Below are 458,553 nucleotides of genomic sequence, written 5' to 3'. Positions count from 1 at the left end.
TCTGATGTTTCATCAATGATGCCTCAAATTTTCTGGACCCACCAATAATCCAAGTAAGTCATTCTTTTAAAAAAAAAAATGACCATACTTGTGCTGACTGCTTGCTCAGCTAACATCCTGTAATTACCACTTCCACCAAGACTCTCTTACACTGTAAGAGAGTCTTGGTGGAAGAAAGAAAGAAAGAAAGAAAGAAAGAAAGAAAGAAAGAAAGAAAGAAAGAAAGAAAAAGAAAAGTTTAGTTTTGGGAGTTTGAGCAGGTGATTGTAAAAGGCAGGAGTAGCTTTAGATTTAGAGTGCATTTAATCTTGTGAGAGAACTGGCAGTTGCCTCTAACTTCAGCTGACATCTCCATACATATTTCTGTTCTTTTGGCCCATGTTCAAATTTTGATGCCGGAGGGCACATTTATGAATGCCCAGACTGAATGACACAGGTGGTAAGCTGGCAGCAGGACATCACTCAGTTGCCAAGGATGTAGCAATATGGTAAATTATGGCAATTAATCACATCGTACCTCTTTACCTGTCATTTATCAATCTGTTCACCTATTCAGTGATTATTGGACCAATAAGAATCGAGTTAAGTAGCAACAATGAAATTACCACACAATTATTGTTCAAATCAAGCAAGGCGTGTGACTGTACAAGCTTTTGTAAGTAATTTGACTGATGAAAAAGACTGATGGTGAAGAGATTCAGAAGCACAAACACTTCTGCATTTATATTCTTCAACATTCATCAATAAATAAAAAAAAGAGCTGCATAATGTTTTTTTTGCAAATTTTCAAATACTAAAAAATGTTAAAAAAAAAAAGTTTTTGTAGCTGTTTTTTTTGTCTAAAATCTGTTTTTCATTGCCAATATTTTCCCATGAATGTACCTAGAGGTTGTCTGCTGAGTCCATTAAGCGACAAAAATAGAGGAACACATTTCTGACTGCATGCATCACACCAGTAAAGCATGTGTGGTGCTCTGCAGTTAGGACTTGAATTTCTCTTAAACTATGCACTCACATTTGACACCACTTTGGGGTGGGCATGATATAGAAAGAACCAAAAAATTCATTAAAAGAATTCCCAGTAAAACCTGCACTTTTTCTTGAAATGCCCATCACTACTTTTAACACATATTTTCACCAGTACACCACCAAATGTTACTTTTCATATCAAGTTAAAATCTTTATGGAAGTGTCTTAAACCTCTCTTTTTTCTAATGGCCAGCAGTGGGTGATTTCTCTGATGATTTCCAACAAGACGTTCAGCTGTATAAGTCTATATTCAGATTATAATATACGCTATATAGAATGTTATAATATAGCATATATTATCCTATATAATATAGGGTATATGTTTTTTATTTTTTGATGGATTGATTTCAGCACAGGCTTACTGTGTGAATGACAAGCTGGTACTGTATGAGTGGGGAACAGGTGGTGCTTGATAAGGAGAGGATCCTGGCAGGGCTGGACTGGGACAAAAAATCGGCCCGGGCATTTTGACTAGAGACCGGCCCACCAGGTATTATAGGAAAAACCATAAATCCTTTGAATGAAAACAAACGCTGCTGTCACAGTGATGTACACTGTCTTGTTGGTATATACAGTGGGGCAAAAAAGTATTTAGTCAGCCACCGATTGTGCAAGTTCCCCCACTTAAAATGATGACAGAGGTCAGTAATTTGCACCAGAGGTACACTTCAACTGTGAGAGACAGAATGTGAAAAAAAAATCCATGAATTCACATGGTAGGATTTGTAAAGAATTTATTTGTAAATCAGGGTGGAAAATAAGTATTTGGTCACCTCAAACAAGGAAAATCCCTGGCTCTCACAGACCTGTAACGTCTTCTGTAAGAAGCTTTTCTGTCCCCCACTCGTTACCTGTATGAATGGCACCTGTTTGACCTCATCATCTGTATAAAAGACACCTGTCCACAGCCTCAACCGGTCAGACTCCAAACTCCGCCATGGCCAAGACCAAAGAGCTTTCGAAGGACACCAGGAAAAGAATTGTAGACCTGCACCAGACTGGGAAGAGTGAATCTACAATAGGCAAGCAGCTTGGTGTGAGAAAATCAACTGTGGGAGTAATCATCAGAAAATGGAAGACATACAAGACCACTGATAATCTCCCTCGATCTGGGGCTCCACGCAAGATCTCATCCCGTGGGGTCAAAATGATCATGAGAACGGTGAGCAAAGATCCCAGAACCACACGGGGGGACCTGGTGAATGACCTGCAGAGAGCTGGGACCAAAGTAACAAAGGTCACCATCAGTAACACACTACAACGGCAGGGAATCAAATCCCGCAGTGCCAGACGTGTTCCGCTGCTGAAGCCAGTGCATGTCCAGGCCCGTCTGAAGTTTGCCAGAGAGCACATGGATGATACAGCAGAGGATTGGGAGAATGTCATGTGGTCAGATGAAAACAAAGTAGAACTTTTTGGTATAAACTCAACTCGTCGTGTTTGGAGGAAGAAGAATACTGAGTTGCATCCCAAGAACACCATACCTACTGTGAAGCATGGGGGTGGAAACATCATGCTATGGGGCTGTTTTTCTGCCAAGGGGACAGGACGACTGATCAGTGTTAAGGACAGAATGAATGGGGCCAAGTATCGTGAGATTTTGAGCCAAAACCTCCTTCCATCAGTGAGAACTTTGAAGATGAAACGAGGCTGGGTCTTCCAACATGACAATGATCCAAAACACACCGCCCGGGCAACAAAGGAGTGGCTCCGTAAGAAGCATTTGAAAGTCCTGGAGTGGCCTAGCCAGTCTCCAGACCTCAACCCCATAGAAAATCTGTGGCGGGAGTTGAAAGTCCGTGTTGCTCGGCGACAGCCCCAAAACATCACTGCTCTTGAGACGATCTGCATGGAGGAATGGGCCAAAATACCAGCTACTGTGTGTGCAAACCTGGTAAAGACCTATAGTAAACGTTTGACCTCTGTTATTGCCAACAAAGGTTATGTTACAAAGTATTGAGTTGTATTTTTGTTATTGACCAAATACTTATTTTCCACCCTGATTTACAAATAAATTCTTTACAAATCCTACCATGTGAATTCAGGGATTTTTTTTTCACATTCTGTCTCTCACAGTTGAAGTGTACCTCTGGTGCAAATTACTGACCTCTGTCATCATTTTAAGTGGGGGAACTTGCACAATCGGTGGCTGACTAAATACTTTTTTGCCCCACTGTATGTATCAGTCTAATAAACTTAAACCTACACCATCTTCCCTATTCTGGTATTCTAAACAGTACCCGAAAGTAGACGGCTTAGTCGAGTTAACCTCCTGAACTATCTACAACACATGGTGAAAACCTGAAATTAAGACAGAGAAGACTAGAGGTGAGACATGATCATTAATGATTACTGATGACAGATTTAGATATATTTTCTTAAACCCTTCATTTGCCACATCAATAAACAGCATGGCAGGGCAAAATATTTTTTCTAACCTTTAAAAAGTGAAAGGAGACAGAAAGACAGGTGAGAAAGAATAAAACTTAATTGACTTTTTGATGGCATTTTACACACAGTACTGGTAAAGAAAATGTGGGAAAATGCTGGCATCATATACAGTACTTAGCTACTTCTGAAGAAATTATGATGGGACCCTAAAAATATTACTATATACAATAAAGGATTTCTATACATTTTACATCAGTTGAAAACGTTTGTTGTAAGATTCAGATAACTATTTGTTAAAAGCGAGACATTTTAAATGAGAATAAGAAAGAAAAGTATTTCTTTGTGCCCCCCTTTCCCTGTTAATGCCCTAACTGAAACTTTTCCTAGACCCGCCCCTGCACAGTTACCAACTGTCAGCTACTTAGAAAAGGATCCTGGTGTTATTCGTCTCTCAGAAACAGTTCATAACTTAAATAAATTCTAACAACAGCTGATTAAGCTTAAACGTGCTGCTGTTGTTTAGTGCGACATCCGCTGGTTTCCTCTTTCTGGCGCAAAGTGGGCAATAAACAAACAAGAGAGAAAAGCCGATCAGCTGATCAATGATCAGTTTCATGATTGAAGTAGAAACAGGAGAGGGAGGGGGAGAGAATGAGAGAAGAAGAGGCAGCTGTGCAGCAAAGACACAGATTAACTCCAGCTTTGTGTCTTTTCCATTGTAGCTGAAGTCCGGGACAAACTGTTCCTTTTTACCTCAATACTAAACGCACAATATTTTCTCTGAATACCAGACAATTCTGTTTTTTACGGGACGGTTGGAAGCTCTAATAACTAACCTTATAAATAAAATAAGATAAAACAAGTTCAACATCATTAACATCATAGCACCCGCCCAGCTGTATAGAAACTCCGTCATGCTAGTTAGTAAGCAGTACGAGTTATTGTAACTGACTGTAAAAAGTCAGCATAACGAAAATAAACTACACCTAAACTTGGTTTATATCTGACCCAGATAGACTGCAGGTCATAACTTCTTACCTGAAGTTCAGTTCACCGCCTTGGGTCTCTGCTCCTCCTGCCTTTCCGTGATCAACCTGCCAGCGTGTTGCATCTGCTGGCCTCCACCACTTGCTAATGTTACTGAATCTGTGGAAGCTCCACAATAGCCACCACCGAACAATTGAGTTATTTTTACAAATCTCCCAGCATCGGGGCAATCCACCACCTTTCAGTGTTTATACCTTTACGAGGAAAAAAACGGAAAAAAAACCAAACAAAAACCCATCTGCCCATAAAAAACGAAAAATCACCGTTGGCCCACCGGGCAATTGCCCGGTATGCCCGATGGCCAGTCCAGCTATGGATCCTGGTCTTGAATATGGAGTATATTCTACCTGCGCCTGTGTGGCTTTTTCTGTGGGTGTTCCAACTACTTTCAAACACATGCATGTTTGGTTAGTTAACTATGGATTTGAGGTACATAAAGTACTTCAAGTACATTGAGTATGTGAATTTATGGGTTAAATGTGACTTGTAGTCAAGGGACTGATGAAGAGCTTTGAGTGGTCAGTAACCCCATGACCCCAATTGGCCCATCTGCCAAGGTGGTGAAGCAGCGCAAAACTACATGGAGCTCCCAACCGATGGTGATTGATGGTTTATATTTCTTACATTTCCAAATAATGGCACCAACAGTTGTTTATGCTCTTGTAGCCCATTCAACCCATGTGCAGATCGACAGTCTTGTCCCTGACCTTTAACAGCTGTTGACAATTATGCCTTATACAAAATACAAGTAGAGATCAGGAGTATCTGTGATTGATTGGTTGGTTGGTTGGTTGTGATCTGTGTGCCACATGGCCACAGTGGGAGCCAGAATTCTGGCTGCTTGTTGGGGATCAAATACTTTTTTACTCAATGACATTCAAATCTATTTATAACTTTTATGTAACATGTTTTTCTTGATTGTTGGTTGATACTCTGTCTCTCTTCGTTAAAATGAAACTACCATAAAATTAGAGACTGTTTATTGTTTTGAGCACACTTACAAATTCAGCGGTGCCCAATACCCAGTGTATTTCTAGTGTAAGAGTAGAAAAGCAATCGCGTTCCCATTCCCATTTGGTATGACTAATATGTTTCCCAAGCACATCGGCACTATGTACTTTTGAACAGCTGAAATGGTGATGGACACGACACTCAGAGCATCATTTATGCACAGAACCAAAATAGATTCGGTGTTGCAACGTCCATAAAAAGGGACCGCTGAAGAAATATGGCACCTGCTTTGCAGCACTTAAACTTAGCCACAGTGTTTGTTTCTTTACGAGAAAGTCCCCAGAGCTAATTTAAGAACTCCTAGCAACTGCCGCTGAATCACTGTTTACGTACCCTGGGATTGGTGAGACCACTGCTACACTCCTGATTAGCCCGAGCCTGATATGAATGTAGCAGCCCACAAAACATGGACAGGATTTCTGCCTGAATAGTGAAGAAAAACTAAATACTAATTTACTTAGACAGTCAATTTACAGTAAGGAGTGATTTACAAATTCTACTGGCAACCATCAGGAAATATTACAGGGGGAGTTCCCATGATAAAACTCACAACATAAGCTAAAAAGAAAAATGGAGCCCAGATCCTCTCCTGTTTGTGATTCAAGATTTTTATGAAACTGTAATGGCAGGAAAGAGTGTGTCAGCCCCCGGAGCAGCCAGCTTTTTCCTGAGAAGGCAAATGTAAGATGATTCTGTGATTTGTAGGCAAACATGTCTCTCTTCCTCGCTGTTTCAGCTGGACTGCAGGATCTTCCCCACCCCCAGCAAATACCCACTTTGCCCCACGTATACATGCACATAACACCCTTGTATTGCAGTTTCCCAAGTTGTTAAAATAGTAGTTACCTTTCTTTCTGTCAGTGCACTCTCCTCTTACAGCACCATGGGTGTCTTTCCCAAACATCCCACCCCCAGGCCTCTCTACATAACTCTCTACAGAATTACACCAACCCACATCAGAAGTCATCCTACCACGATCGGTCTCTGCCATATCTTTTAAATCATGCCTTGTGCCAGCTCTGGCACCTTTTAAGCCTGTCAGCTTAGAGGGTCCAGTCCCAACAACAACTGGTGCATCAAGATTTTTGGTTTAGGAGATTGTGGAGAGGCACAAGACATTACTTGGCACCCATGTGTCAAGACACAGTACAGATAGTACCAGTAGGGAGAGCAGAACTGCCAAGGAGACGAACACAAACACTGCCCAAGACACAGGGACATAAATACAGAGAGAGAGAAAGACACAATAAAACCAAGAAGGTCAAAGAGGGCAAGATGTGCACATTTTCATTTGTGGGTCTGTGTGTGTGAGACAAGTGAATTTGATGACGTGGATCTAGCCACCCAACTGACAGTTTACCCTTTTCCATAAGCTTCCTCTTACTCATCACTCTTTAGTTAGACACAAAAACCACAGACTGCAAAGACTGTGGCTGCAAGTGGATGCACCGAATCATGTAAGAAGTCTGGGAGAAATTACACATTTTTTGACTTTGTTCCAAGGTTATAATTTAACCAGATTATGATGATTCGCCTTTTCAGGGTATAAATGAGGAGATCAGAAATCTGTTTTGAAGTCCAAGTCATAGTACTTGAAACTTTGTACAGATAAATATTTCTGAAGCATTAAAAATGTATTGTGCTGTTAGCAATGGACTTTCTAACCTCACAGGACTGCTAGCTTTCACACCTAGCAAGACTGTTAGCATACAGGGTTTTTTCTTTCACAAATCTATCAAAAGAACTGGGATCAAGTGGGAATATTAAATAACTATTTTCACACAATATGTTACATTAGTTTATGTTCCCTGCATGCCAGGATATTAGTCGTCATATTGACTGATACATATGAAAACTAAATGCTAATTTATTCTCAGGCTAGCTCAAAAAATGGCAGTTAATTTAGAGTAAGAAGTGATTCACAAACTGTTTGTGACTCAAGGTTTACATTAAACTGTAATGACAAGAAAGCAAGTGTGTTTAATGTAAAGCTCTTCATTGTTTTTAGTGAGTGTCAGCAATCAACAATCTGCAAAACTTCTCTTCACCGTCCTTTTCTTCATCATCTTTCTGTTTTTTCTAACGGTGAGGAGTGAATATCATGCATCAATTACATGGTTTTGTTTTGTTTTCCCTGAAACAGATGGGAGGCATTCAGTTTAAAAAATGATGACACAGTGAGTGTTTCGCTGTGGGCGGCTCAATGATATTCAGATATCAGGGATTCAGCGAAGGCTATAAAATGCCACAAAAAGCAGCAGGGAATGGAAAAGGTAAAAACTGCTCAACTGAATACGAATAAAACTTGGTACTGACTGGCACACGCTTCTTGGTGCTGGACAAAATATACAAGTTGTGGCTTATAATATACAGTAGTTGTGAACTACTGTTTGCAACATATGTTGGAAGAAAATTCATTTCAGACAGCTAAGCTCCTTGTTGTGGTTTTTTAACCTCCCTGAACAACACGGCCATTTATTTGTGATGGTGTGTGACTCCCCAGCGGAAAGTCAAAGTGAAAAACACCACTTCAAAAAATAAAAGTAATGGTTCATGCTAACCGGTTCATGCCTCATTTGCTGTACAGTATTCATGCATGGTTATCTGTCACCCACCCTTTCTCCCCCTGCTGGGAGCCAGCAGGAGTGGATGTGTGTGTAAAGAAGGGCATCAGAAGAAAGCAGTGCAGAGGGCTGCAGCCTTGTCTTATATAGATTAGCATATATACACAGTATATACTGAATGTGACAGCAGGAAGCCTGAGGCTAATTCATAAAGTCTCATGCTGGAGATGAATTCAAAGGAAGGAATTTCGGGATGTGTGTTGAAGCGTGCGACAATGAAGGACTGCATGCTTTTTATTGCATTCAAGCATCTATACTGTGTACAGAAAAAAAATACGAGCTGTGCAACATATAGCTCAGGATTTGTCATCTCGACATCAGCAATTGCACGGAGGTAGCTGAGGGCGCTAATGCATTATGGCGCCATATTTCAACCTATGTCATGCTGGGACTTTGGTGTCACAGATAAATATATCCAATAAAGATAGAAAATACATACAACGCATCTATAAAACCATAAACGGAGTCGTGTCAAAGCCAATCTGAAGGCTGGAAAAAGTGCGTGTTTATCATTTGTGTGTTTTATAAATGGTGTACGAGTTCCGCTTCCTTGTTATGTGTGATTGCTGGTGTTGTTCTACCCCTTCTAACCTCTAAATCTCCAGGTACAGCTGTGGATTAGATGCTGGTAAATTACACCCCAGCGGCTCTGCGCTGTCTCAAATAATCCAATAATGCACCGTTCCTTTGTGTCAGTCAGTGCCGTTTAACTCGTACAGGCCTGAGAGAAATGAGCCCCAAATTGGGATTGATGTGGAGGGTATTTCTTTGGGGGGGCTTTAATGAACACATAATGAAGGTATCCACCGCTTTGGCCTCCCTAGGTGCTGCAAATAAATCTCTCAGTGGTAGCAAGTGAGACTGGACCAGGATGCTAATCTGTGTTTACCTTGCGTCGTGCAAGAAACGAGGCACAAGGCAACATGCATGCTCTGTGTTATCCCCTGTTTGTCCTTCTTCGTTGTATTGGAGGTTACTGGTAGGCAAAGTTTAGTAGTGCAACTGGGAGAACAAATGAAGAGCTGGTTCACGCAGCTCCATTCACCAGCAACCATGTTTGGTTGGCAGAATTGGTAGAGTTCATATAAATTAGCTGGTTTGTTGGCACAAACCAGGCTTTTTTAAGTATAGTCTACAAATAGGTACAAATTTCAATAGGTTTGAGGTCATGGCTTTGGGAAGTCAACTCTTAAAACTTAATGGGCCCTTTCTAAACAACTGCAGATTCAAAAATCATTAGTTCAAACAATTGCAGGCAAGAACAAGTTGTTCAGATGTGTCCCCACTTTGGAGGTAGAGCAGATCGGAAGGTTGGTGGTTCAATCCCTGCTTCTACTGTCAGGAGAGCCCGGAGGCTAGTGCGGGAAGCCAAAAGCAGATTCAAGAACAGAAGGCAATGGTAAGGTTTCCACTAGTTGGAGAGCAGGTCTGAACTGGGCAGAGAGAGAGTGTGGTTAGAGAGGATTGCAGGGGAAACTAGACAGGAGAAGTGAGGAGTATTGGAAAGGAGTCTAACCTGAGCGGTGAAGTGCGCAGCGATAAAACGAAGCCTTGTCATGGAGATCAGCGTCCAGAAGATCCTGAGTTGCGGGCAGTAGAATGATGGAGAAACGTGGCAACTAGAAGCGCAGAGAAGATATGGTAAGTACGAGTCTTTCACAAGGAACATGAAGCGAGGAGGCCTGCTACCAACTTGAGGTTTTAGCTGACGAACTGGCAAAGGAAAGATGAGGACGCTGCCGATAGCTTGTGGATCAGGAACAGGTGAGCTGAGCAGGTGGCATGACAAGTTCTTCATTCAGGGTGGATACCAGAGAACGCAGGAAGGTAAAGGAAAACACTGGAGCTCACCTGGACCATTACAGCCCTATCCTTGGGCAAGATACTAACCCCAAGTTGCAATTTGGAGTATGTATGTGTGTGAACGCTAGATCAGTCCAGTTACCATGGTACTAGTGGTTAGAATAATGAAGAAGGAGACCTACATACAGGTGCATGTTCCAACTAAACAATGATCATGACAACACATCAAGGTTGCTTTTGGAATGGATAAAGCAAGCTAACATTCAACTGCTGGGATGGCCTTCCCAAATCCAAGACCTCAATCCATTTAAATTTGTGGCCTATGACTAAAAGTCTGGTTCGTGCCAATTTAAATGATCTCTACTAATTCTGCCAGGAAGAGTGAACAAATATTCAGCCAGAATTATACCAGAAGCTTGTCGATGGCTTCTAAAAGCATTTAGTACTTGTGCGACTTGCTAGGAGACATTAAACCAAATATTAGGTAAGTTATATGTTTACTTTTGAGCCCGTTTGGAATACAGAAAACTCAATTTCCAACTTCTGAACCCAAATCTTCCTTTTAAAGTCATTATTAAAGTCAGATTTATGCTATACAATTATTCCACTCTGGAAAAGAACAGTTTAAAGAAATGATTAAAAGCCCAAAATTATGATGACGCCTAAGTTCATGATGAGTATGTGGAAACTTTCAACCTTACTTGCATTATTTTGTCCTCTGTTTGCCAAGACTGGGGAGAAAATGTTGAAAAGAATTCTGACATCATAGAGTTATGACTAAAGACGACTTTGGGTTAATTCTTATCAATGTACCAAATGCCCTAGATATTAGACGTGACACAGCTGTTCAAGCAGTCAGGCAGAAGCTATGCACACAGTGAAAGTACTCGCTCTTCAACACCATACGATCTAACCAGTTACAGCCAGAAACAGCATGGCCAGCTGTAATCCATGCTGTACCCGCGACAAAGCTGGCCAGCCTCTCAGCGCTCAACCACATTACTCTAAGCTGCACAGCAGTAGTCACACAAAAATGCGTCTGCTTGCTACTTAGCAAGTTACCCATCTAGTTAGCCACAATTTCTGCGTCCTTTGTGCAACCCACCAACTGTTTTGTCTCTAATTTGAGCATGCAGAAAGAACTAAACCCCTGTTTTCCTCACAAAAAGTGATTATGTGGGTGCAGTAAAGCAGCCATCCCTTCAATTCTGTGTCTGCAGGACAAGACAAGTGACAAGGAAGCAGCTCACAGAAATTCATTAAGAATTCAATTAAAAAGAAAAAAAACCCATTGCAAACAGCCTGGGGCCAAAGTCTGGAACCAAAATGACAATTAATGAGTACAGGCGCTGTTAGTTTCAGCAAAAGAGGAAAGTGTGAGTCTTGATATGCTATATGAGTAGAATATATGTGCTTAATTCTTACTGGACGCAATCTTCTGCTATTTAGTCTTCACCAAACAAAGTGGCATTAACCTTCTTGCTTGTTTTTGCTTCTTTTGTTTTGAAAATACAAACTTGTGCTCTATTTTAGCAGATAAAAATATGAAACTCTTCTAAACATTCAAGGCAGCAAAGCTTGATATTAATGCTAGATATCAGCTTCAAACAGAAATGCCTGCATTTGCATAAAAGCACAGCACAGCTTTTTGCCTCGAGTCAACATTGTGCGCTGCTAAGAGCTTCATTAGATTTGAGGTTTGGCGGGACTTGTTATTGTCTTGTCATAAATATTGCACTACCTTCTGTCGCCATTTATTTTAGCAAAGCCAGACCTTGGACTGTTTCTGTGACACTGTAATGACTTCCGGTCAAGGTTGTTTTTCCTGCTCGGAGCAAGTGGTTACCCAACAAACCAATCAGGATTGTGAAAAGACAGGTATGATGATGAGATCATAGATGATTTAAGACTATTTCTCGAAGTACAAAATGCTGGAACGAACTGTTTTGTGTGATTATCCCATTCAGCAGCAGACACAATAGAATGAGAAAGGACACAGATGCCATGTAATGAAAATTACTCATAATTTATAAATGACTCAATAACTAAAAGTTGAATCCATCTATGGTTACTGGGAGCTTTATTAATATACAACAATGTTATACAGGAACTTTTTCTATCAGCTTTTCCAGTGAATCACCGGCTCTGTATTTTATTTTATTTATATGAGGTATATAACTCACCCACTTGCTGCACATAATGTCTCTTTGTATATATTCACTCACTGTATGTGTCCTTTTTGCACAGTCGTGAATCGTATCAGGTCACATTTCACTGCGTGTTGTACTTGTACGACCATGCACGTGACAAATAAAGAATCTTGAATCTTGAATGGAAGTGATTGGGACACCTGAGCACAATGATTTGGATGGCTGAGTGAATTGTTTTGGCAGAATATATTGTATATAGGTCACTTTAAATTTAGGTGGACGGAAGCTCACTTAATGTTTCAGTCGGTATTGCTCTTCGACTTTGAAGGGTAGAAATGGACCAACTACAGCACTGTACATCGCGGGTGCCTCTGTGGATCTGCTCTCTTATAAAAACACACAGTTAAGAACAAAGGGGCGGAGATACCGAAAGAATCAAGGCAATTAAGGCAGGATCCCAGCAGCTGCTGCTACAACAAACTTCTCTTTTCAGCAAAATGAAAGTGACTCAGTTCAGAAGGCTCTCTGGCAATCTCCAAAACAATACACGGATCAAGGAACAGCCCTCTCCTCTCATCTACAGTGCTGTGTGTGCGCTCCTGCTGCTGAGTATACAGTATGAGACGAAGAGTAGAAGCTCCATCTGCGAACCAGTCACTCTCTTCCACACTCACACACACAAACACACACTGCCTCTTTGTATGTGTCTCCTTTGCAGCCACGATCATGAATATTCATGTGTGGGCACGAACACAGACAGTAAGGCTAGACTCATAAGCAGGTAGGTTCACTGACGCTTTATTTGAGGAGACAGAGCAGGACAGGACGTGACAGGGCAACAAAATGCAACACAGATATGACATTTTAAGAGAAAGAAAAAGGGACAGAGAAGCCAGGAGACACGAGGGGACACTGACATTATGCCTACGGACAGAAATATGCTGATGAGGGAAAGAAGACATGAAAGGAAATGGAAAGAGGAGATGGGGGGAAAAGGAAGGAGAATAGGGGAAGCTGACAAGGGAGTATTAGAGCCACTTAAAAAGTCAGAGTTAGAGGAGCAGAAGAGAAGGCTAGCAGCTCTGAATACTTACAGAGCCACAGCGGACTGAGCAACACAGAGACAGGAGGAAGAGAACTGACCCGTTGTCTCGAGCAGATACGAACACCCAGTCGAGCAGAGCGGACAATCTCTCCGCAGCGCTGGGCGCAGCTCAGAGGCCTCCGGCAGCTCCTTCATTTTGTTCATTACAACTTTCTTTACTCCCTTTGAGAGTTGTGGAAGAAGTGGGGCGAGCACGAGACAACTGTAAAACTTTCAACTTAGTGTTTTTTTTCCCTCCATCACACCGTTTGCTCGCTGCATGTCTGCTTCCACGCAAATGAGCTCTATTCCTGAAGTTTTAATTAAAGCCGTTGATGACTTCTGGGTGTTTAGGAGGTCGTGGCGATGCTATCAATATGCAGAGTGATACGTGGGGAGTTTTTATTGACAAACAGCTAAGGAGATGAATGCAGTACAGATTAAGCGGAGTGGAAAATGAAAACAGCTTCAGGGTCAAAGTGAGGGTGGGTTACGCTGTGAGAAAAGACGGATAAATCCACAGCTTTGTCCAGTTATTGGTACATCTTCAGAAACCTGGTTCTCCTGCATTCATCTAAGTAGCAGTGTTCGTATCTGGGGACGTCGGTGAAACTGCTGTGAAAACATTCAAAAAACAAAAGCAGTGGGAAACTAATGGACCTGCAACTAAGTTCAGGCAGGCGTCACTAACATCCTTCTGACATGTCAGTGGAACTGCATCCCTGTCCGCTGTTTCAACCCCTCCACCACCCCAGAAGCCACCTGCAGATATTTCGGTTTGAATAATATATCCAGGGAGGGATAAGCTGAGAGTCTACATGGCAAACGCTTACTGTGTTTTCTTATGCTGTAAAAAACAGACTGTTTCAAACTGGTAAAACGACTGGATTTTTACCCAGTTACTAATAATCAAAAGTACAATTACTCTTTAGATTTGTTTAACTTAAAAGCATAATTTTATTAATTAACTCCTACAATCTTGACCATTTCAAATTATAAAGGAGTAGTTTGAGGATGAGCAGAATAGTAGCTGAGGTACTAGATCCTGGGTCTTGTAAAACGTGGGCAGATCAAGAACTTCATTTACCTCAGAAACTGATGCCTTATAGGAATAATTGCCAGACTGAAATACTTCCCCCAAAGCCTTCTGCCTGAGATAACCGCAGCTCTTTGTGTCCCTGGAATCATTAGTTGTGTCTGGTGGTCAGTGCCATTTTTGCCTGCAGGCAATAGATGGGTGTATAGGTTCAGTTGGAGAGTCGTGTTTTGAAGCGACTTTGCTGATGCCATAGTAGCTTTAAAAAAAAAAACAGCAATGGTGAGCCTTTGGGCAGCACCGACTGCCAAACTGAGGCACACTGGTCTTAGTTTAGGCAACTGACTGGTTGTTAGGGTGGAAAGGTAATCGGTGTCCTGTGTTTAGCAGTTGCCATTCTGGATTTGGACCCATGTGTCATAGTAAATCTGGGGCAGCAGGAAATCAAGAAACAAAATTATCCAGAATTATTTGTAATCTTTTCTAAGGTTCAGGTCCGTATAAAGCTGGGGTGTCAAACATAAGGTTTAGGGACCAGCAAAGACTCAAATCTGAACCACTGTGCTGCTTTAGAAAATGTGAAGAAGGTCATAAAATTTGGACTTTTAACTATATTTTCACAAGTTTTACAACGTTTCCTCCTAATAAAGACTTCCCAATTGGTCATTCATACTACAACAAAGAAATAAAGCAATAAATAAACAATGAAAGACGATGTAATGGAAAAATTTATTTATTTACAATGGATATGCATTTTTTTTAACGCCACTTTTCTATGAATTCAATAAAACTTTCTATTTTATAACTATAGGACAGTTCTTAGAAAGCCTAAAGAGTTATGCTCTTTCATCTACAGCAACATTTCTTTATCACATAGAAAACCTGACATACATTGCAAATGCTACACTTCTTAACTTCTTAACACTGATTCAAGATCTAAGTGTGTATGTGGCCCGCGATCCAAAATGAGTTTGACATCCCTGCTATGAAGTATTCAAGTAGCACATTATGAGTCTTTGATTTACTTTGATTTACCTCCACTCCTAGAAAAATGCTGCTGGTGCCAAGGTCATAAGCCAAATAGACTGGGAATGCCTCAAGAAGAACAAAAGTTTCAAATACAAAGTGCGGTGAAGTATTGCATTCAGAGTTTCAGAAATATGACGAGGTCTCTTAAATCTAATGAACTTATAATAATGATGTGATCTCGGTCTAATTGGCATTAAGAAGCTGTAATCTGTGATTAAAAGTCTGTAGCGACGGTAAAAAGTGACAGAAATGAAGGTGTGCACACCTGGGAAATTCAGCAGAGGCACGGTTTTACAGACTGTACTCTCACTTAGTGTAACAGCATAGACACACAGACACGCAGAGACACACAGTGTAGCATCTAATTAAACACGTTTAAGTAATTGTTCACAGAGGAGCTCCCATCAAGGGCTGCTTCAGTGGTGACACATCAGCCGGAGCGACTAAAAGTGAAACTGTCATTAAAAACTGTTGGGATTTTGGGAAAATTCAGCAACTTTATGTGAAACACATCAAAGCGAAGCAATTGCTTCCCATGTGTTCATTAAAAACTCCTAATTTCAGTTTAGAAAAATGAGCATTTTACTTGCAGTCTTAATTAGTCTCAGTGTCGTTGAGTGTGAACGTCTCAGTGTGTGAAGCAGGGGACGGAACAATCGGCACAAAGGCAGAGAGACGCTGTTGGAGCAGCTGAGCTGAGTGTTTGTGCACGGCTGATGGAAACCCCCCCAACACTAAAGTGAGGCGAGCGCCAGAGCTGCCGCGAGCCGGTGCCGGCTGGCAGACCGGCGAGCCCAATGGGCTGGCGCCGCTGCAGCTACAGAGCTGTTGTGTGATATCTCAGCGAAACAGATTGAGATTAGTCTGCCATGATCCACACAGGAGAAAAGAGGGATGGAAGAGGAAGCGAAGGACGGAGAGGGAAGTGGAGATAGAGCTGTAGAGCTGCTTTCATGCGATGCTAGGAGCATGCTCTAAAGTAGAGAGGAAGAGAAGTTCTTTCTTCCTCATTCCCTCCTAACACAATTGCACTTTGGTTGCATCCCAGCTTTGCTATATTTAATGATTGGATGACAGCCACTGTATCACTTCAGCACACATGCAGAAATTTTTCCCCCAGTATCCTCTCATCACTTTATGTTCCATCCTTTGTCTTCCTGAGGTTTCGCCTCAGGCTTTGTAATCTCACCCCTGTGTTACCTTGAGAAGGCAGTGAACCCTGTGGGTAAATTAGTCTTTCAGTCTTTCATCTTTATTTTCTGATCTCAACAATTATGACATCTCCTCGTGTGGAAGCTCTTCTTCTTCTTCTGTACTCACTGCTCTGTCCTGTTGAAGTCTGCCTGGCACACGAAGACAGCCCAGAGACCGGCCTTTGATGTTACTAGCTTAGAGAGTTTTTCTCCACGATGAATCATGATGAAACATGGCACAGCATGAGGTCTTATGTGTATTCTACAGATATGTTCCCCACTGTATTGGGTGCTGTATGTTGAGTTTTTGACAGCGGGGATTTGCTAAATTGGATTAACTATTATTGCTGAGCTTTTCGACAGCAGCAGCCAGGGGACAGTCATCCATACAGCCTGGTCAACAGCTGATCGGTCACCATGGATGAGGCCCACGCACTGAGTGGGGGGTGTCCTGAGGCTTGGAAAAAGTTCAAGAAGCAGCTGATTGGCTGGCTACTTGGAGATCAAATTGAGTCCCGGATCAGAAGCTTGTTTAGCATTTGTTTGGATAATGAGAGTTCTCCAGAGATGAAGTTCAAGAAGATAATCTGATTAGAAGCCCGTAATGTTATTAATAAACCATTGATGGTGGAGCTGACTTATGAGGGTGAGATGATGAAAGGCTCATAGGCAGTCAAGCTCCTGAGGGGAAGAAGTGTGCTGAAAGATGGCACTGATGAAAGTAAAAATAGATACTGGATGCTGTATTTGTTAGATTTAGGTGTGCTTTCAGGGCTGTTTGGACGCAGAAAAGGAGATAAAAACTACATTTCAAAAAATGTAAAAGATATCATCAGATATGGAAGTTCATGGCTGCTAAAATTAAACTTACTGCCAAAAGTGAAATTCCAAAAATACTGAATTTACACTGCAGTAATGATGATCACATGTGTAAGAAATTATGTTTACTGCTGTAGTGCCATTTTAGGGAGCTTTTCAAGTTGCTATACATCACTACAACTGTTATAGCCCAAATTTTAATAGCATTTATGCATTAAATCCATAGTAACCACATAAATTGCAAAAAAAAAGTGCAATAAACTACAGAAAAATTGAAAATCTTTTTTTTACATATATTTCTACTTGGAGAAATTTAAGAGGCTTATCCCTCAAAACTTTAAATACAAAAAAGTTGCAAAAAATAATTTACAACCACAGGAAATTTATTTTGAGTATCTTCATAGTTTTATTTTTGAGATACACCAATTTTTATATACTGCAGGAAAAACGAAAAACAATCCTATGATGCAAATTTGCAAAGAAAACAGCATGTGCATCAAAGTAAACTATTTCCAGCAGTGTAATTTCATCCCAGAAACTATTCAGCAGAGCATAAAGTCAAACATGACTTTTAAAAACACCAGTATAGGCTTTTAAGGCCTACAAGTAAAAAAACTACATTTTCCGCGAAAATGACGTCACTTCAGGTTTCGGGCAGGTAATGGCAGACATGCGATCGTTCGCACTGACGTCTTTTTCAATGTAGGAAGTGTTATGAACAGCTGATCGGATCGGCAAAGCGTTTTTCTGGAATATTGTGTTTTTGTTCCTGCAAGCGCTTTTTATGCAATTTTTGCAAAGCTATATGTGGAAGGAAACCATGACCTAGGACAAGCTGATGGCATAAGATGTAAGTACAACTCCTGCGGTTTCATATGCATACGTGGTTCCGGTTCTACAGGGATTTAAAAACAGTTACGCAAAACGAGCGTGCCTGCTCCGACCTGCTTTAAAGGGTTAACACATAGTGAGTGAGAAAGGTGACTGGAAAGGAAAAACTCAATGCATCATGGGAATTCCCGGCAGCCTACGTCTATTGCAGCATAACTAAGGGAGGATTCAGGGTCACCTGGTCCAGCCCTAACTATATGCTTTAGCAAAAAGGAAAGTTGTAAGCCTAATCTTGAAAGTAGAGATAGTGTCTGTCTCCTGAATCCAAACTGGAAGCTGGTTCCACAGAAGAGGGGCCTGAAAACTGAAGGCTCTCCCTCCCATTCTACTTTTAAATACTCTAGGAACAACAAGTAGGCCTGCAGAGCGAGAGCGAAGTGCTCTAATAGGGTGATATGGTCATTAAGATAAGATGGGGCCTGATTATTTAAGACCTTGTATGTGAGGAGCAGGATTTTGAATTCAATTCTGGATTTAACAGGAAGCCAATGAAGGGAAGCAAATACAGGAGAAATCTGCTCTCTCTAGTAGACTTCTTCTCAAGGAAAACACTATAGGGCGAGTGCTGTCGATACCAATACTTCTGACCCATAAAACAGTGTATGTAGGGAAGATCAGTGGTTTATGACACGAATCATCATTAATTTTGCAAATTCTGAACACATTTAATGATCACTAAATCAATGTGATTTTACTTTCCACAATAATTAGTTAACACAACAAAACACACTTTTCAGCATTTCATGTACTGCTTCTTTTTTTTTCCTTTTTTGCTGTGGGTATTCTTTGTCAAGTCTTCTGTTTAAAAACCTTTCAAAGTAAAACATTCTGTAGAGAGAAATAGTTGATTTTGTGCCAGGAAAAATGATTAAAAATACCTACAGTGATCTGTAACAGTCTTTAGGAATTATATGTATATGGAAATTCAGTAAATAAAGCATAAACAGAGTTTGTACAGACTTTGTTTGGTATGACCACCTTCATTCGTCAACACAACCTGAATTGTCGTAGGTTCTTGTAAATACTTCAGCTCTTGTCTTCAGGAAGAGTCCACGTTCAAAGCTCTTCTTTGGATCTTGGCTGCCTTTTGTTCCGTTCTCTGTCAAGATGATCCCACACTGCTTCAATAATGTTGACATTTCCACTCTGCAAGACCTGTTGCCACTCATTTTGCATCCAGTTCTTGTGTAATTTACCTCAGCATTTTCTCTGTTTTGCTTAAGCTGAGATGTTTCTGATGAGGCTTCAGCGAACATTCGATTATTTCCGACTTTTTACTGTTAATCTTTTGCAGATATTTTTCTTTTTAGGTTTGGGACTTCTTCTTTTATCCTCCACTTGTCCAGTTTCCTTCTTTCTTTGTTTTTTTAAGGACACATCCTGAAACATACCAAATGTTTGCCTCATACTTCTTTGGGAATCACTTTTTGGTGCAAAAATGTCTGTCTGTCAAACTGTGTTATCTTTGGTATTTTTGATAGAATTTACTAAAGAATCAGGAGCAAGTGATGTGTTTTTTGTAGAGATGGACCGATCCGATATTACGTATCGGTATCGGTCCGATACTGACCCAAATTACTGGATCGGATATCGGAGAGAAATAAAAAATGTAATCCGATCCATTAAATATCAAAAAAGCACCTCACAAAGCTTGCTACACGGCATAACTCGGCTCATAACCGTAGCACGTCGGAGCAATATGCCTCACGTGATAGAGCCGCTGTGTGTATTTGTAGCCTTGCTAGCAAACCAGCATTTCATCTCAGAGGAAGTTTTCCCAGAGAGAAGTAAAGCAAGTGTGTAAGTTCATCTCTGAATGTTTGTAAAGCATTCCCACCTTAAGCTTAACAACCGATATATGGAGCGACTGCCTCTCTCTCTCTCTCTCCTGCTGCTACTTCAATCGTGAAACTGATCAATGATCAGCTGATCGGCTTTTCTGTCGAGAGTCCGTCTCTCTTCTTAGTTTTTGGCCCACTTCTCACCAGAAAGAGGAAACCAGCGGCTGAAGAACAGCAGCACTATTAAGCTTGATAAGCTGTTGTTAGAATTTATTTAATATTACTTTCTAGACCAGGATCCTTTTCTACGTAGCTGACGCTCATAACTGTGCAGGGGCGGATCTAGCAAAGTTTAGCCAGGGGGGCCGATAGGGCATGAACAGGGAAAAGGGGGCACAAAGACATACTTTTCTTTCTTGTTCTCATTTAAAATGTCTAGCTTTTAATAAATAATTATCTGACTCTTACACCCAAAGTTTTAATCTGATGTAAAATATATAGAAGTCCATTACTGTATATAGTAACTGTTAAGTCTAATATACCCTAGTAAGCTATAGTACTTTTTCCTTTGGGAAGATACCATCTGTGCAGTCTGCAATTCTGTTGAAGAAAGATGTTGAATCTATTTAATTATTCTTGAAAAATAATTTCTTTCTGTGCATTTTCCCCCTGCATCAAATTAAATTTGATTACATCGATTAAGCATCATGAGCTGGAGGGTGGGGGGTGGTTCCCCTTTTTTTTTTTTGCTGGGAGTTTGCAACCCTATTAGTTAGGTTGCTTGATATTTCTGCTAAGTACTCTTTAAAATACCAGAATAGGGAGGATGGAGCAGGTTTACGTTTATTAGTTTGATCAGTGTTGCTGAACTATGAAATATTTTGTTGTATTTTTTACATACAGGTATAACAGAATAGCTTTAGTGTTGTTATTTATTTAAACTTGAGTATAAACTTATACAAAATGCAGCAAGATATTAAAAAAAATGTTTTATTGATTAAAAAACACACTATATCGGATTCATATCGGTATCAGCAGATATCCAAATTTATGATATCGGTATCGGTATCGGACATAAAAAAGTGGTATCGTGCCATCTCTAGTTTTTTGTGACAATAAAGTGCCTAAAGAATAAATTAATACATTTAAATAAATAAATTAGGTATGTGTTGATGTGTGTGCTGATGAATTCTGTTTAAAGAAGAAGCCTCACAACAAGGTTTACTGTGCACCAACATAAATATTCCACATTTTGCTGAGCCTGTGCAGCTTGATGAAGGAGCTTTTTATAGGAGATCATTTCCAGACCACATTAAAAGGTCTTCAAGGTATTAGGTGGCTTACTGAAAACAGAGCGAACACCATGCATTATGTGCAGTGTTGGTGGGACAGGTTGAAGGGGGTAATGAAGAGTGGAAGATGCAAGTGATTGTTTATCTTCTGCTTCATAGATAGAAATGATTACTGGGTGAAATCACTCAGTTAACCTTTAATGACCTCAGCAAACCCTGAATTGTTTACTGTGGGGTGCACACGGCTGCGTCTGCACAAATTTATGCATTGTTATCATGCAACAGAGCTTTAGGTTCTCTATATCATTTTACATGTTAGAGAGAGCAAGCTTTTGTGGCTATGCTAAAGAGGAAATGGAGGAGAACATGACCAGAGTCTTAAATCATACAGCCCTCGCTTGTCATGCTGCAGCGTGTATGTGTGTGCGCGCAGTCGCTCCCTCGGCCAGTGGCATAAATAGCGCTAATGTTTTTCCTTGTGCATGTCACCTTTGTTTGCACACTCAGCTCTCTCCCTCGGTGCACAATCTAAAAACACATGTACAAAGAGTCTTTAACCTTCATTGGGAGGTTTAACTGCATGAAAAAGATGAGTCACTGCAACAAACCACACATCAAAAATCATTACAAGTCAACATGGAATTTAAAAGAAAGACACACAAAACTAAACTCTATAAATAATCAAAGGGATCTGACTTTTAGTTTAGTTTTACGTTAGAATTTCTCCATCAGAGTAAAGCGGGAAATTCACTTAATTACATTTGTGTGGTATGTGCAGTGTGGCAGAAAGTTGGTGAGAACCAATTTAAAAGTGCATTAAAGGAAAAGGTAGAATCCATCATCTGCTACATTAACTTGTGACACGTGAGCCACATCCAGTTCTGCTGTTTTTAGAAGACATAGAAAGCAGTAAATATGGAGCATAATCAATGAAAAATTAAGAAAAACTTTTTTTTTCCTATGATAGAGTTCAAAACCACTTCCTCTTTTGTGAATTCAGGTGTTCCAACAGCCATCCTTTAAAACGAAAAAACCACATGAAAAATCTAATCGTGTTTCTAAATGTTTTGCTCAATTTTAGTCTCAATATAAAGATGCCTTTGTTTGTGAAAAGCAGCGACGATCATTTAGGTGGATTATATTACCTGCTGACAAATGAAATTCAGCGTTTGATCTTATTTACTTTGATGTACCAGCTTGAGTCTTGGTGGATTTGCAATCCCCGTACATCAGCCCTGAATACATGAGTGTAAAACAGCACATGGCTGAGTTTGCCATGAAGATAACAATAATCCTGTTAATTGTTGCCTTTGGACCGCAAAGTCAGTAACCCTCCCTTCAAGCTCACAGTGAACAGCAAACATGAATCTACAATATTACATAAATCATGCGATTAAAATAAATTACCTTACATCTTTATCTGCCTCATAAGAGTTTTTTGTACTTTTGGGACATGTTTCTATTTCCTGATATTTTTAAGTCGCAGTGTATTTGTGTTCGCTCAAGCCATCATAGTTGAGTGTTTTGTGCTTGAATTGAACTAAACCTTAATCATAAAGGCGACGATCACAGAATGGTTCTGTAAGGAACTTTTTAAATGATATATGCCATTACAGAATTTGATATTTATTTAAAAGGACTGGAAGATTGTATAATCATCCATCCATTTTTTAACCAATTTCCCAAGTCTGGATCACAGGAGGCTGGTACCTACCTGAGGGGACAGGCAGTGTGCACCATCAACAGACTGCCAGTTACCATAGCGGCAACGCAAAAAGATGGACAACCACACCTTCACATTCATGCCATAGGCCAGTTTAGGCCTAATTTATTTAATTTGGGGGTATTTACCTGGTTAGAACCCGCAAAGAAACAGGACAAACGCTCCATGCTGGAAGGTCCCAGTGGGCCCCAGTTGACTCGAAACCAGGGCCAGTTTGGTGTGAGCTAACTACACCGTGCAGCTGCCCCTTAGGCAAGGAATAAAAGGATAACAAAACAACACAGCATGCCAATTCACTTTGTTCCAGCTGCTTCAAAGTGAGGAAAGTAGCAACGTTTGCAAACCTATTTTACATGCCTGAAATATGCTCAAAACAAAATATACTGAGCCAAAATGCACGATGATTAAAGTACGAAATAGTTTTATGTTATGAGAACTGTTAAAAAACTTGTACTGGATCAGCCAAGCATAGATGTACTTATAGCCTCAAACTCAGGGTAGTTCATTCCTTGAACATCCTCCAGCGCTCTGAAAATAATCCATTTATAAACAGCATTCAGGGAGAGAAAAGACAGAATGTGTGCGCCATGAGGGTTTAGTCCTCATAAAATAGTGATTGGCTTTCTTCATCGGCGTCCTCACGCTCCTTCACAGAAAGGATGAACGAAGTACAGTACTGCTGTACACACAGTCACACACACCAGCTGTTCACTGCTTGCTGACAAAAGTACACACTTGAAATGTATGGCTGAGGAACACACAGAATGCAACTGTGAATACACACACGGTATCATGGAAGTGATGCGCTCAAACACACATCAAATAAGCAGGCTGTATAGGCAGATGCCCCGCAGCGAGAGACCAGCGGCATAAATATTCATGCGCTCCCATGATTGCAAAAATGTAAATAAGTCAACAGTCATGAAATTGCCAGCATCTGGTCACTTTTGGGGGGAGAGGAGAATAGGGAGAGGGGGGAAAAGGAGATCGGCAAAGGGGGGGAGGGCACAACAAGGTGGATTAAGTGGAGAAGGATGGCAAGACCAGGAGGGGAAATGGCTGGCAATGGGCGAGAACGCAGAGGAAGGCTGATGGGTGGGGAGCCAAATCACCCCAGATTACTTTCTACTTTCAGCATAATGACTCTCACTTGGATCCTTGCGCAATTACTTAATGATAAATGTCCTGGAGAGCCTATCTATTTTGTGTTGTTCGAGTGGAGAGCAGCAGCTGTAGCCGGCGCTGAGGAATGAGGAACATCTGTTTTACATGAAGAGAGTTAATGTTTCTGCGGGCGCCAGAGGATCACAGGTTGGGATCGGATCTCTCTTGAAGTCAGCAACAGTTTGTTGTGAAGCAAAATAAATAAATGTAGTTAACGGTTTATTTTCTATTATAAGAGGATCAAATGAATACAGTGAGAAGTGAATTTACAGAAATGCCATTTCCCCCTCCTCAAAGTGTTTACATGATTTCCATGTGAAAAGTTGTTAATAAACACTCAGGCCACCTTCACAAACCACCTTCAGCTCAATATCTCAGATGTGCTGTGTCAAGAGATTTATATTAAAGACACTTCTTCAGCTAAGAATCTAAAGGTAGAAACACACAGATGCTGCAGCTTTTACTTGCAAGGGCGACAACAGAACGCTCACACCAGAGTGGGGGCCCTGTGATGTGCGCCCTGTTACCGCTCTGGTCTTTATTTATATACAAAAGTAATACAACAGTGAATAGACAGAGGAACAATGGTGCGTATGTAGAAGGGAGTGGAGATAAGAGTGGTTCAGGTGGATGTGTGTGTGTTGTGGGATACAGAAGGACGCAGCCCCTCTTCTTGTTAGTGGCAGATAAAAGTGTCCAGCTCTCCTCTTCCTGGCAGGAGTGAAATAATAGCTTGTTCAGCTATTATCGCTGTGAGAAAGAATTTATAAAACAGAAACAAGTCTTGTAGTGGACAACAGTCTAAGTCATCAAAAGGTCAACATGCATTTTCTATCATATGCAAACTTATATCATTTAAAGCTTATACTGACTACTAAATACAATTTTCCATTGACATGCTGAAAGAGGAACCTGTGGGGAAGAGACTGTTTATTAACAATATTTTTTAATTAATTTTTAAAAACGGTCATTTCAGACCGGTCGACTTATATGGGAGAGAGTTTGAAGCAGCTCGACCGTGTTTCAACTGATAATGCAAGTCTCTGTGCTGTGAAAATTTTAAACAGAGTCGATACAGAGCCAGTGGAGAGGGAACCGTTTGTGAGGGAGTGATTTGGAGCCATCTGTTTGTTCCAGGATGTAGCCTAGCAGCAACAGAGCTGTTTTACACATAAATCTTAGATTACATACACTGATGCAAACAGAGGATATAGGCTCTAGATTATCATCTAGAGCCTAGATGAGGGGCGACCGTAGTTCAGGGGATGGGAAGCGCATCTGTAACCGGAAGGTCACCGGTTCGATCCCCGGCCTCTCTGTCCTGGTCATTGTGTCTTTGGGCAAGACACTTTACCCTACTGGTGATGGCCAGAGGGGCCGATGGCGCGATATGGCAGCCTCGCTTCTGTCAGTCTGCCCCAGGGCAGCTGTGGCTACAACCGTAGCTTGCCTCCACCAGTGTGTGAATGTGAGAGTGAATGAATAGTGGCATTGTAAAGCGCTTTGGGTGCCTTGAAAAGCGCTGTATAAATCCAATCCATTATTATTATTATTATTATCATGTAGGCAGCATTTTCTGGTGCAACAATTAAAGATTCTGCCTTATCATCAGTGTATTTGATAGTATTCAGACTGTCCATTAACCTGGATTATCTGTAAACTTTATCATTTCAGTCACATGTTAAGCTGAATGGCATAAGTAATTAAGTAATAGTTCATGTAACAGTAATCTGTTCCAAGTACAGCAGAGATAAAATAAATAAACAGGTGTCCCAGAAATGAGCCCTGGGGGACACCACAGGAGAGAGTGAAATATTTGGTTACTAATACTAATACATTTGGTTTATAAATCTCTTTGTAAACATTTCAAAGGTAGATAATTTAACTATGACTATAATATTTAAGATATTATAGTTTTGCTTTATGAAGGCAGCAAACTTAAAAAAATAAGTTCGATCTTTCTTAAATGGAGAGCAGTTCATACAAATCCAATAATTTTAACAGTTTAAATGCTTCAAATGTGCAGAAACAAATATCAGATTATAAATTATAGTGAAACATTTTTTTAATCAGTTCAGCTCTCATTCAGTTTTATTTATATAGCACCAAATAACAACAGCAGTCACCTCGAGAACTTTATATTGTAGCATTTATATTGTAAGCTACAATAATACAAAGAAAACATTAGTAGTAAAAAGGTACTAGAGGAAGGCAGGGTGAACATGTATTGTGGAAAAGAGCCAGAGTTTGAAAACAAAGTAATGAAGTAATGAAGCGAGCCTTCAGAGTCACCTGATCTAGCTCTAACTGTATGCTTTCTCAAAACCAGCAGTTTGAGAGTGAAGTGCTCTAATGGGGTGATAGGGTACTGTGAGGTCTTTAAGAGAAGATGGGGCCTGATTATTCAAGGCCTTTCATATACGAGAAGGACTTTAAATTTGATTTTGGATTTACAAGCAGCCAAATGAAGAGAAGTCATTAATCTGCTCTCTCTTTCTAGCCCCTGTCAGTACTCTTGCTGCAGCATTTTTGGATTAATTGGAGGCTTTCAGGGAGTTTTTAGGACATCCCGATAATAATGAATTACAATAGTAACATCTCGAAGTAATAAATGCATGAACTAGTTTTTCAGTGTCACTCTGAGACAGGATTTTTATAATTTTAGAGATATTATACAAATGGTAGAAGGCAGTCCTACATATTTGTGTAATATGTGCATTGAAGGACATATTCTGGTAAAAAAAAAAAATGACTCCAAGATTCCTCACAGTGTTACCGGAGGCCAAGGTAAAACCATCTGGTTACATACTGTTTCTAAGATTTTTAGAGCGGAGTACAATAACCTCAGTTTTACCTGAATTTAGAAGCAGGAAATTCTTTAAATGGTAAATGGCCTGTATTTGTATAGCGCTTTACTAGTCCCTAAGGACTCCAAAGCACTTTACACATCCAGTCATCCACCCATTCACACACTGGTGATGGCAAGCTACATTGTAGCCACAGCCACCCTGGGGCGCACCGACAGAGGCAAGGCTGCCGGACACTGGCGCCACCGGGCCCTCCGACCCTACCACCAATAAGTAACGGGTGACGTGTCTTGCCCAAGGACACAACGACCGAGACTGTCCAAGCCGGGGCTCGAACCGGCAACCTTCCGATTACAAGGCGAACTCCCAACTCTTGAGCCACGATCGCCCCATTAAGTTTAAGTAGTTGTTGTGTGTTATCTGGCTTCATGGACAGATAAAGATGAGCATCATCTACACCTAGCTTTAAGTAATATTGCCTAAGGGAAGCATGTATAAAGGAAAAAATAATTGGTCCTAGCACGGAACCCTGTGGAGCTCCATATCTACATGTACACATTAGAGTCTATTGGATAGATATGATTCAAATCACTGCGGTGCAGTAGCTACAGCATGCACTAATCTCTGCAGTAAATATTGTAGTCAGTGGTATTGAAGGCTGCACTCGTGTCTCACAGGACAAGCACAGATGAGTCTACTGTCAGAAGCCATAAGAAGATCATTAGTAACCGTCACTAATGCTGTTTCTGTACTGTGATGGAATCCGACTGGCGATGTGGATGCAGATGATCAGCCAGCTGTTTGACAACTACTCTTTCAAGAATTCTTCAGAGGAAGGTTGAAGGGCTATAATCAGGTGGCACTGTCATGCATCGTTATGCTACACATCCTTTAAAATAATATTCTGCTCACAATTTGTACAAAGTAGAATTTCCAGCTGACTGTACTGGACAGTAAATGTATTCATGTTTAATATCTCCATATTCTGAATACATTTTAGCTCTGTATATTAGTCAGCTAAATACGTCTGTAGTTCAAACAGCTTGGATTGCCAGAAGGTTTGAATTCTTAAGACACTGTTTGTGTGCGTGTAAGGGTAGGGGGATTGAATATTTTAAGACAAAAATTAAAATATAAATTACCGTAAGAGTATTTGCTGTTATCTGAAGAAGATGGCTTTTGCTTCTGCTAAGCCGAGCCAACTTCATCTGTGCAGCCCTGACCAGCTATGCATGCATAAGTAACAGTAGTGCTGATACTGTGCTGGAAGGCAGGCGAGAACTCGTACAATCTAGGCCGGAGCACTTATCTCTGTTTGGTTTGCAGTCCTCGTTACTACGTGAAATTGTAAACTCCACAGGACCCTGTGGTAGCCTCTTCTGTACATTAGTCCTCTAGTTTTAAATTACTTTTGTCTGGTTTATAAAGTCCTGGCCTGCTCTTTATACCAGTATTTTTTGTTTTTCATGAAATGTCTAAAAAATATCTTCTAAGATTTATACAGGTATGTAACTTTTTAATTCACAACTTGAGCTTGGTTTAATGTTTTTATTGTCACAAAGCAAAGTGAGTTAATATAAAGTTGTCCAGCGTAGGTCAGACGAACGTGTTCACCAATCAAAAACTATTTTTGCTTGTGCATTTGGTACAGAGCTACAACTGGCTAGCTCAAGACCCGGATTATGCACGTTTGCAAACTCACATCCAGATAACTGCAAACATTGCACTAAAGCTGTTATTCTCACAGTCCGCTTGGAAAAAAGTTGGGCATACAATAGTGTCGCGCGGATGTGTCTGTCTGGCAACAAAAGATTGTAACACCTTGTGTTTGCGTCCTATAATAAGATGCACAGACACAAGAGCACCTTCTTCTGATTCAAGCAGATAACCATCAGTCCTACATTTACCATTCTTATTCAATATTCAGTAGTATTCAGAATGTAGTGCACGAACGAAAAATGAATCGCTCTATTTTTGAGCTAGTGCTAATGTACACTGTAAGGAAGAGAAGCCGTCATGTCCTTGTGCTTTTACTATGTTGCAAAGGGTGAGAAATTGTTGCAGAGGTTACAGTGACTGATGACGGCAACAGAAACAACCTTGATCTGTGTCTGAGATGCTTTGACATTTTGTACTTACCAAAGTCAAGCCAGCAGGAGCCTGTAAAGAACATATTTTACCTCACATCAAAAGCTCTCATTTCAACAACAGTTAATAAAATTCGTCTATGCATGCCCTTTAGAAATACAACCTGGGTGTTAAGGAACAGAAATCCCTCGGTGAAAGGGATAGCCATGGCTGTTCCTATGGCACATTATAGTTCTATAGTGTTAAAGTATACGTGTGTGTTCATGTATCCAAGGTCTGTAATGATTGATGTTCCCTCAAAGGCCTCTGGGCTTCGGGGATGGCAAATATGACCTCTACAGAGGTGAGCGGATCAGCAGCTCTGCTATGACTGACTGCTTGCGTGGGGGAATACTCTAGATGCCTCCTGTGACCTTGTCCAGCTTGAAAAACACAAGGCGACACTTTGTACGCAGATCTGAGTTGTTCATGTGTGTGGCAGTTGCACACCGTTACACAAATGCATCCCCAACATCTAGTGGGCAATCCTTATCTTCCTACAAGGGTAATGGACTGATAAACAAAATGCACCGCACCCCGCCTCTGAACCTCCAAAACCAACCAATCAGAGCAGAGTGTTTCTCTGATGTAATTCTTACACAATCCTTCTTATAGGTCTTGTGGAATACCACTGAGACACACAGAGACACACACAGATTAACAGAGCATTTTCTGTCTGTTGGCAACGCACGAAGACGTGAAAACAAGCTGGAAAATAAACCTCAGAAGTGTCATCTTTCATTTAAACAGTATCCCACTTCACACACATCATGAGAGTGCCTGTGTGGGCAGCTTACATACATGGATTCACATGGGCGACTGTGTGGGGAAGGGGACAGACGCAGTGTTAACAGGGAGACACACACCTCATAGCGGAGGTCCTAAATCTTCATCAGCAGTACCAGCTCGCCTGAGGATCGGAGCGGAGAAAAAACTCACTGATGAATGGCTCTATACAAGTGTGTCTAGCAAAGGCTGTGTGTGCGTGTGTGTGTGTGCATTCATCTGTGTGAGGATGTCCGTTAGTGCTAATGTTCCAGGGGGGATTAGCTTCAAACCGATCAGGACAGCACGTTGTGATTAACCCCAGTGTGATATAACAAACCAGGAACATGCACATCCACAAAGCAAGCATCCTCTGCAAATGATGCACACACACACACACATACAGGGTCAGTCAGTAACACAATGCATTATTCCTGAACATATAGCTGTTCAGTTTTGAATTTTAATCTTTGAAATGCCATAACCAATTCCCAAAATATAGGCCTCTAACATTTGTCATGCATAAATCAGCAGCTGGCTTGCAGCATAAAGTTTTCATTTCAGTTTTTACCAATGTAACTTTGAAGCCACATCAATCTAGATTTTTATATTAACAACAGAATATTTGTATGTAATGTGAAAATGGTAGTTATTGTGAGCACATGGGGAATTATTATTTAACTTTGCACTTTGCAAGCTGCATCCTTAAACCATACAGGTGCAATGCACAGACACGCACTAACACTGCTACATCAGCGACTAATAAAATACTAGGAATTTACACACTAAAACTAAACCACAAACTTCTAGGACGGGCTGTACCTCACAGTGGGCCATATTGAAACTCAGCTGCTTCTATTAAAATGCCAAAAAGCTACCACCAGCACAAACACATTGTCAGGGCGCTGGGTCTTTTGACCCTGCATTTTGAGTTTAAGTTTTACAGTTTAGCCTTGGGTTTACTTTTTTCTGTGTTTTTGACTTTTCTTGTATTTCCACTTTATGATTTATTGGCTACGAGATTCCTCTTGTGTCTTCGTCTCACCCCTGTGTCACTTGTGTGAGCCTGTTGTGTCATCTGTGTTTACGTCTCCCTTCCCTCTGTGTGTACTAGTCATGTCCTTGTTCCTCTCCTTGTGGTTCATCTCTCTGCCTCCTCAGTCCATCTCTTCCCCATGTCTGTTTCTTTCCTCCGGTCCTCGTGTCAAGGGAGTTTTAGTGTGTGCCTTAGTGCAGCGGCCCCCAACCTTTTTTGCGCCACCGACCGGTTTATGCCCGACAATATTTTCACGGACCGGCCTTTAAGGTGTCGCAGAAAAATACAACAAAATAAAACTAGTAACAATACTGAAAAAAAAAAATTCATAACACACGTGAAAAGACCCAGGAAGACGGAGTTAAAGATAAAAACGATAACAAAATAACGCTGAAAACCGATAAAAACCCTGAAAACCACACATTTCACACCTGAACCTCAACTCTCGCGGCCCGGTACCGGTCCGAGGCCCGGGGGTTGGGGACCGCTGCCTTAGTGTGTTTCCTGTTTTATTTGACAGTCTCTCATCCCATGTTCAGTGTGTTGTTATTAACCTCTGTCTCTCTTCCACAGCATGTCTTCTATCCTGTCTTCCTTCTCTCACCCCAACCAGTCGCGGCAGATGGCCGCCCCTCCCTGTGCCTGGTTCTTTCGGAGGTTTCTTCCTATTAAAAGGGAGTTTTTCCTTCCCACTGTCGTTCATTCGTCCACTGCTCATAGGGGGTCATAAGAATGTTGGGTTTTCTCTGTATGTATTATTGTAGGATCAGCCTTACAATATAAAGCCCCTTGAGGCGACTGTTGTTGTGATTTGGCGCTATATAAATAAAATTGAATTGAAATTGAATTGAATTTAGTTTTGCTTCCCCTGAGTGTCGTTTGGTCTATTTGCCTCCTCTGGGTTCACATGTGTTTCCTCTCTCCCTAATCACCTTTGTGCTTTTTATATTGTGTGAGTGTTTCCCTTTGTTCCTCGTCAGATCGTCTATTCCTTGTGTTTCATGTTCCAGGTCGATGTCCAGGTTTCACGTTCTCAGTGTTCAGTGCTCATTGTTTAGGTTCATTTTTCCCAGTTTTGTTTGTGGTTAACTTCGTCTTAGTTCACTTCTGCCTTTCGTTTATATTGTTTCTACAGCCTAAGTAATGCTTTCTAACATGGAAGTCTATGGGGACTTGCTTGGTTTTAGAGCCAAAAGAACTGCTATTTACAATATGTGTCGTGTGGTGTGTTCAAAAAATCAAAAACCTTTTCTCATTCAAATTTGCCCAATTCCACCTTCAAGGTCTTCTTGTATAGCTCCAGACTGCTCTTTGTTTGTTCTCACCAGTTGGAGCTCAAACTTGCACAAAGAGCAATCATCAAAGTTAGACTGATCCACATTTTGCATCCATGATCACTTCCGGTGATGAGAACTGGAATCTATCCCAGCTGCCACTGGTCAAGAAGCAGGGTACACCCTGGGCAGGTCGCCAGCATAACACAGAGCTTACACAGAGAGACACACAACATGACATTCACATTCACACCTGACTCAGAATCGTGAGTTATTTCAACATGAATATCTTTGACCTCAGAGACAAAGCTGAAGTACCCAGAGAGAAGCCAAGCAGCCACAGTCACAACAATTTGTTCAGACTACACAGTTGTTGTGTCATCATCTAATGTTTTTCACCCCATTACACTTAAATACATTATTAAAAGGCCTAGCAGGTCAAGCTGCCCATAAGCCATAGACCTTGTGTATAGTGACTGCTGTAATTACTTCTCATTAAAGGAACTTAATCAAAATTAAATGTATGTTGAGCGCATTTATTGGCTCCAGGCTCCTGGAGTATTTGACCTTAATGCTACCTTATCATTTATTAAAGTTTGATTATATTTGACCTCTGAATGCAAATATGAGTAAAAAGCTGTGACTCCTTTTGGGATCACTGCAAGCTGTAGAAATCTGAAATCTAACATTTAGAGCATGCTGCCTTGCAGTATGCATCATACATGAGATATGAGCCCAACACAACAACAGAAGAGTTAACAGAAAACACTGAGTGGGTGGACCCCGATGGAGCCCTCATCTTTAGCTCCGTTCTCTTATCAGTGTAACTCAAAGGAAGCACATCTATAGATCTCCATCCAGCTTCAAGTCGTTGACCCAACCACTGGCTCAGCAAAAGACTCCAATTCCATTTATCGATCTGCTCTCCTTCGTTTGTGGTTTTGTCGTTATCCGCTTCAACTGATGCTTCCATTCGCAATTTGATATTGATGCCTCTGCTTTGATCTGCTTTTCGTAGCGCCACAAGATTTTTGACTTTCCTTTGAGTTTTCCCATTAACTCATGTTATTCTTTGACCGGGGTCCCTTTTCCACTCAATAGGAGCTAGTGAACCGTGACAAATGACAATACAGGCGATTGGTTCAAATAATTGATTTGATTGACCAACTTATTGCCCTGTAATTAAAACTGGTTCATGTCCTACATTTAAATGCCTCGAGATAAGGAAAACAACAGCATATACTTTAATCAATACCAACTAAAGACTTGAATGTATGAGTATCCACAATCGCATGCATGCTGTAGGAATCTCCTATTCAGCCATTTAGGGAGATGCAGCAGTTCTCTATGACAAGTCTTGATAAAAGACTTTTTAATCCAGACTAATCTTCATAGAAACCAACTAGCTGAGATGAAAAAAGTCAGTGGCATTCAGTGACTGCATGTGCTGATGACAGGAAATAACTACTGGCAACAGGAAGTGCACAATTATCAAGTTAAACTTTTGTCAAGGTGCTATAATTGAACAACAGTGCCAACAAAGGAGGCTGTTCAATTCAATTCAATTCAATTTTATTTATATAGCGCCAAATCACAACAAAAGTCGCCTCAAGGCGCTTCATAACCATATGAAGCTTCATGTCTAGCTGTTGTGACATCAACATACTTACGGCTTTGTTTCCTACAGCTACCTTTTGGTTCCTGTCATAAAACAATGGTTACCAAAGATTAAAATGTTTTTAACCTGTTTTTCTTTCTTTTTCTCCAGTACAAAAGTTGTAGGTCAGAAATGATGCCATGGACACAACACAAAGGCCATCCCAGAAGTCAGCTTTAATCTCGTTCCTCCATAATGAGCTGAACTGCATAACTTTGTGAGAGGACAGTGCGAGAATCCTTCAGATAGATGAGTCTGAAGATGACTCATGTGTTCTCACTTCTGCATCTTCCTCCAGCTCAGCTTCTCCTATGACCTTGTTTAGCGACACTAACACAGCTCCTGCCATACCCTCCACCCTGGCCCCTCGATTTGTTCCCATACACCTACTGAATACATTTGAGTGTACTGTTGAATAATGACGTGGATCAACTCTTCCTCCACACCCAAACGTGTCCTCTGCTATCAACCTTGCTTTTGAAAGCCTGTAATTGAAGATCTTTTTGTTCCCAGCTGGCTGGAAAAGGTTTTGTCGACTCAAATCAAAGGGGGAAGGTTTCATCTGCGAGAAAAAACACGAGGCAGGGATCCATAACGCTCTGCTCCTGACAACATAGTGTCCTCTGCTAGATCTTCCATCCCAGAGTGTCTGCTCAAATGGACTGTTTACCAGGGCCGATTTATCACTGGGCAATCAATGAGAAGAAAGCAGAAGAAATGTTTTGCACCTACAATTGCTTAAGGAACGATACAAAGTATTTATAGTTGTGAAGGGTAACCCGGATCACCAGGTGCATCCCCTTCATCGACCTGAGGCTGATAAATTGTGATTGCAATGGAAGTGCAGTTCTTTGAATGGCCAACTGATGGAGGCTCAAAAAGCATGTTGATCTCTGGCCTCTAGAATTAATTTCTCCCTTTAAAATGTCGACTGACACAATGCTAAAAATGAGAAACCAATGGGCAACCTTATTGTGTAGCACTAATACATGTATACACTACATTTAGGGTTCAACGTAAAGCATTTTAAAGTGAATATAATGTTTGGAAAATGCACTTCGATGACAGCTGTAAACTCCAGTCACCACTCGCAGATGGAACGCTCTCGTAAGCAAATTTTTATTGCTACTGTAACACTCGGATGGACTACAGCAGGCTACAGGTGTCGCTGTAGCTCAGGAGGTAGCGCAGGTCACCTACTGATCAGAAGGTTACTGGTTCAATCCCTGGCTCCTCCAGTCTGCATGCTCTGCCAGCATGTCCGGTACTGTCCCTGGAGCTCGCTGCATCACTCCTGTCCTGCAGCAAAGCCAGAGATCACACCTCCGCAAACAACCATAGAAAGTTCTTAAAGTACATTTGAAGAACATACACAAAATATAACCAGTAAATACTGCCCAGAGAGTGAGCTGCGTTCTTCAGGATCCGGAGCATCTTTCTAAGATGACGACTTATCCATAAAAACAGAAGCCATTTCAAACATTCAGCATCTCATACGTACAACTTTGGAACCTTTCACTTAATAGCAATCACTTTGATAGATTTTTTTGTTTTATATATTATATTTTACTTTGCACAAATGCATCATCATTCAATTTCTCTATAACTCAGTGCAGTTTCTATTCAAACACTCTGTCCCCCCTCCTGTCTGTCACTGATGCTTTTTCCTCCTATTTGCAGCAGGAGAATCGGCAGACACTAGGGTTGTTGGGGTTTTTTTTGCTTGTTTGCATGTTTGTTTTTTCCTCTATGTGACTGTATGATGCTTTCTAGCCCTCTGTCACACTCTACAGCCCCTCTCTGCAGGTGTCTCTCCCCATTCTGTTTCGTTCAGAGCGCAGTGCCGAGTGCGATGACTCATCCTACAGTGTGAAAGACGTGAATAGCTGTCTGTGTTCAGCGCAGCACTTGCTTCTCTTCTCGTCTCCCTCACTGTCCTTCCTGTGGTCTCTCTCGCTCCTGCACACACACCCCCCCCCCCCCCCCCCCTTCTGTCTCCGTGTATGAAGCACTGAGCCGTAGCTCGGCTCTGTCACATGTAGACGTTGATGGACAAGAGGAGTAAGTGGCTGAGACAAAGGAGCACATGTTATATATGCAGATAGAGCTGAATGACAGCCACCTCATGTCACCTCGCTGCTGCTGCTGCTGGCTGTTACTGTACACATCACTAGATACTCAGCACCAGAGACTCGACATGAGCCAGAGTCCCGTTGCTCTCATGGTACATGTGTGCTCAAATTTTACTGTGGAAAAAAAATATTAAAAAACTGAGTCATAAAATAAAGGTGCCTATGATATCATTTTACAAATGTGTTGCCAACGGTGATCAGGAATATGTAGCCATTAATCACATGGGAAGCTACGTATTAGCATGCTAGCTGTATGCAGAAAATTCCCAAATTTCAAGAGGATTCAAATCAGCTTAGCTTCTTTCCTCAGATTAATCATCTCTGTGCACAAAGATTATTTCAAACTAGTGAATCAGACCTAACAAATGTTGTCCTTATGCTACAAGGAAATCTGAGAAAATGCTTCAAAGTTACAAGAAAATGCAGAAAGGTGTAACCGTAGTCACATTATTATATCCCGACCGTCCTAAATTCCCGACATAGCATAGAGGTTTGTCTTAAGTGTGTTTGGTTCCAAGGCTAGCCAATAGATAACAGCTAGCATGCAATGTAGCACCCAGGGCTGAAAGATAAAGCTAGCATACCACCGATGCACAAAAGGCAAGACTTGAACTGGGTCAGACTTCTTAAAATGCCCAACTTTACATTAAAAAGCATGTTTACTCTGCCATGTCAAGCTGCTGAACTCAACCTCTCGATCAAGGTTGTTGGCTCATTTTATACCATTTCAATGGAAATATCTAACAAAAAATTTGGTTTTCTGTGAGGTACAGTCCATCTAAGAACGATGTGCTCCAGCTTTGGTAAGCGAAATTGTAGTGTTTGATTAGTGTGTTACTTAGCAGGAATTAGCAGGTATCCTGTGTCATTTTTTGTGCCTGTATAATTTATTAATGTTGGCTGCTAATCAAAGTTGTTACCCAATAAATCAATAACATGATATTTTTTGGCTCCAAGATGGTGGTGGCCATTTTGCTAACATTAATTTTGATTAATAAAGTCCAGAAACAATGGGTGGCAGACAAAATTCTGTTGAAACTACGTGAAAATTAACAGTATTTTTATTAAATGTGTAAAAGAGACTTTTGTAGAAGCAGAAATCTTTTAACAAACGCAGCTATCATCATCGTGTGGCTTTCACATAGAATGCATTTTTAGGCACCTCCTCATGGGCTTCATTTTTCCAGCCGGGAGCAACGTCCATGTTTATTTTTGCAGAGGTTTAACTCCATATAAACACCCTTTTGTGTTTATAATGGTTTGCTCCACTAGCATATAGCTTCTTCCTGTTAAAAGGGAGTTTTTCCTTCCTACTCTCGCCAAGTGCTGGCTTGTAGGGGGTCGTCTGACTGTAACATTGTAGGGTCTTTGCCTTACAATGTAAACCGCCTTGGGGCAACTGTTATAAAAATGAAATGAATTAAGCAGTATTTTCATGTGGCAGTCTTTTAGTTCAGCGGTCCCCAACCCTCGGGCCTCAGACCGGTACCGGTCCGTGAGTCGTTTGGTACCGGGCTGCGAGAGTTGAGGCTCAGGTGTGAAATGCATAGTTTTCAGGGTTTTTATCGGTTTTCAGCGTTATTTTGTTATCGTTTTTATTGTTTACTCGGTTTTCCTGGGTCTTTTCACGTGTGTTATGAATAAATTTTCTTTTTTTCGGTACCGGTACTAGTTTTATTTTGTTGTATTTATCCGCGACACCTTAAAGGCTGGTCTGTGAAAATATTGTCGGGCATAAACCGGTCCGTGGTGCAAAAAAGGTTGGGGACCGCTGTTTTAGTTGATCTCTTTTATTATCATCGCTTTTAGGTAATAATTTTGTCATATTTTAGGGTTTAAAATAAAACCCACTTTTTGAACACTACACTTACACATTCTACAAAACAATCTGATATGTTTTTGTTTTGTTTTTTGTAGCTGTCTCATGTTTCTTGTCAGTATTAAATCCCAACAACATACAGAGCAGTGAGTGTAAACAGCATTCTGCACTTTGGGTGCCGGAGGTCTGCCGTAACAGTGTGTGTGTGTGTGTGTGTGTGTGTGTGTGTGTGTGTGTGCGAGCCACACAGTGAGTTACTACAACACTTCTGTTGTGGTGCTTTTGTGGGCTGTAATCTCTCTGTATGTTTACTTGTAAAATTGCTTTGTATTGTAAGTAGAGCAAATGATGAATTACCCACAAACAACATGCGCACACATAGTATGAATACACATGCACACATGCACCAGCTCTCTGGCTGCTGCTCTTGTGCTGTTTGTATAATGTAAGTTCGCACCACTGCCCGTACATGAAAGGTAATATAGGCTGAGATTATTACTCTATATCATACCTCCGTATTTTTCTGCTCCTTTCATCTATTTCCATTATCTCTCCCTGGAGTATTCCACCGTTCTTCCAATCAGCCTGTTTTCACCTCTTTTTTCCCGTCACTACAGCCTCCCATCGTTTCCCCAAACACACACCCAGAGGAAAAAGTGTGTGCAAAAATGGATTACCTGCCTTTTTAAGTCATATCTGAAATAGCACCTTTGAGCCCAATCATAAGCTCTGCATATATATGTATACATATATGTGTGTGTGTGTGTGTGTGTGTGTGTGTGTGTGTGTGTGTGTGTGTGTGTGTGTGTGTGTGTGTGTGTGTGTGTGTGTGAATCTGTGTGCTTAGTGTATGTAAATATATGCACATACACTCACAGAAATACAGTACACATGTAGATTTTAGGGAAAAGTACAGTTTTGTAAAAGCACACATTTAAAGGCTAACACATAGACACACACACACGCGTGCGTGCAGACACACATACAGAGGTTTCTTCTTCTGTTCCTTACTTTACTTATTTTCCCTGTCATCAGTGTCAATAAAAGCTGCAACAACACATACACAATGTTGCATCATGGATCATGTATATTCACAATGAGAGGTACATTTCTATTCATGCCAACAAGCTTCCATCTCTGTGTAGAGAGTACAAATGACAGAGGACAAATTGATGGGTGAAAGAGAGGCCCACATGCACAAACACATACACACTCGTATTATTCTCAGTCCTGTTAAACTAAATGCAAGAATAAATACAGCTCTGTTAGAATTATTCATGTGTTCTGCCGTCCCCTGGCCTGAGCGGTTCATGTAGGAGGGATGGTGAATAATCACAGAATGAAGAGTCGATGATGGGAGCAGGTTAGCCTGGGGGGAAAGAGGATGATTGACATCTCACATGTTATTAGTCTGGAATAAGGTTGAAGCGCTTTTGTGAACTCGAGACTGGCGAGCGACCAGGGAACAAAGACACTTGGAATTTAGTGATATAACGCTTGCTTTACAAACAGCATTAGAACATTATGCAACATTGCAACTGTGAAAATCATAGACTTAATTTGAAAGATGGATGAAGCTACCATGACATTACCCAGTGAAATCAGGTAGGGTTTGGTGGTGGTGGGCAATAAAGCAGTGGTCCCCAACCCCCGGGCCATGGACTGGTACCAGTCCATGAGTCGTTTGGTACTGGGCCACGAGAGTTGAGGCTCAGGTTTATGGTTTTCAGGGTGTTTATCGTCATTTTTTTATCGTGTTTATTGTTAACTCAGTTTCCCTGGGTTTTTTCCCATGTGTTATGAATAAATCTTTTTTTGGTACTGGTACCAGTTTTATTTAGTTGTATTTATCCACAACACCTTAAAGGCCTGTCCGTGAAAATATTGTCAGACATAAACTGCCCTGTGGCACAAAAAAGGTTGGGTACCGCTGCAATAAAGGATGTGGCAATATGTGAACATGAGGGTAGAGCTGAAAAACGTTTGCTTTGTGTAATTAGCACTGGCTACCTAGCTTGCCTCGGATCACAAAGTTGCTGGGTGCTATATTTTTATTATATTGTAGGTCTTTTTTTTTCTAAGCGAGTGTCCTAGCTCATCGTGCCTCAAGAGTTGGCAGTTCATCTTGTAATTGGAAGGTTGCCGGTTCGAACCCTGGCTCCGACAGTCTCGGTCGTTGTGTCCTTGGGCAAGACACTTCACCTGTTGCCTACTGATGGTGGTCAGAGGGCCCGGTGGCGCCAGTGTCCGGCAGCCTCGCCTCTGTCAGTGCGACAGAGTGTGTGAATGCCATCACCAGTGTGTGAATGACTGAATGTAGTGTAAAGCACTCTGGGGTCCTTAGGGACTAAGTAAAGCGCTATACAAATACAGGCCATTTACCATTTATCTGTAAATATGATTAAAAACCCTTTGGGACAAAAAATTGTTTAGGCAATGCAAACGTCATTTAAAAAAACATTGTTTTTACAAGGCTACCAAAATACATCGATTTTACCGTCAGTATGACAATCCCACTCGGCGTAATCTATTTTAAACTAAAGATAAGAAATTAGCACTGGTAACAGGTAGATTTCTAAGTGTGTTCACCATCACCGACCCCCTGAAAACCACCTTTTGGGAAAAATGTGAATTCCTTGAGTGGTTAAAAGAGGTTACCTGCACAACTAAGTGAAGCTGACTGCAAAAAGGTAACAGTGCTAGGGACTGTGTTTAGTTAGCATTTGTTTACAGACAAGTCAACATCTTACCAGTAAAATTACAGACAACTGCAGCAATCTGCTCGCAACCAAAGCAATCTTTGGAATTGATTTCACCTAGCGACAGCTACGAGCCATTTGCCAACCGGTTGAGAGAATATACCTTTTATCCTTGTGGTTGCCAGGGGATCATCGATCAAGGCGATCTGGACCTGTTAGTCTAAGGCCTCAGACTTTCAAAATTCACCACCAGTTGTCCCAAAACACAGGAAATTAGCTACAGATACTCAAACTGTTGATGGTCCAGCTGAGTGTGTCTATTTCACCTGTAAAGTTGGGGATTTTAACATGAGCGTCTACAGACTGCCCTGATTATTACTGTCTATATTCAGCTGAGAAGGTACACATGAAAACTGCTTTCAGTATTTCTAATTTTCTTACATTTTTGGTGTTTGCTTTCAGCGTGTCACACCACAAACTCAACATGTAATCTGTACTATTGGTTTAACTCACCGCTCTCCTACAAAGTCACAGCTTCACATAGTTGTCTTCCAGCGCCTGTAGCAGCTATGAATAATTAGTCTCTTTTCATAAATAAACTATTAAAGATGCTACGGGGAAACATGTGCTCTGAGGTCAGGAAATGAGGACAAGCAGGCGAGATACAGCAACAAATCATTGCACAATCTTTATCGAAGGCTCTGTCCTCTCACCCCTCTCAGTCTCCCTGTTCCCCCTCCTGTATCCTCATAGTGGGGTCAGAAGTCACGTTGAGGTTGCAACAAGTGAAAGCTCGTTCCCAGCATCACATTTTGGACATTAAGATTTTAAGCCTCCACCTTCCTCTGCGTGTCGATCCCGATGAAGCATCTTTATGTTCGGGTAGTAAATTTTGCTCAAGTAATTTCACTTCAAAGATACAGAGGCCGTGACCAATTTTCTTTGCTCGTCTCAGATTCCCTTCTTGACGATAGTAATTACATACAGATTTAATTAATGTGGGAACGGGAAGGGAGGAGCAGGAGGGGTCTTTGAACTGTACGTTCATAGTAGACGGAGGAAAAGATGGAAAAGGAAAAGAGAAGAAAGAGAGGGAGAGATTAGTGAGCCAAGGCAGAACGAGTTATTTTAGATCCCAAATTGTGAGCCGGAGCTGGGACCAGTAATCTGGTAGACACATAACATGTCTCTCATCTGTCTCGGCATTTTCTTGCTATAAAGTTTAATGTGTATGGTTTGCCTCTCCATCACACGTGTCTTTGCTAGCCTTGCCGTTGCTCTCTCTCCGTGCCGCCATCAAGGATTGTAGCCATCCTATCACCTCCCTCTCCTCCTCCTCCCTCGTTTCCTTTTCTCCTGGGCTGCGGAAGCAAAAAGGGGTTGGAAAAGAAAAAACGCAGACGGCACAAGACAACTCCTGAGTGCTGCGTCAGCACCAGGCGCCTCGGGAGGATAATAAAACGACAGCATAATTCTGTACTGACGAAAGGCTAATGAGGGATGTAGAGGGGAAGAAGACAGAGCAGGTTGACGGGGCTGGTTGCAGGTGGTCTGCCTATCAGGTGAGGCCATACTGCAAAAATAACAAACTCCTGATTTGTGTAGTTAGTCAGAACTTATTACATTTTAGCAGACAAAAAGCAGCAGGTATGAGTCAATTAAAACCTCCCCCACCTATTTTAATAGTCACCCACTTCATGGCTTTTATCGCCTGCTATCAGTCCCACATCACAAGCAGGCATCCTCCTGCTCCTTCAAGTGGCTAGTTACCATGTCATGAACAGAGGTAATGGGCGACATCTGCTTAGTTTAAAGCAGAAGCTCAAGTCCACATTAGCAGAGGTGGAGGCAACCCCCTTGAAGTAATGAAAACTACCTTTTGAGCCTACGCGGGCGTATCACCCACAGTGATATGGGACTGATAACAGCTGATAAGAATTCAATGGGCAGATAGCAGCCAAATGAGTTGCAATACCTCAGTGACATCTTAATGAGAGTACATTTGGCCGTCTAAGTACCGCACTACACCGCACAACAGACTAACCAGTGTTGGGCAAGTTACTTTGAAAAAGTAATTAATTATAGTTACTAGTTACTTCTTCAAAAAAGTAACTGAGTTACGAGATTCTAAAAGACATTCATTACTTGAAAAGTAACTATTGCATTACTATTAAAAAAAACGTTTAACCCTCTGGGGTCCAGGGTGTAATTGGCCATTTTGAACTACTTTTGATGTTTCCTCCACATTTTACCTTTAAAAACTATTTACTTTGCCTTATTTGGTATCGTCCTTTTCAGCACAACCTCACGTGTCTGAATTTACAGTTATGTTTTCATTATAACATACTGTACTTACACAATTGATCTAAAATCAGACAAAAAACTTAAAATCCGAGTAGAAAAAGTTATATTTTTTACTGTAACAACCACAAACATGTTTATTGAATCATGTTTCATAACTTTAAATGCAAATTTAAATGGTCCATTTTAAAATCATACGCACAAGTTTTGCAAACAACAAAGATATTTGCAGCCATTTACCTTTTACCCCCTTTTTTTAAATAACCATTTCAAACTATTTACAGAACAATCAGCTGTTCTGCATTCAATAAGATGCCACACAAATTATTTGTGCCCCTCCAAAAATCTCTGTCTACTATAAAGGAGAACATCACAGCCTGATACCTGCAGGTCTGACAGCAGCAGGTGTATCACTGCTCCTGTTTTCTACCCGTAGTCAGCAGTCTGTAGCTCTGCTCTAAAATAACGTACCTACCTGGACCCGCCTACTATCCTCGAAACGTAAAATGATTGGCTAGAATCTAAAGTGTATCACAGCTCAGGGAAAAAAAGCACCGAAATGTGCGCTGCTTTTCGGTCTGGTTACTACCGTTTATGTCAGATACCGGTACCCATCCCTAATCATGACTCTGGTTTTACGTGGCCTATCGACACAATTCCAAAAAACTGGTATATATCACCTTGTTGCCTTGTCATGTTGAAGTGGTCGTGTGATTGGCTTACCACAACTTCTTTATTCTTCCTCAGTCAAACAGCAGCATTCATGCGACTGTTTTGCCCCCTTAGCTACAGGTGTTGTGCCAAAAAGTTATTGTATGCCAGAAAGTGACTGCCACCCGCGGGAGTGCAAATGGAAACCGAATCTGTGACTCTGTTACTTGCAAATTGTCACAGCTAAACTTAATCAATCAAAAGGAGATTTTAAAAAAGTTCAGATTTTGTAAGATTTCGTCAGAACTCTGAGATAATGATGGTAATTTGCGATACATTGTATCTAAAGCTTGGCAACAGACATCGCAAATTGTCTAAATAATAAAAACGAAACAAATTATTTCTTTCTTCTTGTTTGTCATGGTGCAAATCTGAAACATGTGGCTGTATAAAATTAATATTATTTTACAGTTGGTTATGACTGACTGGTGAAACTTTTCTCCCTCACCTCCAGGTCTTTTGTCTGTTTCCTGTTCTCAGCCGAACAAATCGCCTCTTATGGGACATTGATAAAACTCCCACGTCTGTGCCATACACTAAGTCCCATCTGTTAGCAGCACATTTGTTAGTAATGTAGCTGCAAGTAAAAGAGGACAACAATTATATCTGATGTGTAAAGCTCGCTGGAGATTAAGTCAAAGCTGGTCTGCTGCTAAAGATGTTATCCAAGTTTTAAAGAAGATTTCTCTGGATATGAGTTAGACATTTCCTGCTGCGCGCACACACACACACTCACACACACATGGATCTGACGCCAACAGCAGTGTCTGCAAAGTTGAAAGGAGGCGAGCAAAGGAGAGCAGAGAAGGTAGAGATGATCGATAAAAGTAATTGTGTCCAATGATGGGCATCACTGGCAGCATTACAATCAACAGTGATGTCATCAAGTGCCTCCTGCAAGAGTCGTGGAGCAGTCTACAGACAGAGACAACTGAGGAGGATGCTTATATAATAAAATGAAAGAACTGCTATGTGAGAGATTAATTCTGCAAGTGAACTTGATGACAAACTAAACAGAAAAAGTGCTTAAGTCATGAACAGCAGGGCAAACACTCTGCATGAGAAAGACACGCTGGTTTTTACCCCCGCTCCTTCTTCCGCTTCCTCTCTCCTGAGCCTGTAGATAAGAAAACTTGAGGCAGGAGGTTTTACATTCTCTGGCCAAGCCACAAAGTCAACAGCATCGACTACCCTGTCAAAAATCGATGGGCGCAAAAATCATTTTGGCATCTGTGCTTCTGCTCGGAGCCAAACTTACAGGGCCTCATTTGTATAAGGCATTCTCACCCTATATTTGATGGAGATTGGCTTAACACACACACACGTACACTGGTGAAAAATGTGACCTGCTGATATTTCACAGCATTTAATCAGAGCTGTGTAACAGTAGTTGCTGAGAAAACTAGCAGACCTGACCTGAGATAAAGGTTGGTCTGTGGCTAAAGGTCATTACTCACCGAGCATGCTGCAAAAACATGACACAAAATTCAAAATTATTTGGGTCTTAAGTTGTTGTGTAATGTATATACACACCAGACATACAGTACATACATACAAAAACGCACTGTGCAAACAATAAAGTTGACATCAGCGCTGGTCCTGATGTTTCTTGACAAGAAAAGGAAGAAACGGAAATTCTGATTCATTTAAATGTCACAAGAAGGCAACAGCAGGAAGTTGAAGCTGTATCGCAGCTGCTTTTGTAAATTTCAGGAGGTCAGCATGGCAGTTTGAGCTCTTGATGGCAGAATTGGCACCACATCTAAGGAGGCAAAGAAATAATTTCAGAGACCCATTCAAAGCAGTGGTCGGATTGGTCAAATCTGTTTATACAGGTCAGCAAAATCTAGCTTGTTTCTACAAAACAAAACTTGAAGTATTTGCATAGATTTTACGTGTTCGTAAAGCTTACGTAAAGCTCTTAAATGGGTAAGGTCTCCAATATATCAAACTGGCAGTTCCTTTGACTGAATTGCAGGAGGAGCCAGTTCACAATGAGAAAAACAGCGCTGCCAAAAAGCTAGCTGTTCTATCAGTGTAGAAATTAGCATAGCGCAAGCTAGCAAGCTAGATAAAATTTTAGTCTTTTACATTTTGTTTCATAGAGGTACTCACCTCATACTAATGTCATATGAGCATATGGTTTTTAAACAGCATACTACAAGAATATAGACCTCTCACAGCTGCTGTTTGTTGCTATTATATGTAGGTTCAAAGAAGGTGCACATAATGCTACAGCGTAGCTTATATGGCACTGTGACAGCTTTTGTTGTAGACATGGGTATGCCAAAATAAAACTAGAATTTCCACAAAAATAGACAGCAAAAAGCTTATGGTAGAAAGTTCCAATCCAACTTTATTTATAAAGCACTTTAAAACAGCCAACACAGGACCAATGTGCTATACAGTAAATAAGTTAAGAACAACTGATAAAACAAAACAGCAAAAAAATTAAAAAATTAGGCTACGTCCACACGTACACGGGTATTTTTGAAAATGGAGATTTTCTGTTTTTGTTTTTGTTTTTTTTAAATCCCATCCACACATAAACGCAAAAACAAAGGAAAACGCTGCTAGGAACATGCCAAAGCATCAGGTGGCGATATATTCCTAACCGTTTAGAAATGTTGGCCAATCAGAAGTCTAGAAACCTGGGCGGGAAAGAGTAAACAAAGATAGCACATAGAAGCAGAACTGAGTCCTATGTGTGGAGGGACAGAAACTGTGTTGTATATGTAAGCATGTAAACACTGCAGAGAGTAAAGTTAAGTCTAAGTCCGCCATTGTAGAAATCCATTTCACCGAAACAATAATGTGATGCACAGTCTGACGTCAAAAAAGGCGCACACCTTTGACGCTGCGTTTTCTCCGTTTTTCTCGTCCACACGTAAACGAATCCCAAATGAAACATGCTATACAGTTGCACGTGGAGAATGCATTACCTCATAAAAGATTAACTACACATACGTTTAGAAAGGCGACAGTGTGCATTTTTCTTGAATTTTACATCTACCTTCACGTGCGCCACTCAATCATAGCAGAAACCTATCAGCTTAATGACGTGTGATTCGCAATCAGCTATGACAGCGGCCATTATGAGGCCCGAAAGGAGCGGCTGTACAGCACAAGGGCAAAAGGTTGGGGGAGGCACCCACGACGTGTGCGCGGCATGAAAACAAAGCAGAGCTCTCTCCCATTTGTCCTCCCTTTTCTTTTCCCCCCTGCAAACTCTTAATACACGTGATTCAATAATGGAGATTAATGCACGCTGGCACGGGGACAAGTTTCACAGAAACACGCACACAGGGCATGATGGTGAGAAAAAGGCACACAGAGTTTGAATATAAATCATCAATGTGTGAAGTGATGTCCACTGTGGAACTGATTTAGTGACGTGTCTCGTGGTTTCACACACAACTACAGGTGAGTAAGGACGCTTCGAGATCCAGCTCTTCTGTCAAAATGCCACGGCTGGATGATAGCGGGTTATGGTGGGTTTTTGGTACATGAACACTTACATATTCACACCTTTTGCATTTAGGCAGGTAACTCGGATGAGAGGATGGGTAAAGGCCCAATGGCACAGTTACGACTGTGCATCAGGTGAACACATGTCCCCGTTCAGCCCCAGTTGCTCTGCTCGGTGGTAGTTACAGCCTGGCCTCATTCACAACTTCCAAACTGCAAACACACCGAAACAGGCTGCCTCAGGGCTGAGGTTACACTGGCCTATTTACGAGAGAGAGACACCGGTGAGGACATGTGAAACCCTGCGGTGAAGGATGTGGACATGTGAACACAGTCACAATCAGGGAGCGTGACCACATACCCGCAGAATCATCTGACTTTTTACTGTTATTGAATTCAATAACACATGTCTGCAACCAGAAAAACTGCATAGGATTTTTTGACTGCTCCTTATAGATTTATAATCACTGAAACCTGGAAAAGTATTTTTTAAGTTCCATCAAGTCAGGTTTTCATGCTTTTAGTTTACTTAAGCGTATAATTTCCCTTTTTAATCTGGTATCCTATACTAGAGTCAAAAAACCATATGTAGTAATGATTTCTTATATTAATGTAATATTTCTAAGAGTGAGAATCAAGAGAAATAAAGCAAAAGCGTGTTCGGAGGAGCATCAAAGAGAAGAAGAAAAGGTTTCACAGACAAAAAGTGTTAAATATATTGTGACGGAATAGTTTTTTGTTTCTTTCTTTAATTATAAGAAAAATGATACATAGTTAATTGTAACAAAATATAGATTTTTTTCATGGCTGTTGTCCCTTTTTTTAAAAAAACTGTACATGATGGAGGGAAATTGAATTCAGCACCCTAAAAAACATGAAATTTAACAAAAATATCCCATGCAGCTGAAAAAAAAATTATTTTTTCCAGACCTGTGTAATCGATCGCACTCGCAAGGAGTGGGAAATTTCAACCTTCATTTTACTACCCATCCTCATTTAGATTTGACGGGGTGAATGAGAATTGTGAACAGCTGCGGTTTGAGGAAGGCCTTCAAGATCTCCACGTTTATAAAATAATACTAATGTAACCTCAAAAAAACACTCTTTTAGCCATCACTACACATGATACAGTAATTCAACAACTTTTTGCATTATAATATTATGATCATGTCCCACAACAGTATATAGTATATGTGTTACTTCGGTAGCACATATACTAAAATTGGAACAATACAGAGAAGATTAGCATGGCGCCTACGCAAGGATGACACGCAAATTCATGAAGCGTTCCTCATTTTTAGAGATGAGATTGGGCCTTAGCACGCCCAATCTCATCTGGGTAGCACGGTTGTGCGGTGCTTAGCACTGTTGCCTCACAGCAAGAAGGTTCTGAGTTCAATTCCACCATCAGCCTGTGTGGAGTGTGTATGTTCTCCCTGTGTTTGTCCGGATCCTCCCAAGGACATGCACTTATTAGGATTAGGTTAATTAGAAACTAACTAAGTGTGAATGGTTGTCTGTGTATATGTGCTCGCCCTGCAACAGAGTGACGAGTTGTCTAGGGCAGCGGTCCCGGGCCTCGGACCGGTACCGGGCCATGAGAGTTGAGGCTCAGGTGTGAAATGTCTGGTTTTCAGCGTTACTTTGTTATTGTTTTTATCATTAGCTCTGTTTTCCTGGGTCTTTTCACGTGTGTTATGAATAAATCTTTTTTTTTCGGTACTGGTACTAGTTTTATTTTGTTGTATTTATCCGCGACACCTTAAAGGCCGGTCCGTGAAAATATTGTCGGGCATAAACCGGTCCGTGGCGCAAAAAAGGTTGGGGACCGCTGGTCTAGGGTGTACCCTGCCTTATGCCCAAGGCAGGGTACACCCTGGGTCATGGGACTGTTGGGACAAGTCCCATGACCCTGAAAAGGATAAGCAAATGGATGGAGTCTTAACAGGTTATTGGTGTATTTTAAAATATATATAGAGAATCATAGGATTAACCCTTCTCCTTTGGAAAATACCCATTTTTAGGATCATCTGCACTGGTACAGAACTCTGCCAAAGATTTCAGCTCATTATTCTTTGTGTCTCATGTTGCTCTTGCAGAGGATTTTGACCAGATTGCATAGTTAGAAACTCCAAAGGTTGCGATTATCAAACCTCAAAGCTGAAAGTCTGCACAGACTCACATCATGACTGTTTGGTTTAAAATCCACTGTGCTGGTGTAGAGGCAAAGTTATTTTTAAAAAGTATAACTAACTGTATGCACAGTCTCAGGTTTAAAGCCAGGTCACTGTGAGGCCAACGGCAGATGAAGGGTTCACGGTGTCACTGGTCCCAGTGACTCATGAGGTCAGTGCGTGACAGAGTCGCATCTGTAAATCAAACAATCCAGCGATTTCCTCGCTTCATAATCTGCTTAAAAGACATTTAACAGATTGCTGCTATCAGCATGAGGTCTCGGGCATTAATGGAAAACGATATGATGTGTGTGTTTGTACCAAAAACATCTGTGCCATCGTCACATAACTAATGACAGGCTATGGATAACATTCTCAAATGTCGCCCGGGGACAAAACCAAATTACTCATAATTATTTTTGTCAAATTACCCACCCGGCATCTGCACCCCAGGAAATAACCAACCACAGATGAAGAATTACACAAACTGTTGAGAAAGTTCAAGAGAGATTACATGAAGAAACTTAAAGAAGTTAAAATAGTGCAAATGTGTTAACCGTGTATTTTACAATATAAATAATAGTCAGTGTGTTTGATCGCTTAACATTATGGAAAAGCAAGAAAGCAAAAGAGAAAGTAAGTGAGAAAAAGAAAGGGAAAGACAAGAAAGCAAAAGTAAGAGACCAGAGAAATATTCAAGCTAGAAATTAACAGACATGAAGGTGAACTATTCATTCAATTTCATCAGCCTTGTGCTGTTCGGTGGTCTTTTGGTAAATTGAAGAAGTTTGTAGATTTAGATTAGCACTAGTTTTCTGAAGTAAACCTAGAATAAACCCAGTTCGAAGTTCGTTTAGGTTAATACTGCCATAACAATAATGATGAAGTAGAGTAAAGCTGGTGTATGAAACTCCAAGCAGAAACTTTTTCTCTCCTCAAAGCGAGGCTGTATGTAATCTGCTCCATTTGTTTGGTTGTTAGCAGTGTTGTGTGCCCAAGTTGAAGATATCACATAAAAAAATGTGTGGGGGGTTTATAATAAAGGGGTCCTAAAATATGTGTATTTATTTCTCTTCATTCATCTCTTACATGTTGTCAAACGTCTTTTACCAATAGATCTACAAGAATCTGTGTTGCGTAGGCTTCAAGGTTGACCTCTGACCTTTCGTCCAGAAAACAGAATTGACTTTGTTGCTGTGACTTGGATAAAGAACTTGACTGAGATGTGGCTGCAAGGTTAGCACCAGTTTTAATCTGACATTCATCACGAGAGCGTACAGACGCTGACAGAATCCAACATCAGCTTCTTATCAGAGCAGCAGTGGGGCGGGTCTGTAGCAGCCTCGCTGTAAACGCTGTCCTGTGGTGCCCTCTGTTGGATTAAATGCGTGTTGCAGCTGATGTTAAAGCCTGCCGTGCTCTGTTAGACTGCAGACTAGTCACAGGGAAACAGAGGACTGTTTTATCCTTATAAAAATGATGCACACATAATTAAAGAACAGCACGTGGTAGCATTTTAAAAGTAATGTTTTATTTCATGCTAAAGCTTTAAGATCAATCAATATAAACCCCGAGAACATAAACGGTAATAAATAAAGCAAATCACTCAGCATAGAGAGAAATAAAAACTTGCTTTTTCTTTTTAAAGAAAGAAAGAAAAAAATGGAGAAAGAACTCAAGTAATAAGAGAGATATGAAATTCAATTTCTCAAACTGTGGACTGACTCACTACAGATGCTTATCTCAGTGCCTGAGCATAGAGCACACTACATCTGCTTAGATAACAGTGAAGGGTGACTGATCTCAAGTAGGGAACAAATTAGAAAGATATGGAGGATACATTCAAAAGTTTTAATAACCAAAAGTTTTTCTTTTAATTAAGAGAATAGCAAAGAGAAGACAGTGATGTGTTCAGGTGTTTCATTCCTGGAGAGCAGATAGTGACTCAACCCTCGTTTTTTACATCGACAATAAATCTACACACAGTTCCGTTTGATTCCGTTTGGGGTGTTGTTTGCATATCTATGAATCAATACTAATACCCCAAAGATTTTATGTGTACAATTCAACAATTCAGGTAAAAACATTGATTGTTTCCAGTGTCTAGTAATCTCTAACTAGGCCTGTTAAGTTGTGACACGTTTTAAACTTCCAACACTCTCAGTCGGACGTCGAACGTACCGTTAACACATCTCTACGCTCCAATAAATAAACGCTGTGATCAAATCTTGTAGAGTCTGGGCAGCCATAATCCGGCCCATCTTGGAGAAAGTGCTGAAAACACCCGGTCCACCTTAACAGCTGAATACACACCATGCTGAGACATTCTGTACAGCCTCGACAACACACTTTGGTTTTCCTCAGGCTCACACACACGCACACACATATTATTTTCTTTTAAAAATCATTCAGTAGTAAGTACACAATAGCTGACAGTGTAACACAGGACACCTGAAACATTCTAACCAGTAGTTTAAAATCAACCACCACCCTGATTTTTAAGGAGACTTGTACCAACTTGTGTGCTTGTTGTGTTTTGTACCCAACACTGAGAGCAGCATTGCAGTGTCGGGTCAACTAATTGAATCAAAATTTAGCCATGTAGTCTCAAATTCACTTAAGCAAAACAAACTCTCTCTAAATCCATGTAAGTGGAAGTGATCTGGATTTCCTTCTCGCTTCTGCTGCAGCGGCTTGTAATCAAATCAGCGAAGTGGCGCTGCAGGAGAGCGTCTGCTAACAGAGTAAACAGCGTGCTGGAGTGATACCAAGTATAAACAGCTTTTTGTGTGTGTGTGTGTTTGGACCAGCAAGTTGCCAGAAGAAGTGGGATGAAGTTAAAAGGCCAACTTCAAATCACCTGCACCCACGGAGGGGGGAAATTACACAGGCACCATTTGGGTGTCTGTCTGCACCCTGCTGTCAGGTTCGTCTCTCAGTGAACACACACGTCGGCGCATATACAAGCACATGAAGCTCATTAAAAAAAGACTAGTCAAGCAGAGGAGACGCGACAATTACCAGAAGCAGTCAAGTCAAAAATAGCCTCCAAAAAAGACACTAAACTGTGTGTTTCCCCTACAGTACGTGAATGGATGTGCTTACACAATGTTTAAAAAGAAGAGATGTACTGGAGTATGTAGACTTAATGGTGGCTGTAGTACACAATAGCGCCAAAAAAGAATTATCTATTTCTGCGGTTCCCAAAAGTAAATACCTTTTAGGCAGCTTTGAGGGTTAAAACGGCCCAAATTCATTCAACTCCAATTAACTGTGTACAATCATGTGTAGCATCCAGGCGGTCATTAAAAAGATGACTTCCAAAGTTTAGTGAAGTTAGCTAGCTAGCTAGCTACTTGATGAAGTGTTCATGAAGTATACAAAAGCTATAACTTTAAACAAAAAGGAGTGTTAGTGAAGTCAGGCTGGCTGACTACAGAAGTGTTGTCATGCGAATATCAACACAGCAGCAAAGGCAATGAATTAGATGCTTTGGGGTGAGTATTTTTTCCATAAAGTACAGAGGGGTACTTTATGGAGAAGTACAGCAGCGAGACGAGTGCCGTCATGCACAAAACTGACTAAATGGACCTGGAAACAGGGTCCATATGTCATCACACAACAAGCAGAGTATAGTTGCTGCTTTATAGTTACCTTTTGTATTCTCAGTTTTCTTAATCCCCTTTTAAAGTGCCTACCATAGCACTCAAAAGTCAAAACTGAAAAGCTTAAAGTTTTATGGATTTATCTAGAACTTACAGTGATAACTTAGCAGTACCAGCAATTTCTTAAATTCTTGAACTGCTTGAATTTTAGTTTATTCTCACACCAGCAAGTGAAATGGCAAAGCTGAGCCACATCTTTGACACAAGCTGACTGACAGTCTCCCTCTCATTTTTTTACATTATTTTACTCTTTTTGACTTGAGATGCTACAGATGCTAGCTGTGTGCCGGCTGTCTTAAATTAACAAAGTTAACAGATGCTTTTAGTTTTTAAGGAAAAAAAGCTTCCTTATTTTATAATCAAACAGTAGTTCATAATGTACATACCAGTTTCACTACCATAGTGAAGTAACTGTTGTGGCTCTGGAAGAGGCGGTGTACTACTGTAGCTAGCACGCTAACAGCTAAAAGCAAGCACCCAAGGCATGCTAGCTCTAGTCAGTTACAATAGCTCACCCAGGTTGTTTCTCCTTTCTTCTCACTGTGTTGTTTTTGTTTGTGGGATACCATTTGATGCGCTCCAGTTCTACTAAAGCGGAGGGGGAAATGGCTTCTAACAACTTGTTAACAGTCAGTCAGTGAGCAAGAAGTCGAGCGCTAATGAGATAAAACGTCTGGCACACTTTAGCTATTGACTCCTTTCTCATTATCGTTTGCATGAACAGTTTTCACTGTGACAGGGGAATAAAGTTAGAGGTACAAAACAACTAAAGAGCTGCATAGCTCCCCTAAATCAACTTGAAACATTATCATTGCACTAATATGACTTACAGGAGTTTCATGGTAATATCACTGCATGAAAACTGACAGTCGTCAGTTTTACTTTTATATTGGTATTGGAAAAAATGAAATTGCCTTTCTTTGCAGATTACCTACCAGAACTTATAGGTTTTTCATTCATTTATTTATTTATTTTAAAGGCCCTGCTCCCTTTTCCCTACTCCTAGTTTCTACTAATTATATATAAGCTTTATGAGTTTTAAATCATAAACATTTTTGACTCCAACTTATAATTTCATATTTTGAAACCATTACTTTCTCAGACTGTTACCGTGCTCCGATAATCTTGTTCTGCTGCAAGTTTTGCACCTATTTATTTGATCCACTTTTTACACAAATTTTAACTGTAATTTTAGGCCCACTTTTACCATTTTACATGCCGGTGTGAGACTTTCAAAGGATAAAAGGCAAACAAACATTCTGACCGTGTGGATTCGTCAGGTCAGACCAGAGTAAGATGTCGACACATGTTAAAACGTGTTTGTTCTGCTCAAACGTAGCTCTTTGGTACATTCCATCACCCCATGAAATGTATTTGACATGAAACATTATAATCATAGACCTACAAAAACAGGGTTGTGCATACCTGAGAAAGATTTTTTTTAAAGTGAGGAGGAAAAAAGTCATAAATTGAGGCATGAGGGTCAAAAAAAAAAGGGGCTAAAATATAGCTTAAAGAGAAAAGAGACTATAAAGACTCGGCAGTTCTCCTTACAACATTACATTCAGTTACATCAGCCACACCTTGTTTTTCCTTTCTAATTCAGCTATCGCCCACTCTGATCTGGAATAAAAAAGGGAGAAATGCACCAATCGTGGAGCTTTTCTCCCGCTGACTTCAGAAGTGTAAGTAATGGATGAAAACTCTTGGGCGAACATGTACACGCACACACACACACTTTGTGTTCATCTCCACTCTACTTATTTTTCGTGACTAAAGCCCGGCCCTTGTCTTCAGCACCAGCTGATAAGTCTTGTTAAGGCCAGCTCGTTAGGGGAGGGCCATATCCGTGGCAACAGCTTGGTGACATCATGTCCATTATGCAACGTCGTGTAAACTGGACGTTTTTTGTTTCGTTTTTTTCAGTAGTGAGAAATGAGTGTTTTTGGTTTAAAGAGTCAGTCAAGCAGCACGGCTTCATCGCCGTAGGATGGTCAAACAGGAGCGTGTGCACAGCGTTCTTCAGTGTGTTTGTTAGCTAAACACACTTAATTCCATACGTCTTCCCTGCAGCGTGTCTGCGTCAGTAGAACTTGTCATCAATGCGGAAGTGTGGCCTGGTGACGTCATCGGGGTTGAGGAAGACGGATATGGATTTCCCAGGGTTCTCTGTGACCAGCTGCTGAAGCCGCTGCGCCAGCTTGTCCTCTGAAGGGGAGATGATGCCGTTGGCTGAGTGATGCCCGGGGGAGTTGTGGCCGTTAGTGCTTGCTGTCAGCTCCTTCTTCAGCTGGCCCGCCTGCTGGGCTTGGTCCAGAGCCGCCCGCAGGTGCTCGCTGGGATCCGAGCGCACGTGGGCCAATTTCCTGGCGACAAGGAGTGCCTGGCTGTCTGTCAGATGCTCCAACATGTTGCATTGGGGCAGGAAGTAATTTGGGCAGTTTTTACCCAGGATGCAATGAGCCAGATCGTCCAGGAGTCCCAGGAGGAGGCGGCCGGGTGTGTCGGTGTCCGGGCAGGACAGGTAGGCAGAAGGAAGTCGGTCACAGGCCCAGAAGAGAAGTGTGCGCAGGTGGTAGAGGCTGAGGCCTGTTCGTGGACGGGCCAGGATACGAGATAGGATGGCCTTGGCTGCTTGGAACGCCTGGGCCATGGGGAAGGGGATGCACTTCTTCAGCTGAACCTGTAACAGAAGAAACAAAAGCCAATAAGTGACCAGTTAGTAGGAAAGTGCAGGGAGCTGCTGTTGATTTTTACTTAGATTCCTCATTTATGTGCACTTGTTTCTCTCTAATTTATCGCCTCTACAGTCTAGTTTGGTCGTGCTAGCTTCTTTCAATAGTTTCTTTCTATTACCAGACATCCACGTATGGCTGTGTGTGTTTTAGAGAGGTGGTGAGAGATGGATTAGAGCACACAGAGAACTAGCAGAAGGCAACACAGCCTCACTCGAGTTGATCTCAACGTGTCAGCTGGCAACAAAGGTTTCCCACAGAGAGAGATGCTGACCTGTCCACACCGCAATAGAGAGACTTACATAGATAGACTTGCAGTGACTCTTTCTGTCAGATATTGTCACAGGCTGCTTTATGATTACATATGATGTTGCTATTTTTAAGTCCTCTTTGTAGAGTCAGCATATTTTCACTTCTGAAACTCACTTTGAGGCATCAATTTTCTGTCTCCAAAACAAGTCAGGGTTAAGTAACACATCATCTTTGCCTCACCTGTCGTCATGTGTGGAAGAGCTGCCTCAAAATCACCAGCACTGAATCAGCCAGCAGAAAGGATGCAAAATAATTCTCATTTTTCAAAAGTAAAAATACCTCTAAGTAGGGATGGGTATCGTTTAGGTTTTATCCGATACCGGTGCCAAACCGGTACTTTTGAAACGGTGCCGGTGCTTAAAGAATCAAGAACACAAACTTTGTCCAAAAATCTCTCATGTTCAGCTGTTTTCCACTTTTTCTTTGGTCATTTTAGCTTTTTTGCCCAGGGTGAAGGGAGTATCTGCCATCAAACAAGAAGACAGCCGCATGTAGCTATGATGATGTTTGCTAGTTCACCTTACATGCATTAATGTAATAACGTGGTTAGTCTACTCAACGTAAATTACACACGAACAACATTAAGCTACTCACGCAGAGAAGAATGGCTGCTGCTGCCATCATCATCATCCGTCATCATTTCTACACTGGCAGGGGTAGGGGCCAAGACTCTCCTCTTCGGGTTTTTGGGGGATGTTGCAAACTCCGGGTCCGATAACAGGCAACCCACCCGCAGTAGAAGTGCTCGGTGTGAGGTCTCGCAGCACGCTATCAAATACGGCGCATTTCTCGGCTTTTAAAAAAAACCCGCTATGCGTCGCCAGGTGTTTCATCATATTCGAGGAGTTACCTCCTTTGACAGTGTCACAGTATCACCTTAAAGCACTTGTTGCAGGCTGCTGAGTTTGCATCTTTTGCTGTGAAGTACAGCCAGACTTTGACCGCTTCGCCTTGGGCATTTTTAATCTGTAGCTCTGCTCTAAAAAAACGTACCTACCTGGACCCGCCTACTATCCTCAGAAACATAAAATGATTGGCTAGAATCTAAAGTGTATCACAGCTCAGAAAAAAAAAAAGCACCGAAATGTGCGCTGCTTTTCGGTCAGGTTACTATCGTTTATGACAGAACCAGTGCCACCATGGCACCGGATACCGGTACCCATCCCTATCTCTAAGTGCTAAAAATGCTACATTTTCTTTATCCTTGTGTTACACACAAAGATTATGAAGAGTATTATCAATAAGAGAATCAATAAAATGATACCCAATTTTGTAAATAAGAGTGAAATAAAAATGGGGCATAAATGAAAAAGAACATTGTCTGTGAAGGTTCTCAGTCATCCAGGTCATCGTAGTCAAAGGAGCTTTTCTTTGCAAGCTCCTTTGACGAAAAAGAACATTGGAAACAAAGAAAATTGTTACTACGGTAACAATCTCCCTCACCTCGCTGCGTGAGAACGCCAGTCTCCACTCTCTGTCAGGCCGACCACCCAGCGGGGAGCAGCAGGGCAGCAGATAGAAGCCAGATATGGCCTCCTCCTCTGTGATTTTACCATCCCAGAAGTGGTTGGCAGTCAGCCAGCCTTGGGCCACAGCGGGCCAGCCTCGAAACGACACCACCGGCAGAAGGTCGTACAGCACCCGGCTCGAGCCTGCCTGCAGGAAGGAGAGTGTGGAGGAATATTAAAATGTCACACACTCGGTGCTGAATTACAAACAGGGCGTGAAAAAAATTATTTTAACATTTGACTACAATCCTCTGCAATATTGATTTCACTCCACATAAACGTCCCATGAATAGCAGCAATTTTCACACAGCTGCAAAGTTAAACAGCCCTGATGTTCGTTATCGACTGAGGCGTAAAGAGGGCTTCAGTTTATCACCGTTTTGGAAAGAAGAGCCGAAGCTGTACCTGCAGGATAATAGTAGTGAGGGGTCCGTTTCTCTCCAGGCGGTCTGGGGTGGGGATGCCTCTTTGGGGGCTGCGCCTCAGCTCCTCTACAGCCTCGCTCACGACCCCCCAGAACCAGTCCGTCACCAGGGCGGGAGAGAAGTAGCTTCCATCCAGAGACTGAGGGGAGCCCAGGGAGGGGATGGAGCCTTTACCTGAGCGGGGAAGGGATGGAGTGAGGCAGGATGAGTCACTGCTTCTATACATTTATCTCACAGCGTGCAGTCACAGAGCCCGAAGATCTCACATTCATCACTTCAGGTGCTTAGCCAGAACCCCACAAGACCTGAAAGACCGTTGTTATTCTGTTTTCTGTACTTCTTGTTCACTTTACTCGAGATGCTGCGCTCTGCAGCCTGCTACAGTAATCTTGTGGGGCTGTTTATACACACTAAAGAAGTAGGACGCTCAATACATCACATATTTACGGCGCCAAAGTTTCAGACAAATACCCCGGGCACGCTAATGGCCCGTTCCCACTGAACGCGTCATTTGTCACATAAAAATCGCGGGCAAATTAAAAACTACTGCAGCTGCTGAAACTGCTCCCACAGGACGTGCATAAGTCGCAACATCATTGGGAGCAGGCCTCAAGGCTGTAAACTTCATTAAATGGAATTAATTGATCTTCCGCTGTTTACGTGTTTCCCCTTTATTTTCTCTGTGCTACAGTGTAAACTGTGACCTAAAGGATGAGAGAGGCTGAGGCGTGAGTAAAAAAGGTGTTACACTCGTAAACGCTCAGTTTATTTAAAATTGTATCACAACACCCGTGCATCAAGTTATGAGAGACATGACTCACACACAGTCCTCCTCTCCGTCTAGGAAATTCTCCATCCCAGTTTCATCTCTGATTATCCTTTTTTTTCCAACTCACCCATTTCCCCCTCCTCTTCCTCCTCCTCCTCCTCCTCAATGGGATGCCCGTTCTCCTCCTGGCAGCAGATGTTCCAGCGGGACAGGATGCTGGAGTCACAGAGGCGAAGGCTGAGCCACGAGTGACAGGGCGGGGAGTGTCTCATGTCCAGAGTGACTGGCTGGTTGCGGTCGTGAAGCTTAAGGGCGGGCACCAACAGGGTGAAATCCAGGTCAAAGTCGGCCCCTTTGGCGTAGTCCCCAAGATCCTCGGGGTTGAGGTCCAAGACGCCCTCACGGGCCCCGCCGGAGAGCAGCAGGTACTCGTTGGCCACCGGGAGGCGCTGGTCCACTTTCTGAACTAAGCCTAGAATTATTGAGCAAGAGGAAGAGAAGCCAATTAAATAGGTCCTGCTCTTCTTTTCCTTGTTCTCTGTCAGATTTCATTACACTTGTAGATGCTCACAGATGTGTGAGTTTGTCAAAGAGTCCTGCATGAGCACTGCACTAGACCCTAATGAACAATTCAGTGCTTACATGTCGGACTGAAAAATCTCAATCCCAGCCCCACATATGCTACACAAACATGAAGAATAAACAGACTGACACAAACAAAGATCCTTTTACACATCTCCAGGTAACGAGCTAAAGAAAAAAGGATAAATGTTTTATAGTTTTGTTAGCTAAGTGCATATATAAGATGAAGGTGATAAATATCAGTAATCAGATGATCATCTCATTATATCCTCATTGTATTTTAGTCCTGGCTGCATCAGGAGTGATAAAAAGAATTCCTCACTCTGTTATTTGGACAGTTTATACGAGAGAAACTCGAGCCCTCAAATCCCTTTATGGCTACTTAGCTGTGCTGTATATGTTGCAGGCTCCAGGCCCCTGGGAGCTGCAGTGCTGGAGTCAACTAAATTATGTTTTGCCAGCTTTAAAGTGCAACTGAGAAAGCCTTGATCATACAGCCAAAACTGCACTGGTGTGAAGCTCCCTGCCAGCTACTATAGGTCAAAGTTAAAGCACAAATATTTCAAAAATACTCTGCAGGGAAGAGATTGTTAGAGGTTGAACCTGAGAGTGTTTATCCCCACAGGTCAGTAAAGCAGCTGGAGATAGCTGCAACGGGGGCATCAGACCAAGCCGGCAGGCCATGGGTGGGGGCGCAAAGCTCCTAATGTGATCCTCTCATCCTGTTACATGGGTACAAAACCTCAGTGGTATGTGATGTTTTCACGTAGAGCCATGTGTGCGCATGTACCTGTGTGCAAGGCAAATATCTAGATTACTCTACGCATTAACACCGGTATATGACCGGTGGCTGGTACAAGCAGAGACCCAAAGACACAGGACAGATGTCATATCAGAAAAGTTGGACAGCTGCAGTTACAATATTAGCCAGTGACAATATTAGCTAATTTTACCAACTTTCCCTCTGAAAACTACAATATTATTGGACAATTATAGAATATAATTTATACACAAAAAGAAATTGTGCTTAATCCATAAAGTATTTCAAACTGATAAAGCAAAAGCATCGACTCATTTTCCAATCAGCTTCATTCAGCTGGCAGCAGCAGCTTCATACAGACAGACAGAACATGAGTCTAATGTAAGAATAGAATCAGCAACACTTTAACAACAATAGTGAAAGTAACTTAACAATGTAACTTTTGTACCATCTACACAATATTGTCACATAATAAAACTCCCCCAAAACAATTAAATGAAACTCCCACACACTGTCGCTAATACATTTATTAAAAAATTACAACACTTCTGTTCTGTTTACCTTCATCAGGTACCTGATTAGAATATAATGGCCTAAATTTATTACCAGGAAGTGTGTGGGAGTTTCACTTAATTGCTTTTTGGGGAATTTTTCTTCCAACGCACCTACAACATATTCTAAAATTTAAAAATATTTTCTATTGTGGATCTTGTATATTTAGCTTTTTGAGCAGCTACTTAAAACCTGGCTTTTCCACCACGTAACCGCACCAGGAATTTCCATCTACAATTTGATCTTCCCGTCATAACGAGTGAATAAATCTGGCGGAGTGATTTATTTACACACATCATGATCTGCTATTATATATGATGCATTTCTGCCTAAGTGTGTTATGTCCACCTTAAGCAGAAACAGTTTTCCTGCACATTTTATGAAGTGCAGCGCTTTGGTGGATAGTGCCCTTTTTACTAAATTATTTGAGACGGCCACAAAAATGTATTATTATCACAGGCGGCATGATACGTTGGAGCCCTAGAGATAAGCCTACGGTGCCCCTGAGAGGTCAAATGGACTGGAAAAAAAACAGCAGCAATGAGAAAAAAAGCACAAAAAAAGCACATTAGAAGTTGAATAAAACACTACAAAAATACTTACTACATTATCGTGTCCCCAGAAACGTGTCCGTTGTGGTTTTTGCTTTAAAAAAAAAACAAACAACTATCTGTTTGACGTCTCACGGCCACCGTATCAGCCAAACGATGAAGCTAATAATTCGCTAACACAAAGTGGTATAAAGAAAGCCTTTCTTAGGTCTTCCAGTGATATAACCTGTTAAATTTAATGTGGTTTATCTGGCTGGTTTCCTAGTAAAAATTAAAAGAATCGTGTCATATAAATAATAAATATAGAAACAGCAGGAACAGCTGATGAGAACCAATGCAGCAGCAGCATCACCACCACATGCTGTGTGCTACTTTACATGAAAAAGGCCAAAGAGTTAGATTAACTATAAAGTATTAACGAAACTGGCTGGAAACTGGAGGAAAAATGAACATGGGACCAGCGTGTGAGTCAAAGTCAAAACTGCTGATGAGGATCTCTCTGGTGATTTGCTTTGAGAAGTAGGAGGGGAAAAAAGAAAGCACCACAGGGTGAGCTGTCGATGAGAAGAAGGAAAGCAGGAAGTACGTGACAGCTCGTCTTTAGATCTTCACATTTCTCAGCAGAATCGGCCCATCTAACTCTACGAGCTCCATTTGTTCTCTGACTGCCGCTCACTCCTAAGACAGATGCTCCTGTTGGACTTTATGTAAAACACTCAAAGTCCTCTGCATCTCCAGCCGCCCTCAGCCTTCCTAAAGGTGATAGCGTTACTAGTTTTAAACAAGTAATTCAGTAATCTAGTCTGTTTATCAGCCATCTTGACAGAGGAGTTTTCCAGCACTTAACCTGTAACAGTGGATCTTCAGCAAACTTCCTGCTAACAGAAACCTCATATTGTTGTAGCCAACTGATGATACCATACGGGGGTCAAGCATTGGTCCATGGTGCTCGCTACAGTGCAAAACACATCATCAACTGACATGCACCCATCAGGCGTAACATTAGTGAGAACTCTGAAACTTTGGGTCCTGCCATCCATGTGGATGCTACTTTGACACACGTACATGGTTGAAGACCATGTAACGGTATTCAATGATGGCTGTGGCCTCTTTTAATATGATAATGTGCTCTACCATAAAGCAAAAATGGTTTAAGAGTGCTTTAAGAAGCACAACAATTATTTTGAGGTGTTGATTTGGCCTCCAAATTTCCCAGATCTCAATCCAATTGAGCTGGAAAAACCTGTCTGATCCAAGGAAGTCCCACCTCAAGACTTAAAAAGGACTTAAAGGATCTGTTGCTAACATCTTGGTGTCAGGTAGGACAGCAAACCTTCAGGGGTCTAGTGGAGCCCATGCCTTAACGTAGGGGTGGGGGAACGTCCTCAAGGGTCGGTGTCCTGCAGGTTTTACATGTGTCCTTGATCCAATAGGGCTAATTTAAACGGCTAAATTACCTCCTCAACATGTCTTGAAGTTCTCCAGAGGTCTGAGGCCTAATCACTCGATTCAGGTGTGTTGACCCAGGGTGATCTCTAAAACCTGCAGGCCATTGGCCCTTGAGTCCTGGAGTTCCCCCACCCCTGCCTTAACGGGTCGGGGATGTTTTGGCATCAAAAGAGGGGCTGACACAATATTAGCCAGGCAGTTATAACAGTGGGCACAGTGTGACCAACTGATTATCAGAACTTCAAACCTGAAAAGACAGAAAGAGACAGGGGGAAAGGGTAGAAATGGTAAATGGGCAGATCAAAGTGAAGAAGAAATAGAAAAGACAGTGTCAGAGACGCCAGCCAAAGGGCAAAAAGTTTGAAGCTCCAGCTCCTCTGATTTGTTTGGTTTTATCTGCCACTGATAAAATGGGTCAAATAGGCGAGGAGGAGGAAAAGAGTGATGAAAAAAAAAAAGAATAAAAAGCATCTTATCTCTCCAGCTTCGCTTAGAGACCAGAGCACAGAGGAGAAACTGCATCAATTAGTGAGGACTCTTCAGTCTCCACGCTGGATGTGGGAAGTTTGAGGTTGTTCCAAAGAACACAGTCGACTTTTTAATACCAAACTCTCAAATCGACAGTCGCACGCTGCTTCGCTGGGCATCTGCCAGTGAACATGCAGGCACACATGACTCGCACAACACACTGTGATGTGTGAGTCTATAGGCGAGCACACACGGCTGAGAATAGAACTGAAATGGAGACAGTCTCAGCTGGTTTCACAGCCACGGATTAACCCTAATCCTGTAAGAAATGTCTTTGAATGCAGATTTCTATTAAAGGAAAATTTTTCCGTTAACAGCTATTTCTACTCTAGACTCAATTCCAGGTCTGTGAAATGACTATTTGATAGCAGTTAGCTTCCCCTACATGTCCTGACTGATGTTATTAGCATGTAACTGTCAACTTGCCCCCATCTAACTGAGCACTGATTGCAGACTGGCTCCCTCTTATGGTCGTCTCATGCACCAAAGCCCCTTTTGAAGTCTGCTGTGAGTGGTTGCAGACAGGTCCCCATCTTAGAAGCAACCACTTCAACCTCAGTCTCCAACCACTGTTGTCCCCAGTGTTTCCATTAGCACACTTTTAGAGGGTTTTACATTTGACCAATGTTACTACATACAAGTATAGTATTTGCCTTTGTGAGCACTAAAGTTACATTTAAAATAATACTTCAAAATAAGCCCAAAGAAGTGTCTGGAGGCTTTTCAATATGGCTGCCAAGTGGCAGCTTCTAGACCAGGGGTGGGGAACTCCAGGCCTCAAGGGCCGGTGTCCTGCAGGTTTTAGATGCGTCCTTGATCCAACACAGCTTATTTATATGGCTAAATTACCTCCTCAACATGTATTGAAGTTCTCCAGAGGCCTGGTAATTAACTAATAACCCAGGGTGATCTCTAAAACCTGCAGGACACCGGCCCTTGAGGCCTAGAGTTCCCCGCCCCTGTTCTAGAGGGACGTGGGCCCAAACAAAACTGAATGAAAGAAAATAAACTAGCATGAAAAAGCAGAGGTCCACTTTTGATCATGATAAAAGAGGCTTAGGTGAAACATGATTTAAACTTGGAGATTCAAATGCATTTACATACAGATGTGCTTACTTTAACAATACATTCAGCAGGGCAGGGTACCACTTTCAATCAGGTTCCTGCCTAAAAAGTAGAATAAATATCATGACTATTTCATTTTATTCTTTTTTAAACACACAAACTAATTTACTAGGATTTCAAAATCAATAGCCATTTATTTATACTACGACTCCATTCTGTCATTGTCATCTGTCTTTGTCGACAACTGAACACATCAGCACGTAATATGAGTGCAAATTGATCGACTTGCATCAGTGCACTGTGGACTTACGTGCTAAACAGACCAATTAAAATATGAGATATCTCGATTTGAAATGAAGCAAAGTTCAAGCCAAAGTTTTCAAAGTGTACAGCGTTAGAGAGTGAAGAGAGATTCAGACACGTCTTTAAGAGAAATACTCTTCTCTGCATTACACAATGGTGCATTCAGGTGTCAGAACAAAGCTACAGTACAAAGAGACGCTGCTGAGAGAGCCTCCCCGAAGCAGAGCGCAGGCAACATGGGAACGACATCCTCTCTCATAGCAGAGCGAAAATACTCCACACACCTCTGCAGATTCATACGCCCTGAATATAGCTCTGCAAATCTCTCTGGAAAATGTGATTCCTCTAAATAAACCGAGGATTCCTACATGAACCTGACTGCACTAACAACTGAGAAGTAGGTAACGCTAATAATACCATCCTCACACATTTATTTTTAACGCTTATTTATCTGCAAGAACATTTCATTTGTGACATTCCTCATTAAAGGACTTCCTGTTTCCAGCACTATTGTACACGTGGATACAGCCTTAAGGAACGCTGACACTTAAACCATTACTGATTGCTAGTACATTAAACCATGACATAAACATGTAATTACACCATTAGCTTGTTTAATCACTGTATTCACATCAAACCAGCCAATTTCAACTGTGAATGCTTCTGGGAGATTAACTAATGAGGTACATCCAAGTTCTTATTTCAGGCCATCTTTGTGCAGTAGTGGGAGGGGATGTCATTTGTCTCAGAAAGTGATGGTTTTTTTTCTGAGAATCCACCTCTGCGTGACCTCTCTGTTATTCCAGACAATAAAATTCTAATACTGCTGCAGAGCGCGCCATGAAAATCATTTTAAAAGCAGCCACATCCCGCAAGGAGCAATTCAGTCCGTTACAAATGACTCCTGACTAATATAGTCTCAACCTGGATGTTATCTGTGCTTTTCAACTGCTGCTTCTCGCAGCCTCACCTCGCACGCTAATAGCCGGATTAATCCGAGACAACCCCGCCGCTGAAAGGTGAGCCATTCTGACGCCGCGCTGTTTATGAATTCATATCGAGTCAGGAGATTAGCTCCAAAATAGGGCTTTCAGAAGGAGAGGAATTGAGAAGTTCCAATTTAATCTGATTGGAGGGGATGTCTCACATCACTGAGCCAGGTGTTTAGTGTGTGTGTGTGTGTGTGAGAGAGAAAATGTGATTAATAGGAGCAAGAAACAGGGCTAAGAGTGACAGCAGACATGGTGTGTCTGAAACCACCTGCAGAGAGAGGGGATGCAAGAAGCTGTCAGTGTGTTCCAGCTCCACATTGCTGCTTTGATGCCAGTTACTTTGTGATATGATGTCCCACTAAATGACAGGCAATTATTGCCGAGGGGGAAAAAAGCCAGGCTGCAGTTTTACTTTTACGTTTTAGAGAAGCAGTGAGGCTCATTTGTTTGAGAAGCCACATAAAGATGATGTATTTCAATAAAACGGGCCAAAAGAGGTGGCGCAAATTCTCCTCGGTCATCAATTCAGTGTCACAAAGGAGCCCTTTGTAACATCCAGAGAGCCATTGTTACTAATTAATGATACCCACGGCAGTTGAGCGAACTGTAATCAGCATTCAGCACCTCACAGATCAGGGCTGAGCTCTATGCAGAAGACAGTGCGCTATCATGTATCAGATATAGGGTTCTAGCTAAATTACAGCTAACTGGCTAACTGCCCGCATGTTGATTATTGCTGTTTTAGACAAGTCAGTCGTTACACGAGTGACTGTTAAATAAAAAATGAGTTTGTTAGCAGCAACTACCATTGAGATAATGTTACTTACTTACCCTGAACAAAGAACAAGTCTGGCAGTGGTTCGTTTATAAAATGAGCCAATAAAATAACTAAAATAATCAGCTAAGTTACCAAATCAGTTCTGAGAGTCTGGATGAATTAGCCAATCCATGTGTTTTAGCCACAGAACGCTTAAACAATGGAATGGAGAATATTATAACCCATAATAGGTGTAAACTTCCATGCCGTGATTTTTTTTGTGGGGCATTATTTAACATTGTATGCAAGCAGGTGGAAGTGTGCCGCTTTACACAACCTTTTTGTAGCTTCTTCACTGTGCCGAGTATAGCTGCACTGAACATGAAGCCAGCTACAACCTCTCTCCTGTTTACACGGCAGCTTTTATAATATTAACAGCATTGGGAGGTAGGTTAGCATTAGCTAAGTCTTGTAGCTTTTCTCCATGATTTGGTTTCTTTGAACAGAGAAAAATCCAAATGAACACCAAGTGAGCCAAAATGCATCACTACAAACCACAGACGTGTCTGAGGTGGGAGCAATAAATGTAAATATAGGAAGAAGGTGCTTGGAGAACATGGAGACTTTGCATTCATTTCTCAGCTAGCTGCTAGCCTGTACAGACATTTACACATCTATAGTGTCTTGTCGGATTCTAATACAGTGGTCCCTTGCCATAAGGGGGTTCACCTTGCACAGCTTCGCTGTTTTGCAGACTTTTTTTGTGCAATTTTGCATGCTTTTGATTGGCTGTAGACCATTGTCAATCAATCTCCTCCGTCCCGTCTCCTGTACAGTAGTGATGTGTGATACCACTGATTTCCTTTCCGATCCGATACCAAGTAATATTCAGGGTGGTATCGACGATACTGATCCGATACCGATACTTTGTACAAAAACTTATTTTATTTATTGTATCTCAAATTATAGCGTCATAATGATTACAGGACATCAGATTACTTGTTCTTATCACTTAATAATGCAGAGTTGGTCATATAGAAATAAAAAAACTGAAGTTGTGCGCTATTTGGACACCTTGCCTGCCTGCAGCACTAAAGGACTCCGTGAGAAACGTCTCGCCCTAGCAGCACCTGTCCCTCTCCTCCTCTTCAGTTCACCTCAACATACACTGTCATATTCTGTGATATGATTTACTCTGAGGTGTTTGACAAGGTTAGTGATGTTGCCACAACCATACATGCCAAACCTCCCGATTTTCCCGGGAGAATCCCGAATTTCAGTGCCCCTCCCGAAAATCTCCCGGAGCCACCATTCTCCCGAATTTCTCTCGATTTTCCACCCGGACAACAAAATTGAAAAACCATATTGCAGAATTCATAGCGCGGCCCAGCCAATTCCAGTTTCCAACAATGGCGGTAGCGACTTAGTTTTAATATTACTCTTATTTCTCTTTCCGGGTCGCAAAAAAACTTTTAACATGTTTTCAGGTGAGAATGTAGCTGTGTAAACTTCAAATATCTGAGCCGACCGACACATCGTTTTCAAACCCCCGCGGTCTTTCGCTACTCAGGTTAAACATGATATACAAGTCACTTTGATAACTTAAAAATGTTATTGTTTGGCTTTTTCAGTGTTTTATTTGTTCGTGAGTAAATCGGTTTGGCTGAGATTAAAGTTATTAGATTAGATTAAATTTAACTTTATTAATCCCTCGGGAGGGTTCCTCTGGGGTTTTCACACAGCTGAATAAACGTCAAACAGAAAACTAATTAAACAAAGTGTGAGACGGTCGAGAGTTTACGTCAGCACCTGGTTATATTTTAGATAGCAACGAGCAGACGGCTGAGTTTCACTCCACAGAGGGAGCTCGTGACGTACTACCCGGCTTTCTTTAGACCACGAAGGCCGGGTCCTCAGGTGGAAGCAGCCTCTGAATTTGGACACCCCCGCTGTTTCCGGGCCGGCCAATAATAACAGTGACATTTAACGTATTTTATCCGATAAATAAACCCTGTAAAATGTATTTATCACCCCTCCCCACCCTAACAGCCCTTTTGAATATCTCCCTAATTCTGAGGTCTCAAGGTTGGCAAGTATGGCCACAACACCTCACTCTTGGAGCACTTTTTTGCCACATGTATCACAAACCATGACTCAGCTGTTTGCGGAGGTAAAATACGTCCGCACAATTACGCTCAGCCATTGTTGTGAGTGCGCGCGCCAAGGGGCTGCGAGACATTTATACAGCCGTATTTCGCACATGACTATGAAAGGCGGAAGAGGAAGTAGGAATCGATATTTCAGGATCGATCCGCACATCACTACTGTACAGTACAGATTGCATTCAGCTTGTCAAATTTACATAAATCTTCGATCACTAGCAGTCTGACTCTGAAGTGCTGTACTGTATGTTTGTAAGTTTTGTCTCCAACAAACACAACAACAACATAGACGAAATCTTTTGCACCGTCAAAGGCCCAAAAGGCAGAGGAAGATGCTAACCATCGCACAAAAAGTTGGACTTCTGGACATGCTAAAGGAAGGTAGAAGTTACCGTATTTTTCGGATTATAAGGTGCATTAAGCAAAAAAAAAACAAAAAACAGTCAGATAAGTCAAACTTTACTCAACTCATCCCTTCTTGCTTCCTCTACTTCTGTACCCTTGATTCATTAATGTTGAATTCTCTGGCAGCTGCTCTATTCCCATGTTCTGGACCTAAAACAGGGTTTGATCTTTGGTTTTATTCTATACTGGACTTATTTTTCTATGAAGGTTTGAACTTTGAGAGTGTTTAAATAAGAGAGAAAAGTGTGAAAATGTTGATGCCTGTCTGAGAAAAGTGTATAGCGTGTGTAGTGAGGGGTTTTATAGCCTTAAAACAGTTATAATAATTGTAAAAAATAAAGCTGGCTACTTTGTGGATTTCACCAATCGCGGGTTATTTTTAGAACTCCCGCGATAAACGAGGGACGACTGTAATACTGTGTACGTGGCTCCGGGACGCTCCTTTGCTCAAACTTCCAACATACACCTGGTATGGATTGAGGTCGGATTACGTTCACAAATTGCACAATTTACATCACAATGTGTTCAGGTGCTGGATATAAACAGTGCACACAGAGCGTGTTTACCTATGCTAATAATAATAATAACCCAATCCAACTACATTTGCATCCTATATTCAGAAATGTAAGCAGTCAGGAAGCAAAAGAGCTCCATAAACTGACACATCCAATAACTGCACACCTCGGCATCAGTGACAAACTCTAGAGCCTATTAACACGCAAAACAAACCCAGCACAAGCTCCACTGCCTCCTCGGATTATATTCAACATCAGTCCCACAATAATATATTCAGGTCTTTTTTCCCCCCAGGTCTCCTTCGGTCCTCGCTCGGATTTTGAGCAGTTACACATGAACGAGTTCAGTGTATCAGTTAATGTCACACTTGCTGAATTTTATATGAAGGCTCAGTCACTCCGTCCATCGCGACGCTCTGTGTTTGGAAATGTTCAAATGTCTTCTTTTGAAGTATCGACGGGAGCTCGTTTGAGACACTCAATGAAGGCAGAAATTAAATTAGTCAAATTAGGAGAAAATATGAATGGTGAGGGTTTAATTGTTTGTAACGAAGAGGTGATTTTCTCCCTGTCGGTGTCCTCCGAAGTTCATCGTGAAAAACTTTGGAGAGCCTGCGAGTGAGCTGTGAATTCAGCGCCTCACGTAGCTGCACCCTCCACCTTTGACTGTTATCGGTTGACAGCTACTGCCCAAATTATTCCCTTTTCTTAGCCTCGGGAATACATCCGAGTGTGATTATGAAGGAGCAAAAATGAGAGTGTCAACCACAGTTATTAAAATGAGCAGATACTGTCACCCAGTGTCAGAATATTTCTTATTTAACATGATAAATACAACAAGTTCAATTACAATGAACGACGTCTGTGGCCATGTTCAGTCACAGGATGCAGATGGTTGCAACAATTTAGTGTTTCGCAGTCATTTTCACTGACACGCCAGCTTTCTGATCGTTTAGATTTGAAGCTACAAGGTGCCAAAAAAAGGTGTCAACAATGACTATCGCTTATGGCAGGCAAGATGCTGTTCATCTGTGCTGCCTGGCACTGGTGAGCCTGAGCTGATGGAAAGTGAACAGAAACCAAGCCTAACTAATCCAGCACAAATATTTCATTCATCTTTTCTGTCTGCAGCGCCGTGATTCTTGCGTACCTGCCAAGAACGAATGAAGACGGGCTCTTAAATACAAAATGGCATTAACTGAGAATTAATGAGAGAGAGGAGACCACGTGGAGCCACCAGCCCAAGCCAGCGATAAAAACTACAGCTGGACCCGTAGCATCTTAGGCAGAGAAGTCACAGCACCCAGCTGCAAATCAGTCACGCAGAAGCCCACCAGCGTTCACGGGCGAGAGCCGGCCAGACACGGCTTGGACCACAGCGAGCTGCTTTCCCACAGGGATGCCGCTGCTATTTTGACGGTTCAAATTAAACCAAAAGGGATTTTTTTCCACCCGCCCCTCACAAAAATGAAATGCGCATGGCACCATGTGAGAGTGTATGAAACTGCTACATAGGTTGAGGGGAGAAATTCAATGCTGGATAAATGCACTATATTAAAGCGTTGAAGGAAAATAACACGTTCTGCTCTGACTGGCTTCTCTGTGTTTGGATCCTGCTGCTGCACAACTGTGGAAAAGAAAATATACAAGCTAAGAAAATATGCAAGTCTCTGCATTTTGTGCACAATCCTTGCATAATTAAATGGCTTTGCCAATTTGCTATGTGCTCTTCACAAATAGCAAAGATTATGTTTCATTCATGTCATTCCTGTGTTACCACAGCTTCACTAGCTGAATGCACAAGGCCATGTTTGCATATTAAAGAGCAAGGCTGCTTCAAGCTGCTTTAAATCTTCATACAAATGTAATGAATGACGGTGTTCGAGCACCGTTTTCAAACTTACATTACATATTATTGAATAATAATAAAAAAAGATTAGTCAACTGATGGCAAATTAATCCATTTATGTTATTTTCTAAACAAGCAACAACCTCCAGGGCTAAAAAAGAAAACAGCAGTCAGCCAAAACTTAAGTTCCTCTAGTAGCCACATGAGGTTGGACCCAAAACAGTCAACTTAACATGTTTACATCTTTGGTGTAGAAGGACGATTTCCCTCGTTAGAGGAACCGCTCGTCAAATCGTCCACATGCATCGTTAAGGGTGCAATAAATAATATTTTACAGTATTGTCAGGGCTATCACAATCATACTCTGAGTAATGTGTAATGTAATTAAAATTATGGATGAATCTTGCTAATCACATTTGCTAGCATTAGCTGCTAACTTTAACCTCTCGTCTAAATATGGTAACTTCCTGCTCCTGAAAACCAGCACGGCCACACCTAAAAGACTAACGCTACGTCCACACGTACACGGGTATTTTTGAAAACGGAGATTTTCCGTTTTCGTTTTAAAAAATAATCCCGTCCACACGTAAAGGTAGAAATGAAGGAAAACGCTGCTAGGAACATGCCAAAGCAACAGGTGGCGATATATTCCTAACCGTGCAGAAATGTTGGCCAATCAGAAGTCTAGAAGCCTCGGTTGGAAAAAGTAAACAAAGCTGGGGCACAGAAGCAGAACCGAGTCGTATGTGTGGAGGGACAGTAACTGTGTGTGTATATGTAAGCATTTAAACACTGCAGAGAGTACAACTAACAGTAATAGTATTGTAGAAATTCATTTCACCGAAACAATAACGAGGCGCACAGTGTGACGTCAAAAAAGGCGCACACCTTAGACGCTGCGTTTTCTCCGTTTTTCTTGTCCACATGTAAATACAAAAACGGAGTTTTCAAAAATCTCCACCCTGGCAGGCGTTTTCAGAAATCTCCGTTTTCAGTGACCGAAAACGCCATTTACGTGTGGACGAAAGGTGCAAACGCATAGAAAAATCTGCGTTTTCAAAAATACCCAGGTACGTGTGGACGTAGCCTAACTCTGAGGCCAAAAACACAAACTGGGAGACGTCACAGGGGCCACATCCATCTTTCATTTACAGTCCATGTTTTCCAGCTGAAACACTGAAAATGTCACTCGTTCCAGCTTCTCAAATATGAACAGGCGGTTCAGTTAATAATTAATGGAATATATTTGAGTTTTTGGACTGTTGGCACAACAAAACAAGTTATATAAATGTGCCTTCGAGAGCTTTGGGATATTACAATAGACAATCACCAAAACACCTAAAAATAAAATAGGGGCAAATATATTTAGAGACTGTATGTTTCAGTGCTAAAGGCCAGCGCCTGCAACATTCACAGAACCACGATAACTTCATGAAATGAGATTATAGTGATATCGCTGGTAAAAATCACTCAGATGTTCACTAATAACTTCACAGCTCAAGGTGACCTTTTCACTCATTCTTCTTCTGACTTGGACAAAAGCAACTAAGGTGCTGATGGCACTTCTCAGTTTAACCACCTCCACTTATCACTCAAATGGGCACACAGTCAAGAGGTCTAAGTGTGAAAAATAGCAGCAAAGCAGCTGACATAGGCAAGAACGGAGGTCACTGTAACTAGGGAAAGGCGGAGATCTGATGTATACTCAGAATTTACTGCTACGTTTTTAGGACTGATACCAAATCCAGTTATGACCAAGAGAATGACATGCACAACTGCAACAAACCACAATGACTGAGTCAATAAAGATACATTTTAACATATGCTTCTATCCAGAATAATTTGTGCAGATGCTGCTTCACACATTTCCACCACACAAACGGCTCATGCCAGCACCAAACACCAACCCAAGTGCTACAAAAACTCCTCTGTCCAAATCTGAAAAATGCCGAATATCCCTCCCAGTGATCGACTCACCACTAATGTCAAGTACGAGGAAGAAAAGTTCACATTTGACTTTTGTTTTTTTATATATACAGTTTGTTAAAACTGTTTTTTCTTCAAACATTCATACACAGTGTAATTCTTCAACATTTCAACCTACAACTGAGAACTTTCCGGATAAAAATGTCAGAATCTGGGCCAATGCTGAAGAACACTCGTGACTTTTTTAACTTGGATCAAAAGTAATTCCCTCTCCCCGACATCAGGAGGGGGAAGATGAACTCTGAACTAAACTCGCTAACAAACTTTAAGATCTGTGATGCTGGGTTAAGGGTACGTCTGGGCCCACACCGGATCGTCTGCTCCGCCAGCAGCGTGGATCTATTTCTGCCCTCATCGCACTTTTGTTTTTCAAAAGACATCCACAGTAGCCCCCCCGCCACTGTAGCCTGAAGGCAAAACCACAGTGTTTACTCAGATGCTGGGTAAATAAGGGCCTCTTCTTGAATCTGTCACGCTGTGAGGGGAAATCGCTGGGTACACCGGGTGCGTGCGCGTGCATAAGAGTTTAATCTCTTTTCTCCTTCCTTTTCTCTGACAGTGTGCAAATCCCAGCGGGGATCCCTTTGCAGCTCAAACTTTAGAAAAGGCTGGCAAAAAAAAGCTGAAGCGAAGCCACTAGTACGGCATCGACACGCCTGCACGCCAGCACCTTTGCAGCCCCTCCAACAGCAGGCCGGCATGCTTTAACAAGGCCCCTCCATCAAGATATTTGCTTTTCGCTGCTGCTTCTCCTCCTCCGCAGCGCCTCGAGAGGCACAGAAGCTGCTAACGTGGCTACCGCCGCATACTTAACTTTATATTCCTAGAACGCAAACTGTCTCCCTCAGTGGAAAGTGCCAAACTTTTTCTGGTTTTTTTCCTTTCCCCTTTCCATACGCAGTTGGAGCTGTCACAGCAGGTGGTGAGGCACAGGCTATGAAAATGCTAGCAAACCATTGGTGATTATGCAGGCAAAAGATGCCTCAAAAACCAAGAAAAAAAAATAAGAGCGTTAGAGAGAGAGCTTCTCAGCCAAGATAGAGCAAAGAGGAAAGCAGAGGGCTTTGCGACAGAGTCATGAAAAATGAGAAGCGAGCAAAAGAAAAGGCTAGAAAGAAGAAAAAAAAACAACTTTTACACAGAAACAGGAATATCTGCTGCACTTGGTGACACAATGATACGATAAAAAAAAAGCCGAGTTCCATCTTGATTTGTGTGATTTCTCCCCGGGGGAAGCAGCCCGTTTGATGAAGCTATTTCAGCTTAGAGGAGGAGAAGCCTTGAAACTTAGAGAAGCTGTCTGTCAAGCAATGCTACAGTACTGATTTGACAGGAATAGTAATTCTGGGTGAGCCAGGCATCTCTGTGCACTGACAAGAGGATCTACAGCAATGTAAAACTTGGTAATAAAAATACACACGGGAGAAATATATATATATATATACATATATATATGTATATATATATATTTATATTTAAAAAACGACCCGAAACTTTCTGGCCAAACACGCCTCGTTTCAAGAAAGAGGGGCTGGCTGACAGGAGACAGCAGGGAGGGAGGAGAGTGCCACCTGTTGGACAAACAAACACACTTCGCTTGTTACTGATAAACATAATCTGAGCATCAAGTCTTAACAAAGGCAGCACGTCAGGTGTGCGATCAAACTACGCACTAAATATTTTTAAATCCAATTAACTCTAATCACTAATTAATTAATTAATTAATAAGACCAACGATAATTCTTACTCAAGCGTTTCCAGAAAAACTAAGTCGATACAATCATCTCAGTTAACGTTGTATCGTTGGTCACACGCAAGAAAGAAGAGGTCACTTTGATTTGTGACTCTCTGGGTTTGACTTTGTAGCGTTTCTCTCTTTATTCACACTGATGCTGATTCTGTTATGGTCTCCCATGCAATGTCAGCTTCATGTACAGTATTTGGAATACATGTAGAATTCCACGTGTGCCCTTGCAGGGCTACTGCAACACACAGCAGCACCGAACACTTTGTGTGTGAGCTGGAGAGTGAAGCATTATGGTTTCCTGATCAGTTTGGACTTTATGCAAACTTCTGAGTAAGTGTGAGCACTGGATTTGTTTTGTAAAGAAGAAAGTGGATTAATAAACCTCGCATTGTTTTCTACAAGAGGACTTTGGGGTGAGTTAACTGGAACATGTGCCGGCTCACAGCTTACCCTGTGTGGATTCTACACCTATTGTTACTCTTGACTAGGGCTGCACAATATTAGGAAAACCTGCGATGTGCGATAACTGTGATCAATACTGCGATAACTATATGACTTGCGATAAAATATAAATAAAAATAAAAACGAATACATAATTTTCATTTTACTGCAACAGTTTTATTTAATGAAAGCTGCTGTATTAGCAGTGTAACAACAAAGTGCACTTTAACATTGAAACATTGCCCCCATAAAAACAATTCTGAGGCTTGAATTCTGAAAGACATCCTTCCCGGTCTCTAAAATTAGTTTTAAATAAACATAACTTAAATTATACTGCAAATTATCTCAGTGCAGCTATTCATCATTTTACCACTCACCAAGTAGTTATGATGCAAGTCAAAACTGGAGAGGAAACTTTACTGTAGCGCTTGCGTAGTTTTCAGCTTGGCTCAGTTCAAACGTGACGGTCTTGCGGCATGTTTCGTACATTTGTGGAATGGCGACATGGGAAAAGTAGTTTCGTGAGGGGGTGCGGTATCTCCGGTCCACTTTATGTATCAGACTGGTGAAGCCCTCTCTGCTAACTGTATTTATAGGCATCATGTCTTCGTCAATAAATGTGTAATGGCCTCTGTTATTTCTTTGTACCGCTTCGACGTTTTCTCATAAGTTGTTCCACTTGAAAACTCGGATACAGAGACGGCTGTTGGACTGCTGCGCTCGTTGTCTTAACATCAGCAACCTTTGTTTGTCTAGCCCTGTCTTTCTGGAACTCTTCAAACAGTTCTCTGTGGTTGTATTGAAGATGATGGTGGAGATTAGTCGTGTTTCCTCTGGTGGTTGCCACGAGTGTTCGGCAGGTTTTGCAGAGCACCTGTGTTTGGAGAACGTTGTCTTTATCAAATCAAACATTTTAAGGTACCCAATTATCGCAGTTTACGTCGTCTTTTGCAATGGGCCCATCGCGCAGGCTGATATCGCGATGACAATAAATTTTCGATTTATTGCGCAGGCCTCTTGACTGTTTACACATAATAAAACAACCTGACAGGTTGAGGAGAACTATGATAGCATGTGGAGTCTGCACATTGTCCCCGTGCCTGTGTGGGTTTGGGTACTCGGGCTTCCTCCCACAGTCCAAAGACGTGCTTGTTAGGTTTACTGGTGATTCTAAATCAGCCATCAATGAGGCAGATGTTTGAATGTTTGAACTGCAGAGCATAAAGCAGTTCATAAACACGTGGTTAAAATGTGATTTAGAGTCTAAAGAGCTTTGACCGGTCAGTAGGATGAAAAAATGCTACATGAATGCGACTGTGTGACAAAGGCTAACTCATTCACAAGTGAACATGAACGAGGTCGACCCTGATTCGCTGCGTTCTAGCTCATCCACAGTGCTTTGCTTTCATTACATGCTGAGAGAGAGAGAGAAACTCTCTGTTGTGTCTCTCGTTTTCATTTCCATGTCAAGAAACAAACATCAACATAGCAAATGTTTGTGCTAAGTGCTACAACCAGCACGTGTTTACACGCAGATGCTGGATCTGGGCCTGTGAGATCGGCTCTGCCGCCGCCAACTTGCTGTTCTGACCAGCTTCTATAGAGAAAACCAAACTTTAGTGCTCGTTTTCAATCTTCAGATAAAAACTAAGCAACAAGAAATACCTTTACACACGTGAGAGGCTGCTTTATAATTTATTGTTTAAAAAAGTTTTTCTTTTATTCCCGCAGTCTTAAACAACGCAACAGATTTCTGGGGAATGTACTTTTCTTGATTTTAATTTCAGACTTCTTAATGACCCACTGGAGCTTCGGTGCATACGGGAGGATTAAATTAAACATACTGTACCTGGTCTATGCTGTTCATTATTTTCCTGCATGCTAGCTCCCAACATGAGCCACGAAACGAAAGAGAATCCTCTCACACTTAAATGGGAACTCTTTTTGCCTCAATTATACTTCACTACGAACAAAAACTGTCAAAAAGAAATGACCTCGCTGTACTAAAGTCTGACGAGTAGTTCGACACAAATCCAAACCGTTTTTCACTCGTCACCTTTTCATTGTACTTCAAGAGCCTTCTGATGCACTAAATCTACACGGACAGGCAAATCAGCACATGCACAGCAGGATGAAGCTGATGACTCGAATCATTATTTCACATTAAGCATGCCAGCACAGATCACTGCATGTTAAGCCAGCACAGCATGGTGTGATTGTACTGGGCAGAGTCCAGGTGACGACAGCAGGGCGTTGCTAAAAAAGACTCCTCGTTGCTCACATAGGTCGCACAGCCCTGGGTAAATAAATGCACGCATGCTTGTTTGACCATAAAGGTGCATTTAACAAAAACAGTGGGCATTACATGAAAAGGTGTGCACTGTAAGCAGGCTTCGTGAGAGTAGTGTGCCAACTGAGGCTGAAACCTTAGAAGAAAGCGTATTTGCCCCCTTCCTGCCACATTTGGCAGCAAGAACTGCAATTAAGCATTTGTGATAACTGGCAGCAAATCAGTCAGTGCGTTCTTGAACTACTTTTGGTAGGTCGGCCACTCCTGGGAAAGGTGCCCCACTGTGCCCCAAGTTTTCTCCTTTTGTGGATAATTAACGGCTACTAATGAACAAGAAGCGGAGCTGGAGCCCAACACAGGATGTGAGACTCACTGAACATACACCTAATGACACTGCTCTGTTATTTGTTTTTAAATAGAGTTACTCGGCAAAGATGATCGCTACAGAAATAGAAATCATACACACGCATACATTTGCATGCACATACAATATAAATCTGTGGGAAACCTTTTCCATCCAGTCCCAATTGATTGCAGCTAGAGGCAATGAATGATTACCATCCAAAAAGTTATGCTGTTAGAAATATGTGCTGCACATAAATGGTCTTTAAGAAATCAGTTTGAACTGATTAGAGCTTTGTGACATGTTGTTATCCTACTGGAAGGAGCCATTAGAACATGGGTGCAGATGGACATGGTCAGGAACAATACTCAGGTAGGGTGAGATTGTACCAGCTGTGCACTAGATTAATGCTAAAGGAGGCCAAACTCAAGCAGGTCATCTTGATAGTGTCTTAAGTCAAAATGCATTGACTTGCTGCTGTGCTATTGGCTAATTAGATATGTGCATTTGAGTCCTATCTCTGCAAGCTTCCTGTAACAGTCACTACAGGAAGGGAATCGGAAAGGAAGTGTGTGTTAGAAAGGAACATCTCTACCTAGCATGTTGAAGATGAAGTCCTTGGCGGTGTGGACCTCTAAGGCGGTCTGGTCTCCAAACTCCCCCTGCTCCAGCAGTACCAGTTCAGATACCTGTGCCGACAGCTGCTCCAGGGTTGCCCCTGAGCGGAAGTCCACCTCAGAAAGTTTCTTGGCGGGTGCTGGGGAGCGTGGAGTCACCGCGCTCATCAGGGACTCCATCTCTACAACCCTGTTAAATGAGGACAGAGAAAGTGAAACTGTTGTTATTATTTTTAACCTCTGTGCTCAAATGTTGGAAAACCACAATAGCCCTACTGTGATGACTAAAGCAGTGGAAACAGCTCCCCTGAGGGACGAATTATACATTCACAGTGCCAGTAATAACTATTTGTTTTAAACTTTACCATTTAGCACCCTAGAACAAACCACAGGGCGATCTGTTTACAGGATGTGCCTGACACCAGAGCTTGTGCTCAGACAGTTTTAGTGTTGCAGTCATGTTTTCACCCATATAATATCCACCTTGTTTTCACCAGCCTTGTGTGAATCATGGGACTCTGAGAGGCACTTTCACAGAGAAACATATGACATCAAAGAACAACCGCCAATGCATCATAACAGCTGAAAAGGTGACACTGATGTTTTGACCAAAACTGCTAAAAGTGGAAATTCCAGCCTTTTTTTAATCATATGAGCACCAATAATTCTTTTTTACCAACACCTATCATGTTTCAATCGAGCGTCTTTCACTTTAAAAGTCATGAAATTACTTTAATACAGTTAACAATAAGCTTTTTAGGCAAGTTGGTAAACTTAGCATTCAAGGTTTCAGTGACCATTACATTTAGCTATTTACATAGCTATTGTTTTTTAGCATTTACACTGTTGCAAGAATTGTTACTGTTTGGAGGACATATGCTAGAGACAAGATTTAGGAAAATCAGAACAGATGTTACATTATGAACACACAACCTTTTGAAAGCAGTAGACTTGCAGTATTGTAGCCATCCAAAGTTGCAATAAACATGACCAACCAAAGCCTCATGAAGAAAGTTACAATAACACATTTACTAAAAGTAAAACTAACGATATCACCTCTATATATTTTTCTGTATCTTTCGTAGGTTCCCAAAATCATTTCAGTTAGTTTTAACAAAAGTCTAGTTTTTGTTTTTATTTTCTTTAACTAAAACGTGTTTTTCACATCTACTTTTAGTTTACTATGATAACCCTGACCTTTTGGAGACATTGTAGAAACACCCCCAGAGTACAAGTGTTCACTTCCTTAAAGGACAGTCAATGTATCTACAGAAAGTAAAACTCAAAAACATACCTACCATTTAATAAAACCTGAGCTATAACTTTTTAATGACATTACAGACTTGTAATTCGCTTGTATACACGACCATGAGCAAAGGAATGAGTCTGTGAAGTTAAATGTACTACATGGTGCCTCAGGTGACCGGACTCATTTCGGGACAGGAGTTTTTAAAGGGTTTAGCGTTTTTGGGAATGCATTACGTCAATGATGTGCTGTTAAAAATACTGCTGTCCTTTAATAGGCTTGAATAATTGCATTAAATAACGTGCTCTGAAAGTAAGAAGCCTAAAAGTTGTAATGTAAACAAAGCTCAGTCGAGCGGAATGATATCTTGGCCCTTGCCCCACCAAACTGGGTCAATTAGCGAGCCAGCCCCCCCCAACTTTAGCTGCAAAGCTAATAGCCGAGAAAATTAGCTACACTGCTGTCTAAAAGTCAACGCAGGCTTCTTAAGCGATTCTTTAAAGGCAGCAAATAACGGTTGTCTGCTTAGAAGAGATTGCAATCAGTGTTGTACTATCGTATTAGCTCAGGGTCTGACTCGCAGTGATAATCTCGGTGCGGTGCCTCGCCCAGAGTCGGCTAATTTCTTTTATTAGCCAATATTAGCTCATCAAATTAGCATGCTAGCTAACGTGACAGATGGGGACAGTGAATCCAAGCGCAGCGTCATACACACACACACACACACTCACACTGAAATGTATACACACACACACACACACATAACCCATACAGATGCATGCACCCACACTCAGCGAGAGTGGGTGTCGTTAGCTTACGAGTCGCGGTTCACAGTGAAATGATTAGCTGTCAGGCTAAAGCTGCCAAATATCCCAAACGGACACACACCCGTTACACGCTGACGCGAGGGACTCTCTTCGCTATCTTCTATCTTTAATGTTATTGTGATGCCTTCGCTTCAATCCGCTTTCCTCAGCTGTCATTTCCAACAGGTCCTGGGCACCACCTTTCCCCTGGCAACACCGTCCCAGAAATCATGGTCCTACTCAGAGGATCCAGGGATTAGCGGTGTATGTGGAGAGCACGCCCCGCGTTACAAAACTACAAACGGATTTGTGAGGTCAGGTTTATGATTAAAATGTGCCTCGCAAAGAAGATAAAGGCAAGAGCTGAAGGTTTGATAGGAGGATTGCACAGCTGGTGTTTTGGAAGGCTCCAAGTCCATCAGAGCAGTGGTGCACAGTGATCCAGCTATCTGCTGGATGCTGGAAAGAAATAAGAAATACTCATCCTGTATGATAAAAATGTCACCTTTAATTTTGAGGTGGGTTATGTAAACTGGATCCTCACGGCATTAGCAATGTCACTCGTTGGCTGATTTAAAGATGATGGGGATCAGACACAAATATACTGGATAGTATTAATATATTCCCTGTATTTATCTGTTGTATCACATCCATTTTTGTGCTGGTTAAATGCTCCAAAATCTGTGATGAAAACCTGAAAGACAACTAGGGTTGTGGTGGAGACTGAGCCAATCCCTGGTGTCAAAGAGTCGCCAACAGTTACACTCAGGGCAGCGCTAACACAGAGAGACAACCATTCAAACACCTATGGCCAATTTGGAGTCACCAGTTAACCTAACATGCATGCTATTAGGCTGTGGGAGGAAGCTGTGGTTGGATGCATTTTCTGCCTCTTCTATAGTTCCAGTTTGCATGGGCAGCAGTCTAAGCAAAGATACCCAGACCCCCCTTCTTTTCACCAATTGACTCCAGCTCTTTTACAGAAATGCAGAGCTGAGAGACATAATCTCCCCCAGCGTGTCCTAGAATCTGCCGACCGATCGGACACCCTCAACGCACCTCGTCTCTGAGGAGTCATCCTAGTCGGTTACCCAAACCTTCACAGCAGACTAAATTTAGTGCAGCGGCTCTACTCCGAGTCCACCTGTTATCTCTAAACATGACCCCAGAAGACAACATTTGGAGCAAGCTTGTTTTTGCTCCTTGGATCTGAGATGTTCTGTTAGTCCTGTCCCAAAGTAGGAAAAAAGGAAAGTAATCAGAAACCTTGAACGGAGCCAGGCCTGGGGAAGGAGGTCATAAGCAAGCTGCCCAGAATGAGCCTGATGGGTCCTGAGCAGTAGGAGGCTTTGTGGTTAATGTGTCGGTTAAGAACAAAAAGCTTAGCATGTTATGCATAACTCTTAAAGGTACCAACTTTCTGCTGCAAAGCTGAGACCTAGGTAGACAGTCTCAGCTGTGCTGCAAGACCCTGTAATAAAGTTTCTTTAAGTTTGTCATCTTTCTTGTGAAATATTGTGTAACCTCACAAGGAGATACAGTCAGAAATCTTTAGCATCCTCATCCAACAAACGCCAATCCTCTATCCAGATCGTGTCGTCTCAGGTCAGATTTGAGATAATCGTGATGACATCCTTGTGGTTTTTATTCTATTTTTTTTTTTTTAAAGTTCTCTTCAGGTGACATTTCAGAGTCGGGTTAAATTGAACTTCTCGTGACACTGAAGTTCAGCTGCAAAACTTTTGGCTCTTTAAGGAGTAACTTCCCTTTTTATATTCCCAAATGATATTTGACTTAGAAAAATTCACACAGGGAAGGTGGAATTAAACTCCCAAAAATAAGATGTGTTAAAATGAAAATGAAGCAATAATGTCTCCCTGGGATCCCCCAGCAGTTGTTCAATACTGGTAGGTGAACCACTTACTGTTTAATATCTGAGGGTAAACCTCGTGTGCACATTCCCAAGTTATTCATATTCTGCATCGCTGCTACATTTCAGTGGATTGATAGCGCCTGGAATAACCTGTCAGACCTCCCCCTCAGCTTGTCAGTGGATCATTACCACCTCACAGTCTGCTATCACACTGTGACAGTGAGAAGAACTGTCCATATACAGCCCCACGCTGTCTGATTCATCAGCCTATCCCGTGCCATAGGAGGAACATTTATCAAGATAATGCTGTACCACACTGCACTTAATAAGCAAGCTGAGGGAGCGACACTAGCTGTCTGCCAAATGAGAGGTAAGAGATAACCATAGCCTTCAGCAGACAGAGTGAAATGCTTCAAAAGAGGAGTGTGATGTCTCTTAAACTCTTTAGTTTTTACTTCCTTTTACTGAGAGAGGAAACGATATGCGTAACATCACCACTTCATACAGTGGTGTGGAAAAGTGTCTGATTTCCTATTTTTTGCATGTTTGTCACACTTAAATGTTTCAGATCATTATCCAAATTCAAATATTAGACAAAGATAACACAAATAAAAAGAAAATGCAGTTTCTAAATGAAGGCGTTTATTGTTAAGGGGGAAAAAATCCAAACCTATATGGCCCTGTGTAAAAAAGTGATTGCCCCCTAAACCTAATAACTTGTGTGGCCACCCTTAGCAGCAACAACTGCTAAGGGTGGCCACACAAGTTATTAATGAATAATAAATAACTGGCTATGAGTCTTTTACAGCACTCTGGAGGAATTTTGACTCACTCATCTCTGCAGAATTGTTGTAATTCAGCCACATTAGAGGGTTTTCGAGCATTATCCGCTTTTTAAAGGTCATGCCACGGCATTTCAATAGGATTCGGGTCAGGACTTTGACTAGGCCACTCCGGAGTCTTCATCAAGCTTCAGTTTGAGGTTATAAACAGGTGGCCAGACGTTCTTCTTCGGGATGTTTTAGTAGATACCAGAATTCATGGTTCAGTTTACCACAGCAGGTCCATAGGCAGCTTAACAGCCCCAGACCATCACACTACCACCACCACTGTTGGCAGGATGTTTAGGGCTGGGTATCGTCACTGATTTCTATATCTAGATTCACAACGTCCGATTTGATTAAATTTTGACTCAGACAGCCAGAAATATTATAATAATGATCATTTATCAGTATATATATATACATATTTTTATATCTATGTTGGCTATAAAAACAGGTTTAAGCATCAGATGCGTTTGTGTCAAAGTAACTGAGGAGATTTTCCTGTCCTGGCTTTTTATAGCAGATAACTGCCTTAAAAATATTCTGCAGTAGATCAAAAATGGAAGAAAACCACGAACCAACATTTGAACATTACCTGATGTAAATGTGACAAATATGCAAATCAGGAATGGGGTAAACACCTTTTCACACCACTGTATCACCCGGGTCTAGAATTAAGGGCTGCCTTAAAAAATATTCCTCCTTGCAAGAAACTGCAGGAGCCTGTGAACATGTATTTGGGAAAAAATGTTTTGTTTTATGGATAAACAAAAGAATATTTGTCACAACTGGAAAATGTGAGTATTTTAAAACAGCAAAGAAAAAGTCTGGCAAAAAATATTTGTCTTTCCAATATTGGTAACCTATTCTTTAAAAACACCCACTCAGACTTCCATTTTTGGAACTGGGTTGCAAAAAAGCCTAGACCTTCCTCTCCTCAGTCACCTCCTCCAGCATATCTGGAGGAACACTGATGCATCCTCAGCCAGCTGAAAGAGATATAATCTCTCCAGCATGTCCTGGTAGGACATGCCCAGAACAGTTCACCCAGGAGGCAGCCTAGTCTGATGCCCAAACCCCCTCAACTGGCTCCTTTCGATGTGGAGGAGTAGCTGCTCTTCTTAATCATTCGAGCCCCTCTCAAATGACTGAACTCCTCACCGTATTGCTAAGGGAGAGGCCAGCCATCTTTTGGAGAAAGCTCATTTCCACCGCTTATATCTCATTCTTTCAGTCCCTACCCAAAGCTCATGATGATAGGTTAGGGCAGGGACATAGATCGACTGGTAAACCTCTGAGGGTTAATAACTAGTTTGTCAGCAAAAAATGTCTCTGTCGCAGAAAAATTAATATTTGGGGGTTTGAACTTGGGGTCAGACTGGAAAACAGTTACAGTAAACAGAGGAAATCAGCTTGAAATTAAGATAATATGTCAACCATATTGAATTTAGCAAGAGTGGATTAATAGTCCATTAGAAGCACAAGTCCTGAAGGTAACATTCATTCTACTGCAGTAAAACCAACAGTATTTTCAGCTAAAATGTAGCCAAGGAAAATCGCTGTAACTGATTCATGTCTATATATAACATTACGCAGTTAATGCTGATGAAGCGTTGAACTTCAGCCATGTAGTCCAAACCTGTTGGTCAGCTCTATGTCAGTGGGTGATAAAATATCATATATTTTTAGCCTTATTTTTTAATGTTCTCTTTTTGTTTTTTATGAAATCTCCTTTCTTACTTTGATTTTGTCTCAGCTGGGTCTGTGCATGGGCCTAATGTTGGCTCAAGAACATTTTTAATGCTGCTGAATGTAGAGATGCAAATCAGATTCATTCCTCAAGCACATGAATGTCAAAGCAACATGTAACAGTTTTAATCATTTCTAGAACTGAAGATTGTACAACATGCATCTTTTAGAGCAAAACAAAAATCATGCTTTGTTGTACAGGTTCATTTATTTTCTTAACGCAACTTGGTAGAAATCACTGTATATGTACCTTGAGGTGATTGCATGAAATGAAGCACATGCAGAGAGCTGGTCAGTGAGGTAGCTGGTGGTGTCATGTTTTGCTAGAGTGGTTGTAGCTCAGGCGTAGGTAGCCTTATAAGTGGAAGGTCGGTGGTTCAATCCCTGGCTCTCCAGTCTGTATGCCAAAGTATCCTTGGGCAAGATGCTGAACACCAAGTTGCTCTCTTATACATTCAGCATAAATGTATAAATGTTAGGTAAAAAAAAAAAAAAAACATTTGAGTGTCCAAAAAAAGGGTTTGGGTGAATGTTGTATAAAGCACTTTGAGTGCATAGGTAGAGTAGAAAAACACAATCTAAGAACTAACCCATTTACCATTTTATTGGCACTCTCGCCAAGTTTAAAATGTTTATTTACAAATTGAACATAGTTTACTGAAAGACCTCTAATCTATTGTGAGCAGATTTTATTATTTGAGGGATTACAGAAAATAAGCTCTGGGGGGGATCTGAGATGAGGAGGGCCTGTTCCTAGAGAGTGGACTGTGGGCAGGCAGGTGAGTTGCAGGTAAGTCCGTCTCTTTGCAGGATTCTTTTCAGAGGTGAGCGGCTGGTGTTGTGCACCAGTGGTTCCAGAGAAGACAGAGTGGGAACAAAGATTCTTTAACAGGTTATGGACTGAGAACTAAAAAGCAGAAAACAAACCAAAAAACTCATAGTTAGCTGAGGAACTATTCACACAGGGTGAGAAGCCAGAGTGCATAATGTTCATTATATATAATATTGTTCAAATAACTGCTGCACAATCAGGCCTTAAATATCCACAGGTGGATGAGTTACAGAGGAAAAGATTTGAGAAGCACAACTGAAGACAAAGAAACCTCCTCAGAACTCCACCAATGGCTTAGAGAGCATAAAAGCCAAAAGCATGACATGTAGAGACAACAGAAAACAATTCAGGTGGGGGCTTTCAAACAGATGTACAGTCGTGAAATTTCCTCACTATTAAATATTACACAGTAAACTGTTAGTAGTATTATAACAAACTACAAACAACTAGAAAAGACAGCAACTCAGCCATTAAGTTTTAGGGCATGTAAATTGCAGACCTGGGTCAGCAGATGCTGATGTGCACAGATTCTTTCTACAGAGTCAGTCGCTACAGAGCTCCAAACTTCATGTGGCCGATTAGCTCAAGAACTGTGTGTAAAGAGCTTCGTGGAATGGGTTTCCATGGCCGAGCAACTGCATCCGAGCTTTAAATAGCCAAGGGTGCAATGCAAAGCATTTATTGAGAAAAACACGCCACCACTGGACTATAGAGCAGTGGAGGAGTGTTCTCCAGATTGACGAATCACACTTCTCCATCTGGAAATCCCACAGAGTCTGGTGTCTGGTTTGGTGGTTGCCAGGAGAACGGTACTCGTTTCACTTCATTATACCAAGTATAAAGCTTGGTAGGGGTTGTTTTTCAGGAGTTGATTTCAGCTCCTTAGTTCCAGTGAAAGGAACTCTTAATGCTTCAAGACACCAAGACAATTTCATGCTCTCAACTTTGTGGGAGCAGTTTGGGGATGGCCCTCTCCTGTTCCAACATGACTGGGCACCAGGGCACAAAGCAAGACACATTAAGACATGGATGAGTGAGTTTGGTGTGGAAGAACTTGACTGGCCTGCACAGATTCCAGACATCTACCTGACAGAACACCTTTGGCCTTCTGGTTCAACATCAATGTCTGACCTCCCAAATGTGCTTCTGGAAGAATGGTCAAAAATCCCCAAACCCCGTGGAAAGCCTTCCCAGAAGAGCTGAAGCTGTTATAGCTGCAAAAGGTGAGCCAACATCATATTAAACTCTGTGGATTAAGAAAGCGATGTCACTAGCAGACGAACAAATACTACTGGCAGTATAGTGTATATATTTTTTGACCCTGTGTTTATTTCAGAAAACAACAAAATAAATACACAGGAGACAGACACCCTCTCTACTTTTAAGATTAGCTTTAAAGCCTTTTTTTTGACTTTGTGCTATATAATTACAATTCTAGTTACTCTTAAAGCTGTATGTCACCCTGTGTTGGGGAGTAATAGAATACATGTACCGCCGTTACGTATTTAAAATACAAAATATGAGTAACTGTATTCCGTTACAGTTACTGTTTAAAAAGGTGGTATTTAGAAAAAGGTTACTTTGTTGAAATAAATGGATTACACGGCGGTACTTCCCTGTTTCATATTGTGGCGGGTCAGGCCTGTTTGGGTTTTGTTTGACAGCTACGTTCTGTTGTTCCAGGTGGCAGCGTTACGGTTGCCATGGTTACAGGGTGACGCTCTCTCTCTGCATGTTTCCTGGGTGAGAGAGCGCCTTTTTGTTGTTGTTGTGCTAAGCTAATAGGCAGAATGCTACAGGTATAGCTCTAAAGAATGTAGCATCATAGGCAGTGTAGTCCGTGCTGCAGGGAGAATGGACTGCCATACCCGTTATGTGTCTGTGAGCGAGGGAGCGAGAAAAAGGAAAAGTACAAGCTGTCATCGAGCAAAAACGGGAGCTGGAAGCATGTAAATATAATAATAACCACTGCAGCCGAGAAGAGTGCCTGACGAGCCCAGTTGTAAGTAAGCTATTAAGACTCGACTGTACACCGTGTTCGTGTTTTCCTCCAAAAACAATAAGTTCCGTTGGAGCAGCCTTTCAGCGCCTCTCTCTGTCTCTGCTAGCAAAGTGACCCAGACAACATAGTAAAGCTAGTTTTCGGCTACGAACCCGACACAGAACAAACCGTATTAGCCAGAGGTCCCTTTACTACGGTTCGGAGCCGCGGACCTTCAGTAACAGTAATAAATCACAGCAATAGTACATTCACGTAGTTGTAAACAGCATGATAATATATTAAGTAATCCAAAGTATTCAGAATACGTTACTCTCATTGAGTAACGTAACGGAATACGTTACAGAATACATTTTGGGGCATGTATTCTGTAATCTGTAATGGAATACATTTTAAAAGTAACCTTCCCAACACTGATGTCACCCTAGCTCAAAGAAATTACTAAAAAGCCAGTGGGGACAAAACTTCAGTGTCCACAATAGAAGTATGTAAATCTCCAGCTAGAACTATAGCACAGTAATTCTCAGCAACAGGTTTAAAGTATACATCAAATTGATTATAGTTATACAAAAGCATTTTCTTTGAATATTTACAAAAGCAAGAAATTCATTGTAAAGTGCTTTGTTGAACCGCAGATCATAGCGAGTTTATGTAATATCATTTATGCAACATAATCCCAACCACTGTTCGCCATTATCTTTACCATCCCAGCTGTCTAATAACAATTTCCAGACACCACATTACTCTGTGAGACGGCTGCTGATGACAGTGGTAACAATAGCAGCTCCCTCCGGTGTCATCCCTTTAGCTCCTCTGATGCATTGCCATCATGACTGTGCTGCAGAGGGAAGCGAAAAGATTGGGTATAAAGCCGTGAAAAGGGGGCTGAAGTGATGGGGCCTCGATGTCCATTGAAGTGAGGGTATAATCTATCTGAGGGTGTGATATCATTTAAGTGTCTTGAAAAGGTCAGAGGGGGGGACCGGGATGTGGGAGCGCTCGGGACGGCCGTTAGAGTCATTCCGCTCCGCAATGCGAGACGCTGCGTCCTGATTGATGCCTTTGAGAGGGGATTTGGCGCTGCTGTGGTGGCATTATACAGCATGCACTTTAATTTATTGCCCGTGTGTGTCTGTGAGTAGGTATTTGTGTGTCCCCTGGTTCATGTGAATGAGAGGGAGGAAGCTCTGGGCAATCAAGTGGCCTCGCCAAAGACGGCCTAGCCAGAGAGTTTCATTCAGGTCTTCAGATTGAGGATCAGGTGAGTGCACATCAATCCATAGCCAGGTTCTCAATTCCTATAAGCTCACTGTCACCTTACTCATTCATGACTGATAACGCTCACAGAACCACTTTCTTTATTTTTTGACCAAAATAAACTGAGACACACACACACACACACACACAATCCCCTCACAGAAGATGCTGATGTAATTAAATCTGTCTGCAGGGTAAGATGAGAAAAAGACCAAAACAGAGGGAAAAAATGGTGAACATTTTTGACTAAATAATATATTCTTGAGTTGAGGGGGAATAAAAAGATAGGAACACTTGTGAAGTGCAGAGGAAGTCCCTGGAGGCATAATTAACTATATCTACCGTTGGTATCTTTGCCTCTGCTTTCTCCCAAGCTTGCAACACTACAGACTGAGGCAAAGGCAAAGGCAGACAGCCCATGGGTTTGCCTCTGTAATCTATTCAGCTTTATGGATTAAACAGCAACACACAACACATTAAAACCACATTCAATCAAAGGGCATTTAGTGTACTTTCTAACACTTATCACTCGCCCATGTAATAGGACATGTGTAAATCATAACAGGTGCACCCAGAGGGCCTTTTTCACAAAGGACACTTTAATACGTCTCAGTCGGACAAGCTGCTATTGTCATTTCCGTTTCAGGATCCTATCCATGTACACACTAGTGTTATACTGTGCAATACGCTAGCGCAATACTGCAAATCTTGGTGTTGATTGCAATACCAAATAAATACAGGGTAAGTATTGCCAATACCAATACTGATTCCAATATTTTTAACCTATACAAGCAGCTTATGTAGGGGATAACAACAGCATCCAATACACACTCAACACAAGGCTCCAGCCTGTCTCTCTCAACCACCCAGGTTAGGAGGGAACTGAGGAGGATTAAAGCCAAGAAGGCAGCGGGCCCAGATGGCATCAGCTTAAGGGTCGTCAGGTCCTGCGCAGACCAACTGTGTGGGGTGATGGAGCACCTCTTCAACCTGAGCCTGAGGCTGGGTCCCACAGCTCTGAAAAACCTACTGTGTTGTACCAGTGCCAAAGACTTCACGCCCCAAGGACCTCAACAGCTACAGGCCGGTGGCTCTGACATCCCACCTGATGAAGACCCTTGAGCGGCTGGTCCTGGCTCAGCTTTGGCACCTGGTGAGCTCATCATTGGACCCACTTCAGTTTGCCTACCAGCCTGGCATTGGAGCGGATGATGCCGTCATTCACCTCCTACATTGTTCCCTTGCACACCTGGAGACCGCTGGGAGCACTGTGAGAATCATGTTCTTTGATTTCTCCAGTGCTTCTAACACCATTCTTTCCACGGTCCTGAAGGACAAGCTGGAGAACTCAAGAGTGGACCATCACCTCACTACATGGATTCTGGACTACCTCACTGACCGACCACAGTATGTGAAAACTCAGGGCTGTGTGTCGGACAGGGTCATCTGCAGTACGGGGGCCCCACAGGGAACGGTTCTGACTCCGTTCCTCGTCACCATCTACACTACAGACTTCTCCCACAACTTCACCCAGTGCTTCCTGCAGAAGTTCTCTGATGACTCTGCAATAGTCGGCCTCATCACTGATGGGGACGACAAGGAGTACAGAGGACTGACCCAAGACTTTGTGGACTGGTGCCAGCTGAACTACCTCCAGATCAACACCAGTAAAACCAAGGAGCTGGTGGCACAAACATCCTCCACTGCAACCACTGAACATCCAAGGTATGGACATCGAGACTGTGGACAGCTACAGGTACCTTGGTGTTCATCTGAACAACAAACTGGACTGGACTCATAATTCAGAAGCCCTCTACAGGAAAGGGCAGAGCAGGCTGTACCTGCTGTGGAGACTCAGGTCTTTTGGAGTGAAGGGCCCACTCCTGAAGACCTTCTATGACTCTGTGGTGGCCTAAGCCATTTTTTGCAGTGTGGTCTGCTGGGGCGGCAGCATCTCTGCCGGAGACAGAAAGAGACTGAACAGGCTGATCCGCAGGGCCAGCTCTGTTCTAGGATGCCCTCTGGACCCAGTGGAGGTGGTGAGTGACAGGAGAATGATGGCTAAGCTGTCATCCCTGATGGACAACATCCCCCACCCCATGCAGGAGACTCTGACAGCACTGAGCAGCTCCTTCAGTGGCAGGCTGCGGCACCCACGATGTGGGACGGAGAGATTTCACAGGTCTTTCCTCCCCACTGCTGTCAGACTCTACAACAAAGACTTTAACTAATCAAAAACACACCTACACACATGTGCAATAACACTAAGTGCAATACTCTTTTCTGGCATCGTTGTATTTTTACTCAGTTGTATACAGCATTTGTATTCTACTTTTATCCTATTGTATATTTTATTCTATTTTATTTTATTGTATATAGTATTTTATTTTATTATATTATATTCTGTACAGTTGTGTATTGTATTTATTCTTATTGTATTCTAATTTTTGCTTCATAACTTTTGCACTGTCCACTTCCTGCTGTGACAAAACAAATTTCCAACGTGCGGGACTAATGAAGGTTATCTTATCTTATCTTCTAGTAAACACAACAAAGCACACCTTTCAACCATTGACACTGCTTTGTAAATGTGCTATAGGCTATAAATAAAGTAGATGTGATGGTCAACACAAAAAAGATCAGACATGTCCATCATGGTACATATTTGAGGTATATTGATTTCCCAAAGAACATTTTATTTTACACAGTGCAGTGGGCTACATACTGAACTTGGAGGATAGCAACAAAGTATCAATGATGATATCGATCTGACAGCAATACCAGCATTGGTAATGATACTTTAGATATTTGGATCGTTCTGCCAAAAGACACTTTCACAGCTGACTAGTGCACTGGATAGAATTGATCTACTGCTATTAGCTATTAGTGAGAGATTGTCTTTTCTCACAGCAAGGAGTATGGTTGAATCAGTCCACAAAGGAACAAATGAAATGAAGAGATTGACACTTCTGTCGTAACTGTCTGTAAGATATGAAGCTATTGCCTGCAGCTAGCATCAAGACTGAATGACTTGGAAAACAGCAAATATTTCTTTGCTAACTGGTTGTCATGTGGCTATTGTAAATTGTACCATAAATTGCAGAGTGTAACACATTCCAAAGTAATGTGCTACTTTAATTTTTATTGCACAAAACCACCAGAGGATGATAGTCCAGGGAAAACTGGGTCCAGGAATGAAACACTTAACATTATACTGCTAACAAAACTTTAGCTCTTTCTTAGCATCTGCACAGTTAGCATGCTAACAAGAGCTAGTGGAGAATTCAGAGTGATGTTAAAGCTGCGTGAATGCTGACAACAGCCCTGTGGCCAGAGCCTGAACTTCAACAACTAACAAAAGCAATAGTCAGCAGTCAGGCTTGTCGCCTCCATTATCACCTGTAAATGTTTCTGCAGTAGAATTGTTGCTGCAGTGACTTTGAAGTTGGACTGGTTTTGAACTTTTCTTGGTGTTATGGGTTTCTGTTAAGACTTAAATACTAAAAGAAAGATCTTGTGTCCTCATTGGGATACGGGTTTCTGCTACTGTGTGGATTTGTAGCTTAAGTTTTATATTGTTAGCTGAGAATTATGTGGCAGTGCATTTTAGATCATCTTACAGAATAACTCCAAAGTAATGTAACAATTAGTGTGATGAATTACTTTCTCCAGTGAGTAATTAAGTAACATACTGCATTACTTACTGAAATGTTTACAGCAACCTACCAAAGAACCAGTTCTAGGATAATTCATGGATAGTTTCCCCCTTCATAGTAGCTGGAAGATAGCTCTTCCATGGAGATAGCGCCATGCCCCATGATCGGAGGGTCGGGGGTTCAAATCCACCGAACAGCTACCCTGAGGGACCCCTGAGTAAGGTACCGTCTCTACACACTGCTCCCCGGGCGCTGGATTGGTGGCTGCCCACTGGTTCACTGTGTGAATGGGTTAAATACAGAGGACTAATCCCCCTACGGGATTAATAAAATGTACATTATTACTGTTCGGTGGGTAATGGTTTTAAAAACTCACATATATAGGTAAAGGTCAGGCTTAAATTTAGACCTGTTGAACTATGTTTGTGGTGTTGATACCTTTTAAAACATTTTTTAAAATGAATACCTGACAAATTTTAAATATGCCTTGCAGTTTAGGACAGATATTACGAGACGGTTCTGCTTTAGTTTTGGACACTGAATTTTGTTTTATAGATTCAGCCCATTAACCAAGCTTGCAAGCCACATCTGATAACTTGGTTATTATAGGAAGGGCATGTCAAAAGTAGGTTCTTTTATTTTAAACATTACAGTAATTAGAAACAAACATCAAGGAGCCTGGCTGCAGTAGTTATAGCTAGAAATTGATTTGCTGGAAAGTGAACCAAGAGTCTTGGAAGTAGAAGGAACAAAGAGAGAATGTGAGCTGCATTGATAGCAGGAGATTGGACCTCTGAAATTAATCCATTTTGAGTTTTTTAAAAATTTTCCGAGGTTAAAATATAAATTAACTTAGTTTATGTTGCACTACTATGGTTCAAGTTTCTAAATTAAATGTAGGATTTGGATTAGCAGAAGACCTAGCTGCAAACGTTTGCCCCGATGAACTGTAGCTCAGTCCATGGTAGAAGGTAAAATATATACATCAAAAGTGTAGATGTTCTTTCACTTAAGCAAACTGTATTTCATATTTGTAATGAAATATATTAGAAAACCATTTTCTCTTTAAAAAATATTCTTTGAAGGCACCGTACACCGAGTGCTCAACAAGCACTCCTCATAGATACACTGAAAAGCCGACGCGTCATCTGAATTAACTCGTGAGATTATGGTTCCGAGATAAGGGTCTCCCTTTATCTCACTTTCCATTTCACCCCCCACCCCCCGTGTGCTCACACATCAAATGTGTGTTGGCAGACCAGAACTCTGTGATCCAGTTAATGGATTTTAACACTGAGGTGTGCTGCTGACAGCAACAGGATCCACCCATGTGAACGTCAGCTACAGACGAGAGAAATAAATACCCTAAAATAAGACTACTGTGTGAAACTGTTCTGAACTTGTAGCTCACATCTTGTCAAGAAAAAAAATCACATGGTTTCGCTTTAAATATTTAACAAGTGGCTGAAAATTTGATGATAGCACTTCAAATATGCATCCGACAGAGCGGAACAGCCTGTAACTTTCAGTCAGGTGTCTCCCATATGCTTGAAAGCTGTGAGTCATAGATGTGTGACCGGGTGTCAGAGCTTTTTCTTGTGTGATTGCTTGGTCCTGGAAGAACAGAATTCTCCTCAGCAGCTACTTAATTCTAATGAGGGTTTTATGACTCGTGATCAAGAGCTCACTGGCAACGCATTCAGTCAATAGTGCCTTCTCTTTTGAGCACAGCCTCGGCTTATGTACCGGCCCCAGCAAATTGACCCAGAGATTTATACAGCTATTTTCTAAAGGTCTCCATTCATGGGCCCACAGTCAGGAAGGGGAATTAGTGTTTCAATGGATTTCACTTTCAATTTGAATGCCGAGTGGTTGGAACATGGTCCCGGCTAACGGGAGGCCATTGCTAAAGAACTCTTTTGTGTTCTGCTACTCAGAGGCTCAAACCCTCGGGGCTGTGAATACATTCACCACAAGAGACACCGTTTCTACTGCCATAGGTTGTGAATCCTGTGGGTTTATCTATCCTTTAGTGAAACCAACACATTGAGGATGCCCTTTAAACTACCATTAGTCAGCTTCCTTTTTCGTTTCAGATGAATGTGCACACAACAAACCTCCAGGACAGAAGTTTCTACTGTCCAGGTATGATAACAACAATAATAAAATTTGCTACTAAAGCTGCTTTAACATGTCAACTGCTATACTGTCCACATGTAGCACACAATCTATATGTGCTTGTGTATTGGAATACATGAAATAATACTTTTGTTTGAGGCCTGGGTGCTGTCTAATAGTGTAGAAGACCACTCGATAGACATGACTTCACCAGACTATTACACTTAGCTATTAGCTACTACTTTAGCCAGTCCAATGTGATGGTTTTGAACATTTGGATTCTCACTTACCAGATAAAAGCTAGATAATATCTAGAAATGTTCAGAGTCACAGCATGTGTGACAACAGCTTTTAATGTTGCAGTGAAACACAAAGCACTCTTTTGAACGGAAGTCTGACGTCATTAGCCGTTTCCGGGTCCAAACTCCACTTCAGGTCCCAAAGTCAAACGATTACTGCAGCATCACACAGTTAAAAACTGTCTAAATTCTTTTATCTTTAACGAAAAGATCGGTGTGGCTGCCCTACCAGGTGTAACAGTTAAGTTTAACATCCAGGCATCCATGAAAACAGAATGTATTTAATTTAACAGAGTTAGCAGTTAGCGGGGAGTTAGCCCGCTAGTTTCCATCTAAAGATGATATACCATGTTCTGACTGAGGGATTTCTGAAGAAATTAAAACGTACAGCTCTGCTATCACTTCCAACATAAATGAAGACAGGAAACTAAAGAGCAGTGACTTTTGTAGGGTTACTGAAGTTGGGCTAGCTGGTATATAATGATGTGCTACATGGTGGCTAGCTACACAGCTATGGTTAGCATGATATAAACACAGGAGGATGAACGCTAACTATTTCCCACTTGAGAAAAGCTAATGTGAGGGTTCCCGATGGTTAAGGACAAATGCAATCGCATGCCAGGATGCTGTAAACGGAGCAAACTTCAGTCAGGAGAACAACTGAGATAATCCATCCACAATAGAGGTTAGTCATTGATATACTGCTGCATGGGCTGGGCTGTAGTTACACCATAAGGTTTTAAAAACTGAGCTTTAAAATGAATAGTGGTACTAAAAACCGAGAGGCCGACAGTGATCACTGCTCTTTGTTAGGGGGTGTTCAGATTAAATAGAACAAGATACAAAGCATTAAAACATGTAAAACACAACTGCTTTAATAAACGCAGAGTAGTTTGGACCCGGAAGCAGGGTTCATACGTCATCACTTAAAGACCGGATATTAACACGCATTAGTTATTTTTAGCACTTAATGTAAGTATGCAACTGAATGCTATTTACTATTACACAAACATTGGGAGGTTAAAAAAAGTAAGACTAAAAACTTTGACCTAGTGTTCTAGCAGAAAGTTCTGTGTGTCAACACTTGCTTATCGTCTTTCAACAAAACAATATTTGACTATGCAGTCAAATGAAAACACTTCTGAAAGCTTATTTGAGTTCAAGATACCAAGACAGTGAAGACTGAAACACTCGAGTCTTCAAAATGGGTTTACAGAAATCAGAAGGTAATGTCACATCTTACAGTCTTGCCTCATTTCTTTATATTTTGCTTCTAAGCAGCCAGACTTCCCTGTAATTTTGCACAACTTTGTTGAGCAGTAGTTCTCCAGGCTTTCAGAAGTTTTGCTTAAGTTTTTAAGTGGACATGTGGCTGCTTTTTCTCAGATTTTCTCTCCAAAATAACAATTTGTTCCCATTCGTATAGTTAAATCCATGAAAAATCTCAAGGATAACAAGACAGGCATAAAACTTTATTTTTGCACCAAAAAGGGAATTCCCAAAGAGCTATTAGCTGCAAACTTGACAAATCTCAGCATGGTGTGCAGTGTGTCCTTAAAAAAAAAGACAAAACTGAACAAGTGGAGGAGAAAAGATGAAGAAGATAACCTAAAAACCCATCTACAGCAGATGATCAGTATCTGAAAGTCATGTCTGTAAGAAATGGGAAAAGCAAAGACTTGACACGGACCTTTGATATACAGCAGATTGAATATTCATTGTTGTGATTTATTCATGCTGATAAATGACTGTTTAAAGGTAAATAAACAATCCTTATGGAAAAAAAGATTTCAGAGTTTAGGAAATTATTTCGTTCTTCATCTATTTTAAGGGATTCTTTATTTTTACAACAAACACTGTCTTATTGATGCATTTTAACTCAAATCAGCTCATTATTGATTTTCCCACCAAAAGTTTAAATGTTCCATGACAAATTGGATGATACAGTTCATTCCGTTCATTTTGTGTTAAATTTCTTATCCAGTTTAACATTATAGTCAAAGGGCAGCAGCCACAAACAGACAGCAGTGGCAGAAAAGTGATAATCCTGCGGTGACCTTATCTCCTGCTGACATCCACAACCCAGGGCAGGCGGTGGTTGGATGGGTGACATTATAACTCAGCACTACCCCTCAGCCAACTCTTACAAGTTCTCCAGTTCATTTATTAGCAGTCTGACAGTTTAGTGTCACAGTGTGGCTCTCTGGAGAAGATGTAAGCTGTCACAGTTCAGAGAATCATGGCCAGCCATCCAACAATCATAGCTACGCCCCCCACGGGAGCCGCTTTGCGCAGTCCGGGGTCCCCTGTCAGAGCCTGGTGGTATAAAGAGCCACAGAACATCCCCATGCCCGCAATCAGAAGGCTACCAGCCTGTGAAAAAGAAACATTTTGGTCTCAGTCAGTTTAAATCTGTAAGTTTGCAAACACATTGTAGTAGGGCTGCCATATACTCTCCAACCTCTCTTGCTTGAGACTCGCCCAAAAGCCTTTTGCTCCAAAGATGTTACCCCACAGGGACCAGCAAAAAGGAGTTGTTTGTTTGTTTGTTTTGCAAGAAAAGTTAAAAGCATTAAAAGCAAACCATTATTTAGAGTCAGCCTTCTTAAATTATACTTATATTATAATATCATCCCATAATATAATTAAATAATATCAGTCTACTTAAAAATTGATGCATCTTATTAGCCTTGCATTGTTAGCTAATATAGCTAATTATCTTATTAGTATAATAGAGTATGCTATTATTAGCTCACTCCACTATTCAGTTAGCCAGTGCATGCTATTATCCCACAAATATGCTATTGGCTAACATAATTTAATAGTTTATGTTACATCAGCTAATTTATAATATTAGCATGCTTCTTTTCATAATAAAACATATTAGCCAGCACATCTTTTTAGCTTGACAGTAAGTTTGCTAATTTATCTCAATAGCCTACCATTAAATTAAACGATGTACCTTATTATCCTATTGATTCATATTATTAGCAAACATAACTTATTAGCCTACTACAGTACGTCATTTCCTAACATAATTTATTAGCCCATCATTCAGTTAGCTAATGTAGCGTATTAGCTTACTATCACATTACACACATTAAAGTATCTTATCAGCAGAATAACGCATGTTATTGAGTATCATTACTTATGATTAATGAGTCATTTTATCTCATTAGCTTAATATTTATGCCCATTTTGACACACAACACAACTCGAGTGAGCAGGTTTAGTAACTTTATAGATGGACACCTTAAACAGGTGTAAACAATAGAAACTCTTGCTCACTGTATCGGACTGACTCCAAAGCTGGATCATAGATTTTATTTAATCCAAATTAATAACTCCACAGTTTTTACCCATTTATTGTCAACTCATAATAACAACATTATCAGACATGAGACGCAGAGGGATATGCATGAATGCTTAAAAGTACAGATGATGGGGTGGTGACATTTAAGTGAGGAGATTCTTTGGCTACCATTTTTTCTTTCCTGGTTCCATTTGTTGGGATAATGTGTTCTTTCACCGTCAATCCACAACAAATTTATACTTATGCTGTCACTTTTATCATTTATAATGTAATAAAACAACAGTCTCTGTAACATAATATCTCTGAGTGAGGATGGACAGGTAACAGCAAATACGACTGTGGCACTATATCCACTTTAAAGGATTGAGCTAAGTGCATCCAGCCAAGAGTGAGGGTCTTAGGCTTCTGTACTTACCACAGCAGGTTTCCCACAGTGGGCAGCACCCAGCAAGGCCAGGCTGTGGTAGAAATGGTACTTGTTGGCGGTTTCAAAAAGCTGAAGAGGCACACACACAGAGAACTTTCAGAAAAAACTCCGCCTTTCCCAGCCACTCATCAAGTTCAGTGAATCAAACATTTTCTGGAAAGGCCTTTAATTATCAAGTGTAGAAGTGGATATTTAGTGAGCCGCTATCAAGCACCATTTACACCATTCTCATCAATCAGCCCAAGTTCGGCCAGGAAAGTATCTCATCATTAAAAACAAATCGTTTTCCTGTCTTTTTGCATTACAGAAGTTTCCTCCAGATTAACAGCACAGTGTGAAAATGTTTCACAGACATCTGTCAGTGCGCCCCAGGGTGGCTGTGGCTAAAATGTAGCTTGCCATCACCAGTGTGTGAATGTGTGCGTGAATGGGTGGATGACTGGATGTGTAAAGCGCTTTGGGGTCCTTAGGGACTAGTAAAGCGCTATATAAAATACAGGCTTTTAGATTTCTAAACTAAACTGGAGTTGCACCAATTGGGCAGATACACTGATGCTTAAAATACAAATTTGGCCAACAGTAGATGCTGCATTTTTTTTTAACCCATCTTTCTTTCTTATTTGAATTTGTTACCACTGACTACTTTTTGTGTACAGTACCTTTCCGGGTATTTTGAGGTACTCCAGCTTTCTTCCACTTTCCAAAGACATTTTTATCTGGTTCTAGAATAGCTGTTCAGCTAAGACAGGCCCCAGCAGCCCCCTCCACAACAACCTAAGCTCGGTAAGAGGTATTTCAGATGTCACTTCACGTGCCTACATCAATGACAAAGTCACCATGAAGCCATATTTGGCCACCGTTTTAGTGCATCCCAAATTAAATCAGTCTTGAATCCATATGCTCTGACCTTGACCTCTGCTAACACGAATGAATGAAAACTGATTTTAGGCACACAAAATCCTCAAAAAAAAAGTATTATGAACATACCACTATTCGGTAGTCATCAGGATCGCTGTTCTTGAAACCTAAAACAAGAAAAACACAACTGTTACTTATTATCACACCATGAATATCATGATCACAGACACAACAGACCACACTTTATTTGGTTAATCAGTAACCCACACCCTCAAGTCATGTTCCTTACCAACCACTCCCTTATCCCATTTTAAACGTTAGCCAAACACTCAGCTATCCCTACCGTGGACAATGGTTGACCCACAAAAAGCCTTCTTCCACCCTGGAGGCGGGTCACCTTGATTACGACACTGGTTCTTTTTACAAAAACAACGTGAAGCTTCGAGGGTCTACTGAAAGCCGAATTAATCGTTAGCCTGTTTAACATTAGCAGCATGTATGTGTTGTTGCTTTACAGTTACTCGGGCGTGTGGTGAGTACGCAAACTTTAAATCGGCGTGTTTTGATATCAAGGCTGGCGCCGTAAGCCTCAACATGACAGCCTTACACGACTGTTCAGCTGAGCGAGAGCTACAGACAATAGGACAGTTGCGTACCGTGAGCCCCGTAAGCCCCAGCTCCCACTGCCGAGGCTCCTGACAGAGCTGCTAACCTCCGAACCACAGCAGAAGCGCTCATGTTTGGACTGTGACTGCCGGTTTCACGCGGGCGGAAGAAGTGACGGTGGTGCTGCGTTCACTGTCATTATGTACGTTCAGCCTTCTCAACTACGTGATTGCGGACATACGCAGTGTTGCCAACTTAGCGACTTTGTCGCTATATTTAGCGAGTTTTCAGACCCCCTAGCGAGTTTTTTTTCTAAAAAAAAGTCGCTAAAAAAAGACGTGGAAGACATTACAAAAAACAATAATTGCTAAAAGAAATTTAATTTGTAGTTCTAAATAAATTCTAAATGCATTTAGGACGTTTTTTGCTCACTTTATGTCTCATCCACGATGTTATTTCTCTCTCCAGCAGCATAGGTTACAATTACGTTAGCATGACCAATTATGCAAATTAGGTGATGACGTCATTTAGCGACTTCTAGCGACTTTTAGGACAACCAATAGCGATTTTCCTTACTGAGGAGTTGGCAACACTGGACATACGTAGTTAAATGACGGACTGTGGGTTTCCCGCTCATGGGGCAAACAACAAACGATCAGACATTAAGAGAAGAAATGTTTTTTAATTGCATTATGATGCAGTGTAACCACAGTGTTACAGCTACATGTGTGTTGAAACAGATTTGTGTTCTAAAATAACTATAACATACATGCAAGATAAGTAGTCTAAAACGGAAAATATATTGTGCAAACCTGCAGTTATTCCAACTAATATGACACGTGACTTCGGAGTGAAGTCTCTGATATGCTGATGTGTGTTTATTTAATAAGCAATTTGTTCTCTGAATTCCAGCGTCTGAGTCCTTGAAAGCAGCAGTGGGGGCGTTCGTTTCAGGGCTCTGGGCTTCCAGGCACATCTGTTATCAGTTTGTGGACTTGAACCAAAATGGCCACTGCCGTGCTACAGTTTCAAGCCACTGGGCAAATTTCATTACTCTACCAAGCTGATCTGACACTGACATGGCATTTGAGCAGTCGTTTCAGCGCCTTTAGGTATTGCATGTGAATTTAAGTGCAGGGAATCACATACTGCCTGTAATATATTGACGCATTAACTGAAGCTTGAAGTTGACCTGACCGACCTCCCTTGTTAAAGTAGAATACAGAATCAGATTCAGTTTATGTTTTGCCCCGATTTGTTTAAGTCATCACCTCTGTTTTATTATTCAATAAAAATTTTAGTATTGTTCAGGATTTTATGAATAATTGATTTTAAGATAGTGGCTTATTTTGCCATTTTCCTCAGCATCACCAAAACAACACATTCCACTGAATGATGGGCTCGGGGAGCCGGAGGGTACATTAGTGTGTGGCACTTTTCAATTTGTCTGTCACTGCAACTTTGGGAAGAAGTGGTGAAGTTGTCTTTAGTGAGCTATTCCTAATGTTTGATGTATTTTCTTGCCAGCAGAGGAGTTGGAGACCAAGGTTGATGCCATGTCTTTGATGAAGATGCACTGATCCTGGTAGATCCTGCCAAAAGGGGGAGCTGTATTGCTTTCTCATCTGCCAAAATTTGTGGATAGGTAGCGTGTGTGGGTGTGAGTCTGTGCACACGGACGGGCAGGGGGACTTTGTCCAATTATCATTCTGAAATTACACAGGGTCACACTGCATTACTGGAGTCGCTAAACCACACTTTCCGTCGAGCCTCGTCCTTAGCTGACTTTGACACAGCATTAACACAATGCATACAATTAACACATTTTAATGACCATGTCGCTAATTAAAAATAAGCCTTATGAGTCGCAAGCATTCATCATCAACTGTGAACTGAACCCAGTGTGGGTGTGTTTGTGTGTGTCCTCTGTGGGTTTTAATCTAAGGCTGTCACCATCATCTGCCTGTGAACTTTTTCCCGTCTTTTTTGTCTTTTGGCATGATTTCTAGCGCTGCCTGCATATAGGGTTATATGCAGAGGAATGTTGTGCTTACCCTGCAAACACAGGTCATTTTCATTCTGGCCCACGGCAGATGGGATAGCAAGGACAACAATAAATTGTGGCTTTACATCTTGTTTTCACAGACAAGCAGCAAATTATCTCTAAGTCCCAGCAGCAGTGTGCTGTGAGGTTCCTCCAAGAGCCAACATCCATCTCACTTCAGCCTGCCTGCCTGTCTTCTTCTCTGCTCTCCAGTGACTGCTTTGCTCCTCGCCAATCCTCAGTGTGTGTTTGAGTCAAAGTGTGTGCATGTTTGCGTCTGATCTCTTCAGATTGCTTGCCCCTGGCCTGTCTTATTGTGATCGAGCTCCCCTCCAGGAAAACAAGCGGCTCTTGGAAGGGGAGGAGAATATTACTTTCTTTACATGTAGTAATGAAGTGAGAATGGAGAATGGAGACCGGGAGGCCGTTTTGCAACCCACACATGCACACAACATTATAAAATATGGCTGTTGCGCACTGGTTTTTGAATTCCCATTATGAAGCCTTGAGTGGAGTGCTTTTACTGTTGCTATGTTGGTGAAAATCCCTAAAAAGCCTTCAGTTGATCCAAAATGTTACCGTGAGAAAAGGACTAGAAAGAGAGATCACATTTTTCCCATACTGGCTTCTACTCATTGGCACCCTGTGATATCCACTTTTGAATTTAACTGAACACTACTGCTGTCATTACCTTTTTCCTACTCTCTCCCATAGTTTAATACTTTTGTCCTTGCCTCTATGCACTGCTTTTCTATATTCTTTTTACCCTCATCCCCCAAATGGTTGCAGAACATAGACTATATTGCCAAAAGTATTCACTCACACATTCAGATCATTGAATTCAGGTGTTCCAATCACTTCCATTGCCAAAGGTGTTGCTTGTTAGAAGACAGTTCTTTCTTCCCACTATCACCAAGTGCTGTGTCTGACAGTCATACCACCCTGAGCGTGCCCACTCTCATCTGATCTCAGAAGCTTAACAGGGTCTGGCTTGATTAGTACTTGGGCGGCTGTAGCTCAGGAGTTAGAGCAGGTCATCTACTAATCTGAAGGCTGGTGGTTTGATGCTGCTTCAGTCTGCATGCCAGAGTATTCTTGGGCAAAATACTGAACCCTGAGTTGTTCTGCGATGCATCCGTCAGAGTGTGAATGTTAGATAGAAAGCATCTTGTATAAAGTGCTTTGAATGCTCAAGTAGAGTAGGAAAGCGCTCCACAAGAACTCATCCATTTACCATTATGAGACTGTCTGATTATTGGGGTTTTCTTTTTAGCACTGTAGGCTTTTACCTTACAATATCACCTTCAGGTGACTGTTGATGTAGCAATGTAAACTGAAATCAATTAAAGTGGCTAACTGCTTCTCACTTGCTAATTTTATCAGAACCAAAGTCATCTTTTCAAAATGTTAATTGGCTAGTTTGCTAAATTGCCAGCTAACATGAGTCTAACAATTGCTTTTTTATAGTGGTAGCCAAATGGGAGTATTTAGCCAACTAGCTGAAGCATGCACATATGCCTGTATATGTACTGGAACTGGACAGTCTTATGTTTGTCTCATTACTCTTTTGGATGATGTTTGCAAGTAAAACAAAACACAAAAAACAGATAACAATAAGAATTATATTAACAAAGTTTTTCTGGGGTTACATAGAGCTCGTTTGGAAAGAAAAAACAGTGTATATACAGCAGAAATTTCATTTTCCCTCCAACTTAAAGCACTGCCTTGGGTTGTTTTGTAAATCCAATTTCCTTGTTAGCTGTATAGTTAGGTACGTCTGTTGGTGATGCATCTTTGTTCTCAAAAGAATTTAAGTGTAAGACAAACAAAGTGGGAACAGGCTGTCTCATCAACATACAAATAAGGATTCCACTTTGTTTTTCTTCTGCAGGTAACAAGACAGATGGAAGTGCCTCAGCAAGACCCCAAAGACGTCATTATTTCAAGATATAAGCTACACTCTGAGTGACGCTTTCAGAAATGAAGACTTTGCTTTGTTACACTGTTGGAAGTGTTATCAATTTACTCACTTTTGCACTCTGATTTTTTCTTGTAGCAAAAGTAAAAGTAAAATGGGAAAACATTAAAATACAGACTTCCAAAGTTCGTGGGTCAAGAGTTGGGAGTTCGCCTTGTAATCGGAAGGTTTCCGGTTCGAGCCCGGCTTGGACAGTCTTGGTCATTGTGTCCTTGGGCAAGACACTTCACCCGTTGCCTACTGGTGGTGGTGGCACCACTGGATGTGTAAAGCGCTATACAAATACAGGCCATTTTACCATTTACATGCTCGCTATCCACATTGGCTCAACATAGCCGGATATTTTTCTAGATCTTTTGTTTTTTTTACTTTGAATGTAGAGTCCTTCAGGTGTGACAAAACACTTGGCAGGTTGTGTGTGTCAAGCGCAACAAATTTATCAGTGTCACTGTTTTTATCTCTTATCTTGTTATGTTTCCTGTCACAGGTCTACAGACAGGTTCAAATTCAAATTCAAATTTTATTTGTCACACACACAACCATACACAGTATGACATGAGGTGAAATGCTTGTAGCTGTGCAATGCCTGACCGTTAAATGACAGTGGTTTTACAGTATTTACAATTTACAGGTTATTACAAAATATACAGATTTAACTTTACTAAATTTACAGTAAAGAAATGTGCAAATAGCAGAAAGAGATTATAAGTTATTGACGATCTGTCAGCTACTGAGAAATACAGAAGAACTCGTGTTCCCCAACCACTTGTGAGAAGTTGCTGAAGGTTGCTGGCAGGCACTTTGATATTAAAGCCGGTAGTAACCGGACCGAAAAGGAGCGCACATTTTGGTGCTTTATTTTCCTGAGATGTTATACATTTTGGATTCTAGCCAATCATTTTATGTTTCCAAGGATAGTAGGCGGGCCCAGGTACGTACGTTCTTTTAGAGCCTACTGCGGGTGTGGTGTCTGGACCCGGAGTTAGCAACATCCCCCAAGAACCCGAAGAGGAGAGTCCTGACCCCTAGCCCTGCCAGGGTGGCAGAAATGATGACGGATGATGATGGCAGCAACAGCCCTTCTTCTCTGCGTGAGTCGCTTAATGTTGTTCGTGTGTAATTTACGTTGAGCACGCTAACCACGTTATTAAATTAATGCATGTATGGTGAACTAGCAAACACCGTCTTCTTGTTTCATGGCAGATACTCCCTTCACCCTGGCCAAGAAGGCTAAAATGACCAAAGAAAAAGTAGAAAACAGCTAAACATGAGAGGTTTTTGGACAAAGTTTGTGTTTTTTCCATTGTTTAAGCACTGCTTCCAGCCAAGAGTGATACCATATATGCCCCATAGCTGCAGAAAAGGCTAGCATTGTTATCTTTTTACAAAAAAAAAAACAGCTAAACATGAGAAGTTTTTGGACAAAGTTTATGTTCTCCATTCTTTAAGCACCAGTTCGAGCACCGTTTCAGCACTGGCACCGTTTCAAAAGTACCGGTTTGGCACTGGTATCGGATAAAACCTAAACGATACCCATCCCTATTCATGCAGGCCATGAGCCTAGTCCAGACTTCCTGGTAACCATCAGTCACAAAGTTCAAATGTGCATTCTACAACTGGGTGTAGAATGGTTACTGGAAGTTGTTGGCAGGCGCAAGTTGAAAAACTTCCTTGTGATTGTTTTGGTTGCTAAAGGATTGCCGTTGTCTGTCAGAAGATGCTGACCTGTCTGCAAACGCTTGCTGTTTACTCTCTAAGATGTAGTAGTACTATTCACAGAGTTTCATAGCGATGTAAGCCAAGCTCCAAAAAATTACAAGTATTTATTTCTGGACAAAACCAGGAAAAATAAGATATTAGGACAAAACTGAAGAATACAGTCAAATGGGAGGAAGCTTAAAAAAGGCCAGAAGCAGGACCACATGAGCAAAAACAAATGTTTTATCCAGTAAAACATGAAAAATCTATCTGTCAGAATAGCTGTGTAAAACTGAAATCCTGTTCAACAAACCAGACATGTGTTTTGCGGTGTGTTCAATCAGCATAGACAGCAAGCATGTACACTTCATTTTCACACAAATGGAGCCTCACATGAAGAAATCAAAAACAGCACGGCTGGTCCTTGTCCTCATTCTTGTGCCGAAAGCTTTGCCTGTTGGCCGGTGTTCTCTCCCTCTCTCTCTTTTTCCTCCGGATTTTCAAAAAGAACCAACGATTTTTGAAATTCTCCATTAACCTTGATGTGTTTTGACGGCTACAGCCCATCACTGTCTTCAGCTTGCTTTGAGAAGCCACAACCACGTCCAATTATCTATCTGTTGGGGTGCTTTCATGTCTCTGAGATGTTTAGTCACAAATGTGCGTATTGTGCCCCGGTGTCACAGCTTTTCATGCTCCAGCTCTGTCGCTCATCCATGTCATTACATAGCTTTTAGCGAAAGGGAAAGATGGTGGGAGAGAGAAAGAAAGAGAGGCGAAGGAGAGAAGAGAGAGGGAGGGAGAAGAGTCGGGCCTGTCGAATGACATTTTGTCTGTGTGTCCAGGCTATTGTTTGCTAGGGGAGACAACACCAGTCATTGCTGTTACACTGGCTGGCAGAGTGACACACGCACATACCCTGGATCAAAATAGCCTCAGGTACACGCACAAACGTGCACGATATTTGTCTCTATCTTCATATCAGCACTGAAAATAATTGTTGTTGTGGGTGTTTTAAACAAAATAGTTCCATTTTCGGTCTGTAGTTGATCGTACAACCGACAACTATATGCCGCTCGAAACAATGCATTCAAAGCACATTCACGCTGCCGTGATATTAAGTCGCTCTGTGCTTAATGTCAGGTTGTTTGTCCCCTGCAGGTATCCACACAATTGTACATACAAAAACACGCAGGCATGCACAACCATAAAATCTGAAATACACGCGCACACACGTGCACGCTCATATCCACACACAAAGATGCGGTTACAGCAGGCTCCCCACACTGAGCCAGTATAATTAGCACACTCGTTAAGCTCATCTGCATCTCTCTTCAAAGGAGATCGATGCAAATGGATAGAACTTAGCCACTGGCAGCAATTAGGCCAAAAACATATCCTAGCTGGAGAAACTTGGTTCCAGCGAGGCAAAATTGGTTTCATTGTGGGGAATAAATGCGTTTTCTGCCCCTGCAATGAGCACATAATAGAATCCAAACTGAATACTTTCATTTACTCTCTTGTCAAATCAAGTTGTGTTTAATCACGTTCGGCACCAGCCCTCCTGGTTATCACATAATCCTGGGCTCTAAGGGAGAACAGAGTTTCATTAGGAAAATGCAACACCATCACCGATTCATTCTGCTAACAGGTCTCGGCTTCGCTGCCATACACTCATCTATCTTATTCCCATTTTGTTGTCAAAAAACTATTAGAAACACTTACGTGACCCACACAGTGCACTCGGTGGCCTGTTATTTACTGCAAACTTCATTTGTTGACTTAGTCGTGTAGCAGTAACATTTAGTCCTGTAGACACGATCAAGACAACGCGCTGAACTTCAAACCAGATGGTTTGGCCTGAGTATTTCAAAAACTCCTGATCTACTGGGATTTCCCCACACAGCCATCTCTGGGGTTTATAGAGAATAGTCCAGAAAAGAGAAAGTATCCAGTGATTGGCAGTTCTCAAGTACCTTGATGATCAAAGGAAAATGGTCATGGATCGGAAGGCAACAGTAACTCAAGTAACCACTTATTACAATGATTGTATCAGAACTCGTGATGCACAACATATTAAATCTTCAAGGAGATGGGCTTCACCAGCAGAGGACCACACCGGGTGCTACTCCTTTCAGCTAAGAACGGGAAACTGAGGCTACAGTTCACATGGGCTCATCAAATTTGGACAATAGGAGATTGGAGAAATGTTGCCTGGTCTAATAAGTCATGATTACTGCTGTGACATTCGGATGGTAGTGTCAGAAATTGGCACAGACAGCATAAAAACATCCATTCTATTTTGTGTCAGTGGTTCAAACTGCTGGTGGTGTGATGGTATGAGGGAAAAATCCAGTGAGCAGCAGTTCTCTGGACCAAACTGCCTTGAATGGCCAGAATGTTTCAAGCTGATAGGAAAGCAAGAGTAATTCATATAACTTCTTGTTACACCAACGGTTTGGAGAAAAGCATGTCCACATGCACAACATGTCAAATCTTGCAGATGGGCTACAGCAGTAGAAGACCACACCAATGCCACTCCTGTGAGAACTGGAAAACTTTTCTCAAAAATTGGAAAATAAAAGACTGGAAAATAATTGGTTGGTCTGTTGAGTCTTTCTGCTGCAAAAACAGCACATGTCAGCGGTTCGTGATGGTGGTTGTGTAATGGTGTGAGCGATATTTTCACACTTTGGACCATTAATGTTTTTCCCGCACGTTATTAAATCCATGCCACGAAGAATTAAGGCAGTTCTGAAGGCAAAGGGGGTCCAACCAAGTACTCGCAGTACCTAATTAACTGGTGTGTATTAATATGTGGCATTGTAATGGCATAGTACCAGCACATTAATATACTGTAAAGTAGAATAGGACTATAAAACAACCCTTGCTTCTTATATTTCACTGTTAAACTTTGATATTTGTGCAGCAGGTCATTCCTTTAGTTTTTCACATATTTAAGAGCAGTCCTTAAAGGAGACCTATTATACTTTTCTTTGCTGTCATATTATATACGGCATTTTGCTGGTGAATGCTTTGCATGTTTTAGATAACGAGTTGTGCAAATAATCTCTGTTTCAAACAGTTTTCCTGCTTTTGCATCATCTGTCACTGAGAGGGAATATCCATAATAAATCCAATCAGAAGATATTTGCTTTAAAAGGAGAGTGACCATGAGAAGTCCATGAATTAAAAATATGGAGCTGGGAAAGAAATATTTTCCTTTTTTTAGTGTTTCTTTTGTGTTTTATGGGACGTGTCGAGATTTCAAACAAGAGTAAGAGATTTCACAAAAGTTGCTGTGCTTTAGCCTCTTTTACTAATATGTTTTAGTCTGGAACCAAGTGGTAGCCTGTTCATTAGACAAGCACTGTCTTCCCTTAGAGCCACAGTGAAAATACAATCTGCTGCTTTGAGCACTTTTTCGTCTGTGTTTTAATGACTTTGTCTTCACTTTCCCAGCAGCACCGCTGCTGAATGGGTTTTTTTTCTAAAGTATTACAATGTCAAAACTACCGACTTTGGATACAACGAGTAATTATGAACAAAATGATTATTACTTTCAAACCAAATCATGGTTGAGCAAGGATACAGATCATCTGATTCAGTCATCAGTGGCAATCCAGCCACTTGAGAAGGCACACACACACTATTCATCTTGGCATCACAGTCCTGACGCATGGACTCTTGTGTCTAAAATGCCTCCGTTGCAGTATTTCCAGCCCAGCATCCATGTAGAGCACCATATTGGTCTCCAGACGCAATAATGATCACAGTTCACACAGAACCTCCTAGAGAGCCTTCAAGAGAACATGCCCCACTCCTCTAGTTCCTTTTGGAAAAGTCTTCCTGTCCTCGTGAAATTGTTCCTCCAAACCCGCTGAGGAGTTCTTCACTTACTCCTGCTGTAGGTCGTCCAGATCCTCACCCAAAGACAGCCACATCGGTGTCTGGTTTGTTTCCAGATGTGTCTCAGTCAGGCTTCTAACTCTGGGGCTGAAAAATTAAGCCAACAAAAGTTAGCTGATCCCCACAAATGGTAAAATGGTGAATGGTAAATGGCCTGTATTTGTATAGCGCTTTACTTAGTCTCTATGGACCCCAAACTCGTGTTAAAATTCCCAGTCTCACTGTGTTTCAGTTTTTGTGAGTGAAATTCTATTATTTTACTAATCAGTCACATATCTCTAATTCGCAAGTATGTATATCTCTGTGTTCCTTGCAGTTTATGGATGCAGCTTGTTAATGAAGCTTAGTGCTACTTGATAACTTATCACGCAGATCTCTAGACTAAGTATGGTCACCTATGACTCTAATAAAGCTAAATGTTTGTGCCTTAAATCCTAAAGCTGACTCTTTCTTATCCTCTGCACTGTGCCGTGGTGCTAGTTTGCCTGGCATTTTTCCTTTTCTCATTTTTTTCCACCCTTTTTGCTGGAGCTGCGCTGATTTACAAGAGTTGGCACATGAAAAGATAGCATGTCCCGCTGTTGACTGTTGCCACTCTCCTTATCATTACCATTCCTTGCTGAATTACCTGTGTGCGTGTGAGCGTGGTTTAAATGGCAACATCGTCCTCGGTGCCGTTGTGACTCAGGCCATCCATCTCATTCACCTTACCTTGCTTATTCCTCCCATCTTCTGGCTCCATCAGTCTGTTTTCGCACTTCTAATGAGTCCCCTTCTGAATGCTTGTTTTTCTGCAACACCATTAGAATCTCCGTGCCACGGCTCTGATGGACGCATATTTGCCAGGAGCTAAATTCACAGCAGAGTGAAATAGGGGAGGAACGGATGCCCACACGCATAAGTTCAACATTATGAATCTTTAAATATTCTAACTAGGCAAATGTTGGCAAAAGTGGTAATCAGCAACCCCCTCCAGCATGAATGCCATCAGAGGAGTTAATTAACACCAGGAGAAGGGTCTTGGCTTTTTTTTTTTCGAGGCATCTCACATGGAGATAGAGTTAGAGGCGGATTTTAAGCCTCGCTGTTCAGTGCCCGGTGGACAGCTAGAATCAGCTGTGAAGAATGTAAGAAGTAGCAGGGTTTCTACAACCTATTCCCTTTATGTTTGAAAGAAAAGGGAGCAACGAGGAATAGAACAGTAAATCTCTGCAAAGGCTTTGCGACTTTTTAAATCCTGGCCTCATTAGTCATGTGCCCGGAGAGACGCAGGAGATGGCGAGCAGGAAGATGAACCAAAGAGATTCATACTTTCATGAAGAATGAAGTGTTATGGCAACATTAGTGCAATGAAATGGCTTCATGTAGGAGTGAACCAACTCCACTTCATGCTGTTTACTTATAATGCTGCTCTGCTATATGTGTGTGTGTGTGTATATATATATATATATATACATATATATATATATGTATGTATTAGGGGTGCAACGATACTCGTATCGATATTGAACCGTTCGATACAGTGCTTTCGGTTCGGTACGCATATGTATCGAACAATACAACATTTTTAATTTATTTGATCAACTTTTCTTCTGACGATGCTGTCTGTGTTGAGCGCTCAGTGGATCTGCACTCGACAGTCCAGCCTAGGCGGAGTAGTCAAACACAGATTCACTGAGCGCAGGGCAAGCTAGCGAGACAGAAGTTAAGCTCTCCTTGCAACATGGCAAATTGAACCTCCCCCACCCTCATTCAGATCTGGCGTTTGGAACTATTTTGGTCTTCATGTGACGTATGACCCTGAAGGTAAGCGCGTCATGGACTAAAGTAAAACAGTATGGTGGATGTGCCAGCAATGCTCAATTACATGGGTGGGAACTAGTGTGTTAGCGCAGTTAGCTCGTTAACATGTTGGCCGTCTAGCCCCACGCATGGGGCGATCCGCGGTAGCTCATTAACGGAGATTTGCCGTGTTGTGGCGTTAACCTCATTTCAGATTAACGCTGACAGCACTAGTGGGAACACAACGAATATGACTGCACATTTACGCTGACATCATCCTAGTGCAAAGACAAGTGGAAGCAGACAAAAACAACAAGCACGCATGCTACAAACTTTACCCGAGTCATTTAGACAGCCGTTAGCACATGATTCTCCTTATGGGGACCTGATATGTTTAATATGCTGCTGAGAATATAGCCCAGAAGAAGCGTATAGTATAGCTTTTATTTTGGAAAGAGACATTTCTCTGTAATAAACTCTCTTTTCCAAAGATGAGTGATTCCTCAATCAGATACAGGGCTCGCAAAATCGCTAGCCCGACGTCCTGGGGCTAGCGATTTTTCCAGTCGGGCTGCCCTGCTCTGCTCGTCGGCCTATCGTAGGAAGGAAAAATATATGTCAATGCTTTTGCATTCTTTCGGAAATGTAGCTGGGTAATTATGTCATTGGCATCGGTGAGCCACTGTCAATATGTGACATATTGAAATCGCGTTTGAATTTGCGCTTGCTTTTTGCTTTCACTTTGCAATCGCGCGAACTGTGTATAGAGAGCGACAGCACTGATTGGTGAGTGATGATAATTTGCGCACCAATTCCTCTGACATCGTCTTATCAATCGTTAGCTTACTATGCAAACATGACAAGTGAAATCTCCCGCAGCTTAAACATGTGAGAGGTTGATCGCGCAGAGAATCATTGAGTGTTATGTGAGTACCTGTGTAAAAGCAGCAGGATATATATTTTAGTTCTGCTGAGCCAAATAAGACAGGTCAGGGTGAAGAAGTGACAGCCAAAGAAAAGCTTACCACAAAACGTTATGACAAATCAGACTATGAGGCAAAAAGAAAGTGCAGCTTTATGGTTTCATGGACAAAAGAATTTCTGTGGCTGCAATATGACAAGCTAAATAACCAGGGCTGCACATAAGTGGTCCGCAGGTGCTCATTCGCTGTCAAAATAAAAAACGCGCACAAGATAAGAAGTTGCAACGCGTGTTTGCACACATAAGATTTTCAGGAGGAGGACAGACATTTGTTTAGAACTCTTAAAGATGTCGAAGAAGCTCCTTTAAGCAATTACTTTGGTGTTCCTCCACCTCCAAAGAAATGTCAGAAGGAGTCCGAACCACAAAAGAAGCACGTATTCTCGGAAAAGTGGTTGCAGGAGGTGAGCTGGCTTCAAACAAATGATGAACGCACAGAGATGTGGTGCAGAATGTGCCGTGAAAATGACAAATTAATAAAAAGGCATGAACATTTTTTTTGTATCGAAAAAATATCGAACCGTGACACCAAAGTATCGAACCGAACCGAACCGTGAATTTTGTGTATCGTTGCACCCCTAGTATGTATGTATGTATGTACATATATATGTATGTATATATGTACATATACATATATGTATGTATGTATGTACATATACATATATGTATGTATATATGTACATATATATATATATATATATATATATATATATATATATATATATATATATATATATATATATATATATATATATATATATATATATATATGTATGCATGTATGCATGTATGCATGTATGCATGTATATATATGAATGTACTGCAGTCTTACCATGTAAAAGTATCCCCATACATTCATGTTTTACTCTGGAGAAATAATGCATTTGGTTCCTTGTTTTCATGTCAGTAAAAACATTCAGCCGTAACTGTAAACTTAATCTGTATTCAGCTTTCACAATGACAATATTTTTTACTGCTGCTGTTTATAATTGCAAGTCATAATTAACTTTTGCCAAGACGGACACAAAAAGATATGTAAACATATACATTGCTCAAAAATTAAAAAAAAAAACTTTTTGAAAATACTCAATAAGAAAAATCACACTGGATCTCTATACTGATATGGACTGGGTAATGTGTTAGGAATAAAAGTCAGGGTGCCATTGCTCTCCAAGGGTGCACCTCCCCAGACCACCACTCACCCATCACCAAACTGGTCTTGCCAAACGATGTTACAGGCAGCACAGCGTTCTGCACGGCTTCCTCAGACCCTTTCACGTGGTCACATGTGCTCAGGCTGATCTTGCTGTGAAAAGCACAGGGCAACAGTGCTGGACCTGCCAATTCTGGTATTCTATGAAAAATGCCAATGAAGCCGGGCATTGAGCACACAGACCACTAGAGGATGCCAGGTTCTCAGGCCACCCTCATGAAGTCTGTTTCTGATTGTTTGGTCAGAGACAGTCACACAGTGGACTGCTGGAGGTCCTATTGTAGGTGTTTCCACTGCTCATCCTCTCCCTGCACAAAGGAGCAGATACCAGTCCTGCTGATGGATTTTGGACTTTCTGTGGCATTGTCAAGCTCTCCTAGAATAACTATCTGTTTCCTGGAATCTCCTCCATCCACCTGTAGCTGTGCTGGGAGACACAGCAAACCTTCTGGCAATGGCGCATATTGATGTGCCATCCTGGAGTATTTGGACTACCATGGAAGGACCAGATATGGCCTCATTAGAGCAGTAGTGACACTGACCCTGTGACTTAGAGTCAGAAAGGGTGATGGGGGTGGAGGAATGTCAGTGGCCTCCATCCGTAAAGCCGTTCTGGGGATTGTTTCATCGTTGCCTGTCTAGTGCACCTGGTGTTAATTTCGTTTACACCAGATTAGCTGTCACTGATTAACAACTGGAACTGGATGCATGGATACTGACATCAGTATGTCCAGTTGTGCCTCTACTAACAACTCTAATTTGGTCTTCTCCAGCTCCAGAAAATACGTCTGGTGTTGGGTCTTACACTTGTGTATCACTTAGTGCAAGACAGTTGATACAAGTGGGTTTATTAAAGTTTTCATTTGCTGGTGCTCCCGGAAATGAGTCTTCATGTGGAAACAAAGGAGAATAACAGGAGTGAACAAAACCGTAAAATTGCAAGACTTTAATCACAAGTAATGAACTGAAAGAGATTAAAAGGTATTATAGAATTGATTAAAACAGTAAAGCGGGGCGTTAATTCTCCATAGCCTTGTCACCACGACCAGTTTTATAAAAAATACACTGATTTAAACTTTGGCTCCTTTTAGCTCTTTCCCCTTATCTTAGCCCTTATTTCCTTATATTAACACCTTTCCTAATGAGTGAGACACTCGCTCAGGTGCTCCTTTTTACAAATTGCATGTAGTATTATCTTTAGTGCTTTCTGTTTAATTCTTATCTAGAGCCAGTTTCCCCCACAGGGACCATTAAAGTATCTAATCACCTAATCTAATAACACTGGAAACTTTAAATGTTTTACACATCGCAAGGAAACTATTGCTTTAAGCTCAACGTCATCCATCTGGAACAATGATATAGCTCGTGATAGAGTCGTTGAGATGCCTATCACCTGGATACTCTTCCCAGAGGAGCCACTTTCTGCTTTCATTATGTTGATTTAGCTGTGCTCCTTATGGTGCCTCTCCGTTTCTGAATGCTTTGCTCACGAGGCAGCAAGCTGCAAAAGAAAACAAAAGGAAGGCAGACAGTGGATGAATTAAATATATCAAAAACAATTACACTCAGCAAAATGTCAGGCCAGGATAAGCCTGCCTAATAACCTGTAAAACAGCGTCTCATTCTGCTTATTATTCATAATGGCGTCTGTACAGTCACACATGGAAATGCGAGCACGCTGGTGTGTATTAGAAACCTCTAGTGCATGATAGAAAATGTTGATTTTCACACTTTGTTCTGCTTTATTAAATGGCATCCTTTATTCTGCTTTGGTTGGGGTCAGTAAGGCAATCAATTAACATCAAGCAGTCAGTTAGTCATACATTACCTATCACTCGTGGAAAATAAATGACATTATTTTGCTAATTGCTTGGAAACTCTTGGAAATGAGCCTTTTATTACCTCCAAAGTCTCAGCAAAATCGGTGGTGGTAGTGGTGGTGGGGATTCACAAATGCTAATCACCTCATAATTCTTGACCCACTGGACGTGAGTGCAGCAATGTTGCCAAGACTCTTTAAAGTTAATGTGATGAGTACAATGAGATCAAGACCAATAAAAACTTGTTAAAAGGAGCAAGAAAGCAAATTCGTTCATACTCTTTGATAAGATCATTCCATCTGTCACAATTAACTCCTGCTCAGGGTGACAGGGAGCTGGAGCCAAGCTAAAACCCTATCCCTAAACCCTAACCTAGATAGGTCATCAGTTAATCAAAGGGTTAATGCAAAGAGACAATCGAGCATTTATCGTTCTGCAATTCAAAACAGCCCATTTAAGAATGTCTGATATTACACATAAGAACGTGTCACATGAAAGGACCAACAAAGGTCATGGAATTAACGCTCCTATCAGAGTACCGTCGAAGACTCGTCCACTTTCTTCTTCAAGGCTTATGCATCGCTAACAAAATGCCTTTTAACATTTTAATTGCATGTTAGCTCCTGTAGGTTTCTGACTTCACTGGAGGCTGTAGGTTACTTAACTGTAAAACACAACTGCATGTCAGCATATAGCTGCCACAAACAGCTAGTGGGGTTAGACAATGTGTTCAAATACTTCAGAAAAACTTCATTGACAATACAGATTTGAAAGATTGACTTACAAGTTAGAAAATCTATGATCATTGGAAAAACTAGCTAAACCTGTGAATTCAAGGGGCACATGTGTGCTGTAGCACCCCCTAGAATTGTTTGCAGTTTATTATTATAATTTTAATGTTTACAGTGAATACTATAATTTATAAAAAACAAAGATACATTATTAAAAAATAGTTTTAGACTAAAGGGGGAAAAAAGATCTGATTAGCCATAAGGTGCAGCCTTGAACTTGTGTCCTTCCACTGACTTCCTGTTAGCCAATGTGCGATTTTTAGCTAGCCTACTTAGCTTTAGCAACGTGCATAAGGGTTCGTTTTTTCATCAATAAACGTTCAGTTATGGAAACCTAAAAGTGAGCGTGAACTTTTACAACAATTAACAAAAATGTCAGGAGCATTGGGGATCTAAACTGGGAAAGGCAAAGCCTGATGATGGATATGAAGAAGGGGACCCACTGAGGATGCTAGCATTGCTGATGGTATTAGTGCTCGTCCTCAAGAAGGCCCATGATGACCGGTTCTTCAAAAGTCTCCCCCATCACCATTTGAGAATGAGCACATAAGTTTAAATAAAAGTTGGTTGCTAGAATACAGTGTGCACAGAGGTTTAGCGTTTTGCTTTGCTTATTTATATTTATTAAAACAAGGGTTTGGGTTTCATTTGGAGCCAGCATTTACCAATAATGGCTTCAGCAACTGGCAAATAGCCTCAGCATCCCCGAAGAGTCGTCATGAAACTGTGGGACATAAATTTTGCTGTCGAGACATGGAGTGAGTTTAACATAAATAAATAAATAAATAAATGGAAACACAGGCAAGTGGCTCCAAATAGCAAAAACGATTGATAAAGGCATTGGTTACTTTCAGTTTATTGGTTCAGTTTATTGTAATTTCAGTTTTAACTGAAATTACATGAAAGCTGTGGTGGAAAGCATGCGTTTCTCACAGTGAGATCACCGTGAGGATGAACAATCATAGGACAGGACAGGAGCAATTGTATGAGCTTCACAGGAATGCTTGTAATCCATCAAATATATGGCTATACACATCCATTGTGACATATAAAATGAGATTTGTGCAGTAATTATTAGGAGCTGGTGGGCATGTGTGTTGTTGTTCCTGGGTTTTTGTTTCCCTTTTCGGCACAGGTAGGCGGGCCGGTGCTTGATGGCATTCCGGCACACCTGCGGCGCATCGGACTTCATCAGTGGGAGCATTTATGGAGCTGTGTGATGGACGTCTGGTGTCGGAGTATTGTCGCTTCCACAAGTGGTAACGTGTTTTTGCAAACCGAGTCTGTTGATTTCACGTTACTAAGCTGTATGTTTAAAGATCCGTCTTCCTGCTTGCTTTCCCTCTGCACCAGCCTGTCTCGCCGCTTGCTCGTCTGCCTGTTTCGTTTGGTATTGGCCTTCTCGGATCTGTGACGGAGAGTTACCTTGCACCATACAATGCTTAAAAAATATGCTCTACAAGTTTTTCTTGGGTTGTTAGTTCACAATGTTCATGCAAAAACATGAGGGAAGATAAGCTGACAACACAGTGTACTGAACTCAAGAGGCTGTGTTTTGCTCGACAGGCACACCAGTATATTGCAAAGGCTGTCAAGAAAACTCTTCCAGCAACCCGGACAACACTCATTGACATCCAGTGCCAGTGAAATCTGCATTGGAGGACATCGGTGCAATCACTGGCAGCAGGATTATTTTACATCTTGTTCATTCTGATGATGCTTTCACAACAACCAAATCACAAGAGTCACCTCAAGGTGCTTTATACACTGTAAGGTGGATCCTTAGAATAATAGATAGCAAACAACCCTCTTTGAGCAACCACTTGGCGACAGTGGGAAGGAAAAACTCTTTTAACAGGAGGAAACCTCCAGCAGAACCGGGCTGAGGTAAGGGGAAGCCATCTACCACGCACTGTTTGGGATGAGGGGAGGAAACAAGAGGACCTGACAGGAACTTCACTACATGAGAGAAGGCTGGCAAAAGCAGCTCGAATAATGGATGGCCTGAAAATCCACATATTGTATGACACAATGCATTTTAACAGAGACAAACACTATAGTGAGAGGTGTGCCACCTGAGGCCCAAAACGCACATTTATTAAGTTTTCCTTTTATTCTATGTCAATTATAAAAGTAGTGTTTTAGTTATTAAGCCATAAACTATGATTCCCTATAGAGTCTCACTCCTGTGCTCGTAAACTCCTGTAACATTACATTTGGAAAACACAATGCTGATTACTTGAGATGATTTAACTGCTGGATGACTATTCGATCGGTGGCTGAAATAACCACATAATCCCTGTCTTCTGTTCACTCTCTTTATGACTCTAGATATGTGCAGGCAGGATTATTAATCTCACAGCTATTATATCCCTTGGGTGCATGTGCTCCCATGTGCTCACGGATCTTTGCATGTGTCGTGGGTGTTGCAGTAAAAGCTAAACTCATGTGGTTGACACATTAATACAGCACTGCATTACTTAGGGTCATTACTTGGATAGTCTTGCTGTGGAAAACAGATGGACAAGTGCTTCAAACCTAGCAGGTACAGGGATTATTAGCTGAAATCTAAATTTTGTGACAGCTCGTGGACTTTATAGGGCATGGTATAATTAAACATATATGCATGACATTAAAAAAACACATTAATAAAACAAACTCTTGCTCCCTCTGTAGCACAGAACTACAAGATCAAACTTACTCTGAAAATGTATCAGTTAAACTATTCAATATGTGGCGTGGCCTAGTAGGAGTGGACTTATAGCCAAGACTGCTGTAGTGAATGCATTTTCCTCACAATGAAGCTCAGAGGAATGAGTGTGATGTATGATGTGACATTTATAGATGGCACCACAAATGCCTGTGAATATGCAAAAACACAGGCTGACAGGATGGCTCCAGAAACCTCGCAGTGGAGGAATATTCCTGCCCGGTAACAACCCAAAGCACGCTGCCAAAATCACAGTTTCCAAAGTTTCCAAAAAAAAAAAAAAAGAGGCAGAAATATAAACAGAGCAAGAAGCAAGCACAAACTTCTTGGACTGGCTCTACCTCATAGCAACCCATATTTTTTATTTATTTATTTTTGAACAGTCTGTGATATTATGAAGCCCTTAAGCCCTCCTGAATATGTTTGAATGTTTGTTCCTCATTTAGTTCTTCTTGTTTGGTGTTTTTACTACTGCTATTTACTACTGCAGGAGCCAGGATACATGGGTGCACAGTTAATGCTAGCAAACAAACCTTATGGGTCCAGTTCATGTCCTAAAAACCTATTAATTAGTGTTAACAGTGCATAAATTTGAAGCTGGAATTTTCAAGTTCAGTCAGGACCCTAACCCCCTCAAGTTTGACTTTCTAAACTCGGAAAATTGGAAGTCCTCACTGTGCCTTAATAATCCAAGATGGCGGCATCATCTGTACAGCTATAAACATGCTGCAGCTTTGTTTTTAACCACAAAAAGCAAAAAGAAGCCTTGAATTGTATTGCAAGAGATGCATTAATCCATTAAAGAATTCCCAAGAAGGCACAAACACGTTCAAGAGGTCGACTTTACAACGAAGCTCTAACTACCAGAGTGAGGCCTCTTATACTTGGATCAGCTGCATGCATTGGCAGCTAAATAGATGAGTTAGAAAAAGTCATCCATTACAGTACAGTACAGTTGTTATGAAGAAGGAACATATTCATATAAACCAACACATTTATTGTACCAGGCTGTAAACATTTTGATTGTTAAAGTTGGGAATTTTTACAAGCATTTTTCCAATTTTAAAAAGAAGGGACTGCTTTTTCTTTTTGCACCAGTAAGGGACCTGCACTGGCTTCACTTTTAAACTGGTTATCCTCCAGGCTAAAGAGGCCTGAGTCTGTCACCAAAAATTAAAATGGTCATATGAAGTACAGAAAAAGCAAATGGCTTTAATAAAGGTGTGGTGAGTTCTGCAGTGAGGTCTTTATTTTGAGTTTATCAGATATAAACTGTGCAGTTATTCTACTGTCTGGTTTGGAGATCATGTGGTTTATTTAATTACAGAGGTGTATTCCATTCTGTATACCGTATGTGTGCCATCTGTATGAGCTGAACATATGCTGCTGTCCATTTGCACTATAAAGTGTTGGGAAGCTCAATACTTGCATCAATCGAGCACATGTTCGCTTGTTCATTATGTGAGTTTACTGCCTCCTTACCATGAATAATGCATGCGTCCAGAGTTCCTCTCGCCGAAACCACTCTCACTCACTGTTGCAACATATGAACCTATTAATGCAATAAAAACTACATGTGCATATGTGATCACTAGGCCATAAAGTTTTAAGTTCGGAGGAGTCAATGAAAAATGCAAAGTCACACTGTGCAGGCCTCTCTCCTCTTTCTTTATATCTCAGTGCAACAGCCTGCATCGAAGGGACATGTGGCGCAGCAATTAGCTCTGGCCGATTCATGGATGTGGAAACTATGCCAGTGCTCAGATGGGTACAATTAAAAACAGATGCCTCTCCAGCTAATAGGATGTGCATGTGTTTGCGTGTGGCACTGAGATACTGCTACAGAGAGCGAGAGAAGGTGCGGCATATGATGGGAACCAATGCAAGCGTTGCTACTTCAGAACTAATCTGCTGGGCTCCCTGCTGCTTCAGATCAGAGAAGAGGGATACGATCCCCAACCCCAAGGGGGCGAAAGCTTGCTGAGGAGCAGAGATATCAGAAAGCAGGGTCGGAGGGAGGGACGGATGGCTGGATGGAGGGAAGGAGACTTAGTGGTAAGAGGAGAGGCTGGCAGAGGGTTTCTGAGCGAGGGTGGGAAATGGAGGGAAGACAGAAAGCAGGTAAATAAATCAACAGAAACCTCAGCAGGTCATAAGCCTTCTGAGGTTTGTGGTGATTTCTTTACCTGCAATGTGGAAAGGAAGACGAAGGAGGCCAAGTGTAACAAGGGAGTGGAAGTAAACAGGGAAGGAAGACGAACCAAGAACAGGTGTCCAACGGGAGAGGATGAGGGATGAGGAGGGTAGAGTGCAGGGGGAACAAGAGGTTGTGGTGTGGAGGTATTGGTTTCTCTGCAGAGACAGTTATGCTCTTAGCAATTATTACAACATCTTGTACAACATACTGGATTCATTTCCCCTCTAGATCTCACTTAACCTTGAATGTATTGATTTAGCAGCTTCGGGAGGAGGCCAGCATCTTTCTCAACCTTAACATGGAAAAACAACTCCCAAACACATCCTGAGTCAATAATAAACACTTTTATTATCACAGAGTTAATAATGCATGTATGTGACATTGTGATGAGCTCCCACACACAAGCTGCTCTACACTACCTACAGCAGTGGCTAAAGAAACAGGTTATTACTATCAGGAACTCGTAGAGACCGAAATGTTTCATGCATCTATTAATGTGGACTTACCGCTCCATTATTTATTTAAAAAACAAACAAACAACATAAACACTAAATATTATAAACAAAATAATCAGCCAAGCTTGATATTTTTTTCAAGGCTTAAAAGCAAAAACAAACCTAGCTTATAAACATCATGATCATTTCATTTCATGACTCAGAAATCTTCCAACTTCAGTTATAAAAGGAAAGATTACTGTTGTAAGATGTGCAACCAAGATGTGTTTGTGCAATATGATAAATTATCAATATACATTTATTGTAATTAAGCTTCCTCAGCATGCAGTTTAAAGTTCTGTAGCCCATATAAAAACCATGCTAGTCTAGTGCTAGTTTTGGCTAGCAGGTAGCATTTATTACCCTTGATCGTAACACATCAGTAATGTGACAAAGAGGAAATACTTTTTTCTTCATGAAAATAAGTACACAACCTCTGGGTGCCAAAGACTTTTAATGACTCTCGTGAACACTTACGGCTGGCTCCATAAGTGTTTCAAACCCTGTTAGCTTCCATGTTAAAATGCCTGAATGCAACCAAATAGCTAGCGTTAGCTGACACCCATAGCCAATGTTAGACCATTCACAGCGACTACTCCATCTTTTATCTCCAGTGTATACTCAGAATGGACAATGACACTGTGCTCCACAGATCTAACTCATACTTAAGCTATCTTTCTATGCTTGACTCATACATCACATTCTGCAGCAGAGCAACACTTCCAATAAATAACTCTCTGGTAAAAAAAACAACAACAACAACCTTTATAGTAATAAGTGAGAATGTGAGAAACACAGCATGACACCAGGAGGTAAAGAGCGGGAAGTTGATTGAGGCAGGTGCCTCACAGCCAACATGGAGGTATAAAGACTGAAGAGAAGGAAGGGGAAGCAATGCACAAGTCAACGAAGGTTATCTGGGACAATTTTAGCAGTAAAGAGCAGACACTGTGTGATATATAACAGCTTTAAAGATGTAATGGTGACACTACAGAGAATGGAATAAGGCCACTGAGGGAGGATAAGAGGGGCAGGATTTTGAGCTTTCATTGTTGCGCTGTGTGACAGAAGGATAATTACTGTTGCGAGAAGAAGAGGAGAATGAGTGCATTTAAAGTGTCTGTACCGTGCAGTCCCTCGGCTTCTCCTGCCAAGCTAAGGTCCAGCCATGTAGTAGCTCTGTCTCTTTTCCCCTAAACAGCTTTGTGAGTTAAAAGCTCTTGGCTCTGAGTTTGTTGCCAGCTATTTGAACAGACTTTTGCAGGCCTTCCCTACCCACAGAAGAGTAATACCCTCTGACTATGTGTACATAGGTGAGTGCATACTACAGTTGTTGTGAATTAATTACTAGGGACCAATAACGTATTTCTCCTGGACAGTCGGTTTTAAAGTGTGTGACAGTGTCGTACGTCTCAGTCTGCAAACACAGAAGGGATTTGTGGGTATACTTACTGGGTCAGGTTGCTGGAAAGTAAATTAGGCGGAGAGAAAATACTCTAGGTGTCTGAGACAGAAAGGTTAATGGCTTTATGAGATTGCAGTGACATATTATTGCAAACACCTCAGCGCAAACAAATTATTTGATTGTGATATTGAAGAATGTAGCAGTTGTTCCTGCCTGTTAATGGAATATTAAATCCACAGGGTGTGGATATGTGTAACTGTGCCTTACAGTGCCGTGTACGTATATCCTCGTATTGTTTTTGTCAGGGCTCTGTGTGCGGGCAGGTGGAGATGTGGATCCAAGTGCAGGACTCTGAGACGGAAATATAACTGAAAACCACAGCTTTATTGCTGGCACCAACAAAACAGAAACCAAACATGAAAACACTAACTGGAACACACAGGCAGGATCTGAGGGTACGACACGACACTGGGTTGAGGACAACACAGGGCTAATATACACAGGGTGGTAATCAGGGAATGGGTAACAGGAGGGAGACACAGCTGGGAGAGATCAGGGCTAACGAGACAGGGGGAGCTAAGCTGCACACACTAACATAAGACAAAGACTTTCACAATAAAACAGGAAACAAGAAACCACTAAACAAAGATGCAGACACGACACTGAGAGACAGACTAGACACTGAACAGAAACTGCAATACACATGAGAACCCAAAACCTAAGAACTGATCCCTCACCAAGAATAACAGAAACAGATCTATAATAATAATAATAATAATAAACAAAGCACCAGAACATCAGAAAACAATCCATAATGCAAAAATAAACCAAAATATAAGAAACTCAAAATGCTGGGTCAACACCGACCCAGAACCGTAACAGTTTAATACTTTCCAGCGACATTTTTAGGTTCTTGGTGGTCTACCTCAACAGTAGCATAAGGATAATTAGCTTTTTTCACTTATTTATTCAACAGATTTATTACTATGTGTGAAATTATTCAGTGAAATAAGTAAGTACACTTTGGACTCAAACACTTGCATTACTGGCTGTAGTACAAAAGGAACATTTTGTAGCAAGTGCAAGCTAAATTGTTAGTTTTGCACTACAAAGAAACAACACTACAAAGAAAATTACTTCAACTGATTTACGTCAATGGATGTAAAAATTATTGGTGGAAAAAACTGCAAGCTTTTTAGTAGTGTACTTGAAGAACAGAAGCTTGCTTTTCCTTTGTTTATGTATTTAAAGATAATAGCTGTAAAAAAGCGTTGGTGGAAAAAAAACTATGTATACTTTGGCCTCTTAAGTTAGCGTCGTATCCGTTATTAATTCAGCCTCTGCTTCTAAACAAGCAAAGCATGTTGCAAAGTCAATACACAGCATGCATAAATGATTTTGAAGGCAGATTTTTAAAGGAAAAATAGAAAACTGGATTCAAAATCAAAACAAAGACCACTGGAAATAAAGGTGATACAGATATATTTATTGCACGTGCAAGAAATACAAATTAAAAAAGCATAATACAAAAGTCTGATGCATCCATATCTTAGCTGATTTTTGAACCACAGAATCGGCTACGATACACTGGAAAGCTTAGGTAGAGTTTTAGGCAACATAAAGAACGATAGTGAGATCAGCCTGACTGTGAAATGCTCAGAATATGAGGCTGAGAATTTTAACACTGATCCTAAACATAACTGGATGCAAGTAAAAATAAACGAGTGGCTAAGATGTTGGATGTCAAAAGATTGGAATCACTCAAATTCCCTTCATATGCAGGATTTATGGCTTTCCTTGCATATACAACTCATTTTAAATCCCCCAACATTTCAGCTGGATTCAAATCTGGGCTTTGAACAGGCCTTTCTATAACTGTGCTCTCTTCTTTTGGAGATTTAAGATGCAGAATTCATACTTTGATGGAAAAAATATGATGAAAAAGTTTAAATCCCCACTGGATGTACTTATTTTTTTTCCACATCAGTGTAACAGTGTATTCCCTGTAAGTCTCAAAGCATTGTTTTCCCTTGTGGGCACCAACTATTTCATTTTAAAGTAGCTCTCTTTTGAAAATCCAGACAATAGAAGAAAAGAATCTGAGGTGGGTGTCTGCAGGGACCCCAGGGGCACATCAAAGGGGCGGTTGACTGGTCAGTTATGCAGAGAGCTGCAGTAATCAAGCACAACCTGCTTTAATGATGTTGGAACACACACATAAACACATGAATTCTGCTCGGGACAGCAGCTCCCACCGGGGCTTAACAACCGCAAAACTGACCTCTAACAAAAGAGCATCACGGCTTTAGGAATGAGCTGCGTGCAGGCATGGATGGTCCATGCAGGCTCAGGTATCAGGTTTCCCTGGTGGGCCATTACCTCTGATGCCTGGCTAGGGTCTATCAAGTGTAGGACATCAAAATCACGGCTGTACATGCAGACACGCACTTACAGGCCCTCTGCCTCTTCAGATTGGCCTTGGGATGTCAAAAGGGGGGAATGAACATCGACCGGCAGAGACCATTTGTCTCAATAGTGGAAATTTTAGCCCCACAGTGTCCGCTCTCCCCCTTTCCTCCTCCTCTCTCTCTCCGCCTCCTCTCATGTGTTTTTGAGATGTCTGAAGGTAAAAAGCAAGACGGGTGGACATGATGTTTTGGCTGACTGACAACAGATCAGCTCCCCACATGAGTGGAGAAACAGCCTGTTTCTCTGTGGTTTATGAGGATGTGAATAGTGAACGGATGTAAAGCCATGAATCTGTCTGGGAGCACAGGCATCAGCTGGCTGTACCTAGGAGTTACCGTTGTTAGACTATACTTTAACTAAAGTGACTGCAAACAGCAGAAGGTGACGATGGAGCAAAAAAAAAAAAAAAGAAAAGTTTTATTCAGCGAGCTGGGAATTCCTGGCAGGCATCAGCCACCAACTGTGGATACATGGCTCTGCAGTGGAATAGTGACGGAGGCAGATGTTTGGCTGTGTTACGAACCCGGTAATAAGACAGGCATGTGGCTGTGTTGCATCCAGAGGAGCAGGTGCTGCCACCACACTGCCATTACCATCTGCACTGATGAGATCAGGGACCCAGCCGTGCTGGATGTTTGATGATTATTATCCCTTAAAGTAAAATATAAAATAAATAATCATGCAAGCTGGTGAAGGCGGGAGTGTCATTTTTATCTCCCGCGATTTCACTGTAAAATTAGTTTATTGTCTCATTTGGCCCTGGCAATGTGATATTCACGCCTCAAATATGTCTCTGCAGTAAGCACTAGCCAGTCTGCCAGTATGAACTGAAGTGGATGGATGAGGAAATGGTGGAGGTTAGGAGAATGGTGAAGAGATAGAGGGAAAGAAAGATGCAGAGTGATGGAGGAGAGGATGTAAAAAAAAAAGGGATAGTATCCCTTTAATGTCCTCTGACGTCATGCTGATGCAGATCTGCCGGGCTGGGTGCGAGCGGAGGAAAGGAGGAGAGTGATGCCGACAAAAAAAAGAAACTCCTCAGCACTATTTTTTAGTCTCCTTGAAGAGAAGAAGGAACACCCTTCATACAAGAGGGCGGATTAACACCTATTGTCACTAGCAAGTGAACATGTCAACGAAAGCACGTTGAACGCCGCACGCTTTAATAGAAAAAGCGACCATATTGAGGTCAGAGGAAAGCGTTGCCAGGGCGACCGGCTTGCTAGGGAGGACACTGCGGCGCGCGTCACACGCCGGGGACGAGCGTAGCTGCCTGCCTGCCTGCGTGCCTTACGAGGGTGCGCACGTGCGCGAGCGCGCGACGGCCAGCCGGAGCGGTCACGGCATCCTCGCAGCAGCAGCAGCGGCAGAGGCAGCATCCTTCTCTTCAAGACTGCTGGAGCACCGCGATTTGTGCGTCCGCCGTTTCTGACACAAGCTAAAGCGAGCCGAGCCGGAAGCTCGGCAGCGTCTTGGCTGTCTTTACTGGGATTTATTTTGGATTTATCGTCGACGTCCTAGGAAAATAAGAAGAAAACACAGTCCGAGAGAGTAAACCTGAGTAGCTGAGACCACTGGTCAACACAGGTGATACTTTCCGGCTGTCAAATCCGCCGAGTCCCCGCAGACACGTCGGGTTATTTCGGGGTTATTTTGCAGTTTAAAGGCCTCGATAAAAAGAGACATTGGTCCTGTGGCACGCTGGACTGTCAGCAGAGAAATTCATTTCTTGCGGGGACCAACCCGAGCTCGGCTGCTCGTATGGAGAATCCTACTAAACCGAGCTGTTTGTGGTGGGTATTGCAGTAGAGGCAGCTTTATTTTTGGGATTCAGTCTCCACTCTGTCATCGTCTCCAGCCATGAAGTCCCACCTGCCGGCCCGGTTGGACTGAACGAGGTAGAGCTCTGCCGAGGGGGACCTCCCCCCTCCCCTCCCTCCCCAAAGTATTTGAGCTATTTTCTTTTTATTTGTTTTCATTTTTATCTTTGTTTTTCCCGCGAGCTGGCGGAAGGTTTAAGGAGAAGAACGAAATCTGAAGAAGAGAACAGCAGAGGGAATCTGGCGCCCTACCAGCACCCGTGGATCCCACATTAACAGGTAGGCTGAGGTTTACATGGTGGATGCTGGTTGAGGTTATTCTCATTGAAAATTCTTCGAATTTGATTCATATCTAAAGTGTGTGTCAGCAGCTGAGTGAGAGGATGCATTGACCCCCCACCCCTAAAAAACATGCCTGGAATGAATTATATGTTGTGTTACTTGCAGTCTTTTTCCCCAGCATGCTTTAAAAAAAAAGTATGTATATTTGCTGTGGACCTGTTGAGAATGAACCAGACTTCGTGCAGACGAGCCCCTCCATAATCACACAGAAGATGCATCCGCTGTGCCATTAATGAGGGACCTGCACTCAGATCTCTTCTGGTGGGATGAGAGAAACAGAGGCTGCCATTCGGTCAGGCTCAGCTTATTCCTGTGCCCCTGGATTACATGCAGCATTTGTAGCATTTTCTAATCAATAGAGCTTCTCTGAGATTGCAGAGAATTGCTCATTGTGCTTTTTTTTTTGGCATTATCTGGAAGATAGAGATGAAGGAGGAAACCATGGGAATTCTCGCAAGCAACTTAAATTGAGCCTGTTTTCATCTGACCTTTATTCTCAAAAGACCCCAGGAAGCGCCTTGGCCATGAGAACATATTCCCCTAAATGCTCCCCTACAAACACGCACGCACACACACACACACAGATAAATGCACACAGACACACAGCACGAAGAATGGGGTGCATTTATATGCTGTGGCTGATGTTGTGGGGCATTCGGATCAGCAGGGCCTTCTAGATGATAGAATTCAACAGGGACAAGAAGACCTCTGTTCTTATCTACAGCAGAGAAGGGGAAGGCTCTCCTTGGTTTAGGCAGCTATCCTGCCCTATATAGCAGATAGGGACATCTCCTCCGTGGGGAGAAAGCATTTAAATGGAGGCAGAGGGAAATATGTGGAAATGTGTCCTTGTGCTAAATAGATGTTGTCACAGAGGAGTTGTTATTTACCTCGCCGGCGACCGGCTAGAAACTTTGAAGACCCGCCGAGATGTTTAAGGGGGATAAAGGTGGCGTGCTAATGCAGTCTGTTGAGGAATTGCAGACATTTGTGTGAGCGAGCAATACGTACACACAGAGAGAGATAAAAATGAAATAGAGGGAAAGACATTAGTACATCCTAGCTCCATTGTTACAATGCTCTCGGTGCTCATTGCAGCTGAGCACCTGGCATTGCAGAGTGTATAAATGTAAGTATAAATATGTATATGAAGATCAGAATCTTTTACTCTTTAAAAATTGGCATTAGTCGGCCTCTAGTTGTTATCGCTGTCATCTCGAGGTTGGCTGGTCGGGTTGAGTCACATATGATCATATTCTGATTGGTTGGACAGCCAGAGGTATAACCTCTGAAGGAAACGTTACATTAGCAGCACTCTGGGTTGGATCCATGACCATTTACCCAGTATACGGTCTTGGGGGTGGCTGAAGCCAGTCTGAGACAGAGCAAAAGGTGGATCCACCAAGATCCTTTGGAGGAGGTGGTCTCGGTATGGTTCCAAACAAACTCCATCTGTCCAATGAGGGGACTCATTCTCATGTGGTTTGTAGTCATGCATTTTTGTTTGCTTGGATTTTTCTCTGTGTGAAAACAAACCAAACCACAGGAAGAAGCTACAAGTTAACAAACTCATCAAGTAATTCGGACCACAGTAAACGAACTATAGGTGTCAAAACACCCTAACTGGACAAACTTATTGGATAAAAGCTTGTTAATCTCAAATCTTGAGCCAATGAGCATGTCCAGAATAATCATTCTTTCTGCCTCTTAGAATGACCATAATTGATCAAATGGAAAGCTCTGTTCATTGTTAGCTTTGCAAAGTGGACAAAGGGAAGTGTACTGAGGTCAAAGACAAAAGGAGCCAAGCACCGTTTTGTGGTTGTGTGGAAAAGTCACACCTTGCCTGCCATTAGAAAGAATGCAGGTTGAAGGCACTTTGTGTTGACTTCCCTTTGTAGACCCGGAAGCTGTGTCCGCCTTTGATACTCTCCGGTTAAAATCATTTGTTTTACCTGTCCATACATGGGCTGTTTCTCAGAACCACAGATTATTGGAAAAGAGGGACATGTTAAATAAGACTTTGGAGTATCTGCATAGCAGTTTTTTTCTGAGGAAAAAACCCCAAAAAGGCCAAAGAGTCAAGCGTCAGCTATATCTCACTTCAACAAACAAAACAGTATATCTTCTGAAAATGGCTGGCCAACTTTTGTGCTTCAGGCCTGAGGCTTTGGGAGTAAATGTATCAGAGTTGGCACATATTTCAGTGTCTTTGGCATTTAGCATCTTCTCCAGCTCTGGAATTTGCCAGTAGCAGTAGCTAGACCCAGACCGAGCTGGATGTGAAGCCTTCTCTCCCCTTAAAAACAGAAAAGCATGTAATGGGGCCTGTTAGCCATCTTCATCTTGTGTTGGGATCACCGGTTACCGTAGTCCTGTTTTTGGAAATCTTACAAACATGGGCAGAAGGTCAGCTGTCCATTGGTGTTGCTTTAGTGTAAAATAATAACTAGGTTAAAATGATTTAATATGCTGGGTTTTTATGTTTATCTATAATTCATTAAGGTAAAGCAGGAGAGTGCAGCAGGTAGAATGCAGTCAGTGCTGTGCTGTCGATTTATTTAAGCAGATTTTTGGTTGAAGCATTGTACAGTATCATTTCATAAATAGATTTTCTTTGACTGACCACAGCCCCACAAGATACGATTGAGTGTTTCTGCCATTTACTGTTCATCCATTTATGGGAACTTGTTATATACTTTTGTTTGCAAGAAATCATACTTTTTTTTGGTGTTTCTGTGTGTGTGTGTGTCCTTATCAAATGCATGCAGAACCCATGAAATCATTGCTCAATGCCAGCCCTCCCGGGCAAGATGCAGCAGAGCCAGAGGCAGACGGGGCTGAAGTGTTCAAAGCATGCCGACGGGTAGATTGATGTCTCCTAGCACGGGTCGCTAAGCAGTCAACAGATGCATGGCAGTGTTGTGACAGAGTGCGATGAAATGGTCATCACGATCACACGCTTTCACAGCGCTTTAAAAAGCCCTACCTGTCAGTGTTACTGCATCTGATTTTGTCCCTCACTGTTTAGTTTTTGCTATTGACAAATCAGTGACAGCAGGTTTCCCAGTGGGTTAGGAAGCCTTCTCGCTGTGGAGTAATCGGAGATGGTGCTAATTTTAGGCTGCGAGATCTTCAGCGTTATGACAGCTGACGCGCTGTCTGGAGAACTGGAGACTCATCTGATGAATGCTGGGGAAATTAAATGTTTGTCTAGCAAAGTTGGAATGAATTAGTAAAGCTGGGTGTACACAGAAGTCCTCAGGGAGGCGCTGTTGTTCATACCTTCCTTCTGTTAGAAGAAGTTTGTATGTGTGTCACTCGTTACTTTGAAGGCGCATGAAGACATTTTTAGGACTACTGGAAGAATTTAAAATCTGCATACATGTGAATTTGCCTTCTACTCTCCAGCTAACTTTAAGCACTGTGACAAACTGGACAATTATTGGATGTATAACAGGGAAATATTAAATAACTGTGGCAGCCTGTTTGCACATATGAAGGATCTAAGACTCAGAGGAGCGTGGAACATAGAGTTAATGGATGTATCACTGAATCTCATTACGCCTTCACGGGACTACGTGGCCTGTAAGCACATTCTAAATTGATGACCAGTCGTTGTGATCTCATCCGGGTTACTGCTAATCACAAGCCGAACCTGTTTTCTCTGTTTTACCGATTGACTGTGACGCTGTTGAAACGGACTAGCTCAACAGTGGAGCCGCTCTTTAAACCGGAAAAGCTTGAAGAATTGGAAGAGGCTTAAAATGGGAACGTGCCTCTTCTTAGTTCTTGAGGTAGAGTGGCTCCTGTCAGTCCAGACACAGGTCGTTGCTAATACGTTAGTGGAGGTGCGTCACTGCGGCAGATTACAAAAAAGGATAAAATTAGCAAGCTGATGGATCAAAGTAAGAAATGGAATAAAGGGTGCTTTAAGCGTCTGAATGTTTAATAGTCAGAGTGCGCAGACACTGAAGTGCATTGGTTTCTGTGAAGAGCGGGTGACGCACAGCTAGATTACCTAGCATGGTTTTCTGGATCGCTTGTTAGTTTATCGGACACATGAGCACAGTCCAAACTGGTGTGTTATGTCACTGTACTCAAACATGCTGGCAATATGATCTTGTCCAGCAGGTTTCGACTGCCCCGCCCCTCAAGAGCAAAAGCTCTTCTTATTGGCAGTTCTTTGCAGATGTGAGGGGTTTGTGAGCTGAATGTTTAAATGAGGGCGGGCCTCTCTCAGTGAGGTCACACACAGCCACTAGTAGAAAAAACAGTCTAAAACTGAGTGTTTGACCAGGCTGAAATCAAGGCTTTTTGGATCAAATGGATTGTAGACATATGGCAGAGGACAAATAATAATGATAACAATGAGAATTGGTCCACTTTGACACAGGTACAGAACAAGGACAGGGAGGACGCAGGCACCACTGTGTGTGGCAATTAGAAAGAAGTGAATTGTTTACTTGTAATTATTGACCAAAAAAAAGTGTAAATGCCGATGTGTTTGTCCAGTAGCCCAGCACTAATAGGACACTGCTCTCTACACATGATATAAGATGAGTTTTGGACTGCTTGCGCTCTCTGATAATGACAGTAGGCTTTTGTATTATCATATATACTCTGCACGACTCCTTTAATGCCTCATTTCTCATTGACATATCCATTTATTTTTCTTCGGCATCCATCTGTGGCAGTCATTCATCTGCTTCAGAAGAGTCTGGATGTTTTCTTCTTCTTTTTTTTTGTAACGGACTCTGTGTCGTTGCTATGGCAGCATCATTTTGGAAGGCTAAGCCCCTCAAAGATTTCAAACGTGAAGGTCTTCTTCTTTTTTTTTCCTCAGTTCCAGTTGTTTGTAAGAATGCACCAGCACATATTGTTGTATAGGTAATAAATATAATAAATAAATAAATAAATAAATAAGTAAGTAAATAAAATAAACAAATGACATCACCATATTGATTGCTGCAATGCCCAAAATGCTGCAGGCTGCATTTTTTCTTTATCCATGATAAAGCCAAATAAACAATGTTCCCTGGTGCTGTGCAGAAGCTTGACATGAAATCATTATGACCAGATATTTTATTCCATTAGAAACTTGCAAGCCTAAGCACCAACCTGTCTCGTCTTTTCCGGTATATACAGTGAAGTAGGAGGTTCTTTCCCTCACACATTAACACACATGGGACCTTTGCATTTAAAGGTAAGAGTTTATATTCTAGAGACTGTTCTGTGACGTGCGTAGCTCCATGTTGTGTGCTTAGCCTGCCAGTGTGTCTTGTTTTGTTGCTATTCTCACAGAGTGCTGCTCTCCCACAGTGCCACCACAGAGGCCCGTCTCTCTTCTTTGAAACTGGTGAAAGAGATCTTTGATGGCCGGGGTGCAAGATGGAGATAAGGTTTTAGAGCTGTTATTCGTCTTACTTCTTTTCTTCCTCCCTCTTCCTCTATTTCTTCATATTGCAGCATTTTTTGCTGTTTGTCACTTGTTAATCTCTCACTCACTCTCACACTCACACAAGCTTGCACACTCCTCATTTTTTTTCTGCCTTGTGCTCGTCTTCAAACCCTCAGGCCGTCTATCAACCTGAGGCGTTCAGCACTCATTAAGGTTAGATCAAGGTCGAATGATCCGACACATTTTTGTGGAGGTCGGCGGGGGAGAACCAAAAACTTTGCTCTCCGAGTCTCCTGCCGACAGCAGCAGCAACCTTCACATCACTGCTCCTCCTACCCCCTGCTAGAACCAGGCTGACCACCGGCCAAGATCAATGAACATTTACTCCTCTTATTTCTTTAGAAAGATAAAAGCCAAAGGAAGACACAGAGACGGTGAGAAACCACCCAGAACACCCATCGGCCAGCTATCGGGATAGCTAACATCCCTCTGACAGTTTCACAGAGCAGACTGGCTCCAGCTCAACATTTCCTCTTAAACAGAAAACATGCAGAGGTTTGGAGCTCTGTTGAACTGTATTGCACAATCAAGTCCTTAATAGAAAGCATAATACAGTTTTGATGGACTCAACAGCAGCGGGGTCAGCAACGGGTTGGATTAAATGCTCTCCCTGTCACTGCCACGGTGATCTACAAAGGTGTTGAGTCTCCTGGCAGTTGCCCTTGGGATTAAAGAACCACTAGTCTGGGACCAACTCTGTAATTTAAATAAACTTATAGGAAATAGTTTAGTTATATTATAGTAGGGCTGTTCAATATAACGATATATATCGGATGACGATATAAAAACATCTATCGTTTCATTTTACGCTATCGTTTGTTTTGTGGTGTCGCAAAAGAAACTGTTTACGGCAATTTTTTTCATCGTTTTGATGGTCACTGTAGTGGCTACATTAATTTCTTACAGTTCTCTCTTTGTCTTTTATTTAATATAACCACACTACAGATGGACAAGCGCCTGTTTTTATGCGTTGTGGTTAGCAACAACGACGGTAACACCATCGCGTGTCCGCTTGTTTATGTTCCACATAAACCTTTCACAATAAAGCTCAAGATCCTGTTGAGACTTTTCAAAATAAACTGAATCACATGAAAGAGCAGATTATTTACGGATGAGAAGTAAAAAAGAGCCGTCAGGTGCTAAAAAATAAACCTTAGACTCAAACGTTAGAACAGGCTTTTCCCCGCAGCACGCCGTGTAATAAATACTCACAAAGAAAAGGCGGCCTTTACAACTTATGTCTAAAATGTATCGTTTCATGCATCGGTTAAAACAGCGGTCCCCAACCTTTTTTGCGCCACAGACCGGTTTATGCCCGACAATATTTTCACGGACCGGCCTTTAAGGTGTCGCGGATAAATACAACAAAATAAAACTAGTACCGGTACCGAAAAAAAGAAGATTTATTCATAACACACGTGAAAAGATCAAGGAAAACCGAGTTAAAGATAAAAACGATAACAAAATAACGCTGAAAACCGATAAAAACCCTGAAAACCATACATTTCACACCTGAGCCTCAACTCTCGCGGCCCAGTACCAAACGACTCACGGACCGGTACCGGTCCGAGGCCCGGGGGTTGAGGACCGCTGGGTTAAAACACTCGACTCCAAGTACATGACGCGCAGCTGGAAACACTTCCCGCAAGTCGAACTGCCTGAGATTCACAGAATTTACAGAAAATGTTACATTTTTGTGATTTATATCGTTATCGGGACGATAGAATTCTTATATCGGGATATGAGATTTTGGTCATATCACACAGCCCTATATTATAGTACAGGCTGGGTAATAAATGTTTCCAAAGGGCAACATGAGAACCTACGACTGTTGTGGAGGATCGCACCATGAAGCTTAAAAAGAGATCAAAGTAATATTGAGCAGAATTGGGTTCAACTCACTGGTCAATGAACTGGTTGTAGTGTTTTTCTGTTCTACCTGAGCAGTCAAAGCATTTGACAGCTTCCCATTTACTCATGTTGGTGCTTCAGGAAATGAATTGCCCAACCTGTGTATCATTTACAACAGGGGTGAGCAACTCCAGGCCTCAAGGGCCGGTGTCCTGCAGGTTTTAGATATCACCCTGGGTCAACACACCTGAATCAAATGACTAGTTCATTACCAGGCATCTGGAGAACTTCAAGACATATTAAGTGCATAATTTAGCCATTTTAATCAGCTGTGTTGGATCAAGGACACATCTAAAACCTGCAGGACACCAACCCTTGAGGCCTGGAGTTGCCCACCCCTGGTTTACAATAACATGAAGGATCATGCTAAATAATTGAGATGACAAAAACGTAGTTAAATAAAACACACACACACACACACACACACACACACACACACACACACACACACACACACACACACACATATATATATAAATTTGAGTGAGATAATATTGACAGTATCTCAATGGCAGGGCTGGCCACGTCCTGGCCAGTACTCTACAGTAAACCCACAGGATTGCAAACGAGGTCCAGGTCAAGGTGCAAGTGGAGGCAGGCGGGCATGCTGCTGTCCCTGCTCTCTTACCTCAGACACATACAGAGCGAGGGAAGGAGGAAGTGTGCTCGGAAAGTCAAGTGACCACAGCACTCTGGGAAAAAAAAAACCCTAAAAGAGTGGAGGAAACATGCTAAAGAGCAAATAGGAGAGCTTTTTAGGAAAGTGGGCTGTGAAGGGACAGACTGCGGAGCCGGGAGAGCAAGGCGGGGAGAGGGATGCCACAACATTACAACAGCACCATCTCTATTTTGCACTTCTAACATCTGCTATATGCTCCCTCTTCCCTGCTGTTCTAGTCACATTAGTATTGGCTGACACACCACCACATATATTAGTATGAGCTGTCAGCCGAAGCCCTAACAACTAGCTTGAGAAGGACCAGTTGAATGGTAATGCTGGCGGAGGAGGCAGCAGCAGCAGCAGTTGTGGCTGTGTTGGCCAACATGCTGAAGTGTTATCGCTGTGGCTGTACTGTATAATGATGTGGGTTGTTATAAAACACACATATTTCCCTCTGGAGCTGGAACAAACACACACACAGACACACAAAAAAGACACAGATCTCAGTCAGTCAAACATAATGAGCCTAGCCAGTTGGCATAGCTGGTGGCTGTTCCGTAGACTGTTACCCATTTGATGTCCATCTGCTGACATAAGTGACGGTGGGTTGCGGTGGTTGTGTTGGAGGCATGGCCAGAGCTGCCAGCTAATGGCAACACTTGAGGATGCAGATATAGCGGTCTCTGCTGTCCTCCTCCCAGAGGTTACCGCTGCTGTTTAGAGAGCTGCCTGCAGGAGTTGTGGATGGACTCTTAACCACACCATAGTCACTAACTTCTATACAGCTCAAACATTTCTCATTGAGGTGTGTGTGGGCATATACAGGATGCCACAACCTCACCTTAAAAACCGAGCCTCCACCCCTCCTCCTCTGAATAAATCGAGCGTTCACTTCAATACACTGCACGCTGTCTAGCTCCAGTTGACGCATTGTTAGGCTGCTAGGCCTTAGCTGTCCTGATGGCAGATGCTAATGAAAAGAATAAGCCCATTTTAACATTGTGAATTACAACGTCTCTTACTTGACAGCCTCTCGCTACGAGAGTTTGCCGGTTATGAACGAAAGCAGTGGAGCGACAGTGATGAATGAGCGGCAGAATGGCAGCGTTACACTTTTAGCGCTTTCAGTGATGCAGAGCAGGCGATGATCGTCACTGTTATCGTCACAATCAGCAAAGAAAACCCTCAGGATGAAGAGGGAGACACACACAAACGCACGCATCAACACGGACACACACACGGAAACAAAAGGTTTCGCCTTTATGCACACGTTAAGCAAATGCCTCAAAGCCCTCTGCACGCCTTTCTCCTTTGATTTATTTGAACTAAAGGCACTTTTCTTTTTGTTTTGTCCTAATATTTAAGGATGCAGCATGTGTATCCTCCATCCTTCATGGAAAACAATGCATGTTGTTTGAATCATTCATCTGTGGCTCTTCGCATTGTCTCTCAAGGCTGTAGCAGTTCCTCTCTTGACAAATGATAGCAGGAAAAAGAGGCTAAATTCCAGTCTTGTGTGGCTTGCTTTTGGACCAAAAACAACCCCTCGTGAGCAGATTTTCTCGGAAACATTTTTTCACAGGTAGCAGCTCCCAGCACCGAGAACATAAATGTCACTGTTCTGACTCACAGCGAACTTTATTGAGTGCACTTATCTGCTACCCTCAGGCTACAGTATCTTGGTAAAAATGACTCATGTTCCCTGCGCTGTGCCCTTGATGTGTCCCTCCTGACTGTCTAGAATTTGAATAAAAGAACTTTGAACTTTCTTTTTCAGGTTTTGGGTGTAACAGATTCACTAATTTAAGAGGTTGATAGTGATCATAATATGAATATAAAATATTAGAAAGGCAAGTATAGGCATGAGCTATAAAGGTAATAGGTACAGTAATGTATAGGCTACATGTAGAGAGTGTAACAACTTAGTGGAAAAAAGATCTTGTCATTTTAATTAGGCAGGGTAAGGGAGTGTAACCTTGATCACACACCGGTGCTGCTGCCTAATGAGTAGTGAGATTGTTTTGGAGGGATGTTACGACTATGCCTTTTACACTGTTAAAATGACTAGGGTGGCATTTTTGCTGCAAAGATGGAGACCTGGGAAGATCTCTGTGAGTGCCGACATTAAATAGTCTCTTTCCTTTCGGCTTTAAACTCCAGCGACTTGAAAATTACAAGGGGTGTAGGAGAAGAGGGCGCTGATTCAGAAGGTTGCAAGTCAGCAGGATTTCCAAGGCCTATTTCTTCACTGTCCCTTCCTCTGTCTTCTTTCGCGGAGAATAAAAACAGTTCAAGGATTCGTCTCACTAGAGGACATGCTTTGCATTCTGGAGGACACAACAGCCACGAGGGTGTGCGTTATGGAAGTATGTGTGTACCTGGCATGCGCATTCCTCCCATTCAGATTGCGTTCATAAATACCTGAATTGATTTTCCAGATGTGTGTGTGAAAGTCTGAGCCACAGGTTGCGTTGTGACATCTTATTTTGCCAGACTTTGATGAATCTGAAGAGGTGGGGCTGTATTGATTCCAGCAGGTGAGCCGATAGTTCACGATCATCGCTAACATGGAGACATTTCCATCAGAGAGTTATTGGATGGGCCCAGTCGATTGAGTTAAGTACACAAGGGAAATCAAATCCCACTGTGGGCTCATCATCCGCTGGGTGTTCAGCTGGGAAAATCTGCTTGCCTCTTTGTTGTTCCCTGCCTAACCTCCACCCATTTGGCCTGCCATCACCCTTTCCAGTGGTTACTCAGCTCCTTGGCTGCCCCATTTTCTCCTCTCTCCACTTAATTAACCCATTGATCAGCATGCTCATAAATTAGTCCTTTGGAGAGGCCCTCAAAGAGCACTCTTCCCTTTCTATAACGGCCCTTCACCTCCATTGGCCGCACTGTTACAGAAACAGTCCCTGGTCTCTGCACTAGCTTTGTCAACATAGGAAGCCAAATGTATTTTTTCAGCAGCCATTCAGCTATTCATAGGTTGAAGGCAGGGCAGCATGGAATGAGGAGTTAAGGCAAGTACAGATTAGTGAGTTTACCGCTCTTTTCTTTGTGCTCACATAGCTCAACCTCTCCATGGTGCCCCTCTTGTGTCTGTAAATGTTTCCCCCCTTCCTTAAGTCTCTCTGTCTCTCTTGCTTTCTGTCCAACCTGTTCTCTAGAGCAGGGTGCCAGGCACCTACTTAAAGATTTGCCCAATTAGGGGGTGCTCAGAGGTCAGCCTGGAAGGAAGCCTCTCTACCACTCCCTCCACAACATCCTCTCCATCCTTTTTCTCTTTTTTTCTGTTTGCATCTCTTGTACCTCTTGTTCCGGCCTTTAGTCTTTCTTGGAAACGACCTCTTCACTCCTTTTATTACCGTTAACATTCATTATCCACATTTGCTTCACTTCCCCTGCAGTGAAATCCTCTTTTCTGTTAAGTGGGGTATTGTAAAACAGAGGAAAGAAAGGCAGGCATATGCAACATAATGTTGTTTTATTGTTGTTTAAGGTGTTCTGCAGATACACTGATCTATCTGAGAGACCATTTTCACCCAGACTGATGGAAAACTTAAGTACACACCATAAGATGTGGTTGTGCAGTAGCTTGCAGAATCACCTTTAGCAGCAATAACTTCACTCCTGCTCCTTTTTACAGTGTTGCCTTAGTTCATTGAGGTTTGTGGGGATTCGTTTATGTGAAGCTCTCTTATGGTCATGTTATAATGAGGTTGACTGGGCCATTGCAACACCTTCATTCACGCTCCAGTTCCTGTCAGGTTTTAGCTGTCATACAGATCGCCTCACATTTGACTCTGGTTGACTTTGGTTCACAGAGCAGGTAATGGAGCACAGGTCCTGTGTGCAAAACAAGCCCAAAACATTACCCCTCCACCACCGTGCTTGACAGTTGCTGTGTTTGGTTTTCATCAAACATGACCCTGTGCATTATTGACAAATATCTCCACTTTGGGCTCATCTGTCCAAAGGACATTGATCCAGAAGTCTTGTGCTTTGTTCAGAGTCAACTTTGCAAACCTAAGCCAACTTCAACACGCTGATATAACTTCTCTGAGCATTGCATGGTCTGAATCTGGAGTAAATTTGTAAGAATGTCCACTTCTGGGAACATTGTAGGATTGAGTTAACTCACACATGAAAGCTACAGACTAGAAAACTGCCAAAAGGTCTGGTTTTATAGAGGTCCTCACACTTTGCAGCTCCTGGATGCTGCTTATTAATTCCTATAAAAGCGGTAATGATGTACTTAGTTTTTTACAGGACTCCTTTAAATCCGTCAAGTTCTTTGTGAAAAATTATTAATAAGGAAATATGACGGACTCCCTCTCAAATAAGTCAAGTGACATTGTGGTGCTGTTGGATCCCAGTGTCTTGGACTGCCAGTGGTATTTGCTGTTCTGCTCTAACACGTCAAAGCGTCGTGGCACGTTTCTTCCCTGTTGTAGGATCTGGTTTGAAGCCAGCAGAGCGTAAGAAGCAATAGAGTCACCAGCTGCAGTCCACGTCATCTGACTGTGGGACGAAATCTATAGAGAGGCAAATGAATGATCACATGGACTGCTGCAACCTTGATATTGAGCTATTCTCAAGGAAACATGACACAGGAAGGGCCAGGGCTAGCTGATTAGCCGCAATTGAACTTTCAAGAAAGGAGGGAGGCGATTGTAAATCGATCATGGATGGTGGAGATTTCTTGCCCTGTCATTAATATACTAGTTAGCCTGCCCAAGTGCAGTCTGTTTGTATGTGTGAAGCACTGGATTCCAAAATGATCATTGGAAACACGGCTCTCTGACTTAACCAAATCATTTCTTGTTCCATTTGTTAATTATTACTGTATTTTTCTTTTGAAAAGAAGTCCACCTCTTCACCTTCTTGTAAGGCCAGAATGACAAAGGCTCTTCATTTCTGACCTGGTTGGATAGCAGTGTCATGTTCACGCTCTTGTACTGAGGGCACATGAATTTCCTTAACCTCTCTGATGTCTATAGTCATTTAACCCATGGTGCATTACACCCATTGCCCCTTGTCTAGTTTTCAGCCTCACCTTATGGGTATTTAGGAGCGCCCAATGGATCAGAACCAGGAAAATGAGTTAGCTCCGGTCCAATTCAGAGTGGGTGAATGGTTTGATTTAAAGACCTGGCTCACTGTTACAATTCATTCATATCCCGAGGTGTCCTGCTAGGCCAGCAGCCAGGCATGGAAATCTTTACTGAACCAAAAGCTATGTGTGCACTTGTGTAAGTCACTTAAATATAGAATGCTTTGGGAAACTGTGGAGGGGATTGCAAATAGAAGCAAAGTATTTTCTATGTAGTGGCAGGAACTTTGTCACACATTAAGCTCTCATGGGGTAGCTGGGTTTGCCCCTTGGCTGGGGTGCTTGCAGCTCTACTGGATGCTCCATCAGCACCTTTGGCAGATACCATTTGGGAGGGGAACCTAGTCAGGAATCATTTCTTTTATTGCACAAGAGCAGCAGTGGTAAAAGGGACAGCCTGTAGTGGAATGGGACTTTGTAGTGTTTGTCCTGTGGCACATGCTCATATGTTTGGGCAAAACAAACTAAAAAATAACAAAAGAGTCTCCTGTAATAGTTGTATTTATATCTGTTATACAACCATTTTGTATGCTGTTGTTCCTTCTCACCTTGACATGTGGTGCCTCTTTATGAAAGGGTGGCTTTTACAGTCATAATGAAAACGTACATCCTTTTGTGCCCTTCTGCAAATACAAAAAAAGAGTCAAAGACAGTGAAGATTCAAAGGTACAAAATGCCTCCAGGGCTAAGAGGAGCTGAGCATGCCCAAGGGTGTGATGAATGGTCTTCTTTCTACTCATGCGGTGGCCTGCTGTTGCTAAGGCTTGAGGGAAAAGATTCTGCAGAAGACATTATTGCCATGTATAACTTAGGAGATCAAACTCATGGGCTCATTCGTTTATCCATTTATCCGTCTTTGTGTGTGGTGTCTTATTGATGTAGGAGCAAAATGTGTGTGTGTGTGTGTGTGTGTGCGTGTGCATGTGGGTGTTTCAGGAAATTGTTATGACAACGAGGCAGAGCAGTGGCTTTTATCACCCGCTGTTAATGGGGAAATGCAGAGAACAGTTGTTCTCCTTGTCGTCCGACGACATCGTCTTGTATATTGAATTACCACTGACTCCTGTGGCTCAGCCTGTCACGCACATACACACATGCGAGGACACACACACACACACACACATACACACATGCAGGTTTCATAGCCCTAAGCATATTCCACTATAGCTGTCACCACAGCGCAGGCGTACATATGTTTTGGGGAATAATCTGATATGCCAAGTGCCCTGTCTAGCTCGTGAGTCTCCTCTGTACAACAGTTATAATGCTATTACATTTACTCTTGTCAAAGCCAGACTTCAAGGTCAGTCACGACAGACAGGGATTTAGAGTCTGAGCTGAGAACAAGTTAAACAGTGAGGTTTTACCCGTTACAGAAAAGCGATTCCCCAGGGTTTTACAAATCAAGGTCAGCGATTACACTATCGCATAGGGGTGACTCGAGGAAAGAGGCAGGGTGGGCGTAATGTTAAACCCCACCCCATTTATCCCCGAAGTGACAGTCTGCAGAGATTGACATACCTGTCAGCGCCCCAGTCTGCGTGTTCATTTGAGTAATGCTTGATAAGGGATTTTATTGACATTATTTACAAGGTCATTTTTAATTTGTTTGAGTGTATTTGCATTTAAAGTTTCCGTCACCTGTGTGATCTTGATTCCCATGAAAATGCAATATTTCGAACAGCACTGCAGACTTGTGATTACTAGAGTTATAACACCACATATATGCTTCTCAAAAGAAATGTTACAGCTAGCCTTGGGCACAATCATGATTTCAGAGTATACCAGGAAAGCCTGAAATCAATACCATAGAAATTCCAGTTGCTCCGTTCTCTGAGAAACCACCAAACCATCTCTGGACTGTTAGTTTAGTTTCTTTTGACTTGTTTTGGTTTGTGCCCCCAGCAGTATTCGTTTCATCAGTTTAACTCAGTTTAGGTGTATGTATACGAATCTCTTAACATCCACCAGATTGCCGGTGGAAAGCAGCTCAGAGCTGGGGGAAGGGTTAGGGGTTAGGTTCTTCTGATTTAAACAGATTTCTTACATATCTGGCCCTCCCAGAGGTGATCAGACCAACTGTGAAGCCAAAATTCATGCAAGAGAGATGATTGGAAATAGAGCCCAACCAATTCTAAGACTGATATTAATACTGATTGGTTAATACTGGCTTTAAAAATCCCAAATATTCACTGATATATTTTTTCTGTCAGACGCTAGGGCTGCCACAAACGATTATTTTGATAGTCGACTAGTCACCGATTATTTTTGCGATTAGTCGACTAATCAGATCATCATCCATTGGACGTAAAGTGTACAGCTTATTGCACCAGCAGCATCTGCTATTATATAACTATCATTAGCTTACAGCTTTAAGTGTTTAAGGTATGTGCTGACTAAAAATAAAGACAAGATGATAGTTTGTTAAATTTTTATGAAATTTGCAGATTGTTTCGGTGAAGTTTAATAAACTTCTTGCTATCTAAAATATAACGGGACACCGGAGTAAATTCTCGAGCATCTCACACTTCTGATAATCAGTTGTCTGCTTGACGTTTATTCAGCTGTGTGAAAACTATAACTTTAATCTCAGCCAAACCGATTTACTCAGGAACAAATAAAATACTGAAAAAAGCCAAACAATAACATTTTTAAGTTATCTAAGTGACTTATATATATTTAACCCGAGTAGCGAAAGACAGCGGTGGGTTTGAAAACGATTTTGAAAACAGATATTTGAGGTTTACACAGCTACATTCCCGCCTGAAAGTATGTTAAACGTGTATTTTGTGACCCAGAAAGAATAATAAGAGTAATATTAAAACCAAGTAGCTGCCGCCATTGTTGGAAACTGAGCAGGGCTGCGCTATGAATTCTGGGACAGAGCTACTTCTTCTTCGGGGGTTAACGGCTGCCATCTTCTGTTTCAGTCCGTTATTACACTCTTAAATCCTACTACTTATTCCTGCGTCTTTTGTGATCTTACAAAGCTTCAAAAGACACGTCGACTATTAAATTAGTCGTCGACGATTTTGATAGTCGACATAATCGTGACTAGTCGACTAATCGTGGAAGCCCTATCAGACACACAAAACATGATCTTATTTTCCTAGCATTTATTACGTGTTATCATTTATTTATTCTTTTATGTTGTGGCCGACACTGCTTGGACCACCTGCTGTTGTGTTTGTGCAATCCAATTGCTTGTTGCCAATGGGGAAGTTGCAAAGTGCCCACTAGTAGACACATTATGCAACATCAAAACTCCTGCTTGAAAGGTGTTTATCATGTCTCTTCTTGACTTTTTAGTTTTCACATATTGGTCGTGAGAAATGACAGATTGCCAAAAATGGTTCACTAATTAGCTGGTGGTCTTTGAGAAGTTATAACAGTTGTGAAATCCACCCAGCAAGTGTTGGTTAGGCTTTTTTTTAAACTTCCAGCCAGTCTGTAAAAGTAGTAGTGGTGGAAAGGGATGCACATGTTGAATGGTTTACACACTTTAGTGCATAACAACAACACTGGACAGGACATGTCGTCGAGTAGAGTTTAATCGTTATTTTTCCTTCAAAAATGTGGTTAATTCATCAAATGTTTCATATGAACTGCTGCTGAAGCATTAAGTTGGAAGAATATTCTTTGTGAACAACTGGAAAATGTAACTCGTGAAGAAAACTTTACAGAAAGCGTTCTGAGCCTTGACCTTAAAAGCACCCCGTGTGCATATTGAACCACAACTCTGTCAGATTGCTAGACGAGGGTAGAAAGAGTCTATCTCCAGGAAGACCTTTCAGATGTGACCTGCGGAGTGTGATAAATGAAAAGACTTTTTGACACCTGATTCCTTTAGAACCCACCCCTTCTACCTACTGTACCTTAATCCCCATCATTATCCTCAACCTGGAAGCAGTGAAGAGGTGGTAAATTATGACTTGCAGTCAGTCATCTTCATAATGCTCTGTTCAGCTGACGCCAGCCTCACAGCCCCGTCTGCAAGTACCCAGCACGGCGCAGGCAGAAAGGCTTCTTTCTTTGCAGTCTCCCAACTTATCTGAGAATATTCAAAGCGTTATAGCGTTTGATAGCTATTTGCCGCTTTTCTGTAGATCTGTTTAGTGTGAATTTCATTTGTTAGCGCATCTTCATGTATCCGAAATAGTAGTTTAGATGCCACCTCGCTGCTGCCAGTGCACCTTGTTAACCGGAGAAACGCTAAATGGGAACTAACATCCAGTCTACTGCGTTATCTTCAAATGATGCATGATGAGACCAAGTGAAAGGATCCTGGGTGGATAAATGTGAAGTGAAAGGGGTAAAAAAGACCAATAGAATTTGCAGCTGCACAAACCCAGACTGCATAGCTTACAGCTACAAGTACAAACTGCTTTGTGCATAGGCCTGCAGTCATTTCCAAAGTGTTCCCAGTTATTCCACTATCTCGCCACTGTGAGCATTCATAGATTTGGGGTAAATACACAACTGAAACACCTCGACTGTTCCCTCATTGGCCACTTTATAAGTACACTAGGTTGGACCCCTTTTTGCCTTTAGAATTACCGTAATTTTCCTTGAGTCCATGATCTCTTGTTCCGCCAAATCTCAAAGGTGATCTACTGGATTCAGATCTGTGGAGTTTGAGATGATCTGAGCTTTGTGACAAGGAGTGTTGCCCTTCTTTGAAGTGGCCATTAGAGGATTAGTACACTCAGGGCTTAAAGGGATGAACGGCAGCAATGCTCTGGTAGGCTGTGGTGTTCAAATGATGCTCCGTTGGTAATAAAAGGTCCAAAGTGTGCCGAGCAAATATCAGCCACACCAAGGCAGGATAGGCCCGTGGTCTCATGTTGTTTATGCCAAATCATGATGCTACTACCCAAATGTCAGAGCACTAATGAAGAATCATCAGACTAAGCAATGTTTTCCAGTCTTCTGTTTTCCAACTTTGGTAAGCTTGTATGAATTGTAGTCTTTTTCCTTTTGTGAGCTAACAGCAGGGACACATGGTGTGGTCTTCTGCTGCTGTAGCCCATCTACTACTAAGGTTTGATGCATTTTGAGTTCAGAGATGCTCTTTTGCATACCTCGGTAGTAATGAGTGGCTCTTTGAATTACTGTTGCCTTCCTGTTAGCTCGAAGCTGTCCGGCCATTCTCATTTGACCTCTGGCATTAACAAGGGTTTTTTACTCAAAGAACTGCCGCTCACCGGGGATTTTCTAATCCCCAAAAATCCTGTGTGGGAAATCCTAAATATCAGCTATTTCTGAAATACTCAGACAAGCCACATTCACATTGTCCTTTTCCACTCTCATTCAATTTGAACTTCAACAGGTTGTCGGCATGTCCAAATTCCTCGACTTGCTGCCTTGTGATTGGCTGCTTAGATATTTCCCTTGATAATCAGTTCAACGGGTGGTTAGTGAACGTATGCACACATAAGGCTTGGATACCTGCATATCAAACGCACATATACAGCTACACATTTGCGTATGCTGCATAGCTCAGTCCTGCTATAATTGCTTATATGTAAGAGATTTAAGTGTTGCATTAATTTGTTGTTTTGTGGCACAGGTGTCACATCGATGTCTGGCTTGGGGATATTTGACGTGAGGCAAACTGACAAGTTCACAGGAATCACAGCTCGGTGCGTCATTCGTCAAGAACAATATTAGTTTTACTTCTAAAAGGTCAAAGCACAGAAGTTGGACCTTCTACCTGATCTAAGGTGATAATATAACAAAACATGATGAGTCTGTGTTATTTCCAACTTTTTGCCTTTCATACTACCTCCTCTCTTCTTCCCAGAAATATACTTTTATGTGGTATTTATTAGGGGTGCAACGATACACAAAATTCACGGTTCGGTTCGGTTCGATACTTTGGTGTCACGGTTCGATATTTATTTGATACAAAAAAAAATGTTCATGCCTTTTTAATTTGTCATTTATTAAAATTATAAATATATATTTTAACTCAAAAGTACAGTTTTTAAATTTAATGTTGCTGAAACAACAAAGTAATAAAAAAATAAATCTATCTGATCGAGAAATCACTCATCTTTGGAAAAGAGTTTATTACAGAGAAATGGCTCTTTCTAAAATAAAAGCTATACTATACGCTTCTTCTGGGCTATATTCTCAGCAGCATATCAAACATATCAGGTCCCCATAAGGAGAATCATGTGCTAACGGCTGTCTAAATGACTCGGGTAAAGTTTGTAGCATGCGTGCTTGTTGTTTTTGTCTGCTTCCACTTGTCTTTGCACTAGGATGATGTCGGCGTAAATGTGCAGTCATATTCGTTGTGTTCCCACTAGTGCTGTCAGCGTTAATCTGAAATGACGTTAACGCCACAACACGGCAAATCTCCATTAACGAGCTACCACGGATCGCCCCGTGCATGGGGCTGGACGGCCAACACGTTAACGAGCTAACTGCGCTAACGCACTACTTCCCACCCATGTAATTGAGCATTGCGTGGCACATCCAACATACTGTTTTACTTTTGTCCATGACACGCTTACCTTCAGGGTCATACGTTCACATGAAGACCAAAATAGTTCCAAACGCCAGATCTGAATGAGGGTGGGGGAGGTTCAATTTGCCATGTTGCAAGGAGAGCTTAGCTTCTGTCTCGCTAGCTTGCCCTGCGCTCAGTGAATCTGCGTTCGACTACTCCGCCTAGGCGGCACTATCGAGCGCAGATCCACTGAGCGCTCAACACAGACAGCACCGTCAGAACGAAAGTTGATAAAATAAATTTAAAATTTGTATTGTTCGATACATATGTGTACCGAACCGAAAGCACTGTATCGAACGGTTCAATATCGATATGAGTATTGTTGCACCCCTAGTATTTATTTGTATATGTCTCAGGTGGTACTACTTTGTGTTTCATGACAATATGGTCTCTGATCCTACTTATTCAGTAGGATCAGAGACCATGTTGTTGGACGGTCCACCAGGAGTTTGGGTTGTTTCCTGAAGTGAACTAAGCATCATGGTGCATAACTGAACCCCCCCCAAAAGTTGTCCCAGGGCTAAACTGCATGACAAAAATGTTTAATTATATTTCTATCCGTGTACAGGTTCAAAAAAAATATTAACACTTTTCAGGTGTAGCACCCCTTTAGGCTAAGTGTTTAAACAACTAACTGGTGGAGCCCTCAGGCTCGGGGTGTAGAAGACTCTGGCATTTTACGGCTCATAACTTTTCGGTTGCAGATATTCCAGTGATGCAGCAGTGACGCCATACCTCACTGACCCCAACCCCTAGTTTTAGTCATGCTGCAGATTTTTGGGTGTTTTCAGACATCCCTCGGCCTAAACTCCTCTTCACCCTCCGTGCTTTTTTGTCTTTTCTCCCCCAGCTGTTATGTAAGGCCCAGAGCAGGTGTTTTAGAGAGATTGTGTTTTTCAGGCTATTTCTGGGCACAGGTGGACTCGGACAGTGGAAGCAACACATCAACGCTCCCCAGACGTTGCTGTCATTCGTGAGCGCAGATGTTTCAGCTGTGACAGGAATAAACCTGCGCGTGCGTTTGTGTGTATGCATTTGCACATACTTGAATCCAGTGCGAAACATACTTCACCTTGACGTCTGCAGAGAAACTGCTGATGCGAGGCGGCAAATGACATGATTACATCTATAAGCATGTAGTCACTAGTGCATTTGTCTTGCGCTTAAATGCTGTTGTGACATTAGTTTAGTAGCCTCAGGCTGGATATCTGTCTTTACAGCATACACTTTGCTCCATCATACCACACGACATACTGCTGTGTATGGATGATAAACATCCTATAGGCTGCTTGTTTATCAGCAGGTAAAAGTGGTGCAGAAGCAATCTCTGTTGTGACATTTAGCTGATAAGAAACAAAATGGGACCTGGAGCGGGGCTAGGCCTCGACATCGAGGCATCCGGTCAGCGTATGTGCACTGTGTGTGTTCATTTTGGTGCATGAATGGCATGTGATGCGGAGATTACAGCCCGTTACTATTGATAAATGTGGGTTTTAGAGAGCGATATGTGGCTGGACTGATGCTGCCGCTGATGTAAAGGATTATCCCATTACTGAGACCTGGGCATTAGCACTCAGCCACTCACCTCAGGGAACTGCAGATGGACAGAAAGGAAGAGAAGGGGAGAAAATGGAGGGGCAATATAAGATGGTGGGGGGAGTGGGGGGTGGAAATGATGGGGAAAGGAATGAGAGGGAGATAGGATAGAGGTAGCATAAAAGAAAGGGTTGAAAGAGCAGGGATGAGAGGCTGAGCTTTGCTGCATGGATAGAAATAGAAAGGGGCAAGAAGCACCAGAGAAGTCAAGACAAGACTTTACAAGTGGAGGAGTGTGTGTGTGTGTGGGGGGGGGGCAGAATACCAGATAAAAGCCGATGATGAAGATTTGATAGTGTGGCTGTGAAAGAGATAGAGAGTGCATTAGGGAACAAAACCATGAATGATGCATCAAAGAAAGGACTGTTTGAGTTATTGGGGCTATAGGAGAAGAGTGGAGGGTGTAGGCAGTCGGAAAGAGAATTTTATAAGAAGGGAAAAGAAAGGCTGCTGGCAACAAAAGGCAGATGTAGGATTAATGTGGATGGCAGTGAAATGAAGAAAAGAAGGAATGAAGGGGAAGTGTGTGACATTAGAGGCAACAGAGGGGAGTTTTTATTCCTGGACCACTGTGACAGGAGGGGAAGATAAATAAAGGCTGAAAGAATGAAGAAGGTTATGTGCATACGTGCAGAAGAGAAGCAGAGAATATGGGTGCAACCGAGCACAGGCAATCTTTCTGTCGCCTGTGGGATGATCCAGCGTTGGGGTCCACATGCACACATAGGGGGTGAACCTGCAATGATTTAATGAGGGTCCCGTCTGCTCCTGTGTTGGCTTTGTTGTTTATGATTCCTGTGACCTGCACATTAGCACTTAGAAGCACACATACAACCTGATTTAGAGCCCGACCTCAGCACTGCAAACACAAAACCTTATATCAGCCATACTGTATTTATGAAATTCAGGGCTTTTATTTTGTAAAGCTGACTAACAGAAGACTTTAAGGGCACTATAAACAATTGTTGAAACAAACATCAGATTAGTGATTTGTTTTATGGGGTCACAGTGTCCAGTCATGGCCTGGTCGACACTATACAGCTCTGTTAGCTGGAAATAGGAGCATAGAGCATGAAATTACTGTGTGTTTATGTGTGTGAGTGTGTACAAGTGTCACACTGTCGCCAAGTGCTTGCTCAAAGTTGGTCATTGGATTTTCTCTGTCTTATTGTAGGGTCTCTACCTTACATTATAAAGCACCTTGAGGCAACATCTCTTTGCATTAGCAAACTGTGTGTTGGTTCTGACTGGAAAACGACTTAAAAGTTAAAAATACACACTGGACTGGAGTGGGCAGTGCCTTAATCACATATAGCCAGCGGGATACAATGTGAAGCTCGTGCTTGCTTTTTAGCAACAGTATGCAAATGCAGTAAAAATGAAGGCTGTAACAAAGTCAGAAGGGGAGAAATTAGATCAGTTTCTCTGATGATAGATGAAGGCATTTAAGGTAGTAGAAGCTGCCACCCAAACATGAGTGGGAGTTAGGTGAGCTGAACAGTGAGAGATTGGAGACAATTCAAGTCAAATAGCAAATGCCAGTAAGTGATTATGTTGTATTTAAAGAGGAGGCTATAAAAATCAAAAAAGCTGTGATTAAATATAATTAGAGTCAAGGCAATTTTATCATTATAGTCAGAATTATACTTGGAAAATTGGAAAGTACAGTTTTTCCTTTACTTTTGTTAGAAGTTACGTTTCTAAATGTCACTTGCCGTTTTTCCTAAAACATAGAGAAAATTATTACACATTTGTTGTCGTGTTGGACGGCTATATCACTGACACACATCTGTGTGGATTATGAACATGACAAAAAGTCCACTCAGTTTTTAGTCATCTTCTCTTCTCCAGTAAAGTCTATAAAGCCCATTTCTATTTGCACCAACTCGGATCGACTCGCCACGACTCGACTTGGATGTTGTTACAGCAATGCGTCCAAACATCCTGCAACGTAATAAATATGCGACATGAATGCTACAACAAAGGTGGACGTCGAGGCAAGAATATACTTGCTGCTCGGGCTGTGGCTTTTCATCAGACTCGGGAATCATGGCGTTGTTTTGTAGCCATTTCTCCTGTTGCCGGTTTTCAAAAATAGAGGTTCAGACACTCTCGTGACTCATCAGGTGACACCACTGATGAGCCAATCAGTGACATGCAGTCTGACGACATCACATCTTAGCACCTGCTTGGATCGCTTGGAAACCCAGCTGAGCAGACACTATTTTAGTACCTGTTACCAGGGACTGTGACCTGAAAACCACGGTGAACCATGCTGAATCAATCCTAGTAGGCACTAATTGAAAAGGGGCTTAAATGGATAAGTGCAGATGAATGGGACTAGAGTGTAGGCACCAGAAGTTTAGTGAGTCCAGTTAGCTAAGCATGTTAGAGGAAGTTTTGGTTGTGATTAGAAGAAGGAGAGCAAAGACAGAATGTATTCTGCTCTGTTTCACGGAGGGATGCCTATTCATGATTGGTGCGCGTGCATTTTCTTCTTATTTCTTGCTATTTGATTAACAAAAACGAGCACTTACTTCTGCTTCAGTAAATATAGATCCACTTTAAAAAGATGTAAAATATTTCTGATAGAAATTTGGCAAAAATCCTGCATTTGCTGAAATGCAATCTCTAAACCGCAGGCTAATGTACATGGAGACTTTCGTGAGCAATTACTAAGGGGTAGAACCAGACCCTTTGGACCAGATACCTGCTGGATTCATTGGAAAGCCCCCAAAGTACTGGTCTTTTCCTCCTGAGGCTAAGTAATGAGAAAACAGCTTACATGATGCAGATTGCTCTTGTGGTGACAGCAGTGTTTTAATTTGGGAGCTGATGGTTAGCATTTTTCTTTGGGTCAAATAACCGTTTCATTATTTGACCCAAAGAAAAATGCTAACCATCAGCTACAATGTGTTTCTTGTGCCTTAAGGTTTTATACGTTATTATAGACACACATGATCAAGATAACCACATACCTGTCTATATGGAGATGATGATGGTGGTGAGGTATCAATAGGGTTCGTGGAATTAGTCTCATTGCATCCAATTAGCTGATCAATTTGGGGCATCTGGGATTGCATAGGGGTGTCTGGGGCCAGCATGGCCACAAAACTATCAATCTGTGCCAGTTTAAATTGACTGGAGAGCAATAAGAGGGATGAAGTGATAGAGAGGTATCACACAGTGTAAACGCACAGCACTTCCCCGCTAATTTCTGAAATACCAGGAGGTATGTGTCCATTTAAACACTCTATGCACAACGCAATTCTGTCCAATTTTATTGTATAATATCGTGTCAGAGCCACAATTTCACCAAACTATTGGTTGTAGATTTAACCTGCTAATTTCCCCGAAGGCATTTTCAGACCCAAAACTGTAAGGGAAGGAAAGAGAAACTGTGATATAGGAAAGTTAAATTGCTTTTGGAATAGCTTATTTTATTTATTTATTTATTTATTTATTTATTTTTTGCATAAAGTGCATCAACACATTTAATGGAGAAATAAACTACAGAGTGATTGCGGTGCAGCAGCAAGTGTTGCAGAGTGAGAAGGTAATGTAAATGTTATCAACAAATAAATGGAGACATCAAGTGGAGTGCATGTAGGGAATGCGGAAGGCCATGTTGAATGCATTAAGGGAGTACTTCCCCCCCTCATGCTAAAGTGTAAAGCATTGAACGTGAAAAGCATTTCTGATAACACCGCACTGCTGCTTATTACACTGATGTTGGAGAAGACCGCTGCACGGAAGAACATTTTGTTATCAAAGTGGTGAAACAGCAGGTTGAACATAGCGTTACTTATTCATAAGTACAGTATAGCTTTTTGCTGAGCAGTCTTGTAAGAGACACTGCAGTATGTCCAGTAAAAGGTGGGCAAGTAAAAGAAGAAAGCGAGACTTGAAGGCCTTACATTAAACGGACAGTTCACCCCTAAATTAAAAATGTCCTTTATTTCTATTGATACACTATTCATCATTTTTATGAGGTCCCCAATTAAATGGACATACAAACTGTAGAAATGTCTGCCTGATGACATCAGCTGATGGCTGAGCCAATGCCCTTCCATTACAATCGAGTACACATTATAGTAATGTGGGCCTTGTTGCTGGGTTTCAAAAATGATGGTTTTGATTTCCGTGACACAGAATCACTATCATGACTCATCGAGTGACCAGCCAATCAGTGACATGCAGTCTGTTGACGTCACTTTTTCAGATTGCCTAGGATCACTTGGAACCTCGGCCGATTAGATACTAAAAAGTACCAGGTATCAAGTAACCACCTAATGGAAAACCCTAAAAACCGAGTTGAGCCATGCTGAGCTGAGCCGAGTAGGTACTAGTGGCTATACTATAATGATGCTGTTTTAGCTCATCAACAGTTGCATCTGCAAGCCTCTTTGCAACCTACCTCCATCTTTGTATCCTTGTCTTTCATTTGCTACTGATTTACGTTTTGCCAGGAAATCCACTCCATAGCTACGTCGTAACCGCAAACCCCTCTGAAACACTACTCTGTGACCTATCGCGCATCCTAAAGTGCAACCTAACATTCACCCCCTAAAAATAACTACACATTACGTGAACACAATTCACAACTTTTGTAATTGTCCTGTTCAGCACCGTTGATTCTCCTGTAGAGTTCCTGCAATTTTTGAATTCATCAGTGAGAGAATAACAATCATCGTCTCGTTATAAGGAATAATAATTACAGCATCAGTGTAAGGACTCACTGTCTGCAAATTCTTGGAGGGATATTGCTGAAATGAGCAGAAATTACGTGAGGAAACGCACAAAGAAGAGGTGAAAAGAGAAACGTCCCAGCATTTTGTTTCTATTGGCTGGAATTGCATATAAAACAAAGAGTCATAAGCACAAGATAATTCATATATAATGCTACACACACAAGCAGAAATGCTACCAACGACTTCGGTCACTTGTTACGTCATAGGCTCAACAAAGATTCACCACAGCAGTCTAAATCAGGGCGTAGCCATTGTCAGCTTGTTGTCACTGATCCCTGCTTGATATCACCAAAGCTGTATGCTTTGATTTTGATTTTGTACCTTTATAAATTGCTGGGTAGCTACGTCATGAGTTGGCACTCACAAAAAAGAATTAGATTATGCTCTTTTACATCGAGTGGGGCAGATTACTCTTATTGTTCCTTTTTTTTGTTTTGTTTTGTTTAAAAGAGTTGCAAAGCCTACTGTGTCTCTGCTCAGTTAGAGTAATCACGATAATTGGCCACTGTTCTTTGTTTATGAGCTCTGGATGAGCCGACTCCACAGGGTCATCGTCACTGCGGCGCCGTGGAGATAAAATGCTAGTTGTCTTAGCAGTCACCTCATAATCGATCACAGAGCCGGGGAACGGAGAGATCTCCAGTAATTAGAACAAACATGCACAAATTAAAAACACAAAAAAGGGAGCCAAAATTGTTATCTTGGTATCATCTTGGCAGAATTTATTTGCTTGCATTTAACTGCAACATTTTGGGTGTCTGATTAAAAGTGGGCCAGATTAAACAGATGTCTCCAAATTGCGGCGTGATGACTGGAGCACTCTCATGGTGGCCCAAATGGAACTTGCTTTGCCAGTCTCTTCATTAACTCAAGCAGAGCTGTGCGGTGCTCATCCCTGGCACCAGAAACGCACTTAGAGAGGTGCTGGGAGGCCCTGGGCGAGTGGGGTGGGGGTTGGCTTGTGATCCCGTTTATATAAGACACACACATCCATGCACGTGTGCAAACAGGAAGAAAACACCCTACGTATCCTAATGTTCCTAATGTGCATGGAAGTGGATGCAAGTTTATAGTGAGATGGGAGACCAGTACACATACTACACCTCCCAAAACAAACTCTTACATCCACACACACTCACTCTTACCTCTTACTCTGCCTGCACTTCACACCAAAACCTGTCAGGCCACAAGTGGCTGAGAAAAGAGTTGGAGAGGCTTGGAGTCAAGATGGCCCCGGCTGATTAGGAAGTAGGAGGCGTTTTTCCTCCTTGTGTAAAGATGATAATGACAACTCCAGCAGCCCCTCGGCCACAATGAACGGGCTGAAGTACCCGTGGAGAGGAGCTGGAGTGGCTGGTGGGTGGAGGTTTAGCTCTTAGGGTTAAAGGGCATTCAGCAATACCAGTGCTAAACTCGTTGTTAAACAAGCTATCGGTCGTCCAAGTGCTGCCTTGGGGAAAGACAGAGAAGACGAGATTTCTGTGTGTATGTTTAAACGTAATGGATTAAAGCTAATGACTGTGATTGCGTTCAGGCCTGCCGTGCGCTCCATGTATGTTGTCAGGTACTAAAATCTTGCATGCAACTGTGACGCAAAGTAATGAAAGTAATGGAGGCACTCCGTTGATTGTGCACTAGTTGAGTTACTCATTATGGAGAGTACTGCTCAGCCTGTAAAAACAGTTGTATAATGTCTTAGTAAAGTCACGATGGTTAGTGTCATCGCTGCACGTATGTAAACCCATCAAGTTCCAAAGTGTGTATCTGACATTGTTACGGGTAGTTGACGTTTGGTCATCATGATCTGCAGCAATTCTCTATTGCTATCTTCTGTCAGTTGCACAATAGGCTGGCCTCTGTTTTCTCAATCTAGAATAATTGAATTACAGTAAAGATTAATTTAGTTCTATTCTAGATAATTTAGTTATTTTATTAATTACAGTTCCAAACAAAATAAACCCTTTTTTTAAAAAAAAAAAAAAAGCCAAACAGTTTCCTGAGTTTGCCACATCAGAAGTTAGAGTGATGAACTTGACGTTAACATTAGGTGCACATCCTATACCACTGTTGCATGTCTTTTATCTTCTCATTGATGCCAGCCCTCCTCCTTCCCCGTTGCTTCCATTTTTCCTGACTTGGCATCTCCCGGCCAGATATTACCTATAGTCCCCGTGTCAGAGCACAGTGCTGCAGCCGGACAAGCAGTTATTAGCCGGGCTCGCCATTAGCAAAGGGAGGGGGCATTGCGAGGCTTGGCTGGGCATCAGTAGGCACTGAAGGGCAGACACTGGTGAGGACAGCCCAGACCTGCTTCTGCCAACAAAGCTCGGGGAGGAAATTGATTACATGTCATACTGACGCGAGTGTAATTCGATTTAAAAAAAAAAAAGAAAAGAAAAATCCATATCTGTAATCATGCATATGCAAATATAATCAGACAAGAAAAATAGTTAAGGTAAAACATGCGGAGGTTTGTGGTGCTCTTTGAAGGTAATTATACTTGATTTACAATTAAAATTGAGTTGAAGTGAGAGGGGAGAGTGGCTCAGTGGCCAAGTTTACAATAATCTCGTCGAGGTGAGCTTAAGAGGTTTGTTGCATAAACATTTTAGTGGCGTACGTGAGGATAACTGATGTTTCACAGGATGTCTGATTCTGGATAGTGAGCTTCTGTGGTTCTTAAAGTTGGAGACAAGCTGATACTAATGGTTTAGACAAATGCACTTAAAATAATTTGAGAAAAATAAAAAATAAAGTGGACAGATATATTTGCATGAGTTAGTTGAAAATTGAGTTTGCATCCAGTACAAGTTTGTGGATTCTCTGTAGGGAGCTGCTAGTCAGAAACAGCAAGTGCTATTCAGTTAAAGTAATAATACTCTATTAATGTAATCATATCTACTGGGGTCTGGATCCTGGAAAAATGGCAGCTCCCCTTCCTCTGTCGTGTGACGTTTCAAACAAGCAAGGTCCGCAGATCAGATGTGTCTAGGAGTATTTTTATGTGGGACGTGATGAACGATGGCTGTAAGGATACTAAAATTTGCCACTTCCAGTAAACTAATCTGACATTGTGCATTTGAAAAGTGGCAGACATTTTTTTACTCTTACATTTAAGCGGCCGATAAATTAGTAGATCGAATGGAAGAAGAAAAAAAACAGGATGGTGAAGTCCAAAGTGCAATGAAGGATATGTAAGCAGGATCTATCATCTGCATACATTGTGGCCATGATTACTTAGAGGCCATCGTTGCAGATTGTCAGGTTTCTGTCAGGTAACCACGTACAAACCCTTGCTTCTTTTCTGAGCTTGACTTTGCGCACTGAGTCAGCTTAACATGTAAAAAGCACGAGTCAACAGTATTGATGGTCTTGTAGGTCAATTGGGCCATCAGTACCTATCAGGTATTGGAATTACCTAAGCTGATTTGATGGTGTCACCTTGGACAGAGGGGAACTATGATTGACAGTCACTGATTATAACAGCGCGTTACAAAATAACAAGGAATTTATAGATCAGTTTACTGGAACAAATCTTTCACATGTATGTAATGCAGGTATTTTTAATATGCATGCAGACAAATCTGCAAGACATCTGTATTTATGTTGTGATTAATTCATTCAGTCATTCAAAAAAAAAGAATTGGACCATTGCAAGTGCTCGTTTCTGTACTACGGTATGCATGAAAGATTCATTACTCGTCCTAAAGTCAGCACTGAAGGATGAAATAGACTCAGAGCCATGGTCAGTTGGCAGGGAGCCACTGTGAGTGGCACAGTGTTGCTCTGCAGTTCCTTCATTACTCTATCCCTCCATCTCTTCCTGTCCTCAATCACCTCTCCCCCTCAGCCGCTGCTCTCTCCCCTCCCTCTGTGTTTTGAGGGTTGTGTGTTGAAAAATTCTCAAGCGGAGAGTCTGATTATTCCAAAAAGACTATTGACTCATCAGCAGACACACTCAAGCACACGCCACGAAGATAAACAGGCAGACTGACTCACACGTATGCACACATCAAATACAGGCACGCACAGACTTTGATGTGCAAACAGACAGAAATGCACACAGACACAAGCCAAGCTGACACAAAAACATAAAGAGCACTGCCACACATACACACAGGTTTAATTTAAATCACCACTACACCCGTGTCCCAGCACTCCACTTTTAATAGACCTCTGCCTCTTTATGGCTTCCTGCCTCCTAAACCTATCAATCCTCCCTCCTCTCCCTCTATTCCCCCCACCTCTCCCTCTCTCTCTCGGTCATATCTGATCGGAGTTGTGACGCAGCCGCCCTCTCTCATCCACCCGCTTTGTCTTGCTCCTTTTTCTGAGCGACTGCAATCATTCTGTCTTTTTGTTTTAACCTGGTTCATTGTTTTTTGTGTTCTCCATCTTTTTCTTTATGCTTCCTCTCCTCACCACTTGCCATCCACTTGCTCTCCCCTCTGTTTTTCAATTTCTGCTCTGCTGCTGAGAAGGCAAGAGTCAATGCAGCAGTGCATGTGGGGAGGGATTAGATAAAAAGAGAGAGAAGAGGAGAGAGACGAGTGGAAAGTGAGTCAGAGAAAGAAACGAAGGACGGCAAACAGAAAGATTTTCCTTCTTTTTTTTTTGGTGGGGGATGAGGGGGCGGGGGGAACGACTCATGAAATAGTATTGACTGTCTATTGGTCTATAGCATGCGGCTCTTTAGTCTTTATTTTGCGGCTCCAGGTGGTTTGGGAAAATAAATTAGAAGTATTTAGCTGAAGTGTATTATATTTGTGGTTAATTCTTTTTTTAACTTGTAGTTCTAAATTGGAAGATTATTGTGATTTTGAAATATAAAAATAAAATTATATATATATATATATTTTTTTATCGCTCAAAAAAAGCGTCACACTTGCGGAAGCCGGTATACCCACCGAAACGCCGTGCATTTATCGAGACTTTTGACCCCAGGTAGGCCAATTATGGATCTTCGGATCCACATTATGTCTGCAGCTGTTCTCCACCGTGAACTATGTTAAAAACAAACACAGCTCACGCCTCACAGATGACAGCTTACAGTCCTGCGTAAAGATGAAAGTGACTTCGTACCACGGCAGACCCGCTGCTTTTCAGCATGTCTTTATTGACCACTTTTCACACACGGTTGCTGTACGCATACAGCCGGCTGTAGCTTTTCAGCTCACAGCCCGACATACACCACCAACAACACAACAGCAGAGAGAGCACAGACGTTAAGGCGGCGAGGCGTGATTGCGGGTGCCGCTCAGGTGCGTCCGCCTCCCCTGCAGCAGCACTGCAGACCACGCCCCGCCACACACATTAACCAGGTAAAATACATATTTAGGCAGAATTTTGCAAATATCTTTTTTTTTTTTTTTTTTTTTTTTTAGCAGCATAGTGCTTTTTTCCAATTATTTTTTAAAAGTCAGGTCAAGGCTCCAAAAGCACAAAGGCGATATAAGGGTGGCGGCTCACAACAGTTTTTGTTTGCTACATGGATCATTTTAGTTCAGGTTGGTGTCTTTCCTTTTGCTATATTTCTTTAGGAGTTCAAAATGTGTTAATTACATAAATAAAATGTAATTTTCTCTGTAGCAGTTCATGGATTTCATAAGCAACACACTTTAGTTGATCTACATATTTTATATTCTTTACATTATTTAATTTGATCTTTTAAATTGTGTATAATTTCTATTGATTGTATTGTTTATTTTAATATTTGTGTACAGTGCTTTGTGACTGTCTGTCTGTGAAAAGCGCTTAATAAATAAACTTTACTTACCGACTTTAGTTGTTCACACAAAGCATAAAGATAAAAAAACCCCAATATATACAGTGTTATCTTCATTTTAGATTTCAAAAAGTATTTGCGGCTCCCAGTGTTTTCTTTTGCGTGCAAATTGCGTCCAAATGACTCTTTGGGTCTTAAAGGTTGCTGACCCCTGCTCTATAGTGTCAGGTTCAAGGATTTGGACACATTTAGTAGTTTTTCCTTTGTACACCAGCACAGAGGAGTTTAAATCAATCAAGGTGTGATTGAAGTGCAGCCTTTCAGCTTTAATTGAAGGAGTTTTGCAGAAGCGTTATACAAAGTCCCCTAATGCCAGAGGCTCAAAAGTCACTGGACAAGTTAAGGTAATTTAAATATAAGGATTGTTTTTAATCCTTGGTTGGAAATCCTTTGCAGTGTCTGAAGCGCCTGAGGTTTAGAACCCATGGATATCACCAAATGCTGTGTTTCCTCCCTTGAGATGCTCTGCTAGGCCTTTACTGAAGCTGCCTTCCATTGCTGCTTGTTTGTGGTTCTGTTTTGTCTTCAGTGATTAAAAAGCGCGCTCTATTGGCTTGAGATTAGTCGAGTGACTTGGCAACTGAAGAATATCTCATTTCTTTGCCTTGAGAAGTTGTTGGGCTGCTTTTGCAGAATGCTTTGTGTCATTGCACATTTGCACTGTGAAGAAATGACTGATTGGTTTTGCAGCGACTGGTGGTATATGAGACAGACAGTATAGCTCTCTGCACCCCAGAATTCATCCTGCTACTTCTGTTAGCTATCACATTGTCAGTAAACAGTTCGGACCCTGTTTTGCTGGCTTGTGCGTGCGCGTACCATAAGGTTGCCTCCACCATGATTTGCACCAGTGATGTGGCATGACTGAGATTATGACATCTTCCTCCATACTTTTCTCTTCCTGGTACAAGTTGGTGTCGTCTGTCCAAGGATTTATGTTTTTATAGAACTGTGAAAGCTCTTTGGAAATTTTTTTGTTGGCAAATTCCTGTTCTGGAGTATAAGATCCATAAAGGCATGTCTTTATTCTATCCTGTGACAGTAATTCATCAACCTCCCTGTGTGTTCTTGAGTTGCGTAGAAGGTTTTTTCTTAACCAAAGAAAAAATTTGCACTTCAATTGTCTTCCATTGTTTTCCAGGTGTTTTGGTGCTGCTGAGCTGGCCAGGGCGTTTGTTATTTTTAAGAAGGTACCAGATTGTTGGTTTGAGCACTCATGCACTGACATTCCTTTGGACCTCTACTTTAGAGTTCAGTGAAAAGCTGCCAAATGCACGTTCAACACTTGAACTCCAGATGTTTTATTTGTCATGGACTGACCAGGGCAGCAGATCTCACCTGACCGTGAAATTAGTCGACTGTACAGCTCCTGAAAATGGGGTTGATTGATGCAGATGTTTATTCCCTTCATGTGTGATGTCAGACACTTTAATTGTAATTGTGACTAACAACTATTTTTATTATAGATTTATTAAATGGTAAATGGTAAATGGCCTGTATTTATATAGCGCTTTACTAGTCCCTAAGGACCCCAAAGCGCTTTACACATTCAGTCATCCACCCATTCACACACACATTCACACACTGGTGATGGTAAGCTACATTGTAGCCACAGCCACCCTGGGGCGCACTGACAGAGGCGAGGCTGCCGGACACTGGCGCCACCGGGCCCTCTGACCACCACCAGTAGGCAACGGGTGAAGTGTCTTACCCAAGGACACAACGACCGAGACTATCCAAGCCGGGGCTCGAACCAGCAACCTTCCGATTACAAGGCGAACTCCCAACTCTTGAACCACGATCGCCCGATTAAATGAAAGATTTTCCAGCTTAATCACCTGACATGTAGTGTTTTCATTTCTATTACTTCTTATCACCTTAATAAATATTAAGCCGTCTCTTTAACTAACTGGTAGGGTCATTAGACTGTTATTAGCTGATTATACACCTGGCTGCACAGACACAATAAGGCAAGTATTTTACAATTTCAGATTGGTTTGGATTCACTCTTAACTTTCATTTCAGTTTGTTATTGCTCCACGGTTCACTTGAAACCAAAATGTGTGTCTATGTGTGTGTGTGTGTTTTTGCCACAGTAATGAGAGCACTGTTAAATCCATGCCATGGCAGAATGTGACACTGGTATACCGCCCACCCGAGGTATCACCGGTATAGTGACTAATATTAGCTAATCTTAGCAAACTCCTGGTACACATTGGTGTCTGCCTGACAGTACTGAGTGACTAAGCCTCTTCTGCTGTTACATCACTGTCTACCACTGTCCATTATCCTGTTATTGTCACTTGTGGTCCAAGATATGTTTTTTCCCCCCAATAATTACATACTATAAAAAATATTCAGAGTATCTATTTTAACGAGCCTTCATTAACGGGCCATCATGGAGTGTGACAGAGCTCGGGTGAAAAGCATTGTAGTATCTCATGCTACTGAACATATCCAAAATTAGCTATTAGCATATAAAGCAGGTGGCGGAGGGGTGGTGTGGTGGTGTTGCTGAGCTCAGGTGGTGTGGATGGCAGGGGTCCTGGTTTAGGAAGCAGCAGGGCCTAACCAGTACATCTGCACACCTGCACCCTGCCTTCCACATTCCACCTCTTTGCCCTGGAAAACATCTCCCAAACCAGTAATTGCCCTCCCTCTCACGCAGCTCCTCAATAACACTTGCTCTCCACCCCAGTCCACCTTTTACTTCACTTCACTTCCAGACCAACAAGTATCTCATAACCCCCCAACCTCTCTATTTCATCTCCCCTACTCTAACCCACTAAGAAGATCCTTGTTACGACCCGGCTCGAAATGACTGTAACAAGAGCGGGGTGTCCCGCGACTTCCCACGCCCAAACAGACACAGACACAGACACAGCCACAGCATCGAACTTTTAACAACAATTTATTCACAACAATGGCACTCACGGTAGTGGGAGTGTATGATTTCAGGGTGAGCTAAGGCCAACACGACAAACAAAACTCAACCTAGGCTTCGGTTAATCTGAAATGACGTTAACACCACAACACGGCAAATCTCCGTTAACGAGCTACCGCGGATCGCCCCGTGCGTGGGGCTGGACAGCGTCAACACGTTAACGAGCAAACTGCGCTAACGCACTAGTTCCCACCCATGTAATTGAGCATTGCGTGGCACATCCAACATACTGTTTTACTTTTGTCCATAACGCGCTTACCTTCAGGGTCATACGTCACATGAAGACCAAAATAGTTCCAAAGGCCAGATCTAAATGAGGGTGGGGGAGGTTCAATTTGCCACGTTGCAACGAGCTTAGCTTCTGTCTTGCTAACTTGTGCTGCGCTCAGTGGATCTGCGCTCGACAGTGCAGCCTAGGCGGAGTAGTTGAACGCAGATTCACTGAGCTCTCAACACAGACAGCATCGTCAGAAGAAAAGTTGATAAAATAAATTAAAAATTTTGTATTGTTCGATACATATGTGTACCGAACCGAAAGCAATGTATTGAGCGGTTCAATATCGATACGAATATCATTGCACCCCTATTGTTTACACTGCTCTAGATAGGGCATCAGCGAGGACATTATCGAGGCCCTTTTTATGACTAATTTGTAAGTTGAGGTCTTGTAAAAGGAGGGACCAGTTCATGAGTCGTTGATTGGAGTTTTGCATTCGCGAAAGAAACACAAGTGGGTTGTGATCTGTGAAAACTTGAATGGGCACGGAGCTAGACCCAATGTAGACCTCGAAGTGTTGCAAGGCTAGCAACAATGCAAGCGCTTCCTTTTCGATGGTGCTATAGTTCATTTGGTGTTTATTGAATTTCTTCGAGAAATAGCAGATTGGACAGTCCATCTACTTGCAGCAGGACCGCACCCGCTGCAGTTGTGCTGGCGTCCACCTCCAACTTAAAAAGAGACACGAAGTTAGGTGCTGCTAAAACTGGGGCATTGCACAGTAAAGTTTTCACTGACTCAAAAGCAGTTTGGCACGCCGCAGTCCATGTGAAGGGTTTGGTCAGGCTGACTAGGTCAGTCAGGGGAGTGACTACGGAGGCAAAGTTTTTACAGAAACCGCGGTAGTAACCACACATTCCCAAGAAGCGATGTAACACCCTCCTTGTTTGTGGAATTGGAAACTCAATAATAGCCTCCACCTTCGCGGTTACGGGGCACACTCGCCCGTGACCCACCTGCTTTCCGAGGTAGGTGATGGTGGCTTTTCCGAACTCACATTTGGTCAGATTTACAGTGAGCGATGCTTCCTCGAAATGCTTAAAAACCGTTAAGAGGGTTTGGAGATGACTGCTCCAGGAAGCAGAATAAATGACCACATCATCTAAGTAGGCATCACAGTTCGGGATCCCGGCCAAAACCTTAGCCATCAGGCGCTGAAATGTCGCTGGCGCATTACGCAAGCCAAAGGGCATCACGGTATACTGAAGGAAGTGATCGGGGGTAACGAATGCAGAAATCTCAGACGCTCTTGCAGTTAAAGGAACCTGCCAATATCCCATTAATAAATCCAATTTGGTCACATAAGTAGCGGATCCCACCCGATCAACACAGTCATCCATCCTAGGTAATGGAAAAGAGTAGTGGCCGCATTCACCTTTCGATAATCCGTGCAGAATCGAGGAGTCAGACTTGGGCACTAACAGACATGGGGAGCTCCATGCGCTAGCACTTGGAACGGCTAAGCCATGCTCTAGGAGACAATTGACTTCTCTCTGCATTATTTCCCTTTTCACTGGATTCACCTGGTACGCATGTTGTTTAATTGGCTTATGCCCCTCCACATCAATGTCATGACACAAGATTGTCGTTTGGCGCAGGTGTACAGAGAAAAGTGACAAGTTATTTTTTATCAGAGTAATGATTTCAGTTTGAGCATTTTCAGGTAAATCGGCAACAAATGATTCAAGATGATTCATCATTTAAAATTACTGAATTTTTCAGCCCACTACCTAATGCATCATCCCTCCCAGATAATCCGTCATCCGACAGTTTGTAAGCAGGGAGGATGGCAACAGCGCACACCGGGGGTGCTGTTGTATTTTGTTTACGGGGATAGAATTCACATGACAAACCCTGGTTTTTCGCCGCCAATCTGGAGTGCGAATCACTCTTGCTTCGCTTGCTGCACTTGCCTCAGGTTTTCCCCGGCTATTTTACACGCTAGGCGAAGCCTCCGGGGTCTCCGACAGCCATTTTTCCCTCAAAAGTCAGAGAGGGCCTCAGACCACATGTCCGAAAACCAACTCCGCAGGGCTAAATCCCAGCGACTCCTGTTTAGCCTCTCTAATGGCAAACAACAATAGGAGCAACCCCTCATCCCACTCTTTACCAGACTCCAAACAGAACTTACGTAACATAAATTTGAGAGTTTGGTGGAACCTTTCCAAAGCACTTTGACTTTCGGGGTGATATGGACTGGATGTAACATGCTTGGCATGTAGTTCTTTAACAACCTGTGCAAAGACTCTGGACATGAAGTTGGTGCCTTGGTCCGTTTGAATTTTCGGCAACCCAAACACAGAAAAGAATTTGATCAAAGCTTTAATTACTGCTTTTGCTTTCACCGTACGCAGCGGAATGGCTTCCGGAAATCTCGTTGCTGAGCACATTACAGTAAGAATATACTGATGACCGGCTTTTGTTCTCGGCAACGGTCCCACACAGTCTAGTATCACCTTTTCAAAAGGTTCACTCATTACTGGAATAGGAGATAACGGCGCAGGTGGAATGGGCTTATTGGGTTTGCCCACCAACTGGCAGGTGGCACAAGACCAACAGTAAGCAGCTACATGTTTTTTTAAGCCAGGCCAAAAGAAATTGCGCAGCACTCGGTAATACGTTTTATTTATTCCGGGGTGCCCAGCCATGCCGGCTTCATGTGCTAAGCTTAGCACCTGATCACGATGCTGAGATGGTACCACCACCTGTGTAACACTTGATGTTCCACTCTGATCAGAAGACCACCGCCTCATTAACACGCCATCCTGCAGGAAAAAACGGGGAAGGATGCTTTCCCCAGCTGTGACAACAGCTGCAAAACAGGGACTCAAAGACTTGTCATTTTCCTGAGCGCTTACCAAAGCTTCTTTATTCACATCTCCGCTCAATTCCGGTATTAAATTTAGCACATTGCATTTATCCCCCACACTGTCTTTCTCCCCTACAGAAGGCTTTTGCTCCCTAGCCACAAATGTATCTGCGATACTAACGACATCAGCAAATTTGCGCCTTGCGCCCGCGTAACAGCGCAAACGGGAAAAACTGTCGCTTTTGGGTCAGTAACATCTGAGGCGGTAGCAACAGGGGTATCCATCACTTCAGGCGGTGGAAACACTTTGCCCCTGGCCAAATTGTTGCCCAAGATAAACGACACACCTTTAAACGGCAACTGTCGTCTTATGGCGACCTTCACAGGTCCAGTTGTGATAGGTGAGTGTAAATATACTCTGTGGAGTGGCGTCCGAAGAACACTCATTTCAATTCCCCACACTAACACATCCGTGTGGCAGGTGGTTTTATCCGACAGTGGCAACACATCATCTAACATAAAAGATTGATGTGACCCGGTGTCTCGGAGAATGGTGATAGGAACCCTGTCCTTCTCTTCACCTGCCACCGAAACGAAGCCTTGGGAAAGGAATGCTTTAAAACGTGACTCTACCTCCATTTCTGGGTCACACCCCTGCATCTGATCAGGACAGATAGGTGGGGAAACTACTTTAATGAGCCCCACGGGTCCCTTAGACCCTCTGCGCTGCTCTTTCTTCCGCAGCGCAGGACAACTGGCAATCAGGTGACCAAACTCACATCACACATTCCTGCCTTTCAGTTTCCTCCTGTCTCGCCCTTCGGGTCTGTTTAGGAGATTTTTGTCTCTTTTCCTGCCCTCCCCTCACTTCTTGTGCTGCCCCGGTTGAAAAAATGACTTTATGTGTGAGGGTAAATTCATCTGCTAAAACTGCTGCTTTTGCCAGGGACGTCACCTTCTGCTCGTTTAAATAAACTACTAACTGATCCGGGAGACACTTTTTAACTCCTTCAATCCCTCAATATCCTTCACTTTGCTGGCTTGCATCCAGCGTTCAAACAAGCGATGTTTCTCACGGGCAAACTCTACAAACGTTTGTTCAGCGGTCTTTTCAATTTTACGAAATTTCTGACAGTAAGCTTCAGGAACTAATTCATACACATGCAGAATTGATTTTTTTTACAATATCATATTGGAGGCTGTCGTTAACGGAAAGGCTAGTACATGCTTCCTGAGCCTTGCCGATTAACTTACACTGGAGTAGCAGCCCCCAAAACTCCTTAGGCCAACTCAATGCAGCTGCTATATGCTCAAAAGCGCTGAAATAGGAATCAACCTCAGTCTCCCAAAACGGAGGTACTAGTGTAACATGTTTGGTGATCTCAAAGCTTGTTGAAGTAACTGTGGATGTGTCAGGGTGACTCGAGACAGGTGTGGAGGCAGCGGAAACAGGTGTCGAGACAGCGACGGGCTTACGCTCCAACTCCAACGCTCTGACACGGAGGTGCATAGCTTGCACCTCAAGCTCTTTAGCACGAACCTCTACCTCCCTAATACGGAGGGTCAAACGGAGGTCCTCCATGGCCCTACTGCCCGAGGCTCCTCAGCCGCCCCAGACTCCACCTCGGCTGCATCCGACCCCGCCTCAGCCGCACCAGGCTCCACCTCAGCCGGAGACACGCTAACGGGTCTTTTGGCATCTAGCTCCGGCTCAGCCTCCAGAGCCACCTCCATACCACCCCTGCCAGGCTGCTTTACAGCGACCGACGGGGAAGGGAGAACGCCCTGCTCCACCAACCCTGCACACAAAGCGGCCTTCACCTCTGCTTTGCAGGCACCATAGGACACTTGAATATCAAAAGAACTCGCTATAATAAGCAAATCCGCCTTCCTGCATTTCACTATCTTATCCCAGCAAGGCGATGTAACGAAGTCATCTAAAGAAAACTCCATCCCCAAACACTCACCCCTCACTTTCCCCCCACACTAAAGAAAAGCCGACCGAACGAACCACAGATCACAAAAACGAGACAAAACGGACGAGCCCCCAAATCATGTTACGACCCGGCTCGAAATGACCGTAACAAGAGAGGGGTGTCCCGCGACTTCCCACGCCCAAACAGACACAGCCACAGCATCGGACTTTTAACAACAATTTATTCACAACAATGGCACCCACGGTAGTGGGAGTGTATGATTTCAGGGTGAGCTAAGGCCAACACAACAAACAAAACTCAACCTAGGCTTCGGTTACACACATGCCCGACTTTAACTAAGTAGCTATGGCTGCGGATGCTCCGTCTGGACCTGAGGCAAGTGCACGGGAAGTTTGCCACACCCCACACCGCAGCTCTTCAGTCGTCCTTTTATAGTTCACGTCCACAGCAGGAACCAGTTACATCAGGCCGTTCCTTAGGTCCACCAATCACAGCCGAGCACCTGCACAGGCCAATTTGCATACACACATTAAGAAACAAACAAACCAACAACACACACACGTAACAATCCTCCTTTACATTTATGACCCTGTGGTATTTTACAAAATAAACTGAATACCGAAACCAGATAAAACTTTATCCAAGAGAGTGCTTGACCCGACCGTGTCCACACCACATGCTGCTGCCTGATTTGAATTATTTGCTACCAAAAAGCAATGATCCTACGCTTTAAATCTAAATCTCAGTTGCCCACACAGTGCTTAACTTCTGAAGCATTAAAAAACTGGTGTGTGGTACATCTTAAACCCGAGGCCTGTGGTGTACGCCATGAGGTTTTTAAAAACCTAGCTTCAAGGCATGCTTTATGTGAACGGGGCCAATAAAAACAGCTGTAAAGACAGAATATAAGCACTAAATAGTCTTTTAGGATTTTTGTCTATTTGGAAAACAACTAAATATATCTATATTTGTTATACCTTATTTTTTTCAACCAAAAGCCAATGTTGTTCATTATATTCAGTAGCATATAGCAGATGTTCTGGCGAGACCTTAACCCTTTGAGGTCTGAGCTTTGATGGCAACCTTAACTCTAACCCTAGGCAAACACAAAATATAATTTTGTTTTTATTGCTTTTATTAAATTTCTCTCCAAAGTCATGGCAATTAAAAAACAAAGAAAATAATTCAAACTAATGAAAAGCAAAATTTGGACCTCAGAGGGCAAAAACACTCAGTTGTTGGTATGGTAACCGTTGTATGTGAGAGACATGCTGGTGGTAACATTTAGCTGTAGCCACCACTGTGCTGATGTGCTCTATGAGAGAGGCACTAGCATCTGCTGGTGATTTATATTTTATAGTACTGCATGTGCAGCATTAGTGTTGCTTAGCTCAGAGACAGTTTTTGAATGATTCGGACACTAGCTGAAGTCATGAACCCGAGCTGTAACCTCCATTAGACCAAGCGCAGTTATGAGTAAGTGGCTCGGGCAGGTTGGTGGAGAGGGAATATAATTTGAAGTACTGTATTACAAAACCTGTCTGTCAGGGTAAATCATACCATCTCTTTTGCTCTCATTCAAAGACACTTCAACACACACAAAGCTTTTGAGGTGAACCATGAAGCCCTGGTAATACCTGTGTGCACAGGGGTGTTTCAGCAGTGAGAGGAGCCCTTCTCAGCAAAGGGTGGATGGAGGTGAAGAACAGAGGAAGAGGAGTGAAGGAAAGGAAGAGTAGGCGGGGGTATGCAGAAGCTAAAAATAGCTCAGAGTCGCCAGTCTTTCTCAAAACAGGCTTTTGTGAAGTCACATTTGCCTGAAGCGAAAGATTTGAAGTCTCCTGGAATAATAGATTCACCATTCGCTCTTTTCCCTCTCTCACCGGGGCTTTCTCTCTCATTACAAAGAGCCGCTGTAATGGCAGGGGGAGAAACTGACATCTGTCCATTTTGGCATGGAAAGTAAATCGCATTTAATTGAAACCTCAAATCTCACAAATGCTTTTTGTCATTTTGACAGTAATTAATACAAAAGCTCAGTATGAATTTCAGTGAAAATTCTGAATTTCTGCTATGCAAGCTTGGACCTGCACGACTCTTATCCTGCACAACACTCATTCTGTATTGATTGCTGTAGGGAAATTGCCTCGTTGGCCCACTTAGGTCACTGTGACAGAAGCGGTCTGGATCGGCTGCAGTAAAAGCACCCCGCAGTTAGCAGGGATACAGCGTATTGCTCAAGGACAATTCGGCAGATACTTGCTGATATGAGTCTTGAAAGGTTAAGGAACATCCTGCTGGCTAAATAATTGATGACAGAGATTTCTTATACAGACTCAAACGCAGGAGAGGTTATTTAAGTCCTTGGTCGAAAGCAGTTACATCCTTAGTGAATGAGTGTCACGTACTGTTTGTGAAAGGAAGCCATTTCTTTTCAGAGAAGAACAGAATGAGTTAATTAGATTTCATTTCCCTCAAGAGGGTTGATCTATCAGTTTGGTGTCAGTGTTCGGCGGGCAGACTGATCCAAGATGTGGTTGAGGTGCAGGAAAGGATTTAAGAAGAGCTGTGAAATCACAGGGGCTAAGCTAGCTGGAGAATAGCTTTAGAATTGATGGTCAGTAGTTCTCTCCATCTACAGCAGCCTGCTGTAAAAATGTCTTGTTTTGTCTTTCGGCCAATGGCACAGAAGACGTCACACGTGGATATGGGAGGTTGGGAAATGTTTAAAGGTGACTTTGATGCACCGCTTTGAGTCGGAAAAGTTAAGCAACTGTTAAAACTAACGTATTACTGTTGCTGTTACTGTTTTAGTAGTTGTATAATTAATAATTCTCGTCTGATACCTGCTTCTAATAAAATTTTGGTAGAGAAATCATTTCAGAGAGCTAATTGACCCGGAGCAGCGTTTAGCTGTGTGTGAGGTAAAATAGTACTATTTTAAAATTTATATATTAAGTGCTCGTGTGCATTTTGACATGTCGTCACACTTGTTGGCAAATGGGGTGGTCTGATTGGTCAGATCTGTTTATTCGCATCAGAAAAATCTGAAAAAATTAAACTATGTAGCACAAAATAAATGCCGCAAATTCATCCAATGAAATTACACGATCCGTGTGAACAGATACATTTAAAAACAGATTTTGGGGATCCGATGTGTCCAGGCCTTTTATGTAGATGTAGTTTTATATACATCTGTGCTGCATAGGGAACAGGTTGGTTGGTACGCCGCTCAGATCCAGCCTGAAATCTCTCATTTCAGCCGGAGAACAATTTGAAGTCATTAAAATTTATACAGATATTAAAGTTGTCACTTGTTTTTCATTAATGTCTTTGGTAATTGTGTGACAACCACCTCAAGGTTGACATTTATATTTTTGACTGAAATGTTGTGACAAGATGAAATTTAGCATTCCCCCCTCAGGATAAATAATAATAGATTTGTTAAGCTTTCATCTAGTGCTGGGTGCACAGCAGGAATAAATTTCACAGAATGCACACGAATGCCAAACGTTGGCATGAGAATAAATTCCCTCCTTTCCAGCAGCATTTGCATTAAAACAGTTAGGCACAATAGACTGTATCAGCTGTGGGCAACAATAAGACCAAACTAAGCTGTTAGAAAACACAGTGAAAAAGCCAGTGATAGTCCCACTGAGTTGAAGATACTACTAACTGAAGAAAGCATTAATGGTGACCTCTGCACTAGCAGCGTAGCTTTTGCAGACTCTCAGCAGAGTCTTTGCTGTGTAGAATCGTCTGCATGCTGCTCAGAATTTGAGAAAAACACGTTGAACTATTTGCTTTCGAACAAACAAAATCCAACATTGCCGACGTGGTAATAAAGCACCAGAATTGCTGACCATGCAATGACCCAAGGCTGTCATTAGTGACATTAACTACAAATATTGGCCTTAAAATGTATTTAACAAAAGATGCAAAATCGATCTCAGCACATAAATCAATTGAGGAATCAAAATGTAGGATGTCCTGCTGCCAAAATTGGAGTCAATATCAAGTCAGCTTTTAAAACAAATGTACAGGGGATCTAAATATGAACTGTTCGGGGCGTGTCCTACCAGGATCAGCCCTCAGTGTAGGTCACGGACGCGCTGGAGACATCGCTGAGATCATGAGTTAGCTTGTCCTCTATTGGTTTGCTGTTTGACTAAATACTACAGTCTTTTGAATGTAGCCGAGTTAGCATACGTTCGCATACTCACACATAAAGATGGTGAACAGCATGTTGCCAAGTGCAGCTCTACGGCAGCTAGGCGGCTATACATTAGAATAAAGGCTGCATCACAATAACAGGCTAGTAAAAGGCTTCCACCCTTTTACACATTGTATTGTGAGTCAGTGAGCATTTTGCTTTCAGTGCTTAGCCTCATGATGTCAACAACTCTGGCTTGAAGAGCTTGTGTCGCCTGGCAAAATAATCTGATTGGGCATTCTGTCAGGAAGCGAGGAAACCTTTGGGGACCACGGGGGCACAGTGATGGCACAGACTGTCCAGATAGATGCTGGGCCAAAGGTCACTGCTGCAGACACACAGATGTACCAGTGCTGGAAGGATGTCGGTGGCTGTGCTGGTTAGACGCACAAACACAGTAGATACTTGAGGTTTTCCACTTACTGTAACCTTAACCTTAATTAAGACACATTTAGCCTGGGTATTACGCAATATAACTGAAGTCAAATTGAGGTCAGCCAGTCTCAAATGAAGCAGTCACAAATTTGGGCCTATGACAGAAAACGTACACAAGCCTCTGCGTGCAAATATTGGCATAATTGCCTTCTTAACTCGCGCTCAATAAACAAACGGGCACATTCTCTTTCTGTCCCTCGGCTCCAATCCCCCCTCAATCCCCAGAGCAGCCGGCAAGTTCGTGCTCGGGTAACAAAAGCAAAATCAAAGTGTTGTGTGAAATATGGCTGGGATTCGTTATTAGGTGAAGGTTTTATTTTCCCTGGCACGCAGGCAGACTGAGGGATTTAAGCCTCCCTACTGGAAAGCATACAGATTAGCTGAAAGGGAAGTAGCCGCTGTCACCTCTACTACTTTTTTCAAGTCTGGAGCGTGGTCAAATCTGAGGACAAACACTTGATAGCATCTCCGAAATGATGGGAAGAAATATTAGAAATTTACGGCGAACAAGTGAAGATTTCTCATTCGGTTTAATTTACTGGCATGTCGGTGGCTTTAATCGGAACGAGTCATTATGTTTTTCCCCTGCTCACTTCGCTTGATTGGTCAGTTGGAGATAAAGAGGATGAAAGGGATCTACTCATGCGTGCTAATGTGGATGAGAGATGCTTTTTCAGACGTCCGTCTCTATTTTTAAACAGGGTACTGTATTTGTCCATATACAGTGTGTAAGTGAGCTAAAAGGAAAGCCTAGCTTAAAGGCATAGGACTATGGGGACATGTTGCACATGCCAAGTGCTCGTCTGTTAGCTCAGCCAACATACACATGTAGTCAGAGCAGCTTTCACAGGGGCGAAGCTGAGCCGCCCTGTTGCCTTTTATTCAGTGCGGTTCTATATGTCTATTTTCAGCTCTGCAGGACTCTCTATAGATGAGCTGCTATCTCGCAGGGATTTAGGAGAATGGGATCATTTTGGAAAAATGCTTTCCTTCACTGGCCCTTTCACACTATTGCACAGACACACAACAAACACTTTTTGTGTAAATTACACATAAATTACACATTGTAGCAGCACAGTCATGGACTTGCCATATATATGTCAGAGCTGTGGCAGCATTCGACATTAAATACAGCTCCACCATCTACAGCCTGCCTCCTAACAGCAGCGATTTACTCTGTATGGACGTGCATATGCACTTAATGCCATTTGGACACTTCAAGAGACAGAGTGCAGAGGTCTCCCACCTGAACCGTAGGGAGAGGACATGCACTCACCAGTGGCAGCTACTGAAGGGAGCAGAGGTGGGAGGATAAGCAGGGGGAAAACACAGGTGAGAGGGCTTTGTGGAAGCAGCCATGACCCCCGTGGTGGCCTCATTGACACAGCAGTAGAAGCCTGAATAATCAGAGCCAGGCTCTGGCCTGCTCGCTTCTGTCATCATTACATCGGTGCACATATTAAATATTCAATGAGACATTTTGGGCAGCGAACAGGCAAAAGGGCAACTTTGCTGAAGGACATGTCATGTGCCAAGAGAGATATGCACACTCGTGCTTGTTCTCAGGCGGCTGATTTATAGTGTGAATGTGTGAATGTTTGCACGCACGTGCTTGCATCCAAACAGCAAAAGAACACAGTGGAAGTGGAAAAGTCTTAATTGTTACATTGGGTGTGTCTTTGCATTAAAACTTGTAAATGCCTAAATTTTAATTCTAAAAAATGAATAAAATTAGGATCATTATTAACAATGTTGATAAGTGTTCTGCTGTTTTGTTAGCCCTATCAGCTGTAAAAGGCCAAGCAAAATAAAGATCACACACACACACACACACACACACACACACACACACACACACACACACACACACACACACACAGACACACACACACACACACATCACTCATAATATGTTTTAAAATCTAATGTCAGATTTGGTGTGACTGCTCCCAGAACCATCAGGAGTGCTGATCGACTTTTAAAGCTTTAGAAGAAGCACGAAAAAGTCGAAATGATTATGCAACAGGTGTTTGGTTGCTATGGTGTTCATGTCAGAGGGACTTGTTTAGCAGTGCTCTGTGCTCTCCGAGGCCACTGTGTGTAGGTGTATCTGTGTGGGGGCATCATTTTTACTGGCCTTACTTTTATTGGTTTGACATGCTAAAAAAGAAGAGAACAAACACACACCTCCACTCACTCTCCTGCAGAGGGCACACGGGGGTGCTCAGGCACAGGCTCAGTTGACCTGTTCAGAAGTACCTGCCAATTATTCTGCATAAGACAATACAGCTGTGTTCCTTTGGTCTTGTTGCGTTTTGTCACAAGGAACAGTACAGCCTGCTTCAGAGCAGATACTGAATGGATACAGATCACTGGTTGAGTGGAGCCACTTTGGTACCAAACCCATTATAAATGTGCAAATTGCTTCCAGGCCACAGACTGAAGACTTGCTGTGGTAAATGTTTTACAGTTTAACCTCATTTAACCAGGAAAAGAAGACTCTGGAGATTTAAAATTGCCATAATAGGACAATCTTTCACAATATTTAGACATTATTATACACACCATACATTAAAAAGAAAAGAAAATCAGCATTTGATGTTCCCCATTAATTATATACATCTGTTACATAAGAGGTTTTTAAAATTTCAGAAAAACGAGGCATCCACGGCATCTTATCATCTACTTACAATCAGTCTCCTCGTCATTGTTACCAGTCCAGCCTGAGAGCCAAAAAAGTTAAACTACTGATAGTTTTACTTTTCATCCAATTTCTAAATTACTGAATAAATCAAAGCTTAAACTCAGTGAGTCAATGACGCTGATGCTGTTGTTTTACATTTAATCACTATGCCAAATTTGATGCTACATCAATGAATCACAACAAATCCATAGTAGTGGTAGGTGGCCTCATCCTTTGCCAGTTGCATTTTCATAACAGATGTGACCCGAATCCACATGAATCCGGTGGTTTTCCTTTTGTGTGTGTATGATGCTGTGTTTCAACATGTAGCCGGTGCAAAATTGATGTTCCACAACAGGTTGTCATTTGGCGACGAACACGTACATGTCATCCTATTTGCCAATATGCCAATTTCCACCAACAAAGCCAATATCAGTTATCTGTACCACAGTTGCAATGTGTTTGCACTCATAGAAAGTAGAGGTGGGAATCACCATACATCCCACGATACGATATTATTGCGATTTTTTAAAAAATATTTTGCGATATTCAGATTCTGTACATAAACTTTATCAAACATAAACTTTATCAATATTCATTTTATCTAATATCAAAGTCTCGCACTCACTCTTTTTCTCATTTCAGTCAGTTTTATTGTTGACAAACTGAACGGTTTGTATTACAGTCTAGTCCAACTTAACTGAATGCAACCATCTGGTACAATTATAGCTATTCTGAACTATGCAATTTATGAAAACTATGCAGCCCCTTCAGCAACTGAAGAATTTGAAAGTAAATTAAAACAAAATATAATTTTACATTAAATAAAAAAGTTTTAAACTTAATTAAAATAAAACATGTCTTAAATTAAAATAAGTAAACTGTTATGTTTATTGCTGCCAAAAAAAGTTAAACACATTTGGACAGTGAAGGAATGTCAGGATTCTTGCTCAGAAAAAGGATCAACATGCTCTGAAGTCAGAGCACAAAAACCTTTTTTGTAATAAAATATCGATTTCTGCTGTCCCTGTATCGATACATTATTAGCAAACAAAATATCACGATACTACACAGTATCAATTTTTTCCCCTACCCCTAATAGAAAGGCCTTGAGGTATTAGCTTAGCCCTGATTTCACTTTTTTACTTCCTTTTGTGTCTAGTAGAACCTCTCTGTGACTGAAAATGCTTTGTTTTTATGAAAGATCAAAGGTTTGCACACACTGATCTATTCATATGAATGGGTGAGTGTGTCCTGTGTTTTGTTGGCTGTTGGTTGACAGAAGAGCAGCACAAAAAACAGTTTAGAGAAAAGTTTGTGCCGCAGTTTTACCTTAATACACCTAGCCAGTTCAGAATCAGACCGCAAACCCGCACACATAGCAGTTTTCTAAAGGTTATGTCCTTCCCTTTGTTTTTGAGTTTACCTTGGTGACCTTTACTTTGAGTATCTGCACATGTAACCTTGTTTTAAGACTCGGTGGGGAAAGGCGGCGGATGTCACAAGCTCCAAAAACTCCTATAGGTTTGTCTAAGTGCAGCTGTGCCTCAGTCCAAGCTGTTTGAAACCCTCACTCACTCTGACTCAGACATGTTGGCGCATTGCTGTGTAGAATAAGCGTAGTAATGAAGGAGAGGACAAATTCTGCACTGTTTTCTCCATCAATCCTTTTTGGAACAACATGCCTGCTGCTTAAGGCTGATGTATTGTTACTGTACGTCGTGCAGTGGAGCTCCATTTGTCTCAATCACCTGATTCCCCTATTATCATTCCAGCCCAGTTACTTTTGGGAATGTCACCAAGCATAGCGAATGAATAATACACCACGTATTCATTACACAAATAAAATGCGAGACGTGCGCGTGCCAAAGCCTGTTTTTACAAATAGCCCTTTGGCTGTGTTTAAAGAGACCAATGGTGCATTTAGCTGAGGAATAATCACAAGCATCAATACTGGCATTGAGACTAATGGCCAATGGACATCAAGAAACAAATGTAGCAGTGCACTAATTGGGCAGCTGTACTATTTAAAACTGTCTGCTACTCAAGATGGGGATACTTCAGTTGAAAGGTTAATTTAAAGTCCACGTTGAACAGACACTGGGCCGCTGTTTCCCCAAACTGGATTCAGCGCTCCCAATAACAACATTGCATTACTTGGAGTCCTCCCACTGAACATAAGCACCTTTGAAGGCCTCAATTTTTTCCAATCATCCAGTCTCCACTGTCTCCCCTTCCCCGGTCAATAGTCCCAAACTAGATTGACGGCTGTTTATTGCATGCTTCTTTGTGGCTCGAGGCCTGAGTGAGTGAGTTTGCCGCTCTGCAGGGAGAGAGAAAACAGTACAAGATTACACGCTACTGTTCCACTCCCGGGCCAGGCTCTGTCACAGCCCACCTCAATCTAATAAACACATGTCTTTATTGATCTCGTCCATACTGCTGCTGCATGTTTTTACTGCACTTCCCTATTCTCCTGTTGCAGAATCTGTGACCGAGGGCTACCTAGATTGAGTGTCAGTATTAATGGATAATTGAATATTGTGACCATCTGTGTTTTCAAGACCCAGTGTTGCAACCTCTGGTAGTTGAAATAGATCCGTGTGCATGCTACAGCTTTGTAAGTTAGTGGAGATGGGTTAAAAAAAGTTAGTTTTGTCGATTAGTTTTGCCTTTAATAAAAAAATAAAGGCATCTGTCTTTCATTGAGTGAACTGACACTTGAAGGTAAGTTCAGCATGACAAATGACAGGTGGTTAAGATCCATCTAGAGGATTGAGCTTATTACAGTGGGGCAAAAAAGTATTTAGTCGCCACCGATTGTGCAAGTTCCCCCACTTAAAATGATGACAGAGGTCAGTAATTTGCACCAGAGGTACACTTCAACTGTGAGAGACAGAATGTGAAAAAAAAATCCATGAATTCACATGGTAGGATTTGTAAAGAATTTATTCGTAAATCAGGGTGGAAAATAAGTATTTGGTCAATAACAAAAATACAACTCAATACTTTGTAACATAACCTTTGTTGGCAATAACAGAGGTCAAACGTTTACTATAGGTCTTTACCAGGTTTGCACACACAGTAGCTGGTATTTTGGCCCATTCCTCCATGCAGATCTTCTCAAGAGCAGTGATGTTTTGGGGCTGTCGCCGAGCAACACGGACTTTCAACTCCCGCCACAGATTTTCTATGGGGTTGAGGTCTGGAGACTGGCTAGGCCACTCCAGGACTTTCAAATGCTTCTTACGGAGCCACTCCTTTGTTGCCCGGGCGGTGTGTTTTGGATCATTGTCATGTTGGAAGACCCAGCCTCGTTTTATCTTCAAAGTTCTCACTGATGGAAGGAGGTTTTGGCTCAAAATCTCACGATACTTGGCCCCATTCATTCTGTCCTTAACACGGATCAGTCGTCCTGTCCCCTTGGCAGAAAAACAGCCCCATAGCATGATGTTTCCACCCCCATGCTTCACAGTAGGTATGGTGTTCTTGGGATGCAACTCAGTATTCTTCTTCCTCCAAACACGACGAGTTGAGTTTATACCAAAAAGTTCTACTTTGGTTTCATCTGACCACATGACATTCTCCCAATCCTCTGCTGTATCATCCATGTGCTCTCTGGCAAACTTCAGACGGGCCTGGACATGCACTGGCTTCAGCAGCGGAACACGTCTGGCACTGCGGGATTTGATTCCCTGCCGTTGTAGTGTGTTACTGATGGTGACCTTTGTTACTTTGGTCCCAGCTCTCTGCAGGTCATTCACCAGGTCCCCCCGTGTGGTTCTGGGATCTTTGCTCACCGTTCTCATGATCATTTTGACCCCACGGGATGAGATCTTGCGTGGAGCCCCAGATCGAGGGAGATTATCAGTGGTCTTGTATGTCTTCCATTTTCTGATGATTGCTCCCACAGTTGATTTTTTCACACCAAGCTGCTTGCCTATTGTAGATTCACTCTTCCCAGTCTGGTGCAGGTCTACAATTCTTTTCCTGGTGTCCTTCGAAAGCTCTTTGGTCTTGGCCATGGCGGAGTTTGGAGTCTGACTGGTTGAGGCTGTGGACAGGTGTCTTTTATACAGATGATGAGGTCAAACAGGTGCCATTCATACAGGTAACGAGTGGGGGACAGAAAAGCTTCTTACAGAAGACGTTACAGGTCTGTGAGAGCCAGGGATTTTCCTTGTTTGAGGTGACCAAATACTTATTTTCCACCCTGATTTACGAATAAATTCTTTACAAATCCTACCATGTGAATTCATGGATTTTTTTTTCACATTCTGTCTCTCACAGTTGAAGTGTACCTCTGGTGCAAATTACTGACCTCTGTCATCATTTTAAGTGGGGGAACTTGCACAATCGGTGGCTGACTAAATACTTTTTTGCCCCACTGTACGTTGGAAAAAGGTCGGCTTAGGTGGCCCTGTGGAGATCCCCACCCTGTGACTTTCCCACACTTCCCACTGTGGAGGCCACAGATGACACGTGACTTTGTGAATGTGACAAAAAAATAATGAAAGTCATCTTTAAGTCAAAGGAATAAATGCTACATAATCTAACAGCATTAGCAAAATTTATAAAGACGTTAAAACATCACAAAAGACTAGATTGTATGCTAATGCAGTGTTTTCGCTAATAAGACATATTTATGTTTTTTTATTCAGTTGAATTATTTTGAAAATTTAAGAAAAATATTTAAAAGATATGTTCAATTTATTAATATGTTAAAAAGTTACAATTTGTAAAGCTAATGAGCAATTGTGTTAAATAATTGTAATTGTAATTGTCAAAAGTCATTTTGTAACAGCAACTGCGTATTGACAATGACCTTGATATTTCAAAATAAATAAAATATAAATAAAGAACATGTGGAAGTATCACAAGCAATATGTAGTTTTGTAAAGTTAAAGTTATTGTCTCTCACCGCTAGAGCCCGATTGATTTGTCAGGGCCCTCATATTTATTGTCCAATAGTAGCTGTTTGCTGATTCGTCATTTCTAATGGCCAATAAGTGAAAATAAAAATAAATAAATTAAAGAATGGACAAGAAAAACACCCTTCAATCATGTTATGAGTGTTGACATCGCATAGTTTGTTCACCAGGGGGCGCTCTGTAGCATCCCCGTTGACAACAAGTGTTCGGAACTCCTCAAACACATCAAACAGCCAAGCTGGAGAGTGTAAATATGTAAATAAATAACCACAAATAACAAAAAATAAGCAGATCTCTTTGTGTTTGTCTGGGAAGAAGACACCAGCCGATATCTGTATCTGAATTCTGCATCGCTCCGAATCTACTCGCTCCACCTTTTGTATTTTGGGTTTAATTAATTTGCTGAAAAAGATTTTTTTTTTTTCTTCAAATTTTCTATAGTTATTGTGATAATGTTATCACAGTGATGTGTTTTGTATTGTGGTAACCGCAGATCAGAGCAGCGATGGCTAGAGCCGTCGTTTTACCTGACCTCATTGTTACTCTAGCTAAAATGTGTTTAAGCTAAAGTTGTATTATATGTGTAATGCTGTGCAGCTTGAAACTTAATAATGATACAACGGTTGTAAGGGGAGCAGAGGCAACAATTTTAAATGAAAAACACCATTTCTTTTTATTTCATTTATGAGTTTGTGTTCATTTATAATTCCTGCAGCAGACCTTAGTAACAGTTCCAGTGCTGTGAAACTAGTCGATAGATTTACCTTCATTCTGGGGATTTTTATTTGATTAGCACGTTTAAATGCGTTAACGGCACATCCACAGAATTTGTGGAAACATGTTTGTATCTGAGTGTGTGGTGTGCCTTGCTCTGACCAGGTGCTGCTGTAGTAGAGATTGCGGTCAGTGGTTTGGCTTTGTGGGCCTGTTGAACCACGACAACGGGGAAGGAGAAGAGGAGGCGAAAGGAGGAGGGAACGATGAAAATGGTCACATAGAGCTGGACAGCAGATAGGGTAGTAGTACGCAAGGCATCATGGGATGCAAGGATATGAGGTAAAAGATGCATATAGTAAATAAAAGCTGAAAATTGAGTAACTAAGTCATAGCTCCTCCTTTGTACGTTTGTACAAAAAAAGGAAAGAGAAACCCGCATGAGCACCTCGGTAAATATAATTAAGTGATTTGATTTCTTTTTTGGATAAACCCAAAATTGATGTGGAAATCTCAATTAAGATAAGAGTGCTCTTGCATAAACTCTCCCACACAAGTCCTCGCATTTACCGAGCCGTGTCTCTCCCGCATGACCGCACACATTTCTAATAATCCAACTGCTTCTCGCGCAGGATGCGAGGCACTTCCCTCCTGCTCTCCTCCAACTTTAACAGTTTCCCTCCTTCTTCACCTCAGTCTTTAAATCTGAGTCAGCCGGCCTTGTCGCACAGTATGAGCGCGGGTGCGGCGGCTGACCAAAGACACACACACACACTGCAAAAATATAACAAGATGAGTATTTTTTGTTGGAGGGGACACACGGAAAGAACCGCAGGATGGCCGGTCACAGTCGTTTGCTGTAAACTCTCGCCTCCTTATGGCCGCTGAACGGTTCAGTAGTGACATTTGCTCCAATTAGCCTTCCCCTATCAGCATGTTTTAGATCAGTGCTAAGTGGTTAGAGATAAGAGGCATGGCGCTGTCACCAAAGCCTGAATCCCCTGCAGATGAGCCATATTCTCCTGAGCCGTGACTGCAGCAGTCGTTTTAAACACACACCCCCATCGCTGCAGCCATTACACACCTCGTTGGATTAAAAATAAGTAGGGAATCATGCAGGAGCCAATGGTGTGATAAAAATTGGGGTGGGGTGTGTGTGCATGTGTGCAGTATGACACCCCATGTCTGTGAGGTGCTTAATGTGAGCGTTTTATGGATAGCCGATCCATATTCCGTGTTTTGGCTCATTGAAAACATGAAATGAAATTCACTGAATCCTGAAATGTTTTTTAAATGTTTTACTGCAGATGATATAAAACAGATCTGTGAATTGAACTAGATAATTGTAGCTGTGGTGTCTCGGCCTCACAGATGTATAGACGTAGACGCTGCATATGTACGAGCTCGTGAGATTTGTCCTGGGTTCTGACTCCGGCCTCTCAACTTTTGTGCTGCTTTTTCAGTGAAAATGGAAGACGTGATGAAAGTAAGCAGCAGTAACACTTCACAGATGGCATGTTGTTGTACAGTAAAGATTTCTCTTATGAATATAATTAATTTGATCTAGCACCAAAAGCTCACAAAATGTTAAGTCTCTGTCCTTATGTCAAGTTCAGCAAAGTCATGGAACGGGAAGATGTTTAGCCTCGTTTATGCTGATGTATGAGCGAAATCATTTAAAAACTCAGTAAGTTATGATGTCTTTTGGGTGGACCTTGTGCTTTAGTCGATTTTCATTTATTCTGAGGCACTGTGTCTTCATTCAGCATGCCAGTCATGTTGATGCACTATTCCAGTATAAGTAGGAATCTTTAAGTCATTTTGACCAGGATTTGTTCTTCAATGCACACATTAAACAAATATGTAGGACTGCTTTCTGCAAAAATTAGAAATATCCTGTTTCAGAGTGACGCTGAAAAACTAGTTCATGCATTTATTACGTCCAGGCTTGACTACTGCAATTCATTATTATCAGGATGTCCTAAAAACTCCCTGAAAAGACTTCAGTTGATCCAAAATGTTGCAAAGAGAGAGAGTACTGACAGGAACTAGAAAGAGAGGGCAGATTTCCCCCATACTGGCTTCTCTTCATTGGCTCCCTGTTAAATCCAGAATTGAATTTAAAGTCCTGCTCCTCACACAAAAGGTATGGAATAATCAGGCCCCATCTTATCTTAAAGACCTCGTAGTACCATATCACCCCATTAGAGCTGTTCGCTCTCAGACTCTGAGCTCATTTGTGGGTTTCCCAGAGTATTTAAAAGTAGAATGGGAATACTTTCAGCCTCCTCTTCTGTGGAACCAGCTCCCAGTTTGGATTTGGAACACAGACACTATCTCTACTTTTAAGATTAGGCTTAAAACTTTCCTTTTTGCTAAAGCATATAGTTAGGGCTGGACCAGGTGACCCTGAATCCTTCGTTATTTATATTGCAATAGGTTTAGATCTGCTGGGGTGTTTCTTTTTCACTCAACTTTCTTTTCACTCACTGTGTATTTACACACCACTCTGATTTAATCATTAGTTATTTTTAATCTCCATCTCTCTTCCACAGTGTCTTTGTCCTGTCTTCGTCCCCTCACCCCCAACCAGTCACAGCAGATGGCTGCCCCTCCCTGTTTCTGCTGGATGTTTCTTGCCGGGTTGAGGGTTAGGAAACTTCAGTGTCTGCAAATACTTGAAGATTCATAATAAGATTCATAATCATTTATGAATGTGTTAAGTTTTTATAAATTTGCTGCATTATTTAACCACAATAATTCAAAGAACAGACACATTTTGATTCCTCAATTTAAAAATTCATAGGAATAAACAAAGATCAGTAGATGAAATCGTTCTTTCATGCTAACCTAGATGAGGTGTTTTCACAACACATGTGTTCCTAAAATAAAACATCTGGGTAAATTTTATTTATGTGTTATAAGATTTTGAAATATTTTAAATGACAACATAGTGCTTTAATATTTTTAATGAGAATTTTTATGTTTACGTTCAGGGTTTAGGCCAGAAAACCTGTTAGCAGAGCTGTGAAGGTGTAGTGGGTGGTGGAGAGAACGCTGATTCATTTATAGTTCAAATAACAGCATGAAGAGAAAGTAATGTAGGCTTTACCAGCAAGAAGCAACGGTAAAGGGTATTTATGTTCTTATCTGAGGGGGGGAAAAAACAACCTTACGATGCAAAGCTCGTAGTAGATTACATTAGGTTTCATCACAAATTGTGCTCCAAGCCATCCAATTTAAGTCAAATAGATTTTTCTAGCTTTGCTTGGATCTCTGATCACCACTACGTTTCTCTTGCTCACTTTGTCTGTTATGTAGTCCTGGTGTGAAAGTGACGCAATGAGAGTCATTTAAAACATTTAAACTGGTCTTATAAAGCTGCGGGCTGTAAAAATGCAACACAATATGTTCCAACAACGTGTTTTTGGTTGTTATTGGGACCGTTTGACAAAGCAGCATATTTTAACAGAAAAAATTGTGGCTACCATTGCCTGCATAAGGATTTTTGACTGACAGAACAATGGTAACCATTATGTAATGTTTAATGAGTAACTAAACGTGGTTGTGGAGACGGGAGGATACGTGACTTCACTTTCACATGTCCTTGCTTCCCCTGGTCCTTGATACTTTCTAGCAAAGGCAGAAATGCTGCATGAATAATGAAGAAGAGCATGTAATCTGCGTGTTGGTGCATGTGAGTGAGCCTTGCAGCACTATAACAGGTAGCACCCTAGTTGTTGATGCTGATGTGGTCTCAGTATGCATTTGGACGAGGTTATATAACACATTATGCTGCGTAGCAGTCGAGCGGTGTTGCTGCTATTTATAGAACCGCTTTGATGGAACAAACCGTGTGACACACAGACACAAAAACATCAACCTAGCCGTGTGCGTGCGCAGAAAAACACATCTGTTGGCTGCACAAGGCTCAAAATAGCATTTTCTTGACATTTCTTTCTTTCTCTCATTCACAGTATAACACACTGGTATCTAAAAAAATGTAATTGCTAGCTATCAGAAGGCTGAAGAGGCCCTGTGAAATTCTGAGGCTGCAGCGAGTAAACAGATAATTATTGATGTGTCCTGATCAGTCACCCTGTCCACTGTGTCCACTCTCCACGCTCCGTCAGCCTGCCCGTCTCTCTCCATATGAATGAGTCAATCTTCTCCCGTTCTCTCTTAAGCGCACGCATATCTCAAATTAAGTGCGCACGCACATGCAGAGAGAATACCCACACCCACAGCCTGGCACCCCGTTTCCTTTTGTTCATTTAAATACCACAGAGTCCAGACAAAAAAACCATTACGGGGCGCAATGTGGCGTGACGGCTTTTTGATCGGCTGGAAAGAGAACTAAGAAGAGACATGTTGGGGGCATTACTACTCATTTTCTCGAGGTGCTCTGATAACGTTTAACTAGCTGATTGCTTTGTTTAGAGCCCCGTCTGCCTCTGCTGCCTGGAAAATTACTCTGTCCACTCTCGGAATAATTTCTGCAGAGTTTTAAATTGTTAGCTTAAACTGACCACAGATGAGTGGAATAGAAGTAATGAAGAAATTATTTTCATGATGAACTCGTGCAAGAAAGAGCATCCACCTCTTTGGTGGCAACTGAAACATTTGTGTTTCTCCATAACTGCACGGAGGTTTAATTGTCAGGAAAACCTACATGATCACAGGAGGACCATGATTCCCCCAGGGTCCTAAAATGCTCATGTTTATTACCTGGTACAACCTTGAAGTCGATCATCATCTTGATGGAAGTTAACACACCACGTAGCTTAAACATCTGCTTGTTTTGCACGTACTTCTGTAATTTCCTGATGAGTAATTTCAAGGACTTCATCACCCCCAGCACCACCATACATATAATGATATATCCTACTTTGATTAAATATCTCAAGTTATTGGATGGATCGTGTTGGGTGAATTTTGAGTCTTGCAAAAACAAGATTTGTGTATTCATAATGACATCTCTTAATATTGTCATCAAAACTTCAATTGGAGTACTTTTTTGGATGGCTAAGGTTTGGGTGAGTTGTTAGTGTGTTTGCAGAAGTGCCACATGCATGAGGGTGAGGAAGTCCGATCTCTTGTTTAAGTTTTTTGCTTTTAAACCAGCCAAAACTGGCAAAACGAAGAGCCTCATAAAAAGATCAGATTGATTCTTGGAATGAACCAGGTGCGGAGATCGTGGCTCAAGAGTTGGGAGTTCGCCTTGTAATCGGAAGGTTGCCGGTTCGAGCCCCAGCTTGGACAATCTCGGTCGTTGTGTCTTTGGGCAAGACACTTTACCCGTTGCCTACTGGTGGTGGTCAGAGGGCCCGGTGGCGCCAGTGTCCGGCAGCCTCGCCTCTGTCAGTGCGCCCCAGGGTAGCTACAATGTAGCTTGCCATCACCAGTGTGTGAATGTGTGTGTGAATGAGTGGATGACAGGTTGTGTAAAGCGCTTTGGGGTCCTTAGGGACCAGAAAAGCGCTATACCAGGCCATTTACCATTTGTCGTCAGCAAAAATCGATTGGAGCCAATTCCAGTCCAATACCGATATTGACACTGATCTTTACATTAAAGATTTAGTTGTTAAATGATGCCGATACATTTATTATGTGGGCAGATTTCACTCTAGAGAACAACTTTCAGTATTTCAAAACCTTTTAGCTCTTCAACAGCTAAATATATTTGGCCTAGGGCTGGGCCATATCAGACCGTTCACGGTAATACCGGTGTAATGTCGGGCAACGATAGGAAAATGAAATGTCGCGATAGAATATGGATAAAAACACGCATGCGCAGTGCCTTTGTTTTCATACGCACATGGCGGAAAAAGCATGGCGGCGACAGAGAATGAGAAGGGCAAAAGCGGATCCTTGAATGAAACGGATGAACCAGAATTGGTTTGTAAAAATGCTGCAACTTCAGTGGTGTGGGACTGGTTTAGCTTTCGTCTGTCAGATACACAACAAAGCACTATTTTTGGTAGCGCATGCTAGCGGGCCGTCGTTATTACCGTGTTTTTTGGAAAATACGGCACACTTAAAATCAATCCTTCGATTTTTCTGAATATCGACAGTGCCCCTTATAGTCCTGTGTGCTTTATGTATAAATTCTGGTTGTGTTTACTGACCTCGAAACGATTTTATGTACACGGCGCTCGAAAATCTGTCAAATGTTTTAGTACGACTTTGCTAAGCTACGAAGCCGCACCGCTTGATGGATTGTCGGAGCATTACGGCTATCATTGGCAGGCGCCTCGCGGAGTGATACGTACTGCGCTTCAACATAGTATTACGCTATTGTGTGTGTATAACCTCTTTTTAAGTTTTGTGGATATTATACGTGGTTATGTTGAGGATATGTCGGCCAATTTCCACTGGATATGCCTTTTGGTTAAACTGTCAGCAAGGAATTTGCATTTGCACTGTTAACTTTTTATATAATTTTAATGCACATAAAAAACAGCTGCTTGTTTAAGTGAAAATACATTGATTTATTTTTTAATGCATGAATAAAGTTGAGGAGTTGTAAAGTATTTTGTGTAGTGTCAGTTATATTGTCAGTTATATCGTTATCGCAAATTTTCAAATGTATATCGTGATAAATACTTTTGGTCACATCGCCCTGCTCTAATTTAGCCAATACAAAACAAATAAATATCTGACTGACATCAGTAAATATCATCCTGTCAGCCGTTGCACTGATATCAGTCAACAAGGTTGATACTAGCGGTGTTTGGTCAATATTACATTGGTTCTGTTCCAGTTTGTGCACCTATCTTTGCACCTTGACCACAATATTTCCACTCACTTTTTGGTGCCACAATTTAGCTCCTTCAGCTTCCTACAGTTGATAGTGTTGCTGTCAACAAGCCGTGATTTAACAGTGATGCAGATGCATGTGGCATCCATCTGTGGAGCGCCACAAAATAAATCTGCTCATATAGAAAACACTCAGAAGCCGAAGGTAGAAATAGCCTTTTATGAGAACCTATAACACTTCCACTCCCTGCTTGTCAGTCAGCACCACAAACCCTGATACTACACAAACAAAAGGCTCAAATAGACAAATCTGGATAAGGTTGTATCTCAACAGCTGTTCGTGCTGTGGAGGATAAGATAACACGGTGAACAGGCGGCTTTGGGAAAAGCACTATCACCAGAAATTTAAGCACTTATTTACTGGATTTATGCCCCTGCCTGGTGCATATGTACAGTCGGGGACGGATTTTCCAGAGAGACGCATCAACAGTTTCATATGACTTTGAGATGGTTGAGTCTACAGTTGCTTTTAACTGAAATTGTAAATCTATAAATTTACAATTCTGCTGCCATCACACTCCTGCCCCACTTGTTTTGATCTTGCTGATTAAAAAGGGCGAGCGAGGCATCGAGCGAGCAAGGTGGCAAGAGATAGGAAGAGAGACAAGGAGCAGCGGGCATTGACAGCTGCCCAAACTGAGCCGCCTTTCAAGATATCAGAGCAACTGCAGCAACCAAGCAGATAAGACTCCAGCCAAGATATCAAACAGCATCAGCAATAAGCAAGCGCCACAAACACTTCTGCAGCCAGCCACGTGCTCCTCACCAGCCACTGCCAAACAGCCGAGGGCCACCTCAGGAGGCCCGGAGCAGGCGGGAGGAAAGCTCCAAACAAATTGGAAATGTCAAAAGGTACGCTGGTCGAGTTCGGTCGGCTTTTTCATCAAGAACTTGATATCGAAATCGAGACGTCGTAGTAGCTTTGGTATATTGGACGTGAGCAGGAAGCAGAATGATGTTCAGGTGTGCTGTGGGCACAGGGGAGGAATTTACATCATTGTCTTACTGATGATTGCATCATCTCTTTTTTGCTGCTACAAGGCCGTACTAGAGGGCAGTTAGAGGTGATAAACTGGAGGAGGTTATCACCACTTATCGCCAACAGAATTACACAGAAAAAACATCCACGCTAAAGAACTCAGTTTGCATTTGTGAGGCCCGCCATACGTTAAGCAGCACAGTAAAGACTGTAATTAAAAGGAAATCCGTGCGCCTTTTATTTGCTGCTGACGGTGTTTTCCCCTTCTTCCCCTCCATGATATATTTATTCAGCTAAATGAGGTGGTACAGTGAAATTTGCTGCCGAGCGCCTGCCGAGTCGCATCTTTGCATTTTAATCTTTTACTCAAACCGTGCGCTGCGGTTACTGCGAAACACTTTACAGCTTGTTTGGATGTCGGGAATACTCTTGCTCTTAGCCGAGGACAATGCAATGCTAACGGCAGTAGATTCATCATTCTCTTCATAATGCCGGATATGAATCACGCTCTCTACGCTGTCCCCCCACCGAAGGAATTAGTTAAGAGTTGCGAGGCTGCCCTGTTCCTCATCCATTTCCTGCGTCTCATTTATCTCCGTCTCTTCCTCAGGTTGTTTTTTAATCCTCAGATTTACTGTCATCAGCACAGAGCTGCGAAGAATATCTTATTTTACAAACAAGACTAAGATTAAGAAGCGCAAAGAGAAGGAGCAGACAGCTGAGCCCATTATGAAGGGAAAATTAGATAATCAGCAAACCCACAGACATGCCAATTTCATTCCAGAATGAGCTATCTACCACTAGTTTAGATTACACGGTGGGTTTGTCACACACGCTCCAAGCTATACAGATCCTACCTTAAATCAGACCTATTATGCTTATTTCTTGCTCTGTATTTTTCCTTTTCTTTTCTGGGATTCTTTTAGAGTTTATTAACAGTTAATAACTAACCTTATTCGTCTTGTACTGGGCTGTGGTCCAGCCTCTCGGTCAATCTGCTGTCTCGAAGGAGCTGTTTGAGCCGCCTTTCTCCCCATTTAACCCAACTTTTGTCTGATTGGCTGTCCCTCGCTGCCGTGCCTGAGATGACCACATCAGGAATATCAGCTGTCAGTGATGTTATAAAGTAGGGGTGGGGGAAAAATCGATACTGTGTAGTATCGTAATATTTTGTTTGCTAATAATGTATCGATACAGGGACAGCAGAAATCGATATTTTGTTACAAAAAAGTTTTTGTGCTCTGACTTCAGAGCATGTTGATCCTTTTTCTGAGCAAGAATCCTGACAATAAGCAATAAACATGACAGTTTACTTATTTTAATTTAAGACATGTTTTATTTTAATTAAGTTTAAAACTTTTTTATTTAATGTAAAATCATATTTTGTTTTAATTTACTTTCAAATTCTTCAGTTGCTGAATGGGCTGCATAGTTTTCACAAATTGCATAGTTCAGAATAGCTATAATTGTACCAGATGGTTGCGTTCAGTTAAGTTGGACTAGACTGTAATACAAACCGTTCAGTTTGTCAACAATAAAACTGAAATGAGAGAAAGACTGAGTGTGAGACTTTGATATTAGATAAAATTAATATTGATAAAGTTAAATTTATGTACAGAATCTGAATATCACAAAATATTTTTAAAAATTGCAATAATATCATATCGTGCGTTAAGTATTGTGATAATATCGTATCGTGGGATGTATGGTGATTCCCACCTCTATTATAAAGAGCTGTTACCTGCACTAACGCTGACCTCAACTTTTGAATCTTTGCCCCCGTTTAATATGAGCCTCCACTATAGCAACAGTATAAGAGGTGTGATCAGAAAGTTCTGAGAACAGGTCCGTAAAAATCAAAAGCCTTATCAGATTTAAATTGGCCAATCATCTGGTCAAGATTGTCTTCTCTTGCTATTTTCTTTTTTTCAGCGCAGCTTTTATTTTTAGATTTAAAAGAAGCTTCATTCCAGTTATGTTTCTTTATGCGTGTGCCGAACCTCCTCCGCTGTGTCAAAACAGCAATTCTACAGATGGGTTTTGATTTTTGGGAAGTGGGTGAAGTTGTTGCACAGAAAGTCTGGTGAGTGGTTCAGGTGCTGAGGGAAGATTGAAGACAGTGTTTTCTGAGTGTTTTTCCTGAAACAGGATGTGACAGCAGCCTCACCGTCAGGACCAAATCACAGTTCACAACTGGATGAATGTTGGGTGGGGAAAAAAAGCATCCTCACCTCACCTGACGTGCTGATTTCAGGCTTTAAAAATGTGGACTTTACCTCAGGTTTGGCTCATTTTGAAACAAAAGCAGATGTTTGCTCTCTTTGAGGTCCATGTTGAAATCGGAGCTCGTGCAGTGTACAGTGAGTGGGAAGAATTTGAAAACAGCAGCTGTAGAGGGAGCCTTTCCAACACACCGGATCACTTAAATGTGAGATTAATTTACTGCTTAGCAACCAGAAGTACATCAGCTACTGGAGGGAATACCATATTCCAAGAAACATGATGATGTTTGATCAGGGCCTCCATCATTCAGCCCATTGGGTCCACATTGATCGAACAAGTTTTCTCTGTTCTCTTTCTTCATCTGACTTGCAACATAAAACGTTGCTTGGACTCATGGAAACCTGTCTCGATGAAGGTCAACCAAAGTACAAGGAAAAGAAGAAAGTAACTTATGTAGCTTTTTATTCATGAAATAAGAGGAGTTGGTCCATAAATGAATGAATATCTATAGCATTGGCAGTGACTAAACCCTAAATAATAAAAACAATTATAATCAAAGAGATTTTCGGTCCATTCAAATGTGGCGTCTATCACAAAGTTGTGTCGGAGTGTCCATTTGTTTTCAGACGATAGTGAGAATATGTTGAAGGGTTTGAGCTGCTTTCATCGTTGTAAAAAGCTGCTTCCCTCCAACTTTGCTTCCAGAAATCTAAATAATACTTAATCTCCATTAGGTGGTGTTACTTTTTTAAGCTTTGAAATCCAAATATGCTTTCCCGCACTGAAGAATGACTTTGTGCAACAAAGGTTCATAATGATTAAAGTCTGGTAATTGATTCCGAAGAAAATAAGAATTGCAACTTTTATTTGAAGTGATTATTCCCCCATAATGTGTGCCTCCAGCCATAAACTCTTGTGATATTAAAACCATTCATCTGGTGTGAATGCATAATATTTTACTGATGTATCGTACGCTGTTTTACTGTTCTGACAAAACAGATCAGAATTAGATTGTTACTGCAAGTTCGTATCAGAAGATCCTGCACGACTGACTTTGAAACTTTTAGTTCCAATGTAGATTTTATTTAATTAGTTAGGTTACATTTATACATTTTTAAAGAATTTGTTCTTTATATTACATCTCAGTAGTTTAGAGAGGCAATTCTGGCATGGGTTGGGCATGTGCAGAGGAGTGATAGTGGATATACTGGACAAAGGATTTTGAAGATGGAGATGGCAGATAGTAGGAAAAGAAAAGGGCAACAGAGAAGACACATGGATGGAGTGAAGGAGGATGTACAAAAGGCTGGTATGACAGAAGAGGATAAGATGAATACAGATTACTAGCTGCGGTGACCCGCAGCTCAAAGAAAAAGTAACATTGTTAAATGGGGTAGAAAATATATTACCTATATATTATCAACTTATTGCCCCATTAATATCACCTGGTTAGAAATGGAAATTTCTTTATCCATTAAAGAAGTCCAGACACGTTTCTTTCCAAGCTTCTTAGCAGTGTTGCCAACTTCACGACTTTGTCGTTATATTTAGTGGGTGTTCAGACCCCCTTAGTGACTCTTTTTCTAAGAAGCGACAAGCGACAAATCTTGCGACTTTTTCTGGTGTTATTGGAGACTTATTTATGACGACTTTTTGACATGAAACCCTCGTACTCTCAACAAGCAGCGGGTGCTGCCGTGGGCACCTCGCCCGTGCCAAAGCGCTCACAGGTTCACACCTATGCGTCCAAACTGCAAATGAATCGCGCATGAGCAAAGCCGCTGCTCCCGCACTGACTGTAACAGTCAGTTCTTCTTTTACTGTTATGTTGTTTTGTGGACCACAAGGTTTAAAACTACTTATAAACACACACACACAGTAAGTCCACCAGAGTGCCTATTTCGGGCAGGGTTGGAATTGTGAGATTAAAAAAAACAATAATTGCTAAAAGAAATTTAACTTGTAGTTTGTAATTCTGAATGCATTTTTTTTTTTACGTTTTTTACTCACTTTATGTCTCTTCCACGATGTCATTTCTGTCTCCAACAACGTAGGTTTTAATTACATTAGCATGACCAATTATGCAAATTAGGTGAGGATGTAATTTAGCGACTTTTAGGACAGCCAGTAGCAATTTTTCCTTACTGAGGAGTTGGGAACACTGTTCCTTAGACTCTTTATCCAAAAATTGGATGGATATTGCAATTGTGCTGTTAGCACATTGTGCTACAACATTGCTAGGGAGCATTATTACGTCTGCTATTTTTGAATAATTTAAACTTTGTCTTAAAATAACAAATGAGGCGATGCAGTATCTTTTATACTCTGCATTTTGTTTTGGCTGTTGCCACATTAGTTAGAAATGACCACATTTAGAGGTCGTAGCGCTAGCTGAACAGCTAATGCAAGCAAACATGGGTAGCAAGCTGGATTCATAAACTGTTCAAGGGAAGTGCGTTTGTTCATGAATGCTTATTAGTGTATTAGAGACTAATAAAATAATTACCTCAAAAAAACTGAAGCACATTTTTTTCTTCTTTTTGAACAAACACTTCCAGAGGTTTAACAAATTAGCGGCGCTAAGGCCTAGCAGACAGCTATCGGCTGTGTTTGTGCACCTTTCACTCAAAGTAGCCATGCTTCCAATTACAACATACAAAAATTTAGAAGGAAAAATCATCCACTGTACAGCTATTCATAGAGGCCAAAACCATTTTGTGTAATAGGTTGTAAACTGTAAAGCTGTATAACTATCCATTTTAATATTGGAGTCTGTTGTAAGTGACCTGTTTTGGCACTTCCTGTGTTGGCTTTCTAACTATTACCCCACTAGTAATCGCTGTGCTGTAATATGAAGTGCTACCAGTCACAAGGTGGATAGGCTATAAAAGCACATTTGCTCCAAAGTGTTGATAAAATAGAAAAAAGGGGAAATAAAATCCTTCAACGTAGCATTTCTTAAAAACTTTTACTTTACTGTCTCATATCAGTGCCTAATGGATATTTTTTTGTGCCTCATGCTATGAACTATCACGAGGCTTCATATCAGCTCAGTAAAGGCGAGGGAACTCTCTTTCAGAACTAAACAGCACGGTAAACAGAGTTAAGATGGAGTCATCCTGCAGCACATCCCTGCTGCTGCTGCTCTCCCCCTTAAATCTCCTCTCAATGGCTTCTTTATCAGTCTACTTTTTCTTCAGCGCTCTGCCTATTCACTCTCTCTCCTTCGCTTCCTCTCATCCTCTGAAGTCAGCGTCTCTGACATCTTTCTTTCTCTTGTCCTTCATTTGCCCCTGCCCTCCATCCTCCTCTCCCTCCATCAGCTCCACCGCTCCTCATTCCCTCGCCTCCTTCTTCCTTCATTTCCTCCATCTTAGCTTGTCATTACCAAACAGGTCTTTTGCATGCCGGTGATGTCACAGGTGTGTTTGTGTGTCTGTGTGTGCGTCTCAGAATGATATTGCTCTCCTTCACACCGTGTGAATGAGATGATCCACCTTCTCGCGGCCTCCCTGCATCCATCCCCACATCAGCTCCACCACCGTCCCCCCCACCTTGCCGCACACTTCCACTCGGATAAAGGAGTCAATTTGTCAGAGATGTCAGGGGTGCTAACGAACAGCCAGCTTCTTGCCATATGCCCGTGTGTTTGTGTGTGTGTGTGTGCGTGTTAGCACTTCAGTGCTGTTGCTGCGACGTGGTGTGAAAGAGTGTGTGCCAAGTGTACTAAAGAGACACATACCCATGTATACATAGCTGCTGTGAGGAGACCTATGGAGCCATTTTTGCTGCTGTGACATGGTGTGTGTGTGTTCAGGCTATAGAGCTGGTAAATGTGTTAATTAATATATGACAGCTCTATGTTTAGCATGTAGCTCACCTGTTTGTACCCATTTCTGTATGTGTGTTTCTGCTTTAGTGTGTGTGTGTGTGTGAGGCCTGTTCTTCATCAAGCTCCGCCTGAGGAGTGTGATGACCAGCCTCTTTGACAGGCGTTACAGGCACAGCGGTTGCCCCGTCACCGCGGTGCTCGGGTCACCAGAGTTAATTATTCTCAGCGCTGGTCCATCAAGTTGCATTGTGTGGACACACACAGAGACACGCACACACACACACACACGCACTAAACACGCACTAAACACCCACTAAACACACAGTCACAGCCAGACATAAAGTAAAAGCTTTGACCTGGTTAAAGACGATGCCTTTTAACTAAAGACTCAGAAACGCACACAAGAGCCTGCTGGTGACCTGCCTGCTGGTGTCACAGTCATGGACACCAGGCCTGCATTATGTACCAAAAATCTGCCTTTTATGCAGTAGCATTGTTCTGAAACAAAACCATGGAGTCAAAATATTTGCTTGTATTAATCCACAATTCTCATGGTCACGTTTTGTGTTGAGAATTTTACTGAAAGAATCGTTCCTGGTGATCAAATGTAAGCTAATTTGCAGAAAACATTCAAGTCAACCCTGTAAACTCACATTTGATATGATTTTTGTCTTGCTTTTGTTTGTTTTTATACATTAGTTATGCAAGAAAATTGTCTTGCTTTTGTTTGTTTTTATACATTAGTTATGCAAGAAAATTGTCTTGCTTTTGTTTGTTTTTATACATTAGTTATGCAAGAAAATTTGAAACTGAATTATTTTCACATGGTTTACCAGTTTCAAGTCTTTTGATAATTTTGTGCTTTTGTACTCATAGTAAACTAGCACAAAAGAGAAAATAATGGCATTTCACTTGTTTATTGGCTCAGGACACAGTTGGTACTCGGCATAGGATTGGACCCAGTTATTCATGATCCAGTTGCTTTTCTTGGGGTGTGATGGCGACTAATCACAAATGGTAAATGGCCTGTATTTGTATAGCGCTTTTACTAGTCCCCCCTAGGGACCCCAAAGCGCTTTACACACCCAGTCATCCACCCATTCACACACTGGTGGAGGCAAGCTACAGTTGTAGCCACAGCTGCCCTGGGGCAGACTGACAGAAGCGAGGCTGCCATATTGTGCCATTGGCCCTTCTGGCCAACACCAGTAGGCGGTAGGTGAAGTGTCTTGCCCAAGGACACAACGACCGAGACTGTCCGAGCCCGGGCTCGAACCGGCAACCTTCTGATTACAAGGCGAACTCCTAACTCCTGATCGCAAATGCATGATTACTTGTAACCTAGGTTCCCCGATAATCATAAAGCACAAAATGCTTCTGGTAATCCTGCTTTGATGCGCCACAAAAGCCATCCACTGAATGACCACGAGCGGAAGCATGATCTTGAAAGATATCAGGAGTCTGATCCATCGTCCGAGGGCTTCAAAAAGCTACAAAGTGCTCTAAGTGACAAAGCATGATAAACTAAAGACATCGATATGTACTGTTTCTGTCAATTTACTTCTGTGTTTAGTGATTTAGCACAGTACAGGGTGGGCCATTTATATGGATACACCGTAATAACATGGGAATGGTTGGTGATATTAAAGTCCTGTTTGTGGCACATTAGTATATGTGAGGGGGCAAACTCCTCAAGATGGGTGGTGACCATGGTGGCCATTTAGAAGTCGGCCATCTTGGATACAACTTTTGTTTTTTCAATAGGAAGAGGGTCATGTGACACATCAACCTTATTGGTAATGTCACAAGAAAAACAATGGTGTGCTTGGTTTCAACGTTACTTTATTCTTTCATGAGTTATTTACAAGTTTCTCTTTGTTCACAGCCATTGACATGTCGAATAGGTTAACACGTGAGGAGCGGATCGAAATTGTGTTGATATCTGGTGAATGCAGTAACCGGGTCATTGCAGCAGATTTCAATGCAAGACACCCTACGAGACCACCCATCTCCCATGCTACAGTTAGCAAACTGCTTGCTAAGTTTCGTGAAACTGGTCCATAGACAATTGCCTTCAGATGACCCCATTTTATTACGGTGTATCCATATAAATGGCCCACCCTGTATGATCAGCAGAATTCAAATCAAGAATTTGATCTAATCCCCCATCAGTAACTTCCCACAGTAAACTACTTCTCTGTGCTCTTTTTTAAGTTCATATTAAACAAAATGACGTGCTACCACAAACAAATGTACTGAAATGAATATGTGGACTAAGAGTATTTTTAAATTCTGGCTGATAAGAAATATTCTGAGTTAATAGGAATAAAAAATGTATGTGTGTCAAATGAAGCAGGTATTATGTCTGCATATAAAGAAAATATAAAGTGGGCTAAAAAGTGCAAAGTGGTCATGTAAACTTTTTCAAGGGTGGATGAAAGGAGGTGAAAAGAGTGGTGGTGTGACAAGGCAAAGGTAAAACAATACATAAAGACACAAAGTTTCATAATAATGTAAATCAATGGAATATGACATAAAACAGCAAATTAATTAAAAGCAAAGGCTTCTACTTTTCTGCTTTACCCAACACGGTTTGATTGTGCTGACAGTAACGAACACCCGCTGTCATTACGTTGGCCTTAGTTGTGTTCGCTGTGTGTGCATGCTGCCGGTGTTTTTTCTATGCGTGTAGTGTAACTGAGTAGCGGGGGAAAGCATACGTGCCGTATCCAGGGCGGAGCTTGAGCGCATGGCTCATGAATCTAAAATGATTTGTCTGCTTTAACATGATTCGGGTGGTTCGTTTCTTTAACGTTGCAGTGATGGTGTAAGAACGATTGATGGCTGAGCAGTAATGCTGCATTAAATGTTTGGACTTCTACAGCTGAGCTGAGGATGATAGTGATTAATACGAGGCAGGCTTCTTACTAATTAAAGTCTTGTCATTCATTAATGAGCTGGAGTAATTGAGGGCTTAAATAAAGGATGGATAAAGATTGCCCGATGAAAACGAGAGAAAGAAATTCCTATTGTCTGTTTTTAATGTAAAATTGTAGTACTATATATATTGTTGATGATAACATTAATTTTGAGTCATTTTGAGGACTTGAGGAATTTTAATGGCCTGCACTTATCATGCATGTCCAGCTTCACTCCAAAACTGCTTCTTTAATCATTGCTCAGAATATCATGCTAATCCCTGTTATCTCAGTTAGTGCTACACCAGCTAGCTCATTCATTTCTGTTAAAGATGTATCGTTTTCCAGAAGAATAAGCTCAAATGTGTTTTTATCAGAACTTAAACGCGCATTATGGAAGAAAATCTGCTCAGAAATGACCGAGGAGGTAACTCAGTCTGGGAGAAAACTCTTTAACACTTTTTACCTTTGTTTTTTCACAGCAAGAAACAAAAACGGTTTCTTTTAATTCATCTGATAAATAATATAAACATATATACCATTACATATTAACATTGCTGTAGTCTGAAATCAGCTCAGTGGCTGTAAAGCCTTGAGGGGTCATCTCTAATGTGATTATCTGAGGCAAGCTCTAGCACGTGTAGTTTAAAATGTGCAAAAATGAGGGGCAGCCAATCAGATGACAGTAAGCTTAAATAAAGCTAAGGCGACTTGCTTCAAGCAGTGAGCGAACTGGGGAGCTGCACCTAGGTTCACTATAAGATGGATAAGGATTATTTCGAATTGCGAATCATGCACAGCTACTTTAGTAAAGAGCCTAGGAATGAGCATAGTAGATCCGCTTTAATGTAAACATATATATTGCAGTCATTTGAAAATGTATAAAATTCAACCTGATTATCATATCCAAAGGTTACTTGTGTAACAGCTGATAGTGCTAACAATTACCAGAGTAATCTGACATTTTGTTATTCCTGGCGGCTTCGACTGTAATGTAGCACCATCAATCTGCTAAAATGCTAATTGTGTGGCACAGACAGAACAGCAGAGCGCTGAGGGTGAGGTGAGAGAGAGATCATAGAGTTTATTGCCCACTTTATGGTACAAACCGGCGCCAGAACTCAAGGTTAGTCTTGTTCACATATGGCAAAGAATGACTTTCTCTGCTGTAATCTGTATTTATTAAACGCCAGATATCAGCTGAGCAGACACACGGTGTTAAGTTATGAGATGTTCATTCATTTAAAACAAACAAACTTAATAATAGGTTTTTAAACCTGTTATTAAGACTGTCAACTGCAATAGTAGGCTAATAGGATTCATTAGCCATTTTAAGAGTTGCAGCTTTTGTTTTATGTATTAGATTTTTAAAAAAATCCCCGGTGCTTACTCAGGCAGGCAGTCAGGCAAAGACCCCATGGGTGGGCTATCACCATACAGTTTGTAAGGTTAATATATACAATATAATCAGGCCAAACTCCAAAACTTAGGCCTAACAAGGGTAAGAGATCACCTCTATTTGAATATATTAATTTTAAATTGTGTTTTTCTCTCTATTAATCAATCAGTTCCCTAGAAACAGAGAAAAAAAACACTTTCTGGTCTCTTTTTTATTTATATTAGGAAACACGTTATTCCTCGTTAAATGCTCTGTGAGTGGAACTACACTGTTTACGCTCTAAGATGTATTTATGGCTTTATATTGACACTGAGGCGAGTCCTGGCTGAAATATTTGGAGCAGAAGGTAGCCATATGTGAGTGGGTGGGGTGATGGCATAATGCTCACGCAGATGCACACACACACACACACACACGGACAGTGTTTGTTAGGAAAGACCATGCTGCCCAGCACTATCTGAATTACATTATTGCGCAATAGTGTTCACAGCGCGAACCAAATGTTCCAAACGTGGCCAGGTCGCCCTCTCTCTTCCCCTCTCTCTGGCTCCACCACAGCCACTGAAAGCAAACACTAATGCAAAAAAAAGAGAAAGCAGGAAATAAAACTCCTAGTTTGGCAAACAAATGAACACCCTTGCGACTGCGAGCACATCAGGCGAGCGATATGCAAAAGAGTGCTCCATGTGCCTTCAAGCAAGCTTGCCAGATGCCGGTGAGCTCGGCCCGACGGGTGGGACGTGAGGGAAATCGCCCACCGAGACGCAAAAAGAGGGAGGGAGAGTAAGAGAGGCAGGCAAAAGAGTGGGGAGGCGTTAAGGAGAGTGTTTTAATGTGGTGTGATTAGTGCTGCATATTTTGGCAATTGCCTCAGTTTGGCACGAGGTGTGAAAGGTACATTTATAGACAGGGGGAGCTTGGTTTCAGGGGGGTGGGGCTATGCCAGGCTGTCCTTCCTAATGTAGCGCAAGTGACGCTAAAAGGTTTTTTGGACCAGATGTAAACAAATCACATGTGGGATTTCCTGGTGAGGAAAGTGGGGCAACAGCGAACATCTCATTTGCACAGATTGCAGGAAATATCTCAGACGCAGTTAACGACCTCTGTATGCAAAGTAGAGGTCGCCGGCATCAAAGCAACGAGTCTGAGTCTGAGTGGTGAGCCATCGATGAGTCAGCCCATGTCTGCTTGAAGTGCATTTAATACTCATATCAACAACTTCTATATTTGAGTGGCGTGCCATTAATACACTTGGACAAACACTTTTATCTTCAGTATTCTGATTGGTGATTGCCCGACTGCGGTTTGAATAATACCAATTATAATCAGCCCACAAAAAAACTGATGCGAGAGCACAAACAACAACAACCACCACCTACAAGCGTTCAGAAATAACAAATACAAATATGCTTTAAAAACATACTGCCTCACTGTGACAGGTTTACAGGTTACAGGCAGATGTGCTGCTGAGCTAATGGGCCTTTCATATAATTAACTGTACAGATGGAACAACAAGAATAAACAGAAGGGTGTGCAGGTGTAGGCAGGGTATCGTAACCTATCAATTTATCTCATATTCAGATGGACGAGATACTCAAGGGATAATAAATACAAAAATTAATGCATTATGTTGTCCAATAAGCCACTAAAAGCAGAAATCTATTCTCGGGTTCTACTCGAGTTGGATTTGTGTGCAAAAGTATCGTTGGGCAACCAGTCCCTTTACATATCACAACAATCCTTATTTACTGTGTCCCAGAAAATAAGGTCTTTCTACCCTGCAGCACACACACTCACACTCACACACATCTCTGTGGGTACCTAAAACGCCAGCATGCGCAGCTTGAACACTCATATTTAATGCATTGCGTTTGCTCGGCGTGTGTTGTGTGCTTGTGTACTCGCACGCTCTCCGTGCAAGAACAAGTAAATTAAGACCACATCATGCCAGCACAATAAAGTCGAGCGTGTTTGCTACATTCCAGCCCCCGTGTGCGCACAGTTAGCACACACAGCGGTTCGCGCACGCGTTCGGCCGCAAAGCTCCGCAGCTACATCTAAATAAAGCAGATGAATCGCAGCTCCACAGTCCAGTAAGTCTGAGTGGCTCATGCCGGCACATTGTTGTGAATCAGCCACCCTTTCAGAGCGTACCGTGCCCTTCTCCCCTCCCTTTCTTAACAGTCCGTGTCACCCAACTCCCCTGCCAACACCCCTACACACAGACTGAAATCTGTTAGCTGCTGCAGTTGGTGAGCAGGTGCTAGCGTGGCCTGGAAGCGCCCACGGGGCTCAGAGGCCGCAGACAGACACCAGATCGACCGCCAGTTTTTCTGCATTCCGCTCGATGGTGCCCGGCTTTAATTATTATTGGCCGCTGTAATTAATTACAGAGCCTCTGAGCGGCTGGCGGCCATAATCCAGGATCACTCCTCGACTTCAGTGGTGTCATTTGGCATTTCAAACTGCTCCGTGTGGCTGCCGTCGCTCGCGTCGGTGTCTCGGAAAGCACATGGCCTTGCTTTTGTTTTTTTGCAGCGACAGCTGAGCCTGCAGCGCTGGCGGGTCTTACGTTGGTCTCAAGTCTTTCAGACCAGCATATGGTCCGAGATTAGAACGACTGCTTTATCTTAGGTTTTACTTTAAAGGATTTAGCTGTTAAATTAAGTTGTCAATTTAAACTGTGCAATTGAATATGAGACGCACACTTTATAGTCATTGGTAGCGCCTACTGTTGGCCTGAAGGGGCAATTATTCATGTCGGGAGCTATAAAGATTATGAGTTTATGAGCAGGGGATTTGTCCTCTCCTTGTGGTCAGAGGGCTGCTGCTGTCTGCCCACACACTAAAAAGGGACTCACAACACACACACACACACACACACACACACATAGGCAGCAAGATTTAGGAGGAAAGTAGATGAGTATTGAGCATGGAATATATCTCGTTGAAAACTGCACCCATGGGGACAGAAGAGAGCGAGCGCGGGCCAAAAAGAAGGCAAACAAAGGAAGCTGGCTGCAAAGGAAAGATTTTTTTTTAACAGAAGAAGAAAAGACACGAGACCGTTTTAAAAGGGATGTCGAGCGAGATGGAGGCGAGGCCTGGTGGAGGCAAAATTTGTGTCATCTTTATAAAAAGCAGGTTTACCTCCATGCTCGTCCTCATCCTCGTCCTCCTCCTCCTCTCCCACCCCTTTCAAATTACGGCACGGGTTGCGAGACAGGATCAAACAAGCCGCGCCGTCTTATTCATTTTTTATCATCCTCCTCCACTGAGGAGGCAAAGGAAAAGGAGGAGTGAGAGGCAGCCACACTGGGAGACTGGGGGGGAAGGAAGGGAGAAGAAAAGCAGACTAACCTACTTTTTCCTCCTCCCCTCTCTGGGTGGATATGTCGGAGCTTAACGAATTACAAACACACACGGACACTCGTGTGCAATCGCTGCACTTGTAATTGCACCAGTTGGTGCACGTGAACAGTGGAGCGTGGATCCCGGAGGTGGGAACAACTCTGAGGGAAACAAAAGAGTTGGCGGGCACACGGCCTCACCGCTGGCACTGCGCAGCGGCATGCTGCTAAGGATCGAGCGTGACCTCGCCCCCCGAGCACCAAGTGGAACGAGTCTCTCAGGCCTCGCCTTCCTCGTGCCACAATCTTCGCTGGGTTTTTGCACTCGCTGTTTAGCGGTGGAGCTGTGACTCTCCGTTGGCACCTCATTATTTCCTCGGGCGCCGAGGGGCAAAAGGCTCCCGATTCCTCAGATGCACAGATAGAAAGAGAGACGAGTGATAGCGAGACGAGGGAGGCGGCAGTGCCATTCAGTTTCCCACTGTGCTCCGCCGCGCTGACGAGACACCTCAAACATGTCTCAGACTCGCACATACGGATTGAAGTACAGTAGCGGCAGGAGGAGGAGGGATGAAGAAAAGAGGCAGAGGGAAAGGGAGGGAGCAGATTAGAAGAGAGAGAAAGGCAGAGGCGGTGAAGAGGGGAAAGACAAACTGTCTGAGATGGATTCCAAGAGGGAGAAAAGTGTCGGCTGAGAAGCGAGCAACAGCGGAGGGAGGCGTGGAAGGCAGGCAGAGAACAGAGTGAAACTTTTTGCAAGAGCTCGTTTCGCCAGCGAACCCCACAGTAGCTGAAGAGATGCTGCAAGTCTCTCTGTTTGCGGCTGCCAGTCCAAATCAGCAAACCTTATTCTGTCATTCAGAGCTGCAGGTATTCAGTCCTAGACTTCCTCCACCAGCTACTCACATGCAGCCTAGATAAATACACCCCAAGCCTGGATGGTCCAACAGAAAATGGCATGACAAGCTTTAGTTTCAGGTTCTGTTTTTATGTATGTAACATGGATATTATCATGTCTGCACATGCGACATGTTTAGTTGACTAATTTAGTCCAGAGTTCCTCCAAAGGCCAAATGTAAGAATGATTCTTGACTTATTGGACTTTTTTTGCACTTTATTAGCACATTGAAGGAGATTTTTCTACTTGTCATACCCACATCTATATAATTTCCTTTGTGGTAGAGCCTTGCATATAAAGCCTGATATCTCACCTGGAAGATTGGTGAGGTCGACATTGATGAAAAGTACGGCACCTTCACTACAGACATAGATATAGATATAGATATAGACATAGATATATGTGTATATCTATATCTATATATATATATATATATATGTGTATATCTATATATATATATATATATATATATACACATATATATATATATATATATATATATATATATATATATATATATATATATATATATATATATATATATATGTGTATATATATAGCTGTATATGTATATGTATATGTATATATATAGCTGTATATGTATATGTATATGTATATGTGTATATATATATATGTATAGCTGACTTGAATTTGACTGGTTTCCCTTTCAAGTTTGTCTGTGGAGTCTCTTGTGGGCACTGGAGTGCTAACGCTATTCCACAGTGTCCAGACCAAAGGTGATGCAACAGGTTAGGAATGCTGCCACTGGGCAGAGTCATGGTATTCTTGGTATAAACTACGTCTGTAGTTAAGGAGGTAGCTCAGGTAGAGCAGGTCATCTACTGGTTCAGTTCCTGGCTGCTCCAGGCTGTGTGCCAAATAGTCTTGGGCAATAGTTCTAGGCTGTAAAATCTGAAACATTGTAACAGTTTGATTTTTTTCTTTTAAATATTTTTCCCGTTTCCAAGTGAAAAACAACAATGATCAGTACAACAGCATGTGATCGTCATTAACGCAGGAATAAGCAGCCTAAAAACAGACAATAAACCCCACAGTTTGAACAATTTAACAAAAGAAAATCTTCAAAGTGACATTTCATTTTTATCGGTCAGCCATTTATGATTTTAAAAAGATTCCGCTCATTTCTGTTTGGAAGAAAATCAGATTATTTGGATTGGATTTATTGGAAGATTTTGTAATGGCAGAGAACTGCCTGATCTGGCAACAGTGATAAAGTCTTTTAGTAACAGCTACTCGTTTCAGCTGACATAATTGGCGGGTACGCACTCGAAATGAGAACGTTTTGTTGACTTCTGTCAGGAATCAGGAGCCGTTTTGTTTCCAAAGGAACCAAGAATCTCTAAAGACACATCTGACGCTATTTTTTTTATAAAAACCCGCATTCGTGACGGGCAAAGAAGAGAAATGTTGACAGGCGTGGTAACAATAACAGATGGGGTGTGCGTGAAAATCTATACATCAGCAATCACATTATAGATCTTTGTGTGTTCTGGCCTCTTTGTGTCACAGTCTGAATGTGTTCATTAGGAGAGCTTGTTGTTTTTCAATCAGTTATTCGTGCAGCTGTTTGAGCACGCAACATGTCAAGAATACCATATGCATAAAAAAGCAATATTATTGTGCTGATCATGTAAAGCATATTTATGAGCAAATATTCCTCCTGCAGTTATAAAACAAACAGTTTTTCCAGATGAGCTCAGCTATAGATTGAAGCCTTAGATGAATATTCATTGCTCATATTAATAGCCAGGAGAGGAGAGGAGAGGAGGGGGAAAGATTTGGGAGAGAGAGGCAGAAGTGTTTAGATGCTGCAGCTTGTTATTAATAAAGCTGATTATCATCTAAGGCTCATTCTCCGCGTGCCCTTTCTTTTGATATTTATCCCTCACCCTCTCCTTGGCTTTAGAAACCTGCATCAACAAACTCCAGCACTGCAATAAATTGAATTAATTAAAGACCAAAATAGACCGGGTGGAGGAACAGGTAGTGAGGGAGGTGTCGATTGTTGTTGCACCCTCTTTGGGAAGCAGACAGTCATACGCATCAGCTGCTCGTGTGTCTCACCGGCCATCTGTCTGGGACAACTAGATCAGGATGGCAGCTCTCCAAAGCCTCCCTCTTCCGCTCTGTCTCACGCTCTCTGTGGCGTTCGGCGGCATGCGTATCGCTCTCACTCAACGGTCATTACGAGTCAAATGAGTGTGACTTAATATCTCAGTTTCATGTCCTCATCTGGCCGCTTCAGTCCTGCTTTAATAACAGTCTCAGGGCCGAGAATCTGTAATGTGAATGTAGCTGCAGTGCTACTCTTCCAGCTGTAATAAAACGGCTTATACAGCACGACACGCACGCTGTAATCTCTACCTTTTGTTTTTACTGCTTACAATACAAGAATACCCATTAACATACACTTTACCCCAGTTATGTCTACTTAAGGGGCCTATTTCCATTCACACAGCATTGTGTGCTTTCTGCACCCGACAACTTATTGCATCGGTATGATGCTAAAATATTCAAACCTAAGTCCGCTTTTTATGTTTTTATAGCTGCACAATTACATTAATAAAATGTAATTGTTTTGCTTTCCATTTTATTCACATTCACCCAGGATTATTAGATTTAACTTAATATGTGTGTGTTTTTAAAATGTACTTACTTACACTAAGTATTTTCTGCCCGCACACCGAGCGGTATCACTGTGCAAACCTGCTTCATTTCATAATTCGACTTGCTCTTTGCAAGTGGAGAAAACTTTAAACCCTTAAAGTGACATCGCTTTAATAAGTGGGTTATATTCTCTTCAGACTTTGGTTTTTGTAGACATGTTATCTGATATGCAAGTGTTTGTGGTAGAGAGCAGTGTATTAACGGCTTCTGTGGCAATTAAAAATTTGGAGTACTTCTGGAAATAAGTCCCATAGCCCCTCCTATGTTTACTTTTCTCTTTTTTCAATCATTTCATAAATGCCTCAGTCATTTCTTATATCACCGAATAACCAAAATAACTTCTGGGAGATGGATCGCATTAGAAGTAAGTATGAATTTAACAGCATAATCCATGTATGCTGCATTACACCCTACAAATTCAGATTAAGCATTTCATTAGTCTGTTGACAGCTTAATATCTCTTTTCTCTAGAGCCACGATGGGTTCTCAGTTGGAAAATTGCAGGTTTATTTCAATTTGCACAACTTCTTCTACCTGCCTAATCCTCTAAGTCAATATTTTAATGGAAAACTTTTATCTGTCCCAGGTCTCAAGTCCCTGTCAGACTGTAAACAAAGTCCAAGTGCTTTTCTGCTTGTCAAGTGAGCAGCTGGAAGCTACAGCTGACATTCATCAGCTTTAGCTTTGTTTGGGGAACAGTACTTTGTACCATCCTGCCTCTGTTGCTTTACCTTTCATTTCTCTTTAGCAACATATTTTTTTCTCATAAACTGTGCTGGCATCGCCCTCACCTAGTTAAAAATTAATTGCTCATTTTTACCAGTTGTAGGATTTCAGGCACATCTAGATCATTTCTATAAACATATATATATGTGTATATATGTGTGTGTATATATATATATATATATATATATATATGTGTGTGTGTATATATGTATATATATGTGTGTGTGTGTGTGTGTGTATATATATATATATATATATATATATATATATATATATATATATATATATATATATATATATATATATATATACACATACACATAACCTATAAACATAACCTTTTAACATGCAGTTTATCCAAATGCCTTTTTAAGGGGCATGTGTAAAGGGTTTCACTGACCCAAGATTCCCTTTTATATAATTTTTTTTTCTTCGTCAAAAAACTGTTTTTATTTGTTTTTTAAATTGCCAGAGGAAACAATATTGGGTCAAATGATATTTACTGTCTGGACATCCTGGGCATATATCAAAAACCCTAAAATGTGGCTATTTCCAACAGATGCTAAGTTAGCAAGCTAGCCAAAAGGTTCCCATATTGGAATTTAAATATCACACCCTTGCCGTCATGTTTTGCTTTGCATATTATTGTTAACCATCTGCTAAAGTTTGTGAAGGAGGGACAAGCTTGTTGAAGTGATGTTACTGCTAACAAACTGCTAACACTGCTGTTGCAGAAATGTTAGCAGTGTTAGCTAACATTGCGGCAACAGCAATGTTAGCAGTGTTAGCTAACACTGCTGTTGCATTCGTGTTGTTGCTAATCAGAGAAAACAGGTTTTGTGAAGATTTTTACTTCTCTCTGTGATGCTATTTACTCCATTTTTACTGTATGACTAATTTCCTGAAGTGTGTAATTTATTTACTTAGGACCTAATGTGATAATTTCACATAGCAAAGATGTATTTACACTAGCGGATAAAAAGCTTGTATAGCCTTTTTAGTTTTTGACACTTTGGCTCTCCCTTTGGTCAAAGGTTAAAACTGTCAAGAGAGGATGACAGGGGGTGTCAAAATTAATCAAAGTTGAACTTCACAGATTCACTTCTATCTTAAGAGAGAATCTGTAATCAGTCATTGGATGGAAAGGGATGGAAAAATGTTAATATTTTAAATGTTGACGTGACTAGACCTTTACTGACAAAAGAAATTGATGGAGGAGAGTTTGTGAGCCTTTAAAGTTTTATTGCTGCAGTTATTTCGAAAGCATTTTTTATATAAAATTAGTTTTTTTGAATAAAATCACTTTATTATAAATGTATTTATTAACTTCTGCTCACATCCGACCTTCTCATGAATAATGCACATAGAAATGTGTGATGGTGCTCTACTACTTGTAGAGTGCGGTGTCCAACGGTGGTATGTGGTAGGTTTTTAGTCACGCACACAAGCGCTTTTAAGAAGACCCATTTCAGCCCAGTTTAATTACCGCTAACTTTTAAAACTTTTAAAACTCTGGTCATGTTTCTCCCGTACTGTGGTATAACCTACAGCACTCCAATCCAAGGTCAAAACCACTTAGTGGACGGTAAAATATTTATGATATAGGGTACGCGTTTAATGGTGGCACCCTTAGCCAACTACTATGTCTCCCCTTCGCTCTGACGTTTTGCTGAGCTCCAGCCGTGTCCTCCAGCCTACAGATGAGCTCTTCCTCCAGGGGCAGGACCACATCGTCCTCTGCCTCTCCTAGATGCTCCCATTGGAGAGCCAGCAGGGGGAATTGAGCGGCTCAGGAGCTGTCCTTAAGCAAGGGGAGGGGTAGATTTATAGCTGGTGATTTATTAAGGCGACAGAGGGAGAGGGAGCAGCAAGTAATCAGAGCAAGACGGCAGGGCAGTGACTCCCTACAAGTTCATGTGCTTGAAAAATCGTGGAGAATAAGGTACGCTCGTCAAAGCTCGATACACTCATCCTCTCTGGGCGAGAAGAAAACATCCAGAGTATTTTAGTGGACGAGCCAGACTAAATGATGGGGCTGCGGCAGATAGCTCGTGAAAGTGTGTGTGGCTGTGAGGTTGAGCTCCCAGCCTGTGATTAATCTACCACTGTCTGTCTAATTACCAGCCATGCCCCTCTGTGTTCGCTGGCTCCACCGTAGACGCGCTGACCCACGCCGGAAACTCGGTGCTCCCGATGCAAATTAAAAGCCCTGTAAATATTTGCTTTTAACTCTTGCAGACACATTGTTTCCAATTTTGCGCTTCACTGGTCTGCATCCCTGACACCCCCTCCTTCACAGATGCACACTTTTCTGCCCACCACGGATGCATTTGTGCATACATTTACTGTTGTCAACAAGTTTACCATCAGCCCACACACTCGCTACCTCCTCTGTCTAGCCCTCCTTTCTTTCGTCTTAACCGCATCCTCCCATTGTTTTGCAGTTGGCAGTCTATCAGCCCATTTTTTCCCCCCACTGTCAGACAAGCCTAGTCTCTGTAGGAAGTGAATAAAGAGTATACGGTGGGGAGGAAGGACAATGAACATTGTTTGAAGCTAGGAACATTGAATTAAAACAGTAAACTGGTTTCTGCAGTTTATAAGAAAACATTTTGGGTTTTGCAATGTAATGTAAATCCACAAATCTTTGTTGCTGGTGTAAGCATTATGCATGCACACATGTTGTGAAGCATCTTTGGAAAGTGCTAATCAGCCATGACAATCATGTTGCGTGAGCTAGCCAGTCATTATTAGCTATGGTGGTTAACGTCTGGTAACACTAGTGAAAGAGTGTTTAAAGATCCAAATAGATGAGAATAATCTGGTTTTCTTTATGTAAAGCCAACATTTGAACCTAAACGTGGATTTAGCGAATAGTTGTTTCATTTTATTGACTTATCCATTGATTAGCAGAAAGATCACCTGCATGATGGGATGATTGTCTAGCTATCTTAACTTTACAGGGGCCCTTATCAGTGCCATTGTAACTGCATGGCAGAAGAAAAATAACTTTACTGTTTTATGTAGACATCAAAGCCTTGGCGTCTCCATGAGCTGAAATTTTTTTTTCCTTTTTTCTGTAATAGTTTTCCCATTTAGCTGCTGTTAATTTAGTTGATCAGTGTGCTTAACACTCTTAGCTTACAGCGTGCTTTGAATTTGATTCTTTTTGGGAGAAAGGAAGGTAATAAAAAAATGATAAGGGCTTGACAGGAAGAAGTGTGAGCGAACGCTTACCTGCCATTTGGGTTTTGCCATTTCGGAGCTCACAGAAAGGCTGTCAGCAGGATGGCAAACATACAGAAACACACATACATGTCCACCCCATCTATTGGCATTAATGTGGCATCTGCTGAGATGAAACGGCACTTTTCTGTTCAGCCACTCAGCATCCACTCTACCGTGCCCTCGCAATTACCTTGCAATCAACACGTCAAACTCGCACGGTGCAGATAAAACACACACCAGGGCTGCAGATATACAGATAAACTACAAACAGCAGCATATGTTTTTTTTCTCAAGGTATATGCACTGATAACCGTGTATTATACCCATGCACACAGTCACAGGGATACATTGGCGTTTCAATATCCAATTTTCCTGTCACAGCCTTGATGTGTTAATTAGCAAATGTGAAAACAAATGAGTTGTGCTGATTCAGAGGCTGTCAGGGTTGACATGATAACGAGCGCGATGCATTTGTGTGCGTGGGCTTGACTTGGCTGCACATTGACAAGGTAAATGTAGTGTATGCGATTTTTCATTTGTGTGTTATTGGCCTACTTTGATTTGTCTCCATTTCTCTCCCAGTCACTTCATATTTCTTCTTTCTAACCACAAAACAATTTTAAGACAGTGACTCCTTTTGACCTCTTACAAAAACTTCACTCCCTGAATTCCAGCTAATAGCCAGTACCCTTGGCACAGCAAAGTCGGTTTATTATCTGTCATTAAGTTGAGTCTGGTGAGTGTACTGACAGACCGACTGGAAACACAACACGGAGCTAGAGTTGGTAGGCAATTACAGGGAAGGAAGTGGTGGGCGATTCTGCAGCTGTATTCGAGTAGAATTGGGTGGAATTGGTTTTATTGGGATTTGGATTGTGCTTGGTAAGGTATGTGGCAGAACGGTGATGGATGTGATTGTGAGGCTGTGGTCTCTAGATTTAACAAAGCAGGAGAATTAGAGAAGCTTCCTAGAAGGAGAAATATTGTGGACTGGATAGTGTCTGCATCAGAAACTGGTCAAAGGCACTGGATGCTAAAAGCGGTGATTATAGTTGATTGCGGACAAAGACAGCTGCAGACATCAGCCATAAGCAGTGATTTCTATTTTTTCAAGTCCTGAAGGGCGACGTCCACACAGAGCCTTTTACTGACCATCTCATAATTACATTTCTCAGACCCAAGAAGTCTCTCGCATCACCGTGCATGAATTCTGGCCCACTCTTCTTTCAAACGTTGATTCCGTTTATAGATGTTTGCAATCATTCGTTTACGCATAGTTCTCTTAGGGTTCCCCCACAGCATTCCTGTCAGGTGGAGGTTTGTCTTTCAATGGGCCATTGCAACACCTTGATTCTTTTCTTTTTCAGCCATTGTTTTGTTGCATGATCCAATTTTCGACTCATTGAGTGCAAGGTGCCCAAGTCCTGTGGCCGCAAAACAAGCCCAAATTACCACCCTTCCACCAACGTGCCTTAATGTTCATATGACGTATTTGTTTGCCCTGATATTCAGTGTGGCCAAACACAAACATTCATTACGGCCGACCATCTCCACTTTGGGCTCGTTTATCCAAAGCACATTAGTCCAGAAGTCTTGGGGTTTGTTCAGATTCAACTTGTTTAGACTTTTTCTCATCGTACTCTCATGAACTCCAAGATTTAAATACTAACTGAGGTCTGTAGAGTCTGAGATGTAGCTCATGGATTTTTTGCAATCTGTCTGAGCATTGCATAGTCAGATCTGAGATTAAATTGCTGGGATATCCACTACTGGGGAAAATTGCAGCATTGTGTTAACAAACTGACATAAAAGGTGCCCACATTTGCTCATAATCAATTAATAAAGTGCGTTGAGTAGCAGCACCTAGCTCTTATTTATCCTCTTCATTCCTATGGAAAGCGTAAGACTGTACTTAGATTTTAACAGCATTTGGTAGAGTCCAATGAAAGCTTTATTTTTCAAATACACTTATGTGTAAAGGGTTAAATCGTTTTGCTGCTAATCTCGTGGACCTGTTTTGGTTCAGTTTTTTTAAGGTTTGTTCTTGTTCTTAAGGCTGTTTTATTTAGCTAAAGTACTGATATGATTGTTGATGTCTTGTTAAATATCCCAATTGTTTGATCTTTGGGATGAAGGAAGAACAACACACGGTGTATAAATGCTTAATCAACAATCTCTTTATTCCATACAACACTTTGAGCATAAACGTCCAGATGGGAGATGTGGACAGGAGGGTGTCTGCCAGATTACGAAGTGTCTGACCGTTTCTTACATTCTTATAGCTTCGGCCTCCCTCCACACTAAGCATCCACATTCTTTCTCTCTTATGGCGCCTAAGTGACAGCCTTGACTTCCTGTTTTATCTCCTCCTGATGAGATGGGGCAAAAAACCTCTAAGGTATGTTCTGTTCTCTTTGTAATCAGAAAAGGAAGGCCATGATTCTAAACAAACAGCATTTCTTATAACTCAGCAAGCTAATGCGTCATAAAACAGTGTAATGATTAATCCAAGGCATAATGTGGCCTATAGCCGTATAATGATTCAACAATTCTTTGATTAAAAGTATAAGGTGGCTTAAGATAGTATAATAATCTCACAAAAGTAATTTAGGAACTTTGATATATTTGAATGAAAATTAAAAGTTTGACATTTTTGTTGGCAAGTTTAATTATCTTAAAGCATCGTTTTGGTATTTATGAATTGCGCCGATGGTGCTTGATGCTTTTATTTGATTGTGGTTCCTCTGGCAATCTTTGGATTGCCCTTCTGTTTGTCTCTACCATATTTTGGATTAAACATAGTTAGTCTCTGGTCCTTTTTTGGCTGGTTACTTGAACAATTTCAGTTCTCATCAGACATCCATCGATTCGCTTCCGCTTATCCTTTTCAGGGTCGCGGGGGGCACTGGAGACTATCCCAGCTGTCTTAGGGTGAGAGGATACACCCTGGACAGGTCGCCAGTCTGTCACAGGACTAACACATAATAGGAGCCAATCGCACTCACATTCACTCCCACATTCACACCTATCAGCAATTTAGTGTTTCCAATTAACCTATCCTGACTAACTGCATGTCTTGGGACTGTGGGAGGAAGCCAGAGTACCCGGAGAGAACCCACGTAAACTCCACACAGGAAGGTCCTGGCCTGATGGTGGAATTGAACTGATGGTGGAAGTGAGGCAACAGTGCTAACCACCATGCCACTCACCCTCATCAGACATTTGTTCTCAAATGATCAAAAACTATATAATGATTAAATAATTCATGAGGAACAACGTATACACAGATCGAGTACACACAAACATTTCCTTTTTGATGTGTAGATGAGTCAGTTACATCCATGACTAATCTTAATCAATTCTTCACCCTGCTTTAGAAACTGTAAAGGAGAACAATTTATTCCTGTTAAGCGTGGTGTAATTTCAATCACACTTACTGATCGCGCTTCAGTCTCCACGAGCAGAGACATGACCTACACGTAGAAGATTAACAGCAGGTTAATTGGGGGAAGGCTCTGTCATAAAAGTGGTGCTGAACACTCCTCCCTGTAATTAAAGATAACAAAAGTAGACTTGCTGTTGAAAACATAAGCACTTAAGTAATTCTTCCCTGAATGTGTGCAGCGAAGCAACTCCCCCACCCCTCGTGGCACCAACATCAAAGTGTGGTGTCAGTTTTGAAGCAGAGATAGGCAAAATAAAACACAGTTTGTGGAATGCGATCCCCGCTGAGACTTATAGTAATTAGTCAGGGAGAAAATTGTTCAAACATGTTGGAGAGAACAAAACAATAAAAAGAACACTTGCAAAATCGGATAAAATCTAATTGTCTGTGCAGAGTCTTTATTAGTTTTGTCAATGACAGATTTTCAGATCATGGCTTTTAGTCTTGTATTGGAACTATTTCTACACTAAATCCAAGACTTTGCTTGCTTCAAAACACCACCTCACAGCCATTAGTCATGGAAGGAAGGTGGGGTGGTGGCTCACAGAACTTTCTGTTACTGAAAAGAAAAATCACTTCTTTCACATGGAGAGGCTTTATTTGTTTTACTTGTTCTTCTGTCCTCATCGGGGAGATATTTTTCTTAAAGTGGTGATGCATTTGTTGCTGGCTACCTCACAGATGATTGACTTTTTCCAACCATTGCAAAATACACCCAACCTTGTATAAATACCTGGTGGAAATTAAGTTCTCTCTCATGACAAAGGCAAAGTTAATTGAGCGTTCTGTTGAATGGTGTTGAACAGCGTTCCTGCTGCAACCTCAATAGACGATTGATGGCTCTCACACAGTATCATCGAGAATCATCAACTGACATCACAGTTCCCGTCATCTTCATGGCGCTTTCATGTCACTTATGCTTTAATTTCTTTAAGTTTCCGATCCATAGCTTTCCTGTTTTTGCACCTTTTTGCCATCTATTCCTTGTCCTGTCTTTGGTTCCACATCAGGGCTTGTCTGGTGATGGTGTTGCCTGGTTTCCTCAGTGTATGGGCTATCCACCTCCATCTTCTTCCTCCTATCTCTTTCTTTACAGATGCTTTATTCGCTTTTTCCCACAGGTAATGCATCTTGATCTTGGTCTTGTTTAATCAGAATGTTGCTGTAATGAGTCATGCAGCATGAACCTTCCAACTTAGTAGTGCCTTTCTCTACTTTTAGATAATATTAGCACAACTACTTCCATGCGAGAGGCATCATCTTCTTCATGTCTCATCACTTATCAGTCTATTCCAGGGGTGGGGAACTCCAGGCCTCGAGAGCCGGTGTCCTGCAGGTTTTAGATCTCACCCTGGGTCAGCACACCTGAATCAAATGATCGGTTCATTACCAGGCCTCTGGAGAACTTCAAGACATCTTGAGGAGGTAATTTAGCCATTTAAATCAGCTGCGTTGGATCAAGGACACATCTAAAACCTGCAGGACACCGGCTCTCGAGGCCTGGAGTTCGCTACCCCTGTTCTGTTCTGTCCTGATTGAATGCACCTAGTCTTGCTGGTCCCTAATAATGCAAGGCTGTAACTTTGCATTGCTTTAGCAATTTGGTAAGCCTTTCCAGTTTGATACATGGTTTGGACTTTCCATGTATTTTAATCCTGGTTGGAGGAAGGATTTTTGGTCCTGTAGTTTCCAAAAACTCCTAACTTTTACTGAATGGCGTTCTTTGGCCTTGGGTTGAAGGTCGTTTTTCCAAATTCAAGCTTCCTTGATGTTCTCTTGTCAATATTTTTGGGTTTTATGGGATAGGGTTGCCAGCCAACCCTCCACCTTTCTCATCCAGGCTTGGGAACCAGCATGGGGGAGTTGAAAGTGAGGAAGCAGTGGGGAAAAAATCTACAAGAAAAACATTTTTCTCAAGCTGTGTCAGTTGTTTCAGCTCAATTGAACACAGTATTATGGCATTATTGTATAGGGTTGTTACCTTACAATACAAATAGACTTGAATTGAATTGAATTGAAAAAGGTTGGTGTTCTATTAAAAAAACAAACAAACAAACTAATCCAAACATAAAAATAAAGATTTTAGGTGTCCCACTTGTGGAATACCTCCAATCTACTAACTGTAAAACAGAAAAACATAGAATTGAATTATAAAGATAATTCCTATCGATGGGACTGCTGTTAACGATCAGCTGTCTAGGTATGGACCAGTAACCAATCCCAATATCAGATGCTCTGTTATACGGGATATTTCACATTTCTTTAATCTTTAGTGAACATACATTCTTGACTTGTCAGTTTGTTCCTGTGATTTGTCGTCTTCTAAACACATTTAAATAGTTTTCTTACATCTGTATCGTTCATTGCTTTCTAAGTGTGCCAGTTGAGACGTTAGCTGTTGTTTTTTTCCCTTTACTTTTAAGTTCTTTTAGCTTAGATGTTGGATAATATCTATCTGATATTCTCCTCGGCAGCTGCTCCTGTCAGATCAGTCACTCCGCTTTCTTCTCCACCTTGCTTAGAAGCATTTAGTCGTCCATTATATGTATATATGCTCACCGTTCACTGCTCAGTTTTCTCTTCTTTGAGGCATTCATTTCTTTTGTAGCCGATGTGATATCGACTGCATGGAGTAATGGTGATATCTGTTATTGTTATAGCTGTTGGCCCAATGACAACTACATCTATTGGAACCTCGTACCAGGCAGGCGTCATTTCACATCAACAGATTAAGCAGCAAAATGATATCACTTACAGACGTATAGGTCAAATGAAAGTGTTTTAGTGGCCGGATCTTTCCAATAGCTGTGATCCTGATTTGCTCAAGCCTGCTCAGTTGATGAATGTGTGGCACAGTGGTGTAAAGGTCGCAGTGAGGCTGGAAGGTTGTAATCACAGACTGTGTGGCAAAGATGGACACTATGCTGCTGTTTTGCTGGTGTCAGAAGTCCATATTTTGAAGACTTGTTGTTAGGGTTACCTGTCACCATTGTCGTTTTCAAGAACCAGAAGGAACCACATTTTTTTTTCCATATATTTTTATTGAAATTTTTTATAGTACAATACAAACAAATGTTGAACACCCTCACATTCACACATCCATCCATACATGAAACCTGCCTACATCACATTCAAATGTAGAAATGAGCATAGTTCTCACAGTAATACAAAAATACAATGGGTTAGGATAGACAAGATTTTCCCTTCCTTCCCTTCTTCTTTTTCATAAATGTCCTTCACCTCCACTCCCTAAAATATCCATATATGGCTTCCACATATTCACAAAGTCCCATTGTTTGCCCTTGGCAATATATGTTAGTCTTTCCAGGCATAGAGAGACTGCAATTTCCTTCTTCCAGAGTCCCATGGAGGGAGCATCCATACTCTTCCAACATAGCACAATGGCTAGAAGGAACCACATTTGGATGATAGGGGGTCTTATTGAGTGTTAGTGTGTGCAGCACAGGCTTTATGGCCATATGTTTTGTCATATAATTTCACCATCAACACCACAAACACTTTTTTCCTAACAGGTTGTAAACATGTTTTTTAATAGGCCATTTGTACATGTGAGTACAGTATATGGGGAGTGACTCACTTTTGGTGCCAGCCTCAAATGGCCGCTCCAGGAAGTGCAGCTTCCACACTGGCGTCATGTTTTCACCCCTGGAAAACATGCTCTGGAGCTTGATGCCAGACATCTGTCTTCCTGTATTACTGCTCAACAAAAGGCCCACATGTGCATCCAGTCTAAAAAATCCTTAACTGTGGAAAACGCTGGGATGCAATTGATTCGCATGTTTTTTTGTGCTGCTCATCTTCGATGATTCAGAATGACACAGACCTGTAACAAAGTATCTTGCGGTAAAGACTGGTTTCGAATTGAAAATCTTTTTTTTTTTTCTTTTTTTTGAATTGCAGCATCATTTGCCTTTCTCATTTAGATTAGAAATAAGTAGGAGATGAAAAAGAAGTGCAGAGGAAGATGAGTTTCCCACTGACAGTCTGCCACGGAGTGGCCTGTGCAGTCTCCCTCAGTCTCACTGCCTCCTGGGAGTTGAGGAAAACATTCTGCTGATGACATGAATCTTGGATGAGTGTGCATCTGTGTGTGAGATAGTGTTGCATGCATACAGAGAAGTACAGTATTCTGGGAGAACCTGTTCATTTAAATCTGCGTCTGTGAGTATGATAGCGTGCGTGCGCCAGTGGCATTCCAAAATTACACACACACATTTCCATGAATCTCTTGTGTGTGGCTCTGTTGACACGCTGAACCGTCCTCTCCCCAGTCCACCCCCATTCACTCTTTCTCTGCTTCATCAATCACTTAAGCTTTCCCACTGCTCATGGCAGAGCTGGACCAATTAAACCCTCTAATTGAGCCAATTAGCAATTAAACACTCAGATGCACCACAAAATTCTGGCGGTCCCTGCAGGCATACTCGTGTCTGCCAGGGGCTTGGTCTTTTACCAGGAATTCTGACGTACATGTGCCACGAGGTGCAAGTTTTGGGCAAAGGGGAGTCCAGTTGTCCCCCTTCCTGGGCTCATCACGTCCCTGAGAATCTCTCCTCCTTGTGTCACTTTGACTCGAGGCCTCTTGAAGGGCCTCTGCTGACCACAGAGAAGCTTTTCATTAACAGGACCTGTTTCCTCTCCATCGTTAATTCTCACCTTTCATCTCCAGTTTGACTCTCTCGCCGTCCCTGCTCCTGCTCTTTTTTTCCTTCCCCTCCGACACTCTCGTCTCTTCGCCGGTCTCTTTTATGTACGTTGGAGGATGAAAGTTTAACAGCAGTGTAGATGGTTATTTTTGATTGTTGGGTGTGTGGGTGAAGGGCTCGTCTCAGACTCTCCGTGGTTTAATTAGAGCGCGCGTCGTGCTGCCCGCTTCTCAGCGAGCAGATACACACCCAGACGCACACACGGGGGAAGGGGGGGGGGGGGGGGGGGACGTGGGCAGAACAACAAAGTCCACTCGGAGAGGAACAAAGGCAGGCGGCAATATATTTAGTGTGCACGCGCGGGAACAAACAAAAACAAGGAGAGATTAGAGGCGCTACAGGCCCGCTCGCAATTACCGCTCTCTCTTTTTGAACTTTTTTTTTCACCACGCATTTCCCCAAAAGCCCGAATATATCCTCTCCAAGAGCTTGTTGTACATAAGAAACTATTATTACATGAATGAGCCTCCTTATTCGTGTTATCTGCTCATCAGCCTATAGACTCTAATTATCTGCCGTCTTGCCTCAAGCCTCTTAAATCCCATACTTTTACATTTTAAATGGCTTTATTGGCAGTGTGAGAGAAAGGGGGAGAAGGGGGGGGAGAAAACAAAAACAGAGGTGGGTACAGGCGATGCAATAATATCCTTAATGATGCCTTTAAAGGGGACAATTACGGTAGGGCGATAAAGCAAAGGGGAGAGTGTGAAAAAAATGCGATAAGAGTGAAAAAGAGTGCGTGAACACTGAGGAGATATCTCACTGTACTCCCAGCGTTACTTACTGCCGGGCCTTGTGCGCCCCGCACCGTTACATAACACCACGCAACAACGTAACGGCAGCCTAATCTCCTCCTCGCCTCGTGCATTTCCTGACTCTGGATCTGTTAGATGAGGATTTGCACATTTCCGCTGTAGATTACATGAATGGCTGTACACAATGTGGGCTTTCATTCATGTGTGGCTCAGTTAATGCTACGAGTGTGTCTCTGTGTTCTGCGTATAGCCAGAGAGCGCCCCAGCTGGGCTGTTCTAAGCTGCTTACAGGCGCACATTATTGACATTTGACCTTACTGGGCAGTGAAAGGCTCGCCCTAATCTCCAGCTTCTACTCGTCCACCAACGCTGTCTACTGTACTGTCTGTAGTGTTGCCTCCACGAGAACCTCTGAAGCCTCGAGGAATTTAATAACCAGAAATATTGAGACATCGCTAGCGGCGTTGTTCGGTGAAAACTCGGCAGAGATGTGTGCGTGCTAGCTGCCAGGTTGAGCTCGGCCTGCCTGGAGGGATCGTGCCCTCATGCAGGTCGCACTGGGACAGCAGGATTTTCATACATAATAGAGAGACATGTGGAAATGTGCACTCAGCAAGGAGCATATATGGGATTATGTTGCAAAGGCCAGAGGAAGTATAAACATGATGGCAGAAACTGCATTTGTGTCATTGTGTTTGTTTTTGTTGTTCCGTCCATGTTGGAGAGAAACATTTTCAGCCTCGTGATGTAACAACTTGAAGTGAAACACGTTGATCGTCGCATGAAATGCTCCCAAAATGTTAGTTTGATCTCCACAACACTGGCTCTGGATTTAGAAAATCTTTCATTTCAGGAAAAAAAAAAGGAAAAAGGTCCCTTGGCAACAGCTGAAGGTGAAAAAATGTTGAACTGACAACATTTAATGGAATATATTTCTGTTTCAGATAAGCTTAATCTCTTTTATCTTTTCTTCCTCCCTCCCTCCGCCCCCGCTCTCTCTCTCTCTTTATCACCGTCCCTTAAATCTCTTCCCTCCTCCCCTCTGCTTCTCTGTCTCATTCTGCAGAATTCATCATCAATCCAATTATCTGGATAATTGAGGACGAATAGGTATGGAACGCAACAGAGCCATGGCTTGGGAAGTGTTTCGGATCACCGTTGCTCAGAATCACCACTGACCTGGCAGCCACTCCAAGGTCCAAACCCCTTTATCCGGCACCCAGAGCCCAAAGGACCCTTCTCTCCCAAGCAGCTGCCTTGTCCTCCACTTCACCTTCAGTCAGCGCCCTTAGTCTTGGTCGAGTTTCTAAAAAAGCTCCTTTTTAGTCATTAAGGGTTTTTTACCTTCCAGATCGTTGGATATAATCCACTTTTACTCATAAAGAGAGACGTTTTCCCAAACTGACTAAAAGCAGGTGGCTGAACAGTATGAACTCAGTCATGAAGCCCCTTCCATTCTTTATAAATAGACAGAGTCGGCGGAGTTTGTCGTCCAGGACAAGCCACCTCAGCCTTATGACAGACTGGTGCCTCATGAGCGTCCTAGGCCTCATTCTGCTCTTCAGTCTAGCCTCGAGCCAGAAGATGGATCCTTCTAAACACCCTATCGTGACCACTAACTATGGCAAGCTCAGAGGCATCAAGAAGGACTTGAACAATGAGATTCTTGGCCCTGTGGAGCAGTACCTGGGTGTGCCCTACGCCACGGCGCCCATCGGCGATCGCCGCTTTCAGCCACCTGAGGCCCCGGGATCCTGGCAGGAGATCCGCAACGCCACCCTCTTTGCCCCTGTGTGCCCTCAAAATGTTCACGGTGTACTGCCGGAGATAATGCTGCCCGTGTGGTTCACAGACAACCTGGACGTGGCGGCCGGTTACATCCAGAACCAGAGCGAGGACTGCCTCTACCTCAATGTCTACGTGCCCACGGAGGATGGTGAGTGGGGACAGGGTGAAATGAAGGGTTGGTGGATGTGGGACTTTGATGGGTAACATTTAGCACAGGGTGGACTTTTCACTAAGCTCCAAACCCTTTAGTTACTATTACCGTACCGTTCTTGTTGAGCTTTCCGTGCTCACGCAGCAGGCACACAGTTACTGCTGTACATGTGTTTTTTAAGTCTGCAACATCAGGTTCTTGGTAGAAAAAGCCGACTCATCTTTTTGTCTGGCTGCCAAATAGAAGATTATATGTGAAGTTTGTTGTTTGATTGAGGATAACTGACAGATTGTTTCAGTGTTTGCAACCAACACCTTTTAGCTTGTAGCTTTAGTAGGGTCAGTAAAGCTCCAGGCACAAACAGCCGCTCCATGTAGAAGACAGTCTTTTCCGTTGTTAAATATATTTTTATATTTATATATTTTCTTAAATATATTTTAGAAGCTACTTTTTGTTTTTTTTGGTTGTGTTTTTTCCATCTGACTGATAGATCCAGGATTGCTTGCTAGGCAACAGTACCCTCACCTATTCAGTCTTTAAGTGATGACGTATGAATCCTGCTTCCGGGCCCAAACTACTCTGCGTTTTATAAGGCTGTTGTGTTTTTAACATGTTTTACTGCTTCATATCTTGTTGTATTTAATCTCAACAAGCCCCTAAAATCACTCACTGTCGGCTTCTCTCGGTTTTTATCACCACTATTAATTTCAAAGCTCAGTTTTTAAAACCTTGTGATGTAAGTACAGCTCAGCCCATGCAGCAGTATATGAATGACTAACCTCGTATTGTGGATTATCTCAGTTGTTCTCCTGACTAAAGTTTGGTCCGTTTACAGCATCCTGCCATGTGATTGCATTTGTCCCTAACCATCAGGAAACCTCACGTTAACTTTTATCAAGTGGAAAAAAGTTAGCGTTCATCCTCCAGCTTCACTGTGTTTATATTATGCTAACATAGCTGTATCGCTAGCGATCACATAGCACATCATTATATACCAGCTAGCCAAACTTCAGTAACCCTACAAACGTCACTGTTGTTTCGTTTTCAGTCTTCATTTATGCTGGAAGTGACAGCAGAGCTGTACGTTTTAATTTTTTCAGAAATCTCTCAGTCAGAACATGCTATATTATGTTTAGGCGGAAACTAGCGAGCTAACTTCCTGCTAACTTCTAACTCTGTTAAATTTAATAAATTCTGTTTTCATGGATGCCTGGATGTTAAACGTAATTGTTATACCCGGTCGAGCAGCAACGCTGATCATTTTATTACAGATGAAAGAATTTAGACAGTTTTTAACTCTTAGTGATGCCGCAGTGTTCATTTGACTTATGGACCTGCAGCGGAGTTTGGGCCCAGACACAGCTAATCACGTCAGATTTAAAGACCAGATAATTCAAAAGTTCAGCTGCTGTTAATCAGCCCATGCGTCCTCGATATCATTTCACATTAATCTGTCGTCCTGTTGGCTTCAGCCTCATGTTCTTGGATTTCAGCCGGCTACAGCAGCCTCGATCTTTGTGATCTTGTGCGAGCTGGAGAGCCACTCGGACCAGAACCTCAAGTAGGCAGAGAACTGGTTCATGAGCTGCTGCACTGAGACGGTGGAGTTGACATTTGACCTCAGGACGAGAGACTAAGCAGAGGACTGGCTGAGCATTGCTTGAGAGTCACAAAGAAGGCCTAATTATAGGTGAAGAGGAGCACCTTTATCTGCCAATAATCTGTGTCCCCCACACCACCATAGACATACAGTTAAAGCAAGAAATATATCTTCCAGTATTGTTAGCTTGCCCTGGTGTTAACTTCAGACTCGTGTTTCAGTCTAACTTCTGACTTGCTTTGAATACACTTAGTTACATTTGAAGAAGCAAATGATGATGAAGTGATGATTTATCTGTTTAGAGGAGGGGCTTAGTGAACAGTCACTCTTTACAGGGATGGTCTGAGTGGTTGTATAAAAGTTCTTTTTTAGAGTCTTTCACAACTTTAAAAGCTAATATTTTATACCAACCTTGCACATAATGTAGATGACGACTGTTAGTTTTAGGATTATGCTTGCGTCTGGGTTGGACTTACATATAAAAGAAACAATATAAAACTCCACGGAGAATCAAAAACCATTTCAACTACCCCTTTGCTGTTTTTATGGTACCTCCAATTCTGTGTTATAAAACAAAAAGGCCAGGACTGGAGCAGCTTTATGAGAAAAGGGATTAGGTGACTTTTGACTTTACTTTTTTCTTCCAGTCAAGCACTCTCTTCTCTCAACTCAGATCAAACTGTGGACATTTTTGTCAGTCTGGGGACTATTTGGTGTACGAGCAATACGGGGGAAAGATTTCCATCTCGTCGGCAGGTGTGATATAAAAAGTGGAGACTCCCGTCACCTCCCTTCCTCTCCTTGCCGAGGATATTGTGCTTCACATTTTTGTCTTTCATTTCTATATCTCGAGTAAAAGCTGCACAGCTTCCCAACACCTTTTTATAGAGACAAACTTGTAAGCATTTTGGGTTTTGCTTGGAAAAGAAAATAAGACCTGAAAGCTAACTGGACGTTTTCCAAAGAGGAATGAAGTGTTACTAAAGATCTGTATTGAGGCTAAAAAAAGAATACTCCATGATGTAGCTTGACAGTGTCTGTGTGTGTCCTTCTCACCAACACTTTTAAGTCTCCCTCTTTCCCCGTCCATCAGAACTTCTTTCAATGTCTTTTTTTTACCCACCCCGCAGTTCAAAACCATTTCTTCCGCCTCTCCACTCCAGCACCGCAGCCTCAGCCCTCGACACCCCATCATTGCCACTTACGGCTCCGCGGGCAAATTTAGAGCATTATACATCAGGTTTCACTTTTTTTCCCTGAGATGTGCGATGCGGAAATGGAAATGTCATAACTCTGAAACATATAAACACTCGCTCACATTCTCCCGTGCAGTGCGCCTTCTGCAAATGTCACACAGGTGCTGAACATCTCCCCACAGTGACCTTCATTCATCAATGTGAAAAATCAGCAGAGCACCCGGCGGCGGCGGTGTACCACACGGTCACTGTTTGTAAGGTGCGTCCAGGTTCGAAAGACATTATCCCAGCAAATACCCACCCGGTGCACGTGCCATAATTTATCCCACGTGTGGAAAAAAAGAACTGCAGATCCATATGAGCTCGCTTCACCCCCTCCCCCGCCCGTCCTCCATCATCACTGCTGTTATATTTACTGTGGTCGAGTCAGGCATGACATTGCTAGCCTCAGCAATCTCTAGCAGCCCCGGGGTTGCCGTTGTCTTTGCTCCTCTGCCTTTTCTCCCTCTTTGGTTTCCAAATCATTTGTTACACATGCAATGGAGGAGATGGAAGGAAACGAGGAAAGGAGGATAAAAAAAGAAGGAGAGGAGACTAAGGGTATATGCATTTTCTCTTGCCACACCACGTCTGTCACTGTCTTTCTTCTTACTTTTAAAACATGAATTCTCCGTCTCCTGAGAGTTTTGTACTTGTATCCTTTCGCAGGGCACCCTTAAGACAGAATCCTTAAAAAAAACTCTGGTTTTAAGTGGATTAAGTTGGCAGAATTACGTCTTAATGCTGCCGTCGGTGCAAATAGGAGAAAGTGGGACACTGACATGAATGTGTGTTTGTTCATAGATAAACAAATATGCTAACATTTGGCGCGTACTCATGGCTCTTTAATTAATATTTAAGTGCTTAGTAAGTTGCAAAGCTAGCCATGTGTTGCCATTTCTTTCATTCATCCCATGGCGCTCCTGAATAAACATGCTGCTGAATGTGTCAGTCTTTTAGAAAAAAACTAAATCAAGAAATGAAACAAATTGAAAGAAAGAATGAAAAATGACACTTTTTAATATTTGATTAAAGACAGCTTCATCTAATTTAGTAATTTCATATCACATTCTTTGACTATATGAATAGTTTTGAGCAGAAAATGCTAATCACTGAATGGGTTTTCATGTTTTCTAAACACATTAAATAACTTATTGTGTATATATTGCTACAGAAAAGACACATTGCAGCACCTTTTGGATTTCAATTAGAGACTACATTTCTATCCAACACATGGTGGCCTCTGGGAGGCACGGCAACGACCCAAAACATACAGCCAGAACCATAAAGAACAAGAAGGCAAGGCGAGCCACTCTCTGGAGGTATTTACTGTTAAGGAAATATTGTATTATTTTAGTTTGTATGTATTTGTTTGGTTCATTTGTTCTTTTAAAAGAACATTAAGTTGGTGGTGCAGTAAAGTCAGTCAGATAAGGGAAGCATGACGGATGTTTGCTTTGATTACACAGACATATGTAGGAGTGGGTTAATGGGTGATAGGTATTGATGTGTAAATAGCTTGAGCTTATTATAGAACACTGCACTACAGTATATTTCCAAGTAGGCCATTCGTTCTCATACTTTATTTAAAGATGTGACACATTTTGGGTTCAGCTTAAAAGAAAGGCAGATGTAAAATGTAAAATTGAGGTCAGAGGTCAAATGTAACATGCCATTGGACGCAGACTATAATATAAGATTTCCTGATCCTGATAGACCTGTATCAAAGAAAGTATAATTTGAAGCAAAGTTAACAATTTATGAGTTTATTTGCATTTGAAGATGAGGTCAAAGGTCAGATGTGTTTAGAATGCCTATATGTCACTTCCTGTATACCTGTATGTTGAAAGTACAAACAATGGCAGTAAGAATCTTCATTTCAAACAGCTCTATATAGCATTATTATCATCTTGACCTTTTAGGCTAACCTGTTGACCTTGAAGGAAAGGTCAGAGGTCAAATGTGACATGATATCTTAAATCTTAAACCGCACTTGTAATAGACCTAGTTTCAAAGTTATATGGCTTTCTGTCAATTTTTGTCCAATAAATCATAAAGTTGACCTTGAAGACCTTGAACTGGAAGCCAGATTTTGATGGATGATTAACATGACCGCACTCTGCACCCCTGCCAAGTTTTCTCAGAATTCCTTCAAGTTATCATGTTTACAGGCAGAATGAGGACATGCATGCAGATACTACAAAATAATAACCTCTTTAGTGGAAGTAATTATTTTATTAACAAGAAAAACAAAAATGCACCGAGTCCATCAAACCATCATGGAGTCAGTTAGAGAAATTAAATGAAGAACCAGAAGAGAGCCGAATCCTTACAAACGGGATGAGTTTTCCAAGTTGTTTGGAACAAGCTACCTGCAAAGTACCTTTAAAGAAGAATTCGAAACATTCTCAACTGCTTTAAGTGGTTTTTAAACAAAGAGCCGTCCAACATTCATAAGAATTAAGATCTGCTGTGGTTTCCATTTATTAGTACCTCTGAAGGAATAAAATGACCACTAGGTTAGAATAAAGGCAGTGTAGAAGTAGTCCAGTGAGGGTTTAAAAAACCAAGACCAACCAGTCTTGGTTTTTGCGTCTGGCAGGTAGTTTCCTCATCAAATGCTGGGAGGCAGGAGCTCCACTGGTACTCCTGCAGATGATATCCCATAAATCATAGCGAGAGGTTTTCATCTCACTCCTGCAGAGTCACGCTGGATCGATGGATGAGGCGAGGGGAGGACCGGCAGCCGATGCCGCCTCAGGCTCACAGACAGATCACATGCTTCTCTCAGCAGTCGGCTGCTGTTAACACAGAGCAAGCCTTCATGGTGAATAAGTTGGAGTAGCTGGACTCAGCAGCCCACAAATGGAAACTCGTTATAAATGTTTACCGGCATACACAATCCATTATGGCTATGCTTTGTGGAGTTAGACACAGGGAATAAAGAAACCATCGCTTTGAAGTCAGCAGCAGGAAGTTTTTTAAAGAAAGTTTGTCCCATCATTATACCCACAACACTTAGAAAAGCCTAAATTGACAACCGAAGCTGGAGTCACTTGCTGCAATTGTTTCCGTTTCAGCTTTTTAGCACTTTGATCTTTTTGAAGAAAAATGTATATTTTGCCTTGAGCTGCAGCTTGTTTCAGCCCCAAATGTGACTGTTTCAGTAGCATGTAGCTGCTCAGGACCAGGCATCTTAAAACCTTTTAGCATCTCCACTCAAAAAAGGAATTGGTGGATGTTACGTTTACAAAAGTCTAAAAAAAAATTGTAATTTTAACAAAGTAGTTTCATGTTTCTATGGTGAACATATTTAAATCATGTAGGATCTGTATGAAGCAATTCAACAACTTAATTTGTTCTTGTTGAGATGACATGATACAATCTAGTAAGAGTGGTTAGGTGTCTGGGCTCAGGAAATTCTCAAATTCACACGAGATTTGAAACTGCAGGAAAATCACTGGAGTTATAAGAGACACACACTGTGTGCTGTTGCTGTTTATTGCGGTTTAACCTGTCGAGGACAAAATGTAAAGAAAATTCAGCATCAAGCTGTGTAATCATAGCTGTCCTACTTTTGTTAAGTAAGTGGATTGACAGCTTGGTGGCGTGGTGGTTAGCACTACTGCTATCACATCTGGGATAGGCCCCAGCCCCCGTGCAACCCTGGTAAAGATAAAAGGATGGGTGGACTGGAGGTTTTGTAAATCCATTAAGATTTTATGTTCCTTTGTTGAGAAAATTGTGAAGGATTAAAATATTCCATGAGCTCTGCTTACTTTATTTAAACATGTTTCAATCACCTTATCAACACAAAATGCACAGGCTTATTGAATGTGAATATGTGAATGTCGAGTTAACTCAGTTGTTTAAGTTGCTGCCAAAGCAAAAACTATTGAATTAAGTAAATCCAACATGTTCTTTTTTCCAGTGTCCACATCAGTGGCATCTGATCTAAGGTTAGCAGTAGGGCTTGTGTTAGGATGCAATGAATATATGAGACTTTGTCTTCTAGTTTCTGAAAGTTCGACATTTAACAAATAGTTAAAAACAAAACACACCCTAGACGAGCTTCTGGTGGAGGTTTATGATCTAGGACAGTGATGCCAAACGTTTTTATGTTGGTGTGAAATTATGAATTAAAAATAAATCGCCATGGGGCAGGTGTTCATTAGAAGGAAGCAGTTGTAAAACTGAGAAGTCCAAAATGTACGCCTTCTTCAATCCTGGCCCGTGGGATTTATGTGTGACACCCTTGGGGTATTTTTTTCTAGCACAGTTTTTGCCCTGAAATAACAAATGCAACACCTCACATGTAGGACACACTATTACATATTACCCCCATCTATGTGACAGTTCCTCAGCAGCTTAGAGGTGTTGCTTTCAGCTCACCTTTATTCAGAGAGGCTGCAGTATGAATTAGTGCTCCTCACAAGCTCGGTCAGTTTCACAAAAACTGCAATCAAGAATGTGAGCGCTGAAAGGGAGCACTGTGGAAACAGTTAAAGACTCACATGAATTAGTTATGAAATTCTTACATCCTACATTCATGTATTGCTATCAGTGATAAATAACTGTATGGATAAGCATGAGACAAACTCCAGTGCTCCCACAAGAACGCTACTGGTGGTAGGCTGGGGTTAAATCCCAATAAGCTGTTACAAAAGTGCCTTTAAAGCTGTTCAATTAGTCCCTTCCAAGTGGGTTTACGTCAGTTTTGCCAGAGAACCCTTTGGGATTTGAACCGCTAACCTCAGCGTTGTCAATGCTGTGCCTTTTTGGCAGAGATGCACGGTGCATGCTGGGGGCCTTATAAATTATTACATCCGATGCTTCATCTATCTCCATGCATCAAGCTCAAGCTCCCACATCTCCCCATTCTGCAGTATTTCAATTTTCTGAGGAGATTCATCAAGAAGGGTTCAATACTAATACAATAATGCACACGGTGGCCGAGCGCCCCTCTGCAGCATCGTCAAAAGGCTAGAGATGCATAAATAAGAGATAAAAACAAACAGATAAATAATGGGAAAAAGTGAGAGAAGTGCCAGCAGTAGATGTAGGATAGATATTGCTTCTGATGCCAGCAAAACCTTGATTATTCTGCTCCATCTCTTTCTTTATGTCACCTCTTCCCCCTCCTTAACCTGGTTGATACCCTCTAAAGAACAAAAATGGGAGAGAAAAGGGGATTATAGGAGGGGAAATAGATCACTATCTTTCTGCAGGCAGAATACACTTCCCCTAGAATGAAAAATTGCTGTTACATACAGTATGGGCGCCTGTAACCCTCTGCAGATGAAATATCCACTGTCTTTCTCGCTCACACACACTTGACAAAAGTTTTCTTTGATGTGAGGGTGCGCTTGCCAGAACCGAAAGACAAACCAGAGGCTTAAATAAAAAGACAAGGACACAATGAGAGCAGAGTTAGATTTTAAGCCAGGCATCTTGAGGTGGTTGTTGTATTGTCAAAGATGGAGGTTAGAACAGAAGGCCTCATCCAGCCTGTGGTCCAGCCCTTACAAACCACATCTGACATCTTTGCTTTTTTCTTTTTTGCCTCCTCTCATGTTTCACCTTCCCGTTCTCCCGATCAGTCTGCTCCCCTCTGCTCTGTTCTCTGTCCTGAGGCACGGTGGTGCAGACAACGAATGGTCTGCTCGGTCAAAGGCCGTGTCTTACACTTAGGTGGCGAGGGCAAAAGCATCAGCCTGGGTCAGTCGCTGCCTTTCAACTGTTCCCATCATCCATGTAGGATCACAAAACACACAGGACCACACGGCTGGTTGTTGAAAAATCTCAAGACTAGTTCCTCAAGTTCCAAATCTGGTCTCACAATTGGATTAAAAAGTTATATTTGTGAAGTCACTCTTGTGTATGTGTTGTGTTGCCTGCCTGTATGTGTATTGACAGTCAGGAGGTGGATATAGGGTGCAGAGTTGTAGGGTGATAATGCTGTTGACTGTACTGCAGCGAATGCAGATGCTAAAAAGTAGGCATATAAGTCAGGAACGTTTATATTTCTAATTGTTGAGTTAAAGTACAGAAGCGTGGCTTAAAGAGATTGGCAGGAGTAAACAGTAATGTGTGACATGTATCTGAGTTGACGTTAAGCCAGAATAATCAGATTACATTTACCCTTAGGAAGTGATAAAAACTCTTAGATGAGCGGCAAAAACATTTTCTATACTAAAAGATGAACTCTAGATTCCTTTGATGTAGTACCTCTGATTATACGCCTAGGTTTTTAATTCTGATTTTAATGTGAGAGCTTATGAAATAATTGACATTTACATGACAAAAAGCATCAACTTGTCAGCAAAGAAACCGCAAATGATCTCCGGGGAGGACTAAGGGTTGTCTCATTTTTGATATTTGCAAAAATCTGAAGACGGTAACATCACTCTTTGCTACACTGTCAAGTGCTTTATGAGACATGAGGTGAGAGGAAGAGGAGCAGATTTTTAAATTGCTGACTGCTAAGCTGATGTAGCTTGTGGGTTTTGATGGACTGTTGAAAGAGAGGAAAGGTTATTAGAAATGTGTCCAGAACTACTTAGGCTAACATATCTTACAAGACAAATCTGCACAGAAAAAGTGTAGAGTTGGTGGGAAAAGCATGAGAAAAGAAAGGAGCGTCTGCCGGAAACAGAGAGGGTCTGTCAAAAAAGTATCATCTTTTCATTGGGTTTTATGTGATGGATTGTTACTTTTAAATCGTATGGGCTGCAGTTGGGTAGTATATTATCTGTAAAACTGCACCTTGGGTGTGGGATGCAGTCCAGTACCATAATTGGTTGTGGTTTGAAATCAAAGTCTAAAATTTTACTTCAGTAAGTTGACGCAGTTGGCAGCTCAGCAGACATGAATTTATTTGAATGTGTAGTGTACATTTACCAAATTTCTGCCCGCCACTTGTTGATTTTCTGGTGTTAAAAAAACAGTTTGACAACATCATATATTACGGTGTTATATCACAAAGTTGATTTAAAATACAAAAACAGTTAAAAATACTAAGCTCTTCTTGGCATGCTATGGCCACACTGAGCAAACTTTTAGCAAAAGCAAAGGCAGTCTCACCAGCAGTTCATTAAAAGTAGGGATTTCATTACTGTAACGTGTTTATTTACCACATCATAATATTGATCAATAACTAAAATGGTTCTGAAGTTAATAAAAAAATAAATTGGAGGAGAACTGTTAAATATAGAAGATGAAGTCTTTAAGAACCTTTTATTAGCTGCAGCTAGCCATTTAAGCTAATATTCACTTAGTTTGCTCTTTAGATAAAAAAACAAAACAAAACGTTGAGCGCTTCAGTTGTTATAATTGTCACAAGTGAACATACAGTTATTCATATTTGACTCGGGTTTATTGCACTGTCCACTTGCTTTTGTTAAATTTAGTGCAATGCAGGTGAGAGCTGCTAATGTTATTAAAAACCTCAATAAAGATAAGGGAAGTATGCCCCAATGGGCATCATAGTCATAAAGATGACAATTTAATATAGTTATTAACGTACTGCTAGTCCACCTTTTATATTTTGTTAAAGGAACTCTTTGGCCTCTAGCACATTAGGCTTTCTTCACTGCTGGTGTAGCTGGTAGGCTAATTAGCAAGAAAAGCTAATGATTCCAGTTTTGACTGTGTAAAAGATGGCAGTAGCCACAGTGGCCTCACCCACTGGTTTGTGGGCACATGTTTTGAAGTTTAAACGTTTGTCTTTTGGCCATGGCTATCTTGGTGTTTTGAATAAAGGTCTCCACCATTAGCTAGCACTAATGAGCTAATTAGTGTTAGCTAGCTAGCTTTGTTTGAAAGTGTAGCTATTTCAAGTCACTGTTATTTTTAATTAACATAAAAAACAAAACAAGCTAAACCAATTTACTTTACTTACTGGAGAAACTGAAGTGTCAATTCACTATGTGTGTTTGTTTTTTTGTTTATTTCTGCTGTAAAATTATTGAGAATCTTTGAGATTGACTGATTTTTAGAGCAGTCTTGAAGTAGCCAGCTGAAGACCTGCAGTTTGGCTTCCTGTTTTTCAGTCCTGGGTTAAAGCAGTGAAACTCCCTTGTGCTTCATGATTTTGAACAAACACACCTCCCTCCATTTCGGTAAGCCTCTTGAGTAAGCTGAGGAGTAATGGTGTAGTTAGCGAGGGACGCCGTAATGAAGAGAGGGTGAGAAACAGGGAAGGAGGGCAATTCAAGGAGTACAGACTTTAGATTGAAGTCATGTGAAGGAAGGAATAGAGGCGAAGGAGGGGATGGAGGGATTGTCTTGGCAACCGTCTACTAGTTCCTGTGTCTTCCTGTCAGAGTGTGCATCAGAGACTGCATGCATTTTGCCTTTCTGCTCGGCTCTGAATGAAGGAATTAGCAGCAGCTCAGTTCCTGCTATTTATAGCTTGTAATAGAGAGAGAATGAAAGGGAATGTGTGCATGGATGTTTGTGCTGTGTATGCATGTTCATGCACTTCACATGATCCCAACAATCTGCTGTGTGTTTTTAAATGTTTTGTTGCATTCGTGTGGGTCATTGATTTGATCGACTCTCCTGTCCTTCCTCCATCTTGCTGTTTTTCTGTCTATTATGGTTGCCCTCCTCTCCTGTCCTCTCCCAGCATTACTACATCGTTCCTCTTTTCACTTCACATTCCCACCATTTTACCTCCCTGCTGCCTTCCCTCCTTCCTCGCTCTCTCTCTTCAGCCCCCCCCACATCCTCCTTGCATTTCTCACAGCTTCCCAGTCATCACCATATGCTTTGGATGAGCAATGAAGGCAGAAATAGGATTTAGCAGTAGACAGTCCATTTAAATGATCTTTTTAGCCGCAGGAGAGTGAATTGACTTTACAACAGTACTTAAATATTAAGCTCTCAGGCTTTGACTATCCATGTTCTTTTGGCTTAGCTTCTGTAGCAGCGCTCCAGCACAATCTGGGATATCATCTGAATTAACTCGGGGATTGATGGAGTGCATTTAATGTGATTTGATGAAGTCTAATATTCCGTGTCTTATCAATTAGACATTCCCTGTGATAACACGCTCGCTCCCACACGTGTGCCTTTTGTAGGTTTAAAACCCCAAAATACTCGATAAGCTGTTCCTTACAGTGGCACTTCTTCAAAGGGAAAAATGTCCACCTGTTCAAAAGATGTTTTTATCTTTTATTATTTTTAATTATTTATTTTTTTTAAAAGAAACAAAAAAGTAACCTCGTGTTGGTAATGCATTGTTTTAAATCTGCTTGTTTTAAAGCCACATGTAATGATAGCTCCTTTTTATTTAACTATTATTTTACCAGGCCACTTTATTAATAGCTTCCTAGTAGGTTTGGGCAATATGGCCTAAAATTCATATCGCGATATAATTTGAAGCATGTGCGGTAACGATATATATCACGATATATTCTTTTCTTCTGTATAAACTATTTTCCGCACTATAAGGCACACTTAAAATCCTTTAATTTTCTCAAAAATCGAGAGTGTGCCTTATGTATGAATTCTGGTTGTGCTTACTGACCTCGAACTGATTTTGGCGTGCAGAAATCTGTTAAAAAATGTTTTAGTACAACTTTGGTAAGCCGCACTGCTTGATGGATTGTCAGAGCATTACAGCTGCCGTAGTGAGGAGCTTCGCGGAGTAATCTGGGTCCAAAACTCCGTCCGCTTCAGGTCCCAAAGTCAAACGAACACTAAGAGTTAAAAACGGTCTAAATTCTTTCATCTTTAATTAAATCATCAGCGTTGCTGCTTTATCAGGTGTAACAATAAAGTTTTACATCCATGCGTCCATGAAAACAGAATTTATTAAATTTAACGGAGTTAGAAGTTAACAGGAAGTTAGCTCGCTAGTTTACACCTAAACATGACATACCATGTTCTGACTGAGAGATTTTTGAAACTAATTAAAACGTACAGCTCTGCTACCACTTCCAACATAAATGAAGACAGAAAACTAAACAGCAGTGATGTTTGTAGAGTTACTGAAGTTGGACTACCGGGTATATAATGTAGTGCTACGTGACTGCTAGCGACACAGCTATGTTAGCATAACATTAGCACAGTGAAGCTGGAGGATGAATGCCAACTTTTTTCCACTCGACAAAAGTTAACGTGAGGGATTCTGGTGGTCAGGGACAAATGCAATCGCATAGCAGGATGCTATACACGGGCCAAACTTCAGTCAGGAGAACAACTGAGATTATTCATCCACAATACGAGGTTAGTTATTAATATACTGCAACAACATCGGAATAGAACAACTGCGAGAGAATTCAACATTAATGAATCAATGTTATGGAAGTGAAGGAAGCGCAGTTTTTGCCTTTCCCCATATTTCAAAAGTGCTTCATCTCTTTGCTATGACTGTCGCCCGCTATAATTTGTCGATCGATGCTTTTGACCAAAACAGGCGCAGCTTGATGACATCATCAACATGCGCTATCGCGATAGAGCGATATATTCAAAATCTCTATCGTTGGCCACATTTATATCGTTTCTATCGTATATCGTTTATATCGCCCACCCCTACTTCCTAGTTCCTCACTTCCTACCTTCCTAGTATATTATCTGTCTAGGAAAACCCATAATGCATTTGCTTGTGGACAGTCCCAGTCTTAGTATTTTGTGCCCACCTTATAGTCGCTGTTGCCTGAGATGTATTCAGCAGCTGATATCAATAGCCAGCGTTCCTCTGTAAAGCACAGCTTGCAGCCGGAGGAGAACTGTGCTGATCTCAGTGAGGCTACAGAGGAAAACAAGGATCGCCCTCTCGTGCTGCAGTCGAACACAGCGGGGTTAGAATTCATCCGCAGGAAGGAAGACTCGCTGGAGGAGCAACTGATTACTTTTCTTAGCTTGTTAAAATGTCACAAAGCAGGAACAAAAATACTTCCAGAGAAGAAGCGTATGAATTTAAAGTCTTTTTATGAAGCGCTTCTCCGATGCACTTTAAACTCACTTCATCCTGTTTTCATTTTGTGTCACGATAAGCGTCTGGCTACTAAAACATCAGACGCTGGTTGATGAAAACTGGAACACAAGTAAATATTAAACTTAAACAAAGCAAATGGTAAAAAAAATCGTGCGTGCACATGAACATATCCACAGCTTTGTATCTCTGGGATAACGCCATGAGTAAGCCCCTTTATACTGTTAGGATTGTGAAGCTGTGTTTTTCTGGCACAGCCTCAGCACAGCTCAGATTTTGTGTAACGTATAGCGGGAGAGAACAGTCGTAAATCGCCGCACACTTCGCAGTATATTTGCCTTTTATAATTAATCCTCCGGTTTATTGATATCGTTCACATTTTGAGCTGCTGAGTCAGGCGTTTCGGTGCAGCACGGTCAGCTGCCCTGTTACCATGATGTTGATGAGACCAACAGTGGTGGGAAATTACTCAGCAACGCTGTGAAACAGAGATAAGCTCAGAGTATAGAAGAGGAGTAGTGTCCTGCTGAAGGATTTTATTGAATGGCAGCACAGAAACGAGTGAAACTGATCCCAAACTTTCTGGTTATAATTAGTCGATTTGATCCCTTTGTGCTTGTTTACTGTGTTTTTACTTGTAACGGAAGCGAATCATGATCATGATAAAACCTTATTCAGGCTGAGCACAGATCTGATCTACCTCTGTTTTAGGTGTCCCTGGAAATTAGAAACAGATCGTGTTCTCCGACTGAAAGTGCACTGCAAGTGTTAATAAAGTAACCTTGAGAAAAGAAGATATAGGAAGATCAAAGAGCCCAGCAACCTGTGTGGGCTCTTTGAGGCATACAGCAAGAAGAAGAATTCAGCTGTCTGAGGATTAATAATGGCTGCAGTTTGCCTCAAGGCTTAGCTACTGAAGATGCACATGTATGCAAACACACACACACACACAGTCACAGACTTGTTGGTGCATATACACATTTAGTCACACTGCTCACTGTGCACTAAGAGGTATGTTGCTGCCTCCTATCCGCCCCCCTCTCTCTCTCTCCTTTTTGCTTACACACTCACAAACACTCACACAGACTCACACACACACACACACGTACCCGTCGTCTCTTTCAGTGCAGCTCAAAGGGCCATCTCTTCAGGGCTTCTGAAGCCGAGGTCGCCTGTGGCAGTGAATGCAAATTACCCCTCCTACACACACACTCGCACACAGATACAAACACACACACACACAGACACACACACGCACAGCTTCCTATGCCAGATCCCACTGCTAACAGTGCCTCCCACAACACTGAATGTTAAGGGTAGAGAGGAAAAGAAGATTTAAAAAAGGAAGGAATAGATACAGAGAGCAGGAGGTTATCCAGAGGTAAGGCCTCCTCTGGAGGAACAAGTCCATTGATATCCTCACGCAGGAGAAAGTCAATGAATCACATGCAACCCAATTCATCAGGGGTTAGCAGGAGACGCTGATTGTTGGAGATGAAAATTCAGTTCCGTTCTCAGTGCGGCTCAAACACCTGGACTAAAGCACTCATGCGTATGCACACAGATGCTGACGTGCACAGATGTACAGTGTTGAATCTCGTGCTTACTGTAACATAACAAAAAAATGAACTATTTATATATTCACAGATTCACAGTTTGGATTCTTTGATAGCTGAAGTTAAAACAGATTAGAAGAACTGTACCCACACCCTGTAAGCTAGCATTAGGACACAACGGCACATTTAATATCATATCATCAGTATGTGGTGGTGTATCAAACTACCAGCTTGTATTTGTTATTGCATTAGGCAGTTTTCAGTCTTGGAACACTTTCCGTTTTATATCACTGTCAACGCTCTTCTGCAGTGTTGTGTTTTTGCGAGATCACGTGCAGCTTTTGGCTCTGTCCTGAATTTGTTCTGTAATGAAATTAAGAAACAGCGCACATCCAGTTGTCACTAACCAGCAGCTCACTGCCGTTACGCACAGTGACGCCAGTTTGGCCGTCTGGGAGGCTTTTTACCAGCAGCACGTGCCGCACACTCATAGCGGTGCAAATTTCAGCACCACGGACAGCGTCACAGAAACTGTAACCGATCGCAGTTTGAAGACACTCTGCTTCTTCCTTCCATCGGGCTTTATGTAAATTCACCTCACATAATGCTTACAAGTGAGCTTTCAAGTAACCATCTGCTCTTACAACCAAAACAAAGGAACGTTTTTGCTATTCAGAGTTTATGCTCATCTATCATACTATTCATGTCACAGTTTTTCTCATTCACAGGAGTTTTCTATATCATCACAATTCAAACTAGTATGAATTACAGTAATCCTCAGCCATGAATACTGTGTTATATTATTGTTATTTCACCTGTATCAGTAGTTGCAAGCTGAAGTCCAACCTCTCTACTTACTGTGGGGGAAATATTTATTTGATCCTCTTTTGAATTTGTAAGTTTGCTCACTTACAAATGAGCAGTCTCTATTTTTTATGATAGTTTAATTTTAATGAAAAGAGACAGAAATGACAGACACAGTGAGACACATGACATAAAAAAGGATCATAAAAAATTTAAAGTTTTATGTCACTGAGTCAGATAAGTAGTCAAGTATTTGGTCCCCTACAAACCCAGCCAGAGAAATGCTGAGTATGACCAAAACAACACCTTCCCCTGCTTTGGGCACAGGACATTTGTTCATGTATCCTAAAATATTAGACTAGAATCTACTTCCCTCAACCAGAACACTGAAGATGGGTCCTGGATGGGTCTTTCAGGATGATAGAGACCCAAAACATACCACTAAGGCAACAAAGGAGTGGCTAAAGAAATAGTAAATTGTAAATGGCCTGCATTTGTATAGCGCTTTACTCAGTCACTAAGGACCCCAAAGCGCTTTACACTACATTCAGTCATTGTAAAAACCCAAAGAAGAAGCACAATAAGGTCACGGAGTGGTCCAGCCAGTCTCCAGACCTTTAACCTACAGAAAATCTGTGCAGGGAGTTTGCCAAAATCCCTCCTGAGATGTATGCTAACTCGGTGACTAACTACAAATGCCTTACCACTGTGCTTGCCAACAAGGCTTTCTCAACCAAGTGCTAAATCTTGTTTTGCTTGGCGATAAGATATTTATGTCACTCAGTTACATGCAAATCAAAGTCTTGAGCATCACCATAACATATGAATGAACTAACTGTTGAAACATTCTGCATGATGCAAGAAAGTCAAGTTAATCAGATAGAGCATGGGTCTACGTGTAGGTGATGTTGATTACTACATGTAGCTTTAAATTTAGGCAGAAAACTTTAATAACTAATAGAAACACAAGGAATTCTATGAGGTATTTTTTCCATGAAGTGCTAAACTTTTAATTACTTATCAAAGTTTTTCTTCTTTTTTTTATGGGTCTAATCAAATACCTTTTTAAAGCTAACAGAGCTGTTCCCCACTTGATTTTTACAGTAAATGCAGCTGCTACGGGTTTAGTCTCTACCTGACAAAACACATTACACTGTTGGGTTGTATGTATGATGTAGCTTGGGGAGATAAGGTGGCTTGAAAAAGAGATGGCAATTGAACTGTCCAAAAGCATTAAAATAACATGTTCTACCACTGCTGTCAACTCTGCCTTATTTCCCAGACGTCTCCTTTAGTTTTGTGCTCAAGTTTAATAGGATTTTACTCCTATTTTAGAAGATCTTACTGAGCTAAATTAATATTAATGGAAAATCTCAGATGGTTTCATTATTCAGACTTAGCAGGGTTATTTAAGAGTGGACTTTTCCTTCAATGGAATATGCACAACTGACAAACATAAGGAGAGAGGCTGAAAAGCCAAAGGGAGACACAAAAGGTATAAAAGTATGTATATAAGCATGTTTCTGCATCTTTGTCTCCCTCCTGGCCTTTTGACCCAAATTACTCCCTTTGCTCCATCTCAGTACTCCGTCAGGGGTCCACTCTGTCAGCATTAGGAGCTGTGCCTCATCTGCTCACTGGTTAGTAATGTCCCAGTGCTGCAGCCCGCGGTGGAATAAGCTCTTACAAGGCTGCACTGAGAGGACCGAGCGCTGAGATGGATTTAGATGGTGGAAAATAAAAAAGTGTCTGCCCCAAACCAGCTTCACTGCTTTGCGTCATCGCTCTCAGAGCAGCCGGCAGAAGTTACTCAGGCTCTTTTATTGAGACATGCCCAGATTGCTGTGTGCACTGACCGTCTCCATCCTGAAGTTTTTTTTATTTAGTGGAACGTATCAAGTAGGATCATGTGTCACTATTTAGAATTTCATTTTAAATGTACGCCATCATTTACAGAAAATAAAACGTTGACCTCTGTTGATTCCACTTCTGCGAGGCTTTGCTGCAGCTTTACTTCTGCTACAACCACTGGTTTATGGTGGCTAATGGTTAGCAAATTTTAGCAAACTGTAATGATGTAATTGTTTTCTAAAAATGTGTTTGTATTTAGAGCCTAATAATGATCAATGTGGAGCAACAGGCTCAGGAGTATATATTCTTCTTTTCTCTTCCTTTAAAATTAGCTTGTGTGTGTGCGTTTGTGTGCAAGGTGTGATTTTATGAGGTTTTATTTGTGTGTGTGCCTGTTTTGGTGCTCCTCCAGTGCAGGAAGCTACTGCTCATTGTGGTTGAAAGAAGTAATTTTTCTTTTTCACTGGCTCATTTTGTCTCTTCACTCACTCTGCCGGCACTTTCATTATCAATGCGTGCGCACTGATGCACTGACGCGTGAAACAATCCATTTAGCTGTTAGCGTGTTTCAGAGATGAAGCAGTCTATAGCTGATTATTTAGAGGAAAAAAAACAATGAGGAGAAAGAGCGGCAGAGGCTGATGAAGATTTAGAAACAACAAGAGGTCCCAACTCAAACGCAATTGATGTGAAGTCAGGGAAATACTGAATAAGTCAGTAAGGCAACAGCCACTGCTGGGTGTGTGTGTACTATGTCTACATATCTTTGTGGGGACCAAACATTGAAAGTCTACTACACTTGTGGGGAGTTTGAAGGCATTTTTGTGCTTTTAGTGTCAGGGTTACATTTAGGTTAGGCATTTATTTTTGATGGTTAGGTTTGGAGTAAGTGGCTCGGGAAAGCATTATGTCAATTAGATGTCCCCACAAGGATACGAAAACATGACTCTGTGTGTGTGCATGTATACTTATTTAAACATCTTTGTGAGGACCAAAAATTGGCATGCCACTATACTTGTGGGGTCCAGCATTCACTACTTGTTCATCCTGGCGTTGTTCCCGCTGGTGCAGGGTCTGCTCTTCGGCAACGCTTTCTCCATTTGGTTTTCTCCAAGGCGTCCTCAGGTGATGCGTTGACACCCTTAATGTCTTCCTTGATTTTGTCCATCCACTGTTTCTTCGGTCTGCTTCGAGGCCGGCTTCCTTCTGGGTCGATCCTCATAGCCGTTTTTGCTACAGAGTTCTCATCGCTTCGAATCATGTGTCCATACCACCTCAGGCAGGACTCTAGCATCTTTTCCTTAATTAAGGCTACACCTAGTCGCTAATTCCCAGGTTCCATCGGAGCATGCGCATCTCCATGGTGTTTAGGGCATGCTCAATTTGGGCGGGCCACCGCGGGTCCAACCTTCACTTGTGGGGACCAAATGGCAGTCCTGATGAATTTGAAAGCAATTTTGAGGCTCATAATGTAGTTTTGGGCTTAGCGTTACAGTTAGGTTTATGCTAACCATAATCATTTCCAATGATTATGGTGAGGGGAAGGGAATGCATTATGTCAATTCGATGTCCTCACTAAGATGTGAAAATGTTTGTTTGCATGTGTGTTCTCATTGTCAGAAATTTGGCTTTTCTATTGGAGGAAACAGTGAACTTGTCTCACAGAAAACAACATTAGAGACCACACAATACTGAAATCAAATAAATACACATATTAGCATCAATCAGAAACTTCACCTACGGACATACATGGATGTAGCCTCAGTGTTGTCACCTGTTGGTCCTCAACTTTTGGATTTTGGCTGCTGCCGTGTTTGCCTTTTGGAGCTAAAAGTAACCAGATTACATGCCAATACAACCGAGTTCCAGTTAAGTTCTGGTTACTAACCAAAGATGGATTAAACTTTCATGTGAAGTAATGTTTATTCTCTTAAATTATTTTGTTCTGGATTTCTGTGCAGTGTTATGAGTTTACGTGTTTAGCCTTTAGTAACCCGAAAAATATCGAGTGCAGCTTCCTGGGGCTCTGACAGTCTTTGTAGTGTGAGGTGAGTAAAGGAAAAAGTTCTAATGGAATCATTTAATCGTCTAAAGCAGTTTTACAGAGGCAGAATTTTGATTTGTGATCCAGTACCTATTGAGGCATCCTATGGATTGAACTGTTGCCTTTCTAAAATATAAATCTAGCCAAATGATGTGCTTAAATCTCTCTTTGGGTCTTGTTTTGGTCTTTCACCTGTGATTTTATTTATTTGACACGTTTTCTGTTCTCAGTGTGTAGTGATATAAAAACAGAGAAGCACAACGTGAGCGTAGTCCCCAACACTATTTGAGTCCATACTCGGCGTCACAGTCACTTCAGCTGAATAAAGACATTCTTGTCTGCTTGGTGTCTCTTTAGGAGAACAGGCTGCTTCTGTGTATCATGCAGTGGAAGCAGCTTTGGTGCTAAAGAAGACTTTAAAGCCCACATAGATGGATAAACAGCCACAGTGATCTTGGACCATATTAGAAGCTTATTGCACAGATCACCAACAAGCCTTTGTTTGGGGCAGAAATAGCCCAGGGGTTGAATGACTGTTCAAACACACAAACACAGATTGATGCCTTTGTGTTTTTCATGAACAGAGGCAACAGAAGACAATACACCGCAGAGATTACCTCTGAGATGAAATACTACATGAAATGGCAACAGAGCAGCTGAGCCTGTCGGCGTTTTGATAGCTCAACAGAGCAGCCTCCCGCCATATTTTTCTTGTTTCCCCTTTACCTCCTCCACCTTCCCCATATGTCAGACAACATAAAGACTTGTTGCTCTTCAAAGGTTAGCCTAATAAAGAGCACACACATCTCTGCTGACAAAACTGCAAATGTCAAAATGGTTAAAAAGCAAACTTTTCTGAGCAGAGCTCTTATCTTATACATGGAGTGAGGAACAGAAGATGCAGGGCATTATGGGATATGGGGTCTGTGTCTTTATAGTATCTTATCACCTCTGCTGTATTAAGAGTAGAAATTGACTAGATAAGCACAGGTGCGAATTGTGAATTTGAAATATCGTAGTATGTGTGTCTTAAATTGTGATTATTTTGTTAAAATTGAACTCCAGACCTCGATAACTACTGCTTTCAAAGAAAAAGAAGAGTTTGTGTTTTTAAAAATCTATCATTTCTGCACAAATTGATTTCAAACTAATGCCGTTGCTTGTTGCGATCTTGCTGTGATTCATTACACTCAGAACAATAGGATAGCCTTCTTTTGAAAGGCAGACCATAAGTCAGTAGTAATCGGATATAATCACAATATTTGGTACAGTAATAATGGTGAAGTGGTGAGCTGGCAAGCCTCGTCAGTGTAATGTTTGGAGTTGCTACCTGCTGAAGCCATTGTTTGCACTGGCGCTGGAGTCCTCAATTACAGCGTAAAGCTTAGAAATGATGACGTGTGTTTTAGACCTAATATCACTTTACTCCCCAGCTTCTGTTATTTACATTTAACAGTTATGAGCTCGCTGCTTTGTGAAGCTGATGTGAGATGATCACCAGGTTATTAGGATACTTTTTATTAGAGCAGGGCGATATGACCAAAAATATTTATCACGATATACATTTGAAAATTTGCGATAACGATATAACTGACGATATAATTGACACTAGACAAAATACTTTACAACTCCACAATTTTATTCGTGCAAAAACAACAAAAATAAATCAATGTATTTTCACTTAAACAAGCAGCTGTTTTTTATGTGCATTAAAGTTATATAAAAAGTTAACAGTGCAAATGCAAATTCCTTGCTGACAGTTTAACCAAAAGGCATTTCCAGTGGAAATTGGCCGACATATCCTCAGCATAACCATGTATAATATCCACAAAACTTAAAAAGAGGTTATACACACACAATACGGTAATATTATGTTGAAGCACAGTACTATCACTCCGCGAGGCTCCTGCCTACGATAGCCGTAATGCTCCGACAATCCATCAAGCGGTGCGGCTTCGTAGCTTAGCAAAGTCGTACTAAAACATTTGACAGATTTTCGAGCGCCGTGTACGACATAAAATCGTTTCCAGGTCAGTAAACACAACCAGAATTCATACATAAGGCACACAGGATTATAAGGGGCACTGTCGATTTTCAGAAAAATCAAAGGATTGATTTTAAGTGTGCCGTATCTTCCAAAAAACACGGTAATAACGACGCCCGCTAGCATGCGCTACCAAAAATAGTGCTTTGTTGTGTATCTGACGGACGAAAGCTAAACCAGTTCCACACCACTTAAGTTGCAGCATTTTTACAAACCAATTCTGGTTCATCCTTTTCATTTAACGATCCACTTTCGCCCTTCTCATTCTCTGTCGCCGCCATGCTTTTTCCGCCATGTGCGTATGAAAACAAAGGCACTGCGCATGCGCGTTTTACCCATATTCTATTGCGATATTTCATTTTCTTATTGTTGCCCGACATTACACCGGTATTACCGTGAACAGTATAATATGGCCCAGCCCTGCTTTTTATATACTTTTACTTTTACTTTACTTTTATATACTTTTTACTTTTAGATTATTAACCATGGCCAAAGTTAGAATTAATAAAGTCAGAATACAGTGTGTACCAATTCTTTTGACCGTTACCCAATGAAAGGTTTATGCCACAGCTGCCCTCAGTTACCAGCACTGGTAATTACCAGAATCATCACTGTTCCTGTAATAGTTAATCCATCTGTGTACCCAAGCTCTTTAAACAAAATGATGGTTTTAATGTTAAAATATTATTATCACTGTTATGCTTATTTTTTTATTAATTAATTACAGTTATTTACTTGCAGTCTTGAACAGAAAGTTAGTTTTAGTCCTTGAAAGTTCAAATGTGAGAATAAAGTTTTTGACAGATTTCTTTTCTTTCTTGTTTTCATCACAGGTGGACAAATACATTTGTTAAGCACTTTATGTGCAAATGAGCCAAAAGCTCATCTTTCAGTCTGCAGTCAGTCGATGAAATGAGGAGCCAAGGCTCGGTTCAGTTATATAACTCATTCAAAGCTACTTTAGTAAACTCAAAGAGTAACAAGGAACCGGGCAAAAGTCTTTCATTTTTTGAGCGCTTAATAATTGCGAAACGTAAAACTTGTTACTTTTTTAATCACAATTTTGATTATATCATTTTCTGTTTAGTATAAGTGGAGTGTGACTGATTTATTAGTGTTTTAGTGGTTTATTGGTATTGGCATTGATAATGGCTATATGAGTGTTGCTATTTGGTTTGCTCAGGGTGCTTTGCAACTTTCCATTTGGGCAGCAGGTAAAACGAGTAAATGAAAGGATTTTTTATTGGATATTGGTCTTAAAAATCGTACATCAGTTGGGCTCTGAATGTAACAGGGACATTGCCATACACTTCACTGCAGAAACGTTGGGCTGCTGTGGAGGTTTCTTCATTAAAATGTGAGTGCAGCGAACAGAGTTTGCACAGGGTGTTCTCTGTGACATATGAAGCAATATAACGATTTTTTTCTTTATTTGTTCACCTTATGAAAAGTTAATGCAGCAGCACGACCCCTCACTCAGGTTCAGCGTGGGTTAAGAATAGCAGAATGTCTCATTCGTGGTTGATGGTAATCCTTTTTTACTGATAATCCTCCTTTTATTTTTTGTGATGACGGGTCATTGGAAAACCCTGAACTGTTGTAATTTGAGGTCTGTAGTGATTCAGATTCAGCTCTAAAGAACACATTTGTCAGTGTAGTGAATGCATGAATGCATGAACAGATAAGCCTACTAGTGTGTGTGTGTGTGTGTGTGTGCACGCCTGGCTACATGGGGAGAAAATGGCTTTAACCTTCATGCCCACGCGATCATCACCACTCCGTAAATGTCACTCCATCTGCCTCCACCACTCCCTACATCTCTGTTTACCTCGCGTTCTCTCGGATTCACATAATCTCTTTATCTCTTTTCACTGTCATCTCTTCATCCATAGTTTTTTCCCCTCTCAGAATCCTGTTTTCCTCCCTGACTTCCTCTTCCCTCTTCAGCTCCTTCGCCTCATTTCTTGTCTTTTTTCCTTTAACTCCCACCTCTTTTACAAATACCCTCCAGCCATGCTTTCCACTTTTCCCCTTATTCATAACATGCCCACCCGAACAACACATGCACACATGCCCAACCTTTTCTTCTCATTTACTTCCCCATACCTGTCCAAATATCAGCCTCTTTCTCTTTTTATTTTTCAGCTTCGTCTTACTGCGTCTTTCCTGTCTCTCTCGTACACACATTATTGCTAAAACCTTGTGTCAGCATCCTATTCTCCCATGTCTTCTCCATCCTTCTTTTTTCTTTCTTTCCTTTTTTTTCTGCACACTCGATTCTGGCCCTTCAGCCAGGGTGGATCGATATTTCTCAGGCTCTCAGTCTGAAGCTTGAGAATGAGGCACCGAGAGACTGAAAGGGGAGAGAGAGTTGACAGCGAGAGAAAAATGGTGTACAAAAAGGAAGGAGAGGGGGAACGGTATTGGAGAAAAGGGAAAAGAAATAGAAGGATGGAAAAGATAGATTGTATAAAAAGAAAGAAAAGGAAGGAGGAGGGGCAGAAAGAATGATGGCTACCATGAAATGACTCTGAGTCGGAAGCATGTGTACTCATAATGGGCTGCTTTATGGCGCAGTTATTTCTCACTTTGCATCTTAATTAGCTGACATATTATCTACTACATAGATTATCTACTACATACATTGGACGCTGCATTGATTTTTAAATATATAATATATTTATGTAACTTCGAGAGAATTGAAATGAGACAATATTGTTGCTGCATTCCCTCTGCACGATTTCAAAGCTCTCATGCAGAGAGTGGAGGGAGACAGTGTGGCCCAACAGTCTATGATATCTTATATTTAGAAAGCTTACATTCAAACAACCACACTCAAAAATAGTGGCTATTTTCTGCACTACGTCACAACAACAAAAAACTATTGGTTACTTTGTGTTTTTTCCACCTAAAGTCAAAAGTTACACGCTATCGCAAACCAACCAATCAAGCAGTACATGAACAGCTCCTGTATTTTGCAAGGCGAGACTGCAGATTTCCTCAGTGCAGTCTGGTGGAGTGTAACGGCTTTATTTCCCTATCAGTGTGACAGCAAATAAAAGGTGAAAATGTTCTAAATCTAACATGCACTCAAGTCAATATCGATTTATTTTAGGAAACTAAAATCAGTTTTGCAGCTCAGTGTGATCACAGCAATCCGTGGCCTCGGTTTCTGTGCCGGTCGGTGCTCCTGCCTCCTTAGGGGACAAGGTGCTATTCCCAACTGAGAGGAAACAGTTTACCCAGTGAAATGGGTACTATTGAAAAGAAACATACTGCATGGCTTCAACAAGATTGCTACAAATTCCAGCAGCTCCTAGCAGAACTAGTTTTAAATATTTCGTGTTGTTCGGTCTCTGTTAAATAAAAGTCCCTTTGATATCTCACTTTTTGCTTTTTATGGAAAATACTGAGATATATGTCTTGTTTTGTACCGAAGCACAGCTGAAACCTTTATCACAATATGGATTTTGTTGTAGAAATGCCCACAGTTGGGTTTCTGTAAGCAAAGCAGTGAGTACTACATTGTCAGATCAGTGTAATAACTTAAGGAGCCATAAAATCAGCAGCAGCAGTAAATTTACAAAGAGTCCTGGCAGGCGGGCTTTGCTTTGTCATTGTGGAGTATACAGTGCGCATTGATACGATTCTGAAAGTCGTAATTTCAAGATGAATACAACCTTAGTAATGAATGTAAAGTACATTAACTCACACTAATTAGACATATTTGGAAGGACACTTACACTTTGAGTTTCCAGATGTGTGAATATAGTCGCGTTATTCACGTTTCTACATCCATTCTCTTCAACCATGGAGAGAGAGGCTGGGTACACCCTGCACATGAAACGTGAAACATGAAAAGAGACATTCAAAAATAATCAACATGTCTGGGCTCAGCCATATCAATAGGGTGAGAAGCTCACCCTATCCGCGAGGGACTTGGAGCAAAGCTCTTCCAAATTTAAAGGAGGCAATTGAGCTGGTTTGGGCATCTGACCAGGATACCTCGCAGACAGCTTTTGAGGTTATCTGGGCATGCCCAACTCAGAGGAACCCAACTGGGAAGACCAAGACCAAGGCTCTCTGGAAGAGCTCAAAGAGGTGGCGAGGGTAGGGGGAGGGTGCCCCATTAAAATACACTCAAATCACCCTTTTTCCCCATTCTCATGCTCAATTTTGAAATTCAGCAAATTGGTTGAACAATAATGAACCAAGTCGCTGCCATGCAACTCAACATATTTGCATTAATGGGTAGTTGAAGAGCTGTACCTAAATAAATGAGTGTGTGTACTGCTGCAGTGGTGGATGCCCATATTTAATACAGAAATGTGGTCTTAAAGTGGGTGGAGCTAAAGCAGCTCACTTGAGACACAGGATGAGCTGAGGGATTGGACCGAGGCCCAGTGTAGGATGGATCATTTCGAAGAGTGCAGAGCTACTCCAACTGAGTCCAAGTATAAAATGAGCACATTAGGTGCACTTTAAATGATTTTTATTAACGTTGAACATCTTATGAATCACTTTTTATTCATGAATTTCAAAACACATCACCCAGTCCCACTTTTTCCTGTCAAGTTTTGACCAGTCGATGTCTCGGAAACAACCCAAGTGGTATACAGATGTAAACAATAATAAGCTGTCAGAACCTTCCGCGCATAAATCTCTTACCCTCTTTTTATGTGCATATACTCTCCTGAGAAGAATACAGAATGAGATTAAAGCCTGCCCAAGCCAGCTCAAGCACAACAGATCTACTTCTCATGGCTCAAAATAAGGATGGAGAGCAAGCAGAACTTGAGTGCGCACTTGTCTTATGAATAATTCGAACGTTCAAAATTAGGAGATGGGCAGCATAATCCCTAAGTTATCAAGCACTTCTAAAATATGGAGATGTAACCAATTTTATAATGCATGCAGCTTCATCTCTATTACCATTTATTTCTTTATTTTTATTTTATGTTTTGCTTTTAAAACTTAGGGAAATGCACAAATGTCTTGTAAACAGTTTGGCATGTGAGAGGCGAAACGTCACGAAAAAATAATAACCTTTCATAACCCTGGCGCAACATGCTGCTAAAATTTAGTGTGCTGTGGTTTTCCCTCTGGTGGCCTTGAGCATCACGGGACAGCAGCATGACAGCCTCATCTATCTTTCTCCGTTGGTTTAAAAATCCCCCACAAAGCCTATTATTCACCTAACACTCCGACTGGCAAGGTTACTGTGTGCTAAGTGAGATAGACGTAAGAGAAAGAGAGTAGCTCTGGTTTTATTCTTCTTAATCAAAAAAAGCCAGATCACTGTAGCATCTGATTGGAAAAGGGCCTTGTCGCACCCGTCTTGTCCTGTGTCGTCCAGTTTTAAATCGATTTTTAATTTTTGTTGCCCTCCTCCAACATTAAAGAGCCGTGTGATTTCACAGTGCCTCTCGTTCGAACGCTTTACGTCTTCGAATTCTGCGCGGCGCGCCGGTGTTGTCTGATAAACAGTCATGCAAATCACCTCATTTAATTGAGAGAACTGAATTGAGACTTAATGACGCGGGAGTGCCGGAAAACTACTTTTGACAGGGTGACTAATGACGGCTGTGTAAATCCATTCGGAATATTTCTGATGTGTGAATTTTGAACATCACCTGAAAGGACAGAAGCTCCGCCAAGCTCGCGGTGGCTCCGACTTTAACTGCCATTCATCCGAAAATGGACTTCACAGTTGTTTTGTAATGTAGTCACAGCTATTCATGTGCGACCGGCCCACGCGCTACTCATACGCATGCAGACTTTAGCGGCTCAGGGAGCTGTGCTGCGTGATAAATGGCAGCATTATATGTCTGCCTGCCCGGCTGCTTGATTGTCTGCACATCTCGCCATTGTGCAGCTCTATTGCACACGCATGCACTCGCACCAGAACATGGACTTACAAGGTGTGAAATAGGGGAATGTGGGTGAGCGACTCTCACCCGTCCCCGTTGCTCGTCTCTAACACGTTCGCTCACAAATCCGATTGAGGTATTCATTTCATTTCTGCTGCTATACTTTAGCTCGAGGACAATGGTGGGATCCTATCTTCCCGTCTTTACGACCGTCTCACACAGACACACGCGTAATCTCTTGCACGGTCGCCGCTCACTCAGAGGCTGTCAGGCACACTAACGTTTCCTCGTAGATCACGCCGGACTGCCTAAATGAGCTACTAAACACGTAGTTACTCGCGCAGCGGCACATAAACAGTTTTACGCACGTTCACTCATATCCATAAACACAAAGAAATAAGCCTCTCCGGTGTTTGGGAATTCAGTCTGCGTCAAATCGCATAATGACACCAACTGGTGTGGTACACACAGACTGATATGAATGTACAAAACAGGGCAAAATATAGTATTATTAAAAAGGAATCCAGGCAATGAACAGGGCTTTGTTACCCATTGCAATTAAGCTTTTATTTTGACCAAAATAAAAGCTTAATTAATAATTATGTTCCTTTTGAAAAAGCGCAAAAAGAAAAATAGATGACACTTTTGACTATTATTTATATTTATTTACTATTTCGCCTTAGTTTCCTGCTTTTAGCTGATCCGAGTAGGCCCTGCGTGGTTTTCTGATGCTGTAACCCATTAGCTTTAAGGTTGTTGTTCAGAGATGCTCTTCTGCAAAAGTCATAATTTGAGTTACTGTTGCTTTCCTGTAGTCTTGCATCAACAAGACATTTTCTTTTACCAGAGAGCTGCTGTTTACTGGATATTTTTTCTTTGTCATATGTGAGGTTTTTTTTGTTTGTTTGTTTGTTTTTCGGGGTAAAATCCCAGCAGATCAGCAGTTTCTGAAATAGACCAGTTTGTTTGGTACGAACAACCAACCACCTTCAAACTCACTTAAATCACCTTTGTTACACTTTCTCCATTTAAACTTCAGTAGATAGTCTCGACCGTGTCTATGTGTGCTCTAACTTTCAAATGATTTCAATGTTTTTTGAGCAAACTGAAAGACAATAAATGACAAACAAAATCCTCTGTTTAACCTGTTGTTTCTCTAAATGTCAGACACAGCTGCACAAATAATATAGTTTAATATGTTCAGCAATGCAAGACACAATAAGGACCGTTTCCACCATCTTTGGCTTTTCCCCCATCTTCTTTGCTGTGCGCATCTTGTGCATGAATCTGTGAGCATCTCCTCACATCCTCCATTGCCAGTGTGTCCCAACAGTCCGTTTTGCATGCACCTTCCATGTTTTGGAGAGGACTGGCCATCGGGAGAAGTGGAGCCAAATTGAAACCTTACATAACGGGCTTCAAAGCGAGCTGCGGTCGACCCACGATCCAGACAGAATAACGCAAGCAGAGGAAGAAGGAAAGCGTTTCACAGAGGGGAGGATAAAAGGATGGGTCTGTGTAAAACGAGAGGGTGTAAACAACTCGAGGTCTGAAATATTCTTAGCCACTGCTTTATGTAGCATGCCTGATTAAAATACATCTTAATATCTGAAAAAGTGTACACAAAAGCCTCATTAGGCTTTTTTATTTCTAAGAGTTAGCAGATGTCTTTGTTTCAGTCCTGGGGCTGAACTAGTCTGTGCAGTGTTAATCCCTTCTGTCTGTTTTTGGTGTGCTTTAATGACATGTGCTGGTATTTTTAGCCTCTACAGGTGCAGTCGGTGCATGCGGGGGGTAAATGGGGTTGATGGAGTTAGGGTTTGATTCTCCAGGAAATTGCTCACACGCCCATCACTGCAGTTCTTTTGATTGTGGGGAAGAAAAAAGGCCTTAAAACGTCAGGAAGACCCGTTATTTCTCCCACCAATAGCTTGATTCTCAGTGCTCAGCTCCACACCCACTCATTGCGAAAAGATGTCAATCAAGCTACACTTTTACACTTTTCCTCAGCATGTTGCTGGTAATGGTTGCTTGATTTTACTTTTCCCATTTTGTCACAGCCCCCCAACCAAACCCCAAAAATCCTGCTCGCTCCTGTTTCTTTGATAAGCAGTTCAGCATTTAAACTTTTTTCACAGCTTTTCGGGACGTCGTTTTGATGTGCGTCAATCACATTGGTTGACTTTTTGTGCCCACAGCTAATATTGAACTTCATCAATGAAGCCGTCAGTCAGGGGCTTATTTTTACTCTCATGTGTTTCAGTAAAGGGAAAAAAAAATCCACGTGTGTCAACAAAAGGATGGAGTTTACTCAGGTTTCCACTGGTGTTGTTTCCACTAAAGAGTTTCCATTCTCAAGGATCTAACTGGTGACTAACTCTCAGCTCCCAGGATTTTTTGTTGTATAAGCAAAATCTGTTTTTAGTTTGGAAATGCTACAAAAGATGTTTCACCCTCAGGATTTTAAATATAAGTGGAAATGTTTGAAAAATCAGCTTCCATGTGGTAGATACTAATTAAATACTTATAACCTTCTGATTTTAGGTCATCAGTCTTCGAGTTTCCATTAAATTAGTCATCATAACTCTTTTTGTTGCTTGGAGACATCTGTCAGGCCTTTTCTAATAATTAACTCAAAACAAGAAAGCAGTTTGTATTTTAAAATGTAAGTACTTCAATTGTGTTTAATCTCCTAGGACCTGGTGTCCACATATGTGGACATCACATTTTGGGTTATTTAGACCAAAATACTGAATTTTGCTCCACTTATGAGGACATTATACTGCTACTGTTCTATCACAATTTTAAATGAATATCCTCATATGTGGCTCTTATTTTTATTAAAAACAAAAATAAGGTAAAAAAAAATCTGGTAATTCTTTGTTTTTACATTCATCGGGCCCCAATGTGGCCAAATATCAAAGAGAAATTAAAAATGCATGCCGTGGAGGAGTTTGGGTCTTAGGAGGTTAAGAAGAAATTCCATGTTTTTGCCAAAAAAAGTCAGCAACTGTAACACGTTCACTGTTTCACTTAAACGTGTTACGGTCTTAAATACTACCTCCACTGTACTTTGTGTGGTAGGCTGGCACTACACTAGTGTGGAGGTTGTAAGGCTTCATATGTCAGATGAGCTCAGCATTAGCTGCTGGAGGACTTTCATGAACTTTCGTAAAAGCATAATGTTGTCCGCATGATGAATCCTTCTGTCCTAACCTCGCTCGGATTGTAAATCCATGTCTCTGAGTTACAGTTCTATATATCATGTGTCAGGATCCACACCCACGGGCCAGATCTGGCCCTTTGTAAGTTTGAACCTGGCCCACATTTCACTTTTAGCACACCAACACACCAACAACCGTCTCCACAGCGATTCATGGCCAGCTAACAGCAAAAATCTGATGTTGGGTTGGTGCAAACAGTTTCTGTTCTCAAACAACATAACTCGCATTGTTATTGTGCTGTTTGAAATCCACACACTAGTAAAGATTTGGAGCCATAGACGAGGAACAGAGGCTTCACAAAGTCAAAGACATAAAAGACGCGCAATTACAGCACAATAGTCTGTGCATTGAGCCCGAGTCTCAAAGTGATGGAGCTGTGAAGGCAAGTGTCATTTTTGTGTGTGACCGATTTAATGGCAGAAAGCTACAGCGTGTGGACATGTATATTACATGAACTAAGATCTCTGACTTCTTGTTTTAAATGACATTTCTTACACAACTGTTGAGATGCCTTGGTCTTTTTCAGGCCTTTGAAGCAGGCTTGCTAAGATTTGTAGACAGATGTGCACATAAAGATTCATTTGATTGCTTTATAATTGGGTTATATTTGGTTTTATTAATTGCCCCGCACTATCAAAGTGAGGCTGTGAACAGGGCTGTTGTAAACTAATAGAGTATTTTGTGAGGCGTTTAACTGGAAAGGCTCTAAGAAACATCCTTTCTAGATTAAAATGAAAGCATGTTAAACTGTATGCACTGAGCTCTTGATATGATTGCTCCAGCGTAGCTGCTGTTGAAACTGAATTTGACACTTGTGATGTATACCGTCACCCCTGACCTTGTGCCTATAAATCTGGTGCAATGTAACACATTCTAGATTGAAACACTTTTAGCCTTGTAATGGAACGCATATCATATTTGATACATGAGTTTTTGAGACCTCTACATCTCCCGTGTGATTTTTCTTGTCCTGAAAAACCTGATGTGTACTCTCAGACACACAAAGTGCTACTGTGAGCAAACTACTAAAAAGTGACACAAATTAAAACACACATATATAAAGTGTTATTTAATTATTTTTTTTATTGTCTGAAGTTACAAAAAAACCACACTCCATATTAAAAAAAATAGAATTTTCTGGTAATTATTTAACAGTTCAGGCTTTACAGGGTTAAAGAAGCACAAGTCAGCCACATTTTAAAGTATAAAAATCAAAAATATTAAATACATATTTATAATAACAGGGAGGATGAGCTCTTTATCTTTTTATAATTCCTTTCTATAATGCTGTAACTTGCTCTCTATCTGGTCTTTAAGTGATGACGTATGAACCCTGCTTCTGGATCCAAACTACTCCTTGTTTATTAAGGCTGTTGTGTTTTTCACATGTTTTAATGCTTTGTATCTTATTCTACTTATCTGAACAAGCCCCTAAAAAAGTCAGTGATCACTGTTGGACTCTCTTGGTTTTTATTACCACTATTCATTTTAAAGCTTTTAAAACCTTACGATGTAACAACAGCTCAACCCATGCAGCAGTATATCAATGACTAACCTCGAATTGTGGATGGACTATCTCAGTTGTTCTCCTGACTAAAGTTTTGTCCATTTACAGCATCCTGCATTTGTCCCTAACCATCGGGAACCCTCATGTTAACTTTTATCAAGTGGAAAAAAGTTAGCGTTCATCCTCCAGCTTCGCTGTGTTTATATTATGCTAACATAGCTGTGTAGCTAGCCACCAAGTAGCACATCATTATATACCAGCTAGCCCAACTTCAGCAACCCTACAAACGTCACTGCTGTTTAGTTTTTTTTCTTCATTTATGTGGAAAGTGACAGCAGAGCTATATGTATTACATTTTTCAGAAATCTCTCAGTCAGAACATTGAAATAATGTGTTTAGGTGGAAACTAGCGAGCTAACTCCCTGTTAGCTTCTGACTCTGTTAAATGTTAAAGTTAATTGTTACACCTGGTAGAGCAGCAACACTGATCATTTTATTACAGATGAAAGAATTTAGATATGTTTTAGATACGTTTTTAACTCTCAGTGATGCCACAGTGTTCGTTTGACTTTGGGACCTGAAGCGGAGTTTGGACCCAGAAACGGCTAATGACGTCAGACTTAAAGACCGGATATCTTTTTTTAACCGGCGCTGTTTTCATCATAGTTCCAAACATAATGTTACTCAGCTCTAAAAGTTGTTATAATAGTTTCATAAAGACTTTTATTTTGAAATCTCCTATTTGGAGGTGAAGTGTTCCTTAGACTTTAGTCATTTATATCTGCCCGGTTGTTAGCAGATAATTGACATTCAGCATTCACCTTGTAGTTTGTGCACCGGCAATATTTCCTCCCTGATGAATTTCAGATACTCTCAGTAAGTTGTTGTTATATAAGTTCTTTTTTTCCCCACAAATCCTTCAGAAAAAAAGGTCCTCTGCCAAACCTCAAGTTCAAAAAGTGGATTTATCAGATGAAAGCCAAAGTGATGAAAGGTGAGGGAGTATCTTGCTGTAGTACTTACTTTTCTGAGCGCCGAGGTGAAGAGTATTTTCTACAAATGCTCACCTTCTGAGAGACGAGGCGAACCATATGCACACGTAACATTTGCTGGAACTAGAAAAAGCATTTGTCTTCCTTTTTTTTCCCCTGTGAGATCTGAGCTGGACGTGACCGAAGCAACCTGACAGGTGGGTGGAAGATAAAGCCAACGAGATCTACAGAGTAGTTTTTGGTAAAGTTCTCACTTTGTGTTGATGAAGAAAAAGACTTGATGTCACAGTGAGGCTCCATCAACGAATGAGAAGGGTTTGTTTTTTTCTCTCTTTGATTTCTCTCTGTGCAGATCTCTCTCTTTGTCCATCTTCTTGCATTTTTGCATTTCTCTTTGCCGCTCATTTAATTTACAAAAAAAACAAAAAACAGCCCGTGGGTAGATGGGGATCAAATTACATTCACCTTTTACCTGCTTTCCTCTGCGCAATTAGTACCACGCTTACTTGTCATTTCAAATTGACACACTGCTGTTGTGTTATGTAATTATTTACCCGCCTGGGGAATAACGCTGTGGTTTACCCACTAAATAATGCACACACATGCACACACACACACATGCGCTCACAAAAACCCTCCAAAACGCTAAAGCACCTGTTCCCTGTTTTATCTGAAACATGTTTAACATGCCTTTTAACATTCCAGGGTCATTGTCTCCTGCTGTCTAATTAAAGGTGTCTTTGTGTGTCTATCTAAAAAGCTCTAATTGACTAATGTTGTGCAGCAGCCCGTGGAGATTTTCGGGGTGCTCTCGCTGCTTAAAGGCTCAGCGTTAACATTTTGAGGTTTGAGCATCAGGACCCAAACCTGCCGTCCGTCCTGTAGGTGTTTTCTTCTTTTTTTCTGCGTGGAGGAAAGGGCTGGGTCCTGTTCTTCAAACCACCGAGGTCTTATTAATCCACATTCCCTTTTTCCCCCCTCTTCCTCAACCCCCAACCCCGACCTTCCACCTCCTTTCCCTTCCACCCACCCAGCTTCCAACAAAAACAATACAAGTTAGACTCAGGAACAAAAAAAGGGTTTAAAGGCGAGAGAGAAACCAGGGGCCCAGAAACAGTGGCAGCATTTTCTTCTGCAGGGGGAGAAAAGGAAATCCGAACCAGTTTTCTTTGATCTTGTGTCTTTTCTTGTGATAAATCTGTGTCTGTGATGCCTTTTGTTTTTGTTTTTGGTACTCTTTTTAAAGGAAAAACACACACACGCACACACACACAATAAGCAAACATGAACTCTTGCTGATTTGTCCTTTTTGCTCTTGCTTCTTTTCTTTTTTTGATATTCTTTTTTTCGGTTTTTGCCAGTAATCTTTTTTGAAATTTTCTCTTTTCTCTTTTTCCCCCCTTTTTTTCTTAACCCTAGGTCCGCTCACAAAAAAACACGATGAATCTTCAATGAACAAGCCTCGAGACGAAGGTATTTTTGTTGCATGTTTTTCCTTTTTTCTTGTTTTGAAGTCTTTTTGGGGGATGTGTACACACACACACACACGCACACACAGGTGAAACATCTTCTAGGTGGGACTTTGGAATATCAGATGCATACCGATGTGTTGGTGTAAGTGTATGTGCTGACCGCTGCAATTAAAAAGCTGTCTTTCATATGCAAATCATTAGCTCCAGCTAACCTTGGATGATCATAACGGCTGGCTAATGGAACCCAGATACCCATTATTAAGCCATCTCCACTGTTTTCCAGAGGTCCTTTTCTTCCTCTCAAATAATAGCCGGCCTCGGCTACCACCATCAACACTGTGCCCTTGAAAATACATTGGCCAGCTGAACGGCATTGTCCCCGAAACCAAATTGTTGTCAGGATTTTGAGCAACAAAGCACCTATTGAGACCTGCTTACACAATAAGGTGCATTATTATTGCGCCTCAACCTCCGGCTCAAGGATCAAATTGCTGTTGAATAAGGAGCTACACAAATATTAAGCTAGCTCTATTCCAAGTCAGTGATGATAACATCAAATCAAGTTAGGGGAAAAAAGGAAAAGGAGGGTGGGGACATGCAAGGACACTCATGCCCCGCTTTGGAAGATTTAGGTCTAATAAGCTGTTGGAATAAGGGCACAGAACTCTCAGCCTGCTTTTAATTTATCTCCTACCTGCAGCACTGATACCACGGAGGTGATTTTATCTGTACTTTCATCTGCCGCCCCTCCCCCTCCCACACACACACACACACACACACGCACACACACACACACACACACACATTCCTTATTCTTTTGGACTTGTTTCTTGGAGAAAGATGACTGATGATATTTTGATACATATTTCTCTTTATGCTATTTTGAGGGTTGTGCGGTGGATTTTTTTCTTGCTCTTTGATTTGGGGTCTTTTTTTCTTTTTTTTTTTGAAGTTGGGAGTCGGAGGAAGTTTGAAAACAGGAGGATTTTCTTGGTGATCAAACACAGACACAACTTTTTTTTTGAGCTGCCACAGTCAGGAACACAGTCGAGGCCAGTCGAGACGCCCCTCCTCCCCCTTCCCCCCCATCCTCTAAATACGTCTCTCATCCCTCTGTTGCAATGTGCAATTAACCTCATTTGATTTGGGAACTGCTAATCCCTATGCAGTAATTTAGCATTGCTAAACTCCTAAACCGGAGTTTAGCACCGAAAAACCCCCCACTTACCTGTCCCCACACTAAAATACACATCCAGAAAACTTGTCTAAATAAAACAACAAACAAAAAGAAAAAACATGCTCTTTATATTCGTCTTTGCTTGGCAATATCCATGCACATAGCTGTGAAGAATACTGGCAGCCTTTTAGTTACACTGGTAACCTGGGCCACAGCCAGGCATTTAGAAGTGTTTAATTTAAATCCAAATCAGCTTATAAAGCATTTTCTTTGTGCACATATTTCATTCAATTATAGTCTTCTTCATAACATATCTCAGGTGCATATGGTTTCAAAATGTTTCAAAAATCTTCTACAGCAACCCTGATTATTACTCTATTTGAAAAAATACCAAATCATTACTATAAATTGTAATCTAGCATAGGCTTATTTCAGGCAGGTCAGAAAGTCAACCTCAGCTACCATCTCATTGCTAGCCCACATCAGCTGCTGATTCTGCTGATACGCTTCTATACATCCAGTCTGCTGTCTCACAGAACCTTACTAATTGGGCAAGCTCTACAAGCTGGTTTAGCCTGCTTAAAAGTACATCTGCACACCGCTTTGCAACCCACCTCCACTTTCCACACTGTATCTAACTTATTCAGTGTCTGTTATGACTGATCCGTGCTGATGCCTCATGTAGGACAGAGCTGTGTCATTAGACATGAATAACTGATGCTGGACGTATCAGTCTTCTTTTGATTATAATTGCCGTGACTAAAATGTGTTGTTTTCCCGATATTTTATCCAAAGAAAAGAGACTTACATAAAACCACTCTTCATTCAAAGACATGTTTGGCTTGCTGTTTATTCCCTTGGATATTTGCAGAGTTTTTTTTCCATTCATCTGACGAAGGGAGAAACCTTTAAAAGGTTTGAAATGAACACACAAGGTCAATTTGAAAGTAGTTTGGAGGCCAGTCATGATTGCTTATGCAACATACTTGAAATATGCAGTCCACATACAAAGAAAACCTATGTGGATGGAAACTCATCCAGTAAACATTTTAGACATTACCTGCCATTATGATCAGTGAAGAAGTCATTTTAATAATGCGTTTAAACTTTGTGCAATAGTGATTTTCTAAAATGCTTTATTGTTGAAGCATTTTTGTTTTGAAAACCGGAGTGGATGTTTTAATATATTTAAAACATAAATTAGAATGAGCTTTCAAAACCTGACATGTGAAATTAAATTTAAACTGGTGCTCTGGTTGGTAGTTATCTTAAAAGCAGTAAAATCCAATTCGCATGTCTTGGCACTTTCAACATCTGTTGCAATATGCAGCAGTGTTTTACTGAGTAGCTGTTTATTTTCGAGAAAAGTACATTACTGGGGAACAATGCACAGTGAAAGATTGACTGCTACTATTATCTAAAAATACTGTAATAGATGTACGACATAGTAATGGCCAGTTGTTTGAGTATCCCTCTACTGGAAATGATTCAGAGACACTGTCATGAACCAGCTCAAAGTTCAGACAAAAAGAACAACAAAAAAAGATTTCCACATAGATTTTAACCAAAAAAACAAAAAACTTAAAGTGAAAGGAAGCTTTGAGTGGCAAGATCAGCCATGTGGCGTGTGAGAATGCTCCTACCAAAACAAGTGGAAGGATCAAGCAGGCAGAGTGGAGGGGTCATCAAAAGAGTCTCCGGTTTACCCAAACACAAATAGCTAAATATGCCAAAATGCATTATTCTTGCAATTGTCATATATTAAGAGTCTAGATTGACAGCCACTGTTGACCTGTAGTGCTGACGCTTACCTTCTCTGCAACCTTAGTAATTGGAGCATATTTGAGATGGGAGGATGAACTAAAAAACATGGAAAACGAACAGTTATATGCTAGGCACCTTAACCGGATGGCAGCTGCCTCTATATGGTTACACCTGTGAAGGGTTACACGGAAAGTTTGCTAAGTAGCAAATGACCCTAACCAAAGGTGACCTGTAGTCTTAACACAAAGGTCAAACAGTGTTCCTTTAACAAGTTGCTAACAAAATGTTTAACAATCTCTAAGTGATAGTCCTTTGAGCACTGATCAAATGATTCCAATGGAGGAGCTTCCGAAGAACTGATATTCAAAATCACCCACAAGTCAGGAGCAGTGGGCTCTGCAAGAGTGGAAAACTGAGGAACAGTCCCACTACTCACCAACTCAACCCTGGTCTTTAGGCAGTTAATTGGGAGGGGTAACCTAGTATCAGAGGTGTCATGCAACTGGTTACACCAGTGAGCCAACTATAACCACTGCAGTTGTTCCTGAGCATGTAGCTCTATTCAAATTCACCACCATGCTACAGCTGACCAAATAGATTCCCCACACAGTAGCTACCATCCAAAACCTTTTGGAAGCATTAGACTCCAAAAAGTCTATCCTACCTTAAAACCAAATACCTTTGTGTAGCCAACCAAATCTATTCAGCAGTAATGCAGTAGGATAGAATAAGGTTCAGGGAAGGCAGATGTGACAGCAAATAGAAGACAGAAAATAGGAGCACAGAGAGACCCCGAACAACATGTAGAACAAAACATGAACTATGGGATATAGCAGATAAAATTTAATACAAAACACATGGTATAAAACAGCTAACTGTTCAGATCAGGACTCTACAGTCCAGTAACATTCGATGATGAGGATGTACACATCCTGGACAAGCAGGACTGCTAGTTTGAGCTGGGCGTCAAGGTGGCAAATGACCATCTTTAAACTGAGGGAGGGGGGATTAAGAGTACATCTTTCACCATCTTGCAATGCTGAGATTGCAGCCATTCCTTGACTCTCTGTGAATGGTATTCATGCCTATTAATCACTGGTTATGACAAGTTGCACATCGACTATGGTGAAACTGAGCCATTGCTTTCTAGCAAAGGCATCAGGATAACACTGAGAAAATAGGATAGCAAACAGTAGACAGAGCTCAAAGAGACGGCGTGCCGAGCACACTGGCACCATCATGGATCTTATTAGTAGCATGTAATCACATTTGGGAGTAAAAATAGAGGAGTAAAGAAGCAGTGTTCCTGGTCCCCCAGGACCCTGAGCCTTTTAAACAGTAAACAGTAATCCAGATCAAGTCCTAATCTTAATCCATCTTCTTAAAAAAATGAATGTTTTAAGACTAATCTTAAAACTAGAGATGGTATCTGTCTCCCCAATCCAAACTGGGAGCTGGTCCCACAGAAGAGGGGCCTGAAAGCTGAAGGCTCTGCCTCCCATTTTACTTTTAGAAACTCTAGGAACAACTGGTAAATGGCCTGTATTTGTATAGCGCTTTTCTAGTCCCTAAGGACCCCAAAGTGCTTTACACAACCAGTCATCCACCCATTCACACACTGGTGATGGCAAGCTATGTTGTAGCCACAGTCACCCTGAGGCGCACTGACAGAGGCGAGGCTGCCGGACACTGGCACCACCGGTAGGCAACGGGTGAAGTGTCTTGCCCAAGGACGCAAAGACCGAGACTGTCCAAGCCGGGGCTCGAACTGGCAATCTTCCGATTACAAGGCGAACTGCCAACTCTTGAGCCACGATCGCCCCTAGTAAGCCTTAAATGGCATAACAGGGTCTGATCATTCAAGACTTTTTATATAGAAAGGATTTTAAAGTTCTGGATTTAATGGAGACCCTGAAATGAAACAAGAATGATCTTTCTTACTAGTCCCATTTAGGCCTCTCGCTGTGGTGCTCTTTGGATTGACTGAAGGCTTTTCAGGGACAACCTCATTATAATAAGGAACTATAGCAGTCCAGCATAGAAGTAACAAATACATGGGGTACTTCTTCAAGCATCACTGATATGATGTCACTAATTTTGGCAGTGTTACGCAGATAAAAGAAGTGCCAACATGACTTCACGGTTCCTCACTTTAGTACAAGGCCACAATAATGCCATCCAGGTTAAGTGTCTGATTAGATGATAATTGTTAATCAATTTCTGGCTGATTAATTGTGAAGGATTGGTGAGCACGATTTAGTGGTGATCAGCTGCAACCTGCTTCCTTTCTTTTCAAACATGTATGAGAACCTCAGATGGCCTTGGTTTAACTTAAGAATATGAGAGGTCATCTCTGTTTGATTTGTAGAAACATGCTGTTCCAATACATCAGGCTCCATACTTGAGCACCTGCTCCCTGTGTAGATAAAAGACAGCTAGTTGAAGTGTGTCTCTCCACCTAAGCCACCATGGCCCTTTAAGTGAAGAAACCTGGCGAATCCTTGGGCAGCTTTTGTCTGATAACAGCCCGCACAGTCAGTTCATCTGTTTTAGCCACCATTTTGTCCTCATTCTTTCAGCAGTCTTTTCAAATGTGCTTGCTTTGAAGCGGGATGTTCCTGGCCGTGTATTCACAAGCAGGCCTTTTCAAGTAAAACAGTGCTCACTATGAGTACACTCAAGATGCATCCTTGACCAGTGCAGACAGCTTCAAAGAAAGCCAACCCCTGCTTTTTGCATCAGGTGTGAGAAAGCAAAAGCTATCGGGCCTCCGTGCTGCTCGCGATCAATGTTCCGAAAGATTGATAGAGCTTAGAGCTGCTTGTGTGTTTGGAGAGAGAGAGAGAGAGGGAAGGGAATTACAAACCACAGTGAGATTGTGCTAAATCAAGAAAGAGACAGCAGTTGTGTGTTACTGTGCTGTCCTGTGTGTCAGCCCTGATCAGAGACAAACCAGAGCCACCTGAGCCCCAAACCTGGAACATATTTCTGCCAGGAACAATGTCACCTCTCTGTGACACACTCACACAATTACACACTCACACACACAGTCTCACTTGCACAGAGGCATACAAAAAAAGACCAAACCCCCATAAAATAAGACCTACCACTTAAAGGAAATATCCCATCAAAACTAACCTCACAGAAAACGCATTTATATAGCTGTGAATAAAAAGAGGCTTAGATTCACGCAAGCAGTTACAGCTACATTTCTTAAAAACATAAGAATATCTTAACATGATAACATGATAGCTATTATCTTTCATTTCAGCACAGTGTTCACTGTTAAGTCCATAATCAGTTAAAAAAGGTAAAAGCACTAATGAAAACCCCGAGCAGTGATTTTACGATGATTTCCCTCGTTAAACATTAGCGTGTGATCCACCAGACTCACTGGATGACATAATCATTTTGCTACAGCTTTGGAAAAGAAAAGTGATCTTTGGTGGTGAGACTGAAACCTAGTAAATAAATCAAGAAAACCAAGATGGTTTCTGTGTAGCTGTTTGTGTTATGGTGATGTTTGTAGGACCAACACTCTGCTGTTTATTTTCAGTTTTCTGGCGGGATGCTGCTACCAAGTAGCTAGACTAAAGCAGGTAGTGCTTTCTGCCTTAGAAATCAGCCGTGAAGACACATTAATGTTTATTCCTGCTGGAATAACTTCTTTTTAATCTCCCTAACATAAATCAGTGGCTCCTTCTTTTAGATTTTTTTGTCTAGCTAAAAAAAGGAGAGCATATTAAAAAAGTAATGAGGGCATTTTATGAAGGAGACAGTTAAACGCTAGAAAATGCTTTTCACCCAGTCACAACACCAAAGAAAAACAGAAAAAAATCCTAAGTATTGCTGTTTTAAATTTGTTTTATTACTTTAATATCCTAAACTCCCTGCCTGATTAGCTTCCTTTGAAGAGCAAAATGTCTTTTTTTTCAGACATTATCTATGTAAATTATATAGTGGACTTAATGAAAGCCTTTTCCAATAATGCAGTCAATTTTCTTCATGATTATTAAGCACACGAATATGAACCATCCGTCTGCTTAAATTACAGTGTAATAGTGTCATTAATCAAACAAAGTGATCAAAGGTTGATATTTGCCACAATTATTCTGTTAGCCTTTGCTGCATTTGTAATAATTATTTAATGCTGCGGCTTATGAGTTGGGATGTAACAGGTAATAATTTTGTGACTTGCCCACATTACGCAGTTAATATAGTCCCATTTATATTCTAAAGATTCTTGAGATATTTTAACAGCCGCGGTCTTCTTAAGTGGCTCATCTGCATCTTTGCACAGAACATAAAACAGATATAGATATTAAGAGCAGTCACTGGCCTTCAAATGCATTTTTATCATAACATCTGTTAGAGGATATAGCCAAACATGCAGGTCGGTGGATGATGCAGTGAACATGGGGCTGCATTACATCCTGCAACACCTCGACCGCCCGGGAACTTATGCCAGGGTCCTGTTTGTGGACTTTTAACACCATCATGCCTGAACTTCTCTCCTCCAAACTCTCCCAGCTCAGCGTGTCACCAGCTACCTGTCAGTGGATCACCAGCTTCCTGACAGACAGGAAGCAGCAAGTGAGGCTGGGGGAGATCACCTCTGAAACTCGGTCCCTCAGTATTGGTGCCCCTCAAGGATGTGTCCTCTCACCACTACTGTTCTCCCTCTACACTAACGACTGCACCTCCAAGAACTCGGCTGTTAAACTCCTAAAGTTTGCAGATGACACCACCGTCATTGGCCTCATTCAGGATGGTGATGAGTCTGCATACTGGCAGGAAGTTGAGCGGCTGGTACTCTGGTGCAGTCAGCACAATCTGGAGCTGAACACGCTTAAGACTGTAGAGGTGACAGTGGACTTCAGGAGACATCCCTCAACTCTGCTCCCCCTCACCAGATCAGACAGCCCGGTGTCGACTGTGGAGATCTTCAAGTTCCTGGGTACAACCATCTCCCAGGACCTGAAGCGGGAGACCAGCATCAACTCCATCCTCAAAAAGACCCAGCAGAGGATGTACTTCCTGAGACAACTGGGGAAGTACAGTCTTCAACAGGAGCTGCTGATCCAGTTCTACACTGCGGTCATTGAGTCTGTCCTGTGCTCCTCCATCACAGTCTGGTATGGTGCAGCCACTAAACAGGACAGGTGCAGACTGCACTGGACTGTAAGGGCAGCAGAAAGGATTATCGGTGCCCCCCTGCCCTCCATCCAGGACCTGCACCTCTCAAGAACCAGGAAACGGGCAGGGGGAAATCATCACAGACCCCTCACACCCTGGACACAGACTTTTTGATCTGCTGCCCTCTGGCAGACGGTATAGAAGCCTGCAGACCAGGACCACCTGACGTAGGAGCAGTTTCTTTCCTCTCGCCATCTCCCTCCTAAACAGTTGAACTGTCACACTGCTCCCACTGCCAGACTGCAACTGCACCTTATGTACATTCTGTGGTATTAATTTCACTGTGTCTGTGCATATACATGGCCAATAAACGCGATTCTGATTCTGATGTCAAGCACACACGGCTGCCTGTGCCGTGAAAAAGTATATGCCTCATTCATGTTTCAGATCATCAGACAAATTCTAAAAGTCAAAAAAGACTTAATGTAAAATTAAAGTTTGAAATGATGAGTATATTTATTAAGGTAAGTAAGCTACCTATTCCTAACTGGCACTATGTGTAAAAGTAATCGTAAAAGGGCGAAACCACTGCTGACCAAAAAGATGAAAAAGATCGTCTTGCAGTTGCCAAAAAACCCTCAATCATCCCCAAGACTGGGGGAAAAAAGTCTGAAGAGACAGACTGTTGTTATTCCTGACACGTAACATACCGACGATTTGTGACATTCCGAGGCATTCCATAGGAGCGCAAAAGGTACCCTTCCACATCCCTATGATACGCGCTGGATTATGGATGGAATAGAATGACGCTCCCGGCAGTAACACATGCTCCAGCCATGTATTCCAGCCCTAACCCTAACCTTAACTACAACCTTAATCGTGTTAGATATTGTGTTTTCCTAAGCGATTCATGATGAGAAAGTAAAATGAAATGTACATGTGTAGAGTCATTCCAAACGGTTCTCATGTTTCCTGACGTTTCCGAACGCATAACATAGAGACGTGTTGTCACATGGCGTAATATGTTACGCTTTGGGATGAGAATGTGTTGAAAGGGATCAGACATGAACATTGTGGAAGGTTTGAGTCCCGTCACATCTGATTCATCTAAAGAACATTATGCCAACAGTCAGACATGGTAGCGTGATCGTCCGGGGCTGCTTTGCTGTTTCAGGACTCAAACGACTTCCGGTAAGTGTTAAAACCACGAGTACTGCTCTCTACCAGAAAATCCTGAAGGAGAATGCCCCGCCATCGTTTGATACCCTGAAGCTCAAACGCTCTCGGGTTATGAAGCAGGACAATTATGTGAAACACACCAGCAAGATTTCGAAGTGGCCCAATCAAGTCCAGACTTAAATCAGAGTAAGATGCTTTGGCGTGACTTTGAACAGGCCGTCCATGTGTGGTTGAATAAATAGTTCTGCAAATTCCTCCACGTCGACATGAAAGCCTCATTTCGAGTTATCACAAACGCTTGATTACAGTTTTTCTGCCAAGGGTGGCACAATTAGTTATTAGGTTTAGGGGGCAATTACACAGAAATTACACAATTTTTCACACAAGGCCAAGTAGACTTGGATAGCTTGTTTTCCCCTTAATAAATGTAATCATCATGTAAAATTTGCATTTTGTATTTAATCAGGCTATCTTTCTTTAATAATTGAAAATTTGCTTGATGATCTGAAACGTTTAAGTGAGACAAATATGCAAAAAGCTAAAGACGTCAGAGGGTAAATATTTTTTCATGGCAATGTAATTTAAGTTTATGTGAGTACATGCACATGTGACACTTTTAAGTCTGATTTGGAATAATATATGTATAAGTTGGCTTATACATATATTATATACATATATATACATATATAAGCATCTGGATTAAACTTGCATTAGGTGTTATTTTTCACTGCTTAAGAGCCAACGAAAGAATGTGTGGTAAGTACAATGCTGACATATAATAACCTTGTTAAGAATATTAAGCAACAAATATATTAATTAATTTTATCCATCTGCTAAACAAAACAAATATTTACTCTGTGTTGGCTCTACTTGTGTCTGTAACGAAACGCCTCTTTAGATTATAAACAATCCACTAACTAAGCAGGAAACACTCACAGCAGGAATATTGCACAAATCGACAATACAGAGAAAAAAGTGAAGTTCTTATTAAATAACTGTCTCTACATTGTCTGCGGTCTACAATAAAAATGTTGAAATAAAGTTGCTTTGACTATAATACAGTCATAAAAACACTTGAAAAAAAAACACACAAATGATTCTGAATTTCAACATATTTTCAGGTTAAAGTAAAAAAAGATGTTCTGTGTTTGTATCGTTCTAAATATCAGTGTACAAATAAAAAAAATCATAGATATGAAAAAAACTGGACTAAGTACCAATGACCAGTTACTACAATAATTACTGTATTGTAGACCCAAATGAGTAAATTCAGTTACTGAAAAGTGGAGTAACTGATCCCTTAAAAGATTTATTTGATAATTTTAGAAGTTAAATGTCCGCTTCAATTACACGATTGGGTAATACGTTTGATTACGGTTAAATTATGTTATTATATAATATTTTTACAGTTTCCATTCACCTCTCCCATGGGATATGCTTAACAGAATTAAAAAATAATAATTAAAAAAAAACAAACATATGCATTTATTGACTTTAATTATTAAACTGCACACAAGCAATGCAGTACCAAATAATGTAACTATTTATTTTAAGCTTTATTTAAAAGAAGATCACGAATTTTTTTTGCTGTGTTCTACGACTACGTTTTTCATTAACCTTTAAAATTACGTTATTAGTTTTTTACGCAGTTATGAAGATTTAATTGAATTTTTACTTGTTACATTGGTCTTGCTCACCCTTGTTTGGCGTCAGTAGGACAGACTAACCTTTAGATTTCTAGGCCTTTATTTTAAGCTTCATCTTAGCATCTCTAGCAGTGTATGTACTAACAGAGTGATTGTTAATAACCCACTGAACCCACAATGTTACAGTTTGACGATTACATAAAAGTTATTTATCTCATGTGTAAACTTTGCTACTTCACCTGGAGCTTTCATAGTTCACAACTCTACATCTTTAAAAGAAATAAAAACCAAACAAAAAACAAACAGGTCTCTTTTGGCTGTCAGATTCTTCGTGTCTTTCTTGGTCCATAATAATAAACTAAACACACCAATGCCACTGATATAATTAGTTCAGACTCAAATTAATGTTAAAGTCCTTACTTAATCAGCAAAACAATTATGTTAATCAAACATAATCTCATTCATTCAAAAGTAAAAATGTTACACAGGAACCCTTAGAAGGAATAAGTAATACTATCATTTTATATATTTATTTGTTTAAAACTCTCAAGTTTATTCTGGTTAATCTGCTTAAATACATGGAATATTTGAGTTTACAATGTGCTGAGCACCAAATGCTTGTGAAAGTTTATCTGTAAAATTTATTGTGCCGGCTGAACGCCGTCTGCTCAAAGCAAAACAATGACATTGCATTAGGCTTTTGATAAACAGCCATAGCGGTGGCAGAAAGTTGTTCTCCACCGGCTGCATGAGTGAGCACAGCTTCCTGAATCAGCTCTTAATTAATGTCTCTTAATTGAACATGTTGCTTACAGTAACGGCTGAAAATGGCTTTGATGTCACAGAGGAAAATGTATTTTTTTGCCTGGCAGAGACTATTTTTTAGTGTTCGAGATCTTGGGGTTAATTTTACCAGATTGTTGATGAATTATTATAAGCGTAGAGGAGAGGCTGATACGGATGAGAATAAGAGAAAAAAACGACACCAGAGGGGCATTAGTTAGTGACAGAGGCATTAAAGGAACCTGCTCTCGATTCTTTATGTTGGCGCAGAGATGTCCAAAAAACGTTTGCGATGGTCTCTCCTGGATGGCAAGATGGTAGATCGGGTGAAGGAGTAATAAGATTTCGTCGTTGTCTGCGTGAGATAGAGACAAGCTTTTGTCTTCACACTGTTTTTTGTCTGCATTGATGTGTTTTTCTCCATTTGCTCCTCTTTTTTGCCTCCTCGCTTTGTCTCTCTGTATTATGTGGCGTTTCCACTCTGGTTATAACTCCTCTAACAGACGCTGGCCTGTAGGCAATGCAACATCTCTCTATGTCAGCTTCTCTCCCCATGCTTTCACACGTATGCATTTGCTCTAAAACACCCCCACCCTACTCGCTCGCAATCCTTCGTTTTGGAAAACAGCGCCATGCGAGGACACCGACTTGGCACGTTTCATCTTTTTTCGTATAATTAGGAGCATCCAGGGAGATATTTTTGTGCTAAATCCATCCTTTTCCTGGTGGATTTTCACTATGGCCAAAGTGTAATATCCAGTGTGCCGTACAATAACACATTCATCCAGACAAATCTCCAAATTGTTGAAATACAAAGAGACAAGGGGGCTGTAAGCAATCAGCGATGGAAAATATGCAGGGCAGCATCCATTATATGATTTATTTCACCATTTTTACATCCTTATGTGTTGAGCACAAATTACTTCTTAAGAGGATTTTGAAAGGAATTATGTGGCAAATGGACAAGACCGAGTAGTCCTGTGTATTGAAAAATGATGAGAGGAGAATGAAAAGAAAAACAGGAAGGTGCAGAAGGATGGAGCAGAACTCAGCAGTAAAAATACACGAAATAAAACGACAAAACAGGAAGGCCTGATGTAGAAAACTGGACGTATTAGCATGTCAGGGTATAAACTAGCACAGTACAGCTGGGTGCAGTAGAAAGGAGCCCAGCACAGAACCAAATAGAATTTTCTGCAGGAAAGGATCAACAGTACTGTCAAAGCAACTTTATTTCAACATTACTATAGAGACTCAATCTCTTGTCTCTTTCCATCACTCCGTCTCTCTGTGGGCCTGTCGGTTATTTGCTGCCGAAGCTCCCTACCTCCCTGTTACCTCAATGCTCGGCCCACGTCGTGTCAAGGTTGTGTCAATATCGTGTCGAATACACCTACTCCATCGCACGCTGACAGATAGTATTTTATTGAGCTTGAAACCCTTTGACAAGACAAAGAAAATGAAGAGGAGGCAAAGGAGGGAAGCTGAGAAAGAGAAGGAGTTGAAAAGGACTGGAAGGTACAGGGAGATGGAGCAGGACAGGCGAGGAGGAAAGAAAAGGAGGGATGAGAAAGAGCTAGCTGGCACTGTGTGGCCTGTCAGCTAGCTTAGTGCTTGGGAAAAAGCTCCACACAGTCTCTTTTTTTTCTTTTTTTCACTTGGCCGGGTTTATTGCCATGTGTGATGGCTATAAGGGACTCAGGGAAGCAACTGGCTCAGCTTCTCTTCCACTCCTGAATCTCAGTGAATACCCCCGATGCTGGCCTTGTGCTAGCCAAGAGCTATTGTGGGTCTATTTAATCCAAATCAATAAACTTTAAAGTGCTCACTGAAACAAATGAAGTTTGGAAATTGTATTGGAGACAGGACCTCCCAGCAGGAATTGTTGACATTGCCAGTATAAGTAAAGCATTGTAGAATCTTTTACTATGTTGTTTTTCTCTATTAGAGAAGAGAAACAGCACATTAAATAATGCTGATTATGACACAGAGGCAAGGGAGCTTGTAATTAATGTATACACTGTTGTCTATCAGCTGCTGTTAGTCCTGACTGCAATTCAGTGTTTAGCAAGAAATACAGGAGTTACAATATGATACTGGATTTCGCTGCCACGTCATGTTCAGTTTTAGAAACATGGTTTGAAACTTCAAGTGTTACGTTTATATTACGAAAACTTGTTAAATCTAAAAGGTATTTGGCACTTCATCAAACAACTTCTCCTTGGATGTTGCTTTAATCACTCACCTTGAAGTAGAGCTGGGCGATATAAGATTTTTTCATATCACGATATATGTTTTTTTCATTTCAGGCGATAACGATATATATCACGATATAAGCCAAATAACTATATTTGTAAGATTTAAATGTGCCGTTGCTCACAAGTAAAATGTGAAATAATCAGCAGCTTGTTTTGATTTGAATATTTATTTCCCATAATAAGTTCAACAGGGTAGATGTGCTTAAGGAACATGAGACTTTTTCAGATAAATAAAGGCAAATATTGCAAACTACACAAAAGGCAGCCGCTAAAGCGTTTAAGTTTCAAAATAGAACAAACGAAACAGACTACTAAATTGTCAATTCCACTTAGAAACAAAATATTAATTCTAAAAATAAATCTTAGTTTGTTTTACAGAAGAACAGACAAAATTGACTAACTTTTGTCAATATCAAATAAACTGAGAACTAAAAGGAAATTCTCAATCTCTCCTTGTTGTATAGCTTAGCTTTTCAAACAGTTTTAACAGTTACTTTAGTCTGACAAAAGCCGAATGACGAATTAGTGCTTCCAGTCAGAGATTGAGCATGCACCGCTTTATTGTATTTCCAGACTTGCTTTCGGCACAATTTACAGTGCGCGCTCCTGTTTTTTGTCAGACTTGAAATAGCCAAAATACCTTCACACTACAGAACTTCTTTGGCTCTTCTGTTCGACAATCTCTCCGGCGTTGGAACCATCATCTGTTTTCTCTTCGGTAACCTTCGGTCACGCTCTCGGTTGATTTTTCTCTAGTCGGCACACTCATTTCCTCCATTACCCGGGCGGCATGGCGGCTGGCTGCTTCCCAAAACAAATACACATGTGTGGCTTGGCACTTGTGCTGTACGTAACAAGTCACGTGACGTGATGCTGCGGCTGTGATTGGTTCGGCTCTGCGCTACTTAATTTGGATTGGCTGTTCTTTTTTTTTTAAGAGGAAAAGAGCAGTGAGGCCTATCGCAATAGTTTAATTTTTCTATCAAGAAAAAGTTATTTCGCAATACACATTGTTATCGTTCTATCGCCCAGCTCTACCTTAAAGCAGAGAAACTTTGAAATCATCTGAAATCACTGAATGACATATTTTTGTGGTCATTAGTCCCAACGTTGCTGCAGTGTGGATACCTCTTTATTCTGAAAGCTGGCGCTAAGCAGATAGTTGCTGTCTGTCCTGTCTTGTGTTTCCCTTGAAGCGAGCTGGTTAGCTCCCTTTTGTAGACGTCCTTGTCCCTCCAACGTCCCTCCAACTCCATCGTCTTGGGCCACAGTTGTCAGAACTACACTTTACTCTCTTTGGAGAAAAGATGGTGGCTTTGGTTTGGTAGTAAAAGCAAAACTAATTGACATTTTTAGGTATTTATATCTTCTCAGTTCTTAATGTGAAATATCTGGCTCCGAATCCCACCAACCTACAATCTGTGATGCCAGTCTAATAGATGAAAGCATCTGCTGCTTGGCTTAAAAAATAATAAGAGAGTCAAAAATAATTAGTATACAGACAAAACCTCTGAGAGAAGAAGTTGATATTTTTGGATTTTTAAAGGTTTTAAGTAACCTCTCTGGTAGCTAACAAAATCAAAGTAAGTAGTGTAAAATTACGTCTGATGTAAATAAAGAAAAAAACAGGTTGCGTGGCCTAGTTTTAAGATTGCATATAAATAGTGTACCCTGAGGAAATATTCTTGGCAGGTATGTTTATTTATTAGTTTTGTGGAGAGGAAGCCGAAAAAATGAAATTTGGACTCTGTATCATCACAGGAGACAGCTGTGATCGGGTGGGACTGCAGCACTCATACTTCCAAGACGCTTTTAAACACCAAAAGATTCACCGGGATTCTTTTTGCTGGCTGCGTCAGTACAAAGGGGAGTATGGAGTTCGGTGTATATGTGTCACAGCAGAAGGTCTATCAGCTCTGGGAACAGAAGTAGAATTTACTTCTCTAGCATCAGATTAACTTTCAGGACAGACAAGGACAAGACAAGCGGCTGCTGACAAACCAGATACTCCCACTGGGGTGACATGTAGCACAAACAATGAGATCTGGATTCATGTAAAAACGTTTGATTAAAGATTAACGGCTGCACACACACCTTTACATCAACGCACACACTCGCACTGCGCTATCCACACTCCTCAAACTGAGATAAACACACACACACACTTAAAGAAAAGACAAACTCTTTCCCTCAACACACATATGCAGTTCTGCTGATACATGTTGAGCTAAGTTGCTTTAAGTTGCAAAAGTTCCACTCAGTTTGGCCAGCTGCTGCATTTTTCAGGGTATGTTGTCTCTTCCTCACTTTGTACACGTTGCGTTTGTGTGTTTTCACCTGGATTGTGTTGTAACTGTCGCAGGAGCATTCCAATTAAGGAGGTATTGTTATGTATGAGATGGAGAGCGGCGGGTAGTGACAGAGTTGACAGCATTACTTAATGGAAACGCTGGTGCCTGAAAGGAGACGACAGCACAGGCTCTCTCACACCCAATTTCTTGTTTCTGTGCTCTTCCTGCTGCAACTCACAAATAGAAAAAGAATACATTACACGCTCGAAGTAATAAACTCTGCAGATCAATAAATAACACGACATCTAAAAGATGTTGCTTGTGTGGGGATCGCATGTTCCCCTGTTGTTCAGTTAAACAGTAACTTTACCTTAAACTTGAAAACATCATGAAATAGGGCGTTATTCTGATTAATCGATCAGTAATTATTATTATTTGACTATAGACAAATGTGTTATCAGTATATTGGTCATCAAATGTAATGGTGTTTATACGTGATTGCAAAATGACAGATTCTGAATTTTGGTTTAATGGTCATATTTATTATATGAATGCATCATTTTAAGTTTTAAAAGGAAAACGTTTACAGCAAAAACTGATGTAAGTGCTGCCATTAGTCAGCAATTTCATACTGAAAAGACATTTCCTTTTTTAATAAAAAAAATCAGCCTTTTATAATAAAAACTATCATTTCATTAATTCCTCCTCTACTTTTTCATCCAAGTAATTTTCATTTCATATACATCAGTTCACACGTATCTGCTGACCACTGTTGACTGCATCCAATGCACTGTGTAAAAGATGGATTTACCATAATTTAATCAGTTTGTTTTGGACTTTCTGGTCCAGAAATGATCATATTTGTTTTTCTGTGGAGTTACCAGCTAATGCTAGCAAGTTCTTAGCAAACTGCAACCCAAAACTGCGACGTAATGTGTAGATACAGATACTAATTATTGCTAAGTGTCAGACCAGTAATCAGTTTGGCTCAGTTTTATTTGTATACTGTTAAAAGTTTGTTACGTAAATAAACGAAATGTATTACACATTACTTTTTTCCAGTTTAAGTAAAAACTTACGCTACTAAATCGCTACACTGCTTAGTACTGTACTTTTGCTTTACTCCATAACATGAAATGTATTGTGCCATGAATACTGGTTAGCAATCTAAGCCTTATTTTATGTTTCTAGACACTGACACAGGCCTCTGTCCTAATACTTACAATCTTTCTTTTAGTGTGTAAATTTGAACACTAAGCCAAAAGCACTAAGCAAAGCTGAAGAAAAGACCAAAAGAGATTTCAAGCAATCACTATAGAAACTGTACTGTAGAGACATGCACAGGTAGAAATGGAGGCTTCAAGCTTGACTGCTCATCACTTTGTTGTCTGTTGAAGGTCTGTCTCTGGCAGCTGGGCTGGCGTCTGCATACACTCACATTTAACATCCTTCATTAGCTTTGTGTTTGTTTTACGATTATGTTTGGGGCAATACAAATATAAATAATGTACCTGTCTTCACTTCTCTAAAGTCGGCTGATATAGCCTCAAAGTTATATCACGATATTTCAAGAAAAACTGCAATAGTGATATTTTGGATAATAGAAAAAAAAAGCTTATGTTTTATTGATACTTGCAGGCAACAACGTTTTAACAGCATTATAAGTGATGAAAGCCATTTTTTATCCAGTGAGCTGCTGTCACTGATGACAGACTACCTAATTTAAAGTGAAACTGGGTGCTAGAAACAGCAGCGTTATGGTGCAATAGTAGTGACACACCATGTCAAATCTAAGCAAAATTTAGTCTAGCTACTGTCCTTGGAATATTTAAGTAAATGTATATAATAACTGCCTTACACTTTAGTTTAACAATAGTTAAGTTAACCCTGTAACTTGTCAAGAGCTGCAGTGTTGTCACATCATAGAACTAAAAATATTTTCTACCTGGGATTTTGTGTCATGGGTCCAAAGCTGCTTAAAGCACTGCTATTCCACTTTGCAACTGCACCAGCAATTTCATTCACCGTTCACTCTTCACATGTAGCGCAGCCAGTGAATGGTGGATGGATGCTCTGTGGAATCATTTGTTTGGATTGCACATCTCCACAAATGACTAGCATCTCCTTTGTAGCTTGATTGTACTCAAATGTGTGTTTTAGCCTAAAGTGGTTGGATAAGTTTGTTGCTTCCACCTTCAGCAGGCAAAGTTTTTTCTGCATATTGTGCAAAGTGCTGTGTTTTGTTGGAGGTTATTGAAGTAGCTCCCTTTTTACTAAATTGTCACCGTAGACTGACGAGCGGCTCTTTAACATGTCCCGGCTTGTCTCATTGTTGCACGCACAAGGGAACATAAACCCATGGGGTTGCCATAGCAATAATATTGTGATATAACATTTTTATATGATGTAAAAAAAAGTATACTTATACTAGTATTTTCACAGACTGTATGATGTGGCACAGCCCTAGTGTACAGGAGAGATGACAGATTTTTAATGGTGTCTTTTTTACTTTTTTATATTGCATATTGTGTAGATAATTGAAGAAACTTTGTAATGAAAATTGTAATGATATTTTTCATTATTGAATTTAGTCCAGTAGTGCATTACATTACTGCACTGCCAAAACATATAACTTGACACGCATGTCATGACATGTGTTTTTCAATTAATCACTGTTGTAGAATTTCTTTCACCAAAACTGAACCAACAACTTCTTCTTCTTCTTCAGTCTGTATGAAAGAAATTGAGTACCATATAATTACTGTATAAATAATTTGAATTAGTTTAGTTCAGGCCTAGCATAAAACAGTTAGCTACAACCGTCTATGTCAGGACACATGTCAGTCGAATCCGCCACAATCCAACCCAGATCCAAGTATAAAAAACTCACATTTATCACACTTACATTTGCTATTTATTCATTCATTCATTCATTTATCACATATTACATAGACTGTACAAAAAATCCATCTAAGATCCATGCCTGTTTTACAAACAATGGCTGAACAGGCTCAGGCTGAAGCAGTGCTTATATTTATGCCTGGCCTATATTCTCATCATTAAAGATAAAATTAACAAACAAAATAGCAACAATATTCTCACATGTAACTCAAATATATTCGTAGATTCCTTTGAAGGCCACAAATAAATTGCACATTTTTATGCACATATCAACATCATTCACAACAACATTTTTTTTTACAGTAAAATTACTCAAAACATTTTCTGTATCAGACTGTGAACAGCATGTTTGAATGCTTTGTTTTAAAGTTGAACATTGTAGCATTTGAGGTTGCTGCTTGCATTGCTTGCATCAGACTTACTTGAAGAATCATGTACACGTATGACATTTACTACGTTTTTAGAGGGAGCATCTTGTAGTGGATAGTTTACTGCCCAGCAGGAGAAACCTAATATATCTAGTTTTTTTCCACTTCTTAAAGCAATTTTCACTCACTATCTTAAAGCATTTGCGCTTGTTGTTGGACAAAATTGTAGGCGCAACATTTGATTTTAGTGGTCACTTATACTCAGCAGCATTGTGAGCTCTTCTATTCAGCTAAATGAATGAAATGCATTAAGACTAAAGTGAACACAACCATGGGTCCTTTGAAAGCTGTCTTGTCTACACTCTTTCTTCTGTCCTTATTGACAGGAAAGCTGTGAACACTAATATCACTTCCTTTTTATTTCTTTTTACTGAAAATTACAGCCAAACGTAGCACAGCGTGGGATTTTTCTAATACTTAGAATGTAAATTATAACTTTGTTAAGATACAGTGCAGCCATTTAATGTCACTAATAGTAATAGTAGTAATAGTAATAATTAAAACATTTAATATGACACTAATAGACAGCACATTTCACACACAAAGTAAGAGCCGTCTAATTGGGTCAAAAAATTACATATATACCATATTTGAGGCTCCTTTTAAACACACTGTGGACATGTTTTGCTTGTTTCCGTGACAATTCTCAAACTAACCAGATGATTACAAAATCTTAGCTGCAGACACAATTGTATTATTATACATGTGAACATAGGATTGGTACACACTAATCTGGACGTAACAATACTAAAGCTTCCCTCGGTGTTAAAAAGATATTTCCTGTTTGCTGTTAGATATCTCACAAAAATACTTTTCCATGTTTAAAAAAAAAGCCGTACTATTCCAGTTGTTCGCCAGATGAAAGGGACATTTTGAGCTTTCTAACATTTACTGACATAGACTTCTGTTTTTTATGTGACTTGAATAAAAATGGTAGAAGAACTGCAGGAGTTTTGCCACAGTGTGATGCTGCCATGGATCGTCGAGCTTGCAGCTATTCGGAGTTTTGCATATTGCTGTTACCACAGGGGAGCCGAATACAAAATGTATATTTGCCTCCTTTGTTATAATAAACCCCTGAAAGTAAGTTTAAGACAAAAACAATGCTTCAGTATAGACCTCTCAAAGTCTATAGAGGGATTGTTGAAATGAATTAAAGCGGGTGTTTGTGTGTAAAATATACTAGAATGCGTGTTTCTATGTAAAGACTCCATTCAACTACACCACTCTTGGGTGGGATAGACACACCAAGCCTCCCATTCAGTGAGACCTCACAGCAACACACACTCGTGCTCATTCAGTCCCAATTAGACCCCACACACCCCCGTGAAACAGGGCTGGAACGGTAGCCCCAGTAATGACCAGATCGTTACAGGAGAGAGCAAAGTGGTGAGGGCAGAGAGGCCGAACAAGGGAGGTGGACTGGGGATAATGAGAGGTTGCATGAGGACAGGGAAGGAAATAGATGGGGTGGAGTGTTAGAGCATGGCTGTTTGCACTTTATTTATTGACACAATGTACAAAGTAAAGGAAATCATTTGATTTATGTCCCCACATGCTGGCGTGCATATGCAGAATAAACTATTACTGTTGTTCTTTTGTAAATCATTCAGTGTTAAAACTTGAGCACGTGTCATAAAATCAAAAACTAACTGAATTCCCGTTTTTATGCCCAAATCTCAGACGGCACACTGGACATCTGAGAAGCACTAAAAGTCGTTTTTCTGTTCAGGGAGTAAATAAGTATAATTTGGCATCTTAGTCAAGAAAAAACAACAATAAGCTTTGCTAATGTTTGCTGCTTTTTTGTTAATTCTTTTTTGTTAATCATGAATATCAACAACAATTATATTTCAGCATTAAAATCATTTTCATGAGAGCGTGCTCATACTGGCAGATTAACCATTACAGAAAGATCAAAAATGACGTTGGTAATTACCAGTCGTCTTAATTCAGGGCAGCTGTGGGATTAACCTTATATTGGCTAGTGGTCTTATAAATTTGTTAATCACTGTTGTAGTATATGGATCCGTTCTTAAGCAAACAGCGATCTAGATTATTGTTAAATGGAAAGGTCAAAGTTTTGTTTAAGCAGTAGAGAAGGTAGCTACTCCTTATGGTTAGCACATCGGAAACTATACACAATAAGGAGTTCAAACGATTTTAAATAATTTGGAGCTTAAGTGATGTTTTAGCGGTAGTCAAGTGCAGGTGAACCTTATACATTTGTAAGGATCAATGTTACAGAGAGCTCTTTGAGGAAAACTCTGAGTTCTTGTCAGTATATTTTGAAGAGGAGCAATAGAAACTGGAAGCATCTCAACAACAGACCAGTCTTTCAGAAATAAAAAGTTAAGAGGAATGTTAAAGCCTTAAGAAATAATAAGTGATTGCTGTTTTTAAGAAATAACTACCTTAAAAGTTTCTGAAACAATGAGTCAGTTGATTATTTTTAATGTCATAAATAGTAAGTAAAGTCTTTAGAAGAACATTAGCCTTAGCAGTGCACGCATTGAGGCAAAAGGACTGAACCGAATTCTTGACCATTCACGATGATTCCAAAGTGGGATCTTCAAGTGATGGAGATGGGATTGTTTTGTGACCAGAAATAAGGTTTATATTTTTTAAGTAATCAGAGACTGACTAGTGTTTAAGCAATAAGAAGTGAAGTATTAATGTATAAGAAATGTCTAAAAGCAGGGAGGTGTAATGAATTTAAGCCTGAAGAAGACGGGATTACATTTGAGCAAAAAGGGATTAAGGATATTTATAGGTTAAAAGTTATGAAGACAGTCTTTAAGCAGAAAGAAACCTCAAACAGCGTTGAGCAAATAACCGTTAGAGTACAGATAGACTCTAAGCACAAGGAGGGTAGAATAATTTAAGCAACAAGGAGCAAGTTTTTAATCAATAAACACTGAAGTTATAAGAAGTCAGTGTGAGCGTCTATATATAATAAGCAGGAAAGGAACAGACTGCCACAGTGACGAAGAAGGAAGCTAAAAACTTAAGAAATCAGGACCAAAGATGATTTTTAAACATTAAGTTTAAAGTGATTGTAGTTTGGATAGTTTTATTTGTTTTATTTGATCACCCATCTAGTGTTAGGGTTAGTGTTTGGTAATGATAGTTACATTAAGCTCAGACTCTAAGGAATGAGACGATATCTGTCTACATAGTCAAGGATTTAGAATATGTAGGGACATCAAAATGGTTTATTTTAAAACTAAAAGTTATGAAGGTCTCCAAGCAAAAAGGGACTTCCAATGGCATTAAGTAATTATGTGTATGGGTAGTTTTATGAACTAGCAGGTAGAGTGCCTCAAGGTAGAAAGCAATAAGGTTGGGATAAATTTTAAGGCTCAAGCAGAGTTTGATTTATGAGTATGGCATTTGTATTTATATGAGCAATTGTGTTGTTTGCTCTGTGTTTCCGCGGTCGTGTGGCACTTCAAACATGATCCTGTTATCTCACACCGTGCATAATCTTAGAGTCAAACAAACACGTTCATATAAAATTAGGCTATTTTGTTACCAGTCATGCATAATGAATGCAGAGAGAAAGAAAGGGAAAACGACGGGAAAACGAGGCAGAAAATGAGAGGGGTCATCTGAAGTCCAAAAGGCTTAAGGCTGAAAGAAAGGGATGTGGCAAATGGAAGAGAAGAGGACTGTTACGAGAGTAAAAGGGAGAGCCCGCAGTGGGAAAACAAGGACAATGGCCGTGTTTGTCTCGTCTTTGTCACTGTGGCATTTCGGAGGACAGAGGGGCCGTCTGTGTGTATTCGCTTCCCCATCCACTCAATTTGTGGAATTGATCCGCTCCCTAATAGTGAGCAAAACAAAATAAAAAAGAAAGAAAGTCCGCCTAATCCAACCACTATTTATAACACAGATGGGAGAGAGGAGAGGGATACAATTTAACAGTAGAAGTGCTCCAAAAGCCTGCGATGAAGAGATGAGAAAAAGATAGAGGAGGACAAATGAAGTGGAACAAAGACAGAATAAGGAAGACTCGGTGCAGTTGGAATAAAAACAAGAAGCTTGAGCGTGTTGGGCTTCCAGCCATATGAAGGGCTTTCGAAATAGAGTCTCCCAGCAAGAGGCCAGCCAGCTGCAGATTAAGATGGAGGCAGGAATGGGAGGAAAAACGATAAAAGAAAGGAGATATCAGGCAAAATGGAGATCAGAGAGAGGACAAGAGAGTGACTGCTGCTGGAGGAAGTGAAGTGTGAATGGAAAGAATTTGAGCTAGATTGATCAACAGGATGTTTGTGGTGGTAAAAAGTGAGAGGCGGAGAAGACGAAGGAGGGACAGAGAGTGATATATGGGCAGGGAGAGAGAAAATGAGGGAGTCCTTATGTTTTGGAGATGTTGTTGAGTATAATAAGAGCTGGTTGTTGGAAGACAGGCAAGGGCGCGGTTATTCTTATTCCCAGCGGCCCTACTCATCTTTCCTCTCTTGCTCCCTCTGCTCCTTTTTTACCTCGCCCACTCCTAATCTGCCGACGGAGAGAAGAAGCACTGCTGTCTGATTTGGGAAAGGGAAAGTGGTTGCAGGAGGTGTTGAGCTCAAAAAGAGCAAGCGGAGAAGCCGCTCGGCACATTGCGACTTTTTTTTTATTGTTTGGGGGTTTTTTTGGTGATCTAAAGTGCTGACTCTAGATTATGAATCAGGTTTCATGGAATTATATCCAGTATAATATCTCTGATATTATCCAGTGTCAGATAAAATACTGCGGTTTAGTCCAATACCTTCGAGCACAAGCTGTTTGCTTATTTTTTAGGAAATATGGTTTGTTGATCTGATCTTTGGAAGCATATTGAGCTGTGAGGTGGGCGTTTGCTTGCTGTCGCAGGCAGTGAATTTGGTGTAGACAGAGTACAAACAGTACAAGAGCAAGGATCATCTAAACTTCATGCTGGTCCCTGCAGTCCCAGCGTTATAAGCTCGGGCAGACGGAGAGAACACTTCGGTGTGTGTCTGTGTGTGTGTGTGTGTGTGTGTTTGAGTGTGACTCTTCAGCCTGCACACAAACACAGTGAGGGCGAACCTTCCTGTAATTGTCTGCGCCGACAAGCAAATCAAATTTAGCTTAATGTAAAGCGATACAACGCTAGACGACTGCTGAGCTGCACTGCAGTGTTGTTGTTTGTACTCGTGCCTCACTGGGCTGAGTAGTTTCTGTCATTGCATGAATCTTCTCCGTTATGCACTAAATATAAAGTGTTAGATAGACGCACTGACGTTATTAAATGCTTTCAAATGTGTTTAAACAGCTGCTTTAGAAGTATTAAAATAGAACTGCTGACTTAAAAGGCAAAACAATAATATATCATCTTAAGATCTTCATGGAGCTCTCTTTAAAAGGGCTCTGTCTCAGTGTGCCTTCTGCACAGTTCATATTTTTTGAAAAGATAGATTTACTTATCTAACATATTTAGGAACACTTAAATGCAGCCATAAAAGAAGAGATCAAATAACGTGTAATCATATTATAGTAAAAACAATAAAGTGAGTCTGACATTGATATTAAACTGAGGTATTCTAGTAGAGTAGCTTTGCATAGCTGACATTTCAAAGCATTCTTTTATATACATATATATGTATTTATGTGTGTACATGCACTGAAAATATAATCAAACGGTGCAATGTCCCTGTTGTGAAACAAGACGTTTTGCCCTCCACTAATATTGGACACATAGCAGTCGACTGCTTCAATTGGCTGCCCATCACAAACAGAGGGTATGAACAGCAGGTGGGCGGGGTTTTTGTGCTCACAGCTGTATGCCTGAGATGACCATGTAAGGGAGAGCGAGTGGCATCACTATAAAAATGTATCATTAACCGTGTGGGAATTAGAGCCAGTTTCATGCAACAAGCAATTTCATGGGCGTTTCTTGTTATTTCAAGACAAATAAAGCAGATCGAATTTCTGAATCTGATTAAGTGCGTTTGTGTTGTTAGAGCTTTTCACTGTAATATTAAATATGAGATCCAAACAGAAGCCAGTGCAGGTGAGAGAGGTCATCATGAGGCTGAAAAACCAAAATAAACCAAGACTTTAAATATCGCACAAGACAACTAAAGTGAGTGATCACATAACTTCACAGCTTTTGATCAAGGCAGGAAGACACCCTGGGAGGCAGGGTACAAATGAAGAAGTAGCAGAATGATGGGAAGAGGAAAATATGGAGAAAGGTCGTGATCATGCCACATTATTTCTCAGACATGGTGATAGAAGCAGCAGGAGCAGCTCTGAAGTGTAGACGGCTATACTCTCACCTCAGATTCACCCAAATGCTGTAAAACTGAGTGGACAGCGCTTCACAGTGTTAGTCGATGATGACCCATCGCCAGAGATGGGCAGTAATGCGTTACTTGTAACACGTTACTGTAATCTGATTACTTTTTTCAAGTAACGAGTAAAGTAAGGGATTACTATTGCAAAAACGGTAATTAGATTACCGTTACTTTTCCGTAGGAACGCTGCGTTACTGCGTTACTAAAACCTTGATCTTTTGCGAGAATGTCTCATGACAGTGATGTGAGCGAGTGCTATGTTCGTGACAACAGCTCTGTGCAGATCAACAATGGATAACATATCCAGTGCAGGAGAGAGTATGAGCGTGCAGCGTTTAAAGCGTGAAAGTACTGACCTTATTTTGAGTTTGATTCTATAAAAAGTGACAAAAACATTAGTGTCCTTGTGCGTGGGAAGAAAACTTATTTTTACAGCGAATAAAACCCCCTAAACTTCTGAGCAAGCACCGAGTGCGCTATGACGTAAAGGGAAATTCACAGAGAAACTTGCGGATTCTTCCACTGACTGCTGTGGCACACCTGCACCAGGGTAAACCTCCGCCTGCTTTACAGGTGAAAATAGAGCAACAGGACCGCTAGTCTTTGATTTTATTTATTTTCTGCTGTGTTTTACTTGCATCTATTTGAAAGAGTGAGTGTAAACACAAAAAAGATTTTATTTTATGTGCTGGAATGTGCAGAAAATAGGTTTAAATATTAAACAAATTTCTTCCAGTCAGAGAATGTTGCATATAATTAAGTTTTGCTTGATGCATAAAGTTAAAAGATTAAAACTAATAAAACCAGAGACTTTTTCCATCTGATTACATTTTGTATGATGGATTATGTAGAAAAAGTAGAATTGGGCTGAAAGATCTATCGCTTTATCACCTATTCAGGTTGTAAATCGTGTTTTTAAAAAGTAACTAAGTAATTAATTACTTTTGAAAATAAGTAATCAGTAAAGTAACGGGATTACTTTTTTGGGGAAGTAATCAGTAATTAGTTACTGATTACTTTTTTCAAGTAACTTGACCAACACTGCCCATCGCATACTGCGAAAGCTACCCAAGCAAGACAAAGAAACTGGGTATTCTTCAAGTTAGTCAGCTGATCTCAACCAAACAAAATATGATTTTTAGTTATTAAATACAAAACTGATTGACACAACTGCACACGTACTAGTGAGACTAAAGGAATATGTAACAAAGTAACAAACAGATTTAAATGTAGAAAAGAAAGTAACTAAAGACAGAACCATGGCAGTTAGATGTTCGTACACAGACTTTAATTTCTGAAACTTTGGCCATCTTTAATGTGAGCAGTACATATATGACAGAATATTAAGAAAGGACTCACATGTCTGCTTGTTTCTCCTGCTCTGAGCAAGAAATGTTCAGCATGTGAGGAGTCAGTGTTATAAGTTAACTATGTGCCAGAACACAGATAATTGGTCATTTTATTTCTGACACAAATCCACAAATTATTAAGGTGGTCTGACCAACCACCTTAATAAAATGCCTTGACTTTCCTCGTTTCACTGCAGAAGTTGTTGGTCCTCTCAAGCGTTATTATACCAGACCGCAGACACGCACGTCCCAGATGCAATCAGCGTGGCCTTTGCCTTGATCCATTGTGCTCTAACGATTAAGCCTTACACCCCTGCTCGGTGGGTCAGCTCTGCTGCTTTGCATCTCATCACAGCCCATTCATCACCGCACGTCTGTCTCCACCTCCAGCAGCCCTCTGTGACATCAGCTTGCTACTGACCTCCCACCGAATCACGTGCACACTCGTCTCATTCAAAACAAACTGCCTCACAGTTAAGCGCACACTCCCATCAGAAATGATGAAGGCCAGACGGACAGCAGGTTAAAACTCTGTTCTTAGAATTACACAAATAACCATAAGGGGTGAAATTAAACACAAACAACACAACATATTAACTAAAAACCTTTTTCTATTCCAAGAGGTAACCCGTCCACTTCTAGGCTTCATCAGTACAAATCCTAACAAGTAAAGTTTATATGCTATGCATTTTAAATACGCCATCATTTAAAAAAAAAGGATACTCACACTTATTTCCCACTATTTCCCAATATCTCACCCATACTTTTTCAGTATTTGACGTTACTTTCTCAGCTACTCTTTATCCTTCAGTTGATCCCTTTTTTTCAGTTATTGTTCAGTAATTGCTTTGCCTTTTGTTTTGTTGCTTGTGAACGCCAGTGTCCAGGAAACACTGTGGATGGATGCACCTTTTTCTGCTTTTCTTCCAAGTCCAGCAGAGGAGTTTTCCTGCTGTTTTGCTTTAGTGGGCAGGGGTCAGTATAAGAACAACTTCACCGCTCTCTCTTTCAAGTTACAGATACATAAGGGTGTGGCGATTTAGAAAAATCTGGCCTTTTTCAAAAAGCACGTTTTTGATGTACAAATGAATCTCTGAGGCTTTTGAATATGCAACATTGACTCACTGTGGTGCCTTGCATTTTGGATTCTAGCAAAAGACGCACTTTTAGTTTTCAGCGAGTGTTTTCTCATTGACGAAGCTTCTTTGCATATTCAGAGTGAAGATTTATCCCAGAATATATTTAGCACCATAATTTGGGGAAATACAGTAAATTCACATATATGCGTATTTGTTTAAAAAAAAAAAAGGCCTGACCTGCACACTGAAGATAAGCTTTCAGAAATAATTCCAGTCCATCATGACTGAAATTACAGAGCTCAGAATTAAAGAAATATGCCCTGATGTGTTCTCTCCATTACCCTGTAGCAATATTTCCACTACTCTGTAACCTTTCTGTTAATTGGAACACTAACACAAAGGGCCTCTGCGCATTTGCACACAGATGACAGCTCATCGTTTGCTGCGAGCAATTTCACTATTATTACGATTTGGAACCTGAGTGTAAAAGGCCAAAAATTTATCTCCACCTCATGCGCTCGTGCGTGCACGCTCGCTGGTCACACGCTCTTTTGGAAGTTGAAATGGTGGAAAAACGCATTAAGTGAAGCCTGCATGGAAGAAATGAAAATGTTAATTCATACTACATTCTGTATGATTTCCTCTTCCTCTTCCCGAGTTGTCGCTTCGCCCCAATGTGATTCAATATCTTTTTAATTATGGCTTTTGAAAGGAGAGGGCCCTACACTCACCATCTCTCCATGCTCAGGTCAACATATGGGAAGATGATATCGCACTGTTCTGTTACAAAGTAAAATATGCTTTTGAAAGCATAGCATCTGCTGCTGTGGCTCAAAGGGGAGAATCTACCAAGTCGTGATGCAGTTGATTCTTGGGTTAGTCCTACTTTTTTATTCCCCCCCACCAAAAAAATCAACAGCTAAAATATTCATGCAGACCTTTAAATCCGAAGGCGCTTCATCTTTCCAGATCCTGTCTGAAATAAGCGCATGTCAGAGTTTCCCCTCCCTCTCAGCAGGCTGTGTCAGTGTTTACTGTCAGCAAACATCAATTCCCATAAAATCAGCGGCCGACGGTGACGCACAGAGCGTGGCCGACTGCGCTCCATCCCCATGACTAATCACTCATTTGATGATGCAGTGGAAAGGAAGCCGTTTGTCTCCATCATGGGACCAGGGGGTGGTGTCTCCGAGGGCCGCGGTGGACAGCGTGCTAAACTGGAATGCTCGACACAAGTTTAGGCCTAATCGTCTCATTGTCTCCGTTCTGCTTGAAAGGATCAGCAGCCGTGCTAAGCTCCTCGGGGTACCAGCACTCAGCTGCTCTCTGCCATCTTGCTTTGTCTTCTCTGCTGTTGTTTGTGTTTACTGAGCCAAGCAGTGGTTTTTTTTTTTCCGGTTATTAAATTTCATTCGTCTTGTTGAATTTGTGTTTTAGTTAATTGTCGTTTAACCTGTGCATCGTGGGATCCTTCATAGTAACTATTGGCCTTGGAGTGAATATGCATTTCTTTTTATCAGTAATAATTGAAATATGGATTTTAAGTCACGATAGGTTTGATGGCACGCCCGTCCACGTGCACGCATGGACTGTTTGAAGTGCGAGAGCAGCACAAAATGATGCCTGCCAGACATGTTCCTATGTTCATGTTCATGTTTGAGTGTTCTGTTGCCGTTACTCGCCTGTATTCAAATTGTCTGGGATCATCGGATGCCTCGGATTTATTGAAAGAACAGATGTATCCAGCACAAACATGGCTGCCTGATGTTTGTTTTGGGCTCCAGAGCGAGCTCTGACAACATTTCCGTGGCTGAGCAGATTATGTTACAGTGTCGTGCATTTTTCACTATAGCCGAGAACAACTTTGGCAGCTGAGGCGGTATGCTGACTTTAAAGCTTGGTGAGGGAGTGTAGGAGAGGAGCGGGGGGGTTGGTGCAGAGGACCTTCCAGTATAAAGGTGAAGTGGTCGGTGTACAGGTGTGCAGTGGAGGGCACAGACTCGTGGTAGCAGAGCCAGCACTGATCCTTTCTGTATCTCATATTCTGTCCCAACTAACTAGCAACATATTCCAGTAGTCTGTGAGGTATTTCACTGCTATAGGATACAAGGGACAGTTTCTGCCTTCAAGTCGCAGGGTTTAGCTCTCCCGTGAGAATGGATCTTGATCTATGGTCGCCCAGGGAAAAATAGCAGGTGTGTATTTATGTTAATGAGAGATGGTGCAAGAACTGCACACTTTGAGAGTCATATAGTTGTCAGTATATTGAGTTTCTCCCCTTCTACGTCCCTCGGGACTTTGGAAAATTATTTATAACTTGTTTATATTCATCCGAGACCAAATACTAGGCCTGCTGAAGATATAATATATCATGCGGTGGTTAGGCTTGAAAATGTTGCTCTTGAGCTCCCAAAACTTGTATGAGCGGACTTCAGTGGCTGCTCAGTAAGACAGATGTTGTCCCGCTTTTATCAGTATATTAATTATCCTACCAGGGGAGAGAGGATACTTACATAGAGAGGGTATCCAAAACCCACTGGAGGGAGGAATAAAATGATGACTCTACATGACGAGGAGTCTTCATGGATGACTTGAAAGAACTGCATGCCACATTATCAAGCTGTAAATGCTTGATAACTCCTGCCTCTGACTCCAAATGTTGGGAAAGTGGAAGGCGATTCTTAGTGATGTATCACACCGTCTTTATCGTGAATATATCTTAACACCATCACGATGCAGGTGCAGGTATCAGCTTTGTAGACGTCTTGTAGCCAGTAATCGTTTATATGTAGTAGCAGAAATCTGTTGAACAAAGGCAGATGATGTGATACTTTGTGTGTTGAGCTGGCACATTGGACTTCTTCTTCTTTGATCAAAAAGTAATAATGTGCTTTACTACAGCGGTCACCAACCTTTTTTGCGCCACGGACCGGTTTATGCCTGACAATATTTTCACGGACCGGCCTTTAAGGTGTCACGGATAAATACAACAAAATAAAACTAGTACCGGTAGCGAAAAAAAGAAGATTTATTCATAACACACGTGAAAAGACCCAGGAAAACCAAGTTAACGATAAAAACGATAACAAAATAACGCTGAAAACCATACATTTCACACCTGAGCCTCAGCTCTCGCGGGTTGGGGACCGCTGATTTACTATATGTTCCTTTAATAAAACAGTGAATTTGAAAATTCACGGGTAACATGATTAGTAATATTTTAGCGTTAAAAATATAATTTCAGTTTAAGAGCTTGCACATACTGGTGGAAAAACCATTGCTGTTCATTTAGATCAGCTGTGGCGCAAACCTTACACTGGGTGGGTGGTGTAATAGATTTGTTAAGCACTGTATGATACTCAGTATGTCAGATAAAGAATGAAAGGAGGAGCTAGACAGGAGTTGGGTTGCAAACTGGCTTGGAGATACACAACATGTGTGGGCTAAAGTGGGTAAAATTGCTCACCCTATTCACATCTGGATGCACAGACAAATAACACTTGAGCCATCAGCTGTTGGTTAACATTGGGATCAGTGAATCTACTGGATTTGAACTCAATATGACTTTGCAGGCTATCTGAACTAACGCCATAACTGATTTGTTCATAGTTTATTTGGAATAACTGAAGGAATCCTGTTAGTAAATTAGTAGGGAATTTCAACATTATCTCATAAATCTAGGTTTTATATTCAGACACATAAAACCTATTGACACTCACATTTTTAATGTTTGATATCCCATTCTGCCTTTAGTGATTTGCTCCACCTGAAGCCTGTAACAAGTCCCAAAAGTCAGCAAAAAATGTATTTTTCCATCTGTTCACTTAGTAAAAAAAGATCTTGCGCCCTTATTACAGTCGACTACTATACAGCCGTCTAACAACTACTTGTTTCAGAGAACTGAACATGGCAACCCAACAGCTGCCTGAGAAATTTCATTAAAAACGAAAACATCTTTGATCACGTAGTTTACATATGCTGGACAGCTTAGCGTCCTGCCATGAAATTGGCTGCACACAAAAAAATGAAAATAGACTTTGTAGTTTTTTGCAAAATTCATGTCCCGTTTACAGCATCATCATTTTGAGATTTGGCTCGAGGACGCACGTGATGTCGTAGCTGCATGTGTTCTTTCGGTTCAGCAACTTTTTGAAGACTCTGTTTCTTGTTTCTTATCCTTGGCTCCGTATCGCGGCTGCTGCGTGGATTCAAAGTGACAATGCAGATTGTGTCTTTGAACGCAGACATCGACTCGTAGTAAATGGATACACGGGCCTCTCTTTAAAAATGCACTTGTCTCCCACCTGAGATTGTCTGCCTTCATCTTCAACTTTCCTTTTCGTGCCGTTCTCTGTCAGCTAATTTGTTAGTTTACAGTGAAAGCAAAGTTGCGGTGTGGTGTGTGTTGCTGCGTACACACAGAAGGGCCAAAACTTGCTGAGATCTTAAAGGACGGGTTTGGCCCTGTCCTTGAGTTTGACATCTTTTAGACTGTTAAGCTGTCAGCCTGCATTTGAGGTGCTGAACCATCAAATATTCAAGGTTCTCAGTTTTTGCACAAAAATGACTACAACAACCGCAAAGACAAGACCTTCATCATTTATTCCACAATGACATAAAAGGAAATGTTACGTTATTAAGAGATTTTTCAAGTATTTGCCATGACCATACAGGGAGAGAGTTTCAAATAATTACGTCCATGTTTGTGAAAACCAACAGTCCAAAGACATGCAGTAAGTGGGTTTAGGTTAATTGGGGATTCTTAACAAGTGTGAGTGAGAGTGCAGATGGTCAGTGCGTCAGCCCTGCGACAGACTCATGATCTGTCCAGGGTGCACCTTGCCTCTCACCCTATGGTAGCTAGGATAGGCTTCAGCCCCACCGCAGCCCTGATAAGGATAAGGGGAACAGAATGGATGGATGGATGGTTTCCCCAATATCGACCTGCCAAGTGCTAAACTTCGAGCAAAGCTTTGAGCAGAGACCTCTCTCCCATATGCCGTCAAACCCTCTGTTTACAAGGGATGGCCAATCAGATAAAAGCTGCCATAAAGGGAGCGAGGCCCTGAAAGAGCAGGCTGTTAATACATTTTATTTCAGAGGGAAAGCTGGGGTGCTGCGCCCTCTACTCTAGCAGAGTCTAAGATTAAAGATATAGGTTAAAATAAGCAAAAGGTTCCTCTAATGCTAAATCATTTGTATGTGAAGTTGAAAAGCTACAAACTAATAATTATAGCTAAAAGTAAAACACAGAGTCTTACTTGATATGAAGTGGATCAGTTGTGGGAGGAAAAAGGGGAAAAAAATAGAAACTTTTTCCCTTGAAATATTAAATGAAAAATTTTTTTTTTTTAAAGATATTGGCAAAAAACAGTTTTTACTAGGGTCTGAAATACACATAATCATTTGGAATTATACACCAGCTGTAGGTGGTTACTTACATAACTCACTGAGGGCTTATACGCAAAAAATAGTATTACAAATCATATGAAAAATATCAAATGCTGTTAAACAGCTGTGGCCTATAGCTGTTATCAGATTAAGGCAGTTGAGCAAAAAGTTTATGATTTTGTTCCCTGTTGAAATGGAAATATTTACATACTTTAGCAGAGATGGAGCACACACTTCTGAAAAGCCATAAAAGCCATGAAACAAAGCGCGAGTAAACCTCAGTCGCTCGCCCCGTACAGTGTCTGTGTTGACCTGTTTTATAAATCTACTTCGTTTAATTCCTTTAGTCGAACATGCAAACGTTAGTGTAAAACAAATGAGTCAGCTTTAAGCCCCTCCTTTAGCTCATGCCTGTGTGAGAGTATTCACCATCTGCCCATTGTAAACATGGGCGTTAAGGATTTGTCGAGGCTTTGTATGTATACGTGGACACTATCCCATTTCCCCAGCTGCCTCCATGGTATGGGACATTCTGTTGTCATGCAGCACATGTTCACATTGTCAACAAAATAACTGAAGAGAAACAAATTATGCAAAAAGTATTTTTAAAGCATGATTGCACGCTTTGATAAATGATTGAATTTTTTTCAACCCACATGTGGTTCAAGTATGGAAGCTGTGGGTGGAGAGCTAACCACCAGCCCATCTGTGGGCATCGCACGCTAAGCTTTAGTTGTGGTAGAAACACAACAAAGCCAGAGGCAGAGAAAGAGAGGGGAGCTTGTTACCCTTGAGGGCCTCGGTCCTATCAGTCACTGTGCCACAACGATTCGCCCTGTAACTGATCCGTGGACGCCGAGTCTACAGGTCAACTGTGACAGTCTGCTTTGTGCATGTGTGTGTGTGTGTTTGCATCTTGTGGGTTTGTGTGCGTGTGCATCTGCATTCTGTCCCTCGATGCCGGGGGCTGTCGCTCTTCATCCCCTGCAGCAGAATGCAGAAACATGCATGTAGGAGGTGCGCATGTGGTCATTCGCTGCTAATGAAATGACATGCAGGTAGAAGCACGGCGAAGGGCATCATGGGGTTAGGCATGCAGGACAGCAATATGTTGCCACAGCAACAGTCAATGAGACTTTGTCCAAGTGAGAGGGAGAGGCAGGAGAGGCGGAAACAAGTCAAAGTGGAGCAGTTGCCATAGCGACTTCTCCATTGCAACTGCCTGTGAATTTCTCTCTCCCCGGTGTGAGTGTGTCTGCCTGACTGATGCGCTGGTTTTAGCGCCATAGCTCTGTATGGATGTGTCTGTGACACCCTAGTCTATCACTGGAGATTTACGGTGCTACATTTGCAGCCACCATACATACGTCTGTGTACTTAACACGGCATCTACATATATATAAGCAGCTTTCAAAGAGAGCTGCACGCCCTCCATCTCTCCTGCCTTCTATAATAGATGCAGTAGTGGTTATTTATGTGGTTATTCGCCACTACTGTTTGCTCATATCCTCAGGCCTGCACGCACACACACTCGCAGACACACAAACAGAAGCCAACAGGAGCTGTCACTGTGCCACTCTTCTGAGTCTTCTGTGCCATATGCTACCGTAGGCTCCTGGCAGGCAGGAGCGACGCTGCTCACAGTCAGCTAGGAGACTGGTTCAAAGGCCAACGAGGGCCCATCGGGGACCGTCCTACGTGCACGCACAGCGCTGCAGGAGAGGGCGTATGCTGAAAACTCTCAGGACTGACATTGGATGCTTTCTGAAATGAGCTGCATGAGTTTCTCAGTGGAGGATGCCAGAATTTATCATCATAGTTTCCCTGAGCAACCATAGAGTTTAAAGGGCACCTGTTATGCTCATTTTCAGCTTCATATTTTTATAATTAGACTCCACTGGAGTAGCTTTAAGTGTTTTGTGGTTCAGAATAGCCTTTATTCATCTTTTACCAGGTCTTGGTGCAACCTGTCAGTTCATCCAGTGACTGAAACTAGCCATTTTTGCTACCTTTCCAACGTTCCTCTGATTGGCTACCCCTTACAAACAAAAGATCTGAACAGAAAGTGGGTGGGGTCAAAGAAGTGGTAAATGGACTGGTTCTTATATAGCGCTTTTCTACTCTTCTGAGCACTCAAAGCGCTTTACACAACTTGTGCATTCACCCATTCACACCCATTCGCACAAGCACATTTCTCTAGGTGCTTTCTAGATAACATTCACACACATTCATACTCCGATGGATGCATCGGAGAGCAATTTGGGGTTAGTATCTTGCCCAAGGATATTTGGCATGCAGACTAGGGGAAGCCAGGAATCGAACCACCAACCTTCCGATCAGTAGATGACCTGCTCTACCACCTGAGCTACAGCCACCCCAGAAGTGTTCTGTTTGGGAGGCAGGTCATCCCCTCAAGCTAGAGGTAGAGAAATCACTGTCTCATTGTTTGTATTTTTTGTTTAATATGAGCATCCACCACTGTAACAGTATATTATATGTATATATCATCATATATTATATATACGAGGCGCTGGAGCCTATCCCAGCTGTCATAGGGCCAGAGGCGGGGTACACCCTGGACAGGTCGCCAGTCTGTCGCAGGGCCAACACACAGAGACAGACAACCATTCGCACTCACACCTAGTGGCAATTTGGATTATCCAATTAACCTATCCCCACAAGTTAGTTTAAATCACTACAGCTAATAATAGACAGATCCTGCCTCCAGTATGCACATTTATACTTATTTTCAGTAAAATAAATACAGAAAACTTTACAGGAAGCAACTCTGGAACTAAACTTTGTTTTGTAATGTTCTTGCGTAACATTTTCATGGGTAACTTTTTAGCTATCTTTCCATTTTTCACCTCAAGGCGGGACCCACCAACAATTTGTGCCAGTGCAAAATGATAGCGTCCAAGAAAACTGTGTTCTTCTAGAGATTCCACACAGGGGAGCTGACCTAGAAATAGGTTTCTATAGCTGTCCCTGCTGCTTAAGGCGACTTGAAATTTGCATTTATGGGGGTTCCGAGTTCCAAGGTGCAAAATAAAACGAGGAAATTATGGAAATTTATTGCACACATGATATATTGAGAGCCAGTGGCCTTTTATTTTGTGTTGATTGCTCACTGAATGCTCTTCAGAGGAGATACAGACATCAGCTCCACTTCTTTGGGGCCCGGCTTTGATATGTTTCCTAGTCATCCTGGTACCTTCGTTTTTACCTTCTGTATGTTGTGACACATTGCTTTGAGTGTGTTTACTAGAGAGTGGCTGTTTGCACAGTGTTAAACATCTCTTCTCTGCAGCAGAGAGCTCTTTGGGGTGAACTCTGACACCAACACGTTGAGCTACCCCATCATAAGAGCTGTTGTGCAGATATTCTGTGAATTTATCTGGACATTCTCTGTTGAAACTAATTGCCTCAGGCTGCCATCAATTTTCAGTTGCACACACAGATGCTTTTGCACTGCGCTAGGAATTGCATCAGTTTTAGTCAATCTGGGCCTCAGTGTGAAGTAAAGACTGATGCACGACAGGCTCTAATGTGAAGCACTACAGTAGCTGGTAATTTTCTTCAAGCCTTTTTTTTCTCGCTTTAATCACCAGGAAACATTTGACAAGATTCTCACGGTGGCCCCTCTCGTTAATGCCTGTTGTTAGAATCATTGGCTGAAATCTAAATGAGCTCAAGCCCATTTTTAAAGGTTGGCATCCAGCCGCAGGAAGTAATGCAGCACTGATCCAGTGCTGTGTTTATATCACGCTGCAGTTAGTTCCATATACTATGGTCTAACACAATGTCTAATCATAACTGTGAATGCAGTCATTGACTTTTTGTTCTTTCACACTCTGTTTTTCCCTGTTTGTGCATGTAGATATCCGTGACCGCAGGAAGAAGCCGGTGATGCTGTTTATTCACGGCGGCTCCTACATGGAAGGCACAGGAAACATGTTTGATGCCAGCGTCCTCGCCGCCTACGGCAACGTGATCGTGGTAACCATGAACTACAGGCTCGGCGTGCTCGGTGAGTGGCCCTCATGACTTTTTCATGCTAACATATTTGCACCAACAAATAGATTAGATTTATATTCCATCTCTCTCCAAACGCTGAGCTAAAAGAGCATTTCTTCTTTTCTCTAAACGGAGTCGATGATGGGTGACATGAATAGAACCCATCATTGTAATGACAACCAGTCCAGGGCCTGATCGTTACAGCTCGCTTACTTATAGATTTCCCCTCACTGTCTAAACACCGATTGTGTAATTCTTTAATTTTCTTTGAATACTGATGGGCTTTTTTGTTTGTTTTGTTTTTGTTTTTTACAAAACTTTTGCATTGTAAACCTTTTCTTGGAAACAGGGGGAGCTGAGATGAAGACACTAGCCAGACTGTTTCAGCTGAAACACACCAGAAAGGAAGTTTGGCTCGTCTTTACCCAGTGTGCAGTGTGAATAAAAAGAAAAAAAATGTTACAATTCAAGCTTAGTTTCCATGGTATCCCTTGGTGATGGTGCCAGGATAGATCATGATCATTTGGTAAAGTTGTGGATGAATCTGGTATCTAGAAAAATACAAGTATTGTGGTGGAGCCTGATACAATGGGACTGGAAGGATCAAAGTATAAAAATGTGCAAAGACTCATTGAGTGTTTATGGTTAAATGCTGAAGTCTAAACCAGGTTGAATCAGCTGCACATATTTCTAGGAGGACTGTAATTTATAAAGATGTGCACAGTTTTATCCATCCATCCATCCACTCGCTTCCACTTATCCCCCTTAGTCGCAGGGGGTGCTGGAGCCTATCCCAGCTGTCATAGGGCGATAGGCAGGGTACACCCTGGACAGGTCGCCTGTCTGTTAAAGGGCTAACACACAGAGACAGACAACCATTCGCACTCACATTCACTCCCGCATTCACACCTATGGGCAATTTAGATTGATCAGTTAACATATCCCCACTAACTGCATGTCTTTGGACTGTGGGAGGAAGCCGGAGTACCCGGAGGGAACCCACATAAGAACATGCAAACTCCACACAGAAAGACCCCGGCCTAGTGGTGGAATTGAATTCAGGACCTTCTTGCTGTGCGGCAACAGTGCTAACCACCGTCCCACCGTGCATCATGGAGCCTTTTCTCATAAAATAGAAGAATGCAGAATAAGTAGAATGAAGAGCAGGTAGAAGCGAAGGCAGATATGGTTTTGCAATATATTAATCAGAAGAATTTTACTTTCAAAAATGTGGTCGAAAACATATATGGAGCCATAATCAGCAGTGACTTATTTTAAGTTGGGAGGAATGAAGCACATGGCTTCATATGCACTAATTTCTCCTAAAATTAAAAAAAAAAATCTTACCTTAAATCTTGTCTAGATTTGTCTACATAATTGTTTCCCAACCACTGTGGATAGGTGTGCCATGAGAAATAATCAGGTGTGCCGTGGAAGATTATCTGGTTCAACCTGATTAGTAACGGGCAGATTGATTACTTTCTCTTCCACTAGAGGGCAGTACAACTACCTGCTCTAATTAAATGGGTTGCTAACTGCCAATAAAACAGAAGAAGACGAAGAAGAAATGACATAATAGTCATGCTGTGAGTGAGACGACAAAGTGTGTAATAAATAAATAGATAAATATTTGAAAAGAAACCGTAGTCAATCTGACCTGGATCCTGGAGAAAATTCCGACCCAGATGAAGCCCTAGCATGAGTAGTGGTCAAAAGAAAGCAAAAAAAGTACACTGGGGACAAACCAAACCAATTCCACTGTGCCTGGTGCGCATGGGGAAAGTGATCAATATCCTTTTTGTGACATTTTTGTTTGGTGGTGTGCTGTGTGATTTTTCTAAAGTGAAATATGTGCCGTGGCTCCAAAAGGTTGGGAAACACTGGCTTACATAGAGTTAAAGTTAAAGTGCTGCGAAAAACTGTTTACACCCTTCCTGACTTCTTTCTTTCTTTTCTTTTTTTTTTTTTTTGCTTATTTATTATCCTTGCGGCACTATGTTAATAAGTAATTGCCCTCTAAACCTAATAACTGGTTGTGCCATCCTTGGCATCAACAGCTGCAATTAAGTATTTGTGATAACCGGCAGTGAATCTTTCACATTGCTCTGGAGGAAATTTGGCCCACTCTTTTTTGCAGAATTGTTATAATTCAGACTAAATTGTTTTTGAGTATTAACAGACTCCTTAAGGTGATACCAAAGCATCTTATTTTGTTTGGTTTCTTTTTGAGCTATTCAGAGGTGGACTTGGATAACCCAAATGCAACACCTTCAGAGCACAATGATGGTTGGACATTGTCCTTCAGAATTTCCTGATACAGAGCAGAATTCATGTTTCCCTCAATTACGGCGAGTCTAACAGGTCCCGAGGCAACAAAACAGCCCAAGACCGTTACACTACCACCATGTTTGACTGCTGGTGTGATTCTTGTAGAATCATGAACTCTGAACTTGACTGAGGCAAGTGAAGCCTGCAGGTCTTTAAATATTGTTCTGTGTTATTTTGTGACCTGATGAGTCATCAGTAGACTCTTGGAGGTATCTTGGTAGGCCAGTCACTTCAACACTGGAGTCCTAAAGCCTTAGAAATGGCTCTTTTCAGACTGATAATAAAAGTATGTCAGCTTTTTCATTATGTGGTGGCATGATGTGTTGCTTTGTGAGATCTTTTAGCTTACTTGCTTAATCCTCGTACTCTTGTCACCATACATCCTGTTTTTTTATTTGGCTACTGAGTCCTGCATTGCCAGGAAGTCCATTAAACGTAGGAGTGGAAGAAGAGAACAAGCATGCAAATCATATACAGATGTGGCATTTTTACTGACGTGGAAATGCACCTCACAATTCCTCATTTTAACTGCACGCCCTCGCCCAGAACCTCCAACCTTCAGGTGACTGTTTTGCAGATGTATAATTCATTCCACAGAGAGTAGGGATTGTAAAAAAAAAAAAAAAAAAACCTTTGCAGAGTATTGTGGTAGGGGAAGGTTTGGTTATGATGCACTTTTGAGCTGTTAGTACCAGCAGCAGCACTGAGGGAAAGTGAGGGATTTGGAAAGTGGTTAAAGTGGCTTTACAGGCCCGGTGTAGCACGCTTTAACCTGTCTGCTCAGTTCACTGTGAGATCTGCCAGCACACTATTGTCTGCCACCTCAGCTCTCCAGCACGAGCGCGTCATCCCTTTTTTGAAAATACACTCGACTTCTCCTCTTTGTTACCGCACTCTGTCTCGCTCCACTGAGACCAAGTAATTTAGCTTGGAGAGGAGGAACATGCCTCTAAGGAGGCAGGTGCTAACTAAAGGAAACTAAGTGCTTTAGATATTTCATTAGCCGAAGAGAGAGCGGGCTCCTGGAAGCTGTTTTAAAATAGGCAGCCTGGCTTTGATTTGTTTTGTTTCTTTCTTAAAGGATGTTGCTGTGTTGTTTTTGGAGCATTTAAACCGCCTTTACTGCGGTGACACATTTTCATTTGCATGCAATTACCTAAAGTGTTTGCTTTTCAGTGCTTCCCTATTGAATTCATCAGCATTTTTTGCTACAGTGAATAACAGAATGCAATATGAAATATCTATTAAAGGACTGTTAAAAGGCCTTTTTGTTGCTTTTGTTATTGTTGATTGCTGCTATCTATAAAAGTGTAATTCTTCTCATCAAGTTAATTGTCACAGAAATGTGCTGGTAACGAGTTTGTTACTTTGTTAAGAGTGACAGTTTTGGCCAAAATCTAGCCGCTGTGGTTTAGAGTCAGCGCTAGTGTCATTCTCCTTCTAAAAGTGCTGCTACCAGGCTTGTGGAGCTGTAATTAGCTCTAATTAGCTTGCAGGTGAAGTGGTGCTCATTAGCAGCCGGCACACACTTGTTATCATACAGAATAATGTGAATACTACTGCAATGCCATGGCTATCCTGAGTGCTATCACGCTAGCTAACCTGACTGACACAACTGTAAAAGTGTGAAAAGGGTATTTTCTTTTTTTTTCTTCTGTCAAATTGAAATGATTGAGAAAAACATGGGCGCATGCTAGTATTTCTCATGGTACCAGGTAGTTTATTTCATGTTTACAACATTTAATAGAGAGGGAACCAAATCACAGTTAGCTTTACTTACCTCATCTGACCTCTTTTAGCCCTGAATTTGTGTCTGGAGGTAGTCGAATAAATAGTAAATGGCCTGTATTTGTATAGCGCTTTTCTAGTCCTTAAGGACCCCAAAGCGCTTTACACTACATTCAGTCATCCACCCATTCACACACTGGCGATGGCAAGCTACATTGTAGCCACAGCTGCCCTGGGGCGCACTGACAGAGGCGAGGCTGCCAGACACAGGCGCCACTGGGCCCTCTGACCACCACCACTAGGCAAATATGGGGTTAGTATCTTGCCCAAGGATATTTGCCATGCAGCCAGGAATCGAACCACCGACCTTCTGATTAGTTTCTGACCTGCTCTGCCACCTGAGCTACAGCCACCCCTCATCTGAACAGCTAAACTCATCATATATTTGCCATATCCTTTATTCCCTTTGAAACTGATGTAGTTATTTGAGCTATTTTTCTAGCTTTAACAGCTAATGGCAACAGCAGGCTACTGAGTAAAATGTTGAAGAAGTAGAAGTACACTGTCACTGTTAATACAGGAACTAAGAGGGTAAAAGCAGCAAGGCCCTGCTAAACAAATGTACTTGATTTCATTGACTTCCTTAGAAGTGCATCAAGAGTGAGGACCACTATAAAAGAAAAATTTGGCAGCTTGTTGTTAAGCGCATTCAGGTTTGTGTTACCACAATGCCACAGAGGAACCTTATCAACAGTTGTTATTGCCCATCAGTCTGTGTGTCTGTTACGTGGCATTAATGATCTAAAGCAAAGCAAGCGAACATGTGAGAGATTGATAAAGTCATACAGAAAGCAGTTACTAAATAAAAGAGCTTTTCAATCATTGTGTGTGCTTTTGTTTAACCATGGCTGTATATTAGCCAGCTTAATGCTTATATTTTTGTGTATGTACGGAAAAAAATCCACAGTGCTTAGGACCAGCAGTGGATCAGTTTAGATCAGATGGGCCACCAAGCTTGTAATAGACTGGCAGAAACCCTGTTTCTGAAAGGAAAAGCAATTCTAGCAAAGTTCCAGGTTAGATGAACTTGGGAATAGAAAGCAAAGGCTAGTTTCCTGTTTTTCTCAACATAACAAGGGGATTGGTAACTTTTCAGGCATTAGGTTTCTACTTCCAGACTAAAACCTGGCAACACTGTTGGCTTGTTAACTTGTTAATTTGTGCTCCCAGCGCTCTTTGATTTGTTTTTATCAGTAAGATGCAATGTTTTTTTATATGTGGTCAACAACAGCGTCATATATCTGTTAGTACTCTTATAAAGCAATGCTGTATGATAGCTCTGCATACTGAGGATATTCACAGTGCTGTTTCATGCCAGCTTGAACCTGGTGTGTTGACTTTTAGATGAAAGTAATCCTGTACAAAAGACATTTAAATGTGTGGATTACAAATGTAGTTTTCAAAGATGATAAAAATAAGTCAGGTGTCTCAGCGGCATTAGATTCACGCACTACCTAATGACGTGAGCATTAGGTTGGACTTAATTATCTGTCCTTGTATGTTACATCTCTCTCCCTCCTTCCAGTCCTCCAGCTGCATTTCTGCATTTTCTTCGTCCTGCACCCTGTCTGTAACTCTCTCATCACATTCTTTGAGTCAAGGAGAAAGCAAATTGCGGGGGAGACTTTGTCATTTGTATGCAAAGAGACGGCCACAGCCATCTCCCAAATATGAGAGCCATCCAGAGCAATTTGGCCATGATTGGGAGAAATGTGAGTAATCTTTCACCCCATGCATCCTGCATGATGGATGGCATTTTCCTTTGACAGAGAGAGGCACGCAGCAAAGCTAGTGTGGGGTTAGAAGCGAGCGTTTGTGTGTTTAGAGGTGGTGTGCACCAGGCACGTGTAGGTGCATGCAGCCATGCATATCAATGTCTGCTCTGTGGATACGCTGTGCGGTGGTTTCTGCTGTTTGTGTTCTTGCTTCAGCAATCCGACATGTCGATTTGGAAGGGCGATGCAGGAATTATTGATACAGAAGCTAGATGTGGCCATGTGATATGAAAACTCGAAACAGCGTGTGTTTCTGCGCAGGCCGACGTCTTCGCATAAGATTATATTCGATATCATCAGCGATGCAGTCTTCCGGTGCTGCAGTCAGCAGTGCAAGAGTTCAGTTTTGTGGTCTTGGTTTACAAAGCCTACCACAAATTAGTCTGGGTCTCGCAAAGTTTCCTGTGCTGTATGGTTTCGACGTAGTGATGTATTTAATTACCCTGATCATATAAATGATTAAAGCTGGAGTTGAGTTAATTGGAATGCACTGCTGCTAATTAGGACTTAAAGCTGGTCTTTGAAACATGCCTTGCCCATACTGTATCTGGAGAGCAAAAGGAAGTGCAATTTATTCTGCTCCTGAAATTGAATCTGGTTGTCAAAACTCATAAACACATAAAATTCAAATCATTTAATGTATAGTAAATGTTTTTGGCACAAGTAGGGGTGGGCGACTGGATGAAAATAATGACTATCGATGATAGGCTCAGGCCATCGGCGATTGTATTTACAAGGGCTATTTATTTATTTATTTATCTGCTCATGAGTAAGTTTGCTAATAATGATGGAGCTAATAGAAGCAGTCAACAGAATAGCAGTGCTGTTTTAACAGCACCCTCTTTCATCTGCGAGCCAATGCCCCCACCTCATCTGCTTGTTGATGGAGGTGCAGAAGCTGGTGATAGCCTATCATGGACACGTACATGCTCATGCAAGTTAGTTGTGTTTGAGTACTTTGCTTGCACTATACGTCTGCACAAGTGGCCGCTTTGGTTACATTCTTAGGTTTACCTCTTTCATCTGGTTTAAAGCCAATGGCAACCTTACAATTTTTTAGTGCTGTGAGCGTTAACTCGCCGTCATCACGACTAACGCGATTAATAATTAACCCATCTGGAGCGCAGACTGAGTCAAAATCCCTCTGTCATCAGTCATCAGTGTTCTCTTTTTATTTCTCAAGTAATAATAATGGATTGCATTTAAATAGCGCTTTTCAGGACATTCAAAGCACTTTACAATTCCACTATTCATTCACTCTCACATTCACACACTGGTGGAGGCAAGCTACAGTTGTAGCCACAGCTGCCCTGGGGCAGACTGACAGAAGCGAGGCTGCCATATCGCGAATTACAAGATGAGCTACCCAACCCCCTGAACCACGGTCGCCCCATCAAGTGTATATACATGTATGCATACTGGAGAATATTAGAAGCTCTTTGGCAAAGGCAGACTTGTGACGTGTTTTAAAAGCTAGCTGAGTTTTTACAGGACCTTAGTTCCACGCAACACTCTGACAGCTGTAGTTGTCTGTGGCTTTGAAAGTTTCTCTTCTTTCAGGCTTTTTTAGTGCATGTTTAACAGGTCTGATGACTCGTGTTAACAGGGGGTTATTCAAAATTTGTTGTTGAGTAGCAGTTAGCAAGTAGCTTCTAGATGCCAACTTGTGATGATAGTCATAGCACATTGCATCCTACCAAGGTTAAAGTTACTATTGTTACAATGGTTTGATGTATAACGTACAGAATTGTCATGCAAAAAAGGGATATATAACCCTGAGTTAAACTTCAGTCAGGAGAACAACTGAGATAATCCATCCACAATACGAGGTTACCCATATGGAAAAGATATATATAAATCTTATAAAGTTTGTATCTGTCTTGTGTGAAACTTGTATGAAAAGCATACAAGAGTAAAAACAGATATAAGATCCCTTGAAAAATTATATAATGAAACTTGTATGTTTTGGATACTTACTAAAACAATATATGAAAGTAATGAGAAAGTGGCCACTTTCATGAGTAAATCATGTAAGCCTTATATGACTTAACTCATGAAAGTGGCCACTTTCATGAGTTAAGTCATATAAGTTTTTACTATTTCTTTTCCATATGGGTAATCATTAATATACTGCTGCAGGAATACAAAGCATTAAAACATGTTAAAAAAAAAAAGCAACAGCTTTAATAAACACAGAGTAGTTTGGACCTGGAAGAAGGATTCACACGTCATTACTGTTACAATACACTCAACACTGTCTACAGGGTGGGCCATTTATATGGATACACCGTAATAACATGGGAATGGTTGGTGATATTAAAGTCCTGTTTGTGGCACATTAGTATATGTGAGGGGGCAAACTCCTCAAGATGGGTGGTGACCATGGTGGCCATTTAGAAGTCGGCCATCTTGGATACAACTTTTGTTTTTTCAATAGGAAGAGGGCAACTGGTAATGTCACAAGAAAAATAATGGTGTGCTTGGTGTACCCTGTACATCGCATGCATGCATCACGGAGTCGAGCGCTCTCTTCAGTCGTTTTCTTTTTGTTGTTTGTTAGGTTTAATATAAAAAAAAAAATTCTACATTGTCTTCAGTCTTAAAAAAAGGTTTGTTTTATCAGCACACGCTAGGCTAATGTCTACTGTTGAGCAAAAAACTATTTTGTCCTAATTTCCAATTAAAAAAAGGGAAAAATCTCTCTCTCTTTCGAGGACTAAAAATATTTGAAGCAGGTGACAGTCAAATTGTTCTCCGTGTTGGACCAGGGTAGTGTTTCTATACTGCTTTTCTAATCTTACCCACAATTCAAAGCACTTTATGTAGTGAGATGTACTCCACTCTTACCTTCATCCCAGACTGCAGCTCCCGCCTTTATCCTGGTTAGTGCTTTGCTACTTCTGCGGCCTATTTAGATCGCCTCTCCCTTGTGGCAACTTGCTCCTTAATCCATCCATTGTAAACCCTTCACAGCATCTCATTTAGCGAGTTACAATCCCAGTCAGGACAGCAGAGTCGCTCTGTGTCCTGTGGGAAGAAAACCTCCAAAAACTATTTCTTGAAAGAACTAGTCTTGACTTATTATAATTTCTTTTTAATAATAATGTAAAAATTCCCCCACTCTGCTTCTTTTTTTATTATTATTCGAAAACAGTTATTAAGGAATAAAGGCATAGCTGGGATTTACATTTCCATTAGCATGTAAATAAATAGTTTCTCTCACTCTCTCTGCTAATCTCTCCCCTCTGGGCTTTATCTATATGTTTGTGTCTGTGTGTGCGTGATAGAGTTGATACGTGAGCATTTAAGAAAAACAAAATGAAAGTCGAGCACAGACAGGATGGCAGTAATAGAGGTTGGGGGTCGTTTTTTTCCCGTCTGGCTGATTGAGAGATGTGATCTTTTCTCTCTCTGTCTTCCCTGACGCCCTTATTTAACAGCTGCCTCGCCAGCCGTGGCGGCGCTACACAAATGCTAACCACCGTGGAATTATTCACCTAGCAGGACACGCCTGACTCTGTGCGTATGCTAATGCGGTGGAGTCGTACCTGTCTGCAGCCAGACAGGCGGGCTTGCAGCGAGACGGGCTTCGAAGGGGTAGAGAGGAGCAGCAGGCAGTCTCCGGCGAGGTCTCCGCAGGGAATTCGGCCGAGTTAAATATGTAATGAAAAGCTTCACCGGGCCACCGAGCAATTGACCTTGGCTCGGCTGCCGTGGAGACAGACGTGCTTACAGTACATACGTCACCTCCACCCCAGCAAGCTTTTTACATCCCTCGGCTGCCTGAGAGGAGAGAAAATGAGACTGTGCATTCATTCAGACATTAACAATGATGATAAGAGCACAGAGGTGGAACAGCATGGGACAAAGCTTATAGAATTTGTTATTTTTAGTGCTGCAACCCCTTGCATGGATGTAATGTATGCCGCCTGTGTGTGTGCGCGGCCAAGGCGCTCTGAGAATACAGGGTGAGAGATTTTAAGAGATGAGAGAAGTGACAGTGGGGGAGAGTGAGGGCAGAGAGCAGGAGATGAGGGAGGAGAGGGGCTCCATTTGCCTGCGATGCTAAAAATAAAACTTGCATATTTTTGAGTGTGCACTAGAGTAGACATTCAGCTAGGGCACAATTATATATGCTTCGTGCTGCTGTCTGTGCGCACGCACGCAGGAGAGATGGCATTGACTCTTCATTACAGTACGCACACACACACACTTTTTTACACTGTTACTTTTGAATTGGTATTCATAGAGCGTGGATTTGAAAAATGTCTCCTCCAGGCTTCTGTGGGGGGTCTTTAGTTGCGGGGGGTTGGCTGCGCGTGCCGTACTACAGGCAGACATTAGTGTGAAACGTGACCTGACAGGACCAGAGAAGATATTAAGACACACGCGGGCTGTTCCTCACAGCCAACCGCACGCACACGCGCACACAATATTCTCAGTCTCCATAGCAACCCCCGACAGAATTGATGAGCAAAGTCCTATTGACTCTGTGTGAGAGGAGAGAAAGAGGGACCATAGTGTCTTAAGTGTGTGTTGGGCGGTATAGAGTGTGACTTTGAGAAAGAGGACAGGCTGGTCCACTGTTTTCTGAGAGGGGATTAGCACCTCAGCTAGCCTCTGTCTCACACACACACACACACACACACACACACACACACACACACAGGTGAGACGCTCTCCTGCGCTGACACACACATTAACACAGTTTCAGACGTGTTTTCAGACATCCCTCATGACGTCTTTTCATCTGTCCCCAGACGTTGTTTCTCCTCTGTTTGTCCATGGCCTTGATGCTCAGCCAGTCAGTCAGCTGATCTGACTCTTACTTTCTCATCTTCTCTTCTGCTCTCATCATAATTCACCTTAAAGGAACTTCCAATAATCCTAATAGGGAACCATTCCCACTAGTGACGGTATTTCTTATTTCAAGAGGACACCCGCTGCTTATGCCAACACCCACTCTTTCTTCTCCAAGTCAGAACTGTGGCTTCTCTTTCAATTAATCCAATACAATACAGTAAAAGTATTGTATTGTAAGTCTCTTTTCTCTTGCAAGGCAGTATTGAATCGTGTGTTTTGGAGTTTGGTTATTATTTCACTGTTCCTTTTGTTGCCATAAAAAATAAAGCTTGTGTAGCGAGGTGGCACAAAGGACAGTCTGTACGTCATGAAAGTAATCCTTGTATTACCACTTTATTTAAAAAGCACCTGAAATTGATTTATGGAAATGCAGATTGTATCTGTCATCTGCATGAAACTAGCATCTGCTAGCTAAATACAGGCTTTTAGCAAAGCAAAACTGCTACTCTTCTAAAAGATGCTACTGATATCCACAGAGTGATAATGTCGTGCAGCGAGACCCACTCAGTACATTCAGAGGCACTCGTAATGTAGTGTGCATGCCCTCTGGACTATGTAACTAATATGCACAAGGAGTTGCAACAGGGTGTTATGTTACCTTCAGGCAGTAATGTTATAATGTGACAAGTTACTTTCAAAGGTCACTTTATCCAGCAGTGCTTCCTACCTTCACATCTCCAACATTATAAATCTGTAAAGACTTTCAGTTTAGATTTAATCATAAAGAACAGCCACAGTGTCATAAAAGCTTCAGTGGGGTTTTTTTTCTAAATGATTCAAAAGCTTGCCTTTCCCACTGTTGCAAACGATCAATCCTCATTGTAGCCTGAACACCTCATAGTATCCCAACAGAACACTTTACTCACAGACCGCAGGCTAACTTGTAGTTCCTAAAGTTTTTAAAAGTGTGTCCTTTAGCGATCTGGTCCTTCACCAGTGGAATCAGCTCCCAGTTTGGATTCAGGACACAGAAACCATTTCTTTACTTTCTAATGAAGCTAATAGTCAAGGCAGGATTAGTTGACCCAGAACCATCTCTTACTTACGCTGCCATAGGCCCAGGGTACTGAGGAACTTCCCATGATGCAATTCTTCTTCATTCTCCATGTGCTTACATGCCTCTGCTGCATGCCATTTTCTCTACTTTCTCCTGTCATGTTTTGTTTATGGTCTCTTTTTGCTCTGCTTTTTTGGTTCTTCAGGAGGTTTCTTCTTCTTAAAGCAGGGTTTTTCTTTGCCGCTGTTGCCAAGTGCTTCCTCATTGATTCTTGGGGTTTTCTCTAATATTGTAGGGCCTTATTGAAAACACCTTGAGATAAGATGTTCTCGAGATGTTCTTGGGTACTGGTGCTATATCTACATGAAACTGAATTAAACTTGAACTGAACTGCCTTAGAGTTTATATTAGTGACATAAAGCAATCACAGTGAATCATTTTTCTTGTCTCTTCATCTTTTTCATTGACGTAATCCAGTGTTGGACTCAAAACTGGGCTTTGTTGGGGGTTATATAACACTTGATGTGTTTCCTTACTGGGCACAAATCTGTTAATTCCAATTATCAGAACTGGGAAAGCTATAATGTCAACAATTTCATTGAGACCTGGCTATAAAACCATAGGCGGCCACCCTCTTTACCTTCTTACTACTTTTACTTTCTCTTCTCCATTTGCTCCCATGTTTTGTCCTCTGCTCATCTTCCATTTCATTTACCTCCAAATTCTGACTCCCATCCTCACACACAGTACGTGGTTTGCTGTGGGTGCTCTTTTAAAAAAAGAGTTATGGGGCAAATTACCCTGATGTATGTCTCACATGTCAAACAATCAGCTTGGTAAGTGAGAAACCATGGGCTGGTAATAGCTGCGGATGGATCATCATTACAGAGGGATGACAGCCGTTTGAATCATCGCGCAGCGCTACAGGGCTAACTGGGGGACTTAGTTCTCCCATGGGGATAGCGGAGTTGTTTGGGGAACCAAACGATCATCGGCGTGCATCTGTACATTCAGACTGGCGCTCATAAAGACAGGCTGTTAGCGAGTGTAAACACTGCTAAGAAAAGCAGTCAGCATTTGTATGTGGAACCCGCCGCGGTGCCGTGTGATGTTTGTGTCAGCCTTTGAGCTCTCTTTGCAGGCAGCCAACACAAAGACGTAATAATTAACATATGGCATTAGGATTCTACAGTGCTGTGTATTTAATGCTCACTGCACTGTAGGCTGTGTGTGTGTTTGTTTCTCTTAGCATTCACTCAAACAGAAGTATGTGCTTTGGTTGCAGTGAATTACTAATGTAATCACAAACACAAGCCGACTTTTCTGTGAACAAGAAGCAATCCCCCATTGAAAGTGTTACACCATTAAATGTGATTTTTCTTCATTTCTTTCTTTCTTTATTTTTTGCCTTCTGTTCTGCTTCGTCTTAAGCTTGAGCTTGTTTTTAATGATTTTCCGAATATTCCCAAACACCTCTCCATGATCCTGTCAATGTGTTGCTGTCACCTGTTGGTTATGTGTGAGTTATGAATGACAGGTGATGGATTTTTCACCCGAATGAATTAAAATGGCCTTTTTTTGCCTCTCCTCTGACAGTATCCATGTTGTGTGGCTTTATTTGAAGTCAGTGCATCTACTGCTGTAAATTTATACCTGCTTGGGCGTTAAACATTGATGTCATCTAATATCTAAAACCAGGAGCCCTTCATGAAGCCATCTGGACCTGAGAGCAATGACAAAACACGCAGAGTGTTGACATTTTGTAAAATTAGGATTGAAGTGAAATAAAGGTGAAAACTGCCAATAAATTAGTTTGGCCCTAAAGGCATCTCATAATGTGAAGAATGGGTTAGAAAGAAATTCAATAATCTGCTCTCGGTCAGCAGGATTGCAGCCTTGGGCGCTTAAAAAATGTAATTTCTTCTTCTGTTGTTTTAGCTGCTAGATTGTTGCACAGTATTTAGAATTTCGATACATGTGGGGGATATTTTTAGAAACGCCTTAAGATCTTTAAAAAGATTGGGAACGCCGTCCTTAATGTCATCTGGTCTCATATCAGAACCACCAGGAATACGAGGAACGTTGTACCTCCAAACATTTATTCTTTGTGCCGGATAATCAGTCAAAAAAAAAAGGTATTGGCGACTAGTCCTGGCCACCGTGATCAACCCAGGCTCACAGCAAAAATAGTAAAAGCTTTTACAAATGCTATAACGCAGAGGTCCCCAACCCGCGGGCCACAGACTGGTACACGGACCAGTACGGAAATTTGTGGTTTTCAGGGTTTTTATCGTTAACTCGGTTTCCCTGGGTCTTTTCCTGTGTTGTAGTTGTGTGTCTTATTTTGAAAGAAATATTTACACGTTACCATAGCGACCAGAGAGCATTAAGGGGCAGAGAGGGGGATGTTACTCTCAATGTTGTTGGCGATTTAAGGTAATAAAGTTACACAATTACACAGTGAATTTGCGGTTTTTATTATTATATTTACAAAATACCACAGTTTCTGTCTTAGTCGTATCTTTTTATCCTGTTGTATTTGTCCGCGACACCTTAAAGGCCGATCCGTGAAAATATTGTCTGACATTAATAAGGGTTGGGGACCGGTGCTATAACATCCTGTCTGTGATAGATTTGTACATCTTTAAAAAAGTGTCATCTCACAATATAAATGATATAGCAGCTCCAGGTATTTACTTTCCTGAGTGTCTGCGATGATGACATCATTTTGAGGCCCTGTCCCTGAGACTTAATATGTTTTTTTCGAGTTACACACTGGACAGGGTGGAAGTCTGTCCCAGAGACAACCACGCTCGCATTCACACTCAACTAAATAACTAGTAAGCCTAAGCCCAGCATATCTTTGGATTTTGGGAGGAACTCACAGGCTGGATTTAAACCCAGGACCTTCTTGCTGTGAGACAACAGCGCTAACCGCTGCTCCACCGTGCCGCTGTGCCCGGTTTATCTTCGCATCATTTCCTCACTGATTTACACACCGCCTGCTGTTTCCCATTACACCACCCTGTGCTTCTTCCTGCCAGCCTGCTCTGCTGTGACATCTTTCATTCCAGAAACACCAGGTCATCCCGGGGCTCCAGCTCTCTTGGAGTAGTCTTTTAGATGGGGCACAGCTGGACATCACAGTCGATCTGCGCTCTTCTTCCCTAGATCTCCACTAACACGCACGCAAACGCATGTCTGTCCTGCTATTACTGCTGCATTAACCTATCAGCGCTGGCTAACACAGCACCTGAGGCCAGAAGGGGAAGTGTGCGTGCTTCGTTGCTCGTGTTACGTGTTCCCCTCTTCTGCTGCGCACACCGGGAATATGTGTGGCCACTCAAGTCATTTGCATTTTAGGACGGGCGAGGTCAAGGACAGAACTGCCCGGTGTTGACTGTGTTGGCCGTGATTGACAGGAGGAAAAGTATGATCATGGCAGAGGTGATAACACCTAACATCAACACACACACACACACATGCATAATTGAATGAGAGAGCAGAAGGAAGAAGGAGGTGGACAAAAGGGAAGCAAGCGCAGCGCAGAGAGAGTAGTGAGAGAAATAGAGTTCACCCATCCGTGTAGCTCACTCTTCTCCACACACACACATGCCAAACACAGGCTGATCATAGTAACTCAGTGGCCCAGTAACAGATGCTGTGAGCAGTGTGGGAGCCAGGCTACACCTGCTCTCCTCTCCTCTGTCTGCTCCTCCACCTCCTTTCTGGTCCACACAGTCAGACCCAGAGAGACGCAGTTCCTGCCTCTCCCCTTACCCAGCCATGTCACCTCTGAGCCAGGCTTACTCCATGTGCCACATCCCCCCTCCTGGCTATTCATCTGCCATCTTAGAGACAACAATCAAGTTATGGCGTCATTAGCCCCAAAAGACACACATATACAGAGTTGGTCACTGTCTGCTGCAGTTCACAGGTAAACACACTAAGGCTACGTCCACACGTACCCGGGTATTTTTGAAAACGCAGATTTTTCTATGCGTTTGCACCTTTCGTCCACACGTAAACGGTGTTTTCGGTCACTGAAAACTGAGATTTTTAAAAACTCCTGCCAGGGTGGAGATTTTCAAAAACTCAGTTTTTGCGTTTACGTGTGGACGAGGTAAACGGAGAAATCGCAGCGTCAAAGTGTGCGCATTTTTTGACGTCACACTGTGCGCCACGTTATCGTTTCGGTGAAATGAATTTCTACAATGGCGGACGTAGAAAAAATACTGTTACTGTTAATTTTACTCTCTGCAGTGTTTAAATGCTTACATATACACACACAGTTACTGTCCCTCCACACATACGACTCAGTTCTGCTTCTATGCGCCATCTTTGTTTACTCTTTCCCACCCAGGCTTATTGACTTCTGATTGGCCAACATTTCTACACGGATATGGATATAGCGCCACCTGCTGCTTTGGCATGTTCCTAGCACCGTTTTCCTTCGTTTTTGGCTTTTATGTGTGGACGGGATTTTTTTTTCATAAACAAAAACGGAAAATCTTCGTTTTCAAAAATACCCGTGTACGTGTGGACGTAGCCTAAGAAGTGTGCGTGCACGCCAAGAAGCTTCTGTCAGTTTATTAGAGCCAGGTTGTGAGTTTTAGATGTTCGGATCTAACGTCTTGAATACATACACACACTCTCATTTTCAACCTGTTTCAACACCTGGTTCTTTAATTGAAAACCTTACCTGGTTCTCCAAGGTGCCAGAGGTGTGTGTGCATGAGGAGCATTTGCACTGACTCCCCTGCGCTCAACACATTAAAGAATTTATGCAGAGGTGTTAATTTCATGGCAGTGATGGAATAGCCTATGAATATGTAGAAGGAGAGAGGCGGTGAGTATGTATGCGTTATCCACCTGCGCTGGATGAAGCGGTATAGGGCTCTCATTAGGAGCTGCTGCAGCTAATTATCTAATTAACCAGCCTATCCCGAGGAAGCGACCCCTTTGCCAATCAGCAAGCCTCAATGAGCTGCATTCACTAACCTAAAGGGAAGGCTGCAGCCGGCTGTGTATCTTTCTGCCGCATTTGCTTTCTGCAGCCTTGACATGCCCACTCACACGTGTCTTCGGCTGAAACAAAGACGGCTGATGATAATGAACGTTTATTTGTTCCTCAGACAGCGCTGTCTTGTGGATGGACGCGTGTGGGCGCGCAGACGTAGACGCTCTGAAAGGAGTTTATGTTTTCCTATGGAAAGCCCTGTGATCTGCTGAGCTATGAATGAGGCAGATGGTGCCTCTAAAGTGGTGCCACAACAAGCTCGAGCTCCTGTGTGGAACTGCGCTCTCTCCCTCTCTGTTGTTGGCTATTTCCTGAACGCTTCTGGAACATATCTCCATTTCAAAGTGCACTAAATGAATGACTGTTTCAAACTGTTATGTCTGCACAATCAACCTGATCTGGGAATCACAAATGAAAATTATTGAAAGCTTTCATTTCATGAAGTAGATTTCAAAGCCTGGATGCACTTTCAGCTTGACAGAGACTAAGAAATAATGGAAGGGGGCATGTTTACGATCCGTGTGCATGCATGTGAACACTTCCCTGCGTATCTCTCTACAGAATCTTGTTGTATCTCTTGTACCCTCTACTAGCTTTGCCAGTGTTTGTACGTACAGGAGTCTGCTCACAACAGTTGACTCTTGAATTAGTAATGTACACAATTATGGACAGCTTCATCCTCAGCTCCTAAAATCCAGAAGGGAAAAGAGGAGACAAAACCATCAACCAGCTGTCCTTCTGGAAACTCCTCTCCCAAACAGCTATATCCAATCACAGCTTAGAAACCGTCACGAGAGGGGCCCGCAGTTAAGCTTTAGATTTTTTTCATATGCCAGCATGGTTTGCATGACTCCTGATAATCACAACAGTTATGTCTGTTCTTCCACCTGGCCCCTGCTGCGCTGCCAGCAACCCGCCCGATTTTTTCCGTGCATCCGTCATGTGCTCTGCTCCGCCTGGCAGCAATATCCCATCCACAGCCCGTTCAGCCCTGCGGAGATTTTTTATCTTTCATCTAGCTACGGGCCCCGATATATTTATCTATCAGTCACATCTAGCTAGCTCTGGGCCATGATATAGCAGGCTTCATATCAAAATGTGTGTAAACACTGCGTGGTGCTAGGCAACCAGACATGCCACGATTGTTGAGTGCAGCGTTTTAAATTGATTTCTGTGGTGGTCAAAACGGCTCTGTTGGTGTATCCAAAAAATTCAGATGATTTTAGATGATGCGGTTTTATTTGAACAGGGTTACATGACTGTCAAAATGTCCTTGGCAGCTCTAGTGTGAACAAGCTTAGACCTAAACACATTTATATTTCTGAAAAAGCAACCTGTTGCTCTTAGATCATGGGTGTCAAACTCAAATACACAGTGGGCCAAAATTCAAAACTGGAACAAAGTTGCAGGCCAACGTTAATATTTATTGAAAAAAAAAAATCTTCCTCCAGATATAAGAATGAATCTTTTCTTATGGACTCAAACACGTTTTGCTGAAAAACTGAATATGGAACAAGCAAAGCTTAATACTAAACAATATATATATTAGCTGTATAATACCAGTAGGCCAGCTCTAATAGTAATTTGGTATGGCTTTGCGTAGGTGTCAAACTCTGGCCCGCGAGCCAAATTTGGCCCGCAGCCTAATTACATTTGGCCCGCGGGCCAGAGTTTGACGCCTATGTCTTAGATAGTTGCTTCGTTAATTTGGCGATGCCAGCTACTCGGTGGTGAAAACTGATTTGATTCTACTGCATTGCTGAGAGCAAGATGTTCATAGTGCTTCATACTCAACCATGGTCATGGCTAGAATGGTTAGCTTAACAGACATAGGAGTAGATAGCATAGGAGCAGAGCTTGGTGAGCGTACATGTTAAAAGAGGACAGGTGTGTGTGTGTGTGTGTGTGAGACCTCAGTCGAACAGTTATGTGTGAAAAGCGATGTCTATATGTCCTTTCTTATGTGAGTTGTGACATGCCTTGGATGTATTCACAGTTATGGCTGGAAAGTTTTCAGCAATGTATTCTAGCCTGCAGGTATGTAGCCATCCTTATACTTTGCACTAGTACTTCAGCCCCCTGGGGATTAACCCACAACAAGATTCACAGACTGCACCAACCTTCCCTTCAGCAGAATTTTCACTTACTAAACGACTGCTTCTGTAAAATATTTGGATTCGGAGCGCTCTAAAAGGTGGGGTGAGATCCATTCGCTCCGTGGTGTTTTTATAATGTCAAGTGTGTTTTGAAGAACCTTCATGCAGCACAATAGTGGAGATGAAATGCAGACACGAGTGTTTTGATACACGTTATTAACCGTATTTCGTCTGATCTTTGCTTTGACACGTTTGGTAGTCTCTGTTGTGCCCTTTGTGAGAAGCGTGTTCCCTCTTATTGGAATGCAGCAGAAGAAACAGTCATGCTGAATAAATCCCAGCCCTCGAAATCTGTTAATTGTTGCACTTGTTTATGCAGCGAGACTTTATTCATGTCATCATGTCCCTCTTTAGTAAGGTTTATTTACTCCACCTTCGCTCATTCCCGTGGTCACCTTACATGTTTTCCCTGCTTCCTCGTGCTTATTTTAATTAGAAATAAATGTGCTCATTAGCTGGATGATGAAAATGAGAAAGGGTACAGAAATTAAAAAAACAACATTCAGCTCTGCTGATGAAGGAAATGAGGTGAATAAAATATTCTGTCTTTTTTCACATGCACAAAGATCCTTGCTTAAAAACAAAGTGCCGGGACCGTTTGTTGTATTTTTTAGAAAGCAGAATTGTATCAAACGGAGGGTGTAGCCTTACACATGTAAACATGAGATGTCTGGGTGACTTTGAAGAAATGAGCTGGCTCCAAGTGGGCTCAAGCAGATGTGAGCTATGGAAAAAGCAAATTGGAATTGGCACTCGATCTGACAACTTGGAAGTGTCTTACCCCCCCGTCCTCAATATGAGCGTGGTAAACCGAGTGCGGCCCAGTATGGGAATAAGATGAGGGGATTCTTTTTTTCCTCTCCTTTTCTGGCTTTCTTGCACATTGATACATGTCTGCAGTCTTTCAAAATACTGCTAACATCTTCACTCGTGAAATAAATGAATTAGTAGCAGCTAATTGGAGAGTTTTTCGGGTGGCACGGTGGTTAGCACTGTTGCCTCACAGCAAGAAGGCTCTGGGTTCACAACTACCAACTAGCCAGGTCTGTTTTTGTGTGTCTGGGTAGGCTCTCTCTGGGTACTTCCTCCCACAGTCAAACACATGCAGTTATTGGGGTTAGGTTAACTGGTGATTTCAAACTGCCCATGGACGTCTGTCTTTTGTGACACCTGCCAACCTGTTCATGGTGTACCCGCTTCTCACCCTATAAATGGACAGAAACTTTTTCCCTGCTTGGTACAATGTCAACTAACTTAGTCTTTTAATATCAAGGATGGTGCCACAAACACACACATGACACGTGTAAAGCTAACATGACAGAAACCATTTAGGTGTCACAGGCAGGACATTTTGCTCCCTTACACGAGCAGTGTACTGTTCCCTTATTCATGAGCTGTACCATGGATAATGCATGACTAGAGCTGAGGGAGCTCCAAAGAGGCCTTTCCTTCTCCAACATTACCCAAATACTGTGTGGGCTGTTGTGTGCACGTGCAGGTACATTCGTGCTATAAGATCGTCCTGACTCCCCGGCTGATTTCCCAGCACGGAGCTGCATCTGGGAGAGTTTTACATTCTCGCAGGGAGGATGAATACAGCTGTGTGGGGGGCTGATAGCTAAGACTATGACTATGTACTCTTCCATTAGTATTCATGAGTCAAAAAAGTCTATTCGCATGCTTACACAGTTCTGCCTCGTGGCAGATTTCCTGGCAGAATTGATGTGAATGTGTGAGAGAATAGAAGGGCTCTTCTTCCTCCTCTACTGCTGTGGGGAAAGCTGCAGAGAGCTCCACCGGGAATTCCTTAGACTCCAACATTCACTCATTCCCCACCCCACCTTTTTTCCACCTTCCACTCCAACCTCCTCCTCCTCCTTTTTTTTTTTTATTCCTCAGCGTGATATCACGCCTTTGTATCTCCCTCGATGTGCCTCCCTCCTCGCTAACGCCACCTTCGTTGTCTCCTTCCGTTTTTTTCCCCCTCATCTTTCTCTTAAGTGTGAATATGTATTAATAATTTTCCAGGCAAATGGTTTGTCTGCGCAAAAAGGAAATTAAATTAGTACATTTTTGGCATGTGTGTCTGATTACTACTTCAGTCATTAGTTGTAATTGAAAAAAAGAAGTTGTTACTGTTGTTATCGGCCCTCGTGAATAGGTTTTGTGATTAGAGTTGAAATATCTAATAAGAATTCTCTTATTATAATGAATCATTGTTTTCTTAGCTGATGCAGCACTGAGCCGCCTGAAATGTTTACATTTATTCCATCTGGAATTTTGGGGGACCAGATGCACTTAATTAAGCGAGGGGATGGCGGAGAGAGTTTTATTTGCTCATTTACTGCACATTCAAAACCGTTGAAATATAATACATTTTGTAGTAATCAGTGGATAATGTTAGCATTGATGTATCAGGTCAACCCAGAGCCCATGTTTATGTGTAGCATATGAAACACACATTTTTTTGACTGCCCACTCATAAAACATACCGCCCAAGAAATCCCATACTTCATGAGTTGCGCATGAATAATGAATCTAATTTTTTTTTCATCAGTGACTCCGTCGATTTAAATTTTCCGATTTGCAACATGTTTACAAAACACCTTGCAAACCTCTTTTTTTTTTCTCCACGAGTGAGTAAGTGTTTTTATTTGATGCTAACTTACTCTGAAGTGTGAATCTGGCAGCAGTCACCTCAGAGAAACTGGCCTACTGCTCTCTTCCAACCTTTCCTTTCTTCCCTGCATCACATCCCTCCATCACCCTCTCTGCTGCAAAGCCAGGCGATCACTTCAGACAAGCATCCTCTACCTCTCAGTTTCTCCGCGGTATCCGGAGTCAAGCAGATCAGACTGGACTTCCTAGTGTTGTACACCTCTGTTTCACATTTTTTGCCCTGCCGCCTCCTTCTCTCCACTTCATTTTTCGTCTTTTTGCCAGTGTATTGCAAGCCTGGAGCTGTGATAGGTACAGGACTCGGGGTAATTTGTATTTTTTTTAACACTTTAAAATATGACCTGCAATTAACTGTGTAATTCCCCTGTAATTAAATGGAATTTCAGCGTATTTTATTTGAAATTACAGTGTAATTATATTTACCTACAAACAGGTAAAGGAAGGCGCACTCAGACAAGGGGGCAACGAATCAAGCTTTTACAGGAAGCAAAGAACTGTACGTACTTATACCGAAGTCATTAACAGTGAAGTAATTTGCGTGAGAAATGTTAAGTATTGCGTAACTTTGTGTATTTTACAGCAAAGAAGAAATAGCATCACATAAGTATCTGTAATAGTAGCTAACTGTGTGTTTTACAGACTGTAAATGATACTTTAATCAGTACTGCATAAGTCATTTTAAGCACGGAAAAACAATATTTTCCTATCTTACATTGTAATTATTTATTTATTTCAAAGATTTTTAAGGGTTTTTTTATATACATATGAGCTAGAACCATAAAACAGGCTCAGTGTTTATGTAAATAGGCTTTAACGACAGCATGAAAGAGCAAGATGATGAAGAAGTTAAATTTTAGCCTCAGTTGTTTTAATGATGTCCGTCCATTTATGTTGATAAATATTGGGAACACAAATCTTTAACATCCTGTAACTGCGGCATGTGGATGACTTTCATTGTGTTTCACTCTTATCCAGCTGAAATAAGCTGCTTTCTCTTTTAGCCAGAAGAAGGATATAAAGTTGCTGGTGGCTCCATCCAAAGCAATGAGTAGAGCTCTACATAATAATATATATGTATAATATAATATAAGATATAATAGATCTTTATAGTTACTGTTACAAGAACAATGAAAGGCAGTTTGGCATCTCTGCATTAGCACTGTGTAGACTTTTTACATTTAAATTACTTTGGAATAAAAGATTAAAGTTACACAGATATATAGATATATACATAATATTTGAGTATTCAGTAAACATTGTTAAAAATTTACTAGATTAACATTTCATTTTGGGTGCTTGACAGTTGCTCCTTTTAGCAAGTTTTTTGTGTGTCCCCCCCCCCCCCCCCCCCCCCCCCCCCCCCTAAAAACCAAAAACCACCCGCTACATTTTACCAAGTACTGCTCTCCAGCTGCCGCACGTCCTTAAATTACAGTAACTGCCTAACATCAGCCAATTTTTACACAAACCATGAAAGACAAGCTGGTGAAAAGGAGGAGGTAATAGGGTAATAAAGAACAGGTGAACAAAGGAACGATGTGAAAATAAAACAGAAAAGCTCATGATGAGCTCACCTTTAAAATAAAACAAGAAGCCAAGACCAAACTCACACAGACAGCAGCGAGGGAGACAAAGACAGAGCACAGCAAGAATGTGAGAAAGGCAATGCAAAGACCAGGATGGTAACAGAGCCATGTGGAGGCCATGCATCATGTTAGAGAGCAAAGTGAGACACATTCTGTTGCTTATGGCTTTCTCTGTCAGTGATTATGTAAATATAGCACATCCATTATCATCAACTCTTGTGTGTGTTCCTCTCAGTGTCTTTGTACAGGTAATTGCAGGTTGCATGTTTTTAAAAATGGAAATGTTTACCACCTCTTCTTGTCCACCTCACAGCAGTGGCATTCATGCTTTAGCTCAATTTTACCTCCAAATATGCTGCTTTCCAAAAACCTCCAAAAACAGCTCCCTCAGCAAGCAGCAGCACCCAGCAGGAACCCGCGTGCTACTTATGAGTTTCACTCTGAGTAATCATAACGTGACCGTTTATCTGGGATTTTGTCAGATGCTGTTCCGATGACCTAATCGTCAGCAGCACTGAGTCTGCACACAGAAGGAAGGGAGCATGCCGGGTCACTGTGCTGTCGGTCCCACACAGCATATGTCCATGGTTGTCATGACGAAGCAGTGAGAAAGAGTATCTGTGCCTCAGTGTGTGTCTCACTGATAAGCCTAGATGCGTTTCAGGAGTGATACGCACATGGTTGATTTATCTGAAAAGGGTCCTATTATTAAGCCCCACCCACTCCGGGCCAATCTCAGCCAAACTCAGTAACAGTTTTGGTGGAAACCATGGCTCCATGCCCTCCTTTTATTTTCACGCCCTCTGCGTTGTTGGCAGTGCAGGTCAGGCCAGTTCAGAGCGTCAGGCTGAGCAGTCAGCTCCTGTTATGACAGCCTGTCAAAGTGAATACACCTTCTCCTCTGCTCCTGCTCCTCCTCCTCCAGCTCTCCTTCCTCTCTATCTCTGTAAAATGCAGCTTTGCTGGACTCTCAGTCCATCCTGATCCACCCTTCATCTCTCACTGCAATCGCACTCTTGCCCTCTTTTCCGTCCTCTTCTACTCCATCCAGCCATTGTCAGCTTCTCTTCCTCCCTTGTAACACAGCGTTGGCCCTCCCATCCATCACATACTCATCCTGTCTTCTCTCATTGCCTTGCATATGTTTCAAACCTAAAAGCTGTCCCTCCGTCTCCATCTTTCCCAGTTCATCTGTCTCCTCCTGCACCACTCCGCATACACCACCACCACCATCCCCCTTCCTGGGTCCCGCGTCTGTCCCTGCCTTCATTTTTTTCCCCTCCATTTCTCTTCTGTTTTTGTACTTTTCCTCTAATGAAAAGATCCATTCATTCTGAACCTGGGAATCGTTCATCTTCATTTTCTTGCGTTACAAGCGGGCCGTCTGTTCATTAATCTTTAGCTCTCCCCTTGTCTTTCTCTTTCTTATCTATCATCTATCTGTCTCTATATCCAGCTCCTCCAAATTTGAAACTCTTTCTTGGATTAAACTCATTCCCATCTGAGATGTATCCCCTGATTGATTTACTCTTACATGTTCATTTGGACTAATGCTTTCTACAAGTACTCAGCAGTTAACATTTAATGTTAGGTAAGAATAAAACCTTATAAAGATCAGCTTCAGTCTGCATCGGCCCACATATAATTACATTCAGCAAAGAGAATGCTTTTACATGGAGTGGAATTTGGCTCGAGCTTAATTCAATATACTTTGCAATATAAAATTTTCTTGCAAGTATGCTTTCCATATTCCATATGGAGAGTCTTTCTCACTGAGCTTAATGCAAACAACACTGGAGGACAATGCAGTTTCAATGTGTGCAATTTCAAGCTGATCCTCGTTTTTTTTTAAAAGCAAATAACAGATTTTAAAAATCTTTCTCTTTATTTTTTTTTAATTATGCATTTTCTTTTAATTGTTGCATATTTTTTGTTCAGTTCTCAGTGTAGACTCTGACATCCTCACTGCTTATTAGCATCAAAATACAGGTAGCTATTAAAAAATTAAATATGTTAGTTGAGGCAGGTCACAAAGTTTAGCTCAGATGCAGTCCCACCTGATGGGCCTATCTCAATGGCTGGTCACACCGGCCGATGGCCGTTTTACACATTCAACTGGAAAATCTCATGTAATGGTAAATGGCCTGTATTTATATAGCGCCTTACTAGTCCCTAAGGACCCCAAAGCGCTTTACATATCCAGTCATTCACCCATTCACACACAGGTGATGGCAAGCTACATTGTAGCCACAGCCACCCTGGGGCGCACTGACAGAGGCGAGGCTGCCGGACACTGGTGCCACCGGGCCCTCTTACCACCACCAGTAGGCAACGGGTGAAGTGTCTTGCCCAAGGACACAACGACCGAGACTGTCCAAGCCGGGGCTCGAACCGGCAACCTTCCAATTACAAGGCGAACTCCCAACTCTTGACCCACGATCGCCCTGTAATGCACCCTGTTTAAGCTGCTTCAGCCTGCCTACAGTTTCTGTGCATCTGCAAGGACTTTACATCCCACATCCAGCCCGGCTACTCCTTTCACGACTTAATCACTGTCATATCTATTTGTTACTAGTGGCTGCTTTGGACTCTTGGAGCTGCTCTCATCAAAACCGATCCTTGCTGCTAAATATAAATGACTGCATTTGGAAATACCAATATTCTTTTGACAGTAGTTGTAGTCTCATGGTTACATTCATGGCCGTCAGCTCAATGTGAAGCCTGGAGCAAGGGACGGGTGACCTTTGTGGTAGGAAGAAATTCATTGTGCCAGCACACAATGTTGTCTAGAGAGAAAAATGAAAGAAACTTTAACTTCATGAATCCAGAATACCAAAAATACCCACCTAATTTGTTGCTTTGCTTCAAGACATCTCCTTTATTAAAGTCATGAAAGTATGAAAGTGAAGTTGTTGCGTTGACCCTGACGTCTAACTTCTTGTTGTGGCCAAGAGTAAAGACGGCTCCCTGAGAGGAATCAATAGTATGTCACATTATGATTATCACTCTAATTGGTGTCATCAGCAGCAATCATTGAAGCTAGAACCACTTTTATCTTTTCATTCTGATTAGTTTGCACACTTAAATTAGCAAATGGCCTTTTTTTTCTAGATAGAAAATGAGCCATTAATGTTGCTCTGCTAGTGTAAATTGTTCTATCCATGCTGGTTTGGGATAGCATTCCTAGCACATTGTCTTTTCATTACTTTAAATTGCGATTTACCTTCAGTCAGGAGTTCTTCATTGGTTCGCATTAATGGAACTAACGTTTCCCTAGTCACCTCCCATTAGCGGCTGTTTAGCCCCAGCTTTCCCTTTCCATTACCGAGACTGACAGTGTAGCTGGGTGGAGCAGAGCCAAGCACCCTGAAGCCGACAGGCCCGTGCTCGTGTGTCAGAGACACACACGCCGATCTTAGTAAGACCAAATTGAGGTCAGTATATCTAACCCATATTGAAGTTTACTAGCAATTCAAAGTGTTTTGGTTTGCTGAAGTAGTCACAACACTTAAGATCAATATTAGGATCGATATTAGTCTAAAATCAATCAAGCTTTGGTGTATTCTTTGCAGGCCAGTACACATTGACGCATTCACAAGATCATCAACCTCCGATGGAGCTTGGGGAAGAGCCCACAGGAAACAGTTTTTCTTTTATCTCCTGTTCCTACATTATGTCCGAGTCCAGTGACTGCCTGAATAAATCTCTTTGGGACTGCACTTTCCTCACAATCATGTTCAGAGGATTTTGATGGCTATTTTTGTGTTATTTGGTGATTTTTACTCCCAACTAAAATAAATTGCACACATGACTCATGCTCAGTACGAAAAATGTCTGCATTTGTGATTGCTTTGCTATGTTCAGATGCTTGTTTGACCGATTATGCTTCACTTTCCAGTTTAAGCCAACATTTATTTGTAATAAAACCATCTTCAGATGATGTGGAATACTCCCAAGAATCTTTGTGGCATGAGTCAGTGTTGCTCAATGGTCCTTGAGCATTGCGAGACAGGAAGACATGAAAGATCACACTGTAGTGGGATAAAGAGATCCGGGGTGAAAAGAAAGACAAAGGGAGAAGAAAGCACTGGAGTGAGTTATCAGTGAGAGTGATTGCAAATAGAAAGGGGGTAGAGGGTTGATGACGGATGGCGATGAGAAGAGGTGAGATGGAGACCTAGAAAGTATGCGAAGGACCTGAGTTGACGAGAATGGAAAGGACAGATCAAGCAAGCGAAAGGGACACCAATCAACACCTCCTGATTGCCTCAGGTGTCCCAGGAGGAATATCGATCTTTGGGGAAGGGGAAGGAAGAGGGTGTAGGAGAACAGAAAGATAACAGCTCCAGACACTCGTCAGAGAATACAAAGGAGTGTCATATCCTCCCCCAGCTCTCCATCTCTCTGCGGGCCACTCAGGGGAATGAGCTGAGATGGCACAGGGGTTTGATGCTCAGCTTTGTTCAGTCGTTGCTGACAAATGAATGCTTCCCAAATGCATGTACTAGCCAATCTGTCCCACCATCAATCATTCAACCGTTGTGTATGTAACTCATTACTTAAGGCAAAAACAATTTAAAGCTGTAAAGTGGAAAAGCAGGCGAATGATCACAGATTGATATCCTCACCAGGACTTGAAGGAAAGCTGACTTACAGTTGAGTCACATCTTTACCCGAAGGTAGATTCGCTTACATTTGTCAAGATCGTAAGGCTGTGAATGAAAGCACTATGTGTGCTTTGTATCATGGTCCTTCCTGCCATTCTCTGATAGGACAGAGAGAATGGACTGATTTGAGGTTGAACGTCTAAATAAGGGTTGCTTTCTTGTGGGGAGATGGGGCAGTGTGGAGCGTTCCCAACAACTGCTAACTGGGGTGGTTGGGTTTGGTTCAGTTTGGGCCAAACTATGGCTCGGATAGTTTATGTGGATTAAATAGTTGCATTCAAGGTCTTGGTAAAAATATAACAGTAGCACACACAGAATGAAATTCACATGCAGTAGGACATCTTTAACACCACAACAACCCCATTTTATTCCATGAGAACTGCACATTTCGATTTCCTGAGGAAGTAATGTTTGAAAACTGAAAACTATACGTCTAAAGTAGAAGCTAAAGTAAATATGGACCTCTACTTCTATAAGAAATGGAGAAAACTTTAATATGCTTGGCCAAAGTCAACTTTGCAACAGTGTGTAGCACACAAACAAAATCAGAAACATTACAAAACTCTTCTTTGACAGTTAAATCGTGCTGTCAGTGACGAGTAAGCAACAGACGATCTGGTTGTAGATCTGTTCTGCGTTCACTACCTGACAGATCTGCTGGTAAACGACGAATGAAAAATGAACCTGAGCACATTCGTGAGGATCTTGTGACCCAATAATTTGTGCTGATCTTGGTAGATTAGATGGGTCAGTGTTGAGATCAACTGGCTGCATCTGTGTTCATAAAAACATTTGCTCATGACTAATAGATCACCTACAGAACTAGCACTTTTTTCTCCCTCATTGTGGCCTCACAATATTCTGCCCTGCTTTGTAAATCTAACCCTACAGCTGTAAAATTTTAAAAAGCAGCAACAACAAAAAAATAAGACTTTAGCTATGCCTTTTCTGTTCAAAGGACTAAGACATACCTCGAAGTACTTCTTAATTAAAGTTCAGTCATCCATACCGACAGTCGGTTCGATAAAGAGGCAAGATGAACTCACTTGTACCTGCTGATTGTTGTTTAGGAATCGAAGAAGCACTCATGCTGCGTTACTCAAACTGTATTTCCCATAAATGTCACGTGTAGACCACTACCTCTGGCTACTTCTTCCCGCTTATGACGAATAACAAAACAAGCGTGAACTAATCCAACCATCAACTGACTCCAAGGTGAGGGGAAGCCAGTGTGTTCTGGTCCTCCATTCTTTTCAATTATGTCTCCATTTTTTTTCTCCTTCTCAAGGATTTTAATTAATAACAGATTTCTCTTATTCATACCTTCTGCAAAGTCCTACTTCTCTCTGTTAGATAGCTACCAATGGCTCAAACTCTTTCACTGAGAGTGAATGCGGCCAACTCAAGGAAATGAGGGTCACTGTGTTGTTGTCTCCTTGTTGTCATTTAGTAAATGCAGGCACAAATAATAGAGTGAGTCACTGGGAAAACTGAATGGAGTGTTTCAGCCTCGAAAAACAGAAGTTGAGAAAAGCTGTGCTTTTTGACTTTTAGAAAATGTTCAAGGTTCCTGCACCCAATTGCTCAGATTCATGAGAAAAATTCAGTGAAATTAAACAGGAGCCTCAACATTTCTTGACACCTTCTCTGTTGGTGATAATAAATTCATCTTTCCCTGTTCTTAACATGTGTCACTGCAGTGACATTTGCTTCTGTGCACATTTGCTGAATTAATAGTCGGATTTATTAGGTATATTTATTCAGCAAAGCCATAAAGAAAAGACAAGACAGAAAATGTTTCGAAAGTGCGTTCTGGATGGTTGAGCAAAATCTGGGGCCTTCTGCACACAAGTGTTTGCGATGTGGAAACTGTGAGGGGCTGCGTGCCACGGTTTAGACTTTCACAAACTGACAGTCTGACATTCACACCCACTTGACACAGAGGCCAATTGTGTGGAGGAGGGAGTATTAACAGGATTTAAATTTGTCTCATTTTATTTATTTTTTTCACTTAGTACCACAACTCTAACAAACCATGAGTAATGTCACATCTTTACCGTACTTAAATGTTAAATTCTTCCTGTGTCTCTCCTCTTTGTCCATGTTTTTCCGCTTACCTTTAAGTAAAGTAATTCTGAGCTGCTGTAAACACTTATTTACACTATTTACTTACCCAGAGTTGGGCAACACGGACAACATACGGTAGAGGAAATAATTATTTTATAATCTGCTAAATTTGGATGTTTGCTGACTTCCAAAATAAGTAAAATAAATACTGAATTCCCTACAACCAGGCCAGAATTGTGGCTCCCACAGGTTTTGCAGTGTGCACATGTGGGGCACAGATTGCAACCAATCAATCAGTCAGTCAATTACAGATACTCCTGATCTCAACTTGTTACATGTAAAAAGTGCACCTGTCCACTGAATCCATTTCTTCCATTCCAACCTCTCCACCCCCGTGGGCAAGATCTGCACAAAGTTCAGATCAGCTACATGGCCATCAGCAAGAGGAAATTGAAGAAATTTAAAATGAACAGTCCCTCAGTCTCCATGCAAGATCTTGCCTTATGGAGCTGCTGGAAAGGTTGGTGAATTAGCCCAAAACTACATGGGAGGAACTTTTTAACTATCTGATGGCAGGTGGACCACAACCACCTACAGCACAGGTGCTAACACGCTACAAAGTAATGGACTGAAATTCTTCAGTGCCCACAAGGTCACTCAAGAAAGGACGTATATGGGTCCCACTTTAGTTTGCCAGCGAACAACAATACATCAGAGAAAGCCTGGGAGAAAGTGCTCTGCTCAGATAAAACCGAAATTCAGCTCTTTGGCATCAGCGACCCACCATGTTTGGAGAAAGAGAAATGCGGAGTATAACCCAAAGAACACCATCCCCACAGTCAAATGTGGGGGTGGAAAGATTATGCTTTGGGGCTGTTTTTCTGCTAAGGATACAGGATGACGGGCCAATGGACATGTGATATAAATTTTGAAGAACCGTCTTCCTTTGGCCAGAACATTGAACATGAGTTGTAGATGGCTATCGAGCATGACAGTGACCCAAAACATACCATCAGGGAGTGGCCTAGCCAGTCTCCAGACCTCAGTCCTAAACAAAATCTGTGGAGGGAGCTTAAGTTACCAAGCGGCAGCCAAGAGTTTTGGAGTTTTTGTAAGGAGGAAAGGACCAAAATCCCTCCTGAGACGTGTGCAAACCTGGTGACCAACTACAAGAAATATCTACCTGCTGAGCTTGCCAAAAAGGATTTGTCAACCCAGTGCTTTTGTTTGGGGATCAAATATTTATTTCACTCAGTGAAATGAAAATCAGCTTATAACTTTTATAAAACATGCTTTTTTTTCTTGATATTTGGTTGATATTCTCGTCTCTCTCCATTGAAATGAAACTAGCATAAAAATTAAAGACAGTTAATTTCTTATAAGTGAGCAAACTTCCAAAGTCAGTAGAGGATCAATTAATTATTTCCTTCACTTGAACAGCATAGGTTTCCTCTTTATTGTTTTAAATGAAGAGTTTGCATCATCATCTAGCAACTACAGACGGTGTTTAGCGTTCCAACCCACACTTCTTTCTTAAGTTAACACGTTTGGGTGCATGTAACCTTTTTTGTAACACACCCACTTCTCATAGCAGTTAGCCACTCGTGTGAAGTAGAGAAAACAGGCAGGATCTGAACTTCCATCTCTCCAGTTTTTTTTTCATTGTCTTGTTCTTCACACAGCTACTTTTTTATGTCTACAACTTTAGCACCAAAACACTTAGTGAGCCTTTTCAAACGAGTTTGTATTGTTCACATTTGTATAATTTATTTATTTCTGCGAATGCTGGCTTAGCATGCGAGCTGTGAGCATGGCCATTCGATGTGGGAATAAACACTTCTGCTTTTAGGCACATTATTTTAGAACACACATTGGCTTTTAAAGTGGTTAAGCGCATCAGAACCACTTAGCTTATTTATTACACAAGCTGACTGTGAAGCTGGTGTGACATTTTGAAATAAAAGGAGGGGTAAAAACACAAATTTTAGCAGGGATACACCAAGAGTGAGTTTAGGAATTAATACTGATCTCCAGCTTTTGTTTCACAGCAATCCCTGGCTTCATATCACCTTTTTACAAATGACTTTAAAAATGTGTTAGACAGCGAGGTTTACAGATTACACATTTGGGGAAATGGATGCACTCGTATTGAAGCTGTACTGTGTGTTAACAGATACCTATTGTAAAGTGTCAACATGAAGTGGGGATTGGTAGATCCCAGAGCAAGTGGAGCTAAGTTGTTTCCCAAAATGTTTTATTTGCCAAGTATTTTGTGACAAATAGTGTAGGATTATATTCATCTGTGTCACATCTGATGCTGCAGTTGGCGACAGTCGTCACTGTACTGCAGCCTCGGTGAGCTCAGAGTAGCAGCACATGAACCTCTTCTCCTGCTACTGCAAGTCCTGATTAGTTGGAGTTTGAGTCCATCCAACTGTGAGCACATGTCCTCTTTGGCAGCTGAAGGATACAGAGGAACACGACACTAGTGATTTAGCCACTTTAACAGCAACTGTAGGTTCAAAATCAGAGCGAGTGAATTGCTCACTTGTTAACTTGTAGTGGATGATGTTAAGATAAGATAAGATAACCTTTATTAGTCCCACGTGTGGGAAATTTGTTGGGTTGAGGCTGCCGACCTTCGCCAGCGCCATCTTACCCTTCTGACCATACATACATTACAACATCACATGGGGAAGACAGGTCAGAGAGGTATAACAATGGAAAATGCACAACATGAGGAAAGACGAGGAGAAAATAGAACTCCCCCCAGACTGAGCTCCAACAGGGAGATCAGTTTGAGAAGAGAAAAAAAACACCTCAGCGCATGAATCAGCACATCTCACAACGTAGAAGACATAAGCTTTGAAGGTGTTTGGAGGGGGGGTACATGCATATGTGTGCCTATGAGTGTGTGTGTTCCGTGTTCAGCCAATAGAAAGTGTCCCTTTGCCCAGTTAGGCATGAGATGAAAATGGTAGTTAGTTTGGTTAGTGCGAACAAACTGCATCCAGTGTTGGTCTTACAGTTGGTCTAATGTCCGTCACTGGTCACAGGTCTCTCAATTCCAGTTGTTCTTCTTCAAGATGTTATCCATATAGCAGAGCCATGAGCTTCTCCAAGATCTTGTCCATATTGCGCTCAAAAACAGTCTGAGTACTCACAGCCCTGCCCATCGTCTATCATGTCAGCCAGCCTTGTGGGATTTTGAACAGCTGTAGCCGCTTCTTGTTCTTCGATAAGCCAGGTCCGAGCCAGCTCCAATCAGCCAGAACTCTGTTACCGTAGTTCTGAATTGGTAGATGTTGTTTACTGTCCTAAGGGAGAGGGAGAAGGAGAAAGTGTGACCACCTCTGTCAAGAGCCAAGAGAAGAATAGATATCTGGACTCCAAATATACTCAGGCTGCCATTATTTTGCATGGACAGCCTGCATGAGTTTACGTGTGGTCAATGGCTCAGTAAATATAGGACAGCTACCTTCTTATGACTATGAAAATTGGTCCAATGATTGCAATAAGTCCTGTTTTTCTCTTATGTTTTGTTTTGTTTGCTTGTTTGTTTTTGTGTTCTGCAACAGGCTGCAACTAGTAATGGTTACCAACTGCATGGTAGCACCACAAACCTCTGTATAATCCTTTTAGATGACAAGCTCACCAACTGGATGGCAACCTGTCTCCAAACAGTCGCGGTCCAGCTTGGACTGGCTGCAGTCACTCTCAGGCAGACTGGTGAATGTTTGCAAATATTTGTAATTTATAAACATTGTTGCAGTCATTCTGAGTCACTGTGCCGATGAGAGCGACTCATCTGCGATGTGTCCTTTTGCAGTAGGTGACTGGATTCAACTGGTTGCCAGCTAGCTGGCTGATAAAAACAAGGTTGCCAAGCTGCCATCCTGCAGCAACTGTGTGACTCTTTGTGGGGGGATTTCTGTTTCAGAGCCACGCTTCTGGCTGGACTCTGAGTTTTAATGTCAGTTTGTGTTTAATGTGAGTTTCTGTGTATGAAGACAGCGACAGATTTATTATCACAGGCTGCATGTAACTGCCACTTTGACCCCATTCAAACGCAAACTGATAGCTGATTAAGTCTTATTGACATTTTATTGCTGTCTCGACACAAGTTTGCTTTAAAATGGCAACTCAGTGTGAGCGGTCACAGACCCGGTCCTGTCTACAAGCTCACTGCACACGGTCACAATAATTTTGGTTATACCACAGTCTCTCCAGCCAGTGTTTTTTTCCTTAGTCTGACTGCACTGCATTTTTTAACCAGTCCATGACTTTAGATGAACTAGTCAAAAATACCAAAGACAGTATTCACAATATGAAACTGGACCATTTTTCTCTTGTGCTTTAGGCCACTGGGTGTTGGATCCTTACACAGCGTGTTCTCAGAGGAATGGGGGCAAACTCTCCGGCACGGATATATTAGGAATACTTATTTTATGACCTTTAATGCCATGACAGAATAGCTGGTGCCATGGCAACAGCTAATGGATTTTAATGAACTCTATAAACCCCTTTTAGTTGTTATCACTGTGTGGATTAGAGGTCTTCTTACAACTTTAAAAGAACAGATGGTGTCATAGGCGGGTTCTGTCAGGTTACATCACGTATTCTACGGCCATACCGAGCATCATTAAATACTCGGATAATTCATGCAATTTGCTTAACAGTGCTCACACAAACTTCTTTATCCCGAGGCAGAGAAAAAAGCGGCAAATTTTTCTGTTCAAGTTTTGAGAGCAAACTTTAAACTCTGCTCTCAGCTACTGACCTCCTTGCTCATTGTTTGAGACCTTCAAACGGACAAGCAGAGGACACTGGTTTCATTAGCCATTCAGCGAGCGGTGTGTGCGCATGTTTCTGCGCGTGTGTGTAAATGTTAATGACATAAGAAATGGAAGGATGGCTTAAATGAAAGCCGTGCAAAATGTCAACTGTGCGCACGTATGTGTGCGAGTGTGTGTGTTTTTCAGTTTTCATTATTGCTCCCGTCTCTCCCTCCCACTCTCTGATTCGCTGTCTTGCCTATCATGCTCTTGCTTTGCAATTATAACCTCCATTAATTATGAATCGGGGCCCCGGATGAACAGGGCGACGCTGCTGCCACTGTCGATCGAGCCAGGTGCCAGAGACCTGGCAAACTCCCGAGCTGTTGACGTCGCCTACGGAAGCGCCGCATTCTAATTTTTCTTTTATTAATTCAGGTTGCTGATGGCATGAGCGTGGAGTGGCTGAAAGAAGGAGAAAGGGCCACGCTGTAGGGACGGAGCATGGAGAGAGTGTGGCATATAGCTGTAATTACCCTGCATTATTAGTAATGATAATAATATTGCTGAGAGAGTGGAATGTGTTTGCCCCTCAGCCTCGCCTTCATTTCCGAGCATGGGTTGATGAATTAATAAAAACTTTCCACTGGCTGGCTTGTTGAGTGGCATGTGACATACAGTTTCTCGCTCGCCTCGCTTCTCCAGGTGACTGGCTCGCTCGTTCACTGACAAAATAACATCACGCACTGTGAGAGGAGGGATACAGGAAAGAGGTGTAATCAGCAAAATTGAGGCAGAGCTCCATCCACGTCAGTTCACCAATGGCAATCTGTGTGCATTCGGACAGCTTGCTTATATGTGTGTGTGTGTGTTCCCCGACAAGGTTCCTGCCTCATAATCAGGGCAAAGAGTGCGAACAGGTCGGATTGGGAAACGCCCGGCATCCATCTGTCAAAGTTTCATCACTGAACTAGACACTCGATCGCCTCAGCTCACCCTGAGTGGTGCTTGACAAATAGACCTTCAGGAATGTTTCTGGCAGAGAAGTTTGTGTCTGTTACGTGCAAGAAGTTGGTGACGAAAACAGTCTTTTGCGGTCAAAATGTTTCCCTAATTAAGTCACAATCCAGCACAACGCCCTGTGAGACTCAGAAAGGCCATTTTCAAAAAATAAGCCTCCTCTCTTCGCTTGTGATGTACCGCGTCTAAAAAACATTTTGTTTTGCCTGGAGGAAAAAAACTCGCTCAAATCCCATGCGATTGGGGGGTTGACAGCGTTCAGCGCCGGCGCCGTCTGCGCGCTTCTCCTTTGTGAAGTTGATGAAGCTTCTCTTAATGAGACCCCGCTATGTTTCTGCTCTGAGACTGTTTAACTTGGAACACTTTTCTCCTGTCATGGCAGGTCCTCTCATTAACCGACATGTTCTCCTTATTTCACTTGGCTTGTTTGTCGGCCTCGTATCCCGCTGCCTCTCTCTTTCGCTCTTCACCCCCCCTGTGGCCGACCATGTTGTTACGTGTTGTTGTCATTTAGACACCTAAGAACCCTTGTAGTCCCCACTGGCCTGTGCTGACAGGTCTGGCGATAGGAATGGGTAGACAAATTGAGTTGACGAAAGCAATTAGCACATTGAGGTGCTCTGTGTTGCTGCACGTCACTTTGTTTTTCTAGCTGGAACTCCATCTTGCCATGACCAAGAGGTCGTTTATCTTTCAAAGGGACAAGTGTTTGTGTCTGAAAGTGGACTTTGAATTGTGTTTTGTGTCCACGCAATGGTGAGTAAGAAGAAAGAACATTCTTTCAATCAAGTATTGCCATTGTGATCTTAACTTACAGTCTCTTGAGAGTGGTGAAAGTAATAATTCCTCTATTAAACCTCATTCTTCTCTAAGTGTGCAGAGGCACTATCAGCAAAATGTATAATATCAGAAATAAAAGAACTCATTCTGCAGAAAGTGTCCTACCATATACTGTATTTGTCCTTAAATGCTGCACATCACTTCTAGAAAGCACCAAGTCTAAACTAGCTAACCGTAAACTTATAGATAAGAACAAAAAGGCAGTAGCTCTCTCTGTATAAAATAATGTGTTACAAACAAATATTTCTGAACAAACATCTCTGCGTAATCTACAGGCCTAATAAAAGTATCCAAGAACTCTAATAATTTCAACAGCAGGTAAAAACTTTGTCATTTGTCTGTATTACAAGTAAAAACAATGACAAAAGTACAAAATTCCACAGTTTGGATGAAAACACTAACAGTGAAAGCAGTTTGTGTATCACACACACTCAGACACTAATGGAATCATCAGAGGTAATTTGGGGTTCAGCATTTTGCCCAAGGACACTTGGTCACCAGTGAAATTTCATTTAGAAAAAAAAAGTTTGCTGGCATTGTGGAGTGCCGTGTCTCTCTTTTATAGTGCGTCTGGCCCCAGCTGGCACAAAGGAAATACACACCTGCAGTGTTTTTCCTGCAGGGAAGAATTTTTTTAAGCATCGTCCAAAGAATTTTAGCTAGAGACAAAATGCACAGTTTTCTTGGTTTCCATGCTCCCGATCCAGGAAAAAGACTGAAGTCTTCCACCCCACAGATCTTCTAGTCTGTAAAGAACAGGGCCAAAACAACACCTAACCCTAATGGGTTGCAGTGGTACCAGGTGCATGTTAAAATGTTTATTACCATCTCTAATTTACAATGAAAGGATTGTGAACATGTGAACACTGTGGTATACTTCGTGGTAATTCAGGCGTAAGTCTAATGCCACATTGAATCCAATGCCTTTCCCATCTTAGCACCTACTCCCTCCTTTTAGCATCAGGAGTAGGCCGCTCTCCCTCCATACAGTGAAGTCACCCCGAATTATACTTCTGCATCAGAGCTGCGTCATAACTAACACCATAACTGGAACCCTATTTTTAACCCTACGTCGCCTTCTACGTAACTACACATCGGATTGACGCAACCACAATGGATTGAAAGGTGTGGAAATTTGCAGTGTAGGGATAACAGGAGTTTCCAGTTACATCATAAGTTAGGACATTCCTGCAGAAATCTAAATGAAGCTTAAGAGTCAACCCTAAACATGGGGAAGTGTTTCATCCTCACCTGTTGCAGATTGGAAGCATGAGATGAATGGGTATCATCACAGGCCATTTTCAGCAGATGGCTAGGCTATCATTAGCATCTTAATCATTGTGTTTATCTGCTACCTGATAGCCATCGCGGCTCAGGCCAATTTCAACAGCCTAGTGCTGAATAGTCGTCTGATCTTTTCAGCAACAGAGTCAAACTGAACAAAAGTGTTCCAGAAACAAGACTCTTTTTTTTTTTCAGCAGGAAATAAATATATCATCTGTCACACACTGGTATCCTTTTTGGCATGTTGATTATAATCAGAGCCCTGCGGTGCACATGTAGAAGAAACTGCTCATAGTCCGATGGCAAGACAGCGGCAGCGGCGGTTATCTAAACAGATTTGATGCTGGCACACACTGTAATCCTGTGAAACATGCCACTGAAGTCATTTTATCAGCACTGACATACCATCCACACAACACCTAATCCCGCTTCTGTGCTAATGGAAATGTGGATGCACGCTGTATCGGTGCAAACTCCCCAAAGAAACCGACGATATTAAGATGGCTTAATGCTCTCATCCTGCACTCGCACACAAACGTGCCGTACGCACACAGAAAGACACACACCACCTCCAGTTTGTCAGAGTGGGACGTTATTTAATGGAATCATGCTTTATTTTTTGTATTTTTTGCTCTTATCGGCCTTTCTGCAGACACCCTGGTTGCCCTGGCAGGAAAACAATGAAAGCACAAAGCCTTTTGTTTAGGACGAGTACCCTGCATTTCCAACATCGTCCCCAGAAAACAACCCACGATGTGCTCACACCTCCCCGGTGTTATTTCAGTGCGGTCGCACTTCCATCCCTTTGTCTGCCTGCATGCCCACCCTGCTTTTTGGCAGCACGTTCACCACCACAGATTTTTTATTTCTTTTCCCTTTTCTTTCAAGATGTGCTCAGGAAGATGTGGAGGTGGGAGTGATAGAGGAGGAATGGCACGGGAGGCTGGAAGTAGGGCAGGGCTGTGCATCCCACCTTTCATTATTATCAGCTGCTTTTAACACGGTGACTTCAGCAGGTCGGATGTTGATGCATGCGCTGTCTCCGGGCCGTGAGCTGAAGTGCTTCCAGCTCGTAATGACGTCAAACACATGTACACACGAACATGTGCGTGCATACAATTTCTCCCTCTCTCTCTCAGGCACACACACACACACACCTTTATCAGCCTCCTTTTTTTTTATTAACACCAGAGTAGCTGCAAGCACCATCTTCTTTAATTTCTACCAGCCAGCTCCTCCTTCCCTAACATGGACGGTGTCATTAAAACATGATTAATTTCCTCTGAGGGGCATTTTCCTTCCTGCATACCACGCTAATATCATTCCGGCCTGATATGCATGCACACCCACATTTACTACATGAATTATAGAATTTAGTGATAGCAAATTCGTATTAGTGTTTGGCAAATCTATGTCCTCGGGGCAAAAGGTGCGTATGTTATTGGGCCTAATTTGTGCATGGAAATGTTCCTGCTCTGCTCACATAATAAGTGCACACACAAAATTACCATCAAATTTGTAAAATGTGTGTAATGGAAAATTCTGCTCATCCCTCCATGTGTATTTTAGTGAATCAGAGTCATCCGAAATCAGAGGGTGCACGCTTTTTATATGCAATCTGCCGTTTCTCCGCGCAGAAGCCAGTCACCTGGGTGGGGATCATATAGGTAGCGGTGAAGCAGGAGAATTCCTCGACTGAAGAAGCTGAAATGGTGTCTGAGGACGAGGAATTCAGAAAAATGTGCAAGTACAAGTGTCGTGCACGTTAGGGCAACGGTCCCCAACCTTTTTGGCACCACGGACCGGTTTATGCCCGACAATATTTTCACGGACCGGCCTTTAAGGTGTCGCGGATAAATACAACAAAATAAAACTAGTACCGGTACCGAAAAAAGGACATTTATTCATAACACACGTGAAAAGACCCAGGAAAACCGAATTAACGATAAAAACGATAACAAAATAACGCTGAAAACCGATAAAAACCCTGAAAACCATACATTTCACACCTGAGCCTCAACTCTCGCGGCCCGGTACCAAACGACTCACGGACCGGTACCGGTCCGAGGCCCGGGGGTTGGGGACCACTGCGTTAGGGGACCCAGATGCAGAAAAAGGAGGCAAAATAATTGACAAAAAAGACAAACTTTTAATAACTACTAAAGGAAGTCCAAGATTCAAAAAGTTCAAGAAGTCAAAATATCAAGCAAAATAGGAAGAAACAGAAAACAAACCTTTGGCAGCACATGTGGGAATAACCGAGACAAACAGAAACACCCCCCAGAAACTCTGAAGGAACTAAAAACACAAGAAGTAATAAACTAAAAATGGGAACCAAAGCTCAGCAAACACCAAGAAACTAAAACAGTAAAGCAATGAAAAGTGGCGCCAACTTTTTAAGACAAACAGCGGCCAGAACTCAAATATAACTGCGAGAATTAAAGCTCAGCATTATTAGAATGACGCAGAAATCAATACAGGAATTCCTTTTTTATTCATATTTAACTAAATGTTATTAAAAGAACTTTTCTACTTCTGTGTTGATGTTGTTATAAGTAAAACTGATGAATTGATGAATGCATGTGTTTAAACAGGGATGTGCCGTCCTCCGTTATAAATTTGGTAAAGATCAAAGCCCTGCCGGTGTCCACGATAAGTGTGTGATTAAACACTCTATAATTACTCGCTGAGATTACATCACCACAGCCAGTCTGCTGCGAGGTTCAGCCACACACATGCAGACGTTTACGCTCTATACAGTTTTTTCTTCCCCGGCGCAGTATTGACGATGATAACTGTGATTAGTGAGTATTTTGTAGGATGGCAACTGATTATTTCTTTGTTCGGTCGTGTTCTTTCTCCTAACACTCGAGTCTGCTAGTAGATCAAAGATGAAACTACATATTGATTGCATTTTCTCTGTCTGCTTACGGTGCCATTGAGCATACAATTCTCTGCACCCGTGTTCTTTTTCTTTCCCTTATTTTCTTTTTCCATCCCCTCCACTTCTCTCACTCCTTCGTCACCCCCCCGATCTCTGTCGCGGACCAATCAATCCCATATTCTATCTTTAATGCAGTCTATCATAATTTTCTCATTATAATCAGAGAGTGATTGGATTCTGGGGTAAATGAGGGATTCGGAGAGGTAATTAGCAGACTAATAACTCCAAGTTCTGACATGCTGCAATAAGAGACGGATGGAAGGACTTTGAGTCTCTCATATGCATGGATGAGAGGAAGAAGGGCGCAGGAAGAGGAAAATCAGCCTCTTCTTCAAGCTCTCTGCACAGATACATCAGTCACAAGTCCAATATTATTCTGTGGCAGTGGGAGGAAGGGATAAGTGTGTATCAGAGTGGTTATATATTTGCAGAAGAGCAGGCACGTTTGTCTGAATGTTTAATTCTTCTGCCAGAGTTTTCTCAGGAACTCAGTATGGCAATACAAAAGCCTGCTAGAACGACACAGGCAGCACAGAATGACTTTTTAAGGCATCGGCCAATCAGTGTGCAGAATCGCTTACTTTCATAATCATGTAAACCCTGGACTTATAAGATGATGTGGTGATGTTGAGTTGCTCGCTCTTGACACTTCACAGCAAGACTTCACTAAAGTCTGTTTTAAAAATACAATCTATTGGACTCACTCACTTTAGGAAGCTGCCTCATGTGGTCATTTGAGGAACTGCAATTTTGGCACTTGTATTAACAGACCCGGGACCAGATCATTCCAGTCCCAGTCTATATGCTGCAGTTCAAATGTCTTGATGCATTCTCAATCATCCAGGTAAGTAAATCTCCAAAAGTTTATTCTGTTCATCTCGACGTAGCGTTAGACCTCCCTGACCTCCCAGCCCGTTGTTCCTTCAGTGGGCTGGTTTCAGTCATTATGCAAATGTACTGTTTATAAGATTTGGGGAAACCTGCAGTCAGCTGAGACTGAAGAAGTCACTTGGATGAGTGACGAAACGTTTCTCCCAAAAAACGCTACGTCCAGATGAACAGAATCAACTTTTGAAGGTGCTGCAGTGGAGCTTTGCCAAGCACATACAGCAGGAAATATAAAGTGGTATTAATCATGCTAATCGTGTTTCTTTTCAAATAAAGGATGTGTGGTTAGGTCATAAATGCATACCATATTTAAACATGCCAACACTAGGCTACATGGTGGACAGAGAAGTGGACAAACCTCCATGTTTGAGAAGAAGCGCTTGTCTGATCGTTGAGTTGCATCTGTCTGATTTTCTTATTGCCCGTCGCCTCAGGCGCTGTGATACTGACACCTTTGTCTCATTGCACAATCAATGAAAAACAGCTCCAGCGATTTCTGCATATAATGAAATACGTGTTTATCTGATCCCTGATCAGTTCAGCCGCTGACTGATCTTTGTTGGTACGAGAGCACTTACTGCTTTGAGGGAGCAGTGTGACTTAGAGTACGTTTGCAGAATTCTTCTTCTTTTGTTTCTGGCAGCTACCAAACAGCTTCAGGTTTGTTAGCAGCTCCTTCTGAACCAGAGGAGGCCTGACATTTATGTGCATGTTGGCCAGGCAGGCCGAGATGGATCGCAGTCAGACCTGAGATCTGAACAACTTAAACATGCATACTTTGTGTCCAAATCTTGACTTCAGCTTGGTATTAGATTTAAGCCCAGTAAAAACACTCTGGAACACTGTAAGAAGTGTTTTTTCAGACTAAAACTGTCTCCTCTAAATGAGACTGCAGTACCTGCTTTTGTGACTTGTTGACTTGCTCCCTTAAATATCCAGCATCTAGTTGATCATACTTCCACAACATTACATAACTCCATCTGGTTCAAAAGGCTCAGCCATTAAATGCTGGCAGATGGCAAACTTGAGCCCACGTCAGATGCCACGAAATGATCGTAGAGTAGAGATTATAGTAAACTTGATCGTGAGCCAGCCTTTAGATTGGGATTAATCACATGGCTATTTTTAAAAGGTGGATTTCCATCTCTGCTTGTGTTAACAGACAGAATAAACACAGATTGGGTGTCAACGTTTATGGTTTTTTCTGTTCATTTTGTGTTATATTAAGTGACACTTGCCATTAAAAGACAACTGCATGCAGTGACACGTGTGAAGTGTAACCAGGGTTCAAAATACTTCAAAGTGCAGCTTTTATAGTGCCACCATGATGTCCCTGTGTAGCTCTTTAGTCGAGCAGCAAGAGAAATATGAGAATTTAACCAACACAGGCACTAATAGTCCTCCAAAAAGCTAACAGTGCATGGGGCCATGTCGCTTGCGCAGAGCACACAGCTGCAACATGCAGATGTGCAAAGTTCTTCAAAGCACCTATGGACTGCCACTGCACTGTGATGCCAGGCACTTTTGACTTCTTCAGAACCAAACACTGCATGTATTCATTCCTCAACTGTCACCACCAATCAGCTTGATCCAGTCCCATGTGATGCAGTCTAATTATAACTACCAGATGTAACGTGAGTCTCCACATTAAAGGACACAGCGAACGTAAATCTCTTGTTTTGTTTTTTCTTCTTCGTGCACTCTATTCCCACTGCACATGCTCCGTGTGCTTAAGTTTATGTAAATATTGTCATGTTTAACACATTTATGTAACACAGACAGACATTAGAGCTATAAGTTCACATTTTTCCTCGGGGATGAATCGTACCTTTTTACAGTTGCTTGGCTCCGCTGGCCTCAGGTGTATGTGTCCTGGCCAGCGGAGCGCGTGATTAGCCAGCGCTGCTGCTCATCCATCTTGGTTGGTGGAGAGGACGGGAGGGGTTAGGCTGACAACAGACCTGGCTGGCCTGGCCTCGGGATACGACTATGTCTCCATCCACCTACCGACCGCACAAACACACACACAGCAGCAGCAGCAGCAGCTCTGAGCCTGTGGGTTAATGGCTTTGACTCCTGTCCACTCCATCTCTCCCTGTCTCCTCCTCTCTCTCTCCCTCCTGTCATTTTGTTGTCCTCCTCAAATGTTTGCGCTCTCCCTCTTAAGCTCTCTGTGTCTTCATCACCTCCACATATCCACGCGTCAGCCTCTCCTTCTGTGCCTTTCTTTTCCATTACTCCATTTGTTTCCTCCATTACCGGTCCATCTCCTCATTAGCTTATGCTAGTCCTCCCCTCCCCCACCACCATCTCTCTCTGTCTTACCTGGAATGCATGTTGCATATGTATGAGGGACGTGACAAAGTGCTGCCCTCAGCGCAAACACAGCCAGGCCGTCAGACCTGTAGGATGTGGAGAGGAAGGAAGACTGAGAACAAGAAGAGAAGGAATGAAGAGGAAGAAGAAGACGTGTAAGAGAATGAAAGGGAGACAGAACAAAGAGAGAGGAACTAGAAAGGAGGGTGAGAAAACGTGACACGCTGAAATAGAGGCGTGAGAAAGCGATGCTATACTTGTGCCATTTTCAAAAGAGGAGACCGTGTTGCCACGTTTTCCCACCATTATGCTTCTTTATCTTTTCATACTCCTGCCATAGAGTGTTTTTGGCTGCAATAATAAAACGCTTCTCTTTGCTGGGTTTAATTATGGTATGCTGTTTGCCATTATCCAACCAGGAGGCCTCTTGAGATGCATTATCATGTTCACACAGACAGTTAATTTTCACCATTTGTATATTTATTGCACTCTGCTAGAACCAGCACGAGTTCTGTTCATCATTCACAGTCAGTCTGATGTTCGGATGTTACAGAAAACAGAGACGCCTTGTTTTGGAAATGCTTTTTAAAAAATTTCCAAATGTGGTTTGCGTTTGGAGATGAAGAGATGTTTAGTGGTCCAGATTTTCTGAACCCAGTCTGTATTTGCCAAAAAAATGAATTTAGGTTGGCAGTCTGACCAAGGCCTGGCATGCACACATCTAGAAGTGCAGCATTTACTTCATTTATCTTCATTTTAGTCATATAAAAATGTCTAAAACGATATTACAGCGCTGATCTTTGATCTCATTAGGGCCATTTGAATTTCAGCGGAAGACTGACGGTGACCAACTGTCACATATTGGATATTTAAATAACTCCAGCATAAATTTGTCCTGAAGTTGCTTTGATAAATCTTTTAATTCATTCATTTTGATTCGGTCTGGTCCTTAAAGGGCTGCTTTTATTCATGTCATCACAGAAACCACATTTCCACTTGTGTTTTGGTGAAAAATGTGCTTGCCTTAGTCACTGGCTTAGAAAGAAATGATGAAATTCTGCTGTGGATATTAATGGGCTGAAATAACTTGTCCATACGTAATGAGTATGAAGCATTTCTTTCATATTTGGTCATGCTGGGCCGACATACTTCAGCTGTATTCACCGTATCTCGCTTCTTCAATCCTGATTTTTGTAACAGTAGTTGAATGCAGTCCCAGCTGTTTTTATACAAAAGCAGTCCAGTCACAGGACTACCGGGCCTTTGAAAGTAGAGAGGGAAAGGAAGTAGAGCATGAAACAAGTTAGAGAGGGGCTGTGCTTGTGTTTGAAAGAGAAGAGAGAGGAACGCTAAGATTATGAATGGCTAAAAGGGAAAAAGGCACGAAGAGTGGAGCAAACGAGCTGGGAACAAGGAAGGGTTTTCACTCACAGTTGTCCATTCACTGTCACTGTAGGTATATTGCATTGCACTTTTTAAGTCTTTTGTTCGCAATGTGAAGTCTTTTAAATGTGGAAAGTTTTAAAAAATGAAACGGCTTTTTGTGCCTTTCAACAGTGAGAGGCAAGCGCTGGCAAATCCGATGTAATCATCTTCTTATTTGATAAAGAAGAAAAGGTCTTATGTCAATTCAGGGGAGTGGAAGCCCTTAATATACACTCGTAAGTAAGGAGAAATTGATAAAGGCGAAGACACAGCTAGGTCTTAAAATGAATGAATTATGTGTGACTGTAATTCCTAAACAGCTAAAGCGATAGTTTTCCCTTCATTATTTAAGACGGTTGTATAGCAGCAGATTTATGAAAGAAACTGCCACTGCCCAGATAATGAAGCACCTGAGTGTCAGCAGGTGCAGAGAGCAAAGATGAAGAAGGAAAGCAGGAAGGTGGGAGTGGACGAGGGGAGGAAAGAAGGGAAAACGGCAGGGATGCAGGCAGGTCGTCCTTCTTATCTCCAGCGATGTTCTACCTTTGGCCAGTTGCCAGGCAACGGTGTGCTTGACAACAGCTGAGGATGAGTTGATGTGGCTCTCCTGTCACAGCAAGCGGTGGCAGGAGAGCCAGTGTCAAACACTCCCTCCAATCCTCACAAGGTCAAAAAGAGGGCGCTCATCTTTTATCAGAGGGGGATCAGAGGTCATCGGCAAAGAATTGGCTTATAAAACCAACACGAAGAGGACGCGCTCACGGCTCCAAAATTACACGCTAACACATGTAGCCACACCCCAAAATGCGAGGAATCATTTTGCAGTTGTGTGTCCGTGTGCGTGTTTGTATTTACTCCACCTCACTGTTTCATGCTGTATCTTTGAATAAGCGAGTGGCTGTGCACCCCCACTGCGTGTGAGACCACCTGCCTGCGCTTTGCTCCTTTTTAGTCTCCAACCAGACACCTTAACAGAGACCCACCACTGTTTACACCTGTAGCTTATGGTAATACAACCACTGATACACAAGCACGGATTTAAAAAAAAATGGTGCACACACACAGAGCGAGCACTATCAGTGGGAGTTGAGAAAAAAACCTTCTTGTAGTGACAGATGCAAGTAACTGAGTAGAAGAAAGTGAATGAAACATGAGAAGACATCTGATAGGACTGGCATCTCTGAACATGTCTGCTGTTGTGTTGGTCTTATGTATTAACAATCATCAAAATGAACTCAATAATATTTATTTTAATGCAATAGCTAAAGTAACCTTGCAGTTACGTGTGTCTAAATGTTGCAGCTACAGTATTTTAAGCTGTTTTCAAACTGACATTATTTACATGGTGTCTGTCATAGCATGAAACATGAAAGGGAGGTTTAAAAATGTGGGCTCATCTGATTTGTAGACAGAAGAAAGCTAACTGGCATCAAAGCAGTGCACTGTTGGGGAGTAACGGAATACATGTACCGCCGTTACGTATTTAAAATACAAAATATGAGTAACTGTATTCCGTTACAGTTACCGTTTAAAAAGGTGGTATTTAGAATACAGTTACTTTGTTGAAATAAATGGATTACACGGCGGTACTTCCCTGTTTCATATTGTCGCGGGTCAGGACTGTTTGGGTTTTGTTTGACAGCTACGTTCTGTTGTTCCAGGCGGCAGCGTTACGGTTGCCATGGTTACAGGGTGACGCTCTCTCTCTGCGTGTTTCCTGGGTGAGAGAGGCCTTTTTGTTGTTGTTGTGCTAAGCTAATAGGCAGAATGCTACAGGTATAGCTCTAAAGAATGTAGCATCATAGGCAGCGTAGTCCGTGCTGCAGGGAGAATGGACTGCCATACCCGTTATGTGTCTGTGAGCGAGGGAGGGAGAAAAAGGAAAAGTACGAGCTGTCATCGAGCAAAAACGGGAGCTGGAAGCATGTAAATATAATAATAACCACTGCAGCCCAGAAGAGTGCCTGACGAGCCCAGTTGTAAGTAAGCTATTAAGACTCGACTGTACACCGTTTTCCTCCAAAAACAATAAGTTCTGTTGGAGCAGCCTTTCAACGCCTCTCTCTGTCTCTCGCTAGCAAAGTTGACCCAGACAACAAAGTAAAGCTATTTTTCGGCTACGAGCTCGACACAAACCCAACGTATTAGCCAGAGGTCCCTTTACTACGGTTGGGAGCCGCGGACCTTCAGTAACAGTAATAAATCACAGCAATAGTACATTCACGTAGTTGTAAACAGCATGATAATATATTAAGTAATCCAAAGTATTCAGAATACGTTACTCTCATTGAGTAACGTAACGGAATACGTTACAGAATACATTTTGGGGCATGTATTCTGTATTCTGTAATGGAATACATTTTAAAAGTAACCTTCCCAACACTGAAGCAGTGGCATGTGCTTTGTAAATGTGTAAAATAATTCTGCAGTTCATGTGAAACAAATGTTTCTGCTCTGTAAAATCTGAATCAAATTTAACGTAATTTTGTAAAATTATCTGTCGCCAGAAAGTAATTTATTGCAAATGTGTTCATTAATAATATGAAGACAAGTTTAATATCCATGATGCACATATCGTTCAAAAACAAATAAGGCCAAGTGTTAGTGAAAGCACTTTTTTAGACTATATATGCTAAATATACAGTCATCTGTAATGATATAGTCACATGAAAGAAAGATGGAGTCAGTCTGAAATCTCTTTGCAATAATACAGTAATTAGCTGTGTTTAATCTGCAAACATCACAAATCTGTTGCCATTAAAAGTGTTTCTAATGGCAGCGTTTTAATGATTGGCAGCAGTGGGTAAGCAAATAGGTATATTTATATTATTTCACTTATTTCTTAAGAAAATCACACGCTGACCCCACCTCTCAGCCAAATCACACCCCTCACTTTGAGTCCTTTTTTCACTCAGAAACAATTAAACACAGATGGGACATTAATCACAGCATGCCTGAAACCTAAAAGGGAAATAAGCAAAGCAGCAGTAAGGATGTCATCCCTGGAATTAATGTTCTGCTCCTTTGTATTTGCCAGTCACGCGCTAATATGTCAACTTTCTCTGGCGTGTAATATTTTAGAGCGGGAATGTGTTGCTGAAATGCATCATTCCCCTCAAAGTTGCATTCATCCTGTGCCGTCTGACCTATTACACATGACAGATGAATGGGGGAAAGGGGATTTAAAAAAACCACCTTATCGGGAGCCGTAATGTCACTTGCACTCTTACTTACTGTATATCCTTGTTTTTCTTGTCTGCTGTTATATGTTAAGCTCCACATGTGCTTGCTCAAACCCTCCCCTGTCACGTTGGCAGTAACAAATGGCAGAATGAGGAAGTGTTCTGTTATGCCTGGCTGCCTGCTCTGCTTAAGAGAAATGGTGCATTCACAATAATGTGATAATACAGCCCTGATGAGCTGTCGCTCAAACCCCTCGCTGCTGAACGAAGGGAGGCACAGCCTGTGTGCGTTTGCATGTGTGCGTGTGTTTGTGCTGATATTAGGGTGGGTAAGAAGGAGGGAACAGGTGTGTGTCTTCCCTCATTTTTATGTTCGTTTTCGCCCGTGTGTGTGTGTCTGCTCTGTTTTATCAGCAAACCTGTGTTGTGCTGCGTTTTTACCCGGAGTTTTCAGTGTGTCTGCCTCAGTGTAAGTACATGTGTGTGGCGAGAAGTAAGGGGAGAGTAGGTGTGTGTGTGTATTGATATGGGTATACGCAGTTTGTGTGTGTCATTAATTTAGCAGAGCTCTGGAAGCGTCCGGGCAGGCCAGTCTGTTAGCGTAGCCGCTCCGCTGCTACTTATTAATCAACCTGGCAGACAGACATCGGTGGCACTGCCCCTCTGCCTGCCAAATAGGGAGCTGGTCTCACTCTGATAACTTTCAACACACTACAGCCATTGCTGTGAGGATGCCAAATTAGGAGCAACTCTGGCTAAGATAAGTCTAATAGTCTCATGCTGTGGGAGGGTGATAGACTGTGGCTCGCCTAGAAGACTGATGGTTTGTGGTTGGTGCTGCAGGGCGGGGGTTTAAACGAAAAAGGCTACGATTTTAAGGAAGCTAGGAGAAGAAAATAGGAATTGTAAGTTGTTGTTTTTTCCTAGATAATCCAGAGAAACTCCACATGGAGGAAGATGTGGGTGTGGGACGTATCCGCGCTTTAAGAAAAAAGCAGATTGACTGAATGCTGGTGTGCACAGCGGTTCTTCTGCCAGCAGAAAACATGATTATTTACAATATTCATTCATGTGTCAGTCCAGCAGAAGCAATGTCACTGCCAATCTTTGCTGGCACCACTTCCACTAGGCACAAAAACGCAAATTGATCAGCCAAACTGTGACTTTGGACGGGTCAGAAGATTTAATCCCCGCGCTCTGTGCTGAAGTGTAAATAACTGTCCAAACCTCGAGCGCAGCAGAGTGGAATCTGTAAGTGTATTTGTTAATTTGGTTCCTTTATGGTCTGCTAAACTTAAAGACTTCATTGCTTGGTTCCTGATGAATGTTTTATGGCAATTTAAGATCATCTGAATAATGGACATTTCTGGTGTGCAGAACCATAAAGAACATTTTACACATTGAAGGGTTTTTAGGTTACTCTGCTTCTATTTATGCTGTATGAATTATTCATCAAAGCCTCGGACGTCTCGATGAACGGCACACATACATGTTGACTTTGACTTACTTATCTCTTTCACTTAGTTTCCGTCTCGCTCTATTTCACTACCATACTTTAACCATACCAGTGTTCTGCGTAAGTAGACGTTTAAAAAATGATGTCAGGCATGTTGATTGGCCCATTCTGGCCAATGAGCAGTCACTTGTTCTGGGATGCTAACACTAAATCCCCTTTGCTGTTATGAGAATCTTCACCTTGTGATAGTTTGAACTCAAAGATGCTTAATGAAGTCATGCAAGGAAAATACAGGCTGTACCGTGAACTCCAAGAACAGTTTGGTATTTTTACCCAAATCGTGGCCGTGCTCACAGTATTCACTTTTTCACTCCCTCACCTACTGTAGAGCGCTCGCTTTGTACTCAACACTGAAGCAAACATTTCAAACGCAGTTTGGCTTACTTCAGTTGTGCTGTATCATCCCACACACGGCTGATGGCGACTGCCCATGGAAAGCAGCCTAAAATATTAACATAACTCCTTTGTTGGTATTGCAGATATTCGATAAGCTAGCTAAATAACAAAATATTACTTATTCATACAGTTTAGACTGTCTCAAAATTGGGTTTTTTATATGCTCAGGTTTTAAGAAATCAGTTTTAAAAAGAAATGAATAAGTTCTAATAATATAATATAATCATTTCCAAAGTTGTTTTGAGCAGTTAAACAAATGAAGTCAGTTTTTAGCTTGTTTTCCCCTTTAATGCATTAGCATTCCAGTGTGCGGGGAAGGCACAGCTAACAGGTGAGCCATTTCATACATACATACGAAAATAGAAGAGTTTAGTGGAGCTATAGGTCAGTGGTCACTAATTCCAGTAGGCTGAGTCATTCATCATTATATGTAAAATAAGCGCTCCTGCAGCTAGAGTCTACATTCTTTGTCTTTATGTTGAAAATTGTAAATTAATTCCCTTTTGTGTGGAGTGTTGTTGTGTGTTTGGCTACACTGGGCCACAGTGCATTATGGTTGGTGGATAGCATTACCTCAGTGAGTGCACATTAACCCTATTGCCCATTCCCCCATATCAGTTACTGTCACTCAAACAGGGGGGCAACAGGAACGACCGGATTACGGGGCAGGTCACCAAACTTTAGTGTGTATTCTGCATCATATTGCTAACATTTATTCTGTTGTTCGACTCTGCAGAGAGCAATGACAGTGATCACACAGTAGAGCTACCCATCACTCAGAGCCGGTACCAAAAACCCTGCTGACCTTTCAGGATATACAGCAGGATTACAGGGGGTGCATGAAACATATAAACATAGGAGACATCTCAGAGCTTCCAGAGAGCACACACTCTACTGTGATTCTGGCATTTCAGCCACTTTCAGAATCGAAGGTCACGTTACAGACTTTTCCTAGGAAGACTTTTCCCACCCTCCGACTGATAGCTGAGTGCATAGTGGAAGGGATGAAACTTTGTGTGAATAGCAAGCCTTTTAATGAGCCTACTTTGTATTCATGCTGTTACTTTATTTTTTCTCCATTATGAACTGCAGTCAGAATGTTGGAGTGCTGTGTTTGTTCTTTGTTCTGATAAAAACAGATTTTCTTTTTATTTCTTGAACATTCTTATTAATCTTTGCCAGTTGAAAATGTGTCTCTAATTTCTCTCTAATTTGCTGAAATATACGTCCTTGTTTTTTTAATTACTGTTATCTGAGATAAATATGCTTTATCAAGACTTTCAGTACAGATCAATAAGAAGTTGGAAGTTTTTATTAAAAACAAACAACAAAAAGTCTGACACAGATGTAGGATTACATTACATTTACATTACATATAATTGCATGCTATAGCATAAAAAAACATAAACTCAATATCTGATTTTTTTCAGGGAAAATGCCCCAAAACAAAACAAAAACAATCAAACATTGTCAGTCTTTCTCACAGGCTTTACCGAATGCTAACACTGTTAGACGCGGTGCTGCTGGGGGTGATACAGCACGCTGTGTAGCAAAGCTGGAACAGCTGTGTGGCGTAGCTGCAGGCTTCAGATGCACTGCTGCTAGTACGGGGAGAGAAAGAGGTGATAATTAGTCAATATAATTAGGAATTTAATTGGACGGATATAAATGATTAATTCAAAGTAGAATTAAGTCAAAAGATTTATCTGGTTATTTTCCAAAAATGTATAACTTATTAAAATGTATAGCTTCGATCGTCATGCATGTGAATATCTCAAAATTCAAAATCCTCTGTAGAGAGGGATAACGTAATAATATAAGGCTTTTTGTCAATTTTCAACCAATAAATCTTTAAGTTGACCTTAACCCTGGAGAACCCATGGGGTCAGAGCCGACCCCATGGGTTCTCCAGGGTTAAAGACTGTGGTCGATGTAAGACAGATTTTAATGGGTTGTTGACAAGACCCCACCCTAAACGAGTTGACAGAACGACGCACACACAAACGCTACCCAAACCATAACCTTGCTAATATGCCCTTTTACTGAGGCCCGGGGTGTCGAACTCCAGGCCTCAAGGGCCGATGACCTGCAGGTTTTAGATCTCTCACACCTAAACTAAAGGGTTGGTACATTACCAGATCTCTGGAGAATTTCAAGACATGTTGAAGTAGCCATTTAAATCAGCTGTGTTGGATCAAGGACACATCTAAAACCTGCAGGACACCGACCCTTGAGGCCTGGAGTTCGACACCTCTGACTTAGGCAGTACAAGAGTCTCAAAAGTGGCTTTTTTGGTCCTCTCAGTTGGTCCCTGTGATTCAATTGCAGAGACACAGGTTGGATTCAAAGGAGCCTGAGAGCCTAGGTTTATAGTAATTTTGTTTCAAAGTAGGTCTAGATTAATATAAGATAAGATAAACCTTCATTAGATAAACATGCTAATAGATATTTTCTTTTACTTCGCAGTTCTTCTTCTTCGTTGGTAAAATTGACTTTCAAAATAAGCAATTACATTTTTTGTTGCTTATTTCTCTAAGTTAATAAATACAACAATATATTATTATATTTAAATTATTAAGAAAATAGTTATATGGGGTAAAAGATTAGATTAGTCACAGCCTGCTAAGGTAGTCTATCAACAAGTGTGTGTATATGTTGATAGGCTACGTTAGCAGGCTGTGCCGCTGTTATTACACAGTTATTATAGGGTTTGTGGGAAAATGCAACATAGGTTCCTGGTGGAGTCTTGGTTTTCTTTGCCTGTTTTGGACTGCATGGTTATGTAGATTTTTTAAACCTGTAGCAGTAGTTGCAGCTTTTGTTGTATTGGCTTGCCCTCTTGTGGATGTAATGCAATATTTGAATGGTTCAAACTTGTGTTTTGGGGTTTTTGTTCAATTATTTTTTCTGAAAATAACCAGCTGTGGCTAATGCTCAAGTTTGGAAATTTTAATATGGGTTCGCTGGCATTTTTCTTACAGGCCCAGTTTCCAGTGTAACTTTGAATGCATGGGATGGCATCTCGGAAAACATTAAATTCTATAAAATTCTAAATGCAGGTAATAATAATGTGAGAGTTTCACAGGAAGCTTTTAGAGCAAATTAATTCATTTTTTTCTGGAAAAAAGTTAACTATAACTAGCAATCAATCAGTTGAGTAATTATGTAACGAACTACACGCTCTGGATATAATCCAAAGGCTCTGCCATTCTTGCACTCATAAAGTATCTTGATTTTTGGCAAAAGGCAATTAAAATTCCTTTCCATTGAACACAGCAGGTAATTTATTGGGTCATTTAGAAGCTCAGACAGTTGTCGTGTACAGACAGCCCTGCAGTTTATTCTGGCTCAGAGAATAAAAGGGAAGAGTGATGGGCAGTGTGATGAAGAAAGAAGAAAGGAGATGAAATGTACTGTATTCTGTCAGCAGAGTTGTGGTGTCACCAGCTCAGGGACGGTCTGACGTGCACATGATGGAGGTTTCATGCCTGGGCTTGTCTTGGAAGACCTCGAATTAGAGAAGAGAAAGGGGCCAGTGCATTCAATAACACTGAGACAGTGGGAGGGAGAAGAAATAGATACCACATTGTCTTTGAAGGTAAATGACACATACTTGCAGTAACTGCTTGCACTGCAGATTGTTTAGTTCTTTCTTTTAGATGTTGGAGACTTCCAACATTTAATCTTTAGTTGTTTTTCCCTATCTGATGATGAGTTTATTTTATTCTTTGTTTGCCTTTTGCATAGCTGTGATAACTGGGCTGTCATCATGTCATATGTTTAGACTCCCGTGTTGAAGTATTAAATACTACGTTAACTATAAATAGTTTCCCCCTTTCATAATAACCGAATGCTCGGTGACGTTTTTCATAACGCGCCTGTTTTAATTGTGTTGAGTCTTTAAGCTTGGAGCTGTAGAAGCTAGTTCAAGTCCCTGAACTATACACGTTGTTTCTGTTGTTCTATTTCAGGCATTTTTAATTTAATTATTTGTCAAATAAAGTGTTTTACTTCAAGTAAAATCCATCAAAGAAACTTGTGCTTCAAGTAAAATTATTATTTTTAAACTATTAGCTCTAATTAGCAGCATTTGTCTCTATGTGTTTATGTTTTGTACCCATACAGTTTATGAATGTGATCGCTTACCAAGCTTGCTGTTCTTGATTACGTCACTCTCTAGTCTAAATATGGTTACATCCAAAAAAAGAAATCAAACGCTGGTGCTGAGACTTTAAGCTGCAAAGTGGATGTAGGTCATAGTGGCTACGTCAATCTTCTATGAGACTGAAGGGGAGTGCTCTCTCTTTGGTTCTGCGCTGCTGCATCATTGTAGGATATGAATGAAATGTTCTGCGCTCTCTCCTTGTCATCACATTAAACATTGCCGGGGCTGGCTGAACATTGAAAACACTGGATGTAATTGGTTGCCGTGTGCTACATCATACATGAAGTCAATTTTTCCAGTAGTGCGAATGCTGAGAAATGCCGGAGTTTCCTCTGACAGTCTCATGTTGTTCCATTTGTACATTCTAAATCTTCTGGTACTTCCTCTGCACACGTTACAGATGTGATAGATGTGCTCCCGACACAGACCCGTCTTGTGAGTTGATCATGCAGCGAGACGAGCGTGGTCCTCCCGAGAGTGATTTCATTCACGGTTTTCCCCGTGTGCGTTCGGAGCGATACGACAAAGCACACATCACGAGGTCGACAAACAGAGTTATCTGGCTTCTCATGCAGGAGGGGCGTTTTCCATTTGTAAGTGATGCAGTGAAGAGAGAAAAACATCACCTCTGACAAAAGCCTTTGGCAAACTTATTTGTTGTTGTTTATTATTATTATTGCGAGAAATAATGGAAGCTCTCCAGTAGCCTTTAACTTCAGGTTGATAGCACGTGCTTATGCACTCTACCTCTGTTATCCTGCTGTTAGTGTGATGGGATCTTCATGTACGCTTTCAGTATTCACTGGGGACTGTAGCTGTTTGTTACTGTTTTGGTGTATTTTTACCTCTTGGGTTTTTCTTTTCTTTGTTTTTCATCCCTCAGCTGTAAAAGGCTGATGGGGTATTGTCGTCACCCGCCGAGTGTTCAGGCGGAGCGGCGTGGACACTCAAGTTTGTGAATCTGATACTTAGAAAAGGAGGCGGTGTAGGATTTTCAAATTCATACCCTAAGTAGCCACTCCTTTCAGCTATGATTAGGAAAATGATGCTACAGTTTGCAGAGGCTTACCAAAGGTGGACAACAGAAGACTGCAAAAATGTTTCTTGGTTTTAATTAGCCTCCATTTGTGCTGGAACATTCTGATGGTAGGGTTTTGGCATAAACAACATAAAAGCATGGACCCATCCTGCCTCGTGAGTGATTCAGGATGCTGGTGGTGTAATGGTGTGGCACACTTTGGACCGCTTAGAACCAACTGAACTTTGTTTAAGTGCCACAGCCTACCTGTGTGTTGTTGCTGAACATGTACATCCCTTTATGACCACAGTTCCAGCAGGTTAACACTCCTTGTCTTAAGGCTCAGGTCATCTCAAACTGGTTTCTTGAACATAATAAATGGTCGAATCTGTGACGAATGTTTCCAGCATGTTGTTGAATTAATGCCGTGAAGAATGACGACAGTGCTGAAGGAAAAATGGTGTCTAACCTGGCATTAAAGTGTACCTAACAAAGCGAGTGTAAGTCAACTGTAAAAGTAACATTTTTGTTTCCAAAGGGGTATAACTAATTTTACATTAGTGTAGTTAGTTTTCCAAACCTCTTCTGGAGTTTATGGAAATAATGTGAGCAGAGCATAAAGATTCACAGTTAAATTTTCATCTCTAGTTGTTCATAATCGTTGATAATTCTAAGAATACCAAACATGAAATGAACTCTGATCTGTTGATCTGCTGAAAGATGTTGAAATATGGAATTTCATTATATATATCAGTGGGAAATATTCTTATTTGTTTTTACTGACATGCAACAGTGTATATAATTATAGACGCTAAATTTCATATCCAACTCCAGGCCTCGAGGGCTGGTGTCCTGCTGGTTTTAGATGTGTCCTTGATCCAACACAGCTGATTTAAATGACTAAATTACCTCCTCAACGTGTCTTGAAGTGCTCCCGAGACCTGCTAATGAACTAATACTTGGCATGTTGACCCAGGGTGAGATGTAAAACCTGCAGGACACTGGCCCTTGAGGCCTGGAGTTGGACACCCCTGGAGTATGCCTACTTTAAAAAGAACTTTTATTTACACTGTAGCTGGAGACAGTGATCCAAACAGTGAGTCTATACTTGCCAGCATCCCCATACATCATAGAGTACATTATTTAGGAAGTCATAATTTCAGTTGCACAAACAAATAACAAATAACAAAGTAACATAAATTTTAACAATACTGAATATTCATTATCGATAAAATAAGATGAGGTAGCCTTTATTAGTCTCAGAGTTGGGAAATTCACATTGTTACAGCAGCCGAGTGAACAATATTTCTTATGATATGAACAAATAAAAATGTGTTCCTGACATAAATTAAGGAATTTGTACATAAAAAAAGAAGAATGTAAAAAATATTACGTGTTTGACATATTTCCTGGGGGAGGACCTCCCCACACACACAGCCAAACATGTGTTAGTCACACCAATATTCCCGGGTTTAAGCCCTATGACTGTGTCAAAATATTGTCTGTGTATGTGAAACTAGACACACAACCAAATAGCGTGGGAGCTGGCTGCAGCATTTTTCCAAAACATTATTTATCTAAGTTGTTTACTCAAAAATACATAGAAGGTCAAAGTAATTGAAAGCTTGTGTGTGTTTGTGTGTGCGCGCGTGCAGAGGTGTTTGCGTCAAGGATGAGCAATACGAGGGGGATTTGAGAAGCTGTCTTCCGCAAACTTCAGAAGCAGAAGTCAGATTAGTTTCTTTATGAGCCGGAGATAAAGCCCAGAATTCCCTTTGTCTCTCAAACACGCGGGCTCGTGTCAGCCTCACTTTTGATGTGAAGCAGTCTTATCTGACGGTAACCTTTTAGAGCCGAAGGCATCGGGCACGACTGCCATTGAGTCATTAGAGTGAAACACATTTTATGATACCATTTGCATATTTTAATTACAACACCGCGGAAGTGGAAAACATCAGACATCTCGGAGTTGTTGTGCTTTAAAAGGGTGGGATGGTTGTGTAGAAACAAATGCATACAGGTGTGTGTGCGAGGGAGGGAGAATTAGACGTATACTGGTTAGCTCACAGAGTGAGTCTTGGAGAGGTTTGGTTTAAGCGGTTGCAGCAGAGGAGCATATTAACACTGACACTCCCCAAGCGAGGCTGGCTCTTTGAGTTGAGATGGAGGTTAGCAGCTGAATAATGATTTCAAACACATTTTCAAAAGGAGCAGATATGGAGCTGTCCCTTTTCATTGACATGCATTGAGGTGAAAATTGTAGGACTATCTGTTCGCTCTCAGCCCAATTTAGTGATGCATCATAACACAGAAAAAACTTCTTCCACAATAGTAAATAACAGATTGATTTATGGACGCTGCACAAAGGAGGCTGGTTAACGAGAACAGAGCCCGTCTGTGTCATCGCCTTTTTTTCTTTTGCTTTTTGTTACATAGTTAGGAGACGTTTGTGCTACGCCGCGGCACATGGTCTGATTAACAAGACTCCAAAAAGTGGCAACGGTGGCAGCTAAGCAAAACCTGAGCTCAGCTAAATTGTAGCACATAGGCTATATGCAGTGCAGTGTAGTGGAGTTACAGTATGTAGGCCAAACCCAGCGTGGGATCCATTTGAAGTATTTCACAACTTTGCCAGCGTGTAGTGGAATAGCAGGGGTTTACTTTTAGCTCCACAGAGTCACATCCATTCATTCCACTTGCAGCCTAAGAGGGTGAAATTGTGAAATTGTGATTAGATAAACGCACACACACAAACAGACACAGATAAATATGCAGATAAACATACAAATAAGTACAGTCGGATACTCCGAGAGACACGCGTTCAAAGACCCCCGCAGACCCACAAGGAGTGTTTACCCATTTATTTTTGCTGTTTGTTTGTTTTGCTCGGTAAATCTAACCACCGCACAGCTGCTGCTGCTGCTGCTGGAGCAGGCGCGGACACCAGTTCGGGGATTCATTAGCTCTTGTTTTTCCTCCCCTCATTTCCCCACTTTTCTCGTCTCGCTCCTTTTTCCCTGCGTCTCGACACAGGAGCGCTGTATAAGTGGTTTATTCCACGGCTGGACCCAGACGCTAGTTCTGTGGAGCTGAGTTTTGGCACTTTGTGTTGCCTTTTTTATTTGCCCTTAATTTTTTTTAAACACTCTAAGTCTGTAGGAATAGTTGTAGAAAGGGTTTGGAGGAACTAGCTAAAAGTGGAGAGAATGATCTCCAGCGATGTCTTCGGGGTTATGTCAGGTTTAATATGTAGCTTGCACAGTTTTAAATGTTTCGCCTGCTGTGCCCACTGGGGGCATGAAGTTGGTACACTTTTGCATTTACCAGGCAACGAGGAGCTAATAAAAGATGTTCTCGGGAAGAATTACAGGCTCTTAAGCTATTGAAGGTAAAAACACCAAAGCTTTATGCAAAAAATAAAAAAGTTGTGGCAGATTTGAATTTTCCCTTCAGCTTTGTCTCCTTGTGCAGCTCTCAGTCTTTACTGTTTTTCGATCTAACCACTTGCTCACATGCACCTTGCAGTGTAACTACATCAGACTTTTGCAGATAGCAGGTGAGAGATGAACCAGCCCAATCACAATGAGATTCATAGCATACTAAAACTAGCAGGTATGCTGCAAGCATTAGCATCTCTGCCCACGATGATGACCTTGAAGAAGGCGAGGAACTTTACAACTCTGTAAACTAAACCTGCATCCACACTGGAAGAGACCGGAGAAAGTGAACGACATTCCAAAACTTCAAGCAAATAAGATGACGGCTGGCAGCCGGAAGCATGTGGGATCCAAGATTTTAAAAAATGTCTTCCAGCCGAGCAACTGAAGTGACACTGAAGACTGGCGCTGATTGACACATGACCTAGTAGTAGATACATTAAAGAGTCACCTAGGAAACTGGAGCCTGGAACGTCCACGGCAACCAGAGAATTCATTTATTTGGAATGACATCAGCTTCAAAGCGATGTGCGAACCAGCGACTGGCTTCCAGTGTGGACGTGCCATATGGATATCTCATCCTCTGCTGCTTCAGTTTGACACTTGTAATTCTTTATTCAGCCTTTTAACATTTTTAAAGTTCAGCATGAAAACAATTAGACATGTTAAGGTCAACCATTGATTCATTAGGCACACTGCCTTTAAATACCTGGAACATTTCTACACAGCTTTAATCCTTTTCAAGCCAACGATTATTGCATTTTCTGGATGGAACACACTAATCGACTCTAACGTCGCATCCTGTGAACGGTTCGGCAAATGAGCGAATAAAGAAACTCAATGTGTTGTTTTCTTGTGCCAGCCGTGCCGGTGACTAAAAACACTTACTGCAGCAGCGTGCTAGTGCAATGCACACAGCTTGGACTATACTATACATCGTGTCCGATCTGGCCCACGGCACCCCTATTTCACCCGCCATTACCCTCCGACTGGTTGGAAGACCCCGGGGACAGACACACCCGAAGGAGCTGAATGAAAGATAAACAGGAGTGGGGCGAAAGAATTCAGCTGAAGAAGAGTTGTAGAAACACAAAGAAAAGGAGACAAGGAGGCGCACACACACAACACGGAGAGGGCTCATGATGGGAGTGTGTGATGAGGAGGATGAGCTATTGTTCCTCAGGGCTCTAAAAGTGTTCACAGGGCAACAAAACCTGATCGATAGATGCACACCTCCACTCTATAAAGACTCTTGTTAAAGAAGAAGAGTGAAATAGATACTGGTCTTTCTCTCATCCCTGTGGACACACACACACACACACCTGGCAATCTATCATCTCACTTCCTCTCACTGTGTTTGTCCCTTTGTGACTCATTCTGTCTCTGTCAGCCACTTCTCCTTTGCTGCCATCCTCCCTCTGAGTATGACCGAGTGTGTGTGTGTGCACGCGTGTGTGTTCGTCTGTATCCCTCTGACACACTTGGACTGGCCTGTGACAAAAACAAGAGCAATCACACCCCTTCATGCTTAACATACACATACAGAAAACACACAAACACACACAGAAGCCCGCATGGGCAGATTGAAGGCTACGAGAAACGCTTGTGTGCATATGGTCGTGCTCTGCTGGGAGCTGGCCTGGTTTCTCTCTCACCAGTGTCAGGACTTCAGATGCTAGCAGCTCCAGCTCCAAACCCAACCCTGAAAGGAAAAGAGCCAGAACCACAAGGGACGCGGCAGATGAAAGAATGAATGACATAAGAGTGAATGCAGGAGCGTCTGTGAGGAGAGAGACAGAGTGCAAAAAAGGTGATGCATATTCAACTATTAATGATTCAAATACGAAACACGGAAAGGATTTTTATTCTTCAAAGTTGGATTCTTGAAAAAAAAATGTCCTGGTTTATTTGCTAACACCTTGAAATTACTTGAGGTAACAGCATGTGTGCACGTTATTGTTCTTACCTCTTACCTGAGCTTCATACGGCTGCGCAGTTGCCGCTAGGAGAATTCGTTTATTTGAATGACAGGTGAGATGCTGTGAAATGAGGGTGTACAGTTCTTCAACATCACAAATCAGCATTTCACTCACTGTCCTTCACATATTTTCTATTAAAATGTCTGTCAGAATACAGCCGTTAATATGAGTGAAGGTGGGTTAGGCTAATAGGAGTTTCCTGCAGTATCACACAGAAAGTCAGTTTTATTGAAGAAATTACCATAGCAGTCAACTCAAGCCACTACGAAACCCCAACAATCAGAGGATCCCCTATGAGCAAGCTCTTGGCAACAGTGGGAAAGAAAAACAGGAAGAAGCCTCCAGCAGAACCAGGCTCAGGGAGGGGCGGGGCTATCTGCTGCGACCAGATGAGTGTGATGTTCACATGTCTGCACTGTATGTAATATTTTGTGCTCTACTGGACATCCATCAGCTGTTAGACACAGACTGAACAACCATCTCCGACCCTGCCTGCTCCCTATTAGCTTCTGATGGAAAACTTCATTCCTGCATCCAAACATGTGCATTTTTCTCCCGCTGCCTTTCCTCATGAGTAAAACCTCCTCTTGCTCTTTATTATGTGCTGTGAGATTACAAATATCAATCGGTGCTTGTTGTTAATAGAGCACTACCTCGTCGCGTCTGCTCGTTTGCAACTCGCTAATTTGTACTGCTCTCGGTTCTTTGTGTTGATCATTATTGAAATGAACCTGCTGCTTCTGTGTTCACAGATTGGTGTTTTGTTTTGGAGGTTTTTTTAGTATCACCCATCAGCTTTTTTTCTTTTTCTCTTGGTTACTGCAGTGCCACGCTAATCTGCCCCACTCAGTAAATCTAGCTCTCTGCTAACAAATGAATTCCACTTCCTGTTTCACCACCATGTTAAAAGTTACCCCATGTTTGCTGAATGATTTCAGGGGGCGGTTTAGCAGCGATAGCAGTAACTCAGTACAGATCTGTGTTACAAGGTTCCACACTGAGGCCGATGCCAGTGACAGTAAACTATCAGTGAAGCCGGATCATAAACCAATCAGCAACTGAAACAACTAAAACCTGTTAACATGTAAAGTTTTTCACACACTACTTTGGTAACCCCCTGATATATCCTGTCATATGTCAAGCAATGATGTCTTTCATTCCTGCTGGTAAAATAGGTTGATATAAATCTCCCCACTTCACATGGCTGCAGTTATTTTACCTGTTATTGCTACAAGTTGCTGAATTTCATTGACTCTCCATCTTGGTTTACCTCATAGCCACTAGTGTCCTTCTGCGTGGATTTTTGTTAAGAGATGAAGAGTTAAAATGAATGATAACGATGTGATGTTCTGCTGGGAAGCATCAGGATCAGCTGCTTATCCCCTCGTGCCAAACATCACCGGACACTCCCACAGGTCCCTGTTTTCGCCCTGTTGAATCAGAGCTGTGTTGATGGACCTACACGGTATCAGACGGGTGTAATGCTGGGCCTGATCGATCCATGCATACAGTGATTTTGGTGAGCCCTCATGCATCAGTGGTTTTTCGACTCCAGCCCAGAAACCGCAGACTCCGGCAGAGAGGTAATTACTGAATATAGTAGCATTGATTGGCGGCGTGACAAAATAGGGTTTGATTGATTCAAAGCTTTATAACTTAAAAACGAGAGGCCGTTGTTTTATTTTACATCACCATTAACACGCGCTGTTTGTTTTCTCTGCCGTGCTGAAAAATCAAACGTGACTGTTACAGAAAAGGAGGATTTGGGCGATAAGAAGAGAGGATAAATACAAAATAAAGCGTTAGGAAGGCTGTGAATTGAACTCCCTGCTTCTAATGTTAAGCAGGTAACCCTCTCATTTGGTGTGTTGTTCTGCTCAGGAAAGGACTGGCATCAAACACATCTCAGCACACACACACTCACATACACAGGGGTCCTGCCCAGTAAGAGGGCATAAAATCTGAATAATTTCACAGATAATTTGGTTGTCACAGGCTGGCAATAGCAATAACAACTTTAGATAGAGAGCCAGCACAAAAGGGAAGTAGAGAGAAGAGCGGAGCGAATCACCCTTAGCCAATCGCTGTGTCTAAGCCAAAGTGGTGTTTGTGGGAGGATTAAAAAAAAAAAAAAAGCTCCTTTTTAAGCCTGTCGAAGAAAATGAGGGGAATCGCTCTCATTTCCCCTGAACTCCTGCTTCCAAATCGTTCCTCCTCTCTTTGCATCACTCAGCGTGACCCTTTGAAAAATCGCAAAACGTTTAACGTGGCGGCGGGATGATCGCGCGCTCCAGCTTCGGCGATGGTGGCATAAAATATGGGGTGCTGTAATTGGAATTATGCACTTAGAAGCAGTTTGGGGATGTGCAGTCTATCCAGCACACAGGTGGCTTTCATCACCTCGGAAAGAGGCAGGCAGCGGTGCGCGTGTGTGGGTGTGCGCGGCCACATATTGAAATTGTGTGTCCTATACATTATTCAGATGCTTCGAGCCACCACATCTGTTCATTTCTCTGAGCGACACACACACGCTCACACACACCTGATGAACAATAATTACTCTGCTGCCTGGCACCCGTGTCACTCTCTAACACTGGCTTTGTGCGGCATGTAGTTTGCGAGGAGTGCTGTTTGTCACCTGTACGTACAGATCACAATGACAGAAATAGCTGCGTACAAACAACAAACTTGTGCAGGATAGATGCACCACAGTTTGCCGTGCATGTGCTCACAATTCCCGAAGAGGTGCGTGCACACTTTGGAGTCTGTGGAGCGTTTCGGAGGGGTGCTTACAGTACGTACTCGCTTGATCCCCGTGTCTTTGCGCGCTTACATGTGTGTGTTGTGTGCGGCCTGTGTTTTTGGGAGAGGAGAGAGAGATAAAGAGAAAAGGAGGCAGTCTTTTCTGTGGCGTCAGCCTTTGATCAGTGTCCCTCTGTGTACGTGTGTGTGTGTATGCGAACCAACCCCTGGTGTCTTGGAGGCAGATGAAACAGTGTGCCTCTATCCGGGGCTCACAGAACACCCACTATCCTCCTCGCCTTTTCCTTTACTCTCATCTCTGCCTCGCTCTACCCCTCCCTCATCCCCCCCCCCCCCCCCCCCCCCAACCACTGTTCGTTACCACAGCCATTTTAAAGGCTATTCATGCGGCGCCGCGCCTTTCATCTTGCATTGCTGCGTTTTCACCAGCTCCTCGATTTCTTTTTTTTTTTCTCTCAAACCTTTTATCAGATTAGAGCAGACGGGGGTAGGTGGGGGGGGAGGACGGGTGAAGTGGCCTGCTGTTGTGCACTGTCTCTCTGTCAGATGGACGCAGCGTGGAGGTGCAGAGAAGACGGCGGCTTCGGCTGTTATGAAAGATAACACGAGGATCTGGGGTGTCTGCTGGCTCTGTGTGGCCCACTTCTGTGTTTTGCTGCTCCACCGGCACGGCCACTGTGATAATAGATGCTTCAAGAAGCTGCACAATAATGATTATTTCCCACCTTTGGACTTTGCTGCCAGAGCTTTCTCTTTTTCTTCTTTGTCCAAGAAACTGTGCTGACACAGAAATATTGCTATGCATTGCAGTAATTAGCCAAATTAATGACCTCATTAGCATAATTGGTTATGTTTAATATATCATGGTGATTACAGTAGGGCATTAGGCAGCTTATTTGCCTCTTGTTTGTGCTCGGCTTAATTAACGCACCCAAACATGCTGCTTATTTGTGAGTGTTTGTGGTCTTTTAAGAGCAGCACAAAAGCCGTAATGGAATAAGATGCTTCTCGAGACGCACTTTGATCTGTTTTGTTTTATGGATCGTAAAGGTGAACTGTAAAAATGAAAGAGAAAGTAGGAAAATATTGATTCATTATGTACTTGACGTAATTAGTTTGGTTACTGCCGTAAACTCTGTGCAGCATCGACATCTCGTTTGTGGTGCAGTGCAATTAAAATGAAATATTCATGCACAAAAGGTGATCAGGTAACACCCCCCTCCCCTCCCCCGCCCTGCAACAAACTTCATATTCCTCATCTCTCCATGAGCTGGATTCATGTGGCCAGTAATGAGCTCACCACCTTTCTCGGAGCAGTAAACGCCCTCCCTCCTCAGCAGCAGCTCCGGCAGTGTGGGGGCTTCGGGGTTTATGGAAAGAAGTTTGATTATCCAGTTTTAATGCGTTCATGTAGGTGCAGCAGGTTCACTGGTGTGTAGTTAGACGAATATGCGAGTAAATTCCAATAACTTGTGTCTTCTTTTTACTGTAATTCTTTGGCTGTTCTTGTGTTTAATAATTATCATCAGGTTTCTCTGTGATTTCTCAGTTATAGCCACTACATATTCATGCCATAATTATGTGGTTTTATTTTATAATCCTTATTACTTATCAAGGATGTGTTTCTGTAGTATGTGAGGGATATTTGGAGAAAATGCAGGTGGTCTTTCTTGTTTTTACCACAAGGTGGCAGCACATCCTCATGTGTAAGCCCTTAGTAAGTCCGCCTTTCCCGCTCTCACTTATAATTCCTGTTCAATTATAACATAATATATACAGTTCTTGGTTGTATTTTTAGTTTTTAATTTGGCTTGAGTTATTTGTCTTTATTTAGATTTTCCTTCCTTTGTTCTTCCTCCACAGACAGATCATTAGACCCCATAAATACAGTCGGGCCTAGCTGTTTCCCAGTGTAACCAGCGCTGAACAGATTAAATGTGTAATAAATTAAGAAATGTTTATGTTGGTGTGCTGGCTCCCAAATTCCCGTTTATCTTGATAACACTACTGAGACACCCATAGCAGATATCGTACTGTATGTTTGTGTTAGAGCTGATCAGAGCAGCTACCAGCATACAAGTGTTCAGCTTCCACTGTAGCAGCTTAATTGATGACCTTTCCAGTGCACCTGTCTTTAATAAAGCTTTAATTAGAAGTCCCGTTAGGATCTCAGGGGCTGCCGGTTAATGGGTACTCAAATAGGAAAGATTTAGGTCTTTGGTGGAACAATCGAAGATACTTACCAGTAATCGTGAGAGGCAAATGTCGGCGAACATCATAAAGGGCGAGGTATTATTCGGCTGCTCTGATAAACGGGAGGGTCGTCTTACGGGGAAACTTCGGGAAGCGTCGGCTGCTTTATCGTTCCACGGGGGGATTTTGATTTGAAAACAGCATTCTGTGTCATTATGAGGTACAATGAAGAAATTAAACTCAATTATATCAGACAAAGCGCCGAATGAATAATTAATGCACTAACAGTGCTGCATGCATAGAGTGGAGGTGTTCAGGGTATGTATAGTTCACATTATGTATGCAAATTAGGCCCCTGCACAGCTCATGAGAGGATGCATGTAAGGAACTGTGAGGCTTTGGCTTTTCCAATCAGACCACATTCTCAGTTAATTCAGATCGCTCCCTTTGAGACATTGGCTCATTTCAGAGTCTTCATGGGTGTGATGGGATACACGCAGCATGTGTTTTGAGTTGCTGGGGTACTTTAATTGAACTTGAATATTCATGCATTTTTCTGTGGCACCTGTGTCGCTTGTTTTTTTCTGTCCTAAAATCTTCTGCCTGTGAAGGTAAATGTTTCTGTTTGGTCTTCTTTCTATTTCATATCATGTGTCATGATATTTGATCTGGTTATTTGTACGATTCAGGTCAGGGCCTCCTACGTTCCTCAGACACACGGCTGTCGTACTCTGACTAGGTCTGTTCAGAAGTTGCTGCTCAATGACATTAGAGAGAGAGAAGGTCATTAAGACAGGGGCTGAAAAAGCAGTTGCTTGTGCCACTCCCTTTGTTGTCTCTGTGCACCGGCTGTGACTCCTTGTTGATGACTGATGGTGCTGCACACTCGAGCGATCTCGTTCTCTGCACTCTTGCAGTTCCCTCCCAGAAGTGGAGCTACAGGCCAAAGTGGGAATCACTTTCCTGACAGATGCTAAATATTAAAGCTACACTTCCCAATAACATCTTGTCTTGTTCTCTCTTCATCCCCCTCCATCCTCCCCATGCTCCTCTGAAAACACTCCCTCACCTTTCTCCTCCCTCCATCTTTGTGTCCCACACATAAGGCTTCCTGAGCACCGGAGATCAGTCTGCTAAGGGGAACTATGGCCTGCTGGACCAGATTCAGGCTCTGCGTTGGCTCAACGAGAACATAGGCCACTTTGGCGGAGACCCGGAGAGGATCACCATCTTCGGCTCTGGAGCTGGGGCCTCCTGTGTCAACCTCCTCATCCTCTCGCACCACTCTGAGGGTAAATGTCATGTTTTATTCCTTGTACAGCACATAGTTTTTAATATCTTTTCACCACCTTTGCTGCTTTTTCTTATTTAAACCAACATTAACTACCAGCTACCAGCTTGGATCCACCCTGTCAAATCAATGATCAAAGAGGGCCAGGTTAGCTTATTTCCAGCTCTGTATTTCATTCTTAGACTTTGCTGGAGATGCTTTACATGGATCAGAGATGTCTTATAGTGGACCAGAGTGCAGCTCCTCTGTTCATCCTCAGACTGAAACAGCCATTTCAGCTCTTATCCCCCTTTCTTTAAACCAACTTTCTTCTGATTGTCGTCTTATTATAAACAGAAGGTGTGAACAGCAGGAGGGCGGAGCTTCTTTGCTCATAGCTGTGTGCCTGAGATGACTGCATCAAGGATTTTTGCTGTCTCTGACATCACACAGAGCCATAAGAAGAAAAAACTCAAAAAACCAACATCAGTTTCACATATTTCGTTTACTCTGGGCTGGATCTGATAAGCTTAAAGATTTGTAGTTTTTTTTCCCGTCGTTTATTTCTTTTCACAGAGACAAAACTCTAAATGAACCAACATCCTTCGCTAAATCACACCTTCAGTCTGTTTAGTGGCCAGATGTGTGCAGGCCAGGCGCAACAAAAAATGAAATACAGGATGAAGGTGTTGTTCTCTGGACTAGTGAATAACATGGAGAGTTGTTTATCTGTGCAGTTTTATTCATTTACAGCAAACTGATGCAGTTTGTGTTGTCTGCACATCTGTGGTGCTCTGCTGCGTCACACAATGTGAAGCATGTCAGACTATAGAAAGATGTGTGGTTCAGCTAGAGACCGGGTCGGACCACGGGGAGGACCATGCCTCCTTTAACATACATTTCTCGACTAATATATTTTTCTCCTTTGCATACATTCTGTCTGAATGACTAAAGTTTCTGTCCTCAGTCAGTCAGTTCAGCTCTCTTTAGTGAGCCACGTTTTATTTAATGTAAAATATGATTGTCACGTATAGAAGCACAGCTGGCAGCTTCCAGTCCAGAAACAGTTAAGTCCTGTGATGTTCACTTGACACCTTTATCCCCAAAGGAAAACACTGCTTGTCCTTTGAACTGAACAATTTAAGCAGTCGTGTAGCTAATGTGCGAGCGGAGGTTTGATCCACGTTATGTTATTCATCTCTTTGGAGGATAAATGGCGTGGGAGCTCCAGCATTACCCTGAATTACCTGCCTTTGGCGTGCGCTCCTCTGTCCGCGCTTCACTGCTCTGCAGCAGGAAGTCTCTCTCTCCACTGAAATCCAACATCTATCTGACCTCGTGCTCCCCATTACCAACAACACACCCCGAGGGCTAAGTGTTAACACCGCACCGCCAAAAGACAGAGGCCGACAGACCAATCGACTTTGATCGGAACTGAGATCAGCGTGGCCGACGATCCGCAGCCAAACGGTCACGCGCTCACCGCCTTTGATCATGCTGTTCTTGAAGCTGTCCTCCTCCAGTCGTGGCTCCTCTGTTCTCTCGGCTGCTCGAGGACTCTCCCTCAATATGTCTCCCCTCTCTTCATTTTCCGTCTCGCACACACAAACTGCAAAGGACAGAAACAGGAAAGAAATGGTGGGTGAGAAGAACGAGAGAGATTAGACAGTGTGTTCACACAACCACGCATCTGTTTCAATTACTGCTCTGTGTGCGCGTGTGCGTGTGTGTCTGAAGCACCAAGCAGACGTCTGACTTGTCTCTAATTTTGATTCATTCTGTCTGCGTAGATGTGCCTTGAAAACAAATGTGTTGTCAAAGCTTGAATGAGCATCTGTGCGCTGCTGCTGTGTCACTGTATCTGTTTAACACAATGTCTGTAATTACCGCTGATGTCTGTTAACCCTTCACATTAACCCAGACCACCCCCAGACTTTCCTGTTGAGCACCCCTGTCTGATTGCATATACACAAATATAACCTATAAAGCCTGGTAACTTCACTTCTTTAACACTTTGGAGGGAAAAGTTTGTATTTTCTTTGTGTTACTAAGTCATGGTGTGATTAGCATAAGTTAAAAGTAGTAAATAACTAGCCCGACATCCCGCAAAGTGACTAATATTAAATGGGTTATTGTAACTTACGTGCTTTCATTATTATTAGTAGTTTTATTAATGGGAACACTTTATATGAAAATACACATTTTAATTATAAGTCCATATTAGTGTGTGTGAATGTGAGAGTGAATGAATAAGGGAATTGTAAAGTGCTTTGGGTGCCTTGAAAAGCGCTATATAAATCCAATCCATTATTATTATTATTACTATTAGTTGCTTCTGGTCTCTTTATTAGTTATCATGAAAAGATGTAATAACAGCTTACAATTCATGGCAATATTCCACTTTCAGTTATCCTTTAAAAACCTTGTCATTACTGCATAACAACAGTAAATAACAGTTAAAGTATGAGTGCTATGACTGATGATTTTAAGTCTTGATGTGTAAAGTCTGTTTGCTAGCATATCATTTTTCATGTTTATTTATATAGTTAACTTTTTAAGATTGTATGTTTCACAGCCCTGTCATGTGTTAGTCAGAGGTATTCTTTGTTCTCATTCGTGGATGCGGAATGTTTACCTCAGTACTCAGTACTGTGACTACAAGTCATTGGTCACTGGTTGCCATGACACCACTAGTTCCATATGTACAGCCCTTTAACCCTCTCAGGCTCAAATTAAGTTTTTGTTGCTAATGCACAAAAGAATACCTGCAGTGGTACTTCTGAGTACAAAAACTCATAAAATGTATGTGGGGTTGTTAGCTTTTACTTGTTGCAAATCTGCAACGCCTGCCTCGAGAGGGTTAAAGGGTGGTGGTGCCATCCTGCAAGATTAATAACATGTAGTAAATGTGGGTGACTGACCACAAAACTACAGCAAACTCAGAACATATTCCCTGTTCTAAAGTCAAATCGTGCCCATGGCTAACAGGTTGCTCAGCAGTTATTAAACAGCAATAAGAAGGTTAGTGAGGAAACTCTCTAAATGGTCTTCTAGTTGCAGAATATGCAGACTTAGACGTTAATGCTTAATAGACATTGTGACTGATGAGGAGCCATTCTGTCGCTAACATGCTAATAAGCAGCTTGTCAGTTGTAGATTTATGTGCTTTAATGTAAAATATTACCTTTTCTTCATGTTTTCTTTCTCTCTGCAAGGATTAAATCAACAAGTGAGCTCCAGAGATGTCTCTAATTATAGTGTCTAACTTGCTCTGCTTCTAGCATTAATGCTAATCCATAATGATTACATTCCAGCTCCAACATGAGCTCAAATAAAACAAAAAATCTAAAGCACAACCTTAAAAACCGAGGAATGCCACTCTTAACCCCTTTTGTCTTGTTGCTGACAACCAGCCTCACCCCGTCCCTCACTGTCACCTGTCTGTCCTCATGCCTGCGCTTTGTCATCACCCCGTCGTCATCTTCCTCTTCATCAGCATCTAATGGCGTTACATCAGTCCACTAGACGCCACCTGTCTGTCATGCCTCCCCCCCCCCTTCTCCCCTCCACCAGGGTGCCAGGTAAGGAGTCTGTCATCCTCACACTTAATGGACACCAATCATGTCAACAACACAGTGTCACAGATCAGGGCTGACATCACAGGCTTACAGGAGGGATAGCAGGACGTAGGGAGGGGGTTGTTAGTGATACTGATATGAAGGTTAGAGGGAGGCAGAGGACAGTAATCAGTATCCATCCACAGTTAAGAGGAGTGAGGCAAGGACAGGATGAGAAACAGGAGTCTATGCTGAAGAGGAGAAAGAGGGAATAAAATGCTTTGAAATGGAAAATACGAAAAAAGCAGCAGCCAAGTAGAGCAAGGTTTCAAGCAGCGAAGGCAAGAGGCACTAAAGGAGCGACAAAGAAACTGATTTTGAAGACGAATAAAATATACCCTCTCTGTCTGTCTCTCCTCCCCTCCTCGGCCTCTCTCGGTGCAGATATGTAGGTATAGCTGTTTCCAAGCTACTTCTTACTATAATTGATTTCCCAGGGAAAGAAGGCTCTGCAGCTCTGCTTAATAATTAACTGACCAATCTTCGGCCCAGGAGAAGGGAGAGAAAGAAAAAAGGGAGCTCGGGAGGAAACGAGAGAGAGCCAGGCGGCCCCCTTAATGAGCCACTTGAGTGGTTTAAACAGCACAGGACAGCCAGAACTAAAGGAGAGAGAGAAAGAGGGAGACAGAGAGGAGAAAATACATCCAAGAGAAGCTTGGAGGGGGGAAAAGCAACTCAAGAAAGGAAAAAATAGATCTTTTGACATCTCAGATGAGCTTTTTCCCAGTCCTGCCTCCACTTTTTGGAGCTAAAGCTCCATAGCATGCTCCGTCAGTGATGCTCTGGGTCTGTAGTCCCATCCTGTGTCTACCAGCTTTTCTCTAGTAAGAAACGTGATGAGGAAAAATTGTTAAACTGTATTTTTAATCAAGTTCTCTAGCAGAAAGAAAGTTATGTGATTTATACATCAGGCATCCTCCCTCTGCCCTGAACCTCACCAAAATGTCTTTCTTTCCCACGTCTCCTTTCAGGTTTGTTCCACAGGGCCATAGCGCAGAGTGGCACAGCCATCTCCAGCTGGTCCGTTAACTACCAACCCCTCAAGTACACCAAGATCCTGGCCCGGAAGGTGGGTTGCACCTACGCAGAGACGGCTGACCTGGTTGACTGCCTGAGGCGCAAGAACTTCAGAGAGCTGGTGGACCAAGACATCCAGCCGGCCCGCTATCACATCGCCTTTGGGCCTGTTGTGGATGGAGACGTAGTTCCTGATGATCCAGAGATTCTCATGCAGCAGGTGAGGGTCTGATAACAGCAGCCGCACATTTCTGTTGTGTTTTATTATCCAAGAAAAGTGGTGAGAACTCCTGGACTTTATTAAAGAAAAGTATAAACACAAGTACACGCAAAGATGAGACACAACTATAGAGACAAAGAGCGATCTGACTAGGACAAGTAAAACTAACTGGGAGAGCAGTTTTCTTCCAACAATCGCTACCAAAATAAAACAGGAAGCAACAAGACACAGTAGCAAATAAGCTAAATGTAGTCAGACCTGGAAAATGTTAAGCTGGAACAGAACCTTAAAGCAGCAAGATGTGATCCTGTAATTCAAAGCCGACAGAGAGTCGTCGAGGTTTTCAAAGAGCAGGTTTCTCTTCTCAGTTTGAATGGAATATTTTCATGTGACAAGAATAAAAAATTGTGTGAATTGTGTGTGAGAGGAAGAAGTGTTTTGAGTTTTGCAGCTCTATGCATTAATCGACACTGCAGACTTTTAAAGGATCGGCCCTGAAGCCGTGAACTGCAGAACACGCAATATGATGAAGATCATGGACTTAAGAGTCATATACAGGGTTCTTGAAATCCTTGAAAATGCTTGAATTTTCATATTGTCTTTTTAAGGTTTGAAAAGTGCTTAAATTTCAGATGTGGTTCTTAAATGTGCTTGAAAGTGTTGTAACTAAAAGTTACTGTGACTCAAACATAGAAAAATTTGATTTTTTTTATTTCCCAAACCTAATTAATTAGAGATTATTTTATTTAAAAGTATTTAATAGCATATAACACCTTTGAAAATATGCTTTGGTTCACATTTAACTCCAGAAAATCATCAATCAAAACATGGATATTACCTGACCACAGATTTGTGGTGACGTCACTGCTCTTTTAACTGTTTGGTGTCTTTGCTTTGTTTGCTGGTTGTATAAATGGTTTAAATGAGCTTTGAGCTGAGATTCAGAGGTTTCTGTGGACACTGCTCATGTGGGCACTTATATTTCTGACCTTTTCTTATAACCGATTAAACATGATCTCCTCCCTTTTGCCCCCATTTTTGGTGGTGTAGGTACAAATGATCAGTCATGACATTCTCATAATAAATAAGATACTGCAAATAATTATTTCTGCATTTGTGCGATTGAAGTGAATTGAAAATGTGTATGAAATGATACTGTTTTAAAGATTTGGCCTAAATAATTTTGGAGTGAATGAGTCTAAACATGATGACGTAACTAGTGATACCCTGACACACACACACACACACACACACACACACACACACACACACACACACACACACTCAAGCATGTTGTGCTGGTTTCAGCTGAAACAATGTTTCAAACCATATTCCGTGTTTTTAGTTCACCATTTATGAGGTTTCAAGAAGTAAATAAAAGACAGATCTGAATGTTTGAAAATATTTTGGAAAAATTCTGTAAAGATGAGATGAAAAATACTCAAAGGATAAATTTAATTGGTTTATTATTTAGATAAGTTGAAAGAAAAGTTAAATAAGCAAGTAAATGAAGAAACAAGGTAAAATGAAGTAACAATGAAAGAAGTTAAACAAGTAAATGAAGAAAGAAGGTAAAATGAAGTAATAAGGAAAAAAGTTAAACAAGTAAATGAAGAAAAAAGGCAGAGGAGAGAAATCCCCAACAATCCCCTCTGAGCAAGCACTTGGCGACAGTGGGGAGGAAAAACTGCCTTTAAACGGGCAGAAACCTCCGGCAGAACCAGGCTCAGGAGGGGACAGTCAACTGCCGGGACTGGTTGGCGGGGTTAACAGAGGTGGAGCAAGACGAGGCTACATCAGGTGAGGAAGCAGTAGCGTCTCTCCTCTGGAACAAGTGGAACCATTTTTTCTTTTTTTTCATGCACTTTTCCACGAGCGCTTTTTTCTCCAGGATGAGATTTCTCAGCTCATCGATTGTTTCTGTGTTTTGCTTTTCAAGTTTCTCACATCTTTGTTCCACCTCTTCCAATGTTGCTTGTTGTTCTTCAAGCTTGTCTTTGAGTTGTTTGGATGTTGCCTCCTGTATCAGCTTGTCCTTGTGCATGTCTGCATTTCTCTGTTGGACCTCTTTGTGCTTGTCTTCTAACTGCTCGTTTCTTTTCTGGATTTCTTGGAGTGTGAGCTGCAGGTCGTCATGTATTTTGTCTTCTTGTTGTTTTTGCGCCTGCATTTGAGTGTTTTCACGCTTCAAGTTATTGAATTCCACCAAAATCCCCTTAACGAGCTCGGAGTTGTTTCTCGCTATCTGATCGATCCTTTTCTGCATCTGTGAGCACCGTTTCTCCAGTTTGTCCTTTTCTTCTTCCACTTTAGTTGCTTTGTCCTCCAGCTGATTACAAAACTCTTGCAGTTTTAGATTTTTAGACTCAAAGTCTTGGATGATACGTTTTCCTTCTTTCAGTCTTTCTTGTTGTTGCTCTTTCTGTTGAAGAAGGTCTTTATTTTGGTGCAGTGTTTCATCCAGGCTTTCTTTCAGCATTCAGTATTTTTCCTGCATGCTCTTCAGTTCGTGCTGCATGTCTCGTTGCTTTTTGTCCTGCTCTTCCTTCTGTTAAAGGAATTCTTTCTTTTCTTCCACAGCTTCATGGAGCTGTCTTTGGAGGAGCCAATTTTTTCGGTCATTTATTTTAGTTCTGCACTCTTTTGCCTGTTTTCTTTAATGAGGTGCACAATCTGCTCTCGGGTCTGAGCAAACTTGATTCCCCAGCCCTCATTAATAATTTTTATGTCCGGCTGGCGCTGTTGTCTTTCTTCCAGCTCTTTATTTTGGGCTTCCATTCGTCTACACTTGTCCTCCAGTTGAAGTTTCTCTTCTTCAATTTGTTGCATTTTTTTCTGGAGAAGGTAGTTTTCCTTCCTAATCTCCTCTAATGCCCTTTGGAAGGATGAGACGCCATTTGGGGAAATTGGCCGGCCATGCCAGGAAGGAGAGGCGGCATAATCTTTTTGAATTGGTTGTTTTTTTCTTGGAAACATGTTGGAGTTTCTACACGATGACTTTGAAGAGCTTTCCAAATGTTTCTGTGGTGAACGTTTTGTAGGCTGCAAACACAGATGCTGCTGAAACGAACTAAAACTTGCTGTTTCTCACCCCTACTTAAGGAACAAGATCAAAGGACTTAAGATTCTTAAGATCTATGACATCATCACTGCCTAAGCCAATGAGATTGTCACAAGACATTTTGGAATGGGGTATTTTTTTTAAACTGTTTTCAAACTTAACTTAAAATTTCAGTGTTTCCTAGTTGTGGACTATTGGTTAGTCCAGCCGATTAAGAAATTAATTGTCACAAACATCTTGTACACTATATGCATGTAAGGCAACCGTTTCCTTTTTCAGTATTTTTGTGTGCTGATCTTTTAACAAAAGGGGAACAAAAGACATTTAAATCGACCTAAGATGATTTGTTCAAATTTTTACAAGGTCTTACTGAGGTGATGCAAAGTGAAACATGCTTTCATCTTTTTTGGTAATGTGCTGGAAAAGCTTGAAAAATTGACCATGAATGTGCTTAAAAAGTGCTTGAATTTGACCCTAAAAATGTGTATGAAACCTGCATATATTGCAGTATTTACAGTTTATAGTAGGAATTTCATGGCAACAGCTAATTTTTATTTTGTTTACTGGTAAATGAAATGCTGCCGGTACTGTTCTCTCTATGTGTTGAACTCCCTGAGTGTTCATACTCAGGGAGTGTGAACATTCAGGGAATGGATTGGAGTCCACATGAATGATTACAAAGGTGTAGCCATGCTTTTCCCACTGTTCTCTGCATTTCCTGCTTCCTGTCTATGCACATGTCAAAATAAAAGCCTTCCTGTCTATCCAGATGTCAAAATAAAGATTGACAATTTTCCGATGTATAACAATAGAAATACACTTTACATTTGTGTCATTAGCATATGAACATATTGAAAACAGAACACTCCCCGTTTGGCATTCCCAAATATGCCACTTCATGCTTAACTGTCTTTGGTTGACTTCTGACTCTCTATTGATAAGAGCAAAATAACATCACTTATAGGCCTTGAGAAAGTCTTTACTTTGCCTTGTGATGTTGTTCTGACTTCCACTTTGCGCACCTTCCCATCACTACTTTGAAAGGTGGTAGTGACCAACCCCATCGGCCACTCGTTACGAGATGACTGCTTCTGTTTGAGCAAAACTACATCACCCACTTGTAAGTTGCGACATGCTACTTGTTACTTGCCACTTGCGTCTTGGCTGCAGAGTGTGTAGGTATTCATTTCTCCATCGGGTCCAGAATTCATCAGCAAGTACCTCAACTCGTCTCCACTGGCACTTCAAAAGTTATTTTCCAACAAACTTGCCAGCTGGAGGTGGTACACCAGGTTTCTGCGTTACTATCATAGCGGGAGTCAGCAGCAGTGGTGAAGAAGGATCGGAGGAGACTGGGATCAATGGCCTTGCATTGATTATAGCAGACACCTCTGCCATCAAGGTACAGAGCACTTCATGAGTCAGGGAACTGTGTTTACCGTGAGACAACATGGAGTCCAGTATCCTCCTGGTTACACCAATCATGCGCTCCCACACACCTCCCATATGCGAGGCATGTGGAGGGTTGAACTCTAATGTACAGCCGTGTTTGTAGAGGTATCTCAGGATCTTGTCTTGACTCTGATCATCTTGTCCATCCATCCATCCATCTTCATCCGCTTTATCCGAGGCCGGGTCGCGGGGGCAGCAGCCTAAGCAAAGAGGCCCATACCTCCCTCTCCCCAGCCACCTCCTCCAGCTTATCCGGGGGAACACCAAGGCGTTCCCAGGCCAGCCGAGAGATATAATCTCTCCAGCGTGTCCTGGGTCTGCCCGGGGCCTCCTCCCGGTGGGACATGCCTGGAACACCTCACCCAGGAGGCGCCCAGGGGGCATCCTTGTCAGATGCCCGAACCACCTCAGCTGGCTCCTTTCGATGTGGAGCAGCAGCGGCTCTACTCTGAGCCCCTCCCGGATGGCCGAACTTCTCACCCTATCTCTAAGGGAGAGGCCAGCCACCCTTCTGATCATCTTGTCTTATTCCTAATTCAGAACATGCTCCAACAAAGTTTGTACCACAGTCTGACCTCAGCTGCTTCACAGGCCCTCTTAAAGCAAAAAATCTGCGTAGTGCATTGATGCAGCTATTTGAGTCCATGGACTCAATGACTTCTATATGCACAGCCCTGGTACTCATGCATGTGAAAAGGATCGCCCATCGCTTACTCTGAGGTGCTCCACCTCGAGTTCTTCGGGTGATTACCTCCCACGGACCAAAAACATCCAACCCTACATATGTAAAGGGAGGAGACATGCTCAGACGTTCTGGGGGAAGGTCGGCCATTCCAAATTGCTGAAATTGCTCTATTCTCTTGCAGTGCAACATACTCTTCTGGATAAGCGTCCCTTTGGACCAACCTAAGTATGGTCAGTTCTTCTGGAGTTTGAAGTTTGTTGCACATATACCATCCTCTACATGTATTTGGGGGGTTGGTACTGAATGATTGAGTCTGGTGGCTCAAGAAGGCAACTGCTCTCAGTAAAGACCTCCAGGTGGAGAAGCGTTGGAACCTATTTGAAGTCAACTTCAAGTTCATAGTTATATGGGTAGCACAGGATGTCAGCTGTGGTCTTACCTCCACATCTGCATCTGGTTCCACCAGCTCAAAGGGCTCATGTGTTTCAGCCACAGGAGGCTTGTGAAGAAACTGGACCTGTAAACCACATAGTCTCTCCAAGCCAAGATGCTTTGACCAATCTGGTGGCTAGGTCAGCTGGATTCTGATCTGTTGGCACGTAGTGCCACTGCTGAGGAGAAGTTGTCTGTCGAAATCAGTGAACACAATTGTGCACATACACATAGAATCGTTTAGAATCATTGTGGATGTATCCGAGAACCACCTTGCTGTCACAGAAAACTTTCACAGTATCAGGTTTAAGATCGAGTTCCCTGAGGATTAGTTCTGCCACTTCGACGGCCAGCACTGCCCCACAGAGTTCCAGGTGAGGGATTGTGGGCTCTGGTTTAGGAGCTAGCTTGGCTTTCTCAAGTACAAAGCCGACTCGACACTGTCCGTCTGTAGTGATGACTTTCAGGTAAGCTACTGCTCCTATGGCCCAGTTTGAGGCGTCAGAAAATACACACAGCTCAGTATACATGGCAGTGGAGAGGGACTGTTGTATATAGGCACGAGGAAGCTGAAGATTACTTAAATCCTGTAGTGATCTTCTCCATGTTTCCCATTCATTTAACTTGTTTGTGGGAAGTTCTGTATCCCAGTCGCATATGTCAGCTGAAAGTTCCCTTAGTAGTGCTCGTCCTCGCATGGTCACTGGAGCAGCCAAGCCCAGTGGGTCGAAGAGGCTGTTAACTGTCGATAGCACTCCTCGGCGAGTGAAGGGTTTATCGTCAGCTGCAATTTTGAATGTGAAGGTGTCAGAATCTATCCTCCATTACAGACCAAGGCTTCTTTGTGCTGGGAGAACTTCCTCATTTAGCGCCAAGTCTTTTAAACCTGTAGCCAGATCTTCAGGGGTGAAAGCCCGCATCACTTTGATACTGTTGGAGGCAATCTTATGCAGTTTAAGATTAGATCCTGCCAGTGATGCTTGAGTGCGCTTGAGAAGGTCAATAGCTTCTGCTTCTGTCGAGAGAGAGATCAGTCCGTCGTCCACATAAGTGTCTTTTTTTTTTTTTTGAAGTGTCTCTCCACAAACTGGCGTGTGTCAGGTCCGTATTTGTGCTCACCCTCTTGGGAAGGTCTTCGAAGTCCATATATAGCGACTGCAGGTGACGGGCTATTCCCGAACACATGCACGCGCATGCGGTATTCCCCTACTTCCTTTTGTCAGATCATGAACTTTGTGCCAAAGAAATCTTAGATAATTTCTGTGGTCCTCTCTCACCATGAAACCATAGAACATCTGTTGGATGTCGGCTGTCACGGCAACAATGTCCTTTCTGAACCTGAGCAGCACTCCTAACAGGGAGTTATTTAGGTCAGGGCCTGAGAGCAGGAGGCCGTTAGGAGAAATGCCACTTTCTTGTGCGCTTGAGTCAAATACCACACGTATTTGATCGGGTTTTTGGGGGTGGTAGACCCCAAAAATGGGTAAATACCAACATTCTTCATGTTCTTGGAGAGAAGGTGCCTTCTCAGCGTGTCCATTTTCGAAGAGCTTCTTCATGAACGCAATGAACTGCTCTTTCATTTTAGGATTTTTGCCCAATGTGCGATCCAGAGAGTGGAGACGAGACAAGGCTTGAGCACGGTTGTTTGGTAGGTGTGGTCTGGGCGACCTGAATGGTAGAGGAGCAACCCAGCTGTTTTGTTCATTCTGACAGAACTCCTTCTGCATGATGTTCAGAAAGCTCTCGTCTTCAAACGACAAAGCCGGTTCGTTATCACATGTCTGTCTTGTGAATACACTTACCCCAAGTTTTTCCTCAGCAGGCATGTTGATGGAGCCATAACTGGACAGGGAAGGGTAAATATCGGGTCTTGGCTCCCCGCCATACGCCAACTTTTCTTTCACAGATATTTCATTCTGACATGGCACCATGAAAGATGGACGTCTATTCGGCAGGACACTAGTCTTATAGTCTATCTCGGGAATGTATGGGCATCAAGTGGGCATGGGAACGCGCAACCTCTGGTGAGGGGATTTCAGACCTGTTGGTCATGATGTCATTACATTCAATGAGTGGAGGTAAGTCTAAGCACACTTCACCGTCTAAAGCCTCAATCTGGAAACCGACTGCCTTTCTCCCTGTCATCTCAGTAGTACCAGCGCATGTCTTCAGCAAGTACGGGGAAAGGTTGCTACTGATCCCAAAGAGTTGGAAAAACTCAGATTTGGCCAGCGAGCGATTGCTCTGGTCATCAAGGATGACGTACATCTTGACTGAGCGCTCTCGTTGTCCCTTTGGGAAAACTCGCACCAGGCAGATCTTAGCGCAAGATCTTTCAAGGATACCATCTCCACAGACTTCAGTGCACTTTGAGGTTACCTCTGTTGTGGAGTTGTTTTGCTGGTCTGTATGTGACACTGATGCAGGAGGCGACACTTCTGGGAGAGTAGTCTCTGGTTGAAGAGCAGTGCAGTGCTTATCACTCTCACATTCATTGCACTGTAGGTTCATGTGACATTCCCTCGCAACATGAGTAACTGAGCAGCACCTAAAGCACCGTCTGTGGTCCTTTAATAACTTCTTCCGTTCCATGAGTGGTTTCGCTTTGAAGACCCTACATTTTTCCAGATGGTGGGGTACTTAGCAAGATCATTTGCGCCTCTCTCTCTCTATGTCTGGAGCTTGGATTAGCTACTGTAGACAAATTTGTCTTTCGAACGGCTATGGCAGTTCTCCCACCATCATGATTTGCCATGGGTTTTTCATTTCGATTATAATAACGGCTGCTTTTTGTTAAAACAAAACTGGGATCGTTTCTAGCCTTGGCTTCACTGTTCACAAAATCCACAAAAAAGGCAAATGGGGGAAAGCATACCCTATGCTGTTCTTTATACCTTGAACCAGCGGAGAGCCATTTCTCTTGCAGGTTCACTGGCAGCTTTTCGACAATGGGGTTAATGCCTCTTGGAGTATCCAAGTAACTAAGACCTGGTAGATAACCATCTTCCTTGGCTGCCAAAAGCTCCATCAGTAGGTCACTCAATTCCCTTAGTTTTATGTTTTCTTTCAACGTGAGGCGAGGGAAGCAGTCCAGTCGCTTAAAGAGAGCACACTCTATCACTTCTGGGGTTGCATAACATTCTTGAAGTCTCAACCATGACAAATTAAGCGCAGCTTCAGGGTTAGTGATATGAGCAGCACGGATCCTTTTTACATGTTCTGATGATTCCTTGCCAAGCCATTTTACTAGTAGATCTAACTCTTCACTGGTTGTCAGCTCCAAATCCTGAATGGTGCTGAGGAAGGATGACTGCCAAGCTCTGTAGCCTTCTTCTGGCTGATCATCAAATTTAGTGAGACCTGTGGTTACTAATTCCCTGCATGCCAGATACTTTGCAAAGTCTAACATGCCTGTAGATGGAGTCTGAGAGTTTTGCTGTATGCTGATCCTTTGAGTATCTGAATGCCTTATGTGTGGACTGCGTTCTGAAGATGCCTTACAAAAATAGCGAGGGCTCAATGGAGTGGACTGAGGCGAGAATGGCTGCTGTCCTGTAGTTGGCTGATGCTCACTGTGAGTAACCAGGGTTTGTGGATAAAGTGTGATATTCTACGTTGAATTCTGGGATTTCTTGTTTTGTTGACAGCGATGCTTTCTTAACATAGATGGTTTAAAACTGATTCAAGCTTGATCTTCGAGTTATGCCTCGGTTTGCTGTTTTATGGACAAAGGTGAGATGCCACTCCTGTTGCTGTGTATATCATTACAGTCTATGGCTGCTGCTGCTTCTAAAACCTCAGCCTCAGCAACAGCAACGGCAACGGCAGCTGCTTTTTCAAGTTCCAATGCTTCTAGATCTGCCTCAAGAGTAGCCTTTTCTAAATCCAACTTGGCCTTTTGTTTTTTTATTTCGAGCTCCCTCTGTGCAAATGTGGCCCTGGTGCGTGCAGCTTCAGCGATAGCCCTGGCTTTTGCAGCGGCGCTGGCTACTGAATGCTTTGAAGAAGAGGTGCGCTTGGACCTGGAGACCGGTGACACTATGTCGTCCATTTTGGCATCCATAACTATGCTGGAGAATCCCTCTGACGAATATAGTCTTTCACTGTACTGTTCTCTCTATGTGTTGAACTCCCTGAGTGTGAACATAGATAAACAGCCAGCCAAACTCCTTTTCAAGAGCCAGGAAGGTGAGCGTACTGACTCCAAACATAGCAATCATCTTGAACTGACATCACTGAACTGGAGTGAAACTAGAAAAATACATAATACAAAACTCTTAATCGATTGTCATATAATCAGCAGGTAAATATATTCAGGCACTTACACAGGAGTCTATGAAATAAGTATACTGTAGATATGCAAACTGATATTACTACAAAGAAAAACAAGCAGGTAGTGGGTGAGCGTACACTTGTATCATTAGCTCAGAAGCTACACCCTATAGCTGCACTTCAAAGAAGGTACAAAATAATGTCTCAAAACACCCTATTATTAATTGCTTAATATACAAAGAACTGACAGAACTTATGACTATTGCTTTCTGAAGGACTCCTTTGAAGGATTGCTTTGGATTCCACATGAATGATTACAAAGGTGTAGCCATGCTATTCCCACTGTTCTCTGCATTTCCTGCTTCCTGTCTATGCACATGTCAAAATAAAAGCCTTCCGGTCTATCCAGATGTCAAAATAAAAGATTCACAATTTTCCGATGTATAACAATAGAAATACACTTTACACTTATTTGTGTCATTAGCATATGAACATATTGAAAACAGAACACTGCCAATTCACAAAGCTGTGTTTCAGCTGCACTTCCTGTTATAGACTTGTGATGCACACAGGCTCTGTTCCAGCACTCAGCATGTTCTTCCTTATTTTCTCCACCAGGGGGAGTTCCTCAACTATGACATCCTGATAGGAGTGAACCAGGGAGAGGGGCTGAAGTTTGTGGACGACAGTGAGGACAACGACGGCATCTCAGCTGCGGCGTTCGACTACACCATCTCCAACTTTGTTGACAACCTCTACGGATACCCAGAGGGTGAGGACGCCTCCTCTGTAAACTGCCACTTTTTCAGTTATTCCATTTTACAGCCTCCTCTCACTTAACTGCATTTTGCAGCATCATCAGGTTTTGTGTTATTAGGAGCTGCGTTTGTTGATTTGTTAGTTTTTTTTCTGTTTGCTGTATTCATTAAAATAAACGGATAATCATCAAAATGACAAATGTGGACAATTATCAAAGCTTGCATTACAATTCTGACAGCTTGAGTTCAGATGAATTTTCAAAAGAATATCAAAACCTGTGAAAGTGTTTTAAGCGTTTAAAACGTTTTAAAAAGAATGGAATCAGTAAAATGTGAGCCCAGTGAAGTGCATCAAACAAGACAAGCGTGCTAAAGAGAGCCACTCATCCACATCACGGCGTGTCTGCGCCTTTGAGGCTCTGTGGGCAGTAATGCTATCATCCCCCAGGTAGTCGGCTCCCAATCTCAGTGTCGTTGTTTCTGACAGATCGGCCTGCGAAGCCGTCACAGCCGGACCAAAGTCACAGTTCAGACATGTTTGGATAATGCAGTCATAGTTTCTTTTCCTCTCTAGATGTTTCACTTGCTTCCTGGCTCTTGGTTCGTCTCATCAACATTTGCTTTGGTTTCATATCTTTTGATCAGACCGATCTCTTAAAAAAATGTCTTGCACTGCTGTTACTTTACTCTTAGCAGTTTTTCACTTTTATCTTTCTTCCCCGCTCCTTTTGTCCCCTCCTGTGCTTCTTCACCAGGCAAAGACATCTTGAGGGAGACCATTAAGTTCATGTACACAGACTGGGCGGACAGGGACAACGGCGACATGCGGCGGAAGACTCTGTTGGCCCTGTTTACGGACCACCAGTGGGTGGCACCAGCTGTGGCCACTGCCAAACTCCATGCTGAGTTTCAGTCCCCAGTTTACTTTTACACGTTCTACCACCATTGCCAGACCGAGACGCGGCCCGAGTGGGCCGACGCCGCGCACGGAGACGAGATACCTTACGTGTTCGGCGTACCGATGATCGGTGCCACGGACCTGTTCCCGTGCAACTTCTCCAAGAACGATGTGATGCTGAGCGCTGTGGTCATGACTTACTGGACTAACTTCGCAAAGACTGGGTAGGCCTCATGTCATAGTAGTGTAAACTGTACACGTTACTGTATGTTGTCTGATAGCCTTCTAGTCATCTTGAATACTTGAATCTGGGTTGCTAGTTTAATTCCCGTGTGGCTTTGAAGAATTGAACATACTGGTTCACCAAAAGCATCCAGATCCCAGAGCAGCTGGTTGGTCTTAGATAGTTTAAAGGTTGCACAGAGAATCGGCCTCCTGTCTGTATTCAGTGTATTGATGCCACATGTTATTTATAATGGAGACTGAATATAACTTTGAACTGAAACGTTTAACCTTTATGCTCCACCAGGGACCCCAACCTGCCCGTCCCTCAGGACACCAAGTTCATTCATACCAAGCCCAACCGCTTCGAGGAGGTCATCTGGACCAAGTTCAACTCGAAGGACAAGCAGTACCTTCACATCGGTTTGAAACCTCGTGTCAGAGACAACTACAGAGCTAACAAAGTGGCCTTTTGGCTGGAATTAGTCCCTCATCTTCACAGCCTGCACGACGTGCTCTTTCCCACCACTACGCGCTCCCCTGCAGGCCGTGACCCCGGCACCATGAGGCCCATGAGGCCCAACAACGTTCCTCGAACCACTCGTCATCCTTACCCTACCTTCCCATCAGATCCTGAGCCCGAGGGCTCAGAGCGCCCGCCCCAGGACCTCTTTCCCGGAGACACCCGCGACTACTCCACCGAACTGAGCGTGACAGTTGCAGTTGGAGCGTCGCTCCTCTTCCTCAACATCCTGGCCTTCGCCGCCCTTTACTACAAGCGTGACAAGCGACACGAGATGCGCCGGCACCGGCTGTCCCCTCAGCGGGGCGGCCCCGCCAACGACCTGGCTCACAGCCAGGAGGAGGAGATCATGTCCCTGCAGATGAAGCACTCGGAGCACGACGCTCACCACGACATGGAGCCCCTGCGACCCCACGACATCCTGCGGCCCGCCTGCCCTCCCGACTACACCCTGGCGCTGCGCCGCGCCCCCGACGACGTGCCGCTGATGACGCCAAACACCATCACCATGATCCCCAGCACCATCACCAGCATGCAGCCTCTTCACGCCTTCAACACATTCCCCTCCACCGGCCACAACAACACCCTGCCCCACCCCCACTCCACCACCAGGGTATAGTAGGGACAGGCCCGACACAGCGCCACCTAGGGACCAGGAACACTGGCTCTGCTACCGCTCTGGAAGGGAGGCCTCTAGACGTGGGCCTTCGTTCTGTCCTCTTATTCTCTTCTTTCTCCAAAAGCAACTACACCTGCTGCGTCATGTGCTGTAAAACTTGGCAGCTCCCTCCACTGGTGGCATGTGGAGGTGCAACTGAAGTGTACAGCAGCAGATGAGCAGTTTGGGGTGGGGGTGGGGTGGGTGACTCAGATCTTTCAAAGATACTGTTTTCAAAGACGGTCTGCTGTTTCCAGGCTTAACACCTCCAACATTTGTCAAAGGGACGAATGCTCTCTCGCTCCTCGCTGTTTTCTCTTTTTTACGTTGGCGTCATCTCTTTTTCCATCTCCTGTGTGTTATGTGCACATTATGCTTCTCTTTTCTACATCCGTGTTTTATTACTGCTCTCTTCCTCTCATTTGACACGCCTCCCTCCTGCTCTTCTCTAAAAATTCCCGATCTGCTGAGCAGTTTGGAGGGGGGAGGCGTACACTAAACATATAACTATGAAAACACTGATATCTTTCATTCTACCAGCATTTTTAGGTGCCAAGTAAGTACTGCTGTGTTTCATTTCTCATCGAGGGAGAAGAAAAACGAAAGAAAAACAGAGTATCGCTATTTACCGTCAACTAACAGAATTCTGTCATGTTCTCATGACAAAGTGCCAAACTGGCCTCAGTCGTGATTTTCTTTCTTTCATCTTCTCTTTTTTTGTTGTTTTGTTTGAAGCATTTGTTTAATTGTTGTTTTTTATTGTGTGGAAAGAATTTTTCTGAAAATATAGATATAGAGAAATGATATTATATATAGTTCTATATAAAAATGTGTACAAAGGAGAAAGTATATAAAAGGGTTTTCTCAGTGGGGGATCTATGCATGAATTATTTTTAAAGACGCGGGGAAAAGGACACTGTACCTGTCGATGCACGTTTCCCAAAATCTAAACGAGTCATATCGCTCCATGTTTGCTACTTTTGGTTTTTGGTTTTCTCCCGCAGAGTAAGAGCATCGCAGGAGCTCCTGAAGTCAAACGACGCCTCCCAGCACTCATTTATTAAAACGGAGTCGATGCCAAAAGTCTTAAACGTTAGAATCAAAGCAACAGCTGTGAACTCTGTCATGGTATCATGTGCAGCCTTCATCTTACTGTCACTACTTTTTCATTTTAGGGTACGTGAGGTAAAGCGTCCGTCGATGTAGCTTGATTGTACAAAATTATTTTTCTACGTTATTAACAAAACAGAGCAGAGACTGATGCTGCTCCTGTCTGACCCCCTTATGTCTGGCACGTGTGTGTGTGTGTGTGTGTGTGTGTGTGTGTGTGTGTGTGTGTGTGTGTGTAGGAGCGGCTGTCGCTGTGTGAGTGTGATATCACATCTGCATCACTCAAGCGTAGACGGGCCCGCGTCAGACAACAATAAACAAAAAAGCAGAAAAAGGCCAACAGTAAAAACTCAGACTCCAGCATGAGCTCCTTCCTGCTGCTTAACCAATCACCTTCCTCCATATCATCACCGCTCTCTCCCTCCTCCACTCTCCATCCTACACCACCTTGGTTATTTAACACCGACCCCCCTAAACTGATAATCAGACAAATTCCCAAACACCTGACTTCACTGTGTCGACACCGTTCCTGACTATTTCTGACCTCAGTTCAGCTCTGCTATTATCCTCACATTAAGGGTTCATTCACCTGCCTGCAGATGATCTGTGAGCTCGTCGGTTGTAAATTAAACTCTAAGCACACTGAGGGTAACCGGGAGGCGTTCAGGGCCTGCAGTGCAGAGCTGCAACATGAAAAAAAGGGATGGGGGCTCAGATCTCCTGAACAGGGTAGAAACCACACAGTGGGTTTGTGCTGTTTGTGATTCCTGCTCCGTCACTCTGGTGGAGACGACTGCAGCTCAGCAGCGCTCCCTGCTGATCCTCTGATGAAGATGTCAACAGTATGTAAACTGAGCTGATGTGCTTCTGTTTGAGCCCACATGGTAGCGTACGTCCAGTATGGGAGAACTTAGTCACCGGTGCTGTCTTTGCTTGTGCTCTAGCTTTAGCCTGTTTGATTGTTTGTTTTCTATTTTATTACTGCCTAAAAGGGGAGGTGGGGGAAACACATGCCTGACTTCTCCTGTCAGAGGTTTTGTAAGCTCACTGGAAGGGAAACGTGCACAATGTAAATCATAAAACAACTGACTGGGGCTGTGCTGCAGGTGGATCAGTGCTGTGGACAGTAGCTGTGGAAAAGAGACTGGACAAAGACTCTCAGCCTTAAATACAGGACAGAGGATGATCCGATCATCTTTCAGCTAACAGTGTCGAGCAGAAGGACGGCCGGCTGATGCGTCCATACGAACCCTTTTGTACTCACTCCTGTGTATAAGGAGGTGGCGAGGGGTTGTGTAGTTAACCTCAGCACCACACAGCTACAGCAGAGGAGAGGACACAAACGAGTCCTTTCATTCGGCTCTGTTCTTTCTCCTTGTCTGTTTTATAAGCTAACACTAGAGGGCGCCATTGTGGCACATTCAGCGCTCACTCTGAGGTCACTGGACAGAGAAGAAAATACCAAACTGGGAGACGGATGGAGACGAAACATCTGGAAGATCAGAACTGTACATTTTTAAGTGTAAGAAAAAAAACAGACAAAATATTTGTAAATATTAAGTTTCTTGTTTATTTTATGTTTTGTTTTTTGTTTTTGTTTTGGAGTGAATGAATGATATGCTTATTTTGTGATGACAAAAGACAACAGGTGCAGTTTGTAATGAGAAGAAAAAAATGGACATTTGAGGTTTCAAATGAGTTCATCCTTACCACCGATCAGTTTTGTCTTTGTTTTTTCAACATTTATTTTATTTTTGTCATAACGTTGATCGTTATCATGTGACCATCCTGTAGCAGGAAGGTCGCTGTAGCAGAAGTCATCTCCACTGAAGCCCCCTCACAGCAGAGGGCCAGTCATGCTGTTTATTAGGATTTGCTAGTTTTCAGTGAGAAAAAACATTTTCATCAAGTTTTAAATCCTTTCGTTGCTCTTTTCTCTGCCATTGTCATAAAATCGTCGTCCTCTTTTCAAGCCTTAGCTCGCTTTTATTTTGAAATATGAGTCTTGTGATCAGAGATGAATCTGTGCTGCATGATGTGCGTAACATCAGAGCGATAAAAGCCAGCTTTGCCTTTCAGTGATTCGCAGTAAGGACATAAATGACCTAAACTGAGACTGAAAAAAAGTGCAGTCAGTTAAATGTTAGCTCACCTAACATGTAGCAGTGTTTACATGTAGCCATGTTTGACAGACTCCAGGGCTTTGATACCATAAGATGCCTCATATCCTCACAGACTCATGAGATCACACAGGTGGTCTGACCTGCTCGTGCCACACTGTGCTGTCTGTCTGTCTGTTGTTTTTCTCGTGCAGTGATGTTATGTAGCAGAAAAACAGTTGGATGCTCGAAAAGTGCAGAGCGATGGGTGACGTGTGGAGTACATCACAGTCTGTGTGTGTTCAACAGCTGTTAGAGCCACACTTTGTCCTTTCTGTGGTATAACTGCTGGATTTATTTTATTTCAACACTCAAAAACAGTCAGCAAGGCAAAACTTCATCATTGGATGATCCCGTGTCACGTCCACAGTGTCAAACGTGCACAGAGACAGTGACACCCACAGAGAAACCCTCAGCTTGGTGTCCATTGCAAATCTGCACCTGTTGTCTTGTTTCTACTTTCTTTGTTGAACTCAGAAACTCGAGACTTGAGATGAAGAAAAATGTTAAATAATGGAATAAAAAAAAGATGATTATTAAAAAAAGTAAAGTAAAATTATATAAATAAATGAGGTGATGATATTTCTGTTTACTTTAGAAGTTATTATACACTGTATGCTGTGATTCTGATCTGGGAAACATTAAAGACATTCATAGCCAGACTGCTGACTTGTTTTTATTCAGTCGCCTAACAGAAGTGCAGTGAGAAGCGATTTACCCCATCCTGATTTCTTAGCTATTTGCATATTTGCCACACTTACGTGTTTCAGATCGTGAAGCAAATTTTTATGATAGATAAAGTTGACCAGAGTCAGTATAAAATAAAGCTTTTACATGTATTTCTGGGAGTTCAGCAGCTCCCTCCACTGCTTGGCCCTCTGTGAAAAACAACTGGGATCCAGCTTCCCTGTGACGCTGAATTATATAAGCGGACGAAAATAAATAGATAGAAGGATGGATGATTGTATTTTGTGTACAATCGTTGAAGTGTAAAAAGGGTTGGCCCTCCGTGGTGCCCTAAGCAAAGTTTGATTTTTGGGGCCCTTTAATAGTGCCAATAATACTGATTAATGATCACCTACTATAAATGTATTTCATTTTCTAATGTTGATGTTGTTGTAATCCACAGTTAAAAAGTTCATAAAAACAGATAACAAATTTGCAACTTTCATGAAAAATGTTTTCATTAATATTTTTTTTAAAAAACTAAGCAAAATACCTCCCCCTGCTGGCCACACAGAGAAACAATAGATAAAACCTGAGAGCTGCACAGTTGCAGCGGTGTGGTTTACGTCATTCTGTTGTCAGCCTGTTTTACACATCGGGTGGTTTCTTATTGACGTGTAAAAAGATCTGAAATCGTAGTAAATTCAGCTGCTATTGTGGGCTGGGGATGATTTACACTTAACATTTTAATAACTGGGTACTGAATGTCATAGGCCCAATGTTCCCTCTAATTTTTCACGTGTCTGAGCGAACACACAAACTCCCTGAGCGGTCCCTTGGACCACTGTGAGCGACATCAGACGTGTGCACTGTGGTCACGCCGGCATCGAATCCATCCAAGTTACGTGGTTTATTAAAATAATCAAATTACAGCGTTTACATTTATGTTAGACTACTTTTAATTAACTGCTTTAGCCCATTTACAATGAAAATGTAAAAAAATATTTTGTTCATGACCTGTGTAGTATGTTAACACTATTGGAAGTAAAAATAACTTGAACTCCAATTTCGAAAAGACAACTTTTTTTTTTTATAAAGCTCTGACTTGTATTATGAGTCTGTGGTCTGGGAGAGATTCCTGTAACTGTCTGTCTCCAAAATACAGTATATAATGACCAATGCTGGGCAATTAATTATGTAGTTACTTCTTCAAAAAAGTAACTCAGTTTGGCAAACAAAATTTTTAGCAGCTATTTTTTAAATGCAGCCAAGGCATTTTTAAATAAACATTTCAAACTATTTACAGAACAATCAGCTGTTCTGCATCAAATTTGATGCCACACAAATTATTTGTGCCACTCCAAAATATTATTTCTGTCCACTATGAGATAAAGGAGAACAACAGCCTGATACCTGCAGGCCTGACAACAGGATCACTGCTGTAACACCTGTAACATTCAGCAATCGCCTCATTGTTCTGACACACACAACAAAACTATTGACTACACTATACACTAACTACAAAGATTTGCGCTAAACGTCGCAAATCGCTCACATCTCAAAGCACCGCCGTCACTCCTAAAACTTCCCCCGTATCTTAACAACTAGATGCCACGTTGCCATATCATTTTTTGATTGGTCGACATGGTACTTTTTTGGACGAATAGGAAAGGCAGAGGGTGGTGGGGTTTGTTTTTGCTCACAGGTTGAGAGAGCCTCCGAGCCTTTTTTCTTATAAAACGCCGATTTAACCGTTTCTTCCCGCAGTAAATATAAACAATGATAGTATTCAGGAAGAAAACCAAACATTGCATATTTGTTTTATCACAACTCTGGTTTTCGTGGCCTATCAACACAATTTAAAAACTGGTATAAAGTCCCCAATTTTTCCGTCAATTGTTCCGTCTGTCCTGCTCACATCTCCAATGGTTGTACACGTTGTCATTAACGTGGCTTCACTCCACATCAGCCACGCCGCTTTGCCAGCTAAGACACCGATGTCGGCACATAAGAACGCTGTCATAGCCTGTCAACGACGTTGATTGGCTGCGCATATACGCATTATTGGCTGGACTATAGGATAAGGTGGCATCGTTCTGATCCCATATGGGAGCAGCCAGTCACTCACTGACTAACACTGCAAAACAGAATTGTTAAAGCATTAATTTTAATTTCAATTCAGGTTAGATTTTTTTTGTGCGCAACGCAGAATTTCTGTGCGCAGAGACTGTGCCAGCAGTGCGCAATTGCGCACGTGCGCAGCTTAGAGGGAACATTGCATAGGCCCACTAAAAGTTACAAAATAAGCTAATATCAAATACATTTTCTGTAAACACATCAGAAGGTTATTTATGTGGCAAAAAGTTAGATCTATACAAAATGTTGCAGGGAAACCGAGAAGGAGCTCATATAGGTTTGAGTTTTATTCACATCTATTGTGCAGGTACAAATAGCAGAGTGGAAAACTTTATATTTTGTGTTTGCAAACATTAATTTATGAAGATTATTAACATGAGTGTAGCACAAAGTAAAGGTGAAAGCAGTATTCTGACATGACAGCTCAATCAAAACACATTTTGCCACTACAATCTATGAATAATTGTGACAAACAACTGTCATTTTAATATTGGACAAAATAGTTGTGCAGCCCTAACCTGAAATATGCTGTTTGTTCTGAATGAAAAACGTTAGTCTTTGGTAAACATTTGAATCACATTTATAGATGCAATATGTTATTTCAGTTAAGACTAAATGTTACCACACATTCCCATCATTAGAGCGCATTTAAAGTGTGGAGAAGTCTGTGAAGGTTCTCAGTCATCCAGGTCATCGTAGTCTAAGAAGCTTGCAAAGAAAAGTCTGGACTTCTTTGAGTTACTTGAAGACGTTTCACCTCTCATCCGAGAAGCTTCTTCAGTTCTAAGGGTCAAATGGTGGAGAGTCCAAGCTGTATTGAAGAATTTCATGTAGACTAAACAGTGGCCTAGAAATAGACTCAAAACCCTGCAGTTGCCCAAAATAAAGGGGGCATTAATGTACCAGATTCTACAGAACACCAGAAATAACTGCTAAGATGGGTCCAACACATCTGAGTTCATGCTGGAGGAACTGTGGGACACACTCTGCCAACCACACTCATATATTGTGGCTCCGCCCTAAACTCTGTGTATTCTGGAGGCAGATATTTGATGCTCTCAAAGACATTTTCCAAGGTAAATATTCCACTAAGTCCTACAGTAGCAGTGTTGGGAAGGATTGCAGAACATATTGACTGCAAAGCCAAAACTTACCTGCTAAATATATTACTCACTGCAGCCCTAAAATGCATAACTATCAGATGGTTAAAACCAGATATAATCTATGGATCCAGAGACTGTATGATGTCTGTCTGATGGAACAAATTACATAGTCAGACTACAGAAACAAGTCTTTGAGAAACGGTGGGGACCCATGTTACCTTTACTGTTACAATGAAGAACACTACCTAATTTTGTGACCTCTCTCTCTCTCCACACACACACACAAACACACACACGTGTGTGTGCTGGACATTCATGGCTGCTTTGTGTAGTTGCAGTTGAATAGAGGAAGTGTAGGATGTATCACTGCTGATTCAAAATAACATGTAAGAGTTTGTTTAATGTTCTTTGTCTGTGTCTCTGTATATAAGATGTAAGGGCGGTGGCCACAATTCAGAGATGTCCTGGTGTTTCACTGGGATGCTCTCTCCACATTGCAATGTGTTTATTAAACCCACTTTAAATGAAGCTCACTGTGTCTGTTGCAGGTTATTGTTAAATTTTCCTCAACAATTTGGCGTTGTCAGGCAGGATTTCTCCAGTGAGTTTTGCTGAATGACGGGCATGCGGTGACTGGCCATCCTGAGGTAAAGTTGCCTCAGTCCCACCGTTCCTTTGTTTTCAAAAAGGGGGGACGGCGGGGTGTGCTTCAGCAACTCACACATGCAGGAATTTTTAAAAGAACCAAGAGAGGCACTGCAAAGGATCTGCATCAGTGAGCTGTTTTGATTTGGGAGGATTTTATATGGGTGTAATTCATGGTTTGTATCACTGCAGTGAAAACTGATGTTACTGATCACGAGAGAGGAACATATAGTGACAAGTTTTTGTGTTGTGTCCCACCTGTATCTACCCGGACCCTGTGGTCTATATCATGAGCACCTACACATTAAACAACTGTAACATTATAATGGCTTCAAGCTCACACTGAGGCCTGTGGGGCACTATCAGCCACTGAGACAACAGACAAATTTCAGTGTTTTAACATATGAATATTAAATACTTAAGGGCTACTTGTTTAAATAATGCAGGTGAACGATACACCATAATTTTACATGATGATATCAAAGATGATAGACTGAATGAATAGATTTTAGGTAGATGCTTGTGCATTCTTAAAGTCTGATATGTTGAACTGAACTGAGTGTGTCAGCTGTTCAAAGCCTCTCCCAGTCAGTGCTGTTCTCCATGCCTATCTTACTGTACATGGTGTTATTAGCACAAACACTTTAAAGGTGAACATTTAGGACTTACTCCAAATATTACTATGTCAAAGTTACTGTGACTCAAACAGAGGAAATTTAGATTTTTTTTATTTCCCACACCTAATTTATTTAAAAGTATTTAATAGCATATAACACCCAAAATATGCTTCAGTTCACATTTAACTCCAGAAAATCATCAATCAAAACATGGATATTACCTGACCACAGATTCGTTGTGACGTCACTGCTCTTTTAACTGTTCGGTGTCTTTGCTTTGTTTGCTGGTTGTAGAAATGGTTTAAATGAGCTTTGAGCTCAGATTCAGAGGTTTCTGTGGACACTGCTCATGTTGGCACTTATATTTCTGACCTTTTCTTATAACCGATTAAACATGATCTCCTCCCTTTTGCCCCCATTTTTAGTGGTGTAGGTACAAATGATCAGTCATGACATTCTCATAATAAATAAGATACTGCAAATAATTATTTCTGCATTTGTGTGATTGAAGAGAATTGAAAATGTGTATGAAATGATACTGTTTTAAAGATTTGGCCTAAATAATTTTGGAGTGAATGAGTCTAAACATGATGGCCTAACTAGTGATACCCTGACACACACACACACACACACACACACACACACACACAGACACACACACACACACACACACACACACACACACACTCAAGCATGTTATGCCAGTTTCAGCTGAAACTATGTTTCAAACTATATTCCGGGTTTTTAGTTCACCATTTATGAGGTTTCAAGAAGAAAATAAAAGACAGATCTGAATGTTTGAAAATGTTTTGGAAAGATTCTGTAAAGATGAGATGAAAAATATTCAAAGGATAAATTTAATTGGTTTATTATTTAAATAAGTTGAAAGAAAAGTTAAACAAGCAAGTAAATGAAGAAAAAAGGTAAAATGAAGTAATAATGAAAAAAGTTAAACAAGTAAATGAAGAAAAAAGGTAAAATGAAGTAATAATGAAAGAAGTTAAACAAGTAAATGAAGAAACTAGGTAAAATGAAGTAATAAGGAAAAAAGTTAAACAAGTAAATAAAGAAAAAAGGTAAAATGAAGTAATAATGAAAAAAGTTAAACAAGTAAATAAAGAAACAAGGTAAAATGAAGTAATAATGAAAAAAGTTAAACAAGTAAATGAAGAAAAAAGGTAAAATGAAGTAATAATGAAAAAAGTTAAACAAGTAAATGAAGAAAAAAGGCAGAGGAGAGAAAACCCCAACAATCCCCTCTGAGCAAGCACTTGGCGACAGTGGGGAGGAAAAACTGCCTTTAAACGGGCAGAAACCTCCGGCAGAACCAGGCTCAGGAGGGGACAGTCAACTGCCGGGACTGGTTGGGGGGGTTAACAGAGGTGGAGCAAGACGAGACTACATCAGATGAGGAAGCAGTAGCGTCTCTCCTCTGGAACAAGTGGAACCATTTTTTCTTTTTTTTCATGCACTTTTCCACGAGCGCTTTTTTCTCCAGGATGAGATTTCTCAGCTCATCGATTGTTTCTGCGTTTTGCTTTTCAAGTTTCTCACATCTTTGTTCCACCTCTTCCAATGTTGCTTGTTGTTCTTCAAGCTTGTCTTTGAGTTGTTTGGATGTTGCCTCCTGTATCAGCTTGTCCTTGTGCATGTCTGCATTTCTCTGTTGGACCTCTTTGTGCTTGTCTTCTAACTGCTCGTTTCTTTTCTGGATTTCTTGGAGCGTGAGCTGCAGGTCGTCATGTATTTTGTCTTCTTGTTGTTTTTGCGCCTGCATTTGAGTGTTTTCACGCCTCAAGTTATTGAATTCCACCAAAATCCCCTTAACGAGCTCGGAGTTGTTTCTCGCTATCTGATCGATTCTTTTCTGCATCTGCGAGCACCGTTTCTCCAGTTTGTCCTTTTCTTCTTCCACTTTAGTTACTTTGTCCTCCAGCTGATTACAAAACTCTTGCAGTTTTAGAGTTTTAGACTCAAAGTCCTGGACGATGCGTTTTCCTTCTTTCAGTCTTTCCTGCTGTTGCTCTTTCTGTTGAAGAAGGTCTTTATTTTGGCGCAGTGTTTCATCCAGGCTTTCTTTCAGCATTCCGTATTTTTCCTGCATGCTCTTCAGTTCGTGCTGCATGTCTTGTTGCTTTTTGTGCTGCTCTTCCTTCTGTTGGAGGAATTCTTTCTTTTCTTCCACAGCTTCATGGAGCTGTCTTTGGAGGAGCCGATTTTTTCGGTCCATGTATTGGAGATCCCATTGTATCTTATCAGTCATCGTTTTCTTGTCTTGGAGCTGGTTGGTCATTTCTTTTAGTTCTGCACTCTTTTTCCTGTTTTCTTTAATGAGGTGCACAATCTGCTCTCGGGTCTGAGGAAACTTGATTCCCCAGCCCTCATTAATAATTTTTATGTCCGGCTGGCGCTGTTGTCTTTCTTCCAGCTCTTTATTTTGGGCTTCCATTCGTCTACACTTGTCCTCCAGTTGAAGTTTCTCTTCTTCAATTTGTTGCATTTTTTTCTGGAGAAGGTAGTTTTCCTTTCTACTCTCCTCTAATGCCCTTTGGAAGGATGAGACGCCATTTGGGGAAATTGGCCGGCCACGCCAGGAAGGAGAGGTGGCGTAATCTTTTTGAATTGGTTGTTTTTTTCTTGGAAACATGTTGGAGTTTCTATACGATGACTTTGAAGAGCTTTCCAAATGTTTCTGTGGTGAACGTTTTGTAGGCTGCAAACACAGATGCTGCTGAAACGAACTAAAACTTGCTGTTTCTCACCCCTACTTAAGGAAAAACATCAAAGGACTTAAGATTCTTAAGATCTATGACATCATCACTCCCTAAGCCAATGAGATTATCACAAGACATTTTGGAATGGGGTATTTTTTTTTTAAACTGTTTTCAAACTTAACTGAAAATTTCAGTGTTTCCTAGTTGTGGACTATTGGTTAGTCCAGCCGATTAAGAAATTAATTGTCACAAACATCTTGTACACTATATGCATGTAAGGCAACCGTTTCCTTTTTCAGTATTTTTGTGTTCTGATCTTTTAACAAAAGGGTAACAAAAGACATTTAAATCGACCTAAGATGATTTGTTTAAATTTTTACAAGGTCTTACTAAGGTGATGCAAAGTGAAACATGCTTTCTTCTTTTTTGGTAATGTGCTGGAAAAGCTTGAAAAATTGACCTTGAATGTGCTTAAAAAGTGCTTGAATTTGACCCTAAAAATGTGTATGGACCCTGCACATATTGCAGTATTTAAAGTTTATAGTAGGTATTTCATGGCAACAGCTAATCTTTATTTTGTTTACTGGGAAATGAAATGCTGCTGGTAATGTTCTCTCTATGTGTTGAACTCCCTGAGTGTGAATACTCAGGGAGTGTGAACACTCAGGGAGTGTGAACACTCAGGGAGTGGATTGGAGTCCACATGAATGATTACAAAGCTGTAGCCATGCTTTTCCCACTGTTCTCTGCATTTCCTGCTTCCTGTCTATGCACATGTCATAAAATAAAAGCCTTCCTGTCTATCTAGATGTCAAAATAAAGATTCACAATTTTACGATGTATAACAATAGAAATACACTTTACACTTATTTGTGTCATTAGCATATGAACATATTGAAAACAGAACACTCCCCGTTTGGCATTCCCAAATATGCCACTTCATGCTTAACTGTCTTTGGTTGACTTCTGACTCTCTATTGATAAGAGCAAAATAACATCACTTATAGGCCTTGAGAAAGTCTTTACTTTGCCTTGTGATGTTGTTCTGACTTCCACTTTGCGCACCTTCCCATCACTACTTGGAAAGGTGGTAGTGACAAACCCCATCGGCCACTCGTTACGAGATGACTGCTTCTGTTTGAGCAAAACTACATCACTCACTTGTAAGTTGCGACATGCTACTTGCCACTTGCGTCTTGGCTGCAGAGTGTGTAGGTATTCATTTCTCCATCGGGTCCAGAATTCATCAGCAAGTACCTCTACTCGTCTCCACTGGCACTTCAAAAGTTCTTTTCCAACAAACTCGTCAGCTGGAGGTGGTACACCAGGTTTCTGTGTTACTATCATAGCGGGAGTCAGCAGCAGTGGTGAAGAAGGATCGGAGGAGACTAGGATCAATGGCCTTGCATTGATTATAGCAGACACCTCTGCCATCAAGGTACAGAGCACTTCATGAGTCAGGGAACTGTGTTTACCGTGAGACAACATGGAGTCCAGTATCCTCCTGGTTACACCAATCATGTGCTCCCACACACCTCCCATATGCGAGGCATGTGGAGGGTTGAACTCCCATGTACAGCCGTGTTCGTAGAGGTATCTCAGGATCTTGTCTTGACTCTGATCATCTTGTCCATCCATCCATCCATCCATCCATCTTCATCCGCTTTATCCGAGGCCGGGTCGCGGGGGCAGCAGCCTAAGCAAAGAGGCCCAGACCTCCCTCTCCCCAGCCACCTCCTCCAGCTTATCCGGGGGAACACCAAGGCGTGCCCAGGCCAGCCGAGAGATATAATCTCTCCAGCGTGTCCTGGGTCTGCCCCGGGGCCTCCTCCCGGTGGGACATGCCTGGAACACCTCACCCAGGAGGCGCCCAGGGGGCATCCTTGTCAGATGCCAGAACCACCTCAGCTGGCTCCTTTCGATGTGGAGCAGCAGCGGCTCTACTCTGAGCCCCTCCCGGATGGCCGAACTTCTCACCCTATCTCTAAGGGAGAGGCCAGCCACCCTTCTGATCATCTTGTCTTATTCCTAATTCAGAACATGCTCCAACAAAGTTTGTACCACAGTCTGACCTCAGCTGCTTCACAGGCCCTCTTAAAGCAAAAAGTCTGCATAGTGCATTGATGCAGCTATTTGAGTCCATGGACTCAATGACTTCTATATGCACAGCCCTGGTACTCATGCATGTGAAAAGGATCGCCCATCGCTTACTCTGAGGTGCTCCACCTCGAGTTCTTCGGGTGATTACCTCCCACGGACCAAAAACATCCAACCCTACATATGTAAAGGGAGGAGACATGCTCAGACGTTCTGGGGGAAGGTCGGCCATTTTCTGGACTTCCAGTTTTCCTCTCAGCTTTCGGCAGACAATACAGGAATGGATTACAGAGCTAATCGACCTTTTGCCAGCAACAATCCACAGGCCTTCCACTCTGATTGCCCCTTCTGTAAACTGTCGTCCTTGATGTTTTATCTTTTCATGGTAATGGGTCACTAGCAATTTGGTCACATGATTCTGTTTTGGGAGAATGATTGGATTTTTCATTCCAAGACTAACAGTGGAGTGTTTCAGACGTCCACCAACCCGTAAAACACCGTTGCACATGAAAGGGTCTAGCTTGAGGATTGTGCTTGTCTTTGAAATTGCTCTATTCTCTTGCAGTGCAACATACTCTTCTGGATAAGCGTCCCCTTGGACAAACCCAAGTATGGTCAGTTCTTCTGGAGTATGAAGTTTGTTGCACATATACCATCCTCTACATGTATTTGGGGGGTTGGTACTGAATGACTGAGTCTGGTGGCTCAAGAAGGCAACTGCTCTCAGTAAAGACCTCCAGGTGGAGAAGCGTTGGAACCTATTTGAAGTCAACTTCAAATAGGTTCCACAACAAATGTCGCCTTGAGGCGACATTTGTTGTGATTTGGCGCTATATAAATAAAATTGAATTGAATTGAACTTCAAGTTCATAGTTATATGGGTAGCACAGGATGTCAGCTGTGGTCTTACCTCCACATCTGCATCTGGTTCCACCAGCTCAAATGGCTCATGTGTTTCAGCCACAGGAGGCTTGTGAAGAAAATCTGGACCTGTAAACCACATAGTCTCTCCAAGCCAAGATGCTTTGACCGATCTGGTGGCTAGGTCAGCTGGATTCTGATCTGTTGGCACGTAGTGCCACTGCTGAGGAGAAGTTGTCTGTCGAATTCAGTGAACACGATTGTGCACATACACATAGAATCGTTTAGAATCATTGTGGATGTATCCGAGAACCACCTTGCTGTCACAGAAAACCTTCACAGTATCAGGTTTAAGATCGAGTTCCCTGAGGATTAGTTCTGCCACTTCGACGGCCAGCACTGCCCCACAGAGTTCCAGGTGAGGGATTGTGGGCTCTGGTTTAGGAGCTAGCTTGGCTTTCCCAAGTACAAAGCCGACTCGATACTGTCCGTCTGTAGTGATGACTTTCAGGTAAGCTACTGCTCCTATGGCCCAGTTTGAGGCGTCAGAAAATACACACAGCTCAGTATACATAGCAGTGGAGAGGGACTGTTGTATATAGGCACGAGGAAGCTGAAGATTACTTAAATCCTGTAGTGATCTTCTCCATGTTTCCCATTCATTTAACTTGTTTGTGGGAAGTTCTGTATCCCAGTCGCATATGTCAGCTGAAAGTTCCCTTAGTAGTGCTCGTCCTCGGATAGTCACTGGAGCAGCCAAGCCCAGTGGGTCGAAGAGGCTGTTAACTGTCGATAGCACTCCTCGGCGAGTGAAGGGTTTATCGTCAGCTGCAACTTTGAATGTGAAGGTGTCAGAATCTATCCTCCATTACAGACCAAGGCTTCTTTGTGCTGGGAGAACTTCCTCATTTAGCGCCAAGTCTTTTAAACCTGTAGCCAGATCTTCAGGGGTGAAAGCCCGCATCACTTTGATACTGTTGGAGGCAATCTTATGCAGTTTAAGATTAGATCCTGCCAGTGATGCTTGAGTGCGCTTGAGAAGGTCAATAGCTTCTGCTTCTGTCGAGAGAGAGATCAGTCCGTCGTCCACATAAGTGTCTTTTTTTTTTTTTTTTTTTTTTTTGAAAGAAGTGTCTCTCCACAAACTGCCGTGTGTCAGGTCCGTATTTGTGCTCACCCTCTTGGGAAGCTCTTCAAAGTCCATATATAGCGACTGCAGGTGACGGGCTATTCCCGAACACATGCACGCGCATGCGGTATTCCCCTACTTCCTTTGTCAGGTCATGATCTTTGTGCCAAAGAAATCTTAGATAATTTCTGTGGTCCTCTCTCACCATGAAACCATAGAACATCTGTTGGATGTCGGCTGTCACGGCAACAATGTCCTTTCTGAACCTGAGCAGCACTCCTAACAGGGAGTTATTTAGGTCAGGACCTGAGAGCAGGAGGCCGTTAAGAGAAATGCGACTTTCTTGTGCGCTTGAGTCAAATACCACACGTATTTGATCGGGTTTTTGGAGGTGGTAGACCCCAAAAATGGGTAAATACCAACATTCTTCATGTTCTTGGAGAGAAGGTGCCTTCTCAGCGTGCCCATTTTCGAAGAGCTTCTTCATGAACGCAATGAACTGCTCTTTCATTTTAGGATTTTTGCCCAATGTGCGATCCAGAGAGTGGAGACGAGACAAGGCTTGAGCACGGTTGTTTGGTAGGTGTGGTCTGGGCGACCTGAATGGTAGAGGAGCAACCCAGCTGTTTTGTTCATTCTGACAGAACTCCTTCTGCATGATGTTCAGAAAGCTCTCATCTTCAAACGACAAAGCCGGTTCGTTATCACATGTCTGTCTTGTGAATACGCTTACCCTAAGTTTTTCCTCAGCAGGCATGTTGATGGAGCCATAACTGGACAGGGAAGGGTAAATATCGGGTCTTGGCTCCCCACCATACGCCAACTTTTCTTTCACAGATGTTTCATTCTGACATGGCACCATGAAAGATGGACGTCCATTCGGCAGGACACTAGTCTTATAGTCTATCTCGGGAATGTAAGGCACTATGGGCATCAAGTGGGCATGGGAACGCGCAACCTCTGGTGAGGGGATTTCAGACCTGTTGGTCATGATGTCATTACATTCAATGAGTGGAGGTAAGTCTAAGCACACTTCACTGTCTAAAGCCTCAATCTGGAAACCGACTGCCTTTCTCCCTGTCATCTCAGTAGTACCAGCGCATGTCTTCAGCAAGTACGGGGAAAGGTTGCTACTGATCCCAAAGAGTTGGAAAAACTCAGATTTGGCCAGCGAGTGATTGCTCTGGTAATCAAGGATGACATACATCTTGACTGAGCGCTCTCGTTGTCCCTTTGGGAAAACTCACACCAGGCAGATCTTAGCGCAAGATCGTTCAAGGACACCATCTCCACATACTTCAGTGCACTTTGAGGTTACCTCTGTTGTGGAGTTGTTTCGCTGGTCTGTATCTGACACTGATGCAGGAGGCGACACTTCTGGGAGAGTAGTCTCCGGATGAAGAGCAGTGCAGTGCTTATCACTCTCACATTCATTGCACTGTAGGTTCATGTGACATTCCCTCGCAACATGAGTAACTGAGCAGCACTTAAAGCACCGTCTGTGGTCCTTTAATAACTTCTTCCGTTCCATGAGTGGTTTTGCTTTAAAGACCCTACATTTTTCCAGAGGGTGGGGTACTTAGCAAGATCATTTGCGCCTCTCTCTCTCTATGTCTGGAGCTTGGATTAGCTACTGTAGACACATTTGTCTTTCGAACGGCTATGGCAGTTCTCCCACCATCATGATTTGCCATGGGTTTTTCATTTCGATTATAATAACAGCTGCTGTTTGTCAAAACAAAACTGGGATCGTTTCTAGCCTTGGCTTCACTGTTCACAAAATCCACAAAAAAGGCAAATGGGGGAAAGCATACCCTATGCTGTTCTTTATACCTTGAACCAGTGGAGAGCCATTTCTCTTGCAGGTTCACTGGCAGCTTTTCAACAATGGGGTTAATGCCTCTTGGAGTATCCAAGTAACTAAGACCTGGTAGATAACCATCTTCCTTGGCTGCCAAAAGCTCCATCAGTAGGTCACTCAATTCCCTTAGTTTTATGTTTTCTTTCAACGTGAGGCGAGGGAAGCAGTCCAGTCGCTTAAAGAGAGCACACTCTATCACTTCTGGGGTTGCATAACATTCTTGAAGTCTCAACCATGACAAATTAAGTGCAGCTTCAGGGTTAGTGATATGAGCAGCACGGATCCTTTTTACCTGTTCTGATGATTCCTTGCCAAGCCATTTTACTAGTAGATCTAACTCTTCACTAGTTGTCAGCTCCAAATCCTGAATGGTGCTGAAGAAGGATGACTGCCAAGCTCTGTAGCCTTCTGGCTGATCATCAAATTTAGTGAGACCTGTGGTTACTAATTCCCTGCGTGCCAGATACTTTGCAAAGTCTAACATGCCTGTAGATGGAGTCTGAGAGTTTTGCTGTATGCTGATCCTTTGAGAAGTATCTGAATGCCTTATGTGTGGACTGCGTTCTGAAGATGCCTTACAAAAATAGCGAGGGCTCAATGGAGTGGACTGAGGCGAGAATGGCTGCTGTCCTGTAGTTGGCTGATGCTCACTTAGCTGTGAGTAACCAGGGTTTGTGGATAAAGTGTGATATTCTACGTTGAATTCTGGGAGTTCTTGTTTTGTTGACAGCGATGCTTTCTTAACATAGATGGGACTCTATGGCAGGTTTAAAACTGATTCGAGCTTGATCTTCGAGGTATGCCTCAGTTTGCTGTTTTATGGACAAAGGTGAGATGCCACTCCTGTTGCTGTGTATATCATCACAGTCTATGGCTGCTGCTGCTTCTAAAACCTCAGCCTCAGCAACAGCAACGGCAGCTGCTTTTTCAAGTTCCAATGCTTCTAGATCTGCCTCAAGAGTAGCCTTTTCTAAATCCAACTTGGCCTTTTGTTTTTTTATTTCGAGCTCCCTCTGTGCAAATGTGGCCCTGGTGCGTGCAGCTTCAGCGATAGCCCTGGCTTTTGCAGCGGCGCTGGCTACTGAATGCTTTGAAGAAGAGGTGCGCTTGGACCTGGAGACCGGTGACACTATGTCGTCCATTTTGGCATCCATAACTATGCTGGAGAATCCCTCTGACGAATATAGTCTTTCACTGTACTGTTCTCTCTATGTGTTGAACTCCCTGAGTGTGAACATAGATAAACAGCCAGCCAAACTCCTTTTCAAGAGCAAGGAAGGTGAGCGTACTGACTCCAAACATAGCAATCATCTTGAACTGACATCACTGAACTGGAGTGAAACTAGAAAAACACATAATACAAAACTCTTAATCGATTGTCATATAATCAGCAGGTAAATATATTCAGGCACTTACACAGGAGTCTATGAAATAAGTATACTGTAGATATGCAAACTGATATTACTACAAAGAAAAACAAGCAGGTAGTGGGTGAGCGTACACTTGTATCATTAGCTCAGAAGCTACACCCTATAGCTGCACTTCAAAGAAGGTACAAAATAATGTCTCAAAACACCCTATTATTAATTGCTTAATATACAAAGAACTGACAGAACTTATGACTATTGCTTTCTGAAGGACTCCTTTGAAGGATTGCTTTGGATTCCACATGAATGATTACAAAGGTGTAGCTATGCTATTCCCACTGTTCTCTGCATTTCCTGCTTCCTGTCTATGCACATGTCAAAATAAAAGCCTTCCGGTCTATCCAGATGTCAAAATAAAAGATTCACAATTTTCCGATGTATAACAATAGAAATACACTTTACACTTATTTGTGTCATTAGCATATGAACATATTGAAAACAGAACACTGCCAATTCACAAAGCTGTGTTTCAGCTGCACTTCCTGTTATAGACTTGTGATGCACACAGGCTCTGTTCCAGCACTCAGCATGTTCTTCCTTATTTTCTCCACCAGGGGGAGTTCCTCAACTATGACATCCTGATAGGAGTGAACCAGGGAGAGGGGCTGAAGTTTGTGGACGACAGTGAGGACAACGACGGCATCTCAGCTGCGGCGTTCGACTACACCATCTCCAACTTTGTTGACAACCTCTACGGATACCCAGAGGGTGAGGACGCCTCCTCTGTAAACTGCCACTTTTTCAGTTATTCCATTTTACAGCCTCCTCTCACTTAACTGCATTTTGCAGCATCATCAGGTTTTGTCTTATTAGGAGCTGCATTTGTTGATTTGTTAGTTTTTTTTCTGTTTGCTGTATTCATTAAAATAAACGGATAATCATCAAAATGACAAATGTGGACAATTATCAAAGCTTGCATTACAATTCTGACAGCTTGAGTTCAGATGAATTTTCAAAAGAATATCAAAACCTGTGAAAGTGTTTTAAGCGTTTAAAACGTTTTAAAAAGAATGGAATCAGTAAAATGTGAGCCCAGTGAAGTGCATCAAACAAGACAAGCGTGCTAAAGAGAGCCACTCATCCACATCACGGCGTGTCTGCGCCTTTGAGGCTCTGTGGGCAGTAATGCTATCATCCCCCAGGTAGTCGGCTCCCAATCTCAGTGTCGTTGTTTCTGACAGATCGGCCTGCGAAGCCGTCACAGCCGGACCAAAGTCACAGTTCAGACATGTTTGGATAATGCAGTCATAGTTTCTTTTCCTCTCTAGATGTTTCACTTGCTTCCTTGCTCTTGGTTCATCTCATCAACATTTGCTTTGGTTTCATATCTTTTGATCAGACCGATCTCTTAAAAAAATGTCTTGCACTGCTGTTACTTTACTCTTAGCAGTTTTTCACTTTTATCTTTCTTCCCCGCTCCTTTTGTCCCCTCCTGTGCTTCTTCACCAGGCAAAGACATCTTGAGGGAGACCATTAAGTTCATGTACACAGACTGGGCGGACAGGGACAACGGCGACATGCGGCGGAAGACTCTGTTGGCCCTGTTTACGGACCACCAGTGGGTGGCACCAGCTGTGGCCACTGCCAAACTCCATGCTGAGTTTCAGTCCCCAGTTTACTTTTACACGTTCTACCACCATTGCCAGACCGAGACGCGGCCCGAGTGGGCCGACGCCGCGCACGGAGACGAGATACCTTACGTGTTCGGCGTACCGATGATCGGTGCCACGGACCTGTTCCCGTGCAACTTCTCCAAGAACGATGTGATGCTGAGCGCTGTGGTCATGACTTACTGGACTAACTTCGCAAAGACTGGGTAGGCCTCATGTCATAGTAGTGTAAACTGTACACGTTACTGTGTTTTGTCTGATAGCCTTCTAGTCATCTTGAATACTTGAATCTGGGTTGCTAGTTTAATTCCCGTGTGGCTTTGACAAATTGAACATACTGGTTCACCAAAAGCATCCAGATCCCAGAGCAGCCGGTTGGTCTTAGATAGTTTAAAGGTTGCACAGAGAACGGGCCTCCTGTCTGTATTCAGTGTATTGATGCCACATGTTATTTATAATGGAGACTGAATATAACTTTGAACTGAAACGTTTAACCTTTATGCTCCACCAGGGACCCCAACCTGCCCGTCCCTCAGGACACCAAGTTCATTCATACCAAGCCCAACCGCTTCGAGGAGGTCATCTGGACCAAGTTCAACTCGAAGGACAAGCAGTACCTTCACATCGGTTTGAAACCTCGTGTCAGAGACAACTACAGAGCTAACAAAGTGGCCTTTTGGCTGGAATTAGTCCCTCATCTTCACAGCCTGCACGACGTGCTCTTTCCCACCACTACGCGCTCCCCTGCAGGCCGTGACCCCGGCACCATGAGGCCCAGGAACAACGATCCTCGAACCACTCGTCATCCTTACCCTACCTTCCCGTCAGATCCTGAGCCCGAGGGCTCAGAGCGCCCGCCCCAGGACCTCTTTCCCGGAGACACCCGCGACTACTCCACCGAACTGAGCGTGACAGTTGCAGTTGGAGCGTCGCTCCTCTTCCTCAACATCCTGGCCTTCGCCGCCCTTTACTACAAGCGTGACAAGCGACACGAGATGCGCCGGCACCGGCTGTCCCCTCAGCGGGGCGGCCCCGCCAACGACCTGGCTCACAGCCAGGAGGAGGAGATCATGTCCCTGCAGATGAAGCACTCGGAGCACGACGCTCACCACGACATCGAGCCCCTGCGACCCCACGACATCCTGCGGCCCGCCTGCCCTCCCGACTACACCCTGGCGCTGCGCCGCGCCCCCGACGACGTGCCGCTGATGACGCCAAACACCATCACCATGATCCCCAGCACCATCACCAGCATGCAGCCTCTTCACGCCTTCAACACATTCCCCTCCACCGGCCACAACAACACCCTGCCCCACCCCCACTCCACCACCAGGGTATAGTAGGGACAGGCCCGACACAGCGCCACCTAGGGACCAGGAACACTGGCTCTGCTACCGCTCTGGAAGGGAGGCCTCTAGATGTGGGCCTTCGTTCTGTCCTCTTATTCTCTTCTTTCTCCAAAAGCAACTACACCTGCTGCGTCATGTGCTGTAAAACTTGGCAGCTCCCTCCACTGGTGGCATGTGGAGGTGCAACTGAAGTGTACAGCAGCAGATGAGCAGTTTGGGGTGGGGGTGGGGTGGGTGACTCAGATCTTTCAAAGATACTGTTTTCAAAGACGGTCTGCTGTTTCCAAGCTCAACACCTCCAACATTTGTCAAAGGGACGAATGCTCTCTCGCTCCTCGCTGTTTTCTCTTTTTTACGTTGGCGTCATCTCTTTTTCCATCTCCTGTGTGTTATGTGCACATTATGCTTCTCTTTTCTACATCCGTGTTTTATTACTGCTCTCTTCCTCTCATTTGACACGCCTCCCTCCTGCTCTTCTCTAAAAATTCCCGATCTGCTGAGCAGTTTGGAGGGGGGAGGCGTACACTAAACATATAACTATGAAAACACTGATATCTTTCATTCTACCAGCATTTTTAGGTGCCAAGTAAGTACTGCTGTGTTTCATTTCTCATCGAGGGAGAAGAAAAACGAAAGAAAAACAGAGTATCGCTATTTACCGTCAACTAACAGAATTCTGTCATGTTCTCATGACAAAGTGCCAAACTGGCCTCAGTCGTGATTTTCTTTCTTTCATCTTCTCTTTTTTTGTTGTTTTGTTTGAAGCATTTGTTTAATTGTTGTTTTTTATTGTGTGGAAAGAATTTTTCTGAAAATATAGATATAGAGAAATGATATTATATATAGTTCTATATAAAAATGTGTACAAAGGAGAAAGTATATAAAAGGGTTTTCTCAGTGGGGGATCTATGCATGAATTATTTTTAAAGACGCGGGGAAAAGGACACTGTACCTGTCGATGCACGTTTCCCAAAATCTAAACGAGTCATATCGCTCCATGTTTGCTACTTTTGGTTTTTGGTTTTCTCCCGCAGAGTAAGAGCATCGCAGGAGCTCCTGAAGTCAAACGACGCCTCCCAGCACTCATTTATTAAAACGGAGTCGATGCCAAAAGTCTTAAACGTTAGAATCAAAGCAACAGCTGTGAACTCTGTCATGGTATCATGTGCAGCCTTCATCTTACTGTCACTACTTTTTCATTTTAGGGTACGTGAGGTAAAGCGTCCGTCGATGTAGCTTGATTGTACAAAATTATTTTTCTACGTTATTAACAAAACAGAGCAGAGACTGATGCTGCTCCTGTCTGACCCCCTTATGTCTGGCACGTGTGTGTGTGTGTGTGTGTGTGTGTGTGTGTGTAGGAGCGGCTGTCGCTGTGTGAGTGTGATATCACATCTGCATCACTCAAGCGTAGACGGGCCCGCGTCAGACAACAATAAACAAAAAAGCAGAAAAAGGCCAACAGTAAAAACTCAGACTCCAGCATGAGCTCCTTCCTGCTGCTTAACCAATCACCTTCCTCCATATCATCACCGCTCTCTCCCTCCTCCACTCTCCATCCTACACCACCTTTGTTATTTAACACCGACCCCCCTAAACTGATAATCAGACAAATTCCCAAACACCTGACTTCACTGTGTCGACACCGTTCCTGACTATTTCTGACCTCAGTTCAGCTCTGCTATTATCCTCACATTAAGGGTTCATTCACCTGCCTGCAGATGATCTGTGAGCTCGTCGGTTGTAAATTAAACTCTAAGCACACTGAGGGTAACCGGGAGGCGTTCAGGGCCTGCAGTGCAGAGCTGCAACATGAAAAAAAGGGATGGGGGCTCAGATCTCCTGAACAGGGTAGAAACCACACGGTGGGTTTGTGCTGTTTGTGATTCCTGCTCCGTCACTCTGGTGGAGACGACTGCAGCTCAGCAGCGCTCCCTGCTGATCCTCCGATGAAGATGTCAACAGTATGTAAACTGAGCTGATGTGCTGCTGTTTGAGCCCACATGGTAGCGTACGTCCAGTATGGGAGAACTTAGTCACCGGTGCTGTCTTTGCTTGTGCTCTAGCTTTAGCCTGTTTGATTGTTTGTTTTCTATTTTATTACTGCCTAAAAGGGGAGGTGGGGGAAACACATGCCTGACTTCTCTTGTCAGAGGTTTTGTAAGCTCACTGGAAGGGAAACGTGCACAATGTAAATCATAAAACAACTGACTGGGGCTGTGCTGCAGGTGGATCAGTGCTGTGGACAGTAGCTGTGGAAAAGAGACTGGACAAAGACTCTCAGCCTTAAATACAGGACAGAGGATGATCCGATCATCTTTCAGCTAAAAGTGTCGAGCAGAAGGACGGCCGGCTGATGCGTCCGTACGAACCCTTTTGTACTCACTCCTGTGTATAAGGAGGTGGCGAGGGGTTGTGTAGTTAACCTCAGCACCACACAGCTACAGCAGAGGAGAGGACACAAACGAGTCCTTTCATTCGGCTCTGTTCTTTCTCCTTGTCTGTTTTATAAGCTAACACTAGAGGGCGCCATTGTGGCACATTCAGCGCTCACTCTGAGGTCACTGGACAGAGAAGAAAATACCAAACTGGGAGACGGATGGAGACGAAACATCTGGAAGATCAGAACTGTACATTTTTAAGTGTAAGAAAAAAAACAGACAAAATATTTGTAAATATTAAGTTTCTTGTTTATTTTATGTTTTGTTTTTTGTTTTTGTTTTGGAGTGAATGAATGATATGCTTATTTTGTGATGACAAAAGACAACAGGTGCAGTTTGTAATGAGAAGAAAAAAATGGACATTTGAGGTTTCAAATGAGTTCATCCTTACCACCGATCAGTTTTGTCTTTGTTTTTTCAACATTTATTTGATTTTTGTCATAACGTTGATCGTTATCATGTGACCATCCTGTAGCAGGAAGGTCGCTGTAGCAGAAGTCATCTCCACTGAAGCCCCCTCACAGCAGAGGGCCAGTCATGCTGTTTATTAGGATTTGCTAGTTTTCAGTGAGAAAAAACATTTTCATCAAGTTTTAAATCCTTTCGTTGCTCTTTTCTCTGCCATTGTCATAAAATCGTCGTCCTCTTTTCAAGCCTTAGCTCGCTTTTATTTTGAAATATGAGTCTTGTGATCAGAGATGAATCTGTGCTGCATGATGTGCGTAACATCAGAGCGATAAAAGCCAGCTTTGCCTTTCAGTGATTCGCAGTAAGGACATAAATGACCTAAACTGAGACTGAAAAAAAGTGCAGTCAGTTAAATGTTAGCTCACCTAACATGTAGCAGTGTTTACATGTAGCCATGTTTGACAGACTCCAGGGCTTTGATACCATAAGATGCCTCATATCCTCACAGACTCATGAGATCACACAGGTGGTCTGACCTGCTCGTGCCACACTGTGCTGTCTGTCTGTCCGTTGTTTTTCTCGTGCAGTGATGTTATAGCAGAAAAACAGTTGGATGCTCGAAAAGTGCAGAGCGATGGGTGACGTGTGGAGTACATCACAGTCTGTGTGTGTTCAACAGCTGTTAGAGCCACACTTTGTCCTTTCTGTGGTATAACTGCTGGATTTATTTTATTTCAACACTCAAAAACGGTCAGCAAAGCAAAACTTCATTATTGGATAATCCTGTGTCACGTCCACAGTGTCAAACGTGCACAGAGACAGTGACACCCACAGAGAAACCCTCAGCTTGGTGTCCATTGCAAATCTGCACCTGTTGTCTTGTTTCTACTTTCTTTGTTGAACTCAGAAACTCGAGACTTGAGATGAAGAAAAATGTTAAATAATGGAATAAAAAAAAGATGATTATTAAAAAAAGTAAAGTAAAATTATATAAATAAATGAGGTGATGATATTTCTGTTTACTTTAGAAGTTATTATACACTGTATGCTGTGATTCTGATCTGGGAAACATTAAAGACATTCATAGCCAGACTGCTGACTTGTTTTTATTCAGTCGCCTAACAGAAGTGCAGTGAGAAGCGATTTACCCCATCCTGATTTCTTAGCTATTTGCATATTTGCCACACTTACGTGTTTCAGATCGTGAAGCAAATTTTTATGATAGATAAAGTTGACCAGAGTCAGTATAAAATAAAGCTTTTACATGTATTTCTGGGAGTTCAGCAGCTCCCTCCACTGCTTGGCCCTCTGTGAAAAACAACTGGGATCCAGCTTCCCTGTGACGCTGAATTATATAAGCGGACGAAAATAAATAGATAGAAGGATGGATGATTGTATTTTGTGTACAATCGTTGAAGTGTAAAAAGGGTTGGCCCTCCGTGGTGCCCTAAGCAAAGTTTGATTTTTGGGGCCCTTTAATAGTGCCAATAATACTGATTAATGATCACCTACTATAAATGTATTTCATTTTCTAATGTTGATGTTGTTGTAATCCACAGTTAAAAAGTTCATAAAAACAGATAACAAATTTGCAACTTTCATGAAAAATGTTTTCATTAATATTTTTTTAAAAAAACTAAGCAAAATACCTCCCCCTGCTGGCCACACAGAGAAACAATAGATAAAACCTGAGAGCTGCACAGTTGCAGCGGTGTGGTTTACGTCATTCTGTTGTCAGTCTGTTTTACACAACGGGTGGTTTCTTATTGACGTGTAAAAAGATCTGAAATCGTAGTAAATTCAGCTGCTATTGTGGGCTGGGGATGATTTACACTTAACATTTTAATAACTGGGTACTGAATGTCATAGGCCCAATGTTCCCTCTAATTTTTCACGTGTCTGAGCGCACACGTGAACACACAAACTCCCTGAGCGATCCCTTGGACCACTGTGAGCGACATCAGACGTGTGCACTGTGGTCACGCCGGCATCGAATCCATCCAAGTTTCATGGTTTATTAAAATAATCAAATTACAGCATTTACATTTATGTTAGACTACTTTTAATTAACTGCTTTAGCCCATTTACAATGAAAATGTAAAAAATCTTGTTCATGACCTGTGTAGTATGTTAACACTATTGGAAGTAAAAATAACTTGAACTCCAATTTCCAAAACACAACTTTTTTTTTTTTTTTTTATAAAGCTCTGACTTGTATTATAAGTCTGTGGTCTGGGAGAGATTCCTGTAACTCTCTGTCTCCAAAATACAGTATATAATAAAAAAGTAACTCAGTTTGGCAAACAAAGTTTTTTGCAGCTATTTTTTAAATGCAGCCAAGGCATTTTTAAATAAACATTTCAAACTATTTACAGAACAATCAGCTGTTCTGTGTCAAATTTGATGCCACACAAATTATTTGTGTCACTCTAAAATATTATTTCTGTCCACTATGAGATAAAGGAGAACAACAGCCTGATACCTGCAGGCCTGACAGCAGGAGATGTATCACTGCTGTAACACCTGTAACATTCAGCAGTCACCTCACTGTTCTGACACACACAACAAAACTATTGACTACACTACACACTAACTACAAAGATTTGCGCTAAACGTCGCAAATCTCTCACATCTCAAAACACCGCCGTCACTCCTAAAACTTCCCCCGTATCTTAACAACTAGATGCCACGTTGCCATATCATTTTTTGATTGGTCGACATGGTACTTTTTTGGACAAATAGGAAAGGCAGAGGGGGGTGGGGTTTGTTTTTGCTCACAGGTGGAGAGTGCTTTCGAGCCTTTTTTCTTATAAAACGCCGATTTAACCGTTTCTTCCTGCAGTAAATATAAACAACCAGTATTCAGGAAGAAAACCAGACATTGCATATTTTTTTTTATCACAACTCTGGTTTTACGTGGCCTATAAACACAATTTAAAAACTGGTATAAAGTCCCCAGTTTTTCCGTCAATTGTTCCGTCTGTTACGGTGGCTCTGAGAGGCCAAACGGACTGCAACTTCAGAAAACACTTGCAAAAAGAAAAATGCTGCAAAAAGAAAAATGCTGCAAAAAGAAAAATGCTGCAAAAGCACACACAACACAACGGAAATGTTTCTGGGGAGACAATAACCAGACGGACCAGTTGCACGAACCAAAACATGCTAACAAGTGCACTGGGACTGGGAGACACTTCAAAGAAGTGGAAGCGGAGCGGCCAAAGAGTAAACTTTCAAAAGTAAGTTCTGAATATTATGTCACTTATTTATGTGCAAATGTTTAATAATGAAGAACATTAAAACATTACTGTTGGCCACATGCCGACAAAGTTATGTGACATTAGCGATGTTTGTACTTTCAGCGTTTACTTATTTTATTATTATTATTATTTTAATGTAAAGGCTTTAAAACAAATGTGTTTTAAAGCCTTTACTTTAAAATATACGCCGTTCGATAGTCGACCTTAATCTTACAGAGAATGTGATGATTTTGTGGATAATTAAAGTCAGTCATATATCCACAAACACAACAAGCTGAAAGTCAGTGATGCTGCTCGGTTTGCAGTCCTGAATATCACGGCACAAGCAGGATTCACTGCACTGTTAATGTTAGCTATGTTATATTGCTGCCTCTGTTCGGTGGTGTCGAGCCAAACGGACTTTAACGTGTGTTTGAACGACCTGACGGTTCACTCGTTAAGCTGAAAGAAAGGTGCTTTAATCACAGGAGTCACACATGTGTCCACTGTACCATCTGGGAACTCTTCGTAATAACACAAACAAAATCCTCCTCCTCTTGTGCTGTTTTGTAGCAGTGTATACACCTGAGACTGTCACCTGTCTGTCTGTCCTGCACTCTCTCTCTGTTTCTGTCTCTCTGATTGTGGAATAAAAGTATGAACATGTGTTCATAAGTTACACTTGTGTTTGAATCCTGCAGCTTATCCCACATTTGATTTCCATGTGTGACAACTGCAAGTGTCCAGAGTGAGGACAGACTGAGGGACCCACTGCTGCACATCATCTGTGAGGCTTTGCACCCCTGATGATCCACCAGGACAAACTCAGCAGTGTGTGAGGAAGAGGAAGAGCCAGCAGCAGCTGATAGATGGAGAGAATAGACAGACTGTTCCCTGTTTGTGAAGGACTGCTAGGAAAGTTTAACATAGCTAATTGTCTGTCCTGAATCAGTCTTATTAGGTAATGTTCAAATAATTTTATCATTCCAGTGTTTTCAGTGTGAGAGAAAGTACTCAGGGCCTTCAAGTTACACACTATGAAAGGCAGCAACAAGTTTAATGTTCAGAAACCTAAAGTATGTATCAGCAGCTGAATGGAGCTAAAAATAAATGTTTGTTTCAGTTCTGAAGCTTTGAGTATTTTGGATCAGTAGTACTGCTGTGTTTGTTGCATCATATTACTGTAATTGTTTATATGCTTTATATATTCTGAGGTAAGTTGATCTACAGTGTTACATCATATTCTATAAGGATGTTATGTGTTTGGATACTTTCTGCCCAGTTTGACCCATTTAGCAGAAGTCAGCCTGTTTAAGGCTCTGATATCTATTCTGTATGACTTAAAGCAGTTATGACATGGTCTGATTTTCTCACCCAATAAAGGAATATTTAATATATCAGTCTACTCTTCATTTTATCAGAAACAGTTATCACAGCTCGTACATTTGCTTCTTCCACACATATGTAAGCATTGAGCCAAATTTAGTAATGCCAACATATTAAAAGAACAATATTTGTCTCTTATATATACTACATCTATATATACACTGTCACAGATACTTGTCTTTAAGTGAAGATTTAAGGTGATAGGAAATATAAATAAATGCAACTTGAATCTTTACTGAAGCTCAGTGTTTGACACAGAATTCATGTTCACTGCTGTAATAACTAATAATGATTAATATAATATTGGCCATATTATATTTACATTAACAAAGTGAGATGACTTTAGTCTCATCAACAACATTAGCTTATTGTTATTTACTAGCTAATCTTAAATGACTGTTCAGTACAGAAATGAAGCCCAACAATCATGTTTTTACAGTCCTGTGGTCTCAGCCTCAGATACTTATCAAATCAAAAGCTCATGTAGAAACAAATGTACAAAATATGTTCTCCTTCATTTCTGTCAAACAAAGCTGTATGAAACGTTTCCAGCTGTTAGTATCATGATTGCTAGGCAACCTGGGCAGCGCGACGGAGGCCAAACCGTCCCATCTCACAAGCCTACAAGCCCCGCACTTCTGGCCGCAGCGATCTTTGAGTACGCGGCCCTTGAGGACCGTTAAGGCTGCGTACTTTAAGGCTGTAGACCCTGAATTGGGAAACAGTCCCTGAATTGGGATACAGCCATATACATGTTTTGGTTCGTGCAACTGGTCCGTCCGGTCACATCAAACAACTGTCATTTTAATATTGGACAAAATAGTTTTGCAGCCCTAGTTGTGTAAAGCGCTTTGAGTGCTCAGAAGAGTAGAAAAGCGCTATATAAGAACCAGTCCATTTACCATTTACCATCTAACCTGAAATATGCTGTTTGTTCTGAATGAAAAACATTAGTCTTTGGTAAACGTTTTAATCACATTTATAGATGCAATATTTTATTTCAGTTAAGACTAAATGTTACCACACGTTCCCATCATTAGAGCGCATTTAAAGTGTGGAGAAATCTGTGAAGGTTCTCAGTCATCCAGGTCATCGTAGTCTAAGGAGCTTGACAAGAAAAGCGTCTGGACTTCTTTGAGTTACTTGAAGACGTTTCACCTCTCATCCGAGAAGCTTCTTCAGTTCTAAGGGTCAAATGGTGGAGAGTCCAAGCTCTATTGAAGAATTTCTAACTTCATGTAGACTAAACAGCGGCCTAGAATTAGACTCAAAACCCTGCAGTTGCCCAAAATAAAGGGGGCATTAATGTACCAGATTCTACAGAACACCAGAAATAACTGCTAAGATGGGTCCAACACATCTGAGTTCATGCTGGAGGAACTGTGGGACACACTCTGCCAAACACACTCATATATTGTGGCTCCGCCCTAAACTCTGTGTATTCTGGAGGCAGATATTTGATGCTCTCAAAGACATTTTCCAAGGTAAATATTCCACTAAGTCCTACAGTAGCAGTGTTGGGAAGGATTGCAGAACATAGTGACTGCAAAGCCAAAACTTACCTGCTAAATATATTACTCACTGCAGCCCTAAAATGCATAACTATCAGATGGTTAAAACCAGATATAATCTATGGATCCAGAGACTGTATGATGTCTGTCTGATGGAACAAATTACATACTCAGACTACAGAAACAAGTCTTTGAGAAACGGTGGGGACCCATGTTACCTTTACTGTTACAATGAAGAACACTACCTAATTTTGTGACCTCTCTCTCTCCACACACACACACACAAACACACACACGTGTGTGCTGGGCATTCATGGCTGCTTTGTGTAGTTACAGTTGAATAGAGGAAGTGTAGGATGTATCACTGCTGATTAAAAATAACATGTAAGAGTTTGTTTAATGTTCTTTGTCTGTGTCTTTGTATATAAGATGTAAGGGCGGTGGCCACAATTCAGAGATGGTCCTGGTGTTTCACTGGGATGCTCTCTCCACATTGCAATGTGTTTATTAAACCCACTTCAAATGAAGCTCACTGGGTCTGTTGCAGGTTATTGTTAAATTTTCCTCAACAATTTGGTGTTGTCAGGCAGGATTCCTCCAGTGAGTTTTGCTGAATGACGGGCATGCGGTGACTGGCCATCCTGAGGTAAAGTTGCCTCAGTCCCACCGTTCCTTTGTTTTCAAAAAGGGGGGACGGCGGGGTGTGCTTCAGCAACTCACACATGCAGGAATATTTAAAAGAACCAAGAGAGGCACTGCAAAGGATCTGCATCAGTGAGCTGTTTTGATTTGGGAGGATTTTATACGGGTGTAATTCATGGTTTGTATCACTGCAGTGAAAACGGATGTTACTGATCATGAGAGAGGGTCACATGTTAGTGACAAGTTTTTGTGTTGTGTCCCACCTGTATCTACCCAGACCCTGTGGTCTATATCATGAGCACCTACACATTAAACAACTGTAACATTATAATGGCATCAAGCTCACACTGAGGCCTGTGGGGCACTATCAGCCACTGAGACAACAGACAAATTTCAGTGTTTTAACATATGAATATCAAATACTTAAGGGCTACTTGTTTAAATAATGCAGGTGAACGATACATCATAATTTTACATGATAATATCACAGATGATAGACTGAATGAATAGATTTTAGGTAGATGCTTGTGCATTCTTAAAGTCTGATATGTTGAACTGAACTGAGTGTGTCAGCTGTTCAAAGCCTCTCCCAGTCAGTGCTGTTCTCCATGCCTGTCTTACTGTACATGGTGTTTTTAGCACAAACACTTTAAAGGTGAACATTTAGGACTTACTCCAAATGTTACTATGTCAAAGTTACTGTGACTCAAACAGAGGAAATTTAGATTTTTTTAATTTCCCACACCTAATTTATTTAAAAGTATTTAGTAGCATATAATACCCAAAATATGCTTCGGTTCACATTTAACTCCAGAAAATCATCAATCAAAATATGGATATTACCTGACCACAGATTCGTTGTGATGTCACTGCTCTTTTAACTGTTTGGTGTCTTTGCTTTGTTTGCTGGTAGAAATGGTTTAAATGAGTTTTGAGCTGAGATTCAGAGGTTTCTGTGGACACTGCTCATGTTGGCACTTATATCTCTGACCTTTTCTTATAACCGATTAAACATGATCTCCTCCCTTTTGCCCCCATTTTTGGTGGTGTAGGTACAAATGATCAGTCATGACATTTTCATAATAAATAAGATACTGCAAATAATTATTTCTGCATTTGTGCGATTGAAGTGAATTGAAAATGTGTATGAAATGATACTGTTTTAAAGATTTGGCCTAAATAATTTTGGAGTGAATGAGTCTAAACATGATGACGTAACTAGTGATACCCTGACACACACACACACACACACACTCTCTCACTCAAGCATGTTGTGCCGGCTTCAGCTGAAACTATGTTTCAAACTATATTCCGGGGTTTTAGTTCACCATTTATGAGGTTTCAAGAAGTAAATAAAAGACAGATCTGAATGTTTGAAAATGTTTTGGAAAGATTCTGTAAATATGAGATGAAAAATACTCAAAGGATAAATTTAATTGGTTTATTATTTAGATAAGTTGAAAGAAAAGTTAAATAAGCAAGTAAATGAAGAAACAATGAAAGAAGTTAAACAAGTAAATGAAGAAAAAAGGCAGAGGAGAGAAAACCCCAACAATCCCCTCTGAGCAAGCACTTGGCGACAGTGGGGAGGAAAAACTGCCTTTAAACGGGCAGAAACCTCCGGCAGAACCAGGCTCAGGAGGGGACAGTCAACTGCCGGGACTGGTTGGGGGGGTTAACAGAGGTGGAGCAAGACGAGACTACATCAGGTGAGGAAGCAGTAGCGTCTCTCCTCTGGAACAAGTGGAACCATTTTTTCTTTTTTTTCATGCACTTTTCCATGAGCGCTTTTTTCTCCAGGATGAGATTTCTCAGCTCATCGATGGTTTCTGCGTTTTGCTTTTCAAGTTTGTCACATCTTTGTTCCACCTCTTCCAATGTTGCTTGTTGTTCTTCAAGCTTGTCTTTGAGTTGTTTGGATGTTGCCTCCTGTATCAGCTTGTCCTTGTGCATGTCTGCATTTCTCTGTTGGACCTCTTTGTGCTTGTCTTCTAACTGCTCGTTTCTTTTCTTGATTTCTTGGAGTGTGAGCTGCAGGTCTTCATGTATTTTGTCTTCTTGTTGTTTTTGCGCTTGCATTTGAGTGTTTTCACGCCTCAAGTTATTGAATTCCACCAAAATCCCCTTAACGAGCTCGGAGTTGTTTCTCGCTATCTGATCGATCCTTTTCTGCATCTGTGAGCACCGTTTCTCCAGTTTGTCCTTTTCTTCTTCCACTTTAGTTGCTTTGTCCTCCAGCTGATTACAAAACTCTTGCAGTTTTAGATTTTTAGACTCAAAGTCCTGGACGATACGTTTTCCTTCTTTCAGTCTTTCCTGCTGTTGCTCTTTCTGTTGAAGAAGGTCTTTATTTTGGTGCAGTGTTTCATCCAGGCTTTCTTTCAGCATGCGGTATTTTTCCTGCATGCTCTTCAGTTCGTGCTGCATGTCTCGTTGCTTTTTGTCCTGCTCTTCCTTCTGTTGGAGGAATTCTTTCTTTTCTTCCACAGCTTCATGGAGCTGTGTTTGGAGGAGCCGATTTTTTCGGTCCATGTATTGGAGATCCCATTGTATCTTATCAGTCATCGTTTTCTTGTCTTGGAGCTGGTTGGTCATTTCTTTTAGTTCTGCACTCTTTTGCCTGTTTTCTTTAATGAGGTGCACAATCTGCTCTCGGGTCTGAGCAAACTTGATTCCCCAGCCCTCATTAATAATTTTTATGTCCGGCTGGCGCTGTTGTCTTTCTTCCAGCTCTTTATTTTGGGCTTCCATTCGTCTACACTTGTCCTCCAGTTGAAGTTTCTCTTCTTCAATTTGTTGCATTTTTTTCTGGAGAAGGTAGTTTTCCTTCCTACTCTCCTCTAATGCCCTTTGGAAGGATGAGACGCCATTTGGGGAAATTGGCCGGCCACGGCAGGAAGGAGAGGCGGCGTAATCTTTTTGAGTTGGTTGTTTTTTTCTTGGAAACATATTGGAGTTTCTATACGATGACTTTGAAGAGCTTTCCAAATGTTTCTGTGGTGAACGTCTTGTAGGCTGCAAACACAGATGCTGCTGAAACGAACTAAAACTTGCTGTTTCTCACCCCTACTTAAGGAAAAACATCAAAGGACTTAAGATTCTTAAGATCTATGACATCATCACTGCCTAAGCCAATGAGATTGTCACAAGAGATTTTGGAATGGGGTATTTTTTTTTAAACTGTTTTCAAACTTAACTTAATATTTCAGTGTTTCCTAGTTGTGGACTATCGGTTAGTCCAGCCGATTAAGAAATTAATTGTCACAAACATCCCTAATATTATATAACAGACAACAGAAAACCAGACAGTTTTTTTTCTACGCAATAGAGGTATAATAAAAGTTTTTTTTTAAATTATCCTTCTTTTAATAAAAGAGAACATTTATTAAAGACTATGTATTTAATTAAAAAACTCTGTTCATCTAAAGCAGGGGTCAGCAACCTTTAAGACCCAAAGACCCATAATTGGCCTATCTGGGGTTGAAAGGCTCGATAAATGCATGGCGTTTCGCCGGGTACACCGGCTTCCGTGAGTGTGACGCTTATTTTGAGCAATGAAAAAATAACAAAATATAATTTTATTTGTATATTGCAAAATCACAATAATCTTCCAATTTAGAACTACAATTGAAAAAAAGAACTAACATAAATAAAATACACTTCAGCTAAGTACTAATTTATTTTCCCAAACCACGCAGAGCCGCACTATAAGGACTAAAGAGCCGCATGAGGCTCCGGAGCCGCAGGTTGCCGACCCCTGATCTAAAGGCTATAACTATAAAAAGGGGGAGCTTCCTGCTGGAAAATGAAATGTCCCGACTGGGCGATCGTGGCTCAAGAGTTAGGAGTTCGCTTTGTAATCGGAAGGTGGCCGGTTCGAGCCCCGGCTTGGATAGTCTCGGTCGTTGTGTCCTTGGGCAAGACACTTCACCTGTTGCCTACTGGTGGTGGTCAGAGGGCCTGGTGGCACCAGTATCCGGCAGCCTCGCCTCTGTCAGTGCGCCCCAGGGTGGCTGTAGCTACATCACCAGTGTGTGAATGGGTGGATGACTGAACGTGTAAAGCGCTTTGGGATGCTTAGGGACTTAGTAAAGCGCTATACAAATACAGGCCATTTACCATTTTTCTGGGCGTGGGTGCTTAACTAGTTAAAAAGAACAAAAAAACAGACAAACATCTGGTTTTTTTTATATCACACAGGAAAGAAGCTTCAATATCTGATGAGAAGACATTAATTTGTTGGTGTTTGGTGCAGTTTTCTTGTTTTCTGGCTTGTTGTTTATTTACAGTGGAGATGAAGATCTCTAATAAGTTGATTTGTTCACATTTGCACATTTTTAAGAGGAATGTGTTTTTTGAGTTTGTACACTAGGGCTGCCACGATTAGTCGACTAGTCACAATTATGTCGACTATCAAAATCGTCGACAACTGATTTAATAGTCGATGCGTCTTTTGAAGCTTTGTAAGATCACAAAAGCCGCAGAAGTTGTAGGATTTAAGAGTGTAATAACGGACTGAAACAGAAGATGGCAGCACTGCATGTACGAGGATGCCAGCTGCCGTTAACCCCCGAAGGAGAAGAAGTAGCTCTGTCCCAGAATTCATAGCGCAGCCCGGCTCAGTTTCCAACAATGGCGGCAGCTAGTTTTAATATTACTCTTATTATTCTTTCTGGGTCACAAAATAAAGTTTTAAGATGTTTTCAGGCGAGAATGTAGCTGTGTAAACCTCAAATATCTGCTCAGTTTGTCAAGACACCACATATTTGCAAAAGCGCTCCGACGTTTTCGGAGACGTCTGTTACCCACTAGCTCAATAGCTAGCCGGGGGCAAGGCTCACTAGAGCCTGTGAGAACACAGGACTCCCGGCAAATCGTTTTCAAACCCACCGCCGTCTTTCGCTACTCAGGTTAAACTTTAAGTCACTTAGATAACTTAAAAATGTTATTGTTTGGCTTTTTTTAAAGCATTTTATTTGTTCCTGATTAAATCGGTTTGGCTGAGATTAAAGTTATAGTTTTTACAGAACTAAATAAACATCAAGCAGACAACTGATTATCAGAAGTGTGAGATGCTCGAGAATATACTCCAGTGTCCTGTTATATTTTAGATAGCAAGGAGTTTATTAAACTTCACCAAAACAATCTGCAAATTTCATTAAAATTTAATATAATCTTGTCTTTATTTTTAGTTAGCACATACCTTAAACACTTAAAGCTGTAAGCTAATGATAGTTATATAAGAGCAGATGCTGCTGGTGCAATAAGCTGTACGTTTTACGTCCAATGGATGCATGATCTGATTAGTCGACTAATCGCAAAAATAATCGGTGACTAGTCGACTATCAAAATAATTGTTTGTGGCAGCCCTATTGTGCACTATGTGCATGTAAGGCAACCGTTTCCTTTTTCAGTATTTTTGTGTGCTGCTCTTTTTAACAAAAGGGGAACAAAAGACATTTAAGTCGACCTAAGATGATTTGTTTAAATTTTTACAAGGTCTTACTGAGGTGATGCAAAGTGAAACATGCTTTCTTCTTTTTTTGGTAATGTGCTGGAAAAGCTTGAACATTGACCTTGAATGTGCTTAAAAAGTGCTTGAATTTGACCCTAAAAAAAGTGTATGAACCCTGCATATATTGCAGTATTTACAGTTTATAGTAGGAATTTCATGGCAACAGCTAATCTTTATTTTGTTTACTGGGAAATGAAATGCTGCCAATTCACAAAGCTGTGTTTCAGCTGCACTCCTGCTGTAGACTTGTGATGCACACAGGCTCTGTTCCAGCACTCAGCATGTTCTTCCTTATTTTCTCCACCAGGGGGAGTTCCTCAACTATGACATCCTGATAGGAGTGAACCAGGGAGAGGGGCTGAAGTTTGTGGACGACAGTGAGGACAACGACGGCATCTCAGCTGCGGCGTTCGACTACACCATCTCCAACTTTGTTGACAACCTCTACGGATACCCAGAGGGTGAGGAACGCCACCTCTGTACACTGCCCCTTTTTCAGTTATTCCATTTTACAGCCTCCTCTCACTTAACTGCATTTTGCAGCATCATCAGGTTTTGTCTTATTAGGAGCCGTGTTTGTTGATTTGTTAGTTTTTTTCTGTTTGCTGTATTCATTAAAATAAATGGATAATCATCAAAATGACAAATGTGGACAATTATCAAAGCTTACATTACAATTCTGACAGCTTGAGTTCAGATGAATTTTCAAAAGAATATCAAAACCTGTGAAAGTGTTTTAAGCGTTTAAAACATGCGAGTAAAGAATGGAATCAGTAAAATGTGAGTGAAGTGCATCAAACAAGACAAGCGTGCTAAAGAGAGCCACTCATCCACATCACGGCGTGTCTGCGCCTTTGAGGCTCTGTGGGCAGTAATGCTATCATCCCCCAGGTAGTCGGCTCCCAATCTCAGAGATCAGACCGATCTCTTAAAAAATGTCTCGCACTACTGTTACTTTACTCTTAGCAGTTTTTCACTTTTATCTTTCTTCCCCGCTCAAAACAACTGAGTGGGGCTGTGCTGCAGGTGGATCAGTGCTGTGGACAGTAGCTGTGGAAGAGACTGGACAAAGACTCTCAGCCTTAAATACAGGACAGAGGATGATCCGATCATCTTTCAGCTAACAGTGTCGGGCAGAAGGACGGCCGGCTGATGCGTCCGTACGAACCCTTTTGTACTCACTCCTGTGTATAAGGAGGTGGCGAGGGGTTGTGTAGTTAACCTCAGCACCACACAGCTACAGCAGAGGAGAGAACACAAACGAGTCCTTTCGTTCGGCTCTGTTCTTTCTCCTTGTCTGTTTTATAAGCTAACACTAGAGGGCGCCATTGCGGCACATTCAGCGCTCACTCTGAGGTCACTGGACAGAGAGATCACCACCTTTATATGCCACTCACAGTTGTGCTTAAAGTTTCCTGGATAATTTGGATGAGTAACACAAAGACAGATGTACAACAAAATACAAATGCTTGCCACAGCAGAAGGTGATGAGCTAGTCTCTCAAAGCGTATCACCATTACTTGTAATTTGGAAATACTTCAGATTTGGCACAAGTGATGATAACCAAGAACAATTCATATGCAAACAGTGCGGTCTGCTTCCACCGCAAAGCAGCATGATTAAGTTATTAAATGGCTTTCAAACATACCAGAAACTGCAGTTTGATTAATGCATGAAGGCCCAGAAAACTGGGAGACAGGTGTCATGCCAAGGTTTTCCCTGACAGAACTTTTCCCCCTGCATCTGGACTTAACCCCAGCCTTCATTCCAACCAACTAGACATCGAAGTAGTGACTTACTTTTGTGAAAAAGTGAAAGATTGTGTTGTTACATTACTGTTCAGTTTGTGGGTTACAACAGAAAATTATACATTAAATGTTTTCATGTGGTATTGGACGGGATTATTTCAACAATCTGAGGACATTTTTGGGTAAAATGTCTGTGTAAACTCGATTCACATAAACTTTAACACTCAATATAACGCGCTCTTAAACTACATTTGTCAGTGATTTGGACAGGGTGAACAAATTGAGCAGGGTCAGCCTGATATTATTTGTCGGGCATAAGTACCTTGGCACAACATCTGATTTAAATGTTAGCACGTTTCAGCCATTTGCTACTGTGCAGGACAAAAAATTTCATACTTGTCCAGGCCTTAAAGGAGGCTAAATGAGTCTCACAGGCCTAAGTATGCTCTTGAAGCCATTTATAATTCTTACCTTTGACTGAAAGTGCATATGAGACACATCGTACAGACTTCTGGATGTTAAACTACTGTTTTCATTGTGAATATTAATCATGATGGTAAAAAGGCAGTAAAGTAGGCTACTGTCTCAGAGCCCTGTACACCAGGAAGTGAGGTCAGCATATCAAGAGTTCCTTTACATTATCTGGATTGACTTACCTTAACACTGGGACCAGGATAAACAGCTACATGAAGCTGGTTATCAGCTCCCTAAATTAACCCAGGGTTTTCCCGGCCACTCACATGAAAGGGGTGTTGGCAGTTTTAAATTAATCTATGGGTTATCTGCAAATCTGATTCACAGGTCATGTACCTGTTCTTTCACAGAAAATAATCTTTTTAGTGCCAACTCTTTCAGAACCATGAAAATCTACAGTATAAAGACTATAAAAACATTTAAGTCAAACACAACACTGTTACAATACCTATCAAATGCACAGAGATTCTTGGCATGTGTTATGTGTTATCTTCATTTCCATCAGCTTAAGACGACTCAGCAGCAGATAAGAATCAAACACATTTTATCAGTCCCTAAAATTAATAAATGCACATTCCCATGACAATAGAGTTGGATGTCTCGAGACCGGTATTGGTCTTGAGACCGCTTTTACGTGGTCTTGGTTTTGTCTCGGTCTTGCTGTCTCAGATCGACATAGTTGTCGGGAGATTTGGAGTCAACAGTATCCATGACACACAACGTAACGTTTGATAATGTGTCATGCGCAAAAGCATCAGCTCTAAGAGCCGTGTTTAGAGAGTGCTTTGTAGGGAATCAGAAGAGTCGACTCCCATTGAGCGAGAGCCAGCTCCTCACCTAATTTCCTTTCGCTGTTCAGTTCTCACAGATATACTATGGTGTAACCAGTATGTAACAAAATATATAAACTATGGGCAAATCAGAAGACTTCAGGAACGACAGGAGCCTAGAGGATGGGTAACCACAACCACAAATGATGAAGCACTGGTTCAACTGTATTTGAAATTTGTGCACTGCATTGCATTTAACAATAATGACCAAAATTGCGTGTGCGCGCACAGATACCCAAAATAAAAGAGAGGAATATCAGACCCAGGTCTTTTAAAGTGTCAATAGAATCCAGTTCAGGCCTGTTTGGTGATCTGGCGTGTTCTTGGTGTGAGTTCAGTCGTCGATCAATGTATGGTTTGCACAGTTTTTTTCCTACCACAGTTCAGGCAACAAGTTGTCAAGATTCAGTTCCATATGGGCTGCGGCTTGCCATCTATTGCAATGGAAGATTATCCCTCTTCTACGGATTTCCACAAACTCTGTAATCCAAAGTTCTCCGTGGAGTCTCAGCTCCTTTCTCCAGATCAAAAAAACCTGACCTAAGAGTGAGGTCAGAATTACTTCAATTGAACATTGTCCACACTTAACAACTATCCATAAACATTTCTCCTTAAGGAATAAAGCATGAACAACATCTGTTTCAAATTCAATTTCTATTTCTAATGTTGTACAACTAATCAAATTCAAAATGTTTTCATTACATGCCAATATAACTATCACCAACAGGGCTGGACTGGGACAAAAAATTGGCCCGGGCATTTTGACTGGAGACCGGCCCACCAGGTATTAAAGGAAAAACCATAAAGCCTTTGAATGAAAACAAACGCTGTTGTCACAGTGATGTACACTGTCTTGTTGGTATATATGTATCAGTCTAATAAACTTAAACCTACACCATCCTCCCTATTCTGGTATTCTAAACAGTACCCGAAAGTAGACTGCTTGGTCGAGTTAACCTCCTAAACTATCTACAACAACTGGTGAAAACCTGAAATTAAGACAGAGAAGACTAGAGGTGAGACTTGATCATTACTGATTACTGATAACAGATTTAGATATATTTTCATAAACCATTCATTTGCCACATCAATAAACAGCATGGCAGGGCAAAATATTTTTTCTAACATGGCAACCTTTAAAAAGTGAAAGGAGACAGAAAGACAGGTGAGAAAGAATAAAACTTAAATGACTTTTTGATGGCATTTTACACACAGTACTGGTAAAGAATCTAGAAAATGTGGGAAAATACTGGCAAAATCAGCTGATCATTGATCAGTTTCATGATTGAAGTAGAAACAGGAGAGGGAGGGAGGAGAATGAGAGAAGAAGAGGCAGCTGTGCAGCAAAGACACCTTCACCGCATCCAGTGTTGGGAAGGTTACTTTTAAAATGTATTCCATTACAGAATACAGAATACATGTCCCAAAATGTATTCTGTAACGTATTCCGTTACGTTACTCAATGAGAGTAACGTATTCTGAATACTTTGGATTACTTAATATATTATCATGCTGTTTACAACTACATGAATGTACTATTGCTGTGATTTATTACTGTTACTGAAGGTCCGCGGCACCGAACCGTAGTAAAGGGACCTCTGGCTAATACGGTGGGTTCTGTGTCGGGCTCGTAGCCGAAAAATAGCTTTACTTTGTTGTCTGGGTCAACTTTGTTAGCGAGAGACAGAGAGAGGCGTTGAAAGGCTGCTCCAACGGAACTTATTGTTTTTGGAGGAAAACACGAACACGGTGTACAGTCCAGTCTTAATAGCTTACTTACAACTGGGCTCGTCAGGCACTCTTCTTGGCTGCAGTGGTTATTATTATATTTACATGCTTCCAGCTCCCGTTTTTGCTCGATGACAGCTCCTACTTTTCCTTTTTCTCCCTCCCTCGCTCACAGACACATAACGTGTATGGCAGTCCATTCTCCCTGCAGCACGGACTACACTGCCTATGATGCTACATTCTTTAGAGCTATACCTGTAGCATTCTGCCTATTAGCTTAGCACAACAACAACAAAAAGGCCTCTCTCACCCAGGAAACACGCAGAGAGAGAGCGTCACCGTGTAACCATGGCAACCGTAACGCTGCCGCCTGGAACAACAGAACGTAGCTGTCAAACAAAACCCAAACAGTCCTGACCCGCGACAATATGAAACAGGAAAGTACCGCCGTGTAATCCATTTATTCCAACAAAGTAACTGTATTCTAAATACCACCTTTTTAAACGGTAACTGTAATGGAATACAGTTACTCATATTTTGTATTTTAAATACGTAACGGCGGTACATGTATTCTGTTACTCCCCAACACTGACCGCATCATACATGCCATGTCCATGAACTGACAGATTTCCTTGATGAGCTCAAAAACTGTATTGAGAACTTTTCCCCAACTCAGCCAACGGACCTCTGTATGATGAGGAATGTCGGCAAACTCTGATTTAAACGGTGATTTAAACTTTTAGCTCAGATAAAATTTACGGTTTGCGTTACGGTGATCATTACATGCTCCATTTTTAGGACTTTACCACACAGCGTTTCCTGGTGTGTGATGCAGTGATATGCTGATAACTCACCGGTACAGTTCTCCTCCTGCATCTTTACTCGCATCCTGCTGACTAGTCCGCTTTTTTCACCGCACAACACCAGCGCTCCATCTGTTGTAAGTCCAACAAGTTTGTCCCAGGGCAGTTTCATGTCGGTTACACTTTGACATACGTTTTAAAAAATGTCTTTTCCTGTCGTTGTCCCGTGCATCGATTTAATGTCCAATATTTCCTCTCCAAGGATGAAGATGGCCAGCTGTGCAATGTCCATCATGTCTGTACTTTCATCCACAGCAAGAGAGTACGCAATAAAGTTTTTGCTTCTTTCACACAACTGTGTTCTTAAATCAGCGGCCATCTCACAAACCCGATCAGCAATCGTATTTCTGCTCAGGCTCACATTTGCCAAAATCTGTGTTTTGTCTGGACACAAGACGTTGCACAGCTTCATCATGCAGTTCTTCAGAGTGGTACTGGGTTGATTTGGCTCCTCTGCTACAATAAAACTTGCTTTCACAACAGCTTCACTTTGTGATTTTGCTCTGGTGAAAAACCTCTGCTGAAATGTCAGATTCTTCTTTAGCTCTTCTACTTTCTGTAGTTTCTGCTCTGCATATAGGTTTTCAGCTTATCCTGACGTTTTGTCTCGTAGTGCCGTCTTAAATTAAATTCCTTAATTACAGCCACATTAGCTCCACTACTAAGACACACGGGTTTACGGGCAATGTCTGTAAACATATATTCAGTCACCCACTGGCGCTGAAAGGCTCTGCTTTCAGAATCAACTTGTCTCTCCACCATTGTGAGCGGCTAGCTTCACAATAACAGAAGTTTGACTTGATTGATGCGGGAATGTTCCCAGTTAGCCTAGCGTTCAGCAAGGAGGCTGCAGCGCTGCATTATGGGATCTGTAGTTTGTATTATTAGTGCCTCATATATATATGCATAACAATAATAGTACATCTATATAAAATGATCTCGCGGGCCGGATATAAATGTACGCCGGGCCGGATGTGGCCCGCGGGCCTTGACTTTGACACATGTGCAGTGTTTATACCGTTATGGAAAAAAAACGGAAAAAAAACCCCATCGGCCCATAAAAACGAAAAATCACCATCGGCCCACTGGGCAAATGCCCGGTATACCCGATGGCCAGTCCAGCTATGATCACCAATCATTAAAGCAATTCACACTGCTCGTTAAAAGAAGCAAACTCAACATACTCTGCTCATTGTCAAGTAACAACAGTGATGAATAAAAGTAACACAATAAAACATTTCAATGCAACAGATAGACATACCATTTTTCCTAAATCTAAGAACAGCTAATAAGTTCTCAACCAACACTTAACAGAGACTTAACGGAGAGTGAGTTTAGCTTTTGTATTTTGAAGCGAACAACGTTAACATTTCAGCATGCTGATCAGCGGCTATAACAGTTTGGTTACTCAGCAGTGCAAAGCACTTCATATTCATAAAACTAGCTTCGGCTATCCAAATCTGGCGGCTAATCAAGCAGACACCAACAGCTTCGCTGTTTCAACAGCTACCACGTTTTCCCACAGGTACAGCTATGGTGCACGTGATCTAAGCAGCCTTAGCAGCGCAACCAAACTGAAAACACAAGGCGGGACAAACAATCCAATTGGTTGAACCGCATTTGTATCCAGGTCAGAAAATAACCTTTGAGAAACAAAAATAAATATATAACAGAAATAATGCAATTCCATACAAAATAATTTGGATTTTTTCTTTACAGTCTCTCTCCAAGAGTGTTTTTAACTGAACAGAATAAAACCCCTTTAATAATAATTACAATAATAGGATAATATCATTATGTGAAAAATAGGGTGAGAGATGCGACAGTCAAGTGGAGCGTGCGTCTGTCTTCTCAGTAAGTGAGTGAGACAGTAGACAGCGGAGAGGAGGGCTGTGCGAGTGCATCGCAAAAACACATAAATATGCCTGACACCCGTAAACGAAGCAGCATCTGGCTGCAGTTTAAAGATTTTTTAGTCTCGGTTTCGGTCTTGGTCTTGTCTTGACTTTGTCTTGGTCTTGTCTTGGTCTCGATACCCTCTGGTCTTGGTTTTGTCTTGGTCTTGGTTTAGGCGGTCTTGACTACAAGTCTACGTGACAATACGACACACAACTTGCACTTCATTTAGTGATTTTAATACTATAAGCTTCACACGTTGCTCATATAAAACATATTCATATAATCACTGTGAATGACTACGGCAGACCCGGTGACATGAACGTGCTTTGCATCCTTTATTTACACACAAACACACAGAGCTGCAGCTCTCCCGCTGCCAGCTCAAAATTACCACAACAACCAAACATCACAGGACCCAGTACTATGCTTAAGTTGGCAGGGCATGTGGATGCCATGCAGGTGCGTCCGCCTTCCCTGCACAGCACCGCAGGCCATGGCCCGCCATAATCACCTATAGGATGCGGTAAATAAAAGACTAAATAAATAAGTAAATAAAAGTATAAGGGTGTCACTTCCAGCTAATTTTAAACTGAAACGATAAAACATGCTCCGATAGTTTGAGTTTGTGTTCTCTCAGCTGCAGATTTGCGGATGTTTGAGAGCAAAGATTTGCTATAAAAACAAAAACTTCAAACATAGGCTCAGTCTAGGTACACATTTGAGTTTTTAATAAAAAACATCAGAATAGGCTACTTTATTAATCCCTAAGGAAATTATGTGGTTACAGTTGTTCCAAGAAAATAACAGTAACATACTGAAATAAATAAAATAATACTGTTATGTTCTCTCTTATGACTTAAATATCTAGACACAACGGAACCTTTTTAGTGGAACGTGACATACTTTATTGAACATGTCGTGGAGAGCACAGGCAGATCAATGCGCACATACACCACACTTGGTGTTCTTCTGTTTAGAACATAAAATAATAGCACTAAACTATTTATTGCTATTGCTATTAGCTATTGCTAATATAAATTTTACAAAATATGAGAAATTCCTATAATATGTACAAATAGCTCAATTATAAATATCCATAATATTATTGAGGTGAAATATATATGATTAACATTGTACTCTTTTTTTTCAAATTGATCTTTCTGAGTTAGCTTCAGTAATTACTTCCTTCAAACCATCAACGTGTCTTTTAGACCCCATTCCTACAAAACTGCTCAAAGAAGTCCTGCCATTAAGTAATGCTTCAATTTAAATAAGCTCAACGTAGCTCTGATAATTGGCTATGGACAAAAGCCCTTCAAGCTGGCAGTAGTTAAACCGTTAGTTAAAAAGCCATCTCTAGACCCAGCAGTCTTAGCTAATTATAGGCCAATCTCCAACCTTCCTTTTATTTCAAAAATCCTTGAAAGAGTAGTTGTCAAACAGCTAACAGATCATCTGCAGAGGAATGGTTTATTTGAAGAGTTTCAGTCAGGTTTCAGAGTTCATCACAGCACAGAAACAGCTTTAGTGAAGGTTACAAATGATCTTCTTATGGCCTCTGACAGTGGACTCATCTCTGTGCTTGTCCTGCTAGACCTTAGTGCAGAATTTGATAATATTGACCATAACATTCTATTAGATGTATATATGTATGTATTACAGCATTACTGTATGTATTATGTGTATGTGTATGTGTACTGTATGTATTATTTTATTATAAATTTCTAGAACTAAAAGATGCTCAATCCAAGGTGGGATGGATGCTATCTTTCCAACCAGGTTTTCTGCAGAAAGTTTCCCCAGTTATGTAGTAAGCCCACACTGTGGGCTTTATAGATAAGATATCACTCTCTATAATACAGTATATCTGTGTGTTTTCAGTTGTTTAATGTTCAGTTTATTTACCTGTTCACATTTACTGTTATTCCGCATGTGTGTTTTCAGTTCAATTCAATTCAATTCAATTCAATTCAATTTTATTTATATAGCACCAAATCACAACAAAAGTCGCCTCAAGGTGCTTCATAGATAGAGAGAAAAACCCAACAATCATATGACCCCCTATGAGCAAGCACTTTGGCGACAGTGGGAAGGAAAAACTTCCTTTTAACAGGAAGAAACCTCCGACAGAACCAGGCTCAGGGAGGGGCGGCCATCTGCTGCGACCGGTTGGGGTGAGAGAAGGAAGACAGGATAAAGACATGCTGTGGAAGAGAGACAGAGATTAATAACAGATACGATTCAATACAGAGAGGTCTGTTAACACATAGTGAGTGAGAAAGGTGACTGGAAAGAAAAAACTGAATGCATCATGGAAATCCCCGGCAGCCTACGTCTATTGCAGCATAACTAAGGGAGGATTCAGGGTCACCTGGTCCAGCCCTAACTATATGCTTTAGCAAAAAGGAAAGTTTTAAGCCTAATCTTAAAAGTAGAGATAGTGTCTGTCTCCCGAATCCAAACTGGAAGCTGGTTCCACAGAAGAGGGGCCTGAAAACTGAAGGCTCTCCCTCCCATTCTACTTTTAAATACTCTAGGAACAACAAGTAGGCCTGCAGAGTGGGAGCGAAGTGCTCTAATAGGGTGATATGGTACTACAAGGTCATTAAGATAAGATGGGGCCTGATTATTTAAGACCTTGTATGTGAGGAGCAGGATTTTGAATTCAATTCTGGATTTAACAGGAAGCCAATGAAGGGAAGCCAAAACAGGAGAAATATGCTCTCTCTTTCTAGTCCCTGTCAGTACTCTTGCTGCAGCATTTTGGATTAACTGAAGGCTTTTCAGTGAGTTTTTTGGACATCCTGATAATAATGAATTGCAGTCATCCAGCCTGGAAGTAATAAATGCATGAACTAGTTTTTCAGTGTCACTCTGAGACAGGATATTTCTAAGTTCAGTTCAGCCGGTCATCCATCCATCCAGTCAGTCAGCCAGTCAATCTTCTTCCCTGTTCTGTTCATCCCTTCATCCTGCCTTTCCAATAAACAACCTTAACCTTCACCAGTGCTGCGTTTGAGTCCTCTCCTTCCTCATATCCGCACTGTGAACGCTGACTGAATGACAGGACCGCGCATTGTGGACCCAGCGGACTTGGGTCTTTTATATATATTATAATTCTGATCACGTATCAATACATTTCCATATTTTTATATCTATAAAAACAAAGCTGACACTTGCAAGACTTTATCAAAGGTGTGAGCGTCACAGCAGATGCCTTTGTGTCAAAGTAACTGAAGATAAAACACAGAAAAACATGAAGGTGATTTCCTGGCCTGGGATTTTATAGCAGATGACTGCAGATTAATCAGCATATCAACATTACCTGATGCTGCTGAAGTGAAGCACAGCAAAGTTACAGAGGTTTTATTAGAGACACAGCTAAGCGTTTTGCAATTTTGCATAATTTTTAACTTTTAATAAGTTTACATTTGTTTAGTATTGAACGGCAGAAATGAGGCTTTATTTTCGTAAGTAAGTAAAAGGAAAAAAAACAGCGGCCAACAGCGCTGTAACCAACGGTAGACTTGTGCATAATAAGCAAGGGAATATTGCAGAAAACAGAGATTTGAGATGGGAAACTGTTCTTGAAGTACACTGAGAGAGAGAGAGAGCCAGCAAGCTCTGCATGAAGTGTGATTTTATCATGGTGGAAGCAAAACAGCAAAAGTCAGCAGGAATTCATGACGATGTTTATGTGAAGCGAAATGTGAAGCGTAGTTTGGATCTTCTTTTGCTGCTGGTTCAGTCAATATTGTTTGGAGAGAGATGAAACCTACCTACAGCTTCAGAATGTAGCGCAAAAAGGACGTAAACACAAAGCGCGGACCCGCCGAAACATCAGAATCAGCGAGCTGTCGGCTTTCAGCCCCGACCGTGTCCGTGCCATCGGGTTAGAAAGGCGACATCTCACTGATTCTGATGTTTCGTGGGGTCTGTGCTTTGTGTTTACATTTATGTGCAGAATCCGTGTACCTGCTCTCATTTACTGTTTTAGCTGTTTGGTGGTTGTTGAAATTTTGTGAGGTTTAACCTGAGATTCTGGCATTTCGGGCAAAATAAATTTATATTTAAAAATCAATTCAGGATTTTAATTTTAATGAATCGATATCACGTTATCCAAGCCAGAATCAAAGTCCACCTCATCGTTAAAGACATTTGCACCTCTACACCTGATATTTTTTCTCATTCAATAACTATTTAATATTTAAGTCATTACTCAGCCTTTCCCTGCTAGCAGGGCGGCTCAGATTCTACCTTCCCCTTCACCTGTTTCACCATCTCAGGTGAAGACAGCTAAGGCTCAGCTTGTCCCTGTACCAGCTCCTCGGGCAGCTAGGGCTCAGCACGTCCCCACACTCACGCCAGTTCCTCAGGACAGTGCTGCTGATGCCCAGCCACCACCTGTTCCTGTGCCTGCTCCCAGGGCAAGGGCAGCTGTGAACCAGTCTATCCCTACACCCATTTCCTGTTCCTCTGGTGGGAGTGACTGGTTTCCAGCCAGCTCTCGTGCCTGTCCCAGTGCCCAGGGTGAGGGCGGCCAGGATCCCACCTGACCTCCCTAGAGGCTCAGCTGAGGCCCTCCAGCCATTGTCCTCACACTCTGGAGGCTCAGAAGAGGTAGCCTGTCCACCTGTCAGCCCACCACTTCATTCACCCTCTCATCCAGTTTTCCACCCAGAGCCGGCTGTGAGCTCTCTCTCATATCCACACTGCGAACGCCGACAGTTTACACTTAAAAAAAAGAAATATAGCAGAAGACAACAAGTGGTTTTGGAAAATAAACACAACTCATTGTGTAACTTAAAAATATAACAATATGAAATGATGGTGAGTTACTTTTATTCTGTTTATCGTAGTATAAAGTGTATAATAAAGTATAATTGTATGGTGTGTTGTGATTTTATTCTAAATAACATGAAAGACATTTGTCACCAGCCTGTCAATTTATTTATGTATTTTTTGTTTTGTCAGAGAACAAAAGAAATAAATCTATGATGCCGACAACCACACAAACAATAAATGAACCTTAGATACAACCAAACATCCTCCATTAAATACTGCAATAAAACAAAACTGTCACACAACTAATTATTTTTAAAAGTTGGTTTCACATGCAGTTAAGGTAATGTAAAAATGAATACATTTGATCATTTGACATCAGATACTTTAAAAAGAAAATAGATTTAAGAGTAAAGAGCAAATTTTAAAAAGTTCATATCAATTATGACAATACAATGGAATGACTGAAATTTTACACAAAATGTAACTGTAAATATTATGTGGTTAATGTTTACAGAAAAGAAAATGCCCCCAAAATCCTGTTTGATTTACAGTTTTTCTGAATTGCTAGAACACTAAGCTCCATTCTCTAAACAAAATTCTCAGTGGCCTGAACCTATTTTTCAAATCATCCAGTCTTTTTTGCTCAACATTAAGCTGGGCATGCACTGTGCGATTTTTTCATTCGCATTATTCAGCTTCTGCTCAAACTGTATGATTGAATTGCAGGGGTTCACACTATACGGCCTGATGCTCTGATGCCACCTGAGTGCTCACACTGTGCGTCCATAACACAAAGCTTATAACACAAAATCTGTTTCTCTCTCTCTCTCTCTCTCTGTCTTTTACTCACACACACACACACACACACACACACACACACACACACACACACACAACACCACCACCACCGCCATCAACTTTGATAAATTGCTAATGAAAAACATTGATCAGGCAGCTGTGATTGAGCAGCAATGTCTATCCAACTCTTTTCACGGTTGTTGTGGTGGTGATAATTTTGTGAGGCCACATCAAAAAGGCCCGGATGAGCTTGCCAAAGTTCTACAAGTTGGGGCTCCATCGTTTGTGTCCAAATCACATGCTACACTGCCATGCTACTCCGTCTTTTCACTTCCAATTCTGTGTTTCCGCGTGCGCCGTGTGAGTGGCTGTGTTGACGCCCTCAAGAGGAGCGACAGGATTTTAAACAGATTAGATTTTCTTGCGACCTTACAATTAATGAACGGGAGCTGGTCGTGAGGTGTTAATCGCTTCTCGTTACCCCATGTATACTACACAATTCACGTCACACGATTAAGGCGAAACTCGAGCAATCCCCAAAATGGTCGCACGACTGAAAAATCGTCTCAAAATGGGCCAAAAGTTGCACAGTGTATGCCCAGCTTAAAACGCATTCTCAGTCACTAAACACAGCAAAAACAAAAAACTCCAACACAGCTGTCATCTTTTACACACACAACTCACAAATGAACCTTTCTAATGATGTCATCCGACCAATCGGGCAGGGTTAAAGTCTGTTAAGAGTACATCTACAATGGACAGACATATACATTACAGCGAGGCAGAGGGGAAAGGTGGTGACATGGGGGGCGAGGGGAGGACAACCAAGAAAATCATTACTGATTAAATTTAGGCGACTATTGTACACTGTCTTTGTTTGTGGAATGACAATGAGGGAAGCAGGGCAAAGTTTCCAACCCAGTTTGAGCAGATTCTTTGAGGCCAGCATGATCAGGACATTTAGAGAAGAAAACAGATAATTGTTTCTTTGGTTTTGCTTCTTTGTTTATTTGATATACAGTATGCTATACTGTAAGTACTGTAATGTTCATTACAATTCTACTTTTACTGGGTATATATGTTTTAAGTGCATTTTCCCTTTCCTAGAATTACCAAATGACGGTGGAAAGACTGTTCTTTTCTCCTTTCTTTTTACAACAAGAAGCACTCATTGTTGAAGTGGTCCTTCAATCACTCTCAGATGGATTTTAGAGAGTCGGGTGCCATTATTTTGAAGAGAAGGTCAACTGTGGAATCACCAGTGTGTAGTGTCTAACAGAGGTTCTGTGGTGAATATATTTTACTTGCTGTGGATGGAGGTTTCAAGAAATGTGTTTTGGCAATTCAAAAAACAAAATCACCCCAAATTTTTAAAATACATAAAAAAAACCACACTCTCTTCAGCATTAGATTTATCAACAAATAGTTGCATCTCATTTACATAAATATAGACAAAAGAACATCAACATAAATATAGACTTATAAACTTAGTACAGTTTTTGCATATTTAACCGCTGTGGTTGTGAAACTGAAAATTGTGTTGGTCGATTATCTAGGCAGATTTTTCTTTACCTTGTCAAATATGCAGTTTTGGAGAACATTTTGAACCTTCATTTTTAATGATAAAATGTCACAAAATTAAGAAAGGTATGTCCCTACAAATTAAGTAGGGAAGTGAGACAGGATTGGTGCATTATTAGCCTCACTTTATGTTAAATGACTTTTTAAGGCTTTCTTTTGCCTGCTCCTTTGTTATCATATTCCAAGCTGCAGGAATATCAGCAGGTGCTACTTCATATAATTTGGAAAATTCATTGTTGTACTTTGCCATTACATATTTCACACATCTGGAGTGATTTTCCAGTCTGGGTAAATTTTCTTGTAATTCTTGTAAAGGTGACGTTTACCTTTTGTAGCATTGCAATTAAAATATTTTTTAGTGGTCACAAGAGAAGAGCATATGTCAGTGGCAAGTTTTGTTGTTGTGTTCCAGGTATATTTACTCAGACCCTGAGGCTGATGCAGTGAAGCAAAATGCTCATTATGGGATTTTCCTCCTGCAACACAAGGAGCTTTGCAGAATGGACACTGTTGGCCACAACCAATCATTTTACTTGAAAGCTCAAGCTGGGGCTGCACATGGAGGTGTTTCAGTTTAGCTTCAATGCATGTTTTTTTAAAAGTCTCTGTAAGATTTTTTGTCATGTCTTGCACAGACACTGTTAGATAGTCATCAAACTGTTCAAGGTCAGCGTTGTTCAAGATCATGAAACCACCAAGAGCATCCTGGGGAATGACCAGTTTGTTACCAAGTTCTTTACAAATATCTTCAACAAATGTCTTCAAACCATTAGTCTTTCCAGTTTTGGCCTTCTTGATCGCCTCATGTATGCTTGTGATACTTGAATGGAGATGCTTATCCTCATACTTAAATATTGATACAGATGAGAAGTGCCTAACTATCTGATTCTGTATCAGTTTATATACACAGGTATCAAATGACCATATATAATCAAAATAGGTTTGAAAATCATCCTGTGAAAGCAAATCCAGTAAAACTGAATACTGGAAGGACATTTGTGTTTTAAACTCTTGACATCTCAGCATTTCATCAATGATATCATGTCCCAGGAAACGACTGATAAAGTCTTCGATAGCAGGTTTTAAGCATTTGTTGGTGAATTCTTCTGCCTTCTTCTGACACTGGTCTCGTTTATGGAACATATCTTTGAAATCATCACAAAACTTTTCCTTGTTTTTTTCCAGACATCTGTAGGGATCATTTGTTTGTATAAAATCTTCGTGCATTTTCTGAAACTCTCTGGCTGCAAATCCACAGATGTGCTGTTTTAGAGAAACTTCAAACTCAATGTCTGTGTTAATATCTTGATTGTTATGCAGCTTGTCATCAATGATGTGTAGGATCTCCTCGATGTAAGTGTCAGAGTAATTCATTTTTCTTTTCACCTTTTTACTCACAGATTGAGTGCAAACAAATGTGATGCCTTCAGACAGTTTGTGAACGGCCATTATGTGATCTTGAATGCTGAAAATCTTGTTCAGTTTGTGTTTTAATCGATTGAAGCGTCCTTCAGCTGTATATTTAAAGGGCTCTTCTCCACAGTTGTACAGACTCTTTTGATTTAACAACTCACATGCATAACTTCCCCTATGTGACAGATTTATTCTCAGGAAGTTAGTTACGCTGATGAAGACATTTGTGGCATTTTGTTTGGAAACAGATAATTTATTCACTGTTTCATTCCACATTTTGTCAAACTCTTTGTCCAGATCCGTTTCATCCATTTGGACATTCTTTTCTCGACATACATCAATTAGTGCACAAACGGCTTTTTCGATCTCTTTTGTGTAATTCTCTTTGATTTTATCAAGTTCCACCATTCCTTGTCGGATTTCTGCTGCTGCTTTGAGCTGATTATTAACAGACCTCTCAATTTCTTTTCGAAGGCTCTTTGCACTGTTTGAGAATTCCTCTCTGTATCTTTCAACCAAATCTACATGACTCTCTGTTTGCTTGAAATACTCTGTCAGATTTTGTTGAAGCTTTGCCTCCCATGTGGACAGCACTGTGGAGGCTTCACTTTTCAAAGATGTGAGAAATTCTCTCATGTCAGAAGATTCAGATTTTGCTGCAACTGTACCCAAATTGGAAATTCTTGTTTCTGCAGTTGTTACCCAGGTGTACATTTCTTTTTTGAATTCCCACTCCCACTTGTTGAATTCTGTGCAGAGTCTCATGTATGCATCGGCTACAAGGCTGTTTCTGAAGCTGAAGATAAAAGTTTCATGCTTTACTGCAGTCCACAGGCTTTTCATCCACTCTTTAAACTCCAAGATATCATAAGGAGATGATTTAGTGTTTTCCAGTAGTTTGATTATGTGTTTCTTGAGCTCATATACAGCCTCACTGTACCCTGCATTGACTGGTGCCATTGGTGGGTTTCCATTCCAGAGTCCAGGAATGTAACAGTTCCCAGTGTCTGGACTGTACTCCATCACATCAGTGAAGCTCTTGTTCTCCTCTTTCTTTTCCATTTTGGCTGCTGCCTGGGTCATCTCATTCAACTGTTCCAGGAGTAGTTTCCTGTCTCGTGAGTTATTGTCATGGGCTGAAACATCGGACACATTCTGGTGAACAAACACACATTTAGGCTTTTTGCCCACCTCCTTCATCCTGAGAAAAGCATGCACAACTATTTGTAAGATGTCCTTCATTTCAGTTGAATTCTCCATTGCAACATTGACGATGGTGACATCACTCAGTCCCACAACAAGTGTAGCAAGCTCATTGTCGTGCTCGTGGCTGTTGTCCAGTTGTGCAAGTTCTGGTGACTTTAAGCCCTCAGTGTCAATGATCAGCATGAAGTCACAGTTTAGGACTTTTTTCACATCTTCACTGATTTTGATGAGCAACATAAAGGCACCTCGAGTACATCGACCACTGCTGACTGCAAACTGCACTCCAAACATGGTGTTAAGGAGAGTGGACTTTCCTGTGCCCTGAACTCCAAGAACTGTGACTACACGTATCTTTCTGTTTGGAGACACCAAGTCACTGAGCTGAGAGAGAACATCACTCACCCATCTGAGAGGGATGTGCGATGCATCTCCATCTACAAGCTCAAGAGGAAATCCATCAAGCAACAACTCTGCACACAGTTTGGGCAGACGCTGCAACTGTTGACGTTCTGGACCTGTTTTTGGAAGGGACAGCGAGGCTTCATAGATCTGACCCATTTCACGGAAGAAGTGTTCAGTCCCCAGTGAGCTGTTGGAAATTTGTCTGTCAATCTCCTTGATCTCCTCTTTGTTCTCAGAGTTCTTACACTTCTCTTTATATTTCTCTTTAAGTTTCGACAGTTTTATACGGGACACCTTGTCAAGGTTCATTCGCATCCATTTCAGAAAATAGGACCTCTCTGTCCTTGGGCATGATATTGCATTGATGATGTCTACCATAGCTGTGGACATGTCATCAGAGTTCTGCTTTTTCCGGAGTTCGTGTTTCTGTAACCGAAGATGGCTTTTGTAGTCTTCTACATTCGTAGACCCGATATGTTGAAGTCGATATTCTTCTGTCTCTAAGCAGGTCAGTTCTTTCCATATTTCACCTTGCAGTGGAAGCTGATTTTCTTTGTATTTCAGGATGTCTTGTATTTTGCCAGTGATAGCATCTGCATTTTTCTTTGCTTTTTGGCACTCTGGAGAGTCTTCATCTACCAGGATTCCCAGTTCATGGGCAATGTCTGCCATCTGCTCTATTGACATCTTAGTATTAGAGTTCTCAACTGTATCTCTGACCTTTTCCTTCAATAGCTGGATAAAGTCTGCATCATTTATTTTTTTGGTCTTAATAATGATGTTGTTGTTTGTCAAGCCCAACTCTTTTGCTACTTTTTTTAATGCTTCCGAGTTGAAGCGCTTACTATCATAGTTGCCAACCAGGAAGATCTGTCCCCTGTGACTGTTACGTAGACTGCACTCAGAGTCCAATTTGTCAAAAAACACAAAAACTGCTGCAGATGTCTGACACAAAAAGGAGTATTGTGTGTCAAATGAAGCAATGTCCCCACGAAGGTTAGCTACAGCCACTGGCTCACTGAAAACATCAATGTTTTTGTTTCCACATGGAAGATACCAAGTAATTTCAGTTAGTCCGTTGGATATTCTTCTTGGACTGTCACCACACTCCATGTTGCGGTGAACAAAGGTGTCATGGTACTGCTGAGAATTGCTGAGAAGCTTATTGAGAATCTCTGACTTGGACAAAGAGCACTCACCCAGTCTGACAAAAGAGATCATTGGAAGTTCAGAGAGAACGATTCTGTCTTCAATGAAGCCCTTGGACTCTGACAGAGACTGAGGTCTGTACTTTTTAACAATGTCTCTCATGGCCCACAGCATGAGTGTGCACTGATTTAGGTCACAATTGGGAAGCAAGAGAGGAACAGAGAACTGACACATGGACATTTTGAGTGCCATTTCCTGTTGTACAAAACCATCAGAACACAGAAAGAGAGCAGTGATTATGTCGAGGGGGTTTAGCATGTCAACTGTGTTTAGGCCATCAAGCAGATTGTCAATATCTAAGTCTTTACTCCCAGATTTATCATTAAAATTTTGCTTAGACATTAATGTACATTTCAAATTTCTAGCTGTCAAATTAACCATCATTAGTTTCTTTAGAGAAAACCATGGAAGGTCTGATTTACACTTGGCAGGTTCATCAGAAACTGCTTTCTCATCAATCTCAAGTATTTTATTGAGTGAAAGCTTCTCTCTGTAGTATTGGCCCAAGCATAGGTCTTCCAGTAAGAGCTCCAGGGATGTCTCTGTGGATATAGAGAATCTTGTTATTTATAGGTGTCTTACTATACAACCTAAAATGCTGATCCAGTCATCCATCATTCTAAGTAAATTCAGTAAATTTTCAAAATTAAACAGTTTAATAAAACTAAAACAATGTAAATGTACTGCAAATACTACACAATATAGACAGCTAAATTTGCCATTAAGTGTCATCATTGTCAAAAAGGGCTATCAAAATATCATATTTCCACTTCATGTGTATCATGGTAAAAAGAAAAAAGAAAAGTACAATTCCTTGGCATCTCTAAAACGTGTTATACTACTACTACTACTACTACTAATAATAATAATAATGATAATAATGCTTTCTGTAAATTGCATCTATTTTTTCTTTGTTGGTTGATCCTGTTTTTAGTTAAATTAATTTCAATTAAAATGCAATGAGGTGTGAGTGTAACTGTACAAAAACAGTGTGAAAAAAACAATTAGTTATTTAAAGTCTTATTATGTATATTCAGTCGTACATGACACAATGTGCCATCATGTTAAATGCAAATAAGTAGCTGGCATGATTGTTCTTGCATTTGTGTTTGACCTAACACATGGCTCTTTTTCCAGGGCTAGGTGTGGAGGGTTGTGTCCAAAGCAACTGTTCTTTTCTTGCCTTCTTCCCAGCCATATGAGAGTGAGCCAACTCTCTTGCAAATGTACTTCCCTTGCCAAGATATGGGAAGACATTGCAAATGTACTTGGATTTTAGGTCGCAAGCCACCCAAAACTTGATCCCAAACTTGTCAGGTTTACTTGCAATATACTGCAGGGTTAGGGTTATACTGTGGGTTTCACAGGTTTGCTGACCAGCAGCCTAGTAAACCCCGCAAGATGACAATTTCATTGACCTCAACAGGAAAGGAAGTTCACAGCTTTTAGCAGCTCCCCACCCCCACACACTAACAAAGAGGCAGTTGGCAGTTAGAAATCAGCAATCATTCAGTAACAACCTAATTTACATATGAATTGATGCTAAAAAAACTAGCCAATTTAGCTTCCACTTGGCTGACTTGAGCTTAGAAAAGCCTGGGACTTCCAGTGTTAAGAGACATTCCGTGTGACTACAACTTTACAAATGTTAGAATCCCATCAACAAAATATGCAATGGAATGAAAAACTTCTACCACATATTCAATTCAATTCAATTCAATTTTACTCATATTGCCCCAAATCACAACAAAAGTCACCTCAAGGCGCTTCATAGATACAGAGAAAAACCCAACAATCATATGACCCCCTATGAGCAAGCACTTTGGCGACAGTGGGAAGGAAAAACTCCCTTTTAACAGGAAGAAACCACCGGCAGAACCAGGTGAGAGAAGGAAGACAGGATAAAGACATGCTGTGGAAGAGAGACAGAGGTTAATAACAGATATGATTCAATGCAGAGAGGTCTATTAACACATAGTGAGTGAGAAAGGTGACTGGAAAGGAAAAACTCAATGCATCATGGGAATCCCCCGGCAGCCTACGTCTATTGCAGCATAACTAAGGGAGGATTCAGGGTCACCTGGTCCAGCCCTAACTATATGCTTTAGCAAAAAGGAAAGTATCAAGCTTAATCTTAAAAGTAGAGATAGTGTCTGTCTCCCGAATCCAAACTGGAAGTTGGTTCCAAGGAAGAGGGGCCTGAAAACTGAAGGCTCTCCCTCCCATTCCACTTTTAAATACTCTGGGAACAACAAGTAGGCCTGCAGAGCGAGAGTGAAGTGCTCTAATAGGGTGATATGGTACTACAAAGTCAAAGGCTTTTCAGCGAGTTTTTTGGACACCCTGATAATAATGAATTGCAGTAGTCCAGCTTGGAAGTAATAAATGCATGAACTAGTTTTTCAGCGTCACTCTGAGACAGGATATTTCTAACTTTAGAGATGTTGCGCAAATGGAAGAAAGCAGTCTTACATATTTGTTTAATATGTGCATTGAAGGACATATCATGGTCAAAAATGACTCCAAGGTTCCTCACAGTGTTACTGGAGGCCAAGGTAATGCCATCAAGAGTAAGAATCTGGTTAGATACCATATTTCTAAGATTTTCAGGGCCGAGTACAATAACCTCAGTTTTATCTGAATTAAGAAGCAGAAAGTTAGCGGCCATCCAGGTCTTTATGTCTTTAAGACATTCCTGCAGTTTAACTAATTGGTGTGTGTTATCTGGCTTCATAGATAGATAGAGCTGCATGTCATCTGCATAGCAGTTAAAATTTATGCTATGTCTTCTAATGATGTTGCCTAAGGGAAGCATGTATAATGTAAACAGAATTGGTCCTAGCACTGAACCCTGTGGAACTCCATAATTAACCTCAGTGTGTGAAGAGGACTCTCCATTTACATGTACAAATTGGAGTCTATTAGATAGATATGATACAAACCACTGTAGTGCAATACCTGTAATACCTACAGCATGTTCTAATCGCTCTAATAGGATATTATGGTCAACAGTATCGAATGCTGCACTAAGGTCAAGAAGGACAAGCACAGAGATGAGTCCACTGTCAGAGGCCATAAGAAGATCATTTGTAACCTTCACTAAAGCTGTTTCTGTGCTGTGATGAGCTCTGAAACCAGACTGAAACTCTTCAAATAAGCCATTCCTCTGCAGATGATCTGTTAGCTGTTTGACAACTACTCTTTCAAGGATTTTTGATATGAAAGGAAGGTTGGAGATTGGCCTATAATTAGCTAAGACTGCTGGGTCTAGAGATGCTTTTTGAGTAAAGGTTTAACTACAGCCAGGTTGAAGGCCTGTGGTACATAGCCGATTATTAGAGATAGGTTGATCATATATAAGATCGAAGAATTAATCAATGGCAGGACTTCTTTGAGCAGTTTTGTAGGAATGGGGTCTAAAAGACACGTTGATGGTTTGGAGGAAGTAATTATTGAAGTTAACTCAGAAAGATCAATTGGAAAAAAAGAGTCTAACTTAACATCAATGGTACTAAGAGTAGCTGTAGATAATATTACATCTGTGGGATGATTATTGGTAATTTTTTCTCTAATGATAAAAATTTTATTTGTGAAGAAGTTCATGAAGTCATTACTAGTTAACGTTAAAGGGATGGTTGGCTCAAAAGAGCTCTGACTTTTTGTCAGCCTGGCTACAGTGCTGAAGAGAAACCTGGGGTTGTTCTTATTTTCTTCAATCAGTGACGAATAGTAAGATGTTCTGGCTTTGCGGAGGGCTTTCTTATAAAGCAACAAACTATTTCTCCAGGCTAAATGATGATCCTCTAAATTTGTGACACGCCATTTCCTCTCCAGATTACGAGTCATCTGCTTTAGGCTACGTGTTTGAGAATTATACCACGGAGTCAGGTACTTCTGATTAGAGACCTTAGTTTTCACTGGAGCTACAGTATCCAGAGTCGTACGTAGTGAGGAGGTGAAATTATTAACAAGATAATCGACCTCTGTTGGGGTAGCGTTCAGATAGCTGCTCTGCTCTGTGTTGGTACAGGGCATTGACGATGATAACAGTGGCTGGATTATATTCTTAAACTTAGTTACAGCGCTTTCAGAAAGACATCTACTTTGATAAAGTCTACTCTCCACTGCTGTGTAATCAATTATTGTAAATGTAAATGTTATCAAGAAATGATCAGACAGGAGAGGGTTTTCAGGAAACACTGTTAAATGTTCAGTTTCTATGCCATATGTTAAAACAAGATCTAGAGTGTGATAAAAGTGGTGGGTGGGTTCTTTTACATTTTGAGAGAAACCAATTGAGTCTAATAACAGATTAAATGCCATGTTGAGGCTGTCATCTACATGGATGTTAAAATCACCCACAATAATTATTTTATCTGAGCTCAGAACTAAATTAGATATAAAGTCTGAGAAATCAGACAGAAACTCTGTGTAAGGCCCAGGTGGACGATAGATGATAACAAGTAAGACTGGTTTCTGAGTTTTACAGCTGGGGTGGACAATGTTAAGCATCAGACTTTCAAATGAATTAAAAGTCTATCTTGGTCTTTCATTAATTAATAGGCTGGTGTGAAAAATTGCTGCCACACCGCCCCTGCGGCCTGTGCTTCGATATTTCTGGTAGTTAGAATGACTCGGGGGTGTTGATTCATTTAAACTAACATAATCATCCTGCTGCAACCAGGTTTCTGTAAGGCAGAGTAAATCAATTTGTTGATCAATTATTAAGTCATGTCAGAGACGTGGAGGAGAGAGACCTAATATTTAATAATCCACATTTCACTGTTTTACTCTTTGGTTCAGATGTGGATACTGTATTGTTCTTTCTTTGTGATTGTTTATGTTTAAGTTGTTTGTTGCTGGTTTTTAGTTTGTTTTTTGTCTTTTTGGGAGCTGACACAGTCTCTATGGAGATGTTTGTTTTGTTTTTTTTGTGGGGGGGGGGGGGGGGGGGGGGGGTAACAGGAAGAGAGAAGCTGCAGAGAGGCGTGTAAGACTGCAACTCTGCTTCATGGTCCCAACTCTGGATAGTCATATTTTGGGTTTAGTAAATTTGTCCATATTTCTAGAAATGAGAGTTGCTCCATCCAAAGTGGGATGGATGCCGTCTCTCCTAACAAGACCAAGTTTCCTACAGAAGGTTTGCCAATTATCTATGAAGCCCACATCATTTCTGGGACACCACTCAGACAGCCAGCAATTTAAGGAGAACATGCGGCTAAACATGTCACTCCTGGTCTGATTGGGGAGGGGACCAGAGAAAACTACAGAGTCCGACATTGTTTTGGCAAAGTTGCACACCGATTCAATATTGATTTTAGTGACCTCCAATTGGCGTAACCGGGTGTCATTACTGACGACGTGAATTATGATTTTACTGAATTTACGTTTACCCTTAGCCAGCAGTTTTAAATTTCCTTCAATGTCGACTGCTCTGGCCCCTGGAAGACAATTGACTATGGTCACCGTATGTTCAACCGGCATATTGAAATGAAACTTTGAATCAACAGCAGCATTAAAGAAATATGCTAAATTACTAGTGAGTGCAAAATGTAGTTTAGATTAATGAAGTAATTTTTTATACTCTGCTACTTTTACATTTAGCTTTTACAAAGCTTATACATACTGTGGTGTGATGTGGAGAGGAAACAAAAACAGGACACAAAGGGAGTGAAAATGAAATAAAGTTCAGCCTTTTTTCTCCTAATGTAACAAATGTAACAAAATAAAATAAATAGTAAATGACAAAGTCTACATCAGCTGGTTTACTGACCACATATTTTTGTCAGTTGAGATCAATATGGAAGCAGTAGGATGCTTGTGTTGGCACATGTGAGGAAAATTAAATTAAGAAAAAATGCCTAATATTGCAATACAATTTATTAGTTACAGTCTTCTTTAAACAAAGTTAGTTCTTCTAGAATAGGGTTGAGGAACTCCAGGTCTCAAGGGCTGGTATCCTGCAGATTTTAGATGTGTCCTTGAACCAACACAGCTGATTTAAATGGCTAAATTACCTCCTAAACATGTCTTGAACTCTCCAGAGGCATGGTCTAACTGAACTAATAATTTGATTCAGGTGTGTTGACCCAGGGTGCTATCTAAAACCCACAGTACCCTTAAGGCCTGGAGTTACCCACCCCTGTTCTAGAATCTCTTTAAAAGAAAAAAATTCAACAAAGTCAAAAATGATTCAGCATACACCAATATGGGCAAGTATGACATATCAGGGTAAAAAACAGTTTGCTTTTCTCTCAGGTCTAACCCTAGTTTCAGGTGAAACCACTGCTAAGCCAGCACTAATCAGCAGCATCACTGTTACCTAGCATTATCAGGCCCAGAGAAATTCCATATTTGGACACACCTTCTCATTTAAGCTTTTCCTTTATTTGCATGACTATTTCAAATTATAGACTATAAATGAACACATATGAAATTATGAAGTAAACAAAGTGTGAAATAACTCAAAACATGTTTTGTGTTTTAGATTCTTCAGAATAGTGATTACTGCTTTGCACTCTTGCAATGAGCTTCATGAGGTAGTCACTTGAAATGGTTTTCAAACAGTCTTGAAGGAGTTCCCAGAGATACTGAGTACTTGTTGGCCCTTTTGCCAACATGGTATGACATGTCCCCTCTGCGAATCACTACCTTATTGTGGTGGAGGCAAGGGCGTAGATTTGGTTTTGGCATTGGTGGGGACCGAACCCTGCCCTGTTTCTTATTTTTGTCCTTTTTGTCTTTGCTTCTTGATAAAAAAAGGAGAAATATACTTGCGTACATATGCTATTCTGCATGCTTTTAAACCATTTAAAATTACAATTCATAGTTTTATATGTGAATTATATAATGTTAAATTACTATTAAACGAATGACTGACTAAGTATTTTAGGCTTTAGTTTACTTCAGCCATATTCCATATAAATCAGGTATCATACAAAAATAAAAATAGCTTCAAATACAATCTTGACAATAAATTAATATCACTTTAAGTACTTAACAACATTACTTCAGTTATAGTACACCAACATCTGCTATACTTTGTCAAATATACACTAATGAATCAATTTACATCAGCAGCCAAACAACTGTCATGATAATAAATACTAGTTAATCTATAGCACCAAATCATCAGTCAGTCACCTGTGACCTCACCTCTTCACCTCTGTCCGAGCTACAACATGGCAGAGCTGCCTCTGTCACCTGATAAATAACAGTGAGACATTCCAAATACATGCAGTCAAACATGTGCTTCAAATACAGTCATGAACCAACAAGTCATCATCCAACTTCACCTGTGATCTTGTATCACCATTGCTCTCTGAGCTTTGTGTTGGTTCTTCTGTCACCTGACAAATAGGACATACAGTGGGGCAAAAAAGTATTTAGTCAGCCACCGATTGTGCAAGTTCCCCCACTTAAAATGATGACAGAGGTCAGTAATTTGCACCAGAGGTACACTTCAACTGTGAGAGACAGAATGTGAAAAAAAAATCCATGAATTCACATGGTAGGATTTGTAAAGAATTTATTCGTAAATCAGGGTGGAAAATAAGTATTTGGTCACCTCAAACAAGGAAAATCCCTGCCTCTCACAGACCTGTAACGTCTTCTGTAAGAAGCTTTTCTGTCCCCCACTCGTTACCTGTATGAATGGCACCTGTTTGACCTCATCATCTGTATAAAAGACACCTGTCCACAGCCTCAACCAGTCAGACTCCAAACTCCGCCATGGCCAAGACCAAAGAGCTTTCGAAGGACACCAGGAAAAGAATTGTAGACCTGCACCAGACTGGGAAGAGTGAATCTACAATAGGCAAGCAGCTTGGTGTGAAAAAATCAACTGTGGGAGCAATCATCAGAAAATGGAAGACATACAAGACCACTGATAATCTCCCTCGATCTGTGGCTCCACGCAAGATCTCATCCCGTGGGGTCAAAATGATCATGAGAACGGTGAGCAAAGATCCCAGAACCACACGGGGGGACCTGGTGAATGACCTGCAGAGAGCTGGGACCAAAGTAACAAAGGTCACCATCAGTAACACACTACAACGGCAGGGAATCAAATCCCGCAGTGCCAGACGTGTTCCGCTGCTGAAGCCAGTGCATGTCCAGGCCCGTCTGAAGTTTGCCAGAGAGCACATGGATGATACAGCAGAGGATTGGGAGAATGTCATGTGGTCAGATGAAACCAAAGTAGAACTTTTTGGTATAAACTCAACTTGTCGTGTTTGGAGGAAGAAGAATACTGAGTTGCATCCCAAGAACACCATACCTACTGTGAAGCATGGGGGTGGAAACATCATGCTATGGGGCTGTTTTTCTGCCAAGGGGACAGGACGACTGATCCGTGTTAAGGACAGAATGAATGGGGCCAAGTATCGTGAGATTTTGAGCCAAAACCTCCTTCCATCAGTGAGAACTTTGAAGATGAAACGAGGCTGGGTCTTCCAACATGACAATGATCCAAAACACACCGCCCGGGCAACAAAGGAGTGGCTCCGTAAGAAGCATTTGAAAGTCCTGGAGTGGCCTAGCCAGTCTCCAGACCTCAACCCCATAGAAAATCTGTGGCGGGAGTTGAAAGTCCGTGTTGCTCGGCGACAGCCCCAAAACATCACTGCTCTTGAGAAGATCTGCATGGAGGAATGGGCCAAAATACCAGCTACTGTGTGTGCAAACCTGGTAAAGACCTATAGTAAACGTTTGACCTCTGTTATTGCCAACAAAGGTTATGTTACAAAGTATTGAGTTGTATTTTTGTTATTGACCAAATACTTATTTTCCACCCTGATTTACTGATTTACGAATAAATTCTTTACAAATCCTACCATGTGAATTCATGGATTTTTTTTTCACATTCTGTCTCTCACAGTTGAAGTGTACCTCTGGTGCAAATTACTGACCTCTGTCATCATTTTAAGTGGGGGAACTTGCACAATCGGTGGCTGACTAAATACTTTTTTGCCCCACTGTACATGACAATAAGAATAAAATGTGGAGCTGCTTCAGTGTTTCTGTCAATTTGTGCAGATCTTGACTCATCTGTAATGTTTGTAGGGTGAGTGCATTTTTAAAACAATTTGTGCAAACTGCACTACAAGGTGGATGTTTGCAAAATCATGACTACCTCATGATATTTTGTCTCAAAAATTAACCCTATGAATATGTCAGTGCCATTAAGATGAAATTATTGTGTCACCAACATTTTACTGTTAGACATAATTCTAACAGCCTCTGTAAACTAATATCCTGGCCTGCTCGAGGCTGCTGTTTTCTCTGACAGTTTCAATCAACATTAGAAATGCTACTCTGAGACTGAGAGAACTAATAGTGCTGCATGTTGTGCAGTTAGTTTCCAAAACACGTTATTAATGGTTACATACAATTTTGAGACTGATGTGGGCCAAAGCCTAGCATAGCCTGTGACGTTATTATGACGGACACATTTTATGAGTGAACTTGACTTTAAGTGACTTACAGGTTTCTTTGAAAAATACTTTCTTATATCCAGGTTCTTCCTCTTTGCTGCCGTCCTCCTCTCCTCCTCGCAGCGCAAACTAAAACTAAAGAGAGCTCCCTGAAAGGCTCAGCCAATCACATTGGCCATATTTGTCACATGACGTATGACTCCAGTAGAGAACGTAATTTAACTCTTTCTGCTCCGCTGGGTGAATGAGACGATGACAGATCGTTTATTTTTCTTTCTATCGGGTTGTTTTTCTTTACTTGAAGAGATCAAATTATTGGTGGGGACAATTCAATAATCGCTGGATATTGGTGGGGACATGTCCCTTCCATCCATGCCAAATCTACGCCCTTGGGTGGAGGAGTTTGTGTGTCCCAGGGATCCCAGGGGCACAGCTTGAAAAAGGGACATGGGCCCATCTTCCTGCAGGCCCACCACCCGCAGGAGGCACAGTAGGGATTGGGTGCATTGTGAGCCGGGCAGTGGCCAGGAGCAGAGGTCCTGGTGGACCGATCCCCGGCTGGCAATGCACAAACTGGCAATTGGGACATGGAATGTCACCTCTCTTATGGGGAAGGAGCCTGAGTCAGTGCATAGGGTTGAGAGGTGCTCGCTAGATATAGTCGGGCTGATCTCAACACACGGCTGAAGCTCTGGAACCAGTCTCCCGGAGAGGGGCTGGTCTCTGTCTCAGTCTGGAGTTACCCCTGGTGAGAGGCAGCGGGCTGGGGTGGGTATCCTAGTATCCCCTCGGCTTGCTGCCAGTATGTTAGGATTTCTCCCAGTGGACGAGAGAGTTTGTTCCCTGCACCTCCGAGTCGGGGAATGGGTCCTGACCATAATCTGCCCTTATGCGCCGAGTGGCAGTTCAGAGTACCTAGCCTTATTGGAGTCCCTGGGTGGGGTACTGGAGGCTGCTCTGTCTGGGGACCCTGTTGTCCTACTGGGAGACTTTAATGCTCACGTGGCCAATGACAGTGAGACCTGGAGGGGCGTGATTGGGAGGAACGGCCTCCCGGATCTGAACCTGAGCGGTGTTTTGTTTTTGGACTTCTGTACAAACCACAGTTTGGCCATAACGAACACCATGTTCGAACATATGTATCCATAAGTACATGTGGCACAAGGGTGCTCTAGGCCGCAGGTCGATGATCGATTTTGCAATTGTATCACCAGACCTAAGACCATATGTTCTGAACAATTGGGTAAAGAGAGGGGATGAGCTTTCAACTGATCACCATCTGATGGTGAGTTGGATCAGGTGGCGGGGGAGAACACTGGACAGGCCTGGCGTGCCTAAACGTATAGTGAGGGTGTGCTGGGAATGCCTAGCAGACGTCCCAGTCTACAAGATCTTCAGCGCACACTTCCAGCAGAACTTCAACAGCATTCCTTGTTCCTTGACCATGTTCAGCATCTCCATTGCCAAAGCCGCTGTACTGAGCTGTGGACGCAAGGTGGTTGGTGCCTGTTGTGGTGGTAACCCCTGAACCAAATGGTGGACACCACAGGTGAGGGGAGCCAACAAGCTGAAGAGGGAGTCCTGTCAGGTTTGGTTAGCCTGTGGGACCGACAGGCCAAGCAGAACATGACGCGGGCAGTGGCTGAAGCAAAAACTTGGGTGTGGGCGGATGATGTGGCTCTGTTGGTTTCATCGGGTGATTGCCTCCAGCTCTCTTTGGAACCGTTTTGTAGCAGAGTGTCCCGGACAGATTATACCTCTCGGCTGGCCTGGGAACACCGTGGTGTTCCCCCAGACAAGCTGGAGGAGGTAGCTGGGGAGAGGGAGGTCTGAGCTGAGATGGATGGATGGATGGTATGACATGTCACTGCAGAATGCTGTGGTAGCCATGCTGGTTTAGCGCGCTTTCAATTTTGAAGAAATCCCCAACAGTGTCACCAGGAATCCACCCCCAGAACATCACACCTCCTACTCCATGCTTCACGGTAGTAACCATGTAGGTAGACACCATCCGTTCACCTTTTCTGCGTCGCACAAAGACATTGCAGGTGGAACAAAAGATGTTAAATTTGGACTTATCGGAATTCCCGCTCCACTGTGTAACTGACACCGCCAACATTAATAGGACGCTTACATTAGAGCAGGGGCTTCAAAGTTATATGAGCTATGGGCCACTGCTGGCACTGTCATCTTATTGGAGTTCCACTTTAGTGTTCAAATAGTACAAAAAACAAACAAGAAAACACCCAAAAATATTTCCTAAAATGTAGTGTTTTGTTTGTTTTAAAAAAAAATTCAAATATTGTATAACAAGACAAAATTGCAAATTTGAATGTAATTTTTCTTTTCTCACTCTTAACTGAAGCCTTTCATTGAACTACCTAATAATACTCTCATTTGGCAAGACACGTGACAGCACTTCTGCTATAATTTTGTCTGTATTTAACAAAAGTAGTTTTATTGTCTTGGTCAACTTTGCTATTGACAGACAGAGAGAGGCGTTGAAAGGCTGAAACTTTATTGTTTTGGAGAAAAACACAAGCACAGAGTACAGTCGAGTCTTAACAGCTTACTTAGAACTGGGCTTGTCATGCACTCTTTTTGGCTGCAGTGGTTATTATTATATGTACATGCTTCCATCTCCAATTTCTGGTCGGTGAAAACGTACTTTTCGACTCCCCCTCACACTCACAGACACATAACGGGAGGGGCAGTCTCACACATTCTCCCTGCAGCATGGACTACACTGCCCATGAGGCTGCATTCCCTAGGGCTATGCCTGTAACACTCTGCTCATATTGCCTTCGTATTAAATAATTTTTTGAAAAATGTTTTATCATGTCAACATGCGGGCCGCAAGTAGGGGTGAAATGGACTGCAAGTTTGAGAGCCCTGCATTAGATCCTCTTATTGCGTGTTTTTTTGGGGGGGTTTCCACTGGTGTGGAATTACCAAAAATAGAGAGGGGATAGCCTAACACAGGGGTCCCCAACCTTTCTTTCACCACGGACCGGTTTAATGTCAGACAGTGTTTTCACGAAGACAATCAATCTCTCCCTGACGACAAAATGCAGTTCGAGAGCAACGGCATCGACTTCAAGAGTCAACAAGGTGAACAGACAGCAGCATTACACTAAACCTTAAAGGTTTCAGCAGTGCCATAGTGGATGGAAGCATAAGCTCCTGATCAAAAGCTGAGAGGTTCACCAGCGACATCACTGTGTGTCAATGGACTTGAGAAGACTGTCTGAGTTTCACATTTGCCATACTGGGAGTTGAAATGGCAAAGGAAGAGACTGAAAAGAGTGAAAGACATAAGGCAAAGCTGAAGAAGAACGGCCCACTGGGCCTCTGCCATGCCACAAGTGTGAACTCCTGCAGATGTGGGAGAGAGACAGAAGCTGTGAGAAGTGGGAAGAGAACATGGAGGAAAAATGAAGTCTGTTGTTGTTAATGTGAAAATTGGGTTGGAAAACTGTGGCCGACTGTCTTGTGGAGGTTGAGAAAGAGTCTGTAGGAATGCAACAAAGGTAAAAATAAAATGCGCACAAACACTGGAAACAGAGAAATGTGAAAGAAAGGCAGCTTAAAGGACATGCCCTGCTGAATCTGCAGCTCCACTGCAGACACATCCTTTCAAACTTTCTGGTATTGTGTGATACTCTGGAGCACTTGTGGGCTACCAGTAAATATCATGTGGGGAAAATGAACAACGGTAGTGACACTTAAGTCTGATTTCAGACCATGTAAGCATCAGTCATCAATTAAAGCCAGAAGCAGTGACTGCAGCACTGCATGGCAGGTTCTAATCCCTACAACATGTTGTTCCACCTGAAAGCAAAACTTTTCCTGTGATTCTGGGGTTTTGTTTTAGTACCAGGCTGATTCTGCCAGTTAGGTTTGGGTTGTTTTCTTTTTCTAAGAGAAAGACTGGGGTTTTTTTGCACTTAGACATGTCCGGGACGGGCCTAATATGTTTTTTTGTAACAGTGCACTTAAAAAAAAACCTGGCTGGTATCATCCCTCTGGGCAACACGTTCTCACTCCCAAAGCGTAACATTTTACGCTAGGTGACAAATCGTCAACATATTACGTTTTCGGCTACCCACCACGTTCCTAAATGACGACCTCAGAAAAATGAGGAAATATGAGAACCGTATGGACTCTATCTACACATGTTCGCTCTTTTTCTTCAAATCGCTTAGAAACACGCTATTTAACATCATTACAGTCATGGATAAGGTCAGGAAAAAGGTTATGGTTAGGGCTAGGGATAAGGTTAGGTTTAGGGCTGGAATACAGGGCTGGAACGTCTATTACCGCGGGAGCGTCATTGCACTGGATTTCGGCCATAACCCACCGCGTACCATAAGAATGCCGAAGGTCTCCTTTTGCGTTCCTCAGGAACGCCGCGGGACGTGACAAAACGTCGGCATGTTACGTCTCGAGAGTGTGAACGGGCTCCTCTGGGGGTGATATTTTGTATGTGGATGATTCAACCCTTTAACCCAGAGCGGGCATGCTCCGTTTTGCGCAACTACTTTTAAATCCCGGTAGCACTGCAACCACGTAAGCTAGTGCAATAATTTTTTTTGCATATGAAACCGGAGAAGTTGTACTTGCATCTTATGCCATCAGCTTGTCCTAAGTCACGATTTCCTTCCACATATAGCTTTGCAAAAACTGCATAAAAAGCGCTTGCAGCAACAAAAACATAATTTTCCAGAAACACGCTTTGCCGATCAGCTGTTTGTAACACTTCCTACGTTAGAATAGACGTCAGCGTGAACTATCGCATGTCCGCCATTACCTGCCCGAAACCGGAAGTGACGTCAATTATCGCGGAAATGTAGTTTTTTTTTTACCATCAGGGCCTTTTGAGCCTATACTGGTGTTTTTAAAAGTTATGTTTGACTTTATGACTTTGTGTCGTTTCTGGGATGCTTAGGACTCATATTGCACTGCTGGAAATAGTTTATTATGATGCATATGCTGTTTTTTTGCAAATTTGCACTATAATATTTATTTTCGTTTTTCCTGCAGTGTATAAAATTGGTGTATTTCAAAAATAAAACTATGAAGACACTCAAAATAAATTTCCTGTGGTGGGAAACTATTTTGTGCAACTTTTTTGTATTTACATTTTTGAGGTATAAGCCTCTTAAATTTCTCTAACTAGAAATATGTGTTAAAAAAACAAAAACAATTTTCAATTTTTTTGTAGTTTATTGCACTTTTTTGCAATTTACGTAATTACTATGCACTTAATGCATACATATTATTACGATTTAGGCTGTAATGGTTGTATTGATGTATAGCAACTTGAAATGCTCCCAAAAATGGCTCTACAACATGTAAAAATATAATATAAGCTCTGGCGGACTTGGTTCTATGGTAGGTCTTAAAGGGTTAATAACCAGCTCTCTTTAAGCAGGCCTGCAAGATTGGAAGTAAAAGCGCTCTTAATTAAAAGCAAATACAAGGTGAGCTTCTCTAGATTACAATGGGCTTTGGAGGAACTTCCCCTACCCTAGGACGCTGACCATATTCGATGGTAAGTCCTGTATTTAAAAGGATTGTAGCGATTCAGTCCATTTAAAAAGCAATAAGAATTGTTTTTATTTTTTGGAATGACGTTATATTGCTGTCAGTGGATACTTAAATTAGTGCGCGGTCCTCCACTATCAGCAATGATTCGTACGAATGCATGTGACTGGATGAATGCATGTGATTGGTATGAATGCATGTAACTGGACTGTGGCTGGACTGATGATGTGGACTACATGTGACTGACTTGAAATTGAAAAGACGGTAAATATTTTAGGATTAGTCACTTCTAATGCCTAATCCACCCCAAACAATGAAAACGCATGGATGTATGTGTTTTTATTTGCTTGTTTTTGCAGGAGCAGGAGAATGTGTATACAATGTGAAAATATACTGTGTTGAAACCAGTGTCACTCCTTTCACAGCACCAGACTGTTAACTTCATGATTTATGGCAGCACCTCTGGAATCTGTTTATCCAGGCCTGACCCACGAGGATACACCACTGGCTAATGTTGTTTTCTCTCTAAGAGTTTTGGCATCACACAAGCAGACATGAGTGAAATTAAGCAGGTTGTGCAGTGACTACAGAACATCTTAGTGTTGGGCTCATTATCATATCATTATTCATGATATGCATTTACATGACTCTCTGAACATCACAAAGTCTGTTAAAGTTCTGAGCCTGAGTAAAAGTGACTGGAATAATCATAGCATGCAAGTTTTACAGCAACTTGTGCACATTTTGTAGGGTAGCTAGACTGATTTTCTAGCATGTCAGTTCCTGATGCGTAAGTGCATTAGGTCCTCATTGTCTGAGTAAACATAACAATAACAACAGTAGTGAGTTCTTTTGATATGTGTACTGAATTCTGACACATTGTTTGACACCCTAAAGGTAAAACTTTGGGTTCATCACATTTCATTGAGGGATTTTGATAGGCCTCAAACATGCTGGAAGCACCTAAAGAATGAGATTGTTCTTCCAGAGTTAAATGTGGTTGTTTTGGTTTCCCCAATCACTGATGTGGGCACAGTAAAGATAATTGTAAATGCCCTTGAGAGGGTTTAAACTGTTTAAATGGGCTGAGTGCCCTGCAACAGTAAGGAGTACAGTACACTGCATAGATAGAGAGGCACGATCTATCACTCTGTTGTATTTTAGCTCAGAAGTGTTTGATGTTTGGTGGCTGTGTGGAAATACATCGGTACTTCTGGGTTTTACTCTAGAACTTGAGAAGCAATAACATTAGTGTTGGTATATGTTTGTGTTATTAATTTACCAACAGGTTCACTGTCCTTGATGGCAAACATCTGGACAAGTAAAATAAAATGGCACAAAGGAGTGTGTGTGATGTTTGGTGAGGCATGTGTGCCTCAATTCCTAATAACACAGGGGATGAGGGTTCTTTTACAGAAGCAGTTACTAAATTGGGAAACATGGGTTGATGGATTTAATGATCAAGTGGAAAAATATATCACACACTGAAAGACTTCCTTATCTAAATAATGGGTTCTTATGAAAGAGCAGCTTGATGTAATTATGGTTGAAGTTTTCTTTTGCAGATGAACAACGGAGGCTGTTTCATTTCTGTATATGATCTCATATTGTGTTTTCTTTTATGATATAACTGCTCCTTTGAAGAAAGGGTGGAGATTCAGATGGAGCAAAGATGACCATAAAGTGTGAATTTGTTTTTATATCTTCTGACTATAGTGAGGATGCACATTGTACATTCTTTGAATGCGCAATGGTGCTGATGTTATGTTCAGTAGTTAAAAAAGAAATCTCCATGTTTGTTTTAATCTGAATTTAATGGGGTTGAATCCAAAGGGTGGAATGTGGTGGCAAATTTATTTTTCTCATGTATTAATCACATATTTAATCATATCACATTAGTTATAGTAATATCACTTTCTCACTTACTATAGTAAGAGCACTCTCTTTCACCAGTTTGCATGCATGTGGAATGTTAACACAGTGAGGCCATTGTAATGGGAGACATGATAGTGAGACTCCTTCTGCTTATCAGGTATGTAAATCCTTAGGTGACGGTCTGTATATAACGTGTAAGGGCGGTGGCCACAATTCAGAGATGATCCTAGTGTGTCAGAGGGATGCTCTCTCCACATTGCATTGTGGAGAAAGCGTGTTTATTAAATCCACTTCAAATCCAGCTCACTGGGTGTGTTGCAGGTTATTGTTAAAGTTTCCACAACAATTGCTTCATATATTTGATGTCTTCGGTATATCTAAAATGTAGAAAGTAGTAAAAATAAAGAAAAACCATTAAATGAGAAGGTGTGTCCAGACTTTTGACTGGTAGTGTATATAATATCTCCATGCCCAGAAAACTGCCAAAAGACATTCATTTTATCTTCTTCATCTATCTTTTTTACATTTTTCAACAGAGAAGTTGCTGACTCTCATTCTGACCTTCTAACACAATGTGACCTTCCTCATCCTGGCTAGACCTTGAGATTCTGTCCAGTGCATCAAACAAGTTGTGAAAGGTTTTTTCTTCAGCCTGACAGATTTTCTCATCCCCAGTGTCCATCGGCAGGTTTTTTCGTTGCTGTCAAGACAGGCATCAATGACCTTATGAGCACAGTTACTGCCAGCTACCTCTGCAATGGAGGTCTTGAGGTTTATTCAGACTCCATTTCCAAAACCCACTCTGGCATGTGAGAGAAATCCTGTACAATAATAGAGTTAAAGACTCTAGGAACAAGTTCCAGACATTCCCAGTTTAACCTCATCACCTTTGGGTCTGTCCGACAAAATTCACTGCCATGTGATTCAATTTGCTCCTAGGCAGTGATCAATTGACAGCTCTTCTGTGTCCAAGACACAGAACCTCAGATCAGTTGACTTGAAAACAAAGTCAATCATAAATCTTTGGTCCTAGGTGCACTGATATTAAGTACACATATCAGCCACTGTTACCTTCCCCGAAAAAGGTTCAGGGGATGAGGGTAAGTAAGTACAAAAAAGGCAGGAGAGATGGGAGGACACATCCACACAAGGGTAATTTCAAAGGAGGCCCTGCTGGGGTCCTAACAGCCACTTTCTCAAACATAGTTTCTGTTATGGCCAGCTCTGTCAGGACCCAGGGCAGACTGAATACTTTTGTCTATTCTCTTCCTTCGGTGGAATTATGGGCTTCTTCCTTTCTACCTCTATCGGTGTGCAAAACCACTTTCCTAGGCTCACTCCTGCACACCTGCAAACCATTGTCCAAGTGATGGCTGAGTATTTAAGGACTAGCTGTGGCTGTGATTCTCCACCAGACTGTTACTTCCATTATCTCCAAAGGAGAATTAGCTTAATCTTTTGTCCTTCTTATCCTAGGCTTGAATGTTGTAAACTCCCATTTCATTTGTAGACTTTACACATACAACCTGATCACTTATGTAGAAGATTTGCCTGCCTCGCCTCATAGACGCTCCAACCTGCTGACACCGGCTGACACCATTGCTCCAACCTGCCTCAGCCTTGTCCTTCTCCCTGGAGCCCAGCACACTGTGGAAACACACCTGGCATCCCACTCTCCACTGTGTCTCTTCCCACAGTTCTCCAAGGAGCACTATGGATTGTGTGGAACCCCTTCCAAGATCCTGCCAAATACCTCAAGAAGGATGGATACTCTTAACCATTATTTGGCATTTAATGATGGACAACAGTCCAAGCCTTGCCCTCTGTGCTTTTAAGTAGCATAGAAGTGACACTCTCACTCTCTGGGGAAACTCCAAAATGGCAGCACTAAACTGGGAGTTTGTGAATATTTATAGAGTATAATATGTATTTGCTCTGAGGTCCTACATTCACACTTTTGGCGAAAAAAAATATGTGTAATGCATTTTCTATACCTAAGTATTTCTTTTACTTACTTGTGTTAGTAGATGTTTCAGCAGAATCACTTTTGCTTTTGTCCATTTTTTCATAACCTGGAGTTGGGTTTCTCTGTGTTGAGCTGTTCACATATTTAGTTTCTTCCTTCGTGCAACTGTAGGAGTAGCACAAGGCAACAAAATTAGTATTGAAAAATTGTTTTACTTAAAGCCACTTAAGCTCCTCCCATCATATTGTGCATAACGTTGGCTATTATCACTGCTATCAGGCTGAACATGATGTTAATAGAGGATTGTTTTCTTCCGCACCTAAGAGTTTAACAAATTAATCTTTACTGTTTGTCATATTTTTTCAAAAGAGCACTAATGGTTGAAAAAATACATCGAGCTATCTCATAAGGACTGCATATTTATTTGTGTACAGGGTAGATTTTTACCTCCATTGTGGGTGCACACTATGTTCCACAGTTGTTCCAGATTAAACATGCAGTGTGGCTCTGAAAGAAAGGAGTGGCATGTTTTCAAGGGTTTTTTTTTCCCCACAGCTGTGGTGCTTAGTCAGTTTCAATCGAACTCTGGTTTGCCTTTCCTCTTTGCTTGTGTAGATGCGAACAATGTAATTACACTCGGGTGCAGACCAAAGTAACCACACCAAGACCCTGTGGTCTTGTTTATGGTGTGAACGTGATCCAACCCAACTGCGATGCAACTATGAAGCAACTATGTTTTAAGTTTGAACTAAATGCCCTTCCCATTGCCAGTTATCCTTTTTTATTCTGGGATGCGCCAGGTTACCATAGATGTGCAGAGTGCACAAAAAGTCAGTACGGACTTCTCCGGCAACAAAAGTAAATAAATGGTTCAGACACATATGATCAAGAAGCAGATTAAATGTTCATATGTGATTTGTAGGGACAAATTTGGTTTCACTTGCGGTTTGTTTGGAGCTTTTTCTGTGTAAAAAGAACAAAAATAACTGGGAGAAGTTATGACTTTATAAACTCATCAAGTGATTCAGATCAGGGTAAATGAAATTTAAGCGTGAATATGCCCTATCTCTGCATTCCCCAAATAGACCATGTCATATTTGAAAAAATTCAGAATTTCAAAATTATTCACAACTGAGGAAGTTCGATATTTTTCAATATGACTGAAAAACATTGCAAGTTTTAAAAAATACAGTTATTATACAGTAGTGTAATATATTGCTAGTAAATACACAGCTAGGTGTTTTTCAATATGTTTATATATAAATATGTTTTTATTTATCCCTTTAAGACCTACCATAGAACCAAGTCTGCCAGAGCTTATCTTTATATTTTCACATTTCAAGTTGCTATACATCAATACAACCGTTATATCCCAAATTTTAATAATATGTATTCATTAAGTCCAGAGTAACTACATAAATTCCAAAACAGTGCAATAAACTACAAAAAAATTGAATATCATATTATTTTTACATATATTTCTAGTTAGAGAAATTTAAGAGGTTTATCCCTCAAAACTGTCAATACAAAAAAGTTGCACAAAATAGTTTCCCACCACAGGAAATTTATTTTGAGTGTCGTCATAGTTTTATTTTTGAGATACACCATTTTTTATATACTGCAGGAAAATCAAAAATAAATATTATAATGCAAATTTGCAAAAAAAACAAAAACAAAAAAAACCAGCATGTGAATCAAAATAAACTATTTACAGCAGTGAAAGCTGAGTTCTAAGCATCTTTGAAGCTATACAGAAAAGCATGAAGTCAACATGACTTTTAAAAACACCAGTATAGGCTTATATGGCCCTGAAGGTAAAAAAACAAAATTTTCCGCAAAAATGACGTCACTTGCGGTTTCGGGCAGGTAATGGCGGACATGCGATAGTTCGCGCTTGTCGCTACGTGATCCGTACCGGAAACCCGATCGGTACAACGCATGCGCAAATCTTACATCACTTCCTCTCTTGGCCAACATTGCGACCTTTAATATATTTGAATGACATGGTTAGCGCTCAGTTAGCTCCTAGCATTTCTTGACAGCTCTGCCTCTTTTTCGACTGCCCGGGACATTTAAACAATGGATACCTCCATATACAAACGGATTTAAGCTTTTCTCCTCAACAGAGAGCTTCCCCCGATTGAATAACACGTGACGATTCATCAGCCAGATTAAGTGTTTACTGACAATTGACAGTGATAGTGGACATCATCATCAAAACTCCAATCAATCCTCTCCACACAGACAAGCATAAACACACTCGACTATCACTAAATCTAATTTATCGCATGCACAAACACGATTTGTAATGACGCTAGTTTAGTTTACAATAGGGCTCCTTCACTCGGTCAGCAAGTGGCGGTAACTGCCATTAACCGAAACAGAAGAAGAAGAGAACATCTACACATGCGCAGTACAGATCGGGTAGACCCGATTTGTATGGTCCCAACTTTGCACATGCGCAGTGTACTGTTATCGCTACGTGTTGGATACACTGTGTATGTTAACGCAGGTCAACAGCAAGCCAAACTCAATTTTCATGACCCAGGAAACTGAGCGTCTTGCTCCTTTATTACAGTCTTCTCGACAGCTTACAATCTTTTACAACTGTGGCTTGAATAGCTCGATGAAAGTGCTGAGTGAAAAGCCATTGCTTTCGATAGTGTATATAAAGATTCAGGCCACAGAAGATGAAGTTTAAACACAGGTAGGCAGGTTTTCTGTACAATGCTTTTTCCCAACTGACTGCAGCGTCTGCTTCCCACAATGCATTGCGAACACAGATTACTCCTTCACAATAAGATACAGAAAAACTAATGCTGACTGTATAGAACATATTTTTTTAACTAAATGACTCTCTTTTTTAACAAAAATTACCACAGATGAAATATGACATTTTATCACTAAATTATTATGAACCATTTTTTAATCTTTTACTTGGGACAGAACACGCAGTAAGGACCGGGGAGTTCTCATCCGTAACTATCTTTTTTTTTTCTTTTGTCTACATTATATTGAAGTTTTTCATTACTGCAAACATTTTAAGAGATACTTATTATTGTTAACAACTTAACAGATACTCTGATCTGTAACTATCGTAAAATGCTTAGAGCGGAAGTAGAAGTAGTAGGAAGTGTTATGAACACTTGATTGGATCGGCAAAGCATGTTTCTGGAATATTATGTTTTTGTTGCTGCAAATGATTTTTGGGAAATTTTTGCAAGGCCATATGTGGAAAGAAACCGTGACTTAGGACAAGCTGATGGCATAAAATGTAAATACAACTCCAGTTTCATATGCAAAAAAAATAATTGCGCTAGCTTATGTGGTTGCAGTTCTACAGGAATTTTAAAATAGTCACGCAAAATGGAGCATGCCCGCTCCGACCAGTCACTCCACATAAAATGTAAAAAGTAAATTATAAAATACAAAAACCAACTATTTACCTTTCAACTTTTAACTATTTAAATTTTCTGCTTTTTCCTTTTAAACAAATTTAAAGTGAAACAACACAAAAAGAAGATGCACGTTCTCTGTCATATAGGCCTGGAATGATTTTTTTGTAAGAGTGTTTTCGTGCTTGGAATTGCATACATAAGATTCCCTGCATGAATAAACTTTCTGAATCCTTTATCTTCCACAACTGAAAATAGTTGTGGATGATTACTTTACCTTTCTGATGTGATGATGTTTTCTCTTGTTGTTGCCCCTGGCTCTCTTTCTCTCTCTCGCCCATCTGATGTGTTCCTGTGCTATTGGAAGTGTAACTACCGCCCCTCTCCCCCTCTGCTTAGTGCAAACACAAGGCTCACATGCGGTGTGAAGTGAAAAAAAGTGAGAGAGAGAGGGTGAGACAATAAATTAAGGTAACTGAGCAAATGATGGAAAAAGTCAATTTTTTTAACAGGAAGAAACCTCCAGGAAAACCAGACTAAAGAAGGAGCAGCCATCCATTGCGACAAGTTGCAAGTGAAAGGAAAGCGAGAAAGGACAAAAGGCAAATTATAGTTTTAATAATGGTTAAGGACAAATACAGTATAAACACACAGAATAAAAAAAGGGGAGTGAAGAAGAAATGCTTTGTGTGTTTTACATCAGCCCACAGCAGTGTAAGCCCATTGGAGCATAATTAAGTGAGGGTTAAGGGTTACCTGATCGAACCCTAACCTATAAGCTTTAAAAAAAAGTTTTAAGGCCTAATATTAAGTACAGAAAGTGTCTGTCCCCCAAATCCAAACTAGTGGAAGCTTTTTCCACAGAACACGGGCCTGATAGCTGAAAGCTCTGCCTCCCATGACAGCTCTAGGAACCACAAGTAAGCCTGAGTCTAAGAACAGAGTGCTTTGCTAGGATAACAAGGTACTATGAGGTCTTTAAGATGTGATGGTGCCTGATTTTTCAAGATATTGTATGTGAGGGGAAGGATTTTAAATTGAATTTAGCAGAGGGCTTATGAAGAGATTTTAAAGGATAGCTTGAAGGATAGCTTTTTTGCCTCTAAATAAATAAAATAATTTAAAAACTGCATTAAAAAATTACTTGGGTTATCGTTGTCTAATCTAAAAAAATGTTTACTCTTTCATACTATAGTTATTAAGCACATTGTCTTTAACAAATTGCACTGTTCAGTATATCAGGTGTCAGTGTTTTAGATTTTTAGCATACACTCAGATTGCATTCTAAAGATATATAATGACACTATATGATTGCACATGTTTCAATGACTCACTGTTTATACATGCAGTGAGTCATTGAAACATACATGGAATTACAGAACATTATGCAGAAATTTGGACAATGAGCTTGAAAGTTAGCACTGCCTGAAGTCTCTTGGGCAAGTTTTCTTGTAATTTCTTTAAGTAGTCTTCAGGAATAGTTCCGCAGGCTTCTTGAAGGACATCTACAGCTCTTATTTTGGATGCTGGCTGCCTTTTGTTCTATTCTATGTCAAGATGAACCCACATTACTTAAATAATTTTGAGGTCCAGGCTCTGGGGAGGCCCAGAGGCACCATGTTGTAATGATAGCTGTAGACAGATGACTGTAGACACTCACTGTTGTACCCCTCTTCTGACCTTCTTCATACATGACTATTTGATCAAAAACAATTTAAATTTTGATTAATCACTTCATAAAACCATACAGTTTCACTCCAGTTGTAATTTGGCATACCTAGCCTTTTCTCCCTGTTTCCTTAAAATTGGCTTCTTGACAGTCAACCTTGCACTGAGACCAAGGCCAGATGTATCGCTCAGGTCCCAGGCCAGGTGTATTTTAAAAGTATTTAATGACTGAAGTTGTCTTGAATAAGAGATCTTTACTCTGCCTTACAAAGTCACAGGACAATAACTGCAGAAACCATGAAATGAGAGATCTTTGTAACATTTATTTTAGAAAATAAAAAAAAAATATTTTGGAATAGGAAAGCTGGCTGCTTTCCTATTCCAAAATTACAAGAGTTTGAGATACTGTTCTTTAGCTGCATATAGTTTTTTTTAGACCTGAAACTTGTTCTTTTGTCATCAATGTACAGAAGCCATCACCAGCGAGTCAGGAAAATTGAGTTGTCTGATCAATAACAGCTCACATGGGTGATCCAGAGAGTTGTCCTCTTTAATGTCTTACTGTAAATAATGTTAAGAA

General features: G+C 41.7%; 6 protein-coding genes, 1 non-coding gene and 2 pseudogenes across 8 annotated transcripts; 3 read left to right on the top strand and 6 right to left on the bottom strand.

Moving 5' to 3' along the window:
• The first annotated feature begins 48,056 nt into the window (after positions 1-48,056).
• Positions 48,057-48,162, top strand: LOC118455589 (U6 spliceosomal RNA). Its single transcript, XR_004844194.1, has one exon. It is a non-coding gene; the product is annotated as a U6 spliceosomal RNA (small nuclear RNA).
• Positions 48,163-50,649: 2,487 nt separating this feature from the next.
• Positions 50,650-80,687, bottom strand: tmem102 (transmembrane protein 102). The gene is made up of 6 exons (XM_087837711.1): positions 80,480-80,687; positions 78,324-78,535; positions 58,579-58,923; positions 57,663-57,856; positions 57,193-57,405; positions 50,650-55,385 (listed from the first exon to the last, which is right to left on the bottom strand). The coding sequence occupies exons 2-6, from the start codon at positions 78,523-78,525 to the stop codon at positions 54,786-54,788; spliced, it is 1,554 nt and encodes a 517-aa protein (XP_087693837.1). The 5' UTR covers positions 78,526-78,535; positions 80,480-80,687; the 3' UTR covers positions 50,650-54,785.
• A 15,768-nt stretch (positions 80,688-96,455) lies between these two features.
• On the bottom strand, positions 96,456-100,390 carry tmem256 (transmembrane protein 256). Its single transcript, XM_006807191.3, has 4 exons — positions 100,259-100,390; positions 99,732-99,769; positions 98,733-98,813; positions 96,456-97,377 (listed from the first exon to the last, which is right to left on the bottom strand). Exons 1-4 carry the CDS (start codon positions 100,338-100,340, stop codon positions 97,234-97,236), a joined length of 345 nt encoding a protein of 114 aa, XP_006807254.1. The 5' UTR covers positions 100,341-100,390; the 3' UTR covers positions 96,456-97,233.
• Positions 100,391-126,993: 26,603 nt separating this feature from the next.
• LOC102778775 (neuroligin-2-like) lies at positions 126,994-382,460 on the top strand. Of its 2 annotated transcripts, XM_087837705.1 has the most exons (10): positions 126,994-127,598; positions 127,704-127,799; positions 219,657-220,526; positions 255,618-255,671; positions 293,238-293,387; positions 360,548-360,733; positions 365,300-365,565; positions 376,089-376,242; positions 376,984-377,350; positions 377,656-382,460. In XM_087837705.1, exons 3-10 carry the CDS (start codon positions 220,019-220,021, stop codon positions 378,488-378,490), a joined length of 2,520 nt encoding a protein of 839 aa, XP_087693831.1. In that variant the 5' UTR covers positions 126,994-127,598; positions 127,704-127,799; positions 219,657-220,018; the 3' UTR covers positions 378,491-382,460. The 2 variants fall into 2 exon arrangements, with proteins under 2 accessions (XP_087693831.1, XP_087693832.1); XM_087837706.1 differs by lacking the exon at positions 255,618-255,671.
• Positions 367,028-368,646, bottom strand: LOC148104342 (uncharacterized; annotated as a pseudogene).
• A 5,308-nt stretch (positions 382,461-387,768) lies between the features above and the next one.
• Positions 387,769-389,612, bottom strand: LOC148104341 (uncharacterized). Its single transcript, XM_087837709.1, has one exon. It carries the CDS (start codon positions 389,610-389,612, stop codon positions 388,299-388,301), a length of 1,314 nt encoding a protein of 437 aa, XP_087693835.1. The 3' UTR covers positions 387,769-388,298.
• A 7,996-nt stretch (positions 389,613-397,608) lies between these two features.
• On the top strand, positions 397,609-403,954 carry LOC148104340 (neuroligin-2-like). The gene is made up of 3 exons (XM_087837710.1): positions 397,609-397,762; positions 398,504-398,870; positions 399,176-403,954. The coding sequence occupies exons 2-3, from the start codon at positions 398,536-398,538 to the stop codon at positions 400,002-400,004; spliced, it is 1,164 nt and encodes a 387-aa protein (XP_087693836.1). The 5' UTR covers positions 397,609-397,762; positions 398,504-398,535; the 3' UTR covers positions 400,005-403,954.
• Positions 403,955-411,154: 7,200 nt separating this feature from the next.
• On the bottom strand, positions 411,155-412,586 carry LOC148104339 (uncharacterized). Its single transcript, XM_087837708.1, has one exon. It carries the CDS (start codon positions 412,584-412,586, stop codon positions 411,273-411,275), a length of 1,314 nt encoding a protein of 437 aa, XP_087693834.1. The 3' UTR covers positions 411,155-411,272.
• A 17,393-nt stretch (positions 412,587-429,979) lies between these two features.
• LOC148104338 (interferon-induced very large GTPase 1-like) lies at positions 429,980-434,472 on the bottom strand (annotated as a pseudogene).
• Between the last annotated feature and the right edge of the window lie 24,081 nt (positions 434,473-458,553).

This window comes from Neolamprologus brichardi, chromosome 3 (genome assembly GCF_056152115.1).
Source record: "Neolamprologus brichardi isolate AB-2024 chromosome 3, ASM5615211v1, whole genome shotgun sequence".
Taxonomy (NCBI): domain Eukaryota; kingdom Metazoa; phylum Chordata; class Actinopteri; order Cichliformes; family Cichlidae; genus Neolamprologus; species Neolamprologus brichardi.
This window is presented reverse-complemented; position numbering and strand designations above follow the sequence as displayed.

Coding starts and splice junctions, on each gene's coding strand:
- tmem102 (XM_087837711.1), bottom strand. CDS start 78,525: ATGGAGTCCCTGATGAGCGCGGTGACTCCACGCTCCCCAGCACCCGCC. Junction 57,857..58,578: donor GGAAGAGGAGGGGGAAATGG/GTGAGTTGGAAA, acceptor TTCCCCGCTCAG/GTAAAGGCTCCATCCCCTCC. Junction 57,406..57,662: donor TCACTACTATTATCCTGCAG/GTACAGCTTCGG, acceptor TCCTTCCTGCAG/GCAGGCTCGAGCCGGGTGCT.
- tmem256 (XM_006807191.3), bottom strand. CDS start 100,340: ATGAGCGCTTCTGCTGTGGTTCGGAGGTTAGCAGCTCTGTCAGGAGCC. Junction 99,770..100,258: donor TGGGGCTTACGGGGCTCACG/GTACGCAACTGT, acceptor TTCTTGTTTTAG/GTTTCAAGAACAGCGATCCT. Junction 98,814..99,731: donor CTGATGACTACCGAATAGTG/GTATGTTCATAA, acceptor GTGCCTCTTCAG/CTTTTTGAAACCGCCAACAA.
- LOC102778775 (XM_087837705.1), top strand. CDS start 220,019: ATGAACTCAGTCATGAAGCCCCTTCCATTCTTTATAAATAGACAGAGT. Junction 365,566..376,088: donor CAGAGATTCTCATGCAGCAG/GTGAGGGTCTGA, acceptor TTTCTCCACCAG/GGGGAGTTCCTCAACTATGA. Junction 377,351..377,655: donor ACTAACTTCGCAAAGACTGG/GTAGGCCTCATG, acceptor ATGCTCCACCAG/GGACCCCAACCTGCCCGTCC.
- LOC148104341 (XM_087837709.1), bottom strand. CDS start 389,612: ATGTTTCCAAGAAAAAAACAACCAATTCAAAAAGATTACGCCACCTCT.
- LOC148104340 (XM_087837710.1), top strand. CDS start 398,536: ATGTACACAGACTGGGCGGACAGGGACAACGGCGACATGCGGCGGAAG. Junction 398,871..399,175: donor ACTAACTTCGCAAAGACTGG/GTAGGCCTCATG, acceptor ATGCTCCACCAG/GGACCCCAACCTGCCCGTCC.
- LOC148104339 (XM_087837708.1), bottom strand. CDS start 412,586: ATGTTTCCAAGAAAAAAACAACCAACTCAAAAAGATTACGCCGCCTCT.